This window comes from Nesoenas mayeri, assembly GCF_963082525.1.
Source record: "Nesoenas mayeri genome assembly, chromosome: 2".
Taxonomy (NCBI): domain Eukaryota; kingdom Metazoa; phylum Chordata; class Aves; order Columbiformes; family Columbidae; genus Nesoenas; species Nesoenas mayeri.
In genome coordinates this window covers 122,769,934-123,292,652 of record NC_137543.1, presented here as the reverse complement: position 1 = coordinate 123,292,652, position 522,719 = coordinate 122,769,934, and the positions used below count along the sequence as shown (strand labels likewise).

The following is a 522,719-nucleotide window of genomic DNA, read 5'->3' as shown; positions in this document are numbered from 1 at the left end:
GGATTAATTTCAGCTGTATATTCTGCAATTGCCAGTATTTTTATCCTGTATTTATTCCATATTGTTATACGTATTATCATAACTTCATTTTTTTTTCATGTGCTAAATTGAAACCCAAATACATGTCTCAAAGATGTATGTTCATGCCTGACATAGAGCACATGTTAAGATCTGATTATTTCAAATTAAGCATATGCTTAAGTTGCTCTCAGCGGAGATGGCTTCTCTGAGCTGCAACTTACATCCGTATGTACTTTGTTAAACGACAGCCTTGTCACACCGAGTGCTGTGTCCTATTTTGATGCCGTTCCACACATGGATGAAGCGCCACCTCTAATCTTAAATCCCTTTTAATTACTGCCCCTTCACTTGTTTTTTGTTTCCTGTCATGATGGAAGTCCAAGTGAAATGAAGTCCAGGCTTAAGTGTTCATCCCGACCATTCATCTTAGCTTTCCTTATTGTTATGTTTATGCAGAGTTTTATTAGACTCATGGGATCAAAATGTATTCCTCTAGTTTTACAAAAAATGAATAGCCTTTGTACATCCTTCGCATTTAAAGTAAACACAGAGAGTTTTTAAAGTGCTTTTTTTTTTCAACAACTAAAATATGGTCTTATATTCAAAGTATAAATCATAATTTCATTATCAACAGAGAGAGGTCCAAAGCCATATATATGTATAGTTGAATGATATAAGTGGCATTTGTGTGTAAAATGTATTCCCTTGCCCAAGCAAACACTTCATAACAACATGAGTGAAAAGGTGTATTTAAAAAACGAAGGCTTAAAGCATGTTACTTATAAATTATATTGAATGCAGTTTTTGTAAAATATGAAGCTCACTGGATATGATCCAAACCAGCTGAACTATGTTAAAAGGCATAATAAACAGTCATAGCTTTGCATGCAGTTATTTAATTGGCAAATAGATTTTTCTATCACTGTCACTGGCAATAGCAGCCATTTGATACCAGGGCTTGGATTAAATGTTTCATCAGTAGTGCCTATTTAAGGATCTTTATGAACAACAAGTTAGTCCCCTGGGCAAGCCCGTGTCAACTGCAATAAAGAGATCCACACAAGTGAACGAGATGTATTTTTGCAGGATTTACAGGGAGACTAGGATTCGCTTTCCTATCTGGTTGCTTTCGAAGGCTGCTTCTCATTTTGTTTAACAACAGTGTCTGCTGGTGGCAAATATTGAATACTGAGCATTGCATATCCAAAGGATTTTTTATAATTTTCTTGTGAAAATGGATTTATAAGCGGTTGTTGTCTTTCTGGAAATAGGTGAGTTTCTGATCAAAGCAAATGTTGCAGGATTTAGGTAGGTTTAATTTTTCAGTAAATAGTCTGCACCTAGGTGAAACCTACCGATACTCCAAGTAGCTGCCTTGGTTTTTTCTCTTTCATTCAGAAAAAGAAATCTAACAGCCTCTGAACACCTCCCCCCCTGCTTTAATACAGGGAAAATGTAATATCTGTGGATTTCAAGATTGCTTGACTTTGTTTAGCCCACTATCCTGCTCCCAGGGTGCTCATAAGATCTGTGCATGTAGTTAATTCTTGCTGCAATGTTTTATAATTGGTGTGTATAATGCATACATTTGTTATTTTACAGCATGTTGGTTGAATTTAGAAGCATTTTTAAAGTCAATTTTGAATATGTTTCTATGTTTGTCATGGAACCCGAGTCTGTTCTTCTTGGCAGCTAGATTAATTTTTCCCTGGTTGGTTTTAATTTCAAGCTTTTTGTTTAATATTTATCTTCCAGAAATTCTTTCAGAACAAGCAAAAATACATAACATAGCTGAAACCAATTACATCTAGTATTCATTTTCATGTCTGTGTAAGTGTGCTGGGCATAAATTTAAGTCTCAGCTGTTCATTGGCATCTTTTTGATCTGAGCTGATGATACTGTGTCTAACCCTTTTAGCTAGGTTACTGCTTTCTAAGGTTGAAAAGTGGAGAGCGAATGCCTCTGAGGTTGAATTAAATGAGCCGTTTGCGACAGATGCAAACTCTGGTGAATAAGCATCTTTCAGGCTCGCTTGAAGCAGTACAAACTTTTGTTCGCTGCCTGTTCCCCAGCACGAAGCAGAACTTGCATTACCATTACTTAAAGAATTGTTTCCATGATTCTGGTGAGAGTAAGAGTATTCCCAGTATATATCTTCGGCAGTTTCTGTTCTCAAGAAGTAATATATATATATATATATACACACCAGTTAGATATGTGTATATATATTTGTATGTATTTGTCTTTATAAATGTATATAATTTGTATATTTCAATATATAATCTAAAAAAATAGTATTTTCTTTACTTAAACACACTCTCCTAACAAGTCTCTTTATTGTGTTTTTGCCATACATAGGGAAACGAAAATCACAGCTAAGTAACTTCTAAAGCTAAAGATACAAAGTCAGGTTCCTACCTGTGCAAGGGCTCTTTTACACCAGCTGGTAGTTCAGAAATGCTTGTAAGGAGTAGTGCAGTATTTTACATCCACCAGAAGATCTTTAGAGCCATGTCAATGTAAAAAGGCATAAGTATAATGTGCACTTGAGAGTTGTAACTGTACAAATTTCTGCATGTAAAATGGGAAAGAGCAGCAAAGGAGAAGGCTCATCGCTCACCCAGCCCTTCTGACCTCCCCGAGCTCTGCTCCCTCTCACTCTGCTTGGTCCCCATTACTTTCTGCATTGTCCTGAAAATCTGACAGCCAGTGCTAACTCACATCTTGTTTGTTGGTTATATGGTCATGCATTTAGATGATTGATGTAGGGCTGCTCTGGCTTTCATAACTTGCCTCATGTGTGGTTCTTTTCTGGGTTGGTGGAAATAATGGGTGTTTTTATGATGCAAACGGAGTCCAAGAGATATGTCTTTCTGTCCTGTTTGTGGTTGCTTTAAAGAGAGCATTAGGTTTTATCTGAGGACTACAAAAGTGGAATCTTTTCATGCCTACGGTATTATCAGTATTTAAAAACAATTCAAAAAAGAAACCAGTGGTTTCCGATTTGGGCCCAAAGTAAAGTCTCTTCTACATTTTACAGTAGCATCAAAACTGAAAGGTCTCTTAACTCTGCTTTATTTACACTGTTCTTAAGGAATCGTATCCCGTATAACTCTGAAAAAACTATTACTCTGTCCTTGCAATCAAGACCTCAAGACTCTGACCTCCCAACAGACTTAGAGGGAATCATCTAACTAATCAGCTATTGACTGGACAGCAGGTGGAGATCGCTTAGTTTATTGATAGATCATCAAACAAGTGGATGAAAAAAAAAATGCTTGTGGCTAATCTATATGTCTCTGTATACTTAAAACCTTGAATCATCCTCTGCCCTTGTGTACCACTTTCAAGGTGGCAAAGATTTTTGTGGCAACAGCCATGTTTTTATAGTCACGCCATTTCAGGCTTTGACCATCACTGGAGACTTTACATGCTGTCACACAGGAAATAATACCACATCGTCATCATAGTGACTAAATAAATCTGTCATTTCCCATTGTTCCTCACTGAGAGTGCACATCCATAGCTTTCTGTGGTCTCTCCTGGTGGCTGCTTGTGCCTTCCCCCCTGACTCGAGGAGGCAAGAGATGTGCATCAATTTGCATGATAGTTCAGCCTTCTAACCTGGAGTGCGATGGCTGCTAATGTGTTTGTTGGGTAGGTTTTTCTGCTTGCACAGATTAATGACCCGATTCGGAAGCCGTTCTACATGCCGGACTCCTGCTGATTCCTGTTTGTGCAGAGCTGTTAGGGAAGCTAACTTTGAGCATATATCCTGGCGTAATTTATTCAGGGTCCAGTCCTGGCACCCAGCTGGAGTTCAAATAATAATAAACTGGCCTTCACACAAAATCCTCATTTCTCTCATCTTGAGGTGGAAATTTTTCCTGCCCGCTGAAGGAGGTGCACCCTGAGCACTCCAGATATGGGGAAAGGTCTCTGTGGACCTCTGATAATGTTCCAGGTGCTTCTTCAAGCTTCCACAGAGCACATCATTTGCAGACAAGACATAAGTTGTCGAGTCTTGAAATAGAGCATAGCTGCAGTGTTTTGAGGAAAAAAAAAAATAGCATTTCCTCCATATATTTATTGTATCTTTAATTTGCACCTTTAAAGAACTCGGGGTTTTCTTGAAATTCAACAGCCGAAGAGCCTGTTCCTCTGATTGTGGCCTCAGTTTTCCATGCAGCTGGTGGTTGGCAAGGTGCTTTATATGGACCCCTAGCTGTCAGGTTTGTATGATGGGTCGATCTGGCTTGAGGAAACAGTGGTCTTGCCTGTAGGTGAACCAAGAGCAGCTGTGTGTATTGTCTCTCTGTCCGTATCTATAGGGCTTAACTACATGACTCCATCCTCAGCTGTATGTATGTATATGGGTCACCGAGTGGCTTATCACGGAAGTTAACTACGACTGGATTTCCATCTCCTAGGTATAATAACAATCCTGAAAATCTGTAGAAACCTAAGTTTTCTAAGAATTTGAAGATCCTATTTCTAACCAGATTGAACTTCAGTATACTTGAACTTAAATCTTTCCTGGCTTCTCGCCAATATGCTTTTGAGGGGAAATTCTTCTTCACAGAAGGCGGCTGTTTGAAGTGCCTCAGAGGTTTGTAACGCTAGAAGTAGCCAAGGTGGGGATGGATTAGTAGGCAGAGTGCAGGTGCGTGTTAAATGCAATTTATCACATGGATACCACCTCCAGGTATGTGGGTGGGTGGATGAGTTGAGAGGTACCTATCTAAAGCTTTAGCTTGCTCAGTCAACACTTTAATTCAAAGGATTTTCACAGTTTTCACTGCTTCTAACAGCATTACTGCAGTCGTAGTTTCACACAGATTAGCTATTCTTGAGCAGGTTTTCCATTGTGTTAGGTCTAGGCATGTCTCTCTGCAGAATCACTCAAGCATGGATGCCTTTTCTTTCCATCTGTTTGTTGCAACAAACATACCTATTGTGACCACTAAGAGGTTATCACTGCCTGGTAGGTAGTATTGTGACTTCTTGTAGGGGCTTTCATCTTTTGGTTTCATGCACACATTCGTGGAGAAGACTCATGTCATAAAAATCTTTGTGTGTCTCCACCATCTCTTTTTTTCCAGCAGCACCGGGTAATTAGATTCAGATTGTACGTGCATGTTAGTGTGACACCGTAGAGACATCAGTGGATTTAGTTGTGATGAAATCTTTAAGATTGAGTTGTCTCACTTTGTAACTGGCAATTGGCTTTGTACTGTCTCCCAAGATTATCTATTTACATTTTCGTCAGAGACTTCAGAGGCAATATCTTTTCAGATATGAGAAGTAACAGCAATAAACTGCATTAGCAAATCCTCCTACAAGCTGCTTCTGTTTCCTTAAACATCATGCTTTATAGTTGCTGATTAATATTCTCTCTTTCATCAAAATAATTCATAAAGAACAGTAATTTTAAAGACTTCGTGCTAAAACTGCACAGATCCGCTCTGCTAGCTATCTTATAGATGCTAATTGACTGCAATATGAGGATAAACAGGGGAGGTATAAATCTGAAAATACTGCAAAAGTCGAGAGAAAAGTGACTGTGATTTTGAAATGGCGCTGTGTCTTTTTTAGTCGTGGATGGTTGAGACCAGATTCATTTTCCTGCCAATTGCAAAGTGTCATTTTCTTCAACCGGTCTGAGATTTTTCTGTAATGGGTGTGGTTAGAGAGATTTGACATTTTCATTGTTACCTTAAACAACAACAAGAAAAAAAAAAAATGATGTGGTTTCTTTTTCTGTTACTGTGTAGACTCGACCTCTGTTTCTTTCCAAAGTTCATTTCACCCCTCACAGCTGAGCTGAAAAATCAAATACCAAATGTTATATGCTTGCATTCCATGTGGAAAAGAAAGTCTGGATTTGGACTCAGTCCTACCTCTGAATAAATAGAGCCTGCTTTTCAAACAAACCTAGGCTAATTAATAATGCACTCCTGTATTGTGCCAAAGTAAATTTTGCATAAGGGCTATAAAAAAACCACATGAAGCTTGGTAATCTGCAGTGAGTTTTGATTTTGGTTAATGGGAACTTCAAATTTAGGGAATTAGAACGATACTAAAACAGTAAAGCAACTGCATCTGCCTCTGTCTGTGGGAACAGCTGCATTTTGCACAACTTCTGTCTATTTGTTTTTTGCTTTTCCAAGAAAAAAGTGAAGTCCGAATCTTCGATTCCTCTTTTTCCTTTCCTTATTACACTTTTAGTATAAAAAGGAAAAAGTAAAGAAGTGTAACAATTTTTAAGCCATTAACACTTGTTCTTTATGATACATAGTTGAAGTGCCTTTGTCCTCATACCAGCACTATTCTTAAACCAGATACAAAGCTGCTGCAAGCAAATGGGCCCAAGTCAGGGTTTGAGCATAGTGGGGAGAGTAACTTGTAATGGTCTCAGTTGGGAATTTACGCACCTGCTGGAACTGTGAGCTTTGAGGAGGGTGTTATCGTTGGCTTTGCGCAGTGAGGATTTTGTTTCTGTGGTCTGAGGCGTGCATCACGGTGAGGCTGCACTGGAAAGCAACGTGAGTTCAGACAAATAAGATAATGTGGTGATAACATTGTCATGGTAGTAAGAAAAACGTGTACTTTGAAGTGCATGTAAATAGTTAAAAATTAATACATTTGCAGTTCGTGAATTTTCATGGTTGGCCTGAATGTAAGAACACTCACGCATTGTACAAGGGTAACTTCTTTTAACACTGGCAGCACCATCCTCAGTGGAAATGAGGAATCATTTTGCAACTCTTCTTATATCAGTTTGTCAGGCTTGACCATGTTTTGTGTTTATTCAGAAAATATTGCAGCATAGCAAAAGGTGAAATTTTTGCTGTGATGTGTAATTGGTTCATCTGCTGGCTGGTGGATCAAGCTCTGCAGAGCAGTGGTGAAGGCATCACTCTCCTCTTAGCTGTTTGCATTGCTTTTACATCCAGCTGCTTTGCTTCAGCTAGTGCCCGGTTCTATTGTGCTCAACTCAGTAAATCACGGCTAATAAACAGCAATTTGTTAATGTGACGCCATACGAAAATATAACAGTATATATAGGGCTATGGTTTTTACATGCTAATGAGCTTTCAGCTCTGTTCCTTATTGTATAATTCTTCCCCAGTGCCTTTCGGTGATGGAAGTGCTCTGTTCACAGCTTCTGCCATGTGCAATGTCCCCATGGAGACCGTGTGCAGTGTGCACCTCCTTTTTTTTTTAGCTAATAAGATCTTAGATATGCTTATAGAAGCTTCTCTGAGACGAGTTGTAAAAGATACCAGTGAAATGAATACTTTGCTAGATTACCTACTATAAAAAAAAAAAAAAGATAGTGATAGATTATTTCTATTTTGTGGAAGAAGCGGGAGAAGTGAGGGGCCTGTTCATGATATTGTGAGCTTTAACAGCATATATTCAAATATATATACTTTTGCCTGGTAAGGATGCTGTCTGTCCTATTTACATTCTTTTTCTTCCTGCCTAGAATTGCTTTCTTTTGTTAAAGAAGGCTGCTGTACCTGCATTATTGACTGGTGAGGTATCCAAGTGCTAAGTTCGCAGTTTCTATAAAAGCTGATTGGTTCTGATTATATCCAGTTCAATCTGTTCTGTAACTTGGTCTCCTTTCCTATTTACTGTTGTATGCCTTTATTTATAAATATCTTTTTTTTTGTACTCTTTTTGTATGCCTGGCTCATAAAATAACAGCCAGAAGTACAAGCTTTATGACTATAAAACAAGTCATGCCTACCTTGTAGACTATGTCATCCGCTGTGATGTTGTATTCTATGTATTATCAATTTTACTGTAAGAGGAAAATTAGAGCATGCATTTTCCACATGAAGAAATCAAATGTAATCTAAATGCAAACCACAGGTTTTATTGCACAGTAATATTTGATAGCACTGCTATTACTAATCCCAGCATGACAAGAAACACAGCATAGTTATGAAGTTCACACCACTCATTTTTAATGGCCTTTTTTGGTTAGGAAAGTCACAAAGCCAGGACAGATTGTTTGCCAGTCATAGTCTCAGACTTGCGGAAATGTTAGTGGAATACTGTATATTTTACAAATGATTGCGGGTCTGATGGGAATATGTATCCTTCATAACTTCCTTGAAAACATTATTGAGTAGTAAAAATGAGATAATTAGCCATATCTGGTAAGTACTTACTATCTTTGCTTTGGCTGCTGTAGGGTACTTTATGGGGAATTTTACCTTTTTTGTATTTAGGGTTTTAACATCCGTAATCAAAGAAATAAAAGGCAAATGACTGCATTACAGTAGAGCGCATTCACCTCCCAGGTAGGGAGTGCACTCACTGCTGCTGGTCTCGTAGGATATACAGAACCACTAAGATGGCTGTGAATGGGCTTTTTCAGTGCCCAACTAAATGTGTTACATTTGGGTAACAACTCATATTATTAGTCAGCTTCAGTAAAACTGCCAGAACTGACTTTAGAACACGATGATTTAAGAGTATTAGGCAAGTGTAGTATTTGGGGGTATTGGATATTAATTGACTGCACTGTGGGTGCAGTCCATAAAGGCTGAGATGGACTCAGCTGTGATTAAATCAGTTGCAATTAACAGTGTATTTAGTATGTTTTCCTGTGTCTTCTGTTTCGTGCTCAAAGAACACGTGCTAGATGTAGTTGTTCTCATGATGTATATTCTCCTTATCACGTCTGCGTATGCTCTACATGGTTACAGTTATCAAAGTAGACCACGGCCTGAGATGTGAAAACAGATGCAAGTAGGACATGCAGTTGCAACTGCAGCGGGAATTTTGAGGCTGTTATTGCCAGAAAATAAATTTGGCAAAAGCCTTGGGCATGATCCCCATTTTCAGATGGTAAATAGTACTGAGTATTCATTCTCAACAGTTGTTAGGAGCTCATGTTATCCTGAAGTCAGAACCATTGTCCTATCTGATACTTCTCTGGATCTAAGTGATTAGAGTGAACGGTGCTACCTACCACATCGTGGATACCACTGTTTCCCTGAGATAAAAATTCCTTACAGACCTCTCTTTTTGAAGCAGGGATCTAAACCAGGTGTCTTGGGCACAGCAGGCCAGGAGAAAGGCAAACAACTACACAGGCAGGCACTTCTTGGGGCTGGTCTCTGATCCATGGATATGGGGTCTACAGCTGTTCCTTAAGTATGCACCCTGTAACCATGAGCGGGAGAGGAAATGGGAAAGGAGTTAATGGGAGAAGTGAGGAACTTGCCATCATTTGAAGTCTTTTATATATCTAGAGAATTGCATTAGTCCGGGTTCTGGGGAAAAATACATGCCCCGTGTTTATGGTAGGCCAGACTGTGTGATGATAGTGGCTTCTTGCTTTACTATATATAGGAAATTTGTTTAGCTATCCTGAGTTTATAGTGCCTTTCTATCTAGTTAGGGTTTTCTTGCCTTTTCATTTAATCTGTTGCTGTCTGGGCATCCAGTCCTGTTCCTGTTGAGGGCATATTAGCAAGATACCTGGAAGGAACTGGCTTGCTTAAATGATATACACTGTAACTTCAGATAAAATAAATCAAATTCAGAAGTAATATCACTGGTACTTATGTACATGCTACTTTGATCATATCTGTTTGGTTCAGTGTTATTTACTATTGGTGATAATGGTTTGTCTGCTTTATCTCCTCTGTGCTGTCAGTAGTTTTGCCTCTGTCTGTATTCAGTTGTCTAAATTAATAATGCTTTTAGTTCATTGATGTTATTTTCCAGCTGGCTGAACTTGAGCTGGCTAACTCTTCCTTTGTGCAGTTTTCCTAAATCTTCCTTGCAAATACTTGTCCCTTTCTTCATCTGAGAGGAAGCTAAGAATTTCGAATTACCTCTGACAACAGTGTCCAGCTAAAGGACAGACAGATTTTTGAGAGAGTTCAGTTCTATGTATTCCACTAAAACCCTCTGTCCTAAGGAGATCTTTACTTTCAAGTAGGCTGTGATTGTGTCTTGCTCTTCTGGACACAGTTATAGCCAACCTTTTAGTTGTACTAAAAGCTAAAGTGATGGACCACACTGGGGTTTTGTTTTGGTTAGTTTTTGTAGTAGTAGCTTTCTATATTAAAGCAGAGAAAACTAACACCTCGTGTGTGTGTTTGTGCGTGTGTGCGCGCTTGTGGCCTTTGTGCTGGGTGTAGGTTAAACCAAGGATTTTAGGTCTTCCCAACATGGTATCATTCTGCTGCTGGAAACCTGAAAATATCTAAAATAGTGTGTATGAGGCTGCTGAAAATGTCACTGTGGACTTTACCAGGTAGTAAACCCCCCTCCAGTGACCCTCCTAGTCACCTTTCAGGCACAGCATCCTCCTGAATTTGCCAGTTCCCCTAAATGTAGGTTTAGTGTGGGAGTCCAGCTGACCTTGCAGCTTGCACGCTTATGCGCTTCTTTTTGTTGACACCTTTTGAAATATATTCCCCTCACAGAGTCCTTCTGCTGGTAGGTGGCTGTGGGAACAAGCCCCTAGTTCCCAAAAAAGCAATGGACCATGTACCAGTTGTGCGATTTTTAATATGCTTTATTTTATCCATAGTTAGAGTTAATGTTGTGCAAGTACCTCAAAACGTACTTTCAGAGCCTGTTTCTCTTTTACATGTGCTTTGACTTTTTTTTAACTGTGTTCTCCAGCTCTGTCATCCGCAAAGACAGGTTTTGGCTTATTTTTTTCTTTTTCCTTTATTAATTTTCTTTCTTTTTCTTCTTCTTTTTTCCTTTTCCATTTTTCCCATTTCGTGGTTTTTTTTTCTTTTCTCTTTTTCCTTTTTCCATTTTTCCCTTTCTCTTTTTCATTTTTTCCTTTTTTTCCCCCTTTCCCTTTTTCCTTTTTTCCTTTCCCTTTTTATCTTTTTTCTTTTTCCCTTTTTTCTTTTTTCTTTTCTTTTTCCTTTTCTCTTTTTTCCTATTTATTTTTTATCTTTTTTTTTCTTTTTTCTTCTTTTTATTTTTTTCCTTCTTTTCTGTTTTACTTCTTTTTTACAGTTCTCTATATTCTGCATCTCCTCAGTTAAGAAGAGTGAACAAATGGGGCAGTACGTAACGTAATATAAATTTTTATTCCCTTCCATGATTAACATTTTGAAGATAAGTTCAGCAGGCAGTGATTATAATCAACTGAGGATGTCCAGAATACAAGAGTAAGCAATGCTTGATTATAGCAGTTTACAGTTTTACAGTTAAAGATATGAAAAAACACAAATAGTCCCTTTGGGAAATGAAATATAATGGAAGTGTGGTTATTAAAAACTAGATATAATGTAAAGTAGTTATTACCTATTACTGTAAATCACCATGAGATGCAGGAAGCATATCAGATAGATAAAACAGCCTTTTTGGAATATGTTGCCTTATTTTTCAGTGGATTTTTTTTTTCTTCTTAGGCATTGAATTGATTTGGGGTGTGGAATACATTTAGGAGCATGTACATTGCCCTTTTCTGAATGGCTATTGAAATGAAGTTGTTATCTGTACTAAGCTATAGGTCATGTTTTCCCATACCCCCAGGAAAACTGCTCAAAGGGACAATCGCATACACCAAGTACTAATAGATATTAGTTACTTATAGTTAATGATGTTGCCAGCCTTGAGTATTTCACTTATCTTGAAATGGAAGTGCATGTTGATCTTCATTTCACAAATGGAAAAATTGAGTCAGATGGAGTTCAAATGACTTTCCTGAAGTCACTAGCAAATCACTGTCAGATCTGAAGATACAATCCAGCAGCCCTCTCCCCCATGACCTATGTGATTCTGTACAACTCTGAAGTGCCAAAGTCATTTTGGTTTATTAGTGCCTATATGCTAATTTCACAAAGATGCGAGCAACTTTACAGCTTTTGAGGTCACTTCTCTGGCATCTGCCAGTGCCCTGTCCATCACTGAACAACTGGATTGTGTTACTACCACGTGGATCAATCAGGGGTCTTGCAGTTCTGATATCCTTTCTGTTATTATGGGTGGAAGTGGAGGTAGGTATGTATAAGTGTAGGTGGTTATGTCACATCTGTACTATCATTGTTTTCCTTTTTCCTAAGGATTTCCTGAAATAATTCTTATAAATAACAACTTTAAATATATCATATGAATTAGAGAAAGTGAGGTTAGCCTAAGGAGGGTGTCCAGCTTCAGCCAGTGACTTTGCATAGATTCCAAGAATGCAGTGATGTTAACCGACTCAGCTGTTATGTCAAGACTTTTCTTTGATCTGCTAAATTAATATGGATTAATTAGATTAATTAAACAGAAGATAACTGGAGATGAAGAAGGAGGTAAAGAAGAAAATTGTTGGGAGTTGCAGCCCTGTGTTGCGTTAACCTTGGCTAACAGCTGAATGCCCACCCAGCTGCTCACTCACTCCACTCACCCATGAGATAGAGAGAAAACAAAAGGAAGGTGAGAAGATTAGTGGGTTGAGATAATGACATTTTAATTGGGAAAGCAAAAGCTGTACACACAAGCAAAGCAAAAAGAGGAATTCATTCACTGCTCCCCATCAGCAGGCAGATATCCAGCTGCTTCCTGGGAAGCGAGGCCTCAGCACCCACGGAGAATGCTTGGGACAACAAACACCATAACCATGAACATTTCCCTTTTCTCCTCTGTTCCCTGAGCAATAATTGCTTAGCATGACATTGCATGGTCTGGAATATTCCTTTGGTCAGTGTAGGTCACTTGTGTCACCTCCCAGTGTCATGCCCACTCCCAGCCCATTCACCGGGGTGGTCAGGGACACAAGAGCTGGTCTTGCTGCTGTGCAAGCCCTGCTCAGCAGGAGCAAGAACGTTGGTGCATTATCAACTCAGTTTCAGCCATGGATGCAAAGCACAGCACTATGTGGGCTGTTGTGGAGAAAATTCACGCCATCCCAGCCAGACCCAGTACAGGCAACTAAATGTGGGTCTGCACCTCTGGAGGGTTGAAAAAGTGTTTTACTTTCTTATTGAAAAAAAACAACACCAAAACCAACTAACAAAGCAAAATATCAACCCCCCCAAAAACTCCTTTTCTGCAGAGCAAAGAACAGCATGCTAACAATAGACATTCATAACACTAAAATGATGCAAACAACACTGGGTGAATTGGACATTAACAAATTGCCCACAATGAATACAATACAGTCTGGACATCTCTGGGAGCTGGGTGAGAAAATGACATCATCAGAGCCTTTCTGAAATGCCATATGCTGTAATAGCAAAAGAACCACGAGTGGCTGGAGAGAAATTTGGATTACAGAATACAGGGTTTTGTGTCAAATGAGGATGTATTTGTTGCTAAGAATAAAAGCAAAGGTGAAATTGGTAGAGACAGTTTAATTAGCTTATGTGCCATTAGGGTTTTTGTTTGTATTTAATGAATATCTTGATCCGTGACATGTTTATAGAAAGGCCTGCGTTTGGGCAGCTAGCAAGAGAAGGCAGTGGAAAAACTCTATTACTTATTTCCAGGCACTTACTTAATTAAAATATGAAACAGGCAATATGGTCTCTGGATTTATTTTTCCCATGTAGTTTATAAGCAATAAGCTGAAATTGCAGAACAAAAAAGTACACTTGCACCTTTTTATCTTGACCTTTGAGCTGCATCTTCTCTGAGATTAACGTAATCCAGACCCAACTTCAAGATGTTGAGAGCTTTGTGTCTGCCTAACTCCTGCTGGGAATACCTCCCTCAGGTAGCCCTTAAATCATACTGAGAACAGTGAGCCTTGAAGTTCATTAGTTTGCCAGTGTTTCTTTTCAAATCCCATTGAGGTGAGATGCAGCCTTGGGTTCTCCTTGTGTGGTCATCTCCTTCCCCACTAACACCTAAAAAAACTAGAGTTGTTTGCTGGTCTTCCTGAAATGTTCTTCTATGGACAAGTCATGGTTTGCCACCCTCCCACTTCTGGCTCTGTGAGTCAGTTTTTCCAGCTGACTGACCCCATGAGCCGTGGTGGTCTCACCATGCCCAGCTCTCTCATTCTTAGAATCACGGAGTCACAGAATCATAATTCTTGCCTGTGCCGTGGTGCTTAGCAAGCCGTGCTTCCAGCCACCAGCTGCCAGCCCTATGTGTGCCTCTAAGGGTTGGCATGTTCTGGCTACAAGGGTAAGAAAGGAACTGCATCAACAGTGGTGTGGTCTATAGGTGAGATTTCTCTCCCCTGAAACTTGGAAGCGGTTAGATGCAAGCAGAATGTAGCCTTTTGGTGAGAACTGGTCTGTAGGTGTGGAAAACTTAGAGTTGTGTATTGTATATACAATTTTTTAATTTCAGTTTTTATTAGAATTCCTTTCCAGAGCTTTTAGAAGCTGCAGTTGCAGGCATTACTTCGCTTGGTGTTTACAGCCCTGGCTCACACCAGCTTCATATCAGCTGCTGGGTACCAAAATGGGGCTTGAGGCTGATGGACACATTTGCCTCATGGGTCAGCACTCACCATCCCTTCGACAGTGATAGCTGACATGTGACGGGTTTAAATGTTAATTGTGTAATTAATAGGTTCAAATGGAGTTTTATTGGTTAGTAAGTTTAAAATAAATATTAAAATGACAATTAGATTTTAAAATATGTTTGGGTTTTTTTTACCCATAACCATGTTTGTCATAGTTAAATGTAAGGTATTTTCATCCTGTAAGCAAATCAGAATACATTTAAGCTTTCATGAGTTCGTTGTGACCTGTATTTATAATAGGAGAAAGCCGGGCTTCTTTTAAAGTCTGACTAGAAGCTGTTCTGGTCTGAAAGCTGCTGAAATGGATTTGTATGAAATCCAGTTCTCATGTGTGTAATTAATTAAAACACGGTGTAACTACAACCATTCTGTTAAGAAACACATACGACACTTGTGAGGAAATAACTGTGATGGAAGCTGAGGCTAAGATGATACATCGTTTGTGTCTGAGGAAGTAAACTCTCTTGCAAAACAGCATTTGTTTTGAGGACGTGTATCTGTGCATTCAGATACATCTTGGAAGTTTGGGTGCTACAACATGATTAGTGCAGCCAGGTGGAGCAGGTTAGCAGGGCTGCTCACACAGGTGTGCCTGCTGATGCTTTAGAGGACTCACCTGCCAGATGGGTAGGACCTGGCACACCATTAGTAGGCAAGCACTGTGATGAGGCAGGAGATGTTTCATTCTGCCCTTGTAGGTTGCAGAAGGTGTTTTCATGTAACCTGAAGGGGCTTTCTCCAGTTACCTGTGAAATAATTTGGAGTTACATATCTGCTGAGCCTTATGTAGGACAGATTTTTGGGCTTGCCTGCTGTGGGACCTACAGCTTCAGGTGGGTTTTCAGAGGTCAACCCCTCATCTCTGTGGTGGTGGGGCTCTGCCTGTTGCACCACAGCGGACTGTAATTTACTGTAGGCATACGGCAGCAGTAGATGACTGTGTGGTTCCTACTGTGTAGCAGGGAGGTGGCATTGACAGATTTGCTCCTTGGCATAGTTCCTCTAGCTGGCTGGGTTTTTCAGGGAAGGGAAGATGCAATGTATTGTGAACTCTCCTGCTTGTAGGGAGCCTACTGCTTGAAAGCTACAGCTGGATGGGGGGAGGATCACCATTTTTCCCAGAAGTGAGCCCTTCCACCCCATGGGCCATGCTGGTTTGGATGGTCAGGAGGCCAGGCATGGATGTGGGTGCTCTCCACTAATGTTAGCTGCTATTTAAAGTTGGGGTCACACTGTGGTCTGCACCCCTGGGTCAGTCCCAACCCACACTTCCAGTATTACCTGTAGACTCCCCGAACCTCTACGTCAAATGCTGTGAGTTGAAAGTATGTGTGCCACTTTCAGTAGTTGCTCCTGAACTGTTGCCATGATCAGAGGAACACGTCACTGTCTCTCTGCAGCTTTTAAAGCATGTTTTTGTTTCCATAATGTGTTTTGGTTTCCATTAATGGGTTTTTGTATTCTCCCTGCTAATTAAATGTACGTTATTCTCTGTGCTTTTGATTGTAAAATGAAGCTCGTAGTGACGAATATGGTGGTTTTACTGTTTGCTTCTGAAAAGATCAAAATACCGTTCAGAAAACAGTTTGTGGGTTGTTTTTTGGGGGGTTTTTTGGTCTGCGTTGTGTGGATTTTTTTGGTATTGTACTCTCTGTGCTATATTTTCCTTCTTCTTAGGAAATTTATAGAAAACTTTTTTTATTGTTTCTTAGAAGCGTAAAGACCTTACGTTTGTTCATTCGGTAACATTTGACTTTCAGCGTAGTCACTGGAATGATGAAGTGGTTAAAGTTTAATGAAGAGGTCCTTTATTTAAAATGTTAATTAGCTTTTGGAACCAAATAGGCTTTAACCAAAACAAAAGTATTTTCAGGAGTTTCAGGTGAGCTTACTGCTCCTCCAAACCCTTGTCTTCCTCCCTTTGGACTTTCCTGGTCACCTCTCATCATCTCCTGCTGCTCTCGTCCTCAGAACCTTTCCATGTGTGCAATGCCCCAGTGCTCAGCAGAAACCACAGGGTAAGAAGAAAAAAAAAGCCATCCCCTTTATTTGCCAGATAAATACAGAAAGTCTGAGGTGTGCGCTAAAATGGAGACACACTTTTCTGCATACTGGTGTGCTAGGGTTTTGGGTTTTGTTTTTTTCTCCATGAAGAAAGGAGGTCTATAAGAAGACCTAACAATACCCTTACTGTTCTGTCAGAAATGGCCTGGCTACATCTTGTTTTATTTGGCGCTTGCTGAATGGCAGTTTCATTTACGTTTTGGGTGTTTGGCAGATATTTTATCTTTGTCAAACTTCACTTTTAACATTTGTTTAGATTACTTGTCACAACACTTGCCATTTTTTTTTCAAACTCTTAAGATTTCAGTCAGCTTGACCTTGCTTAAAACTGGTTCTTACTTCTTGTCCCTTTTTGAACCATCCCAGTGAAGTTGGTGGGTTTATAGTTTCTTTTTTGCACTTTCCCTTTGCTGATAGGGCAACTCTATTATTTTGAGCCTCTGACTCCATTGATGATGGGGTGCCTCCTAAATCCTGTGAATAATAAAGAAAAAGGTTATAGTGACATTTGTAAAAACTTGAATGCATTCATTTTTCTCCATCTCACCTAGTGTCTAAGACAAGACTGTGCTGCCGGTGTTGAAAAGCTGTGTTGAGATCAGGAACATCCTTCCCCACCATTCTGTCTGATAGATTATGATATTTGCTTTTTCGTACCTGTGAGGAGGTCCTGCAGATGTTCAGCAGTGCTTCTCTGAGCCATCAGTCCCTGAAAGCACCAGGAGCCCTACGCTAAGGTTTCCTTGTGCTGGGTTTTCCAGATGTTGTCAGCCCTGTGGTATCTCTTTGGTATTTGTGAGGGGCAGATCTTATGTGACGATGAGCTGATCCTTGGGTGCAGAACTGGTTCCACTTCTTGTCTGTCCATGCGACATAATCTTTGCATTGGATTTTTTTGGAAGGACCTGCACTAAGAGATAATGGGGGGTACTGCTGAGGCTTCCCAGCTCTCTGTCAGCAGCTGTTTCTGTTCATTTAATTCCTCCTTCAGCCTGAATCTCAAGATTGGTCATTGCTTACCATTTCTGCTATGTCTTTTGACTCTAGATAGATGGAACTAAATAGGAGAATATAATTTTATATGAGATTAGGGAAACTTGAAGTATAATATTCACATGGCATTGTTTAAAAATTAAAATTAAAAAAAAAAAAAATCCCATGTGGCCATTCCTTGGTCAGGTGTTCTGTCACAGCTGATTTCAAGGGCATGATTTGGTTATGCTAGTCTTATTTGTAGCAATAATGTTTGGAGGATCGACTCATCGAAATCTATTTGAACTGATATTCTTTTTTGAATTTTTTTTAAATCTGGAAGTTACATTTCTGAGCTGCAGATGCTTTGGTTTGGCAAAAGGCAATTTACCAAAAGTAATGTGATTGCTGAAATAATTTAGTCTAATACTTGCCCATGCTCTATTCCTTTCCATGCTTGAGCTGATTTGCAAATGAAGACATATGGACATGGGTAGTGTGGATAAATGAACAAAAATTGCAAATGTTCAGCCTTCTCCAAAAATCCTGGAGGCAGCCTGCAGACTTCAGCCAACATGGATAAATGGCAAGTGACCCTAAAGCCAAGCAGAGGTCAAACGATGGGGCAGACGGGCCAAGAGCTGCTGCTGTCCCTGCTTGTCTGGAGCTTCCCCCTTGGCCACTCACTGCAGACCAGTTGAGAGGCTGGTGATGGCTTGGTGTTTACAGAGCCGAAATGTTTACATGTAGATGCAAATACAGTTTTTTGGGGCAGCCTGGGTCTGTGTTATTCCCCTTCTGCCTTCATTTGGAAACCAGCGGTGTGTTTTTCTGGGGAGCGAATGGAGTCCTCTCAGTAGTGCTTATCTGTCAGCTGCTATTATTAATGGATGTAATTGTTTCTTTACTAATATTTACCCAAGGTTTTAACATGGAAGTGGCTATACAGATAATGCTAGTGCAATCTTAGAAGAAAGTCAATGCCTTAATTAGAGAAATGACTTGCTACTCTTTGAGTAGTTATTCAGAATTGATTTTTTTTTCCCTGCCCTGAAAAGTGTTTGCCCTGAAATTTGAGGCAGTTGTTAACTAGACGGGTGACATTCAAATAAGTGTATACTAGCAATTAAGATGGACAAGTAAATTTGACAAAGAAATTAATATTTGGCCTGAAGGAAACATGAAACATTTGGGGCAGAGGAGGGAATTTGGAGGTGTTTCCACCTTCTCCAGGTCTCTTTCTGAAAAGTCACTGCAGTACATAGAGCAGCAGGGACTCTTGAAAAAGGTGAGTTACATCCACTTAACTTTCCTTTTACTATGCTACGCTAGGTCTCATAACTCCATGAGATCATCCAGGGAAAATGATAGAGTTATTTAAAAGTGTAGCAGAATATTGTTTTAAGCAGCACACTGGTGGTGTTGAAACTCGGTGCCTCTCAGTTCTGCTAGGGCAAACAATTTTGAGGATTAAAAACATATGGGATACAGATATAGAAGATATCCATAACACTTGGGGTATTATTTAGCATTATTTGTATTATTCAGACTAGTGAAAACAAATAAAAAGGCTAAGAGAAAAATCTCCTGTTACAGAGCATAAGCCGTCCAGTAGATGATGGGAATTGGAATGAAATTTTATGGGAAAGTTTTTCTGTAATTGCTCTCCTAGAGATTTTTTCATCCTTTTCCTGAAGCATCTAATGCTGGATCCTGTTAAATGAAAGGTTACTGAACTAAATGGACTATTAATATGACCCAGTACAGCAATTCCCATATTCCTATGTTTACAAGCAGGCTTTGTCTACTGAGGGTTGTCTCTCTGGAATAAACCCTCCATTGGTGTCCAGGGAAAGGAAATTGTCCAGAAGCTTTTACACCGTTGCTATGTAATTTTGTATGATGTTTTGAAAAAAATGTGGTTTTTTTTAATTTCTCCCCTCTTATTTATATGTATGCTTTAAATTATAAAATTTAGCTTCCTGTCTGATGGATTTGCTATTCACTATTATTCAGGACCATTTGAGTAACATAATTACTCAGAATTATGTGCTTCTACAAATTGAGGGACAAAATAATCTTGGTTGGCTGGTACATGGCTGAATGATGGGTTCTGTTCGGAAGGTGCAAACTGAGTGCCATCGTCACCACTTGCCAGACCTGCTAATGTTTCTGTTTCCTCATTAAAAGTGGAGAATTTCTTAAAGGAGAATATATGATTTTTGTGGTTGTTATTCGTTGGCAATGTTCTAGTGAACCTGACTTTCTACCCTCACTCATTTTTAATAGAGGGTTTTCTATTTTGCTTGACCTGGAGAGGTTCAGTGAGCAACTTACCTTTGAAATGAGGTATGTGAAGCAGAGGTGTAATGTCGAGGAGTTGGTGTGCCTTGGGTTTGTTGTGTAAATTTTAAATTGAATTTCCCTTTTTTTCAAAGGCTTCAGAGTAGGTGTGACAGTCAAGCTATTAAATTCTGATCTTTTTGGCACATCAGACAATAATGCTTCATTTAGATGACTTTCAGTTCTCTTTACTGCTTTAGAAAATACATTAGAGACATGGGATACAAGTGTGCTTTGTTTCACCCAGAAAAATGTGAACTTCATATAGGGAGAATGTGTTTCATTTCCTTACCATGTGTCAACAACTGGATCCTAAACCTGTGTTTATCAGATACAGCACTGGTTTTGGAGGATTATCACTAAATCAAATGCTAGACTAGAATATAAGCTCTCACTATAGCATTTCTCTAATTTTCCTACTATCCTACTTTTAGGCCATTTGGTCTTTTCTTAGATCTGACACTCAGAGGATACATTTTTGCATTTCTCTTTGTACAACAGAATAAATACTTCTTTCTGTTTCAAAACCTGTATAATCTCATAATTAAATACAATAAACATTATTCTTGTCTTTATTAAATCCCATCATTACTGTTCAAAAGCATACAGGAAAGAATTGTCTTAGCTCGTGTGATAAAACCATATTATAGGTCTATTAGTGTGGTTATAAAATGTGGTAAAAAAGAGGAGATTCAATAGTTTAACATGTGGATTCTCATTACTATTTTTGGAGTGTGTGTATATATATGTGCATCTATATATATATAATATATGTTAAAAAATTAAAGCACACATGTTTGGCAAAACCAGGATCAGAGTGGCTATGTGAATATGAGACATAGTCCATGTCATAAATACAGCTATTCATAGAGAGAAATGATCTAGAGGATGCTTTTTCTCCATCTTCAGTATCACTTCCACCTCTTGCTATTTCAGAGCTCTGCATCATTTTTCTTGGAAAATTCTTTCATGTGTTATTCAGTCCACTATGTTGCATCCTTGAATTTCTTAGTATTCCACACAATTTAGTCACTTTAGTCATTTAAAAAAAAAAAAAAAAAATTCAAGTAGGCTGGGATGTTTTTACAATCCATTGTCATTGTGAACCTGATGGCACACACGGGCTTTGTATTTGTGGACGGGGGATCTTCACATCTGTCATCAAATTAAGCAACAGTGACTGTACCCAACATGTTTGCTTTTCTTCCCAGTTTGACTGCCTTCCCCTCTCCTTCAAGCTTGGATGTGCAATGCAGAGTGACCATGGTTCTCCCCAGCTCACAGTCCTTGCAGTGATGGACTCCACACTGGGAATTGGAAGACTTTGTTTTTGGATCCATATACGCAGAAAATCTTCAAGAACGAGGGCTTGTATGAAGGAAGTGACAGCCTCTACAGAATTCACTTATTTTGAGAGATTATATCCATTAGTTGGCATCTTTATTGCATTCCCTTGCTTATGCATCATTTTGAGGACACTTAAATTGCTTTTTTCTGCTTACTTCTGATTTGCTTTAGCATATGGTACTCTGTGAGACCCTGTATAATGGACAACTGTCTGAGACCCGATTGGCACAGGCAGGGCTGTCTGGGAAGAGGATGCAGTCAGAGCAATACTGAGAGATGTGCTTGAACCAAAGTGTACTTTTCAGCTGTCTCTGGACTATTCTGATTATTGATTTATTTTTTCTTTGCCTTATTATAATCACAGAAGTCATGAGTGGATTTTCAGTGGTTCTGTCTTACTAGCTAAGAGTCTCTTTATTTTTTTTTTTTTCCTTAGAAATTAATTCAGTTGCTCACTCAATGTGTGCATCTGTTGAAGGAACTTCAGGTGCTGTTAGAAAAGCACTCTCTGTTGTGACATGTCTGCTTTGACATTCCCAATTCAAAGATATGCTCTACTTGGCTGCTGGTATTTGCATGGTTAAATCATATTGTCTCATCAGCCTCGGGCACCCAGCTGGGCTTCCCAGCTTTGAGCTTCTCTTCTGTGTCCTTTGCACTGGGCTGCTGGATCCTGACTCGTGAAGTGCTGCTGTCCCAAAAATCATGCAGGAAGAGCATTAATAAGGTCATTCTGCTTCAGTGGGGAAGGGTGATTATCAGGCACATTACAAGGTGGTATGGAAAGTGTACCTGTGCTGCTGTCTGGCTCTGGGTGTGTTATTATCCTATGATAAAAGCAGAGTATCTGGCAGAGTGACTTGGACTGCACTGCACGGTGAGCACAAAGGAAAGACAAGCCGCTGGGGTAGGGATGGTGGTATTGGTACCAGGAGATGGGTCTGCTCTGGCTTTTACTCAGCTGCATACCAGGCTTAACTCCTGGCATGTGGGGGAAAGTTCTGCTGGGAGCTCTGGGACCTTTGCTTTTCTTACTGGTTTACATTTAGTAGTGTGCATGGGTTGGAGGTTGCAGAAATCAGCACCCTGTTCCTGAGGCTGAACATCCTTGCTGTTGTTCTGCTTGTGGTGGTTCAGAATTTGGTTGGGGGCTTGTTGGAGGAAGCACTGCTTGACTTCACCCTGCCTTTCTGCAGGAACAGTGTTCTTGGTGACTGGTAGTCAGCCAGGTATAACAGCTCCTATGGGATTTCAGATGCTGTTGAGAGGATTAACTCATATCTCATGGCATAATTATGAAAATGCTCACTGTAACTTTCTTGAATGCTTTCAAAAATATTTTTAATACATTGCTTAGCCAAGTGAAGCTGAAAGGTGAGTGGTCCTGATGCATTCAGAGGCTGAATGCTGCCTTATTGAGGTTAAACTGGTTATGGCTAAAATCCTTAAACATGACGGAAGTTTTGAGCGGATCTAAATGCCATATGGTGGCATATTACCTGTCTCCATCCCTAAGCACCTGCATGCAACTTCTTCCTGTGTAGTAAATGTGAAGTAATTCAGGCTTGTTTCCCTGCCTGCAGAAGTGGGAAAGTTGTCTTGGGTTTACCCGCAGAAAGATGCTTTCAGAAATGGGCTTGTTGGGAATGATGACTGTGATCAATTCACACACTTGCTTATTCTGCAAGAATACTTTTGTATTGTGTTAGACGTCCTGCTTTGCAGGCTGACACGTATGACACGGGTCTCCTTGAATTTTGTTGGTGCTTAGGCTCCTGTTAGGTTGCTTTTTGGAAGTGAAATGTAAGGTCATAGTTCACTTTGGTCTTCTTGATAATGTAATCCATCTGTCTGGCACCTCTTGCAGAATAATTCCAGGACACAGACCTTCTGAACGTGTTAGGATGTGGAAAAGATGTGCTGGGTTTGTGGCTACTGTGATTGATTATTGCACCTCTGTCCTTATGACCTGACTGATAAGGTTTTGCAACATTTTCAGATGATTCAGAGGACGACTCTGAAGGTGCTTACATGTGCAGTGTTATGTCAGCGTATTATTAGCATTTTGCAATTGCTTTATTGGCTCCCTGTTAAGCAAAATATTGACAATAAAAATGCTGCTTTTATTCTGCAATCCACTCTGTGGGTTTGTCCCCTCCTATTTAATGGTTGTGCCTGTTCCTGATTTTGCTACCCTATTGTTCCTGTGACAGGGAGCTACAGAGAACAGAGGTTTTAAAATAAATGTTCATAATCTCCACCAGCCCTCTGGCATATTCTGCTGACCCTAGGGGAGTCTTACTGGGAATATATTGGAACTTGTGATATGTAATAAGTGAAGGTTCAGGAGCCTGGAGTAGACAGCAGAAATGTCGTCTTCTGGGTAAAGTAGGACTGAAGACTCTAATAACTCAGAGAAATTACAGAACCTTTCAGCAGACATAGTATTAGACTTGCCATATGTAACAGAAGATGATAAATTATGTGTGTGAAGTTATTTTGTGTTAGCAAAATGTCCACACCTCTGTGATACTAAGATGATAGATGCACCTCCAGTCCAACAGACTAGTGTTCTGAAACAGAGTTCACAAGCAGTGCTTGAACCCTCTTTTTCCCTTGTTTCACTTGAATCACCCCCCCTCACTTGACAAAGGGGTGCAGCAGGGATACCAACTCTCTAGCTCTGAGGAAGTAGAATTTTTAGTCTTGGAGTACAAAAAAATTGGACTGCTAACAGATTGAACCTACCTCCTGAGCATAGTGTCTTGCCTCCTGACTCTGGGGGATTCAGAAGCCTAGATCAACGTTTTACAATTCAGGCACATCCCTAACAAAACCTTATTTCTGGTTTCTCAGACAGCCTCCTGAATAAACATTATTCATTTTTTTGAGTGAATCCACATGCTCATCCTAACAATAACTTTAGATTACTGCAAAGAAAAATTTCGCTATCTTGAGTAAAGTGGACTCTTGCAGGATCCTTCTCTGTGTGGCATATAAAGTGAAGTTTACTGAATTGAGGCTGAATTCTCCACTGCAGTGCATGTTTTCCAGATCTGTATTTTATTCTCTTTATCTCGGTGTCTGTGTTGAAGTCTTTGTTTCTTTTTGTAGTGTATGAAGATCACATACAGCACTGACCATTCTTCAGTGCATTACTAGGCAGCATGTCTGTGCCATAGCAGGGCACAAAAAGTACTGTATTTACCAGTTGTCCAGGTATTGAATAAAGCCTAAGTGGAAACTGAAGCTTTAGAGCTTTTTCTTCCTTAAATTGGTGATGAAGGCAAGTCTAATGTCACGATTCATAGTTGTCACTAGACATCGAGGTTGGCTAAATTTGACTAATAGTTTCCATCCTCTGTACCATTAAAAATAATCTGTATGAGTCCGTGCAGAGGAAGACTAGCCAACTGATTGCAGAGAGGGAGGTGGTGTGTTGCTTCACTTTATTGCTATGGTGCTGCTAAGACTTCTGACTTCTCAGGAAGATACCTCTAAGGCTGAACAGACAAATGAGATTTGCTTCTGCATCAGTACAGTCATCTCTAGCAATGTCTTGTTCAGTGAAGGCAAGCGACAAATGTTGGAAATCTAAGTTGCTCTGATCCTTCCCATTAACATACAGTGACTTTACATCATCTACACTGATGTACAGATAAAGCATTGCCATCAACGCTAATGTTTTCAGCACCTGCTGCTCATAGAGCATTGGATGAGCTGCTGTACTGACTCATGGCTTCACTGGTGGAGGCTTTGAGACCAGCAACCACTTACTGTCACCAGTAAGTCACCACTGGTCGTGTGTCTTTTTGCTCCCTTTAATGAAGTATCTTGTCATCCTGTTTCAGTGGTTCACCTGCAGTGCTCATCATGACCACAGAGTGTTGGCCTCCCTTAGAGATGTACTTCTCTGTCAATGAGCTGCCCTCCAAAGCTGCTTCCCTCTTCAGCTTCTGACCAGATCAAGTACTCCATTCTTTTAATGATTCCCAGGCCACCATCATTTAATAGGGATCTACCATCTGTCACCAAAACAATAACATCACTTGACCCCTCTTACTGATCTCAGAGGCCTCTTAAAGGTTATAAACAGTCAGTGTAAGGTCTTTTTAGTAGTTGCAGTGATGTTAAGTGCTGTATGTGCCATTGGTCACCATGACATGTTTCCCCATCAGCTGGAAGGTTAAGGATGAGCACTCTGAAAGCATACTTGGAAGTCTTCAGAGAGGTCCCCCACATCCTCCTAGCGGTAACACCACTTGGGAAGAGGCTGGTGTACTTGTAAACATCTGCACATCCCCTAATATTGCATGACATTACTGAACGTAGACAGCATGATGTGGTTTTCCTTGGTTACTCGGTCTCTCCTCCCCTAGCCTCCCATTTCTTTCCATGAGCCCTCCTCGCAAAAACTTGCTTTGACTGGGAATCAATGCAATGCTATCTTGATGTGCCTTATAGTCCGAGTTAAAGATCAATTAAATTCCAGTTGAGGGGATGACCTTTAGTGGAAGATTTTTTTTGCAGGATGGGAAGTGTGTTTAATTCTGAACTTAATCGGTGATCAGCGATGCTACCTTTGCTTTATAGATAGTTGAGTGTGCTGTCAGTTTAAGATGCTCACATTTGACTGGGTTGTGAGAAGGGAGCCCAAGAGGCAAGTTCCTTGGTCCCATCAATTATAACTTTTCCTCTTTGTTGGATGCCACCTTGCATAGAAGCTAGTAGAATCAGAACAATCCATTTGAACACATGGGACCACAAAGGACAATTTGGGTCTCAAAGTCCAGTCTAGTTTTTCAGAACTATAGGGAGAAAATGTGCAGGAACAAAGGAAACCTGGTGAAAAAAATGTAGTCAGAGAACAAGGCTTGGGTGGGAAAAGCTTCCTGTTGGAGTTTCTGGTCATAAGTGACTTGAGTGACCAGCCTGCTTTGTAAGAGGTGTTTTTGCTGGCTACCCTGTGCTGCTTCAATTGTGGATCATCTGAATTGTGTTTGAGAGAAGTGATGCGTTTTACCCTTTGAGTTTCAGGATGGGCAGAAACAGGAGAGTGGGTTCAGTCTGGGAAAAAATCCACACAGATTTGGTCTGGAAAATCTCTGATTTCATACACTACTGTAGCCTATGAGACAGTCTCTCCTTTATGATATTCTCATAGAATCGTTTCAGTTGGAAGAGACCCTCAGGATCATCAGGTCTAACCATAACCTAACTCTAGTACTAAACCATGTCCCTAAGAACCTCATCTAAACACCTTTTAAACACCTCCAGGGATGGTGACTCCGCTACTTCCCTGGGCAGCCTATTCCAATGCCTGACAACCTTTTCTGTGAAGAATTTTTTCCTGATATACAATCTGAACCTCTGGTGCAACTTGATGTGGAATTACTGGTTTACATCCTTAAAACATTAATAAGGACCAACAGAGATGACAATTCAAGAAAAGACGATTTGATTCCACTGAAGGCAGAATTTTAGGAGTTAAGAAATATCTTTTAAAGTTGGGGAGGGAAATCTGTGTGAAAGTTCACTTAAACCTGGGGAGTAGAAAGCTCAGTTACCCTCCTTTTTGTTTCTATAAATGAAAAAGAACTTATTTTCTTGACAGTCTATTGGGATTTTTGACTACGGCAGAATGAGTAAGGAATGCATTTAGTTGTAAAGCAGAGTATCCTATATACCAGCACAAAATGTATTCAAAGCCCTTTGAATTCTCTGTGGAAAACTGCAAGAGGGTCCCTTATAGAAGTGATTGAAAGTCACTGCACAGGAAATCAACTTCTCATCCTGTACATAAACATGAGCCAATTCTACTATATCTGGCTCTTGGGGCAGTACACACAGTAAATTGTTAACCCCATCACCTGACCTAGCCATTTATCTTTACTTCTCAGTATAGTTTTGGCAACTGCTGAGTAATGAAAGAAACATGGAATGCAGATAGCTGAAAAAAACACAAAATAAACAAAAAACCCACAAAAAACTCCACTACCTCACACCTCAGTTACAGCCCTTTAAAACAGCAAACAACAGGAGAAAATGAGAAATTGCCTGATGCAGTGGGAGGATCTTAAATATGGTTAGTATAGAACAGAATTAACATCTCTGTAGAATAAGAGACGTGAAGCATGGATTTTCAATCCTTCACATCTTTTCATTGTGCTAGCACAAATAAATTAATAACTCCCCTGAACCTTTGTGGAACAAATAACCATAATGCCTTGCAGATTTTGAAATCTAAGCTGTGTGTGTTTTTAATGTTATATGTTATACACGAGGGTTGGCTGAAATAGGTTATTCTGCTTATAGAGTATTGTTCCCATATGAAGATTCAGGCTACACACTCACAGCTGCTACTCTCCAGCATGGACTCTCAGTTCCACTAAAATCAATAGCTGGCACAGCAGGATACTGTTGTAGGGTGTGTAAATAAATGGGTGTCATTGTGTCTCACTTTCACTCTCCCCCTGCCTTTCAGATTTAGATTTGCTTTTTTTTCAGGCATACATCAGTGTGTGTTTGCAATGCAGGCAATGCAAAGCATAGCTGTTTAGGGAAAAAGCAGCTCTCTCCCCCCCCTGCCTTTTAATACTTCCCAATAGGATTTTCAGATAAACAACAATTGCATTAATTATATTAATGATCTCTTAACAATCTCAGTCAGGAAAAAACAAAAACCAAATAAACCAGAAATCCATTTCGTGAGTGTCAGCTTTATGACAAAAAGGAATTTGCAGTCGCCCAGTAGACAGCTATCTTGCATACCAAGATGTAGGAAGAGTGTTGTAGTAATAGTGTCTTAATTCTGTTACAACCATTTATCTTCCCTCCTCCCTTAAGTCTGGCACCTGCAGTTGAAAATATATGACAATTGTGGTTATGGGATGTAAGAGCTATAGATCTGCTTTTCAATAAACTGACTTTGAAGTTATGTTTCATGCATTTTCTTTTTTATTCATGCATCTGGTCATATAGAGTGGTTTACTTTTTTTGGCTGCAGACTTGGCAGATACAAAATGCAGATGTTGTTCTTCTGACTTAAGCTGCTATTTTAAGCTTTTTGGCCAGCGGTTGAAAATTTTAGACTCGGTTGTTTATTTGCTTATCATCAAAGTGGTTTTTGTCATATAATTCATATGCAAGTATTAGCTTTCTATGTTTACTTTCAGCGCTTGAGATTAACAGTATGGTCTTTTTTTTTCCTCTTTTTTTTTTTTTTTTAACCAGCATGCTCTTTTGATTAATAATACAGTAGAATATGTTATGCTTCAGAGAGCTTTTTTTGTCAGAAAGCCCCCACCAACCCAACCCTCACATTGTGCTATAGTCCTTTCCCTTTAAGAAAACCATATCTGTCTCCAGATGCCTGCATCTCTTTGATACAGAAGGGTACACTAAGTTCCATCTATAAACAGAATCCACTAATTAAGAGTAATTGCTTCGGAGATTGGTACAGACTATTCAGCATCAGATGCATGTTCCTCTCAGATATCCATTAGCCTCTAATAAGATAATGCAGATGTGCCAGTCTGTTTCCTGTTTCCTTCTATTGTACCTTTATTGCCGTATATGGACCAATGGGATGGGCTGAACAATAAGTGGATGTCCTTTTGCTCCCGGAGCCCTTCTCAAAGGAATGTTTGTTATTAGATTGCTTTTTCTGTTTAGTTTCACATCACTATGCTAATAAAGGAAACATAACACTCTAAAGGCTGCCTTTTTTTTTCTTTTTTTTTTTTTTTTTAACTTCTTGCCACGGTAACTAGTTTATTGTTTAATTAAATCTCGTTGGATAGGCAAGAAAACAAAAATGCAACGTCTCACAGTCAATGAGGACTGATGGAAAATGGAGTACACCCCTTTTCAAAATAAAGTTTCCATGCATTTTTAAGAGTTTAAAGGCAGCGTGGTTATCATGTTACTGTATCTGACTGATTCACACTTGACTTGTGCTAAATCTGCTGAATTATTCAGTACTACTCAATGCAATGCCATCAGCTAGCATAATAGAAAGCTGTGCATAATTAGGGATTTCAATACAAACTATACATTAAATACAGTAAGGCTTCTCGAAACTATTAGATCTTGACTTGTTTTGAAAACTGCATTAGAATGTGTCTCAAATCTGTCTAATAAGTAAGGGCTCTGTCAACTCTGGCCCTTGGGAAAAAGATGTAATATATTGTTGAAAGGTTTTGCATGCAAAATTTCTCTGGAATTGTTTTTGTTGCTGGGAGAGGATAAAATTCCCTCTCCTGTCTTGCTGCCCAGGCTGCCCTTGCACTCCAGAGGTTCCTGTTTTAGGAGTCAGCCTGAGATTTGAGAGGGGGGGATTTTTGGCATTGGCAAGAAAATGGGAAGTGAACTTAGAAGAGACTTCCTCCATGACCCTGGAAACTTTGGGGACATCTATGCTGTAGACTGCTGGGCTTGGAGCAGCAAATTCCCTAGTGTCCAGCTCCGTGTGGAGCATGTCCTCATGTCAGCGTGCCTCTCTTGTTTTCGTGGTTTTGTGCTCCGGTTGTAAAGGAAGAGCAACAGCAGTTCACTGTGTTAGAAGGGTGAAGGTATGGCAAATATAGCTTAAAAGTTTTGTTGAATGCCATAGTCATGGATATCTTAAAATGACTGCTGAATTTCAAACATCGCTTCAGGTAGGGCGGAACTCCCCACTGACCTTTACAAAAGAGGGGGAAGAGGAAAGAAAGGCAAAAATCCTGCTTTAGTTGCAATGCTGACAACTTAATTCTCTGCTATGGACAGTGAGAGGGGAGGAAGAGGAATGTGGAGTTGGGGTGGTGTTGTCAGAAGGGAGGACAGAGTATAACTTTCCTATTGGCACAGGACTATCAGCCAAACCTCCTGTCTTGGCTTCTTGCCTATCCAGCTGTTGATGTGCATCGAAGTCACCTGTGACAGCAAGGGTACTTTATGAATTAAAATTAAAAATTATGCAAGTGCAAATAAGAGGGGTGAGTTAGGTTACAATAAAAATGCTAAGTATTGTTACCAAACGTAAGCTAAATTGCAACATAATGAATAAGAATCAATTAATTTAATACATTCTAGGAGAATGGACAGTTGTGTGGAAAGCAAAACTGTTTTCTGTGGTAAAACTTATGCAAAATACAGGGGAAATTAAAGGATAATAAAAAAAAAAAAAGTTGGGTCACTGTTCATCCAGCAAAATTTGGAGCTTATATGTGAAAATTTGTTGTTTAAAACTTCTGCTCAAGCTACATGAACACCAAGAAGAAATGTGGAAGAGACAGGTACACCTGCTGCATTAACTGCAGCTGATAAATATGCTGTCTGCTCTGGAGCTACTGTAGCCTCCTTCCCCTGTGGCCATCTGCTTTATCACTGAAGTCAATAAAAGGCCTGTAAAAACCAAAAAGGAGGCATATGTTCTGTCAAAGAAGAGTCATTGGCTGCTGTTCAGTGCGGCATAGTGCACAATGTGATCATCTCTTGGTGAGCCTTCAAAGAAACTTTTCTGTATGATCCTTTTCCATACCCTGTTCATACTAAGAGCCTTGTACTCATGAACAGTCACTAGGGACAAGTCTAATGGAAGAGAATTTTCATCATATACTTTGCGGATCCTCTGAAGTGCCTTGATGACACCCATATTCTGAAAATTTTACCTTGTGCATGCAGGGCAGAAATCCATGCTGTTGCCTCACATGTGTTTGACCATTGCCAAGGTGACTCTGTGGTCAGTTTGGCTTGCTCCTTTTGGGATTGCTCCTCAGCTGTGGTAGCTGGCTCTTCCCTTCCTGTTCAGAGTAAGCTTGTTAGCTTGCTCCTCAAGGGAATGCAGGCGTAGGATGTTCAATGTCCACACAACAGGGAGAGGATGGGGCTTGCTTTCTGTCCTAGGTGCATCAAGCCCAGCATTAACAGCCAGTCAAGGGAGGTGATTGTCCCGCTCTGCTCTGCACTGGTGCGGCCTCACCTGGAGCACTGCGTGCAGTTCTGGGGGCCACAGGATAAAAAGGATATAAAGCTACTGGAGAGTGTCCAGAGGAGGGCACAAAGCTGGTGAAGGGTTTGGAGAGGAAGCCGTATGAGGAGCGGCTGAAGTCACTTGGTTTGTTCACCCTCAAGGAGATTGAGGGGAGATGTCATGGTGGCTACAGCTTCCTCACAAGGGGAGAAGGAGGGGCAGGCACTGATCTCTTCTCTTTAGTGATCTATGACAGAACCCAAGGGAATGGCAAGAAGATGTGCCAGGAGAGGTTTAGGTTGGACATCAGGAAAAGGATCTTCACCCAGAGGGTGGTGGAGCACTGGAACAGGCTCCCCAGGGAGGTGTCACGGCCCCAAGCCTGACAGTGTTCAAGAAGAGACTGGACAACACCCTCAGACACATGGTGTGAACTGTGGGGTTGTCCTGTGCAGAGACAGGAGTTGGACTCAATGATCCTTGTGCGTCTCTTCCAATTCAGGACATTCTATGATTCTGGGCAAGTGGCACAGTCCAGAGATGACATGCTCCTTCAGCTGTGGGACACTTACCATAGCAAGTGACAGCAAAGGAAAGTCTCCTCAAAGCTGGCACCCATACATTGTCTTACAGTATTTTGAGCTGTGGTGCAGGTTTCACTGAGAAGAAGAGGTGTTTTCACCTTGAAACCATCTGCAGCCTAGACATCAGTGGATGGTGTCTGATGCTTGGATCTTCATCAGTTTGTTGAGGGGTGTGAATCTGTCACTCTGACACATGAGTGGAGTCTCATCTTAGGAGTTATTTTTAGTGCCATGGAACTGGCATGAATGGGGACAACTGTTGTTTTGAGGTTTTTTTTGGGTTTTCTATATTGCAGCAGTTTCTACTTTGCAATGTCCTCTGCTGTGCAGTGATGAGGTTATGAGTTTGTAATCTCTGTTAGCAGTGCTGATGACCTGAAGTCTTTTGCACAGTGTGAGTGGCATTTGCATCTTTACAGAGGCAGAGTTGCTGAAATGTAGACATCTGCCTGCGATTTCCTCCTTGGCCATCAGATAGATGTTCAACCACAAGAACATTTATAATATCCAGCTGCTCCTGAGGGACACTATTTAGGAGCCGAATGACAGACTGTTTAGAGTGTTGTACCTCTTACACTGTCTTCCCTATATGCCTTTAATTAGAGAGAAAAGCAGAGAAACAAATTCTGAAGGCACACCAATCTGCAGGAAATGTCCTGCCATGAAGGGTGGAGGATGATTTTTGAGTAAGGCAAGATAAACATACTTTCTGGTGGCAATTTCAGTATATAATTACACCTCATGTCAAAATACAAGTATGCAGAACTATAGGATTATAATCTCATTTGGCACTGTTAGGTATTTCACGTGAATTTGCATACTTGCTGCATTTTGTCATCACCAGGTTCATCACAGAACATCTTCCTCCAGTGGTGAGGAAGTGACCAAAGAGTTTCCTGAGTGCCCCTTTTGCCCCTCTGTCCTGGAAGAGTTGCTTCTTTTCTGAATACTTTTCTCTTAAATATACAAATATATCTGATGATGTAGTTCTGGGAATTTTTATAATTTGTGCTGAGTTCTGTATTTTTCTGGCTAAGAGAAATATAATTGAAGGTATCAGTTTTACAGAATGAATTTTATTTCCAAAACCTTACATCATTTCAAAATAGGTGACCTTGTTCTGTGTTTAATTTAATGCACAGATTTTTGAGGGCTGGTTTTCATCAACGTCCCTTCCCTCTTTGTTTTTCTGCAAGTATTTTGAAGCATGGTATATTTGCTGGGTCTTGTGGAATTGCTTTAGAAAACATTAGTTCTTTGTGTATTCCTTTGATACTTGGCTTTCCCTCTCTCTTAAGTTTCATAAATCTTTAGCTAGGTAGAGCAGTCACCAGTGATGCTTCATCTCATTTTGTGGTGCTAGTGAGTGGATGTGTTTTGGCTGTTGAGGCTTCCTCAAAAGATCTGCTTGATTTCATTGGTCTCCAGGCACGTGGTCCTCGAGCTTGGCACAGCCAACAGCTGTGCATTAGCTCACTATACCCCCGCTAGTGTCTCATTTCTGTGTATGTCTGTCTCTGTTAGCATTAAAGGTATTTTGTGCATAATTTACACAGTTATCAAACACTTAGAAGCTACATTTCTGTTATCCCCAAGTAGGCTGCACTCAGCAGAAATTGCTGTCTGAAAACATGCACAGCTGGTAACCTTTGCTGGTATTCCACGCAGAGCAGAAACACTCTGCTGCTCTCTGACAGGCAAACATATGCATTCATGTCTATCTTTTTTTTTTTGTCTTTTTCCCTTGCTCATTTTGCATTCTTACTGACAACTAGTAGACTGAGGAGCAGGAGTGATAGTCAACGTTGCGTTGTTGCATTTTCCCTCCTCTGGCATCAATTTTGCTTTGTAACCTTGACAAGTCATTTCACCACTACCTTATTTTCCCACCCAAAACTCTTCTTGCCTTTGGTTTCAGACTACAATTTCAAAGAATTATGAATAAAAATGGTACACAGGCAGCGAATATTGTTTCTGGTCACTGACTGTAGCAGATGCGGAGGCGTAGCGCGTTGTCTTGGATAACAAAGCCTTTAGGCAGCCCCGGACTTGCTTTTGGGTCGTTGAGTTTGATCTGTGGCTCCTACTGTCTTCCCCCAACAGTGTAGGTTGGAGGAGATGGGTAACTCCTCGTGCAGGGTCATGCTCAGGAGCAGCCTGCGGTGCTCACTATTTTTTGCTGGAGCACTGTACAAATAACTTGGGGAGGAGCACTTACAATATGAAGTGGTTGCAGCCTTCCCACTAGCTCTCAAGAATCATAGAATGTCCTGAGTTGGAAGGGACCCACAAGGATCATGGAGTCCAACTCCTGTCCCTGTCATATGACAACCCCCACAGTTCACACCATGTGTCTGAGGGCATTTTCCCAGTATCTTCTTGAACACTGTCAGGCTTGGGGCTGTGACACGTCCCTGGGGAGCCTGTTCCAGTGCTCCACCACTCCCTGAGTGAAGAACCTTTTCCTAATGTCCAACCTGAACTTTCCCTGGCACATCTGCCTGCCATTCCCTTGGGTTCTGTCATTGATCACTAAAGAGAAGAGATCAATGCCTGCCTCTCTTCCCCTTGTTGTGGAAGCTGTAGCCGCCATGAGGTCTATTTTTAGTTTCCTTGAGGCTGAACAAACCAAATGACTTTAGTCGCTCCTCATACGGCTTCCTCTCCAAACCCTTCACCAACCAAGAGACCAGTAGCACTTACTAACACTACACCAGCAGGTTGTTTCCAAGAAGACCAGACATCCACTGTACATAGACTTGAACAGCTATGGTGGGAGCAAATTTCACTGCTAAGAATAGCACAAGAAGTGCCCCATTTTTAGCCTGAAGTTTTTGATACAGAGACTGAGAAAATGAGGACCTCTTGGTAGGTGCCAGCTATTTGAGTGAAACACTGAGGAAGGCATGTGTAGCTTTGGATGACTTAGAAGATGGTGTTGATGAGAGCGAGTACCTAGCAAAGCACAGGAGCAGTGTGCTGCCATCATGTCACTCACCCAGCTTATGAAGTAATGGGTGCTTGTTTATTTAGTGATAGAGACGGTTCCCCCTGCCCACCAAAAAAAGAAAAATAAAAAAAGAACAATCAGTGAGGTATCTCTTAAGCAGCAGTAAAGTAATTATCCTTTGTGAGAACAATCATTGGTAAATCAATTAATGTTTTAACAGCCCAATACACCATCACTCTCAGATACAGTTCCCCAGTGCACTGCCTGAGCCTTGGCATTGAAGAGAGCCTCTTCAGTGTAATTCGTTCTGTAACTTCTATGGAGAAACCCAAAGCTTTCAGATACGTGGAGATTTTGCAGAAGTTTATATATATATATATATGTATGTATATGCGTGTGTGTATATATATGTATGTATGGGGGTTTTTTTTTCCCCTGAAATTGCTTTTGGTGTAACACATTGGGCAGGGAGATCAAGTTAACGGGTGTTCTGCTATGAGCTTCAGTAAGGTGAGAGTTTTACCCCCATGTACACATCAAGCTGATCTTGTAAGACACTGAAAAATAAGTAATGACTTAACAAAAGTGGCAAAGGGGTAAGAGTTTTCTATGCTTACATATTAAAAATATGAATATTATACTAAAAATATTTTCTTGTTCCCACAGACTGTGTCAGTATGCATCTGTAGAGAGCAACTGTCCTCCAATAGAAACATTTGCCTAAGTGACTGAACTGTACCTAAATACCCCAAGTAAAAAGACTCTCTGCCCACGGTCTGCAAAGCAAGAATGTGCTGGAAGAGGCAACAGTAGGAAGCGGCAATGAAATACAGAACGGACTTGGTCTAGTGAATTACCTTTTCATCATTGTGCGGTCCAGGTCAAGCCGTACCTGCAGGCTTGACAGCCCCCTTCATTCACAAGTTGAGTTATCTATTTTCTGGCCTGGAGTGATGCAACATAATATTTTTACACTGTGAGGTGTTAACATGACAACCAGCAGCCGCACATGTCCCGTACCAGCAGTGAATGGACATATGACTCACTATCCGCCAGCGCCATATCCATTACTTTTTCCTCCAGTCCTTGGTGGACTGTCACTGCCTTCCCTCCATGGACTCCAGAGTCACCCACCAACTAGTGGTTGCAGCACCCCATCACCTGCAAGTAAGTGCTTGGTATTAATAGCTTTTATTGACCAGTTTTCCTCTAACAAAGACTGATCGTGTTCATTCTGAAATTATTTTGAGAGTAATTGCAATTGTTCGTCTGTGATGTATTTTACTTGTGGAAAGAGCATGCATTTATTTTGAAATCACATTTTCACAAAATATCGTATAAACATGCTACTATATGACACACGAAAGCCATGGAAACGAGGGGTGATAAAACCTGCAGTGGATTTTGGCACATCCTGCATTATGTTAGCTGCCGAATCCAGCATTGTGTTTAAAGAAAAAGTGGTTGTTGTGTATTCAAGAACAGCGATGATTTCACAGTACAGAATTCTCTTAAATTGTGCAGTAATTAGTGCTGCTTTAGTTTTCTCCTGTAAGTATCTGCTTTCTTCCTGGGAAGCTTATGAAGAGCAGCCCAGTGGTCAGTGAGTAGCTGTGAGCTGCCTGTGGCTGCAGAATTAACCCCTGAGTCTATTGTCCGTTTCCATGTGCAGCACTCTTGCATTTTCAGCGCTGCTGAGTGTATTAGCTGGGCAAATTTGTTTTCATTGCCTTATGATGAACACACTTTTTCTGCTTGGTCTTAGTTTTATGTATAAGTAGCTCCAAACAAAGCTGTCCTAGGTATAAACTCTTTGAGCAGCACCACACAGACAAGATATATCTCTGGAGGTCTTAGCAGTGGGTGACTGATGTATCTGTCACCCATGTGAGGAAAAAGGGAATGTATACAGCTTTGAAGGTAAATTTGTTGTGTAGATGATTGTCTAAATACATTACTGTGATTGTTCCGTATGAAAGGGTCTTGACTGAACAGCAAATTTGCAGAACTATTCTACTTTCTACTGAAGGAAAAGGAGACTTGCTATAAGAAGTGCTGCTCATATGTCTTTCAATAGAAAGCATGCAAAGTTGGAACTCCCAACATGAATGGGAGACCACAGTGATGAAAAAACTTCTCAAGAGTAGAGTTGTGGGGTTTGTTGCCTAGTAGTAATTCTGGCTTCTTGTCTCACACATGGTTATTTGAAGGCTGGGCAGTCTTGAAGTAAAGTGCTTTTTTTTTTCTTCCTCCAGTTAATGTGGAAAGTTTTAATTCAGTCACGTGTGGGAAGAAGTACAATTGGGTTGGGCCTGTATTTGACATTTTATTGCAGTGTGTTTATTGGAGGTGCAAAACAAAACTATGTGCAGCCAGAAGGTCTACAAATAACTGTCTTTCCAATCCCTTCAGAAATTACCCTGGTTAATTATCAGAGTACCATACTGAATTTATCCACTGCTATTGCAAGAATACTCGTCTGTTGAAGAAATAGGGTGTTATTAGTTAATGGGAGCTTTTTCTGAAGCATACATTGGTAAATACCCAATGTGTGTCATCAGATATGTGGAGTTTTTCTGTTCTGTGAGTTGTTCCTGGCTAGTTGAGAGTGTGTTGCAGATGCATTATTAATGATTAATAAACCAGTCAGTGTTCAGCCTTTCAAAAAAGTAGTGTTAAGTATGCATTTCTGTGGATGTGCAAATAGGTGGCAACTACTGAATCTTTGGGTTTGTATCTTTATGCCCTGGTCTCAGCATTTTCAGGGTTTTATTTTTGTTGAGGACTGGCTCCCATTGACTGCACATGAAAGCCTGGCAGCTGTTGTGCATAGCTTCAGGCAATAGTGTTTGAAAATGCCAACTAAAATTGGCAAGATAAGGAGGAGGGTGACTTGAACAAGAATTTATTTTCAGGCACAGGATAACTCTACTGGTTTGTACTACTGTTTTCTTACATTTGGTGGTGATAGCCTGTTTTGTTTTGACACTTGTAGACTTTGGATTCTGGACCTTGCGGTTAATATTGCTAGAATTATGGAGACAAATTCTTGGAAGCAAGCAGGTTGAGCTTTGGGTTATATTTCAAGTTTTTGGTTTGTGATTTGTTTATTTATTTGTTTACAATAAAGCTACCTGTAGGCCAAGGTCAGCATGATTGGTGGCCCCTACTAAAATTAAAACTTGTATTGGATGATGGAAGGATTTGGATCTCGCTTGCAAGTTAAGAAGAAATTTGTTTAAGAAAACATTTGGTCGAACTACTGCTCTCTATATGCTTGAAGCTGTTGTACTGTTTGTTTTCTAGATTCTTTCCATTCATGCAAAATAGAAGTGATCTTACTTAATAGGAATGCCATAAAGATCTCTCTAATCTTTTTAAAACAATTCAGTTCAACAACTTTTTTTCAAAGTTACTATCAGGCTTCATATTATTGTCCTATTTTATTTTGTTCTGTCTTGGCTTTAGGCTTTCCATGATGGCAGATAACGTTATATCAGGTTGCATTAAGTTCTCTTAATCTACAGTTGGGCTAGATATCTCCAGTCCTGTTAAACAAATGACCGTGTTTTAGATGCATGAATTTCCTGAGCACAAGGGGCTTCCAATAAGCATTCAGGATGGGGTGATTTAGTTTCATTGATGTTAATAATGGTGTTGCCTCCGCGACCTGTGACTTGGCTTCTGTTTTTATACTGAGATACATAGTGCAAAATACTTAATAATTAGAGGGCTGGTCACAGTGCTAAAGAGGTCAGAAGAAGAAAAAATATCATTTTTATGCATACATGAACTATGCATTAGTATCAACCAAGACCACGGTCAAGAAGATCGTTACTTTCATAAGTCCAATTGATTTACCTGCCACTGTATTACTCCATATAGCACAGAGCAGATGTCTTCACTCCTGACATCCGATGGCATGCAGGCTTCCCTGCTTGCATCAATAATGAGGAATTGCTTCTATATTTAAAAAAAAAAAGGCAAGCAGAGATTGTTTCAGGAGATTACCACTTAGCTCATTTAGAAATGGTAAGGGAAGGCCAAACTGGAGGCATTCCTGTGCTTTTTGGGTCATGTGCCAGCCTGTCCCAGACCAACAGGGTTTGGGGCTCTGCCATACTGGGAGCAGCTGTGGGAAATGGACACTTTACAAAAGTCCTGCAGAGCCTGGCGTGTTTACAATGGGAAAATCACAAAACTTTAGTGAAATATTTGGGGGAGGAATGAATAAATATGGGCAAAGGTTGTTCCACGACATCTTATTAAACTAAAAGCTTCTTAGGTTCAGGCGAGTAGCAGTCATGCAGGCACATGCAGGCAGATGTGATATCTAAGTGGCATTGCTCTTTGTTTGTCCTGGAAGAAGGGGCACATCTTCCTATCAAGAGACCTAATGCCAGAGCCTGGTAAGGCAACCTTCTCAGCATGAGAATACCAGTTTAAGAAGAGTTTAGCTGTTTTTTAAAACATCTGTTGTGGATGTAACTGCAACTTGTGATTTCTAGGAAAAGACTCTACAAGTTAGTTTAATAAAAACAAAACAGACAAACAAAAAATAAGCAAATTAAAAAGACTACAAACAAACAAAAAAAGAACAACAACTCCACTGAGTTGAAAACTGATGAGGAAAACACTGTCTTTATGTTATGGCTGATGGAATCATAAGGCACACCAGGGTGTTGCCATTTCACACACAAATCTCAGCACAGAAAAGGAAGATGAAGCCTTGCTGCTCATTAGTAGAGCAACTTCGTAAGACTGGTTTCTGTAACGTTGCCGGAATAGTCAGATTTTATTAGTTTAATGTGGGTAAGGACTACTATGTAACAAAGCCAGTTAGTGTGAACTGGAGACCATAGCGTGGGGAGGATAAAGCTAAATCTGAGCTAATGCTATAAGGAAAGTAATGCCTGAATGTCCCATAGATTAAATGAGTACCTGGACAGTAGCCACTACGGGAGCCACTAAATCATAAAAACGCCTTGGTTGGCAATCGATCCCTTTCTGCTTGTGTTGGATGTCCTGCTTCAGGCATCCTGCTAGAATGGGGTGATGCACATGGCTCGTGGCATTGGATGGGAGCAATCCCATGTTCTGCCTCTAGCCCCCACCATGTGTTAGTGCTCAGGCTGCTGATGTGAGCCTTTGGATCCTCAATATTCTGCCTTCATTTGTTGCAAGGGTGAAGGAGTTAGAGGTAGCTTGGTAAAGGGGGCAGGGAGAGTGGTGACCCTGATACAAGAAAGTCCTGGAATTTATATTAAGCTAAGTGTGATTGCTTCATCCAGATGGTTTAAAAAAATAGAAAAAAAAAAAGTGTTATTTAGAGGGCTGTTGGGATGTCAAGGAGAGAAATCCATACTAAGGTCATTTGTTGTATTTCAGCCAAGCTTTTCCATACTTTTCTGTCTGGAGTGTTTTAAAAGTGCATTGTAAAGAATAAAGGACTTTATATTCTTTTTTATGCAAATCTTTTTGGTATGGGAAAATGTATGGAAAGCAAGATCATCTGAGGCATTGAAAGAGGTAGACAACGAACTAACTAAATCTTCACTTCTGAATAGTGCTATGTAAATACTAATTATATTTAGTAGCCAGTATTGCATCTCAGGCTTTTCAGACATCCTCAGGCCAGGCAGTTGTTGTTTTAAGCATTGTTTTCTGCTGAAATTGTTTTTCCTTCCATTGCTGCTGGTTATTTACTGCTTTAACTCCAACTTAAAGATGGTTTGTGTTTTGTTTGTGTGGTATGGTGGTTGTTTTTTATTTGCTTGCTTTTTTTACCCTTGGAAATGGATTTTCCACTGGTATCATTAAAAGAGTACAGTTAAATCCAGTGTTACTGGTGTAGTACTGCACGATATTTTTGCCAGCCCCACCCATTGCAGGAATTCATTTACTTTTCCAGTTCTGTTGTTAATCATTATATTGACACAGAAAGTCCTCCCAAAAGCACTCTTTGGCAGATTGCATTAAATATGAATAGCAGATATTCATTACGATGTGTTGCCCCCAAGAGAACTCTAAACTATCTGCACTACACATGAACAGGCAAATACACTAATTTTCCAGTTATTCAAATTATTTTCAAATAGTTTAGTGTCTCTCTAATAAAAACAAGAATGTCTCTGTTTCCCTTAATTACTTAGAAGGTCAAGAACTCCCACATCTCACTTTATTTCACAAAATGGGGAATATTTCTGTTGGAGTTTGGAGTATGGTTAATGCATGATAGATTTTCTTCTCTTGGCATAGTTGCTGAGGCAAGTGCTGTCTGTGATGGACTGAAAAAGACCCACCCTTGGCCCTCTGGATTTGTCTAAATTAATATTATAATGGTTGTATTGAATTAGAAAAAAAAAATATATCTATATGAATCAACCCTGCTTGTTTATGTTGTTGAACTTTTTCATACCTTCTAATTTTAGTGTGACTGTCTCTCCTTTTTTTCCAGTTCTGTCTCCCTAGGAAGGCTTTCTACACAGTCATTTACGCATATCTGCAATTAACAGATGACTTTTAAGACTTTTGTACCTATTCAGTGCCTGTCTTGCACATCTTTATTGAAAAGACAGAACATGTGTTTGCATTCAGAAAGTGGGGGATAAACAGAATATGAATATCAGGTTTCTTAGCTACAGCCAGTGTTGCCTCATGCTGGCAAGCCTGAGGAGCAACGTCCAGATGATGCCCTGCAGACATCATTCCTGACCTTGGAAACCACCACTTCTTTTCAGTTCTTCCTTTTGGTTGTGTTGTGAGCTTTTTCCTGGTTGGGCTATTTGTGCAACTTGAGAGCACCTATGCTTCGATTAATACAACTATGTTACACTGTCACTTTCTGATTCTAGTTAACGTGAAACTATCAAAAACTTAGTATTTGTTTTTCATGTTAGAGCTATTTTTCTTAGTACTGCCACTTTCTAAAAACGCAGGAGCTCCTCTTGCCGCAGCTCTGCCCTGCTGAGGTGAATCCTCGGCACCCCGTGGATGCGGTCCGCTCTGGGTTTGAGTGGGCAGTGGGCTCATCTGCAAGAATTCAGTTCTGGGTGTGGATAAACAGGAATTTACTTCCCGGGAGGAAGCTGAATTTGGAAACTGCTCATGGTGTAATTCTGGCATGTGGTCCGTAATCGCTTTGTGCATCTCTTGTGGACCTGCTCTAGTCGGAAGGAGTCTGGTGTTTGGAAGTCTAATAGGAGCTGTCAGAGAATTGCTTCTTCGCTCCTTATAGACCCTGCAGCAAGGAAATTCCCCAACAAAATGCCTTCTTACCTAAGGTTGGAAATGTGTTTCTGTGGAGTATGGCGAGTGACCTTTTCCTTTGCTCTGGCCCAAGAGAAATAAAACCGGTAGCTTCCAGTGTTGGGGACATCAGGAATGAAGAGTAAAGGACTGGTTCCAGTACCCTGCTGCCAGGTCCTACTGGAGACCCTTCTGTTGCCCCTTTGCCTGGTGACGGTGTGTTTGGTGTCAGCTCAGCCATTGCAAATGAAACACGCAGTATATTGTTCAAAAGGAGTGTAATGCCAGACTTCGGATTTGGCAGGGTAGGGGCACCCAAATTTTTCTCAAGGTCCGATGTGTTTCCAATCCAAATTGATAAGTGTGATTTTCCAAAATTGTTAATCGTGTGATAGTTCATGGTGTTAAATGTGAACATATGCTTTCATTTTGCCAGGTTTCTGTCTGAAGCATATGTTTAGCAGCTACAGTTTCAAGAAAACCTAATCGTATTACTTTAATTATGTGGGAAGTTTCCATTGAGTCATGTTGCCGTCTTCAAAATGTATGTCACTATGGGGTTGTAAATACCTTTTTTTTTTTCTTGAGCTCAAATGTGCTTGCTGCTTTTTTTTTTTTTTTTTTTTTTGGTAACACTTGCCTTCTTTACTCTCTTTGGTTTGTTAGTCTGTGTTTACTATGCTTTTAGCCTTCTAGCAACATGCAGCATTTAATTGGGAAGCCTTATTTCATATTTGGATAGGACACATTTTCATGAGGAGAGATCGATTTATGGCTTTCCTCAACTAAAATTTCTTCCTCTTTTGCCAATTTAGAGAATATGGGGGACAAGTTATGTTAGGTGGACTTTTCAGCTGTATCAATGACAGCATATTTCCCATTTCAAATGATAAATATCCACCCTATCTGATGGGCCCCGAAAGGGCAGAGAATCATTTTTCCCTTTCTTTGTCCTTCAGCACTCAGTTTCCTTTCTTGCTGCCCAGAATAGGCCTACATCAGTAATATTCATAAATGATTTACAAAAGTAATTCCTGTGTAATAGCTTGGGACGTCAAGATTTTATGATGCTGCCAGATGTGCTATCAAACAAAATTATCTGGTTCAAAAAACTTGTGATAAATCTAGTCAGAGAAAATTCCCCAGGGCAAACTCACCCCCTGCAAAAGTAACTATATCTCATGAAATTGTTAGATTCTCCTACCACATGTTTGAAATTAGACTTAAAGCAGCAGTTTTATTCACGTGCAAACTTGTTTGGGGTAAACTAACAAACAGGAAGGACTGGCCTTAAGCAACAAAAATCTCCTTTCCTTTCAAAACACCGTGCGCGCTCAGAGGAAGTGTCAGCATAAATATCAGAAAAATTCGGAAAACCAGAACCTGCATCCCTAAGATACTCAACTGTTTTGTCTAGAGAATGCATTTTTAGAAAGTAGTCGTTCCCTAAATAATAGTGAGTCTCATCTGGGTTAGGCTGCCGAGCTCCCAACTGATGTATCTGAGCACCCTGAAGTTGTGCCCTGAGCGATGTGCCCAACATCTGCCACGTGTGTGTGTGTGTTCATTCCTTCACAATCTCCTTAGGGGGAAGCGTGTGGGCAGCAGGGTGTGTGTTTTGGCTGGGAGTTCAGGTCTTGAAGGAGGGAAAGCACTGAAGATGCACTGGAAGTCTCTGTATGGCCATGCTTCCATGCTGGAAAAAGCTGGACCAAGGTGATGTGCCCTTGGTTGAGACCTGCAGGTTCGTGGTGGTCCTTTTGGCCCCCGGGGAAGTCCATCCACCTGAACAAACGAGCTTCACCAGTATAAGTAGTTTAGTTATGCTAGTGGAGCAAGGATTTTGAGCATGATTTTCATCCCACAGTTCAAGGCTTTTGGGAGAGGGGCTGAAAGTCCTGGCTATGAGTTTTTGAGGGAGAAATGCTGATTTCAGGTGGTGAAAGTCTTTGGTTCAGCATTTTTGGAAGCCCAGAGTGTGGAGTGTGAGAGGTGGGTCTGGAGGACTTGTGGGGTGCCATGTCTATGGGGGATGCACTTCTGCATTCGGGGTAGTCCAAGATGTTCATGGGCTCAGTGTGCTGCCTGCTGTTACACAGCACACTTGCTTAATAGCTTGCATTTAGCTGGAAGTCAGCCGGTGTATGCAAGCAATAGGTGTGGACCTCCATGAGGAGCTTAGTCTTTGCTATTTTTCAGTGCTGAAGGCCAGTCAAATTTGATTTAGCCTCATCATTAGCTTTCCTGAGTTCCATATGTTTAAATTTGAGACTTGCACTAAGGCTCATACTCACTTTTTATTTCTTGCAGTTCAGATTTCTTTAAAAAGTGGACCTTTTTTTTTAATTAAAAAGTGTGTGTCCTGTGCTGTGACATTTTTTTTTTCTTTAATTAAAAAAAAAAGGAGAGAGAAATGCTGTGGAAAACTCATAAAAATACTTTCCTCATCCTTTTACCTTCCTAGGGATGGATTCAGACGCCAGCATGGGTGCAGAGCTCCTGCGAGGGCTGTGAGGACTCTGACTGCAGTTACAACTGGAGATTGTCCTCTTCTATATGCATGCAAAAATTATCTAGTTGCTTCTTATAAATTAAAACCTTGATCTTTCAGCTAGAGCAGTAAGAATGTGTAAGAGCAGATAGTGTTCATTCTTTAAATTTAAGAGTTTGATGCTTTTCAAAGGCTGGCTTTTACTAAAGGTGTATTTTGATATTTCCAGTAAGGTGATAATATAATTTCTGAGATATCATGGGGAGAAAAATGTATGTTTATGCAGTTTTCACCTCTTCTCAAAGTCACAAGTTTTCAAGTATGTTTCAAGGCTAGATAACATACCTAACTAGGATCTCTTAGAACCTGTATCTTTTTTTTCCAGTTAACTTTTAAATATCTAAACATTAAATTTTATGAGGGAAATGCCAGAAGTCCTTTAAATATAGCTGTAATAGCATCACTCTTCCATCCCTGTGTTTGAAAACAAAAATAAAGATGTTCTTTAACAGTATGGAATACTCTAGGGGACAAAGGTGGTGTCCTGCTGCCCGCTCAGCGCAGCCCACAACGCTTACCTCTAACAATCTCTGAAACTGTATTTGACGGAGACAAAAATTGACACCCTTTTTTTTAAGACTGAAAGCATCCAAGCCAAAAGCCAGAGCGCTGCCCTGTCGCAGTCAGGTCACTGTCAGTGGAAAATGCAGTGCAATTTCCTGTGCATGGTGATGTTATTTGGGTTCCATGCAAGTAGTAAAGTTACACTGCTGTGGATCACAGCATCTGACAGGAGGAATACCTAGGGGCTACAGCAGAGCTGATGGAAATACCCATGATTTCTGTCCTTATTCCCTTCTTATCCTCATTCCTTCCAGTCAGTGAGTGATACTCGTTTGAGGGTAACAATCCGGTAGAGAGATGCATAAGATGTTAAGTCTAGAGCTCTGAAACAGGGACATGTTGTAAATATGCAGTCTTTGGAAGAATTCAGCTGCATTCCAGCATTACCTGAAAGCTACCAGCAAAGGCATTTGGTGGGAAATAGAACTGTATCGTGTAAACAAATCTGCATATTATATATTGCTTTCACGTAGCAATTTCAGGATCAAGAGTTCTGTTACTTGAGAAATTAAACCCTGTGAGAATCATTAAAAGTATAGAAATAGTGATGTCATTACAAAATTAACTAGCTATAAACCTATGGGGTGACATATCAATTCATAAAGGGAATAGCAGAACATAATGCGGGGCACATCTGCTGCTCCGATTCCTGCAGAACCATCAGCCTATTGCTATCTGCAGACCGCTTGAAACTGAACATCTGTTAGAAGCGCTCAGAAAAAGCAGCAGGAGAAGCCATACACCTTACAAAACACTTTGCTGTCGGTAACATCATTGTTTCAATGGCGTATTCTTACAAAAATTGTTATAGGTCCCCCTCAAGTCTTAGATCTTCCTGGCATTGTTTCTGAAATAGCGACAGCATGAGTAATTGTAAAAATAACACAGACTTTTCTAAGGACTTTCCTAACATTTTTATTACTTTTTATTTATTGTACTGCTGTAAAGCACAAACTGCTGTAGAGTTTCCAAACAAAGAGGGAGATACAATCTCTGCTCTGAGTAGCTTGGAATCAAGAAAAGGAAGAATGTATGAAGAGTAGAAGGATGTGATTTCTGGGCCAACTGATGGAGGTGAAGAAAGGCTCGCATCCTAGAAATGCAAAGCTTAGTTTGGGGCTTCTAAAAAAAAATGTATGAATACTTAGAAACGAGATGACCTCTGGAGACTGACCTGCTTCTTGTGAAGACCAACAGTCAGATGCTGCAACTTATTTCACAAAACCTGCCTGCGCAGTTGGTGATCGATTAAGTATTATAATTGAACTGCATCGTCTTAACTCTTAACTGAACCGGTCAGGTTGACAGTACATTTCCCCTAGCTGCATGCTTCATCAGACTCTTAACTAATTGGCAATTTTCTTCTGTTTAACAAAACCAAAAATGTAGTTAAGCCACAGAGAGAAAGATTTCACTGTTGATTAGTGGTGGTTGGTTTTGCAAAGTGACCCGACAGACATTTGGAATGCATCAGCTGTCTCCTGGTGCTGCAGCCAAACATCTTGGAGCGCAGCTTGCTCTCCTCCACTTTTATTACTTGCAGAAGAAGCAAACTCTGCCAGGGTGTTATTAGAAGAGATATTTGCCATTTTAGTATGTAGGTACTTGCACAAACTTGATGAAAACAAATTGCAATATCTTTGATTTTAAAGAATAGGTAATTGTATTTACTTGTAGTAAAAAAAAATATGAATCATTGATATAAATTACTTAGGAAGGTGAATTAAAACATACAGCACAATTCACAAAAAATGCTTGGCTTTACTCAGTTCCACAAGTACCAAAGTTTTGTACTGGAAATACTCCCTATTTCACTTTTTTTCCAATAACCAAATAATTTTTTCCTTGCTATCCAAGATGAAGTTGGAATGTTCCAAAACCAAGGTAAAACCCAAATGAGACAGTCCACCACTAGTGCATGTATTTGGAAAGTCACTAAAGTGGGCAGTTGAAATGAAGTTTCTGCCAAACCTTTGTCACCATTGGGAACCACTCATATGTTGTTGGATTTCTAACGGTGCTGAGAGTATTATATGCTGGACAGCCCAGAATTTACAAACCTAAAAAAATACACATAGGAAGAGCATTAATATTGAAAACCAGAGTGAGAGATGTGCATTTCACCCCTGAAGTTGCTTGATAATCCATTTTTTTTAGTTGGTTCTGGGCTCATGAAACTTCTTTGGCTGCTGAGAAGTGTCCACAGTTACAATTCCAGTGAGGAAAACAATGAAGTGATTAAAAGAAATGTGTGTCCCTGTTTGGTAAACTTTGTCTTTTGAGGAATAAAATGTTTCAGAAGGTCTAAACAAAGTTGTTAAAGAAGTTCTGCTGCTGCAAGGGTTCTCTAGAGCCAATGCCTCTCCTTCCTCATTGGATATATGAGTGGATTTTGAGGTCGAGCAGGTTTTTTCTCTTTGGAGGAAAAATGTAGTTTATGGGGTCAGATCTGTTGCTTGAGGAGGGTAAAGAGCTAATCAGTAATGTACAATCACAAAAGGAATCCAGCACACAAAGTCTTTTTCCTTGCCTATAGCTTCAAGTTGCAGTCCACCTGCCCCACTCCACTTCTCCATCACCCAGGAGCATTACTTTTAATCTTTTTCTTTACCTTCTTGTCCCTACAAGTTGTCTGGTTTTATTTAATTGATTTCTGTGGTGTTTGTGTGGTTCTGTGTTTTTATCCCATATGAAAACATATTAATATGTGTATAATTACAGAAAATGTTTCTGCTCCCTCTTTCTGGAGGAATTGTTTTGCACTTATTTGAAGTGGAAGGGTGGCATGTTCAGTGCGATGTTGTCTTTGGAGTGAGAGGGATGCAGAAGTGTTTTTTAGGAAGGACAGGCTGGTTCTTAGCAGCTGATAAAAGAGGAGAGCACAGTGTAGGGGGGGAAGGATGATGTGGGAGGCAGCTGGCTCCTGGAATTTGGTCTCTAACAACTTGTAAAAGTGTGGAAGCTGGTGAACAACTTCAAGTTTCTCAAGGGTGACACCAGCAGAGTGGCTTCTCTTTCCCTGTGTCCACGGAACACTGGTCATCTCTCAAGAGGAATGGAGAAGGTGTTAGAGCCACACTGCTCACTCATGTCACCTTGATGGCTTTTCCAATCACAAGGTTGATGATAAGCGTGTGTGACGATTTGAGAAAAATATTGGTCGTTGTGAATTGTTTATTGGTCCGGAAAGTTGGGAACCGTTGACCTAACGTTTGTCTCTGAGGTCAGGGAGACTAATTTCCAAGGATTTGTGCCCAGGATCAGACATCGGCCTGCTAGGAGAAACATGAAGAAAGGTTGTTGTCACAATGGAGTATCATTATTTATTTTTTTTCTTTTTTTTAGGATGGACTACTTTTACCTTATCTTTTTCCCTAGAATGCTTCTCTTGCCTGACCTCATTTCAGAATATCTTGTACCATGCAAGGTACAATGATACTTTGGATCAAAATTGTGTACTAGGATATGTAGCGTAGGGCAAAAGTAGTTCCAATGAGTTTCAAACCAAACAAGAGGCAAATTTCTTGCTGAGCGTGTTAATCACTTCAAACAACTTTACTCCCCAAATCATTGGGAAACACATGATCATTTTGGTAGACATATATGCCTATAAGGAGAGTGAATAAAAACCTGCAGCCATGCTGGGTGGCTCTCTACACAGGCATCACTGACTGCAAAACAGCCAGAATTTGGTCTGTCCATGTTGGTGTTCACCATATGTCTCTGCAAAATAACCTTGGACTGACCGCCTGTGCCAATATTCAAGAGGTGCATTTGTAATATGTTATTTTCTAAAATGTTAGGCTCAGTCAGCCTGCATGAAGTATGTCTTTTTGTTTCCTAATAATAGGTTATTATTTTCTGTGCTGTGTGTCATAGCAGGAAGTCTGGGATGGCTAGGGGAAAGGGGTGAAGGAGGGCAGCTGGAAGGATTGCTGGTATTTCTGAGGGACGGGGGAAGGGGCTTCACCTGTGGCATATGATTTTTATAGATTCCCCCCAGATCAGGAAATGAGTACAGTCAGTGCTTCATAATTAACTGTGAGTGGAAAATCTCTGGAGATGGCTGAAACAGATTTGTCCACTTAGAGAAGAAACGCTGTGACTTAACAGGTGTATGGTGTCTGTAATGTGCTGCTTAGGAGTTCTTCAGGCTCGGCTGCAAACAAAATATTATCCAACTATAATAACATTGTGAACCCAAAGACCTTAACTGGTTTCATTATCAAGTGAGTGCCTGAGGGGAAATACACAGATGGAAAGACATTCCTTTCCCTTGGTATAATGCTCCTGTGCCAGAGAATTTATGACCAGGACGTGGTTGGCCCTTGCATGGGCGCCTGGTGGAGGAAATGCATGAAGCCATTGTGGTCTGTCTGTTGTTTTTCTTTTCTTGCAACCTGTTTAAGGAGTGAGTTTCCATTGCAATCCCCAGGCTTGGGGACAGAATAGCTGTTTTATTCTGTATATGCTTCAAGCTACAAGGTGGGGGTTGTGCTGGCCCCTTCTTCTCTCTGCTGTGGTCCTTGTTCTCTCCCTGTGAACCAGGAGGGAGCAGCTCTGCTTGGAAAACACCCATGACCCTGATGGGTAGATTTGGACTGCTCTCTAGGTCAGTGTGATGCTCGACTGGCATAGTCTTCTTAGAAATTAATTTATCCTAGAATGTGCTGAGGGGCTGATCAGAAGTGGTCTTCTAAAACTGCATCATTTTTAAAAATTTCTGGTATGGAGGAACTTGTGAACTGGCTGAAAGACTGGAATTGGAAAGATTAGCTCTTTCATCTATATTCCCAACCTGTTTACAATACTGACTGGAGACAGCATCAACAAGGCAGAGCCCTGTTGCTCAGACAGTCTGAAAAAGCCACATGCAAAGAAAAAAAATCAGATATTAACTCATAATTTAGCTATTTCAGGTGGCTATACTCTTTTCTGATTCATTAGATACCCTGTGGTTTCTCAATTACAGTTGTCAGGAGAAAGGTATGAAAGCCAGATTTTTTTTTTTTTAATGTGTGACCAGAGAAGTTGATGTTCCCTGGAGAGAAGTCTGGTCTGAACACCGTGGATAACTGTTATTTAGGAGAGCCTGGAAGATGAACATGCAGAGCACGTTACATAGTTGTCTGAAATACTGTTATGTGTTTCAGAACTGAATAAATCCCCGAAGTTGGAAATTGCATGCAGGATCCTTGTTACATTTGTGTGTGTACACATTTAGTCTTAGTCGAGAACCCCAAAGGTATTGAAGCAAAAACTAAATAAGTCATGAAGCTGTGATTCAATTGTAAATGTTAATGTTTTTCTGAGAGACTGGAGGAGAAGTTCTTTTATTATTCAAACTGGCTTGTTTCTTCCTTGTTTATATATCAGTTTGCCCTCCCTTTGAACATTGTATATGGTTTTATGGTGAAGAGTTCACAAATTTTAAAATGTTGCCTTCTTGTCAGTGACACTGATCATAGTGCAAAGGTCTTTTTAAAATTTCATACAGATCAAATAGCTCTGTTTGTTTTTTTTAAAAAAAAAAAAGGTCAGAAAAAAGGTCACCAGATTCTTTCATTGTTGGCAAAACTACCTGGTTTTTTTTCTTAGTCTAGGTCATAGGAACAGCTGAACAGAACTGATTTCACTGAAGGTATTGATTAAAAACAATCAACCACTTTCTTTCCCCAACCTTCCCCCTCCTTGCAACAGACATCTGGCATGGAAAATATAAGCTAACTATTTTTATCACGGCTATAGGCAGACAGAGTGTGCTCCAACGGCTACTGCAGGCAAGCATAAGAATAAGCAGCTTCGGCAGCTTTGCCTACAGCAACTTCTTAGTTTGAAGACATTTTGCACAGGTGTAAAAAATGCAATGCCAAAGCGCATCTTGGTATTAGCATACTGTACGTTGTATCCTGTAATTAACTGCACCCACCTGTACGCTGGCATTTCTCTGACTCTGCCACCCTTTAAGCTGTGTATATCTGTGGATCTAATCCATCTGAGCCTTGGACACCCTGAACTGCAAATGAAGTTGGAGAGCTGCAGGCGCACAGCTCCTGGCAGGGTTATGCGCCCAGTGAGCTATTGCTCTCATTATGTTGCACTGCCATATATCATCAGTGTGAAACATCATCCTAATGATGCATTAGTGTAATACATCATCAGGGGAGTCCCACCAGTAATGGATTGCTCCAAGTATGGTGCTACTCAGTAAGAAAATCATCTTGCGGTCCTTGTGTTGTTTCAGAACAGCATCAGCGAGGGCAAAATATGTTGCTCAAGATTGATGCAGGTTCCTAGGTCCATAACTATGTTAATGGTGAGGGTACCTTCTGTAGGCTCTGACTTTGCAGTGGTATTTGCAAAGAGTTGTATTTGGTCTTTCTTTGGTTGCGTTTCTGTTTGGAAGGAGCGGGAATTGATTCTTTAGATTGATGGCTGGTGGGACTTGAATAGGAAGCTGTAAATCTCCTGCCTGAGCGCCTGTTGTATAACTCTTGGGGATGGGGAAAGAGTGTATGAAAACTTGGTGCCAAAATTTGTAATTTTAAGGATTTTTCTAGTGTCTCCCTGATACTTCTCCATATTTCAGTCATGTACACGAAGATAAACATGTTTAAAACCATAGTCTCACAAAAAAAACCTCCTCCATTTCCTGTATCAAGCCATTGATTTTCTTTGGTCTGCAGGATCCTATAGCAAAACTATTCTTCCCATGGGAGTTGTCTTGAAGGCAAGATTTACGTCAGGGAGAACGGCAATCGGATGACTTTGCTTACGCTTTCGAGTCACAATGGCAATACTGTGAGGTGCTCACTGTGGGACTGCATCAGTTCCAGAGGCTGCCGTATGGAGAAATGTAGTTGTTAGTGGTCTGCCTAATATAATACGAGGACTGCAGTACTCCCCAGGACACACACATAGTATTTTCAGTCTACATTGCGTATTTTTGATGCTGAAATGCTGCACACAAGTTGATTAAAAAAAAAAAAAAAAATCTTCCCAGTCACAGAAAAACCTCAGCAAAGCCAAGGGACAGTTTTTGAGTAGATCATGCAAAATTGGGTCCCCCTTTGTTTTGCTTCTTGTTCCTTTGTATTACCATATAACTGGATTGAGCAGCGTGACTCTGGCCCTCTTGAGACTTGTCAGTTGCCTGTAAGGTCTTTACTAACTGCTTCTGCCTGCGTACCTATGTCAGTAAAATAAAGAAGTCTGACAACATGACTGTATTTGCAGGAGCACCTACTGAGCCTTCTGTTACTGCAGCAAAATGGAGATATTTTTACTGCTATAGCTTGTTTCATTCATTTGTGATGTTTTTACTGTCCCAATCCAAAGCACACGCATATTAGTACAACACGAGGAGCACTGTGTGGGTATCATTATTCTTTTATAGATTAAATACTCTATGGTCTTATTTAGGCAGCAAAAGCAGTACCCCAAGCCAAAAGAAGTTCAGTTGTAACTTTCTTGAAGCCTTATTTGGGCAAAGTATGAATGGCCTTAAAAGACAGTAACTAATTTATTTCTTGAAGTGGCGCTAGGTTAAGATCATCATCACAAATCAAACCGTCTTCAACAGCAGGGTCTCCCTTACTGCTGTAAGGAATACAGATCTGCTCTTTTAAAGTTCCTCCTCAAGACCAGTTTAGGCTCCCAGAGGTCCCAGCTCACTCTCCAGGAGGATGGCGAGGCTGCTGGTGCAGCACAGTTCCTTTGTGCCAGTGCAGAAGAAGCTGAAGGAGTAAGCCTTTGCCTGGACGATGGGCAGAAGAGTGAAGCCTGGTGACTCTTTTCCAAGTGATGGCACTGTGTCTGCCTGGTAATTGCCTTTGGTTTCAAATTACAGTGAAGATTGGCCTCGTTGTCTGCTTTAAATAAACAAAATCCAACAAAACAAAACTACTGATAGAAAAAGCAGGAGTTTAAAGGCAGAGATCATTTAATGAGTTATCTTTACGGTTTTTCAAGTTTTAAGATTAAAATTGCTACTTCACTTCCCTGCTGTTGATTGATGCTACTTTGAAATCAGGTTCCCTTTCTCAGCCTGCCTGAACTCAGCCCCAATAGTAAATAGTTTTCATCAACAAAAATGAAAAGATGATAACCTTAGTTTTCTGATTTGGCTGCTGCTTGGAGGTTTTTTAGCTTAGGACAGCTCAGCTCATGCCTTGGAGCCTTATCGTTAGAGAAACACTGCTGTTCTCTGTGTATACAGAGCGTGCAATGAATCAAGCTTTGCTGTAAATATTGTTTGCAAAGTGAAGTGTTTCTGGCAGATTCCCTCAGCTCATTGCATAGTCATATATGACAGGTTATTGTGTTAATAGATTATTAAACTTTGCATATGCACTTTAACCTTCTCTGAACTTTGTTCTTGTCTTTTAGAAGGAATTAACTCGTTCCAAATTAGTGGTGGGATGTCAATCAACAGTCGTATGAGGTTTTTGGCCTTACCAGTATATCTTGTTGCATTGCATCGTGCTTTGTTCTTCCATCAGGTTACACCATGACTCAGGCACAAACATGACACATCAGAACTATAATGTGATGTGACATGGCCAACAAAAATATCGGTTAAGAGTGGTGTGGATAGCTTCACTTCATTCAATTCATGGATTATTCACTGTCCATTCGTGTGTTGATAAAGGGGCTGATAGTTCTCAACTTGCTGGCTGTTAAATGAAAGAGAAAAAAAAAAAAAAAACCACAACAAAAAAAGCACCAAAGGAAAGAAACAAAGAGCGAAGACACTCGTCCTTTAGCTGGGTTCCCCTGCGTTCAGTGCCTGGGCTGTGCACTGCGGTTCCAGCTGGTCGTATTTGGAACCTGTAAGTTAATTAGAAGGAGAAATTTCTGCAGCTAGCAATGTAGATTTTCTGGAGAAAAAAACATTGCCCCAGGGGAGAGATGATATTTGAGCAGATTTATAGTGCTCTGAGTGTGCATATGAATGAGATGATGGCCATCAACATGGCTTGCTGCTGTGGGGAACTGTCAGCTTTGCTCGGGTGGAAGGAGATCCATGGAGGGGAGCAGTGGAAATGAACGGAAAATAATGACTAAAAATTGCATCGGTTTTAAAATGGAATTTAAAAATGCTTAAAGTACGAAACAGCAGACTCTCTTTCCTCTGGAAGGGAAGGAAAGAAACACCTCACACAGGCAAGCACTGCAGATTAAAGTCTACTAAATATTTAGGAGACATCACCATGCACAGAGGCCTCTCTGAATGCCTGAGCCCCATCTCCCTCTTGCATTTTGGTAAAAATCACCCTAAACAGAATTTGAAACATCCTGGTTTATCCTGCTTAGGCAAAATGTGTTTGTTTGTTTTGTTGCACATGAAAAGCTCGATGTGGGGCAAGGTAGTGAGAGGGAGGGATTTGTGAAGGACCATGGCCAGGCCAAGTCAAGGGACATTCTTGTCCCACCTTGGACCACATGTTTAATAAATTGCCTCCCCCAGGCTGTGAGGGTGCTGTATGCCTATGGGCTGGAGCACACTGCTGGCGGCCTTCCTGAGACGGCTATGGATGGGAGGGCAGGTTATTTACAATGCGTTCATTAATTACCTTTCCTTGACAGAAGGATTGCATTTTCTTCGTAAACGCTGAGAGAATGTAAAGTGGGTCAGCCAGCAGTTTTAAGAATCGCTTTTGAATCTGCTCCTTTCACTTTTATCTTTCTTGCTCAGCTTGAATAAATCTCTAGAAGCTGCTAATTGCAGCATGTTTTCTGTAGCGCTTGAGTGGTGGGCAGCACTTTATTAACCTTGCTTTCTACAGAGGTTTGGTGTCACTTGACGTGCACGTTGAGGAACAGTTGTGTGTTGCTAAACTCTGTCGTTTGGAGGCCCTTCTGTTTTTAAATATTTGTCAGTGCAGCCCGCTGTCATTTACAGTGAGCCTTTATTGAGATCGTTAAATGGGAAGTTTAAGATTAATTCCCTTTCAGGGCAAGAGTAGGAGGATAAATAACCACTCCTGCTCGGTGTTTGTTCTTAATGACTCTCGCACAGTGTGAAAGAGTAAACAGTTTTGACAAAAGATGTAATTGATTGTTTGGGTTTGACTGATCACTCAAAAATGTAGTGTGTCCTCATTCAGAAGATGCTCTGTAAGGTAATGAATGTGATGCTGTTAAAAAACAGAGTCTCGTGCTAGGCAAGGGCAAGGTTTCATGCCGTGGCTCTGCTTGTGGCCAGGCTGGCAGCTGCTGGGAGAGTTGGTGCTGCTCCAGCCCCATCCATTCCTTTGGTGTTCCTCTCGTCCTTGGGGAGCCAGCTCAGAGAACCAAACCAATGGAAAGCTAGGCTACCAAAAATATGAAAGATTGAAACAAAAACATTTTCTGCAGGTTAAGATCCCTGAATTGCCACTTCGATTGCCAAGGTTGGGTGAACACTAAGGCTGACATGAAGGGATGGGATTTGCAGCCACGAGCTCAGGGAGGAAGGAAGGTGGGACATATTGTTCATTTGCAAATGGCCAGTAGATCTGCAAGCTGAATTCCAGACTATGATGGTGAGACCTGCTAACAGCAAACTTAACGATGGTGTGGTTATCCATAGGCTTTCTTCATTCTCCAGCTGCCACCTCTATTTTGTTGGGAATGAAGATGAGAGCTTTAAAGACCACCTACTGCTTGCATCTGCAGATGCCCTGTGGGCATATTCATTCTGTTCACATCATGTCTAGATCTAACCTTGTCTTTTTCTGTCCCCTTTTCTTGTGTAAGTTTTTCTAAATGCTTCTCTTTCATCCCCTAATATGCTACTTTTCATGCTGATTTTCTGTGCCTCCATGATTTCACTGTCAGAGGCAGGGGTGATAAGCAGATCAGCAGTATGTTAAAGATTAAATAACTTGTTTTTCCATATCTGTGGAAAAGTGCTGCATCTCCACAAAGGGGATGTGTAGCAATGAAAATGCAAAAGTACAGGTGGAGTACATGAAAGACAAATGAATGAAAAGGCCTTAGAATGCAAGTATTTGCTGATTAAGTCGGTGCCATAGGAAAGTATTCTGGGTACGTAAAATTAATAGAAGGCACATATAATGCTGATGTCCTTAGGAATGCAGGACTGTGCGAAAGGCTGAAATCAGGGCTGGGCCATTTGTGTTATGGCCTTGTAATGCCAGTTGTGACTCTCTTGGGCTTAACCTTTCTTCCCTTGTCTTACAAAACCAGATGTGGAGCACCTGCAAGTGACTGCAAGGAAAAGTTGAAAAATTGTCTGAGCAAGTCAATAGTAGACATGAGATATTTAAGTGATAGGCTGAAAAGGTTATCTGTCCTTTTTGATGTTATTTGAAGCTGTCTAGTTACTGAAGGATCAATATGATTGATGATTTTTGTGTTGTATTTTGTTTACATAATATTTGTGAAAGGAAGAGAGCAGCACTGCCACCATGGTGGTTGAGGGTAGTAGGTCATCAGTCATGGGTTTGAAGGAACATAGTTAAAGGTGGATCAAGGTCCTTGTTGTTGAATCAGAGCCCACTGGGTGACCAAGACCTGACAGTATGGCTGTGGCTGGCTGATAACTCTTCTGAATCTCTGGACCCTTCTTGCCTGGGGACTGCTGACATCTCTGCCTTGAAAGGCAAAATAATTTGCAGGCTTTTTGTCAAAAGGATTGCTCAATGGTACAAATACGTTTTCCAGAAAAGGAAGTTGAGGGTACAAACTGCTCTGAGCTTTCTCACCCGTTGGTGCACACATATACCTAGTTTATTTTCTTTACAGATAGGCATTGAATTTTATGGCTGAAGAGTATGTTGATGCCTTAGGTAGAGGATTGTGGAATAGCTGGGAAAGAAAGCTTTCCTCCTTTTGGAAGGGCATTATGAATGCCCTGTTGTTTGTAGGATCAGCGCTTATACCTGGTTAGTTGCATCATATCTTGGTACATGTTGCTTTGTACTTCCCAGTGCTGCCATCATCTCCTCTTCACTCCTGTTCTTCAGGTTCTGAGCCATGGAGAGTGGTTGGATAGAAGACCAATATTAGAGGAGAAGGGGCAAGAAGTACAATTTATCTATTTTTGTTTTGTTGAATTGGTGACTTCATCCCTTGAATTTTCATCACTGTGAACATCTGAGATTCTTCCTACAGATGGTGCAAGGTGTTTCCAATTTCTCTTTCTCCTCAAGAAACTGAGACCCAGACTCTGGTCTCAGGTGGTGTTGGTTGGTTGTGTTTGTTTGCATTTGTTTTGTTTTGTTTTCAGAATAGGACAGAGTACCCAGGGCACAAATCAGTGTGTTTGTTCTTTTCTGGGTCATTTCCAGCTGGTCAACTTCCCTTTGAAAAAGTAGGTGTCAGAATTTTTGGTGTGCAATAAATGCTTAGCTAGCATTATTTATAGCCACAAGTATCCACTCTCCACTTCAGTTTCCGTATGCAAAAGATAGTTTTCTCTGTGACTGGATTGCATGGTAATTGTATCTTGAACTAGTGAGCCACAGTAACCATAAATTCCTTTAAGTCACAGCTTTTGAATGTATCCTGCGTCCCTTGTCAGTGACCTATATTTTTATTTTCACATGTGTGAACTTGAAATGAGATTATACTGGGAGGTTGTTTATTTGAAGTTGAGTCTCTTTTATCAATTATTATGGTTTACGCTCTGGAACTGATCTGGTGTTTACTTATCTAATAATGTTCTTTCAGAAGCCTTTTTGGTTATATTGTTAGTTAATGTATTCTCATCGTATAATAATATAATAAGATTGTATTGTATTGTTGGTGTATTACTCATTTTACTGAAACAGTTACTGAAACAATTTGAGCAACATTGGATTGAGACCAAATCCATACAAAATTGCCTCTGAAATGTCTGTAATTGCTGATAGTTTCCCATTTACAATTACTTTTTGGGATAGATCAGCCACCTTGTAATCTATTTTTTTCTCCATTGATTGTGTCCACTGGTAATTTTTCATTTCAATTACATATGAAACTAATTCAAATGCCTAGCAGTGGTGTAAGTGCATTATTTCCCCAATAGTGTTCCCAACCATACTTGTAATGACACCAAGCTTATGCAATAAGCCTTCTTTTCCATAATACTGTGTTGATTTCCATTAGTTATGCTACCATCTCTTAATTCTTTACTGATTGCATTTGTAACAGCTTTTGTTATTCTGCGTGAAATCAATACCAGGTTAGCTGATCTATAAATACCTAGCTCATCCTGCTTGCACCCTTAAAATATTGGCAGAAAATCAGCTTTTTCAGCTCGCTGCAACTTTCCCTCCAAACCTGGGAAATGGAATGGGATTACAGACAAACTCCTGCTGCGTCTTCCTGACAGCACCATCCCTGCGGATGCAGTTTTAGCACATGGCCTGGTTCATGTACACCTTGCAGACTGAGAAGTACATAAATCAGCAGGAGAGCGATGGAAAGGAAAACCATAATATAAAAATAAAAATCATTTTACTTCATCTCTAATAGCAGTATGTCTGTGATAATGATAATGATCCATATGTTCATTAGTGGCACAATGCTCTAAATCTTATAAGCCTTGTGGTGTCTCAAAAAATGTATGCAAAGCACTGAAAGATAGGATTGGAGGAAGTGTAGAGCACAACAGGTAGGAGTCATGTCACCTTGCCCACCGGCTTCTCAATAGCTGGGGAGCTCTTTGCTCTGAGAAGACAGCAAAAATAGTATGTGTAAGGTGATACAGTAATGAGCAGACTTGTACATGGATAAAAGTAGACTAATTTCCATGATGGAAAAGGAAAGACCTGGGAATAGAAATGAGAAAATCTGTAGACTTTGATGCCAGTACATTTCTGTATTTGGCTGGAGGAAAACTAATGCGAAATTTGACACATTCTTTTAAGTTGATTGGAAATTTGTCCTCCTTATTTTGAGAGCAGTTCTGAACTGGCCCATAATTGTCAAAGTGAAAAAAAGGAAATCCTGTCGTCTCTGCTATTATGGCTTAAAGCACTGTTTCAATTAAATTATCATTAGGGTTACATCATGAAAGGTATCAACATAATCCGTTTAAGTATATCTTGTAAGGCTCTTTACTACCAAGAAAAATCTCTTGTCTTTCAGGTACGAAAGTTACAGGAATTAATCAGTCATGGACTCCAGGGGAAAATTCAACCTTGATGTAACTCAGTAGTAGGCATTCATTTATATCATGCCTCGGCATGTATCTTTGTCTGCACTAGGATTTTATATTTATATTATCACAGGACTTTTGTGCAGCTCTTGCATTAGGCTGTTACAACTAGCACAATAACTACTCTGTACAACAGCATGCCCTGCTATTTTGGTTTCTATTTCATGTCATGTTTTCACTTTACCTGGGGAGTATTTTTGCCTGGAGGAAACAATTGAGAAAAGAGGTGTATTTGAAAAGCCAGGAATCAAAGGAGTGATAAAAAAATATTTCTGAGCACAGTGAATAATTAGGAGTTAACTTACTGTGTCATAGATGAAGTGTATTTATTGCATGTTATTGAAAGGTTTCTCTGAGATAATACTAATTTTCCTGAGGCCTTTGTGGGACAATCAATCCTAGTGTATCTTGCCTGGTAGCCTCAAATACATATGTTTTTATTTTCAGAAGACTTCAGCGTGGTGAGGGCTATAATTGTCTCCATGTTACAGCTGGGGAACTGAGGCATAGAAAGGCTTATATTTAAAAAACATTGCCATTCACGCTGTGTTTGGAAGGCATTCCCTCTAGTGCGGGGTTTCTCAGCAGGAGAGAAGTTGGGAGCGTCGTGAGGGTCTGCCAGCAACGCTGAGATTTACAGTCTTGTGATGGAACAGACTTTCTCTTTTTTTCTCTCCCCTTTTTCTTTCTTTTTTTCTTATTCTTCCCCCTCCCTGCAGTCGATGAGGTAGCACTCCCTGCACAGAGGACGGCACTACAAAGCTCTGCCCATTGACACAGTACAGTTCTGCAGCAGATGACCCAGAACTTCACAGTGGGGTTGGGATGGGGTCTGCTGCCGCTTTCATTCTGTGCTGTTCCAAACAGCATAAATGTGTCTGAGTGACAGGGATTTGAATGTGAATAGGAGGCAGTTTCAGAGTATTGCTATTTATGTATTTGTTCCTGCTGTGTAAGGTTATTCATCACAAGTGAAGAGATTTTTGATAGACCTTATCTTCATGTACAGAGTAAGTAGGGTACGTTTTGGTTCTTCTTGTTTCATTTTTCATAGATGCAAACTGCAAATGAAAGCCAAAACAAATCAAGACCTCTATGATTTCCTGATGCAAAATAACATTTCCAGTTTTAGAGAACAAATGTTTAATCAGTGCATCGTGCAATCATGTAAGAGGAAAGCTAGCATTTTATCTTAGAAAATACGTGTTACTGGTTGTGACCTAGGGCTAGGACAATGCTGCTAGTCCTCCAGAAGGGAAAAAAAAAATCAGTTGCTGGAGGACATCACCTCTGCATAGTGTGAGCACAGGTTTGACCTTAAAGCAAGCTATATTTTGAGTAAGTGTTTAAACCCACTAATTTGTAACTTTAAAGGTTTAACTTCTGCCAGACGTTGACATACAGACTGACTTTTACAAGTAGGAGATATTCTTTAATGTTAGCAAGAATCTACATCCCCCATGAGGTCTGAGTTGCTGTTATGGCATGGTCTGTGTTCAGAAGAAACCACAGCTCCCTATTTTAGCATTTGTGTGATCTCTTGGCATCCCTTCCTTTGCTTTCCAAAACTCCATAGCACTTTCTGTCCAGCCATCCGCATCTTTCTCAGCAATGTCTCTTGAATATGTGTTCTCCTCATTCTTTATGTAAATGATGCCACATCCTCTTGGTCTGCATATTTACCTGGAGAATTACTAAGTGAGGGTGTTTGTGTACGCAGGAGTCGGTCGGCGCTGCTGAGCATCCTCATGGCTGCGTGCAGGGAGCTCTGCCGTCCCTCCCACCCAAGCTGCTGATGGAGATGAGCAGGATGCTGTCGGCGTTCAGCCTGCACCTCATCCACAATTCAGTTGTGTATTTATCTCTCAGAAACAGCCCGGTCTTTTGTGAAATCGTGTAAGCTTAATTTCGAGCCTATCACTGATCGTTCCCTCTGTTTGATGTGAGCTGGTCTCTTGAGATGGCCGGCGTCCTGGAGTGACGAGATGGAAGTGAGAGATCTGCTAAATCTGCTGTTGCTTAGAGTCTCTGCCTTTGATACTGTCTCCAGAGACTGCACTGATCTCGTCTTTTCAGTCAGCAGTCTACATCCTCGCTGGGGTTTTGATGGGAGATTCCTTGAAGGCATTTTGTATTGACAAGGTTATTTTTCTGTGCACATGTGGTAGAATTTCACAGAAACCTTCAAAGAAAGGTGTTCTTTGGTTTTTTTGGCTCTTATTCTTCTTTTTTGAACAGAGTTGACAGTTGCTTAACTTCTTTGTAAAATAAATTATATGAGCGGCTTAATTAACAGTAAGTTAAGATGAAAGATGCCTGTTGTTCTTCTCTTACAGTTACACCATTTTTTTTCATGGATATCTATGTATGTTGAAAAGTAACAGCTAGTAGAGCTGCCTGTTTTTTGCTGAACACAACCCCTAGTGAGCACTGGCATTAGGCATTTGATTCGTATATTAAAAGAAGAACCAGTGAGTTGCACAGAATTGCTGGCGTTGCAGGCTTCTGCCTTTGCTTATGGATGAGGTCATGGGTGTTGAAAACTCCAATAAAGCTTTTTCTTCAGCAATTTAAAAATTGTACTTTACTGCAAACCTGGGGAAATGCTGTTGTTGGGTTTGGGTTTTTTTGCTCCTTTTTGCTGGAAAGGTGTTAATTCTCAAAGAAGACGAAACAAATCAAAGATGTGAGAATTTTTTATTGGCTGTTTTACAGCTGGTATCCTAATGAGAAAGACTTGCAGTATCCTGGTCATGTGTAGGTAATTTTGCTTGTCTCATAAAGGAATATCTCAGTGGTTTTGCCACAAATAAAACCTGGTTTGTGGTTTTGTTGGAATCTTTTTTCCAGGATTTGGTTTGAGATCCAGTGGAGAGGAATGCTCTGAAGAACAACTTTGCAAAATATTCTATTAGAGGTGTGTGTTTGTGTGTTTTTAAAGGTGTACTGAAGAGGCTAATCTTTTTTTGTGCTGAATTTCCTTATTTTGAGAGTTGTTCTCCATGCTGTATATATATGTATCAAGGTTCAGCTGTTGACACAAAGGGAAGGCGCATAACCCAGGTTACATTTGCTCTGTGCTAATGAGCTGTGTTTCGGGGTCTGCAGCTATGGGTAACTTCTTGACAAAATCAGATTTCCACAGGGAAGATGCTGAGAAGTTTGGGAACAGAAACTACGATAGGCTGCAGTGATACAGCCACTCCATCCTTGTTACAGGAATTATCTCTGAAGTATGATGAAGGGATTCCCCATCACTGTAGTTATTAAGTGTTCAAAATAGAGGATTAGGTATATCATGGAAGTACAGAGAGATCCCTGTAATGACATTATGGCTGTCACGAGTGTACCAATATGATGTGGGGAGAAATTGCAGTCTAGACTATTTAGATATGTGATATGGTCTTATTCCATTCCATTATAAAGACCTGTGTTAATTGAGCAAATCTCTTTTGAAGCTGTTTTATTTCCCCTGTTACGTGTAAGACGCAATAATGACTATTCTAATGTGCTAATTAAATTTATTTATTGATCTGCTTTTTACTGAGAGAAGACAATCCAAACAAGGAGCTGCAGCAGGTGTTGTGGAGGCATGTGACAAAGTGTGGCTGCAGCTTGGTATGTCAGCGGTAGTGGAGAAGGGACTTTGCCTGGGGTTTAGGTTCAGAATAGCTCAGAGTAGTAATGCAGACGAGTACATTAATCTCCTTAACTATTAAGAAATGAAAGATCAGGTACAATAACTTATTATTTATTGCTCTTCCAACATGTCTGTTCCATAAGATTAGCCATTAAAATTAAAATATAGATGCTGTAACGGCTAGTTTAAGAGAGTCTGTGGCTTTTGCTGTTCAGTGCTGGAACATTTTTCACTGCCAATTCCAGCAGGTTTTCTGCCACACTGGTGTCCCCCACTGATGGAGTGGCAGAGGGTTTACACCAAAACGATGCCCATGAAGGACCTTAGAGTAGGGTTTAGCAGCTGGATTAGTTGCAGTGAGCTGTCAGGGAGCCACTGACAGCCAAAAAAGGCAGCAAGCACAATTCATTCTCCCCTGAAACAAATGGGAGCAGTTCTTTCAGCACACAAATAAATTCCTGTGTTTCCTTTTTTTTTTTTGAAGTCTTGCAGAGGGATTCCTGAGCCCACTGCTCCGTGCAGCAGTGAAACCAGAACTAGGTGCGTCGGCATTTTAATAGCTACCCATGCCTCCGGGAGGCTTTTGTACGTAATAAACTTTTACTAGGAGTGGGACAATAACTACTATTCATTGTGTGGCATAACTTCATTTTCACGTTTGTTACAGATTTAGCCCTAATCTTTTATTATGTACTTTAGCAAAATGATCCTTGAAGTTGTCAGAAACAAATCAAGAAACTAGAGGTAGATCCTGTAGTAGATGTCTCTGCCCACAGCACACTGTAACGTAACTCCTTTGACTATTGATTGATTGATTTCACTGTGCATGAATGTGCCAAATCCTATCAAGCCACACTGCCTGAAATACCGTATGAACACATGGCTCCTGCTTTTAAAGTTTAACATTTAATCGGAGGAGACGGACAAACAGGAAGAGAAGAGGTAACAGAGAGGGGAAGTGTGGGGATTAGGTTTCCCTGCCCAGGGTAATGTGTGGAATTTGTAGTGGAGCTGGAAACTAAACCCAGGTGTCCTGAGCTCTGCTGTGGGGCTGCCAACCCCACTCAGGACATGGCATCACCTCCCATCTTGGATGGTAGGATGAGACGCTTGGAGGGCTCCATTTGGGCACCCTGTTGGCAGCAGGGCCAGCTCTGAGATCAGTCCAGGTTGCTTCCAGCTTTTTCCAGTCTGACCCTGAACAGTGGGGTAGATTTGCACGGCTGCTCTTGGGTGACCTGCCCTCCTGCCTGCCTGGCCTCCTCCTGAAAACCTCTTCCACTGTGCTGAGCCAGAGTCTCTCTTCTCTTCTTGCCACCTCTCCTTTTGCTAATCCTGCAAAGAAAGGGTGATAAAACATATCAGTTATTTCATGGGCTGCTAACAGGGGTGGCCAAAATCAGACCTGCAGTCTGGTAGCCAAATATAGTTTCACTGGGGATTTGGAAAACAAAACACAATGGTGAAATTGAAAGAGCTCTTGTGTTTTCCAGGGAAGGCTCTTCCCAGTTTCCTTTTGGAGTTAACAGTGGGAGGATGGATGCTTTTTACTCCTTCCAGGCTGTTGCCACCTTAATTTTTCTTCTGAAGTACCGTTTCTTTACTGAATTTACAAAAACTTGGTCTGTATTGTGTAATGTGCTCTTAACCTGTTGGTGGTTGTTTTGCTGCCATTAAGCAGGCTAGGTGTATTGCTGGTGTTTATATATAGCTCTAGCTTTATATATAGATCTCTATATCACTCTGCTTCTTGAACTGCCCTTTTATTCCAAATCGCTTTGAAATTCAATTTATCTTTAATTACAACACGTATATAAATCCAGGATTAAGAGTGAAAGAGTTTCATTGTTCTCTTGGTTTTTTTGGTTTTTTTAATGGGATTTTTGGGTAGTCGGCACTGCTCAGGATTTTGTCTCTGATGTTTCCCTTCTTTCAGTATATAATATCTTGTCTATCAGATAAAGAGCTTTAAAATTATTATTATTATTTTCAGCTGTCTGTTGAAAGTATGTGCCCAGAGGGGCTGGGTTATTCGGAGGTTGTGTGTCATCCCTGCTCTCTGTACAGTGAGGTTTTTCTCAGCCAGGAGAAAAGCTGGCATTTAACCCTCGGACTGCGAGTCCCCTTGGCATCCAGGCAAGTGCACGTCCAACACGAGTGCTGTGAGTGGAGCCTCCCAGCCAGCCACACACTGCTTCCTATTTGTTTCACTGGTGAATCTCTTACCTGTTTAAATTTAGCTGTGAATAATCTGGTGAGTATGTTGGGGAAGAAAAAAAAAGGCAAGCAGTTGACAACCTCTGCATTACCTGAAATCAAATATTTCACCTCTCCATCACACTCTTGCTCTGGGAATGGGAAGTGATGATCCCTGAGCCGCTCCAAGAGCTGAGCCGATGGGAGCACTGCGAGGGCTGACTCAGCCTGTGGGATCGATGGGAGGATTTCCAGTCCTTACCAGGGTTTAGGATGGGTCAGTACAGCTGCATCTGGGTTAGGTGAAGCACAACGTCTTGCATGCAGTATGGGCTGGAGCCCCAAGGTCTTGTTTCCAGGTGAATTTGTGTTTCCTGACCTCTGACATGAGAAAAGACAAGACTAATGCTGGCTCAGTGTCTTGGCTGTACAGAAACAGGCTGGATCAGGGCTGCGGGGTCTTGTCTTCTCTTGCCCCTTTGCCCTAACCCGAGCACAGGGACTGTCCTGTTCCCCATCTTTTCTTTCCTCTCATGTTGCTGCTGCATTCCCCTTGAAAAACACCGCTGCCTCCCTCCTGCCCTGTCTTGCCACAGCGGAGATCTCCCTAGGCCATCGCATGGCTAAGGAGGGTAGGGAGGGGTGCTGGGTGCTCCTCAACATGCCAGCATGCTGCTTCTCACCTCCTCCTTCAGCGTTCTTAGCAGGAGCAAAAAGCTGCCCAAGCTTGGGCCTTGTTCTGCTGCAGGTGCTGCTCGGTCACAGCATCTCACCAGCACACCCAGGGAGTTTCCCTGCATCCCAGGCTGGAGTTAAGGAGGGAGGTTTGTGGATGCATCCACACTTTTTTGGTGTTTTGCTTCATTTTCCCTTGCCCCCAGTGAACTCCAGTGCAAAAAAGTGTAATGAGATAGTTGTTGTTGTGCACCTGCTTCCTTTGAAAAATAATAACCAAACAACTCAGTCCAAGAATAGGCACAAATGGAGTTGACCAACAAGAAAATCATTGCAGCAGCCAGATAGGGCTGTGTGAGCCAGGTCTTTCTCAAATGAATGAATACCCCATGTCTGGCTGTCTTGCTTGTGCCAGTGTTTGTTTCCTTTCTGATTAGGAATGTATTGAATAAATCAGAGAGTGCTGTTTTAATGTTTTCACTGCCAGCCTGCCATTTGTTGATGCAGCGTTGGCATGATGAGCAGCTGCAGGTCAGATTTGTTGCCGGGCTTCCCTAAGTCTGTAGCCGGTAAAAATAAACATCTTGTGCAGGTGGGAGCTTTGGCTGGGCTTGCGGTTTGGCTTAACTTGCAAAATTTGAGATCTTTTTCTGAGGTATGTGAATCACATTAGAGATCTTTGGCAAGGCAAGTCAGTGCTTGAACATAAAGGGATTCCACCTGAGGAGTTGGAGCAGCTCAGATGGGTGTTTTTTGGCATGGCATCGGCTGCTTGAACTTGACAGTGCCTTCCGTATCATTGTGTTTTCCAAGATTTCAGTTGTTGTGATGAAATGTTGACTCCTTTGAAGAGATGGTGGCTGGGACCGTACCTGGTCGGTCTGGTTGATCGATTGGAGATCAGTCTGTTTGGATAATTACTCTGTCCTCACTGCCTTGCTGTTGGGGCGCCTGGCCATTGCAGACCATATCAATACCAGAAGAGCCATTCAACACAGCAAATGTTTCAGTGAATTAGAGAAACGTAGCAGCTGGAGGTGGCAGGACCATCCAGGCCATCACTCTGGAGCAGGAGGTTCAAGTTAAAATAGCACTGCAGATCAGAGGAGGATCTGAGACAAGGCAAGAGAACAGTTGAGACCCAGACCACCTAACTTTTACCTATGTTTTAGGTACCAGTGGTGCAATCCTTGTAAAATAAGCACTCAAGTTGCCTGTGCTGGAAAGAAAAAGGTGATTTTGAAAGTTTGCAAATGGCACAGCCATTAGGCAGCTAACGTTTAAGCACAAGTTAAAGGATAATACTTGCGTGTAACGTTCCCATGCAAGAGAGTCCATCTAAATTATGTGGATTGGATCTCACTCGCTGTTATCTGATGGAGAGATGATCCATGAGCTTGTGGAGACCAGAAACAGAAAAATGAAGAATGGTTTGCCTTGTTCCCACAGCTTTGCACCGCTCAGCCAACAACTCCTCATCCAGAGACACCTTTGCATATTGCAGTCCCACGTCCCTCGGGAGCCTGTCTGGGCCTCTGTGCTTTTACTGCACTTTCATATATTTCAGAGAATGTCGGAGCAGGTTCACACCATTTCAATAAAAGTGTGCTGGGTCAATATCTAAGATAAGCCTCTCACAGCGGCGGCGGCCGGTGTTGATAAGAGGTGATTGGAAAAGTTCCTGAAATTTCATATACTTTTAGATAAATAAATAGAGGCATACAGAAACTTTAGCATCTTTCCAGCACTGGGAATCTGACATTTTAAATTAGTTAAAAAAATAAATAAAATAAATCCCATTTTATCTTGTCACTATTAAATGAAATTAAGAAGCCGTTCACCTTTAAAAAGCAACATTAAATAAACTGGTTTATAGGAACATGGATTTGATTCATTTGTATTTGCGAAATGAGACATTCAGTGTGAGATTTAATAGTCAGTTAAGAAGAAGGAAAAAATATTGTTATAAATACTTACTATTTTATTTCCTCCTGTTATGGCTTTGTTCAGGGAGCTTTCTTTCCTTGATACCTGACTGCACACTGAATTTCATTGTTCAGTAATCCAGTCCAGCTGCTCCAGCTGTTAAATATTCAAGCAAATACTGGGTGTTTTTCTTAACAATTCATTTGTATTTAGTTACCTTCTTGCAGTGCAGATTAGCTACTGAATAACCAGGAGTTGGAGTAAGAGCTTGTAATTTTAGATGCTTCCATATGTACTTGGCTTAACACATTATTTTTCCTCAAAGATTGTACGCTTAGGTATTTTCTACGAATATTTTTCTAAAGTCTTCTAGATACTTTTTAGATTGTAATACTCATCTGTACTTTCAGCTAATATCTAATTGATACCACTCGCTTTCTGTTTTTCTATTGTTTGAACAGACTTTCCAAGAATAGTATAGCTTATTCATTTAGGGAACTGATGAAATACTGGTGGATTTAAATTCTATATAGAAAATCACGTGGATAGTGTGTTTAAAGTCTGAGGCTTGAAATTGTTGGTGTTTCTTTTTAAGTTACTTGCAATCTCTCCTGAAGTTATAAAAGATGTAGTGTTAGTTTGTTTTTCTCTCTCATCAGTAGTACAAAATATTTCATTGAGCAATTCTGATTTTTCTTTAACAGTTTCAAAGAGAGGTACTTTTCTACAGTACAATGATAGGATAGCTGTGTTGTTGTGTGGCGTCTTCTTTCCAAGGCTATTTTCATGTCTTTGAGTGATAGTATCTTCTTGGCCGGCATCAGGAGCTGGTTCACTTTAAACCAAACCAGGCAGCCCAGAGAGTTGTATGGGACTGCGCGGCAGGAATGCTTTTCTGTAAATCCTGAGTCTAAAAGCTCAGACCAGGTTTTAACAGCATTGTATTTGCTACTGTGTTGTCCAGCGTATCTCTCTGTATTTGCAAACTAGTCCTTCAAACAGCATAACGGCATTAAGATGACTGCAAACTGCAAAGAGTTGATTTGCCAAAAAAATCCAGTTTTGGTTGAAGCAAAATTACTTGGTAATTTGGGCCACGTTTAGAGAATTCTTCCACTTGGAGAAAGGAAACAAGTTTCTTTTGTTTTGGTTTTTTTCCTTTTTTTTTTTTTTTAATTTGAGCTAGGAAAATTATTTTCCTCTGCAGATTAAAATTCAAGGTTAGAAGGGAAGGCTACACCTCTCCAGAAGGAAGTATTTTTCACAGATTTATTGGAGGGTTAGTAGGAGAGGCACCAAAGCCTGACATTTCTCCTGCATTCCCCATTACTTTGTGATTGCAGTAGTAACCTGGCATGTCACAGACCTAAGTTTAAATCAGGGATTTTTAGCAGATGTTTTCTGGCAGAGCACTCCAGACATAAGATATTTTCATCTGTGTTTAACTCCTACTGAAGTTGTATTGAACTTTTAAATATTCATTGACTAAAAAGCATAAGAGTTGGCATGGAGCCTAAGAAGTCTGTGGTTATTGACACAGAGATGGGATATTTGACTTACCCATAGAAATGTAAAGACTATTTATTGTTTAGTTATTTTTATTATTATTAATTTTTACAAATGTCCTGTTTACACCTGACTGGTAAAAGTAGTCCCTGGAGAGGGCCTTTCCTGCAATGGTCTTTGTGTATGTTTGTCTTTGTAGGTGAACTACACTATACAATATCAGACTTTAATATCTGGATGGAACTGTGCCTTTTGATGTTCTCACAAACACCGTGCATTCAAAAAGATCTGTATCTGTAGTGACTGCAGAAGACATGTCCCTACTGAGAAAAGGCAACAAGGCTGTAGCCTCTAAGAACATCCATTTTATTAATAATAGGGTATGTGGCTACAAAGTCCTGCAGTGATACAGTGGAGATGCCTATCAGCTCCAACGATGTGGTGCACAAAGAGAGAGTTTTGACTCCAGCACAGTAAGAGGTTGATGTCCCTGTTCTCCTTATGGTCCTTGGGCGTAGGAGGTCTGAGTTTGTACCACTGCCCTACATCTCCTGTTTGTCATCCTCTCCTTGTTGCCAGACCAGCTATTTTTACACAGCAAGTAGGCTGCAAGGGGTCATCCTGTGATTTTTGCTCAGCACACCCTGTGGCTGGTGGTGTGGAAGTGGTAGAGCAGCTCTTGAGCAGATCTGCTGGTGCTGCGGGGGACAGAAATTGATAAAAAAATCCAGCTTTGGCTATTTGCTTAACAGTGCTGTCTTGGTTTGCTCAATGGAAGAATTGCTTCTCATTTTCTTCTGTGGCAGGGAAGAAAGGGCTTAGAGAGCTGTCTATTTTCAGAGCTGTTTTAAATCAGAGATCATGCAAAATACCCATCAATGAGATTTACATTACTTGTATAGCAAGGCTATAGAATTATCATCAGTCTTGAGCCTTGTCTTGCATCAAGAGAGGGAGGTGGAAAACATTTACTTGGTACAGTTCCTAGGATAATCACCTAAATAATAGACTTCATACATCCAGAAGAAAGAAAGAGCAAATACTTTCTGCACTGCCTGTGACAGGGCAGTGCGGGAAACGTATTGCAATATCAAAGTGTAAGAGGGACTGTGCTGGCTCAAGCCCAGGGTCCGTCTGGCCCTCAGTCTTTCTTCCACCTTGACTGTAATCAGACACCTAGGAAGGAACAGGAAAAAGAGGAAAAGGTTTGTCTGTGATCCAAATTTAAGTCCTGGATAATTACTGCTGACGTTGAAGATAACGGGAGGTTTTCAGATGCTCGAAGAAGTCCCTCTCGGTACAGAAAGGGACAGGGTGCAGGGCAGGTGTCTTCCCTGCATTCACTTTCTCTATGATATTTCTAAAGTGATTTGCTCAAATTATTTCAATGGGAATATTTTTATTTTTTTTTAAACCAGAAATCCCCACTGATGCTTAGCAAAATGTTTTCACACCACTGTTGACAGTTGTGCTGGCGATGCTAATGTAAACTGCTCACTGCTTTCAGAAGCCATTTTCTTCACCACACTGATTAAATTTGCTTGGAGCAGGTTTAATTAAGGTGGTGTTGAAAACCATCACTTGAGCCAGGGACTCGTGGATGCTGGGGTGCCTCCATGCTAATAGCAGTAGTTCAGTGGAATTAAAATGGGAGGGCTTTGCCTGGTTTCTTATTTGGCTCACTTGTTGAGGGAGGATTACTAGGGCCTCAATATTTATGGGCCAATTTGTATTATTGGTGCCGACCCTGGTAGATTTCAAAGCGTTTTGATTTACTTCATAACAGGCATGGCTTGCTCATTTAAGTTAGGTATATAAATGGAGGAGAAGACCACTGAATGTAAATAAAACAACAATGAAAAAAAGGATTGCTTGGTAGCTTTTATATCGTAATAGAAGAGAAAATATTAGAGAAGTTTCCAGTGCAGATGAGCTGTTTCCAGATGTGAATAAATATTTCTGCATTCCAGAGTAGTAAAGCTGTGGGTTGACCCCTGGTTCTATGAACGAGCTGAATCAGCACTGCAGATCCCCAAAGTTTTTGCTTTCTGAATAACGTCCAACCTCACAATACTACTGGGTAAGCTCCCACCTTCCCTTTTGCCCAGTTTAATCTTTATGAATTACCTGAAAAACAGAATAACTTAAAATACCAAAATATTTTTTTTCACTATAAAGTCTGGAAGGTTGTTTCTGTCTGTGCTGTTAAATCCATTAAGGTTGTTAGAGCTGCAACAGCTGGAAAGCAGAATGTAGCCTTGTGTGCTTTCAAATGGCAAAAGAGTTTGGAAATTTAGACATTTTATTTCCTCTATATTTGAAGGTATCAGGCAGTTATGTATTTTTAAGTCAGGTGTGCATACTCAGCCAGGGTGGATTGCTGTGGACATAAAGTGTTTGCTGGAGGTAAAAATGGGAATGGGCTGCAGGTCATGGTCCATAGGATCATAGAATAGTTTGGCTTGGAAGGGACCTTCAAAGGTCATGTAGTCCAAGCCCCCTGCAATGAGCAGGGACATCTTCAACTACATCAGGTTGCTCAGAGCCCCATCCAGCCTGGCCTTGAATGTCTCCAGGGATGGGGCATCCACCACCTCTCTGGGCAACCTCTTCCAGTATTTTACTACTCTGATGGTGAATAATTTCTTCCTTACATCTAGCCTAAATCTCCCTTCCTTTAGTTTAAAACCATTACCCCTTGTCCTATTGCAACAGGCCCTGCTAAAAAGCCTGTCCCCATCTTTCTTATAGGCCCCCTTTAAGTACCAAAGGGCAGCAATGAGGTCTTTCTGGACCCTTCTCTTCTCCAGGCTGAACAACCCCAACTCTCTCAGCTTTTCCTCAGATCTTACTGATCCGTTTACATGCTGCAAGTAAAAGAGGAGGAGGGAGAAATATACCCAGCAGGTGACAGGGTAGCTGAGGGATCCCTTCCCCCAGCCTGGTTCCCAGTCCCTGCTGGTTGCAGCAGCTGGTGCTGTGAGGTTCCTCTTGCAAGATGGAACAGGTTCCTCAGCCCTGGAGAGTCAGCCCCTGTTTTTCTTGGCTGGATGAGTAGAGTCAGCCCACAGAGATGTCCTGGGTGTGTCAGGACAGGACATAGTAATCAGGACCTGTGTATAGTGAGGTGAAGATCTGGTGGGTGGAAAATGAGAAATGTGTCTCACCCTGTTGCCCAGACTGCACACATAAAGTACATTTTTTTTTTATTTATTTATTTATTTTACAAAATACATGACGTGGTCAGAAGCATTTTCCTTGTGCAGCTGTTTTGATGGGAAGATTGCATGTACCTGTATGTGACCGGGGTGACAAACCTGGGCTCGGTTGTGATTTTCCTGTGGAAACTTACCTGCTACACAGGAAGCTGTTGGACAGACTTTGCTGAAAGCAATAGCATGTATACGTAGTTGTTTATTCAGTAATGCAAGAAGTAGATGCTTCACTTTAAGCACTTAGTGCTGAACCGGTGTCGAAATGCAGAATGGCAAAAGAATGCCAAGTTACTGGCCGGTTACCATGCAAACAAAAACATGTTATGAAATATAAAGCTGACATCTCATTGGAACAGAGGCAGGCTGTGTTAGTAGCGTTACTGGAAATTGGAGATATAAATATAATTTCTCTGTTCATGCCTGTATTGTGTGGAAGTGACCTGGAACAACAAGCATCTCAAAAGTAATGGTGAAAATCTGGCAATCCCAGTGCAAAAGCTTTGGTACAGAAACAGGCGTGGATGCAAAAACCTAAGTCAGAAAGCAAAACTGTAGCTTTTGACCTTAGAAGACAACTTTAGCTAGTGTTAGAAGTAAGTGCTCTCTTGTGGGCTTAGTGTCAGATCTGGAAAGCAGGAGCCCTGTTCTATTTTTAATGGACTTTTTGTAGGATCTGAAGTCATCCAGCCTGGAATACAGATTTTTCATTCTCCATATACTTCGCTTTCATTTAAGTTAAACTCGAGATTTTACTTCTTAGATGTTGTGCTTAAGGCTAATGCAATCATTCTGTTTGAAAACAATGAACCAAAAGCAAAATGGAAGTGCAGAATGATACCATATTCTGTGTTACCAGCCCATCGTCTGATGCAAGTTGAATTCTGCCAGGAACTATAGGTTGGTACTTGGTAATCTCTGCTCTATCACAAATAAAAGCATTTTATTCTGAAAAGGCAAAGAGATCTAATCGCTCCTAAGACGTTCTGCCTCGCCAACAAGACGAGTTTCCTTCTGTGTGAAATCCCGTTGTCCTCTCCTACCTTTTTTCTTCCTAAGGCCCCCCTCTCCCCATCATTGCAAGGAAATGACTCTCCGTCTCATGCAGCTCACATTCTTGAATTCCCTGCCTGACTGATTAGCCAAGGACACGATCAGCCAAAGTGCTGGTCGTGAAGCTCTCTTGCCAGACAGCTTGCTCAAAAACACTTCAGAAGAAAGAGGAGAGGGGGAAGAAACCCACTTGCCAGTTTAAGGACAAAGCTGGTTTACTATTAGAATTTCTACAGTCAGCAAAAGCAATGCTGACTGCAAAGCTGAATTTGCATTTATAGTACAAATATGAAAAATGAACTCTACCACGAGTATGTCCTTAAAGAGATTATAAATCCACTCTCTTGACTGGTATGCAGTGCCGTGTTTTGATTGTTATATCTAGATATGTTGCGCCTGAAAGTACAGCGTACTTGGAAAGACACCGTTTTAAAGATTTTGCAGGCGAAGTAATTTTACAGTGGAAAACTCTGTAATGAGAGCAACTCTGCTAGTACCCAAATGCTGTGTTGTTTTATTGGATATCTGTAAAGTTTGGCATGTGGTGGGTTAATAATTAGATACTCTTTGTGTATAGTTCAAGTGAAGGCCACCAGCTATGACTTCACTTTGGCTGGGGTTTCCCTGTAATCCATTTAGCAAATTAAAGAGATTACTTTGATTGGTGCCATTATCTCCTATTCTCTTGCGGTTGAACCACTTAACCTGTGCTTAATTGAAAGAGATAGAGAGGGTACAGTAACAAATACAATCAAATGAAAGGGGCAATAGGATCTGTAGGCCAAACAAATGATCAGCACTAGGCTAACAATAGCAGATTAGAGGTGAGATCAATTAATTAGAAGCTATTGTAGGCGTTGGGTGGCTGCCAAGCTTTCTAATAGCCTAAGCCATCATGCCGTTCTGTTTAGGAGGATTTTAATGACTGGGAGTTGATGTGGTTATTTCAATAATTACCTATTTTAATAATTACTTCATTAGAATATAAAATGTATTATTCTGCAGGCTGTGTGCAAAAGACAGTTTTATTAACAGTGCACCTGGATCCAAGGGAGCGTATGTACCAGCACGGGTTGTGCCCTGTCACTTCCTCAGGCTGGAGCTGCCAGTGTAAAGGTCACCAACCACCTTGGGGACCTCCAGCCTTGCACTGAGGGGCACAGGCCACCTACCTGGGTGCGTTTTCAGAGGTGCTGCCTGCATGTCTTTGGCTAGTTGGGGCTTTGAGTAACAGGTTGCAAGTTTTTTGTCACCTGTGGTGCCATCAGAGCGCCCAGGTGTGTTCCCATCCCTGCTCAGCATCCGAAGCTCCAGGTCATGGTGCTGGGCAGCCTTGGTGAGCCCAGGCTGTTCCTGCTCCTGCGTCACGTGGAGAAGACATAGTGGCTGGTAGGAGGCAGCATGTGGAAAGGTCATCTGTCTGTTGTGAGGTGTTTCCTTGGCTGGTGCAGGAGCATGAGGTGCATCCAGTTGGAAACCCTGCAGTGCTCTGGTCTAACCTTCATCCCGTCTGCTAGAGTGACCTCACTGCATGCATGGCGTGTCTGCAAGTCATCAAAGTTGTCAAAGAACTAGTGCTGATATCCTTGAGTATTATGATTTATTAGTACTTGGCATGCATACTGAAATAGGGCAGTTGGTATGTAGCATGCATTTCGTTTGTAGTAGCAAATTGTTTTTTGAATGAACTTTCTAGGAGTCATTGAATTTAGTTTCAAAGGCACTTATGCTGTAAGTTTGAAAAGTTTTTGAGGGGCAAGAAAATGAAAGTCTTCAAGAAAGACTTGACTGCTAAATACTTTTAAATACATATAGGTGATAAATACAGTGGTAGGTAGATTTGCACATTGCTGTGTGTGGTACTAAATGTATTTTTTTTGCTACATGCTGCCGAATGCAAATGTTGCCTCTAGAGGTGTGGAATCTCCCAAGGCGGTAGCGTTCAGATGTGCAGAGCAGAATTTGCCTAATGTTTAAAACACATCAACTTTACACCAAACCTATTTTGTTCCTTTTTTGGGGGAGGGAGAATTGGAAAGGAACAACATCTTCCAGGGAATTGAAGTGACTTTAGGAGCAAAATTTCAACAAACTTTTTTGCAGCATTTTTCAGTCTGATATTAATGGTGATTTTATCTGGATGGGAATTTTGCCGTGCCATTTTATTGTAGCTTTAATTCTTGTTGTTGATGTTTCTGCAAAATGGTAAATTGAGTTCTTGTTTTGCATGTGTGCATGAATAGGGTTGGCTGTGAAATGGGATGCCAGATTCCCGGGGGATTAGCATGCAAGGAAAGCCTGTAATAGAATAATAGCAAGCACTGCTCTGAATTAGGACAACGCCAAGTGGCAGATGTATGTAGAGATAAAGAAGAGAGCATAGTCTCCAGGAAATACCAATTCTGGACATATCATTACCCTGTGATAATGAAGAAAATTAGAGAGTGGTGTTTTGGTAGTGCTTGGCGACGCAGCACATTTGGGGTTGTGAGTAAGCACTTAAACATCTGGGTGTTTTCCAAACTATACAACGCTTCTGGAACGCTGCATCATTAATCTCCAGATGTGCAAGAGGATATCATGGAAATAGCCATCTTGTGCCATTTTCCGCCTCAGATCTTGATCAGAAACATGTAAAATGCACATGCTTATGATAAAGCAAAATAGTTATTTAGTGTAACTGAATTTATTATAACCTCAGGACAGAGCAGTTTTTTCCAGGGAGTGGGTGAAGTCACTGTGTTTAATCCAAACTGCTTGCTCCATCCTTTTAAGGGAGGGACCTGGTCAGTAAAGAACTTGGTGTCACTGGAAGGCCTTGGTTGGGCAGAGACATGGGAATGGCTGACTTGATGCACAAAACAGATGTACTGCAGTTAGACTATTGAAAGTAATAAGCAATCAATCCCATTCTTAGCTCCTTGTGGTGCTGAAGTTTTCTTCTACCTTTGGCATTGACCATACTAATATTTGCAGTACAAGACCACTCAGGTTTTAATACAGATATTTTTCATAAGTAATGTATATGTTTCTAAGCTAATATGTTGAAAAAACACGGGCTGTATGAATGATTGATTTTGGAGAATAGGATCTAAATCCCTTAACTTGGATGAAGCAATTTCTTTTAAATAAGTAGTAGCTTTAACTGGCATCAGAGCTAAATATCCTCTTACTCCAAGGGATACTAACCCCTCCGGGCAAGATTCAGGTCATTAGCGGGTCAGTTTAGGAAATAGTATACTATTGCTGCCTCCATCCGTCCTGGCCTGAAGATAAACATAAGACTCCAGTTTCCATTGTTACCAGACCAGGAACCTTCACAGGCCATAACAGCAGCTTAACAATTGTAAAAATACAGTTGTGAGTTTAAAAGCCTTGAGGTTTTATCAGTGATGGAAAACCTAATGCTTTTGGTGGGTGTACAAAGGAACGCGTAAATCAAATCCTTTGTGCACTATCAGAATTTTATATGCAAATACCTACTTACATACTTTAAGAGAAGTGTATGTATGAAGAACAAATAATGCACCGTGGACTGGTATGTTTAAGGTTTATCAGCATGCATTTAAGATGGCTACAGTCTAAGGTTACTCACTAAAAGTATAAGTAATCTGGCCATACCAACTGTATGGCAATAAACTTATTATACAACACTATCCTATATTCATTTATGTGCCATATGGGTTATAGGAAAGGTATTTAAGAATATTTTGGAGGGTTTTAAGTTTTATTGTAACCTTTTTTCATGGTCCTCCTCCTCCAAAGCGAGTAGGTATGCTTATTAAACAGCAAAACACCTTTAGAAATGACCTAATAACTTTTCCTCTTGCAAGGGCTGCTGTTAAAACTTCCAAGTTTTAACTAGTGGGTGCACTGAGCCCTTGGTGCTCACTTGTGGAGCTGAAGTCAGTTGGTTAAACTTTCAGGGCAATGAAGAATCCAGATTCTTGAAGTTGGCCCTTTCTGCATAGGGCAGGGAGAAGATGGCCTCTTTCCCCAACCTCATTGCTTTTAATGGAACACAGTGCATAGCCACTGAAAGGGTCTTAACCGTGTTGAAACTGAAAAGGACCAAAAGTTACTAGGCAGAAGGGAGGGGATGTGTACACTAAACTTATTTACTATATGATGTAGCAGCTTTCCACATGTGTATTTCCACTCTGTTGTGTTTACATACATACATGTCGTGTGTTTGCATATTGAAGACCAATATCTAAGATGCTACATTCCATAGATTGATAGAAGGTAGACGCTGTATCAGTTTATATAGTTAAGGGATCTGCATTAACTGTTATTTGTCTGTGCTGTTAAGGATCTTTCTGTTATTGGACATATCCTTGGGGATTTAGAGACTGCGGGTCTAATACTGGTGTTCTCTTAGCTGGGGTGTCTGACCTCGTGTGATGCCACATGCTCTCAGTAGCCCTTCCAGAAGATGTGGGTGCACATGCATGTGGTCAGGGATGTTGTGTAGAATGTGTTTTTAATAGTAGCATTTCTGCCTGGATTCTTTTCCTCCTCACTGACCTCTCCAGTCAATAGGTGTATATTGGAAAGACAGAAATGGAAGATTTTGTTTATTTATTTATATAAAATCTGTTAGTAATCTGGCTTGAAATCCTACCCTGTGGACGTCAGTGACAAAAATCCTGTTACTTCAGTGGGGACAGGATTTGTCTTTGTGCTTCTTATAAGATTCATGGAAAAGCCAAGTTCAACACTGAAAACACATGCAAGGTATAAAACCAAAATGCTGACATGCAGACTTGCAATAAAACAGGGTTTAATCAGTTACTGTCCGTTCTGGAGGACAGATATTGTGTAATACTGTTTTTAACCGTCAAATCTGCCTTCATCATAATTTAGAGTTAAAGCAGGAGATGGTCAAAATATTGCAAGTGATTTTTTAATGTAAAAGGAAGTAAAAGAAATGTGTCAAGAGGAGGCCTGAGACAGGGTTCAACAGCAGAGCGTAATGTATTTGATCGCTCCTGCTTTCCTTTGGAGGAGTCACTGCTTGTAAAGTATTTGGAGATAATCTGAGCAGAAGGGCCACAGCCAAAGTCCTGTATTTCTTTTTCCAAGTCTCTGATGCAGAACATTCTTAGTTCATTCACTGCCCCTTGAATTCAAATCCTGGCTTTGTTAGTCCAAATAAAATATAAATCCAGGATATATTTCAGTCCCATCTGTATGTGCTGGGTGATGTACAACAGGTGGAATCCATTTGCTGAATAATTACTAGGATGCAAACAACAGAGAACTTTACAAGGAAGTCATCTCTCTTCATCACAGCTCTGGTGTTAAGGCCTTATTTGTTCCTGATAATCAGCAAAATTCCGAAAGACCAATAATGAAATAACTCGGAACCCTCTCCCCAAAAGCCATATGTTCAAACAAAGACAGACTTGCTACCTTTTAAGCAGAAATTAAAACAAATCCTTTGGAGATTACCACAATTATCCTCCTCCTCCCCCTTTAAAACATAAGCAAGGTTTTGCAGCTTTCTCCTCTGACAGAGATGTGGAAAGGGAAGATGATTTCTGGAGAGGCTGAATTCTGGGTTCCTGACCTCAAACCACCTCTTGTCCATGCCTCCCTCGTGCCCTCTCAAACTCAGTGGCAAAGCTCCTCTTCATGAATTTCAGCTGTGCAGGATCAGACCAACCTTGACACCTGAGCCATCTGCCTCCAGAGAGTCATCTGTGCTGGCCTTAGTGAAATATAAACTTTTCTTCTCTTACACCTTTTAATGACATATATGACACTCACCTCTGTGTGCTGGTAAGCATTGGATTAAGCCACCTTTCCCCATGGGAGCTGTTCCACTTATAGCCATCTTGTGCCATGTTCATGCCTTCTCAGTGATGGCTCCAGATGTTTGTCTCCACCTGTTAACCTCTTCATTCTGCAGACACTAAATACATCTTAGGGACTGAAATCAGACCTTTCTGGTAACAAATTTGTGCAGTAGCTCAAAAAAATTACGTGGGTTTTTTTTTCATTGGAGTTGAGTGTACTTGATTGTGTCTGGGTGAGCATGGCAAATGCAGAATCATGGAATTGTCTTGGTTGGAAAAGACCTTTAAGATAATAGAGTCCAACAGTTAACCCATCACTGTCAAGTCCACCTCTCAGTTATGTCCTTAAGAACCTCATCTACATGATGGGTTTCTGTGTGGCCGAGTAGCCAAGTTGGTCGCTTCTCCTAGGGAGAGACAGGAGCTGCTGCTGTGAAGGAGCATGGGCTGTGTGTGGAGGGATCCTGTTGAGTTGAGTGCCCAGGGTGTACCCCTTAGTGGGGATGTGGGACTAACCCTTCCCAAACACCCATCCCCTCTTACTACTTCTGTAAAATGGGGGGCAGGGGGAACCGCGATGCTTTAATTTCTTGTTTTAATTGGCCCCTGCTGTCTATTAACGTAAAACTTTTAATAATATGGTGCTAGTAATGTAGAAGATATTGATAAGTAAGGCAGCTATAAGGCACTACTTTCTGTCAAAATTTGTTACTTTAATCAAGTAACTTCAACAGTTTATGCTGATTCCTTTCTGATAAGGTAGGCAAATGGAAATTTCTTGTTGAAACAAGGGGTTGCATAGGAATAATAATTTATTTTTTCTCATTTTAAATACAGTAAGAGTCCTATTTCTGGTTTTGATCTTATTTTTTTAAATATTTTTCTCTTCTGTATATCTGATATGGGATCTGCTAATGCAAGGAACCGACTAAAGACAGGCTGGCATCCTAGATGCTGCTTTGGTTTAGTTTTGGCTTGAAGCACATACTGCCATGCAGATTTGCTCAAATGGTCTCTGTGCTACTCCCCCTCTGCCCTCTCCCTTCCCTGCCTTCCCAGGTTGATGTTTGGAGCATCACATAGGTTGCTAATTGTGTTACCTTTTCCACTTTCAGGACTCTAGTTTCCATGTAGCCTCCTTTCATCAGAGTTTAGGCAGAAGATCTCGTCTTGTAAAAATTCAGTCCAAGTCTTGAATTGCCTGTGACCTACTGACACATAAAAGTTTCCTTCGGACTCCAGCATGATTTGTGTTGTTTCTCAGTTGCACGCTCTCTGGGGTATTTCATGGCTCATGGCAAAGGGATTTTTACTATTTTTTTAATTAACGCCCCCTTGCACACATTAGCATCAGTGTTGCTGTTGCAAAACACAGGTTCTTCCTCATGAATATGTTGTATGTTTCGCAAAAAAAAAGAAAAAAAAGGATGAAGAACCTGTAGTGCTGTGATGTGCTGGAATCCTGCTCACCAGTAATTACCTGCTGAATAAGAAGTGAATCGGTTACAAAGCCTAACAGACCTGAAGCAGCTCACTGTGATAGGATTTTTCAGGATGTAGAATGTTTGCGGGCAAAGATTGTGTAATAACTCTACCATATTCCCAGTAAATTCTTGGAAGGCCTTAAATCTGATGTTTACGTTTGACAGATGTGGCATGTTTGTGTGGTGGATTTTACCTACTGTAGTTCTGTGTCCTCTGAGTACAGCTAAGAAAAACCTGTGAGATTGTTAAATGGGAGCTTCACCTGCCAGTCTGTACTGCGAGATCTCTATAGCAACCAAACATAAATCAAGAAAATGGCCCCTTTTGTAAGTTGGTTAATAGGCACAACATGCTTCTTTAGAAAATCCAACTATTCTTTCAATAGACTTTGATTGAAAGTCAGCCTTTTCTACAGACACATTCACATTCACATCTAGTAGCAGCTTGTATGGCTGTCCAAGGCCTAATTTATTACCCTTTAAAGATTGGGCAAAGAAAAAATGGTTCTCGGAACAATGTTTACATTCAGAGGCATAAGCACAGTGCCACAAAAGAGCATCCTTTTGTTCTGAACCCAGAATATTAATCTTTAACCTACTACTTATTTCAACTCCCCCTGCTTTTATTTGGTTAGCCACATTCTTCCCTTGTAATTGAAATCTTAACGATTTAATACCTTATTTATTAGCAGTGGTGGGAGAACAGATCTCTCTGCTGTTTTGTGTTTTTTTTCCGAAATCTTGATGTGTATTGATACATTCCTCAGGCTCTTCTGATGGTTCTGCGAGCTGACTCTTCTCCTGAAGAGGCTTCTGATGACACGGGCAGGCGTTTTGGCTGCGAATGTTTCTGACGTAAAGTTTTGGTGTGTTAGACAGGCTGTTCTAGTAATCTTTTTCCTACTTCAATTAGAGCAGTTATGTGCTGTGGATATTTGTAACAGAGAGATCACATTCAGACCCCTATAAATGCCAAAGGAAAACATTCAAGTGTGATACAGTAGAGGAGGAGGCATTAGATGCCAAGGTGCTTTTGTGGGAGGGCTGGAGTTGACTCAATAACCAAAAGGTAGATTTTCCTTCAAAAGAGAAGGAAAACTTTGTGATTCCCCTGTTCTTTTTGGCTGTGGAGAGGAAGAAAAAAGTACATCTGGTTCAGATATATTGCAACAGGAATTAACCTGTTTTCTTTCAGCTAAGACAGCAGGCATGGGAGAAGTCAGTTGAAGTGGTTTTCAAGGAGGGGATGAATGAAACAGATGGATGGCAGGAGAAGCGCTGCAGCAGGACCCTGCAGAGCCCCCCTCCCAGCAGCCTGGTGCAGCCCCCAGCCTGGGGGCATCGCCCCTGGGCCTGGACCGAGGCAGAGGGGGGAGCAGAGCCGAGCGCTTCATGCGCTTCAGCCCTGGCCAGAGCCGGGGAGATCGAGCGGTGCCTCCTTGTTCTGAGAGCAAACGAGAGTTTTGAGAGTGAGAGGAAGGGAGGATGGAAATGTACTCTATGAGAGCACACTGTAAACTTTCTCCAGCAAAATCCTGAAGGTGCCCCTTATGATTCTCCTGAGAAAAAAAGATTTTAAAATAGCTGTTGCCTCAAAGTGTACCAATGATTCATGTGTTGCACGCCAGGGGATCTGTGTATGCACATATATATAGATGCATATGCATACACACAGCACACACATGTATGTGTTCACATGCTCAAAACAAGCTCACTGCTGCCTGCTTTAAATGGAGCCCAAACACAGTTTGACTCTTCATTTTGCTTTTCTTCTGAAAAGTTTGCCACAATATGTAAAGTTGTGTGTGAAGCTTTTAGCTTGTTGGCACTTTGTGCATCGCTGCTTTCCCTTTGGGAGTTAGTGCAGGACATTATTTGGAGGTTCCTGTGGCAAATAGCGCCAGCAGGCACGTCCTCGTCACCGTGCCGAGAAGTACCGGAATAATTTTAATCCCTCTTGTTAATGTGCAAAAAGATGATGAATGTTTACTTAATTGTATTAAAAGAACGGTATGCAAAATATGCCCTGGACATCCTTATGTTATTAAATGGATCAGTAATATCGCAGCAGACACCATCACACACCCCTCAGACTGCAGTCAGTGAAATGCTGTGACCTGCAGTCCCCCCTTCTCCCAAAAGCCTGTAGAAATAGAAGAACTCCACTCAGGTTGTGTCATGGCCAAAATGGGAACACATGTAGCCTGCTTCAGAGTAGTAGGCATCTGGGTGGTGTTTCCTGGCATGTTGAGAGAGCTTTCGGTCCAGCTTTGGTAGCCTGCCTGGTGCACACTGTGGTGGAGGAGGTGAAGAAAGAAAAAAACAAACCACCAAAGAAAAACAACAACAAAAACAAAACCACATTTTTCAGAAATGGCCACAGTTTTGAGAACCTGGTCAAATGCATCTGTCCCTATGCTCAGGATCAGAAATCCCTTTCAAAAATTGTTGGTTTCAGCATTTTACGTATTAAACCTACCACCTTGCTATACCTGCACAGCCTCCTGCGAGGACAGATATCGCGGACCTGTGTGCATTAGGGCATCAAGCTCCTGGCATGAAACTCCATTAAATCAGCAGTTGACACATTCTGCATTTGTTTCTGCATTTTGTTTTGCCCTGTGGAGAGTGTGTTACAGCAGTCTAATTCCGAGTTGACAAAAATGTGGATAAACTGTGACAAGGTTTGCGTGGAAGGGAATAGGTCATGCCCTTTTCACCGGGCTTGAGCAGAGGGAAGTGCTCTTGGGCATGACCGCTCCGCGGGTGCCCAGGAATAGTCTGTAACCTAATACACAGGTTTTTAATCTATTAGGAACTGACATCTTGTTTTATTAGCAGTAACGACGTAATTTTCCCCAGCTTTTCCAACGGCTTTCTTCTGCACTGCAAGCGTTACCGTAGTCTCATCTAGGCACAGGGACAGAGTCCCAGATTAAGAAGATGATGTGAAAAAGGGGGTTTGAAAGCAAAGCACAACCATAAAGCATTTCTGTTTCTTTTGTACATCTGAAGCTTTCCAGTGAAAGTAATATTTTGTACCTAATTTTTTTTTAATGTTCCAGTCTAGTCCCACATGTGGGATTAATTAGACAAGACAAATGGCTACAAGGAAACTCATCTCTTTCTGGGAGGTTGTTTTCTGATGTTGTCATCCCATTATTTCCACTTTTCAGTTGCTTGTTTGAATGACTGATGGACTCAATCGCTTATGTTTGATAGGCAAATACAGCACTTCACTTTGTTAGTGTGTGTATGTGTGCGCCTACGATAAACATTCATTTTTAATTTACTCTGTTTACCTTGAGAGACTGCCAAGAAGTGATTCAGATATTCCAGTGCAAAGGGTTTTTCTATTGTGATACAGGACAAAGGAGTGTTGAGCATATGCTCTTTCTTCAAAGAAAAAAAAAAGAATATTATTTATTTGTGCAACTACAAGAGGGCTGGTTTTCCTATGTAAATACTTACCTGATTTTGTTTACCATGCAGTCTACAGAATCTTTTATTCCCATGTTTAAAATGAAAAGTTTTGCTGTGCAGTGACAAAGGATTTCAGAGCAGGGTTCCAGTGCTGCAGCCCTCTGTGTGCTGCTGCACGTGAATATTACAGGTTTCATCCATCTCATGCTGCCAGAAGCTTGCTTTGGGGTAAACGCTTTCCTAAGGGACAAATTCATGGGGAAAAAAAAGCCTTTTGCAGCCCTGTTTGGTCCTGCGGACAGCTGTGCATTGTGTGCATCGTGGCTGCTTCAAAAGGCAATGCTGAACTTGATGGCTGCCTTTTGCATTTGGGAAGAGTCTGGCTGTCCTGCTGGTGATGTGGCTCCATGTTGCTGGACCTGCAGTGGCACTTGAGAAAGAGGTGCAGATTTAGGAACATTTGCGTAGCAAAATGGATTTGAATCCATCTGAACAGATGTGGGGATTGCGCAGAGAGAGCTGTCACCTGCCCTGCTGTGACAGTAGTCCTGCGCTAATTCAATGTGGAGTCTCCTTGTTGGCTCAAACCCAAGTTCTCCTTTCTGTCTGGGGTTGGTTTTGAACTTTTCCTTTGAAACTTGTTTTGGACTGGGTTTCTCCAGACCGGTTAATTTGGTTTTTTTTTTCTTCTGTGTGGTTTTTGTTTTATTTGATTTGGTTGGGGTTTTTTGAGTGACAGGGATTCAAAGGATGTGAGTTTATATGTCAGAAGAGCTTTTGCAGAGCGGTGCGTTAAGCCTCTGGATTCAGAGAGCCATTGTGTGCCACCCCGTTTTTTCAAGGGAGACTTCCAGGTGTTTTGACCGTGCTGTGACACAGTTTAGTCACCTTTTATTGCTGATGGAGGGAGGTAATCTTCATTTTGGAGAGCACAGTGATAGGTGTTGTTGATATGTGATGCCAATATTTGTTGAAAAGACGGCAGGTTGTCTGGCTGATGTTACATCTGCTGCTTGTATGGCAGAGTGAAAAAGGCATTGCATTGACTGAAAGGCCACTCGGCATCTAACGAAGCAACAATACCTCTTAATAAAATCTTCTTAGTAAAGACTTGCCTGATATAGAGATTTATTATCAAACAGTGGCAGTAAAAATAACACATAAATTGGAAAACCCCTTCAGCACCGCAACCTGTCCCATTAAAGTTCCTGAGACTGCAGCATTCATGGACTTCACTGAGAATTTTGAATATGGGCTGATGATGGTTTATGCTTTTGTGGTATAGAGCTGACTTCACACTCCAGCTTGTTTTTTCTCCTTCTCCTGTGTTTATCATCCCAGGAGGTGATATAACAGATTAGTAATGTTTAGTCCAACTACAGAGAGGATGTCTCAGTGTAGAGGATAATAGTTTTGTTTTGTTTTGTTTTTTTCTTAAAAAAAAAAAAAAAGAAAAGAAAAAAAAGAAAAAAAAAAAAAGAGAGTAATTTCACCTTTATCTGGTTAAGTCCTATAAAACCTTTATTTGAATGGTGCATAGAGTTTTCATGAACTGTCCCCAAGTGTCTATTAAAAAATGTCATTACAATTTGTTCAGCATAATTAAGGAAGAAGCTTTCTCAGAAAATGTAAAAAATGTACTGTTCAGTGATTGTAAGACCACAGCAGTTACAGTTTTAACATGCAACAAACAAAGTGATGGATGGACGGGGATGATGACATGTCTTTTCATTTAGGTTGATTGAAGAAAATTGCTATATAAAGTCTCCATTCTGGTAGGCAGTGGAACAGGGTCTGCTGTAGAGCTGAAGGATGCAGGTAATTTTGAATGGGAGATTTTAAAATGTATGTAAGCTGAAGACATGGTAGTTACATCTCAGCCTGAGAGAATGAGACTGAACTGCAAAAATCTGGCAGTTCACTTTGGTCTTTTTGTCATATGCTGAGATTTTGTAAAGCTGCAGTTTGCAACTGTGATTTTCCTCTGAGACAGACTGCAATTCAAAGCCATGTTTAGTAAATATTCCCTGGAGCATTTGCTTGGTAACAAATAGTGTTAAGCTGGGAGTGTGATACCAGACAAATATTGACAAGGTGCAATTTTGATTTCTGTATGTAATCTAGGACCAACTAAAACAAAAATCCATTACTAAATTAACAATGAAGCACAGACATACTTACTGTACTTTGGTCCTAGGGTTCACCATAGCTTATTAATTTAGCCAAATATCAGCAAATCCATAACACAGATTTCAAGTCTATTGTTTTACTCAACAGAGTACATTGCCCTTATGGTTTCCAGTAGTTCAGTTAATAACTTTTTTTTTAAATCTAATAAATCACTGTAGATACAGGTAAAATAGAAAACCTTTTCTTATAAATGCGCCATCCTGGAATATATTATTGAAATTATTTTTTTTCTAAGTTTTGTATACATCTTTTTCAGCATCCTTTTTTATTGTATTTATAACATCTGAAATTATTTCTATAATCTATGTTACTGCAACTGGCTTTAAAATACATAAGTATTTCTAGTGGTTGCATTGTTAGAGTCATGGTCATCTAAGGAAAAAGTGAGGTCATATTTGTACCATTTTCTGTCTGTTCATACGTGACACCATTTGTTTGGTGCTGGATGCAGAAAAGTTTAGAGTAAAGCTTGCAATCACAAGTGTGTGAGAAAACCCCCAAAGCAGCATGTTTTCTGCTGAAATGGATCAAGCATGCTTCCTTGGGCAAAAGTAAGTCATCTGTTTGGAAGAAAAATGGTCAAGATTTTGTTTCTTTATACTTCAGTAGGGAATAATTTTTTGTGCCAGTTTTAGGAGATACCAAGTAGAAAGCCTTGATTTGCTGTGTTGAAAAGTAAACTGGCACAACCACAGATAGCTCAAAATCTTTGCCATTTAAAACACTCGTGACAATAAATAGGCCATAGTGATGAGCTGAACATAACAGCCATGTATGGACAAGAAGAAAAGAGGACAGAATATTAAAGCTGAAAAGTAGGCAATGGATATTTACAGCAGGAAGTTTCCCAGCACACTGGTGTGTGCGTGTTTGCAGACTTGTGTGTGTGTTTTTCTCTGTATGCTTAAGGTGCGAGATGGTTGCTGGTTTAGCTGCTCCAGAGACCTGGTGTTTGGACACCAGTTCTGAAGTATAGCTTTGTGGGCCAGGCATGCGTGTGTCCAGGAAAACAGAATATTAAGGCCTTAAAGCAGAATATTATATATGAGCTTGGCTTACATGACAGCGGTTTATCAGAGGTCTCTGCCATGAGCTGTCCTGGCCGAGTCTCGCACCTTCAGTAAGGATTTGCTCCTCTGGCCCCATCCCGCAGCTCTTCCTTCCCTCACCCACTGCTCTGGTATCTCCAGGGCTTGCAGAAGCCACTTCTTTCTTCTTGTCATTCTAAAGTCCGCCTTAGGAGGAGGCAAAGGCTTGGCGTCTTGAGCAGTGGCAGGTGGGCAATGCATCACAGAATCATTCCAGTTGGAAGAGAACCTCAAAATCATTGAGTCCAACCATAACCTAACGCTAGCACTAAACTATGACCCTAAGAACCTTGCCTTTTAAACACCTCGAGGGATGGTGACTCCAATGCTTCCCTGCGCAGCATGTTCCGATGCCTGACAACCCTTTCCGTGAAGAATTTTTTTCCTAATATCTAATCTAAACTTCCCCTGGCACAACTTGAGGCTGTTTCCCTCTAGTCCTATCACTTGCTACTTGGAGAAAAAATGAACACCTGCTATGCTACAACCTTGTTTCAGGTAGTTGTACATAGCAATAAGGTCTCCCCTCAGCTTCCTTTTCTTCAGGCTGAACAGCCCCAGTTTCCTCAACTTTCCTTCTCATCAGACTTGTGCATCCTTCCTCTGATCCCACAGGGCTTGGTCAAACTGAGCCTATTTCAGGGTGCAGCCCCATGCAGGAGATGCCCGTGGTCCTACAGCTGGTGGGTGGCTGGGGCTGCTTGGAGCCAGAGCTGGGCCTGAGCTTTGTACACAGCACTACAAGCCTTACTACATGTACAGCAGACACAGGTAAAAGCTGAATTCTGCTCTGACTTGAAAATAACAGAAATAATAAGAAAAGTGTGCAGATTAATTGTGTCATTAGAAGTTAATTAGAGAAATGTGGGTAATATTACACCCACGGCTCTGGATGCTAAGTGATACTAAAGCAGCTGTTTCACTCAGGGGACACATAGAAGAGGACTAAGAACTGATTAGTTAAGGAGAAATAACAGTAAGTTTAGTATAAATTGCTACCAAAAATAAATTTGTTGCAAATGTTTATTTTGCTTGATTGCCTTCAATGTATGCATACTTGTTAGGGAAGGGAGAAGGAGTTGTCTGTAAGGAATTAGGCGAGTGACATGGCAAGGGAATTGGCCTCTGTTAGATTCCAGCCCTAATGGCTCCAGCTCCCTTTTGGTAGAAGCCTTCACCCCACATATGGCCACCAACTCTGTCTCCTGCTTTTTATTAGTGCTCCAGCCCCAGTTGGTAGAAAGAGTGAGTGCATAAAGCATCCTCTGCCCTCCCTCGCGCTGCAGCAGGGTTTAATCCTAACACGAAAAACACTTATGGCTGTCTGAAATGGCTTTTTCTTCTTCTCCTTTTCTTTCTTTGCCCTTTTCCCCTCCCTTTCCTCTCCCCTCTTTTTTTCCCATTCCACCCCCCCCCTTTTCCCTCCCCTCTTTCTTCCTCCTCTTTATCCACACCTCTTTTCCCCCGCTTTCCATCCTCTTTTTTCCCCTCTCCTTCCACCTTCTCCCTTTCTTCCTCCCTCCTCTTTCCCCCTTCTTTTTTCCTTTTCCTCCCTTTTCCTCCCTTTTCCTCCCTTTTCCTCCCTTTTCCTCCCTTTTCCTCCCTTTTCCTCCCTTTTCCTCCCTTTTCCTCCCTTTTCCTCCCTTTTCCTCCCTTTTCCTCCCTTTTCCTCCCTTTTCCTCCCTTTTCCTCCCTTTTCCTCCCTTTTCCTCCCTTTTCCTCCCTTTTCCTCCCTTTTCCTCCCTTTTCCTCCCTTTTCCTCCCTTTTCCTCCCTTTTCCTCCCTTTTCCTCCCTTTTCCTCCCTTTTCCTCCCTTTTCCTCCCTTTTCCTCCCTTTTCCTCCCTTTTCCTCCCTTTTCCTCCCTTTTCCTCCCACCACATTTTTGCTTCTCCTCCCCTTTTTTCCCCGTTTGTCCCCCCTGTCCCTCCCTGTCCCCCCATTGTCCAACCTTCCCCCTGCTTTTCGCCTTTTTTCCTCCTTTTTTTTTCCTCTTTGAGCAATCTGTCTTTCAAGAGGTGTGTCGTGCAAAGGGGAAGCCAAAAGGTGGGCAGCTAACAATCGTGCAGGGAAAGCCGGAGCAAGCAGAGACACGACGTACGAGGCGCTGCGTTCGCTTTCCCCTGTTTTTGCCGTGCCTGGCTGGACCTGCCCTGGGCGAGAGACGGATTTGTTGACTCTGCAGCATGGGAAAGAGCCGACAACAGATTTACTACGGAGATGACTTAGCAGTCCCCCCTCTAAGTGTTATGAAAAGAGTTTAAAATGTTTATATTGGCCCCCTCCGATGTACAATAAATTGTTATGCGAAACAATTGAGAATAAAGGAGGGAAAAGTCATAATTGCCTCTCAGGAAATGCAGGGGCTGTTGCGGCGCGCAGGAGCGGGAGGGCGTTGGGTTTCATTGACTTGGTCTGACTGGAAAGCAGCCTGCCCCACAGGAAGGCCGCGCATTCCTGTCCTCTCGGTGAACCTGCCTGAAAGGAATACAGGAGTTATTGGGTAATCAAGGCTTGTCAGCACCTTGGTTATGCAGCGTGGTTCAATCCGATAATGTGAATGGAACCTGTAATAGCGCTGATGAAAAGCACGCTGGTTTGAAAGGGGCCTTGAATGATTTTTTTGTTCATTTTCTGTTTACATGTAACGCGTTATTGATGTCGTTGCCTTCTAATGTGCCTGCTTGTTTCATAGAAAAACTGGGAATTATTCATTTTTTTTAAAGAACAGGGAGAGAGAAAGAGAGAGGGAGAGGAAGGAGGAGTGAAAGAAAGAACCCTGTTACGTGAAGAAAATTGCATTCGAATGCTGCGACTGAAACATATTGATTTTCTGGCACAGACTTTTTAGATTAAAAATGCCAATACTAAATCCTTTCATGACCTATAGTTCATATGAAGTTCACGTGTCATTTACTATTATTCTGGAAAAAGCAGAATCTTTAATGAAAACATAGTTTGAAGGAATGTCCTGCCATCTCGGCATTTGCATGCGATTGTAATAAGACTTGATTAAGAGCTAAACATGCTACCAAGGCAGAGGTTTAGGGTTGTGGGTTTTTTTGTAAATTCCAGTCCATTTATCTTTTTTAATCGCTCACTTGTCTTTACCCTCATCTCGGGCTTTATATCTCTTTTCTTTTCTTTTGTTTTTCTTTATTTTATTCGTTCTTTTTGTTACAATAGGTGGCCAAAGAAACTCATTTTTCCCACCACTAAGCACAAGGACCTTTCTTCAGATTTTATGGCATTCAGGGGATCAATGAGTCAAAATGCTATTTTGATCTGCAGTACAGTACCGCAAAAATCTCTCGTATAAATTCCCAGAGATGACCCTGACTCCTCCAACTATTTTTACCCTTTCTTAATAGAGACTTTACAGGTACTGATGGCATGCTAGCATCAAATTGTGAAAATTTAAGGCCAGATTCCTGGCTCAGGTGATTTCAAGTCACTGGTTATTTCCTGGTGCTAACAGGGCTAAATTTCACTTCATTTTCTCCCAAGAGGACCTTCATATTTGGTGAGGGGCGGGGGGGGGGATGTGGCAATGGGAAGCTGCTGTGTATCTGGTGGCTTCAGTGAGACATGAGGGACATGTTCATCTCGCTGTGCAGCCCCAGTAGTTTGGCTCACACGGGCTGGTCCGCATTGTATCTCACGTTTGCTTCTGGGTGGGAAGACTCCCTCACAGAGGGGCTCTTTCTTTTGCATTTTATCCTGAAACCACACAAACCTGGGTCGCCCATGGCTGTAGGAACTCGAGTGAGCATGGGAGCGCGTATTTATCATCATGGCTTCAGTGCGGTGTAGGTTTGACTCAGGAAAGCCACTGAGCCCTTCTGTATTTAAAATGGGGCAGAGGAAATCTGTGTGATAAACGTATTTACTTTTCCACAGGTTTGTTTGCCAGCCGGGCTGGCAGGAAGCGGCTGTGGGGAATTCAACTGTCCGGCTGCTTCACTGGGGAGGCGGCAGGGAGGGCCTCAGCCCCACGGGAGCTGAGTACCCAAGGAGCCTCTGTCTTTTTTTTTAAAAAAATAACACAACGTCTTGCACATAAACAAGATCAGTACTTGTCACTAGTGAGCATGCTGTCTCACTGAATGGTTTAGCGTGTTTTTACACAGTTGAAACTGGGAACTTGGAGAGCCAGGTTGTGAGGTCAGCAGGAATTTAGGTTCATCTACAGCTTGGCTCTGAGGCTGTGTCCTGCTTCAGACAAAATTTACAGTGACTTGGTTGGATACACACCTCTCGTTTCCCCTTTCTGTTCCTATATCACACATGTGGGTGGACGTGAGAGAGTGTAGGGAGCAACTCAAGGCCAAAGCAGGCTGGGAGAGCATTGCCTTTCTCAGCTGCCTCTGACAGAGCTCTGCCGGACACCCATGGTGTAAGGTTATCACAGGAGTTTGAATTCTTCTCGTGATATATACAGATTTTCAGTGCTTGTTTTTCAAAAAGAAAGTTATTTGTTCAACAATGGATGTTGTACAAAATATTTACTTTCTCTTCCAAAACACACAGAAGTGGGTGCATTGTTCCCTTCCTGGTGGCACCACAGCAGCTCTCCTCAGCCAGAGTCTCCAGAATAAAAACAAACAGGTCGTGTGAAGCATCTCTCATCCGATAGGAAGAACAATTAAACCAGAGCTGAGGTTTTTTGCATTCAGCACACCCTTCACTGCTATGGCTCTTGTGATATGAAGTAAAATATGGACACATCATTGGAAAAGCAAGCTTCTGCCTCACCTTGGTTCAGGTGCCCTTATTTGCCTGAATATACGTAATGATTTTGAGCCAAAGCACATTTTTTTTAATTTGCCATGAATAATCTCAGCATTTTCTCTTGCTCATGTAAAGTCTCGTGAAAGGTACTAGGCTGACAGCTGGAGACTGAAGTCTGTGTAGGCACAGTGCAAGCAGCAGCACTGCACCGTGGGCACCATCGGTTTGCCTGTCGGTCTCCAGCTGGACCTGCGCGATTACTTTTAGAAACTGCTCAATGAGCTACACTCAAGGTCCAGCCTTAATGTTTGGCCTCCATGGGAAAAAAAAACAAAGGCACTAAGGAAGTAAAGAAAGTAATGTAAGTAGGCCTCTAGATAAAGCTCATAAAACAGAATAATTGGGGAAAAAAAGAACATCCAGCGTACATATCTGCAGAGCCAGCTAATACGGCCCTTAGGAAATTAATTAAATGTAAGCTAATAGTAGTTATTTTGGAAACGTCACAGAGAAATTTGGCATAATAGAGGATTAATAGTAGTAAGTAAGAGAACCTACTCTGGTGACAGTGAGTATTTAGTTCTTAAGTGTAATTTCTGTTTGTGGGAAGAGGGGGTAAAAAAAAAGGCAATAAAACCAGGAAAATATCTCAGGAATAGTGGAATTTTTGCAGGAAGCAACATGGTTTTATAAATACAAAGCAGAACGTGTGATATTTGGGCACAGTGTACATTGGTTCTTCATACGGATGATGCCTGATGGCCCTTGGTGCCCTTTCTGCTCCACACCAGGTTGGGGGGCAGGGGTCTTCAGGAATCTCAGTGGTCTGAAGTACCAGGCCATCCCCGTATAAAAAAATAATCACTTGCTTTAGCATCTGGTTGTCTTTAATACTTGGCAGAGCACTAATGCTGAAAAATGCTAAACTGCGTTCACAAACATTTGAGATTGCTTCTTGGTCTGGGGCCAAAAAGTTGCCAATGGCCTTTAAGACTGTGCGGAGACATTACGTCTGGAGGAGACAAACAGGCTTCCCCCTTCATCCTTGGTGAGCCTGAAGCTGAAATAGTACCAGAAAGGTCGGGACATGTTGTGGAAAATTCACCAAAAATGTTTAAAGTGGTTGGAGGGATTCTGAAGAGCATTCAAGCGGTCTGAACAGGTTAACCAGATAGCTAGTGGGGGGAAAAAGCTACTTAAAAATATGAGTAGGATATAAACACCAGGAAAACACAGGGAATTTTTACGTGATGGGAAGATAATGTAACCAGTGATAATGGAATAATAATATTTTAATAGACACTGGTTTATAAGCCTAACATCCCCTCCCCCATAGCTAGAGCATATTAAACTATCTGAAGTATAGAGAGGAGGTTCTGATTTTCCCCTGTTGCTTGTTTATTCCAGGACAGTTATCATCGTCCCTAAATTTTATTTAAAGTTCACAGCAGTCTATGCAGCTAGTGCAGTTTTAGCTTAAGCATATTTTATCCATAATTGCTATATTTGGTTCTCAAGTTATTATTGCAGTTCCTTGGGGTACATTTAAATCCACCTTATTGTAATAGATTATGGAATATAGTGGCTAATGTGTCTAATGTAAAATAAATGACTATAATGATTTATGATCCAGCACTTCAGTTTTATTGAACATAAGGATCATTGTACTAAAATGGATGGTGTATTGCTGGTTTAGCATAAAATACTGAATAACATATTCAAGGAAATGAATGGATTGGCCAGTTCATAATATTCTGCCCCTTCAGCTGAGAGGTCTTTAATAAGCAAGAGTGTCATTACACTTGAAAATGTATGTGTAGGTAATCCATTATCTAGAACAATGACAGTGATCCGATGAAGCTCTTATTAAAGCAGGGCCCTCCTCACAGGGAAATACAGAGCGCTTCCCTGCCTGCAGGAGGCTGTGTGTGCTTCTGGTGGTTTTTTTACAGTGGTTAAAGCAGTATTTAGTGTTGTTGAATTTAAAAGTATCCATGTATTTGAAGATAAATTTGAGGTGGGGGTTGTAGGTTGTTTTTAAAGGTGGAAAGTAATGTCACTAGGCTGCGGTTTGCATAGGCTCATACTGAAATGCACCTCTGCTGATCCTTATTACTACATATGCCTATAAGATACGTTTTTCAGCTCTTCATTTTTATCGCATTTGAAAGCCAATATAAATTAAACCTTTGCGTGCACCTTGCTTCTGTTTGCATCCAGGTTTAGTAGCGTCATCTCAAGAAGACTGACGAAACATTGTAAGGGGTGATACCGCTGGGAGTGTTGCTGTGAGTGGGTGTTTGGCTTGACTCAGTGTCAGCAGCATCACTTGTTTTCAGACCATCAGAGCCTGCAGTGTCCCGACTTAAACCCTTGACTTCCCTTAACTCTTTGGCCTCAAAAATGAAGAAGGTTTTATTAGTCAAGAGGGGAAATTAATAGGAATCAGAACATGGACAGAATACCTGAACGTTTTATCTGATTAAAACATGCCTCTAAAAATAAGGAAACAAAGCTAAACATATGAAAAAAATATATAAAGAAAGAGATGCTGTTTTAAAATAAGTATTCAAAGTATTCAATGTTAAAGGAACATTGATGACTGTATACCTAAGTATTTAAACGTTTTCCAATAATCAACATAGGATAGCAAGTTATAAAAGACTAGCTTCCAGCAGTTAACTTTGTAGTAAAAATCACATTTTGTTATGTGTTGGAGAGAGGAGAAAAATCATAGATTTTGGAGATGTTATCCTGGAATAACTCTGCATCCATTTTCTTAAAAGTACTTGGATAAAGCTGAAAGACAGAAACTATTAAAAAGGCACATTTGCATTCATTATACTCGTGGTACAAGTGAATGAAGAACTCCTCTTGATATAATTACTACTTAAAGTATTAAAATAAACATGATCAAAGTACAATAGTTCTGTTACAGCACTGCCAGACAAATTATCCCCCATTTGAACAATATTTCACCAACATTTTGAGAGGAGAGGAGTTTTGCCATCTATTATTGGCTTTTTCTGTCAGTGAGCACATCCTTTGGCAGCCATGCAGGGAGACTTTTAAAACAATTCAAAATTATTTTGGCAAAAACTGAAACACTTACAGTTGCTGAAACACGTATTCAAAATTTGTATGTATCCAAAAACGTTCAGGCTGGCTTTGACATGTAATTGGATACTGTTTTATAGCCGAGCCATTTCAAGTTTTTCATTTCTTACATCTTAGTCAGTTTTATAAGTAGATCAGTCATACCAGCGCACTCTGAAAATCCTAAACCAGCTGCAGTTGTGCTACTGATGGAAGCACAAATTGTATCGATAGCTGTGGTAGGCACTCTCCTGCTTCGGTGCCAGGAGGATTTGAATCACAAAATGTTAGGGATTGGAAGGGACCTCGAAAGATCATCTAGTCCAATCCCCCTGCTGGAGCAGGAACACCTAGATGAGGTTACACACGAATGTGTCCAGGCAGGTTTTGAATGTCTCCAGAGCAGGAAACTCCACAACCTCCCTGGGCAGCCTGTTCCAGTGCTCTGTTACCCTTAATGAGAAGTTGTTTCTTCTCAAATTTAAGTGGAACCTCTTGTGTTCCAGTTTGAACCCATTACCCCTTGTCCTATCATTGATTGTCACTGAGAAGAGCCTGGCTCCACCCTCGTGACACTCACCCTTTATATATTCGTAAACGTTAATGAGGTCACCCCTCAGTCTCCTCTTCTCCAAGCTAAAGAGCCCCAGCTCCCTCAGCCTTTCCTCATAAGGGAGATGCTCCACTCCCTTAATAATCTTTGTTGCCCTACTCCGGACTCTCTCCAGCAGTTCCCTGTCCTTCTGGAACTGAGGGGCCCAGAACTGTGTTTGAGCACAGGCCGATCCCATGGTGAGAGTGCAGGCAAGATTTATCAAATACCCCCACACGCAACCCTGCAGCATCCTGCCCATTGCCTGGACTCATCATGGAGAGGGACAGCTTGGGCTCTGAAGCCAAATTATGACTCTTCCCCATTCTTGAAAGCCCTTTGAATCTTTCCTCTGCTTGGGACATCTGGTTTTCACATCACGGTTACTTCAGCCCATAAGCTTCCACAAGAATTTTAAATAAAATATCACTACTAACCAGCTCCACAGGGGAAAGCAGTGGCTTTGCTCACAAATAGGCACATTGTTGAGGCCAGAGAAAAGAGGTTTCTTTCATTCACAGTGGGTTACATCACTAAGCACCAGCCAAATTACAGAGAATAGCAAGAGCTGTTATAGGAACAAGTTTATGCACTGCAAATACAGGAAACCTCATTGCTAATGGTGCACATCTGATGTATATTCAGGACTTGGCCATAGCATTTCAGGAGTAGGAGATGGGCCAAGTGATGCCCTGGGAACTGTGGGCATCACACCACAGGAAGGTGGAGGTGGACCTCAGGCATGGCGTGCTGGTCTTGTTGGTTCGAAAACAGCTTTTCCTGCACCTCTGCAAAGGCATATGTGGGCATCTGGATTTACTTCAAAGAGTTTTAGGTATCTCCAAAAGTTATACGCTGACTTGTTACTGTAAGACCCCTTTACAAGCAGTGAACAAGCACTTCAAGGGTGCTTGACCTGATCCATCTTAGGTCCCTGTCTAGGTAGGATGTTAATGAGGTATCCTTACAAATACCTACTTGATGTAAAAAGACCTTCGATTAGCTACCTCAGAACTATATATCTAGCTTCTAGATGCTCAGGTTAGGTCAGATAACTACTTTCCTTTTAGCTCTATTTGTGCTTATTTGTTTGAATCTTACAAATCTTAGTGACTGCATGCAGAATAAATGAAAAGATCTGTAAATACCTCTGCACATATTTATGATTTTAAAATTGTAATGAGATCCTGCTATAGGAAAATTCTGTTAGATCCATGCTCAGTGAAGATTGGTTACAGTATATATACATATATATGTGCATATCTATGTGTCTGTAAAAAATACTTTGTCTTTACATCTTTGCAACAAATTTTTCCTGTTAGCTTAATTTGTTGAATGCATTCTAGATTTCCTATTTTGGATGAGTATAATAATAATAATTTAAATATATATATTTTTTCTGATGCAAGAGAAAATTTAGTGCCCCAAGATTTGTCAAAGGAGGAGGAATATCCTCCTATATCTAAAGGATACAATACCTAGATTTAGAACTCCTCATAACAGAAAGACTTTTATACCATGCAGAATCAGCATAAAATAAATAAATGTAGTTTCTTTGTTTTTGTATTAAATAAAAGATTTAAAAAAAAAAAAAAATTATGGATCCTTATGAAATAGTGGCATGTGCAGCCAGACTTTCTGAAATTGAGCAAGATTTATCCACAGGTTTCCATGGCGTTTTACAGAAACTTTGTGTCAGAAAATGTGCATTTGACTGCCCATGATGATATAAAATATTCCAGGGAAATGCTTAGCTTTTCTTAACATACTTACCTGGTTTTATGTGTGGATGTGCTATGATGTGTGTGAGTTACACGCAGGTGCTGCATTACAGGTGGTGAGTGGTGTGATTGCCTTGGACACTGCAGCGTTTGTCTTTCCTGGCTGGTGCTGCAGGTACATGGGCTGTCTCCTGAAGATCCCTCTGCTCTCCACCAGCGCTGCCCACATGCTGCAGAGAATTGCCTAATTTCTATGGAAAAGGATAACACCTGTCCCAGTACCTTACCCCCATAGCGTGCCTTCTCCAGCACCCATTGGCTGCGGAGAGACAGACTGGCTGCTTCAAGCTCAGCTTGCCAAAGTCAGAACCCTCCCTGCTTTCTGCTACCAGTAGAGGCACTTACTGATACTTTAATTAAGTGACAACTTCACAACATCAACAGGATTTTGTGAGTTACAGCAATTTCCCAAATCCTCCCACTCAGTGTTTGATACACTTTTCACCTTTGCATTTGTGGAGATTTCCTCTCAGACCAATGGATTTCCCACCATGGTCAGTAAGTAAAACCAGCATAACATAGCATGTGTAGGTAAAAATCCCTCACAGGTTCACAGTGCAAATGAAAGCTTCATCACTCTATTGTTTCCCTTTTCTGCGTGGCCATATTCGAGGATGGTGGGTTGTTCACTTCAGTTTACAAATGCACAACCTGGCCAGCTCTTTTCTAGGCTGTGGAGCCTGGTGCGTAGATGGAGTTAAACAATTTCGCATTCCTGAAGAGAACAGGAATGTTTTCACAGTGGAATCTGCTCTGTGTGAATTACAGGAGTTTATTTTTTCAGGATGAGCTCCTCGGACAGGTTGTTTTTTTTTATGTTTGCTTATTTTTTTTTAAGAGGAGATGATATGCCATGAAAACATCTACTGTCGTAATTAATAGTGTTGTTATTAAAGCTTGATTGGGAAAATTCAGGTTAAGAAGTCTATCAGCTATTGAGGACAGTAACAAACATCTTGTGATATTTTATCCTTCTAGTTTCTTTTTGTAGGGTTAGATGTTGTAAGCCCACATGGTTGTGCTATGCGCTGGTACCTGTCAGGCATGTCCCATAGGTATTTATTTCCAGGCACGTTCAGCCTGGAGAAGAGGAGACTGAGGGGAGACCTCATGGTGGCTACAGCTTCCCCACAAGCGGAGGAGGAGGGGAAGTCACCAAACTCTTCTCTTTAGTGACCGGTGACAGAACCCAAGGGAATGACAGGAAGATGTGCCAGGGGAGGTTTAGGTTGGACATTAGGAAAAGGTTCTTTACCCAGAGGGTGGTGGGGTGCTGGAACAGGCTCCCCAGGGAGGTGTCACAGTCCTAAGCCTGACAATATTCAAGAAGTCATTGGACAACACCCTCAGACACACGGTGTGAATTTTGGGGTTGTCCTATGCAGGGACAGGAGTTGGATTCCATGATCCTTGTGGGTCCCTTCCAGTTCAGGACATTTTATGGTTCTATGATTTTACCTTGTGTGCTGCAGCTGGTAGTTGAGATGGAAAAATTATTAACCACAGTCATAATTATTCTCTGTATTAGTGTTGCTTTTTTGGTTCTCACGAAGGCGTATGCGTACTGGGGACAAAACCAATTGAGGCTGCCTGCCAGAAGAGCCCCGGGCACATCTCTGAACATGTGCTGCTGTTATTGGGGCTCTGCCAGTGAAGAGACTCTGTCACTGAGGTTCCTGAAATGTTTTTTCCAAACAAGGTTTATTTGGGATTTAAAAATAGGACAAAAAGCACTACATGAAGCTAAAGAGAAATTCAGTTGCTTTTCTAGCAACAAGGCCAAGGAAACTGAATGAGTTGTACTGTTCCATCATGCAACATCAGCTGTGTATTACGGGGGTGTATGTGGAGGGGATTTTTATTATCTTTTCATTTGAGCTGTATGGATAGGATCAAGTTTTGCACTCAGATGAGTTCTTCAGGCTCCCTGTGGGTCCTGGTGGGAGGTTCGTGTGCTCATCTGTGGGCCAAAATCACTTGGAGCTCCCGAGCTTCTACACACAGACGTGTTCCTGTGAGGTCCCCCCAGCTGCTGCGCCTCATCCAGGTGGTGGGGATTTTCCTTATCTCACAGCACCTTTGCAGTCAATACATCTGAGGAGTTATCAGCCCCTTCTGTATCAGCAGGTGCACACAGAAATATGCTGAAGAGCTTCTGCTGGGGGGTAACATTTTGTCCCAAGTGAATGGTTCATGTGGTTGTGTTGAAGTACCGTTTGGGTCGACACATGCTCAGAAATGATATTTATCTGACACGTGGCACTGATATCAGGGGGATGTGTGGTCCTTCAGAAAGTCCTCAAGTCCCATGGTGAAAGAAGCCGGAAACATTAGTGGCACCAGTTCAGATGGCTTGGATCACCCACAGGAAGACTTTCTCCTTTTGGGCAGGATTGCCAGACAGCCGAGAGATGAGAAGGGTAGGACAGGACAAAGAAACAGCAGCAATACTTGTGAGCCAGAGACTACTCTGAACTTGTGTAAGAAATGGTATGCTGTCCTCTGCCAGGGATGGCAAAAATGACAACAGCTGTGGGCCACAGAGCCTATTTCCAAGCTTATCTAGGCAACACAGGCACTTTGTAGATGTTTTATCTTGTTATGCTCAGGCAGAAGTATTGGGAGTTGCCTTGACCCTCTTCTGAAAGAAGTAAAAATCTTTGAAGGAAATAAGCTTAAATAAACTTAAAAAGGAATGCAGGAAGTCTTTCTTTAGGGATTTGTGTATCACATGTGGCGTTATCCCGTGTATTTCACTGCTGTGCTGCAGCTAAGGACTTTCTATGCTGCCTCTTTAATCAGAACAATATTCTGCTTACACTGACAGAAAAAGTGAGTTGTATTCTGTATGATCATCTCTTCTATGTTAATATGCATTTCAAGGTAATGTCAGAAAAAGTGGAGTTGTAAGCTACACCCTGTTGTGTTTTTTTTTTTACTTTTGTACATCCAGGCAGTGATATGTGAACTATTCTAGATACACAAAAATAAAATCAATGAGTTGCACAGGATGTGTGAGACAAGCTTTCATGTGCAGAGGCAACACAATCTGAACATTTGCTTCTGCTGTATTATGCAGTAAAACAAAGTCTTAATCAGAACCCTTAATCAAAAAGCTTGTTGTGAATATTAGTTCCTATTGCAGAATAGCAAATGCTTCACATTTCACCATAGAAGCAAATGGTCCATAGAAGCAAATTTTTTTTATATGTATTTTATCTTCACTGGGTTATGTTGTTTTATATGTGTAACTTGGTAGCAGGCGGTTTTGTAAATGCACTAACTAGAGGTTATGAGTGCTCAGCACTTTCCACGCGTTAAAACTGGAACAATTGAAATTTTCTGCAGTACAGGACTGGAAGTGTGTTGTGCAACAGGAGGAGTGTCAGCGAGTCGCAGACATGGAGAGGGGAGACTGAAAGAGCCTGACGTGTTTAGTCTAGCAAAGCCCGGGCTGAGCAGCAATATGGTGTGTGCTAAGTACACCAGAGGGGAAGGCTGCTGGAATTGGTTAAACCTAGAGGACAGTGTTTGCACAAGAGCAACTGGGAACACGCAGGTCATAAAATGAATGCGGTTTGTAAAGGAAAGGGAGGCTTTCGTGACTAGTGGAGGAGGGAGTTTCCCAAGCAGCCTCCCAAAATCAGCTGCAAGGGTATAAGGTGTTGTCCCTTGTGTTTTGCAAATGGACTTTAATAACATGTTTTTATTGCAAAGATGCTCATTGAAGTCTATAATCTGGCATGCCCTCTATTTTCCTGCAAATCCACGCATCCTTTGCAGGTTCATTGGATTATGGCACACACGAAAGTGTAGGATATCTTCTCTTAAGACATAAAGCTCAGGGAAAAGAGCCAAGTCATTGGCATGTGCTGTTTTTGAGGAATATGTTAGTCTTCCTGCCACAGGCAGTTTTAGCCTTGTGGGAGGAGGAGGCACAGATGGTGAGGGGAGATGCTTTCTTCTCATTGCCAGTAACAAAGCAGTGCAGATGAGGGCATCTGTGTGTTTGTGTGCCAGCGGTGCACATTTCCTATTGCTACCACATTCCTGCTGTGGGGTTGTGCCCCTTCATGGCTTTGGACTTTTTTTTTTCTCTGGTGGGTTACACACAGTGCAGAAACACTCATAAAGGAGGTTGGAGCGAACGATGCTCCTGAGCGTTCATGTGGCGCAAGCGCTGTTCACAAAAGTATGACTGGCCCATTGCAGCCTGCCCGTGTTTCCCAGTGATGTGTGGGCACATTCAGGCCTACTTGTTGGTATCCTCCTCCTCACGTCTCCACGTGATTTTTCTGAACTGAATTAAACTGAATGGCCTGAATTATGGTACTCATTACCTAAAGGTTAATGTTAATACTGTGATGATGGAAGTATTTGTTTTTTCCCCCTGCTTACCACAGGCTATTCAGGGAGAAAGCAAAAGACCACTCAGGCCTTATTAAATCACTCACAGACCTGGTGTTAGTGTGTTGCCAAGGGCCTTCCTGTGTATTGCAGCATTCGAGGGGCTGTGGGTGGGAGAAGGTACCATAAAGTACCATCCGAATGGACTGACTCGAACTGCAAATGCAGGGACACCTGGAAAACGAAAGAAGCGTTTTGACAGATGTCATAGCACCAGAAGTTCTCAGTTTTTGGTTATAAAAAGTATGCTCAATAATATTGGTTATGGAACTGGGCCACTCATGCAAATAGAAATATGGTCTTTGTTTTTACTAGAGAAGCCATCAAGGATCCTTCTGTGTTGCACTGTGGTATAATGTTCAGGCTATGCAGTAAATCTCCCTTTTGGTGCCTGTTTCTGTCAGCAGAAAGTGCTGCAGGGCATTTGTCTTCATCGCCATGGACTAAGAAGCATCTCCGTTCCCTTGACCAAATGAATAACGCTGAGTTTTTAGAGGGAACTGGAGCTACTTCTTTCAGACTTAGGGTGGACATCTAGAGATGGGCAATGGAGAGCAGAGGCAGAACTGAAGGAAGTGTGACAGCCTGCAGAAAGAAGGGGATGCAACATGCCAGGTACCCCTACACCCCTACACTTGCTGTGCCGTGTTTTATTGTGGGGGCTGCGTTCACTGCATATGTGATGAGAATATGGGAATTAGGGGACGCTGTGATGTATTGATTTCTCTTACATGTGCCACAAATACTGGATAAAAAATTTAGACTTTGGCATTTCTACCCAAATGTTTCATACATTCCAGGTATTTGTATCATTCTCTAAAAGGCAGGGGTAATAAATAGCTTCTTAAATACAAAATAACACTGAGGCAATCTGAATGACATAAAAATAATAAGCAAAGACGTGTAGGGGTAAAACACTAACCGTATTTGTTCTGAGCCATATCTGTGGAGAGTGTATGGCAATTTTCAAAGCAGGCAGACAGCTACCAACATTTTTCTTCAAAAGGGCAGAATTTGACTTTTACCCTTTACAAGGGCATTGAGTCGCCTGTCTGAGGAATCTTCGTTTTGCCTGCAATCAGAAGGGGCACTGTGTAGACTAATGTTGATGTCATTTCTCAACCGAAGCTTGTTCTGTCTAAAATATCAGGGCCCAGACATCTTTATAGCAGCAGAACAAGTGGAAATACCTAGTTCCATTTATAACCTCTCAACTGTATTCACACTTCAGATGCCAGTTTTTACAAATAATTTTTAGATACTACAGGAAAACATACTCTGTAAAGGTCAAACACTGAACAAAGCTTGTTTGGCATCATGTGTGATTCCATACATTTACATGTACAGTGACCCAAATTTAACCTTGGTTGAAGATAGTAAAGCACTGTCTGAGTCGGTACTTGCACAAGGATTGCCTTTGACATGGTATCTCCTATATCATTGCAACCTATGGGAGCTGCTAATTACCTGTGGATAGCCAGAAATGTAATACCTATAATTTCCTTATCCCCCTGGGCTGTCTAGTCACAGTTGCAGTGGGTTAGTACAGGATGCCAGTATTGTGCAATGTGGGTAGGCTCTACAGTGACAAATGACTTAGAGCCATTTTCAAGGTGACATTTTGATCAGGGAGCTTGTGCCAAGTGTTTTCCATTACGCATTTCATTTCACTGCATGGTTAATCAGCAAAAGATTCTTCCAAAAATCCATTATGTCATATGTCATATGTAATATGTCAGGACCGTTTCTCCTTGCTTAAAATGAATGAGGAGCCATGAATGCTTGAAAAATAACAAAACTTATTTCTGCTTAAAAGTAGAGGTTCTTAAAAGTAAAAAAAAAAAACCCCAAAACAAACATATTGCTTTGCTTTTGATCCTGTTTAAAAGCTATCTAGACGAAAAACCAAAAATGTAAAGGTTTACACAACTTGACGTGTTATTCATTATGCAAATACTTTCAAAAGCAATGGTAGCCTGTATAATATTATGATATTTGATAAAATCAGTATTAACTATGTGTGTCTTTTGAAGCTGTAATAAGTCTGGGTCATTTTATATGACTGCAAAGACCTCTTGGAATATAGATCAAATCCCCAGCATGTTTTGTTTTCTTAGCAACCACTTTTCTACATCTAGAAGACTTGGGTACTAAGACGACCTGCAAGCTTGTGTCTGAATTGGTCTTTCTTTTCCCTTTCCATAAATGAGAAATGAGTTTAATATCTGCTCAGCAAAAATACACTTCTCTTTCAAGTCAGTGTCAGTATAGATTCAGTCTTAAATGTGCTTGAGACTTGTTCTTGACTAGTTGATTCTGACAGGGCTACACATGTATCTTGTTTACTTAAGCCAGGAGGTAGGCTGAAACTTTGGTTTCCTCTTACTGACCATCACCGTAAGATGTCTAAATGGTTTCCTACTTGCTAGCTTTCACCTCAGGCTAAACTCCTATTAAATCTTCAAGAACTGTACAATCCATAGATTCATTTACAGTTCTCTGTTCTTCCTGTTGAACACCATCAACTATTGAAGTAACAAACAGCTGGACAGACTGGCAAAGCACCCTTGTGAAATGGGGTCACAAAATACTTTGTCTTTAAGCCTCCTCACCCATCCTGCTGTGTGGCAATTGCTCAAGAGGGCAAAAGGAGCTAATGTCTCAAGTACCTCAGGAAATTCCACATACCAAGTAGATACTCTTCAGTTTTCTGAGACTCTCAATTTGTGCTACCAAAATGGGAATAATTTAATAATTTTTTCAGTGCTCAGAGGAAAGAAATAGGCACTTGACTTCTGAAACAACCTTACCACAAAAGCTGGCACAGAGGATCAACCCAATATCCCCTTTGGGTTCGATATCAGCGTTGTTAGCAGAACCAAAGCCAACATCAGCTCCAATGTCAAAGGCACTTTGATGCAACAAAGCTGAACACAAAAGAGGTGTATTCTCAGTTTCAAGGCAGAAGATCTAAAGGACTGTCACCTCTTCCCATAAGGGCTCAGGCAGGCATTAAGAAAAGAAACCGATAGCTTCCATGTGTCAGTGACAAAGATCTGCAAATAGACTGTGACACACTCTGCTGGCTTTAACGCTATTATTTCCAAAGACTATTGGCATTGCTGCTGGGCTTGAGAGAAGAGACCTGGACAGAACCAGGTGCTTCCCAATGGTAGTCCAACCTCACTGCTGAAAGCACGTTAGGTGTTAAACCTGTCGCTGGAAGTTGCCTGCTCTTATTTATATTCTTCAAATCTTACCTTTTCCCCATTGTCTCATGGCAGTCATTGCCCCTGGGATCTGTGAACAATGCAACCAAGAAACCCTTGAAGTTCCACAGAGTGCAGTCTTGAGTGCTGCGATTGGTCAGGTAGACTGAGCAACACAGGAGCCACCCACACATAGTGGGTGTCACCGTGGTCCTACTTCCAGACATGGACACCTATATTCACGTGCTACAGGAAACTAGTGCCTACACAACTTCCCTTGTCCACCCAGTTCTTCACTTGGACAACTGAAAGTGGAAAATCAACAAGTACGTGAATCCTTATTACAGAGGATGTGATCCTAAAGATTTCTTTTGATTGTCTTTGAACTAAGTATATTCTGCATGAGAGCCACCAGTGAATGATTTGAAATGGTTTACAGTCTTCTCCTGTGCCGTGCAAACTCCATGAGACTTTGATTCTGTATTGAGGAACTATTGCAGAGTTCCTCCATTATACTGTGGGATGTGACTTACCTTGACATCAAAGAAATGAATGCCATGGATGATCACCATGGTCACTCTATTTGTATTATATCCAGCTCTTTTCCTCAGCCCTTGTGAGAAATTTCTTTTGGTGGAGACTTTGGCGATCAGACATCATTTCTTAGCTGCTTCAGAAATACAAGGAAGAAACTGCTGCTTCTCAGTGTTTCTTCATTCTGAAGGTACACGCCAGAATTTGAAGAGGCTGAGCTAGTGCATGGGATCTCTCTTATGTGAGGTGGAAATGCTTTCCTGCAGCATCATACCTCCCTCTGAAACCACTTTCTGTACTATTCCCTGGAAACGGTCTGTAACACAGTGCTTGAGTCTTTACTTTCTGGGGACATATACCATGTCAAACAATATCCTCAGCTAGAAATTCACAGCCAGATTTTCTCTCTTTGCTTTGCAGGAGGAGAGGACAGCATTGCTATTGCAGGGTCCCCAGTAACAGAGAATAAAGGCCAGGGGCAGAAGTCTCAGGGGCCAGTTTTGGAAAAGTAGAAATGGGTGAAAAACTTTAAAAACCCATTACAAAAGTATGTAACTTACTATTTCTTTATCAGTAGGAAAAAACCAGGCTGACCAGGTGTATTTATGAAGGTTAAATTGTCCTGATTCTGACTCTGAGCTGGGAGGATTATGGGCAAAACTGCAGCATGTCAGAGAGACATATCTAGAGAAAGGACTGCTCTTATTGGGGAAATCCTTGTTGTGGTTGTGCTTATTTGAGACACTTTGTAGACAGTCTGGGTGGAGCTTGTTTGAAGTAATTCAGAGGGAAAGCTGGGAGAACCCAGATTAACATTACAGCTGTTATAATGGACCTTATACAAATGGTAGAGATTCATAGAAGTAGTGTCCAGAGTTCATTTTAGAAAAAATAAAATAGCAAAGCTTATCAGTTAAATGTCAAACAAAAAGGGGGGGGCGAAATCCAGTGGTCTTTTTTTTTTTTTTTTTTCTCTTGTGGCTAAAAATTTTTTACCTACCAACAGAAGTGCCTACAGTACATGTACATGTTGTTTTGCAAATGACCATAAAGGATGTGTTCATACTCTAATCATTTCTTTCCTCCTTATGAACCAGGGCACGTTTATGTTTTCAAGCTTTGATAAAGCCATTACTGTGATTTTTTTGCAAATACCCTTGCTTAGGTACCTTAATCGATGCAGGTGATAATACTGTCCAAGCCTGGCAGGGTGAATCAGAAATCTTACTGCAGGCTGTGAAAGTGAGTAGCAATTCACCTCCCTCCCTACTGGGCAGTAAGTGGGAAAACGTATACTTACATCCACCAAAACATTCTTTCCTTAATAACCTTGTCTCTGCTCTCAAGGATAAGATTGTTTCCAAATATGTTCCTGTGTTACTCGTAAAAACACTTTCAGAGCAGTATTTGTATGATACATTTGATGGGAACAAGTATTGGGCATACTTGATCCATCAAATCCGTGCAGGAGGCTGACTTGGGAAGTGCTCTGCCCCTAAAAGCCCTGGTCGTTTTAGGGGTTGCCAGAAAAACGCTGGCAGCGCAGGCAGGTGTGTTTGAAGTGTAGGATGCCATTTCTGTGAAGAGGAATGAGAGACAGGCTTCTCTAAGAAGGTAAAGTGAGTGGTTGCCAAGAAGGTAAAATAAAAGAAAATGGGGAATTAAGGAGCTGTTCTGTGTGCATGATGATGGATTATTACTGCTTTTTCTGGCTATGTACAAAACTGTTTTCCTGACTGTGGGGGAGAGTGGGGAGTGAGTGGTTTGACTGGGCAGTAAGATCACTCGGTAGTAGAGATTCTCAGCCAGCTTTACCAGACAAGGATGTAATAAGTAGAATGACTAGGTACAAATCTCTTTTGACTAGATCAGATGTCAATGAACTAATATTTTTATATTTGTGAGTTAGTGTAAAAGTGTAAGGACATTTAATTGCATTAACCAATGCTTCTCGCAAAATAGTATTGGGGGGACGCATGTGAGGAGTGAGCCACCAGGACCAGAGTCTAGGTATGAAGAGCACAGATGGATACAGAAGCGCTCATGTCCTTCCTTAGGGAAAAATATGATGTGCTCATTAAGTTATTGCTATCTATATTTCTTAATTACCATGTACTCATTATATAGGCTGGTATTACTGGCCATTTACACAAGAATATCTTTGAAAGTGTCAGTCTTTCAGACGTAAATTTTAATACCAGTAAACTAGTTTTTATTTCTTTTAATAATTATTTTTAAATTATACTCATATTATTGAAAACGTCTTCTTTTATGATTCATGTGATTTTTTTTTTCTTTCTTTTTTAATTCCATCGTGGTTTTTTCTTTCTCTTGGAAAACTAATGCTGGCATTACTGTGGTTGTAAGCAATTTTTGGTTCTTTCCCACACGTCTGGAACTGATTTTGTTCCCTGTGTTTTTAATGGAGCTGAAGTGAATGTGGCTCTTTGTTTAGCTTTCTCTTTGTGCCACAATGTCATTAGGTGTCTGAAAAATATAGAACTTCTGTGGCACTTCACAAACATTAACTCACTGACCATGCCCAGCTTTGCAGTAATTCTAGTGCTGGGTTTTGCCTTCACCTGGCACTTAACTCAGGCTTGGTCCAGCTGTATTTCGGGACCTCTTGTTATCTGCTAGAACCATGTGGCCCTGCTGCACACGCCTGTGTAACCAGCATCCCTCACTAACATCACCCATGGTTTTGGTGTCTGCTCTGCATCTGCTGCTCTCCAAGGACTGTTTTCCCAATAGCTTGGTCTCCATGAGCAACACTCAAAGCGCTTCTCCTCCCACCGTTTGCCTCTCCACCCTTCCACCCCACAACGTACCCCTTTGATGACACAGTTTCTAAAAATCACATTTAAATATAGCACTGTGTTAATAAGTGTGTTTTATTAGGGGGAACACATTCAACCATGTGGAATTTGAAGCCTCATTGCTTGCCAAACAACTGTTTTGCACTCATCTCCTTGGCACCAAAACGTGAAGATGAAGGCTGCCTTCTGCAAGTTGCTGAGAGCACGCTGGGAAGGGACTGGTGTTACTGGTCGGGTAGTGTTTGACAGTCATTGAGTTCTGGACCTTTCTCGGTGACACGTGCTGCTATGCCTCTTTTTGTATCATCCTTCTCTTCCATCTCTTCTTCTATCATGCTTTCTACTGCCTCCCCCTTCCCTGTGCTTCTCCACTCCATGGTCCTTTACCCATTCAAGCCTTTCTGCTGCTTGATCTTTCCTATGGCACTGCTTTCAATAACCTTATTCCCTTTTCCAGGACCTCTGTCTTCCGGTAGCAGCTCCACTGGCACTGGTGGTTGGGTCTGTCTGACTCATGTCACTACAGCCTTTGTGGCAGCTCTTGGCTGTATTCGGCAAATGCCAGAAACAAAACCCTCCTATTTCTGTCATAACTGCTGGAATTGCAGAGGACATGCAGTGTCTTGTAATGCTCTAGTTCTCCCTGGCCCTGTTGGGGCTGCAACTGTGTGAGCACTTCTGATCTGAAGTGGTTGTCTCACTGAAATAAACCTGCTTTTGCAGCTTGCTCATGGTTATCCCAAAGGCTGTGGGCATATGAGTCCTATCGTGGGATGACTGTTAGGGCTCTTTGCTGCCCTTCCAGCCCCAGCTGTTCTGGGCAATTCCTCTGGGGTGTTGAAAAGGGCATGGTGGTGATTGCCTTCTCCACTGGCTGGAGATCGCTGCGCTTCTTCATGTTTCTTCTGCCACCTTCTTTTCCCTGGTCATCCTCATTGCAGAGAAATTAATCGAATTTTCTTAATCAGTTCATTTGCCTATGGCTGATTGAGTCTACATTCTTGCTGGATTTGGTGTTAATACAGTTGCTCATTCCTAATACACTGGGGGTGGTGGTGTGGTTGTGTTTGTTTTTCTGGCTTCTTCATGTTAATTTTAATTTGAATTAGGTATTATGATGGAAAGCTTAGTTTTTACTTCAGATCTGTTGCTTTGACCAGGTGATTCTTCTGACTGTTTTTTTGTTGTTGTTTTTTTTCCTTCTCAAATATTTTACCAACATGAATCTTCAGATTTTAGAGTATCACTTGAAGACTATCATCAGTCATTGTCTCTCCTTGCTATGCTGGCCTTTCTCCATTTTGACCGAGATTAATGGGAACCAAGGGAACCCAACCAAGGTGTCACACAGCTCTGACTCCAACCACCACCCCTGCAGGTATTTTTTGCTTGTGGCAAAGCCATGACAACGCCCCTGGGAATGGTCAGTGGTATCCATAGGGCCATGATGAACCTTTCTCTCCACAACCATAATCTGTCCTGGATTGTCCTGCTGCTCTGAAGCACGAGTCTCTGCCGCAGCCATGGCATCCTTGCTGTGGTTGCCCAGGATTAACGTTTGAGCTCCACTGTGTTTCATTTCTTTACTTTCTTCCATGTGTGTATATTCTAGAGTTTCCTTAATGGACCTTTTCCCCACAAACACTTGAGAAGACTGGCAGCTGAAGGGCTGTTTGGACTTTTTGAGTAATGTTGTTATGAGCTTGGCTATACTATCCTGTAGTAAAAACGGCTGTCCACTATGTTTAAAGGGTCGGGGCTGCTGGGGAACGTCTGATTTATTAATGGCCTCTTTTCAGTTTCCTCCTCATCTTAAGAAGATATAAGCAGGTAATTAGCTAGTTGCCAAGAAGACAGTGGAAATAAACTTTAAAATTCCTCCTTGTAAAATGATTTATTTAACAGTTTTATTCTGACATGCGTGTTTTATGCTTTAATCATCTGTCTCTGGCTGTGAAACAGACCAGGTCTCTTCATCTTATGCTGTTAGAGGACTGATCCTATGTGGTTTTGTTTTCTCTTTTGTTGCTGGATGTGAGTGTTTATGTTGGCTTTCTGGTAGACACTTAATTGGATTGTAACTGATTTTACAGTAAAGACTGATGTCCAGTTTTCTTTCGGTCCTATCTGGATTGCTCTGGTTTCTGGAAGGAAGCAATATTCAGACATGTATCGAATTCTTCTGCTGTGGCTTTCCTTCAGGGACATTAGTTATATTTGATCATCAGTGCCAGTTGCCCAGGGTGATGGAGGTGTTCAGGTGCCTTGAGTAATGGCTCTGTCACTGTTACGGTTACTTTTTGGAACTGGAGTTCTGGTATCTGCAAATATCTCCACATGGATGCTGATAAAGAATAAAAAGACTAGCAGCTGTTTTCAGGGCTCTTCCAAACTCCTTCCATTCCCTTTCATCCTTCATCACTGTTTCCTTTGATGGTAATTCTGTTTTTCCAGTTCTCAAAGCTCGTAATCTCAAAGTCCTCTTTGAGTCTGAGCCTCCTTCAGAAGCTCACGTTAATCAGATTACTTGTGAAACAGCCTTAGTATCACCCCAATAATCTTTATAGGTATTGAATGACCTGTATCCTTTGTCAGGAACTTACGCTAGGTACACAACCCTCTTTGAGCATCATCCATTATCTGGAGGCTCCCTTACTTTTGCTTCATTTAAGCATTTTCTGTTTGTATAGGTCTCGTTTGTCGTTCGGATCATCAGAGTCTCCAAGCATCTTTCTCCTCTGCTGAAACAGACACAATACTGTGAAAAAGATTCATGTCTGTAACTCATCAGTTGCCACTTTTATTCACTGTTAGAGCAAGACCATGAATTCACCAAAAAAAGAAGAACCTCTTCCTTAAAACCGAAGCCTGGGAAGGCTGTAGTTTGAGGTGCCAAAAACTCGTATTCACAATTACACCCCCCCCCCCCCCCCGCCCAGGGAAAGCCAGATGAATTTACAGTAAATATCAGGGTTTGCATCCAGAAGTGCTGACAAACTGGCCTCCTTTTGATAGATGGATTCATTATCGCTTTCTAATTACAAGCAGATTTCCAGGTGTGTTCACCACGTTATAAATGAAACCTGTCCGTTGTTATACAGTGGTGGCCTCCGGGTCAGCTGTAAGGGATCTATAGCTCCTCTTCTGTCGTTGGACCAAATTAATCAGATGTATTTTTAACAGATAACCTTTACAAAAGTGACTGATTAATCACTTGGTAATGTGGGCTGCTATCAAGTTCATCATCTCCAAATAAAGGAAGGAACTCAGCAAGATTACAATATGTCAAATGCATCAGTCTCAGTGTGTTAAAATACTTTCAGGGCCAGATGCTACTCTTCCGAAAGGACAGAAATCTGCTACATCAAACATACATGTTTTTCTGCATCTGTGGGTCAGATTCTGTGCTCAGATGAAGGCTTTCTGGTTATGCAGGCTTGCTGTCAAATGGAGCCCCATGTGTATACATCTAAGGACAGAATTTGATCACTACAAAGTAGTGCAATTTCTACCAGATTCTGTCATTTGATTTTTTTAGAACTGCGATTTTTAAGAGAGTATTGAAAGCTGTACACATCAGTAAAACACGGCCAGTCTTTGTCTAATCCTTTATCCACCGATAGATTTAGGTGTGATTTTCTATGTTCCAGTCACTTCTTTTGACGATAAAACAGCCTGTCTTTTAATTGTGTATTGAAGAATATGCTTGACATCTTTCAAACTGAGATTAGGTTTGCAGTGGCATACCCGCGCTTCTGCTGGAAAATGAAACTAGTTCCTAATTGTCAAAAGATTAATCCTTGGCAGTCATCCAGGGCAGTATTTGCTGTAGCAACTTGGTATCTATCACAGTTATGGACCAAAGGTCTTGTCATAGATGTATTCCTGGCAGTAGGGCCAGGGCAGTGCAGCAATGCTAGCCGGGGCTCTTAGTCTCTGGGAAACCCTCTCTGTTCCTCGGTTAGTGCCCTCGCGGGGGTCACAGGCTTTAATGACTGGGTATTTCTAGAGATTGAAATATAAAGTTCAGTAATAATAATTTAAAAAAAAAAAAAAAAGGTAAAGCCCAAACTGATTTTTTTTTGGTACATCGTAGTGTTTCTTCTAGAGGTTTTAGCATTTACTGGAAGTTGGCTCCATCGATGATAATAACAGTAATATTACTGAATTGTGAGGCTTTTGTTTTCTGTCATAATCACCCTTACCTGTAGGTTGATAGTTCTTAAATTGGCTGCTTGTTTCGCTTTGTTTGTTTTTTAAACTAATGTGCTATTGAAGTTCAAAGTGGCTATAACAGCCTCTTCATCTGCCAGCATTGCTGGTTCCTTCCCTGGTTTTGAGTACTGTCTTTTTCCCTCAGTAATTCATGGGAGGAGCAGAAACAGGGGTGAGCCTTTGTTGTCCTGCAACCGGAACAGAAGAGTAGGTCAGTATTAGAAATACCTCGTATAAACTACCAAAGCTACCAGTCCTAAGCCTTGTTCTCTTAGGGTAGCTAAAAAAATGCAAGATGCTGCTCCCATATCTCTGCTTCTGTGTAAGCCACCTCTGCTGTGTTTGGGGTGATTACTTCAGTATAGCTTAAGAAAAATTCTTCAAAGGAAGTTTTATCTCCATTTTTTTATCACAGAAATGATTCAGAAAACAGTCTTGTTCGGTTCGATATTGATTGTCGCTGACGCCGTGTACCACACTGCTAGCTGGCAGGAAACTGCCACAGTTTTCAGTTTGCATGGCAGGGAAAAAATGGAGAAATATTCAGTCTGCTGCAGACTGATAGTGGGGCGAGGATGGGGGTAAGATTTAAAAACTCATGTGTGGCTTTGTTTCCTTTGACTCCCATTCTGCACCGCTGAGGTTGAAGGGATTATGGGGTGCAGGTAGGATAAGGACCTGATCCCTCACTGAGGAGTCTATGTCCACTTAGTGCTTTATAGGCCCAAGGGAAAGGGACAAATTGACAGTGTGTTCTGGCACGCTGCAGTCTGTATTTGGCACCCTGATTTAAAGCTGACAGATGTGTAAAATCATATGTAGGCAGAAAACTCCCTAGTGAGGACACAGCTGCATGTATCGATGAGTCAGAGTTACTCCAGTTGAGGCTGGCATTAATTTATATGTGGCAAATTCCCTCCAGATCATGGTTCCTGGTAGTGTAATATCCCTGAGTGTAGTTTTGGGCTCGTTCCACCCGCTCTGGATCAAACCACGTGCTTTTTGGATGTGAATGGAGAAGGCTTTAAATACGAAGCGCTGCTCTTCTTGGATGCTGGGTGAATGCCATCATACCCTCATTTAGATGTGGCAGCTGTTGTCAGTTACTTAATCTCATAAATAAAATAAGCCAAATTTCCACAAACTGAATCTGCCTTTATCACATGGCCTCCTGCAATGCCTTAAATGAGCTGCATATTTTTGTTTCTCAGGAATCTCCCTTTATAACCCACTATACTGCTTGATTATTTCCTCTGTGTTGTACAGGAAACGGTGAGTAAGTGATTAATAACCTGCCTCAGTTTTACTTTCCCCTCTTGCTACAGCCTTGTTGTGAAATAATGTGACCCACAGATGTCTGAGCAAAGCAATCCATTGCGTTAATGACAGATGCTGTTTGGGCTTGCTCAGTCAAAGTGAGCTATCGCAGGGAGATAAGCTCAGGTATTCCTGCTACTTTGATCATCTCTTTTTTTCTTCTGCATAAATTTTGAGCATGCTGAAAACTCCAACAAAGCACGACACAACCCACTCTGGAAAACAGCCTGGGGTGAGTACCGGTCCCGGGGGCTCAGGAGAGAGCTAGGAAGCAGGTTTGCTGAAGAATGGTAGAGTTAGCACTAAAAAATAGCATTCACTGCCTGTAGAAATGGCAGGAGGTATGTGAGGTGCACCACATATGTCAGTGCTTGCTTGCTTTCTCTGCTAAAAAGGAGATAATGGAAAATAAGGCCTTCACACTTAAACAAATGAAAACTCTCAGTCATACTTAATTATATCACGCATGTCACCCTTCACAATGTTTAACATTTTCTGGAGTGAGTGATGGAAATTAAAATCTCAGAGCTTGTTTTATTAGGATTTAGTTAGGGGGCTGGTTAGGGGGTTTAGTTAGGGGGATGTCTGGCAAGAGAAATTTCCCAAGAGTAACACTGAAAGAGTAGGGAAGATTCAGACTGACAGTCGTTTTCATAAAGCATGAGGGCATACTGAACCCAATTACAAGTTGATTGAATCTTTTAAGAATCGCTAATCGTTCCTACAGTGAGTCTATAATATGCTCTTCAACCATCAGCTAATGCACTGGCGTCAGCTGGGCTCCTCCTGGAGAGAGCAGCCAGCCCTGCTGTGTGGCACCGAGTGCTGGCATGTGTCACACTGGCTAATTGGGAGTGTCCCCCAAGCACTCCCCCAGATCTTTGTTTTCCTGAGTGGTTTTCACTAAGAGCATGTTTGAGTAGTGGGGAAGAAGTGAAATGATATTCGGTAGCAGCAGAATCATGAAATTGTGGTACATAAAGAAATATGATTAAGTGGTGATCCTGACCACCCATTTTATATGGCAACTTGGTGAAGGAAGCAGAATGGGCATGTGCACAGATTACTCATCGTAGCTGGTTTGACTCAAGATAGGAAAATCTGCATTTAAATTCACTGGGTGGGGAGAGAAGTGGTCATTGAAAATTTTCATACCAACTAGAGAAACCTAGAAAATGGTCTAGTGCAGGGGTGTCAGACTCAGAATCACAGAATGTTAGTGACTGAATGTCCAATCCCCCTACTAGAGCAGGAACACCTAGATGAGGTTACACAGGAAGGTGTCCAGGCGGGTTTTGAATGTCTCCAGAGAAGGAGACTCATTTTCACTGGGGCCACATCAGCCTTGCAGTTGCCTTCAAAGGGCCAAATGTAATTTTAGGACTGTGTAAATGTAACTACTCTCCTGGTCTAAAGGCTCAATAGTCTATCCATTTAGCACAGAGGTAACCAGGGATCCAACAACTATAGGGATTGGGGCTGTTGGAAGGAGTGAAGGAGGTGTGTATGAAACTTCCCACTGCCACTCAGAATATCAGTACATATCAGCATGTAGTTCCTAAGCATTTTGTTTCACATTAACTTTTTAAAATAACAAGAAGAAAAAAAATGTTAGTCATGAAGAGGAAAGGAGAAACTGAGATGTAATTCTACAATGGGCAGAAAGAATTACAGTGCCTTGCAACCCAACAGTTGTCTGCTACAGTTAATAAGTTAATACAATCCAATTCTTAATATATGTAGCCAAGGTCTTGCTCTCTTTTTGTTTCCAAAACACTGAGGGTCTTTTTCAAAGTCCTTAGCTCACGATGTCCCACTTCTGTGTTCCCTTCTCTCACCCTTACCTTAAGGAACACCATTATCTTGCAGTAACAAAACCTGAAAACTGTAGTAAAGAGTTAACATCAAGGACTTCAGCAAAAACACTGACAAAATACCCCACAACCCTGCTCTGAAGAGGTTTCTATAGAACATCTGAGTTAAGCATGGCAATTACAAAGAAGCTCAAGTGGTCTTTGCTTGAAATTGCAAATGTACCACATTGCATTATCACAAGAATTCACATGCAAGAACAGTTTGCAGATGGTTTGCTTTGGCATACTTTATGTAAACGCTCTAGGGAACAGATGGCATCATGGGTTCTTGTGGCAAATGTGAATTTATAGTGCTCACAACATGCTAAAATCTTTTGCCTGTAGCTGAAAAACAACAAAAATGAAGTGGAAACTCAGCCCTGTAAATCAGTTTGCCAGTGACTTTGCCATTGTAGCTATGGATAACATTTAGTTTAGTCTTTATTGAGAAATTTGGGTTCTTTTATTTGCCATCTACTTGCAATTGGTTACGAGTGCATGCAGTATGTGTGCATGTTTATTTGAGTAAGCATATGCAGCTTTTAAATTAATAGGCTGATGTTGGGTAAAGACTGGAAGTTGAGATCTCTTCCGTCACTTAATCCAAAGCCAAGCCAAAATTGAATTCAGATAATTCCAGTTTTCCATGCATGCATAGATTGCTCTGGATAAATCAATTTATTTTAAACAAATATTGACAAATATTGTTAGAAGGGTAAAACAACAACATAACTTAGAAGTGTGAATTACTGACCTCTCACTCATTTTGTACATGAATATGCAGTGGGATGAGCATCAGGGAACATTACTGTGAAAAGGAACAGTGCCTTCTCATTTGGATGCAAGTTGGAATTTGAACATATTCTGTAAAGAGGAGGTGTTATTTAAGAAGCCAGACCTGTGGAAGAGAAAGAAAAATGCATTAACAAACAAGGGATTCGTTGAATTCCTTTGGAATGATGATATTGAACTTAGAATATAATTATTATTGCGGTATATCCTCTAATTATTTAGATGCTTGTAAAAATTGATTTTATGTAAACACAGCTTGTTCTAAACCAGCCAGGCCTTTGCAGCGAACATAAGTTGTTTAAAATTTATTGACCTGTCGTTCACATGTGTTACTTTACTAGCACTTAATGGTCTGTTTAGATAGTCTTGGTGTGTATGAACTCCCAGTGCGCTACTCCAAGCACCACACGTTGACAGGTAGCTGCCATGTAGATAAAATAAGGGGCCCTACTCCAAAGCATACAGGGACACACAATCATTAGTTATTTTCTAATCTAAAGCAGGGATTTCCTCAGCGGCCAGAGGAAAAGAAGCGTTCTGGGTTTGCATTATCTTTGCAGCTGAATTCGGCCCTAAGTCCTGAACCAATATGCAGCAAGGCCAAAAGCAAACAAGCAGGAAATCCAGCCTTGCACCAAATGGGATTGATTTAAGGAGCCTGAGCTTTGAGGGTTGCATTTTGAATGCATCACGTGGATAGTGGCTGAGATTGGAAACTTATTTGGTCCTTCAAACTCTCCCAAAAGATTGAAGACTGATAATGGAAAGGTAAATTACTTTCGTAATAGATAGAGATCACCTTAAAAAACCATTTGTGGTAAAACTTGCTGTGGTGGGGTTTTTTTTTATCCTGTGTATAAATAAAGCTGTCTGAAAAGAAAAACTAAAACAACAAAAAAAGCATTACTTCTTACAGTGCTTATTCTCTGCTGGCTCAAATGTGATTTCTGTACTACTTTTTCATAATTTTTATGGCTCCTGTTTATTTTGTGAGTTGAGATGATTTTTTTTTTTTTTAATTGTTCAGGTCTTGTGAAAAAATGACGCTAATTATATGTTATGGTTCAATATAGCTCAAGTTACTAGTCAAACTTTGCTGTTCTGTTTCAACATTTATGAGCCTGAGTATTTTCAGAGACCACCAGTTTTTCTGGTTGCTTCTTGTGGTTGTGAATCAGCAGCATAGTTGTCTTAGTTTGACACAGGCAGGGGTTGCATCTCTAAAATCTGCTGTTGGAGTGTCATCTGTCCTGCCCAACTTAGTGGTTACCAATGTGTCTATGATCTGTGAATACTTGGCACCTAAAAAGGTGTTTATATTAGCTTTAAATGCCTGGTTTGAAAACATTGGCCTAAATTCATACTAATACTACATCATGCTATCTGAAAAGCTACTCTTAGAATGCCTGTGGCCCTGGGAATCCAGCATCAAATTTTTCATAGGAAAATGATTTTGTCAGTGTTTAAATATTTCATAGGGTTCTTAAGTAAAGAATATATTATGTTACTGTTTTCTTTCATATACGCAGTTGCGTAGTTGTTTTACTGCCTTCATGTCAGGCCAAGTTCTGCTATATTTGACCATCAGTAACTCAGAGTAACTATTATTTCCAGTGGATTTACATCTGTGTAACTTGACATGACATCTACAATATGGATAAGAAAAATCAGTATCAAGTTTCATTTGCTGCGGCAATGAAGATGTTTATCCATCCACTTTTCAAACTACACTGACTTCCCTATAGACTGAGCAATGCCAGTATCCTTAACTCTTAAAAACAACAAGAACAAAGACCTCACAAGTCTTAAATATTTTGCTCCTGTGGAATTCATTTGGTTTTGAAAGCATATGAATTTAAAACATAAATAGCTGTGGAAAATGCTTCTAAAAAAAAAAAAATTGCCTATATAATTGTGTCTGTGCTGTTTTCCACTAACGAAGGGTTGCAAATTTTCTTACTAGCCATCCATTAAAATAAGTGATTAGTACTTTAAACAAGCAGGCCATCCTCTACCTGATATATTTGAAAATCATTTATCAGCAATGGAAATGCCATGTAGACCTGACAGATTATATATTTCAAGATCAGAATCAAGTTCACAAAAATTGTTTAAAAAAATACTTTGAGAAAAGTTCTTCTCAATAACTCCATCTTATTCCTCTGCAAAATATTACATTTTTGTGCTTAAGTTTCATATTTCTTTCATAGTTTTTGCCCTAGGAGTAGCGTGATTACTCAGGAGGGTGTTTAAGCCAGGGCTGTCAATCTCCAGAGCTGTCTTATTTTGAATAGTTTTATTTAGTGATAAAGTATTTGCCGTCAGTTATGCTCACTAACAAATGGTCTTATTTTAATGTGCTGAACATGAGCAAATCCCATTAAAGATAACAAGCTACAATAGTGTGGTGCCTCTAGCAGGTTTAGGTGGACCTGTTAGAGGTCCCTTTTACTGAAAGCTACATGGTTGTGCCTCGTTTTGCCAGCTTTTTCCTCTTTGAATACCAGGTATGTGCTGAAGTTGACATTCCAGTGCTGCCTACTTTTGGGTGAGACCATTGAAAGGATTTCATTCTTTTGTCTGTAGTGCTCAGCTCTCTGCCAGTCCATCATGCTGCACTGTACCCTGCGTTGTCCCTGGGGGATGAAGGGTAAGTGCGAGGACTGGCGGCCTTTGGCTCCTTGACTCTCTGGGCCGGTGGTGGGAGGAGGCTGGACTTCATGACACCTCCTGAGGAGCATAACCCATTCCTTCTGGCATCTTGGCTAGGTGACCAACATCCTCATCCTGGAAAAAGTCCTGTCTCCATCTTGACAGAGGGCATCCAGGCGAGGGTAAGGAGTGCATACTAGACAAATTAAAAAGGTTGCCTTTTTGGCTAAAGTTCTTCTTTTAGCTAGATAGGGCCAAGGTTAATGGTGACTAAGATGGCTATCTAATGATTAGACAAAATTGAGATTGAGCTAATGAGAGAAGATGGGGTGGGCTAGGACCTTCCCAGAAGGGAATTTGTTATTTGTGTGATAAACTTGGGCATCTGCATTGTCTCAACACTGAACTTCAGGGGAAATCTAGCAATTTTTACTAAACAGGGAGGCACTTACATTACTGCACCCTTTTTAATAAGTTTTTATGAAATGTAAGTAACCAGTAAGCTCAGTTCCACTTCAATCATAGAATCGTTTTGGTTGGAAAAGTGCTTTAAGATCACTAAGTCCAACTGTTAACCTAGAACTGCCAAGTCCACCTCTAAACCATGTCCATAAGAACCTCATCTACACATCTATTAAACCCCTCCAGGGATGGTGACTCCAGCACTTCCCTGGGCAGCCTGTTCCAATAACTGACAACCCTTTCAGTGAAGAAGTTTTTCCTAATATCCAATATAAACCTCCCTGGTGCTACTTGAGGGCATTCCCTCTCATCCTAAGACTTGTTACTTGGGAGAAGAGACCAACACCCCCATGCTACAACCTCCTTTCAGGTAGTTGTAGACAGCGATAAGGTCTTCCCTCAGCCTCCTTTTCTCCAGGCTAAACAGCCCCAGTTCCCTCAGCTGCTTCTCATCAGACTTGTGCTTCAGACCCCTCACCAGCTTCATTGCCCTTCTTTGAACTTGTTCCGGTGAGTTTGCCAATGGGAACATTAAGAGACATCCTGTGGTTGCAGCTGAACTCTGAATAGGTGACCAGAACTCCCATGTGATAAACTTTCCTCCTGGTATGCTCAAAAGGATATTTTCCTAACTTTGAACTCTTTAAGAATGTCATCAAAAGAGTCCTTGCAGTACTGGTACTGAAACCAAGCCCATTTGGGATATAGATGCAGGAAAGACAAACAAAAAGATCTCTTTCCCCAGTTTCCTCAGATCTCTCTCTATATCTCAATTCAAGAAGAGGATGATGTCATTGAATGCACAGACTTCCATAAATGCTTAAATATTAGGCAATACAAAATAACACAAAATGTCTGTGTTTTTAGTAGGGGGTGTTCTACAGGAAGGCTAATGGCATCCTGGGGTGTATTACAAGGGGGGTGGTTAGTAGATCGAGAGAGGTCCTCCTTCCCCTCTACTCTGCCCTGGTGAGACCACATCTGGAATATTGTGTCCAGTTCTGGGCCCCTCAGTTCCAGAAGGACAGGGAACTGCTAGAGAGAGTCCAGCGCAGGGCAACAAAGATGATTAAGGGAGTGGAGCACCTCCCTTATGAAGAAAGGCTGAGGGAGCTGGGTCTCTTTAGTTTGGAGAAGAGGAGACTGAAGGGTGACCTTATTAATGTTTAGAAATATATAAAGGGTGAGTGCCATGAGGATGGAGCCAGGCTCTTCTCGTTGGCAAACAATGATAGGACAAAGGGTAATGGGATCAAGCTGGAACACAAGAGGTTCCACTTAAATTTGAGAAAAAACTTCTTCTCAGTAAGGGTGACAGAGCACTGGAACAGGCTGCCCAGGGGGGTTGTGGAGTCTCCTTCTCTGGAGACATTCAAAACCCGCCTGGACACGTTCCTGTGCGACCTCACCTAGGCGTTCCTGCTCCAGCAGGGGGAATGGACTAGATGATCTTTTGAGGTCCCTTCCAATCCCAAACATACTGTGATACTGTGATGTTTGAGTAGCCAAGGATGGGGCAAGCAAGTGAGACAACTGGAAACTTCCAGAAGTTTTGGGCTGGTCCTGAAGGTAGTTGATTAGGTTTCTTGCATGGGTCCAATGAGGAGGTCAAAATGTTGCATAAGCATTGCTAGCCAAATGGAGCCAGTTCTTCCTCCCCCAGACTGGGCGGTTCCATAGACAGCAAAGAGGAATCATGCAAGGACTTGGGCGCTCTCCTGAGAATGCTGCTTGGAAAGAGAATGCTTGTCACAATTCCAGCTTTCAGCACTTCTCATGGGTTTGAAGTCTCACACCTAGTCACACAGGCTGTTTCTCTGCTGCAGGGTGATGAATGGTCCTGAGAGTCAGCAAAAGCCATAGAAAGCTCTTTGGCCTATGTGGTTCCTATCCGTGTTGTTGGTTAGAGCTTGGATGCTGCAAGGGTTCAGAGGCTATCAGAGAAACAAGCTGTGTCATGGTATGACCCATGGTGGTGTCCTGTGAGTTGTCCATACTGACTGCTAGCTCTCAGACCTGCTCTCCCCAGTGATGCCAGGTGAAGTTCAGGGTCCAGCTGAGTGAGGAACTACCCCATAGGTGTCCCCAAGCCAATGTCGTAATGTGGCGGAAGATGCTTTGAATGCAAGCTGTGTCTCAGGGCTGGCAATGAGCTCTGACCCATTGTATTTATCAATGTAGGTACCGCCAAGGGGAATTGCTGTGCCTGTGCACAGACCCTCTGGAATTCATGGGTAACAGTTTGTGCTAAAATGTTGTTTGGATCTAAATTCCCAAAAATGGTTGGAGGGTTAGTTGTGATGCAGTGTGATGGCTACATCTTGGCTAAGGCTGATAGACAAGGCAAGTGTACTTTGCTAAAATACAACAATAAATATCCATATATTTTCTTGTGTCTGTGACAGTGTAGAATACTGAGCAGAACTTTTTTTCCTGTGTAGAATTGGCTATTGCCATATGGTCGCTAACAGTTGAGAGCTAGGTCAGGTATCTTCACATGAGCTTTGAGTATGCTATCATGATCCTGAGTACAGATCTTGAGGTGGGGGCAGGCAGGGTGGACATGCCACCTTTAATAATATTCATGCTTTCCTATGTATTTAGAGATCCTTGTGTCTCTTGTTAGATTTAGATCCCACATCTCTAAGCTTTTTATTAAAACTTTTCTGGAAAAATCTTATTTTCCCACATGGAAGGCCTTTTTTTATGAAGATATGCTTGTGGTCCCATTGGCAAAACCTTATTAGCAGCATTCAGAAAGCTTCCCAACAGGAAAGCCATGAGCCCTGAAGCTGTGGCTTTACATATATAGTCATTCCCTGTTCCTCCTCCACTATTTGAAGGCCTGTAAGATCTTCCTCTGTATTGTTTTTAGGATTATATTTGTTAAGGATAGTAAACTGAGGGATAAATCAGAGGGATTTTGTGATCACCAAGATTTACAATCATCATTATATTACATACTTGAGTAGGGTTAAAATAACAACTCAATTTTAATTTAAAGGGGAGATGGGGGAGTATATAAAGAATACTCTTTTATGTAGTTACCTTGTAAACAACAACGTGCAAGATTGCACAGCTTGGACAGTAATTAGTAAGGAATAGAAAGCTTGTCTCAGAGTGTTTTCAATACCTTTCTGTTGCAGGTCCTGAATTCACTTTAGTATTCTTGAATTACTCAGTATTAGTAGCCCTATAAACGTAAAATAAATCATAATACTGACATACAAATTAAAAGGCTTAGTAATAGTACTTTAGAGTATTTGTTACTTATTTTTTAGTTTCCTAGCCTTTCAACATACCAGTCTGGTCATGTTTGTAGGCCATTCTTCTGAGTCCTTAAAGCTGAAAACTTCTTAAATGCAAACTGAGTTGCTCAATTGACAGATGAAACTTAGATAAAAAGAAGAAAAAGGTTTTTTAAAGCTCATTGTGAAGTTGAGAGATTTGACAAAATTATTTAAGATTCTTCCCATACTTCAATACTTTTCTTTAAGGGTGAAGGATACGATGTGGAGCCTTAATAAAAACCCTTTTATTTAAAATCATCACTGCATCCACTGTGACTTAGCTTTGCATCAGCCATCACAGACCTTCCACTTTGCCATACGGTTGCCCATGGCAGGAGCTGCTGTGAAGCTGAAGACCTTTCCAGGATGAAGTCCTGCCTCAGTGCTCAGTGTAGCGTGTGTTAAAAATCTTCTCTTTGTACGGTCAACAACGCTAATACACAGAAGGCATTCAGCCACCAACAAGACCTGCTGTAATGAGGAAAGAGCACGTGAGCTTGTACTTGGCATTTCTCTGCACCCTCGCTGTCACCGTGCTGTAAGTGGTCCCATCTAGGCCAAGAGTAATTATTAGAAATGTGTTGTTTCCTGAAGCAGAGTGCAGACCGCACAGCTCTGCAAAAGGCTGAGTCTAAACCCAAGCAGCAGGCATGCGTAAGGTCATGTTGGGATGAGCTGGGTGTTTGTACATTCAAGGGAAATTTTTAAAAAGTAATTAAATAAGCCACCTTTGGAGTCTAAAGTGTGATCTTAGTATTAATGTTAAACCAGGGGCCAGTGAGAGGCTTTGTGAGGGTTGTTTTGGCCTTGTATAATGGAACTGATGCATTTTTGGAAAAAGGGAAAAACCAAAGAACACAACAATCTGATTCCAGTAAAGGACTGTGTTCATACTGTAAAGGTGCTACAAATATTCCCAGCATAGGCTTTATCTTTTCCCAATGAGTGATACACCAAAGCCCTGAGTCTTCATAAAGTCTGAGCATGGGACATTCAGATTCAGGATCTGACAGACTAGCAGAAATCTTACATGCCAGTGCAGGTCCCAGTTCTGAACTTATATTTCATTTGATGAGTCCAGATCTATTCTAGAACTTTGGAGAAAGCGAGGCACGCTCTGAATATCTTAAAATAGTTTAAAATCATGGGCTGCCTCTGCATTTCTGTGAAGGACATAATGAAGTATTTTTTGCTCTGGACCCCATATGATCCTTTACTAAAGTCTCTTGCTTCCAGTGTTTCATATCCTAAAGAGGCCTATTAATGACATAAAAAGCTTTGCTTTATCAGTTGACGTCCTGTGGTTTTTGTTGTCATTCTACTGTCTGTTTTCCTGCTTGTCATCTTTTCTTCCTCCTTTAGTTGGGTGTGTGTTTGAAGTTAGTTTTAAAGGAATAAAATTACACCCCTTTATTTACATAGCAGCTGTCAAAGCACAATATTCTGTTCTCCAGAAGTAAGCACACGCAAAAAATTCATCCCCCAGTTTGCTATCTTGAAATTGCAGGGACTTGGGTTTTCTAAACCCTCCTCCTTTTTATCAGTAATGATTAAAAGGAAAAAATTCTGCCAGGAGCATAAAACCTCTACGTTATTGTCACGCTGGTGTCACTTGCTAAAGCCGTGTAATAGGTTTGTGGGAGAGACCTTCAGAAGAAAGAACCATCTCTGTATCTTTCAGTGGGAACTTGGAATAGGAAAGCTGTGGCTTAATTCCTTACGGTGTTTTCTTGGCATCAGCTCTATTTCCCCAGTTCTTATTCAGGCTGAAAAAAGAGGGCTGTTTTGTTGTGCTTTTGCAAGAGAGTAAAATAAAATTAAACTGTGCTTTTCTTTTTAATACTGGGAGCATAATAAGGTCACTTAAGAAAAAGAAAACCGACTAGTAAGCCTGGGACACCTCTCATTTCTCTAACAGCTACATAGTGTGTGCAGCTGAGAGGTGCCAGTTAGATCCTAGCAGGGGAGAAACCACTTTAGTTTGTTTGGTTTGTATATGGAATAACATTTTTCTTGCCTTGGAATACTTGTTTGTCATCACTCGCCCTTTGTGTTTATGTTCTGCTTGGAAATAGTCTCCGTGCTGTATATGCATTTGCCAGGATGTGCACATAAACAATGTTCCATTATGGCTGGCTCTGCATACTCCTTATTTACACCATATACATTTGGCAGTAAACATGTTGGGGAATGACAGAGAGCAAACTCTTCTAGGCCCCTTTTTTCAGTTAGTCCAGACTTTCTGCCATATGCTTGCTGAGGTCCCACTTCTATTCATGTTTTTATTAGGTAGAAAAAAAGTGTCCAGACTTCCAACAAAGCAGCTTTTGTGTTCTCTGTCAAAAAAAATCTTCTCCTATGAAATGTTGATAGAAGGACCCAGAGCCTTTGTGGGGGTGCAGAGTCTGAATAGGCCTGTGGTGAAAGCCTGGGAGGGGAGAGCAGGGGAGCTGGGGTGCAATTTTTGCTTCTGGTGCGCCGGGAACAAATATATTTCTTTTCCTCTAGTTTTCCATTTGGCAACTGGAGTTGTACGCCTCATCCTGATGCTCATTATGAAGGCGATGTTTTTAAAGCGTTAAAAGCTTTCAGAATTTTAGCTGAAAGAGAGGAGAGAAGCGAAGTACTGTTTAGTGTACCACTAAATGGAAGTTTGACTTGGAATATATGCTGTTTAGTAGAACTACAGAGCCATGGTAAAAAAGTTTTACAGAGGCATAAATCATTTTTAGTGACTCTGTGCTTGAAAATTTTCAGATTAGATTTTTTTTCTCATTGATTTTGTATTTGGTTAATGATTTCAGTCCTGAGATCATAAAGCTATGTAAGATGTAAAAGATACGGGAAAATATCTTTAACCTCTACATTTAAACTATGTGTTTCTTTTGACATTGAAATACTGCAATGACCTGGTAATGTTTTCCAATGTTTTAATTTTTGCTGATGTACAAAAATATCACAGAAGAGCTGATTCGTAATTATTACACATAGTATTGCATAAATTTCTTCCTAATTAAAAAGCTTCTAAATTCTGAATAATCAATTTATGAAGGCATATGGTTTTGACAAATTATGCATTTAATTTCTAAAGATGTATTAGAAATTTGACCTGCAGCTAGTTAATTATGGTTATAGTACTGATGCAGTAATACTGGAGATTGATATAGTGATGTGGTTGCAAATTTATTTTGATATCATCTACCTTAGTAGCAGGATGTGAGAATACACCCATATTTTTTTGTATCATCTTGTTTATTATGCAGAAAAGCATTAGTTTAATGAAGAACACAAATATTTGATAGGTGCGTGTTGGCATTTATATGAAAAGATACTTTCAGCAGAGCATAAGTATATTGAACCTAGTCCTTCAGGTTTTGCCCTTTTAGAGGCTACATTTCCAATGGTGTCAGTGATAGTTGTACATGAATAATGATAATAAAATATGAACTTTTTTTAAAAAGTACACAATAAGAAATTAAATTGGTGCTTAGTAATTAATTCTAGGACCATAAAAAGTATTTTTGAAGTACCTCTTTTTGGACTGATCTCTCATCCACTATAATGGTAGTCTTAGTTTTATAAAGCCAGCAGAGAAGTTATTCAAGAAGAGCTTTCAAGATACCACGCAAGAAGCCAAATTAAATAATAAATATAATTTAAAATGATATCTTTCCATCCCATCTGGATTTACAAGTGGTCTATGAGAACCATACGAAGAAAATACAGATGAACTTTTAGAGTGTAAAATGTTTAGAGAAGTGAGGCATATCTGAAATGTGTAGGTAGTCCTTTTAGTAACAAACAAATATTACCTATTTTTTAAAGCAATTAAGAAAAAAAAGAAACTTTAACAAGGTTCTCTGTGTTATTAGAACAGATTAATTTCTGGTTTCTTCTGGTTACTCCTGGCCTAAAGGAGGGCTCAGGAGCTGGTACTGAGCGGTGACTGTCCTTCATGAAGACGTGTTGGTGGGAGGTTTCCATTTGTGGGAACAGTGGGTGAGAAGATGACTTGGTTTAAGGCTTTTCTGCTCTGAACCTTCAATAGAGAGTGTCCCTGGGTCTTACAGAGGAAAGGAAAGGTGAAGTATTACCCTGCTTGTCTGAAATGGGGCAGTGTCAGTAGTGCCCACCCTTCCTGCCCTGGGTTAGTGCTCGCAGTACCATGAGTCCAATTTTGTTTGTAAAAAAAGAACGAAAAGGAGAAATGAGATAAACAGTTCTCCCTGTGACAAGAAGACGATCACAAATAAGAGATCTGACTGATGTGATATATACTTATTTTCTCTGCTGGAAGCCTTGTAGCTCCTTTTTCCTAACAGTAGGCAGCTGGGCTCACAGCAGTGAGGAGTGGCCATGTGAGGTGTCCCCTGAGTGAGGACATGTGCCCGTCCTGGGGGTTTGTCTTGCTCTCTCGTAACTGGGGAAATTAATGAATGGGGCTGAATTATAATGTTTTAGAAATAGAGAGCTTTAGGAGTCTTTGTCCTAGATTTTGACATATTTTAGATTCAAACTGTATTATTCCTGATAACCAAGAGAATAGGAATAGTGCTATGCTAAATGTATATAATATTTGTGCTTATATTTAATGTATATACTACACAAATGTAATGCAGTTCTAAAAACAAAATAGGTCAATTGCTGTAATTAAATAAACTGGGATTATGATGTAATTACTTGATGCCAGTAATTAGAAAGCACTATTAGAAAAAAAAAACAGCTAGTATCATAAGATTTGCAGGATTTATTTTTTTTTTTTAGGAGTTTACAGTAGCCAGCTTGTGCAATTTTGGGTGAAAGCAACACATTCCCTGATGGTGAAAAATTATCTTATAGATTAATTAAGTAGTATCTCTACCAGATGAGAACTTTTTAATGCGTCAGTAATTATCTAGACAGAAGTCAATGGGCAGGCAGAATTTGGGTGAAAGAGCCCATTGGTACTTGACAAATGCAGTCCAGAAAGGATCCACACAGACTAAGGCTGAACCATTTTATGAAGAACATGTTGTATGTTTTGCATATGTCACAACAGCTGATGATAAAAATATAATTTAGACTGACCTGAACTCCCTGCATCCTCTATTCATTGTACTGTCAGCATCCCGTGGTGAGTCAGATAGCTTTGCTTTTACCCTCGTAGCACTCCACTCATTTTTTCCAAACAATTTTTGCAAACCTATTAAATTATTCTGAAGCAGGATGAGGAAAAGGCCTCTTAAATCACGCCAGAGATGTTAACTGGGAAAGGGTTAATCTGCCCTCAGGAGTTGCTGTGTATCTGGGTCCTGCTGGGAGGGTCAGGATTTCCAGCCACTGAGACTCAGCCCGACAATACAATGCATCTATCTTGTGTTTCTTACGTGTTGTCAGTTATTGGAGTTTTTCTGAACTGGAATTACACTCCTGCTCCTTTCATCCTCTCCTACCAAGTCTTTAATAATTGTATTCCATACCAAAGTTAGAAAATAACAGTACAATGGTGTGCATTTGTCCCTGAAAATGTTGCTTTTGACAACTCTGAGTAGCGTGTAGAAAGATCTCTCATGCACCAAAACTAGAAAACTTTTAAAAGATGAGGTTTCCTAAAGAACTTCAGAGTAGCACATGCCTTGGTTTCCTTTCAGCCCTCTAGAAAGTCTTCTCCTGCCTTTCTGTTCCTACCTGAGCAGACAGACTTCATCTCATGTGCTTGGGCAGAAAGAGTGGCTAAATGCCTCAAATTTAAGCTGTTCATTCCTGTCTGAGGTATTTCAAGAAGCCAGTATTGATTTTCCCTGTGTCCTGATTAGACTCTCTCTTTAGCTGTTCCTCTTCTTAAAGCCACTCCAGGCTTGACGGCTGAGCCATGAGTTCCTTTATTTCTCCTTTAGAAGAGCCAGGTGTGTTTTCTCAAAGTCTCACAGCGCAAGCAAAGCCTCTGTGGTTGTGCCAATATATTTGTATGGAAGAGGTGGCACTTCTGAAGGGGTTTTTTTTCTTGTTTTATTTTCTTTTTTTCCTGGAGGAGATCCACCCACAGTCCCTTTGAAAGCTACTGATAAGATGAGGGAGAGACTATAGGCTTGGCCTGTAAAAACACTACTTAGGAATCTCTGCTTCAGCTGTTTGGTTCTGATAGGAAGCAAAAGAGTGGAGTGGTATTTGTCAACATGTCGTTCAATTCCCAGTAAGTTTTACACTTCACTTAGATCTTTGTGCCTCATTTTTTCCAGTGAGGTTCTGTCTGATAATTTGTACAGGCAAAGCCTTTCTTACAAGCTTGCGCAGTCCTGCCTCTGAGTGACATAATAATCCTGCATTGTTCGGCTAGCAGAATAGGCTTGAGTATCAGTGGTGTGCACTTGTACTGTTAGCAAGTCTGTTTTTGAAAAAATAAAATAAATCATCAAGTTGTAGACAAATTTAGGAACCCTGCAGGTGAACTTCAACATTTTAAGGTCTTTAAATAAAATTTATTCACTCTCTTGTCATTTGTTTGAGTCATTTAGGATCTGTTTGAAGATAACATGAGGCTGTACTTTTTAAGGAGAATTCCAACACATTTCTCAGAATTGGGAGTATCCGTGTCTCATTCTTGTTACAAAACCTCCTGTGGGTTGAGGCTTACTTTCCCTGTCCATCAGTCTTGATAATTTCTTGAAGAAGTCGGGCCACAACCCTGTCTTCTGACATATGTTTTGGAATACTTCATGCCAAAGGCAGAATGGATGGATGCAGCAAGGGTGAGATCTCGGAGCCATTTTTGCAAAGGAAAGAGTTTCCTTGCACATGTTCTTCTTTGCATGTCTCCATATAAAGATGGGTGAAGTCTGTTCTTCAGATAGCCTGATAAGAACACACAGAAAATAGGCATCGCATGAATGAAAAGCCTGCTCTTGAAGACATTTGCCCAAAAGCATGAACGGATTAAAAGGAATGTGTTTTTTCAGTGTGACGGTAAAGTCTATGCAGAATTGTTCAGTCAGAAGAAGGCTCAAGATATCAAAATGAAGAATTCTTGTCTGGTTTAGACAAACCAAATTTGATAGTTTTATACACCTGTCAAACCTGATGTGCTGCATTACATGCTTAGAGATTCCTTTGTGTGTCCTTGACTACATATATCACAAAAGGTCCCAGAAGGGCAAAAAATTTGTGATACTGCAGAATTACTGGGGTAATATGCTGTTGACCACCATAACCTTTAACTGCACCCCAACTCTGTAAGTCATTCTTGATTAAAGCATGTGTGTCAGTCATGATTCCATGAGTGTGGCTCTTATATGCCTGGATATTCAGTCTCCTCCCTGGCTCAATATGTGAGCCTTGCAGACTGAGGGTACGGGAATTTTCAGATCTATTTAATCATATGTGACTATCTAAATCAAGTAGTTTGAGACTATGTAGATTTTTCTTTGTGGACTTAAATTGCAGAAGTCAAGTAGAATTTGAGGAATGCACCAAAGAACAATTTAATAGGTGAATTTTAGTAGAGTTGAAAAGAGAAAACACCTTACAAGAGTTCTCGACTGGACATCGTTCATGCAGCCACTGCTTGTTCTGAATGCAAGTGGAGTCTAATCCAGCCTGAGTTTTGCTGGCATCTTGTCTATGTTTGAATGTTACATTGGTATAACAATGCAGGGTGAGAAAGTGATCTTTCCTTTTTGAGTTGTACCTGCAACAGCACAACTGTGGGCAGAGTTACTGTAGTACAAAAGGGAAATACAGATTCCCTTACCTGCTCAGTAATAGCTACACTGTGATAACCTGTGTGCTTCTAAAACTGACCTTGTTAGCAAAGTTTACTTTTCAGGCTACTTCAATAAATTTACAATGATAACAGTGTTCCTGAGAGGACGTTTTCCCTCAGCTTATTCACACAGTATTGATGCCCCATCACCTACAAAAGAAAAGGGATGCCAATTTGCCAAATACTATCTCAGCTCCTGGGTAATCCTACCTCAGCTACAGCAAAAAGTCATGCATACTGTGCCCAAACAGAGTGTGCAGCTGCGCGATAAAACGAAGGTGTGATTGCTTTAGGGCAACAGGCATAGTAGAGGTTTTGGCATAATTACCAGGGGATTTCAGGTGGTGTCACCATAGTAGTCCCTGTTATTACCTCCTCCAGCCAGGTAGCTGTGCTGGCGCATTTTCCAGTCAGTTCTTCATTTTGCCTTTAAAGATGCCCACATGTAGGATATTGGACTGTTCTTTCAGTGTTCAGTGTAGATTTAGGAACTAGTGAAGCAGGAATTGGATTATCATGAATATGTGTGTCAAGCTGCCAAGCTGTGGATGTATTGCAGTTTACACTAATGGCATAAACCAATCCAATCTGCATCGGGATTTATGTGACCAGAGCCGCATACAAGGGTGGTTTGGCTCTTGCTGGCCTCTGGGATCTCTCTGTATGAGTTGCCCCTGCAGCAGTGCATGAGCACAAAGTTTAAATGCACCTTAACTCTGTCTTAAGTTAAACACGGTTTAAGTAAGGTTTGGTCTTTGTTAGGATATATGTCTGCACTGAGCTGCAGTTCCAGTTATTCCTCAGTAACTTTGGTCTTTTGCTACAAGAAAGTCACTAGCGCTGACTTTTTGCTACGAGTTTTAAGCTGCTGTTAGTGAACCTCTAGAAATACTGTTGTCTTGATTTTTATTCTGATTTTGGTTACAACTAGGGTTGCAAGTTTTCTGTGTTTGGAACTCCACTTATTCTGCGTTTTCTAGTGTTATTTATCTACACATTGTGAGACACCTTTCAGGATATCAGAACATCAGGAAATACTATCCTGTTGTTAAGTAACTTTCTATTTTTTTCCCTCACAAAAAAAAGGCAGAAACAAAACAGTTACTTGAATAGCCTTTTGGAATCTCTATTTTATTTTTAATGGAGCTCTGTGCTCTTTTGCCTTCAGCCAACCATGAGCATATTGGGTATACAGGAAACTTTATTGTTAGAAGTAGTACTCTCTGCAGTTTAATATTCAATATTTCTTCTTGCTCTTCTGCTCTTTCCTACATCTTGCTTCTACTTACGTTTTATAGATCTCCCAGCCCTCATTCTCCCTGGATTATATAAGGCAACGTGTCAGTGCCATGCATGGCACTCCAGTTACCTCAGCATTTCCATTATAACTCTATGGTTTGAGGGATTTATAGGCTAGCAGTAAAAATCTCTTTCTTGGCTAAACCTTGAAACAGCAGTTTCTGGTCATTTAAAAAGAAAACAAAATGAAACAAACTTTTTTTTTTCTTGTATTTTTTTTTTCTTTTGTATTTTTTTTTCTGGCAACCCTTTAGCAGGGGTATTTGCACGGCAGGATCCTCCTAAACAGCAAGTGTAGATTGAGTCTGTAGCCAATTTTTAATGTAATAATGCTTTTTATATCCTTCAAAAATGCATGTCATCCCCTCTTTAAGCACATGATGTCATTGCCTCTTTGCCAACCTTTCTGGAGCCTACAGCAGTCAGCCTTTGGGGCCTCAGAGAGGTGCGGTTTGGTCTGTCTTTTCCTTTATTTGCAACATGGATCAGTTTTACAATGCTTTTTAAAAACATTTATCCTTCTTACTCTCAAAGCCCAATAACTTACTATTTCCTTCTGTGTCATGGATCTACAAATTTATCACAATCCAAAAAGACATTGGCTATACATGAATATCTAGAATATCAGGGCTATTACCAAAAACAAATTCGGAAAGGATATTAAATCTCATGCTTTAACACTTAAGTGACTTGCTGTTAAGGAACAGGCTATTAGAGGACCTATGGGTGAGTTATACTTTGCCAGTCACTAGGGTTTCTGGTATTTTCCTTAGGAAGATCTAGTACCAGTCACTCTTAGAAATGGATTACTGAACTGCATACACTTCCAGTTTTATCATATAGGGCAGTTCTCTTCCTCTGACTCTGGCCCAAAGGAGTGTAAAATGCAGTATAGATTCTAAGAAATGTGGTCGTGTGCTCAACTTTGTGGAGATGAATTATTTTTATAGCCTTTAGGTTAAGCCATCAGCTTTAAAGGCATCTCTATGAATACATGTCCACTGACTAAAACAGACAAAAAGCTCTTATTGGTAAGTGACTCAGGCTGGTTACGTACCCAAGTTCTGGATCTGGAGCTGACTAACTCTGCTTTTCCCATCTAAAATAAAATACTGCTCTGCACTGAACAGTCTTTTGCCAGTTGCTGTTGTATTTCAGACCTGAAGTGATTCTTCCTGTTATGTGCAAATCCCTGTTTCAGTCATTGCAAGCTGTGCATGGTAGCATACAGCAGTCAGAATAAAACCCTTTCTGACTTAATGTCACTGTACTTCATGTTTTTCCATGTCATTTGTGCCAGTAATTTTACTGTTTTATTTTCTTCAGGGCAATTCTTACTCAGGATTGATACCCATTTCCTCAGGTCTACCTCAGAGTTTTATATATTCAGCCACTCTCTTGTGACCCAGTGTTTTTCTTCCCCATAATCTTTTGACATCATTCATGTGCTTGAGACACGAGGAAAACATCCTGCAACAGTAAGAAAAATACATGTAGTGAAAGGGGATTCAGGTTTTCAGATTCGAAACCCTCTATGACCAGCTGGGAGATGGGGAGGGGAGAAGGCACCAAGGCAGACAAGTACTGTTTCATATTAACATCTATTCTCAATGAAGAGGTAAAAATCAAAGCCCCTGTGTGTGAGGCAGGGTTAGTGAACTGCCAGTGATTCTCCCAGCAACTGACACAAAGGAATCTGTGAGTATCAAAGCTGAGGCAGCAAGCTTAGTGTCAGCTCTTGCCTAGGGAGTAGAAGAAAACATCACTTTGTCTCTGCTTTCACTGCTTAAACACACACATCATTCACTAGTAACCATTTACTCTGCTGTCAAAACTGTTTCAAGAGAGTGCTACATTTGATTAATAGTAAAATACATGCATTAAAAAAAAAAGTCCTCTTCCCCTGAGGTACTTCGTTTCAGATAATTTTTGCATGTATTTCTTAATTTTTCCATCCTATAAAAATGCCTGTAATATTCCAGGAGTACTCTGTTGCTTCTAGTAAAGTCGTTTTTATTAGAGCGCCCAGTCCACTCAGCTTAATTCTAGTTAATGCTCTCTCAGTGAAGCATATTATGGAATCCTCAGCCTCTTGTACTAACGAAAAAGTGACCAGCACAGACGTGTGCAGTACATGATTCATAGTGCTGCTTTCTGAATTGTCCAGTGGGTAATTGCAGTACAAAAACCAGAGAAACAGATGTAGACCCTAAACCTTGGCTGTAAATTTTTGTTTTATGATTATGGGTTTCGAATGTGCTATGTCACACTGACAAATGTACAGTAACACCAAAGGAAATAGATTTCTGACTTGAACTTTTGCTTTTTATTTCACTTGTGGCTAAGAATATGTTTATTGTAAAGTTTCTGCCATCACAGTATGAGAGAAAACAGATCAAAGAGGTGATGTGAAATCACAATTTCTTCGCACGGATAAAATGGAAGACATTGGAGAGCTGTTGCCTGCTCACACCTATATGGGAGCTGGGTAGGCATTTAAAATATGTGGCAATACTTAAAGTTTCATTACATTTGAATTAGAGAGCTATTAGTTATTACAATAATTATGGTTAGTCCTGATCTGAACTAGAAAATACCTAATTTTATGTATGTAGGTTTTCCTGATACTCTAAGAAAAACAATACCATACTATTTCGGAGTAAAGTATGAGATACATAAATTACTGTATTGTAGAAATGGTATGCAAGCAAACCATTAGGCTATTTGAAGAATTTGTTAATTACATGTGGTTTTAGTAATAAGTATAAGCATTAGCACAACTATTATTCGTAATAAAACATGATGAGCTACCTGGGTCATTCAGATACAGTGAGAAAAAGCAATCTTTTTCAATTCATATGCAGTTAAGCATGACTTCCTGGCATTTATTTTCAGAAGCTGCCAGTCTACATTTTGAGGTACAATGAGCTGCTTTTATTTTTAAATACAGTTTTATAAGACTGCTAATGGGATAAACACAACTGTATTTCTGTTTGTTTGATTTTGTTTATTTTAACTCACATGGGCAATATGTTTTTCTTGGCATAAGCTTAAACTGTTCAGAGAGCCTTGGTCCACACAAAATGCTGTTTTCTTCCTAAATTGGAGACTGAAAAAACATACTGTGTTTTGTATCATCCTTTCCAGTTATTTTTGTGGCAACACATTACATATTCCTAACTTCTCATGCATCCTTTGTTGCCTGGTTAGAAAATATTGCCTTTTAATTTAGCTTTGCTACTCAAAACAAAGTTGTAGCAATGTAGCCAGCCGGGATTTTAACAAAAATTTGGCCACTTTTCCATTTGTGTTTTTAATACAGCAAACGCTTCTTACTGTGCTGAAATGGTTTAAACAAGCCTTCCCTGAAGAGTGGCTTTTTGGATAAATGTGCGCGGTGTATAATTCTTGGATTACAGAGTGTCAGGGGCTTCTTCAGCTGGAGGAGCTGGGGCTGGGAGAGGACACCCCAATGGACCAGGAAAGTCCTTAAAAAGATGCTGTTAAGCTCTAGTGGTTGTAACTCTTCTGCCTGGAGGGAAGACGGGAAGAGAAGCTGCCTGCTAGAGGGACAGCCGGCAGGGAAGGAGGCTAGAAAAGCTTTCGTTTTCATCTCTTCAAACGGATTCACTTCCAGTTTGCAGCAGATCTTTTTGCTGCCTGCTGGTTTTCAACGTGGGTATATCAGTTTCAGGGAACAAGTGTGTGTGCTGTGTGTGGTTGGTGGCTTTTTTTTTTTTCCCAAGTTCTTGAACCTGTGTGAAAAGTTTTGTTAATACAATCTGCAGGCATTGTCAGAAAGCTTTCGGTTCATCAAAGGACTTTTTGTGGAGAGGGGACACCGCATCCATTAAAGTGGCTGCGCTGAGCCAGTCTCTCAGAGCCAGTCTCTGCCCAGCATTTCTTTATGGTCACCATTTGTTTGCCATGTTTGCGCACAGCGTCCCCTGCTACGCCCGACTCCCCTCTTGGGCTTTTCAGGCAGTAATCTAGGGTTCTGTTTTCCAGTTTCCGAACCCAAGTTAGTTTTGGGGTGGGAAACAGGCTTCTCCGTGCCACGGGAGACCTCGGTCCAGGCTAGTGCGCAGTCTGATGGGCCTGAGGTGACTTGGCTTGTTCCCTTAAAATCATCATGTGCACAGGGTTGTTGAGCTCATGACTTTACAGTGGGGCAGACAGAGCGTTTCTAAGCTGTTGTTTTTCATTTTTAAAGTGTCCATAGGAATAAGGACTAGCAGAGGGTCCTGATGGAGTCTCCTTCTGTGAGCAAGACTGTGCAGAAGGTGGTAATTTACCTAAAAAGCAGAGGGCTCCCTACTGGCTTGATGCAAATGGTGAGCCAGCATGGTGCTGGTTGTGGCACGCTGGCCACAGAGCTGGGAAGGCCTTGACACCTTCTCCTGCCTCAGGGGAGGGCTGCCGGGAGTGTGACTTCTCCGAGACCTCTGCGGGTGTTTTGGTGGGAGCACCCCCATGCCTTCAAAATGGCTGTGAGGGGGCAGCCAGGGCTGCCTGCCCTGGGGAGGGGGCAGCCGCAGTCTCCCCTCCTGGCACCCTGAGGTGGGTCCCTTTCCTCACGGGCCTGCTCATGGCCTTTCTCCCCTATGAGAAGCTGGGGCTCATTAGCCCTCTGAAAGCTGATACAGCCCCTCCAGGGCCAGGCGAGCAGCCCTGGCCCCTCTCTGCTAATCAGAGACAGGCAGGACCTGCTGGCCCCTGGGCCATGGAGAAGAGGGGTTGTGTGGCTGCCTCCTGCTGCAGGGACAGGTCCTCCCAGGCGATGGTGCCTGCCAAATCTGACCCGGCAGGGACGCCTGGGAGCTTTGGGCTGCGTGGCCAGGCTCTGCTGCAGGCATAACACACCTCTGTGTGATTTAGGAGCAAGAGTATAGGGTAGTGGGGGGAGACAGAATTTGACCCCCTGCCTCAGCAGGGTCGGGCCCATGAGGTCCATCGCCCCTGCTGGTGGCATTGAGCAGGGGTCCCTGCTGGCAGGCCATGGGGCTGGGTTAGCGTGAGGCTGCCCCAGAAGTTGGGGTGAAGCCTGTGTCCGTAGCTCTGTACTGGCAGATGACGCCTGTGATCTCAGGAGAGGAAGGGAATGTGGGGGGTGGGGGGAAGATGGCACAGAAGTTTTAGCAAATTGAGCTGGAATTTTTAAAAAATCCTCCAGTTCCCCCTTTCTCCCCTTCATTGTTGTTTTACTGCCTTTTTTTTTTTTTTTTCCCTCCCCCCTACTTTATTATTTTGGGTCTTTTTGCACAGTGGCCTCCCCATCCACGCCCGCCGTTGCCGCCCGCTCTCGGCGGCAGTGGGGCGACTCCGGCAGGGCTGGGGCCAGCACTTGCCTGCCCTGCCTGCCTCCCTGCCCTGCCTGCCTGCCTGCCTGCTTGCTTTTTTTGCAGGGCTGCTGGGAGTTGTGAAGGCGTGTGAGAATCCTGGGAGCTGGTGATGTCAGACCGCTTGGGTCATTTGAAGGTTAGCAGCCTGGGAAGGGTTCACGGAAAGTTCACTCGCATATATTAGGCAATTCAATCTTTCATTCCCTGTGACACAAGTAGTAGGAAGTGAGCTGTTCAGAGGCAGAAGGATCTATTCACGGCCGAGGGGGATCCCGAGTCCCTACCGGAGCCGTTTTATCCCGGGGAAGCGGGCGATCGGCGCGGAGCGGGACGCGGCACGAACCCGGCGAGCGCCTGAAGAGCGGGACTGACTCTAAAGAAATTTTGGGGGTAAATTGATGGGAGCTAAAACTTGGAATGCGGCTCGCTTCCCCCTATCTTGCTGGATTGGCTGGGCAGCCTGGAAAATGGTAAATGATCATTTGGATCAATTACAGGCTTTTAGCTGTGTTGTCTGTCATAATTCATGATTCTGGTCTGGGAAAAAGACCAACAGCCTACGTGCCAAAAAAGGGGCAGAGTTTGATGGAGTTGGGTGTACTTTTATGTGCCATTTTCCTCCACACCTAGAGGAAAGCACTTTTGCAGGCATTCTGTGCAGGGGGAATCATGTTTGACTGTATGGATGTTCTAGCAGTGAGCCCTGCTCAGATGCTGGATTTCTACACTGCGAGTCCGTCTTCCTGCATGCTCCAGGAGAAGGCTCTCAAAGCATGCTTCAGTGGATTGGCACAAACAGAGTGGCAACACCGGCACAGTGCTCAATGTAGGTCCCAACTCTTCTTTTTTTTCCACTTTAAATCTATTATTTATTATTATTATTATTTGCATGTATTTAAAAAAGAAATACTTGTAATTAAGTGCAGGGGGTAATGAGGGGTGGGGGAAGTTTTTGTGCAAAATGTGGTTTGCAAGCCTTTTTTTCTGCTTTTGGCAAGAAAGGAAAAAGGAAAAAAACACTGGGCTGCTTTCTGTTTATCCCTTCTCATGTAGCATATTGATCCTAAGAGCAGTTGGGTAGCCAAGCAGGGACACATAAAATTATAATATAATATAGCAAGTACTTGCAAAACACCAGCTAGTGAAGGGTGAATTTACATAACACCTCTGTAGAAGTTTTGTTCTTTGCTCCCTTAATCTGTTTTGTACCATGTTTGGTAATCTGGATGTATGTTGTCTCAAAGTGCGTTTTAGCAGAGCAGCCAAGCAATTAAAATGCTATTCCATACAGTTCTTGCAAAGGCGCAGAATTTGCATTCCAAAACTCAGACAGTAGTTTTAAGTTTCCTGAGAAAAGGCAATATTTCTTTGTACTGACCTTGCTGCCACCTTTCTTCTTCACTTTGTTGCTCTAAGAAGTTGCTGTTTTGCTAGAAAACTACTTACTGTGAACACCCTTTGAGTTTAACCATCAATTATTTCTATACCTTGAGATTCAGGCAGCATCGCATGGGTAACGGAAGAGGGAGAGTTAGTGGTAGGACGCTTCTGAAAATGTATTATTATGTGATAGGGTCCTGATTTGTTACTGAAACACATAGATGGTAAACAATGGCAGCATTTTAACACCACAGTTTCAAGTTTGAGAAATGACAAGAAGTGCCAGAAAGCATCACCTTATACTCTGCATGAAAGCTTGCAGGATGCTTCACTGCTTTGACAGTGATTTAGATAAATGACTTGGCTATCTATCAAAATGTTTTTAGCAGGCTCTTGGGCACTTCAGTGCACCATTAACCGTTTAATTCTGTTTGAAATTTTTGGTTTGCGGTATGTTAAAAAGTTACCTAGGAATTAGAACAGTTCTCCTTCCGATACAGTATATCTCGAAAGGGTGGAGGGGGGAATTGAAAAATAAATTTTAAAAAGTTTGGTGAAATAGTGTGTTTTTCACTCTGCTCAGAAGTTTTCAGTCACCACATAACCTTTGTGTGGGTTGAGTAATGAAAACAGAATTGTAAAAATCACTGACTACCAGCCTACATCGCTGCAAATATTTTGATGCCCCTGCAATTAAAATTAGACTGTGAAGTTCAGCGTGGGATGTTTATTTTATCTGTGCTGTTTCCAAAATCCTTCAAACAAGATATGAAAAAAGCTTTTACTTTAAGATAATGTTACAAGCTACAGGAGAGCTTCAGTTAGGGGAAGGGGGAGAAAAAAAAGCCAGATGTTTTACCAAAAATGTGTTTTCCTCTTTCCATGGTTTAAACTTCAGTATAACTTCAGCAGTGATATTGCAGAAACTAGGAATTACATAAACTTTCGTGGAGTAGGAGGCATATGCTGTGGTTAAAAGCTTACATTCACAACATATTCTTTAAATAACTTCTGGTTTTAAAATGTTCTGCTCATTCTCTTGTATGTTGTTAATACCTAGAAGCAGGATTCTTAAAAACAAAATATATGGTGTTTGTTCTTCGGCAAGTTAAACACAGGATTACCCTTATCAGAATGGAATGAGTGGTAAATATGTCATTTGCCTAGGGCCTGTGATAAGAGACAAGTCTTGATAACAGCAAAGTTTAGCTAATCAAAGAAACACATATTAACAAGAGTAAATAAAAAAAAAAAAAGGAAAATGCATTCAGGAATCCAGTCTCGTAACTCTGTAAGAGGTAGGATTAGTCTTCGCTGCATGGGAATTTAAAATCTGGCCAGAACCTGAATCATAATACAGTGGCTGTAATTTGAACTGCGAAAGTTAATAGTATAGAAATGTGGAAAAGCTGTTTAGTTAGGGTCCAAATGAAGAATTCTGTTTGATTTCTAGAGCAAGTTTTGTTTTTCATTTTAAAGAAAGAGTAAGGAGTTTGTGTGTTGATTAATATGTGTAAATAGATTATAAAGTACTAAAATTCTTTCAACATGTAAGATTTTTTTCTTGCATCTCATGGAAATAATGACAAAACCAGAATTTTTGTGGTCCAGAAAACCTTAAATGGTTTAAAGTTTGCTCTGGTGCTTATAAATACAAAGATAACAATGTTTAACTCTATCCTCAAGTGTTTCCTCGTTCTCCATTTTTATGAAGACCTCTGTGATTTAATGGAATGCAATCATAGCTAAATTTTGAAATTATTAGACGTGTAATAGACAGGTTTTTTGGTCTAGTTTGCTGATTTATTTTTGGCTCAACCATAAAAGCAGTACACCTGCAGCCATTGCTTCAGGCCTTAGAAATATTGCTTTGATAGAGACGTGATTGTAGAGTAAAAGGTAAATGGTTGTTGAGGGAATAACACATGGATAGTGCAGACTCTGAACGGGGTAGTAACGATCCCAGGCAGCATCAGGGTTTTGACTGAAACACTGGCAAAACTGGCCATTGCAGGGGTTAGGGCAGAGTGCTGTAGGTCTCCAACTTCAGCACATCTTCAGCACGTTAATCCTATTATGATTCACTAAGCAAGCGCGCTCCTGCAGCATCATGAATTTTCCAGTCCACAAGGGCCTGCAAAGTAAAAATAGAGGGTAAGGCACAGCCCAAACATGACCTTAACTTGTGTGGTATTTTTTTCTCCCCCCACCTTGCGGGAGGAAAAAACCTGCCACAGGTTGCAACCCAAACGTTAGCCACTGTGTATGTGTTGCGAGCACACAAAAAATACCAGATTTTGCGCTCATATGTGTTTGCTTTGTGTGGTATTAGTTATATTGTTATAAGTTTTCAAAAAGTATTTATTTGCAAAGGAAATGATGGACTCAGAAATAAGAGCGGAATCGACTGTACTTTTAATCGTGAGTTATTCTTTTTCTCATGAGATAAAAATCAGGTCAGCGTAATCAAATTAGACAAGAATAGTTCTTAAGAGGCAGAAAGTTAAGATAGCAAGAATGAGTAATTTGTACTTTTCTAAGCAAGGTAAAATTTCTGCTCCCTCGTAGTGCAGTGACAACAATTACTGAGAGAAAATGAGTAACTTTTGGTGAAATGTGAGCTAACTAAATACTGCAGAAGTGAGAACTGGAACTGCACAGACCCTGAGAGAGAAAGAGCGACGAGAAATGGCCGTTTTCCTTTGGCCTTAAAAAAAGCCTATTAAACAAAACAAAAAAAAAAAGTCTTAGTTAATTAAACAGGCAAAAACCCAAATGAGCAGGCCCAAAACAAGAGTAAGTTTGTTTGGCAGAATGTAGCGTTTCAGCTAATTATATCAAGTAGAAGACTACTGCCTACTGCATTGCGTTGGGTTTAGAAGAACAAGAAATTCGACGAAGGCAGAAATTATAGATATGGCAGGAGAACGTAACAGGATGTTGAGGCTCTTGTAGTGTACATTTCTTGTTTCGATTTGGTGGGAAGTGTTTGTCCAGAGAAGGACCTAAGAGGTGTTAACTTCCAGAAGGTTTGTGAAGATGGGACCCCAGAAGGCATGCATTTTCCTTCTGAATTCTGGATTATTGCGATTTTTGGGTCAGGTTCTTGTTCCCTGCAAACACTGGAAATACTGGAAACATCTGTGCCCAACAGAAAAAAGCTCAGTACTTTATTTTCTTTCATCTTTCTGAACTTAAAAACAAACATTTTGAAGTGAAGGACTTGTAATCTGCATTCCCAAGTATCAGATTGCTGCAGGTGTGTTTGCTAGTGCCCAGAAGGCAAGATCTGTTTGAACCAGGTTATTTTCTTTAAAGTTCATCTATAAACTTTACAGCTAAATCACTAGGACTGATTTGCTTAAGGATACAGCCTTTATTTAAAGTTTTATACGTGGAGATTAATGCCCTGAAGTATGTGACGAAAAATGTTTGTTTCTAATCCCCCTCATTCAAAAAAAAAGAAAAAAAAATGCACGGGGCTATTTTTTCTCTCAAGTTAATTGAAACAAGAATAATTATTCTCTACGTAGACTCTGATACTGTGAGACTGATTCAGCTGCTAGCACAGGAAAACTAATGGACGCGCACCACTGTCAAAAACTCCTGGAGACAGAAATGATGAGAGGCGTTCGCTGGTGAAGTTGGGGTGGGAAAAGCCTGGAGGAAAAGCAATGTATCTTTGGGTGACTCCCCACTTGCCTAATGAGTCTCTGCAGGAAAGGTGCAACTTGTCAGAACAAAGCCAGGCTGGCCGGCACTGCCTCGGAGAGGGTTATGGCGAAGTTAAGGAGTTGAAAGAGAGAGATAATGTTTCAGACAGCGAAGTTCGTTATCCTCACATCCAGTTAAATCTCCACTTACTGCTGAGCCCGTCTCCGTTAACCATGTGTGCGTCCCGCCTGCGCCGCAACAAGGCTGAGCTTGGGGAGCGAGGTGCCCCGGTCGGTGGATTACGCTTCCACCTCCCCTAAGCACCGCAAGCGACTGCTTTTTCTCAGGTCTAATTTACACACCGCCCTTTATGCGGCCGATGAAGTGCGGCTGTGTTACCCGGCCAGCATTTAGATTTGGGAGAGGGGCTGTGAAAGGGACATTGTGCTGGGAAGGCCCGCTGTCTGCCGCCGTCGACCGTGCCGTGCCCCGTGCTGTGGAGACCTCAAAAGCAGAGCACAGTGCAATGAGTTCCAGATCTGTTTGGCCATGGGGACCGGCGCTGGTGTGCGTGCGAGTGGCGGGAGCATCCCTCTCATCCCTCTCCCCCTCGCAGGTTCTGCCTGGGGGGCTGGCAGCAGCCTCCCAGCAGCCGATTTACAGGGGCGGGCGGCTGTGGCCAAATTAGCTGTGGTTTCGGAGGGCTCTCCAGAGCTTTGCTAGGCTGTAGCACACAGCCCCATGAGGAAGGATATCAGTTGATGTATGAAATGGCCAAGGAGCTTCAGTAAATAGACTTTACCCTTCAAATCCAGAGGTCCTGGCAGCGGCTGTGTGGGAGGGTGGGGTTGTACTTTTCCCCTTCCTGTACTTGGACACTTTTGATTATCCAGACTTTCTGGGACTGAGCAGGGCTGCCTAATAACAAAGCCTGCATAATATAATTGCCTAAATAGGCCTATTGTCCTTTTCAAGTCACTGTGCTGTGAAATCTTTCAACTTTTTTTTTGCTGAAAATATTGCATCTAATGTTTAGATGGCTTAGTGGCCGCGACAAGGAGCAGATCCTTTTCCCTCCTTTCTCATTGCTGCGTGGCTGAGAAGCTGATTATATTCCTGCCCCCTATTGATGTTTACCCCTTTTGGGAAGCAAATATTTTAGCCCCTTCTGGCAGGGTAAACTGCCAAAAGTAATAGGCCTGGAAATACAAAGCTATGATTGATTTTGACCTTTGCTCACATGCATGAAGTCTGTCCCCATGCAGTGTGACCCATGCCACTTCTTGCTGAAACCTAAGCCCTTTCAAACCAAATGGAGCCATGAAAATACAAGCCACAGAATGCTCAAAACTGTTCTGAAGTAACAGAATAATAATTTTCTCTGTACTGCAAGAAAAAGTATAGGCGGGAGGGTAGCAAACCTGCATTTTCTAGCAGGCACACCAAGAGGAATGTCTTTCGTTTGCTGCTGCCTTTTTATGAGAACCATATTCTAGGTACAAAATAAATTGGCATTGTTTGGGAATGATTCTTCTGTGTAGTTTTTTGGTCACAGTAATCTTAGCTGTTCTTCCTAATTGTAATTAGGAGACAACTAATGTGGATTTTAAACTGTCTTTTAAAAATAATCTGAGGTCTGGGATTTTATTAATCTGTTTTTGCATGAGCAGATGTGATTCAAAAGTTAAGAATGTTAGAAACAGTAGCCTAAACTTAGCATCCTAAATCCACATTTCATGGCTTCATTTCCAAATATGCTGAGCATCTAGGAGCTCCCTCAGCACTTTTAAAAACAGTTCACATTTTTAAGTGACCAAATACTATTTAGACCCTTATATAATATTAAAATTTTATAAAGGACTTTCCCATTTCCACTAAACTGTATGAAAAAGTAATTAAATGACAGACTTCACAACATTAGTGGTGGAAATAGAGACACTTCTAAAACAAAGTAGAATTTGTTTATAGAAACATATTACTCTCTTTCTATAAATTTACAAGTCAACCGAGGCTTTTTCCCCTGTATTTTTTCTGACTCTCAGATTTATCCGATTCTCTGTGTGCTTCCTCACATTAAAGTCTGCTCATCAGATATTAATCTGAGACAGTTTCAACCTTGTCATATATATATTAATAGCTAGATTATCTTCTTCATATACTCACTCATCATTAGCAGCTGCTCAGGATTGTTTTCCCAGTGACAGCAGATTAATATGACTGTGGTCACTGTGCATTTTGCTGAAGGTTGGGGGGGAATGAGGAGGGGGAAATTCAGCTTCCTTCAGCTCATTTTAGTAATCTGAATAGGAGCGAAGAACTTGCATCATGTGACGGGGCAGCTCAGCAGCATGGGGTCCCTGTGTGAGAACCTCTCTTGTACATGACAATCTGATAAGGATATCATGTGGTTTAGAAACACGTTCCCACAATGTTCATTTCTTTGTCCCTTTTATTTGGGAGTGGGTAGGGAAAAAAACTTTTAACAAACTAATGCCAGCCCTTATATAACTGACCCCACTTTCTTTGAGCGTTTTGTTTGAGCCTTACAGCTTCTTCAAATACTTTTGTTAAGAGAGATGGAAATATAATCCAGCAAGTCTGTGTAAAGAATCCTAGACACAGAGTATATAATATCCCTTCTGTTCTCCTTGGACAAGGTGATTTTTCTTTCCCCTGCTTATACCATATATAAACTGAATATTATAAAACTATGTAAGTTAAATTATACACATGCGAGCAACGCTTGTATAGGTTTAATAGGTTAAAGCTTGAATGAGTATTTATAAATTCTCAGAGTGCTCTGGATCTTTACTTCTAAGGACAAGATGTTAAAGTCCATCCATAGTTTGGAGGGATTTCCGTTTTATGCACTTTCATTGACTTACATATTACCCTCTAAGTGCATCCCCTAAGAAAAAGAACAGAGAAATGTCTCATAACAAAGAATTTTTTTAGCATTGCTTAGTTTCTTTTAATGATTTGGAGGATCTTTTTCCATTGAACCATAATATTTTTCTCTAGGCTCATGTATTTTTAGCAAGGATCTTTGAACAATAAAATGACAAATTAAGTGTATTATTTTTTGTGTGTGTGTCTTTTAGAGCCTTATCTGGCGAAGCACTTAAATGCCCTCAGTCCTCCACCCTTAATTTCAGTAAGAGTTTTAGACACAGAGTGGTCATATGAGTGAGTCTTCAGTGTATTTACGTACCAGTACTTTATGAAATACCAGTAAAAGCTGAATATTCAGCACAGCGAATATCCAACATTTATTTTCCTCTTAGAAGGAAGGATCATTCTCCTTTTAGAGAGATTACGGCAGAGGTGTGGAGCAATTAAACAAGTTGCCTGGTGTTGCACATACCAGAGAAAGCTGCCACAATTTGATTTAACTCAGATTTCCTTCAGTCCTAGGAAACCATTTGTGCCTCTAAGACACAAACAGTGGAAGGAATGGTTCAATTAAAAAAAAAAAATAAAAAAAAATAAATAAGTTTTTTTAACCTGAACAGAGCTTGTAGTGAGTTCCTGAACTGGCCATTACAGTGTTCTTCTGTGCCAAGCTGCCTGGTGGTGCAGCAGCACATCGTATAGTGTTTTCTATGAGACTTCCATGTCATCTTCCAGTCTTCTACCAGAATCACTCCTCTGCCAGCTGGTGACAGGTACCAAGAAGATTCCCAGGTTCCTTCATGAGAAGTGGATGTAGCAGCAGTTGGATTTGATTTAAATGTGTCCCTTGTTCACTAATACCCCTCTGGAACAGAGGTGTTGAGGGCACAGCGCAGCGGTAGCCCAGCTTTTAGGGGTCTGGGAGCCTCCTGCCCCCAGCACTGTGGCTCAGGGACTGGCCTCTGCTGTCGTCTCTCTCCATCTCCCAACCACCTCTTTAATCCCTCATCTTGTACCTCAAAACCTACTGTAAGGACCAGTGTCACCTTTCTTTCCAAGACTGAACATTCACTCGCACAGGAAGAAAAAGGAGTTGGAAAACTGTGTCACAGTGCCATCTGGTGATACCTGCCCAGACCATATAGTTGGCAAGGGCTGGATGCTTTCCCCAGGACCCTGGCTCAGGCACAGAGAAACGCCTGTGCCCTCCAAAGTTGACTCTGTATTTTTTTTTTCCACCACAACTCCCTGGGTCACTTTAATCAAAGATCCCATCTACTCTACAAACCTTCTCTTCCTAGCAGAGAGCACTGAGCCAGCAATCTGCGTTTTTGGCTTGAGGCACAAGTCAAAGGCCTGGCTAAAAAAGTCACGCATGTGTGACCTTTTTTATTATTAAGATCAGGTCCTGAGGGGGAGTTTTGTTTGTTTGTTTTTAAGCAGTTGTTCATACTTCTGCCTCTCAACTTCCAGTCTGAGGAGGTTTTTCTTTTTTCCCCCTATCTTTTAGAGTATTCGTTTGCATTGTTTCATTGTTTGGGTTTACTCTTTTCATTCATTTGAGGAAGATGTTTTACTAGTTACTGGATCAGGGTATATGTCAGCTCCTCCTTAGTGGCTGCCCGGAAAGTCTCAGAGACCTGTCTTTCTTAAAGATCCTTCTGTTTTGACCCCACAATTTGAACACCAAGATGTAAAATACAGAACAAACAGCAAATCACCTATGTCTTTCAGATATTTGTGCAAAGTATCTTTGATGAGGGGAGCTAACAGAAGGACATATTTTTCTCAAGTCCTTATCCCCTGGTGTACCTCAGCCTTCCTCTCTCTGTTTGGAGAGCACATACTACCTGTGTTTTTTCTAGTTGCACATATCATCCCATGCTATGTAGGTTAGGAATGTGAACTGCTCATCTTTCTGTGCTTTGCATGTATTGCCACATTCACTGCTCTGAGACCACGCCAAGAAGGATCCATTATCTCTCCGAAGTTTTGAAACTAAGCCTTCGGCTGCCTGCAAGAAGTCAGAGTGGACTCACATCCTTAGGTGTTTTTTGGTTTTGTGTTTATTGTTTTGTTGTTTTAGGTTCCTTTTTATTTATTTCATTTTTTTTTTCTCCTCCTTATCTGAATCCTTTTATTTCCTCTGTGTTTTGGAGAGGTCCTGCAAGGCTTCATGGTTGAAGCCCGAGCTGTGTGTTAGGAAGCACTTGCATGTCTGGAGGTGGTTTGGGAAAACAGCTATTCCCCTCTCCCTGAAATGGAGTCCCATATAAAGGCTGCAATTGTTCACAGGGGCTGTTTCCACCTTTACCAAAATGTGAAAGCAGAGCTTAGTTACAGCATGATATACTGACGCTGCCCAGTAATACTGAGTTTGTTATGCTTTTCCTAACCTTGATTTCTGTGCAGAACAAGAAAATACTCTGACGAAAAGAGGTGAGGAAGGAATGACGCAATTAAATGAGATTAAATCAGAGTATCAGTTTCCCTGGAGCACGTATTTGGCTTTTTACCAACAATCTTTTCCCCGTTTTTCAAATAAACACATATTTTCACATGATAACTCTATTTGAAATATTAATGCTTCCAGGGCTGCGTTACCTTTGTTTCTTCATCAAAGTCCATTACTATGAAAAGGCTGCTGTTCCTTAGGCTGTTTCAGCTTCAAAAGAATTTTAAGGCCTGGTCTATTGAAAAGCTTGAGGGTATAATTAGTGAAAATGGAAATAGATGCAAGAGAAATTTTGTTCCTGATGTTTTAATTTAGTGTAGTACTGCCATGTGTTGTTGAAGAGGATTCTTAAAGGCAAACATAATTATTTCATTATGGTCTTCAGAATGCTTTCATTGGTCTTAATGACAAGAAGCTGCATAAGGAGTCATACATTTTAATTAGACCTTCTTATATTTACATCAGATAAATAACAAATAATTGATGAAAAACAAGTCTTCTGAATGGCTGATTTCACACAGAGCTCTGGTTACAGTTTAATGATAAAACATTTCTCTTATTGCTTTGCATTTTAATTATCTAGAATTATTACTCTAGCAGAGATCTCAAAATACTGTTATTTCTATGCATTTCATTAGATTCACAACTAATTTATAAGAATCTGAAGCTAAGAGAAAAGGTATTTTTCAGCATATATCTCTTACAATTAGTTTCTAGCTTTATTAATTTCATTTTGCTTTCATTTCTTACATTTAGATACCCTTTTTTTGGTGGTAGACTCTCCATTAAAAGTTTGTGGGAAGAGAGGTCAGACCTTTTCCTATGTCTTCAATTCCTTATAGAGGAACAAGTCCTGCCATTGTTAACAACCCAAAACTCCTGTAGAGTTTAAGGAGTGAGTATGGAATTGTAGGGCTGGTAGTGGAGTTTTCTAAGGAAAAATTAGGTGACTCTCACCAGCTAAGTTGAAAGTTGTATTCCTAAACTCTTTAATTTACTTTGAAAATCTTACCAATACCCTTTTATAATTGTGTGTATGCTTGCAAGTGTGTTTAAAATAGCTCTATTTTTAAATTTTCTTTACCCTTTTATTGGAGGCTTTATAATGCCAGGAGAAATTATTTTTGGGTTTTGCTACTTGCGAGAGTCTTTTATGTTTGCAAGCTCTCCAGCATTTCATTTTTGTAACAAAACATATTTCACATGATTCATTCCTGAGAGTATACAGAACGCTAATTGTTGTTATTGATTTTAAATTTTGTAACCATTACAAGTACCCAGATGAGTGGCAGATAAAGAGTAATAATCCATGGAGTTCTGGAAGTGTTTCATGTTTGTCTGTAGTACTTTATGTGATCAATAGTAACTGCCCCATTGAAACTAACTGCTGTATCAAATAACAGTAAATCAAATGAATGTACTTACAGATTATTTATTGAAAGCTTTAATTGTTCACTGGGGCCCTGCTTATCTCAGGAAACAATAGAAGGCAGTGAGCAGGCAAGCTGGTTTGCAAATGCCAGGGGTGCCGTGAAACATCGGGGTGTCCCCTGTGCTTGGATGGTGTGAGAGCTTTCCAAAGTGTACCCCTGTCCCAATGGGATGGCCCATGCTCTGGGATGGCCTGTGAGGGTTGATCTTAGGGTAATTGCTCAGAGTTGAGTCTTCTCAGAGAGCATCTCTTGAGTTCACAGGTTATGATGTTTTAAGTTATTATTTTTATAGATTTTCATCTTTGGATGTCAAACATGTTGTATCTGGTGAGTTAAAGCATAAAAAGAGAGGTAATAAGATTTCCCCAAAATTCCAAGGGGTCTGTGTAACGAGAGACAAAGCAGGATCAGACCTTAGGAAGTGAGGGAAAGTACCCTAAGCTTATTCTGTGGAAAGCTTACCTAGGTGTATTACAGTTTGGGGCAATTATGTTCTGCTCTACAGTTGTCGGACTTGTACAAATACTAGAAAAGTAAAAGCAGTGATTTCTAACTAACAGCCCCATGCCATTATATTTTACCAATGCCTTAAAATGCCTGCTTTGCCTTGTCACAGTCACTCCATGAAGTACTAATGCCACGGGTTGGAGCTTTTCTGGACCTTAAAGCGAAATGGATAGCCTTATAGACAGTTTCACTACTGTCCACAATTTTTTAATAGCCTCGGCGTGTTGTTGATAATACTTTGCTGTGGCTTCAGAATCCCTTTGATATCAGCGGAGGCACTAAAGCTGTCCTTCAGCAAATTCTGGAAGATGGCACTGAAAGAATTTCGGTTTAATAACGGATCTTTCCAACCGTGACAACTGGAAAAGCATTTGTAAAAATGAGCTTAATTTCTACGGAAAATGATGGGGCAAATCTCTCAGACATGACTGGAAAAGTATGTAGGGTTTTTTTTCCACAAAAAAAAAAAAAAAGATGATTTGTGAAACGTACTTATATGCCTGTATGTAATGTTGGATAATCATAACAGAAGCCTTTTCAAATTATTAAAGCACAGTAGCCAGAGCTCTTCTAGAATTGAATCTCACTTGAAAAAAAGCCACTTCCTTTCTCAAAGCATAAGCTTTGCCTTAAGTTTCTTGGGATATCAGGTGTCAGGACTGAATGTTGCTTATACAGCTCTTTGGAAATAAAGTACTTCCTTTTTGCTGTATTGTATATAGAGTACGGTTGACGTTTCTCCTATTTAAGGATGGGATGTTGCAGTGGAAAAAAAAAACAGAAAACAACCCAACAGTTGAAGGTAGATATTGGATAAGAATACCAGGTGACTAGGAAATACTGTTAACACGTGTTCGCCTACAGAACAGCGTGTGCGTATTTTTTCTCTTCTGAGAATGGTACTGGCAGACGAGACATCCAGGTAAAATTATGAGCATTCTCACTTTGAGGGTTTAATAGGAAAATCCACTGCAGGCCGAGAATAGCAGAACAGAATATTGGAAAACGTGCTCTCCAGTCACGGTACTCATCTTGTCTCCAGTCTCTTGTGGATGTCTCATTTTATTGATCCTCGGTCTCCAGGCAGAGAGCAGAGGTGCGCTCAGAGCCACTGTCGCAGCGTTGCTACCGCTTGGCTCTCGGACGTCGAGCTCCTTCCAAGCTCTCAGCTTCTGCTGCACCTACTGGAAGGGGCAGAGGGATGATTGCTAGGTTAACCACACCAGCAGAAATTAAAATGCGCCTATAAAAAGTTTGAAATATGTATATATAAAATATGTAAACTTAGTGACAAGGACTCTGAATTACAAGGAGAGGAAACCTGGTAGTGTCTTAGTTTTTCATGGTACCTTGCCCACTGTGTTATCATCTTTTGTCTGGCAGGTATCCAATTCAAATATTGAAATTCTGCTCAGGCAAGCATTGTGGCTTGATAAGCTGTGTATTTTTTTTGCTCCCTCAAAAGATATTGGCGATGCTCAGTTCTTAAATACTCTTAAACAAACTTGAATTTCTTACGTTAGCATCAGAAATGTTGAGGTGAGTTTCTCTTAGTAATGCGCTGTCCTGGTCTGGCATGCTGAGGGCAAGAAGGAAAAGAGAGTTCGCCCCTGTTTTAATCTCAGATGTTGCAAATGTACGTGTGCTGCAGGACGTCAGAAATGTTATGTTTTGGTCTGACTGCCCTTCTGGTTGCAGATAAGCTGAAGTGATAAAAGCCATTTTTTCCTGTTATTATGTCATATCTAAATGGAAATACAGTATTGTTTTAATTATACCCCCACAGTTGCGGCAGTGCAGCAATGTGTGTGCAATTAGACTAGTGTAAAGAATAGTCTTAACGCTTACTCGGGAAGTAAGCCATGCAGATGTAAAACATCTATATACAAGTAGGGGTAACCCCAGAGGTTTGCTGCGATAACATTAGGGACATGAGAGATGTGTTCTGGGATATCTGCTCCATTTAAGAAGCTACCTTTGCTTCTCCCAGTCCATGTGCTGCCCTGTCCCCAGCTCCACTGTGGGGTGAAACCTTACTCAATAAAGAGATAACTAAAGAGATAAAGCTTCATGGTTGTCTTTTGTCTTGTAAAAAAGGCGAGTGGCTCGTGACAGGGGCTGTCAAAGAAAATAAGGAGTTAGAAGACCTCCTTTTCTAAGGACATCAAAACTTAGAATTAGCAGAGCAATAAAAGCCTTCAAAAGCGAAAGCTGGAAACAATACATTTTTAATAAAATGGGCAGTTACTCTAATTGCTGAACCCCTACTGTTCAATTTCTTTTAGTGCCCTTATTCATTAAATTCAGCATACTTATTATTTACAGATGTATGCATCTTAACTTGTTTATAGAAACCATGCTTTGCAGAAAGCTGGGGATGGTATAATACTAATTTGTACGTGTTTATTGCTGCCTGTAATATGCAGTTTTAAAAACAATTAAAAATAGCGGTGGAGCTCATCATTGGAGTCAACTCCAAACTGCCCATGAAAAGTGAAATATTAGTACTGCATACCTCCTTAAAGGTTATAGGCCATTTGTAGTGGATTGATAGCATACCCATTAATGAAGAATTTACCTGTTCTTAAAGATTTTAAGCTCAGCAGTCTAGTTTCTAGATATTATTCTAATGTAACCCATTTAAACTTATGTGATGGAGTTCATAATTGCCCTTGTAAATGGGTATAGAAAGGAGGTTATATAAATCAATTAGTGATATCCAGCAGTGTGGCTGTAATACAAATTAATTGGCATGGTAAGTATTTTAACTGCTACTATACTTACTTAAAGTAGTTTTGATCACTGAATTGGCTCTTCTGGAGTCACGCTATTAATTTTAAGATTTAAAAACATCTAAAGATCAAAATGTTAATGGCTCCAAAGTTTGAGAAATAAAATGATATGTTAAATATTACGCAGCAAGTCAGTTTTACTGCCTTTCCAAATAGAGCACAACAGTTTTATTTTGTCCATGTGTTACTGAACAATTGTGTAATAGTGTTACGTGATTAAAGATATTAAAACACTCATTTTCTTGCTGGATTCAAGCCACAGCAAAAAGTCATGATCAATGGTGTCATAAGAAAATGTTGAATATATAGAAAAAGTAAAAGAAAATATTTGGCAGAAATGGTAATACAAATAATTAATACCAACTTGGATAGGAGGTGAGTTTTCAAGAACAAAATCATTCCTTTAGTGTAATACTCTGCATTATTTTGTTTAGATGATTTAAAAGGTTTGAAGATAAAAGTCCTCAAAACAGTATAAAACATTTAATAACTATAAATAGAGACTTTATGACTTAGTAAAGTGTCGTGATGTGTGTAGAGGTTATAGTTACTATTTCATTTCCCTTGCAATTTTTATTTATTATTGAAGATACTGGATGTGAGTTTTTTTCCCATTTATGTTTACAAGTCAAGAGGCTTTCTTGGAATTGATGGGGCGACAATGCTCTAAAACAGATTTAAAAAATAATCAGACGCCTTTTATTTTTAAGCGTTTTGTCCATAATATTGTGCCTTTAGTCTTATTTTTAATCCTGCAGAGAAAACATGCTGAATTTGTGGCACCGCATTTGTATCAATAGGCCACAAAAATAGGCTTCGTTTTCATAAAGGAAGAATAAAGAGTCCAGAGTTCTCATCCTCCCTAAATTTGTGTGGCTTCTTTGCCTATGCCACTTTACCCCAGATGAGGATCTGGCCTTCGGAATCCACTGGAAAAGCAGACAGGGCCCAAATTGTAAGAAAAGTTCATTTTCAAAGGAAAATCTAACTTCATGCAGGTGGTAGCACAGCTGTATATATTTTTTAAAGAAGATCCTGCTTTTCAGTTTTGCAGTAGTGCAGAATTCTCACTTGAGTCTGATGCAATTTTGCATGGTAGTGGCCAGGCAGAAAATCAGCGACCTGAAAAAACTACAGAGCTAGCATCTTTCGGATGTTTTTCTTCAGTTTTCCGTATGATTTATTTTTTTCATTTAACATGTTTTCTTTTTCATTTTGAAGGTAGGCTCCTAATACAAAGTGATGAGCTGCTGCCCTGTAAACTCTGCTGCGCCTTGCAAACCCTCCGGCCATCCTGTCTGTACACTTACTTTCACCCTGACTCCCTCATGGTGTCTGCCTGGCCATTTATTTAGCGAAAGACGCTCCTGTTCTCAGTTACTAGCGCGTCATTAAGTCTCGCTGCCCTGAGAGTAACATAGGTATAACCAGACGCAGTTCTTGTCCCTGATATAAATAATCCTGACAAGCTTTCTGCCTTCCACGTTTGCTCAGGTGTAAACACATCTCTGTGGCTACATGGACATATAAACTGAAATGTAAAACTGCTTTGCTGATATAACTGTATTAAAAAAAAAGCCTGAAAACCAGAATAATTTTATTTGAAAAGGTAAGGTGAAACTCCTGTGTTAGTTATACATACTACTCCTGGGTTTAGTGGAGCTGGTGCTGGAGAGCCAGGCATTGCAAACTGGGGCAAACCTTACTCCTGTTTGAAAATATCCTCCTGAGCAAACCTACAGAGCATGAATGAAGTCTTACAGCCTGCTCATCCTTTTCTGCTAGCTGTAGTAAATATGTGTGTAGAGTTGCCAGAAGTCCTGGCTTTAATGGGAGAAGAACCAGAGGTGGTTGCAGTGGCAGTACCTCTCCCCTCCAAGAATACCTGTGGGGCAGGACAAAATGATGAGACAGCTTCAGAAAAAGGTTTTAGGGTGTTTTCATTCAGAAATACACAGTCATGGCATATTGGTGATTTCCAGATCATGTGTGCTCAATATATAAGACTAACCTGGTAGATTCAGGCTTGCATCTTGGCAGTATATGAGGCTGCTGTTGGCTTGGACAGTATAGTCAAGGATAGGGTTTTTTGTGGTGGTTTTGGGTGTTGCTCATGCCTGTGTGGGACACAGGGCTCACGTGCACAGGTGCTGCTGAGTTGCCTTCAGGAAAGGATTCAGAACTTCTATTGGGGCAGGTCTGTTGTTCTGCTGGGACAATCCTGTGTAACTGAATATATAGTGGGGTAGTATTATAGAAGGTCGATTCCCAGCTGGCCATAGAGGACGTGCCTTTCATAATCTCTCTCGAGTTCCCTGCTAGAAGTAGCAGTAGCTCTCAAGGGCAGAAGACACACTGGCCTGCCTTGCAGTTGGCCTGTGAGCGGGATGCGCACACAGACTTGGGGCAGCTTCGGAGCCCCCACATTAGAGGGGCTGAGCACAGTCTAAATTCAGTTCCCTGCTCTGACATGTATCCCATGTGTAGCTTGGGGCAAGACACGTAAGGCAGTGTTGCTAGGTTGTTGATTGCTGTTGAAAATCACATTTGAGTACTGCTTGCGTTTTTCTAGAAATTTAAGACTGAAGCAAATCAATCTCTTGGTCTGTCAGTCCTTCTGTTTCCCATCCATAAAGTAAGAAGAGTAGCTCTTCCCGTATCTCACATAGGTGTTGCAAAGGTAAAAATATGAATGCTTTTGGAATATCCGCATACTGGAGTGACAGGGACCGTGTTTGTAGATCAGACAGGTAGAAGAGAGCAGGATGTTTTATGCTGCTAAATATGGCAGGACCAGAAGTGTTGCGGGCTGTGCTGTGCGGTTGGGACAGCAGGGAAAGTCACCCAGGCTGCCTGTGATCTGGGCAGGAATGTCACCTGGGAAGATGCGCTGGCAGAGGTGGCCTCTGGAGTGCCTTAGGAAATGGCACTGTAAAGTCAGGTAACTGAATTTTCATGCTTAACAAATGAAATAATTAAGAGGCCAGATCGTGGCGTAATGGAAAAGTATGTTATGAAAGAATCCCCACCTTTCACTGGGCAACCAATAGAGGATATTTGTGGGAATAGTAAATTCTGTGCCACAAATGAAGAATTCAGCTGCTAAGGAACAGAAATTGTATCATGAGACTAGAACAGAAAGCTAACCAGAAGATAGATGCTGTTGTCTTCTGAATTACTGCAAACAAATCTGGGTAGCTCTGCTATGCTGGTAGTAGGATGCTGATCTTTATTTCTTGGCCCTAATCACCTGATATGAATAAAGGTTTCAAAGGGCTATACTGTCACATGGCCAAGATCAGTATCCACTGACACTGCTGACTTATGTTACATGACTCTGCTGGTTGAGATTACAGATTTGCAATTGAAACTTGGCAATTTTGTTGATGAAAGGCACGAAGGAATATAATGCAGCTTACTCTGTCCCAGTTCTAAACTGGGGAAGATGCAGCAGATGAATGTAAGCACTTCCTTTCTGCCTTTCCAGTTGGCAAATACAACTTGGTATACACACAGCAAAGACTTCTTTTTTTTTAGATTAATCCTTTGAAGTTATTCTGTGTTTTAACATGAAATGCTAAAATAGTTACAGTGAAAGTGCTCTGAGGACCTGCTTTGCCAGTAATGGCTCCCCTCAAGGTTATGGAGGCTTTTCAAGGTTCATTCATTCAAATACCCTTAGACTTGGCAGGATCACCATCATTACCATTATTTGCATTGGAGTAGCACTTGAAGGTCCTGCAGCGCCAGTTACTGTACAGCATATTTTGAGACTCTGCCCAAAATAGCATACTGTCTAAATACATGAGATGCAGAAGGGTGGGGGAAGAAAATACTGTCCCGATGGTATGTCTGCCTGCGGTGGAGCAATAGCCAAATTTGTACTTGGAACTTCATTAGGGTAAAGCTATCGGAGCAGTGAGTGTGTTTAACTGCTTCTTGTACTCACTAGATGGAGGGCAGAGTTCAGCAGGACCCTCTTCTCCCAGATGCGAGGGGACAGAAGACAGCTGTCCGCATCGCTCTTTCACTGACAAGAGTCATAACAGCAAAAGCACTTCGGCTTTAGAGGCTTCTGCCAACTCAGCTGCGCCTATCGGGGCTGGCACCTTGTCTGAGATAGCTCTTGGCAGCGGCAGCCTGTGCCCTGGCAGTGGCTCTTAAAATGACCCGGTCTGAGGCACCTTTTAGGTGACCTTCTGCGCAGTTTGTCCCTTAGTAAGATCTTGCAAATTCGGCTTCCGAGCTCCATAACCTCTACTTCTTGCTAGTTTTGTTGTTATTTTAATCATACTGTAGGATTCCTGAGCAACACAGTGAAAATTTGTCCGTAGGATACTTTTAGCTTTTCAAATAACAGAAAGGGATCACTTTAGATTGGGCACCCTCAAGCAGAAATCATGTCATAAAGTGTCACCTTGTGATATCCCTGTTGAAAGTGGAAAGGCCCTTTTCAGATTAAAAGCAACCTTGAAGACTTAGAGACTTTTTTGACTTTCAGCCCAAGTAATACCTTTTTTTTTTAAGACCTAGATAGTCTTGAAGACGTGAACTATGACTTGATGAAAATTAAAGCTGGAAAAATTGTAATCAAGATTTAAAATAGAATAACATACATTTAACGTCAAGACTTTAAGGCAGATGTGTGCACCTAGCAAGATGTAAATAACAAAAAAGCCTCAAATGTGAAAAACTTGTTTTCTTAAGTACCTCTGAAAATCCTGATGATAATATGTCAATCTGGAGTTATTGCAGCAGCCTATGTTTTAGTCCAGGTATGTTGTGTTCACTTGGAATGAACGCATTCCCTCCTGAACCTCGAGGCGTACCTGGCCCTATGAAGAGTTTTTTTGTATGTAGTTCTGATGTTACAGTTTGGTAATTTGTTCTGCGTTTATTAACGTTTGCACATGGTTTCCCCTGAGCCTTTTCCTCTGTCCTCCTGCCCTCAGCCCACTCAGCCTCCACGCCAACAACCCCCAGGGCAAAACACCGATCCAGCACAGCGAGTGCCCATCCATGAAATAGTAGCACAACTTCTTTGCTTTGTGTCGTTTTCTTTGCAAGCGAGAAAATAAGAGTCTTCACACAAGAAACAACTTCGTTTTCGTCTTTCTGTTGTCTGTGATCCCCACCTGTTGTATATATGGTAAAAATATCTGGGACTTATAACCCAGCAACAGTCCACAGCCAGAGTCATGTGTGACCGGGTCAAACACACACTTGCTGGAGGGTCATGGCCAGGTTACTAAGTCAAGGCTGGCAAGTCTCCACCATAATGTTTTCTTTCTCTCTCACTCTTTTTTTTTCCCTTCTCCCCTTGTCTGTCTTCCAAACAACAGTTTAAAAAAAAAAAAACCCTCTTAACAATGCAAACTATTTAAACATGATGAATTCAAAGAAGTTTTTTATTAAAAAAAAAAAAAAGGATGGAGGGGTTGAGTCAATGATATTTTGGATTTAATTTTATAGTATAGTTTTATGTGGCACATGAAAGAGAGAAATTTGTATTGAAACAATTGAGACCCACTTTCCCAGTTCCTGGCTCTTTCCTGGAAGATGATTAAAAGCAGACTTTTTTTTCCAGACGAGACATAAAAATTAAATGATCTACAGTATATAGTTATTTTTTCAAATGTTTGGAGGCTTATAAATAACTTCTACAATCAAATGCACACATACAAGCAGCAGAGAATCTGGTTCTAATTACTTGTACTTTAGTTGAACTTTGGCGTTTCCTTTGACTTTCTGCCTAATGTATGTGAGCTGTGTGCCTTGCACTCCTGCAGTGAATTCACAAAAAAAAGAAAAAAAGAGGCAAAAAATCCAGACTCTTGCTGGTGCCAACAAAAATGAGGGTTAACAGAATGTTTTGACCAAATGCAACACTTTGCTATTCACCCTAATTAGCTGAAATTGCTGCTTCCCACCAGGGACCCTGAGCTCAGAATTCAAAACTCCCTTGAGGCTATCCAGGAAATGCCATTTGCTTTACAACTTCTTATTCTTTTAAGACTCAACTGTCCAAAGTGTGCATTAACATACAAGCTTAATAATCTAAGTTTCTAGCGAAACGCAAGGCATTTCATAATGCCTGCCTGCTTCTAGTTGGTCACAAAGTAAAATACCTCCTCCATCTGTCAACATGGTTTAGCTGGCAGTAAATTAGCTCTCACAAAGCACACTGTGCTTTTAAAGATCTTATCTGCTGCTTTATCTAACCTTTAGAAATATTTCAGACATCTCAGGAATTGTGAAGTGACCGATTGTTCGAGAGTCCCTGTGTGCTTAAGTGACATTCAGGTGTTGGGTGACAGTGCTGAGGCTCTGTTTTCTCAGGTGAATTGGGACCCTGAAGTGTCACATCCCTCAGGACAAGACAGCAGGACAAGGAAAGAAGTAGCTTTTTGTTGTTGTTTTGTTTTGTTTTTAATTGTTTTATATATTTGAATTCTTCCTAAAATCATAAGACTGCTTTAAAAATGGCTGTTCTGGAAATGTCAGCTTGTCCACCCCTCATTCTTTCTTTTTTCCACCTCGCGTGTGCAGACATGCATAGAAGAAAGTGGGTTCTGCTGTTTTGCGTCTGCTGGCCATGGACACAATACAGAAATAACGCTTTATACCTGCTGAGCATGAATTGCTACAGATGCCTGCACTGGATTTCTGCACTTCCATGCTGGCAGTACATACGTTTTCAAATAAAGAGTAAAAAAGGTTAAATCCAAAGAAGAATAGTAAGTCAGAAGCCCAAGTAAGAGTCAAGCATGTGTAACTGGAGTTCAAGTTTTCTCCAGAAAGTTCTACATCTTTCCTGTGATAAAAAGTGAATGTTCCCAAACTGGGTTTCCTTAAAAAAATAAAATAAAAAAGAAAATCAGACTCTCTAGATGGTTGTTCAGTTAATGCAAGTATTATATTGACTAGAAATTAGCCCTTTTATTGCCATATAAATATATATATACATATATATATATATATATATATATATATAGGGTGTTTTAGGGGAGGGTATTCTGGTTTACCTGGGTTCTTTCCTTCTCGCATACCTTTTCAAATCATCCAGAAAAATATTCTCTAGCAGCACCTTCAGCTCTTCAGTTGCTGACTGTGTTGTGTATTTATGAACTGAGCTGGTTGCTTCATCTCTTCTGGGTATCGCAAGTTCCTGATGCTTGGCCGGTGCCTGACAGAGCTCTGTTGTACATATGGTTTGTGGTTTGAACACTGCTATTGGATGCTGGGGCTTGTTTAGGATGAAATCATCAAAAAAGCAGAAGTATATCGGTATTATTCCTCAAAGCCTCCTTTCCCCAAACTGAAATCACAGGAGGATTGCAGGAGTGCAGTTGGTTTATTGAATGACACAACCTTGTTTTCCCATGAGAAGCCTAAAAACTGCCTTTCAGATGGACTGTGAGAGAGTTGAATGAGCTAATACGAAACACATTGTCTGCTGGCATTAGCGTTTTAAAGCTAAATTTTATCATTCCACAGGCTGATTGGAAGCCACCATAATTCATGTACCAGCATAAAATAAGGCACAGAATTTTTGAGGCCTCTCAAGGGCATTTGATGAATCTAACTTTAATTTAAAAGTACTAATAGATTATTGATTCAAGCAGGATGGCTGTGCGGAGATCAATAACAGAGCATTGCCTGTCTCTCTTAAATACCAAAAATTACTGTTTAAAAGAAATGATCGTTCTCATCTCTGTTTTCATTAAGAAAAAACTTCTTTAAAGTTTGCTTGGTAGAGTAGGAACCCTTAGATATTTGGTTTACCAAGGTTCAGTGTATTTAATGCTGAAAGAGAGAAGTAGATTTCTGGACGCTGTCTTAATATTGCAGCTTATGGAGTCACATGTTATTTTAATTTTCTCTTTTTCAACAGCCTCGTTATTTTTAGATATATAAATAAGTTGTTCCCATTTGAAAGATATTTCTTTGCTTAGAATCAGAGCCTTTAACACTTCACTCTAGCATTTATTTTCTTTCTCAATAATGCCCGTCCTTGAAGTTGATAGTACCTTTACCCAAGTAAAAATGGTAGAGAGGAGGCCTTCTCTCAAGTAATCAGGAGTTGTATCGTGCTCCTCAGTGCCCTCTGTGAATTGTGCAGAACACGAATTGACAATGAATCATGAGTTTAATACAAATATATCATCTTTGTAATCTGAAAAATATCATGTACAGTAAATCTTGTCTCCGATTTTCCATTGAGTAATATTCTTTAGGGCCTGCTGTTAGTACTCTTGAGATTTAGCTCTGCTGATAGTGCCTAATATTTCTGGATAGATCTGAGTTCACAGATCCTGTCATTTCTGTGTATCTCTTGAAAAGTTAGAGGGATTTATCTGAGAAGCAGCAGAACAGCTAGGTGAAACATGAAAATGTATTGCACATCTACAATAAATGTGAGGAATGATGACAGCATATCACAGAAAACTAATGCAGATGTTTTGGAAAGATGTAGTTCATATGTCTTATCTTGCGTCGTACAGCTTTCATGTCCTTTCCCTGAAAGGGATAACTGGCTTTTCAGCAGGTTCTAAACAAATGACCATCTAGAAATATTAAGGCAATAAAGGGATGTTGGGGTCGTAATGTGTAAGTAGCTTTTTCTCAGAGAGGTTTTCTGGTGTTACAAATCTGAAGGTAGGTGAGGAAGTGCTGCTGGGTTGTGCTAGTTTTACAGATTGAAAAAAAAAAAAAAGACTTGTTCTGGTAATTTTCTCTTCAGGTCTTATACTTAGTTGTTTGTCTCTTTACATATGTCCTGATGCATGGTTCTATCCTGCTGTGGCAGAATTGCACATTGCAAGTGTTACTTTCTGTAGATAAAGGCAAGAGATGTAAGAGCTCTCTCAGAATTAGGTACTGATTGGAAGGGTACATGCCACAAACAATTTCCCTTTGAAGGTTGATATCCAGTGTCCATACGTGGATCCCATGCAATTCCATAGGCTAAAACCAGAACATTAGGCCCAAGGTTGTCCATCTTGGGAGACTGGTAAGAGATTCAAGCAATATATATCTGACGTGAACTGAAGCTTTTGTGGTGTTGAGAAGCTGGATCACGAAAAATTATCAGTTTTTGAGGCTATAGCATGTAGTCCTGTCACTACTTGTCTTACTTTAGTTCCCCTTAAATGTTGCTAGCAAAGACAAATGTATGTTTATTATACAAGAAAGATATGGGGCAGTTTCATAGTTAAAATACAGTAAATAATTAGCAATTTAAAATTAATTAATGAATCATTCAACTAATTAATTATTTTCTTTTCTAGCAGTTGAAACTCAGAGCACCAGTTCTGAGGAGCTTGTTCCGAGCCCTCCTTCACCACTTCCACCCCCTCGTGTTTACAAGCCCTGTTTTGTCTGTCAAGACAAGTCATCTGGATATCACTATGGCGTCAGTGCTTGTGAAGGATGTAAGGTGAGTGCCATCATCTCCCTTTCCTTTTATAGGACCACATTTCATTTTATAGAGGGGCAAAGCAATAAAATGTTGTGTGATTTGATTGTCTCCAGAGATTCCTTTACCTTTCTTCTGTGAATTAATTCTGATTCATGAGTAAATCTAAGTAAATGACCGCCATGCCTGGAATTATTTCCCTTCATAACTTCTGCCAAAGTATGTCTTTAAGGGACTTCCGTAAGTATTGACTAACATGAGAAAGTGATTGTAGATGCGGAGGTAATAAAAGAATAAAGTGAAAACATAGTAAGGCTCTTCAATGTCCATCTATAGGTCAGGTATACCTTGAGAACTCACATGGCCATTGTCTGCTCTCAGCCTGGCTTTTCCTGTGTGCTGCAACCTCTGTGTATCCAGGGAAAAGGATCTGATCATCTGGAAATTTTTGGCATAGTCTCTATCTATCTAACAAATCTCAAATCAAATTGGGAATTTAAGGATCAGCAGATTGGTATTCACAGAATTTAATCTGGCAGACCACAGTACTGGCATGTCTGCTACTTTCCAGTGCTGTGGTTTTCAGAGCATGAATCGGATGCAGTAGGAAGATACACCGTGCTAAAGCAAAGAATGTCTAAAGACAAGATACACATCAGAGAAATAATGTCTGCTAAACCATGAGTATATGGCAATAGTTAGAGATGTACATACAGTGGATGTTATGTGTGCAAGGAAGAAGGTAGTGTGAAAAATGCTAAAGAAAAAGATATCATAGGACAGATGCTGTCATTGTTAAATTTCTTAGTTATGGTACCCTAGTGCAATATTCTTCATTAACAATTAAAGGAAAGACCTATGATTTTTATCCTTCAAATTAAAATATTGTGTAGTGCTTAGTACAATGAAGATACTAATGTATGCCGAAAATGTGACGGTACTATATCCGTATAAATAAATTTATTAGCATAAATTAATAAAAGGCATTTTGTGAAATTTTATAATACTTTTTCAGATATAGTTAGCTATTTTTACTTTATCCTGTGAACCTACAACTTCTTCCATGCTACTGGCCTTTTGTAGTGACATATCATAATCCTGGGTTTGTGTCATTACGCAGAAAACTAGATGATTTGAGTCTGATTTCCCCCCTATTTTGTAAATGTAGATACTGAAGAAGTGAAAGTAACTATTTAGGCTCGCCTCAATTTTAGAATCACTTTCTGGTATTGAGGTTTTTCTTGGAGATCATGTCTGTATTTTTTTCTTTTCGATGCCACAAAACTATCAAAAGTTAAGTGTCTGTTAGGAAGAACTATGGTAAGAATATGCTGTAGCTGATTTCATTAAACAGGAAACCTCATCATACTCAGATGCTAGCACACAAATGTTGGTGTCATTTACTCACCCACAGAGCCCACTGAGCCCAGATGTAATTGCAGACTGTGGCAGAAAGGTCACATGTGCCTAAGACTTCATTATTTTTGAAAAATATGCAAAAATACTCTGTAAGGCTTTTATTGATATACTGCAAAGCATTTTCATAAATAATAAAAGCAACACCACGCTTGTCAAAATACATGAAGATATCCCTCTTGTAATGTGTTAGTTGTTATTCAGTGACAACAGAAAAATCATGTTCACTTATTTGCTAATTTGCAAGATGGGTAATTCAGTATTTGGTAATAGCTGCTGTTAAAAGAAAAAAAATAGATTAGTTACATACAAGAACTGTCAGTCTAGGAGAAATAACAAGATTTCAAATCAGTCACTTGGCTGCATGAGACTGCTAATATTTGGGTTAGTTGATGCTAGCTCTTCAACAGGTTAGACTAGGATTTTGCAAATCTCTTCCACTCATTGAATCAACTTCCTTAGTAAGTGCCAGGAACTGGCAAAGAACAGAGACCACTTAGTCAACCAGTGGTCCATTTGGCAGACAGTCATTTACTGCATTTGCTGTTGAAAGTTTTCTGAGCTTTCAGGTCAACAGAAATGATGTGCTGTGTGACAGCCGGCAGCAGTACGTGATGGCAACACCAGAGACAGCCTCAGAAACCACTGCATTGCCAGCTTCTACTATTTTCTCAGAAGAATATTACCCTTTTCTCTTGAGCCCCTTTGGACTGTTTGGTTTCTTTTTCTTTTCCTTGATCTTTGCTCTACACTTGCTTTCACACATTAATTCCTTGGTCCTGTATCATAAGAAGGCTGCCACCTTGTACTTCCTATTTACAGCCATCCAGGCTTCTGTCCGTACTCAAGTCTACCATCACTCTTGGTTCCCAGTATCAGTTCTTCATGCTCCTCTTTCTCTCCTGCCTTCTTCATACAAAAATTTAGCCAGTTGCTTTGCGAATTTAAATAAGCACTGAGCATTGAGCACTGCTGCTAGGGAAGCTTTGTCTCCTGTGGATCTCTGCCTTCCAATTGTTTAACCCACGTTTATTAGCAAGCCTGTGTTTCATTGAAGGCTTCTACTCAGTATGGAGCTGGAGTTTCATGCTGATTCTCGGGTGAATCTGGAAGCAATAATAAGGGAGAATTCATGTTACAGCCTTTCGTCTAGTTAGGAAACACAGATTTATTTCTCCTATACCTCAACATACATCTCCACGCAATTTCAAATAACTTTATGCTCTTCAACATTTGCAGTTTCAGTAAAGCTGACCAGCATATTCAAAAGCCTTTGGAATGGTGGGCAACCTCGCTTACAGACAGCTGGGTTATACAAAGCTCATTCCATAGAAGCAAGACTAAAATATCAGCCAAATAAAGTATTAATAATCTTTTCCCCCCCCCTCACCTTGTTGCCATTTTCTCTTTCTTCACTCCTAGTTCCACCATTTCTTTCTTCACCTGATTTGCCATCTCTGTTCTGGGATGCTAAACCTTAAAGTTACTCTTTTTTTCTGACTGCGTTGCACCTCCCTCTGCTCTGAGGTCCTTTTCTCAAGTCTTTTCCTTTTTCCTTTCTGACTGGTTTACCTTTCCTTTCAAACTCCTGGCAGTCTTATTTCTCAAGGGAAACTCAAATGGAAAACTCTGCTCATCTATTTATCTAATTAGGGTCCAATCCCTTTTGTTTTTCTATGCTGGCTCTCCCATGGTTTTCTTCTAGTTTTCTCTTTGTTTCCTTCTCCTTTGTCTTTCTGCTTTGAGCTCCAGTGAAGCTGCCGTCACAGTGATCATTAGCAGTCTCCACCTAGTGCAAAGGGACAGCTTTCTGTCCTTAAGGTTTCGGGCTGATGACTGCCTTTGATTCAGCAGGCTTTCTTTTTCTTGCCTTTCAGGCCTCTTTAGATTCTCCTCCTACTTTGTTTACTGTTTATTAAATTTCTCCAAAAATGGCTCTTTATCCACTTCTTAATGCTGTACCTTGAGGTTCAGTTCTTTGGTTTTCTGTCTAAAAAGCATCACCTACTGCACTCTTTAATTGAGAGACCAATGGGGAAGGCCATGGCCATATTCTGCTCATAAAGGGTATATTTTTAAAGGGGACTCTGCCAGCCAGGAGCCCTTGGAGAGCTGTGGATGGTTATTATGACTTTCTGATGCTCAGTTTGGGGAACACCTCACTGGAAATTTTATCTTCCCTAATCAATCCATGGATCATTTCCAAGTTACCCCATCTCTGACTTCTCTGCTGTCTTTCCCTGGTGTGTCCTCTTGCTCACCTCACTGCTACCTTGGACATAGAGTGCATGGAGACAGAACTTACCATCCTCTCTCTGTGTGGCATCACCAGCTCTTATCTCATAGCATGCTGTTTTTTCGGACATCATTCCATCATTTTTGATCTGTAGCATTGTAATTCACACACATTTTTTTCTTTTTTTCCTCTGCCTTCATTGTCAAATCACTGCTGTGGTCGTCTTTTGTGGTGATTCAATTTGCCCCTTCTTCTGTCCTTCCTTTGCTTTTTCCCCACTCTCTCTCATACTTGGACCTTATTCTTTCAGGTACCTGGGGACAACCTCCTAACCTCCTTGGCCAAACATTTTCTTGGTATTCTAATCACCCTTTTCTAAAGTGATCCTTCTGTCTTATTCATCACCAGAATCTTCAGTACTGTGCCTCACTAGAAAGAATGTTCTGTGGCTTGTTTTGATACTAGTGTATTTTTTAAGGTTTTTAGAGGCTGGAGTATTTCATAATATGCACATTTGAAGCATAAAAGAAGGTTAGGAGCTATTTAAATTTTTTTTAAGCTGTCTTGTTTTCTAATTTTATAATGTTCATGCTGAAAATTTGATTTGTGATTGTAGTTTTAGAATACCTGGATTCTGACCCTCCAAATCTGAAATCTGGAAGTGTTCAGAAGACTGATATCACAACCTTTTTCTCAGTTAGCAGTCAGGATTTTTTTGTGTTTTAAGCTGGTGTAAAAAAAAAAAAAAATCATGGCTTTATTTCTGGGTGTTAATGCTGCAAAAGGCTGATGTGCCTCATAGCCTATCAGTGGCTTTATGTTTGTATTAGAAACTCAAAACCAAACTGATCTTCACAGCGCATTTGGATTTTTAAGAAAAATTCCAGAGAGAGTCCATCTTTTTATGTGTAAAACACAATATACTATTTTGTAAACTGTGTGGCATTTCAGAGGCCGATTTTGAATCTACTTGTGCGTTTCATGACCTCAGTTAAAGACTTCTGTGTTGGTTGGTTGGTTGGTTGGTTCGTTGTGTTTGTTTGTTTGTTTGTTTTTTGTTTTTTTTTTTTCTTTCCCTGGTCTCTGGGTGTTGCTAGATAGCACGCAAACCAATTCCATACAAAATGGGCAACTTGCATTTATCCAGCTGGTACAAGTGGTTATAGGGCTGGCCGACACCAAAAGCTCAGTTCTTTGGTCCTGACCTGACTCCTCGTCATTGTAGTTGGGTTTGCAAAAAGGGAGACTGAGAGTAGCGGGCTGGATCCCCCGCACAATGCCGTCATTGTGTGGGCGAGGAGGAGAAGCTGGTGTTCTGGCAGCTTCAGCTGTCTCTGAAAGCCTTGTCCCTTGTTCTGGGCACGTAAAAGATGGCATTCCTCTGCTGGCAGCCCTGCCTGCATTCCTGGCTTGAATTCGGTGGGCAGCAAAGATGCCTCAGGCAGTTTTAGGAGAGAAGACAGCACAGTCTGTAAGAGGGTAGGTTTATGGTCCAGCAGTTTTGTCTGAATGATCAAGGTGCCACTCTGCCTGCTGCTGATGCTAACAGACAAAAATGTACATAAGTCTACTTCAATACCAAGTAGTTCCAGGTCAGCTTTTATCATAAAAGAAGAATAGCTTTCTTTCCATCAGAGTTTTCATATAGAACCACATCTAATGTGGGATCATCACATTAAAAGGGTAGTCACATTTAATGTATTTTCAAAGGTCTTCAGCTATGAAAATATGTCTATTTGACACCTTCCTGACTCAAATATATATGGGGTTTTTTATTGCAAAGACTTTAAGTAGTATGGAACATAGGCATTGATATAAACCTTGAAATTTAGTTCTATAATTCTGTAGGACTGACTCCTACCAAAATAAAAAAAAATAAAATAAAAAAATAGGAAAGAAAAAGTAAAAAAAAAAAAAAAGAGAGAAAATGAAAGAGTTTTTGCTTTGTCCAGATTTGCTGATCCGCATGTATGTTTATCTTGCGAGAAAAGCTGACATTTTGCTACAGCTTTGTGTTACTTGCTTACAGATGCAGTGGGAGGACGTTCTACTACTCAACTTGTGGCCCAAAATTAGCTGCTTAACTTTAAAGACTGGGCTGTCTCTGCAGTTAGTGGAGAGAGGAACTCCTTCGATGGCTGATTCCAAGCAGTTAAACTAGATCCACTCTGGGTCACCCTCCAGAGCAGCCTGTCCCCACGAGCCATTGGATTAGGTGCCCAGAGCATGGATATGTTAATAATATTCTGCATGATGTCCCCCAGGGTGATGTCCTTCTGGACACTGGGAGGGTTGGGGTTCCCCTGCTGCAGGTTATGAATCCATGATTGGCATTAGTCATTTAGAAAATGCTACTAACAGAGAGTGGAACTGTTTGATGACAAGGACATTATGCTTTGGTCTGCAAGAAATTTTGATGAGTGGCCTAAAATATTTTGGAGGTTGTCATAGCAAAGCTTCCTTTGTGGAACAGTTTCCTTTGGGACAGATGCCTTTTTCTTTTAATAGTGCCTCTTATATCACATAAGGGCAGATTTGCATTTTCTTAGGCTGTTCTGGGATTGTGGAGGGATCTTAAGCAGCAGTTCTTTTTGATAATACCACTCTTGCACATGCTAGCTTCTAGCTATAATCTAATTATATTTAAGCCTATATTTATGCCTCTTTACTGGGAATTAAGGATCTAGACATAAAATTTTCTCCGTTACCTAACACTAAAAATTAAAAGTGAACTTCATAAAACCAGCTAAATTACATTCTGTATATTGGGTTGGCTTTGTTTTCCTGGCATGTTTTAATCACCTACAACTGCAACAAAAAGAAATGTAAAGTGGAAAGTCTGTGCACACTGTGATTTGTATCATGGAAAGAGGTGATATTGTTTGCAGCAATGCAATTGTAAAAGCTTCTATTGGTTCAAAGAAAAATATAGATCAGCTTGAATGATCAAGCTGTATTCATCTCCATTTAAGCTGTATTAGTAAGTGAGTGTGCCAGCAGCGGAGATGCATGCTGTCGTTCATATACAGCTATGAAAAATTCCTCAAATCATAGAAAATTGCTCCTAGTTTCAGCTAAATCAACAATCATTTTTTAGAAGATGAAAAATGTATTTCGAGATACATTTCTGTGTACTGTTAATGTCATCCGATCTTAAACTGTAAGCACTTTGCAGTGTAGCAACATTCAAAGCCATTTCTTTGCAGAAAGCAGTGCCATATGCAGAAAGACACTGAATGAGTTGCAACTGATTTAAATGTAGTACTGAAAATCTGGAATTTTTATATGTTTTGTACTATCAGAGGAGAACTGATTGTTTTAATGCTGTCTTTGAAAGTTTAGTTTTTAGAATAACCAAACCAGGAAATCCAAGCATCCCATTAAAAGCTGATAGCTGTTTCAGTAAGTTCTTAATTAATTTTTCTCTTTGGAAGATGAAACTTTTGGCATATACGGAATTTATTTCAAATTTTTGAAGGATGGGGAAGCATATATTTCTTGAAAGCCCACTGAGAGCAAGTAAATATAAAATAGATGGGATCAGAAAAAAAAATTGTCTTACCACGTATTTTAAAATCTCTTTCTGGGTCATGTGAATGATATGAATGAAGAAAAAAAAAATTGCCATCCATGACAGATAACAAAAGTGAAAATTGTGTTGCGTGTTTGAATGCTGTATTAGATTTTCAGTGCATTGGGTCCAAGTTGTGGATTATACCTTTGCTGCTGCCCTGCGCTGAGCTTCTGGAGCAGAGACAGACAAAAAGCAGCAGCATCTGTAGGGAGGTATAGCACATACATCCACAGCTAATCTGCCTCTTATCCTGCCTGTTGCCCTCATAGACCAGGGGTTCATATTAAGCTGTGAGAATAATTGGTTTTACTAATGACTTTAATTTTTTTTCTGGCAGTGATGCTGGTGCTATAGAAGTGCAGAGATTATCCCAAATTACTTGCTAACCATGCTAAGCATGCTGCTCCAGTTATTTGTAAGCACAGGGGCTAATGTCCTGTGGAAACGGGAACTGGAAACTACTCTCTTATTTTGCGTAAACTGTCACATAACAACATGTAATTGTTTGGCTTAAATCTCACACTCCCTTCTCATACAAAATTTCTGATACCATCAGTGAAGGATTTCTCAAAAAAGAACAGCAGCATCAAAAACTGTGGCACATTGGTGACCAGTCACGTTTTGGCACATCGCTTTGCCGTGCTGTGTGCCCGGAAGGTTTCTGGCTGTACCAGCTACTGCTCCTCCTGCATGTTGCCATCTCTTGTGAATGGTTTGCTTGCAGCCGTCCTGTTTCAGAGGCCAAAGGAGTTAACTGAGGTAGATATGGGCTTTCTCATCATACGCCAGCTGGTCACCAGGCCCATTACTGTTCATGAGGGCATTTCTTCATACAGAGGTAGCCTTTGTGCCTGCTGACCTCGCATAACTTTTCAGGGTATCTTGCCAATAACCAGTCCATAACAGCCACAGTTTTTCTTTATTATTATTATTATTATTATTAATGAACTAAAATTGTGGAGTCTTACTCTTCTGGTTATGTTTATACCTTTCTATACCTGAGAATACACACTGTAAACAAAGAAACTTCAAATTTACATATGTACATATGTGTTACTATTGGAGTTGAATGATGGTTTCTCACACCAAAGTAGGTACCGAAGGGTCCTTATAAATGTGTTTCTCACATTTCTGTCCAACTCTCACCTGCTCATATGGTGTTGTAGCTTATTAGCAGATGGCTGAGAGAGCTAAGGTCCACACCAGATCAGTAACATGCACGTGCTTTGCTACAGCTTCAACAGAAATAAGTAAATTATATGTATGTGTTAAAGTGCTGTCTGTACAAATCACCTCATGACGTACCCACCAGAGATGCCAGAAGCAGATGGGCTGTGATTCAGGCTGGTACGCTGTCCTCCTGAGAAGTCTCCTGGTTTGCATGCAGTGGATGTGGAGCGTGTTTTTATTTTCTTCTAAGTAGGTTCTGATGGCTTTCATCTTCTTCAATTTTCTTCACTAGAGAGGAGGAAAAATCTTTTATTTTCTCATCTTGTCAATCTATTTCATAGCTCTCCATTAGTTTAAGGACCGTATGTGGCCTTTAATTATACATGTGGAGTACAGGCTGTCCTGTGTGCACCCAGAAAGTTGTTATAGTATAGGGAAAGTTGCAGCTTTCTTCTGTGTTTAATGCAACATTTTATAATGAGCTCTTTAAAAATATTGTTTGCAGAGGTAGTTCAGCAGATAAGGAAATATGGAGATCTAAGCAAACATCTCAGAAATAAAATACTCTGAGGTTTTCTATTAACAGTAGTAGCCTACTTTTTTAATACTATGACATATTTATTTATGCTTACTGAACAGCAATTATAGACATGTAAAATTACAATGAGCTGACTTTCATTTTCCAACTCTGGAACTTTTTAAAAAGAAACTACTTAATGAGACCTTGATACAGAAGGATATACAAGCAAACGATCTGTTGAATTTAGATTTAGGATAGCTTGCTGGAACCCACAAGAAAGTGCACTGGAAGAAAGGGGGAAGAGTAGAATAGTTTCCTGGGTGTGGTTCTGGCTACGAGTTGACTTTGGTGCTGGTCAGCTGGTTGGGGTCGCTGTTCTACTTCAGGCAACTTTTTAAATTGTAGTTTGTGATTTTCTTTATAAACACTTAAAGATTCTCTGATTGGCACATCTTAGAGAAGTGAATCCAAAATTAAAAGGGTTTCATAAGTGTACAAAATGGTATTATCCATTATCTAATTGTGTTCACTTGCATGTTAATTGAATATTCAGATGCTCTTTGTTTGCTGCTTATTTTGAATTTATTTTGAAAGATACACTTATTTCTGTTTTCTGGTTATTGTAAACCACCACCCAGTTAGTAAGTGATCAGCTTCCCAATTTGCAGAAATACTTTTATTGGCCTTGGAAAGTGACCTTCCATTGCTCTCTGTGCTTACTGACTGACCTGCTAACGGTAACAGAGGTTCTTTCTAATCCTGAGTCAAGTATTCCTTTGAGGAAATTTCCTAAAGAAGTGTTTTCTTTAGCTTCTTCTGGAAGTGGAGTGCAATGGAATTTACAGCATGGATTCCAGAGCTGCTCTTCATGAAATTTCAGTCTTGAAAGTCAGGAAAGACAACTGGATGTAATTTTCAAAGATTCAGTATTTCCAGTATAGTCAGCTTTACAGATTCTTTGTTGTGTTTGTTTATTGTCTACATTATTCTTTTTCTTCTCCCTGTAAAACTCTTGCATTTTTGAGTAGCCATTCCAAAACTCAGAAACTGCCAAAGTTAAGATTATCCCTGTGTGCCTATCTTTCCCTCTTTGTATGTAGATTTTGCTGTAGTCTTTAAGTGTAGATACATTGTTTCTTGAGTTCCATGTAAAGGAGATACTTGTTTTGTGTCCTCCTTCCTATTTGGTATTATTCTGATTATTTCAGAGGAACTTCTCATGTACAGGAGACACTTCTAGGTGTGACATCTGTGCAGCTCAGTGCTCTGCTTATAAAAACTCCTTGTAGTGTTGAAGAAGCATGCATCCAATTCTGTATTTGGTAGTTTTGGTATGTTGATATAGGAACTGTTTAACTGGTATACTGCTGCAGATGGTTTGTCAAATATTCAGAGTCCCTGCTCATAAATTGTTCTTCCCTTTGATAATATGCAGGACTCCCCATAATTTCCACAGCTCAATTCAGGAGGCAGCTGAGAAGTAGAAAGTCATTTTTATGTATGATTTGGATTTCACATAGCCGTGCTTAAAATTTCTCATTTATTATATTTTGGTGGGGAAAGTTACTGTGCAATAAAAACTGTATCATTATACCTACATTTAAAGGGGAAAAGGTAACTTGTTTCTGGATCCCCTGTCTAAAATAACGGATACATAAATTACAAGGTGAGACAGCAGTCCCAAGTAGTGCCAAAGGTTGTAGATTTGGTTGGCTATGAACGCGGTCAGCAATTCCACTCCAGGTATAGCAAATTTCAGCGACTGCTGGGGACCCTTCCAGCGCCAGAGGGGAGAACAGGCAGCCCCCAGCCACAGCACACAAGCAGGCTCTGATCAAATGCTTACAGAGCAAGTTTGTTCCCCTTTCAGAGTCTCTTTAAAAGTGACAATTTAATGGGATCCATTACTGTCAGCTGTGGCCGGTTCTCTCTGCCTCCTCCCAGGCGAAGGCAGAGATTTATAGCCGTGGTGCAGCCACTCCAATGGGCTACTGTGCGTTCCTCCTGCTGCTGTCCTGGCTGGCTGCTCTCCAGATGGATCTTCCCAACAGGGGAGATGTTGTCCCCATCTCCAGGGTGCTTGGCTTCCTTTGGAGCCCTGTGCACCTATAACAAATAAATATGTAGATTATTAGGTCCTTGCTTCAGAGTGCACTGTGGTCCTCATGTGGTTTCTGCTGGTCCAAAAGAGTAGCAGCACTCCAGATTTAGGCAGAGCGTTTCAGAGAAAGCTCTGCGGTCCATCATTTTTTAAATGGATGCATACTACCACATTTTTACCTTTTATAACCTTTTGATTGGGGATCAAGGAATTGCTCAGATGCCACTGCAAACCATCTTAACCAGTCTACATTTATCCATAGTGTTGCACAGCGATAGCTACATCTACAGAAACAAAAGTGAAAATTATTTATTTTTTTGAAAGTAAAGAAGAAATTAGGTGAACAGAGAGATGCAATCACAGCATCGAGGAGCCAAGTGGATGAGCTAGCTAAAAAGACCTTTTATCTTATCCCAAGTCCATGTGATTTTCGTAAACTGAATGATCATCTTGTGATTATACGAGCTCTGTTCTTGAATCTGGCCATTGATAAAAGTCTGGCAGGGGAGGGAGACAACAGGAAAACATCTTGCTAAGATTTTCCTGTGTCTGAGTAATCAGCCCCAGTTCATTCACTCATGTCTTAAAGGTCATGTTTTCTCATCATCAAAGTTGCCCAGTCTCAGACTCTCCCTTGCCCCCCTGCGGCTTGGCCGAGTGAACAGTGATGCCCAACACCGAGCAAGGTGGAGGCAGCACTGCATTTGTCCTGTAAGCTACACTGCTTTTTCAGCATCTCACCATGATTTCTGTCCGTCCTTGTACTGAGTGAGGTACATATCTCTGATTAGTGTTACCTTAAGAGTCCTTATTGCTTGGAGGAACTGGTCAGTTGAGTCCTCAGGATCTGTGCAGTTGCTCATCCCTTGCACTGGCACAGACTGCATTTCATCCACCTTCCTCAGTCAGTTTTTCCATGTGGTTGAGACCATTTTGACTGTGTGTACTTGGACTGTGTATGGGAACTGGGCAGAGCGGTATGGCCACCATCTCACTCTTGAAAATGGTGGTTTGACAGCCTGGTCCACCTCCAAGTCGTCCCTCTGCTGTCACCTTTGGTAATGAGTTTCAGCTGCAGTGCGGAAAGGTGATTTTCCTCAACTACTGCCAGTACTGGAGAGCCAGACTTGCACATTTCTGGGTGTTTACTTGAACTCTGTTTTCTAGTCTCCAGGCATCTGAGTTTCACTAAACTCTTTGTTTTACAAGGTTTTAGTGAGTAGTTCTGTATTAGCAGAGTTTCTTTGTTGCTGAGTGCAGGGGAATGAAAATGCAGCAGAAAGTAGTAAGTACAAGGTATTACTTGCTAGATTAGAGAGCTTCAATACAATGTATTTGTTTAGAAATCAATTTTCAAAACTAGGAGAAAAAAAAAAGTGGAAAGATAATGTACCTGTGTTGATGAGCCATTCAGATGGATGCCTGAAAAATGTACCAGGAAGCATAATACTCAAGAACATCTGGTTTATTTTGGCATGTTTGCATTCGTGTTATTTCTTCTGAATACTTTTGGTTTGCTTTTTGCATTGTTTTCCTACGTCACTTCATCCCTCCTTGGAAACTTCTTCTCTGCAGCACATCAGGCACATTTAGAATCATAGAATCATTTTGGATGGAAAAGACCCTCAGGATCATCGAGTCCAACCATAACCTAACTCTAGCACTAAACCATGTCCCTGTGAACCTCATCCATAGGCCTTTTAAACACCACCAGGGATGGTGACTCCACCACTTCCCTGGGCAGCCTGTTCCAATGCCTGACAACACTTTCCGTGAAGAAATTTTTTCCTAATATCCAAACTAAACCTCCCCTGATGCGACTTGAGGCCATTTCCTCTTGTCCTATCACTTGCTACCTGGGAGAAGAGACCAACACCCTCCATGCTACAACCTCCTTCCTCTCAGGTAGTTGTAGAGAGCAATAAGGTCTCCCCTCAGCCTCCTCCAGGCTGAACAGCCCCAGCTCCCTCAGCCGCTCCTCATCAGACTTGTGCTCCAGGCCCCTCACCAGCTTCATTGCTCTTCTCTGAACTCTCTCCAGCACCTCAATGTCTTTCTTATGATGAGAGGCCCAAAACTGAACACAGGATTCAAGGTGGCACCTTACCAGTGCTGAGTACAGGGGGACGATCACTTCTCTAGTCTTGCCAGCCGCACTATTGCTGACACAAGCCAAGATGCTTTTGGCCTTTTTGGCCACCTGGGCACACTGCTGGCTCATATTCAGCTGACTGTCAATCAACACTCCTAGATACTTTTCTACTGGAAAAAAAATCCTCTCAAGTTGGACAAAGGGAATAGAAATGTGCTGGGTGTTAGAAACAAGCGGGAGCTGTACTGTGGCACAGCCAGAGGCGGCTCTTTGCCGGCCATTCTGGCAAGCGGGTGCGGGGCCAGCAACCACGGGCACCGGCCAGGCCCAGGCTGGGCAGCTGCACTGGCTGCAGGGGGTTGCGGGGGGAGTGGGGACAGCTGGTTGTGCACACAAACTGTGTGAGTCCCTCTGCTAGAGCAAGGGGAATTGTGCTTCAGCCAGCTTGAAGGCATCTATAAATATTTGTGGTGTAGTTTGCATTATTATTTCAGCTGAGCTGTAAACATTTGGTTGCTGATAGAGGGTTAGAAACTAGCACCTCCATAAATTTCAGACGGTGCAGAAATGCAGGGATTTTTATATTGACTGACAATGAAAGTCCCCATGTCTCTTCTGATAAATAACTGTGGTGCCAAATATGTGGGGGAACTCTGTGAGCCTTTGTGGTGAAGGCTGGGAGGGGAGAAGGATGCAAAGCCTGCCCGTGCGGGGAATTTCCTTAGAGCGTGCACATACCTTCTTTCTCCCGTGCAGGTTTGTGTTTGAGCTTGCCCTTTCCTCTTCACATGTTTCCGTCTCTGCCAGCAGCTAAATGAAGAGGCTAATTTGAGAGACTCCTACAAGTAATTGCAGTGTGGTAATTACATAGCTAACATGAGTCTTTTCCTTGTCCTGCCTGCTGCAGGAATCTGCATATCAAGACATGGATATAGCTTGGCAGGGATTTTTTTGTTTGTTGTACTACTTTGTTAGCGTAGCTGCTGCTTAGTATCTTTCCTTTCTAGTTCTGTGCAAAAAAATCCCATGTATGTCTAGTAAAATTACGATAAAATTGTCCTTGGAAGATGGTCCCCCCTGTTCCCACCAGCCAAAAACCCAGTGCGTAAAATCAGAGACCCAAATTAAGCGTGTAAACCAAAATCAGTCTTACATTTGGGGGACAACATTTTGGAAAGTCTTTCCTGATGCTGTGCTTCCATGCAAGAGAGCAGCTACCTAAATGGTTTGGAAAAGTGTCATTCTTTACGAAGAAATACTGCGCTTAATTAATTCTTGCTCCTGGGAGGTCAACCTGGGGCACTCATTATTGTCTTAATTGGTGGTATAAATCCTGAGGCACTGGAGGGGAAGAGAGGAAAAAAATGATGAGCAGTTAACAACATATAGCCTTTTGGATAAGTGCTAGCCAGTTGTACAACCATCCTAGTGACATATTATGGTTTTATTGGGTTATAGGTCTGGTCCTCCGCAAATTAGGTTAAAGGGAATTGATTTGCATAAACAAAAATATAACAAAATAGCAAAAAGGAATTATTCATTCCTGAGTTCTCCATTAAACTCTGTGAAAGAACTCAGTGTGCTGCAACTCAGAAGAGCGTTTCTTTGATCTCCTGTTATTCGTATTAAATTATATTCATTACTTTTCCCATCTGGAGTTTCCTAGCAGGCCAAAAATCATCCTACAGACATTACTGAAAGGAAGTTAACTGTAACTTTTTAATTGTATACATTTCATCTCCTTTTTTTTTTTTTTTTAATTTGAAGAAAGCAGATGGAATTGCATACCAGCGCCTTCCTTTCTGCTTAAATTACTCAAGTGGAGAAGCAGAAAATCTCAGCCGTTCTTACGCCTCACATATTGTTTCAAGGTGATGACTGTTCTGTCTGGAGACTTTGACATGTTTGCTAAAAAGGTCAGGAGTTCAGTGAAAATGGAAATTGTGGAGAAATCCATGTATAGTCTAGGGATGCTGTGGCACACTTGCTGGAGAAATCTGGTGGCACACTTGCTGGAGAAATCTGGTGGCACACTTGCTGGAGAAATCTGGCTGCAGATTTGCAACCAAATGAACACATCTCCCCTCTTTCATTAGTAGCTGCCTCTCTGCCAGCTGGCCAGTGGAAGAGTTTGAAACTCCACAGGAAAAAAAAACCAAGAAAATCAATGTTTTGATGTTTGGGGCATGTTTTTAAATATCAGGCCAGGGTTTATGGAATCAGAAAATGTATTGGCGTGGGGCACCATGAAAAACAGGTTTCGTTTCCAGCCTCACCGGTGGCTAATAGCTAATTCGCCTTAGTAGCTCCATGAATAATTTCCTTCAAGCTCTTTCATAATGTTTTTTTCTTGCCCTCTGAAGCCCACAGGACTTGTGACCTGCCCATTTTTGCTGGAGAATTTCTTGCAGTTGCTGAGGAGCATCCCCATTTTGGTAGCTCAGGGAGGGGTGACACCTTCCGCATCTGCCTGTCCCTGTCCTCTCAGCCTTTTTCTCAAGAAGTGAGAGAACTCTGAAAACTTCCACGCTTTTCTGTTTGCGTAAAAGATAATGAAAAGAGAATAGGCCTTTTTTCCTCTTAGTGGGCTACTCTTAGGTCCACATGTCTGTATTCTTGTATGCAAGACATGGGATAACACCTGCTTATTTTTGTGAAGTGTTTTGAGTTCTGTTGATTTTCAAACAAACAAAACTGGTTTAAATAACAAATTTGTTTTTCTTCAGCTGTGGAAGGTTATGGCTGCTCTTCATCTGCAGAATAAATGGCTAGACGAGATGAAATGTGGAAATAACAGCAATGACGGACAAACCCGGAGCACTTACCAAGGCAGGCGGGTGCCCAGCCCCTCTGCTGCGGGCAGCTGGCATCTCTGGGTGCTCTCCACAAGCTATTGACATTTAACAGCGTTTATTCATTTGTTTTTGCAAAGATCTGCCTGTTCTGCCCTGACATACATCATCAGTGCAATTTCCCTGCTTCCTGGCAGCGAGCCTTCCTCTACTTATTGTTGTAGCTGCTTCCATTTTGTGCCGGCGGTGGTTTCCAGCCACAATGTCAGACAATTAATTTGTTTATTCTGCAAGCTGTGACTTCTAAAGCGTGATAGACAGTGCAGACATCCCGGAAAAGTGCTGTGCAACTGGGAATGCACTCATTTTAGCTTCCTTTTAGATAGCTGCTTTGGCAGCTTTTGTTACTTGTGGGGTCTCATGTTCTGGCTGCAGCCATTTTACAGTGTCTTTTACACTATACAGAATTACTTAACAGCATATGCTGCGGCTTTTAGGTCTTTTATAAGCCTTTCTATGCAGCTCCTTTTGTGGGATTGCACATTATCAAGGCATTCCAGAGAAAATATTCCTGGTTAACAATTAAAAATTGTGTCCTTCTGCCCTAACCTGACTGCCGATCCTACCAAGACTTGATGAGGAAGGGTTTTTTTTGGTCCTTGACTGCTGCCACCTGTAGTAAAGGTACTGCAGACCACGTTTGCTTCTTGAACATACCTGGGCGATTCCCTGGACACAGAACAAAATGCAGATCTCATCACTGAGAGCGAGATTAAATATCTCTGATGCTCTAGCGAGAGTAGGAACAGGTTCCTTCCCTTGCAAGCCTATGTTTTACAGAGTTAGCAAAGATAGAAAAGAAGTTGTGCATCACAAACAGATTTGTTTTGTAGGAAGGGTATATATTTGTACAGCACCTCTTTCAGAATAAAGCTAATGGTAGAGGTTTCAGATATGTTGTGGGCTAGATTTTCTTTTTAGTTGTTAATGGTTTTTATCTTTCCCTTCAGAGCTCAGTCAGTCATAGTTTATAAATTACAAACCATACTGTAGAAGAGTTTTCTCTGCTCCTTTGTTTCTCTTATGATAAAGTAGCAATACACTTCACTCAGAAGCTTATTTTGCAAATTTACAAAAGAATGGCCTCTAAATCTGCAGGAGTTGTAGCTGGCTGCCTGTGTTTTTGGGTAGTCAAAGCTGAACCAGATGAACCGAGTAGGCTGTTCAAAGAGATGGAGGTCGCAGTAGCCCTTCTCTGCTGATGACCCTATCCCTGGCTTGCAGTGCACCTTCTCAACTTGTAAGCCCACTGCGTCTGCATATAAGATTTGGCATGCCCTTTGCTGGCAAAATATTTGTAAGACGTTTTTGAGATCAAATGATCCATCTCTCCATGTGATGTGCATAACTTGAGCTCTAAATCATCTGATTTGCCAAAATCAGCTGGACAGTGAAGGAAAGGGAGTCGTACAGATTCTCTACCAGATATGTAAGGGTAGCAGTTCATGCTAACAATTCTGTAAGACTTCATAAGCTTAAACACTTAACAATATCTTGAGGACTCATCTTTAATGACCTGCTTTGTATTCAGATAATCAGTGGCATAATGGCTTTCATAGTATTACTGGAATAGTTAATGTTTTCTGTAGGCGCTGCTGCTCTTCACTGAGATCTCTAATGTTGACAAACTACCAGGCGAATACTACAAAAGTAAGTGTGACTGGAATGAGGTGGGTTTTTTGGCATTGTGTTGAAGGTTATTATAGATTGACTAAATAGGTTGTTTAGTTCTAAGCAACAGACCTAGTAAACTAGGTCTATTTGCTGCTTAATGCATATGGTTTCATGTATCGGTCTCTGCTTTCAGTGCAGCAGATAAGATATCAACACAATTAAAAGTGAAAAATAATCTGTCTGCTCTGCCAGTGGTGGATGCTCAGAGAACACACGCTGATACAATAGATTTCTGAATAATTTATACTCAGCATTTTTTCCTTGCACTCGGTAAATGAGGACGCCTAATGTGGCATGGTCAGAGTGATATTCTATCTGTCATCCATTAAGATAACAAGATTGGTGGGCCTGGGAGGAGCGTGGTGTGGTGCGCAGAAAAGATGAGATTAACAATTGAAACGTTTGTCTGAAATGCTTTGTGTAAAGAATGCCAATAAAAGCAGCTCGGAAGGATGGAATTAATTCATAAGTGTGATTTCTGCAAAGCCTTGTTTGTCTTTGCTGAAATAAAAACACAAGATCCGTGTTGCTTTCAAAAGCTGTGGATAAAAGGAATATTAGAGCAAATCACTGTTCCTGATAGGTCTTCAGTAGTTTCCTCTACTTTAAATTCAAGTACTTTGTAGGTGCTATCGAAAACAATTATGTATGACAGTAATGTTTTATGTCTCACAGAATGGGGTTTTTTAATCTATTCATAAGGCATTTTAAATTCAAAAAAAGACTCATTTGTGCTTGTTTTTTTTGGCACAGGAGTGTCTCATCTCCCATCACAGGGTGTTAATTTGGATGAGATGCTAAAATATTTGTATCAGAATTCGCTCATGTAAATATTCAGCCAAAACAGACTACTTTTGAGGTGAATGGATTACAGTAAGTAGTAGCTTTCTTTTCCAAAAGCCAGGAGGCGCCTGAAGTTGATTAATTTATAAGCAGCGGTGGTTTGCTGTCTCTGAAGTTTCTGACAACTTCTTAAAGTTAAGTCACATTTGGAGTTTCTTAGTTTTTGAAGAAGCTGTTGGGGTTGTGAGATCAGATGGAAGTAATTTGACAAAAAGCACTTGGAGGAAAAAATAAGGCTTGCTTCTGTCTTGGCTATTTTTAGTAAACTGGCCGGTCTGTTATACCTGTGCTATCTGGAACCGAGCCTTGCAGTGGTTTAAATGTGCTTTTCTGTTTAACTGGGCAGCAAGTGCCCACTCTGCCCTGCCCACCGCTGTGTCCTGCAGAGTTTCCTCTCGCCTCAGAGCTGCTGGTAATAAAAGCAGGTGAAGTCCGGATACCCACAGAGGGATAACACAGGACACTGCCTGGCTTTTTAGCTCGGTGTCAGATTTTGGAAACATTTCTGGGCATGACCCCGCTTGCAGTGCCTCCTAAAATTTGTGGCTGCCCAGTGTGAGGCTTGTGGAGGCAGGTGGCCAAACCGAGCACCAGCACCTAGAATTTGCTCTTTGCCTGCCAGTGCTCGAACTCCTGTCACCCCCACAATAATGGCTTTTGTTTCGGGTTTGTATGCAAAGAAATTGAATAATATTTATAATCCGGACATTCTTCCTAGCGCCTGTCCAGAGGAAATATTACAGATCAAGTCTTTTCAGTGACGTATTGCTGACGTTTTGAAATGAATTTGCCACAAATCTTGGTAGAAATAGTATCTTAGTGTTGTCTTAGGGAAGAGTACTTGTGGAGTGGGTGCTAACATGCTGTTGAGAAAAAGATTCTTCATTTTGAGCAGGACCACATTATACCTTTGTTCACCTCAATATTTCACGTAAACAAATTCATTTTTATTTCTGTTTCATGAGTAACTCCAGGAAGAAAATCAAATACAGGTGTCAAAAATTAGTTTATAAAACAGTCTAAGATTCTAAAATTAATATCCTCATCTCTAGCTTTCACTGTGTAGGAAGATGTTGCCTGAGGAGGTTAGGCTGTTGAAGAAACTGCCTTCATTTTGACCTGGAGATCTGCTTTTTTAAAGTTTGCTCTTCTTAAGCCTTTTATATTAGCAGTGAGTTAATGAATGCTTTACATTTGCTGTCTGCAGAAGCTAGATCACCTTTTTCTGTTGGCCTGTGTGGTCAGCTTCCTATGGTAAAGACTGAGACAGCCTCCTCTGCTTTCCTTCCTGATGGGCTGTAATTAAACCCTAGGTTAAAAGGACACAGAACCTACAAGTGTCAGAACTTACCAGCCACTGGGTGCCATGAGCCACTGTTTATATTTTGGTGAAGTACAGGTATATTTAAAGGAGGCTGTTCACTCTTTTCCCGGTATTGGGTGACACTTTTGAAGCTCATATTTTGTTTCAAGTGGTGCCCATGTCAGCAAACCAGAAGTCTCTTGAGTGTGGATACACGGCAACCTCTGCCCCAGGCATGTGAAGGCCAAGAGGAGGATTTGGGGGCTGGTTTGGTTTTGTTTTGTGTTTTAAATTGCTACAGTTGTTCGGGGTGGTGAGACAGCTGCTGCCTGAGAAGGTTGTTTTTGTTTGTTTGGGCCATTTTGTTTGCTGCCCTGTCAGCCTGGTGGTAGGAGAGTGATTCTGTCGGTGACTGTGGGTGTTCATTTACATGCAGTGCTGGATGAAGCTGGGGTGGCTGCACGGGAGGCCACCAGTCCTGGCTTCCCCTGCCTCTTTCCAAATGAAAAGTGGTGACTGAATGAGCGGTATAGAGACCCTTGAACCAGCTTACACTTTCTGTCTGTTGAATTCAACCAAAATAGATGCCACAGACTCCTCAGTTCTAGTTAGGATCGTCAGCAATTGCCACAGAGCTGGGCATCGCAATGAAGCAAGTGTCAAAGCAAGAAAGTGACTGTTACCATAAACGTTCTTCTTGGCAAGTAAACAAACATACCCAGACTTGCCATACTTTTCGTTGTGAAGATTGAAGCAATGTTAATGGTCAAAAGTGTGGAATATAACAAAGCAGTTTTATTAATAACTTAAAAGGTTTTAATTGTCTAAGCAGATATATTTAAATTCTTCTTCTATGTCCAGTAGCATTAAGAAAAGAAAGGAGTGAGGAGTTTTTATTTAGCTCTTAGATGGTATTATTAAGTATCTTCTAAATCAGAGGAGCTGACTCCAGGATGAGGCTTGCCTGTGCAAGAGCTGCAGGAGACTATTGCCAAGGGTTACGTGATTAAGGAGGCATTTTTCAATTCTGAGTGAATTTGAGGTATTTTCATAACATTAGCATCTATTGCATGTTGGGTGTGCAAGGAATTTATGACCAGCCCTTACTGGCTGTGCCCGCCCTACCACTCCCTGATCATATGGCCAGAAACTCTCCCGGTTAACTCTGAACGATAGGGTTTTTTTGTCTTTTGAGCTACTTGCATATCTCTGAGTGCTTCTAGGAGAGCAAATTTTATAGCTTAACCATGATTGCATCTTTAGGCAAATGCGTTGTGGGCACAGAGCTATTGTCTGTGGCATCAAGTTTACCGCTGCCCTGTAGGGTGTAAACATGCGGCTGGTTTAAGAGTTTTAACCTCTCAAGCCCTGCAAGAAATATTACATTTCGAACTATTCTGCTATAATTCTGTGATCGTGACTGAAATTTGACCCTGGTGCTTGCTGAAACGATTTTCAAAATCTGAGTGAGAAGGTTAAATAGTGCTGTCAAATTTCCAAATGTCTGTTGCAGAAATACTTTCGCTGAATATCGGTGGGTTGACCTCCGAAATGTTTAAAGCAATCATTTTTTTTTTTTTTTACTTTTTTCCTTCATTATTATATCATATTATCTAAAGCTTGTGTTTTAGTGCAGATAAAGAAATCAACTTGTTTTTTGCCTTTTTTTCTGTGCCAGCTAACCTTGCCATTTATGGCTGGTTTTCTCTCTTTTACTTACTGAAGGACAAATCCAGTCCAATGGTGTTCCTTAAGTATAAACCAGACCTCTAGTGCTCTTTAATTTATGTTCCAGATCATTGTAATTACTTGATTATTTTCACAGCTGTATCTGAATAAGACAAAAAATGCTGTAATTGGCAACTTTTACAAGTTCACAACTCAATAACCTGGTGCTGGAACGTTTCCACCTGCAGAAGACTCATTAATTGCTGTAGGAGTTCCAGCAGCTAAGAGACCTGGGTTTCAAATTATTTCTGTTTTTACGTGCAGCCTTCAAACTAGAGAATCTCTGCAGTAACAAAAATAGACAGGACCTTTAGGCTGAGAGAGGATGTCAGTTGTTGGATGAGTCTTTGAGTTCCAAGTGGATCTGTTAGGAAGGCCTTTTTTTACCCAACTCATTACTATATCCATGAGCCCAAACCATTTTTATTTGGGCTTTTTTTTTTTTTTTTGTAAAATCTAGGACTTCATTTCCTGTTACTACTTCTAGTTTTGTTTATTTTGGCTGTAGGTTGCATTATTTAATTAGTTTTTATTTAAGAGATGCATATTATGTTGCAAGAAACAGTACTAAATTACAGTAAGACTGAGTCTTTAAAGATGCCATGCTCCAGCCATAACTTTGAATTTATTTTGTTATTTTAAAACTATGTTAGTGCCTATCTCTAAGGGTTGTGGGAAGCTCAAAAGTTTATTTGATTTCTTTCTTTCTTTCTTGATTTCAGGGCTTTTTCCGCAGGAGTATCCAGAAGAACATGGTTTACACATGTCACAGAGATAAAAACTGTGTTATCAATAAAGTTACCAGAAATCGCTGCCAGTACTGCAGACTACAGAAGTGCTTTGAAGTGGGAATGTCCAAAGAATGTAAGTTGTCTTCAGAAGCGATTTATTGTTTGTCATATCCTATGTATACATGGCAATCCAAAGGGAGAAAAATATTAGGCAATTATGTGATTGAAGCCAGTATCTGCATTCATATGTAAAGAACAGGGTATGGATTTTATACACAGCTTCAGACCTAAACTTTACAAACTTCTGAGTGCTTAACTTTGCAGCCTAAATGCCATCAGTTAAGAACCTGTAGTGCAGTGCGTTACCTGTGCAGTGCGGCCACCGTGCGTGAATGTGAGAACACCCAAGTGGGTAATTTTGCCAGGTTTCCTAAAAGAACAAACCCACACATACTTACTTTAAGATTGGATTATCTCCCATCTGCTCCAGAAATGGCTTTTTGGGGCAAGGGAGTAAGGGGAACAGAATTGGCTTCCTAAGCTCACTTTCAGTCCTCCCACTACCCTGCAGAGTGGCTTGTGGCTTTGCTGGGCTTACTGTCAGCCCAGGCTGTCATTTCACAAGGGCTTCCCAATGGTGCAGTTAGAATCAAAGAATCATTTTGGTTGGAAAAGACCTTTAAGACTGTCAAGTCCAACCATTAACCTAACACTGTCAAGTCCACCTCTAAACCATGTCCCTAAGAAGCTCATCTACATGTCTTTTAAACACCTCCAGGGATGGTGACTCCACCACTTCCCTGGGCAGCCTGTTCCAATGCCTGACAACCCTTTCCATGAAGAATTTTTCCTAATATCTAATCTAAACCTCCCCTTGCGCAGCTTCAGGCCAGGTCCTCTTGTCCTTCAGACTTCTTCAGCTTTGCACCTTTTCTCTCACGTTGCTGCAGGTGCCAGAGGTCCTTCTTTCAGTGGTAGTGCCAGTTTGTTCCATTTTACAAAGCCAGTGGTACAGCAGCCTTGAGTCTTCTGTTCTTACAACAAGCTGACAAAGCGCATAAAAATCCCAAAGGGTTTTCCTCTCCCTTCTTTTCTAGAAATCTCTGATTTGCCCTTTAAATAAAAAATTAGGTAGAAATCTGTAGTTTTTCTCCTTTTTCAGTTTATTGATTTACCTGTCAAGCATGAAAATTTAGCTAAAAAAGCCATTCTCAAATCCCTGTGGGGTAATGCTTCTGAAACTTTCTCGTTTTTGATTGGAGTGATTGCCCCGGCAAAAAAGTCTTCAGTGTAGTGATTTATTTGATTGTTGAGGGTTTTTACTTCTATCAGTGATGTTCCTGATTTCAGTAGGACGATTCCACTAATAAACATGACAGAAATTTGCAGTGTGTGCATAAGAGAAGTTGGGGAAAATTGCCCCAAACCACTTCTTTACTTTAATTCACCCACAGGAGTTTCTTGGAGAGACTTTAAGACCAGAAGCAAAAAAAAAAGTGACACCGATGAGACGTTTATAACTGAACTAAGACTTAAATTAGTTCTCATCCTCAGCATTTCTCCTTCCTGAATTTTGTGGGACTTCCCAGAAGTTCCCTTCTCTGTGCTTGGGCAGGAGCTGGAGGGATCCCAAAGTCACACTGGTCCCTCTTGTGTGCATCCTTTTTTTTCTCTCCCAGCCTCTCTTTCCTCTCTTCCTAGTGGAAAAGTGTGTAGGAGCAGAGGAAGAACCAAACACATATTTAGAACCACCTTGCAGTGTTTCCAGCTCCTTTTCATGGAAATCTTAAATTGTGGTTGTTGAAAAGGGCCAACGTCAAATTTCAAGCAACTAGGGGAGCTGGGAGGTCTTAGGATTTCCATTATTTCAGTGTCCTTGTTGGGTTTTCTAGTTTTCTTGTGTGCCTGAAGTGCACTTCTCTGTACTTATGTATAGATTTACTGGAGTGGAGACCATGATAGGAGTAAGGGAGAAGGCAGGCTACATACAAAGACACACAGAGATGTAAGATTGAATGAGGAGGATTTTATTGATAGGTATTTGACTGCGTATGTATCTGTGCACATGAAGCTTTTTTCTTGATAAAAAACGTGTTGCAGTTTGGAAGGGAAGAGAAAACACTTCTCACCTGAGAGCTTGTTGGTCTTAAATTCTTAAGGATATTATTGCTGATGTGAAGTAGTAATCTCATTAAATACTGTAACGTCACATCAGACGAGGTTTTGGAAATATCAGCAGTATTTCTAACAAGTTAATCAAAGTTACTTGGGGTAAAGTATAAAGACATAGTGCCTTTTAGGTGATGGATTGTTTTCCCCAAAAGGGTAGCTGGAGCTTTTCCAGCAAGAATTAAGGTTTTGCTCTGCCTGTTTCTTTGGGCAAAGTGAGAGAAATGGCCCTTTGGCAGTTGCCTTTATCTCAAACCACTACAGGCACTGAAAGGGGAATAACAGGTTGGAGGGGGAACAGAGGATAGTGGGAAGAAGCGAGGGATGTCCTCTGGCTGCACTTCTGTACAAGGCATTTGCAAAGCAATAGAGGAATTATTTTAAATGTCATCAGTTTGAATGCAGTTTGTCTTGTCTTCTGGGTTTAAGCATTAAGTCTGAAGCTATTCCATGTTACCTTTTCATAAACAGGAGTTTTTCATCTCTTTACAAGATTTGAAAAACTCTTATCTGACCTTCTTTCATACATATCTCCAGGTTTCAAGTCCATTTCTTTAGAAGTTTGTGTAAACAAAGGCACATTTGTCAGTGAGCTTTTTCTTACCAGACAGAGGTTTTTCTTTTACCCCAGTACCTTATTCACATTTCAGTTTTCTGTCTTCTTACAATTCTGTTATCTTGTAACGTGAAAGCCACGAACAAAGGACAGAAAAAAGTATCAGAGAAATCTCAGAGGGAAACAAGCCTACAATGCTCAAACCAGTCCCAAAAGGGGAAAGTAGTGGTGGTGGGCAGCTGCAAATAGGAACCCCAAGGTCTCTTCCCAGGAGGTAAGGAGAAGTAAATGCAGAGTTTCAGTATACAGAACAATCTGTGCTTAAATACTGCAGTCCTGTGTTTATTTGTTCTGCCTTTAAAGGGCATGCAAAAGTACTTGCATATGTGACTCCTTTTGAGCTTAATGAGAGTTACACACAAACAGCAGAGATGAGAACTGACTGCCTAGCCTGTGTGATAAGGATAAGAATGCTGGTACAGTGTTTTGGAAGGGAAGATGTACTGAGCGTTTCTTCCATGCTTTTATCTCGTTTTAGAGAATGAAGTGAGAAGATGAAGGAATGCACCAAATTTGCATTTCTTTATAGGTTGTTTTGTTTGTGTAGGGAAAAAAAAGTTATCTTCAACCCCATGTTTGTCCCGAGATCAGATCAGGACAGGTCAATAACAAAACTGCCTCCAAGGCAGGAGTGGAGCTATTTGCCTTGTGATAATATCTGCAGGACCCGCTGAAACTGGATCCCACTAGTGTTGGGACTGTCTTTCATTGTGCAGTCCCTGTTGCAAAAGAAGTTTGTGCTCCAAATAGACAAGACAAAGGGTGTGAGGTGAAACGGCTTAGTGATGACCGTCCTGTCATCCTACAACAGCGCAAAACACAGCTTGAACTTAAGCCTTGCCTGTCTTTCATCAGATCGCCTTCCTTCAGAAACCGCTGAGCTTATGTCCCTGCAACCTGAGCTGCAGCTCTTGGCGTGGCAGCCCCGAGCCAGCCCCGCCACCAGCACCGCATCAGATTTTGGGTTCACTCTCTGGCTGTCCCACCTCACTTCATGCATTGGGTGCTCAGGAGCGTGTGCATGCAGCTGAGGCTCTGATCCCCACTCCAGACCATCTTTCTTACCCTTGCAGCCTGTTAATTTTTTTAATTAACATGTCGAGACAAATGGTGATCCCACAGGGCTATTTTTTTTTTGCTGCTGCTGCTGAAGTGAGAAGGCTACTAAGGCTGACAGAGGCTCATTATGTGATGGAGAGCCTTAGGAAACTAACCTTTGCCCTTCTATTACGTGATCTCTAAGCTGACGTTGAAGCACCGTCCTTGGCCTGACCTCAGGTGTCAGCCAGAAGCGCCCTGTTGCCTGGATGCACGGACCTGGGTCCTCGGGAGCCGGCGAGGGGTCATGCATACGGTGCTGCCCCCCGCAATTAGGGGAAAACATGGGGAGCTGGGCAAAACTCTCCAGCAATAATGGACTCTTTCAAGCAGGATGCTGGAACATACACTGCGTAAGGTGAAGCCCACCCTTAAAGAAAACCTAAGCTGCATTTATAGCAGGGAACAAGGGGGAAGAAAATGGAGCTTCCTTCTGCCATAACTGCTCGGCTTAGCCCAGCAGCTTTTCCACCTCCATCCTCCCTGTGTTACAAAATTTGCTGGCTGCAAGGACTGTCGCTGTGCTTGGTAATCTGCAAGGTGCCCCTCAGACACGCACCCAGCCCGCGTACTGGGGTGTGATGCAGAGGAGCCCTGTGTGCTGGCATAAACCTCATCTGCGGTGCACTCTAATAGAGCAAAATTATGTTTATAAAGGCATGGAATTATTGTTCCAGATTGCTTCAGTGCACTGAAGCAATGTTGAGATTTGTAAATCTGCTTACAATTAACCTCCCTGGAGGGAGGGAAGGAGGAAGGGAGGGAATGCAAGGGAATTACCATGAAGTGGAGAGAATCCAGTTTTTGTGCTCCGTATATGTTGGGGTTTTTTTGGACTTGCACAGAAATGTCTGTTACTTTTTGTCACAAACTTCAAAGTCTTATAATATTTAAATGTTTGTGCTTCTCCGAACATACGATTACATTCTGCTGCTAAACAATAGAATGAATTGGTTTTGTTATTTTGATTCTAGTTTAAATTAGCAAGCAGGAAGCATCAGCTTGAAGAACTGTCATGTTTGCGTTTTTTCATTTTGTTTCAGGCTCCTTAGTGAGGTGCAATTTTGTCTCCAGTGAATGGTTAGGTGGAGGGCTGGTCTGTGTAGTTGTGTTTGAGAAGTTCATGCAGATTCCACTGATGTAGTTCTAAAGTGAATTAATTAGAATGCATGAAATCTTTGTTTAGGCACTTTTAGTCAGAACTAAAGGGGGCCTTTATTCTTTTTAGCCAGTAGAAAGCACTGAATGTAAGAATTGCTTTTGCTTTGCTATGGGCTAGATTTTTAACTAGATACCTAAATACCAAACAGTGGCTGGAGGCTTTTTCACAAATTCCAGCGTGGTTGCCTCGCTTGCTAAGTCCTGACTCGCTTTGCTCTATCGAGGGGCATGAGCTAAATATCAGAGTGGAAATCACGAAACCTTGAGTTCTGTTCTGGGACTAATTCCTCTCTCTAGACACTACAGGCCTATTAGACTAGTTTTCCTGTCTTGAGAGGTGGAAATGATGAGTCTTTTTACAGGGGCTGGGAGACCTTGCATTCTAAGTGCTTTGAAGGCAAAAGATATAATCCATGGAAAATACTAGTGAAATTAAGGATTTGAGTATACGCATAATGGGGAAACTGTGTCCAAGCCACACAGATTGCAATTTTTCCATTTTATTAAGGTTGGGTTGGGTTTTTTTAGTTGCTGATCAGATAGGAATGCTTGTATTTATTTTTTCAAGCTGAGAAATTGGGAACTTTCAAAAGTTAATGCCAAACACTCATTATCACTGATGGGTAGATTTTTTTAATATGAGAGTGAAGCCAACATGAAGGGTCTTCCTGCTACAAAAACCACAGCGCTCTAGTGTCAGTCTCTCCTCTGGCAGAGATAATGCACACTTTGTTATGCTGGATGGCTGAAAATGATGTATATACAATTAAAATTCCCTTGTAGAGAACTGAGTTCTACTTGTTGCCCGTTCTTTCCCATGCTTAAACAAACATCTTTTGCTTTTAGCATTGGTTCGGTGTCTTCAGAGAAGCAGATCTGTTTTTCTTTTCTCCTTTTGGGGTCTGCTTCTTTTGTGTTTTAGCCATACCCCCTGATTTTGCATAGCTTTCACTTGCCAGCTTTAATGTTTAAAGGAGCAACTTAGATTGAATGTTATTATTCATAATTTACTCTATGTTCTGTGAAGATGGTTATGTAATAGCAGTAATTGCATCAACTCACCTAATGAGCTTTCCCTCCAGTGCCATGTACAGCAGATTAATAGCCCATGAATTCATTTGCAGCTCGTTGTGTTTCAGAAAAGTATTTCAGGCAGCAATTAATAAACTGCTAAAGAAAATAACATAAAAAATTATTTTTTTTTTTTTATTATGTTAACTCTCCAGCTGAAAAATTTATTGGCACCTTTCATGATGTGGCTAAGTAAATTCTGTCCTAATTCCTCAAGCAGAGCGTGATCAGTGAACCCTGCTCAACTCAAGGCTGTTTGGTAATTAGTCTGATCTTTATATCCTAAAATGTTAGAGAAAAGTATGAATAACGTCCTAAAGTTCTCTTTTTCTTCTGTTCGTTGCCTTTCAGGCATTACGCAAATAGCTGTAACTTTAAGCCATAACACGCTAGTGCTGCAAATGTTGTTGGTTTTTTTCTCCCCTTTCTTGCGTAGAAATCCCATAATTGTGTAAGCTAAGAGTTGAAGACCCTGGCCAACAAACAACCCCTGGCACCGTTTCTGTGCTGCTTGTTGTTGGCTCCAGCGTCCCGTACCTCCCAAGTGGTGGGACTGAGCCCGGAGCAGGGACCCAGGGAGGGTCAAGGGCTGCTGCTGCTGCCCTGCGGGAAGATAAACCAGGGGCCGAATGCCACCGGAGAGGGAGATGCTGGGAGAAAGGCTCAGAGATGGAAGGTGAGAGCAGGGAGACTCCTACTTTTTGCAGCATGGAGGGAGTGAGGTGGTTGAACCTGATGGGAGAAGAGCAGCAGTGAGATGCCAGGGCTGTGGCCACTTCCATGGGAAAGTGGCTTGGAGAAGCGGGAGACACCACTGAACGTGGCCAATCTTGCCATTACTCTTTCCACCCCTCTTTTTTTTTTTTTTAATGTGTTTATCAAGTTTTTAATATTTTACATCATTTCTTGTTCAAAAAAGGTTCTCTCTCCCTCCCCACCTTCATTCAAAAAGAGCACTAGGCCTTGGCTTATCTTTAAAAGTAGTAAAATATATGTATTTTTTAAAACCTCTTCCCTCATTTTGGACTCTTGAGGACTGAGTAAGCATAAAGGGAATTCCTTCAATAAGCTCATACAGAGATTGATTACATGTCCTCAGCTGGAAGTTACATTAAGACTTATTCACCAAGGTATAGCTACCGTGGTGAACTTTTCATCGCTCTCTGCTGTCTCTATGACAACACAGATCCTGGCAGAAGTTACCAGGGCTCATGTGGTCTCTGCAGCCTTTGTCTGCATCCACCAATCCTAGTCCTCGGCGGCTGTAAATATGTGCCTTTCTTACATTTTTGTTTAACAAGGTGTTATATTAAAGTTGTGGCACTTCTAAAGTTATTACGCTAGTCATTTGTACTGCAGTACATGACTGAGCTCTGAAAGGGGCGTGCTATAAGAAAAGAAAAAGTGTCAGATATTAGTAGACTTTCTGAAGGCCTCTTGATCTTGTCCTGTGGAAGAAATTCAGCTGAACAGCACAAAGTCCTTGTACAAGTAACTTTTGTTTCATTATAGGTGAAACTTGAAGATAACTAGAGGCAGTGAAAAGTGTAACACACATACAGTCTAATTTCAGCTCACACCTGCAGCTCACTCCAGAGAAGTACATTTTACTGTTCAGTAGCTCTGGCAAAGTCCTCAGGTGTGATTGAACTCATTTTTATCTCAAGGGAGCACATTTCATCAGAGCCCACCGAGTGGGTAATGCCTGTCCGTTGGTGCTAGCAGCTCAGGTTTCCGTGGTGGTCCTGCCACATGCCACCTCCTCTGGAGGGTCTAAGTCTTTCACGAGGACAGTTAGTGGCACTGGTGCAGGTGGAACTTCCCGTTTTTTAATCTCACACCTTTTGGGGTTTTTAGGGATCATCCCATTTTCTTCAGTCAGTTTCCCAGTAACCAGCATTTTGGGTGGGTATCTCTTACAAAGCCGCTTCTTAACATGGATTGGGTTGTTTCTGTGGTCTTTTTCTTTTATTTCTTGTCCCTCACTTTGCTTTTGGGGCATCCATGAGGGAGTTACAGCATTACTCCAGATGGTAAATATAAAGACACTGGCTCCATGCATTCGTGTTGCCATTGCAGGTAGCCTTTGCCTTTTCTTGAGTTTAATACTGCTTTTGGGCCAGGCAAAACCCTGGGTTTTCTGCCGTGTGCTGTGCTGGGCAATGCTGCTGCACGAGCAGATAGGAAAGCGAGAGGCAGCCTGTCCCTGCCCGGGCCCTGCGCTCCGAATCTCAGGGCTGAGGCCACGCTTGCTTGGTCATGCAGACATAACTGCTGAGACCCCAATCCCATGACCTCAAAAGCTTTGTTTCAGAGCTTCCATTCTTCCTTTATGCACTCAGTTCACTGCTTTGTATTCCTCATTCGGATCATTTTCTTGTTCGGGGGCACAGGGCATCTTTGATGCATCTCTTTCTCCTAATTGCCATTGTGCCGTGCTGGTTGTGCTTTCTATACTGGCACCTTGTGGTTTCTCTGCTATCCTTTTTTTTCTCCCTTTGAATGTTGTGTTTTGTTGTGGTTTTTTTGGGGGTTGTTGAATCTGAAAGATGGAGAAATATCCACGAGATAAATATCAGTCTGGGAACAAGCAAATTGCCAGTGTCCTGGGCCTTGAAGCTAAACATGGCTTATTTGGTTGTCAGGCCAACCTGAAAATGTTATCTGCAGTAGCCAAGGTTCATGAGAAATGCAGTAAATTGTTCCCAAGAGTTCTGGGAAGTCTGAACTGCAGCAACCCGAAAGTGCCTGAAGGGACTTGGTATCAGAAGAGATGCGTATTTGGTCCTTCCCCTTAGAAGAGACGCATATGAGAAGGCATACATCTTCCTGATGGTTTATATATCTGCAAACTTACTTCTTAGTTTTCCTGGTGATCACTCTACTGGAGAATGTCTGGCGCAGGATAGGTGTCTCTGCAGAAGGCAAAGAAACAAAGCTCCTGCTGGTGTCTGTGGAGAGCAACCCCTGTGCCGATGGTGTAGAAGATAGAAAGCAGGTGCTCAGAAACCAGTAAGCTCTCAAAGACAGCTTAAGAAGATCTCTCCATAAGTAGATGAGGCCATGGATTTCCCTCTGCTGCTGTCAGGCTCTTATGGCTTGCTTTCATCCACAGTAGGAATTGTTATAGCAGAGGGAGTTTTCCATTGCTGTGCCTGCGATAAGCCAGCTGACACATTGCAGCTCCTCCTGCTGGGATGCTGGCCCTAGGATTGTGCTCTAAAAATAGCCTTGGTTTGTTTTTAGTTTGACTTGATATCACATGCTCAGTTTTAAAATACATTGGAACAGTTAATCTGCAGTTCTGCAGTGCTCACGTGGAAAGTGTACAGGATTTTTCAAAGAGAGGTGGCATACAAGCAGTAAAAATAACAACCTTTTTATCCTAACTTAAATAACACTCTGCTCCTAACACACTATGAAAGGAAAAAGAAAGATCATAAAGCATTGGGATTTTTAATTTCCTTTGGCCCTATCTCACCTTACTCCAGCACTTGTTCGCATGCTCACATGTTTCTGAAAACTCTTGAATTTTTAAAGCTAGGTCTTGTGAAAAGTCTGTCAATCAGACAACAGCTCTAAAAACTGACTTTTACAAGTTGTAGCTTAAAGCCCTACAGGCAGTACCTGCGGCTGATAAGCCTTTAATCAGCTATGGGATCATTTCTCAGTGCTGCGCACCTATAACCAGTTGCTTATTGTTGATGTAAACAGATTTAGTAAGTAAATGTGAGGTAATTATCTGACTTTTAGAGACATTTACATGAATTTCAGAGTTAAAGCTAAGTGGAATTCTTCCTTTCCCCTGGCAAAAAGTGCAATAGAAAGCAAACATGCTTTTAGTTGGATTACAGGCATGGTTAGTCATCTGACAGACAGTTTTAATGGAGTCAGAAAGACATGCTAGGGAAACATGCTGACCTACTTTTCTTTCTCTTTCTTTCTTTCTCTTTCTTTTCTTTCTCTCCTTCTCTCTCCTTCTCTCTCCTTCTCTCTCCTTCTCTCTCCTTCTCTCTCCTTCTCTCTCCTTCTCTCTCCTTCTCTTTTCTTTCTACTTTTAAGCAAGTGAAATGTAAATTTTAAAACTCCCTATGAAGTTAGATTTTGCTGACAGCTTATTTTGTAATTAATTTATTTATGCTTCTCCTTGGGGAACGATAGATGGTTTTGGTAACAGAATTTCATCAGGTTGTTTTTGTTTCTGTTAGGAAATTGGGTTACATCTGAGAAATCCATGTTCCTTCCCCCTTTCCACGACAAAGCAATTGGCTTCAAGTTAATGAATGATTTAAGTCCAATCCTGAGGGAGGACTTTACAAACCATTTAGAATGACAGACTAACAAAGCGTATTACATTTGTATCATTTTCAACACATTATATTTTTAAACATTTTTCATCTGTAAACTTATGGGAAGAGGGATTACGGGCAGATAGCATTGTGCATTTTTCATTTGGGATTGGTTTTTTCCCACGTTAAGTAGGTCGATGCTCCAGTGTCGGGGTTCTCTTGGAGGTAGAACTCGGTGATTTAAACCTGGGAAACTCCTAACAAAAAGAACTTGAGAGCCTGAAAAGAAAGCATTAATTTAAATAGGAAAACTTAATGCAATGAGGGTGGATTAAATATGAAAAACAGAAATACTAAATTGAATGATAACTGGAAGATAAGGGAGAGCTTTTTAAAAGCACTGCAGGCATCACCGCGCTCTCTCCTTTAGCAGCGGGCACATCTGCGATTCGTGAGATGTCTGAGGGTGCCAGGTCGCTGCTTTACTCCCTTGGCAGCAACAGATAGTTTTGGTGAAGACATCACTGCCCGGATGAAGGAGGAGGAGAGGTCATCCATCGTTCCTTGACTCACCACCCGATCCGGAGAGACTCTCCTCACCTGCTCTTGTCTCCTCCTGTTTCCATCATGAGCAGGTTTCCTGCTGTCAGTCAGCCGTGCTGCAATGGGCACTGCCGCCAATCCTTTGCTTCTTCCCACCTCTCCTGAAAAAAACAAAGTTCTGGTTTCTTTGCTTTTATTTTAACTCCCAGCTAGCTGATTACAGTTGCGTTATGGAAATAGTAACACAATGTAAGAGAGGTGGAAAAAAATTGAAGTTTCCAGGAATTGCAGTTTATGGGGAGTAGTATTGCATTTCAAAGAACCTACAAGTTACGTGTGCTCTTACAAAGTGTAGTACTTTTAATTGCTTTCATATGTTGTATACTTTTAGGGGATGTCCCAGTGGCAGAGTGAAGACTGAAATTTATTTTTTATCACTTAAATAATTAAGTATAAGATGTTTATTTTGGCTGATACATGAGAGTCTTTCCTATGTCTCAAGACAACTGCAACTGGCATTGCACAGGTTGTAGCTTTTTTGTAACCTGGAGGCAGCAGCCCAGGAAGACAAATCAACAGTAAATGGACGTCCTTACAAGATGAGCGGCTGCACCTCACGTGTTCAGCATCCCTGAGTGCACGGTAACTGTGTGAGCTGCTCCTTATGTACAAAGACTGCCTTCCCCCGGGTTTTCTTCCCATAGCGCTTCTTCTGGGTGACCCATGAACATGGTTTCTTTTGATTCTCATGGAGACACAAGAGAAGAGAGCCACTCAAAAAAATTGTCACTTCTGAAATTTTATCAATGTGGGTTTTTTCTGATACAGATGAATTGTTGATACTGGAAGATGGAGCATTGGATTTAGTGAAGCTTGAGCTGCTCTCTGACAATATTGGTCTGCCTCTGTTGGGCAGGGAGCAAGCCGGGGCTCTTTTCTTTCAAATTAGATGTCTCATGAAGATGAGTGTGGAAGTTCAGAGGTCACGGTGTGTGCTTGGTCTCTTAGTCCACATTGTACAGTGCCATGCCATCTGGTTAGCCCATTGAGGAGCTCAGGAATCAAACCTGCAAGGTCCAGTTGCCCATAACAAATGACATGGAGAACTGTTAGTTCATAAGAGCCTTTTGACAGCATTTTTCTACAAGGAAGGATGCTCAATTTGCTGCTTTCTGTAATTTGGAAGAGAATCTGAATGCATACTCCTTTTTTTTTTTTTTCCTCTTTGGCTGCCTCTTGGGGTGAATGCTGCTACTGAATCAGAACATCCAGAAAATAAAAGCGAGAGGATAGTTATTATTAAGAAAAAGAAACCCAGTGATGTTCAACCCTCTCCTGTAACAAAGTGAAAAGTACACAGGGAGAAAAGAGAATAAGCAGAAATATTTTATTCCTTTAATTCTGCAGAAGGCTTAAATCCTGCTTGTCGTAAAGAGAGAGAGTCAAAGCCTTTTCTTGGCAAGTTTTGTTGTTTTCTAAGTCAGTTACAGCTATTTCACATGTTTATTAGGAACAATTTCCCTACTAGAATTTAAGCATGGCAAGGCATGAACATATATAAAACCATGAAGACACGTCAACTACTTCCCACGAGGTATGCAGTATTAAGTCCCATGAGTTTTGGGGTCTTATTTCTTGGCTGAGGGGACAAGGTAGGCAGATAATCCTATGGTAAATGAGCCTTGCAGTAATGCAGGAGGAACTTTTCAAAATATTCTTGAGAAACCAGGGTGTGGGAAGAATAAAGCAATTAAGAGGAATCATTAGGTATCCTGTCTTAAACAGTTTATTATATATATTTTTAATGAGTATTTAGTCTCTAATGCTGTGTGACGGATTAGAAAAGAGAGATAGTCAGGCCTCTTTCTGTGCATACTTTTATGTTTCCCCTTCACTGAAGATTTTCTCTGGGCAAATTGTTTAACTTGAGCTGGTTGGAGGTGTTACAGCACAACAGAGCTTTGCTGAAAAGCAGCGTTGGGTTGAATCCCAAAACACAGAGTTGTCAGCATCTTGGTGTGTTCAGATTTGCACCATCCCAGGGTGTGTTATGAATGGGGCCGGGAAGGATGCTTGTTGGTTCCTGCCCTCTGTGCTGTGCGTCCCAGGCCATGGTGGACTTGCCTGCGCCATGTCTGCCACATGGCCTGGGGCTCAGGGTGAGTCCTGCAGCTGGTCGGGAGGTGGATGTTCATCAGCTCTTTCAGGAACTGAATAAAGCTCTGCTTTAGGAAATCCAAGTTTTTGGACAGTGCTACATATGAGGGTTGCGGCCCAGGAACAATATCCTGAGGACCTCATTAAAAGCCTTCTGTAGTACATCTTGTATCAGCCACTTGCCACAGTCTTGGAGAAGACCATCCTAGCTGGAAGGAGGTACTGAACCTGTGTACAAAGAGTTCAGGGCCCACTCCCACACTGATGAAGGGCGTGAAGGATTTGTCATTGACATCAGTGACATAAGATGGGGGTACAAACTGCTAATAATGCCCTATGCTGGCTCATCATTTATAGTGTCACCTGGGGACCACCACCATCATTTAGTTGAGGGCCAGGAGTATGTTGAATTCAGACCCCTTGGCTTCCCTTTCAGACGTCATCTCATGTCCAAGTTGCTTCCTTTGTTTTCATGGAGAAGTCGGGGAAAACTAGGTCAGTTTATCCAAGTAGAAATTATTATTTTATTGAGTTAACTCTGTGGTGACCTGCTGCCTGCTTGCCTTCTCAAAATGAACTCCCTTGTGTGCAGTAAGTCTTCTGCTGGAAGTTGCAGAGGCCTCAGTAATCACTTTGATTTCAAATCAACAATAAAAAAGCTGCTTTTTTTAGTATCTTGCTGTTTCCTGGAAACAAGTGTCTGTCTGCTTTGCTCCTTGTATGATCACTACATCAGGCTGATCTGGCGTACTGTGAAAGCACTGGATGTAAAAAAGTTATGTGCTGGCTTTACTGGGGATATTTATAAGATCTTTTGAAGAAATCAGGACTTGATGCTGCTTGACCCTGTCTGGCAGAATTAAGCTCTTTAGGCCAGTCCTGTAGTTACTAGCACTCGTTTTTTAAATAATCCAGTCCACTTACTCCTGCTGTTTCAGAATTTAACTCCCAGACAAGAAAGCATTTTCTTTTTGAATTCTTTTTTTTTTTTAATGAAAGAGTAGTTGGAATGTATTTTAAAGAACTTCTTTGGCATTATACATAAAAGATAAAATATATCAAAATAGACAGGGTGGTAATTAGGTGCAGGCTTGTGGAGTGATTCATGCCATAATGTGAGTGCTGAAACAGCTGAGGTTGCTGCAGGTGTGTTAGGGGAATTCGACCCCGTAATTCTGTGATGCTTCTGCCGCTACATAAAGCAGGAGTACAGATGCCCGGAGAGCCTGCATCAATAGATGTAAAGCAGTATTTCTGCATGTGAATTATGGATGGAGCAGTGTTTATTGAACACACAAGCCTTTGTCTCCCAGGCACTTTTTCCTTTGAAAGAGTCACTTCAGAGCCTGCTGCTGTCCCAGGCACGGAGATGCTGACTGTGAGCTCTGGCTTCCACTGCCGCAGGTTCAGTCGGTGCTGAGTTACGGCGTGCACGGGCGGAAAGGACCGGCCTGCCCGAAGGAAAACCTGAGAGTCAAAGGCATTTTGAGTGCCTCAGCTCTCTGGCGTCACATTTTCGGGGTGGGCAGCAAGATGCTAAAGCTGAAAGCGAATGAAGTTGTTTCCCTGTGTCAGCCACCAGCTTCAGCGGGGCTTTTCCCAGAACTCCGTGATGTTGCCAGCTCAGAGCTCCTGGAGCTTGCGGGCTGGCTTGGCTTGGCCTTCCCAAAATCCTGTGGATGGAAAGAAAAAGAAAGCCCCTGATGTCACTTGTTTCTTTTTCCTTAGGTTACAGTTTGTGAAAAAAAGGATGATGTAGTTATGTGATTATTTTTTTTAAGGAAAAACAAACAAACAATGGATTTGAAATTGTTTATTCCAATTGCTCAGCTTTTGGGAAGGGGAGACTAGGCAAACAACATGCTGAAGTGCCATCGGATGCAGTAGTATTGTTTCAGCACGCTATTTTGTCGTTTGTTAAAACCATTCTCTTCCTATTGCACCAAAACAACTTTAATGACAGGCACTATTAATTAAAAAGTCGGACCCAGCTACAGGCCAAGCCCACTGGCAGGTGCAGATGCATGCCCACCAGCTGTGTTGGACCACACATAGATGTGAGGCTTAAACTGGTAATGTTTTGGCCAATCCTCTGGTGCTTTTAGGTCCACCTGGTCAAGTAACATAGCTCTTCCCTTCTCTTGCTCCTGGGCTGCCTCTGCTGGTGGAGCAGAAGCAGAGCCCGGGCAGGGAGGTTGAGTGTAGCTGGGGAGACACACGTTCCACATCCCCCCTGCCCTCACCATTTCGGGGGCCAGCCCTGGCACATTGAGAGCTGGAATTAACCTCCTGATCTTTATAGAGATATGTACGTATATATATGTATAAATATATATTTTTTTTTTGTAGTAGTAGTATCAACAAGCCTTTGTCCTCAGGAAGGAATTTGTGTAAGTTCATAATGGTGTGCTTTCCACATTAGCTCCAGAGAAACAGGTAAATAGTAGCTGAGCTGTTTCTTTGCTTTTATGATCCCTGGCCTAGCAGGAGGCCAGGGCTGCAAGCTGCCGAGGCTGTAACGCAGGCTAACGCTGCGATTTGAGACTGTGCCTCTCTTTCTTAAAACGCGCCGGGAACAACTGTTCCTCCGCCTTCATGAGCTCAATTTACGGTTGCGGGAGGCGATGTGTTCTTTGTGCTTGATGAAGTACACCGCGCACGCAAGCCTCTTCAGATGTGTTGTCAGTTGGCAGCTCTCTCGCTAGATGCACCTTTACACAATTGCGCAAGGCACCAAGGAGGTACAAATGTGAAATTTAGCCTTGGGGGCAAAACAAAGAAATGAAACTTGGGTATGATTGCGGTGTTATCCATCTGCAGATACAGATATTAGACCTGATCTCCCCCTACGCTGCTGTAGTTTTACGCTAATAGGACTCTGCTGCGATCAGTGGAGTAGCACCACTGCAAGACAAAAACAGCAGTGGTGATGGGTCTGGGCTGTTATTTTTAATTCTGTTGAATAATGTAGGATTGAACCCTGTTTGGGGAAAGTCAAACTGCATTCACTGCATGAATCCAGCCATAAAAAAACAGGGGCGGGGGGGAGAAATACAGGTGGTATGTCGTCTTGGTGTTATTCCTGAACGTCTGCTCTTTCTTCTGGGGACCCATTGCCCTGGGTACTGAGCAGCCATGAGCAAGTGAAGGGAAAGGTCTTCCAGCTCACCTCCCTTTTTTTTCTCCCCTGACAGAATTGTAGCTTTCCCATTTGCTGTCCCATAAAGTCAGTTTTATCACACATACCCAGAATTTGTCCTGTGGCTGACACTCGTTCATTACATTGAATGAATGTGCTTGTTATGGAAAGTTGTTTTGTTGAAGGAGTCTGTTAATAGTGTTGTCAGGGAAGAGACTTCAATTTGTCATGGTAGGTAGCTTTCCAGTTAAGTAAAAAGCAAGTCGTGTTCTTTTCCTGTGTGCGTGTTGGGATGAGAAATAAAATAGGTGCAGCAGGTTGAAGTGCGTGAAGTGCTAAGGTCAGGGCAGGTAGTGGGAAGGAATAGCGCCTGGTCTTAGTTAACAGCCACGCTCTTCCCTGCCCATCAGTGGCCCCGGATAATGCCCAACAAATCGAATTAATGACTGTGGATAACCTCAGCTTCTCCCGGTTGTGAGGCACCATACTACCATGACTGTCTCCTAAGAGAAATTAATGTAATATCTGTAGATGAGCAGACTGATCTACCTTTTGGTGACCCTGGAGAGAAAGGTCAGGTTCAGGATATTTTTACCTGTAATTGGTTATCCATTAAGAGTTAGTGTACCAGGCTTCAAGATTGTAACTCAAAAGGGCAGTTGCTTTGAGAAGGCAGCTCGAAAGGGCACTTGAACAGCTGAAATCAGATGAGATGGATTTAATGGCCTCTTAGTGACTTCTGACTGAAAGTTCAGGGTTTGAAATTTAGGGATTTTTTTCTTTACACAGCCTGTGGTAAAACAAATGCAATATAACTTAACAGAAATCTTATTTCAGGCTGTTTTTCAACTGCTCTGTGTGCACTTGGTCACTTCAGCTGTAAGGAACAGAAAGAATAATCACGTTGTGTTTGTGGTCTTGTATATTTTTAGCTAATGTGTTAAGACACTGCAATTCCAGAAAAGCTGTCCTCCTGTTCCCTGGAGTATTTCAGTTTAACCAGCTGTATACAGAATTTTATCTGGACTGCTGCAGAAGTTCCTGGTAAATCCACTGGGATTTTGGCTGCCGAAACAGTTGACAGTGAGCACAACACTGCATTTCCCCGAGGGTTTTGGTTTCATGGGATTCTGCCGTGGGTTGGCCCCTCGCAGTGGGTTACCCACAGGAGCCCTCTGAGTTTGGGAAACCTCCCAGGGTGGAGTGAGTGATTGATTCCCAAAGCTCCTTCCCATTTCTGCACTGAGCAGGGGAAGGGATGGCTGGCAATACCCACCAGGTGATGCTATTACCCTGCGAACCTGTTGCAGGTGGCATGGTGGATCTTAATAAGAATTGTGGGGTTTATACTTAGGGTAAGGAAGTGACTGATTTCATGTGAAATTATGAAAGAGAGATGGGACAGGGCATGAACGAAGAGGGAATGACAGATGTGTAAATTAATTCAACAGCAGCCCAAGGTGCGCAGGGACTTTGTGGGACCTGCCTCTGGAGATGCTCCATCTTGCAGATGGGAATTTCTGGCTATATTAAGTAACTTGAGGTGATTCCTCTGTGACATACAGATGGAAACATATCAGTGAGTAAATTTTATCTTAGCCAGTGGGTATGGCTAGGCTATTTCCATTGCAGATGACTTTGTGGGCCTTCATGGGAAATATTAGTGATTTATTCTGCCTGCAATTGTTAATGCTGGCAAACTTCAGTAGCTATTTAGGCATCAGCTTCTAAGAGTATATGGATTATCCTATTTCACGCCGGCAATTAGTTGATGATATTAAGGCACTTTGAAAATGGAAATCGCAGGGCAAATGCTATTTAAACAGTTTATCATTAAGTGTGTAATCACGTCTCTCTGCCTGCATTGACTGCAGCGTGTAGGGAAGTGGTGAGAGAGACCAAGGGCTCTGCTCTGGGTTTGTGCCCTGCACATCTGGGCTCCGACTAAGCTGCTCCTCTTGCCGTCTCTTCTCCCTGCCCGCACCCACATGCTGCAAACCTTTTTTCTTCTCATTTTGTTCCGCTTGTTTGCTGTATTTCTGTTTTTTTGACTTCTTAATTTTGTTCTTAGGACGTATTTGGTGGGGGGAGGCTACTTTCATTTGTATTTCTGGCACCTTGTTTTTGATTCATTGGGCAGTCGTTATTGTGTTCGGCATGTTCTGCAGAACTCGAACCAGCCCTGAAATACTTTAGTCAATATAAAGGTAGGCATTAGAGCTATATTCATACACTTGGAAACAGTTTATGGGCTTTTGTTTTTTTTTCCTTGCTGAAGCATGTCATGGAGCCTTCTGCAACATTCAAGCCAAATCCACCTTTAGAACCATTTTTTTTTCCCCTTTGACAGCGATTTCAGGTCTCAGATTGGCAGTTCTAGATATCCGAAGTGTGATAGCAGTTGGTTTTGATTCTGGATGTCTTAAAAAGAGGAAAAAAAAAATTCTCTTAAGTGGTAGTAAAGTGAAATAATAAAAATAATAGTTTTTAAAAAAATGTAACTAAAAAGGATACCAAAGCCGTACCTTTCAGCCGTCATCAAGGGGTATTGTCCTTAGCATGTTGTTCTGCATTGGCTTTCCAGTTTTGGCCCTGTGTCTGAGTTCTGTTAGTATTGCTTTTCTTCAAGAGACTAGAAACTCCTTTTTTGCTCATTCCATCTACTGATATTTCAAGGATGTGACAACAGCAGGTGCCAAATTTCATGTCAAAAATAAAATTTTCAGGCTGATGGAATCCTTGAAACCACAGATCAAGTTCCAGGCCAGTTAAATAAAGCTGTAGAGCATCCATTTGTATCATTCATTCATATAATGAAACCTGTTCTTATAACTCTGTTCTTGATATATTAACCCCGCAGTTATCCTCGTACATAAATGGGAGATGTGTTGCTTTCGTCGGTTATAATAGGATATAACCATATAAATCCCCTGTGCATGAATGGAAAAATAGAAGCCCTTAGGCCATAGGTATCAAAGGTCTCCCCTATACTTACAATAGCCTAATAAGGTTATTTTGGAGGCACAGGGAATTACTGAGGGACTCCCTATAGCTAGTGATTCATTGTTCACTACTGAAACATTTCTAAATGAATTATGTTTTAGACAAGCAAATCCTTGGCCTTCTCTCTTTTTTTTTGGGGGGGGCAGGGAGAAGAGAACTGAAGGAACATAGAATTCCACCATTTTCTGCATTAAAATATACTGTGTGCTCATTAAAAGGTCCCTGGTATTGTAACTATTGTACTATTGTGCTTCTTGCTGTTTTGATTCCAGGAATGTGTATTTCTGAATTTCACATTTGGATGAAAATATTATTGTTGTCAGTAATTTGATATTTAGAAAAGACTGTGGATACAAGAGCTCAGTGCAATGAATAAAACAGTTGGAGTTAACCGTCCCTGGGGATAGAATCAATCACTGTTGTAGAAGAGGGTGACATTTAAAAAAGAAACTCAGAAGAAAATGTCATGCTTAAAAAATTAGATTTAAACCCACTACCTCTTGATTGATTTTTATTGCACTCAGATGGATACACTGATTGATTATCAGCCTTACAAATGTTTAGTACCTTTCTCACTTCTCTAATAATCAGAATAATCTAATTTTCAATGTCATTTAAGTTACCATATTCAAGGTTATAATAGATCATATTTCTAATAAAACATAGCAATTATGTAATGAATAATACAAAGCTGCAAGGCAGAATTCAGATTCACCTTCGTTAAAAAAAATACCACCGGTGGCTGGAAGAACCAGCGTACGTGGAGCAGCTGGCAGGGTGATATGCTCTGGATTTGTGGTGTTTTCCCCTCTTATTGAACTGAGATTCCTGGGGAGCTGGTCGGGGCACATTTGCTGAAGCTGAACGTTATTTCTCAACAGGAAACCAGGGACGGGCTTGAATTCTGTACTATATGTGCTTGCTCTGTGCCTGGGGAAAAACGATAGCGTGCCAGGTGCTTATGAAATTCCTCCCATGATTGTTTCTCTGTTCTCCCTGTTAATTTTGATACGTGTGTTAGAGAGATACTATCTCACTTAATTTGAGGTGTTTTCTTGTGGCAATTGTACCCTACAGCTGACATGATTGATTTCTCTGAATCAGCTACAAAATATTGAGGTTTCAGTGTGTTTGGGTTTTGTACTTGAAGTCCCTTACATGACTGTGTACTTGTTATTGGTTTTGTCCATTGAAAATGAGAGTTTTGTGTTTGAAACATGCTCTGCCTCCAATCGTTCTCCGTATGTCAAAGCTGTTGTGGCTCGGAAATGTGTTTTAAGATAGTTTCCTATCCTTTTTAAAGGCTGAGCAGTTTTGCCTAAAAGGCAACATAATTTCATCTGGAAATCGTGACCTTGGAAAACCAATCTATTTGTAACTACCTGGTGTTCTGCATATTTTAATGCTGTGTTTGGCTTGCAATTGCACTGCTGTTAAAACGTGAACGGGATTCTTACCATTCTGACTTGATGGCCTGTCAGTTTTGTCAAGCGTGATCATGTTGCTTTCAAGGTGGTTATTTTCTTCCTTTTCTTACACTGGGGATGAGAAAACCAACCTCCTTGTGGTTCCTCATCTCCTTGCCTGCTTCCACTGGCTCCTGGATGATGTGCAGCTTGTCCGTGGGGTCAGAGATCCGGGTTCAGCAGCATTGGGGCTGCTATGCCTCCCTTGTTTTGAGCTTTTCCAAGGTGGCTGTTGTGAAAGACGTCCTTGCAGGCTGCCGTTTGTTACCATGAGCGCCGTTTATTGAAGGGTGATGGGGAGAAGGGTGACGTGTGGTATGTGTGATATGTTTATCCTGATGTATCAGACTTGGCAGTGGCAATGGTTCAGCGTTTTGCATATTTGCCTGAAATTGTCCACAGCTGCCCGCTTCTGCCAGAATGAGGAATTTTTAGCAGCTGCCGCTGGAATTGGAGAGGTCAGAGTGTAAAGGAGCTGTGCAAAGACTTGTGGGTTTCCACCCCAGCTTGGTGCTCCTGGAAGCCCTGGGTGCTCTGCTGAGAGTTGGCAGGTCTGGGACGGTCCTGCCTCAGCTCACTTCCAATTGCTCTTCTCATCAGCGACCACAAACAAAAGGAGTCTTTTTGCAAGCCTACCTTGCACCCAGCGCTGTGCAATTACTGACTTGCTCTGTGTGCTTTATGGTGCTCCTGAGATTTGTTAGCTTAACGAGTAACTTCCAAAATATTTGAGGACAAGAGAAGTGTGGGTTTGCAGGAATGCAAACTAACTGGAAACACTAGTAGTTGTCGCTACAGGAGTGAAACCAGTTAACTAGTACACAAAGCTCTTCAAAGGTCTCGGGGATCTCCAAGAGGCAAAACTCCAATTATAGCATTTCAAGTCATGAATTTATAGCTGATTAATCATTATAATATATGAAAGGTGCTGTCAAGCTATCTTCTGGGCATCTGGGGAAGCAAAGGTTATACAAGTAATTGGAAAAATTATGAGCTGCACGTTCTTCTCCCCTGGACACATATGTTTTGTCAAAGGGGAGTATGAACACTGATTATTCCATAATTTTACCTGATTTTCTAGAAACTGCCTAAATCTCTTGGGCTGGAACCCAGACTTTTCTTTGGCAAAGCGGTGAGTAAATTTGGTGGACCTGAGGGGCTTGCGTTGAAGACTGGACAATTCCCAGCATTATGGCATGCTTGAAATGGTCCCGCTCAAGCAGGAGAATTGCTGCGTGGTTGCTAAATGAGAGCACTGGGCTCCTCCGGGAGATGCTGTTTGTGCCCTTCCTGTGCTTAGTTTTGCCTACAGCAAGCGCTGCTTTTCTTAAAAAGCGTATTCCTTCCCTCCTGTGGCTTTGTGCCCTGCCCGTTGCTTCAAACAGAAGAGGGAAAACGTGTCCATGGGTAAAGAAAGTGGTGACAAACCTGGGCTGAGGAGCACAGGCTGTCAGGGGCAGGGAGGGGGTGGTACAAGAGATGGTGTTGAGCCTCTTCTTCCATCCAGCACGGAGGTGAATGTTTGAGGGTAGGCTCTGGTCCGTAAGGTGGATGGATCAGTAGGCTCTTTGCTGGCTTGCAAACCCTGCCATGGCTGCCTGGAGGTTTCTGGGTGTGGAGGTGCAAGTCCCGGCTTGTGTGCCGAGGGGATAGAGAAGCTGTCATGGGGAGATGGATGGGAGCAGACGTGCTCAGGCGTGGGCGTGTGTCACTCAGCTCTCCGAGCAGCGTTGAGCCGCACGCAGACGTGGCTTCCGCACATACCAAGATACACCTCATTTCATCCTCTTTCCTCACCACCAACACCTTGTTCGTTTGGGTTGTTTTGGGTTGGTTTTTTTTTTTTCAATTTTTTATCTTCCAGTATTTCTCACAGGCTTCCATACTGTCCCCTGTCGGGAGCTGTTAAATAATGCAGCCATCGAGTCAGAATTTAGTGCACAAGTAATGAAATTCATAACCTGAGTTTTCTGCGGCAGCATTAACTGTGACACAGATTCATCACCGGCGTATCATCATTAAAAGGCAGTGGAATTGCATCGGGGATTGATGTGATCATATGCATGTAAAGATCAAGATACAAAAAGGTGTGATTTATATAACATAAGCATAAACTGTAATCCAGAACCCTTCCCACATGCGGTGTGTGACAGTTCTTGTTCCCAGAGCAGTGATGGCTTTTAAATTTACTGGTTAAATGTGTGTGTTTATATGTTTTTACTTAACTCTTTCAAACATAGTGTTGTCTTAACCTTTTTCTCTTTTTTTTTTCTGTTGAATTGTAGTTGAATCTGCATAATAGTTCAACATTATTGAAATTGTTAATATTTTTGAAGCCTGGGTGTTATATGTCAGTACTTTATTGTGTTACCTTACAAGGAATATAAAAGCACTGCCGTGTTTGATGCAGCCTTAGCAAAGACAAATGTAGGAAATATAAAAAGTATATATAAACCAAGAAGGTAAATGTTTTTCAGGTTTTATCGTTATTATAGCGGCTATTGGAATCGTAGGGAAAAGAAAAAGGTAATGGAGGACAAAAACTGTTCTTAGTTTTCAGGACATGTTAGTTCTCCCCTTCATAACCTTTAGTGATTTACGCTTGAAAAGAAAGAGGGCAGAGCTGGGCGGATCTGGTGATGTGGATTGACCAGCAGCAGTGTCTGCTGGTGGCCTTTGGAAGGGAAAGGACTTCAGGTAGAGCTGTGAGCGGTGACACAGCTCCTGCCAGACTTGTCTCCTGGTCTTTGGCAGCTCTTGGCAGCTGCTCCCAAAGCCTGGCCTGAGTAACGTGTTTGTCTTGCACGAGGAGTTTAAAGCTGATGAGATAAGTGATTGCTGAGGCTGCCTCTTTGGCAAATTTGTCAATCAGCTCATAGAGCTATAAGTAAATGGGGCTTTATTACAGAGGCTTATTGCTCTTTGCGGTTGTGTAGGAGTTTACATAATTTTCTAAGGAGCTCTTTTATCTCCCAAGTACAGCGGCAATTAGGATTTACTTCTGGAGCGCAGTGGCCGTTTGGGGCACTGGAGACAGACACGTCAGTCCTGGATGTTTTCTCAATGCAAGACACTGTACTTGTGCTCTGCCCCGGAGTCCAGCGAACAGATCAGGGAATTGGCTGTAGGGGAATATTTGCAGAAGGGGTAGGAAAGTCCAGAGTCTCTAAAACCTCATTGCACTGGTAACACTGAACCTTTACAAGAAGGTACCTTTTCTGTCCACCTTTCTTGGCCTCCTTTGAGTGTCTGGTTCTCCAAACACCAGAACTGATGGTGTTCGAGGTTAGGCTTTAATCTGGTGGGGGCGCTCAGCATCCCAGCCCTGACCCAGCAAAATACATAATTGACATCAGTGCACATCTGTTCACACAGTTAAATTCAAGTTCATCCTTAAAATACCTGCTGGATTTGGGTCAGAGTTCTCTCAGCTGCAAAGTCAAACCTTTAGTGAGAAAACCAGAACCCTTCATCACATGGTGTGTGTACCTGATCGCCTCATAAAGGAGCAAGAAAATCCAGTGCATCCACCCCTCATTTTCTGTTATGCATATTACGTCATTTCTGTAGATACCCCTGACTGCTGCTTTCCCACCCCTCCACCTTCCCATGTCACTCTTAATTTTCTCTAAGAAATGACACCCAGAGAGAGGAACATGAACCCAACTGCATGTCATTCGTTCTTGAACAGATGCTGTAGGTGAGACTGTATTGAAACCTCCTCTTTGTTTTGAAACATTCACCATTTTTCTGCTCTTTGTGATCATTCGTGGTTCACAGGGATGTAGGCAGCAACTGCAGAAGATGTGGAGATGAGCCTGCACAGGGGAAAGAGCTGTCATGGAGGTGGCTCTGACCATCAGCCCATTTTGCTGTGCTTCCCTCCCTGTGGCACAGATAGATGCACCTTCTAGGGGGGGTCAGTACAAATGAGAATCAGCAGATCTTGGGCCATCCAAAATCCCCAGCCGTCCTCACGTGTGCCAAACCCACCAGCCGCACCCTGAGAGTTGAGGCCACTGGTTTACATACCATGAGGTTTTGAACACCCGGTGAATGTTAGGATTGGTTTTTATTTGTCTAGCAGCGTTTAGTCTTCAGGGTGTTTAATATTGACACAGAGTCTTTGGGGAGAGGGATTGATTTTGTTTGGCTTTGTTGTAAAGCCTTATACATCTGGTTACGCTTAAGACGTTAGCTTTAGCTAACAACAAGCCTTTTGATAAAATTCACAAGTACTGGAAATACTGCGGACATAGACTTATCTCCTGGGCACGTTTTGGAAAATTAAGCTATTTTCATTAAAAGAACAAAGAGTAGCATGGTGATGGAGCAGCTGTCATATTTTATTACAAAACACAAATATGTGGGAAATCAATTACAGCACGAGTGCTGCACAATGCATATTTCCAGTAATCTCCGATGGCCGGGGGAAGGTAGAAGGCTGATCTGAGCGCAGGAGCAGATGGCAAGCAACTTTAGATAGCTTCACTGACTTTTTCACTCTTTCAAGTGTTTGTGCTTCTCCTTTGATCTTCAGAGTTTGATGTGTTTCATCTTCTTTCATTTACTGTTTTCAAATTTAGGTTTCCCTTTAAATAACTTTTGCTTGGTGGAGTTTGTATTAGTGTGGGTTTTGTTATCTTCCATACTATGAAATTTAAGAAGAGAGACAGTTACTGTTATATCTTGCTTTAGTGTTGTTCGCATCCAATAAAATACCGGCTGCATCACTGCAGAGGACTTGGCCATTCACCTTCTACAGCTGTAATGATATTATACAATGAAAAAATCCCACCCCACAAAGTCACTGAGATTCTTACAATGCATGTGAAGTTGCAGTAAACTTTCTTGAAAGGTAGATACTATGGGAGTGTGATGGCACATCCACAACAAACACTTGTAGAGATTTGGTTTCATCATTATTCCATTGAATTTAACTCTTACAGTTGAGTAATTAAGCTTGAATTAATATTCTTTGTGTACATAACATTTTTATCTCCACTTAATTTATGTTTAAAATGCAAGCATGTTGCAGTGTTTTGAAATAGAGCGTCAAGAGCAACATGGGGTGGTCTGAATAACCACATGTGATCCGTGTCTCTGCTTTTTCTGTAGCTGTCAGAAATGATAGGAACAAAAAGAAGAAGGAACCTTCAAAGCAGGAGTCCACAGAAAACTATGAAATGACAGCAGAGTTGGATGACCTTACTGAGAAGATCCGGAAAGCTCACCAGGAAACCTTCCCCTCACTCTGCCAGCTTGGAAAATACACTACAGTAAGTATGGTTTGTGGTGCACGCGTCTGCAGTTTTGCATTGCGGGCTTCGGATGTTTTAGATAGATGCAGAAGTAGATGCACGCCTTGCATCTCCTTAGCCTTAAAAAAACTTGGGTATGCATGCAAAAGCAAATGCAGAAGAAGAGAAATTGCACTGAACTGCAAGCATTGCTTAGCGGTATTGCAAGAGACAAGCTTGGAGTCTGTGAGTCAATCACATGCCATCATTCGTTAGAAATTTCTTGGCTTCCAAAGAGATGATCTCTGCATGTGCATCAGCAGATTACAACTTTGTGGGTGTAGAAAGTTCTTAAATGCTGCTGGATTACTGGTGACAGTCCCAAAGCTACCAAGGTCAAGGAAAACATGGAATGTTTAGATAAACTGGTTTCCAAAATGCTCGTTTTCAGTTTATTCCTCTCCCGTCTACCAAAATACCACAAAGCAGCAAACACTTTTGCTGCTTTTAGAAATGAAAGATCAGCCTGCTGTCGAGAAGTTCAGGACTGTGGGAGTTTCTTCAAAGGATGAGTCAGGGAAATAAATCATCTCTATACATATATATGTTGCTAAATACAGGGAAGTCCAGTTGATATATATTGATTTCAGAGAGAATATCCAGTGTCAAGTTTGTGTGGTGTGGCTGGGGCAAGGAGATACTTGCCCCCATGGTCCTTGTCCTCCACAGTTCCCCAGCTGTAGAGCTGGGACCAAGCCCTGCAGGTCAGGTGAAACACCTCTGTCACTGGATTGCCCTCTGTTTTGAGTAAATGCCACTAAAACAAATGTTAAATTTCTCAAAAAGCAATCTAGGCATCCATATCCACTATTTGAGCAAGCGGCGTGCTGTTTCATGGCATATTCATGTATTTACAAAGTGCGGGGTTCAAAACTCTCAGGTCTAGGTGTAAGACTTTGCATTTAAGTGCAAGAAAAGCAAGCATACGCATCAAGATGTTAGGAAAAAGCACATTCTTTGTGTTGCTGAAAAGTATTTTCACAAACGTTCTTCACATTTAATTCTGAAACCCGTGTGAAACGGTTGGTCCTGTGGAAGGTGCCTGTCCTCTGCAGGCTTCTGTGGCGCTGTCCCTGCTTGGGTGAGATGTAGTCAAAACAGCCAGCGTGGGCGTGCTGCTAAATATTGCACAGGCAGAGCCCCGGGGACTAGTGCAGCGTGCGAGGCTGGAAGCTTGAAAGCAGCCAGCTGGTGACACCACCGAAGGCAAAGCTGGAGACGGTGGGATCCGTAGTGTGTCTGTCATGGAAATTCGGGGGTTAGTGGTCTCCACCCCTCCCCTCAGCATCTGTGGTTGCATCTTCGTTTTGGAGTGAATAAAACCCTTCCAAACAGGCTCTCACCCTTCTGCAAACGTGCGAGTGCTTCTGAATGAGTGTGAAAAATATCTCCCCAGTTCAAAGACGGTGAGTTTTTGCTTTGTAGAAGAGGTGATCGTATGTCCGCAGCTGGGATGCGTAGCCAGGCTGGTATGCGTGCCAGAGTTTATTGCTCACAGGCTGCTTTGCAAATGGCCTGGCTATCCTAGAATAATCTAGGGGTGTACATCCGTACGGGAGCGTGTTGGTACGTGCTTTTGTGTTACGTCTGAGTTAGAAGAGTGCACTGCAGCTGGCGTGATGGTTCTTCGTGCTGGCAATTGCCAAAGATCCTGGAGGGCTGAAAGATAAACCTGGGCACCTATACGCTTGCATTATGTATTGGATGCTTAAGTATCATTAATATTTTAGCCCTTGAAATGATACAAGTGGATGAAACTGGAGAGGGTCTTGTGGCATATCACACCCACCACTGCTGCCTGCCTTCCTCCTTGGGTTCCTGCTGACCCCCCAGTGAGTTTAAGCCCCTGTTGGAATTTCAGAGCCCTTGTGTAGGTCCAGGTGCTTTCAGTAATGAGTGGATGCATCTGGTCTGTCTATGGGTCCTCAGCAACCATGACCTGACCACAGTCCTTCCAAGGCTGGATATTGGTCATTTCTATCTCAGGCGAGATCGGACAGCTCGGGGAAAGGGATTTCTTGTTTTTCTCATTGGTCTCTTGGAAGTCCACAGCAGTTAGCTGCGTGTGCCTGAAGTCCTGGCCGCTTTGTCATGGTTTGGTACTATACAAGTTGCAATAGCAAAATTATGCTGAGTTATTTTTTGGCTAATCTTGAATCTTTGAGAGTGGTACAGCTTCCTTCAACAACTGTGGCAAAACTAATAGCAGCAGTGCTAAGTACTATCCTTCTGCTGCGTTCCTGTAGTCTCTGTGTAAAATGTAGAGTATTTAAATCTCTCATCTCTCATGAGGTCTGGTGACCACTCCAGCTGTTTAGGTAGGAATTCAGTGTAAGCTCATTGTGACTGCTGTCTCTGCCTGGCTTTGGAAGGGACGGAGTACAGCACTGCCCCCCTTGCTTGCACCCAGTGACAACCTTGGGGATTAAGAATATTGCTCAGTACCACTGGGGACAGAGTACAGGTCATCTTTATCTCCAGCTACCCGTCAGCCCAGGAGCTGAGGAGGAGCCTTTCTGCAGTGGTGGAGGACCCAAAAGGCAGAAGGTGTGTGTGCTGAGCAGAGGAGCACAGCTCCAGTGTTTGGACATCACCACCAGCTGCTGATCCTACGGCAGGACTCAGGCAATAACCTTTCCTTTGGACACACTTGAAACAGAGACCAGAAGTCAAAAATAAAAAAGAGCGCATAGCCCTTTTTGTAAATGCCGAGTCCAAAGGGAGATAGAAGCCTACGCCACTCTTCTTGGTAGCCACAAGCTAGTGTGGGTAAAAGATTGTCACCAGACCTGCTTTAATGCCTGGTTCTGCAGGCTGCCAGTCACAAAGCACGATGTGCACACGCTGCAGAGCACACAGATTGCTTTTGCAATCTTAGAGTTTTTTATTTAACTCTTTAGGCGAGAGGTGAGAAGCAAGTGCATTGAATCAATGTGGATGCACTTGAATTTCATGAGCTTTGCACTTGCGTACTGATAGGAACAGTGGATGGAAGAAACTGTTCTGCAAGCGTGGCCTCTGCACGCCTTCGGTTACATGGTCGTTCAGACTGATTTAAGACGTGATTTTGTTTGTTTCTAAAAAGAGCAGAGACTTTTAAGTATAAGAGAGTGAAGTAAAAAGGATCTTGTAGAGATACAGTCATGAAAAAGTCCATTCAGACATTTGGCTCGTGTATCTGGTTCCTCTCGCTCTTGAGCACTGCAGCCAGCATTTCCCGGAGGGGAAGGTTACATGGGGATTTTTTTCCCTCATTGTGTATTTTCACCTGTTCTAAAACAGTTTCGGAGAAATGTTTTCACTTACGTTTTTTTATATTCATCTGCTCTTTAAAAAGAAGCGGTGTCCCTATCTGTAATAATTACTATACTTTGCATAGTTAATAAAAGTCTACTTAAAATAATGGGAGAATAACACTCATATTAAATTCCCTGGGTCATTTGACTTAACAGTTGCATTTGGTGGGCAGCGGCAAGTACAGTTCTGCCAATGATGAGAATCAGCTAGCTATTTGAACGTAATGGATTTCAAAAGTCCATCATAAATAGATCTGTTTTATTACTGTCATCCAGGTAAGAGAGAGTGCCTTAGTAATTTCTCTGGAGATGTCATACTTTATAGTATAATTGAGTGTAACTATACTGCCTGTCCCTCGAGACTGGTATTATTCGTAAGTCTACAGCTGTGTTACATCCAGCCTTGTGACAAAGGGAGGATGAAACAGAAAATAATTTCGACTCTGCGGACCTTTGCTGCGGGTTTTCCCGGGTTGCTCTGGGCTGGCTGCGTAGAAACATCTCAGAATGATGAGGAGAAGTTTTGCATCTCAGTGGCATTTTGTCCTTCGTAAGTGCTGGGATTAGAAGTTACACGGCTATTTTTTTGTGCCATTGCAGAGGGATATGTGTATACATATATATGTATAGATGTATATATATCTGCTGATGCTGGGACTGAGCAGAAACGTGTCCTTGGTGAGCTCGCCGGAGCCAGAGTGCGTTGCTGCTTTCACTAAAGAGGTGTAGCGAGTGTTCCTGATTAGGGCAGAGTGCCCCTGTGAGCCTTGTTGCCTTTGTAAAGTGGATTTTAAAGACGGCGGGGATTCTGCTAGTGTGTACGTTTCTGTGAGTACCGCATCCCGTATCGCTAATGGGGAGAAAGAGCAGCCTGCAATGAAAAAACAAAAATGATGGAAAAAATGGGATCCATTTATGTGGCAAAAATGGCTGTTTAATTGGATTTCATAGCAAGGTTGGGCTTTTCCACTGATAAAGATGCCACTAGGGTGTATTACAGTATTGTTCCACCATATGTGCGCTGGTGCAAAGGCTTGAAAAACATGCAAGGCTGCTCCTAGGAAAGACACCCGAAAAAACCGCTTCAGTAAAATATTCAGGAAAAGTCATAGCGTCTGCATCTTTTTCACAGCATGGATAGAGAAGATTCCCCAGGCAAATTTAATCAGAGTTTCTGTTTCTAAATGCATTTTATTAACCCCATATTTTACTGTTCAACCTATACATTGATATTGAGCCTGGTTTGGTTTTACATATTCAGAAATGCTGCTAAAACCCTAGCTGTTTTCCATGGCGCTTGCAGCTACATTCATTACCAGATAAAATGTTAAGTCTTTCCATTTGTAGCATCTCGAAGATAATGTGTAAACCACATTAGCTCCAACGCTGAGGAATCTGGCACCCGTCGTAATAAAACACCCGGTTATTTGGTGTTTTATTAACTGCCCCTTCTTTTCAGTTTGCATAATAGTGAGTTAGATTTACATTTCTTAAGACGGCCGTGCATTACTCTTGATAGAAGACATGTCAAACTTCCCATTGCCAGTACTGCAGCATGATGAAGTAACCTCATATGATACTGATGAAGATTTCGTTCACACTTGCTGGTTTCATGCAACGTCTTTTTTTCCAGATGGATACCCTATTGTAAAATGATTTCCTGCTTTAGGCTCTGCTTTGTGTAGCTCTCCGCTATGCCATCTTTCTATGAACTGGATAAACTGCCTATTAAATTTAATTACAGCCTGAATGACTGCACATCTTGATCTTATTTTTTCTCCAATGTACTGTATTTCACCAAGGTCCTTGAGGATGAAATAAAATAAATCTGAAGGATGCATACTCCAGTAGCCGAAAGAAATGTTTCAAAGGGCATTACAATGACTGTTAACCCATTAGTTTTGGACCATTTTGAAGGCAATTCTTTAGGTTTAGGATTATAGAGACAATTTCTCCTGTCTTTTCTTCTGTCAATTTAAAACCAAAACAAAATAGAGGGAGTTCCCAGGAAAAAAAAAAAAAAGGCTGAAATAGAAATGATGAAGTTAATTTCTTATCGCTTAAAAAGAGGGCGAGCAGAGAAGAGCACATATGCACCTTCAAACTGATCAGCATGGTTAGCATTTACTTTTTGTAATAAGGGCCCAATATAAATACTACCATCTCAAATCTGCACCCTGTTGTAAGTGAGGGTGAATGTTGGGCTGCTGTCCCACTTAGGACCTATCAGGACTCTCCTCTTCATGACTGACAGTGGTCAAGGCATCTGTGAATGCAGCTCTGGGAGGGGGTGACGGAGCATCACAGCCAAGCTGAGCTCACACCACAGCTCATCCACCTCAGGGAAGGCCCTGCATCCTTCCCATGAACTGAAGAAACCCGATGGCTTCAAAGGTTTCAAAGTAGGTGGCCATCCTCGCCATCACCAGTTGTCACACAGATATTTCCTCCAAGGAAGTGCTATCCGTGTAACTTGGATGCTTTTCAGTTGCTTTTTCTCTGCCATATCTATTAGACTTTTAGGGTGAGACTCTTCTCATTTAACTTTTAAATTAAAGTTAGTTCAACGCTTCAAGCAGGCAGGTAACCACATGGGCTTCCCTTGCAGCTGGGGAGAAAGCTGCCACCTGAGGGCAATTTCCCTTACCTGCCTTAAATAGCTGTCTGGAGTGTGTGGGCCTTTTTTTGGAGATGCCTCTCTCTTGGTTAGTCAACAAGCTCCGATGAGACGTGGAAGAGGGAAACTCTGCCTTTGGTGTTCTGCGGTTGCAGCTCAGCGCCTTTTGCAAAATCATTACCAGCATATTTTTACAGGTAAAATTCCTCTTGCAATGAAGAGATCATCCAGATACTGAAGGCGACTGCAACGCACACTGAATGTGGTGGCTCATGAAATACCAGGGGAGACCCTCACGCTGGCTGCATGCGAAACAGCATTGGACCAAATGCTGGCAAAATGCACACGAGGGCACTGGGAGAGGAGCTTTGGGTATTTCAGAGCTCTGTTGTTACCTGTTTCTTGTCACCCCATGGGAGTCACGGGTGGATTGGAAATGACTCACCAGGTCTCCCCATGACACCATTTTTCGTTAGGCAAAATGGATCAACAAATAGATCACAGGAAACTTTGAGTCATCCAGTTCTTGGCTGATATGTTCAGCTTTTCCAAGCGTTAAGTGGTTACTCTGAATGTATGAAAACATGAGTTTAATCACAAACAACACAAATTGGCTACACATCCTAGCAAATTACAGACTTTTCGATTAAGATACATGAATATATGGCAACAGTCTCCGAAAGATGCAGCTGGAATGTCCTCATAACACTTCGAACAGTAGGGTCTATGTTGGGTACACCCTCAAAGGAGCATATAGCATTCATCCCTGCACATGGTGTTTTTCTTAACATCGTGTAAATAAATGCTCTTTAATTCATGAGAGACTGTAGCTTGAGAATGCTGTAAAACTCTTGCAGAGGCACAGAGCAGATAAATTAAGTAGAACTAATTTGCTAAGACCTTAAGTATGTGAAACTGTGTTCCAAATATTGTGCTGCTTTTTCCAGATGGGGACCCGATATTCTTGTTCCACTGTTCATTTTTATTTTCTGGGGCACAACTGTAAATTGTCTGTCTCAATGCACTTATTATATAATGGCAAGGAAGAATAATGATAGTGGCATTTGGAAATGTTTAAGTTAATTTGTATTCGTTGTACAGATGGCCTCTGCAATCGTAAGTAGCAGAGAAATATCCAAGGAATTTTCAGACGATTAATCCAAGTTAAAAACCAGCATCATCCCAACAGCAAGCTGCAGAAAATGCCTGGAATGTTAATAGAAAGTACTTCTGGAAGGAATACTTGGTTGTTGTTTCTTTCCCTTATAAACCGTTTACTGAAAGGGACATTGTTGATTTATGGTGCCTTCTGTCTGTCTTGCCAGAACTCCAGCGCAGATCATCGGGTTCGACTGGACCTCGGGCTTTGGGACAAATTCAGTGAACTTGCAACAAAGTGCATTATTAAAATAGTGGAATTTGCAAAGCGATTGCCAGGCTTTACGAGTTTGACCATTGCAGACCAGATCACTCTACTCAAAGCAGCCTGCCTGGATATACTGGTATGTATTTTTAACATCATTGTTATGCTACCAATTTATTTTCTGTTGCTTTTTTTACTGTAATTGACAGTGAGAAGGGGTCAAGTACTGCCCCAGCTTTATGGTTGCAAACCTGAACTTACTGGGTAGTCTGGTATGGTCGCAAGTGGACTCGAGTGCGTCTACAGATGTGTGTTAAATGGGATGAACATACTTTTCAAAATAAGTCCTTATCGATTGTGAATTTCAGTCTAGTTGCAAGAAGGGCACATTATGATATTGAGGCACCAACCAGCTTTGGAAAAATTTCCTTATTGTTCATGCTGAAGAGGGATCTGATTCTCTCCCCTTCAAAACATAACGCTCTGTATAGAGGATACGTAGAAAGACATTCCGCTGTGTAACATTTTAGGAATATGCTGTACCTGTGGTCATGAGGTAATTAGAGGAACAAGACACGGATCTTCAGGGTGGGGATTTTGCAGGTTGCAGAGGGGAACCTGGAGTACCTGGAGCCCGCGTCCCCCTGCTCTCACCCGCGCTGCAGGCACCTGTGGAAATGGATGCTGTAACAGACTCTGTAGAGATTTTAGCTAAATGTCATTTAATTTTAAATAGACAAGCATACAACCGTAGATGAGCTTGGAGTTTTGCTCCAGACCTTGCCACTATGTCAAGGCAAGCTGCCTTCCCTCCCTTTGTCTCCGGTTGTTCCTGTCACGCTGACCTTCAGAGGAGCCCTCTGGGATCTCAGCATTTCTTTATCAAGACCTTAGAGGTCTTCAGGCTTTTAGTTGTGAACATGTTTCTTATTCTTGGTCATAGCAATAACTTTCAGTAAAATGGTATTTTCAGCATGTTTTAAACGTATTTTAAATGTTTTCCTCGGAGCACAAACCTTCAGGTATTCATGGGGCCAAGCACGGCCAAGCAGCGCGTTGTAGGATGGCTACTGTAGATATATTCTTTCGCGTGACACAGGAGTTTAAACTGGGGAAACTGAAGTTGAAGTAATTAATCTTGGAATTTCTGAAAGTGCATTGCTTCAAACAGGATCATACTGAGGAGGATGTTAACTGCTGTGACCTTTTCCTCTTGTTCTGTCAAAACTGTTTTGAAGAATTGCTTCTAGAGGACATGGGTGAAGGAGGAAGAGAGGCGGGAGCGGGGAAGGATTATCGTTCTCCAGCCTAGAAAAAAAGGGAAGGCTGGGGGTGCCTTATTGTGCTCAACATTCGCCTCTCGTTGTCCCCTTCTTCCAGACGCTCATTCAGACTTGACCATCTCGTTACTGTGTGTGGTCCCTCCATGGGGCAGTTGCCAGATGAGAAAAAGAACATTAATAGTGAAGCAGATGGTAAATTGTGATTTTATTTCAACTAATTAACGGATAGAAAGGGTTAATTCTTTAATGCAATTCACCACTTTTACTTTGTGGCCATGTGGCAACCTTCAAGCTCTAGTTATAAACTTTATTGAGACCTGTCATTCCTGGTCATCTGCTCATTCTCTGTGTTTTTCATGAAGCCAGAGAAGGTGAGTCATCTGAGCGAGGAGGGCGCAGTGAGTGCCATGGCTGCCTGCAGCATAGAGGAGCTGAAGCTTTTCTAAAGCCAGCAGCAGATAAGACTTGGTTGCTGCAAAGACTGTGAAGGTTCTGGAGTACAAGTCTTTGAGAAGCAGCTGAGGGAACTGGGGCTGTTCAGCCTGGAGAAAAGGAGGCTGAGGGGAGACCTTAGCGCTGTCTACAACTACCTGAAAGGAGGTTGTAGCATGGAGGGTGTTGGTCTCTTCTCCCAAGTACCAAATGATAGGACAAGAGGAAATGGCCTCAAGTTGCACCAGGGGAGGTTTAGATTGGATATGAGGAAAAATTTCTTCACAGAAGGGCTGTCAGGCATTGGGACAGGCCATCCAGGGAAGTGGTGGAGTCACCATCCCCGGAGGTTTAAAAGACACGTAGATGAGGTTCTTAGAGACATGGTTTAGTGGTGGACTTGGCAGTGTTAGGTTAGCTGTTGGACTCAGTGATCTTGAAGGTCTTTTACAACCAAAATGATTCTGTGGTTCTGTGAGAGTCCTAACTTTCCTGCGCGACATTTACACAAGCTTTATACGACTATTTTATGTGCTGCTTAAAAAGAAAAAGGGATAATTACCATGAGCACTGTAACGCGTAGCGCGTGTACTGTCTGTAAAATGCCCATATCCATTAAACCCACATCACCTGCACATAATCGGAATTGCAGTGCAGCTCTGTATCTTTATTTAAGCTACATTTCAGTACTTGGAGCAGTGTTTTAATAGCGCACGTTACTCCCGCTTCCCAGCAAGCTGGTTCTCCTAATTATGAGGAGCATTTCGAGCGTTTGATTTTATGCATTGAGACATGGAGTGAGCGCCGTTCCCTCCTCACCTGCCCGAGCCCCCAGTGCCTGCCCGTCATGTGCTGTGAGGCCGTGAGCCTCGCCGGTGTCCAGCCAGGATCCCGCCACTGTGCCGTCCCCTGGACCTGTGGCCAGAGCCATAGAACGTGGGAGGATCAGCGTGGGGCTCCCAGACCAGCCAGGTGGGGTGGCCGGGATCCCCCTGGTGCATTGCCCACCCGGCAGCACTGTCTCTGGCCCTTAGGGAGCCGTAAGCATTTGTAGACCCTTCCCAAGGGCTTTGCTCAGTTGGTTCCTGAAACCATGGATGCTTAAACCCTCCTTAAACAGGCTGACAGAGGAAATGGTGCCAGGAGCTCAATAAACTCCACTGGGTATGAGCCAGAGAATTGTTTTATATACAAACAAGCAAAATCTCTGGAAGGGAAATAACATCAAGCCTCGCAAGGCGCCAATTGAGGATGGTGGAATTTATATCTGCTCTGGTGCCAAAAGTTTCAGGGATAAATATTACTAAAATTAAGTCAGTAACCCTCATAAAAGCAAGTGCTGCTTGGTGTGCTGGCCCAGCAGTGCTCGAGCATCCCCGGCCTCACGGAGCTCTGGCAAAATGAATGTGGAAGGAGTCCAGAGTCCAGCCTGTCTTAAATCCAATGGATAAAAACCTGAGAAGTCCTTGAATGCTAACCCTTAATAATGCCATTTTTTGCTTGCTCTTGTAAAACCCTATGTCTTAATGCTAGGAAGGCATTTGCGTGAGTGGAACAACCTGTGTTGATGGGATATGGCAGCGCTGTGGAGGTTCGTTCATTATTTCAGAGTCACCTGCTTGGGTTTCTCCTCTGGGGAAGCCGTCCCAGCCAGCTAAGGCAGCTCACCTCTAACAACAGGGTTTCTTATAAAAAAACCAGCTTGCCTTAACTAATCTGTTTAAAATGAGTAACAATTCTATGGTAGCAACAGTTTTATAAATGCAGCTTAGTGGATGGTTCTGGTTTTGTGCAACCTGCGGGGTTTTTGCTTTGCGATTTGAAACTGGCTTATATGAACCCCAGGTGCTTTAAGATATAAATATTCCTTAAAACAAAGGGTCCTTTAGTTGTGGGCAGGAACCTTATTTATGGCTGCAAGTGGCATTTAAGAGCAGAGTGACAACTGAAATACTTGGCTTGGTTACAGAATCTAAACAACACTGAGGACATTAGGAGGATGTCTTCTAGACAGCAGTTCAGTTTAAAATGGAGAAGGATACTGTGATTTCTTATTTTGAAGTGTTGACATTTCCCATATGTTCTTCAGTGAATATGAGCTTGGAATCAGCTTCACTTTGACACTGGAAGTTTGCCCAAGAAAGGTTTAGCAGCGAAATCAGCAATATCCATGGTGTTCCACAGATCTTGCTGAAGGACACAAATTAAATAAAAAATAAAAAAAATCCAAATGCTCTGTCTCGGAGTTTAATAGCAGCGTGTTGTGGGAGAATGTCAGAGGAATGCAGGAGCAACCTGAGCCCTGACGGCTGCACTCAAGCTGAGCGCTTTGCAGAAAACACGCGGTTGAGCTTCATCTGTGCCCGTGCCCAGCAGAGCCCCCGCGGGCTCCTCCAGCTCAGGGCTGGGGCAGCACTGAGGCACGAAGCCTCACGTTGTCTCCCTTGTGCAAAAAGCCGTCCCAGTTGCTGCCTAAGCCTGGAAGTAGCTAAACTCCATGGGACCTTTATGTTTCAATTCTAAATCTTGCAAGGCTGCTGGAAGTGTCCTTCCGTGCACGCCCACAGGGGCTCTGGGTTGAGTAACCTAACCCCAAATTCATTCAGCCTCCACATGGTTTGAGATAACCGCCCCAGGGCACCCCAGACCCTCTGGGCTGGGAGTCTCTGTGCAACAGGGAAACACCACGGCGTCGCCCAATTTAGCTCCGAGTCCCGCTCTGCTAATTTGTTGGGTTGGGAGTCCTGAGGGTGTGGAGGGAAGAACTCTCATTGCTAAAGCTCAGCTATTAAAATAGCACCAGATTCAAAAGGGATGCAGTTCTCCCCAGCTGAGCTAAGGGAAAATCACTTAAGCACCGCTTAAGAAGTACAGAGCCTCGTTCCTCCGAAAGCTGGATACCTTGTCATCGCAGCTGCTGTCTGTGCAGGCTTGAGACGGGAAGAGTTGCACTCCAGACTGTCTTGCATGCCATTAGAGAAGGAAACCAAGTGGCTCTTGGGTTTCTCAATAAATATGCAAAGTTTTCAAACCTTGGTTTTCTTGAAAACAACAAACTCTGCATGTTTTTCTCTTTCTATACAGTCCTTTAAATGATTTTAAAGGATAACCAACAGCAAACTTTAGGGGACAGAAATGCCTGTGGTTACTGGCAGTGCAGAGTATGGTAAACATGCTGTCTCTTGCTGACAGGGTGCCATGCTTTATAATGTTGATTTCTGCTAATAATGATAAAATACACTTTGGCTGTTACACAAAACCTTTGGAGTTACTAGCAGCCTTTTAAGATCACTTACGTTAGTGGGGAATTGGTGGTCAGTGAAGAATTTGAGTGCTGTGCTTTTGTATTTGTGTCTTTCTTGGTCATTGATTCAATTACTTTCAAGAGCTTACTCTAATTTAGGGGTAGGGGAACGATGTGAAACATGCCTGTCCAACCACATAGAGTCTCAGCGCTTCAACGTATACCCACAATGTGAGATAAGATTATTGCTGAGATAGAAAAGAGTTGAAGAGCCTTCTGCAGAAATACACCCTATTAAGTCTCTTACCAAGGAATATAAGAAGAGAAATTAAAAATTCCTTGTAGGTCTCTTACATGCCATGTCCTCCTCGTTCTCCTCCCTGCGTATTTGGAGCAGTGTTGCCAGGGAAAGATGAAAGTGGGAGAACCAAGCCCAGGCTGGTCAGCTGCCAAGTGTCGGGGCCTCTGACTCAGAGCTTCGGCAGCTATAGGAATAATTAAAATTCTCCCTGTGCTCGCTCACATTCATGTAAATCTTTTTTTTTTGTTGAATCTTTAATACAAAGTAGGATGTCTGTATGGGAAATAAATACAGTCAAGCCGTGAAAAAATATGGCTCAGCTAATCAGCTAGACCTCTGCAAGGTTTGGTTTTATTTTAGTTTAGGGATAGGCCTTCTCCCACCTCTGATTATTTTAAACATTAAACAGAAATATTTCACGATGATGGACATCTCTTTTATTTGATCCTTAAGGCAGTGTTCATTCGTAGCAGCTGTACAAATGAGCCTGTGCTGTGCGGAGTCTGTGGTGGGACAGATGCTGGGTTTGCTCTGCGAGGTGGCAGCGCTCACACACGCGCCCCCCAGCCGTGCTCACTAACCAAGTGCAGAGCATCCTCAGCCTTCTACTCAGTGTTTTGCATTCCTCTGTGTCTAGAGGCGCGAATCCCCGTCCTTCCCTCAAATGCTGTTTCACTTGGTATCTTTCACCAAGGGCACAAGCTAGAGAAGCGCTGTTGTGCAAAACTGATCCCCAGAATCAATGAAATACTTGTGTGTGTGTGCTCGAAGAGGTGAGAAATTTCTGTGATCTTCCTAGATCAGACCAGCAGTGCAATAGCATCTTGTAGTTAGGTGCTCGTAGGAGCAGTTTATGTGAAAGTTCTGGTGATGTTGGTGACCCAAGTGGTGAGATTTGCATCGAAGTTTTGATTATTTCATAACTCAGGGGAAAATTTCTGTTATTTAATTTGTGTTATAAAAAAATACCCACAGTCAATCGAGTATATTTATGTTGTACCAGAGAAATTTTGTGCTACTTGAACCAAACGTAGTTTGATTTCGGATTGTTTTGACGTGACTGTGTACTGCAGTGCTGCGGGTCATTTGCCACATCGAGAAAACGCAACAAACCTCTCATGGATCGAATATTTAATTCCTCTGATTTCTTTTTTTATGTTTGGGGTTTTTTTTCCCCTTGTCTGTCTACAGATCCTTAGAATTTGCACAAGATACACACCAGAACAAGACACCATGACGTTTTCAGATGGCCTTACCCTGAACAGAACTCAGATGCACAACGCCGGCTTTGGCCCGCTGACCGATCTCGTGTTCACGTTTGCCAACCAGCTCCTGCCTTTGGAGATGGATGATACAGAGACGGGTCTCCTTAGTGCCATCTGCCTCATCTGTGGAGGTACCGCACAGCACCAGCTCGGATGCGCTCGGAAAGGACAAGACAAGATAAAATCTTAATTTACATTTTACTTGTTTTGCTTTCCTGTACTAAAACGTATCTGTAAAATATATATGCGCAATATTATTATATATGGTATAACACAACACTAAAGGTTTGTTTCCCGCTGGTGATAGTTATCAGGTTTATTACTGTTAAGTTTTAAAATTAATGGAATCATTCTGTCAAGCAACCAATCCTGTTATTTGCCTGACAAAGGACTATAGGACATACCCTGCTGCACTTTTTGTAAGTGGGATATGGGTACCTGTGTGAATTACCTTTGTTATGGCCATTATGCAGCTTTAACTCATAAATATAATTGCATGCACGTGCCTGTAGTTACATTCACACAGAAGTCACTGGTGATAACTCTCTTTAGAAAAAATATAGATGATACTTCAAAATCAACATCGTAGCACTGATGACGTGATTTGGGGGAGGACTGATTACAACTTCAAAGGGACATTTTTCAAGTAAAATGGTTGTTTTAAAATACAAAAAGCAAAGTCTCAGACCCTTTCCAAAATCCTCTGTAAATTTCTGTTATTTTAATAACCTCCTTTTCAAAATCTGGGCTATCATTAGAAACACACCTTGTTTAGTTGGGCCATTTTGTTGAAATACAAACGGGGTGCTACTCAAGAATGTTTGAGAAACAAGAGTCAGTCTTTGTTGACAATAGCCCTTTAGCGCAAAATCATTCTGATTTTATGTGTCCCTAACCACAACCCATCAAAAGCATTAATGGGTTCTCAGATGTCACGACTATGTGACCGGGATGGGTGACATTTGTTGTCACTCAAGCTAGCACTGCCATCTGCTGATACCCAGTGGTAACTCACTTTATTTAATAGCGATACAAAAAATTAGCTGTAATCTCTTTATATACTGAGGTGTCTTATCAACGACACATACAAAAGTAATTCTGAAATATTGTTCGCAGCAGGGTGTTTTCCCCTTGGAGAGGGAGGCAAACTGGTGATTCTGGACCACTCAAATGACAAACCTTGCCAATCACCAAGGAAAAATGAGTCTAAATTTCAGGAAGTCACGGTTTGTCCTCTTCCTGTGAAATACTCAATACAAAGTGTGGGTCAGAAGTGGAAATAAAGATGAAATTCAGGGAGTTCTAATCAAGAACATGGAGGAGCTTCTGTGATTTGGAGTTTGTGAAAAGTGTGTGTATATATATATTTTTATATATATATTTAAAATCATATGAGTGATATGGTCCTTCTCTACAGATCGCCAGGACCTTGAAGAACCAACGAAAGTGGATAAGCTTCAGGAACCATTGCTGGAAGCACTGAAAATTTATATCCGAAAGAGACGACCCAACAAGCCTCATATGTTCCCAAAGATCTTAATGAAAATCACAGATCTTCGTAGCATCAGTGCAAAAGGTACAGTGTCTCCCCATAACTCAGCAATAGTGTCAGTGTCGCGTTTCAGAGGAAACTGGCCCACATACATGGGTTGTTATTTTTTTAATATATCTAATAAAGGCCATTGTGACCTTTCTCTTCCCTTCTTCTTTATGGAACTCCTATGTTTAAATTGATTCTGCTTTAAGCATATATGGTGCCACATTCTTCATGCATCTTACAGTGCAAATGATGCCTGAGGTATAAGTGGGTTAGCAAATCATTAGCCTGAACTCTTTGTTAGTCATTTTAAGACAAGATAAAACCCAGAATTCAACCCTTGTTAATGCTTACAAGGGGGTACAGGTCAACATGTACTTTGTGTCACTGATGGCTTTCAAAAACAATGTTTATAGACAGCAGAAAACACTTATTAACCCAAAATTCTTCTAACCTGCCTGTAGTCTTGTATGTGGTTGATAAGCAAGCACATAGGTACAGGTACCTATGTAGCTATAGACTGGATTTATGCTTTTGAAAAAATTACTGATTTCATTTGACGTGGTATTTGAGCAGATTTCAGGGAAAAAAAACCTAGCAGTTAAATCGCTGAAGTAAATACATTTGATTTACATTAAAACCTGAACTGTTACACCTTAAACAATATATATGTAAGTTAAGAGGTCAAGCTGTAGCTATGTTTATTTTAAAAAGTGAGCAATCTAATTAGAGGTTAGTAACAAAAGAGTACCTGGAGGAAGCAAAAGTATCCTCAAAAAGGAACCACGTACCCAGTTATCTAGAGCTTGCCATTTACCCAAAGGAAAGCAAGTTCCATCCAACTGAACCTACAAAATAAACTCACAGCACTACCAAGCTCTAAAAATATTGAGGGGAGTCCTTTCGTTCTACTGTTCTTGCTTGTGGGAAATCTATTTCCACATTCCTGCCTCTTTGCCGGAGCTTTCCAGCTCCTCGAGAACACAGCTCTGTGTCTTTATGTGCAGTGCACAAGAAAGGATTCTTAAGTATTTAACTTTAATTATATCATTAACGTTTTATGGTAGAACTAAATCGTACCAAAAGACTGGTGATGTTTTGGAGGGGTGGGTGTGTCTCGAGTTTCATTTGAAAAGATGTACATTAGGAGATAATGACTTTGGTGGTACATGATCCCTGAAAGCAATTACCAAAGCAAGCATGAACCGAAGAGACTGAGAACCTCTCCTTACACTAGAGTTCCTTGTAGAACTACGTTCGTCTGTGGCATTAGAAGTGTTGTCACAAAAGAATTAAGTGTTCATGGGACAGAAGAAAGAGACTGTCTCTGGAGTTCTCTTATCCCAGTATTCAATTGGAAGTTTCGTCTCTTCTCCCCAGTAGCAAGTGATAGGACAAGAGGAAATGGCCTCAAGTTGCGCCAGGGGAGGTTTAGATTGGATATTAGGAAAAAATTCTTCACAGAAAGAGTTGTCAGGCACTGGAACAGGCTGCCCAGGGAAGTGGTGGAGTCACCATCCCTGGAGGGGTTTCAAAAGTGTTTAGGACGAGGTTCTTAGGAACATGGTTTACTGCCAGAGTTAGGTTATAGTTGGACTTGATGATCTGGAGGGTGTCTTCCAATTTAAATGTTTCTATGATTCTTTGATTTTAAAACCTGAAAAATTACTGTGGGTCTACATGGGAATAAGCGCACAAACGCTTGGTACTGCACCTGGCCTACTCCATAGCAGTAGGAAGCAAATATTTAATGTGGCCAAATTTAGTTCATCAGCACTGCTCAGACTACCAATGTTTTTCAGCGTAATTCTGCATTAATTTCTTTCAAATTATAGTGCTTGCCCCTTTGCTCCTAACAGTTATTTAAGAGGCTTTTTAATCAGTATTCACTTGGAGTCAGTAGATGATTTTTGGAGCTTCTCAGCGAAGGCAGGAACATAAGTGCTCCCTCTGCTCTGGGCTTAGCTCTGTGACTGACAGCTCCTGCTCTCCAGTGCACGTGTTGCAGCTGAATATATCCAAAGGTTCTCTCTGCTGGAACGTCTCTTCTGCAACCTGACTATTTTCTTGTTAATTATTTTGGCTCTTCTTGCCTGCCTTCACTTTTAAACAGCACAGACTCCTATTCCATTAGACTCAGATTTTAAGATGATCAGGAATCCTATTGAATGTTGTAGACCAGATATTTGAAAGCTGAGGTTTATGGCTATAAATTGCTGGATGACCAAGTAAGAAAAATCTTTTTCCCATCAGCAGCAAATATATAAAGCACATTCATGCCTTGATGTGGAACAGAATCTTTACCGTATATGCAAAATACTCCTCTTTCTTTATGGTCTCCACCACTCAGTAGTTGAACATTTATTAACTTATTTTCAGTAAGTTAGTTTCCCTTGAATCAGATGTAAACAGTATTAAGGTTACTGTGTACTTTTGTGGTTAAAAAAAGTATCCTTTTGCCTGAATTTGTTCTTTTATAAAACAATGGTTTGTTAAATTCTGATTCTTATTTCAGTTTTCTATATGGGAAAGAAATGTTCTGACTTACATTGCTGTAGTTCTCTTACAGGATTCGCATAATCTATTTAACACAAATCAGCCAGAATTTTTGTCATTCTATAGTCTTTGCAGATCCAGTAGAGATTAAAAACTGGGAAGTATGTTCCAATTTAGAAATCTGTCTCTGTGACCACAGTTTAATTGAGTTTTTCAGTATAATTTAACGACGTTTTGGTTTCTTCTATGAAAAGAAGCAGTTGATCCAATTTACCTGTATTGTAATATCAGTTGCTATGTCGTAATTTTAAATTAATTTGTTAAGGAGTCTTCACCTAACTCCTTTTTCTTGTAATGAAGTCATTCACTTATGTAATTTTGTATGCAAGCAGTATAGGGGACACCAAATCCATTAAAATAACATACCCTGAAATTGCTACTGATGATGCAAGGAAAAAGGAAATCGTATGAATCGTCCTAACGGGAAGGGCTTTTTGTTCTCTTTTTAAAGGTGCAGAACGTGTCATTACATTGAAAATGGAAATTCCTGGATCCATGCCACCTCTTATTCAGGAAATGCTGGAGAACTCTGAAGGACATGAACCACTGACCCCATCCTCAAATGGAAATACTGCAGAACACAGTCCCAGTATCTCCCCCAGTTCAGTGGATAACAGCACTCTCAGTCAGTCCCCTCTGGTGCAATAAGACATTTTCCAGCTACTTCAGACATTCCTAATACCTTATGTACAGGGATGAAAAGCAAGAGAAACATTTTTACTGCTGCTTAGTTTCTGGACTTAATATATATCTATATATGTGTATATATATAGATAAAAACTCAACAAGGACCAAGGAATTTTCATATGTATCAATATATACTCCTTGCTGTTTAAACTCTTAAAACTAGAAAAATGCAAACTTTTGAAACTCTAAATCAGCCATTTCATGCAAAAAAAAAAAAAAAGATAGTTAAGCTTCTGTTTTCTCCTCTGAACATTCAAGATTGCATGGTGACACGACAGATCTCAAACTTCAAATTCTGGTTGCATTCCTGATGACTTTGTACATACAAATGTATGGCTGTACTTTCTATACTGGATGTTTGGTGCTTTCCTTTTGTCTCTCATACCTAAAACGATCAAGACACCAACCATGTGAAATGGACTCCTGTGCACATCCAGAAAAGGAAGTTTAAAGGACCGTCTGATTTAGTTTAATATGAAAACGTGTCTTTGATGCCCTCAGTTTGCATCTCCTTCCTTGTAAAAAGTATACAAAAAATCACTGAACTAGCAGAAGAGACAACAGTATCAGCATTAGCTGCCAGGTCAGTTATTCAGATGTCATTTGTTCCACTGTTAATGTCACTTTAAAATTGAAAGACGTGGTTTCTTACCTGGCTGGTGACCAAGCTACACAATTAGCTACTACAGTTCTTCAGTAATGATGATAGCCTCCAAGGCAGAAACACTTTTCAGTGTTACCATGGTTTGTTTACTTGTTCACAAGCTGTTAGGGAAACTTCATGGGATGAGAACCAGATGACTCATTTACAGCTTTTGAACTGGCGGCGAGTTGAGGGTATTTCCTAGAGAATCGACTGCCAGGAATTCACTGGGTTATCCAGCCTTCTAGGTGCCAGGGAAGTACAGCTCGGACTTCCAGAAACACGAGGAGAGAATCTGCCTTCTTGGCCTTGTTAAATCACCATGAACAAGAGTGAAAACTGTGGTAGAATGGTTAACAGATTTAAAGTGTCAGTTTCTTAGGTTTCATTTAAAGCACTAGTGGTTTTTTTTTTTATATATTCTAGCAAGTCTGTGATGTACTTTCACTGGCTCTGTTTGTACATTGAGATTGTTTAACAATGCTTTCTATGTTCATATACTGTTTACCTTTTTCCATGGAGTCTCCTGGCAAAGAATAAAATATATTTATTTTAAAAAAAACCCTGTGTAGAAGTAGTCCAAATTTTACACATACACACAGTAGTTTTCCATTTTTTAATGTTTAAACTTCATTTCAAAAAGCAGGTTTCCTGTTTGCAACCATGACAATTAAAATGTGCTTTAGCACAGCTGTCTAGAACATCTCTACAAGCCAGTCAGACAAATACATGACATTTCAATGAGTAAAAAAGAGCATAAAACTGTAGGTGTAAGAACAAAATGTTAAAATGCCTACACACAATAATAAAAACCATCAATTACATTATCACATAAAATAAGTCAAATGTACAAAAGTTTGCGACAGAAGGGACAAAAGGACAACACAAGATAGTTGTTGGAAAACATTTGTGTGCTCTTTGGGCACTTAATTAAACATATCAAAATCATCATCTTCATCAGACTCTGCAAAATATTTAACTTCTTTTCTAGCCCGGCCTGTCCGTGGCTTTGGGGCAGTTTCGGAGGCAAAGCCTGGCTGAAAGATTTCCACGTCAGAGTCCTGGTCAAAAGCGGCCTTCTTGGATTTCTTTAGGAAAAAAAAAGACATCAGTTGTTAAGCTCTGCACATTTTTCCCTTTTAATATCCAGAACTGAAGGAAACCTCTAACAGCTCATTTCTAACCACACCTAAACCCCCATTATCATATTAACACCCTATAATACAAACATGTACCTTTATGTAAAGTAATCCATTAGGAGAAAAGAGAATAGATTGAACTGACCTTGCTTGGTGTTGATTTAGGTGTTTTCTTCCCAGGGTTGTATTCACCTTCATTTTCTGAGCTGGATGTTTTCCTTTTCTTTGCCCCTCTACCTTTTCCTACACAAGAGAACATGATTTGTTTTCTTCTTTTCTTTTCTTTTCTTTTTTTTTTTAAAAAAAAAACACTCCAGATTTCAGAAAACTGAAAAAAAATCCCTACTGCCATTACTTTAGTATGTCTACATGTTACAGTTCAAATTTAGTTTACAATTCAAGTTTCTTCACACCAGCAGTAAAATGAAATATAGTTTATTTTCTCAGTTTTAAATCTTTTATGCTTCTTTGAAAGTTACTGCTCACCCTAACTATTCAATCTGTCAGTTCAAGGCAGGGACAAACTTCATTAGATCAATGACTTCTAGACTTCTGAAGTACTACAAGTCCTCGGTCACCTTCTGTACTGATTACACAGCATTAATTCACCTTTACCAGTTAGTAAATTTACTATCAGCCTCAACTATCAACAACAGTGAAGGTCAGATAAAAAGTTTGCATATTAGTTGTCAACAAAATTCAGTATGCTATATTTGTCACAGAAAAGGCTCATAGCTGAGTAAGCTCCTAGTGATTAATTTACTAATAAATCAACAAAGATCTAATTGTAGAGACACTAGTTCTGCTTCCTTGTAAAAATTATTGTAAGCCTGTGTTACAGAGCGCACAGACATGAGTGTTGAGCAGCACAGCGCCAAAACACTTACCTTTGGGTGCTGCGGTCTTCTTTGGAATGCCAAATTCTGAATCCGAGTCAGAGTTTACAGTTTCCACCTTCTTGGCCTTGGGAGCTCGTTTAGGTTTAGGGGGCACATCTAGTTTTGCTATTAGAAGTTAGAGATATATACTAAATTTGTTAAATTCACATATTGGTTAGATTTTATTAGATATTCCAGTTATAGCATAAATGGCAGATATTAAAACAAGATGAGAGGTTTCTGCACTTGGGGGAAACATACTTCAGCATTTACGCTAAAACTGCATAGTATAAATGGGAGGATTCCTTTGTCATACTTTGAGATGCATCGGTGCATTCAGTAAGTTCAGTGTTTGTGATTAAACAACTTTTTCATCTCTGAGCACAAAGCAGGTTACCAGTAACTAAAGCAGCCACAGAAATTCTCCAAGTTGGATACTTTAAACACATTTGCAGACATGACAGCATTCACCAAGACAGCTTGCTGCTTGGGACATTTTTGCCTTCACAGTGGTTCAACTGCAGGGGTTTGAGAGACAGTGTATTGACTGCAACATTGTTCTCTGTCAATCACCTCTGTGAAAAAGGAACTTCAGAAAAAGCAGAAAGGGCAGGAAGGGGACAGATCTGTGGGTTTCTTACAGAACCAGTCACTTCTGTGCAACTGCTCTTGCCATCTTTAAAAGACAGTCACTCCTACATTCACAGAATGGGTGACAAGGGATAGAATCACAGACTCATTTAGGTTGAAAAAGACCCTTAAGATCATCGGATAATGTCTTCTGTATGCTTACAGATGAGTCTTTTGCAGAACCCTCAGATACTGACCTACACACTATCAATCAGCCACTAAAACCTTAAAGATAATAACAGGCCTGTAAAAACACTCCAGATACCAGGAATGTGGACATGTGTGGAACTCAAGCTTTCGTTTATAGTATCACTAGGGGAATTTGTTTAGACAAGAGAGGGTCTCCACAAACTTTTTTGTCTATGATGATGCCTTCAGCTGCTACCCACTGGAGAGTCACTGCACAAAAACAGTCATGTCTTCCCAGCTTTTTGTGATAATACCTACTGGGTAGTCCAAGTAGCAGCTCCTGACAATACAAAAATTAAAGCGTTCTTTGGCATCATGGATAGGAAAAAATGGTGTTAGCTATGGCAGCATTTCAGATAAGACTGGGGAGCAAAGCAACAACGCTTCCGATGGAAGTCAGGAGCCATATTTGAAAGCAACTTGAAGTTGGTCTCTCTAGGTATCTCAACTAAGGAACACCAGCTGTATTAGCATAAAGTAAAACCAAATAAGCCATGAAGACCTACCAGTAATCTTGGAAAAAGTAATACAGCAACTGAAAGCAAAAAGAATGCTTTCTAGAAGCATCACCAAAAGTAAGTAGCTAGTTACCAGTTAAGGAGGAGGCAGTGTTAGTTGAAGGTACATGATCTTTAGGTCCCACATGGCAATGAAGTCCTTCATAGAGGAAGCAGTTTTACCAGTGTAAGAAACATAGACAAGGGGGCAGAGAGCAGAAACATTCACAAGTTTTATCAATTTGAAGATGACAAGCAGAAATTGTGACCAAGAGAATCTTAGTACAAAGGATCCATTTTAGATCTAGGTGACATTCAAAATCAGGAGCTGAGGTTCAGATGTCCTCCTACAGCACTGTGTATGTTTTGGCCAGGTATTTGTGCCTTGCACGGTTCCTCATGCTGTCAGTGTGCAATTTGTGTGTCAGACACAAGCCGAGTACACTGCCTTGACAAGTACTACCCAGCATATGTACCATGAGATGTAACTATCTTCAGCTGGCCCCGAGTTTGCTAACTGATGTTAGAAAAGGGGTGGCTTCTCACTGAGAAACAAGAAATTAGGGAGAAGGAAACTGGGGAATGAAAAAGAGGTATGACATGCTGCCACAAACACTATACTTGTTCTTCCCTTGAAACAGAACCTGTCATCACTAGTCAAGTCCTGTCAAGCCTGCCTGCAGAATACCAAGTCCAAAGGACAGCAGACAACTGTTATCTAGTGGCTAAAGTAATAGTGTTTGTGGCTTCAAGACCATGCATCTCCCTTTGTACTAACTCTAGTGGGATTCTAAACCGCCACCTTAGATTTACCTAATGCCTGTGCAAGCAGGAAGGATCTCTGACAGCAACTAGACCACAACCAGCCAAGCTCTCCACCAGGTATCATGAAATGAACTGGAAGTCTGCAGGGGGGTCAATGTACACAGGCTCTCAAGAAGCCAAAGTTTTTGGTAGAAAGTCCAGGAGTGGTATCAGTCCTACAGCTGATGAGAAGGGTATATCTCACTGCTAGAATCTCAACAGCCAGCTGGGCTATTCAAGGTGAGCAGCTGCTTATAATCAAAGACTAAGACTGCTTTTTAGATTCCCCCTAGCCTTACTATAAAGCACCAGAAACACAGACCTCTCAAACAGTGAGAGCAGAAAGCAGGCTCAGCCATCTCTTGATCCTCTGTAGTGAACACCAGAGGTCAAGAGATTTCATCTCAAATTGATCAAACTCTGAAAAGAAGCTGAACACACACCTATTCCTTTATTTCTTCTCATTGAGAAGGGGATGCAGCTGTACAGATAGCAAGGCATAACAAATAGTTCTTCGGTTTCGGCTTTCTAGCCTTAAAAATCCAAGCTCTGAAGTCACAGAAAATCAAACAACTCCAGAACAATTGTTTCAGCCACACAATAGACATTCCCAGTGTGAGGGGAAGTGGATGGAATATTACAATACCTGAAAATGGGTTTTGAAGTGGCTGCTGATACAGGGCATGAATATTAGAATCAAGGAGACAACTAAAATGGCACCAGATGATCCACATGCTAACAAGTTATGTTATCACTGTCCTGTCAAACTGTGATCATGAAACTGTGATTATGTCTAATCTGGGCAAAGAAGAGGAGACAGAAACTGGTGAAAGCAACCTGTCCTATTGTCATGCACTGAGAGGGAGACTGTAAGGTAACTCCTGAAGGCAAAAATTAAACTTCTGCTTGAAAGTGACCTTGTTCATACCTATTCGGTGAGTGCAAAGGTTAATTAGAAACTCAGAAACAGATCACAGCTATATTTTAAGGTTTCACATTAGGTTAATAACAGGTCACATCCAGGCCTTCAAAAAACAGAGAAGGAGAAAGAGATTGAATGTTTAATTGCATGCATGCCTAGCTACTGCATACACAGTTCCCTCCTGTATTTACTGCCGCATAGAAGTTTAGCATAAAAGACTATTCTATTAGAGATCAGCTATTTCTGAATACAATCTTCATTTACTGTATTAGAGAACCTCACTAGCTGAAAGTGTTTGAGAAGCATTCAGACAATCGTTGATTCAAACAGCTTACAAATTAGATTAGACACAATGCAGTAAGAAAGAGATTAGAAATAGGGAAGCAATGGGGGAGAGGATAAAAAGATGCTGCAATTCACTGGTACCTAATATATAACAAAAGATTTTTTTTCTCATCTTTAAGAGAGTAAGTTAAGTATTGTAACTGGCTGCTTTCTTGCAGATTTCCTTGACGTATCTTTTGGGGGAAGAATTAACACAGTAAGTTCAGCTGCAAGTTGATCAAAAGAAGTTTTAAAAAACAAAGGCCACAGTATCACAGGAAAAAAAATGCTTTTGGAGGACAGAGATTGAGTAGCAAGAAAAAAGAATACAGGAAGAAAGGCAAAGATCTGAAAATAACAAAATCTGCAGTCTATCATGTCTTAAGATCTGTATTTTATAACCTATCTAAACTACTCTTAGGTAAGAAAAAACATTTTTCACCATTAACTATGGCAAGTGTCTTGCATTATCTTTAAAACTTATCTAGAAACAAGTGCAAGTCTTTCTCTTAAAAGCAGCACTAACAACTGATAAGTTAATATTCCCCAAGGTAAAGCAAAAACTCCTTATTCCTACAAAGACCCAAGCACAACCACAGAAACAAATCCAAATAATAAACACACTCTTCTTGGAATTATCCTTAACTCCACAGTGTAAAATCCTGTAAGATGAGAATTCTCAAGACCTGACTAATAATTGAACAAATGTATCTAAGTTTGAGGAGAGCCTTTCTCCTCTGTTTCAGAAGAAAAACAACTGTGCCAAGTGGAACTTACTGTGGTAGCCTACCTAGGATGTAAGTATCTCTTGGGGATTCCTCCTTTGCACTTGCTCTCATTCCTTTTAAAGTAAATAAGTTAGACCCATTATAGAAGACTGTCTTCAACCCCAAGGTCACGATGTTTCACTTATTCCCTGAGGGTAAACCCCCCACATTATCTAAATTAATCAAAGGCTGAATAGCAACTCCATACGTGGAAAGTATTAAGTTTTGACACTACAGTAGCCAGTGCAAAGGAAGAAATATCATTAAGGAGGTGGAAGAAGTTCACATCCCACGCTGAATTTCACCAAGTTTAAAATAAATGAATGCAGTGTTCCCACTCTGAAGATGTGAACAGACAGTGCAAAGGTGGAAGAGATGAGATTTAAACAAATGGATTTGCTTACAGGACAATACGTACCCTTTTTAGCAGCTACTGTTTTACTTGGAATTTTCTCTGTTTGTTTTGGGGCAAAAGATGATGAGAAAACAGGAGCAGAATCCTCTTCATCACTGTCCAATTTTGTTGTATCTATGAACACAGAGTAAGATTTGTTCACTGCATATTTTAAATCCCCAATATTAATTACAGTCAAAATTAAACTCAAAAAAGTGCTTCTGATACTACAGGTAGACTATGGATGTACTGTGACTTTCTTATCTATGACACAAGCTTTCTTCCTCCAAGGATCAGAACCTCCTTCCTCTCCCCCCTTTATTAATCTGGATATCTTTCTTCTATAACTACTGTGTGAAGTTTGTATATGCAATATAAACTCCCTAATATATTCCTTAACAGTTGCTATAAGACTAAATAGATCAGTGAAAACGTGCTCACCATCATCTGTCTTCTGAGAGTAAGATGGAAAAGAGAAGATGTTCCCAAAATCTTGATTTTTCTTGTCTTGAGACGTTTTCCTGCTTCCAAACAGGAAAAATAAATTCTATGAGTTGCATTAACTACACACTGAAGTATATAGACATGATAATATCCATATGAGATTAAATTCCCACTTCAGCACTACAAAGCATTTCTAGTATTTTTGCATTTACTTGCAGCAGTCAACCCCCTAAAAATCACCACCCAGTCATGAACTTCAGGCATGTAGAATTGACAGAATTATATTTTTATCAATAGTTCTGTATACCAGACTGGCACAAGATGGAGAAGGGAGAATCTTACAAAATGCAGTTTAACAGATGATATCACTGATAGTGTATGATAATTCAGTAAGTCACATTTGCCTCTGCCTCAGTCGATTGCAAGGCTGAGGTAATCTACGCTTTAATTCCCCTCCCAAAATGTATCATTTTTATTTTACATGTATATGTAGAGTAACAACAGGCTGATGCTTCTCAGTTTTGTTCAGAGACTCCTGCATTCAAAAAAATTACTAGTAAAGAAATGCTGCTGAGTTACAGGACTTACTCTGGAGACGGCTTTGATTTGGCCGGGGAGAAGTCATATTCATCTTTTTCTAAACTGTCTGAGGGAACAAACTCATCCTCTCTGTCATTTGTAACTGGAGAGGCTTTTACTTTGAGCTCATCCAAATCATTATTATTGTTGGCATCATCATCATCATCGGCATCATCTTCTTCTTCTGAGAAGTCGAAAGTATACTTAGGCCTCTCAGCTAAAAAAAAACCAAAACCACATATATACACACTTCAAGATAGATGTTTACGTTAATACATAAATAAAGTTCAAGTCACTAAACAATCCCTGACTGAGAGTATACAAGGCAACAGACTGGAAGAAAATAAACTTGTTTGACCCTGGAAGAATAAAGAGACATAATTTAGAGTGTTACCAAACATCTAACACCACTTGCGGCTTGCTCAGATATCTTCAGCTAATGGCATTATGAAGACATCACTGCGTAAGTACTTTTAAGGAATGAAAATCCTTCACTTAAAGTCAAAGTTTTCTTGAATCAATCATTTGAACATTCTTCCTAGTGCTTGAAAAACTGATCAATAGTTTTCCAGAAGAATCTGTGTGTTTTTCTTAAACTATCAAATATTTCCTTATTCTCCAAACTTTCAGTTTCTGATATTTTTGCCTTTCATAGACTGTTCAGAATATATTTTTGACAATTTTTTACTAGGCATTCAGGATTTTGGGCCTTACTGGGAAGCATAATTGCTTTTTTTTTTTTTTTTTTTTTTTTGTAAAGTTATTATCTTGTCTATTTCTTGTATAATTCACTAGTTTTGTGAATAATTTCTATTCTAGTGCTTAGAATAAGGAGAGAGATTCCTGGACCAACTTACAAAATCTTTCATATCAACTTTTAAGTTCCTGGTCTTGACATTAAGACTTTTTTCACTGACCACACAGCAAAGAAAATGTAATGCAAGGTATCTCCAGGAGGGAAAGTCCTAAAGGAAGGATATGGTCAAAGGAAAATGTAGGTTTATAGTTTAAATGTTCAGTCACTATGCACAATTCACAAAAGCTTGGGTACCTGCAGCTCTCCTAAGTAGAGAGTCTCTTGGAATAATCACAGGCTCATTCTCTTCTAAATCACTTTCAGACTTGGATTCATCATCTGACCATGGGTTTCGTTTCTTCACTTTTTTTGCACCAGGTTTTGTAGATGATGGTGTTCTTCTTACCCTAGTACCTGCCACAAGTTAAAGTGTTTACTACAGTCAGGGTAAAAAATACTTTCATCTCTTCTAATTGTTTATAATGTATATATTTAGCGTAAATTTTCTTTCCTGAGTAAAAATTTAACACAGTGAAATGATTTCGCACAAAACCTGCCCTGTTGCTCCCAAATAAATTTCTTTTACAACTGAAAAATGTAGAAGTCCCCAATTTGAAGTTTTAGCTCCTCTGCAGTCAAACTTCCATTTCTTTAAAAGTTGCTGGGGTTTTCCAGGAAAAGAACAAGCTGTTTCCCATTATTCAGGGAACATAATCAGGAACAGCTATTGGAAAAATCCAGTTATCATGGGAAGCAGAGGATACCCTCTTGGGGGGTAACAATGCGGTCAGTGAATTGCAGGGCAAACTCAGGTCAAGCTGGGCTAATTGGCTCTGGCTCATCATGAGCTGAGCTGCATGTAGACAGCTCAGTCAGAACTGTGCTCAGTTAATCTATTCAGGATGGTTGATTCCTTCAATAAATAGAACCAGATCTCGCCTCAGAAGTATTTGCATAACCACTTTTTCTTTTTTAAAATTTTTTTTGAAACCTCATAATTAAACCTTCTCTTCAGCCTTTAGGTTTTCTTTTAGTTGCTGCCATCCTCCCCTTTATTATATATTTCTCAAAAAATAGTAAGGAAGTTACCAGGCTCCTTCTTCTCTCTTTTAGGTTTAGGGGTTTTAGTTGCTGTGGCTGATGTATTCAGTGAGTCATCTCCACCACCCTCAGCTGGCACACCACCAAATTCTTCATCAAATTCCATTTTTATTGCTATAGAATCAGTTTCACCCTAAAAACACAAAAAGAGTTGGGCAAAATAAATTAAAACTTTATGTTTCAAGATTGAACTGGAACAGTTTTGTAGAAGACAATAAGTGAAAGTTAACTAGTATATTGACATTTATTGAACAGTCTTTCAAGAATTCCAAGGAAGAAATCTCAGTAAAAACACCTGAACTGTAAGTAGACACAAGAGGCTTGCAAATGTAAAAGAAACCCAGTATTAAGTTCTTAGTGCATTAGGTCAGCAGAACAGTATGAATACATAACTAATGATGTCTAGTTGTTCAGATTTATGCCACCAGAGTAAAAAAATACAGTAGTTAAATCACAAATAATCTAACTATAGTAATAGTTTTGATTTACCTTTTTCTTTTTCAGCAATTTCCTGCTGGCATCAGCTTTCATGGCAGACGTAATCTGTGGAACTATTCTTCTGCCAAATGGTGAGGGCATGGTCTCTTCCAGCTGAAGTTTCTTCATCTTGGGTTTACCAACTTTCCCTTTTATTGGTTTGCCAACCATGCCAGCCAAAACATCTTCTCTTTCTTGTGCTTCTACTTTCTAATAAACAAGGGTGGGGGAGGTGAAACAACACATTCATTCTTTTTTAGTGAGGGAAGAGTAGAACATTCATTAAGTGTAGTTAAAAACTACACTTTTATTCAATATTATATATATTCAAATTTTGGACACTGCTAAACTGAAAAATCTTTTGTCAAGTTTCTATTTCTCATGTATGTGCCTGGGTACTGATGTAACTTTTCAGTTTTTCATTGTTTAATATAAGCAACTATTTTCTAGAGTCATTTTTAAGGCACATTTTCCAGCCTTTTAATCAGCCTCTTTTCACAGTAGGGACATATAGTTGAAATACAGATATCTGAACAGAACGCTTCCCTTTGCAGCCATTCCATGAACACACAGAGAAATCAAACAAACATCTTACTTGTGTTATCCTGTGTCACTTCAAAAGATTACATCAACCCCTTTCAGGCAGCACTAAAAGCTGAAGGCTCAGCAAGTTATCCACCAATATGCCTTTACCTTTTCCAAAGGTACTGATGAGGCAAATAAAGAGCCCCTCGTCCAGTATTTATGGTCTACACACTTTGTTCCTACATGTACAGCTTTGCATTTGACAATACTTGGTTGCCTCACAACCAGTTAGATCACATAGTACTGCTATAACTATTACCAGTTATTATCCCCCGTTTTTCATGCCATCTGAAAACAATTTTGCTTTTGGTCATCTTTTTTTTAACATCATTGACTTGGAAAAAACATTCAGTTGTATAGATGCAAGAAACAATCCCTGAGGAACACAACTAGGGACACAAATAACCAATATTGATTTCCCACTTTCCGCTATATTTGGAGGTCTATCTGCTTTTAATTAAAAAAAAAAAAAAAAGTGGTATTTCTATTTTTATTATTTTTTGCTTAAATTTTATTACATATTTTAGGAAGGTATGTAAAATAAAACATACTTCAAGTTCTTCAACGAAGGCTGCTAAATCTTCTTTCCAGAGATCTGAAGATGATTTCCTTTTAAGGTCATTTAGATCTCTCTCCTAAAACATTAAAGTAATACATAGAACGTAAGTTACTAAGTTACAACTAAAGCAAATACTATCAAAACTGAAGATTTGCAATTAGACTCATCAGTAATTATTATATCATTTCAGAGCAAGCCTTCCACGATGTACCAACCTTTGAATCCCTCTGCTTAATTAACTCTTCTACTTTCTCTTTTGTAAGTGACCACAGAGACATGTTTAAGATATAGTTAAAATCGGGGCCAGAAGTTGAACCAGAAGCAGAGGAAGCATCATCATTTGGGTTCTGTGGGTCCTCCTCTTCTGCTGCCTGAAATGAAATATTGACAATTAAAAGTATTAATAATCATAGCTTTGTACGTGAACTGTAACATCGCTCCAGAGGACCATGGTAGAGTAGTAAGATGTGCCCTCATGGATCCAATGACGTGAACCTTTTTCTGCACCTTTCCAAAAGGCCATTTTCATGTGACCTTCTATAGTTGGGTTATTTGATCATTTGATTTAAGAAAACATGTCAGAAGTTGATGCTTAGCCACATGCCTTGTACTATTGGCTACAGATACTGGCACCATCCTAGTTGATTCACAGGGTTGAGACCTCTGCCTTTGGGATATTCATGTATATTGTTTCTGTAGAAATGAGAACAGTCTTTTGAATAAAAACTGCTATCAAAGCCCTGGAGGTACAAACTGTGGTTTGGAAGTGGATCAAAATTTCTCATAATAATAGTTTTGTTATAAAATACAACACACTGCATGGAGTTAAAATACAGTAGTTTAAAAAAAAAACCAGGCAAATAATCAAAACAAATGAGAAATTAAAGCAAATAGTCAAAGTAGTGGCAACGGCAAAGGGATGTCTGACAAAAATTTGAAGCTGCTTTTGAAAGCAGTTTCATCTTCCCATAATAAAGCACGAAATTAAACTTGCACATATCTCTTTAGGAACAATACAAAAATCCTGGGTTTAAAATAAACAGAAATACAGATCGATGACAAATTTCACATAAGGTCAAAAGCCATAGATTTATAATATTCATATTTAATTACAGAAAACTGATGAATAAGTTATATATAAATAACTACATTTTGCAATCATATGACACAAATAATAAGCGGAAAGTCAGTTATATGTGTGAGGTAACTGATGCAGCATTCTGTGTATCAGCCAGTCAGAAATCAATTTTAATTCGGGTACATTTAGAAATTCAGTCCTCTGCATTCTCATTTTCAAATCTGTATTATCTACATTTCTTTTAAGAATTATCCATATACGATACCAATATTATGTTACAATATTTTTATATAAGTTTAATGTATTTTTTAAAATGGAAGCCAATAAGGAATATTGAATAATCTATTTTAAGTCTTATGTGTGTTATAAATTAAGTTAGACCACTAGAAAACAAACATCTGAATAAATTAATATCATTTATAACATTAACAGCATCAAATATGTACAGAGATTTCAGATTCTTACCTTTTCCTGTGCTTCCTTCCAGGCTTTTACTGGATCAGATTCATAACCTCTCTGGACCAACATCTGAATCAAATCTCTTTTTGATCTGTTCTCTACAAGACACACACACATAACCAGGGAGAGAGAAAGAATAATAAAAAAAAAAAGTATGTAATGAAAATAAATGTCTTAAATGAATGTCTATATTGAAATCAGTTCCAGACTTTGCCCCATTGTTTACCAATTCTGACTAATGTTTTAGAGAGCATTTACTCACCGATGGTAATTTTTCCTTGTATCTTCTCTAGAACAAAACGAGCTTGATTGTTAAGTTTGGTAGATTCTGCACCCAACATCCCCACAAGCCATTCCTTGCGTAAACTATAATAATGTAATCGCAAATCAAAGAACTCCTTCAAAATGTCTTGCACAGTTTCATACTTCTTCAAACATCCCATATGATCAAATAGCACCTATAAAATACATAATATACTGCTTGAGAGACTGCATAACTCAGACTTTGTTAACCTTTGTGTACATTTCTATTGCACATATACATGCACCATACAAAAAGTGGTATTTTGAAGACTGTGAACTCAAAGCTCACTATGGAACTACATAGCACCTACTGGGATAGATTTTATTTTTATTCACTAATACATTTCAGATGAGATTTATGATAATACTTTCAAACCAGAAGACACGTATATTGAGAAATATGCCTGAATTCAGTGGAATGACTAATTTAATCAGAATATTAAAGCACTAGTTCAGCAGCATCTAATGATTCACAACTACTTTATGTAACAGTTGAAAAGCTTGTTTAATAATCTTGCAGCTCAGCTGTGAAATCTGCCACTTTTCAGCTGTGAAAACTGCCATCCTTCAGGTTTAAGCACAAACGAAGAAATCATTTTTACATCATAGGTGGAATCAATCCTGCCTGGCTTCTGACATCTCCAGTTTAGACATTTATCAGTGCACCAGTCACCCTAAGCCCCTCTAGAAGGCTAAAATACCTGTTTGGGAGTTGAGTAAACCAGCTCACATAACTTTTGAAGATACTTACACTAGGGCAGACTAATTCCTACACACGCTCAGAAATCAGCCTTTCCTATTTATTTCAGCAGGCAGAAAACACAGGATTAAGCTGTAAAACATCTTGCAATCTGTTACACATTAATTTGAAGATAGATTCTCACAGCAGTTCATATGGTTGTTTAAACCTGTGAGAAACACTGTTACCTTGATTTGGTATATTTGCTTTTCAAGCACAATCTACAAAATGGGTTGAGCAAGGCCTTTTTCCTCTTCCAATTCTATAGTCTTTAGTTTATTTTTAACCTATTTTCATATAACTTTTGATTTATACAATAATAGCAGCAATAGTAATGGTATTTTTGCTTTGTGGTAACAGTGGAAAGTAATTATCTGCCATAAATAAAAACAGAACTCCATTTTTTTCAGTCTTTATGAAGACACGTTGTTTGGAAATATTCTGTCAGAAATTATCTTACAATTCAAATCCCTCTCGTAATAGCCAGACATGTATTTACTCACATTCTTATTCCCATCTTGCTACAAGTAGAATAAACCATATGTGTAATTTACATCACTCTTATGTCTTCAGCAGCTTAAAGGTAGTGTTTTCTATACCTCCTAACCTAAAATGGGATTTATGTTGGTAGAAACATTGGATCATTTAACTCTTGTTAAAAGATTGGAATTTCAAAAATGTAACATCTCAAGTCTAAAAATCAAATCTAGTTATAATATAGCAGAAAGTTACTTGCATTATCTACTTTAGATTAACCTTTTTGGTTACCTCCACAGGAAATTTTCAGTTACAAGAAACTAACCCCTCTGAACCTCTCTCATTCGGTTTGAAAGATTCATTCAGGACTAAAATGGATTTGCTGATCCATATTAACTTAATATTTGTCTTTACCACAATTTTCTACCATTCAAAAAATTTCAAATACACAATCCACTATTCAATACTAAGTACCAAAGTACACTACAAAAACATTTGAGTTTACAACGAGCAACTGTAAGGATTCTGATAGCCAAACATTAAAAAGTTACCATAGAATTACAAGTAAGACTTGTTTGAAGCTTAAAGACTTTGTGCAATCCAGCAGCTTCTGCCTGTGCAAGTTTTTCTTCTGTCATCTTCACAACAAATTTCACAGTCGTATCAGTGTGGTATTCCTTATAGTCAGAAATTAATGCTGGGGTTTTTTCAGTGCCATTCAACATAGGTTCTAGAACCTGTTCTTTGTACACCTATTAGAAATAGGGTAGTGAAAAAAAAAAAGAAGAAACACTTCTTAAAATACCTAATTCCTTAAGTCAACTGAACAATATTAGATTTCAAAGCTTTTTGTGTCACATCTGATACCAGTTATAATTTACAGAACCAGTATAACCTGCAAAATGCAGGCCAAGACTAGCACAAATAAAAGAGGCATCTTATAAGGACAGAAAAGTCAACTCAAAAGAAAAAGGAGATTACTTATTAACTCAACAGGAGAAGCAGGTATTCTTTGTAGTAAAGGACAGTAGATGGCACAAGTAGAAAACCACCTTCTGCAAAGGCACACCACACAATGAAACCATGTTCCCCTTCCATGTACATATAATCATCAGAAATTGTGTTAAAAGTTCATCCAGATGTAGGATTAAAAAATTTAATATGGAAATTTTCATTGTTTTTGGTTTTTATGTAAATATATTTCGCTGTTACTTACCTGGGTCCATGTCCTTACAGGAAGCTCTGTAATTTCTACTGTGTTCCTGTCCACCACAAATATTTCACCACTGACTACATACTGGTTTTGACCAAGTTCCTGAATAGTTCCTTTGAAGTTTTTGTAGTTTGGGAGCTGAAATTGCAAAACCCAGCAAAAGTGGTAATAATCGTCATAATAAAACATCAGAAAAATATTTGTTTCCCATACACCATACAGGTATCCCTTGACATTTCACTAATCCATCAACCATCCTCTCATGCCCGTGAAAATTTTAAGCCATGGGAAAAATACTACAGAAAAAACAGAACACACACATGCAAGTGACAGGAGCAAGTATCTTAACATCTACAGAGTAGATACATGATTAAGAAGAAGCAGCTGAAACCAGTGAGGTGGGGGGGGGGTTGTGTTTTGTTTCTGTGGTTTTGTTTTTGGTTTTTTTTGTGGGTTGGTTGGTTGGTTGGTTGTTTTTTTGTGTTTTTTGTTGTTTTGGTTTGGGGGTTTTGTTTGGTTGGTTTTGGTTTTTTCTTTGTTTTTGTTTTGATTGTTTTGTTTTTAAAGAAAACCGCAAGCACAGATAAGGCATGACAGAAAGCAGATTAACACTCCAGTCTCACAATACCTTTACAGAAGTGGTGCTGCCTCCCCTCACCACTTTTTCATTCTTGTGCTGTTCAGCAAAGATAGTGAACCCATCCAGTTTTAAAAGTAACTAACAGGGTGGGGATTTCTTTTTTAACTGTATTGATTCCCTTTCCAGCTTACCATGCAGCCACAAACACATACCAGCACACAGAAAGGAGCTAGATGGAGGCAGAACTGCCTCTTTCAATCACAAATGAAGCTTCAATTGACTGTGAGAATACACACAAGGCCTAGGAACCCTAAAGGAAGGGCAATGGATTGCATTAATTAAAAAAAAAAAAAAAATCTATTCATTGTTCCCAAGAATTTGCAAAAGGAAATTCACTATTTCATAAAAATCGATACTGCACACTCAGTGAACTGTGATCTAAGTAGAGAAAAAAAGATGTTTCTACTTTTATTACTTGGTAAACACAGCAAAGTATCAATATCCATGAGCTGTACAGTAAAGGTTACATTATCTGTATTTCATCTGTTGGTTACAGATATTCTGGGTTCACCCAGGTATACTTCCTGTCCAAATTTTTTTCAAGTATACACCACTTCTGAGAATTCTTAGAAAATTTGAAATAAAAGAATGGAAGCTAGATGCAGTTCAGACGCTGCTGATTTTCTTGAACAGAGAAAATTATGAGCTATGCTTACAGATATGTAAAAGAGAATACAATTCAGACAAGACAGAGGAGATGTTAAGTCTGGCTGAAGTTAAGCAGTAGTACCTCAAAAAGGAAAAAGTGGTATAACTTTTTACTCTACTGCCATGTCATCAGCACCCTGTAAGACTTGCAACTGTGAAAGCTTACAGTCAGCAGACTGAAGAAAAAGTTCTCTGAAATAATTGGAAAAATACAAATTGCAATGATTTTGCTTCCAGGTGAAATGTCCAGCCTCATCCCAACAGTCAAGTAAAGCTCCTACACAAAATTACTGGGACAATTCAACTCAGACATTCCAACAATCAAGCATTTCTAGAGTGATATGAATTCATTTAGTAAATACAAAATAATGTGTTTTTAGCAAATATGTAAAATACCAGTGTATACTATTATTTTTACCATTGGGTGGGGATCTAAGCCATCCAGCATTCGTCTGACATTGTTTACAATCTCTCTGGTATCGTAGTTTGGAAGTTTGCAAGCCCATCCAGTACCAATTCCTTCAGCTCCATTTACCAATACCATAGGAATGATAGGAATATACCATTCAGGCTCTACACGTTGGTTGTCGTCATAAAGGAATTTAAGCAAGTTGTCATCCACTGATGGAAAAAGCAGCCTTGCTAAAGGGCTTTAAAAAAGAAAAAGAAAACTGTTTAACTCGTGTCCAGTAAGTAAAGTACATAATGCTTTAACAGTCCATGCGTCCAGATATGATCTATTTGTATATTTTTCTCATGTCTTCCTTCCTCTTTCCAATTCTGAAGCTGAGAATACAATGTACATGTCTCCTGAGAAGAGGAAGTTCTTCCCAATGGAAGAGTGTGTTCATAACAGATGATACTTGTTTCCTTCACAGTAACACATGTACATGGTACACTAGCAATTGGTGGCATTTAACATCTATAAAAATGTAATTCTTTGAAGCATTCACACAGTTCAATGTGACAGTAGGTCATCCAGTAATAAAGCAACACAGCATGCAGATAGTTGCAAAACTTGGCTGCTTAATTGTGGGCCTAGCAGTGTCTGAAAATACTACAGAGGCTTTACTGGTGACTACTGTTTGCTCATGTAGACCATTGTCCTTGGTTAATACAATTTCCACCCCTCACGCAAAAAGGATAATGTACAAAACTAGGTTGCTACAGAAATAACATATATGAGGGAGGCATTAAAACCTGATACATTATGTATAAAGCTTACAATTAGAGGAAAATAAGAAATTACAAGGAATTTTAGGAAAAAAGTCAAACTGAAATCAGGAAATAAAAGAACCAACATAACTTATAAAATACTATCATTTATGTTAAGGAACACATTCTAACGCTCTGCATGCCAAATTGAATTTCAAGGTGTTAGCCATGAAAAAACAGAATAATTAAATTAGGTCCTCATTATTAGTAACGTGTGTGTAATTTAGCTTGATATGCAGAAACTCATCCAAAAGCAAAAGAACCCATCACAACTTTCAAGTCTATGGTGAGCTGCAGGACTTATCACCAGGTAGCAATACACTTCTGTTGTGAAACTGAACAGATTTCACACTAAACAGGGAAACTGAAAGCTACTTCTGCAAGAAGTCACAATTTATGATCAGTAACTATAATAATCTGAGTGTTCTACACTTTCAGTCTTCAGCCTTATGATTCCAAGTTTAATTCCTCAAAAGCTACAATTCCCACAGTACTTCTGTGCATAGAAAATCATGCAAAAAAATCCATGAGCAAGAACACACTTATTAAGTGTAAAGCGGAAGTTGAGCTTCTGCCAAAATATTCTAATCCTCCCTCATTCCTCTCACACAGAAAGAAAAAAAAAAGTGTTGTGAAAGGATTCATTTGATAACAAGGCTTTTTAAAAGCATGCATTTCGCTTTACATTTGTGTTTACCTTAACATGGTGAAAATGTAGCGAGGGCTGGCAGCATCCTTTCCACCATGAAGCCTGGTACCAAACTGACCAATAGGTTGTAGCAGATTCACATTGTTACTGCCAACAAAGTTCTGAGCCAAGTTGACAATAGTCATCATTAATGCTTGCTGCAAGAAAATACATATTCATAGTAATAAGTATAAGAGATAGTCTTTCCTAATCAGCCAATAAAATAAATTTTTAATTCCTCAAAATTGTGTGACTAACCTGAATTGAATTTCAAAGAAATTATAAACCTATTACAAGAGCTGCTGGCAAAACATAATGCTTCCTCTTCCACAGCCACACTGCCTTCTTGTTTTAAGTGTATTTACATTCTGTGCTCATGAAAACTCTAAGCTTCCCAATTTTTTCTAAAGCCCTTCTCTGGAGGAACGAAAGGAGCACAAACTGACTGTGCAAACTATTACTCATTGCTTTTAAAAGGAGATAAGAAGGGACGGAGAGAAACTGTTAATATGGCAACTCCTGCTAAAATTTCAGGTAAATAGAAACAAAACATGAGATAGAAACAATCTTAGTTCCAACAAAGATTCTTCTTGTTTTTGAAGAACGGTATATAATCTTCTTACCTTAAAAGATTATATTTCTTGTTTAAGACAAAAAGTGTCCTATTTACATAGTTCCTATCTTCCTGTGATTTGAGAATCTAGAAGTTACCCACATAATTAGCTATCTACCATTTTGCCACAACCCACAAACTATTTGGGATACACACTGAGCATAAAGACTTGGAAAAAACAGAAATATGCTGTCTTGTTAAGTTATATACTGTTTGGTTCATCTTCTTCAAAAGTAAATCTGTGATTAGTAGACTTATAGTCAATAGGTTTGCAATTTCAATACAATAAACATTCACCTAATATTTTATATAGGCTAAAAATCCTCACGACTTTACCATCTTTCATACTCACCTCCCCGTGGTGATAAGCTGACATTTCAGCGACAGAACCAGCCAGCTGAGCAACCTTCACTTCACGTTTATCATTTCTCTTGAAGCAAGTAAATAAAACTTTGCGTTGCCCTGGTTTTAAACCTATTAAGAAGAATATCCCACTTTCAACACATACACAAACTTATGTTTTTACGTAATAAACTTGTTTTGTCTTAATTTCTAATGTATCAAAAGAAGCCTAAACATTAAATTAAAAAAAAATCACATTGCAATATTAACAAAATAACAAATCAGTATTTCATTTCTTTTAAAATAATAGAATATATTTTACCCAGCTGTAAAAGTTACCAGAAAAGTGGAAACAGAACCCTTTCAGCCAACCATAACTATGTAGCATAGAATCCATCATTCTCATAAATACCAACTTTATCCTCAGATAAAGGTTGTTTCTTTCCAGCCTCCTCAGTAAAATCTTTTTCCCAAGAATATCAAAACAAATTCAGCAGTGACAACTGTAACTGTAGCTTACATATATATTAAAGCACTCTGAAATTTTATTTTTTGTGTGAAATTCTCAAATACTCCTTAAAATTCAACAAAAATAGATGTTATTTTTCTCTCTTTTAGATCTATTAAAGAAAGAAGCCAGTCTCTTTGATCTGCTGATTTATTTTTATTGTTTAGATACACTTTAAATACAACATCTGTTGTAACATCATTTTTTCTGCATGCCCTCTAGACCTGATAACCAGTGCTTATGGTCTACTCAGCGCTTTAATTCACAAAAATTTCTGAAATGCACTAAAATATTGCTACCTGTTACTATTGCTAATCTGGTTCAAATAGAAGAGAAGGAAACTGATAAAAAGACACTGACTCCGATCTCCTAATTCACTGAAATACATAACATCCAATTTTATTTACAATGGGTCTGCATCATGTTTTCCTACCAAAAATCTATTGAATGTAGCAGACTTAGAGGATTTCCTTTACACAGGAGAATCAACAAGGGGTAGAAGTGGTAAATAGTAACTATGAAGAGATAGCAAATATGTTCCTTCCTCTTCATTTTTTCTGAGATTTGCTACCAGACTAGCCTGTTATATATCACCCTATGATACTGAAGAAAAAAACCCAACATTGCTAGAGTACCATACCTGCTAAACAGTTCACATATTCATACCCAGAATGCAGAACTGCAGTCAAAGTTGGCAGAAACACTAATAGCAATTATACATATATCATTTGTAAACTATTACATGTATAAAACTGTACATACTAGACGTGTATAATGTATATTACATATTAGAGTGTTATATATAATATCTGTATCACTGATAGCAACTACATATACGTATAATATTATACATACATACATTCCATTTTATACACACATAAAATATATATAAATAAATATGTTCCCTACTCATTTTCTTACACTTCTGTAAATACAGTCTTAGAGGACTTCAAATGAACAGTTATCTACTGTGAGTTCACTCTTTATTTTAAGTTTCAGTAAAACCATTCTGCTGTTTCTGAGAAAGCAGTCAGGGTAGAGTACGTTATAAGGAACAATGACCCTTTGAAACATGCAGCTCTATGGAAAATCTTGCTCCAGAGCAGTAAGCTTTGAAATGCTTGCATAGAGACTGCCAGTCAATTCAAGTACCCAACTATGCAAGGAACTAAGTCTGGAGAAGGTGAAACAGAGGCTGACATTATTTGATTCCCTAGAGATGTATCTGCATGCCTAACCCAGCCTCATTCTGCAGCAGAGCTGAAGATCCATCCAACCAGGAAGCTACTACCTCTATCCACCTGTGAACTATCACACTTTCTCATCTAAAATGCAAAAAGCTCTTGCTGCACGAATATTTTGACAGGAGCCTGTAGTGTCAAGATGGCTGACCACCTCCACCACAAAAAATGTACTGGAAAGTGGAGATAAATGTGGGGTTTTTTTATCTGTGTGAAATATCAAGGCCTTTTTTTCTGTATCTTAGTAAGCATATGCATACTGTCAATAATATAGGCAGAAATTCCTGCTCATGCTGTCTGCAGATAGTTTTACAAATGAACCTGTAGTGTAGCAAGCTGCTTCTCTAATGCTCACGCTATTGCAAAGGAACTTAGCAAACCTGATTGACAGAACCCTAGCAAGATTACAGGAAAAGTCAGTAACCACTAAAACACTGCCTGTGGCATAAGACTGAAGGGAAAAAACATTTGCATATTCATCTGCACTCACCTGCCGACTTGAATTTTAATTATTATAAGCACTTAAAAGACTTGTTTTCTCTGACAGTTTGATTAGAAACAAAGCACTTGCATGGTCTAGGGAACAGGTCTGGTTAAGTAAAAAGGCTGCACAGGAACAGCTCAGACTTCTTCACAGAAGAAATACGGCAATTCCTTAGCATATGAATGATAACAAACAAAAATATAAAAGTTCTTATTTCTCTACTTGAACGCATTGATTTGCAATACAAAGCACAGGCTTAAAACAACAATAAAGAGGAATGTTCCAACAAATCAGCTTACCATCAACAAGGGAAGGAATAGATCTCTCATTGTCTGAATTTGAGAAAAGGATCAACTCCTTGTTAATGAAGTCATTGTAAGTCAAATGTTTTGTGGCTGTACCATATAAAAATTGCTGGAAAAAAAACCATATACATTATTCGTTCAATACAAAACCTACATTACATTGAAAGCTCACCCACCAGATTTATTACCATTATTTAGGACTTACCTCAGGAAGGCCATGTAGCCGACGCTGTCGCCTATCCTCCATGAAGTTTGTTAACCATTCTTTTCGGTCATCAATCTTCTTCTTACTGAAGGCCTGAAAAAATTCCAAGTACGCTAAATTATCAGCCTATACATGTTTCTGTAAATGTATTTTACTTTAGCCAAAATTTTAAGTGTACTGCACTATCTAATGAAGTATTCAGTAATACTTATTTGGACAAGATAATCCATATAACTAATGTTTACATTTAAGCAGCAGTACAAGCATATGACCTTTTGGACATGGTTACACAAGGTTTTTCAAACTGACAGATCTCTCACTGATAGTAATTTAGGTTTATATTATTTTCCTGAAATCTGTACATATTCAGACAAATCTTAACATTCTTATTCCTCGCTTCACATCAGAGTTGTCCTTTGATACACAAATTGAAAGGTGTTGGGATCTTTCCCCAAATAATTTTAATGTTGGGTTCATCATTTAGACTGAATTATAACCAGCTGTCATCAAGAAAATTAACTCAAGGTATTAGAAAAAATGCCCCACTCTTCTTGTCCTCTCCATGCCCTCTTTGCTCTGTCAGCCACAGAATGTCAGTAATTTGTAGCTGTTCTTGAGTGGCTGGCTCTGGTCCTCTTAAATGACAACTTGACAAAATTGACACTTCATGAAAAGACTAAGCCGGAATTTAGGTCTGCTGACTGAGCGCCTTCGTCTTCATGATGATAAGGCATCACTTTAAAGCAACAACTTATCACTGCAAGAGACACAGGAATGTTCTCAAAGACTGTCCTGTTACAGAAACAGAGTTCTCCTCCAGTGAGTTTCTTCTCCAGAAAACTGAGAAGAATACATAAAATCTGAATCTGTGGTTTAAACAGAATTTCAGCTACTTTGGTAAAATTTTGTGAGTTATTGAAGTATTACCTCTTTTTTCCTCAAGGAACAGCATATACAGACTCCATCATGTACCAGTTTCAACCATTCCCCTGCATAAAATATAGCCAGCAGCACTATCTTTTTTAAAGGACTCTACCTGGAGCATTCCAAGAGAGCTCAGTGAGTAGTTCCACTTCCTTGGAGACCATGGTATTACATAATAAACAGTAAACCTTAGTAACTTACTCTCTGAGAAAGGGACTAAATGATATCAACCTCTTTGCATTGGATTGACTTCCTTTGTGAACAAAGCTTGACAATTCACAAAGTCAGACATCTGAATGCTTAAGATTAGGCTTTTGTAAAAACATAACTGAATTCTTACAATGTTCTTCTGGGTCCCTGCAGTATAACTATAGTTTTTCTAGACCACTGAACTGACAAATGACCAAGAGCTGAATCAGCACAAAAATTATTTTAATAGACCCAAATCAGAATTAATAGAACAAAAAAATTAATTAAAATTATTCTTGAATAGAACAAAAAGGTTTTTTTCTTTCTCCACTTAAAACTGCTCTTCTAAGACTGCATTTTCTAGCAAAAGAGTTCTTCAGGTTGCTGAAGGATTCCCTGCATGAAATAATTTTGTTTTCCTTGATTACAGTTATCGTGAGACCCAGTAGGGGCTATAATCTTACACCACCTTTGCCCAGAGGTAAACTCGGAGTTGGGATTATAGCTATAGGCAGAGAAAATGTGGCGAGGAGTAGAAGTGAAACTGTCGTTAACAGCTCCAGTACTAGTCAGTAGCTGTTGCCAGTGTTACAGTTATGAGTAGCTCGATCCCGAACTGACAGAATACCATTTTAGATAACAGTGAGGACCAGCTGTAACAGGCTATATGGCCCCAGATACCAGCCTGTATATGGGGGGGGGTCTACTTGCAGAAACAGAGCTCAGAATTTTAATGAGGGAGTTCAGGGTCTCTCCACTAATTGGTCTCATGTATATGCAAATATACAGACTTCTTTTCCATCTAGATGAACACACTTCTCTGGGATGGGGAACCACGTACATGGATTGTATTTAAGTGCATGTTTGACAGAAGTAAAATGAGTGCTACAAATAACTCCTGACACATCAGGCTGGTTTTCTGGAACAGATAACTACTGTATCTTTCTGCTAGTAAAAACATAGCATTTTACTAGATCCACTATATAAGGAAAAAGTTGTTTTGTCTAAAATGGATATTTGCCCATTTTTATTTTTTCTCTCCTAACCCTTTTTCTCTATGATATCACCTACAATTAAAATAGTGAATTAAAGTAGATAGAACGTGCAACATTTCTTGACAAAGTAGCTTATTTCCAGACAGTATATTCTTTACCCTTCCACAAGCTCTCTTTGAAAAACAAGTAATTTTCAGCACGCAACTATGTAAAAGATTTCAAATTCAAATATGTAGAACACATGCATGAATACACATATGCCGCACTGATGTCTTCAATTAATAAATAGTATTTATCTGATCTTACTTGCTCAGTAATAAAATACAGATCTCTAAGTAGATGTGAAACATCATTTGTTCAGGCTCAATTGCCATATTGAGAATACTTTTTTGCATGTTCTGTCTTTAAAAGCAAGTCTGAATATAAAGTCCCTTGATATCTACACCACACAAAATTGATCAAAGCTACTAAGCAGAAGGTAGATATGATTTTGTAGTGTGGATAAAGCTCTTATTCCAAAATTGAAAATATTTTCTGAAAGCTTCTTTCTCCTCCAAAATATTTTTTTCCAGTTAATAAAAAAAAAAAAAAAAAAGAGGCAAACAACAGGCAAAGGAAAAAAAAAAAAAACAAAACACATCCAAAACAAAACAACCCCACAAAAACAAACAAAAAAACCCAAACTGTTAGGACTACCTCTCATGTGCCACTGGCAGTAAGCAATGGAAACTACAATGTATCATATAGAAGCACTTTACTAGTTCTTACCAGTGTAATGGCAGCATCATCTTCAGGACCAGCATATCGAAATAAGATCCGATGTCTCTCCATGTCAGCAAAATATTCTTTTGCTTCTTTAGCAGTGCTGGTACCCAAACCTGTACAATAAAAAAATAATTACTCCATATTCAAAGTCTAAATTTTATTCTTTTACCCCTTTTATTTTACTGGGAATATTATAAAATCATTAGAGAAAATACTATCATGAAAACAGCTACAAATAAAACTTCATAGCACCCATTGATTATGTATTTTTAGATCGATGAGGTTCACTTATTTGTTTTTAAACAAACCTTTGTAGTATTTTATCTTCCATGCTTTATGATTCTCCATATGTTTCTTCCACTCATCAAATTCAGGAATACTATAGAATGAAAGTTCTTGCTTATTTTTGCTTGCCTTTAAAAAAAAAGACAAAAAACAAACAAACAAACAAACAAAAACACAAAAAAACCCTAATCAACTTTTCTGTTGCATCGTAAGTAATAAATGAAATCTCATTAATAGAACCCATACCTTTACAATGGGAGTGATGAATTCCTCAAGAAACCCATGTTTCAACAGTGATGGCCAATTGTGATGAATAAAATTGATCAACAAACCTTTTATATGAGATCCATCCTGATCCTAAATCAAAACATTAAAATATGAGGCAATCTTACAAAATGTCAAATCTCCCAAAACCACCAAAAAAACCCACTCACTGCCCTCAATGCACCAAAACAATGTCTGTTGACAGAAAACATAGAAGGGAACAGTTAGTTTTAATTTGAATTCCAAACTGGAACTGGGTATAAAAAAGCCACCTGCGAATGGCACTATCCCTGAGCTAATAAATCAGTTTTTCCATGACAAGGGCACAGTTGAAACCCAAAGGATTCTTTGCCTGTGGCATGACTTCTCTGTGAGCTAGACAGCTCTCCCAGACACTATGGGGCTGAATCTTTGTGGAAGAAAGCCACAGCTTCCTGGCTCACAGCTCTCATTGGCATTAAGATGCTCGATAGTTCAACTTGTCTGAGAACAAAATAACAGTTTCACAAATAACCAAAGCGTGGGTTTCCTAGACTTCTAAATCTCAACAATAGACACATGCTTAATGATTATTATCCAAACATAAGTGCCTGCATCCCAGTATCTCCATGACTTCCTCGCATTACTACCTCATCTACTGTTCCCATTTTGTACTTACTTTCAATATATTTTTGAGTTATCAAAAGCATTCTTGTTTACACGTGTTTTTTATTATTACTCTGGCATCTCTGCCACTGTGCAGCAAGGTACATTTTTTCATTTGGAGTAACCAAAACAATATAGAGATAAATTATTCCTATAAAGAAACCTCATACGTTAGAGATTCCCTCCGAATAAATCCATATTGTCATAACACAGAGGAAGGTTATAATGTACAAAAATGTAACCTACCGCATGGCAGCAAAACACATTTTAAGAAGTTGTGAATTTCAGACTAACCTGATCTGTCATGATCATAATTTTTCCATATCTCAAACTTTTCAGAGATTCTGGATCTTCATAACTTTTCTTGTACTGTAGTCCAACTATCTTGATTATGTTGTTTATTTCTGCATTTTCCATAATCTGTATTAAAAAAAGATATCTTCACAGTCAGTGTAAAAAGCAGAAATTCAGAAATATCCCAGTTTAGCTGGGTTTAATAGCTATTTTTTCAATGCACCCCTACCTCAACTTCAGAATCTTTTTATTCCCAGCCCCCTTGCAGCCTTCACATTTGTAAATATTTCTTCTGTATATGTAAGTTCTCAAGACTGCACCACTCCATTTCTGCTCTACAGCCAGAGCCCATTTGGTCCAGAAGGCAGGAACAAAAGTTCATGTAACAAAAAGTCATCTCACAAAACTGTCTTCTCTTTCCACTATTTCTAAGAGCATCTGCGACACAACTCTTATTACAGACTAAGTACAAAGGACAGTAGAAGTAATGCAATGGGGTAATGCTGCTGCTGCTGCTTTAACGTAGCCGGTACTTTATGAAATCCCAGCCACAAGCTTTTGATGGAAAAAAAAAAAAAGAAAAGAAAAAGACCCAATCCTAGAAATCAAAAATAAACGGGAAACATCCATTTGTCAGCTAAAAGGAGATGACAAGACTACTTACCTGTTTGTGAGAAGCTTCTCGAACATTGAGAATTTTACCCCTGAGTGGGAATACTCCGTATCTGTCTCTACCAATAACACCTAAGCCAGAGACAGCTAAAGATTTGGCAGAGTCTCCTTCTGTTAATATTAACGTGCAGTCCAAGGAATGTTTGCCACCTTCAGTCCAGGAAGAAGTAGAAGCAAGCCAAAAAAAAACCAGAGAGTGTAACTTTCAAACTCAAATAACAGAAATACAGTTGAATCAGTCATTAATACTCTACATCAGTTAATTTAAATAGGCTGAATTTCTATTTTTAGGGATGGCCCTTCACATCCTTACCAATACACTATCGATTGCTATGGACAAAGAGCTAAATAGAGAAAATGGGATGCAATGGTGATGCATCTTACATAATAGTCCCCACAAGCTGGCTCAAAAAGAAAAGAGACAGATTGCTTCTGTACCTTTACCATTTCATTTTTCTAGTTGCTAATTTCTTATATACATTATGCATGCTTTGAGTTATATACAAGAGTTATTTCCCATTCTGCATTTCTCCTTTCTTCAGAGTGAATTTTCATAAGTAATTTACTAAATTACATTTTTTAGGGGGTTCTTTTTTTACTGTCAATTGGCTGAAGCCAGGCAACTGTAAGAACTACTTGACAGACAAGCTCTAAAGACCAGAACATTTACACTTATTATACGTTCTCAGAAATTTCTTGAACAGAAAACAAAATCTTTATTAATAATGTAATTTTGATTCTACAAGACACATTTTATTTCAGTGCCTGTGTGTCCAGTGTGCTCAAAACTGGCATGACATGTCTATTCTGTTTATTACGACTGTAATAGTTGAATAGATGTTGTAAAGAATAAGCAGGTTCAAAAAGGAACCTACCCTTTCCAAGAGTGAAAATGCTCATTAAGCAGTTTTGTAATTTTATCAAGGCCAAGTGGTAGGAAAGACAGCAAAAATCTTCAAGGTGGTTGAGTCTCACCTACTCTTAGTAAGAGTTTCACATATATTGGCATGTAAAATAGGTACTTTCATTTGCCTTTACCTGGTAGGTAAAACCAACCCTGCACTTCCTATTACATAGAACTTACATTTAACAGCTTTGCTCTTTTGAATCAGACATATGGTTTAATATAATCTAAATTAGGCAGCTATTCACACTGTGTAAAAGGGTATCAATAGCTACCATGCTGTCAGGAAGGTGGGACCCAAATACCAAGAAGAATACTAGTCTGCTGTTTTAGAATATATGAGAGCCTAAATGAACTGCAGAAAACACATCTGAATGTCATCCAGGTGCACTTTCTTCTGGAATGGATGCAATCATTAGCAATACATTTCATGGAAACACAATGTGCCAGGTATTTTCCTGAACACAGATCTAAAGAACTCGAACAGAAAACTACATGAACTGGCAAGTTCAAAGAATGCTTTTATGCTTCATCAGGTTTAGTAATCTAGCTGCTCCTTTACAATCCTCTATTTGTATTCCTGGTTCTTTATTTTTCATTTCATTTCTACCTCTTCTCCTCCAACAAGCCATAGAACTATATATACCTTACCAAGATCTCAAGAAAGTGTGAATTATCAGGTATTGGACTCAGTACCTCCTTCTTTTCAGTGGGAGAGGAAATGTACTGTATAGATACATCTCTCTCCTATCCCTAAGCATTAACTGGTATTGATTCAAAAACTCAGTGGTACCTGGAACCCAAGAAACCTATGGATGGTGGACCTGAGTTAAAAATTCACTCCTGAAGTAAAAATAAAAGCTAAACATGACAGGGAGAATTAAAGCCAGACGGTTCTGTGGCCAGACACTATTCTCTCCTAGCTGCACTGGACTACTTCAGCCCAACAACTGGCACCCGCTATTAGAAACCAAAGCCAAACCTGCTCCCTCATCTGCAAACATAAGCACCCCCTACGGTGCTTATGAAAAGTGCAGTTCCTAGGATCCTTACAAATATTTATTTGTCCTGAAACATAACTACATCAAATAAGACTACTATATTTTTCTGCTGTGAGATGTATGAAATGTCCTGAAGCAATCTCCCTGAAACTATCTCCTCATGCACCAGTTAAACTTTTTCTCCACCTTATGTGGAGGTCTGAAATTATTTTGAAAAGACTATTCATAACTGTGTAACTCTTCATAATCTGCTTAGTCATGTGCACATTCATGGCAAACATTAATATAGCAAAGAGCTGAATTTTTTGGACCTAGAAGAATTGATTATCACTTCTCAAACACAGAAAGAACACGTGCAGCCCTTACTTCGCCTGAACTAAGAATCCCCAATGGTTTCTTTTAAGATCCCAAAGACAAAAAGAAACATTGATAGTTCCCTAGTGTGTAATTTAAAGAATTTCCATTGCACCAGCACTTCCTTTTCCCTTATGTTAAGACACATAAAATTTTCAGTCAGATGCAGTCACCAGCTAACAAACAACAAACACACATGCTCAGCCATACTGGAATAACTCTTCTATATCATCTTCTGCCCCTTCCCTTTCTCAATTAAAGTAGCTTTTTATCGAGCTCAGAGGTCCTGATTATAATACTAGCTTACTTCTTGTGCAAAAGGAACAAAAATTTCCTATTGATTTTCAAGAGCAAACAAATTATCCATATGGTACCTTCAGTCTCTAGAAAGAAAGGACTAAAGAACTTTTTACTAAATGTATTAGTTGTGATCCTCCAACTTAAAACATCTCTGCCAGAATATATAAACACTTCAGAAAGTCAGGCCAAGTGTGAATTTGACAACAAACATTGTATTCAGAAACTGAATGACTCTCTGCCTTCCTGAGGGCCCACCCCAAATGTGTAATGCCTTCAATGTGAAAAATATAGCATGTTCCAGATCTTCAATAAACCAATACCTGGGTAGCTTCCTTGGGAGATGCAGATTTCCTGCTCCCCATACAAGAATAGGAGGCAGCAGAGAAATACCAGGGTAATAGGGATCCAAGCCATGGGAAACTTTAAGCATTGGTGCTGAGCCCAGATGAATCCCTACATGCCTTCTTAGCTGAGGAAGTTTCAGGGTGAAAGGCAATGTAATATTTTAGCTCCCCTGTTTGAGATTCTTCCATCCCTTCACTCAGTTAAAAAAACTGACTAAGAAGTGATTTTGAAGCCCAGTCTCTAAAGCAGAGCTAAAACAAAACTATGAAGAAAGTGTATCCAAAATCATTAGTGATGTTATTTATGAGCACTAGGCGTGACATCAATAAAAACACAGCATTTCTCCAAGCACATGATCTTATAGGCATGAAAAATACCAGGAGCATGCATCTGACTAAGGAATACAAATTCCACAGGTAAACACTAGTTAAAGGAGACATGATTATCAACTTTTGAGGCAAAATATGACATCTGAATAACTGGAAAAATAATACAATACTGAAGAAAACTTGAAAAAAAAAAAATAAACCGAGTTCAAGAAATCAAAAAGGGAGGAAAATAAAATGAAACTCACTATCTCATCAAGTCATCTTTGACCTGAACGCTTGAAGCTCAGAAAAAAAGCCTCTTTACCATCCTTATATGCTTTTACCTAGTTAACCCATTCCACCTACTTCACTGCAATTTCTCGATCTTTGCTTAATGCAGGGATGTATTAAAAATCAAGTAACATTAATATAGACTGGCAACATTTCAAGCTCTTTAGTCATATGTGCCCCTGAGGTAATTCAAGGACAACTCCCATCCCATGGCTATTGACACAAAGATTGCCAGCTGATCCTGATTCCTATCTGTGCTGGGAAGCACGCCAGCAGAGATTGCCAGTTTGCCCTACATCCCCAGACAGTAACCTAATGGCATTTAAAGTCTCATGAAAAACGTCTCTTGACCCATTCCCTCAGGTCTGCACACTATGTGATCTACTTCCTGTAGCTTGTGACCCTATAAAGATTCTGATCTTTTTATATTAGAAAGGTCAAGACTAGTCACCTCCAAAATAGAATATTGGTAACACTATTTAGCTGGAAACCACAATTAGAAAACACACGCTCTTTCAATATGGAACTAGATTGCCACTTCTGTTCAGTGTTATTAATTCTCTACCCTAGAGAGGACAATGTTCCTAATATCAAACTCACCATCACACTTTAACTACAGCTCTAGAGAGTTTAGAAAACTTGAAAGATGATGTCTGTGAAAAATCTATGAAATGATAAAGACATTAAAAATAAGTGCTCTTACCAGCATCATTAGCGTCATCCAGTTTCGGAATGCCCTTGATTTTACTGTGTTTCACTGATGAACATTTTTTGTTCAGCTGAGTTTGTGCCTTAAATTTGACCCAGTTCAAAATACTCTCTATAATACCACAGTTGGAGGCCTATAAGCAACAGATCAGAATTGTGGATGAGAAAAGTAAAGCTTCACACAGCAGACTCTTATCTTCCAATTTTAATTTGCTGATCTAACACAGTTTCTCAATATCCTCTGAATTTTAAAAACTGCAACGTACATAAGGCCAAAGAATGAACCAAAGTTCCTCCAAACCATTTTCATAGTATGCTAAATGTCACTAGGGTATCATAATGCACTAATTATTCTTCTACTACATAACATACATAGACTTGATCCAGTATGTCAATTCCTGCTTCACAGAAATTAAAAAAATACTCTTTACTTACTGCTTTAAAAAATTTCTCGGATAGCTGGCACTTGGACCCAAAACTTTTAGGCTGCAATGTCATGTTTTCCTTTGTCTGGGAATCAAATGATGGGTTTTCAATCAAGCAATTAACAAAAACCCATATATGATTCTTCACCTGTTGAAAACATAGAAACCAATTTACTCAACAAAATTACCGCATCCATCTCTTTCAGTATTTTTGTATAAAGTTACTTGCCTGAAATGGTTTCACAGAAACTCCAGCTTTATTCTTCTTTTTCACCACTTCTATCAGTTTGCCCACAACCTGATCCACCACATAATCAACATGCCTACCACCCTTAAAAAGGGAAGAAGGAAAAAAGAACAAAACCATTTAATTTCCTAATAACTTTTAGCCTTATTAACAAAGTTCTGTACTGATACTTAAATTTGAAAATCCATGCACATTATGCTGCAGCATAACAAAGGAAAAATTGTTTTTCATGTCACTCAGTTGTCATACAAGTGAGGATGATAGATATTACAGGGAACAGAAGCAGCAGGAGATCTTTCATTCACTGTACAGTGGTAGACTTCAAATGTAGCTGCTTACACCTTAAGTATATAGCAGATCTGAACATTACTCTGTAGCACTGGGACGGTACCTTCAACACTGCATGGCTGTGAATAGGTATCTTTTTAACATGCAGATGAATAACATTGAACTAGAAACACCACACATTCATTCATCAAATTAAATGTTTCCCATTTGGTTCATTAAAAAAATTTCAAGAGTTCACCCTCAGATATGCAGCACCCATGCCTATTCCTTCTCAAAAGTCATCTCGCCTTTTCTTAGTTGTATTTACAGAACTCTAAATAAACACTATTAGCATTCTTTGCTAGCCTTGGATTTGTATTAGGGCAAACAGAGAGCAAACTGCAAATAGCCCACCACAAGACCCAGAAAACTCCAGAAGAACAGAGCAAGATAACCTTAAGGAGATAAAACAGTTCTCCTTAAAAATCATCAGAGGCTAAACCTGCTCCAAATCCATACCTGATGTAGCAACAGGAGCTATATAATAGAGCATACAGCTAAGCATTGGCTGGCAAACCAACCCCTTAAGGAGACCACCGGGCAATAACTTGTAGCTACATAATCATGTTGCCACCTGTCTTGTAGCAAACAAGAGCAGTCAGCTGGAGTCCCATAGAGTTACTGGCCAAATGAAGAGAAAAAATGGCATATAAGCAATTTCTTGTATCATCAGAGAGGGGAAAAAAAGTCTGCTGCACTGTAAGAGCTGAAAGTGAAACTTTCACAGTGCCTGTCAAAATTCTTTACTTTGCCCTAGAAAATACAGGGACTCTTGAGTACTGGTTATCCTTGCTTAATGCCTTTCCAACTAGACATTTCAAGTGAAGCCATTATTGCAAGAAAACTTTTGGTGGAGGCAATGTATTCACGTCCCAACTATGAACCCTAGCACAACAAACCCTGAGGATTAAATACTTACTTCTGTACTTAACCTTTGGAAGTAATAAGTCAGAAAAAGTATCTTTTTGAAGCCATATATAACTCATACTTTGCAATATGGCAGGGAGATGAAAATACCTACTATTTTTGATGTTTAAATAGTGTTTTTACCATTGATGAAATTCAGTCTAAACACAGAAGCACTAAACATTCAGACTGTGCCCCAAAGCTCCTATTACCTACTTTAACTACTCTTTAAACTTAAAAGCAGCTAAAAAGAAAAAAAAAAAAAAAAAAAGGCAACAAAAAAACAACCAAAACAAACAAAAAACCCCACCAAAACAGAACAAAACAAAACAAAAAACCTCCAAAAACAACACAACCGCAAACATACTGCTAGGAGACAAGTAATTTTGAGATTAAATTGCTTGGAAAATAAATGCATTTCACATAAGCTTTCTAGGAAAACATGTCTATTATAGATATATTACATCTTAACAATGACTACTGATTTACATGTGTAAAAGAAACCTAAAAGTTATGGAGTACATTCTATAATGCAGAAGGAAGTAACCTGAATCAGAACAACTAGTAAAGACTAGACAAGAACATTTCAGTAGGAAGGAACCTACGACAATCATCTAGTCCAACTGTCTGACCACTTCAGGGTTGACCAAAAGTTAAAGCGTGTTGTTAAGGGCATTGTCCAAATGCCTGTTCAACACTGACAGGCCTGGGCCATCAACCACGTCCACTGGGAGCCTGTTCCAGGGTTTGAACACACTCTCAGTAAAGAAATGTTTCCTAATGTCCAGTCTAAACGTTCTTTGGGGCAGCTTTGAACCATTCCAATGTGTCCTGTCACTAGATACCAGGGAGAAGAGCTCAGCCCCTCCCTCTCCACTTCCCCTCCTCAGGAAGCTGCAGACAGTAACGAGGTCGCCCCTCAGCCTCCTTCTCTTCAGACTAGACAAACCCAGTGTCCTCAGTCACTCCTCATAGGACATGCCCTGCAGTCCCTTCACCAGCTTTGTTGCCCTCCTCTGAATGCATTCAAGGACCTTCACATCCTTCTTAAATGGTGGGGCCCAGAACTGCACACAGTACTCAAGGTGAGGCTGCACCAATACTGAATAAGGGCGGGACAATCATCCCTTTTGACAACTGTTTCTGCCATGTTTGATGCCCCCCAGGACATGGTTTGCCCCCTTGGCTGCCAGGGCAATACACACTGGTGGCTCCTATTGAGCCTGTTGCCAACCAGCACCCCCAGATCCCTTTCCACAGGGCTGCTCTCCAGCCACTTCTCCTCCCAGTTTATACTTGTGCCCAGCACTACTCCATCCCAGGTACAGAATCCAGCATTTTGACTTGTTAAATTTCATCCCATTCACGATTGCCCAATGCTCCAATCTATCCAGATCCCTCTGCAAGGCCTCCTGCCCCTCAAGAGAGTCAACAGCACCTCCCAGTTTCGTATCATCAGCAAACCTGCTCACAGTACATTCAACTCCTGCATCCAAACTGCTGATAAATACATTGAACAAGACTGGCCCTAGAACTGAGCACTGAGGGAACACACTAAAACAGCACAAACTTGTATCACTGATAAAACATTCCAGATTAGGAAGAGCAACTAGTATTTGAAGGTAGGTACTCTGTTGTCTTATAGGGAAAAATCACTACTGAAATTGTCTAAACTAATAGCAATAAATATGTTTAAAATATTTACAAGTCCAAGGTGACACAACTTCCCTTACAGTCAAAATAGAAAGCTTTCTTCAGAACTATGTCAAAAATAGGAACAGTCCTAAAGTCCTGGGTATCTAAAAACTGTTTATATTTTTGATTATTCAAATGCTTTGCTTTAGATTTATAGACAAAAAGGTACAAATAATAAAATGCTAAATTCTAGTGGCTGATATACAAAGTTCATAATACTCTGACTAAAATCTATTATCTTGTAACAAAGAATGAAGGGATTTTGGGCATATCGTATACGATTAAACCACTCCTAACTCAGTGCTCAATATTTTACACAGAAGATCACCCTTGCTTAATATCAATTAGTGCCTTAGAAAAACACAGACTAAATGATGGTTACTGTTCAGACCAATTTGCATTAGGACAAACAAAATAAAGAAAAATACATCTATGCAGACATTCATCATCAGATAACAAGTGGAAAACTCTCTTTAAAGCTGTTTTAAAAACAGAACTGAGAAGAAAAAAGTTTTTGATGGGTAAAAGGAAGTATAGGATAGATAAGAAATAAGACAGGCAAAAAACCAAAACCAAGAATAAACAGCAGCAAAAAAAAAGAAAGAGGAAAAGTACAAACTAGCAACCAAATCCCAAAAGTTTTAAGGTGGAGTATGCATCTGAAAAGGCTGAAGATGATGTAAAGTGGTTGAATTGATGGGAGATAGTAGCTGTGTTCTCAACTTCACTCAGAAAGTAGAGATGAAAATAAAAAAAGAGAGCAGGTACAAAAAAATAGCTTAAGATGATAAGTATTATTAGTCATAATGAAAACCAGTACTTGTACTTCAAAAAAATCATCTATGCTTTCTGTCAGTCTCTAGAGTCACCTACTAAACATCAACACAAACCACTAGTGTGTTTTAGAAGCACCATACATAAAACTAGGTTTTCATTGCATTTCTTCTTAAACACAAACAAACAAACAAACAAGCAAAAATCCAAACCCAACCCTGAAACACCAAAATTAACACACAACAGGTTTTATTCACATCTGGATGACAGTTTCAGCATAGGAGACTTCAAGTGAAAGTTGATACGTCAACATCCTACCACGTTAAAGAAAAAGAAAACCATTTCCAAACTGTAAAGAAAAGCTATAACAGGAAAACATCAAATTGCATGTTTAAAAACACATACTGCATTGGAATGGCAATTATAAAGTGCATTACTTTTACTCATCACATTACTAGAAACTTATGGTTACAGGAATATGTCAGTAAATTTTTATAACGTTAGTAATATTTTGTTTTCTATTTTAGCACCTCGAATATTTTGCTAAAACTAACAACTGACATATCAAAAATAAGCTACTTACCAGCAATTCTTGTTCTTAAAATACATTAATTACTATAACAGTTCCCCATTCCTGTGTCCATTCTTAGTGTGTACCATTGAGTGAGGGATGTTCAGAGCTCAAAGTTGGGAACCTTTCAAGCATCTCACCAGTAGGTGGCACATTTACCCACTATAGAAGCATAACAGCCTATAACTGCCCCAACTGTCGGTACATTTTAATACAAGACAAAAAAAGAAAAATACCCTCTAAATCTAGAGGGCTGTCAATGATTATTATGACTACTGTGTTATGAGAAGGAGCACTAAAACTGCATAACCTCCTTTTCCCAGAAGGTAAACATTGTGACTGAATCCCTGCCTTACAAACTTCAAGATGCAAAGATATCTAATTAAATGATAACAACTAAAATCTTAAAAATGAAGCTTAGACTGGTTCCTATATACATTCTATTCATATTGTCATCAATAGCCAACAGCCTCAATTAATTCTGAGGTAAGCCATGTATACATTCTACAGACAGATAAATGGCTCATACAGCAAACAAATTCAGCAGCTAATTATAATTTTGAAATTTTCATTCAATTAGCTATACAAATAAAATCCTATTTTGCATTTGTTTTCCACTATGTTTATTTTTTTAGAATAAATCTGAAAACATCAAGCTCTGGAATGGTCCTGAATTTCTTGCTGAACTCCAGCAGATATTAACAGGTTGGGATACTCTCTCCACCCTAGTCTACTATCTGACACTGCAATCGTATTAGCTGAGCATTTCTGCTAAAATGATTAGTAGTACTAGTTAGCAGCGCCACCATATCAAAAATATCATTACATTATTATATTAATAGCTGAAGTTTCTACTACAGTTGCTGCTGGAAATTGAGAACTTGAGAAGACCACGTTTAATCATTTTATATACAAGTTTAACCAAAAGGTTATCTGCACAAGCGGAATAGCTACAAGTTTGCTTTCAAATCCTGCGTCAGAGCCTGAAATCAAATTCTGTGGTGGTCCACTGTGGCAAAATTGTGAATAAATTGGGACCTGACCAAGGTAACAAATTCAAAAGAACAAAACTAGGGAGTTGTGCCTCAACATACTGCCTGACCTTCTGCACACCCCTCAAAAAAGCCCCGTCAATCTAAAAAGAACTTCTTGAGAATTTACCGCAAGTTTAAAAAACTTGGCAGGGAAGTTACGGGAAATTTATCCAGAAACAGAAATGAAAAGCTTTCAGCAAACAGCGATAAATAACCAAAAAACAGCTGAAATGAGCTCCTCACCTGTTAGCAGATAAGGGGACAGGCAGTTGACGCAGTTAGTTACTAGCCATTATGTCTCATCAGTGAGTAGTTGCACATCAATTGCTGGTGAGGTGGTTCACCGGCCCCGAACATTCCACATCCAGTCACACACATAAGGCATGGATCGGGAGAGTGGGAAAAACTAGAAATTACAACACTTACCTTTGAAGAATACACAGTACTTTTTCTATGAATTTTCTTAAAGAATATATGATAATAATGTATGTGTAACTGCATGATGGGTGAAAATTGATCCAAAAGAGTCAAATTCAAAATATTTGGAGTAAACATATGCAAAATATTTAACTTAGGAGTCAATAAGTATTTTTTTTTTTTTCAAACACATTTTCTTCACCTGATTATTAAACATTATTAAGTTCCCCTACATTGGCAGCTTCGTACACCTTTAAGGTCATGCTATTTTTCTTCTTTATGTTGCATAAAGAGGCCTGAATGACAACTAAGTTTTAACCTTTCAAATACCAGAGATGTTCATTATTCTTAGTTTTGACAAGTTTGCAAGTTTACAATAAGCATTTTATTAAAATGCACACTTAAAGTAAACACTCTACAATGAGATAGACTGTCCCTCTTACCACTGAATGCTGATTCAGCTACATTGAAAATGACACTGCAAGAAGGTACGTAGTAAAAATTATATACCACCAAAACACTGGCTACACATCATCTACCACTGAGATTAACAGTGATAGTTCTGGGTGTCCACCTATCCACTGGTGCTTATGAACCACTTGTGCTACCATTGACTTTTCTTGTTTGACTCTTCTAGAAAAGATCTGAGCAAGGAGGGTTTTTTAAGTGTCTGATTGCAAAGTCTTATCTTTCTTATTTTTTGGGGAAGCTCATGGTTAAGATTCCCAAAAATCAGCCTCACCAACCACTAGAATTGTTTGACTGTCATTAGATCACTCACCTGCTGTGATCTGTGAAGAGCAGAAATGACAAAGCTTTTACCCTGGTGGATCCCAGATCCCTAAACCTGGGCCATGCCAAACTGGCATAAATGAAAATTACGCTAGTTGATTTCAGGAGATCACCTTTGTGCCTGGCCACCCCAGCAACATCAGAAGCACAAAGACTGTACTTTAGTATGCTGAGCATATTGCTGTTTCATCATAACTGGAGATTTCCTGTGATATCATTTCACTACTACTATAGTTGCTAATAAGTACAGAGAACACCTAGATCCTCTTATATAGGAACACAAATAAAAGAAAATTGATCTCAACATTTCAGGCCAGTTTTATACATCATAAAGCAATAAATGAAAAGTCATTTTTCAAGAACACCAAAAGCCATTTTCTTTCAGAACACCAAAAGCCATTTTTCCCTCCAAAACCTGCTACTACTAGCTTTAAAGGGTTTGGTACATTTTTTAAACTTATTTTCAGAATTATCTTATTACAATGTGTTAAAAAAGAAATAATAAAATAGTTCCATTCATTTTAATCAATACCATGCATGCTCACATAAGACATCAATATCACTGATAATGATTACTAGTGTTTTAAAAACTACTGCATATTCAGAAATACTGCTATGAACGTATTTTGACTGCATTTAATTGCTCTGCCAGATCCTCTCATGCAAAGGATTCTCTCACCTATTTATTTTTAGTAACCCAGACGTATTTTTTATTCAAATATCTGACTGGGCATAATATTAGCACACAATTTTATCATTTTTATTTTTTACTATTTAATATAATTACTCACCTTTGTGGTAGCTATACTATTTACAAAGCTGATTTGCTGAAACCCTTTTTCACTTAAAGTGAGACACACATCCCACCGTTCATTCACAACTTCATGAATAACTTTAAGTGCAACTCCAGTTTCATCCAGCTTGTCTTTTACGTAGAGATCTACATAACTGCGAAATCCATTTACCTATGAGTAATACAGATATCAATTACTATTCTTTGCATAAAATACTCAGTACACTTAAAATGTTTTAAATGAGGCTCTTACAGGTAGTTTCTTCCCATTCAACATGACTTTGACTCCTTTGCATGACCCAGCCAAATCATACGCTCTTCTTGTCATGAGGGCCACAATATCCTTGTCAAGTTTTTCCATTTTAAATTTAGATAGATCTGGCTGGAATGTAATGCATGTGTAGTCATCACCATCGAAATGCTTAATCTTGGGCTCAGAAGTCTTCATCATGTTGTTCATCCAAGTCTTTAGAAACAAAACATTTTAGATGTTAGTTTACAGTACATGTTATCATCCTCCTTTGTTCTATTTTCCCTTTATGCTCAGATTGCGACAGCTACACAAAAAAAAGCTCAGGAGCTTCTTTCAGAAGGTTCCCTTGGTAAAATGCTATGCATAAAATTAATTGCTTCACCAAGATTTGCAAAGCATCAGTGACAGAAGATTTCTGTAAATATGCAGGTATATTTACATTGATGGACATGATTCTAATGCAAATAGGGCCCACCACAGAACTGCCTAAAATAGATACAGGCGAGCTGGCTACACAGGCCTTATTGCCCATCAGTTTAACACTTTCAGTCTACCACATTGCAGAGACTCAAATAGTCTGAGACAGCATCTTAGTGTCTGTGAAGTATACCAAAGCATGCTTCTTGACAAAGCACATTGCTCAGACTTGACTCAGGAGTCTCGGTATTGTTCCCTAGTTAAGAACACAGGTGCATTTATAAGACCAAGTAGAATGCCAACTCACAGCTTATACCAAAGTTCAGTTGTATGAAATTATCACAATTTTTTAAAATACTAGAAAACATAGGAATTTATGTAGCATGCCATTTTCAAAAAGTTCTGCCTTTTAGCAGTCAGCAGAAAATATGACATTTTTAAAGAGACAGGTAGAACCATTGAAATGTATTGTTTATATAGTGACATGACAGCATGATCAGAAATTAAACAGAAAAAAAGAAAGAAGCCACCAACTGGGAAAGACTCCAAAGCCAAGGAACTTTGGTATTTGATACTCTAACAATGTTCTTCAAACTTCTGAAAAGGCGACCATCTCAAAGCTATATACAGTAGATCCTTGGTCTATGTGCTAACAATGATAATTGTGAGCAATGGGTACAAATGGGGAGGGAAGGGAGTTTGCACCAAAGTCCAGCTAGGCTAATGAAATTTGTGACATAAACACTGAACAATCTTTTTCTTAATACTATTAAAAATTTTCTAGATAATTGCACAGATAAGTATAAAGATTTTTGACAAATTACATAACAGCAATTACAAAATGTTTCCATTAAATATGTTTCTTTTCACATGTACATGAATGTACTTTAGTTTTAACAGAATAAATTTGCTTTTCATTTTCAGTCACTTAACACTCCCAAGATAAATATTACCTAACTAAAAGCCAAATTCTAATACACAGAAATACCAATTTTACTGACTGAACTACCTAGCCTTCAAACTCTGCACATGCATTTGAATGTTAAATGATTAATTTCATGAAATACGGAAAACATGTTAAATTTTAAATTTATAATTACAGCAAAGGAAAAAAGTTGAGGTCATTTCTATACCTGCTTAAAGCTATGTTTGTATTCCTTGCAAGCAGTTTCAACTGTAAACTTTGTACTAAATATGTTACAAAGTTTTGCACCATAGCCATTGCGTCCACCTGAAAAAACAACATAGAGGAAGATTTTAACAGCAGAACCATATTTATGATATTCAGAGAGTGTGTCAATGAAGTGAAATGTTCCTATATAAGAAAAAAGTTGGGCCACATGTCAACATCTATCAAAGGAAGCCAGAGATGGAGTATCACACTACCTCCAAGCTGGTGCCACTGCTTCTGCCTCCAAAATGAGCAATTCACTCCTCACCCCAAGGCCAGAAATGCAAGTGACCTCAACACCCTGATTAGCTGAAAACTAGGTCATGATCAGATCCAAATCACTCTGCAACCACACATCATAATATGGCCAAAATACATGAGGTAGGATAAAACAGAAATAACTTTCATTCATGATCTAAATTAGAGTTGCTTCACATTTAGGATAACAAATCATACCCTAATTTATTGAATTTATTTTACCCTTCCTTTCAAGAGCACAAAAGTTAAAACACTTGTGTATGTTATAATTAGAATATTAAGATACGTTGTTTGTTACTGAACAAGTACTGACATTAAAGATGCAAATGTAAAGTTCTCTGTAAACATTGACATTAAAAAAGAAAAAGTAAGATTTTTTTTCTTTAAGTCATTTTACCCTAAGAGAGCTATAGTAATGGTGACTAAGTGATCATCTCTTACACGACAGAACAGAAACAGTAAGAAGCAAAAGCATACTCAAAAGCAAACAGTGGCTTGACTGAACAAAACAGAGCATGTTAAATAGTCTTGCCTGTAACTTTTTTCTCATCATCATCGTAGTTGCTGGATGTTAGCAGCTGCCCAAAGATTAAAGCAGGTACATATACTTTTTCGACTTTGTGTTCCACAACTGGTATACCCTTTCCATTATTCCATATGCTGATAATGTTTGATTCCCTATAAAACAGTGAAGACATTAAGTCAATTAACGTAAACTTGAAAACAGACTCCTGCATACCTTTTACCTGTTTAAATAACCACATAAAATACAATTTAAAAAACCATATTATTGCCACATTTATTCACAGCTCTATCAGTTTTAATTACAAAAAAACATGCCTTTGTGCTTATTAGATGTCTTAGAAGAAGGAACATAACTGCCCATACATGACAGTACTTCATATTATAAAAATGACCCCCAATAGTCCGTTGAAGAGCTTTCACTGTCAACACAATCTGCAACAGAATCCTGAAGTCTAGTGACAGAATTATACCTAAGATATGTATGTAGCTTTTTAGGTTTAATTGAAGTCAACCCAGACACGATCAAGTTATCATCTGTTTTAAACTATTATTTCACAGTTATGATAAACATCATAATTTATGCTATGTATCAATGCAAAAATCCATCAACACCTGGCATTGTTAATGCTGGCAGTTCATACAGAATTTCATTTCAGACTATTAGAGAATTCAAAATCAGGACAGGTCAGGCAGATTGGCACTACCATTTCCTTCCCACTCCACGATAAAAACAATTTGTTCTAGAGAAACTGATAATACACTGAAAACCTGCAGAAAAATTATTTCTCAGTATATTTAGCCTAACAAGTGTGACAATTAGGTTTCTGAAATATCTATTGTTCAGTTAAACATCATGAAAAGGTACCACTAAAGGATCTCAACATCTATTTAACAATGGTTTCTTATTAGGAAATATCTCTTTATGTATTCAATTTTGAAAAACAGTGGTAATGACATACTGGCAATCTGCAGTTTCAGTGTGATTCAGCTGACTAATTCAAACATAACCTTGTCCTAATGCTAACGGAGTTAACATAGAAGTTCAAGAGGTGGGAAATTATGTTACAAAACCTCAAGGCTGTTACTTATGATTTATAAGTAACCTGGCTGGTCATAGTTACATATAGTGACAAACTTTCATAGAATCATGAATTTTATAATCTTCTGGCTTCAAGTTTCATTTAATCAAACATTAATGAATTACTTAGGAAAGCAAATTATTATCAATTAAGTATGGTTGTACTTACTGTTGACCACTTTTAATTCACCTTTTAATCTTAAAACATGAAGCTGATGGAAATAATCCCAAAAATATTATTTTGCTTTTAAAAAAATCCAGTTTAATTACTAAAATAATTCGTACAAATATGAACTACAATAGCACTGGCAGGGAAAGTAGATGAAAACATAGTTTTACTTACGGATCAATGGATATTTTAATACAAGTCATATTCTTGTCTCTCTGCTTATTATCAGCAGCATTTACTATGAAACAAAGTAACACAAATTAACACTAATTAATTACTTGGTCTGTAAAACTGATTATATACATATTCCACCACAAGTTACAATGGTCCAGGCATTTCTTAATCTGGTATGTTTTTGTATATTCTGTATCTTATTACTGAAGACTATAAATATGACCAAGAATCTGCAAAAAGATATTTTCAACCTTCTTATAATTACTGACTCTGTTTCTAGCAGTTAGACTATCTTAGAAACAAACATAGAAGAGTATTTTCTGAGTCTCTTGTCATCACTGTTCTTAACATACTGAACACCTCATTCTTCTTTTGCTGCATTTGTTTGGATATTTCTTACACTATGTATGTTAAAAACCATAGGCAATTATATACATCACCAGATCACTTTACACATCCTTTCACCACTGAAACCCAATGCTGAAAAAGTCACATCCATTAAGGAGTGCTTTGATTGCAGCAGAAGTTGTCTCTGAAGAGCCTATGAGACTTTTAACTGTTAGTTTACACAATTTAGGATCAGAAGAAGGATAACTGGAAGTTAACATCTGATCAGAATTTAATGAAACTGCACTCTAATGTATATTAACTACAAACAACAGAAATCAGAAATGCAACTATGGCCATTAACCATGAAAACACATTACAATCATTTTCAGCATTTGTCTCATCACCCATTAAATAGACCAAAATAAAACCCCAAACACCTAAAAAGCATGAAGAGAAATAAATTAAAATATCTAAATAGATTATGAAGACCACAATATAAGATCAGATATTTCAAGGTGCTTTTGCTAAAATCATTAAGTGTAGTTTCAATAAAAGTACACACAGCTACAATGTTAAATTTTCGTAATGTTATTAGACTGACACCTAGCTCTCAAAGCACACTGTACAGCACTTATCAGTGCTACATAAAGAGGCAATAAGCCATACAGTACTATGATAATGATAACAATTTTTCTTTTGAATGGGACAAGATGGAAGTGACTACCTCCAATGAAGAGCCTGTAAATTTAATCTGTGAAGCGGCACTCAAAAAAGAAGTGTCTAAAGGTTTTCATTCCTATTTTTCTCAAATTAAGTAAAAAGAAAAACAAAAACACACACACACACACAAAACAACAACAAAAAAAACCCCCACAAAACAAACAACCCACAACCTTCTGTTCCACCTGGCCAAGATATAGTTCATTGCCTCCAAGACAGCAATGTTGTTAAGTGTAGTTTTAGAGGTGTGGATAAGTGCTGAACCCAATGAAGGTTACGACAAAACTTCCACTCACCTCCATAGACCATAATTAAGTTTACAATCTAATCTCATCGATTCTTACGACATAACCCTCATTAAAACTGATTAGCCCAAGAATTCATGTCAATTAACCCAAAGTATCACTTCAGCACACTGTTCAGATGTTGCACATCTCTACTGCTGGCTAATCCTCAATGTGTGCCTGTTACCAAGAGACTATTATAAACTAGTAAGTCCCAGTGACTTAGCCACTTAAGGGCAGAATTTTCTGAAAGTCATTTGTTTGTGTCTCAGTCACCATGCTTTTAAATAGCAGTACAATACTTATGCATTTTAAAACTGCCTGAAGACTAGAATGATCTGTGTAGGAATCACCATCGCCACCACTATCACTATGTACAGAAGAAGGTAGTTCTAATGATTCATGAGATCATGATCTAAGTTAACACTGAGAAAACTTTCAATTCCTTCAGAAGAATAATCTTCCTTATGTTACCTAAAACTGTGTCATTGATCAATTTCGCAGATTAAAAATCTTGTAACAATATTGATCATAAAGAATGATCTAGTTTAGACATTTAGTAACAAATATTTCCACTGTCTTACAAGTTCCCTGTTTAAACTGTTCTGTAGTGATGGAATGCACTAAAAATTTCATGCACTGCAGTTTAGTGGGACTCTAAATCTCTGATTTAAACTTAGATACAAATTACTGTGCTTTGAGAGCTCTCAGGAAACAGTGTACTCCATAATACTAAAGCAACATTAATGTTAAAAAAACTTACCAAGGATTTCATCGAAGATCTTGTACAAGCCTGGAACAAAGGTAACTTCTCTGCAATTCATTCCTACATCTTCATCATAAACCCACATTACCTACATTCAAACAAAACAAAATAAAAATATTTACTGTCTTGGTAAATCAGTCTGTGATTGTGTAAGATCTACTTAGTTCAGTAACTTCACTCTTCCAATGTGATTGCTGCTATCATATGAGACAACAGTAGAGCAGAAATTCGGCAAATAATACAAATGTACCCACAAAGACTTCCATAATGAAAATGTATTATTTTCTGCTTGGTGGGAAACTCCAACAGTAAAGACACTGAAGTTTGAAGCAATTCGCAACTTCACAAAAACTGCTGAAGTACCAGCAGGAGGCTTAAAATCTGTTCTCTACCGAAACAGACCAATGCATTTTAGGACCTGGAACAAATGCTACTTACAAATATGTATGCATATTTGTGTGTATATAGTCATGTTTGTAAACACACACTTATACACACATAACTATTTACACACATAGGTGAGTGTTTATGTTTTGACTGAACTTCAACATTTTCTGAGCATGTTTCTTCAGGTGAACCAAGGACTGCTTTAAGAAGTCTTCTCTTGACCCCTTCCTACACATGCATACATAAATATGACCACAGTTTTTAGCGTGATAATTCAGAATACTCAGAAAAGTAAAGATTTGCCTATTTTTTAACCAGAATAGCAATATCCTCATTCAAACAACAAAAAGTTCTAAGAGTGTAAACTTAGCGACACTTACCTGAGTTAATGGTTCCACTGACCCAATGTAGGTATCTGGACGGAGGAGGATGTGCTCAAGCTGAGTCTTTTTCTGATAAACTCTCTCAACAGACATCTTCTTTGAAGTGTCATTTTTATTAATGCTTTCTGAGTCTTCCTTTTTTGAAGCATTGATCTGATTATCAAATAATGTCTAGAACAAAGACACCAACAATCAACCTCATCTATTCAATCTGTCACTCTCAAGATATAAACAAAACCTGACAGAGGTTTAAATTACAACCAAAACTTATCATGTAATTTAAATGCTATGTTTTCAGATGTATGAAGATCAAGCTATCCTTTCCACATAAAAAATTCTACAGATTATGTGACAGTTTCTTAACAAGCTCCCACACATTCAAACTGCAGTGATTTACTAAGCATGATAAATCAAAATAAGGAAACAGTATATTGCAAAAGACACTCACTTCCTCAGTTTAAGTATTTATAACATCCATTTTGTGCTTAAGCATTTGAATTCAAAACGCTGAATACTGTTTTGAATAATAACAGCAAAACTACTCTTTTACATCTTGGTTCAGACAATTGATTCAGTGGGGCTTAAGAAATACTGTAATGGCTCTCCTATGGCTATTGCTATCATTTACATTCTCTATTTAACCGAAGAAATTAAATCTGATACAATCCCAGTTTAGAAGCTTTCTGATGAAATAAGCCAAGGATTGTAAAACAAGAGAATCATATAGGCTAATATCATAATACAAACAGAATTCAAGCCTAATGTGGCTGGAGATGATGAAAAATATCCCCATTGAAAGAGCAATCATTGTTACAGAAAACTAATCCACTTTGGGGTGAGGATGCAGAGATTTGGTGCATCTTTCAGCAAGATTTTCCTGATAAATACCACCTTCTCATTGAACTAAAAATGTACAAAAGGAAAAATTTAAGTATCTCAGGGCAACCAAATGTAGAAAAGCCCCATTCTGAGACAGTATATACAAAAAGAATACATATGACATTCTACAGAATACATTCCTACTTGCAAATTGGAATTATCTTTAAAATAACAATAAAAATAACTTGAACTAACATTATTTATTTGCCTGGCTAGCAGACACAAGAAAAAAAAAGATGTCACCACCTGCCTAATACCTGAAATAGCCTCCTTCTCTTACAGGGGGTTTGCCAACTTTGAAGCAGCTGTTATGTGACCAGTAAAAACCATCAATATACAAATAATGAGGACAAAACCTACTTGCCACTCAGGTAAATATTTTACTTCTATTTAGGTGTTCCCAGCTAATCTCTGTATAAAGTAAATATAGGCTGAACTTCAATTCTGGATTAACCAGTCACCACATAAATTTCTCAACCAGAAGAAAGTATCACCAGTTCTCTCTCAATCTCGCCTTTGCTGCAGCCTTGTGGTGCACTGAAAGCAAAGGGTTGGAAAGCGTATAAGCACACAGGAACAATGAGCAAAGGATACTGAACTCTCCCAAACAACCTGGACAGACTCAAAAAGGCCAAACACCAACCTATAGTATACAATGAACGAGGACAATGCTCCCCATATTATTCCACTTTGTCTTCTCCAGCTTCTACTTTGTAAGCTTCGATGCTATTTTTGTTTTCCTTTTATCTTAGCAGGCACAGGAATAAAGCATTTTGTTCTTTCGCAACAAGGGAAATTACCTCTCTCTTCCAGATTTAGAGATCACATTTTTCTAGTTTATTTATGGAGATGCTATGAAACATGTATTTCAAGCATCTTTGAGACATGCAGACTGTGTCCACAAGCAATGACAACAGCCAATTGGCCCCGAATAAGCCTGATGAGGCCAAATGAGAATCAAGTATTCTCTACTACCCAGTCCTATAACAGACAGCATCCAAAATAACAGGGGGGGGGGAGAAACCCAGGGGATCCCACAATCCTTTGCTGAGATTACATGCAGCAGAGTTGGAATTGCAACTCCAACTCTCACAACTTTTCATCTGGAGAACAATCACATCTCCCACCAACAGGGAAGCTGCAAAATCCCATGCACGTGAGCTAAAAGCATTTTATTGTCCAAGTTAATGTAGTCTCCACACTGTCATTTGTTTTAAACTGCAACAACCCCACCACCATCACCCTAAAAGGATTAGACATGGATCAGTTAAGCAAGCAGAAAAGAAACAAAACTTTGCAAATATATAAATTACACTGATATATGCAAGAGGAGGAATGAGAATTGTTACTAAAGCATTGCCAATAGTGGCAATGCAAATTTTACATCATTGAGGTAGTTCTATGAATGATGTCCAGGCTTCCAATAAGCTTCACTGCATGTGTGTATAAATATATGTATTTATTTCAATATCTTTCTGACCTTACTGGCTTTACTTTACGATCATCTTTGATATTATGCCTCATAGGAGTGATCCTTCGCTCACTTACTTGTTCCATTATCCATAGCACTGTTAGCACTGTTCTACTATGTTCACTTGTTCTAAAAGGACCAGTGATTAGCAGAAAAAGAAAATAATACTTCTCAAAGTAGAAGCAAGTGTTGAAAGAATGGAATTCATATAGAAAGCAAAAGAATTATAGGTGTAAAAACGACCAAAATGTTGTTCAAATGGAACTCTTCTGTTTGTTCCCAGTTCTTAGGCTTCAAGAGGCTTATACAGTCAAAGAAGTACATGATTGGCACTTATCACATGCAAGTTTTTCAGTTGTCATGTATGTTACTACATGTACATTGTATTCTTATTATTGTTGTGAGACAGCTCTCCAAAGTGCTTCTACTTGTAGAGCATCTGAGGACTAGGGCCTAACCATACATCAGAGGGATCTGGACAGGTTGGATCAACGGGCTGAGATCAGTTGTATGAGGTTCACCAATGCCAAGTGCCAGGTCCTGCACTTGGGTCACAACCACCCCAGGCAGTGCTACAGGCTCAGGGAAGAATGGCTGGAAAGCTGCCTGGCAGAGAGGGACCTGGGGGTATTGATTGACAGCGGCTGAACATGAGCCAGCAGTGTGCCCAGGTGGCCAAAAAGGCCAACAGCATGCTGGCTTGTGTCAGAAATAGCATGGCCAGCAGGACTGAGGAAGGGATCATCCCCCTATACTTGGCACTGGTGAGGTCTCACTTTGAATCTTCTGTTCAGTTTTGGGCCCCTCGCTACAAAAAACACATTGAGGTGCTGGAGAGAGTTCAAAGAAGGGCAAAGCAGCTGGTGAAGGGTCTAGAAAACAAGTCTTTGAGAAGCAGCTGAGGGAATTGGGGCTGCTTAGCCTGGAGAAAAGAAGGCTGAGGGGAGACATTATCACTCTCTACAATTACTTGAAAGGAGGCTGCAGTATGGAGGGTGCTGGTCTCTTCTCCCAAGTAGCAAGTGATGGGACAAGAGGAAATGGCCTCAAGTTGCACCATGTGAGGCTTAGATTGGATATGAGGAAAAAGAATTGTGAAGCACTGGAACAGGCTGCCCAGGGAAGTGGTTGAGTCACCATCCCTGAAGGTGTTGAAAAGATGTGTTGACATGGTGCTTAGGGACATAGTTTAATGGTGGACTTGACAGTGCTGGGTTAACAGCTGGACTCAATCTTAAATGTCTTTTCCAACCAAAATCACAGAATCACAGAACGTTAGGGATGGGAAGGGACCTCAAAAGATCATCTAGTCCAATCCCCCTGCCAGAGCAGGAACACCTAGATGAGGTTACAACACCTAGATGAGGTTACAAATAATTATATGATAATGACCCAGTAAAACAGAGTAAGAAATCAAATAGTAGCCTAATACATTTAGGCTATGATTTTCTTATCTCAAATGGTTCAACTTGTCCCACAACATGTTTGCAAAAGTCAGCAATTTATTGTGACTCAATGAGTACCTCTAGATTGTGAAAACTTACTAAACAATAGAATTATCAGTAAGGGATTCCTACAAGCCATTGCCTTCAACACCAGGAAATGCATTTCTGTTTTCCAGTGAAAGTCTTACTGACACCTTGGAGGAGCTTATAATTTCCAACTTATCAGTAAGAAATGTATGGAGTATCAAAACTATTTGAGATGCCCCTGCCAGATTGCTGTCATGTTGGCAGAAAAGAGAGGTCACACCCAGACAAACTTTGCTGCCTAAAATGAGTTGTGCAGAAACATCACTTCTTGGGGAACAGTGAGCTTGCTTTAACTCAGCAGTAGTAAGTATCTTCCTATTATCTTTTATAGCACACTAATTAGAACATGACTATGTATTAATTAAGATGGGAGGTGGGAAGAAAAAAAACACACACAAAGGATCAGCATAACATTTTTAGTTCCTGGTCTAAAATTATTTTTTAAAAAAGTAGTCTTCAATAACTTAAATTCTACAGTTTTTACTAAGACATTACAAACAGCTTTCCATATATCTTTTGTATGCAAAAAATAATCATGATAAACATTCAGAATTTATTTAACTTACACAATATTGAAACATAAGCATAAAACCAAAAGCCAGGAAGTAAAGGGTACTTCAAAAAGATGGACCCAACCTCAAAGCAATATAGTGATTGCTTTCTGAAGTACCCCATATTCAACTACATCAACTAATGTTATAATGCAGGCATGCAAGCATCAGAAGTCCACAGAACCGCAGTTTCCCAGAACAAGCCTTTTGGGATGTGTCGTAGTCTGAGAGAGAAGACTAACTCTGAATCTCTGTATGTAAGTCTTGAATGGCCATCTGTAGAGCTCAAGTGAGGTTTAGAACTCATCCCACAAAAAAAGAGAAAATCTTCATCATCAGATCCATGACGTAAATCTATGGATATAAACATCTTCCACAGTCCTGCTATTATTGTTATGTTTTCCTTAATAACTTTTTAAAAAGTGCTTTCATCTTCTGTTTCTACTACTTAAAATGCAAATAAATATAGCAGAATAGCCTTTTTTTCTTTCTTTCTTTTTTGAAACTGAGCAAGCACTAAACTGCAGTGCTGCTAAACTGACAATCTATTCTGTATATTTTGGAATTGTCTCAAGAATGCCTTTTGTATTTTGTCCCGTATGAAAGATCTTCATATTGTTAGAGCTCAAATAAAACTTCTCAAAACAGCACCAGCTGTTGTTTCATAAGAAAACCCCTAAAAGAATTAACCAAGTGTCACAAAGGGCTAAAGTCTCCTGCTTCACAGTAAGTCTGGGTTTTGTTTGTTAACCGGTTACCCAGTTTTCAGGGTCTGCTTTGCAATCTTAATGGTGCCAATTTTTAGGTTTTTTTATACACAGTGTTTGACTTTCCTAACAGTCTTGCAGCATTCAAGACTTTACAGATTCTTGATAGTCTTTCAGACTTTCTAGCCATCCAGACTGATGATGAATGTACACTTCCACATATATGTAAGTCAGCAAGATGACCATCTTTAAGTAGTTTGGAGTGCTATAACCTATTGCACTGTGTATTCTTCTTTATAGACATTCAGTTACACTTCATGCTGTGACCTCAGACGTAACAAGCATCTTCAACACCCTTAATAAACACAGCATAGTGGTAACTGTATGGAAGAACATACTGGTTCTCAGTTCATAGAAGCTGTTGCTCAGTTTACTATATCAAGCTATTGTGAATGCTCTCATAACCATGTTTTATGGCAGTAACTGCTTTCTCCAGTGTGACTGCAATGATTGCAGAGTTTCTCTTGTAGTTGTTTTGCTATAATTTTTTCTAGTACTGTGTGAAAGCTATAGTCATCCTTCCTTTTGTGATTTCAAAAGTCAGAACCCAAGTAGCCTTTAACAAATGACAGTTTGGTGACAAGACTTCTACTATCTACCTTCAATCCAAGAACTCACATATTTGGTTTTGGCATCTTCTTTCACCACACTTTTTTTTTTTTTTTTTCTTTTACAGTCTCCTCCATTGAAATTTCTGCATGTAACAGAGCATGCATGACATCCATATTATGCCAGAGACATTTATTGCCTTCTATTGATGAAAACCAAGTCATGCCATCTTCCTTTGGATTTTGGAATCACGTTGAGTCATCATACTGAATTTGGTTACTTATGCTGCAAACAGCTGTACTTCAGCATGTTAAATTTTAATACACATTTGATCTGGACAGTTTGGCAGCCCCAGAGAAAAGCTATGTCTATATAAATAGACAGTAAAATGTAAGGCTACAACAAAGAATGTAGGTTTCAGCATCAGTTTTAATGTTGCCATAACTGGAATACACATTTTCAGTTTGACTCTTTACTTAAATAAGAGTAAAGCTTCCCGTTACAGTATCTGAATTTCACACTGTTGCAAGAACCTGAAAATCCTGAAAAATGTTAATATGTCTCCCCACTTGTACTGACTTAATCCTTTATTAGCCATTATCATCTTCTCCTCCACACTGCAAACTATCTTCAAACAACACCACCAAATCTGTTTTTCTTTAGTCTGCCCATTCTTTCTTTCCCGTATTAGGTGACAAAATGGCTCATTTTCTAGATTGGCAGACAAACAAATGAACAGAGAAGAGACCTTAGCATGTGCACAAGAAGTTACCTTCACTTTGGCTTTGTCTTTTCTGCCTTAAACTCCTGAAACTACTATATGCAATGATTGTCCTCCTGAAAGGCAAATGCAGCCCTGGGACACAAGAATTTAGAAAAGCACATGTCCTACATTCCCTTAAATACAGTGTAGGATAATCACATTTAGTGGGACAAGACAGTAAATCTTGAGTGTAATTAAGCTGTAAAACCTAAGGAGGTTAATTAAGTAATGAAATCCAAGGATGCGGTAGATTTTCTACCACTTGGCAGTTTGAAACAAAACTACCTCTTCTGAGAAAGAAATGCTATACCTCAAAAATTTTATAGGTGCAATATGGTCATTAGTACATAGTTCTACAGATAACGTGCATTTGTCTGTAGTGTGGTGTTATATATTGGATCATAATGACCTTTTCTTGCCTTAGAAAAATAGATGAACACATTGTTACCTAAATGTTTTGCAATTTTCTGGAAGAAAACCCTGGCAGATAATACCTCCCACCATGAAAACAAAACTGGAGGGAGTTTCAAAATAAACCACTCTCCTGCTGTGTTTAACAAATGGTTTGGCTCTCCTGCCAAGATGAAAACACACAAAAGTAACAGTTTCTTGTTACCACAGCAAGCTTCCATAGACCACTGCATACCATTAGTGGCGTGAACTAAATCTCTCTATCATATCCTTCCCAAAGCTGATCATAGCAAGGAGTTCTCAGTAAACTCACTCAGAGCTAGTCTCACTCTAGTGAGACTAATGTGTTTATTTTAAATTCCTAAATTTTTTATCTTCTGGTTTGGACACCTTGCACTGGACTCTCAAAAGATCACATTGCATAGAGTTTTGTTATGATGATTCAGTTATAGAATAGCTTGAGGACAGTCAGATTTCCCCATTACAGGAAAACACAACAGTTAATTGCTGTCAAAATGGAAAAATTATTTATTCTCTTTTCCCCTGCTTCTCTGTTCCATACAGTGGGATCAAACTGACCTGACAATAAGCCAGTTCAAAGAGCAAACAGAGCCTTCTCCCCACTTTTCATCAACTAGAAGCAATCGGTTGTCTGCTGTACATTCAGGTCCCAATCCTATACTATTTTCTTTCAAAGCAAGTGTCTAATGTCTGATGATGTATCACAACAGTTTAACTCAATTTTACTGTTAAATTTTTAAGGGTCTGAATTTTTTTAGTTGTCTACCTACTGACAAGTTCTATTCCAATACTAAATTTTGGTACTGTTTACCCAGTATCAAGAAGTATATCTATGGATGCTTTGGTAACAAATTAAACTTTTAAGAATCTGTTTTTCCAGCTAAAATTCAGAGACAAGGAAGTAAAATAACCTGGCCCACAGAAGAAGAATTTATTCATATTAAAATTTAACACACCTTAACACACTTTTCCTACAGATTCTTAGAACTGTGATCCTTGGAACCACTGAATGAAGCAGCTTGCTCACTGAATGACCCATTTGTTTGATCCACTGTTTCATCAGCCAACTTATACAAGTCATCCACTAGCCAAGAAACCAAAATGTTAGAGGTACCAACATCAGAACTTCAGGTTATCAGCAGCTGGCAGCACTTCTTTATAACTCGGTATTTCCCAAATCCTTGTCTTCTTTAACGCTTTACTGCATCACCAGTTTGAGTCCTGTGAAAGTATTCTAGAGTCTCAGCACAGTTACATTTCTCAGTTGCAAAGATTACTTGGAAAGTAAACAAACAAAATCTTTGAAATCCACTCAGGCTCTATGTCAAATATCACATTCCTAGAACAGCAGTGGGATCTTTCCAGATCCTATGGGTTCAATATCCAGTAGAACCCATATTGTACCACAAGGTATTTTAACTCTGCTGAATTATCTTCAGATTAATAAACTAACTGTAAAAAATAACTGTAAAAAATGCTTCAGGCATAAGCAAAACAACATTCAAGACATTCATGCTGCAAGAGAATCTACAGAGAGAGCAACCCAGAGAGGCTAGTTTTTCAGCTCACGTTAAGCAGCATAACACAGAACAGGATTCAAATTGTGATACACTGGAAGAAGTGACTGAACCCCACACATGAAGATTTTATTCTACACAACACCCAAAGCCCAGTCTTTTCTAGTCAGCTAACACACAGCTCTGTGTTCACGCATGGTGCAAACAGTCTGAATGACTGCATGCACTAGAACTCTGTACCAACTGCTCTAAGACAGTGCCGTTTTTCCCCAGACACCTTGTCATTCTTTTATCTTTATATCATGGTACACAACTACCAAAGGAATAAACACAAGACTGAAATGTTCATACACTACTACACTACCTTCCCTAAAATTCAAAACATCTCAGAGCTACCAAAGTTTGGACAGTTGCTTTCCAGTATCTCCAGTGAAGCTCATAATACCAATTTCTCACAGGTAAAGATGCTCTGCTTAGGGGATGACGCCAGAATTCTAACTACTCTTATAGAAACATTACATATCAAGTTATCTGGTTGCAAGAGCTTTCCGCTCCCACCCTACTTTATCTCAGCTTTTTTGATTTATAAGAACACAGGTTTTCCAAGTTATCTTATAGCTCCTGTGATCTTTTTCATTATGAGAAAATATTGTTTCTTGCTCTCTCCTTGAAGATTTCATCATAGAGCAAGAAAATTGGTATGTTAATTTTTGGCACCTCACCAAGGCAGACATTTGTCCAGTTTTTCATACACCTGTTCTTCTCGCAACTGTCCAGCATCTTAAAAAAGGAACAGGAAGCTTCAGTCTAACCAGGCCTACTCATTCACTACAAAAAGAGTAAAATAAATCAGTACCTCTTCAAAACACACAGCTTCCATGAAAGGAGGACTGCTTAACATCTCAGTTGCAATTCTACCTCACAAATGAAGAAAACGCACATAGCAGATTAAGCAATTTAACCCTCTTTTAAGCTTTTTTTTTTTCCTTTAAGGTAGCTTTTAAAATTATGTCCAACAAAGGAAAATATAGATATGTTTAGATCTGAACCTTTCAAACGTGTTCTAACTCAAGCAGCCTTTACACTAACTTTGCTAATGTCCTTTTTTTCTTACTTTCAGGAAAAAACAGCATTGCTTAGATGTGTACAGTGTAACAAATACATAGACTTATCATTTTAACAAAATAAAAGTACTTTAATTTACTTTCAGTGGCAAACTGTATTTATATGTAAATTTGAATTGCATTAAGATGCAGACAGCATTTTAAAATAGCTTTATTAAATGGAACTAGATAGCTGATATCATAGAAAATGTTTAACAATACGCACTTCAAAACATAAAAGGACTGAGTTCATAAGAGTAAAAGCATTTGCAATCATGCTGAAGTTTTAAAACTAGTAGATCTGATCTTTACTTATCCAGGAGGGGACATATCTTTACCTGCTTTTCACATCCATCTTTTGAGTTCTCATTACTGAACTACTTGAGAAAAATGGCAAGGAAACATTTTTTTAAACAAAAATTACTATTACTAAGAGCTGGTCTATCACTTTTCTCCTATGTTTATAAAAACCCCAAAGTTTTAGTATGTTTAATCTTGACACCTTCATTAATTGCTGGAACTGAAATTATATTTTAAATTTTAGTATTTATTTTCAAAGTTGTGTAATAACATTTTTCATGCCTTGACTTAATTCACTTTAAATTAGAAATATTAGCATTAAAATACACTCTTCCAAAATAGCTGGGTTTCACTACATGTACTTGAGAGGACACCATCAGATCTGCAAGCACGTAATTTTCAAAACAGGATTCTTCAGACAGTTATCCATATTTAGGACTACATATTTTCACTTAATCTGCTTTTGAAAACTTTCAAACCACCTACACAGTGCAGAATATTTTCTTTGTGGGTGACTTGCAAGAATTTCACTATTTTAAATGAGGAAAATTATATTTTTTGTACCAGTTTTCATTTCCAGGTTCTTTCTGTATAATCTACAATATATACATAAAACCCACTCCCAAGGATGGAATAATTCATATCCATCAGCTATGAATCACACGTGCTGCTTTTAATTAATTGAAATATAAACATGCATTGAAGACTGCTTTTGCATTGAAGATGCTCAAGACAGTTGACACGTGAGGTAAAAATCTACTTCTGAAAAATAAAGTCTACGAAAATAAAATATTGGATTCAAACCTTTTTTTTTTTTTTCCCAAAACTTGAACTGCCTAACTTAAACTACTCATATATTTTTTTTTTTAGTTGGAAAGGTTACTTAATCTATCCAAATAAAGTAATTCCTTATTTAACCATTATTACAGCACAGGTAGCTTAGATATTAAACAGACACAAATCTAGACAGACAGAACTTTAACAGAAGACACGTGCTTGAATGTACACCTTCCTCACTAAACACCTAAAATAACCCCCCGTGCATTTTCTCAAATCAATCCCTCCCCCAAAATATATATTCCTTTCTAGAGTACATTACAATTTAGTTCCCCACTTCTACACATTCAGCATTCTTTCCCCTACACTAGAACAAGTTTTCCTTCCAGCTCAGAATACATAGGTTGAAGATGTATGTTATCTAGCTGCAAGACTGGCTCAGTTACAAAGGGGTAGCCCTGATCTTGTTCCATCACCAAGCCTCTACCTGATATAATTGCTATCACTTCTTTGACGCTGCATTATTTAGTGCTTTAACAAGAAGATCAGACCAATAAGAAGATGACAAAAGTATTTCAGTGGATGGTGGTATGGAGGAAAGAGGATAAGAGGTAACAACTTTCTTTTGGCAGGCAAGGCGTAACGTATAACAAATCTCTCTCCAGAACTATTGTGTCTGACTCGCCAGATTGAGCCACAAACATTACCCTCTAGGGCTAGAATATTCAACAGAGTCATCACATCTCTTTGCCACACTGCTTTCTTCAGGGCACCAGAATCAGAAATTCAACAAGAGCAGGAGGGAATGCTGCTTCCCCTTCACTGTTGATATACTAGATAGCTCCAACGACTACAAAATGTTCAATAAAAGTAACACTGCTTTCTTAAGGGCACCAAAATCAGAAATTCAACAAGAGCAAGAGGGAATGCTGCTTCCCCTTGACTCTTGTTATACTAGATACCTCCAACGACTACAAAGTGTTCAATGAGTAAATAGTAACATACTGGGGCACCTACTTCAGGTCTAACCTACCTTCCTTCCACTGTATAACTGTATTAAAACAAACAAACAAAAAAAATCCACAACAACAACAAAACCTACAAACCAGAAACAACCACACAAACAAAAAACACCACAGGAGGGGCAGAAGGGCATATTGGGCACAAAGCCGCCAGTTCTCTTGGTCAACATAACAGCAAAAGACAGATGCTTATAAAAAGCAAGAAAGAAGCACTGAAACAAGACTTGGTAACAACATAAGACCTCCCCACTGCCCCCAAAACCACCACAATATAGCAGAGGAAAGATAAGACCGTAACTAACAGTATATGTAAAACTGTTACCTATATGACAACTGTGTTCTAGGCCTAGCTTCAGTTTGCAAAGAAACAGAAGGCTTGATCCAGATAAAGAAATGGAAAAAACAGAAAGCTAAAACTGAGCTTTGACATGGGTCTAAAAAGGCAGCTAAAGAGGTCTAGAGGATTCAGGACTAGGAACTTCAGCCATCTACTGCTCTTTTTGAAACTAATAAAGTGGCAATAAACAGTAATAAAAAGAATAAAGAAGAGCTATTCACACTTGGTTCACCTCTAGGTCAGCATGCTTATTTTTCAAAAGTGACAATCTGATTAGGTTCCTGCTACTAGTCATATTTGCTTAACTGTTTGTACTTCAGACAGGCAGAATCCTGCCAGCTTACAAGAATAGACTCAGGACAGACAGTAACATCCTACAATTCTTGGGGACCCTGTCATATCGCCACACTCTTCCTCCAAGCGCAGTACTGCCGAAGAAGGTAACTCCTGTCTTGCTCCTGCTCAAAAGCCCCTGCTCCCAAACCAAAATAATGGATGAAGCTCAGTGTATATCCAGCAACAGTGGGCACATCCCTCATGCAGGAGGGACCCTGTTCAGACTACTGAGGCAAAAAACTTGCCTATAAAGTTAAAAAGCACTTAGTGCTTTTTATGGTATATCACTGAAAACTACCAGATATTATCCAAAGGACAGACTTGGTTTAATCCTCTTGAAACAAATTACTAAAAGCCAAGTCAAACTGAAAGTTATCCCCTTATTACACCTAAGAGTATTTATATTCAAATGAAATTATGAAAGAAACACAAGGTCCCTGTAAGAGAAGGGTTAAGGGGGCTTTATTTGTTGAGTTATTTGTTGAGTTTTGTTTCATTTTGTTTTGAGTCTGCTGTCCTATCTGCTCTATTATATACATATTCTTTTTGTTTTAAACAAAAAGAAAACATTAAGTTAAAAGCTATTTTCAAGCTAAAGTTTCAAACTGCTGAGAAGTTGCTAAAAACTGAATTCAGATTTGAAAGGTTGCTATGTTTTCATTTAGCAATATACCAATATATTTATTCAAAGCAAGTATGAATCAGTATAAACCAAATATATACATTATTTCCATCTATGAATAATATACATTATTTCCATTCTACTCCACAGAAGAAACACAGTTTTGTTTTGTTTTTAAAGAAAAGTTACTTTAACACTCAACATCTATTCACTTTAAGCTAGCGTTTCCTAGAACTGAAACCTATCCCTTTCACAAAGGGCAGGAAAATGGAAGTGGTGTTCAGAGGCTTAAATTATTATCAGGTGCCTCAGCTTTCATTTATAAGGCTTGTGTAGCTCTTAGGGTCAAGGAGAAAGCCTTGAAAACATAGACAGAAGTAACTGATGATGTATGGCTTGTTTGAAACACTCTTCAATAGATTTGTGTGCATTACTGTTGTAACAGCACCACCACACTTCATAGTGTTACTTGCAAAGACTTCACTTTCACTATACAAGGAATAATTATATTTTTTTTAAAAAAAATACTATTACTGTGCTATTATGACAGTTCATTTTCCGTAGTCCCTAGTTAGACCCTAACTCCTTTTTTCGTTCAAAGTAAGTTTTTCTAGGATTAGAAAACGCCATTATGTTTCACCAATGAAAACTCCTCTAGATACAAATTCATGCTTTTGTAACTAACTCTTAATACAACTTAACACTTTTGTGGGTAACCTTTGGAAATCATCCACCAAAAGTAATTAATATCAATCTGTTGGTCAAAAATCTACCTTCTACCAGCTACTACAGTGGGGAGCTGCAAGTTGATTTAAAAACAAAAAAAAAAAAAACCAAAAAACAAAAAACAAACAAACAAAAAAAACCCCAGCAACCACATACAAAAAAGTGCTCCTCAAAAAAAATAAATAGTAGAGGTTATCTTGGTTTCTTTTCAGTTAAATAACACTAAATTATTTTCCCAATAAACATTTTCAATTGATATAGTCTCATGTGTTCCCATCACTGGTAATTATGCCTACTTACCAGCTGCTAACCATTGCTAGTTACATCTCTTTAAGTTCTGTTAGAGGTAGCTGAAAATACAGATGACTTGCTGTTTGTGTTAAAAGTAGGTATCACCTGGTGCTCATGTGATGTTCTCACTATGAAATTCACTTCAAGATATATTCTCTACTGCATGAAGTACCCTTTTTCATAATGGCATGTAATTATTCCCTAGTTAGTTGAACTGATGAAGAAGCATGCTTTTTACATCACAACCAAAGCTAAAATTTTACATATGACTCTTTATTAAGAGCAAGCACCAGGTTACATAGATAGGATTTACTAGTTTGAAGCATAATTTAACATGCCAGTAAGTTTTAAATGTTTCCTCATATTTTAAACTTTACTTACTTCTGTTATTCTTCACTTGTTTAAATCATGGTCTTAAAAATGAACCACTAACAATACAAAATGCATTACTCAGAAAGTAAGCATCCTAATAGTTTCAACACACTAATTAAAAAAAAAAAAAAATCAAGATAGTTACAAAACAACTTACAACCAAATAGCAAACAGTTGCATATGTAGCAGATCTATGGCAAGCAGATTAAAACCAGTGACTAAAACTATTACCGTTTCCTAGTTCTGTACCTCTCTCATCTTCAGTGCCAGCATATGATATCTACCCATGAACCATTGCCTGAACCAACATTTTTTTGGGTCTGGCACACTAAACCAGTCACTAGTTACTGCCCCATCCATTCTGGTGCCACAACAATATTGTTCTTTTGTATTATGGTGTTCTACAGCTGACATTGAACAGGTTTTACTTTATGAATTGGCTCAAAAGTTCTACTTTCAACATTTAAAAGGCATGTGAGAGACAGAAAAAATATCCTACTGTTTTCTGGGAAAAAAAAATAAATACAGTTTTAACTAAAATCTAATTATTTTCCTACAGCTACTCTGAGATTACAAAAACACTTTAATTTTTACTGCTTTTATAGAAAAAAAAGTTTGATTACTTGCAGTTGTAGGAAAGTGTTGACTCACCATACTTTTGCCCCCATTACATTTAAGAATATGTTAAATTAAAATGCCTACTCGGCGAGTTTCACACTTCATTCTGCAGTTTTCTATATGAGCTGTAAACCTTTCAATTGCTTGGTCCAACCTAGCCTGTAAAAAATCTTATTTCTGAAGAGCTATCCAAAGACTACAGCTGATAAAGATCATGTAGCATTGCAGGGAGGAAAGGAGAATAATTTTCACTTAGGTTGTTTCCATATCTAAACTGTCTAACTTCCAGTGGCACACCCAGAAACTTGTTCATTTTTATATACCTTTCCATGCTGCCAGCTTCTTAAAATGAAAAAGAAAATTACCAACATAAAATGCAGTAATTAGAGCCACAGAAATAATCCACCATCAGAACACACAGGATTTGTACACCTCAGTAATGCTATTCACATCCTTTTCCCACAGTTCAAAGATGTAGAAAGACACAACACATTTGCTACCATTCTCTTTAATAAGACTTCTGAAAAGTTCCAAACTCTGTAAAGCATACGCATCTGATTAAAGATGCATCTACCTCACCATCTATCTACCAAGATAGCCTTCTGCTTAAACATTAAAGAAGTTACCCTCTTTTGAACACTACACTGAGCAACAGAAAGGCAGAGAAGTTATTGATTGGCTGAACCAGACCCCTTCAGGTCATCTTCGCTCCTCCTTCCCCAGGTGTTGTCAAATCCAGAGAGCATCCACTATTACTACAGCCAAGGACAGCATCCCTCTGCACTGTGAGCCAAGTCCTCTCAAAGGGCTTCAAAGAGGCTCAAAATGATTCACCAGTTCAAGAGTCAGTTATCATCTATACCCTCTCAAATCTTACTACTTCTGACGAATCCATGAAAAACCAGGAAAAAAACCAAAAAACAAAAAAAAAACCTTCTTGGCCCTGTAGCAGAGTTATAACTTTTGGAAGATAACAAAGGTTAATGCCAAGATATAACAGGAAGCACACAGCTCCAGCCCTTCGATATTTCCTAAAGCCTCCCTGTTACCCATCTCTGAAGCTTAAGAACTTCAGGTATTGTCTTCTCAGACAGCTGAGAAAGAAGTTGAGATGAACACATAGTCGCTTTGGCAGCCTGCAAAGACTTAGCAATAGCACCAAAAGGCAGTAACTGGGTCTTCCAGGGAACTACAGACAGTCCACATTTCACTTTGGAGGACCGTGACTTCAATACAGACCCCCCTGACACACCCACTCCCCCCCAACGACTGAAGGCTCCTTCCTACCTGTTTGCTCACAGACTTTTTCCCTGCAGTCCTGAGCATCCTGACGAGCCCCCCACAGCTGCAAGCTGCCCACCTGCTACCACCCACCCCAAGCCCAAAGTGTGTCTCCCTCTCCGGGCACCCCGGCCCCCGACTCTACAACGCTTCCCCCTTCACGCCAGCCGTCAGTTTCTTCCTCGTTTAAAAGCCAACCCGCGCTCTTTCTATACACACAAAAGGGAGGCAAAAAGAAAAAATAACAATAACAAAAATCAAAACAAAGCCTACAAACAACAAAACGCAAGCCCACAACTTACCACCCAAGTCAGTCCCCCGCTGCCGCCGCCACCACCGCCGCCGCCGCCTCCTCCTCCAGACTTTGCCATTTTCTGTCCGTTTCTCCTCAGCCGAAGCGAAGGCGCAAGGAGGCAACCGAGAGGCCCGACACCAAGGCTCGCTGTACAGCACAGCGCCCTTCGCTTCGCCCCGGCCCTTCAGGCGCCGCGCGGGCCCGGGAACCCCCGCAGCCCCTCGCCCGCCCTCACACACACACACAGAGACACCCCGACACCGAGAGCTCCCCGCCCCCTTCGGCCCGGCTGCTAGTTCATGCTGGGGAGCGCAGACTGAAGCGAAGGAAAATGATGGAGGGCTCCCGCAGCCCCGTGAGGGAAGGCAAGCGCTCGGCGGGGAAGGGCCGAGGAAGGGAAGGGAAGGGAAGGGAAGGGTAGCCGAGGGGCCGCGCCGTCCGCACAAAAGCGTCTTTCCGCCGCCCGCGCTCAAACTCGAGGCCGGGAGGCAGCGGGCGGGCGGGCCCAGCCGGGCCTGCGGCTCTCGCTAGTTTAAAGAGACTGCCGGTCCCTTCACCTCGCGGCGGCGGCAACAACAGCCGCCGCTATCGCCGCTGTAGCGTTGCCGCCTTCCCCTTCTGCTGCTGCTTCTCCTCCTCCTCCTCCTCACCCTCGGGCCCTCCCCCCGCCAACAGCCACAAAGGCCCGGAAAATAGATTAATAATAAAATCTCCCCCTCGTCCCTTCCCCCACCTTCCCTCCCCGCGCGCGCACCCGCACGCGCGCACCCGCGCAGCCCCCGCCCCCCCCGCTCCCCTCACACACACACACACACACACTCACGCACGCACACACCGCCCGCTGACACCCGGAGCTGGCCCGGCCCTCCTTCCCCTCCTCCTTCCGCTCCGTCCCGGTGCCCGGTGCTGCTCTCCCGCCTCTTCCCCGCGCCCTGAACCGCTACCGCCGGGACCCCGCTCTCAGACAATAAGTGCGCTGCCCCCGTCCGGCACCCGCGTCGCGGCCGCCTCCGAGCGCAGCCGGCCCGGGCCGCCCTCCCCTCCCCCCGCGTCCTGTCCCCGAGCCGACCCGCCAATCACGCGCCGAGGGCGGGTAAGCTGCGAGGGGACACCGGCCAATCGGAGAAGCGTAAGGAGCACGGCCGCGCCGTACGTCACTGCGGGTGGCAACAGGGAGGCAGCCGTGCCGCCGCGCGGGGGCGCTGCCGCGCGCCGCGGGGGAGGGGCGGCGCGAGGGAAGGCGTAACGGTTGGGGCGGGGCGGCAGTGAGAGGAACGACCGATACGGCCCGGGCCGCCCTGCCCACCCCGCGCCCGCGGGGAAGGACACGACGCGCTTTCCCGCGGGGAACGCGCCTTCGCAGGGACACGCTGTGGGAGGCGAGCGCTGAGGGTAGGCAAGGCACGGCTGCCGCCTTTCTGGGGGCTGTCAGGTGGATGCTGCGGTACGCGGCCGGAGAAGAGGTGATGCTGTAGGTAGGACAGGCCTTTTAGGGGCACGGGGGTCGGCTGCCCCCTTTCCGCCAGCTCCATAACCGCCCCCTGCGCTGCGCCCTGCGGCGGTTTGGACAGGATTAAAGTCCCGGTCCTCCAGGCGGGAGAGTGTTTATAAACCACTGCCCTCTTCTGGGCCGCGGTGCTCGGCCCGGGGAGTTCCTGATCTCACAGAACTTTATTCTGCTGCCTTTAGGAATGCTTTGAAGCATCACCGTGTTGAGTCTTCTTTTGATCAGTCATACGTTGTCTTATAACAAAGCACTTGTCACATAACAAAGCACTCTCTTCTGTACACATTACACAACCCTGTTCTAAAATACTTGCTGTTTTGAAAAAAAAAAATCCTGTGGCGTAGCTTGCCGTCTACATGGTGTGCATATGAAACCTAAAAATTAATGTTATTTTGGGTATGAGCATGAAAAATATTTACAGTTAAAGATACTTCCAACCAAAAATAGAATATACATGACTATAAATATTACAGTCACAGATTTTTGACAAGCTTAACAAAAATGTTTCATGACATGCAGCTTCTCAATTAGTAATTTTCATTTTGCTGTGTGAAACGCAAAAGACCTACCTAGTCCAGCCTGTTCCACTCCTTAAATTATTCCCAGTGTAAAGTCACAAAAGGAGGAATTAGTAGGAGCACTGCATTGGAGGTGGTAGACAAATTGGTATCTGAACAGAATAATTTCTACTGAATAGTAATAATTTAAAGGTTTTTCCTTTTGCAAAATGCTTTCCCTAACAAGTAAAGAGATTGGAAATAGAGCAGCAGCTTTTGAGGAGTCAGTTGTAACGTTCAATTATCCCTCAAGGGAAGGATCAGAAGAATTTCTAATAAATATTGCTTATTTAGCATAATTTTACTCTGCCAGTTTCTAAGGAACCTATTAAACTAATATCTGAGTGCTGCACAGGGATTATGGAAAATAATGGCATCTGCCTAGAAGGGACAGTAAGTTATCTGTTCCAGACCAGTTTTATTGCAGCTACCATGTACCTCTGAGCTGTAGGCTGTTTTTTCTTCTACTTTGGCAAGATAAGAAAGAGCGTTTCTTGCAGAGCAAGAAGAGGGTAACACTTGCAGGGCTCTGCCTAGTGCTTCAGAGTTTTGGGCTTGCTGATTAGAATGTTTTTGGTTGTTTCAGGTTTTTCGGGTTTTGTTGTTGTTGTTTTGTTTGGGCTTTTTTGTCTGTTTGTTTGGTTGAGTTGTTTGTTTTTCAGCTTCCAATTTTGTATGAAGGACCTGGAAAATTAATCGTGTATACTGAACCAGGGCTGCTACAATGAATATTAGGAGAACCTGAGAAAACAGCGTGAGTGCATCTGTTCAAAGCTTTTTGCGTTGGTAAAGGACCATTAATGAGTACAGCAGAAGGAGAACAAGTCACAAACATTCCTTTACTACATTCTTGATAGCTCCAGCTGTTTAGTAAACAGGCTGTTCTTAGTGTGGGAAGTATGCCTTTGCACTCATTTATCCTCAGCCAAGTAGGAGATAGCGATCTAGCTTGAAGACGGCTAATTCTACACGCATTAGAGAAAGACAGAGGGAGTTTCTTCTTGGCAGTTGCTGATCTTGGCATGTGCATGGTCAGACATGTTCAGCCTTTGTGTCATGCTGCAGTAAATATAGGAGGAAAGGCTGACATTCCTCTAAGTGTTTTCTTTAGTCTTCTTTGAAATTACTTAGTCCAAGTTGCTTTTAATTTAATTCTCATCATATACTGTGCTACCTGCATGGCGTGTTATTGGCTTACTGTTTATATTGGTTTTATCCTTAATAAGTGTATGTTGAATGGTTGCATTCTTTGCCATGTAGGATTGTGTGACAAAGTTCTTATGAGACTACAGGCAGCTGCCTCCATGGAGGTTGGAGGTGAAGAAGTGAAACAAGACTGCTAATTATGTTTCAAGTGATTCCTTCTAAAACAAACATGGAATTAAATTTAAGCACGAATCAAATTCCAGCAGCATAACATTTTGACACGAGTGGGATTTCTCTGCTGGACACCACCTGCTCCAATCATGTACTATCAGTTTATGTCAAATACTTTACACTTACTGTGTGACATTTTAAATTAATAATCCCGTTGAGATGATATACACAAAATTCCTATTTCAATTCATTGGAGAACTGCTTGTTCTCATAGTTGGAGACCATAATATAAATACAAGTATCCTATGGATTTTCAAAACAATTGTCTACTTGAACTGGCTTCACTACTGGTTTCAATATTTCATTGGTTTTACTAAGCAAAATATTGTAACATTACTTTGTGTTTAATTATTTTAGCAATAAGACAGCTGTATGTATGATCTTTAAATATTTCTATACTTAGTATGTACAAACTTCTCATCTATTGTAAGTTATTTGCTGGTTCTAGTTTACTTGCTGTTTAATAAAACCTTCTCTTTCTTTGTGGCTTTCCTGGAATCAGACTTAAAAGTGCATAAAACTTGCCTTGTGAAACTATGTACATTTATCTACTCACAACATATTCAGATACACTCACCTAAATGAGTGATCACAGCTCTCAGTTTTCTGTAAACTACACAGAAAAAAGTGCAATTTGCAATTTTGACCTAAAATATTTAAGAAACTGAGGTGATACCCATTACACTATACATTCCACATTGCATATAGTTGTAATAAAGGATAAACAAACTTTATGTATTTTAATAAAGAAATATTTACATTTGTAAGACAGTAATTTTCATATTCTACCACACCTTAATATTTCACTGTAATTCATTAAAGTAATTGTGAAATAACTGATCAAATTTTTGAGTTGAATTATGGTAGTACAACATGACAGTTATTGGCATACCTGTACTTCCATGATTCTGAATTAACTTCAGGCCATGGTTCCAAGGCAATCAAGAAAAGTCTACCCATTTCTGTATCATCTAATGATATCAGTTTAGCTGGGTCATGCATATCTACATCACTGTATTTCAAACAACATTGCTGAACCAGCAAGCATACAGGGTAGCAGTTTTCTGAGGTTGCACACTGTCACTGCACTGCCTGACATTCTCATCTGAACTGCGTCCAGGACTTATGCATCTGCCTGATGTGACCTGTGCATGTTCGTCAGTAGTTGTTCCTGGACTCAGACTGTTCCACAAATGATGTCTTGAAAAACACCAGCTCATTGTCAGGTTGCCATTTCCACCTTTATCCTCCAAGAATAACGTGCCACTTTGTGACAGTTTGGCATAGGGGTTGGACTGGTTAAAGTCTGTTTACCCTCCAATTACTCCCCTGTAAATAACCTGTTAACTGCTGTGCCACTGCCAAGGTGTGGAGGACTTTCCAGCAGGGCAGGCTGTGTGTGCTGCTGATGGGGTGTTGCTGGGGGACAAGTCTAGCAGAAGTCCCACAGTTAGCAGTGGGGACCCCAGGGTGCTGCACCTGGACTGCCCACTGCTCTTGGCTGGAACCACTGTACTGACAAGCTTTACTGCATAGGATCATTTTACCACCAGTTTTGGCTGGAATCGATGACAACTAGGTCAGGATGTGCACTTTCATTTCCTTTCTCAAAATTGAGTTGTGTGGTTCTTGTGGTAATCCAAGAAGAGGAAAATCTCAGAGAAGACCTGAGAGAAGCAGATGGTATAGCCTCCACTTAGAGCCACTGAGGTAGAGCATGTCATTATGATGTGGCCTATGCATCCACATAGTTTATGCTGAGGTCAAAGGGGAAAATAGAAGGAGGCCTGAAGTTCTCTAATACTTGGATAACTGAAGATCTGAGGCAAAGATAAAAAAAAGAGTTGAGTGAATGTCCTGCAAACATCCAACTGAAAGAGGGCTAGTGTTAGACACATGTGAGGACGTCGATGGACTATAATATATCTGAGCACAGAAAGCAGGGAAGACAAAAGGAAGGAATGACCAAAACCAAAAACCTGGGCTAACTATGAAGGTTGCAGTCAGGTACAGAACAGCAGAACCACAGAAAGCCAGACAGTTTGAAGTTACCTACCCAACACATTACTTAACAACTTCTTTGAGCAAATTCGTACTGGCAGCTTGAGTTTATACTGGCTCAGTGCTTTGAATCACTAGACCATGATGTTTTTGATTTGGTACTAGATGCCCTAGAATTTAAATTACTGTTTTATAGCCCAAAGCACAGGGAATGTGCTTACTATGTGCTTCTGACCATTACAAAGCAGTTTAGAAAAGGAAGATTATACAATAATATTGTATTTGTGAATATTATTTTTAGCTGACTTAAGTTGTTTATCTTTCCAGCAACCTGTTTACTAAAAATCCCATTTGCTCAATGCATTGTTTCAGATTACTTGTGTCAGCAGACAATTCTTAGGCTTTTGAGAATAATTTTTGTAGAAGTCTTTGAGAAAGTGATTACAAAAATGAGATGCATACTTGATTTTTTTTTAAGAGAATTGTACTACTGAACAGATAAAATGTACACAAGACTCAGCTACCTACTTAGTCTTAAATGTAAGCACTATCTGAACTTACAGTTCACAATTTCTCAGGTAGCCTGACTTGTAACAGAGCTCAGCAGCAGCAGTTCAATTTATTTCAATACAAGTTGTGCAATTCAACAGCTGGGAAGATTAGACAAGCAGTGTTTAAAAGTGATCACTGCTAGCTGCTTCTTTGTTAGGGAATAGCCTCCCTCAGCTTATTGAATTATTTGATATACTGCCTCTTACAGGACTTGTTTAGAAACTGCTTATAGGAAACTTACTTAGCAGAAGTAACTAAGTTTTCTCAGGCCACAAGCTGTGAACTTTGGAACTTTCTTCCTAGAAAGGCCCCAGCATCTGTTGAAGCAAGAACATATGGGACTTTTTGATTGTCAACAGGAGCTGCATCCCTAGGGATAAGTAAAATAATGGAATGGTGCATCCAAAAGACAACAAGAAACAGAAGAATGTTTTCGTTATTGCTGAGGACTTATTTTTCTCCCCAGCTGCAGGTGCGAAATAGCAACTGATGGACAGGACCTAGAACTGACATCCAGTTTGGTCAGTAAAAGCTGAACCCATGGAGATAAGAAACAGTCTGTCTGACAAAACTGAAGAGATCCAATGAAGAATGGGAAGACCCTACACTCAAATTTTACAATTGGCCCGAACTGATATGCGAGGGGTGGGAAGCTTAGATCGTAAGGGTGTAATTGCCCAGAGTTTTCTTTGCTCAATGTCCCTCTTCCAGAGGCACCCAGCTTGAGCTGCTCTCTGTGCAGTGCTTTACAAATATTTATTTTAGAAGAATTTCTAGAATTCATGCCCAAGTCTCTGCTTCAAGAAACCTATTTCTATTTTCATTAGATATTAATATTAAGCAAAGATGATAAGAAATGCATTAAGAGAATATTTTGTTACCCCTCTAGATCGTTTAACACTTTGCTGTTTCTGGGTCTTGAATGTTTCCAAGATATCATGCAGCTGTCCTCTTACTTGTTGGAATAGAGGTGCTTCTGCTTAGCAGTTTATTCTTGCCATATTTCTTAGGAGAATGGGTAAATAAAGTATCAAATGCAACAAAGGAAACCTGTTTTTATGCTTAGGTCATGGTCTTCTGTTCTATTTTTACCCAACTAACAACGCTTATCTTCTCTTTCCACCACTTAGTTTATATTGCTCCCATTTACCTGTGTTGATTCTTCATGCTCCTTAACGCCATCCTGTTTTTCTTGAAGAAAAGCAAGATTACCTCAATCTTTAGATGAAGAAAAATCATCCAGATCAGTGGTTCTTATGTACATGTTGCTCACTAGGAGTGTAGACACTGATGGTAGAGGTAGCAGAAGTTGCAGTGGCAACAGCTTTCAGTATTGGCCAGGACAATGTGTTTGATTACTCAGGAGTTATTTAGGCAGCGCTTTGCTACAGAACACATGTATTAGAATTTGGGAATCTCAGTCTAGGTCATCTTCAGCCCAATATGGCTTCCAAGAGCGTGTCTCCTTTTCTGGCACCTCAGAAAGTCGAATCCTGATCACAGCATTTCTTTCTAAGATTTGGGATTCCTGGCTGTCACCTGTAAGGGAGGAAAACAACCTTTTGAATTATTCTGAATATATGCACTTTAATACTTAGTGAATTCACTTAAATGTTCCAGAAAAAGTTTTTCTTCTACATGACCTGTTAAAAGTAACTTGGTTTGGTGTATATATATATATATATATATCCCTGTAGTTTTTTAATCCTCAAAATAAGAAAGCAGTAGCCCTCATTATTTTATACATTTCTTTTTGAAATCTACTACGCATTTGACTTATAGTACAGTAAATTTTTCTTCACCTATGCATTTCTTTTAGAATATTCCTACATTCCTTGCAAACTATGAAGCAAAGAATCTAAAGAAAACACACTGTATGTTTTATAGTACTGCTTACTGACAGACCTAAGCATGAAAAAAGTCAGCATATCTATTTTAGTAACAAATCCATTAACTGTTGCACAACAATCACACCCTACATTCTTTTAAAACTAATTTTGCAAAGAACAACTTAGTGAAACATTGTACTCTTACGTAACAGCTAAAAGGAACACATTTTCTTGTCTCACATTAAGCTCATGCCAAAGTTGTTACTGTTCTCCTATAGAATTGTTGTAACAACTCACCTTCTTTTTTCAGTTAGTTGGTTTTTACTGAGGTTTTTTTATTCCACATGTGCTCTTCTGCTGGAAGCTTTTATACCGGAAAGCCTTTGAAGAGTGGGAGTAGCTCTTTCAATTTATCTGGAAGTAGTGCGGTTTCTTTTACCTTGGCTGTTACTACTGCTCGCATTCTCTTATTTCCCAGTAGTGCATGTTATGAATTTGTCAGGTTTTCATGAAAAGGCAATACACGTTATCCAGAAATTTGCAACACAGTTATCAGTCTCAGTCCCATTGAACATTTTACTTCCTCTTAGAAAATGCATCATAGTATCTTTTCTAGTATTTTTGGAAACTTTATTTGACACTAAGTATCAGAATCCCATTTATCTTGTTAATGAGTTCTAAAAGTAGTGAAGTTAGGTCTTTACCCAAAGACACAGGTACTTTTACAGGTTCTTCTATGTTCCTGTACCTTTTGAGACATATCATACATTCCAAGGAACATGACATTATTCTCCTGAGTTCATTTATCTCTTGTGACTCATGATAAGGAAGCATACAAGCTCCTTTTTTACTTTACATCTTACCCTTAATTTATTGAAAAGGCATTTCTTAGTTTCCAAAGCCATGCACGTGCATTCCTCAGGTTTTCTAACCTTATTTTCTAGAATTTATTTTAAAACATTCCAGACGCAGATCTGTGGGGCATGAGCAATGATGATGAAAGAGCATGCTAGCATAAAGACTGAAAACACAAATTATTAAAGTCACAAAATAGCTAACTTTTCAGGGATCAATTACATATGTATTGTTTGTCATGTCATTTAATTCTCAGAACACAATTTAAATTTTTCCACACCTTTCAAATTGGAACAACAGCAAACAACAACCCTTTCTTTTCCAGCAGTTATTGTTGAAGTACAGCAAAGCCTGCCATCCTGCCCTTGATCTATGCTACTCCCATGCTGTTCATGATGGGATATCCCATGAACAGTAAGGCTGGTGTTCCTCCAGGGTTGCTGCCCACGCCAGGAACACAACTTGCTAAACAAGTTCTGCAACAGTAGCAGGAAGATGCAAATAATATAATAGATTAAACTGCTTTTAAAATTCCCTTTAGATGAATTAGGATGTTAATGGGGTGGATGCTGTGCTTTTGCATTTTCACTTCCAGAGGTCTTTGCAGATTATAAAAAGCAATGGTTAATCCTGCAAAAAGACACAAAATTAAAAAAAAAAAAATATTGTTCTCAATTCAGTGTTTGGGTCATCTTTTGGAGTTAAATTGAAAGTTTAGCAACATTCATACCTTTACAACATATAACTGTAGCATAGCATGCAAACATACTATATAAAGCTTTATGCAGTTCTTTGGGTTTCCAGTGCAATTTCTACAGTGGTTCTCCTGTAATGTTTCTACGAGGTGTGAGGAACAATTTTCCCAAGAAGTAGAATCTGCTGATTTAATTCAGTCAGGAGCATCATTGGCCTTTTGAACTATATGCATAAACATACTAAAACATCAGTTTCTAAAGCTGGTCCTAATGGCCTTTTGGAATGGCTGCTGCTTCACTTCCTCCTGCTTTGTGGGCCCTTCCACCACCTCCCTTCACCTTTCAGGCTACTGGGTGACAATGAGTCTCAAAAAGATGTGAGGAACAGCCTGTGTTACCAGCAGTGGGCTCTGGTTGGTGGGCAGTAATGCTGCTGGGAACCACAATGATGCTGTGAACAGAGGAGGCACCAGAATGAGGGATGATTACTGAGGGGCATGATACTGGAATGATAACAAGCTGTGGATTCAGTTGTCCTGTGAACATGCCACGGGTGTGAGGGTGAGAAAAAAGCAGGTAGGAATTGAAAATGGTACAAGGAGGTAGAAAATATCTCCCAACAATGAAGGCTGTGGCAGATCCAGAGGACAACATCCAAGGAACTCACTCAGCAGACTATCCTACTGTCATCTTCATGGCTTGCCTTCTCCCACCGCTCACTGAAGAAGGAACAGCAGCCACCATGGGTGCAGCGTGGCTGTACGGGGCTGGAGTACACAGGAAGCAAGGCAGAACCCAGGGGTGGTGTGGAAACCTCCAGACCTTACTTATGATTTACTTGTTGCCTTGATCTCCACTGCAGAGACTGCTTGGAAGGATGAAAACCACTAGTTTTCAAAGAAGGGGAATTTGGAAGGGCTTTAAACAGTGAAGGTGAGAGGGAGGGTTACCCTAGGAGGCAGCTGATACCACATGCTAATGAAATGAACAACTGCATTTGTAGAAAGGCTGCCAGGGAAGGGTTTGGTTAAATCTAAAACCTTCCAAAAGATGGCCAAAGCATCTCATTATGCTACACTGTAGAATACATCCATCTTAGTACTAATACAACTAAACCCAGGTTGCAGTGCTGTTTTTCTCATTCTAATACATATTAAATACAAAATCCACTGATGAGTACAGCTAGTGGTCACCCCTGCTTGGCTCACAAGCAACACTTACATGACTGGAGTGCCTCTTCCATACAACTTAGTCTACAAAATATACCCCAGTTACAGATTTTGTGTTCAGTTCTTGGACTAGGTTCTAGTTGATTTCCACTGAATTTGTAATCATGTGCCAGTAAATCTCCTATTCCTTAAAAATGAATTATATTATTTCCTTTTGTCTTTTTCCATACTCCCAATCTTTCAACCACTCTTTCACTAACACACATGTTGTCTCCATGCTCTGTTCATGAATGGACTTTGTATTTTCCACTCAATATTTGCAAGGGGCCAAATTTCATCACATTGACTGGTAATCAGTCCTGTATGTGAAATAAATGCAACAAAAATGTAAAAAAGGTAAATGTATTCTGGCAAGTGCTCGTTTCTTTTCAATGTCTGCTTCCTACAATGGATTTTGTTTCTGTGGGCCAGAAATGAACGTAAATCTTCTTGTGTCTTCAGAAGTTTATTTATATCTTGGGACTGGACGAATGCCCATTTCTTCATATCTTTCTGTCATTCATTAATTCTTTTTCAGCAATATGCTAGTGTACAAATATGAATTACTGGCAAGCTTTAAAAATATGAAACAAAACTATAAAATAAAGCTGCAGAACATAGCTAGTCATCACACATAGTCAAGAAAAATTGCAATGTCCCTTGCACTGAATGTGAACCCTGGGTTCTCAACCTTGTTAAAAAAAACCAAATGGATTTATTAAAAAAAAATAATAATTATCAAACACTGATTCTGAAGTAGAGAAATAACTGATACCATGAACAACATTGTCAGGGGCTGAGACAACTTCTTATAAAGGCAGTTCATACCTAGTTCTGACACTTGAGGAAGAACTTACTTAAGGCACTGGTTGCCTTTGTAAGGTTACATGGTCATAATACTTCCTCTAAAAGAAGATTTATTAAAAAATGAAACAATTAGCTTAGTTTATTAAATAAACCCCCAAATGATGCAAATTTTACATTACTTTATCAGCATTAACACTACCTTATTTTTTTCTATCCTCAAGTGTAAAAATCAAACCACAGCCTCTAACACTTTCTGTTTATGTTGTTACCTCCATTGTGGAGATTTTGTTTTTTTAATTCCAATCTGTTATTTTAATCTTTTGGGGTCTATTTTCTTTGAAACCATCATTGCTAACATCATGGAAATCAGTAAGTATATTTGGGCAGAAACACCTACCCAAATAATTGAACAAAAGAAAACACTCAAATCAAAACCAGTTTGGGGCATGCTTCTTACTAAATCAAACCAGAACAGCTCCAGAATTCTTGATGCAGTCCACAAACAGGCATCTCCCTTTTGGCCAATAAAGTTTTACATCTTTTTTCCAGTGGGGAACTTTGTTTTTAATATCCCATATATTTCCCTTATGCTTTGGCTAAAAGCAAAAACTGCTGCAGTTTAACTATGTTATTTTGACTTTTGATATAATGCAAGCAAGAACACAGATATATTAATTACCTTTTATCCTTCTCATCGCAATGGTAATGCAGAAGGAAGAAGCCAGTCTCTTTCCATTCTGTACTTTGCTGCTGTTTCCATCTGCTCTAAGAGGCTGCGATCAACTATTCCACCCACTTTACTAAGAGTTTGCTTAAACATTTCTCTTGGATGTCTTCATTTTCTTACATCAGCTGGTTTCCTTATGACTGTTTCACAAGGGAGTCTGTATATTGTTATCCAAAGTGCTTATCTCAAGTAAGTCCAGCATTTCCTCCTGATTGTGATAGGGGTAAGTTGCTAGTTGATTTTTGGGGCGGGGGGAAGTATGTTCCCCTGGGACTTCAAGGATACGGGAGACAAACACCATATTATTGCAGTTCCAAGGATATGAAATAGCACATAGCACTATGTAATAAAAGATCAAATGGACAGAACATACACTGAAACACTACATTTAAGATGGATAGTGAAAAAATCTTTTCCCCCCATTTATAAGATCTCTAACAGAAGGTCATGGCCAGCCAGTCCTTAGACTCAGCCCTTCAAGTCTCTGTAGGTGCTCAACGACACTGAAGTCTCACAGTCATAACAGATACTGTGCTCTTAAAACTCTTGGTTATAATATATCACTAAACACACTTTTTCCAAAAAATCAAAGACTCAGATTATTCACTAGAACAAAAAAGGAACAAAGCTGTATCAAGCAATAGGAGCCTGTTCTTAATCTTAAAGTTGTTTCTATAGCTGAGACTAGTAAAAATAAATGATGTTTTAAAATGGATATTCCTGAAGTCTTAGACTGCTTTTCAAAAAAGCTGTTCAATGTTCTAAGTATTTTTCTTCTACTGAAAATTTTCAATGACCTAAATATGAGACAAAGAAAATGGTCTCAAAAACAGGGCCAATCATGGAAGTTACTTTTGCCAGCATGACCATATGTAGTCCATTACATTTTCTTTCCCCATTAAATTTTATTAAGTCCTGGTATTTTTTGTTGGTTTCTGGGTGTCATCAGTTTTAATTACTACTGCCTTTTTTTTTTGTTCCCCCCACTAAGTCTGAATAATTTTAATCTATCCCTTTTGTCCGCTCTTGCCTAATAAAAGAAACTAACCTAATTTTTGTCATAGTATATTTACCATACAGTTGCAATCCTCTATATAAATTAAAAGCAAGTTAAAATGTATTTTAAATTAGATGGAAATGTGTATGAAAAGATAATACCGCAAAAACTGAAGCAGGCTAATCATATATGAAGTTAATAGCCTAATTACAAAGCTTACTATAAAAACAACGAAGCCCAAGAATAAACATGAAAATCTAAACAAAGGAAAAAACCTCTTACTCAGACAAGCAGTTCTCACTTAGACCCTTACACATTTCACAATACATGTACCTCTAAAATACACATACTTGAGGCTGTTTGACCTTGGCCTATTACTTAGCCATTTCTAAGTGTCTTATTATAGGATGAGAAGTCTCAAAATTAACAATTTCGGGGAAAAAGACAATAAAAACCTGCTAAAGATCTCCTATCCTTCTGGTTGGGTTAAATATTCAAGATAAGCAAAAAGCACATAATCTTATCCCAGATATTAGTGCTATTAGTCTTACATTCTACCCACATTGACAACACCATGTGATCTGCAATTGGTAAACATAATATCACTGATGGCTGTTTCAAGAGGCCATGAGCTACAAGGCATAAAGCACTGATGGTAAGGATAGTACTCCATAAAAAAACCTTCAGAGCTAGCACAAAGTAAGCTGAACTATTTACAATAATGGTAACTTTAAAAAAATATTCGAAGTATAGATAGGATCTAGGTCTCTTCCACCAACTGTGTTTATGTAAGTCATCTGTCTGTATTTTGCTTGAGCCTCCATATGATTTGAAGCAACAACATCGAAGTTCCTTCAACACTGACACATTTTTAAGTTGCTGAATTGCTTACAGAACAGTGGTAAAATCTTAAATTCTGTCCAAAAACCACGAGTTTGAACCTATCATTGAAATTAGAGGTTTACTTTAAATAATGTCTGTACTAAGTTTTGACAAATACTATGAAGGTATATCAAACTCTTAACTGGTAGCATACTTCCATTTCTAGCTTAAGCAACCAAAGGTAAAGAGGTGGGGAGTGTGGGCGTGGAAATATCAGATATCCTGATATCTGCCTGGAACAATCTCTGCCCCCCTTGGAGTTCCTTTGTTTTGGCTTGTTTTGTTTTGAGCTGCAAGAACTCTGCAAATGGGTGTTCCCAGCTTCTGGCAGCCATATGTGCTGCTACCATCTGTTTTCATTCCACTGTGCTATAGAGACAAACATTCTTCATGTTTCATGTTCTACATTTCCTAATGTAGCACATAATAGGGATTATATCTAACATCTATGCCACTATATGCGAAAAATCTTCTGTGGATAACTGATGAGTAAAGGCAACAGATCATTACACAGGAGCAGATGAAATAGTCTTCATTACCTACTTCTCAGCGCAAGCATATAATTTATACTGAAGTTTGCTTGATCCCTGTATACCCGTGCTTTCTCTCAACACTGCCTACAAGGGATTTCCTTCGCATGTTTTAAAGATATATCTTCCCAGGACCTTCCTGGGGTATAGGAAATTACTACTACAGTTTTGTGGGTTGCCAATAGTGGTTGCTATTCTGCATACATCATTCAAAGTCAAAACAGGATATGAAGAAATAAACAGCTGTGTGATCAACTGTAGAGGGACAACAGCACAGTACAACAAATATTTTGAGGAATTCTGTGCACAGCCTCCCACACCGAGATGCTGGAAACCACACACTCCAAAATTAGCTCAGCCCCAAGCCTGGCAGTGTTAAAGAACAGACTGGACAATGCCCTCAGACACATGGTGTGAGCTGTGGGGTTGTCCTATGTAGGGGTTGTCCTATGTAGGGGTTGTCCTATGTAGGGGTTGTCCTATGTAGGGGTTGTCCTATGTAGGGACAGAAGTTGGATTTGATGATCCATGTGGGTCCCTTACAACTCAGGACATTGTATGATTCTAATTTGCAACCATTAATTGGATAGTATAATATTGATATAAAATTTGATTGAAAAGGATTCCACTGTTACATCCCAGTGCAGCTTTGGAAGGCACCCATGGCACAGGGGACTGCCAATAATAATTTAAAATACACCAAACGAAACTGATTCCTAGAAAACGTAGCTGGTTTTACCTATATTGACATTAAGCCATACATTTCTAGGCAATAATGTTTTTCTTTCCACATTTAATATCCCCTCCTCAAACTTCTAAGCAGCCAAGTAAGTACTGGCTTTAAATTACATATGCCCTCATCAACGCTTATTAATAAGACTCAACCAGTATGTATCGTATCATCAGCAGCCTAACTTAATACTCGTACTTTTAGAGCACATTGCAGCATAGATCATTGCACCATATAATACTCTAAATTATTATTATTAAGCAACTATCTCTGGTTTAAAAAAATAAAAAAAATATTAAGAGTTGTACTAAACCAGAGATCAATAGAGAAAAATCAGTGCCTTTAAAGCAGTTTACACATGAAGGAATTCAAAATGTTCACTGTTTACAGGATACTCCAAAAGACATCTGAAGGAGTTCCATTTAACTTTTTCAGATTAGGTCTGTTCAGTCTGAGGTTTTTATTCATTAATTCTTCCCTAAAATAAGCACTTTGATTCATCGCATGTGATCTTAGAAATATAGAAGTACTTACTGATTAGTTAGATTGGGGAGGCATTTTTCAGTCTTTTTAATTAATTCAAACATTTAAATAATGAACTCCGACTACTCGGCTATTTGAGCGGATGATTTTATTAAGTTATCTGCAGCTATTACTCTTCTCCCAGAGATTATGACCAAAACTGTAAAAAAAAAAAAAAAAAAACCCAAAACAAAACAAACCCCGACTTCTCTACTACTACTTTTAAAATTTTTCTGTCTCCTGCTTTCAAATTAGCAAATGCAGTTAAGCTGTTTTGCAATTCCTTATACTCTTCTATTTTATGTACTACAACACAAGAAATAATTTGTCTCAAAGCAGTATCTTTTTCAACTAGCAAAATCATCAAACGGAAACATTTTTGTTGATTGGTGTCACACTAAGGGTGTTTTTTTTTTTTGCCTATTTTCTTCCAACATAGTCTACAGATTAGTCTAAATACTTTTCCGTTGGGTTCCCACTCAAAATTTCAGCAGTGGCATTTAGCTGAAATGAAATACAGGAGGAATTTTGAACGGAGACTGGCAAATTCACTTTGTGTTAGTCAAATGTGGGTAAACACCCTTCCATACATTTCCCTGTCACTACGTTGTTCTGTATTAAGGAAGTAAGACTCTTTCTAATCTCCCTCATAAACCACCAGTTTTCATTCTGAATTAAAGTATATAATCTATCATACATCATTCTGTCACTCCTGAGCTGCCATAATCTACTACAATTTAAGATACCTGTGGTATAATTTTGATGTCTACGCTCACAGTGTGTATGCAGTTTCCTAATAAAATCTGAATAGTGTTATATTTGCTTAGATTTGCTGAAAAGTCAGCAAACATTTACATTGAAATAACAAATTATTTTTGACAATAATTTCATATCAATACAGTGGTTGGAAGGGTTAGAAAAAGACAGAAAAAGCTTTAAAAACACTGATCTTGATAACATCATCCCTAATTCTCACTCATTTTTAAATAAAACTGTAGTTTGAACTTTGCATTATACCTCTAAAATAGAAAATTTCTTGTACAATCCAGCCACAGCCCTCCTCAAATTCTTTGATAAAGAATATCTAATCTGAACATTCACTTTATTCACAGTACTGCTACATCTGACATCTCCTGGGTGGCAGTTTTTATTATAGTCAATGCAAAGAAATTTGAACACTGCATTAAGAAACAGAAAAACTGCATCTACTTTTACATTAAATTTGAGAAAAGCATTTAAAGTAACTCAAGACAATAGCTTAAAAACTGTTTTCAACCTACACATTTAATAAGTCTTCTTTAAAAATGGGCAAGTTTTAATGTATGTAATTAAAAAGTATTAACAATGAATAAGCTATTTGTTCATAGAAAAAATTCTGATGTTCTTGCTCAATTTTAAGTCTTGGTTTCATATCACAGACCATGACGATTTTAAGTACATAATTAACACTCCTTTCAAAATAAGTTTATTTTCCTAGCACACCATCATATTTCCAAACATTTCTAGGTATTAAACAGAAGTTTAATACTTAGATATATAACAAGATCATTTTAAGATTGTTTCAATATTTATCATAATTTCAGTTCTTCTGGTTATTACATAAAATCATATTTTTCTCTTAAAATGTTTAAGTCTTCTATTATTCTTTAAAATATTTTAAAATCATCACAAGCATCTGTTGTAATTGGAAAATGGAATTAAAACTGTTTTTCCAAGGAACAGATTATAAGAAAAAAAAAAAAAAACAGCAAGCCAAACACAAAACTACAAATTAAAATCAATTACAATTGCTCTGTGCTTTTACGATGATGTTTAGCTTTCTAAAAACAGTTTCCTTTTAATCATAAATTTTTAAAAAGGGTATTTAATGGTTCAATCCCTTAATTTTTGCGTTTGTTTTTAAAGCGAAGAGGTTTTCATTGTGATGTTTACCTATTCAATACATGTGCAGTTTCAAGTTGACTAAGTAGAAGCAGCGAAACAGGAAATAAAATGCCAGCAGGACGAACGGGAACTGCCAAGCAAATCTTCATGTTGTATCCATGGTATAACATCTTCTAGAAATCCAAAGAACATCTCTTCAGTTCAGGTTCTCAGAGGTCACTGAGCTTTATAATTATCTCCAAGCAATTTTCTCCACATCCTGTTAAGCTCTCTCTAAATAGCTGTGTGTGTTGCCATGCATTTTCACCGTCCCCTCCACTTAGTATTGCTTCCAACGTAACTTCTGTTGCACCAGAAAAATCTGAATAGGAGCAAAGATTTTTGTCTGTTGGAAGAAAATATAATTAAGTAAGCCACTGCTGCAGATAGCATATAGTGCTAGAATGTATGTTAAAAAGACTAAGTTGTAATGATTAACTATCTTGGGTTGCAACTACTCAAATTCATCTGTCAGTGACTGGCAGGAGGAAAAAACAAAACAAAACAACTACCAAAAAAACCCACAAACCACCAGCACAAAAAACCAAACCGAAACACAAAATGCATAAACCAACCAACCAACAAAACCAAACCAAACCAAAACCCAGCTGCAAATTCTCAGTTATCATTTGTTTAGTGCTCGGGCTCAGAGGACCTAGTCAAGGTTGAAGCCACCGCACACAGAAGCACCTGTCCTTGCTGGTAAAACACACAAGTACCTTGTGTCCAGTTCTTGCTTACCCTGCTCTGTTGCAGGTAGGTGTGTGTATGCTAATAAAACTGCATTTGCATTTCATTTTTAGTATTTGCACAGGATTCACACTCTCCATATAAACTATTTATTTCCAGTTACACCTTTGCTGCGCGATATAATTCATTATTTAAACGCCATACTTACCTCCTATCAGAGCAATTTCTGCTGTTGGAGAGCAAAGCCTCCACTTTATTCTTCCACTCTGAAATGTCTGACTGCTTGTCCTAACAGAAATGTTATCTATTTTTAGACCAACTGACTTGCACTCAAACTTCCAGCTGATGGAAGCAGAGGATGAGCCCTCTTTCCGGGCTAAATAAACCTAAATGGAAGGAAGACAGCATGTGTTTGATCATCTCAAGTTTTTGACATTTAATTAATCATTGTAACAAGGACATAAAATCTTAAGATAACACATTTTCATTTTTTATGAAGCCGCTGAACCTTTAGAACTCTACATTGTAAAATTTTGTATATAATCTCTTTTTGAATCCATAAGTCTGTTCCTCAGGTAATTGTACATGTACATAGTCCTTCACTAGGGAACACTAATCTATTTCAACATGATTGGTAAAGTTTAAGCCACAAAAATATCTAAGTTTATTATTTAAATAAAGAAGCAGACTTCTGATTTTTATGTAAATGCACAGGCCCACACACTTTGGTTTTTCATTTAATTCTTCAGTATTGCTGATGAAGAGAACTGTGTATCAGTATTTTAGATTCTTCAGATGTGGCTGCTGGCTGCACACTGCTTCTCCAGGATTTGATATGTCTTGGTTAAAGCAAATCATACATGCTAGCTGTATACAAACCCTGTATAAACATTGTTTGAACTGTTAGAGATTTGTGTAATTTAATGTAGTCCTAACCCCGCTCTAAATTTCATCTGGCTGGACAGTAAAACTCATACGTTAACATTCATTAATGTTACTATGAACCCCCATAAGAATTTTGTAATGAGCATCTGATGATCCTTTCAAGTCTACCATCTTCTATCAGCAAACCAAGATAACAGACATTATAGATTAAAGAGTCAAAACTGCCACGACCCTTTCAGAATCTTTAGTTAAGAAAACTTATCAAAATTCTCTTATGTCCAGGCTTCTGATTAATGTCATACTGAATGGATTTAGATAGCTCTTTAGTTGTTAATCTGGAAGGAACAACACTGAATTATAATAAAGCACAGTAGTTTGTTTTACTAAAGGTGTCACCCTAATATAGAAATGTCATTGACAGGTTATAAAACAGAAATTTAGTGTTACTATGCACCAGGCATAAAAATGTTAATTCTCATGTTTAAGAAAGCTGAAAAACCCCAAAGGTGTGAGGTGTTACACTGAAAATTACCTATGTAAACATAACAATTTAACCTGCTTTCATGTGAATATAATCTTAAATGTTCATGAAAGTGCCGATCTCCACATATTTTTTTAAGTACCTCAGCTAGTTCTAGCAAGAGATTTCCCTTGATCAGATCCTAGCGAATTGCCATATTTGACTAAGGAAGCCAAAACACTCCATTAATTACTACTTGATCAAGGTGCACTAAACATAGGCTTTTAGAAATAAAAACTAAAACATTAGCCTGTCTCATCTTCCATCATAATATACAAGCATTTAATCAGAAAAACAGAAGTTATAGCTCCCTTTTGTGTCTTTTTGACTGTCTTCTAACTTTCGTACCTGGCTACTCTATTTTCAGTACTATTTTTAAAAAGTCTGAATTCTGGAAAAAAACTCATTTGAATTCTCTTCCAATGATGTAATTCTTCTGGAAAAGAAGCTTTTAGAAACCCACAAATTTCAGATCTACAAGTTCTTACATTTTTTATTACTACCTACTGTGGTCTGCTTGTTCAAGCCCTGGTTGCCAAGTTATCTCTGGGTAATCTGATTAAATTTCTGTTTTGTACCTGTTTTGCACCATTAAGTGACACTGAATAGTGAAAATACACAAATACAATGGAGATGTCTACTGTCAGATTGGCCAAGATGCTTATCTATTTGAATCATTTTGATCAACGACAATGCAAAGACAATACATAACTGATTGTTCTTTTGTGTTGCTCCTCAGCTAACATTAACACCTATAGTTAACTTTACTGTGGCTTTTGCATTTAAATTCCTTTCCATTCATGACATACTAAACGAAAAAAAACAAACTATTTCTGTGAAGGCTTCTTTGGCTGGTAAGTTTCTTAGCTGCTGGATCAAATTCCAAATCCGTACCTTGCAGATCTACTAGAGGTGTTACAAAAAGAACATGCAAACCCCAAATCCTTCCCTCTGCTGTCTCCCATAATACAAACAACCCTGACAAAAAGTAATTTTAGATTCATGCAGACGTTCTGCAGGATGCTATTCCTGTAGAACTAGAAGGCCTTACGCACAGGTCTGACATATACCTGGATCTGTAGCTCCTAATTTCTCTAGGCCATCCTATCGTGCTTTATCTAGAAAAACTGAGCTGCTATTGAATAAAACAGTAAAGCCTTTCTTCCTGGTCTTACAGATTGGTCCCTCCCTGCTTTATCTGATTAGTAGAGTTGAGCAGAACAGCAGACTCATAATTGGTTTCAGTGCAAAGACGGTAGGTTTCTTGCAAAAGTGAGGGTGACTGATCACAAGAGACTTGAAGATACAATGTGCTGTCAGATTTTTAGCAGATTCTACGGAAGCAGAGAACAGTTGTCCGCGATTCTGAGTTTTTGTTAGCTCTCTTTTCCTATTAGACTACCACGTTGTAATATCTTTTATATTATTCTCCAGTTTCTTCCCTTTTTCTTTCTCTTTTACGTAGAATAAGCCCTTCAAGATATTCCCCCACTGCATTTTGCAAGTCAGTTACATCTAGACCCAGCATAAAAAAAGCTCACAAGACAGTTATATACTTAGCTCCATTTTTCATCAATGGGAAGCAAAGCATTGCCTAAGCTAGAAGAATATTTGGCCAGAGACCTTCCAGACTAGTGAAATGACAAGGGAACAAAGCAACAACGTGCCATAGTCCATGACAGGAATGCTCAGTTCCTCAGTAGGTAGCTGTTGCAGAAAAAGCTGTTTGCTGGTAAATGACCCCTTCCCATCTTACAGGCATCCGTTCTCTTCTTGGATTTAGAGCATACGACTCTTCTGCTGCTCAGTGTCCTGACAGATGGAAAGCGTATACAATAATCTGGATAACTGACACCTTTTTGCCTTCTTGCAGATGGAACTGTAATATTTAGGATGACAATTTCTTTTTTTGGCCGTGTGTCAAGCAGATATCATACACTATAAAGTTATTCTCCAAAACAAAACAAAAACATCTGGCGAGAAGCACTGCTTTTCCATAAACCGGTATTGTGTGCTTGCCCAAAAGCGTAAGAAGGAAGCAATTTTATCCTCCTTTAGTGAGGATTTTACCTACCTGCAGATAATTTAGTCATCCTTTCTGAAAGACAAGCTAAATTTATCTCCAACTTCTTAAATTATTTGACAATCTTACCTGAAGCTTAGCTGTAACATTTACTAACATCAGCTAAATTCTAGAGGCATCAAGAGAGGTTTTGATGCCAAACATTGCCAAGGGTTTTCTGTCTTATTGGAGTTATCATACTTTCAGGGTAGATTTTATGTTTTCAGTAATTGTCATCCTTACCATTTTCCAGTCTGTTTCAATCTTTCTCCAGATAGACTCTGCCTTCCAAACACCTGTTTCCCAGCCACTGATCTTTTCATTATTACTGGAAATCCGTGTATAACTATCTTCTACTATATTGTAGATGAGGTGGAAGAGTTTAGATGTTTTCTCTTTTTCAGAGGGGACAAAAATTACTTCTTTTCTTTTCTGAAAAAGGCAAAACACAAAAGCAGCTTAATTCCCCAAAATATTTCACTAAGAATATGTAACTTTTAAATGGTATGCCATGGTTTCCCAATATAGTTTTGCTGCCAACTGATAAAAAAAGTAATTTTTAAGAGAGGTCACAAACAAAAGCATTTCTGCAAAACAGAAGTTTTACACCAGTTTCCTACAATAAACGTGCAACTTTTCTGGAGGGGGGGCACTAATTTTATTTTTTAAATTTTCACATGATTACTTTTGGAAGCAAATTATTAACAAAATAAAATAAAATTAGCAAATTCAAGTAAGATACTAACATGTTAAGAATAAAATGCCTACAATGTTGAGTATTTTTCCTGTACAATCAATAAATAAATGGTTAATTTAAATAGGAAATTAATTCTATGATTATTATATTCAGGTATCTGTATATGACAGTTTCCAAATCAACTTCAAAAAAAACATAAGGTACAAACTTCATAACTTCATATTATTATCTTTTTTAAAAAAAAAATCGTTATTGTCCTGATGAACAGAAAGCAAAACTTTTAAACTGTGGAAAACTGAAATAAACTCTTAGTGTCTCAAACTTAAAAAAATCTTACTAAACTCCTTAGTGTCACCTCATATTGTTTATTTAGGATTGTCAGTCATTCCATATGACAGGATCTCTACAAAACTGACATAATAAGTGATAGGTTAAGTCACATATTTGCATGCTGGCTCAAGCTAAGTATGGTTATGGTTCTGGGAAGCTGTATCTTAGCATAAAGTCATTAAAAAGAAAAATATTATTTTCAAAATAGTAAAAAAACATTGATATGAAAATTAACTGAGCTTATTATTTAAGAGATTGTTCCATTTACACAATCCCCCACATTGCCCCCACATTGTTTTATTAACAAAAATTGCTGGTGAAAACCTGATTCTAGGCTTTAATCAATAGTAACTAATAATATATATAAATTTAAGTTTTCTTGACTGCTTTCAACTGCCTTAAACTTTCTAGTCCTGTCACACTGTAACTACTCAAAAGGAAAAGTCTTTACTAACTTCTAGGAGCAAAACACACTTTAGATCAAGGATTCCCAAACAGTTCTAGAATCAATGGACCACCACCAATCCTCAAATATTTCTTATGGACCTCTACTAAATTCACAAACTTGCACCTAATTTTTTTTTGCATTTCAGTATTTGAACTACATCTGTAGGCCACCTACCATAAGTACTATTCCTCTGCAGACCATAATCATAGAACCTCTAGTTAGCTACTTCTAAGATGGCCACCAGTGCAAAAGTTAAATACCTCTGGACCAATTTCACCTCTGGCTGTTCGCCAAGCCATTGAACCTGATGTCCTTCCACCATATTCTCCAGGTTTAGGTGTTTTAGGAGAAATAAACTCAACAAGCTCCACAATTGTTCTTTCCAAGAGCTCTCTTCTTCTATTTTCTGACAAAGATTGTTGTCTCTGAAAATACATTTAAGAAACAAAGTAAAAAATTCAGAAAAGACTGTATTTGTAGTTCTGCTCTAGAGTGACACCAGTGGGGGAAAAAAGAACTGAAAAAAAACAGACTAACATTTAAAGTCTAGACTCACTGGTAGAAACATTGATCTTGTACCACACGTGCAAAGAAAAATCTGTCTAACAGCATAGTTGAGAGCAGTACTTTTTCTGTGAATGGGCATACACCAACTATGTGGATTTATTTTAAAATGAGGTTTGTGCTATGTTTATAATACAATTTCTTAGATGATATAACACTTCCGTAGCATATTTTAAAGCTATTCATATGGATTCTGTACCATAGCTGTTCTTGATATTATTTGGGGGAAGAAAGCAAGTATAGTTACTTGGTCTAATTCTTCTCTAAGGTGAAGTGATTTGGCTGACAACTGTCTTGCTTTTGTGATTAAGACCAAACAAAAGATACAGTTGGTCTCTGAAAGAATTATTTCACACTGACTGACTCTATCAAGAACAAACTATGACATTTATATTTTTGCAGATATCAAAAAAACTGAGAAAAAAAACTTATCACCTACACTTCCAGGTATACTAGTGGAAAAGAGAAAGAAATATATAGCACGCTTTCTTTACCCACACAAAAAAAATGGTATTTTTTTGTAGACAACTTAAAAAAAAAATCACTGAGAGGCTGGGGCTTTGTCTCCATGATTTTCATGTCAGAGAGAACCGATACATGGAGCCTTTTCCCATAACTGTGCATACAGCTACACAGGCTTGGAAAATGAAGTTCAACACTGAGTATGCAAATCATTATACACCATCTTTGTTTTCTACTATGTTGATTGCCCAAGGCATGCACACTCAGCCCACTAGGAACTAAAACTTCAGGCCAGTAAATATTCCAGTTATCTCAAAAATAGTCCTGAACTCTGAAAGTTTTGCTATTAAGGATGAGAAAAGATGCATTTGAAGGGTTTTTGCTCCAGACAGCAATGTGGAACTGGATAAGGGAAAGTAGACACAGAGAAATGATGAGAAACAGCTCCAGCTGAACAAATTCCAGCTGCCAAATACTAGCCCTACCACAGCAAAGGGGAAATACACCTCTGCTTGTGTTGATGGATGACGAGCAGTGATTCCACAGTCCCTCACGAAACACCAGGCCTTCCTGAATCTAACACTTCCCCAAGCACTTTGGGTATCCATATGCAATATTACGGATCTCACTCCAGCTCAGAGGAACTTTGATATGGCTTACCCTAAGTTAGCAAAACTGATCTGTAATTTTCTTTGAGCTACTTTGACACAGGGAAAGCCCAGCGTCAAGGGTCACCACCACTGAAATTAGTGGTGCCACATTTGTTGCCTTTACTCTGCAGTTGTTGTAACAGTATCTATGTTAAAGAACAGTGCTTCAGCACAAGTGGGGTGTTTCAGAAGACAGGCCTCTTACTATGTGTGATACAAGAAATTGGTAAGCTCCTCAACTGTAAAGAGAACAAGTATGCTAATTCTTGTCATGTCCCCCCACCCAGTAGACTCTTGCATATAAATGCTAACAGCCTGTAAGACACACCTAACACCCAGACTTTGCAGAGATCAACATTGCCTGTGCTGGGAAAACTTGCAACTACGTTTCCTACAAATGAGATCGTCATCAATAGCATTGACGTACCAAAATGGATTCCAAGAACTCCATTATCAACTGTCATGGGCTCAAACTTCCTGCTTTTGTTTTTCCTTAGGGCTTTACACTCTCCATATATGCTCAAGCCCCACCTTTCTTTGGCAGACAAAGGGAATAGGAAGGAAGCGGGGTTGTGAACTGCAGCTTTAAGATCAGTACTGCATCATGTGCAAGTTATGCTGTTGATGCTTCCTGAAGGACTGTGTTTTAGGAGACGAATAACCTGTGATTGAAGTGGACCCACTGTTAGGTAAGCAACAGATAATTCGATGGTAGAAATTGAATTTCAAACCTTTAAACAAGGAATATGGGTTCATCTCACACCAATCACCATGAGGTGGTTACAACTTATCCTAAATTACTAGCTTTCCTTTTAAGAGCTGACCTGGTTGTATTTATAATAATTCACAATCACCACCAAGAAGTGAAGCCTGGAGCAAACAAAAAATAATTTGTTTCCCTGCCCTAGCATCCAGTCTCCAACACAGGCAGTAAAAGTTCAGGATTCTCTTCCCACTTTCTATAGGTGTAACATACAATGGACGGGAATAGGGCAGTGCCCATACAAAGCAGGTGAAGAAAAACTTTGTAATCGGGTGTGATATGGTACTATAGAATAACATTACATGGTTGCTAATCCACAGGCTACATACCCATTTATGAATGTCTAACCTAAATAAAATATACAATATTTCTGAAAAGTAAAATAGCATACTGGATAGACTAAACTATCCTTGCTTCTTTTCCATTTAACAGTGACGGTCACTCAACATCCTTTGAACTGTTGTGTTGTCTCTGCTTGGCTGACAGAAATGCAGAGAAATAAAGACCAGACCCATTACTCTTAATGCAGGAAAAGGACAATAATTATCTCTTCGATTCAATTTTTACTAATACTGGAGTCTAGGTGACAATGTATACTGCACACTGTGCTTCTCTTCAGTTGTAACTTAAAGGAACTGAGTTTGAAAGATGCAGAGCTCTGCATCAAAAGATATCAAGGCTACGATCTCTCCTAGTGGGTAACCAGTCTCAAGGAGATGACGGGAAAAGTTAGTGGAGGCCTCTGCCTACATTGGTCACCTGCTGAATGGGCTGCAGTGAAAAAAATGGCACACTAGCTGAAATGGAGACTTGTGACTGAGCAGTGTAATGGAAACCTGCTATAAAATGCCTCAATAGTTCTAGGAGTGAGCTGCCTTACCCCTCTACTGACTGCAGAAGCTTCCAAATATGATCCTCACAGGAAGTTTTTAATGGTCCCTTGATTCCCACTGCATTGTCACCTCAGAATGAACTTAAGGAAAGGCCCCCTGACTAGGCCAAATGTAAGAAAGAAAAACTGTTCTTTTAGCAACCTGAGGGCAAACTGACCCTAAGTTCCCGAAATCCCATTCCAATTACAATAGACAAAAGAAAAAAATGAATAACAGCAGTTATTTACAGGGATTAAATCTACTATCAATTTAATAAATTAATTGAAAATATTCTGAACATCTACTGGACAAAAGGAAGTGTGAGTGGGAGGAGAGAATAAAACATCATCAAAAAGACTGACAAAGGTGTTCTAACAGAATCATAAGATAGCTCTAATAATGTGTGAAAGCACTAGGCAAAGCGTGCAGCGTACAGGAGGGCTAGGATTTTCCATGTGAAGAGAAAGAAAGAAGAAATACAAGAGTGTCTTGAAAGTGCATGGATAGCCTTCTTTCGTGTACTCAATTTTTAATTACATTTTCATTTAAAACATGACCAAAATGCCTGTTCTTTCTGTTTGAAAAGTGCTCATGCCAGCTTACAAGCTGCACAGTCCTATAAAGTGGGTAGAAAAAAATAAGAAACAAGCCAACAGACTAGCATGCAGCACCATCTCTTGGAGACGGAAATGTGCTTTTTTACTGGAGTGCTCCAGACTTCTGTAAGTGAAACAGAGCATGATCCTACGGTAACATCGCTGAGGTGAGAACAAGGTCAGGCAAGCCAGCCCATGAGTAAGTTGCTTGTACTTTCCTGATTCTATCAATCTTGTCAGAGTAATTTTTCAACTTGCTAGTGCCCCATTTCCAATCTAATCTCTCCCTATGGACAACTGGTGGAGAAGAGTCTGGTGGCTGGTTTCTATTGCCAGTAGATCAGAAAAAAGGCCCCTTGGATCAGTTTTGTAGCCAGCAAGGCTTCAGTGCTCAGAAAGGACACCATCAAATTCCTGCAACCCTGCACAAAGCACAGGCATTCCTCAACTTGGATTTCTAATCCTTTGCCTCCTTATATGTTGCTACTCTGTGGTCAGCTGTCTCAGTGCTCCACTCTGCTATGTGACACTAATTTTTCATTACTGATAAAACATTTGAGGCCAGGGCTTGAAATAATACATCCAGCTCAATTCTGCACACTCTCACTGTGTGGATATAACCAGAGCAGGCCAGGAGACCTCTAAAAGGGCATGATCTGTTTATGAAGCCATCATGAGAACTAAAATTTCTATGCACAGGAATTAGCCCTAGAAGGAAAGGGGGAACAAAAATGGAACCTTATAGATGGTTCAAGGTTTCTAGTATTCTAGTATATTGAGTCAAGAAAAGTTCATCCTGTCCCAAGCAGGGAGCAGAAAAAGCTCAGCAGAGAGGTGCCAAGTGGACTTGGGTTCTGTGACTACAACACACAGCTGCAATGGCTTCCTGTGTTTTGGGCATGCTAGGCAGGAACAGTATATGTGGCTCTGAGTCAAAGCTCTACTCATGCTACCAACACTCTTGAAGGTCTTAGAAACAGCCTGTCAATTATTCCTCCTCCTTCTTAGAGCTTATAAAAAGTCAGGGGAATCAAATAAGGCCTACATTTCCTATAACTATAAATACTGTTGTTTTTAAAGTATAGCATTATTGATGCGGAAAATATTCAGCCACCCTCAAGGCATCTGCATAGCTGCATAGTAGTTGTGGTTTACCCCTGACATCTGTAGATGCACAAGTCTGCTGCAAAGCCATCAAGAAAACATATATATACAGTATGTATTATATCTATATATACACATTGTAAATACACATACATTTGACTATGTAAGAGATTATATGATAATCCTTCTATTTACCATTCTTTATCTTATTTTACCTAAGTTCAGCACTGATTCTTATGTATTCAGTGTAAAACAAGGTCTGTATAAGTTTAGCAGCATTTTACATTCCATAGCACATGCACGTTCCTATCGTGTTACGAAATGCAATCCTCTTCTCAAGGACTTCACATTCTGGAAAAACACTTATGTTTCACTTAAGAAATCCATTTAAGAAAAGCTACGTACCGTTTTATTTAGTGCATTAATTGTTTCACGCAGTGTAGCTTCACTGAGTGCCGTCCTTCTAGTGAGTACTTCTTTATGCTTACAGCTGTATCTCCAGGTGACATCAACAACCTCAAGCACAAATTGAAGAAGAAAATAAAGCAACCAAAAATTCCCATGTATCTTGCTTCATTTAAAGAGGCTAGCTCATCAAAGTATGCTCTTCTATAATAATTCTGGAAAACATGCTAAGATGGAATACACCACACACTTGCCTCAGGGTAATTTTGGTTTTTATTAACATCATTAATCCTACCTCATCTTTGGAGAATGCAAATATGTAGGAGAGCTTCTTTCCCCATCCAGTTTCATAGAGAAGAGGTTTATCACAGACATTTTCACAGGGATCACAGTGAAGCCATCTTTTCTGAGATGAAGAATATACTTCAGTCCATACATGATCTATAAAACAAAGGCCAAGAATAAACAATGAATTATAGGGATAAATTCCCTCTTCTAATATTGCAGAATATTGTAATTTTTCCTGACTTATTGAATGAAGGAACAGGTGAAATAACATGTTTTAGGTTCACCTACATTCAAAAAATTTACCAGAGCTTTCTCTTTCTATATTAGGATCATTAAGATTGTATCATTCTGAAGTCAATCATCTACCCTTACTTGCAGAATTATATTTCTTCTCATCAGGCAATACAGGAAATCAAACTTATACTGTCTGTCTTTGCTGAAATCTGTAACTTTATATGTGGTCTGATAGCTAATATAATCTGAGAACCATAAAATATATAACCTCATTATGCGTATGTTTTCATTAAAATTACAATACTCTAGAATACTGATACCTGTACAGTCCCAGACATATCTAGCTTCAAAGCCTGCAGCTCTGCAACACAGTGTAAAACAGTTGGCCCACTCGCCACAGCGTCCACATCTGGTTTCCAGAAGTTTTTCAGGGTTATTATACCTACAGAATAAAAACAAAATGAAGCCAGAATAATTGAAAATACATTTCACCTTTTAAAATCTTTTCAGTGTAATTCAGTCCATGGAAGACAATAGAAATGATTGCTCTACTGCACAACACAAGTGAGAGAAGAATGTTTTTATAATACTTTGACTCACATAACTCCATCTTATGTTTATCACAGCACTGAAATGAATCTGTTTTGGTTTTTTTTTTTCAGTTTTCTAAAGTGACTTAAACTTTATCTTAAAATACAGGGGTTTATGCTGGTCCTTTTAATAGTTAGCAAAAATATCAACAAATCTGATATTTGCTTTTTTGCTATAGACTTGGCAAAAGATGTGCATTATCCTTTGTGATCTACCACAGAAGTGAAAGTTTTTCTTGAAATAAGAAAAACCTATCCACATACTTTGCCAATATTAACATACTTTATTTAGAAATTTCACTGTATCAACAGTAAAAAAAAAAAAAAAAAAAAAAGAGAGAGAGAAAATCAGTCAAGTATTCAGAACAAGGCCACATAAGATTAGCAATTTTTAAAAAGAAAAATATTGCTTTATTTTATAGAGCTATTGCAGATTCATCAACCATCATGTTGCTTAAAACCGCTCTTCTAATCCTTTTGATCAACAACTTATCACTTGTTCAGAAAATGTACAAATACAAACCTGTCTCTGGAAAGACAAGAAAAAAAGCCAAAGCAAATCTTTGTATGCTCACCTTGGGAATCTGTTACACAACTGACACTGGTTACAGTAATGGTTTTCCACTCGGCTGGCATCCCACCTTAGATCATCAGCAGTAGGCAACAGGTAGTCACTTTTGGGCTGTGTCTGCCCACCACACCTGCTGCAAGGAAGATTATTTACCCAATGAAAAAAGTCATTCTTAAACCAGTCCAAGAGCTCCAACAACAAGAAGTCCTCTTCATTCACATGTGCACCTGTAAAATTTACACAACACACAGGTCAAATGGAAATATAATTTAATTGAACTTCCCAGTATCTACACAGATCACCATCTCTGGGCCTTCATTACATTTTAGAAGTTTAATTATAAAAAAAGCTTCATATGTTACTTAAGCACACACAAAAAAGAAAAATCTAAATTCTCAAGATTGAATAATGTCAAACTGTATCTCTAAAGAACAAAAAACTGCACTCCTAAACACCACAGTGAGAATAAGGAATTGCTCAGAAAAACAAGTTAAATAGACAGTGAAGCCTGGTGAAGTTCCTCATGCTCCTCATATTATTCCAGGGCTTTGAGAGAGAGTGTTAATTCTTTATCTGCTCCTAAGTATTACTTCCTATTCTTAGCTAATTAACTAGGAAGAACAATTGCTTTGATTTCATAATCCCAAAGAACCAGACACCAGCAGCAGTCTAGACAACCAGGTGTAATATGAACAGGCTTTCTACAAACACAGCTTAATTATTGTAGAACATTTACATATATCATGTCAACAAAGTTGAGTTTGTTTATAAATTCAGCAAATAAACACCTTTGTCAGCTTATGAAAGCTAGACATAGAATGTCTTTACTTTTCTACTCTAGCCAATTCCACCACACCAGACCACCAGACTCTTCTGGCCCACTTTCCTGTGTTCACAACAGGTGTTAGAATCTACTCACACACACTGTTGTTCTTCTGCCACCTGGAAATAACGCCACTTTACCTAATTAACAAATTAAAAAACGCATTCTTTCAAAAGGGATACATCCCTTCAAACTCCTTAGAGTCTTTAAATCTGTATTCTGCTCCCATGCCCAGAGAGGTACTCTTCCTTTTCAGATTCATAATCCTTCAAATAGGTCCTCCTATTAACTCCATCATCTAGGCCACACTGCAATCACATATATTAATACGTGGTTATTTTATGTACTACAGCTTGCTTGTAATATAGCACAGACAGATCTGACTAATGAATATGAAGACAGAACAATAATTTATAAAGATGCCATTTAAAGGAAGCCATGCCAAATTTGTCCATTAGTACATCCTTCAGAATGGCAAAGAAAGACTAGGTAAGACGTGTGTTTTGCTTATTTAAGCTCAATTCACATCTTCCTGTGAAGCTGAAACAATCTTTGGTACAAAAGACTCTGTGGGGACCTTAACTCTATTAAACACACATTACCAAGACCATGAAGCTCATGAGAAAAGATCATCTGTTAATCAAAGCAAGAAAACCTAACTTTTAGTTGTAGTAAAATTTCCGTTTTTACTTATTAGATATGAGAAATATTTGTGCTGAAACACTCAGACAAGGTGTTCTTGCTTACAAAATGGAGATCCTCATATAATCAAGTTTTCTGCTAAAAAACTGACCGAGAAGATTTTGAGCATATTGTCATTTCCTGGATAACAACATACTAATCAGAACCCACCTATGAAAATATGACTGCTATCATATGAATATTCTTCTCTTGGTTTGTAAATGAAATCCTTCATGAAAAACATTGCATGGAGAGCATAACGAATGTGATTTATTTGAACAGAAACACTCGTCTGTGACACGCAGCTATTTTTGATTGCACAATCCATCTTTCTAATGGAAGGTGGTAAAGGGAAACAGTAAAAAAATGTCTGTACTTCTGATCAAACTTCCTGAACTTCTTAAGCCAAAAATACCTATTATGCATTGCGAGGGAAGTCCTAACAACAAGTGTCCCCAAGCACTAAGCAGTTACACCCACAGGTCACAGTCTTGATACAGCAACAGGGATAAACCAAAGATCATACACAGTCCATTCTCAAATGAATGCTTCCACAAAACTCTTTTAAAATGCTTTCAGACTGTCACAATCCAAAACAGCGGAGTTCTACCCTTTCCCCTTTATTTGTATCTAAATTAAGGTCTAGAAGCCATTTTGAACAGACCAGCTTGATGGCTTGGGAAGATGCACCTGGGAACACCACCCTCCTCCTTACTTCCCCTTTTAATAATGTGCACAGCAAAACGAGGGATGTCTTTATTTTTCGTTTTAAAGGAAGTTAAACAGTTTTCATTTATTACTGCTAAGTCTTTTCCCCAATGCATTGTCCTACGCTGCAAAATGAGAATGATTTGTACTTGTGTGGTTTCTTATTTCCCAGTATAGCTTTACAAAAGAGAAAAATTACTAAGAAAATCCATTGTCTAAAAGTTCCCTAATGCCAAAGGCAGAATTACATATCAGTGTGTGGTTGCATGAGACATCTCAAAGTCATTTATAAAAATGATAAGAAGCACTTATTTTTGGTTTGCAAATCAACAGCACTCCTATCAAGTTAGCAGAATTGCTTCAGAGTCTTCTACCAAAGATTCGCAGTGAAAAGGACTTTTTGGTTTAAATATGACCTTGGAAGCATCTTTTTTTTTTAATATTTATCTTGTACAAGTAAAATAGTCACTATATAGCTGTAACAAATCTAAAATTGTCACTTGAAAATAGAAACATGTCATATTTAATTGACAAAGACTTTGTACACTCAAAACAGATTTGCATTTACAAACATAAATTTTAGCCACTGATGCCACAAATATTTATGCCTATATTTCACTTCTAGCTCCAAAAGGATGGCATGTGAACAACACTATTCATTTATGCTTTAGACAGAAAGGTGATTCTTTGTATCAGGTTGTGTCTTGGAAAGGTCTCATGCAAAATCTCACCAATAGTATCACTTTAAAAAGAGAAGTAGCATTCTGAAATTTTATTCTGAATTTGGAATTGTAACACATATGGGAAAATTGCACTCTGAAAATTTCAAAGCAAAGACTACTCAACCAAGAGGCTCCTCTCATCGTAGCTATTTCACTCTAGATGCAAAGGATACAACAGTACACACTCAGCCCATTCGTTTCCCCAGCATTGTTTACTACTAATTCACATATTAAGCACTAAAGGATGGATGACAAAAATGAAGTAAAACAAACAAACAAAAACCCCACAACAAACATAAAAAACAACACAACAGAAGTGAGGAGAGAGAAGAGTAGAAAATTAGGAAGAAAGTAATTCTTTTTTAGAGACTGCATTTGGAAGCTGCAGACACATGACCAGATCCACACACCTAAAGCACAGTAGATACAGGCATCATCCAGATGTTTGAAAGAATATTTCTACTTTCATATACATTATAAATTGGTAGCATTACCTTTGTCCAGTCTTGTAGCTTGTGCTAGTTTTTTCTGAGCCTTCCCTTTCAATTGCTGGAGGGGAATTGAATCTAGTGCTTTCTGCTGAATAGAAGGATTCTCGTACATCAATACAAGATGCTCAAATTTTGTTTGAAGTCCTTTCAAGATATTTGCAGCCTGCAAAAGGATTTTCAGTCACAAGATGATTTATGAACTTCCACCGTAAACCAGAGGAAATAAGCTCTCCTATGTCAGTTTAAGTCAGTCACAATTCTATACTCATAGTTACATTATATATTTCTTTACAGGTGAAATGTTTATTTCTAAAGACATGAATAAAAATTGCAGATAGCACCACCCAAACTGTAAAGCCAGTTTTCTCATCTTCAAGCATTCTGAATGGCGTTGTGAATGAAAAGTAGGATGATTCAGAAAAGGCATTTCTGATGGCAATTTTTTTTACTTACTTTCTATCCCCCACTCCCCATATTTCTTTTGGACACCTTTTACCTGAAATTCATTCCGTTTCCTTGACATTGCTGCATCAGTTCTCAGAACTCCATTATTGATGAACACTGCTTGTCTGTTTCTTATTCATGAACACTGCTTGTCTGTTTCTAGTTCTAATTCTACTCTGACACAGATTTGAATATATAGCCCTGTGACCACATACTGAGCTGTGTATTTCACTACAAATCAAATATAAGGACTAGGCTTCTTCAGTCAGTTATCCTAAGTATCACTTGGTGGCAACTACATGTTACACCCAATAAGGTACACCTGTATCTACTAAGAGAAACAGTTCAAGTTAATAATAGTGGAATTCGCAGCTGAGCATACAATTTACTCCCATTTAAAGAGGGACAACACATGAATTGAAATGGGATTTTAAAATTAAGAGTCTGGCATATTTTGGGGGGAAGCCTGGGACAATCCTAAATTACGTTTTCTCCACTACTAGCTCATGCTTCTTTAGCCTCATTAACTACCACCTTTGTTACATCAAAAAATCCCACAGATTCCCGAGGTGCTAACAGCAAATGCAACATAATTCACAGACGTGAGAACACTGCAGAAGACTTCTTTCAAAGGAACATTTAAATTAGGAGTGATTATTTTGATGCTGGACAGCACTATGGGACCGGTCCCTACTTTTCATAACTGCTGGAACAGAACAGAACTGGTTTTGCTCTTCCTGGAGCTCATCAGCTGTAGGTAACTGGTTTAGCATCACAAACCCAATTGTGTTCAGATTTGTTTTAATGCAAGTTGAAAGAACAGAAATAAGGGAAGTTAAGGACTGTGAATGTCTTATAAATCTTCATGTTCTGTTAGCTTCCTGAAAGACTGTTCAGAGATATTGCTCAGCACAGCAGAAAGTCTCTCAGATTCTTTGGCAAGAACCTCACTGCAAATTTAAGTTTGGCTATGTTCCTCCTGTAATCACTATGCCATCCAGGAAGGTATCAGAATCCATCCACCAAAACAGTGACATTTACAACCTTTCTCCAAGTCTCAAGAATGCCTTATGATAAGAAACAGAAGAGCCAGAGATGACTCAAAATAACAATGGGTTAGGTCCCTAGAACAGTACCAGTTAGAAGTATTCCCGTGCTGCCTCATGTAATCTACTTTTCCCTGTGCTTACCAGGACTCCCACAAATCACAGGTGTAACACGCAGGCAAGAAATAAAAATGCTTGCATGACAAAACCCACTCTAAATCTCTCAAACATCTGACAGCAGCACATACAACAATACAACTATACCTCTGCAGTATACTCGCTGAAAAACCAACACCTACTGCTGTGCAAGCCATAGCTAGGAGGAATTTTATGGACTTCCTTCCAATCAACCCAGACTATACAGACCAAATTCAATGGCTCAGAGAGTGAGCAGCATAATTCCCTGAAGTGATCAGCTGAAATACAGCATTCTAAGAGAGTGCCAACACTGCATTAGCAATGTCTCTAAATTGCAATAAGTTTGGTGCCACCACTCATGTTGAATCTCAAGTATGGAAAAATAATAATTGCAGAGAAATGGATCCACAACTCTGATGGCTAGCATAAATCAGGGCAGAACAAATACAAATGAGGATTAGCCTCAGACTACATCAAACACCAACTTGAGATCTGCAGCATTTTTCTCATTCCAAGATCAACACAACATTTAAAGCTTCCAGTACCAACCAGTACTTCAGCAAGTCACTCTAGAGGTTTCATAATCCCTTCTAGCCACCATTACAGAAGCAGCTGAAACAGTAAAACCCAAGAAGCAGATCAAAATTTAAATAAACCTAGACAGTATATTTCAAAGGCAACTACTGGCATGCTAAAATAATTAGATTAAATGGCTCAATATTCAAGTGCCTATAACAGTTTGGTTTTTTTTTTCCCCAAAGGACATTATGGGTGATGATGGGTCAGAGTGCTCTCTTTCCCAAAAAGCCATCACTTCAATCTGTGCTTTGCCATTTCTCTTCCAATGATCTTGGATAGCTACTGGGAAGAAACAGTATGTCATAGTTAAGCACTCAACAATATACTAATAGTATCACATAAAAGAGACAAACTCTGTTTAAGGACATATGAGAAGCAAGTTGTTGGAAGGATTCATCTTACATCAATTTTTAAGACTGAAGTGATACTGATCCTTCAGGGCAAAGCTTTTTAGAAAGTTAAACTAAAGCATCTTTCAAACCTTCTATCAAAGGCATAACATAATTTTTAAAAGTTGCATGATGTGTTAAAAGTCTCCTCCCATCAGGTCTGGTAACATCAGATGAAGGATTCTGTCTTGATAGGGAACTCCATCTCAACCTCTTAGACACAGAAACAGCCCAAACAACTATAGATTTGTCCTTGGCCTGGCTAAATTCCTCTCTCTCACAACAGTCTCATGTGAAAAAAGAAAGTCCTCACAGGCTACACATACAGGTCATAATGCATGAACTGAGATGCCAACAATTATAAACATAACGGTTATGGTCCTGTTCTTTTACTGCCGCTCAAATACCAAACACAGTAGACAGCCCTAGTCTCAACTTACCCCTCTCACTCTTTGTTCCTTGTTGTTCCCTTACAATACAAATCAGCTTTTTTTTCCATGACAACTTGATCAATAAAACATTTAAAGAAACCTTCAACAAAATATCTTGCTAATACTCTATTTATGGCATATTTCATGTTGAAGTTAAACAGAGACAAAAACCAAAAAAACCAAAAAACAACACTCAAAAACTTCAGAAACCATCGGAAAAATTAGAAATTCCTCTAGTTCAACATCCTCCTCAAAGCAGCGTTAGCTACTAGGTCAGACCAAGTTGCTCTGGGCTTTATTCAGTCAGGTCTTGAAAACATCCGCCTCCTGAGAAGCCTGTCCCAACACTTAACCTTCTTCAATCTTTATACCCAAGATTAGTGCACCTACAAAGTTTCGAGGTTATAATTACCGTTTCAAGAGATTGCACAAGTGATGTTTCTGGTTGTTGACGGGCAGGGGCAAGAAGAGAGTCAGCAGGTCTTGAAGGCTGATGTGCAACTGTCTGAGTGCTGGCCATAGTTTCAGAGGATCCTGATCTGACGATTTGATTTGACTCATTCAGTCTGCTACTCCTCTCTCCTGCAATTAAGTCTCTGATTTTACGTAGCTGCTCAATCGAAGCTTCCTTAGGGAAAACCAGGTGAGTTTCTCCCTGAAATTTGGACAAATTAATTCAGCAGTTAATGCAGGTCTAAGCTAGTCAGCAGTTTGTATGCACTGCTAACAGCTGTACCATTTAGTGGAAGTTAGCACACAAAAGCTTAGCAGGATCCAGCTTTTGGATTAGGTCCCCCACAGCAGAAACTATTAGATCAAGAAGCTACAGTCAGTCTAGAGAAAAAAGCGCTCATAACAACATGCTTTTGTTAGCAACTTATTCTGCAGAGCCACACATGGACAATGCAATTATGATTTGGCAGAGAAAGCAGCAACAACAGAAATGAACAACAAATGCTCAGTTGTCGCAGTATAGCAGCGAAACATTAGGCAATGTAGGCAATGCAGAAGTACAGACAATGCTGGGGGAACAAGTCCCTAGAACAGCATCTGCTGGAAATTCTCTTCTGTATGATACGTTTTAGGTTTTGTAAGTTTTCAGATAGGAAATATTATTCTTATTGAGACCTGCACCCAGCTTGGTTTCTGGGCTCCTATTTTTGATTGTAAAATGATTACTGGTAGCATAACAAAAGCTCAGTAATTATGACAGAAGCAAGTATCAGTGCACTTAACATGAAGAGTTAGGTTACCAAAACCATGAACATCCTGAAACCTTCACAGTTCAAGAGTTTCAGTTTCCACCACTGCTACTTTTGTATTTATTAAACTGAGAAATTTGTTTATCCACAGTTACCTTAGGTCATCTCTCATTGCAAACACATGGCTTCACTTTAACACTTGAAATTGTCACAAAACTAAATGGAATGTATAAATCCAGTGGAAGTGTCATAATTTTTAACTGAAAAAGTTGGCTTACCACACAGAGACAAAAGAAGGAAAAATTTTAGTTATCGCAGTTGAAGAGAAGTTTGTGAGCTCCAGCCTCAGTTGACACAATAACCGTAAGACTGAGTCAAAATGCTTTTAAAAATCTGACAGAAGCGAGAGCAGCACTTTATAATGTGTTTAAAATGCCTATGTTATAACTGCTTGAGTGCTTCACTAGTTAGATTGACTACCTCTTGGCCAAAACACATCATTAAAAGTCATGTCCTGAGCACCAGAATGAGAATAAGACCATTTATCCCTCTGTAGTTATAATTTCTTTCAGCATACTTTTTTTTTTTTTTTTTTTTTAACATTAGGACTACTACACTAATAAATTTCACCAGAAAAGAAGGCAAAGGTCTCATGACAACTGGACTTAAATAACATAATGTATATACCCATACAAAAGTGCAGCATTAAATAGACAAATTAAAGCAAAGCAAGAGTTGTTTTTTTAACCACAGCTCTTCTGTAGTTTCAAAGGCTGCTTCAAGCTTTGGTAGTATAAGTTCCAGTAAGACAGGGACCATTTGAGGACACAAAACAATCTTTGCAATATATCTTTTTGACTGCAACAGAATCAATATTCACCCAAAACTATTCTAGGATACAGTTTCGTAACTATTTAAAATTGGTAAAAATCCCACCCTCCCACTACTTCAACAGTCTGTTGCCCTCCACTGCCGTCATGACAACACTAGTACTTGCGCAGCTGCACTGTGAACTGTTTGAAAAACATTTCATTTTTGTTTTGGTTTGGTTTTCTGTTTTGGGGGATTATTTTTTAACCAGATCAGCTTCCCTTATCTAACTCACCGTGGGGGCACACAAGCCCCACTGCTGGTAAGAATAAGCAGCAGAAGAGCAGGATATTTTTTTTGCACCCATTCCAAATTACAGTTTCAACACACAGATCTACAATACAGAAACTGTTGTCTGATATCCACCTAATAGTGGGCTGCTACTAAGAGATTTCCACCCCATTTCCCACCTTTTCCTTTGTGCCAGCATGGATACATATCTGACCATTAAGCAAACTAGTTGTATGCCTGAACAGCAGAAAACCAATTTTATCACAGATCAAGTTAGCTCTAGCTCCACCAGATTACCAAAGTAGCCTCATCTACATTTTCTGTTGGTTACCTACAGATATTTGCAAACAAGGTTTGAAAGAAAATGAAGAAAACAGCAACTGGGTTAAAATCTAATTCCTTGCAAATGTGAAAGAAGAAACAAAAATAAATCTAATTTTAAATTTTAGTGTGTAAGCTGATGAAGGCACCAGAAATGACTAAATTATACTCACCTCTTGAAACCCCATCTCAAATAAACATTCAACTGCTCCTCTGACAGGCAACAGCCTCGTGGAAAATGCTGGATTTCCAATCCGAATTAATCTATATTTTTCTTCATAAGGATTCCTGAAGAAATTAAAAGTTTTAATAATGGTTGCAAATTAAGTAAACACTTAAAAGCTGGGTAACTGTACTAAGCAGTATTAGTCATTCATAAGATATTTTTTAGAAGTTTAGTTTCATTCACACCATGTAGACAGAATATGAAACCTATCTAAAACTTTTACTTCATCTATGTATTTCTGCATTTAACTTTGAGACTTAAAAACCTGTTCTAAATTTTAGTTTGCAACTTAAGTCCATAAATATGTGTTTGGTAGCCCTGGCCAGCAGATCTTAGTCTGCAGTTACACTTAATGACAACTGCAAATCCCCCTCTACCTGGTAGCATTCTAACTGAGCTCCTCGGCATGACACTAGATGGTTTTAGGGCCACTACAGAAATTATGCTAAACTCCCTGGTACACAGGTGAAACCACCATGGTCTCCTTGCTTCTTGAAGGGCTATCTCTCAGTTCTCCTTTCCTCTTTCAACTCTTCTAAACCTTCTTCTCTCATCTCTTTCTTTAAAAGGAGTCAGCCCAGGGCCCACTGTTGTGTCACACAGAACAGTTTTTGCAAATGATTGACAAACCAGATATAGACAGGGAGAGGCAGCTCATACATCTTGAGCTGCTGGATGACATTAAGGTCAACTGCACATATTGGTGTGTATATATACTCTACAGAGCCACCTCCCGAGAATTCAAGTATAATTAACTCTTGATACCAATCTTACTGAGTCAGATGAGAAAGGCAACAGAAAAATCAAGTCACTATTTTAGCATTGCTTGTTATGCATCTACTGATTTCAGATGTTTAAACACTTGCAGAATCACGGCCAATGCAGGCTTTTATGTGTAACGCAAAAAACAAGCCTTCAAAACAAACCAATCAGCAACAAATAAATAAAAATCCAAGCCACTACACACATAACGTGAGAGACAATCTTATTTTTAAATAATGACAAAAAGAAACGAGACATTTTCGAACTTCAGCATTACATAACAAAATCGAACCGCAGGGCTCATCTTTGAGCCGGTCTGTCTGTAAGCCCGGAAATAAACTGCTGCGAATACGCTACGATAAATTGCTTCTAAAGCTTTATTAGCCACAGAAAACAGGAATTACTAAACTGACAATCGGACCGCGTTTTCCGAAAGACGGCCCGCGGTGCCCTCAGACCCCTTGGGCGCCCACGCACGGCCGCGACCAGCGAGTCACGGCCAGGAAGCGGGCCGAGCCCCTCAGACCGCCGAGTCGCTGCCCCCCGCCAAGAGGGGCAGGCGAAGCGCGGGCCCCCGGGGCTGAAGCCGCACGTTCCCGACAGCCGCCGCCACGCCAACCGACAGCGGGCCGGCCGTGACAGGGCAGCGACCCAGAGGCCGGGCTCCCCCGCCGCGCCCCCGCTCACCGGAGGATGTTGTCCGCGTAGGTGAGGAGCAGCCGCGACGCCTCCAGGAAGATCTCTCGCCCGTTCTGGCAGAGCTCGCTCACGGCCGGGGAGCCCGGCGAGGAAGAGAGGCCCACGGCGGCCGCCATCGCGCCACCCTGGCACGCGCACCACAACCCCCCCCCCCCCACCCCCCAGCCGGGCAGCGCCGCGCCGCAGTGCACATGCGCAGCCGGAGCTGTAAGGTCACTGCCCTCACACCTTGTGCCCGGTAGGGGGCGGGGCGGGCCTTAAAGGGCCAGAGTGGGGTGCGGGTCCTGCCCCGTCTGGAATCGGTGAAGTTAGAGGAGCTGCTGAACTGCTTTATCCTGGAGATTTTAACCGCGTTGCAATCCTGACCCGCTTCTGAGGTTGGACCTCCTGATCACACGGGGCTCTCAGGAGCTCCCTTGGCAGGCGACAGTGTTATAAAAGTAAATAAACCTCCTTCTACATAAAAGTACTTAAATACTTTTGTGGGGGACTACGGGTCCGTGGATTCCCTGACGGAGGGCACGGGAACAGAGATTAGCCTTGAAGATATTAAGGTCTACCCATGAGAAAGACGGGAGTAAAGGAGTATCCGGAGATACTAAGGTGTACCTGGGACAGAGAAGGGAGTGAAAGAGTAACATAGATGATAGCAAAATTAGCCAATGATATGTTAGTACTGCAACTTGTAACCAATAGCAAAAAGACACATGAGCTGGTAAAGACTACATAAAGAGGCATTTGTGGCAATAAATGGAGACGAAGAAAAAAACCATAGCTGCTGCTTCTTTTTCTAGACTTCTGGTTTGTGCTGTTAGTGAAAGAACTGTGATGTAGAATCTCAGACAAAAAGGTTTGCAGGGCTTTGCTTTCTTAAGAACACAACATTTTAAAAGTTCCAAGTAGGTCATTAAATTTCAAGCTGGCTTGTCATTATTAGTTGACATTATGCTGTAGCTCAGCTGTCTGTTTCTCACAGACCACTCACCTTATTGTCTATATTTTTTTTAAGATGGTACCTATCCCTTACAGAAGCTGAGATTTAACCCAAGGGTTAAAAAGGTTTTAACTTTTGCTGTGATTACAGTTAGTCTGCCTCCTAACATAGTTTAAAAGTCAGTAATTCAGCCCTCAAAACCATGGAATTGGTACCAAAGTAATACAATTTTAATTTGATGCCACGTTCCTTGGCTGCTTCTTCAGCTTTTAACTTCCTTTCCATGCTTTTCATTTAGGCCTGTGGCTGCCCTCTCAAATTTAAAGACTAACTGTATTGCTATACCTGTAACGTAAGTACATAATGCATTTAAGTAGGGCATTTGTAAATAATGCTTTGGGAGTGCTCATAGCCAAGTGGTGTGAGAAAAAATAGAAAACCAAGTGCCAATTTCCAACAAATTAATAACACCTTTAATGTCCAAGAAATGTTATTTCTAAAAGGAAAATAAATACACACTAGTCATTAAAAAAACAAAATCTGCACAAGTGTTTATTTTTTCTTTATTAAATATTGCATTTCCCTCCTTTTGGGCATCTGTGTGGTTTTGTTGTTGTTTTCTGTTTGTTTGTTTTGGGTTTTTTGTTTGTTTGGTTTGTTTTTTCCTGCAGTAAGTGCTTCATGTCCTTGCTGATGAGACTTTGGCACACGTGTTATGCTCTGTCATGATGGCTCCTAGACTTCATGTATTTGAAGTGTTGTGCAACAGTCTTTCTCAAGTAAAAACTTAACTGTTCCTACGTATCATCTCTGGCACAGCTTGCAGCATGGTCTCAGTTCAGATAACGCACTATGGTTCCTCCATTTGGAAGCAGCAATAATAGGTAGTTATTTGTGTATTAATGCTGTTGGTGTATTTCTGCATGTACTTTCAATACAGTCCTGTGAAGTCACTGATCAACTTGTCTTTGTCTACTTCTAACTCTCTTTTCTACCAGTATTTCAGCCCGTGTGTGGAGGAGCACACATTACCCAGGAATGTGACAGTGAAGTTGGGAGCTGGTGAAAGATGGGAATCTGAGGGGCGCAGATTGAGAACAGGGATCAGATCAGAACTGGGACTAGAGCAAGGGAATGAAGCGCAGGTTGGAAAACTGAACCAAGGAATTAGTTATGGTGGAATATAAAATGGGCCTGGAAGAGACTGTAAGGCCATGAAGAGCTCCTCCTGCACCTGGGTGCGATGGCCTTGAGTTACGTGGTGACGTACTGGTTACCACTGAGGTTCGGACAGGTCCCACCCGCTCTGTGCGGAAATGTGCTGCAGTGCTCAACATGGCATGAAGGAAACTGATGGGAAACCACAAGGTCTCCCTCACGACCGCAGCATGACCCTCTTGCCTGTTATACCACTGGGAAGGGCCATGAGGCTGGTGAGGGGCCTGGAGCACAAGTCTGATGAGGAGCGGCTGAGGGAACTGGGGCTGTTCAGCCTGGAGGAGGCTGAGGGGAGACCTTATCGCTGTCTGCAACTACCTGAAAGGAGATTGTAGCATGGAGGGTGTTGGTCTCTTCTCCCACGTAGCAAGTGATAAGTGGAAATGGCCTCAAGTAGCACCAGGGGAGGTTTAGATTGGATATTAGAAAAAAATTCCTCAGGGAAAGGGTTGTCAGGCATTGGAACAGGCTGCCCAGGGAAGTGGTGGAGTTCCTAGAGTTATTCCTAGAGTTATTTAAAAGAGTTAAATGCAATATATTTAAAAGAGTTTAAATGCAATATATTCCTAGAGTTATTCCTAGAGTTATTGAAAAGACGTGTAGATGTGGTCCTTAGGGACGCGTTTGGAGGCCGACATGACAGTGCCAGGTTAACGGTTGGACTCCACGATCGTCAAGGTCTCCGACGGGGAGCGGGAGGCGCCGCCGGGCTGCGCAATCCACCGCCGAGTTACCGATTCGCTCGCAGAGTTCCTCATCAATCGGGACATCGGAGATCGGCTACAAAGCCGTCGCGTGGTTGTCCCCCCGGTCTGTCTCGGGTGGTGCGGCCCGACGCCTTCGGAAAGGGCGAGGGAGGCAGAGCCAACCATCGCGGAGTAAGGGGGAGCGCGGCCGGCGGAGGTATCTCTGCAGGCTGGGACGGGGGGAGGCGGGGGGTTGCCGGCCGGCCCCTGCCGGGAGCGGGAGAGCATCCCCCGCCGGCAGAGCCGCGGGAGAGGCTGCCCCCAGCGGAACAGGGCGGGACGGCAATGGCGACAGCGGGCGGAGCGGCCCCGGCCGAAACGCGGGGTGGTGCGCGGGAGTCCGGTGGCGCCGGGGACATTCGCTGCTGTTTTAACTCTTGCTTTAAGCATTAAAAGTAGTTAATGCCCTTGAAACACCCGGTGGCGTCCCGTAGCTCTTGTTCCCGGGGAGAAATTGTGCCCCGCTTGTTCTTTTTAGTGCGCAGTAGGTAATGGAGCATTGCTTGGGTCAGTCTAGTTCTCCGGATTATTATACACCGGTTGACAGCATTTTATTAGTTTTATTAGGTTATCGTGTTTACTAATATTAACATCTGCATGTGGCATTAGGCATGGAGTGCCTGAGAGACCTCTGCATTTAACTCCCCACTCTTCTTACAAAATGCAGCCCAACTGCCCCAAAACAAATGACAAATTTGAGTGGGGATTTAAAGCAGCCTCCTTAAAAAACCCGCCTGCATTAGTAAGCACTGGTTGTAAGTTTTGTTTTTTAATAATGCTGCTGTGTACTTGTGCTGGCACAGAAAGAGCAGGTCTGTGTATTTTAACAGGAGTGCATTGCCTGGTTGCGCTGTATGGTCCCTGTACAGCTCTCTATATTTTACCAAACACCTGGCAATGTCACAGTGCCTTTTTTTCCATGGTAAAAAGCGGGTCGAAGCCTGCATGGCAGATGTTGACAGAGCCATTCTCCAGCAGGATGGATGCCCACCACCAGACCTGCCCCCGACCTGGCGGTGGCCGAGGCGGGAGATGAGGGCTGTGTATGATGCAGTGCTGTGGCGTTACAGCTTGGCATGGTCCTCTTGTCCTGCCTGAAGAGCTTGTGCTCAGCGGTGGCCTTCGCTGTCAGCTGATGTGCCTCACAATGCGTGGGGTCTGGTGGTGTTACCTTCAAGGAGGTCGTGGTGGTGTGGTACATCTTGACCAAACACACTTGAGGTGCATGTTCCCTGACAGTCTAAATGCCTCAAGGCTTATACAGGATAGGTGAAGGTAGAAAGATGAGCAGTCTCTTGTCTAAGATAGGTATTTCCTTGGTGGCAGAGACCAGGAAGAGTTTCTTGACTCCTTCTGTTCTGAGTTTTCTAGACCATTGTGCCTGACATAAAGGTTAAGGTGACAACATCCTTAACATGATAATGGTAGGACATACGCTTTCAGGTGAACGCACGCTTTCTCCCTGAGAAGATTTAAGCTATTAATGCTCCTTGTTGATACCTCCAGCTGGTGGTTAAAGCCCCAGGGAGAGTTTTGCAGCAACACTAGAGGGTGCCTCACAGTCCACAGTAGTGCAAACTCGTATTCATTAGCAGCTTAAGCTAGAAGAGCCCACTGGAGGCATTCACAAAGTGAAAGTGTTTCTGTGCCCTCTCTGCCATAACACATACTATTCCTGATTACAGACATGGAAACTACATCCCTTTCTACAGGGTTGAAAATTGGCTTTCATGTAAAAAGCAGGTTGATAACTGTTTTTCACATTGGCTGCTTTATTGTTCCGTTTGTGTCTTTTTTTTCTTCCCAGTTACAGGAATGTGCTTGAAGTGATTGCTTTCCACCATGTTGTCACAGCGCTCGTGGGATCTATTAAAGATCTCAAATCTCCATTTCTGGAATCTGAATTTAAATCTGTATTTACAAAACCACAGAAGAGCTTTCAGCAAGTCACTGCCTGCATGTCGAAGGAAAGTAGTTGTTACAGGTATTGGCTTAGTGTCCCCTCTTGGCGTGGGGGCTCAATTTGTGTGGAAGCGCCTGCTCCAAGGAGACAGTGGAATTGCATCGCTAGATGGGGAAGAATATGCAGGCGTCCCCTGTAAAGTGGCTGCTTGCGTGCCAAGGGGAAAGGAGGAGGGTCAGTTCAGTGAAGAAAGCTTTGTGTCGAAGTCAGAGATCAAATCCATGAGTTCTGCTACTGTCATGGCCATCGGTGCAGCAGAGCTGGCAATGAAGGACTCCGGCTGGTCTCCTCAGTCTGAACAGGATCGCTTAAGTGCCGGTGTAGCAATTGGGATGGGAATGGTTCCACTGGAAGAGATTTCTGATACAGCCGCTTTATTTAAAACAAAGGGCTATAACAAGGTCAGCCCGTTCTTTGTCCCAAAGATTTTAGTCAACATGGCAGCAGGCCAGATTAGCATTAAATACCAACTGAAAGGGCCGAATCATGCGGTGTCGACTGCATGTACCACAGGTGCTCACGCTGTTGGAGACTCCTTTAGATTTATTGCTGCCGGTGATGCTGATGTCATGTTGGCCGGAGGGACTGAGGCTTGCATTAGTCCTTTGTCCTTGGCTGGATTTGCAAGAGCTCGGGCCCTCAGCACGAGTTTTAACTCAAGCCCTAAAATGGCGTGTCGACCGTTTGATTCACAGAGGGAAGGATTTGTAATGGGAGAGGGTGCTGCTGTGCTGGTCTTGGAAGAGTATGAGCATGCTGTACAAAGAGGTGCTAGGGTCTATGCAGAAGTCCTAGGTTATGGACTGTCTGGTGACGCTTGCCACATAACAGCACCTAATCCAGAGGGAGATGGTGCATTCAGGTAAGAACCATGTGTTGATTATGATGGCTACTTCATATGTTATTATAATATCTATTATAATTAAATTACAATAATATTATATATTATAATGATATATAAATATATAGTTATTAATATAATAATATATTATATTTATAGTGGGTACATTTGTTTCTGTTATTGTGTGCTTTTCCTAGAGAAATGCTGTTCAATCTTGAGCTTCTGGTAAGGTTGTGCCCCAATTTTGTTTTTATAGCAACAGGGTGAAGGCCGGTTCTTGCTAGAATCAGCCTTTTTGCATAGAATTATGAAAGCTTTCTTTATGTGAAAATATTTTACGTTTGCTGCCTACAGCTGTTCACACAAATAAGACTCAATGGAAACTTTTTGTTTAAGATTCTTATGGTACAATAGAATCTTTTCAAGTTCTCCTTCACCCTTTGTCCATAGAGAAGAGAGATCCCACTGTAAAAGCAGTGATTTGTTGTGGTCTGAAAAGGAAATAGGATTGCTAAAGAAATCCCAAGTGATGAAAGCTGTAGAGCACTTGGAGGATAATTACTGTACATGCAATTAGCATTAATTATGGCTATTCTTATTGAGAAAAGACTTCAGCTTTTCATAAACAAAGTATTTCAATCATATGTCTGTGCTACAATAATATTTAAATACTTCATTCTAATACATCTAAGAGTGTTGGTGGAGTGCCATAGCAGAAATACACTTTAGTACTATTTAGTAAGATGGTAAAGCTTCATCATTGTTAATCTTATCAAAACCAGTTCACAAGTAGATGATATTCCTCTGTCCTTATCATTGATCTAATCAAATTGTCAGGTAAATTACACATGTAAGTATATGTACTCTTTGTGAGCTTTGTGTGAGCTAAACAGTACTACTGACAGTGGAACCTTTAGTAAAGATGTAGTTTGCATTATTCTGAATGTATGTGAATATTTAATAAAAAAATTCAATATATTACTGCACAAATAAATCAAACTTTTGCATGGTGTTGTAAAGCTGTGTTTGTATCTTCATTGGGTTAGCAGATTTTTCAAGAAGTGTAATATACCAGGTTTCCCTCTATGCTATTTGATTCATACATAATTCTTCTACAGACTTAGGTGCGAGTTGCGTAATCAGGAGTGTCTTATCTCAGATTTTCAGACTTGTTTACCCTTGAGATGATATGGCAATATATTGTAACAAAATTTTTGTATATTTTATGATTGCAGTAGCATATAAATTAAATTCGCAGTGGGATGTAGTTGAAAATTAATCTTGGTATCTCAAAAATGTTGAGCCTTTCCACCCTTGAGATGAAGTGATACATTTTAATACAGTCTTCAAGCCAATATTTTCTTATTGCACTGGTATATGTATTAGATCTGAAATGTATATGCTTCACTTTTCTGAAGGAATTTTATTTACCACATCAAAAAAAATTCAAGGGAATATATTTTTTGTCATCTTCTCATAACTTCTACAGTTGGAGACTAATACATATTGGAATAAACCTGCAGAACAGGAGAGGCAAAGCTAGACTCAGAAGCATGGCTATAAAGTGTGTTCTACACAATTAATCTGTTATCTCCTTAAGTAAATATGCTTCTTGCAGCTGATGTATTTAACTAAATTAATGTATCTGTTTCTGTCATGTTTAATCAGTAATCTTTTTTTGCTTGAATGTTGGGTCACTGTCTAGTGACAGTGAGCATCAGTGAACTCCAAGCTAAGCTGGATGCATCTGAGGGTGGAAGGCTCTAATGGAGACATTTAAATTTATCCAGCAGCCTGTGCTATCCTTTTTTGAGCTTCTTTTTATTTACTAATTTTTCATAAAATTCAAAAGAGTCAATGGTCCTAAGCTTATTGGTATTTTTGTTTGATAGAGCAAGTTTTATTGCTAATTCCTTAACACCATAAATATTGAGGGGAAATAAAATGTAAAAACAGGAGAATCTTCTTCTGATTTACAATGGCAAGGGAATTTCTTGGATCATTGTACTGACTGTTACGTTAATGCATCAGCTACCCCTAAAGAATCTTCAGATCAGGAAACCTAATTTTTGTAACAATTTCAGGTAGTTCTTTCTCTCTCAAATGTTTTCAAATTTTGCGTTGGAAAGGGTCCTTGATATATTAATGTAGTCTGTAGAGACTGTTTATCTTCTTTCTTTTCTTTTTTATTTTTCTCAACTATGGAATTTAATCTGTAAATTTTTAGCAGCAAGTCTGATTTTATAGTGGGCCTCACCACTACTGTCTTTTTAGGGTGGCAAAATGTAGATGGTAGTATGTTTAGTTAGATGAATCCATCTCTTGTCATTTACATGCCTGATAAACTATGTCATGCAGATTTTTGCGTTTCATAAACATTTAAAAACACCCTGTATGGTTGTTTTTGGTTTGTACATATGTGTTAGTAACAAAAATACAGTAGGAGATTCAGCTTTCTGCCTTTTTTTTTTTCCTTTGTTTTCTCTTAGGTGTATGTCTGCAGCAATAAAAGATTCTGGGATCAAACCTGAAGAGGTAACATATGTGAATGCACATGCAACTTCTACTCCTCTAGGAGATGCTGCTGAGAATCAAGCAATCAAGAGACTTTTTAAAGATCACTCACGTAATATTGCAGTTTCCTCAACGAAAGGAGCAACGGGACATCTCTTGGGGGCTGCAGGAGCTATTGAGGCAGCATTTACCGCACTGTCCTGTTACCATGGAATTTTGCCACCTACTCTAAACCTGCAGAAAACAGAGGCAGAGTTTGATCTCAATTATGTTCCTTTAATAGCTCAGGAATGGAAAACTGAAAAACGGCGTATAGCACTCACAAATTCATTTGGCTTTGGTGGTACTAATGCAACTTTGTGCTTTGCAAGTGTTTAGCTTATGTTGTGCGTGTTGCGAAAAAAGGCACTGATGATTTTCTGTACTGCCACCCTCGCAGCTTTGAGAATTGCTCGTTTGATACACAAGAACTTTACTCGCCCTAACATTGACATCAGTAATTCTTTTAGAAGGAAGGAATTTCTTTTACTCATTTAATAAAAATAAATGAAAGCTCTATTCTTTATGTGGTAAAGAAGTTTTTGTTCTTGACTAGAAGAAGAGACATTGATCATTCTGTGTTTTTGCTTCAGTAGAATAGATTTTTCATACGCATATGGCAAAGAAATTGCTTGGAAACATTTATGCAAAAGAGAGGCTGGCCAAGAAGTTAGGACTTCACAGTCATGACTTGATGACTGTGTGTGATGATACAAGGTTTATGATTAAGCTCCCCTTTATTACCCATTCCATTTATAATTCTGCCTTTTCACTCTTGGTAAGTTGTTTCAAATATGACTTATGAACATTCTTCCATACAGATGACATTCAGGAGAAAATAATACAGGAGTTAATGAGATATCTGACGGGGGTTAATTTTCGTTTTAGCTTTATTAATTTCCATATATTGCGTTATTTGATTAGCCATGGCATGGAGTGGTAACAGTGAAGAATGCACACAGCATGGCATGTACATTTTCCATGTGGCACAGGGATTGACTTGGTAGTTGATAACCTGTTTTGTTCTGAAGCTCTGGACAAGAATAGCAAGGCAGATATTCAAGTATGGTATTGAGGATTTAAAAAATAGTTGCACAGAAAGGAAAAAGACTCTTTAAACCTCTGCTTGTTCTGCCAAAATGGAAATATAGAACTAGCCAAACTTCGAAAAAAACAAGGAATCTTTCAGCAAAATAAAAAAGCATATGCAAGAAACAGATCTGGGTCTTGTGTTGAGGATGAGAAAGACGAAGAACAAGGACAGGAAAATGAAATTATACCTGAAGCTGGCATATTGATGGTGGTTTAGGTTTTCTCTTGCAAAGAATAGGTAAAGGACTTTGACTTTTCTGGCACCAGTCAGCACCTTAGCCAAGTAGTGCCTCCATCCATAGTGCAGATGTGATTGAAGTCAGATGGGTTACTTTATTTAAAGATATTTTACCAGTTTTCTTTTTGAAAATGTCATTTCTTAGCCTTTGACCCACGTAAGTGGAGGCAGAGTAGCTCACTAGCTGTAACGTAAAGGATACATAAAGTAGCTATACTATAAGTAAATTTCATTCTGGAAAGAAATTACTAATGGGCTATCACAAGGCTTAGTAGCACCATAAACCTCATTATTTATACAAATGGCCTGAGTGATGATGTGGAACAGCATAATTTTTGCATTTGCTGTCTTTACTGAACAGAAAGTTAAAGAGAATGCCAAGAAAAATGCAGTTGGAGAATGATTAAGACTCACTTAGAAGCTGAGCTCATAGAGAACAAGGCAGTCCAAAATGGATTAATGAATAAAGCCTGAAAGTAAAATAACATATTACCAAAGGGAAAATGTAAGAGCATACAAACCAAAGAGAGTATGGGAATTTGCTGTTGGGAAAAATACCCACAAACCTCTTAGATTGTGATAATAGTAGAAATACAATTAATGAGGACCTAGATTGCATGAAATATAAAAAGCAGAATATAAAATTCAACATTACTTTCTGAAAAGTATATGCAAAAAGGAATTCATTTAAAGAATTCAGCCTCGGAGAGAGAGCTAGCAGCAGGGTTGTGCATTCATCCAGTGAGTTTCTCCTGCAGATAGGATTTTGCAGGTAGTTGTAATCTAGGAAGGAATATGGGAAGACTAGATAGTGCTGCATTATTGTGGACCTGAAGTACAGTCTAATTAAACCCACCCAGTCTCGATACATAGCCGCAGATCTGTAATTAATATTTTGTCAGGTAGATATGCTTCCCTTTCCCTCTGATAGCAGAGGTCATGGCCTCAGGAGTGCTGGATGCAGACTCTTGGGTACCAACCATGAAAAGACAGATTATAGCGTCACACAGAAAAATACAATAAAACGAAACAATTAAAAGATCTTTCTTCTCACTTCAGCTCTTTGCAATTTAATCATCTGCTGCAGGTAACCTTTAAACCATGAAAGCTTTGTGACAGGAGTTATTTTAGGTGGTTTTATTATGGATAATTGTAACAGGCCTAGATGCAGTACTCAATAGTGTGCCCTGTAGGGAGTTAAGATTTTTTAAAAAATGAATAGAGCCAAAGTTTGACCTGTGTTGATTTGAATTTTTTTTGTATTGATTTCATTTTTTTGTACTTGTTTGGAATCATCTCTTTTTATCACGTACCCCACTGAGCTGATCAGGGACTACTTAATGCTAATTGCTGCTTTATTACGATAGTTGCAAACATAAAAGGAAAATAGATGTCTCTCTGTTGCTAAACTATTAAGCGGCCAAATTGACCAACATATTTAAACAAAATGCTGTCCCTTAAAATGCTCACTTCATCTTAATAATTGAGAGGTATAACGGTCCAGAGCTTGTGTGATCACAGGCACGTCACAAGAAGAGCCAGAGGCCACAAATGCATTTCCAAAGAGCAAGTTATATTTTAGTTACCTCTCTACTGGGCTATCTCAGAAGACGCACCTGAGCTCCCATGCAGAGGTAGCACAAGTGGGGATGCAGGCGCTGGTAAGTTCAGCCCTGGTAGAAGATCACTGGGCTTGCTGAGCTCACCTGTATTTCAAGGCTTCAGAAAGGTGCAGCCTCTTGCTCTTTTCTCACAACAAAGCAAGAATCTCAGACATTGTGATAAGATGTCTAGAGTTTCTCACAGGCCTATGTTACCTAACACAGAGGTTCTACTCATCAAGCATATGAGGTCAGTAAAACAATTAGCGTGATGTATATGCTTTTTCTACAGAAAGCTACAAGTCACTTGAGCATATTTACATTTAACCAACCTCCTCGCCATTCTTCCATTATATTCCCATACTGTTTGTATTAAAAAAGTTTAATATTTAATATTTAGACTCATAAGCTTGGAGTTACAATCTGATAAGCAACACCTGGAAATAATACATTTATTTTGAAGTGTTTGAGTGTATATTTTGAAGCCTACTTCTACAGTGGTGCAACGCAGTTGTGAGAGGCAAATGCTCTGGGGAGGATCACAGAGTGGCTGAGACTGGAAAGGCGGCTCTGGAGATCGCTTAGTCCACCGCCCCTGCTCAAAGCAGGGCCAGCTAGAGCAGGTTGCTCAGGGCCACATCCAGCTGGATTTTAGGTATCTCCAAGGATGGAGATGCCACAAAATCTCTGGGCAACCTGTGCCAGTGCTTGGTCACACTCACTGAGAAGTTTCTTGCATTTAAATGGAATTTCCTGCATTTAAATTTGTACCCATTGACTCGACCTTTCACTGGACAATACTGAGAAGAGTCTGTCTCCCTTCATTCCCCCCATCAGGTATTTATACACATTGATCAGACTCCCCAGAGCCTTCTCCAGGCTGAACCATCCCAACTCTAATCCTGTCTGCATATGTCAGATATTTCAGTTCCTTTATCATCTTTGTGCCCTTCACTGGACTTGCTCCAGTATGTCAATGTTTGTCATGCACTGGGGAGCCCAGGAGTGAATTCAGCACTGCAGATGTGTCTCACCTGTGCTAAATAGAGGGAAAGGATCATCTCCCATGACCTCTTGCTGATGTTCTTCCTAATGCAGCCTGCAATGCTTTTGGGCTTTGCTGCAAGGGCAGCAGGTCCATCAGCTGAGCTGCTTTCCAGCTGGTTGGCCTGGGGGAAAATGGTATGTGGGGTTATCCTTCTCCAGATGCATGACTTGGCATTTCCCCTTGTTGAACCCCATGTGGTACCTGTCAGCCCATTTCTCCAGCCTGTCCAAGTCCCTCTGGATGGCAGCACCCACACCTGCTGTGTGGGTGCTGCCAACTCACAGTTTTGTTTCATCAGCCATCTTGCTGAAGACTTTATCCCATTGTCTAGGTCATTAATGAAAGTGTTAAACAGTTCTGGTCTCAGTCTCTGGGGAACTCCACTGGTGTTTGGCCTTCAGCTGGACTTCGTGCCAGTGATCACCATCCGTCAAACCCAGCACCTCAGCCAGTTTTTAGTCCACTTCACTACTTAGCTGGTCCATCCTTCCTCAGTTTGTCAAGAAAGATGTTATGGGAAACTGTATAAAAAGCATTGAAAGTGTGATGGTTTTTAGCAATCCTGCTGATGTTAAAATAAATACTTATATGGATATATATATCCCTTCAACAAAAAACTGCAGACTGTGATCCTTGGCTGCTACTGATAATCACATCAGGTTTCCTTATTGAAATGTGCATTGAGACTAAGAATGTGAATGTAATTTGAGAAATGTCTCTGTCCCAGTTATTTACTCATGGGTGAAGTGGAAGCAAAGTAAAAATAGATTATTTAAAATATTGTTTTGATTTGAATGAAAGATTTTTACTTAAACTAATGTTTTTAGAAATAAATACATTTGAAGCAAAAATTGGAATTATGGCGATGTACATGAACTCATTAATTTAAAGAAACCTAATAAAAAGTTGTGTTATAAAAAAATACAAGCAGCATGTGTTTGCTGAAATCTTACAAAAGTCAAGGCACTGTTCTGGGTTAACTACTGGCTTTCTCTAGAAATAGTTTGTTAAAATGATAAACCTAGTTTCATTTTGGACTTTCATAGCTTGTTCTGCAAGTGTAAAGAGAATATATTCCTCATTCAGTTTACTCAGGTTTGTTTACTTCTGTGTGCATACATTTTTTTTCTTAGGCATTCAGCACATTTTTTACTAATGAAAAAATTTATAAAATAATGTCTTGTCTTTTCCTATCACCCTTCCCACCCAACCAAACACCTGGAACAGCTGTGCTGAGGGGTCTGCGCCGAGTCCCTTAGGTCTGTCAGAGTGTTTGGGGTGACCTCTTTGTGGGACCAGCCTTTTGAGTTTTGGGACCAGACGGGAAAACAGGTGGTAAAAAAGGCTCCAGGAGGTTCACTCCCGATTTTTTGGGACCTAATTTGTCTTCCCTTGTGGGTTTTCAAGTTTGCTTCCTTTTTAATGAAGTCAAAAACAGACTTGAAGGAGAGTTGGATGGTAGAGAATGTTTGCTGAAATAAAGAGAAAAGTCTTCATGATAAGAGACATGAGAAGCTTTACTGATTTTAAAAGGTGATTGGAAGTGGATTTTTGGAAAGCAAAGCAGGGCAGTGTTTCAAAGGTCAATAACTTTTTGGGTGGTTTGAAAAACAACTGGTATAAGTTTGCAATTATTTTTTTCTTTCTGTTGTTTAACACTGACATTTTTACTTAGTAAAGCTTTGTATTGATTATTGATGTCAGAAAAAAAAAAATATATTTTAATCCATGTGCTGGTTTCTGTTAGAAACAAGCCAGGGCCAAATATGAATATAATTAGCAGAGGATGCATTTTAATAGCTCCATAGCATTGTATGGAGCACTTCTACCTTGGACAATTTCTGGGGAAAGGTTCCAAATACCTTATTCTTCTGCACTGTAGGATTTGGTCCTTCAGCAGTGTATGCTTGTTGTATTCTGAAGTGAAAAATAGATGCTGCTGTATCAGAGAATGAAAAACATGTATGCTGAATTGTTACGTTCCTCCCTGCGCCCCCTTGTATTTCCCATCACTACGTTCTCATCTTTTTTCCCGATTTGTGTAAATAACATATTACCACTAGATTTTACTACCTGAAAAAGAAAACAAAAACAAGTTTGCATGTATTTTTTGTTTGAATCACGGAGTTGTGCATCATCTTAAAGCAATAAACATCCCAAACTTTGAAATATATATAATCTTACTTTATAAAAGTGCAGATTTTTAAGATAAGCCAAACCCTATGTGTTTCAAATGCAGCTGGAATAGTGGAGTGTACTGCAGAATGGAAATAATTAGTGCTGTTAAAGTAATGTAAGAGTCCTAATCACATTGTTTTTTCCTGGAGCGTCTTTGTTCAATGACTTGTGAAAATATATCAATTCAACTTCTTCAGCAGACCTAAAAATGGACTAATGTGCTTATATGGTGCTTGAAAGACCTAGACTACATCCTTTTTCTGTCACAGGCTCTTTGTGCGACTTCAGTCAAGTTACTGAAGTTCAGGTTCAAGTTCTTAAATATACACTTACAAATATTCTGATTTTCATTTGGTTTTGATATATAAATCACATTTCACCTGAAAAACAAACAAACAAACAAAAGCCAAAACCCCAAAAACCACCACCACAACAAAAAACACCAAAAAAACCCAAAACGAAAAAAACACCCCAAACGTCTGATCCTCAAGTACCTTGGTGAGTTTGGGCAAGTCCTCCAGGGCTTCTGGTCACCATCTGGACACAATCAAATCTCCCTACCTCCTAGGATGTGGTGAAAGTAACTACCCTCAAGATTTAGATTCTGTGGTAATGTTGGCCCAAACTCACTAGCTAGTTTTCACAAAATACAAAATTGAAGCTCAAATTAGCATTTTCCACAATGGAGACAATAGTGAAATATCATTCCTTCTCTATATTTCTGTCAAGATCATATAGCCTATTCAATTTAATCAGCATAGACTGGCTCATCTGAGATTATAAATAATTCTGTATATGTCACATTTTATGAATATAACTTTAGTTCCATTTTTTGAGAAGAAGACAGGCCCCCCATTTGATTTCTAAAGCTATGATCAGTGACAGAAAAAAGTAGGATGAAGGCAGTTTTATAAAGTAAACAAAATGTATAATAGTTTCTCCTTGGACAGGAGACATCATTCTAACTTTTGTAACAATGATGATTAATTTTAACTTTGTAGAAAACCAATTTTCTACCCAGAGTTATTGAACTGTAAAGAAATATGCCAGTATCAATTGCTTATAGTCAGTACCTCTGTGTAGGAGGCACAATAATTTTAGTATGACAGCTAACATACAGGAATACCAAACTGGTAGTATATAAGGCAATTGCAGCCCAAGGTCTCTGTTAAAATATGTTAATAGGAGTGAATTGAAATAAAATAGTAATAAGAAGGATTGAAAAAAAGTTCTGTGTTTGTTTTTTTTGGTTTTTTTTTTTTTTTTTTAAAGAGTGTAAGAAATGAAAAAGAGGAACTATAATTGAAAAAGAGATTTGTATTTTTAATGGGGGTCTTGTAGTTTTACTAGAGTGCTATAAAGCAGATCAGATGTTAAATAGCTGGACATTCCCATGTAAGTTGATATCGTTTTGTCGTTTCCCTTTTTTGTCTTCATCAGGATCTTGGTGTTACATGTTATTGCTGTAAGCAGTGATCAGGACTGTTTCGTGGAGTTCAGAATGCCATCAAGCATGCTTGGGGCTGAAACAAGACATAAGAGTTACCCTAGGAGTTAATTCTCATAATGTTTCGAGTTTGCTGGAAGATAAAAAGAAAAAAAGCAGATGGTTTGCTAACATTTGGCTTGATATGGAATATTTATAGACAACAAGTTCTGAAAGAGTTTCAGAAAATAATAATTCTGTCTGCTATTTATTATTATTTTTTTAAAAAGAAGCAATCATACTTTCTGTTTTTTCTTGAGGACTTGTATCCAGGAATGGTGTTTATGGCCTAGGGAGGCTCACATGCAAGTTGGTATCACCTTCCTGTATTTAATGTGAAAATTTTTGAATGCCATCCTGAATCACCTTGGAATGCTCAGGGAATTTCTTAAATCAATGACGGGGTTTTTTTTTGCTCTTAGGAAAATTGGATATCATTTTGATAGCAGAACCACCAGGTTCAGCCACCTCCATAGTTGTTTCTATCAGGGGGCAGTCAACTTCTCTAAGCTTGGTGCCAACCCTACAGCCCTCGCATGTGTGTAGGAGGCCAAATCAGTACAGCTGAGGCTGCACTTTGCTGGCCTTGATCTAATAAACCCTGATCTGCACCCAGCCCAGAGTGCAGAAACAGCAATAGTACCTATCTGGCTCATCTGACAGCAGGCAACACTACACAGAAAACAGCCTCTGGAGCCGACCTTGTCCACATGCTGCTGTTCAGCCCTTGTTTACACATTAAAAAAATGCCTGGACACCTGCATTGATTAACTCATTTCAAATATAGATCTCATGTCAGCTGTGTCTATTGAAAAGTCAGGGGACAGAATGACTCTTTTCTTGGATGGAAAGGAAAGGCCATAGCGTTGTGCCAAAACAGGGTCTGCCTGGTGTACAATAAGCCCAATTTTAGCACACAGAGACGAGATATTGTTTATTACAGAGTTGTGCAAGTCTGGATGCGGGAATAAAGCCAGCACACCAGACAGAAAAGTAAAAGCCATTATATACAAAATCTCACCACAACATTCACACCCTCAGGGAAGTCCTAAAGAGCCAATTGGTTACATATTTACATATTGGTTACTTGATCACTTTAGCATATAATGAACAACACAACGTTCAGCTAAAGGACACTTTATCCAATAGTGATCACTTTAGCATATAATGAACAACGTTCAGCTAAAGAACACTTTATCCAATAGTCTGGAGATACACCAACCAGGAGTGTTAAAACAAGACTCAACTAATTGTGCAGGCTCCAGAATATCTAAAGCTGTGAGATAAGTAGTCTCTGTAGTTTCCGATTAGGTGTTTTGCAGATCAGTCTTATCTTTGTTAGAGGAACAGACTGACCTAAACCTGAGAGGATTTACATATCTTCAGGTCAGCAATTGCCAACAGGTTTCATTTTTTTTAAGTGGCAATGACTACAATAGCTGTGCTGGGACTGGGAGGTGGGGAAGACACTGGGTAACTATGAAGCCAGCTGAGTGCATGGCAGTCCCACGCAGGAGCCTGTGTTGGGGTGTGGAAGAGAGAATCAGAAGAAATGGGTCCCACACATCATCTGGCATGCAGAGGGAAGTCAGAGTGAATCGGGCAGATGGAAGCATTGCCTCCCATGAGAGAGAAGAGGAATGAAGGGACACATCAAAACCTCTCACAGACAGAGAGATAGGGAGAGGGCTAGGAGGGGACACACAGTACCTGATAAAGGTATAGGTGATGGAACCCAGAGGAACGACAGGGAAGGACCTCCAGAAACAGAAGGAGATGGACAAGTGTAATCAGAAAGTTTGTTCTGGAGTTATTACCTAAATACAAAGTACATTGAAAGACATGAAGCACATGTTTTTCTGAACAAGATGATGCCTGGGAGCAACAGATTTGACAGCTACAGGAGGATTTCCTTCCTTTTTGGGGGGTATTGTAGTGCATAATGAAGAATTAAAATCACATTGCTTTCTCCTCACAATCACAGCTTAACATTATTCTCTGCATTGTATGAAGGTAAGGTCTGGGAATCAGTAAGAGATTGGAAGATCTGTCAGAGATGGAAATACAATTCTTGAAGTATTGCTTTGTAGCTCATGTGCAGTCCATTAGATCTTACTGTCTCTCCCACTGGCTTTTCTGAGTGGAAGCTAATTACGTGCAAGTTAAAACTGGTTGTCATGGAGGCACCCTGAAGCTAATTTAGATGGACAACAGGGTCCAAACAAACTTTTATTTGGTAAAGAAAGTGCAGCAGATTAAACGGTGGAAGACGGGCTTTTAGCTCTCCAATAGTGACATAAATACAGGTTCGGGTATCAGTCAAGGTAATTATTAAAGATGCAGCAAATAATAACAATGGGGATCCATGATGTGCATACATGTCGCTCACCAAAAACAATGTCAGAGCTGTCCCTGGCTCCAGAAAAAGTATACACTTGCCTGAATCTGGCAAGGAATTATTAAAGAAAATACACGTGCTTATATTGAAGCACGGAGTAAGCACTCGCAATCCTGTGAGGAATTAATTTTATCACTCACCTACATGGCCCAGTGGGGGGTAATCCTGGTCCCAGGAGATCACCCTAGGTGGCCATCCTGCCTAAGGGGGACAGCTCTCGGCCGCAGCATCTGGCTCGTGCTCCAAGAGGTCCACGCAAGGGGGGTGGGGCATCGATGAGAATCCCATTTTATATAGCCTGATCAGATCTGACTGTAGGCATTCCAGAAGCTTCTCTGCACCCCCACTCTGGCTGTGGGCACCCAGCGGCTCCTTGGCACTTCTACGCCACCACACCTTCTCTCTCTTAACAGAATCACAGAATTGACTGGGTTGGAAAAGACCTCAGAGATCATCTAGTCCAACCCTTGGTCCGACTCCAGTCCATTTACTAGATCATGGCACTGAGTGCCATGTCCAATCTCACTTTAAAAACCTCCAGGGACGGCGAGTCCACCACCTCCCTGGGCAGGCCATTCCAATGCCTGACCGCTCTCTCTGTAAAGAATTTCGTTCTAATATCCAGCCCAAATTTCCCCTGGCAGAGTTTAAGCCCATGCCCCCTTGTCCTATTGCTGACTGCCTGGGAGAAGAGACCAATCCCCACCTGGCTATAACTTCCCTTCAGGTAGTTATAGAGAGTGATGAGGTCACCTCTAAGCCTCCTCTTCTCCAGACTAAACAACCCTGATCAAACAACAGACTAATGACCCTGATCAACAGGTTCTGGGGTTAAAACAAAAGAAGCTGTTAACCCCATTGCAGGAGAGACGGGGGAAGATGTGTCTGCACCTTCCATGTCGAAGGAAGGGAGGGGGAGAGTGGCATTCTGCCACACTAGTTTAAAAGGATATGCAATAAATTTCTTAATTTGGATAAAACTGAGTCTGCTCTATATCCCATAAGTCAATGTTAGATTTTTTTTTTTTTTTAAATTTTAATTTTAAGCATGACTCTCATGTAACTGCTAGGTAAGGGGTGTTACTAATTTTCACTTTTTGTGTCAGAATATGAGGGAATCACTTCTGTCTCCCTGTTTGGAAAAGAAGGAGGTTGAGAACCTTTGTCATGGTTGCAAGTCAGTTTTTGTCAGTGCTTTTTTCATGTTAGTTTAGGCAAATTACTCATAACACACGCCCTTCTTAGCAGAGTACGTGGGGATGGAGTTTATAGAAATAACTCTCATTGAATCTCTTTCAATAACAGAGAGAGGAAATGAGCTTTGCTTGAAGAATTCAGATGAATTTAGGAGTTAAAAAACCAACCAAACAAAACAATTAAAAAGACAAAAGTGCCAAGAGAAGCAGATTCCTCAAACTGCTAGCAAATTGTACAGGGAATCTACTGTTGGTTGAGACATTATCTTTATAATTCAGCAATATAAGGTGGAATGAGAGTAGAGGACATCTTTGTTCTGCATTAGGCAGCTTGATTGTGTGTGAAAGAGAGAAAGAGAGTGTTCAGAATGATAATTGCTGAAGCCCTTGAAAATAAACAGAACATGCTCCCCCAGAGGCAACTGTAATATCCAACAAGGTAGATGTAGTTACTGCTGGATGCATTTGGGATTCTCTCCAATGTCATGCTTATAATGGAAGTGAATAATTTGGCCTTTATTCAACTGATTAGTCTTTGTTCCTCCTCTGACTGGCAATGAGGGTTCTTGTTGTGGCGGTTCTGTTTTGAATGTGAGTGTCTGTCTGTTGGGAAATGGACTGACAAGAAAGATCTCACTCGCATGGATCGCCTTGCCTGAAATAGTTATGCATATCGAAGACCTTAGCTGTATTTACTGTTTAGATCCACAAATTTCACAGAATCCATAGGGAGAACTTATACCTGGTCACCATGTCACTGGGATGTTCTCATTTCTGTGCTGAATGATTTGTTCCTTGTCTACTGGCACTGTGAAATCACGCTGTTCTCTTCTGAACCAGTTAAAAAAAAGAAAGCATTGTGATTCGCACCAGATTTGCGAGCCCACAGTTTACTGGCTGACGGCTTCATTTGCCAGCACACTGATCTGTACTGGGATGTTATGGATTCCAGTCCTGCACTGGGCCGAATCAGTCTGTGCCTCATGGGGGATACTATAGGAAGAAGAGCACTTCAGGCTTTCTGGAAAGGACATTTAATGCCTCTCTCACTTAACTCCAGAGGAAACCTTAAAAATCCCATACTTACAGAGTGTGTGATTGGTTTTCTGGCCATGCTCGGTATAACTCCAGAGGCATTTCCATTGCTAGTATGTGCTCTTGAAGGGATGGGCTTACCAGGGTGTTTGTGTCTGTGACACCTGGTGACCAAAGGACTGTGTCAAACCAGTTTCAGTCCACTTAAAGCCTGTTCCCTGTGCCATGTGGTGCCTGGAGAGCTGATCCTACTGACATGATTTTAAAACATTTCCAGTGATTTCAGTTATGCAGGGTTTTAAACATGTAAAACCATCATTGTCAGTCCTATGGGAGGAAATGGAAGACGCCTGCTTGAAGCTGCTTCTTTGTGAGGTAACTATTTCTTCACTGAGTGCTACTGTTTGTCCATGTCTAATGGTTGACACTGAGGTCGAGCGCAGAACCATCAGAAACCACAGAAGAGCATCTTCTGAACCTGGGCAAAAAACTGGTAGACCTCTACATACTGAATGCAGCCGCTGCTGCTCTCCAAATGTATATCAAACTCAGTTGGACTTGACCAGTCAGCTTTACGATTAAGATTAGCGTCTGACCGCGGGCACATCTATATGAGTAATTTTGCATGAAGACTTCTTTTCTCCATCTCGGAGGAAGGACCCTTTTCCCTGGTGTGGATCCACGCTGTTTTTTTCCCGAGCCGAGAAAATAGTGGGCGAAATCGGGCTGACCACACGGTGGCAGCAAGATCTCAGTTATCTGAGGAGCTCGGGCGAGATATATGTTTATCATCGCTTTCCTTTTCAAACCACCACCCAGCCATTGCTTACAGAGGGACAAAGCAGGGAGAGGAAGAAAGGCTCTAAACACATTTAATCCAGCCTTTGTTTTTCCCTTCATAAAGCCCATCTGAGTTTCTCTGTGTGAATAAAAATCAAGTTTGGACTAACTTGCTAAAATGCATGGACTTTTGGAGGTGTCAGCAGCTCTTTGAAGCTATGATGTTACAGCGTAAGGCAGGAGAAGCATGGCCAGAGCAGCAAAGACGGGAAATTCTTTCTGTTTCCTGAGCAGCATGTCCATACTTACTTACTGGAAGGAAGGAATCACAAGATTAAAGAAGAAGGAATTGTTTTAAGATGTTTTAGTACCTGGATGTCTTTGCTGAGACAGAAAGGGCAGACAAGATCCTTGTTGACTCTAGCCCTTGAAGAGGCCATAAAGTTTGAAAACAAAAATACTCTGGGGACAGCTCAATATTTGTTGTGACCCAGCTTTCTTGTTTTAGACCTTCTTCGTAAGTGTTTTAGGACTACCAATTTCCTGCAGCAAATTGCTAATGAATTGAAGCAGCTTAAGAATCCCTCTACTGAACTAGATAGTGAATGTGACTTAGCTGTCATTTCTGCTCCTGTTCCTTTCCTTCTCTGGCTCTGTCTCCCCACACCTCCATTCCATGTGGAGTGGCATACAAGGCTGAAAGAACGAAAGACTGTCCTGGGAACTGTTACAAAAGAATTTCCTGAATAGCATTCATAGGCAAATGATAACATTTATCGCATAATATTTGTTTAGAGGAAATAGGAAAGAGAGGGAAGGATTTTAAAAAGAAAAGAAAAAAGAAAAGAAAAAAAAGGAAAACCCCCCACAGCCATTTCTCCTGCCTCATGCTTGTTTTTAATGGACCAGGTAAAATATACCTCAAAAATTCAAGAATTTGTGCCCAAAGATACCTTAGGGGTTTGAGACTGAATCCCAGAGCTGCTCTGATGGCAAAGGGAGATTTATTTTTCCCTGTTTTCTTTAATTCCAGGCCCATAGAGCATCCTCCTCCTGGCTGCGGGGCTCAGTGCTGACTCAGAGCCGGGGTAGAGGGGTCTGGTCATCCTGCTGCAGGAGATGCTCCAGGACTGACCCCTGCCCAATGGCTGAGGCCACAGTACTTGGCCCCACCAGAGCACCAGCTCTGCTGCCTTGCAGCCTGAGACTGGCCATGGCCCCCATGGTCTCGACGCAGGTCTCAAACAAGAGCGTGGATTGTCTGACCCAGAGACAGCACCCCTAGAAGCACTGCAGCAGCCCGAGGGAGGTCCTCCTTCCAGAGAGGCCACAGATGATGGTGGCCCCCATTCATGAAGAGTGCATCATACAGGAACATCCTCAAAGTCAGTGAGTATCCCCAGATTGCCTCACAGTAGACTAAGTCGGTGCTGTTTGAATGGCCACTCAACACCTGCATGCTAGGCATGTTAGTGAGATCAACCTAAGAAGGTTTTCAGGTCTTATTTCTGACTTCCTTCCTCCAACTGTGCCTTCACTAAATAGCAAAGCTACGATTGCTTTCAGTGGGAACAGAGCTGCTGGGCTGCGGAGGAGCTCCAGTATTCTCTGAAACCTGCCTGTTGGTGCAGGTATGTTTGCACAGTGACTTGCATTTCTTAGAGAGAAAAAAAAAAAGTCAGCTGAGAGAGCAAAGTAGATTTTTCCTCCCAGATTTCTGGAGCACATAATCCAAACCACTCCCTGCTGTGCTGATACAAGAAGCAATACATCCAGGGCACAAGGATGGCTTTTTATTGACTCTAAGCTCTAACAAATCGTTTGAACGTGTATGCATATGCTTATGTATCTGTCAGGGCCCTGTGGGCACCTGTAGACTGTGATTGCCCTGAGTGCCCCCAGCTGGGACCCACACCCTCTTCTGCCCACTGCCCAGGATCTCAGTTAAGCTCAGACCCAGTACCTGGGCCTGGCTTGAGGTGTGTGATGTGAGTTTATGTGTGTCTTCACTCTAGTGGAGCATCTCTCTCTGAAGTGCTTTCTGTACATCCTGCGTCTGTACATCCTTCACAGGTAGATAAGGTCAATTTTAATAATGCAATAGTTTCATGTTTGCAATTTCAAAAAATCCTGTTAAATATGAGAAAAGCTGATCTTAGCCCTGATCTGTATTGGTATTGTCTTCAGGTCTTTGATGGGTAGACCATGTATGAAGAAGGGGTTAACAGTTGTAGCTCTGCATTTCATTAAGAATGTAATTTATTTTGGGGTAGCGCTGAAGGACCCAGGACTGTTGTGTTAGGTGCTGAGTATGCATTCATTTTGCAAAATCTAAACGACTGGTACTGATAAAGGAGCTATTCAGAACCTGGGATAGTAATGAACTGAACTGCGCTATTGACTCTTGTCAAAGTGATTAACTCTTCAGCCCTAGAAGGAAAATGGCAGCAGGACCTTCAAATTTTCTCTATTCTACACTAAGGGGTTAGAATGAAATTTAAAATGCTAGATGCTACTCAGCAAAGGCACTTTAGGATATATGATGCTTTGTTTTTTGTTGATGCTCAGGTTCTAAAGTTATAGACAACTTGGAAATAATATTCTATTGAGTCTCTGGGATTACAGCTACTTGTCTATAGGTTTCTTCATAATTATGAAATGCACAAAGTTTGGGTTAGCTAATAAACAGCAAAATAAATGGTTCATGCTCGGTTGAAACAGAAACATTCTATTTATAACAGATGGAGGGTTCCAAGATTATTTTAGTGATAGATTTTCTTCTCTTTGCTTATTAGTGGGCAGTTACATAAATTATTTGCCAGATACATAAGTCAGGAATACTTGTTGAAAGAAACAGCATTAGCTTGTCTACTCTGATTCAGTAGGCCAAACAAATAAAAAGGGTGAAGGAGATTGAGGTGTGTGGATCAGAACAAAGTATCGATTGAATAGGTGTTTTAATAGTAGTAGCTGATAAATTTTTAATTCCTTAAGACTGATTTTTTGTTTATCAGGGTTTTTGTCTTCAATATATCTTCCTATGAAGTAATTCTGTGCTTTGTGGTAGCTTGACTGTTACTGAGAGAAAGCACAACGGCAGGTACTGAACTAAAATGGAAAGCTGCGAGGACAATCATAGAAAGATGAAAGCAGAATGAGGCTTAAAAAGCTGGTACTGAAGGGTCTACCAGTCTGTACCATTCAGTCTCCCAGGGAATGTAAGAGACTACTGCAACATAACGCTAGTTCTCTTTCACGTAAGTGGTTTTTGAAGCTTGCTTAAATTTAATATCTTAGCTTAATGCTCCTAGTTGGAAAAAACCTGGTATCAACTAAAGAATGAAATGGTCTAAGAGTTCTACTCCATTTAAAAAACATATTTGCCCAAGTTTTTTTAATGCATAGCTGTAAGACTGCTCCATCAAGTGCAAAGAGAAACATTTCTACTAAATTCAACAGTTAATATAAACCTGTACTGCTATTTTTCTGTATTTGTTTTCTCTCAGATCAATCACATTTCTTCAAAATACCAACACTTGGAAAGTAATGCTTCAATAGATGCATCTCCACATAATCCATACAAAATTGAGGCATGCGTTCATCAAGATTGAGACTTTTTACACCTACCCTTAAAGTGTTTTCCTTTTAACATTACTTATTGAATAGTTAAAAAATTGAAATTAATCTCTGATTCTCTGGCTTCACTCAGACTCAGTTTGTCTGAATTTGGTATGGATAACTTGATTTCTGAGCAGCATGTTCTCCTGGGGTAAAACTTTGGAGGTCTCATTTGGCTGAGCACTTCCAAGACCTCTAAGGGGATATGTTAGGGAGAGAAAGGACAGCACCAGTTACAGTGGGGCATTAATGCTATTTGTTTTCTTGTGCACCAAAATTTACAAGTTTAAGAGGAATGTATGCAACGTAGTTGTTAATTCCCAGTGATATCCCTGCCCTGATTGGTTTACTGCCCAAATTCACTGTTTCAGAGCATGGTACATTGTCATGAAGGCACTGCATGCCCTGTCTGTGGTACAACAACTCTTATTCTGTTGCACTAATGCTTTTTTGCTCTCCTCTTGTTTTCCAAGGATTTTTCCTTGCAGCCCTGAGCAGTTCTTCCTATAGCAGTGATAGCTACAAATATTTCATATGAAAGAGATCTAAAGCTATTAGAACTATCTAGTGATAGCCCTATAAAAAGCATTAACTTAATTAGAGGCACATAAAATATCTGCTAGATACTAGCAGACTGTAGTTACTTAGCAGAATAATCCAGCTTCAGTGACTGTGATTAGTGCATTAGATCAACAGTGTTTACTATCCTCGTTTCTGGTCACAGCTTTTGTACTTTATCATTATTGTTATCCTATCACAATCTAATATTAATATAGCTCAACAATAGGCATGAGGTGCTAGTTATTTCATTCTACAGATTGCATAGTGTAGATAGGACTCAGAGGCAGGAGCAGCAGATGACAAAGTATGAGAATTCCCTGACTTGTGTCTGTCACATTTCCCCTATTTTATTGTGTGTTTGTTTTCATAAGTACTTGTTTCATGAGGTTCAAAGAGTATTCATTGTCTTCTGTAAGGTGTATTTTAACACAAGACTTGTTGAAAGAGAATTTTTTTAACTGACCCATTTAAAAGGTGGATCAGACAGATGGAAGAACACTAAAAGACAAGTCAAGAAACGCAAGGGGAGGTAGTGAAGAACAATATTAGCAGAGAGTAACTTGAATGCTGAGTCAGGTTAGGCCATGAAAACAAGAACTGGAATGCATTGTAAAATGCAAAGAGTGGATTTTTCTTTTGTCCTGGAAGCTTATGGACTCCTTACTCTTATTAGAAATGCAAGTAGTATATTAGTTACCCCTAGAGGTGGCATGTTAGGCTTAAGCCCCCTCAGTGGGTGCCTTAGTGGATTTCTGCACCTGGACATAAAATCATAGAATAGTTTGGGTTAGTCCAACCTCCTATCAATGATCTTCAACTAGATCAGGTTGCTCAGAGCCCTGTCTAGCCTGGCCTTGAATGTTTCCAGGGATGGGGCATCTACCACCTCTCTGGACAGCCTGGGTCAATATTTTACCACCTTCATTGTAAAAAAGATTTCTTCCTCATGTCTAGCTTGAATCTCCCATGTTTCAGTTTAAAACCATTACCTCTTGTCCTGTCGTAACAGACCCTTCTAAAAAGTCTGTCCCTATCCTTCATATAGGCTGCTTTTAAGTACTGGAAGGCTGCAATAAGGTCTCCTTGGAGCCTTCAGCTGTGTGCTCCTTTTCAGGTCTTCTCTACATGAGATAGTGCCACCACTTCACCATGTTTCCACAGCTATTTCTGAGGTTGGCCAAAGCTGTATTTGGTAGCAAGGGGCTGGAACACCTTGGTTTGCCTGCTTCCCTGCCAAGCTGCACTCCAAACAGCTGGCAGGCAATGTTGCTTCCATGGGATCTTATTTAAACCCTGGGTAGACCATGTTGCTATGTGCTTGCAGAAATTGCCCTCTATCAGAACTTCTTGTTCAGTAGTATGGGTACAGTAATCATGGCAGGGTGATAACTGTGCCCGACGTAAAGCCTAGAAACATTTATAAAATAGATGTACTCAAAAATACCTTAATCTTTATTTCAAACTTCAACATGATTTGAAACTCTTGATAGATACAACTGGTTCTTTTGTGTTTTCTTTCGAATTTATCCCAGTTCTTGATGATTAAAACAAATGTGGCATCCACTTGTGAGGAATTAGCAATGCTGTTATTATGCCCATAGGATCTGGCTTTTAGTTCTTTGAAAGTGCAAAGTGAATAAAATAAAATGAGAGGACATCTGTAGGCAAGGGCTCTAAAAGGGCTTTTTCATTGCAAGTTCAAGTGCAATGTTCTAAAAGTAGCATTCTGTCTTTGGAAAAAGTATCAGAAGAGGAGGCTTTTCAACAACCCTACTAAAGTAAATAATTTTATCTTGTATTATATGCTTTTCTAAATCCTTTTTTTTGAGGGGGGGGAGTTTATTCATTATTTTCAATGTTGAACAAACACCATCATTTCAAGTAAATGCTCCCTCACCCCACCCCATATTTGCTTGAAACTATCCATAATATTTCAGAATGCTTCTTGTTCATCTCCTCTCTTGTTATTTTTATCTTCTTGATCCTATTACCACCTGTGTTACTATAGACTTAATTCTTTGAGGTTTTCTTGTCAACCTTATCTCTGGTTTGTAGTAACTAACAATAACAACAAATGAGAACAATCACCAGAATTTGAGTGCTTTTTCATGTTTTTCAAAATACTCATTCATCTTATTTATCTCTGTCGTCTCTGTGGGGTCTTTTTTTTTTCCTTGCTGTTGAAATACTGAACTTACCTTGATTCATTTTTTGGAAAGTTTTCTGGTTCTGTTTTTCCTTAAAAAAAATTAAATTTGAGCATTTTATGTGGTGACTCTGTGTTATGTTTAAGCCTGGCAAACTTAAGTAGTGCCAAAAAACCTGAGTAATAAAGCACTAATCTCAAACTGATGTGATCTAAAGTTCAGAGGGCTTAATAGCCTTGCATCAGCATCACATTTCATTGAAACATGGTGAAGAGCATGGAAAGAATTTTCTCATATCTTCTTAAACCATGCCACAGTGGTGATGATAATAAATGCTTTAACATAGTTACTGGGTGCTCTTTTGTTTTAACAGAGACTAGAGATGCTTTCCAGTGGGTTGTTTCCATAGGGCTGGGATACCTGATAAAAAGTGAGAATAAACATCCTGTGCAGAGGACTTGTGGATATGCTGGCTGGACAGAGAAAAAGGAAATGTGTATTTGTCCAAAAGTTAAAATTGGGAAGCTAAATTTTAAAGTATTGTTTCTGTGGAAAATAGTTTGTGAAGCATAATATTTGGAGGGTTACCTGGAATATTTTTATGTGCATTAAAGTGATGTCTTGGCTGCTAATACTAAATGCATTTTGATTGCTCAAGTTCCAGATGAAAAAGGAACAAGATAGATGACCTGCGAATCATGCTATAGGTTAGGAACTATCTCATCTCCAGGAAATTACTTCAGAAGAGGTTTGTTGATAATAGCTAGATGACAAAAACCCCTCAAACCAACAACTCCCCCAAATATTGGCAATAGTTCTTTGACCATTCTCCTTTCTTGTCTGTAAGGTTTATAGAAGTTTTCACTTTAAAATATGTACTAGAAATGAGAACAAAAGAGATAGAACTTCACCAAACCATCTTATGGTATTTGTCTTCTTCTTAATGGTTGATAATAAAAATTGGCTCAAACATTAATCTATGTTTCTGAAAAGATCTAGACAAGATACAGGATGTCTACATGTGCTGTATTTTCTTGCATTCAGGTTCAAACCAGAAGTAAAAGTTTTGAATTACAAAGTTTTTCTACAGTCTTCAAGACCAAGCATGTAAGATCTTTTCTTATCGGTGTAATGAAAAAAACCAAGATGGAATATGGAAGAGCATTGTGGAGTTTTCCAGTTTTTAGTTTTGGAGAAAAAAACAAGCACTGAAGTTCCTCAGAACCACTTCAGAGCGGTGTTCCCCCAGAACTAGGACTAAAATGATAGAATCCAAAGCAAGTATTTCTTTTCCCGATTTCCAATTTTTAATGTCAGTGGTGCTTTGTACCACTGTGATATGTGAGTGAAATGTATGTTCACTGATGGGATTGCAAGAATGTATTGTTTTACTAAAGGAAGCCATCCGTGCTCTTTATTCTGTGTGGTAAAGCCCAGAATGTATTTTTTTAGCCTGCATGCATATTAAGTTCACTTGAACTTTAGATATTCTTAGTCCTGTTACATGCATGACAATGAATCTGCATATTATGCAACAAGCTTAAATTTAGCATGGCATGTTGGGAGGCATAAATTTCCCACAGATCCATGCAGCTTTGTATCTGCCAAACCGACACTAATAGCTGCCAATTATTGCACAAAGAGATGTTGCTTGCTCAAAAAGAAAAAAAATATTCATTGTAGAAGTTTTGAGTGAGATCCTAGAACCACTGATATCAGTGGGAGTTTTGCTGCTAGGATTTTAAAAAGCTGATGCTACCCTTCTATCAATTTTGAACAGATAATTAAATAGAGACGATATTTATCTACCAAGATTTAATGTCAAATGCTGAATGTTACGCTTTTTCTGTGTGCAGTAGATGAAGTATTTTCTACTTTTAACAGGCTTACCTGAAAAAATAAAGCAAAATCTGTTTTATATTAAGTGTGTTCACTTTCCATAACTTAAAAAGCGAAAGGAGAGAAAGAAGAGAGAAAATCAATATAAGACCACAGAAGCTCAAAAGCTGGGATTATGAAAATGACACAGAATCAAATGAAGTGTTACTCCTATTTCCAATAATGCCTTTCCCCTTTTTATTTTTGTTAATGTTTTTTTATTTGATTCTTTTAAACTGTGGACAAAATCCTGGTTAAACTGGTAAAATGCACATTGCATTCAAATGCACCCTCATTACTGTACTTTTGTTTATAATATTGCACTTGCTGTATTATGTACTAGCTGGAACTACTGGGTTAAATAAAACAATATGTATATGCTTATATTGATGAAAGACTGTAAATTTGAGTGCATTTAGTTTCCACAAGACTAAAATATTCAATAGGAAAATGTCGGTAGGCTGGAACATATTGATTTTTGCACTGAGAAAATATTTTGAATTCATTTGTCAGTCTGTCTGCCTGAAGTGCTGTAGTACATCATGTAAAGGCACGTCCCTTTTCTTCTCCACAGTCTGTCCTCCCCCTAAGGTAAAACCACCTTTTTGTTCTATGTTCAGGTACTATGTGCATTAGGGAGTGTAATGATTGCAGCAGTCACATGAAATACAGCTGGGTTGAAAGGTCCAGGCTGTGAGGGATGCCAGCTCCAGCTCCCCAGGAGGCTTTATGTGCAATAGGAGCCTTTTAGACTTGAGCTTCAGCAACATGTTTTGACAGCTCCAGATTGGGGGGAGGGAGGGAAGAGCTGGGTAAAATTGGAAATACTTCAACATCTTTTTCTGACTTGAGATGGAAACACTCATGGATCAGAGTGTCCTAATGGAACACAGATTTTGATTTCGGATCAAGTCAGTATTTTATAGTGTTCTCAAGCAAAATAATTTTATTTTGGAAAAAAACCCAAGGCATAATGTCTGACCCTATAATGTACCCCATATTAATGAATCAGTATTTGTTTATTTCTGGTTAGATTTTATGTAAACTAAATGAATGTAACATGGGCTTACTATTTCCGTGCCTTTTCGGAGTTAAGTATTGGTCAAAGAATTGAAGAAAATCTGTCCGCTTATCCTTTCTGATTACCATTCCTTACAAACATATTATATCTGCTGCTGACTTCAGATCTCTCTTGCTCGAGGGATGCTGCTTTGACCTTGTCACATAACGCCATCCCACCGTGCCTTCTCTTGCCTAGCAACGTCTTATCACACTTTGCTCAGGACTACCCAGGTCTCTGTGGTGTTATGAGATATTCCTTCTGGTTCACAAATAAACATGACAAGACAAGTCAAAGATTTCTCATGGTTCTGTGCTGGCTGGATGCTTGTAGGTCCTGTTATGTGTCTAGCCTTGGCGACATTTTCAGAATTTTAAACTACAAGTTGTACAGTCACTTTGCTAGTTGTTGGACCCCGTTCTTCTGGTTTCTGTTACGTTAGGATGAATCAAGCAGCATTCCTGCATATCTCTAAAGAAAATACTGAGTATTTCAGTTCAGCCTCTCCACTGGCACACTCATAATTTTCTTAGTCAACTAGATTAATTTAGTTGATCTGGGCTAGTATATTTTACAGGCTTTTTATTGAGCTGTTTGGAGTTTTTAAGTATCTGGGTTAAGAATATGTTTTTATAGAACCTGGAAATGTTCATGGAGTTGTAACAACTGTGGCAATTTATTTTTGGGTGGAGGTGAAAGGTGGAGGAACAAATGTTGTTTATTTTCCATTTTTCTAGGAGATATGGTGCTTGTGACACTGCCTTTAGATTTGGACATGCAGTTCAGCTGCCAGCTTAAAACTGGAGTTAGTCTCTTACTTCCCCCAAAGTCTGCTTTGAATTGGGCAATGCAGAAACCTGACTGAATATCCCACACCTCAGACTGTGACCTTCACCTGCAATGTGCTCAAAGTTCCTCATTCTAATCCAGACAAGTTTGGTATGAATGTTGAGCTTCAGTCTGAAAACGTACATATGCAGATCTTTAAAAAATTATTTCAGAGTGTTAGTTTTGACTTGAGCAGAACAGAAATAAATCTCTAAATCTTGAAAGGTGTTGTAAGGGAAACTGGCTGCTCCTCATGCTCCTGTTTTCATGCAGAATGTAAAGATGAACTACTAGCCCTGAACAGCATTATTTCTAATGTGTGTAAGTTCAGCAGATAGGTCTGAAGTATTTTTGGCAGTAGTCTCAGTAACATGGTATTAAATCCATTGGCTGGTATCTGATGGGTAAAATTTGCTGTGCGTGTGCATCAGTTTTGTTTTCAGTGAAAGGTTCGTTAATCACTGAGGTATATCCTAGAAATATAGTGCATGTCTGTGTGAATCTTAAATAACCAGTGATTGAAAATTTTTGGCTCGTGAGCAGTGATTGGAAAATGTACTGTCTCTGCCAATTTTTTCTATTTTTGGAAAGCTGGGAAACATCAGACTTGCACCTCACATCAGCTTTATCAACTTCACACTGTGCTGTTCAGTTTTATTTCCAATAGGAATGTAGCAATGTCTTGTGAACCACTGGAGTGGGAGATTAAAGATCTGGTTTTCAGACAGTGGGGGTCTGACTGCATTTTAATGCTCATTTCTCTTGAGGTAGACGCAATTGTTTTCACAAGTTGGGCAGTTTCCAGTTAAAGGATCTCCAAACAAACAAATTTGCAGATTATGTAGGAACTGAAACATATCGGAGTTCCATAATCCTGGGCTTTTAAGCATCTGCTTGTTCTCTGAGTAACTGGTGGCTAAATGTCACAATCCATTGCTTCTCAATATCACAGAAACCCTGAAGTGATGTATTCAGTGCAAATAATTGAGAATGGATAACTGAAATTTTAAGTTTTTTGCATTCTTTGATGTTATTACATTACTTATTTTTTGTCTGCAGCATTTGTAACTCCTCCTGTCTCAAGATCAGCTTTCCATGGGTGTTATACCTGGATCAGAGCCTGAGTCTGAGCTGTTTTCTGGCTGGTAAACTCTGTACCCAGGCCTGATTATGCTTTGCTTGACCTCCTAGATCTTCTCTGAAGGCTTGGACAAGTGGGATGACACTAAATCAGAGCAGTATGAAGGGAAATGTGGATTTGCCTGGGAGCCCTACCTCTGATAAAGTGTGAGCATCTCCTTGTGAAATAAGCACTAGTAAGGTTTTCCTAAAAGCAGCCTCACTCAGCATATACTGATACTTCCTTCCAGGAATGGGAAACTTCAATTTCTTTTGGTGTTTCTTTTAATTTCCATCCCTTGGAAAGGGGAGACAGCAAGAGTTTGGGAAGATCCTGCCCACTTTTCCCCAGAGGGAAGCATAGGGGTCTGCTGAGAGGGAGAATCTGAGAAACTTCCTTCCCCACTGTTCTCATGAAGCTTTGGCATCTGCTTAGTGGTGGCAGCTGACAACTCTGCTGTTTGGCTTTTTAAAGAAGTTTATTTTGAAGAAATAAAAGGTGGTAGGATGACTTTGCAGCCATGCTCCAGGTCAATGGTGATGGCGGTGTGGTTAACCACCTCTCCTCTCTTCCAGCTGCCCCTTGGTACTGGTGGGTAAACCCAAGAGCAGCACCTCAGATTGAAGGCTGAGACTTAATATACAGACAAACACCAATAATGATAGGTACAGAAATGGGGTATTTCAGGCAAGGTCCTTTTCTCCTGGAGTATTCCTGTTTGTGTCTGAGACATGGGTAGGCTGCCAAGTAGAGGAGCAGTTGTGTATGAGACTGCTCCCTGGAGCTGGACCACTTAGTCAGTGTGCTTCAGGTGCTGCCAAAACTGATTTATTTCACTATATTACAGCCATGCTTTCTCAGAAGTGATTTGCCTCAATTATTTCTTTGTAGTTAAGAGCAGACATTGTAGAGCACAACCCTACCTGGAGTATCATTTTCCCAGCCAAACTGCTAACTCAAAATATATTTGTTTGCATGCTACGTGGAATGACTTTTTTTTTTTAGTTTTTCTTGGCAAACTGAAATATCCAAGGGTGGATGAATCATCCTATTTGCATGAGAAGAGCCATGTTTTAGTGTAGGACACTAACATCTCTTTTCTTAAGGAAAACACAGACACTTGGGAAGATAAAGAGAAGGGAGTAATTCTGCTTTTCTCTTCATCCCAGAAGTTAGAGATGGCTATTTGGAGTGAAGCCTTTAATGAACTTGAATCTTCCCTCTCCTGTTTCATAACTTGATTCTAAAGTATTGTGAAGAAATGTTCTCACCCCTTTCTACAGAGGCTGATCTAGTTTGCATTAATCAAATAATGTCCCTTTGGGCAAAAGCAAGAATGACTTCTGTTTCCTTATAGCAGAGCCTATGGTGAGGATCTATCAGGTACTGGGTTTTGCTTCTGTGAATGTGCAATATTTACCAATATAGAATTTGGTTAGTAGAATATGAAAATCACTTAGTGTAGCATGGAAGAAGGTGAAAGGAAAATGAAATATGAATGAAATAAGATTCTCTTCTGTCATATAGAAAGTGTGAGGGAATCCTAGTTTCTGAAACACCAAGGGTTTCTTTGCAAATAAACTCGGTGGTGAGCATGATTTTTGAAAAGATATTGTTCACATCTTCTATCATTAATTTAGACTGCTTAGCTGAAATCCATATGGGCTTTTAGAAGGTAATTTGCAGGGTCTTACCTTGACTGCAGGATTTATATAGTTCTAAACATGGTGTTGTTTTTTTATTTCAAATTAATTAGCATGCAAATGCACTGGCACATTGTATCAGAGGACCCACAGTAGAGTCTGCAAAGTTAGTGTTGAAAATTTGGAAAGTCTACAGAATTAAACTACGCCTTAGAAGTGCCCTTTGCACATACATAATAAAATAATCTTAAATTACAAGGATATATACTGTCTTTTCGTGTCCTTCAGGAGATAGGATAGATGGTGCTCATTTAGGACAGATTCATTTAACCTCAGCTTAGCTGCCTACCAATTAGGCATGTAGCTTAAGCCAGATGTCTAATTATCCTCTGCAGTCAAAGGCGAAATAACAGGAGCTACGGTTAGTTATTCTTCCTGCTCATCTCAGAGGACTATCTTGGGACGGGACGAATCGCTACTAGAGGTGTCTGCATCTCTTCAGTGATTGCAGAGTCTACATGACTGCATTAGAGTGGGCTTTTTCTACAGCTAAATTTAGGTGAGATACATCCTGCCTTTAATGGGCAGCTATTCAATGTTACTTTGCTGCATCAGTGTTCAGTATGCAGTGTTAGTCTTTATTGCCATGTTGGGTAACATCCTATTCAAACCTGGCTCTGAAGACAGAATTATTCATTTCCTCTGACCTTTTCTCTGGCAATTGTCAGTATTTTATCAGTGTGCTTCACAAACGTGAGTTATTCTTATAGCCACCTTGGGAGATAAGATACTATTGTCCCCATTTTATAGACAACCTTTATTTTTCTTGCATTTCCTTGGATTTTGAATATCTGACTGTGCAATTTCTATAATGTACCTTATGTAACCTTCTGTTTGGTGGTGTGTGGGTTGGTTTCTTTTTGTGTTTTTTTTTTTTTAACTAAATGAGAAAAAAGCCAATTGTGACAATCTGGTGATAACATGGGGTCATATCTTAGTGTTCCACTCCCTTTTGGAGGGTGTCCTTAAAAAGCTGAGTGATAGTACCCCTTATTTCTCAGTTTTATCCAGGTTTTCTGTCATTGATCAGCAAACTTCAGGGTAAAAGGTGTTATTCTAGTAAGCAAAAGAGTTAAGTACTGATGACAAAGTTAGGAGCAATATGATGCTGAACTTCCATATTTCTCTCTCTCATGGAGAAGTTCTGAAGCACAGAAGTGAAGGGAATGACTCAGCTGCCACCCGGCAATCACCTTGCTAATTTAGGAGGCTTTACTGTGCTACAACTTTGGTCAACCCATCAGGGTCAAATTAAGTTAAATGTGAATGTTTTCCACATGTATGTGGTTCTTGCTCAGACGGAATAAAATTGCAGCCACAACTGGACCTTCTCCCAGTCTGTGAGATTTGGGTAACTTCTGAGAATACAGAATTTTCAATTTTGAAGAGGATTAATATTCTGGCTTTTTCCAGAGGTCTCACAGACGCTTTCCTGAAGCAGATGCTGAAAGGGGAGTATGGCACTTAAAAAGAAGTTCCTTCAGAAAGAAGATGCTGACAGCTTTTGGGATCATTCTGGCTAACTTAGAGCTAAACCCACTTATACCTATGTTAATGTATACAGGCAATAAGGGGATTCAACTGTATTCCTTTCCACCATTGACAGTCTTTTTCAACATCCAATGAACTTCTCATTGAGACTGGACTCACTTTGAGCCCCTGCTTTGAACAGTGGACAAGAGTAGAGTAGTTTGTTGGGTTTTTTTTTAAGCTGAAAACCAGTAGCAGCTTCTTTCAAGATTTAAGTCTGGTCCAAAATTTCTTGAAAACATTCATGTTAAGGAAGATACTAGCTGTGGAGAACTCTATCCTGAGTGGTGGAAGCCATAAGCAACTGAAAAGATGGTTTTGTAGCAGGAAATACTGGGCAAATGTTATATCAGACAGTGCCTGCAGTGGCAATGATTGTTCACTAACAATTCTTTGTAATGTAAAAAGTGAGTTTCCCAGTGCATGCAATGCAAGCTAAAATGCTCATAGTACCATTTGTTCAAAATTCTACTCGATGCAAAATCAAAAACAACAGCAACAAAAAACAACAAACCAACACCCTAAACAACACAGACACAAAATATCCAACAAAAAGCCCCTACAACTGAACAAACCCAACCACACTGAAGTTAAACTCATGACCGTAATGAATAGGAGTTTTAACACTGTTTTTCTTCCCAAAATTATTGTTGCACTGGCTTATGGTGAAAATCTGTGAGAACTCTTGATGGGGCAGGATTTTATCTTTGGGACAGATTGTATATACTTGAAAATGGCATTCAATATGCTATTTTGCTTGTCATTCTAAGTGAAAGACAAAGTTATGTGGGAGACCTTCCTCTTACAGCAGGAAATGCTCTGTTTTGTATTCCATGCATACAGCTGTCAGCTTTATTTGTGTTATATATTTTGTATTTGCTTCGAAGATATGAGTTTGGAATGTCTCAGACAGTGTTTGAGGGATGGAAGGGTTACTGAAATAACTGAGAGAACTTTTATTGGATTAATTCATTTCTGGTTTCAGTTTCTCATGTGTGATTTTTTTTTTTTTTTTAAATTTTCCCCCAAATATCTGTAACTATGGCTTACAGATTACACTGGTTTTGATCAAAATGTCTTGTGCGATGCTTGCAGACCCTCTGCTTATAATTTTGTCTTTAAAGTGTTCTTTAACATTATGAACTATCATTATTTGAGATCCTGTGAATTGTGAAGAGATCTGAAGAACTGCATGATAAAAAGGTGCTTGCATTGAAATTCAAATATCATTATTATCTTTAGTCTTACTTGATGAGATTGCAAAGATTCTTTCTAAAAATCAGATTGATTTATTAACCTGAATGACCTTTGACTGTCAGGAAATGGATCAAGTCTTATTAATGACACATAAGAACTCATTTTAAGTCTGTTAAGTCAGATATTTTCTTCAGAAATGTACAATGGAAGTCAATCTGCTGTGAGCATCATGGTTCTTTAAAAGTGCTATTGTATGTGCCTGCACATGTGAAAACATTCACAGCATCCCTAGAAAGCCTATACTGCCTAAGGGTCAGCATTCTTGAAATTCGGTCAAAACTTGATCTCTTTTCCCTGTGTCTTTTTTTCTAATGACAGGAATCCTTAGCAAGGGCTACAAAGCTTTGTGTTGTAGGGTTTTATAAACCTGGCTGCTGATTCTGTCACTGAGGGCATCAAAACAAATCAGTTTTGCACCTACCTTTTCTCTAAACTTCTGATGTGGATTGATGAAGGTATTTGCTTTCTTCTGCATTCCTGTTCACATAATCATCCACATAATTTCTCCTTTGTGGACAGAAGATGCTTTGAGTGAGGTCAGAGTGACAAAATGTCTCTACCTCCTTCAGGATGCAGTCTAATGTGTCCCTGCTGCTGGAAGATGGACTGAGGCTTATAGTTTGCAAAATCGGTAGGTAAATTTAGTCATGGTTAAAACAGACCAGAAAGCAAAGGGCAAGACCAGTAATTTTTGAAAAAGTGCTGTGTATTTAAAGATGAGAGACCAAGACATTCATTTTACACTCTCAACAGGTCTAGACACTGTATGGAATTGCATAAAATTTTTGGAGAAAAATAGATCATTTTCATCACCAAGAATCATTCCAAATATTCATACTTCTGACTGGCATAATCACAGCTGATTGTTTATATGCCTGGAAGACTTAAGTAATTATCACAAGAAATCAGCTGAAACAATAAGTGGTGTTAACTTCTCATATAATGAGACAGAGCTCTTTTTCATATGCAATTATTTTTCTTTTCCATGATCTACTACATAACCATTTTATGTGAACTGATAATCCTGCATTAAATATGTATTTCCTCTTCTGGTTTAGTTTCATATAGTTTTATATATATTTGAATGCCTAGTATTAGGAAATACCTTCTGCCAATTATAATACAGATATTTTTAGAATAAGAAACATAAGCATTATGTTGGATTGTAGCTGTTAAATAAAATACAGAGGAATTGCTGTTCAAGAGAAGATTGATAGTCTCTCAAGTGGCCAATAGTAGTTGCTTTGGAGTAGTTCAGTCACCAAGGCTGGAGAATTGGGCAGTATCAGATATCTTGAGGGACATTACTGTTTTTTTTCCCCCCCTTTAAAAAGGGGGAAAACCTCTCCTGTTTGTGTGGTAAAGACACAAACTTCTTCATTACCAGTCTCATTCTTTTACAAAAGAAGCCTGAATGGGTATGTAGTAAATTTGGTGGTGCGGATGATAGCAAAGGAATGTATCATATTTAGTCTTTGAGGACAATTGGATTTTGGCTTGTTCCAAACTTTTCAAGGACATGTTTAGATGGAGAACTGTGGAGAAAGTAGTGCCTCTTCCTTTACCCTTCTAAATTCTGTTTCTCTTTGTTTAGACAGTGTTTAGACAAGGTTCTTAGGGACATGGTTGAGTGCTAGAGTTAGATTAGGTTGTGGTTGGACTCGATAATCCTGAGGGTCTCTGCCAACTGAAATGATTCTATGATTCTATTCTGTGAAAGTGTTTAAACCTATAGGATGGGTGGAACAAAATAATCTAATTTACTTCATTGTTTTATATGTAATAAATTAGTGTTGGGATTATCAAAATTTATCCCAATTGCCCAATTTTGGACAAACAGAATTGTATCAATGGCTTTTTTGTCTAAGGTAGTGCTTACAACCTGAACAAAGTCTAGAGCCTGAATATCATGATTGCATATTTTCTGTACCTATAACATTACTGAATACAGAGAATAATCCAATGGAAGACCTGTTGAACTGAATTCCTATGAATCCAGCTGTGTAGAAGAATCTATGTAGCAGAATAGGCTGCTCTGATGAAGTAGAAGTGGATCCATCATGGCACAAATATTTTTGTTAGTTGGAGGTGCTCATCTGTATAAATACAGAAATACATATTTGGGATACAGTCACTGAGGGATACATTAAGAACTAGTTTAATAGGAATTTATGCCTCTGGAGAAGATCAGTCAAAAGTATGTCTTAATATATATTTTTTTAATAGATTTTCTTTTTCCTTTGCACTAGTTTATTTATAGCATCATACAATTAGTGTCCCGGAAGGTTTGATAGCATGGAAGTTCTTGGGACCAGCACACTAACACCATGGCACGATGGCTGTGCTTGCCAATTTCATGCAAAGAATACTATGGTCAGTTAAAGCATGTGAGAAATTTAAACATCCTTCAGATTGTCAAGGAGATCTGCATAAAGAATAGGATGTATGTGAAGATACTAGTTAAATGTCAGCCTCAAAACCAGGAGTTTATCTGGGCTTGTGTAAACCTTACCTAAGAAGCTTCTTCCAAAAACATGGGAAAAGACAAGGAGTGGGTGACCAAGTCATAGTCATGTTAGAAAAAACTGACAAAACAGTGACAATTTGATTTGTATTCAGGCTGCACTTCTTTATTTTTTTAAGACAAGTTGTGGTTGTGAATGATGGGAGCCAATACTACTGATAAGGACAGAAACCAAAACTTTTGAGAGGTGCATTTTGTGAAGATTCTTGTAGATCTCCCGGTCAAAAAAAGCTGTCAGAAATAAATACGTGCATAATTACTTACATTGGTGATCACCAGGTGCGAAGATACAAATTTCTAAAGAGACTAGTTATTGAAGAAATGGTAGTGGGTCATCATATTAGAAGATAAATGATTATGCTGGAGGCATTATGGAAGGACAAAAAACTCTTCCAAAACTCCTGGGAATTATACATTTCTTAGAAATATCAGGATTTGGTGTTATTTTGGAAGTTAACTTGAAAATAATCATAGAAGAAAGGGCAGTAGGTAATTTTAATAAAGACAGCCAGTAGTTTCCTATAGCAGGTCCATGAGAGGTTTGAAGCTGATGATATAGAAAGAAGACTGGAGCACCTTCATACGTTGTCAAGAATATTTAGACATGAATAAGTAAAGTTTTTGTTTGCTTGTTTGTTTTTAACATACTTAGATTTCCTCTGGGTTTTAAAATAGTTATGTTATTCTGTAGAAGGAAATAAACAGAAACTATAATTATTTCAGACAGATAAAGCTTTAATTTTAAGTCAAGGTTGCTATACTACATATCCCACCAAGACGTGACTTAGGAAATAAAAATAAGTAATGTAGTCCTTTGGCTTCCACTTTATTCACATGTTAGCATTTGCCTTCCATAATCCAGTGTCTCCATCACTCAGAACAAGCATTATTATTCACCTATTGACTATCATTGAGATACTTGCCTTTTTAACAAATATGTAGTATTTAGCTACCAGTCTGAAATATGCACAGGTGTAATGTGGTATGTTGTGTTGATACTTATGATCTATAGGAAAATGTTGGCTGTTCTCAGAGTGGGTAGAGATGTGTGTCCTGAAGAAAGGAGGTTATTTTTGTAGAGGTGGATATACTGGTGAGCAGAATATTGAAAATATTTCTGCGCTACTCTGCTCTCATGAGCTCTGTCTAGAAAATGCAAGCAAGTAATTTTGTATATGGATTATCTGTCTTTGTGTGAAACCCAAGTTATTCATGTAGCCCAACTATCATTAGGCAGTAGGAGTAGAATGTTTTCTTGAAGAAAATACTTGTATTCCTATAGCTCTCCCATGGGGTGGTATCCTTCCTTCTTGAAACTCCCTATAGTTGTGCTCTGTCCCAACACCCCTGTAGGCAAACTTAGATGCTTCTCTGATTCTTTTTTTTCCACACTTCTTTTCTGTAACGTGTCCTTCCCTTTCTCCATCTTGCTGCTTTGAGTTAATTTTGTTAGTTTTATATTAGTCTCTTTTTTTTTTTTAATGATTTTGAAACAGTGGTCACCAATCAATGTAGTACCTTAGATGTTTAAATGTTTTAGACTTCAGAGCATAATGCAGTGTGCTCTTGTGACTGACCTTGCATGGTTTATGAAGTTACAGCCTCTTGATTTCTGTCTGATACTGCCCTCTCCACCAAGCTCTGGCACTGTGAAGACAGTTCAAGTTTTTCAGCCATACTCCAGGCCAAACTGACCAGTCTGTTAAATGTTCTCTGTACAATTATTATAATACACAGCCTAGTAGTGATGCACCTATTTTTCACATTAAATATTCTCAAATGACTTTCTGGCTGAAGAAAAATCCTGACAATGTTTTGAAAAAACACACTGCACCACTCACTTGTTTTTGCTTTTCAGCTTTCCTTGTAATGATATTCAGAACTGTTGGCTGGATTTCTGTCTTTATGCAAATGACCACCATAATTACAGTTGAGTAAAGGGCATCGCTTTGACTCCTGTTTTTCAAAATTCCTTCAAAGCCATGGGGTATTGGACACTAACATTGTTTTGCATTTAAATGATTTCAAGACTTCATTTGCTATATAACTTCTGTAAAAAAAAAAAAAGAAACCTATCAGCATTAACCTACTCAAATGCAGTCACCTTTCCTTCATATAGATTAATTCAGACAACATATTGCATTTCAGTACACAGATTGCTTTGACATTACTGCCTGTCCATTTAGGGGATTAGCATTTATGCAAGGTTGCAGAACTATGGCATTCTGTCTACTAAAGTTACAGAGAAGTATTATTTACACTGGTGTGCCATCTTTGAGTAACAAACTGCTTGATTGTGGCTATCACTGCTCTTTTTAGATATCAAATAATGGTGATAGCTCCAAAATTAACTAGTTAAACAAGTGCTCTTTAGTATGGGACGCCATTTTAACAAGTGATAGGATCCATATCCTGGTTCAGGACTAGGGCCAAAATCTTTGATGTCTAATAATTTTGGATGTTTCTGCTTTTTGATGCCCATCTTTGGTGATTATTCATCCTAATTTGTTTGTTCATGCTTAGATCATACAAGAGGCTTCCTGACTGGACCTGCTGGTGGTCAGTTTGAGTGTTGACAGAGAAGATGAGTTTCTGTTGCCTACAGATGTACCCTTAGAAGTGAGTGGTGCAAGACCTGCTGCCTCCATCAGAAATATTCAGTGGATTTTTAGCTACTCAGAAGTAGCTCTGTCAGGTACAGCTTGCCCTACCCTCCCCAACAACCAAACGAGACAGTGCTGGATTTTCAAAGCTAAATGGATTGCTGATATTATGTGAGAGCATTGCATAGCAGCTTTCTTAAATCAGGTCGGGTATCGATTGCTTTCCTGAAGGGGCTAATTGAATCTGATAAGAGAGCAAGCAATTTTTTGAAACACTGCCTTAAGAACTGTATCATCTTAAAGATGTATTAGATGGGTGCAGCAATCAACAATTTTGTCAATAGTTTAAATAACTGAAAATGTCTTTAAATGCTGTTGGTTAAAAAATAATAATTTTGCATTTCTGTGCAAAAAAAGGTATGTTAAGTAAATGTAAAAATCTTCTTCTTTTCCTTAACTGTAATTTTCTTAAAAATCTACTTTTCAAAAATAGCTTATGCTTACTAATATTTGCAGAAGGCTCGCGTGGAAATTCATGTAATGTCAGGACTCCTGATTTAGCAATTGCACTTTACACCTGTGCTGAAGTCTAAGAATATTTCTGAATGCTCTACTGGATATGTACAGGGAAAACTGATGTGGGGTAGATGTAGTATCTGATTTGAAAATATGACAGCTGTCCAAAGTCCCAAAGAAATTTTGGGCACCAAGTGTATTCATAAAGTAAGAAGCCCTATTTCATAAATATGAAGCTGAGCACTGAATCCTCCCTGGGTAGATTGCTGGGCCCTTCAGGGTCCTGCAGGCAGTGTTTGGAGCTGGATCACAAAATCTGTGACTGTTTCATTCCTTTGTGCTCTTTGTTCTGGCCACACTCACAAAGCTCCTTTTGGCAAAAAGCCCTTGGAGACACATTGTTGAGCCTGTCCCTGCCACAGGAGCAGTGTGATCCCCTCATCTTGGGATGCTCCTGGGGCATGATTCAGTTTCTAACTCTCATCCAGGGTTACTCAATAATCAGGGACAGAACTTTTCTGAAGAGTAGAAGGACAATTTGGCATGCCCCTTATTGCTGGCTTTGACAGCTTGTTACATTAAGCAATGCGGTTTCTGCTCTGGGTCCAGTTATTTTGAAAACTTGGTGACCAATTCTTGTAAGCTACTGTAAAAATGTCATAGGTATATTTGCAATATGATCCATGGTGCTTTAACTACACAGTGCATATTAATTTCAGCAGAACACTCAAGACCTTATCCTCTTACCATGTTATGTGTCATTTAAGGTGTGTTTAGAAACCTTAACTTTTTTAGGCTTCTGTGTTATGTATTTACTTTCTATAACATCTTACTACCTTGTCTGTGAATGCATCACAGGGATAAAATTGGAACTTGAGTTTGCTTAATAAGGTACTTCATTATAATCTTGAGTAAACATTCATAAACAGTCTGGAAGCACTTACAAATTGTGCCAATTTGAAATGAAAGTAATCTTGATTCAAAGGGAATTTCTCCATGTCTGAGCTTTGTCCTTTCTCATGGCTGTGGAGCCTAAAGCAAGACTTATTTGAGCTCCCTCATCAATAGTGCACAGGGAAGATTTCAAGTGCTTGACTTCTGTCTTATTTGCATCTTTAAGCTACTTCTTCAGAGCAAGAAAAATAATAAAGGAATTACCCAGCAGTACAGAACATGGCCTCTGTCTGATTTAGTGGTTCTATTACCATTGTGATTCATGGCTAATTCATACAAAAGAAATGAGGTTATATATTACTATTAGGAGATTAACATTTCATGAATTTAATAAATGCTCTCATGGCTACTTCAAAATCTAATTCTCTGGCCTAAAATGTCACCAATGTCTACTTGTTTTAGGTAAACCAATTTATTTCAATTCAGTCGTGCTGGGGGAATATGTTAGCTGAGATTCATTTTGAGTGGAGTCACTGCCCTTTTCTTTCACCCTGTGTCCCCTTCTTTCCATAAATCTAAAATGCTATAACGTTAGAATGATGCAGGAAAATGCTCTGTTAGCTGACCTCATGCAGGAGAGAATGATATACTAGTTTACATCATCAGGAATGGAATTGTCAGGTTCTTAAGAATAAGCCTATTGGGTATACATGAAAAGTTAATTTATGGTATTATGTATAGCCAGTGGTCATATTCTAATAACATGAGTATGACTGTTGTACTGATCTCCATGGCATAATGTGATTTTCTTAAAGGCCCTCAGCAGTGTTCACTGCAGACTTAGAACAGGTAATATTTGGCTTTATTCAATTGTGGTAAATATAAATATATAATATTATTTTCTCTTTAACTCAGATTCAAATTTGTTCATTTTATGGATAAAATGATGATGTCTTGCTGCATTTGAGCATTAAACTGTGCTAGTTGTGTGTGTGTGTGTTGTTTTTTTTCCTGCACCAGCATCAGAAGGATTCTGGAATCTATATCTAAACTAGGATGCACTCTGAACCCTCACCCTACAGCCTCCCCCTAAGATACTTGGACAGTGACATTTTATGGACTATTTCATGCGAAATTTCTATTCCGACCCCTGCCCAGCATCATTTTTGTCTTGGCACCTCAGAGCAGCTGAACTTAGAGCCAGACTGGGATCAGAAATGGATGGTTTCTCCTCTCAAGAGCCTTGGATGCCTGTTCTCAGGATGGCTGCATCATTCCCACAGAGGCACAAGAGCTGCTTCTTCCTCAGAACGGCAGTGGTGGTAAAAGTAGGCCCGTGGGTCATCTTCTGCCTTTGGCACAATTAGTGGTTTTTTTTTTTAATTTCCCTCTCTTTCCTGCAGAATGGAGTGGTGGGAGCAAGGAGGAGGGAAAGGGCTGCTTCTCTCAAGGTCTGTGCTTTGGTGCCTGGAGTGCTTGTGGAGGGTCTGGGAGAGCAGAATGAATCCTCTTCAGGCCAAGGAGAGGAATGGGTCTGGGTTGGAGCTGAACCTTGATCAGTCATCTTCTAATTGCTGAATCATTACTTAAAAGAAGACTAGAGTTAATAATGGGTTTTTAATTAAAAAAGAGGGAAATCCCTTATTTGTCTCTTGAAATAAATGGCTTGAGTACCAAAAGTCAGGAAACAGCCAACTGAGCTCTGAAGGGAATCCAAAGCCCTGAAGAAAATTGGCCATATTTAAACTGCTCATTGTGGTTCAACTTAAAGACCCAGCCAAGCCCTAATGTGTTGATCTTTTAAAACTGCTTTTAAAAAGCTAGCTCTGGGTGATGGTGCCAAGTCGGAGTCCAGATCTTATGGCTTTGCTGTGTCTGAGGAGACCTGTGTCAGTGCCCCCTGGCTTGTCCCACACTGCTGTGTCCTTGAGCTTCTCATCACTCACCAGCTCCCATGCCAGATGTCCCTATGTTCATCTCTCCTCTCATCCCCCTTCCCTGACAGCACTGGGGGCCTGGAAAGAAATGCAGGATCAGTCCCTAAAACAACCTGACCTTTACTGTGAGATCATAAGTCTTCATACCTTGCTTTCTGGTCTGCATTTACAAAGGTGTTTTTCTTGAGTTATTAAAAAAGAGACTGTTTTCTTCTATTGAAAGGAAGAGCTTTCCGTGGCAATTCCTTTCGCAAAGACTTTTTATCCTTTAAGATGATATATGTTTACCTTATCTGTGTTTTTCTGTGGCAGTTGTATTTCAGAAATCCCTTCCCAAGTGGATTTCCATCTCTAAATGATCTTGGAGCTGCTGCCTCATCCACTCTCAAAATCCGGTCTCTCAACCATCTTTATTGTGGTGCCTAAAAGATGTATACAATGCGTTGTTAATTGGCAGTCAGGGATCACTTATTATTGATTTACTTTTAAATTACTTTGAGATGGGGAACAATAAACCTGAGCATGTAACTCAATTTCATAATAGTATATTATTGTTGTTATTCTTGTGTCTATATACTCCATATCTGCAGTTTGCCTAAAATCAACAGCTTGTTTTTGTTTTGAAGCAGACAATTGTCTGAAGCAAAGGCAGTGCTTTCCTGTGTCATTCAGCAGCAAACGCAATTGTCCTCTGATGCTTCTTAGGGCAATGGAAAGATCCTGTAGAAAAAAGGCTTTGTTTTCTTACTGAGATTTAGTTTACAATATTTCAGACTGACCTGTCAAGATAAAACTTCAGGCGATAAATTTCTTGACCTACAGTCCTGTTGGAAATGAAAACTCGTGTTCTAAAATGGGAATGTTCCTGCTAAGCTGTCACAAGTTTTCATGTTTACTTTTAGTGTTTTTCATGGGTTGGTATTTGTGGATTGATGACTTGTTGCTGAGCATGTTCTTAAAAAAATAAAAGAAGTTACATTTTCCATATATTAGTAGGAGACAGTCACTTGAAAGCATTTATTCCTGTAATTATGCAAATCCTGAATTATATGAAAGGTAATTCAGAAAATTTTTAAAACTGTAAGCTTTTGGTCTTCGTGACTGGCAATATTACATGAATTTATAAAATGCTCAGATTTTTTTTTTTAATAACTGAACTGATGGCATAATCTGAACAGCACTTAGCCATGATGTGTGCCTGTGAGCTGGCCTGTTTGTCTCAAGACCTTAATAGGTAGCTTTGCAAGGCTCAACAATCAAAATTTCATTTGGTATAAAAGCAAAGGCTAGAAGTAAGAGAAGTTTGTGAGAAAACAAAACTCTTCTTTTCCTAAAATCCTCATCTGGGCCATCTTGGAGAGGAAAAGCAGAGATGCCAGCAGGTGATGGCAACTGGTGACCAAACTTGCAGTCTCCCAGCTCTGTGCCACCACAAGTGCTTTGTTCCCTGGCGCTGCCCCAACCCTTATTACATGAAAGGTCAGAAGACTCCAAGAGTACGTGCATTTATGAATGACTGATTATCTTAAACATAATTTTTCATCTTAATTTCATGTTCATCACTTGTATTTTATTAGGGTAATAGATACCCCAGCTTTAATTTCAGACCATCAGTGTCTTTACATGTATATGGGTCTTTGTGAGCTCCTGCAAAATGCATACCAGTAAAAGAATAAGAAAGGTTTCCCAAATGAAAACAATTCTGAAAGGGTAGCCTCGGAAACCTTAACATTTGAGCTCTGTATTCGAACTTGTAGAAAGCTTAGAACTGTATGGTGTAAATTTGAGCTTAGCAAAGACCAGCCTGCCCAGAAGGAAGCTTAAGTGAGAGATTGCAGTTCAGATAATGTAATAGATATCTCGGCTTAACTGCTGAGCGCACTTTAAAGCACTCTCGCTTCAGTGAAATTGATTGCCGCTTTCTAGAATTTAGTCAGATTATTTCTTGACGTAATTTTTTGGTTTAACTCTTTCTATAATTGAGTCTTGATTCTTTGTGATTAGACCCTTGATTTGATTTTAAATTTGGCACCAGTATTAGTTTATACTTAAGTTAAGCTAAAATTATTAATAATTATACTGTAGTAGAATTTTCCTATTTTTTTCTTGCTGCTTTTTTATAGTAATTTGATTTTATCAATTTTAGTAACAGTCATGCAAAGACACAAAATTGGATTTATTTCAGTAAGTGGAGTGGCTTTTAAATCCTCTAAGACTAGCCCTACTTTATTAGTCCTTGATTGAAAGACTAAGGCACAGGATAGTATTATTGCAAGGTTTATATTGATTTGAAGTTTAATATTTTAGCTGTATGTGGATAGACTTAGGCATACTGTTTCAACTGAACTAGAGTGTATGGAAGCGAATACAAGAACTAAACTGGTGATGTGGTCGTACAACAGATTCACACAGGCCACATTTGGCAACTGGTGAAAGCATTCCTTCTGCTTGATTTCCTTATTAATTGATTTTCATCCATTCTGTTTATATACTAGTAAATATGAGCATCAGAGTAGCAGTTACACCCCAGTGGTAGAAACATTTTTGTATTCATGTGTATTCGTATTGGCAATTCTTTTTTGTTTGTTATTTTGGTTTTGGTGAGGCCGATGTGGTTTAATAACTGGCTTCTGTTCCACAAACAGTATTGAGGGGTAGAAGGGTGCCACTGTGCAGGCTGGCAAAGAGGACATCCTTTTTATTGCAATTTGCAGTAGATGAACTAAATAAACATTATTCCTCACTTAATTTTGTTCTGACTTTGATAAGGAGAAAGAAAACTGGAAAAAACCTGTTGGGGAAGGGCCAGACTTTTGCTCTGTTTGGAGCAGAGACTCCGCTCTGCCAGTAGCAGTAGCGATTTTGGACATAGATTAAGACTGGCCCCCACGGAGGATTTATACCTCATCATTAACTTTCTTAGCTCTGCTACCCTCCTTGGCCTCAGGCAGGCTTGCTTTGTGCAAATCGAAGTGCAGCTATGGACAGACTAATGTTTTAGAAGGGGCTTGCTTTGTTTTATGCTTGCATTTTGTGAAGGATTTCCTAATGAGAAGGCAGATATGACCCTAGCTTTCCTTACACATCTCTTGGGTTTTAATAAGGATATTAGATGGATAAAAATGGCATGGAAAAGCTATCTGGACCTTTCTTCTATATTTTTTTCTGTTTCAGGGGAATATCAATATCAGAAAAACCAACACCATGAAGCAGTTCAAGCTGCTGAATAGTGCAGGTTAATAGAAAAGACGTGGACTGTGGCTGTGATCTTGCAGTGTTTATTCTTTGTTTCTGTCTAAGTACATTTTCAGTTTCAGCTACAACTTTGAATAAATTGTTCCCCAGTATTAAATACCTTTTTGCATTTCAATATGTTGATATTGGTTTAATTCTCCCTCCATCACTAGTAGTGATTTGTTTTCATGATGCTCTTAGTCTGTCATTCCACTCCATTTGTAGGATGTTAAGATCCTTACTCAAAAGTGAGAAACAACTGGCACATCCTGCTGATTTTAATCAAAACATATTTAGTCTGTTCCAGGAGAGATGATGCCTGGCTTCTTCCAGAAAATACTTTCTCTTTATAATCCTTTTGGAGTTCTTGTTTGAATGAAGCTAGAGATTCTTGTGTGCTTTTTGGAAAGAATATCTGCTTTTCCAAAGTAGGCTTAATATTATTGAGTATTTGAAGATATATGTAATCTTCCAGTTGGCAGGGGCTTTGTCCTTTTGACCACAAATCTTGAAATCTACAGGAAGTCTGGTGCAAAAGCTGGGAATAAGGAAACAAGATCATCTTTAAGAAACCTGTTAATTATTTTTCTGGAGTGTATTTAAGCCTAGAGTTTATTCTGTCTCAGACTTCACAGTTTGGAAAGCCTTTTCATTAAGCAACCCCAAGAGACTGTGAATTCATTCTAAACTGCAGAAGCATGGAAGAAAGGTTTGTCTGCATTCTTGATTGATTTGCCGTGCTGTTCTGTTATTATATGCCTCTGCTAAATGTGTGCAGTTTGAGGCAGGGTTACTCCCTGATAAGAAAGAAATTTAGGCACTATGGATGTGTGAATATTTATGTCTGCAGTTTCTTTGTACATGCTGCTTGAGATTGACTGTGGTTCAAAAAAGCCATGACATTTGCAATATCTGGTGTTTGAAATAGGGCATGTTTATAGATGTGCTAATTTCCAACTTCTCAAAACATTCTAGCCTTTGCCACTGTCCTTTGGTGGCTTCTTGCTCTTTTTTTCTTAAACTAGCTACATTAATATTTTATTGTCTGCTTCTTTATTATTTTCTGTATTGAAAGTAATACTTGCAGTATTATCTATTCTGTATTCTTACAGCTGGCATTTAGGCTGCTGCTTTCAAGTGACTGCAAGTCATTGACCTCTTTTAATTTATTTCCTTGCAGCCAAATCAGCACCTCAGTTTACATCTGGTTTAAACTGGATCAGATTATGGTTGTTAACAGCTGAGAAACCATGGACTCCTGGAGGAGAGGTTTTTCACCTGTTCTGCCACCTCATATCTAGCTTTTATAATTTTTTCTCATACAATATTTTGACAGCTGATTGCATCTTTCTGCAACAGATGGAAAGTTCACAAGACATACTGGAGATAGTGTTGGAGGATGTTTTGCATGGTTGTACATACACAAGCTGTTTACTACTCCTGGCAGTGTCTGTGCACTGTCTGGGCACCCTGTTTATTGGGATGCTTTTGGCTGCCCCAGGTCTGAAGACCTCACCTCTCTCTGGGGCATCTCCTTCATGCAATGATTACCACTTCTGCCTATTTCCAGTCCCCCTAGTTCTAGAATCAGGCCCATTGTGCCTTGCTCAGGGGCTCAGCAGAGCATGTCTGACATGGACCTGTTGGAGAGGGTCCAGAGGAGGCCACAAAAATGATCAGAGGGCAGGAATGCTTCTCCTATGTGGACAGGCTGAGAGAGTTGGGGTTGGTCAGCCTGGAGAAGAGGAGGCTCTGGAGAGACCTTACTGTGGCCTTTCAGTGCTTAAAGGGGGCCTATAAGAAAGATGGAGACAGACTCTTTAGCAGGGCCTGTTGCAACAGGACAAGGGGCAGTGGTTTTAAACTAAAGGAGAGGAGATTCAGGCTAGACATGAGGAAGAAATATTTTACAATGGGGGTGGTAAAATACTGGCACAGGTTGCCCAGAGAGGTGGTAGATGCCTCATCCCTGGAGACATTCAAGGCCAGGCTGGATGGGGCTCTGAGCAACCTGATGTAGTTGAAGATGTCCCTGCTCATTGCAGGAGGGGGGTGGACTAGGTGACCTTTGAAGGTGTCTTCCAACACAAAATATTCTATGATTTCTAACCTGGGTGATGTGCTCAGTTGCAGATGCAAGGCTGTGTGCCTGGGACCAAGCAGCCCAGCCTGGGCCTTCCTGGGCAGGAAACCAGACATGCAGAATCCAGCTTGCATTTCTTCTTTACAAACAGGCCCTTAGACAGTCTCCTCATCTCCTCTCAGTGATTATTTTCCCTAATGTGTCCATCATGATGGTTTAAATTCGTTAATTAACTTATCCACTGAGCATGAACTCAAACTCCTGCAGCTGGCGGCATCAGGTGTTCTTTAGATGCGACGCAACTTTAAATGCTGTCTCTGATTATTTTCCTCTTACAGTAGCAGAGTTACATTGTGTACCCTGGCCAGACCTTTGAGTGTCTATTAGCCTACTATCTAGCTGTTTATCAGTCATATTCTCAAGTTTCTTGTTGCTTTTGTGGCATAGCTAGTATAGTGTGGTTTTTTTTAGGTCTATAGCACATTAACTCTACATGGCTAAGCAAAAATGATTTAAAAAATCTTCAAGTAAGAGCTATTTTCTTCAGAATTCCTCTCATAAGGGATCTTGTCTAGTCATTGACTCATTCACTTAATTAACTAAATTCAATAGTTAATTCATTTTCAACAAAGATAAATATTACTAGCTTTTTTTTTTTTTTTAGGGAACTGAGAACATTCTGCAGCTGTAGAACAACTCTGAAGATATTTGCACACTTTCCTTTTTGCTGTTGTGAGATGAATAGCCTGGAAGATAAGAAGTTTGGTTGCTCTGATACCTAAAATTGTATCTCCCCTGCTCCCCCAACAGCCCTTTCAAAACAAAAAGCCAAACAGAAACATGAGATTGAGTTCTTCTTCAGTTAATATACATATATCTATACATACATGCTGGGTTCTGTGCATTATATATATATTTATGTCCTTTTATATATTTATGATCTCGAAAAATGTTTTATCAGTGTGGAGCATTTTATTCTATGTGGTGAATACAGGCAACAATGTGTATCTGAGGTCTTTTTCTGGAGAGAGATATGTGCTCCTGCGGCATAAACTGCTCTGCCCTCAGAGCAGGTGAGTCCCTCTTGCTGAGTAGGATTCCCTTTGCTGCACTCTGCCTATGGAAAGCAACCACTAAGGAGGGCAGAAAGCTTCTGCCCTGGGTGCTTGGGGTCTCAGCACCTTTCTTTGCTGCTGACCGGAGAAGGATGTGTGTTTTAAGCATTCTCTCATAGTATACAGATGAGTTGTTCCCCTTTTCCTCACCTTAAGTTGTGCTTGGGTCATTCACACTGCTTTGATATAATTTGCTGGATTTTCTATGCATTATGCTTTCTGTATTCTGAATTTTTCTTTATAGTCCTAAACTTTTAAAAGCTGAATAGTGTGGACGGGTGCATCAAACTCCTTATTTCTGTGGTTTTCTGGTTTAGAGGATTCTAGCTTGATTTCTTTTTGTTTGGCTTTCAAAATACAGTTAGTAATGGACTTTTTTTTCTGAAGCAACAGCTGAGCTGTAAGTTAAAAAACCACTCATGCTCCTTGACACTCAGGAACTACAATAATACAGCAAACTGTAGAAGCTTTAAAAATCTACGGGTTTCTGAGTATTTGGAGATTTCATAGTTTTATTACAGTCAAAAGAAAATGTGCAAGTTAAAAACAAAACAAAACAAACCCATGAAGACTATGTTAATGTAAACTAGAAAAGCAGTGAACTGTAGTTAATTAAGAATAGTCTGGATACTGTGACTCTGAAAGCAGTGTGAATATATCATAACTCCAATTTATTAGTGAGTGCATCAAACCTAAGGCTATTTTGAAAACATTTCATATCTCGTAATAATGAAACTGTTAGACCTAACACCTCTTGTGCAAATGAACCCATTCACTGCATTATATTTGCTGTGTGAAATTCTGTTGACAAGGCGCAATGCTACCAAAACTTCAACATATTTCTTTCATAATTATTTTTATATCAAAGACCATAATCCTGTCACAAGAAATGTCCAGCTGGTTCCTGTATATGTGTAGAGTGCTATGGTCCATACTGAATCTCAAAATTAATGCTTGTTTGCATGTACCAGAGAGCAGAGGGGGCCTCTGTTTCCTTCTCCCTGCTGTGGTTCCAGTTGCAGTTTTTCTTGTAGCTGTGTGAAAGGATGTTAATGAAGGATAGAGTTAGCTGGAAAACTTATTTTTAATGAGAAACTGTGAACAAAATATTAGTAAACATTTGCCCAAAATATGTTTGGCTTTTCCTAAGTGATGGTACTGGTGGGTGTGCTCAGGAGGTGAGATCACAAGAAAGGAAGGAAAAGAAGTTAGGACACAGGTGTTTGGATTTTTTTTTCTATGGATGAGTATTTAATCCTAGAACATGTCAAAAATAATTTATTTAGGGGAAAACAAAATAGTAAAAAAAAAAAATCTTGAGAGAATAAATTTTCTCTTGGATGAAAAGCCCTTTTTTTAGGGCTGCATCCAAATATTCTGCTGGAAGCCAGATAAAGCCTTTTACTTGGCCTGATACTGTTGCTTAGTATATTTACCACTAAAAGCTTTCTATGTGTTTAGATCCCAGGATGATAGGTTTTTGTGTGCAATCTCTTCAATCATGATGAAAAGTAATGTTCATCTTTTTCTTTTGCATATCTGAGTGGCAATTCTGTTTGAGAGTTGTTGTGGGAGGCATGAACATACAGCTACAAACACTTCTGAGCAAACTTTACTTTAGGAGCAGCCAACTGATCCCTTGAGCTCTCTGATGTTCAAAAAACTGAAAGGCAGAGAAGTGTTGGAAGTTCGGAGTATGATGTGTATTTCAGGCTGCTGGAGAGAGGTGTCAGTGTTTTGTATTACATGTTATTTTAGTGTAGTCAAAGATGTTTGGTTGGAGCATTGGTAGCTTGGAAACCACTCTGACAGGACAAATCTGAAAGGAAACTTCATTCCTGTTGGGTTGGAGAATGACTTCAGCTGCCTTGCAGAGGTGATCCCACTGTCTGAGCTGCCTTTGAGGGGCATCCTGAATGCCATCTCTGCACATCACCACTGCTGCAGCTCAGTGTAGTCAGCTGAGCAGGCTCATGTTCACTTATAACGTGCACTTAGATGGAAGTGGCTTAAGCAGAGTCCACTGCAAGGGCTGACTTTCTCAGCCTGGGTTCCATTCTTCACTGGAATGATACAGCCTGTGGGTGAGACAAATAATATTCATTGATGTGCTGCCATTGGGCTGGACTTGTGGCCTTCAGCTACTTGGCAAAATGGGTACAGCTTTCGTCTGTAGCTAATATTGCTTAGTTTTGTTTATTTATTTTTAATGTAATAGGGATTTCTTCTTGACCTGATGGAGGTTCCATTTATCCAGGACACTTCATGCTGCAGTGTCTGCCTTTTGTCTGTAAATTTTAAAATATTTTTAATTTATTTTAATTTATTTTTCTTTGCAAAAATGTGTCATAAAGCAACTTTGTAAAACTCTGTATTATAACACTTATGAGGGAGGAACAAAACAATTTCATGCCATTCTAATAAATGATGTAACGTGTATTAGACTCCTCATTATGTGTACCAGACATTTTCTTGAGAACCCATGGAAAGAATTTGGCTCTGTGTATATTTTAGGAATTTTTAAAAAATTTAAATCCAGGGGAATAAGATACCATTCTGAGTTTTCCATACATGAAGTGAAGTTATACACAAAGTGAAACTGTCTGCCTCCTGGGCAGAGGAACCAAGCACTAATCGTGCATCTGCAAGTCATAGAAATAAAATGAGCTTGAAGGGCCCTTAATGCACATTTTGCCTCTCATCTTCATTTTGTTTCAGCTCCCAGGTTTCCGGGTTTGCAATAACAGAGGCTGAAAGTGTTGTTTATTGAGCACAAGATGAATGCTAATAATCTTCATACTAGGGTACTTTTTCACTAAAACATGAATTTCAATAAGTACTATCAGTAGTTTAAAATAATTTTATTGACTTTACGGACTGTTGCACAAGTAAAATCTGATGAGACCATGCCATACTGACCATGTCATTTGACACTTAGAACATGCTCACCTCCCCTTTTAAAATGTTTTTGAAAACATATTAACCATGTGTTGTCCACAAATTAATTTCTCTCTTTGCTATCTTGAGTCAAATATTTTGTGCTAACCATTAATTTGAAAATGTATGTTAAACTCTGGGGATTCCTTTGGGAATGTTTTTTGGAGCAGATTCAGTAGCACCTTAAGATGGGCTAATTAAACTGTGAAACCACAAGCTAATCTGAAAGCCAGAAGACTTCAAGTTTATTTTGTTCCCTTCTACGGGGCTTGTTTATTTGATTTTATCTTTATAATGTGAATCTGAAGCTCTGTGCTAATGAACAAAAAATTAAAAAGTATTAGGACTGCAGCTTGGATATCATAGTGATAAGGGTGATATGACTGTGTGCAGGGACGGATACACCGACTCACACTAAGATGTGCCTGTTTTCCATTAGACTTCAGTCAGTTTTGTTGAGAAGGCTTGAGAAAAAACTTTGCAGGAAAAGCCAGTGTACAAGGTTTCCCTTGGGACCATGGGACATAAAGGTTGCAGACAGGAGGAGGATTTGCTGGAAGTCCTACCTAACTCATGTACTCTGCTGGGTCATCAGCTCTGCATTATCATTCATGGCAAGAAGCAGCCTACCCAGTGCTGGGAGCTGGACTGGAGCAACCCAGTCTGCTGGGTGCCACTGGTAGTTTTGGTCTCTCCTGGGGCCACATACAGCTCAGCTCTCAACAGAAGGTGTGCTGATGTAGCATCATGTAGCTGGATTTAACTGAAGAAACCTATGCAGGTTGTGGGCTTTGAGGATAACATCTCCTACCCCTTTCCTCCTTTTCTTCCCTAGCTGAAAATTGCGTACAGGAACAATGTCACTCAGGCTTCGGATCACATATGTTAGGTTTATGGCATTGGGAAGGTGTTGGCAGGAGAAGGCTGAGAGGAATTGTACTATGAGCCACTAGCTGGATGGAGAGAGATCTGGGGGTTCTGGTCGGCAGCAAGTTGAACATAAGCCAACAGTGCACCCTGGCAGCTGAGAGGGCAACCGCATCCTGGGTGCATCAAGCATTGCCAGCCATGTGAGAGGGATAATCGTCCCACTCTGCTCTGCACTGGTATGGCCTCACCTGGAGCACTGTTGGCACTACAGTATAAGATATAAAGCTACTGGGGAGTGTCCAGAGGAGGTTTACAAAGTTGGTGAAGGGTTTGGTGGGGAAGCCATATGAGGAGCGGCGAAAGTCACTGGGTTTGTTCAGCTTGGAGAACAGGAGACTGAGGGGAGACCTCATGGTGGCTACAGCTTCCTCACAAGGGGAGGAGGAGGGGCAGGAGTTGATCTCTTAGCTTTGGCAACCAGTGACAGAACCCAAGGGAATGGCAGGAAGATGCGCCAGGGGAGGTTTAGGTTGGACATTAGGAAAAGATTTTTCACCCAGAGGGTGGTGGAGCACTGGAACAGGCTCCCCAGGGGGATGGTCAAAGCCCCAAGCCTGATAGTGTTCAAGAAACATTTGGATAATGCCCTCAGACACATGGTATAAATTTTGGGGTTGTCCTATACAGGAACAGGATCTGGACTCGATTATCCTTGTGGGTCCCTTTTTTCGACTCAGGACATTCTATGATTCTATGATCCTTGAAGGTCTGATTTTGCAGTAGAGGGAATGGAAGCTTTTTGGACTTTCAAAGTTAAGACTCTGCCTCTTATCCTCTTAATCATGTCATCGAAGACTCTCTTATTGAAAAAAAATTGTGAGGCCAGCACCAAAACCTGCTAGGCCGAAGAGAAAACTCTTGTTGAGGTATAGTCCAGGCTGTAACATAAACCCAGGACTTTACCCGATCAAGTAACATAGTTTGTCATGTGTATGTTCCATATTAACTCCTCATAGCTGAAAGCCCTGCCATTTGCTTGAAAGCTCACACACTGTGCAGCATTTGGGCTCTGGGCTCTGTGAGGAGGAGAGAAGGATGGAAGAGAATGATGAAGAGTGTGTAGATGAGTGGACTGGTTAGTTATCCACTCACTCTGATATCGCCAAACTAATATAAAATGGTGATTTGAGTGAGTAGTTTTTTCAGCTTTCCCTCCGCTTTTTTCTGTTTGGTGGTACGTTGTGTTGTTTTTTGTGTTGTTTTTTTGTTTTTTTGTTTTTTTTTTTTAAACCCAGAGACTTTTTTCCCTACCTGTATATGCTCAGCCATTTTGTTTGGACTCTCATTTAAAAAACAGCAAGGCTGAACATGTTTCCTATTAGTGGTTAAGGGTTAGTTGAATGGTTAGCCATGTGATCTGGCTGAGAGGTTCAAACAGAGGAAGGTGCCTTAACTTTTTGGAGACCTGGGCAAAAATAGAAATTGAATCTGGAAGCCTCCTTTCAAAATCTCCAACTTTATGCTGACCTTTGCAGACCTATCCAAGTAGTGGATCAGCTTGTGCAACTATAAAAAACCTGAAGGATTTGTATTTGTATTTGTATAGCAGTAACATAAAATTAGATCTCATTTCTTTCTAGTTTATACTGTCCTTAAAAAGAAATAAAACACATAAAGAGACGTGTAATAAAGCTAGAAGTCAGATATCTGTTTAGAGTCCCAGCCTCCTGAGGGAGCACATTCAGGCTGGGAGTTACAGGAAGGAAGGCTGTCAAGAGCTTTCTCATTGATTTCCACAGGGTGCCTTGCTGCATTTCAGTGGTTCCAGCAGGAGATTTCCCCAAAGGTGCAGGAGCATTTTGTCAAATGCTTTTGAATCTCCAAGGCCTGCTTTGGGCTGTCAAGGAATGTGCTTACTGAAACCATACTGGTGCATTTCCACCTTGAAAAATGCCTCCCACTGCCGCTGAATATCAACAGGAGCACAGAAGTGATCATCTTTCAGGTGAAGGTTATAGCAGCACTACTAGGCTTTTACCCCAAACAGCAAGACTAACACAGCTGGACGGAGAAAAAATTCAGATACCTGCAGAGCTTTCCCAGGTGTGCTAGGTTCCTGGGAAGACATGCTGTCATCCATTCAGGCAGAATATAAACAGGCTTAATTAGTACAGAATTGGCAAGAGCCCATATTTCATTTCAGCATGAGCTCTGTTTATGAGCAGCCACCTGAGGACTTTTTGAAAGCTGTTTATCCTTAAGAAAATTTGGAGAGAATATAAGTGAACTTTCTGGAAGGTGGTGGTTTGCTATTAGGTTATTCCTGGGTTGCCATTTCTCTTCCATGATGAGTAGGTGCTTTGAGCTACCCTGCTCACTGCAACTGCAGGAAATACTGGGTCAAAATTGCTCTGTTTCCTGAGCTTTGGCTTTCTTGCCTCTCACTGTAAAGGTGGCAGAGCTCAGCTCTTGCCTTCCCTCTCACCTCAGCCTTTGCTGCTGCTTCTGTGAGGTGAAGGAATAAACACTACGTGGTAAAACTCCAGCTTATCAGAGAGTTTAATGGGTTGTAAATCAACTCTGTCACCCCAGAAAGGACCTAGACATCTCTACAGAGAGCTCAGGATGTCAGTAGAATGAATAAAGTATTAGGAAGCCCATTGTGTAAGACAGCGAGCGATGAAGATGCATTTCCCCACTCTTAAAGGAATCAGTAGAGTAGTCAGATCTTGGTTATTCTGGATAGTACTGGCTACTCTGCCTCCACAGGATGTTTAAGTGAAGTGTGTCAGGAAAAGATCCAGAACTTGGAACAAAAATATGGAATTTTAAAGGTTCTTTTGATTTCAGTTAAGACCAATGGTTCTTTATAGTCCCAGTGTCTCTGTGATCTGGTTATGAGCTTAAAAAATATGCTTACTTTTAAAGAAAAGAATGAGTGGCTCTTATAGCACACAATAAAGAGGAAGACAGCTCATCTGCTCCCTCTCCCCACTAGCAAGGAGACCAAGGTATTAACCCTTAAAATTTAGAGACAGGAGGTTACAAAATAATTTTATCTATTTTAAAAATATATTTAATTCCATTCAAATAACAATGAAGACTCAAGGAGGAAGGGGTATTTTACAAGCAGTAAAATACCATACCAAACAAAAGCAATAGGGTTGATTATCCCATTAACAGTTAAGAAGTAATACATACATATCAATACAACATAACAGATAGGTCAGTTCCCATGAATTCATCCTGCACAGCCAGTTGCTCTCATTGTGGTCATAGATAATCTGAAGACAGCTCTGCCTAGGCTAACAATATTGGGCAACTGCAACAGGTTGTTTACAAGTCTGTATATTTTGAAGTTATGTCCTAAAACTGGTTCTACCCTGCTCTTAAAAGTGCACTTGCTTGGTGACTGGTAGCTGACCATTTGTGATCTGTGTTTGTCTTTGTATCTTTGGCACCTGTCGTCTTGTTCTCAGGACTCTGCTGCCCTTCTCTGCTCTTATTCAGCAGCCCTTAATATGCTACTTCTGGATAACATAACTAATGTTTTGTTAGTGCAGCCTAGTCCCTCTGCAAAAACAATGGTCTGTTAGGAGACATAGATATATGGCAAAATCATTGCTGTGCTAAAAAAAGAGTTTTACAACAGCCACATTAGCTTGTCACAGAATACTGTTACTAGCAAGAATAAGCAAAGTTGAGAAGACATCAGGCATCTGTATATATATATATATATGTATCAAGACTATCTAGAGATTTCATTAATAACAATTATAGCTTTGGAAGGGCTGTCGAGCAATACAGAAGGATAATTAATTTCATCTGTTAAGCCAAAAAAATCTACTAGAGGCTGGGAAATGACCTAGTGTTAGGATGGTCAGATTAACCATGCTCTTTTATGCACATAACAGCAGCCTCTTAGAGGGGCCCAGTACCACTTTCTGGATGTAACTCAGGTCTGGCTCCTTGGGGCGGCTGCTGCTGTGATCTAATGCTGTCTGCTGGAGCAGCTCAGCTGGGACCTCCTACTGGAGTTTCCTGTTGTTTTGAGGTAGGGAAAAAACATCTTTCAGCTGAGAAGTGATTCGAGATGCAGTGAGAACAAAAACTGCAAAATACTCTAAAAGTGGCAGCAACCAGTCACTGGAGCAGTTTGTGAAACAATGGATTCTCCATCCTTGTATAGAGATTGGAAACTTTTCCTTGAGATGATACTTTGATCCACTCAGCTATTAACTGAGGATCTTGATTTATTTAGTATAAACCAAGAAATTTCTGTTGTCCCTTTCAGGTCTGGGACCTCTGCCTACTGCTTTAACTCTCGGACTTCTTAGTAAAACTAAGGTAGGCAGAAAATCTGACCTTACTGAATTTCATTTCTCCTCTCCAGGAAGCAGGTTTCACTGACCTGTGGTATGGCCAAACACAGAAGACTTTAAAATTGGGAAGAGGAGGTCTTGACTGAGGTTTCTTTGCCCTCGCAGGCTCAGGCTTTCTACACTTGCTCTTTCACTTGCTTATCTGTAAAGAGCAAACAGATACCTAAAGCTTTAAGCCTATAGCTTATTTCATCCTCCTCTACCATTGGGAAACAAAGATGTAGCTCAATATGCTTGTTGTAGAAACTGCTCCATGCAGAAACTCCAGTGGCAATGCTGCTCGTGTGGCAGGGAAGGAGGTTTGGCTTGGGTAAAGGGTTTGCCCTGCTCCTGCTGCCCATCCACACCTGAGGGAATTTGCACAGGCTGTGGGATGTTACAGTGAAAGTTTTATTTGGGATGTGCATTTGCTGCTCGCTGCGTCTGTCTTCGTGCCGCTCTGCAGGAGGGAGGGGGCAGACTTCAGCACCTGAAAATGAAAAAAGATACAAAGAGGGAAGTGAGGTCAATAGGGAGCCATTTATTTTGCTGGCAGGGGTCTGTGAAAGACAGCTAAAAGTAGAATAGAAACAGTGTGTGGGGACTGGAATATATAGTGCGAGCCTGGAAGAAGCGTTTTGTTTCCCTTTTGCAGGGCTGGCAGATAGTGCTGTCAGACCACGGGGTGGCAATATTTAGACTCAGTGTGCAGAAGTTAAGCCATTTGAGGGAGGCATGGTGTGCTCAGTATGCGGAGGAAAAAGAAACAAAACAACTTCGGTTCCTGTCCCAGTTACTAGTTCATGTTCTTCATCGCACTTCACACAAGGCTATCACCCCCCTCTGATGAAAACAGCAGTATGTACAAGGATGCAAGTTGTATCCTTTCTGGCCTGCTTTCTCCTTCGTGAAGTCTATACCTGCATTTATGTATATATACTGTATCTTTCCCACAAAGAAAATCAGCAAGCTTTGGGTCAAAATATCTTTATATTCTGTTTCCTATGAAACAATAATGTTTGATAGCAGAGTCAAAACTTATTGACAGAGTTAAAATCTCCATGGTTTCAAATGTAGTTATTTTCTTATGTAATGTCAGAGCTATAAGGAGGAACTAGTAGACCAGTGCTTAAAAAACATGTATGTTTTTGCTAATGATGCCAAATAAATAACCTTTTGATCATAAACAGGAGCAGAACAAGAAACTGAGTACTGCCTTTCCCTAAATTACCTTTAAGAGTGCAGATCAAAATCTCAACTCTGCTTTTGAGCTAACCTTTGATTTTGGCCAACTAATGTCCATTGTTTAATTTTGTTGATGTGGGGGAAAAAAGGGTGCAAGTAGGTTTAAGTCCTGTTTAGTTTTGCTATCTGGCCTACATACACATTACTATAACCTGGATGGAGAGAGGGTGCTGATAGCTATAAGTACCTTGACAGCTTTATTTCCATCCTGAATCATGTGAACATTTGCCTGTGGTTACATACCTGAGGGAAGAACTTCTTGCTGGTTCATAAAGGCCAAAAGTTTATGAGCTATTCAGGCTTCAAACAGTCTCTCATGCAGTGGAGAATAAAATAAATATTCTACTGAGCTAAACAGTAGAGAAGTTATTGTGGATGGTGATAGAGCTGAACTATGCTGTAAAAAAAGCAGTGTATAAACAGAGGCTCATATATTTTTCTTTATGTGCACTTGGTCTTTCCTCCCTTAGTGAGAGCCCAGTCACACATCAAGGGTTTTACCTGAGGATGAAAGGTCAGCTCTCAGCTGGTTGGCCTCTTCAGGCATCCCTGAATCTTCAGCATCCTGTGATAATTTAGCACAGTTAGTGAATTGGAAAGATGAGCTGTTTCTTAAAGCTGCAGGTTTCTGTCTGAGAGCTGGTGAGCTAGCTGAGTTTCACTGGAAATCTTATATTTAATCATACCTGGCATTGTGGGGTAGGTAATTTTTATTTATTTATTTATTGTCTCTTGTGAGTTTCTATTAAATGCTCAACGCTTTAGAGAAACATTGTATGTAATGAAGTAATAAAGTAATAAGGTTTTGATATTTACATAGAATAGGACACTTCATTGAAGAATGCTGTTTTAAAAATGGAAGAGTTGGAACAGTGGGACATAAATTCAGAATTCGGCTCAACATAATAGTAAAGTATTGGCTGGTAAGGAATTACTTAAGATCTCTCATCTTGTATTTAAAAAGACCAGCACAGCATCTCTTCAGCAGCCATTACCCTGACAAGGACTAATATGCTGGGTTTCCACTAGAATTTATTATGTGGATTCACAGAAGAACAGTTCTTGCCCTCTCTATGCAATTTGACTTAAAACTTTACACTACCACAGTTTTGCTGTCTCGCTATTGAACTAGCTGAGCAAGAATTTAATAAAAGAGGCTTTCAGGCTGAACTCTAAAGGTACAATGAAAACTGAATTAAGCCTTGCAATGAGGACACTCATTTAGCTAGAGTATGAGGGCATTCAGCAGGTAATATTAATTTAATTTGATATAATGTGAAACTCAAGGTCCCTGTTATCATGGAAGACCTTGGGCCAGTATGTCCAGGGTAGAGTGAGTGGTGTTCTGGGGACGTGCTCTGGCTGTCCAAGAAGAGGCACCAGTGCTTGAAGGGTGACTCCTGCTCAAGGGGGATTCCTCTGGTGGCAGAGGGGAAATATAGATGCTACTGTGTTGGAGCTCTTGCTCTTGGCACAGGTAACATCTTCATTCATCGCCATTACAGGATGAGCTGTGGTTCAAACACAAAACGGATGCCTTCAACCTATGTAAACTGTGGTAAGAGAGCTGCTGCTCAAATCATCTAGCTGTGGGGAGATCAAATTCCTCCAACCACAGAGAGATGCAAAACTGATCACACCAACAGTACAAGCCCAGCCGTGGTCGCCAACTGCAAACTCTTTGGTCTGGGAGTGGCTGATTAAAGACACTCAAAAATGACTTCTTCATTAGCAAGCCATCATTATTCACTCAGAGGTACCTAGTGTGCCGAGATGAGAGGATGCAGATGTTAAAGAAGAGCCAAAGTATCTGCACACCTTTTGTGGGTTGGGCCTCAAGGAGCATCTTCACAGATCCCTTCACTTTAGTGCCAGTCTTTTACTGTATGCCTTGATTATATTCTCTCAGCTGAGTTATTGCAGTCTCTGGCTAGGAGAGATAGCTGTTCACTGCTCTCTCACCCCTGCTGCATCTTGGCCAGCCTCTTCAGCTGAAGACTACTTCTTTCCCTACCTTCTGTGCTATTTTTATCCTTCTGTGCTGTTTCTGATTTCCGTGGCTTTCACAATCTGATCCCTTGCAGTGCACCGTTATGTGGCTCCTAGAACACAAAGTTCCTCATCACACAGCACAGCCTTTTTAACATGTGTCTCCAGAAGTCGTTTACCTCAGGTATCTTATTTCTACTATTGTTTTGGTTCCTGTTTACAAGCAGATAAAACTTTAGTGCCCAGTCTTCATAAAAGCAAAAGGCACAGCCAGTTTCATTTGCTCCCTGTGCTGCTACAATCTTTCTCCACAATGCTTTCCAGCTGCTGTTTTGGTCCTGTGAGGCAATGCCTGAACAGGGCAGCCTGCTCTAATTTATGTAGACAGGCTTGCCCAGGCTGTCTCCAGTATGGGAATAATGCAAAAGTGAGCTTCTAAACAATATTGAACTGTCTTTGTTACTGGTCTCAAGTCCTGCTGGGTCTGGCTGTCAGTGGATTGAAAGGCACCTTTTGCAGTGTTGTAATAAAAAGTAACTCTGTGTTTCTGTGTTGCAGAATCCCCCCTTAGTTCCTACTTAGCAGGGATATTCAGTTTTTATTTCCAACTTTCTCGTTGGTTTGGCACATTTGCTTTAGGGAATCAAAAGTAATTTGTGTTTAAAGAGCACCCTGGTTTTATTTACATATAAAACTGCTAAAGTGAAAAATGCATTAGACAGATGAACAAACTTGAACCCCTAGGGAATTTCTCTTCATCTGCAATTTTAGTCTTCTTTTCCATCATCTGCAAAGAAAGTTTGTAATCACAGCAGAAAACCCAGCAGCAGCACTCAGATTCAGACAAGTAGTCCACAAGGACATATGGCAGAACTGCCAGTTCCTTGGTTTCCCCAGATGTGCTGAGCTTCCCTAAAGGCTTTCTTTGCTGCTGAAGGAGGTGGGCTCTGGACAAGTCAGTACTCCTGCATTTTAAATTTAGGAAGAGAGAAATGAGCAAATTACAGATCCAAGAGATGGCTCCCAGAGAACTATTATTATTATTATTATTTATTATTATTATTTATTATTATTTATTATTATTATTTTATTATTTTCACCTTGTAGCTTGCCTATAGTCTCAGCCACGGTGATATTAACATGTTACAGGATAGTTCCATGGAGTTTCCACATATCAAAGTAAAGATGCCAAAGTCTGCTGGGAATGTGAGCTCTTTGAGAAAGGGACTGTACCATGTTCAGCTCCCAGCTCAGCTGGGTTCTCTTCATGACCAGGATCCTGGGTAAGAGACCCAAGAACCACAAATAACAAAAATCTCCTCTCAAGGAGCCACCCTGTTGCATATGTAGCTGCCAACAACAAAGTACTGACTGGCAGTTAAAGCAATCCTGTATTTAGCTGAATCTCTGGTGCCAAGGAAAAGGACTTTAAAGTGAGTTTCCATGCTCTGCTGAGCACTACTGAGTAATCATAGTGCTGAGCAGAGCCCTCTGCCCCCAGTGCTTTTCAAAAGTCTCTGCACTTTATGTAGCCTGAGTATTCCTTGGTGCAGAGATTGGCCTTCTGGAAAGGAAATGCTCCATTTCGTCTGATATCCCATTAGTTAGGCAGCTCATATCTCTCAGTACCAAATCCTTCCTCCATCAGTGATGATTTAAATTTCCATTTATCCCTTTCAGCAGAGGGCAGCAACCAAGACTGGTTTGTGCGGTATTCCTTTTCCCACTGACACGGATGTTGCACTTTGCCACAATTATGTGTGTTTACTTCACAGGTTTTCGATTTTCTTCTGCAATTTTGAAGGCTGTGTAAAAGATGAGGTGCAAACTGACATGCTATTGTTTCAACAATATATTAATAGGGCAAGATGGAAAACAGTTCAAACTCTTCCCTCAGATTATCTCTTTACTTTGATTAGGTGAAGAAAGCGAAAATAGTGCCAAGCAGATGTGAAATGAAGGAACTTCAGCTTTATGCAAAAAGAGAGAGTTACTGAGCTGAACAGAATATGTGAACAATGGTCAAAGAGGTAGGGGATGCATTTAATTTCTGAATGGTGTATGCACTGATGCCCCATTTGTGTTTTTTGGTTACTGGTAGGTAAGAAGTAGTGTTTGAAATGTGTAACATATCTTTTCATCAATATTCTCTATATCTGTCTTTGCCAAAGCTTTTGAACAAACCTTAATGTCCATTGCTAGGAAGTTTCCTCTCTGATTAGAGGGAATATTACTCTTATGGTGGAGTTCTGCCATCTCTTTTTGTAACTCCCCATTACTCCCAGCTGGAGGAGAAGTAACAGTGATAAAACTTCTGATTCAAATTTTGATGAGGTGATTAAGGCTTTTGTCCTCACCATGAGTATTTAAAATCTGCTTATGGTCTCTGTGAAAGCAAGAAAGATTGTTGCTGGAATTTGACTTGAGGTTTTTAGACAATGGAAAGTGGGAAGGGAGAGTTTCATTGGCAGTGAAAAATGTGTTGAATTTAATGTGCATTCTGGAATAATATAGTGTTTGCAGAGCTTACAACAAATAGAGAAGTATCTATTTGATTCTGAACTGTGATATGTAATAATTTTCTCTCCTGTTACACAGAAATTTCCATTTGGATTCTATCATGACTCATCAAGATATCTTGAAATAACAACTTTTGGAGACCAGGCTAACCCAACCCAACTTTGCATATAAAAGAGGAGAAGTTCTCCCAGTTCTGAAGCAGTTGGACTTGTATCAGCCAGGGACTTCAAAGAGCTTGGATCTTCTTTTATGGAGTCCCTCAGGGAATCCTTAGAGATTGTTTAAAGTGAAATGAGTTTGCAGAAATGTATACTGAAAAAGCATCACATAAGATGAGATCAGAAAACCACCCTTGAAATGCTATATAAATTAGATGTGAAATACACTGCTCGGGTACTAAGTCTTTTTGTTCTACAGAAGTAAAATAAGAGATGTAACTTTTATTCATTGTTGCTTATTTCTTTTTGTCTTCTGTAGCTTTGAGCATTGTTAGATGTGACATGTAATATGCTGTATTTTGGTATTATGTTAAGAGTTGCAAGTCTACTGAGAAAGATCACATAAACCTAGTAACAGTATTCCCAACTTTTAAAGTAAATAGTAGAAGAGAATAAGGCATATTCATAAATCAATTTAGAATATAGTTTCTGTACCACCAGAAAGATGATACTCTCTTCCCTAATGGAAAGATATGATACTCTGACTCATACGTTACTTGCATTTGGTAAAGTATTGCTTTCATAACTTGTAATTTCATTTTAGCTTAAAGGAAAAACTGACCCGCATTGTTTTATTTTTTTATTTTCCTTCTGAATTAGCAGAAGACTCTTTCTTACAGGGAAGAAGTGCAATAATGGCCAAGTCAACTGTTGTAGTAAACCTTCAGTAATATACTTCAATTGCTTTGTGTGTTGGCTCAAGTCAGGAGTGTTGCTGTCTATAAAATAACATAAATTACTTTTCTGCATAATAGCCGAACAAGACAGGAATTCTCAGTCTTCATTTCAGTGCAATACTGATGCCAGTAGTAAATACTGTGTTACAAAACAACTTTTAAACAATATTGTAATTATGCAATACCTCTGATATATACTCTTTTAATAACTTACCATACAGATTTTCTTAAAATTACCACAGTAATGAATTCTAGAAATGTTAACAAGACAGCTGCCCCTATTAGCTACTTACTAAATTAATTTCTTAAGACTACGGGAAAAATTATCTTGCTAGCAAGAAGTATCATGATGGTAATTGAGGGATCTGTTTGTAGTTCTCCATCTTGTCACAGCAAAAGTTACTTTTGGGGCCCTCGTGTTTTGTTTGCACCACGTTCACTTCGTAACATACCCTACAAATTAGGCTCCACAATCATTAATACCAGTTCTGGCATCTGGGATGCAGCAGGACACATTTGATTCAACTGTGGGCACATGACTGCATTTCTTTTGAATAAGTCAGGCTACGTGATAGTCAGTGCTGGCTTCAAGGTTTTTGTGTCTGCTTCGTAGTGGCTGCTGGAGCCATTCTCAGACATAAAACATCCTATAAAAAAATCTTAGCCTATGAAAGTCTTTGAAAGCATTTGAACTCTGAGGATGTGTAACTTAGTGGATTTGTGCTTTGTCTCATGTGTCTGGTGTACCTCTCCTCTTACACAGGCAGCTCTAGAACCAAATTTACTGTTTGCTGAATCATGATGTGTCCCTGCCAGTAGACTTGTTAGCCAGTTTGGTAATGTCCATTCTCAGGTAGACTTTAACCTCTTTCAGACACAGCCATACCCAATGAAATACACTGCCCCACAAATTCTTCGTATCAGAGTTAACCTGTGATAATATTTATAACATTTCATCTAATTAGGGAAATACTAGAAACTACTGAGATTTAAAGTGCTATCTTCTCTCCCTTGCATCAAGAGACCCTTCCTGCCACCTAATACAAAAATTCTGTATTTTTAAAATTAAGGATGAGCTCTAAAGGACTGAGGTAAATCCCAGCAGTTCTGTGATCCACTGTCTACCTTTGAGCGAGCTGGCTGCTGTTTTCCTGCCTGGAAACATCTTTGTAGTTTAAAGCAACTGTATTGGCTTTGTGATATTAACATACACAGAGGTAACTGGGTATTTTTTGGGCTCTATAAGAACCAAAAGTTATTCTTAACTTTTCAGTTGCTAACAATTCTGCAAGTCTGGTTCACATTTGGTTTATCTGTCAAAATACAATAATAGTATTTTAAGTTTTCTGCCTCAATGTTATTATTTTGCACAAACATAATCCAGAAGAGGCAGTCATAGACTGGAATCTCATTGTCTTCTACAGAAAAGAGCAAAAGATGGTTTTTCACCCTTCCCCTTCTACTTCTCCCCTCCCATGATGAGAGATGAGAGATTCTGGAACAATCTAGAATCTATTTTTTGGTGAAATCTTGGAAAATATCTAGCACTAATAATCTCCCACACATGCCTGGGATGGAAAGAGTCCAAAGGTCAAAAGGCAGATCAAAATACTTTTCTAAATATAATCATACACTAGTAAATACAGAATTAATCTACTCTTGTGGGGGTGGAGGGTTAGCCGTGACTTAGAGTCTGGCTCAAAGTATATAAAATCCAAATACAGGATAAGAGACAACAAGTATCCACAAAGAAATATAGGTAGAGCTCAAAGAGATATCTTCTGACTGTGTAATACACAGTGATGATAGCCATGTGAAGTCATTCTCTAAAGTCCAGGCATGAGGATGATTTTTAATATGCATGTAAGTGCAGAAGGACTATGCAAAATTTTATTCTCACTTTAAATGCACATTTAGAAAAATAAGTTATTGATGTTTGAATGGTTTTTTTTTTGAGGTTCTGTATTTGAGTACTAATAACCATTCTCTGTAGGTATTTAATATTCAATATTTGAAATTAAAGCTGTGTAAAGTATAGGGTGCAAACTTTTGTATTATCATATCTGAACACTGACTGAACATTTATATAAATAATGTTTTTATCTCCCATTTAGGTGAGAATACACTATTTTTATTTTAAGAATGCAAAGACAGAAACTTCATTGTTTTTTCTCTGTGTTACCAGGGTAGCAGATTACTAATTGAGCTAAGGACAAAAAACATTTAATACGTGCAAGTAAGTCTTAACTGATCTTTATATAGACTTACCATCTATTTAGCTTAATATGTGAGAATTAGTAAAATGGATAGGATAGCAGGATAAAAAGAAGTCAACGATATATTCCCATGAGCAGTTGAAATAATTTAGTTTAATTATTAGGCTACTTGTTATTCAATAAGTTAGGTAGCATCGATGTATTAACCTGCTCTAAATTTTGTTCATGTACATTGATTGTCATCGGTAATTCAATAAACAGCATTGTGGATGTGATGGTCAACATCTTCAGTTTTAACTACTCATTTGCGGTAGAAAACTCGTTTATAACTGTGCTTCAATATGTCTGCCAGATACTTTTTCTCAAGATGATTCCATGACGGTGCTGTGATTTCGTCTGGTTTGGTGTCTCCCAGGGTTGTTCTGCTGGCTTTGCTCTGTGTAGTTATTCAGCTTGGCTGCTGTTGCTCTCTGAATGCAGGGAGTGTAAAATCAGGGATCATTCAGTATTATAGTCCACAAAATAAGACAATTTTTTCATGGAGTGTCCTAAAATAACAGAATAGGTCTACAGCAGAAACCACTCTGCACAGCCCCTCTTACTGCTTTCTTGTGCCAAAATGTCCACAGCTTATTAATATAATAACCTGTGAGCTGTGCTCTAATTTCCTTTTACATTTATTTGTAAGATATTTGAAACATTTCTGCTGCAGGCTTTCTTGTTCTTTATAAGGTAACATTAGATTTTATAGTTTATAGCAAATTTTATTATATTGGAGTTATTAGTAGAATGTAAAAGATTAGCACCAACTGTAAAAATAACCATGATATCAGCTCACAAGATTCTTTAAGCTACTTTTACTGTGTTGTGGATTCTCTGATAAGGTTCCTACAGTAAAAATACTGTGTTTCTATCCGTGGATATTGTATAGCAAATTGCTTTCTCATCAACTGGCATGCATTCAGGTTTACTTTTGTCTCCTTTTTTTAATTCCACAGTAAATTTCCAGTCAGATGTACTCTTCAGTGTTCACACAGAAAATGTAGGCCTCTCTAACACCATGTCTTTCATTATGAATCTGACTCTATTAAGCATAGCTTAAAACATTTTATTCAAAGAAAAGCACCAGAAAACTAAATGAAAAACATTGTATTTGGATATGTACAGACCAGTCTAAAGAGGTAACTGGTAAAACTTGACTGCTTAACTTAACAAGTGACTGCTAAAACTCTTTATGATCATCAGTTAATAAGTATAAATCTATAGGTCCTTAAAGCAATCTGCATTTTCTTATCAATGATGAAATGGAGAATCCCTCTGGCATGTTAATTTATGCTGCAGGTTTAAACATGCACAAAAGAATCCATAAGTTTTATAATATGACTAAAATATTTGATTTGTTTCACCACCTGCTGTACTCTCAGGGTGGCACCCAGTCTTCTCCAGCCCTGGGAACAGACCCCCTTCATGTTTTGGGAAATGGGAAAGGCTTTTCTGGCTTTCATCAAGTTTTTTTTGCCTGCCATTTCAGGAATCTTTCTCAATTGTATTTCTCATGTTCAGTTTGTTTCAAGTGGTGTCTACCTCCTCTCCCATCCACAGGAAGATAATTTTATCCCCAAATACAGCCTGCTGCCAGATACTTTTTGCTGCTATACCAACTCTTCCTGTAGCTCTACTGGATCCTAGCTCTGCAGACCCACAGCAAGTCGCCCTCCATATAGCTCCTCCACGAAGATCATGTGTACATTTTTTACATTGGAGTGGTCCAAAATGACTTTACACAGGCGACAGCTTTACATATTTTGACCTAAGCCACTTCTCTTCAGTTCAGCTGCTGCCAGGAGAGGGGATGTGGTGGAGGCTGGTGGGGAGGTGACATCTCCCTCCAGCCTGCGGCTCTTGTGGGGGGCTCTAGGCAGTGAGACACCCCACTGAGAAGCACAGAGTGGGGCAAAGGGAATGAGTTCAGAGAAGGGCAACAAAGCTGGTGAGGGGTCTAGAGCACAAGTCTGATGAGGAGCAGCTGAAGGAGCTGGGGTCGTTTAGCCTGGAGAAAAGGAGGCTGAGGGGAGACCTTATCACTGTCTACAACTACCTGAAAGGAGGTTGTAGCTTGGAGGGTATTGGTCTCTTCTCCCAAGTAACAAGCAGCAGGATAAGAGGAAATGGCCTCAAGTTGCACCAGGGGGGGTTCAGATTGGATAGTAGGAAAAATTTCTTCCCACAAGGCATTGTCAGGTACTGGAACAGGCTGCCCAAGATAGCGGTGGTGTCACCATCCCTGGAGGGGTTTAAAAGATGCATAGACGAGGGTCTTAGGAACATGGTTTAGTGACAGTGTTGGGTTAATGCTTAGTCTTGATGATGTTAAAGGTCTCTTCCAACTGAAATGATTCTACAATTCAGTGGAAAACAGCTTTTTACCCTAAGAAGAGTTGCACACCACTAAAGCAGTGACCTGCCTTCTGCTAGTGACCTGTATGGCATCAGGCAAGAGGAGTTGCTTCTAGGTCTTTCCCATTCAGTGTGTCTTTTGTCTCCATCTCACCTAATTATTGTAAAGGCTTTGAGGTGAGAAGTTATCTCTGGTTTGTGGAAGTGCTCAGCACAATGGGCCTCGTATTTTTATCTGGTTTTCTGAGGCAGTGATTTTGAGCCCGTGGTCCACTGACCCTTGATGGTTCAAGAATTGCTTCTAAAGAAGTGATGGAAAATACAGAAGAAAACCAAATCTATTTTAGAAAGGCTTTACCCAATTTGCTGGAGGTCCACGTAAGTAAAGGTTGAAGCTCTTTTTTATAGGGTCTGGTGAATACAAATCAGTGATAGAAATAAAGAATTTGGACCATTTTACAACATGCTGTTATCTAGTGTTTACAAACTATGCATCTATGCATGCTGTGGTTTATATATAAACACAAACAGAAGCACATGTATATTTCTGTTTTATATTTGTCTATTATCTATCTTTCTGACATGAAAGAGCATCTGCCAATATCATAAGCCCAGTTTGTACCACACGTTTTCTATGGAGATTGCCTTTTTTTTTTTTTCCCCCTCTTGACTCCCTCTTCTGGCTGACAATGGAAGATCTAGATTTGCTGAGTCAGTTTTTCTGCACTCTCAGAGATTAGGTGGCTGATGTGGGAGATGATTCACAGCTGGCTGACAATAACTCTTGCACAGCAGAGTGGTGATGCTTGCAGGGGAAGCGCAGCTGGCTTCAAACAAGGTTCCCAGCCTTTTTTTCCAGCCAATGCACCAGTGAAAACAGAAATTATTCCTTACATCATTGGACTGAACTACCCTCCCTCCCACCTAACAGCTGCCTCCCTCGCTCCAGAGGTGAGGTCAAACATAGAGCAGTAATTTCCAAACTGACTGTGTCAACACAGATCTGACAGAGGTTTTCTGCTGGGCCTCTGGACCTTACACGTAAAATATTTGAGCCTGTCTCCTGGATGCTAATGCTGCCATAAATTACTCATTTTTATTTGCAAGTTTGAAAATGATATGAAAAATGACATTCAGAAGACACAACAGTACTAATGCAACCTAGCTGATGGGTATGGACAGACAGTTGCAAGCTGTTCAACTGCTTGTCAGCTGAGCCTCAGCTACGGCAATGTGAAGTGATACCTCTTCTGGCCCTGAGGATGGTTGAAGTCTCAAGGTTTTGTGGCTCTGCACAAAGCTGGGAACAAGCAGCTGGGTGGTTAGTATAGCTCAGCTGACAAATGGCAACCCATGGAGCAGTATAGCTCAGCTGTCTGTAGCTGAAATCTGTGGGACAGGGAGCTGTGAGATATGAGGAGAGATGAGCTGAGATGTGGGAAAGAAAGCTTTGACCTTGGAGAGTTTAGTGGTCTCCAGGCCAGGAGCATGTTGCAAAAGCTCTAGGGCTAGGGAGACTTAACAGACATCATGGGTGTGTTTTGATTTAAGCATTTCTCAGATACCCTTAACTAGGGATGAAGGTTACCAGCAAACGTTTTCAGTGGAACTACTTCAGCCTGCAAAACAGTTGCAAGCCACCAAAAGGCATAAAAAAGTTTGGTTCCTCTCTACATCTATACCTCTGTGCTCTGAAGGTTTCTCTGCTGACTCAGGCACATCCCCCAGCTGCTGAAAGGCATGCAAGTTTTCCATCTAGCCCAAAACCTGTCCTGGTACATGTTCTGCAAGCTCCGAGAATCGCTGCTGCCTTCTCCAGTACCCTGCTGTGCTCTCCTGTCCTGTGGAGCTCCTGAGTTCACTTCTCTCCTCCAGCAGGACACTGAGGAAAGGTTCCTCACCTAGCAAGTCTGAATAAACTATCTAGTTTCCCATGTTCGAATAAAAATTTCCATCACAAACATTGAATAATCACCTTGAGTAAATGAGGGAGGAGCCTGAAGAGTGATTTTGTCAAAAGAGCTGTATTTGGTTGGCTCTGATAAAAGGAGGTGTAAGCCACCTGTAAGGTTCTCCTCACCAACCTTGGCCAGACAGAATGGTCCTGTGTGTCTCCTAATCCTGCATAGGACTCCTGCCAGGACAGAATCAATGGGTGAGTTATGGCTAAATCTTGGGAAACTTATCCAGCAGAAAAAGCACTGTACACAGGCCAGCCTAATGGTTTTATGCCTCTCTCAGTGTACATAATAACACTTGAACCCCTCTTAACAGCAGATAATAGATACTCAATGGCAACATGGAGCAACTTGTATTTTTGAGTTCTCCCCTTAGCAGTCACTGGCATGCTGTAACAAAAGGCAGCTGATGGCCACCTTGCCTTTCTAACCAGGTAATAGATTACTGCATCACATGGTGGAAATCAACTGCACTCCAGCCTGCTTTCTCTAGCTGTCATCGCAATCGGATACTCCATTTTCTTCAGAAGCCTTTTTCTTCTGCATAAACTAACTTTTCTATATAACTTATGTGATCACAGTCTAAAATGTGCTTGAGTATTAACATATCCATTCCCAGAAATACCTTCAAGGGATACTTTATCTAAATCTCCTGCACAGCAGTTGCTGGCATTTGTGGCTCTCTATACACTATTAAGTGAATTTATTCTCCTGTTCCATGGAGTTGACAACTCAATGCCTCTCAGGAGATGGGAGCTCAGGGAGGTTGATCAGGATTCTGATGTGGTAAATGAATTAAGAGGTTTGAACTGGTATTTGGTCATATGTAGACATCTAAATCCAGGTTGCAAAAAAATCCAGCTTGCTTGTCACTGAGACTCCAGGGGATATTCTTCCTGTTGCATTTATCAGGTTTGCTGTACCTAAAAGCATTCCTTTCCCTGTTTTGAAGGCCACAGAGCTTGATGCTCAGCCCAGTGCAACACCCAGACAGTTTTCAGGAAGGGATTTGCCTGCAGGTGTCTCTTGGGGGACCTGACCAACTGGGGCACTGCTTGAGGAGAACGTTTTCTCCCATGAGGCCATTGGCTGGTCATGTGTTTCATGTCATGGGATAGAAATTAGGAAAAAAAAAGAAAATTCACTGCTATGATCAAACTCAGCTCATTTATACAGTATTTCAGAAGGCTTTCTATACTGAGTTAAAACCTAGGCTGTGTTCTTCATGGGTAACATTTGTAACTTCTCCCAAGCCACTCTATTTCAGAAAATGCCTGCTTTAATGTACGTTGCTGCTGGGCAAGGACCACTAATTGCTACCAGTCACAATGTTTATGAAAAATCAATACAAAAAGGAACAGCAACTGAAATGGAAATGGAGGAGTCTTGACGACGAAGTCCCTTCTTAGCTAAAGTCAACTGAAAATATAATTGTGAAAGAGTAACTGCTTCTTGTATAGGAATGTCTTTTACTTAGTCTTTCCTTTTATTTATTGTTTACTTACAGTAGTCAGAAAGGAGTAGGGTTACTGAGGCAGAATGAGCAATTTGCACTTCTGTCCTGCCCAGCTCTGGAGTCATATAAGTGTCAGTGGGATGGAGATAACACAGGTGCATGACCAGCTGCAAATCAGTATCTACACCCTGAGAGAAGCAGGGAGTTGGTCTCACTGTTCATGAGTGGGGAACAGCACGTGTTTGACTTAGAAAAATGGAAACAAGTAGAGGGGAAAAAAGATGTTAGCTTTTAGTAACATATAACTTCTTTTTCCTCATCACTCTTCCTTCACAGAGGGACTGTTAATGAATGATTACATTTGTCTCCTGCTCAATCTACACTTACGTTTGCAGGACTGTTCCTTATGTGAGACATGGTGAGGAAATATACTGGACCTAAGTTTTCCTTCAAGCACTCTATGTAATTTACAATAGCTTTTAAAGACTTGCAAGTTCTTTGATTTACAAAAGCATGACTTGAACTTAATCTGGAAATACATCAAACAAGCTCTGAGAAAAAAAAATAGAAAAATGGCTTTTGCATTTTTTTTTTCATGTGGACAAGAACTGCCATTTACATAAAATCTAATTTGTAAAACACAACTGAAACAGAATATATACAGTCAATTATGTGCAAGTCAGATAGAGAATGGGAGAAAATTAGACTTGTGTACCACAAAGAAGTGTAACCCCACCTCCCATAAATACTCAATATTTACATGTTGATCAGCAGCAATAACAAAAGTCCAGGAAAAAATATTTCCATGCAATGTGACTTGTGGTCCATCATCTAAATATTTGCATCTGAAACATTTGGCCAATGCTGTTCCTGGCAGGGACACAACAGAGGTAACCAAACATGAGACATGGACCAGGTCTTAGGACAACCCTGCAGTGCCACAGCAGAAGAGAACGGCCCTTCCCAGCTATCTTAACTCACACCTTCCCAGTGAAGGAGAAGAAGACAACAACACACTTTGTCCTTTTGTTTCTCCTCCCTGAGCACAATCCCACTCATGGTAATGAGAGGTGAGCAAAGCTGTCAGAGCTGTGATCACTTTGGTAAGTCCCAGTAGCTCCTTTTAGCACCCCAGGAGAAGCCTGATGAAGGACCAGGGGAAAGCAGGTTGGCAAACATGAAGTGCTTGAGGCTGAGGTGCCCCCACCTGAGGCATGATGAGGCTCCTCTACGCTGACAGCACTGATATTTGTCTACAAGAAACCTTTGCCTACCTGTTTGCCTCTGGGTTCTTCACTTCAATAGAGATGGAAACCTCTCAAAAAGCAAGTGCCAGAAACTTCACTGCTGTGTTTGTGCCTTTATCCTGTTGTTAAGGAAACTGCTGAAGGTCTCTAATTCTTTCATGGTTTATTGCGTGGTTAAATCAACCTCGTGAAATCTGTTTATATCCACTAAGAACCCCATAGAGAAGAAAATCCAATAATTTATTAAAGACAAAACTGAGCTGAGCAAATAAATATCTGGTGAACCCAACCTCTTTCTGTTTACAAGTTGTCTGCACACAGATTATAAACCTGACACCTTCTCTGTCCGAAATTAATTTCCAAGTAATTTACATGAATGATACTAGGTTTATTCAGTGTGTATCTGTATGTATCTATACATGCTCATCTTGTTACGAGTATATCATACTCAAGAGCTCAGATGTTCTGTCTGGGTCTGTACATCAGACAGCATACTTCACTTTCCTGGTTGGATGAGAATCAGGCTTTTAGGGAGAATTTATGTCAATGACAAATTATGGACATTTCAGAAGAAGCTAGTGAACTTTCCTGACAGTATCTTAGCTTGATAGAGTTATTTATGGAAGATTAGGTTGCATAAGTACTGTGGGCTTACTTTAAGTGAAAGTTAAGTAAAACAAGTCACCACTCAACTTGAATATTTTCCCCATTTCTCTAGTAGAGGCCTTGTGTACTTTCTATTGGCATAGGGAACAAAATGTAAATAGCTTTGAAGTTTTGCATTACTGCAAGTCTTAAGCAGCAGGAGCTGTCCCCTCCTTAGTCAAAGAATTGGCTGAAATTAATACTTCAGAAAACGAGGAATTTTGGAATACATTATTGATCTGCCTTGGCACCTGGATAATGTTTTTGTGCTTCTCTCTAAGATCATAAGGACCAGAATTCTGTGATGAATGCTGAGATTTTCAAGTAACAGGACGATTGCAGAAGCACCGATTAAAACCACCACATAGTCTCAGAATGGAAACAAAACCACAAGAATTGGCAACACCGGCCTGGTGCAGGTGTTCGGCTCCTTGGGCGATCAGCATGGCATGAATATGCAGATAGGGCCTGATGTTCAGAGATATTGAACACCTGCTGCTCCTGCTGCTTTGTATATGGGCTGTGAGTGTTCGCTAAAAATCAGTCCCTAATGCTTCTCCTGAGCTAAGGGAGGTAGGTGGAATGGAGGTATAGGGAAAGTGAAAACATTAGCAATTGCCTGTATCTGAGCATAAAATGTTGTTTGGCTGTGGAGGAGGAAGAAAAAGAAGCAGCAGCATGGCCTGAAATGGTAACAATCAAAAGGAAATAGGCATTAGAAGTAACACAAATCATGCTGCTAAAGCCTTGGAAAAAATGTGGGTTTTGCAAGCACAAAACAGAAGAGAGGCTGAAATATGACACAACATCCTGGATGCATTCAGAGGATCACAGCCTCTCTGCGACTGTCTTTTGATTCTGTGTGGAGCTGAGGAAAACCCAGATTTTATCTTGTAATTGCTGCAGTGACTAAAAGAGGGAAATGGCCACATGAAACAAAACTAAAACCAGCAGCCCCCACCCCCTTCATAGACCACTTAATAAAAAAGAAAATCAAGCATACAGCAAGAATGAAGGAACATGAATTTTAAAGTTCCCAAAATAGCAAGATGAGACAAAATCCCTTTCTAGGTTGGTGCAAAGCAGTTAAAAGGTCGGTGCCTAAAAATATGGTCAAATATTCCTTTGACAAATCAACTATGGGTGATTTGTTCATCCCAGCTGTAAAACTTTGTAAATAATGAAGATTTCAATATGCTTTTAAAAGTCTCCAAGGAAGCCACAAACCTACCAGCTACTAGAATAGCATTCTCCAGCTAGTGCACAGCATAAAGAAGTGTTCTTGCACCTGCCAAATTCTATTGCACAAGAGGAACCACCAGCTGACCAGTGTGAAAAGAAAAGAGGAAATAGATCTGCAAAAAGGGGTAAGCATGTCTGTTGGATACAGAGCAGCACCATGGGGAGATGGGAAATGTAGCTTAAAATAGTCAAATCCAAAAAAACCCGACTCTGACCTTTTGGCGTAGACATAATCCTCTTGACTTCAGTGCATTTGTGTTATTTCATGTTGTCTTCTAGCATTGCAGGAATTGTAGGTTTAAATGCTGAATTTTTCTTAACTTTCTGGAGGGATGCAATAAATGTGGGTTATCAATACTGTTGATGAATTGGCACAGTTGAGTTCAACCCCAGATCCCAAACCAACCCAATATCAAGAGTTGCTCAAAGCTGTGATTTTCATTTGGGTTCTTGTGGGTGCTATTAATTTAGACAACACAGTAGGATTGTTCAGTGCCAGGAGCAAATGTACCTTTACACTCAGAGAGAAGGTGGGTGAACAGGTAGATGCGAATGCACAGAACAGACAAATTCAGCCATTATCTGCTTCTTAAATAATGGGAATGCAAAATATAGTCCAAATTGCAGCAGGGAAAAGAACTTCATTAGTGATTTTTGCTGTTAGCTTTACAAACACATTTTGTGAATGGTGAATGAAATGCATGGCACCTTGAGCAATCACAGTGGTGAGATTCCCCTTTGTCAAGGCCTGGACTAGTGAAATTTTACATGGGCTCCTTTTGTTTGCATTGTATGATTGCACATTGATATTACACAGGTGACATTCAAACAGACAAGGTATCTGCTTTTCAGAAGTATTTTTGGATGTCTCATCTTTTCTAAGGCTCCAGCCAGATAAATCTTTTGACAATGATCTTAAGAACTATGGAGTACCTGGGATCTATTTGAAACTGAGGAGTGATCTGGGTATCTGGTGTCTCAAAACAAGCCATACGTTGACAGACACACACTAAAGCAATGTTATTATCCAAACCTGCCTTCATCTGCAGTTGGGGTTTTTCCCTTTATCTGCAATCCACATGTTTCCAGGGAGACAAGGCTAACGGGTAACAGGTTGGTGGTTCTAAGGACGATCCTTGCTAAGGATCAGCGGGAGAATGAGTAATGCTGAGAATAAACTTCCTAAAGGTGTCACAGCTTTCAGTGTAAATACACAGCTGTTCTGCATTTGAGTTGGGCAACTGCAGTTCAAATCTACCAGATTTTCATGTAATTATTTTTTCTGTCTAGTAAGTCTTCCCTTTTGCAAGAACTAACTTGGATGATTGATTTCAAAATAAGGATGCTATGATCCACCTGATGATACATTTGTACCCATCAAACCAGCTACAAATCCTCTGTCAGGGGAGGTGTGAGGCAGGAACTCAGCTCGCAAGAAACTGTGTAAACTGTTACACCATGGAAGATAAAACTTGGTGGTGTTGGTAAGGGCATGTTAAAAGTGAGTGAAAAAGAGATTAAGAACAAAATGTCATATACTGCACTTACACCTTAATAGAGTACAATGGTTCATACTTGACATAGCAGTGACCTAAAAAGCTCTATTTTATTCTTAAAAGCTTAATCCCAAATTGGTTTGTCTCTGGAAACACAAACTTTCACTCAGGCACTAATAATTCAGGGAAAATAACAGAGATTGCTATTACTGCAGAGCCTAGGTGTTAGACCTCTGTTGTGCAAGGTGAGAGGAGGGCACACAAAATGAGACAGATTCTGTCCAAATGATCCAACGTTCTGAGCAGATGCATGGAAACAAGGAAAATGGGGACACAAAGAGGTAAATTAACATACTGATGGTCAGTGGCAAAGTCAGTGGTAAAGCCTGTGATCTGCTGAGATCCAGGCTGGAGTACTTTCACTTGGACCACACTGAGTATCTAAAAGATGACTCAAAGCATTACTCCAATATTATTCATCTGAATAAATCCACTGTAGAGGGACTGATTAGTGGACATGTGGCAGGATCATCAGATTATGGCTAAACAAGGAAAAAGAGATCTTGCTGAGGAAATGTACCAGTGAATCTGAATTTGTAATTGACTTTTTTTTTTTTTTTACAGATTCTGTTGCTAATGCTGATTGGTGGCAGAACAGAATATTTAAATTGATGTGATTAAGATTTATTTAATTTTACAGAAGCAGATCCTTTTCAGGCTAATCCTGTTGGCTACTGAGCTATAGGTTTAGATATTTCTCTTAAGCCACATATTCATTAGGCATAGATATTCACCAGATGATTTATCGTGTTTGTTTCAGCAGTACTTAATTCACATGGCAGGTGATCCTTCCAAAGTCCAGAACTGCTAAAATGTAGCTTAATTTATGTATCTGTCAGCCTACAGAGAGTCCAAATCAACTTCTTTGCCTCCTGGCTTTACTGAAATTAAGCAGTAGCAACCTTGAGTTGAAACCTTTAGGTACTCAAGCTACAAGTGTCGATGGTGAAAAAGCACAGAATTAATAAAGGGAGGGGAAAGTTTTGTGTTACCTTCAGATTAACATTATTTGAATATAGGGAAGTTATTCTGGAATGTGTTTGCTGGTGTTGTGGTTTAACCCCAACTAGGAATCAAAACCATGATAGCTGCTTGATCACTCCCCACCTTCTCTCAAGTAGGGGAGAGAATTGAAAGGAAAGGGAGAAACTTGTGGGCTGAGATAAAACCAATTTAATAAAATAAAAAATAATACTAATATACTGCTATTAGTAATATATAAAATGAAGATAAAATATAAAATAAGTGACACTCACTGCAATTCCTCATGAACTCTGTGTAGAGCAGCCAGTACTGGGAAGAGAGCACCCTGGTTCTGAACACCTGATCCTGGAGAGAGACAGTGAAAAGGCACAAAAGGCAGAAAGGCCCAGGGGCCAACTCCAAACCAGCAGAATGGCAAAAGGCTGAACTAACAAAAACTGACCAAACTAATGGAATTCCCGAATGGAAACTCAGCTAGAACAGAGCTGAACTAGAACGGGATCTAACCAGCTGGAGAAGTCCACTCCAATTAAATAGCAAGGATGATGCTAATGGTATGGAATATTTTCATTGATCAGCCTGGATGTCAGTCAAGGTCTGTCCCATCTATGACACCCAGCTGCCTTGTACCTGCAGACAGAGAGCTCAGAAAGAGCTTGGTCTCCCAGACAACGGCTCAGATATCAGTAAGTTCTTATGTTCCCTTCATTCCAACTCAACACACTGGAAAGTTACACCATTGTCCCAGGGTGCTGTCTTATTATTCTCAGACAAAATCCAAACAACGACTGTTCTAGCTACAAAGAAAAGAAGAGTTTCTAACTGCATGAATAAAATTAACTTCATTTCAGTAAAACCAGCACAGCTGGGTTTGAAGAACTTGTTTTTTATCCCACCTCTAAATATGAATGAATATAAATATGAATGAGGAGTTGCAGGGACTTAGTAGGTTATTAGTTTTGGAGATGTTGAAATAATCAAGCTTCTTAAATAGCAGAAAAAACCCATGAAGCTTATAATATTTGATAAATTTGAGCGAGCTGCCTTATGCAACAGGAGAACATTTTGATTCATTATATTTGGGGGTGACAATGTTGATTATGGTGTTAATACAATGTAGGATGAAATACACGGCCTTGAAGAATAACCTTCATTTTTCATATGTAAAAAAATGCTGTAATTCTATCATTCTTAAAAACCAATTACAAGGTCTTTTGTTCTATACTGCTGTCAGAAGTTTTTGGAGCATAAAATTATGGAGGATGTTATTGCCTGATAACAGGATACATGAAGGGCAAATATATTTCTGAACCTTCTCAAAGAGTGGAAGAGATCTTTGAAAAAATACTTGCAGACTCTAATCACTTTCTAAAGTCTGCCTGAAGTACGGAATTTCATTGGTAGTTTGCCATGTGGAAAGTATACTGATAAACACTAGAAGGTGGCTGAATACAGTTAGAAAATTGTATACAATGAAAGACTTTTAAGGTGGTAGGAGAGGTGGTATAAACTATCTGAAAGCACTCGCTGAACAGCACAAGCTTAAACATCTCCTGAAGGATGAGCATCTAATAGAAACTCTGTCCCGCCTTTCTCATCTGCTGAGCTTGATTTTGGGACATCCTTAAGTGGCTTTGTCAGTGTGTTAGCACTGGCATCCCTATAATGATATGTGTAGGATAAAAATAGCCATTCCTAAGGTGCTTCTGAAATGAAATTTCAGAAAGGAAAAAGGAAAGCTAAATACGCTCTGAGAGGCTCCAGAGAACAAGGTTTGAATAAGCTGCATGAATGTGAAGATTTCCTTCTGCCCATTTATCATGTCAAAATTCTTAAATGTATTTATTTTTAGAGGCCAAGTCTGTGAAATTTATAGCATGCTTTCAGTCTTTGTCTGAGTCAGATAATTTAATAGTACATTTATTTATTTTTATTATACAAGTTGCTGATCAAATGGTTAACACACCAGCATGATTTTTCAAGCCTGAAACTCCATCAACAAAAAAGTGAGCTACTAATCATTTGGATAAAGTGGATTCATAAACATGGGTTATACATTGTATATCTTCATTCAGAAACTGAAGCTGCTACTAATCATAATTGTTTCTCCTGCAGTTTTATATCAAGTGACTGTTATAAAATTAATTTTCCTTTAGAGCTTACATGGTAAAGATACTGATAGAAAAATCACATCAAACATCAATAAATATAGGAGTTTTGTGATAAATCCTGAGATGCTTAGTCTCTGACACCATCTTGCTGTTGTGCAATGAAACGGAGAAGTGCCACAGTGGGGGCTTTCAAAAAGAACCCATGTTATAATGCTAAAACCTTTCCAGTGGTTTCCAGCTCCTTTTAAACTATGCTTAATGAGTGATTAAATAAGGCAAAACATAATACAATCCATATTGTGAATTCTTCAGATGGGACTGTTCCTCATTTGCGTTTCTAAACGCCCAAAAGCTGAAAATCATGATCTCCAGTAGCTGCAGTAACCTGCAATACTGAGGGCTACCAACAGAAGAGCTGATGTTAAAAGACTAAACAACTCTTGATACCATGGCACACTCATGGTGTGGCAAGTCAAGACGGGAGAAATTCGGATTCCATTGAAGTTGATGCTAATTCCTCCATTAACTCTACCGAGATGAGATTTTAGCTTGGGAAAGGAAAATATGACTGCTGCTGCACTGGTAGCTTTTTTTTTTTTTTCATTATTATTCAAGGTTTTCTGTTCTTATCTTTCTCCATACCTTAGTGAAGGTCTCCTCATTATTTTTTTAACATCCATTTGTCCAAGCTCCTATATTCTACAAATTATGGCTACGTATTGCTGGTGATTTCGACTCAAAATGTTACAGGTAAAAAGTAAACAAACAAACCCAGCTTCTGCTGATACGTGAAAATTGCTTTTCATTTCGTGGAGTGTCTTGCATGTTTAAACTCTGGATTAGCTAAACAGTGTAGAGAATGAAAATGTCTAAGAATAGGGGGATTACATCAAAGTAGAAATAGAAAATACTTTCATTCAATCGCTGCTACTCAAAAGGCTTTTCTCTAAAGTGCACACTCTTGCAGAACATGGAAAGAAGCATTTTGCCAAGCTAGAACACCATACTGGAGAGAGTAAAGGAACAGTAAGAAAGAGAAGTGCAGACAGCTGGCAGCATCTGATAGCAAAATAAGTAACTCACCATCATCTGTCTGACAAATACTTGCACTGAGGAAGCCTGCCAGAGGTGTGGGTACCACAAGAGGGGCTGCATAACCTCAAACTACTGTGGGGGGAAGGACATATATTCATATCGGGCTCTTCAAGGCATATTGTCTCAGTTCTACTTCTGTGATGCGATACAGATAAAGACCTTCTGGAAGTCCAACATAGGTTGCTGCTGGCCTTTGACAGGTGATGTTACCATTGCCTCCTTGTGATCAGCCCGTGATAGTGAATCAAAGATCAAGCAAACAATAAAGAAGCAACAGAAAATGGGATGCAAACACGAAGCATGTCCAGATGAAGGGTGACCACGGTTACTGTGGTGGGACATAAACCTGTCTGGGAGCAGGCTAATGTGCTACTCAAATGTCCCTGAGATGTTGTCCTCTGTAGGGAGAAGGAAGGCTTGCTGAAAGCCACAGCCATCGCAGTTTGTCATGCCACCCAATGTGTGCCAGAGTTCTTAAGAGTCCCTTTGAAAAACACCACTCCAGACTTTGTATTCCTTTCTTCTTTACCTGCTTTTCATGTGCAATCACTTGCAGCTGTATGTGGCAACAGAGTCCCGTAATTTCATGTGGATCTTAGATTTCCTCTTCTGAAGCATGGTACTGGCTGTGGGTATGTCCAGTTGGCTTCCAAAACTGGCATTGTGATGAATCTTTCTGGGAATGACAATATGCATTTAAAATATGTTAATTATATCTAGATTTTATTGTGAGAATCAGTTATTTGTAATTTAGATTATATTTTCGTATGTTAATTGTAGGACATTTCTAGATTTTAGATATTAGTATTTATGACAATGGGTTAATATGATTTTTATTAAGTAATTTATTATTATAAAGATATTTCTGGATGCATTATGCATCTCATAATCTCATAAAAGGCACACTAGTGTGTTTATAAAACACATAAAATATTTTGCAGTCAGATGGTAGTTTTTGCTTGCTGTCATGAGCAAGGGGAGTGAGACAATTACTATTCTGTGAAACCTACTCTGTGAGGAATTTTAAAAAGCTTTTGTTTAACTATTAAAAATTGATAATTTATGTTTAAGTCTGAATTTATTGGATAACTACTCTGTCCTACTTACAGACTATTCTAAAACATTATCAGGGATGACAGAGAAAAGCCTGCCTAATTGACAGGATAACTTAGCTGTTGTGCTACCTCTAGGCAGTCATAGTTCTTAAATAATATTCAAGTCTTTTGGAGAGTAACTGACTTACAATATTACTGACTAAAAGCAAAAACTCATCAGAAAATGTCCAGTATAAAAATCGATTGTTTGCAATTCAGGTAATTGTCTTATTAATTATTGCCTATCTAATGAAGGTATACTAGTTTTTAAATCTCTCCTTATTGTGACAAAGTTTCCTTTTGAGTCCATGGCTAAATATATATAAAAGAAATATAAATGAAAAAGAATGCGAGGTTTAGTGTTGAGGAAATATATGTTAAGCTGTCTTGGTTTAAGCAAAATGGTATGTTGTATTTACTGTTGGTAATATACTGCAGTATGGAAGGTAGTGGAAATAGTTTTATTCCCACTTGCAGCTTTCATAAAATGTTTCTGTGTTTTGGATTCTCTGCCTCTCAGCTTACCCTTATAAATAGATTTCAGCACACATTTGATATTAATTTATTTTCTGTAAAAGTCTATGAGAAGTGTCAGAATCAGTTCAAGTTTTTGTGAATGCTTATAAATTATTACTCACTTCCTGATAGCAAACTGCTTTTATTTAATTACGTATTTTCTTTTAAAAATATTTGAGTCAGTAAAAGCAATCATGATAAAAGGTGCAGACATCTTACACTACTGGAGAGATAAATTAGATTCTCCCCATACAAACAAACTTTCTTAGGGTTGTGGTCTCTGAATCAACAGCGATCTCCAGGGACTTTCTCAGCTGAATGTTTGCCGACATTTCTCTGTCATATGGTAGGTGGAAACAATCCATCCTGAAAGGTAATGCCACTTCAGCCCTACATGAGAAGAGAATGGTGTTAACAGGACAGTAGTAGATGTGACAGCTGATGATTTGATGCTATGGCATGGGGGAGGCTGTTGACAAGCGTGGCTGGAACTGGGCACAAAATGTCCTGGGAGAGGTTGGCTGGGATCTGTTGCTCTACTGAAACAAGTCTTTCAGATAAATCATTTGATTTGGGTAAAATTCAAAGGGAAAAATGTTGGATGGTAGCAAAACCTACCTAACTTCACGTCAACTTGACTGTGTCTGGTTTTGCTTTTGGCCACGTCAGGCTCCCCAGATTCAGGATTCTGGAAGAGACTCTGTGGTAATGGCTTCAGAGACAGGAGGGTGTGAAAACCCCATGGTTTGGGGCCCTGGTGCACCCAATGAGCTGGCCTGCCCTGGTGCCAGGGCCTCCTTCTAATGTGGAAATGCTTCCTTGATGTGCAACTGCAAATGCAATTTGGAACAAAATCAAACTCCAAAATATATTGTGAAACTGTATTTCCTTCTCCTACACAAGCCTATTTTGAAAGCTGTCATTACAAAGAGGCATTCTCTTCCAGTTGTTGCTAACACAAGATATCTAGAAGTTGTGGATGCTCCATCATCACTGGAAATGTTCAAAGCCAGGTTGGATGGGGCTTTGAGCAAACTGATCTGGGGAAAGAGGTCCCTTCCAAACTAGCCTATGCTTCTATGTCCAGGGATGGGAATAAAATTCAACATTTGTAGGTAAGGCTGTGAGCTTAGAGCCTTATTTTGTGGTTTTGGAGGAAAACTCCTCAGCACTATTACCTTGTTTCCTACTGTGTGCCTAAACACTGATGGAAGAATGCAACAAGACAGAGGTATGGGGGAAAGCAACCCCACCTTGCAGATTTTTGCTGAAAAGGGACCATTTAGCACATCAAAGGGGAAAAGTAGTAGTCAGTTTTATTTCCTTCTAATGCAAACTGGCCTTCACATATGTTCCTGCAGTTTAAGGGGGGAGTGGACTATTTGCTCATCTGCTCCAAGCTCCGTGAAACTGTCTTTCTGGTGCAGGGATGAAGTGCAGGCTGTGATGATGGAACCTGACTGACTGCCAGTAAGGACACAGTGTGGATGGAGATTAGTATAGAGACAAAAGCCAATTATCTCAGTGTCACTCACGAACAAGTCCTTTTAGTAACTGGAAAAACACCTATAAAATGTGTAAATTCCCAGAGGTTTATATCTTCCTAGTTCAGATAGTGCTTCAGAAAAGAAAAGATGTTCTAGCTGCATAGGATACATTGTTTGCCTTGCTCTAGTGAGGATTGAATACAACTCATGTGTTAGCTATTTTATAAACATTGTCTTGTGAAGGGAGTAATTTGAAAAATCTATGTTTTCATATTTTATATATAAGTAGGTTATATTACTCCCTGGTGCATTTCTGCCAGCTTCAGCTGGGTTACACTAGGCTTGAGGGTTATAGTGCTCTTCCCCTGGAGGGTCTCCTTTGCTTGCATGGTGGCTTTTGTCTCTGAGCCTCATATAATTTAGCAACATTATTCCCAAAATCAGTCCTTCTTTACAAATCCACTCTATCGATGTATTTCTTGGACTGCAGCCCTCTTCCAGGAGGTGCTATCTTATGCACAGTGAAAAAAAAAAATCCCTTGTAATCCAAAGCAATGGGGATTCCTTCCCACAACCGTGACAGAGCAGAGGTTTCCAGGGAAGATGCTGTGTCTCCTGTCTGGTGGCTGGAAGGTTAGCAGTTTGCCCTCTTCTTAAAGAAGGGCAGGAACTAGGTCTCACAAGGCTCTGTGTGTTTGCTCTGTAGGATTTTAGGAGTATTACTGACAGTGAGAAAACCCTTTGCTTTCCTCACCCAGCACATGGTTGTGAGGAGATGACTTGTGCTTTGGAAACTATGAACTAGATCTTGTGTCTTGGAGATTGAAGTGCTTTTAGCACACATGTCAACTGTGCTCACATCCTGTCATAATCAAAATTAACCAGAATGAATCAGTAATTTAGCTTTCCTATGAATAAAGACATATAGATGAGGCTCTTAGGGACATGGTTTAGTGCTAGATTTGGGTTATGGTTGGATTCAATGATCTTAAGGGTCTCTTCCAACCAAAATGTTTCTATGATTGTATGGTTCTATGTCCACAAATGGTCTTGAGGCTTTTTTCTGCTGGCCTGGTTACTGATAAATGAAAGTAGTGTTGTGTATGCCTGCTGAACAACTTCAGCTGCTGCTCTATCAGGATCAGTTCTGAATTTTTCATTGTAGCTTTCATTGTAACACACAGCTGATAATTTGGGAATGTACTCAGCAACGTTCATTTCAGGCCAACCAGAGGTTACTCAATTACTATGAAACGAAAACTGGAGCCCCAGGCTCCTAAATGTGATGGGGTTTTTATGATGGACTATTGCATCTGAGTGCTTGATTTTTAGAGGCATGAGTCTGAGATGATTTTATTACTTTTTTTTTTTTTTTTTTTTTACCCTTGCCTGGAGTGTTGGTTTGGTCCTATTTTATTTTATTTTTACTTTATTTTTATAGTGTCATGTCTAAAAATCAGTTCTTGGTGTTTTGAAACTCAACAAGAATCAGGAGTTGGACTTGATGATCCTTGTGAGTCCCTTCCAACTCAGGACATTCTATGATTCCTTGAACATGCCAGTAAAATGATAAACAACTTCTTTGTGACTTTCTTAAAATTTCTGCCACTAGATTTAGCTGTTGTAGGTAATGAGGATTGACATCCCAGTGTTGTGGAGCTCAGATTGGTTTTGTACCCTCCAGCAGGCATAAAGGGGTCAGGGCAAAAGCTCTGATCATGTTGCATTGGACGTATCTGCCTCTGTGATGTGCGAAGGATTTTTTTCTGAGCAATGTCACACCTGGTTTTCAGAAACATTGAACTCATGCTTGCACAGCTCGGTGGATAAATATGATTATGCGTAAACCACTGTGACCACTAATCTCTGCAGCCTACAACTAGCCTTATTTCTGAAGGGAGGATTTAATGATGACACTACATGGCAATCCCGACTGTCCCAGTCAGGGCCTTGCATGCTTTCCTCCATGTCGAAATTGTGAGAAAATGCCTTCTTTTTCAATCCTTTGTCACAGCCACATGAAACCAAACTCCTTTGTCTCTTTATCCTGCCAATGTCCCCTCAGGAAAGGATTACAGAAATCTGCAGTGGTTTCAGGGAAGCGATTCTTTAGTTTGGCCTAACAACTTCACCAGTATGAGCTTCTTGGGTGGGAAGAAACCAAACGCAAAATCCTTCCAAACGGATGTTGTTATGTGCTGGAGGGGAGCTGTGGGGACAGCCACTGAAAGGCAAGCAGGACAGATGAATTAACAAAGTGGTTTCGGAACTTAAAATTAGAAGCTGTAAAGGGCAGATGGCTGCAGCAAATTTGTCCCTGCTCGAGGAGTGGATGGTGCCGAAGCTGCTCCCATTTGGAAGAAGAAGAGCCACAAGCCTCTGCTAGAGGAATGGGTGCGAAAAATCAGGGAGAAAAAAAATTCCAAGTGAAAAGTCAACAAGATGAGTGGGCTCTGAGCCAGGCTCTCTAAGGCAGATGGCACTGTTGGTTACAACAGCTGCAACTGAAAATCCAGGAGACAACAGAGGTAGCTGACAAATATTTAAAGATTGTTACCAGCTGTTGAGCACAAACCATATCTCCTCCTCTGCTGACAAGACAAGACTTTGTAGCAGGACTTCTTTATTGTCTCTTCATCATTGGACAGCAAAGATGATATTTAGATATCTCTAGAAGGATCAAGCTACTGAATGCCAGCAATGTCTTATCCTGCAGCAAGATCCTTAAGCCTGATGGATTTGGAGCTTCCTGCTGTTGCACTTTCCTCCTTCATCTGACTCTGCATCCTGGTCGTCTCCTCTTGGCCCCTTTGGCAGAGTGGTTGCAGCTCCTCGGGTAGGGTAGGGAGGTAGAAGGCAGTGCTCTTCCACATTGAGCTCTTCCACTTTCAGCTTGCTAAGGAAGCAGGGCTCTTCTCAAGAGGAAAGTACAGCACTGTACCCACTCTTACCAGGCACTTTTCTGTGCCGATAGATGTGGCTTGTGCCTCTGGTGCTTATCTTCCCCAAGGAACACTTTATTTTTATTCACAACTGGTATAACCTCCATCATTTGAGGTGCCCAAATTGAGATGCTTCACCCATACATTTCTTAAACATCAGGAAAATGGATCAATATTGGGAGTCTGTCTTCCCTTCCTAATCTTGTGATGTTGCTGTTTCTTGTGAAACTTAGAAAAAATACTTAGCCTGAGTTAGAGAAGCAAACAAATGAATTTTTATGAATCTACAGGTGACTGATAGGAAGCAATGAAGAGCATTGAAAACTTTTTTCTTTTTCTTTTTCTTTTCTTTTTTTTTTTTTTTTAAGGAGGTCACCATCAGAACTATTTATAGCTAAAGGTGATGACTAAATACATCAGGATCATTGAATTCATCCATCTGAATCCTAATAAGAACATAAAAGCACAAAGGGATGTCGGAGGACACAGCTGGTCACCAGCAGGACAGAAGAGGATACTGCAGTCTGCTGAGGTGAACGATATTAGAACAAGATTATCTTTCCTGTCATGTACTTGCAAAGCTGCAGCTCTTGCTTAGGCTGGCGCTCTGGGTTTGGTGTAATTTTCTCCCCCCACACAAACAATGAAGTGAAACTTTTGGGTGGAGAAAACTGTCAAGGAGAGTATGTAAATAAACCAACCGACTGGTTATGCCTCTGAAATATTCTGGAGCCTGGGCTTGCCCAATTTTTCCTTGAGCAGGAAAAAACCAATGTTTCTACCCAAACACCCTACTCCACTGATGTGGTAGGACTGGGAAGTTGAACTGTTCACTCTGCTTCTGCTCCGAGCAGTGGATGAGAAGGGAGCTGTTCTGGGGCTGTTTCTCTGGGTTTTGGAGCAGCATTACTGACACAGTGCCCTGGCAGGCTGTGGGGACCTGTGTACAGAAAGGAGCAACTACATCCACAGGTGAGACCATGGTGGAGGGGTCCAGCCCCAAATTAACATCAGCGTAAATACAGCTTGCAATTGCAATGCATACGTCAGCTCAACAGGAGACTCCATTGTACATGCAAATCAAATTAGATATTTTGCTTGGCAATTGTATTGAGCTGTGAACTCTGTTCCTTTCAGTATGGATAATTATGCCCAAGTCTCTTTAGTCTCCTTCTCTGTTAAAAAAGTATTTCGAACAGGATTTCCCTTAAGCGGGAGCATACCAAGATTTGCTGCAATTATCTGATTAAGGCTGTCATAGCTTTTGTGCTTAATTATACTGCAGAGAAGCATGAATACAGCAGGGTGTCTAAACCGATCTTTTCCCAGCATATAGTGCTCTGTGCCAGATACCAGCTCATGCATTCTGTTATTTTTCTCAGCCTCCGTACAGATTCCATTCTATGAGAGCTCTGATTTCTTGTTGAATTTTTCTTTACTATGTTCTTTCAGATTCTCCTAGAAAACAACTGGTTGGAAAATTTCAGCTGGAACATTTTATATTGGGTTTTGTAAAAGCAAAATTATTCAAAAATTATGGATTGGTTGACAAGTAGAAAGGCAGTGGACATTTTTATTGAAGATGTTGACATAGGTGGCATGAAACATCTCAGAGGTTTAGGATAAACTGTATTTTATTTTGAATTGACAATGCTCAGAAAAAAAAAATGTATTGCCAAAACAAGTATTTTAGTGCGCCTAAGTGATATTTTTTTCCTCTGAGTTTTGTGTGGCTCAGTGCAATTTTTGGAGTGCATTTTCTTGGAAAGTAGTATAGCCAGTTTTCAGTTAGCTTTATCATTATGGCATTAACTTGTGAGATGTTTACAATAATTTTCATAAGCAGTAGTGGGACAAAGGCATAAGTCCAAGGGCATGCATACGTGACTACTGAAGACCATTAATGGGACAAAGGTGTGACTCCAGGGGTATACTGAAGACACAGCTATATAATGACTTTTAAATATTGGCTTCCATCACAGCTAATGGAACTCACAAAATCTTGGGGGCCTTTGCACTCCCAGCACATTAATGTGCTGCTGGGAACTCCTGGAGATGCTGCCCTCAGCCAGGCTGTGGGCTGCTCATGGAGCAGTTATGTTCAGGAGAAAGAAAAGGAGAAGGAGAGTTGCTGAGCTCAGTGCTGCTGTGAGTTCACATCAGTAGGTTAAAATCAGATGTAGCACATATTTTTGTGATAGCTACTTATGAGCAGATCTGTCAGAAATCAAGAGATTTTCCTTCAGATGACTTTGCCAATTTAAAACACTGGACTAAATTTTTTTCTTCCCTTTCTTTCTTACTAGAGACTGATTCCACTATTTTTTTATGTACATTCTGTATTCAAGATTGCATTTTGGAAACGGACAGGCTGAGCAATCTGAGATTTGAAAAGCGATCCTGTGGCTAGGAAAGCAGCTTTGAAGAGTGTTAATGTTTTTGAAGACTGTGTCCTCCCTAGAGTATTCCTCAAACCTTATGATTCATTTCTTCTGTTTCCATGTGGCAAAATGAAGGTGTTTGTTTGTTTCCTTAACTCATGCATTTTTGTGTAGTGTCATGCTGATCTGTCTGTCATGGACTGGAGTATGCAATACCATTCCTTCTAGGCTCTTGTGTTTTCTGCATCCTGCTCCCTTGTTTGGAGCTGCTTAATAAAGTCAGCCACTACAGTGCCATGATCAGCACACAGCTCTTGGATAGACAACTTTGTGCCATCTTCATTGTTTTCTGTCAGATCCACTTGTTTGGCAGATGATAGCTCGCAGACTAATAGGAAAGATAATCACAAAATGAGGAGAAAATCCTCCTGTTATAATAGGGTTTTACCATAGCTCCTTGCAGGGTTCAGAAGTACTAGAAGAAATGATACCTCTTTAAACACTGATCCCACAAATTATCACTGATCAGAAGATAGGTTATGTATTTTGCAAAATAAATTTTACGTGACGTGATGCAACATTTTACATGATTGGGATTTTTAAATATACGTCTGGTTCTCAGGTGTTCTGTGAAAGCATGTACTCTGTTTAGAATACACGCATCCCTCTCTGCCCTCATGAGAGAATTTTTTAGTATTGAGGGAAAAAAAACCCTTGTAGAGCACTGTTGGCCATGTGTCAAATAAAGGGGTTTTTTTTGGTTTGGGAATCTGATTACTATAAAAAAGAAGATAGTTCAGAGAAAAATAGCAAAATGATGTGTGAGGCTTGGCAGGACTGATTGTTGAGAAAACCTTAGAACTGAGAGATTTTATTGGTTAAGTGATGACTGCTAGAGGTACAAGGAGAGCATGCAGCCAACCTACAAACTCCAAGGGAGTACAAGGATGTAGAGATACCTCTTTACATGATAAAATAAGAATGATTTTAAGTGGCGGGAAATTTAAGCAATGGGAAGCGTTAGGAAATCCAAAAGCAGAAAGTTTCAGGTGAATACATCCTTCCCCTGAAAAAAATTCATTGGCAGTGAGCACCCAGTTTGTGGTTTGTCCCCTAGAGTTCTGAAGAAAATGCTGCTCATTCTCTTGCTTACTGCAGTTGCAGTGAGGGTAGGTAAAACACTCAGACACATGCCAGGGTGCAACCTACATCTCTGGGCAGCTGTAAAGTGCACAGTGCCCACCCACGGCACCACAAACTGCTGCAGACTTGGCAAAGCATTGCCAGGGATGTTCTTATTCCTTTCTTTTCTATGAGTTTCAGTGCTGGTTGTGTCTTTAACCATGTTCCCAGGTATCGTGTGTTGCCTGTGACCTGCTGAGTGGGGTAATCCTGGCAAGCATTGCACTTCCATCTCACTGGTGGCTCAGCTAACGTGATTTACTGTGTGTTAGCAGTTCCCCATTGCACAGTGGCAATACAGGCAGAGACCAGAAATAAATTCCTTACTTAACTATGTTGGGTGTTGACTGTGAGGAGAAAAGCCAAGGCTCCTTCCAGTCCTGTCTCTTTTACCTTGGATTTCTTTCGAGCAGATCTAGTAGTTTGTATGGGGACCTAGGAAGAAATTTCATTTTAAAAAGTACATTCTTTGAGTACCCAAACGTATTTAGCATTCTTTCCCTGTACAATGATAAATAAAAACAAAGCATCAGGATGCCTTTTGACTTGCTCTGACATTGTTTGTCTTTTCCTTGCTATTGTCATCTTTCTGTTTCACTGACTTGGATTTATTTAGAGATGATCATGTCAACGATACATATATTTACTGCTTGTTTTTGCTTTTCATCTTATCCTTTCTGTTCTCTGAGTGAACTTGCAACAGCATTGCTTGGAAAGCATGGTGACAGGGGCCAATTCTGTTTTAAATTAAGGGCAAAAAAAGGCTGGGCAGCGGGGCTACACCAGGGAGGAGCTTGGCCTGCTGTCCTGATTTTGCTGAACACCAGCTGCTGCTGTAATCACTCTGTAACTGCTGGTGCTGACATCTGAGAGGAGGATGCTCTAAGTGCAGAAACCTCCCTGAACCTTATGGGAGAAGTGTCATAACAGCATGTCCTTCTGCTGGGGAAACAGGGGTATGTATTTATCGTCTGTGCAGGAGACTAGGCCTACCTGTTGTGGTATGGCTCCAGCTGTGAGTTTTCACAGCATTTTTAATGTCTTCCTTGTAAAACAGGTCACATTATTTTTGTGGTGTGAAAATTCAGGCACCCAAACATGACAGCTATACAAGAAATTTCACAGCTTTACTATACTGTATCACTTCCGTGATTACAGGCTAAATATCATCTGGAAATTCCAGTTAAGATACAAGGGTATCACTAAAAAAAATACTTTTTCCTTTAGAACGAAAGTTTTAATTACAACCTCACATTAAATTTACTTGCTTCTTCAATATGGCAATGAAATGGGAATTGGTTTTTTTTTGCTGAACCATTTACCTGACATAAAACTTAAAACAGGATGTACATAAAGACTGGAAATATAACATGTGCACTTATTAACTTTAAATCTCTAATCCAAGATACTCCATCATATATTCTTTGTTCAGCACTCGCTTCATATATTTGGAATCTTAAAGAAATATATTCCAGACTGTTCAATGGAAATTCTGCATAGGCAAGATTAAGAGGAAGAATTCAGTTGAAATAAAACTGTATGTACAGATTTCATAATTTCAAGACTGATTTCATTTTAAATTCATTTTCTATATCTAAAATTTTAGAATTTATTTCTAAAGAATTGCTTTAAAATTTGTATTCCAAATTGAATTTTAGTTGAAAAATATTCCTAAACATTTACCATTACAATGGCAATTATAATATTTGAAGTGTTTAGTTTTTTTATATAAGCCTAATGGTAGGTGTAGCTATGGAGTGTATACCAAATGTGAAATATGAATGCTTTTAAAAACAAATTTTAGAAAAAAATTACTTTAGAAAAGAATAATCTTTATGAAAAGTTTATTTGGTTAAAATAAATGGAACTGGATATTTATGACAAATATTTTTTATTACATTTAAATATTTAACTTAGTTTTAAATGTTTATTTTTCAAAAAATGATGCTTGTTTTGATAAAGGATTGTTTTTTGACATATGTCCCAGTTTTGTTTTGTTTTGGTTTTTTTTTCAAATTATCGAAATACATAATGTTGTGTTTTAAATGCAAGTTACTTTTTCACTTTTTTCATCTTGAAATGACTTTTTTCTTACGTTTACCTACATCTTTGTTGCGTATGACCCCTAAGTAGAGCAGTAATGTTTCTAAGTATCTCGGTGTACCATGATGTAATTATTCTTAAGAACCACGTTTTTCAACTTTTGGAAGATTGTTTTTTTGTCACCTGTTTCCAAACCTACCAGCAGCAGAAGTTTCTACTTGCAGGATAATGAATTAGCAGTTATAAGCCACTTTCTTATGTGGGTTTCATTTTCCACAGACCTGCCACTGCCCATGCCTGTAGAGAACAGGTTTACCATTATTTTAACCTGTTATCAGCACAGCTCTTCACTTGTATAGGTTCAACTGCAGCATCCAGCCTTGGATCTGTAGTGTAATGTCACAGCTTCAACTAAAATCCTGCAACTTTCATCTGATAATATTCAAATTCTTTACACAGCATGTGTATCTACAAATATAAACTATATTCGAATTTCTAGCATTTTGTAACCTTGTCTCTTGCTGGATGAAGTGAATGATTTCCACTGGTTTAGTAGACATCATTGAGCCCAGCTTGCATTTTGCTGCACTGAAGTCACAGATCTTCCTCTGCTAATCAGGCAGAGTCATTACAGCAACATTTACCTGTGATAAAATAATAGAATCATCAGTGGTTTGTTTTGTTTTGTTTTTAATAACCAGTAGTTTTGAGCTGTGTTTCAAGTCCTTTGTTAAACTGCAACCTCCAGCCTCAGGAACTGTCATCACTGGCAATGTTTGCATTCATACCAATCACCTCATTGTGGAAGGAAAACTTTCATTTCTTCTGTTTACACATTTCCTTTCTATTAATTTCCTACTCTGGCCAGCAGAAAGTCTCCAGGGACCTGGGAAAGTGGTTTCCTAAGTGTGTCCTTGAAAATGCAGTCCTTGGCAGTAGGGCAGGTGATAAGTAAAGCTTTAGGTTTGATGTTTGTGATTTTATTTATTTATTTATTTATTTTCCCTCATGGCATGCCGTATCTTTAAAATAGCTTTATTTGATCAGTGTCAGAAGATATTTTGACTCTGGCCCCCGAATGTACCTGTGGTATAGGCAGAATGAAAACATAAAACTCAGCTAGTGTGTTTTCATTAGGTATGGTGTCAAGGAATAAGCCAGTTATTAATGGTATTTTCTCTGGTCACGGAATTAAATCCTATTTTAATCTAAGGGTGAAGAAGGAAAACTAATACTGTTTGTTCTGAAATATGATACTGTTCTCTACATATCTGGGAACAGTCTTGAAGTTTTCTCTTTCTGAAAAACAGTTTGCTTACTACATATTATCAATATGAATTCAATTTGCAGAGTAGCTATAGTCCCAGAGCAGTACAATCTCAAAAATAATAGCTTTCTGCTTTCCCCTTGCCAATCTCTGATTGGGCTCACGCTGGCGCATCACACATCACAATGCGTGGTGCAAAGCTGCCTCATCGCTGTACCAGTGCAGAGCCTTTCACCTATAAATCATGAAGGAACGGGCTGTACTACCTAATCTCCTCTTTGACCTGGGCATCACTCTGACCATGAGAGACCATGATTTACTGTCTTTCATGCAAGTGTGAAAGATGTCTGTGTGATACCTCCAGATTTAACAAACCCAAGTGTGCTTGGGTGAGTTCATCTCACAGACTGAGACCTTCTGCATCACTTGCCGGTTCCTACAGATGAGGGTGGTTATGTGAGAGGGTCAGACACCAAGTCAGCTCCTGCAACATCAGATCCCATGCCTTAAGTCAGAGGATGACAGGGTTTTTGCCTCTTTGCTTTGACAGCTGGCACAAGCATGGGCTGAGGTATGTGACCAGCATCCTGGAAACCTCACTTGCATATGAGGTGTGGTGCAGCACTTCCTCAGATGAGTTAGAGAAGGGGCATCTCCTGATACGTGGTTCTTTACCCACAGAGGAATTTGAATGCCACACAGCTGGGGCAGGGTGTCATATCCTTCTGTTCATGGACTGTTCACCCTTTCCTCTTCTACTCCTACAGTTCCCATCGAAGTCCTGTTCTTCTGAGCTCATGGTGGCAAATTCTCTCCTAAGCTGGCTGCTTTTTCTTCTCAGTCATAGATGATTTCTCCATGATTTCTGGACCTTATTTACCTTGCAGTCTGTCTTCCTTTGCATTGCACCCTGCACCTATCTGTCATTTGTACTTTTTTTGTTGTTGTTTTGTTTTATATTTTATTTTGTGTTTTGCTTGGTTGCGTTTTTTTTTTTTTTAATTTGTTCCTCTGAAAACTGCAGCTTTTATACCTTCTTCCTGAATTATTGTTTTCCACTCTTTTTCCATCTAAGTGTTTTTTCTTCCAGATACATTTTGTTCAGAAAGTCTTCTTCTGTGGAGTGCCTCAGATACATCCTCACCTTCATACGTTTCTTATTTCTCACACGCTGAATGTGCTTACTTTAGTGTCCATAGTCTGCAGTCAGTTACACCGATATAAACCTAGAAGGACTCCATTAATGGTTTCTTATCCACAGGTATGCAGCTGAAAGGTGAGTAGCTTAAAGCAGAAAAGCTTAAAGCAGAAAAGCTCCTTGCTATTCTGTAGTAAAATTAAAAATGTTTGTGTTGCTCTGCATCCATAATGACTTTTGTTAGGAGATCCGAGGGGTGGTTAGGAAGTGCACAGTATTATTCTACAATGTCCTGTTGCTATCAGATGACACATGATAACTAAGCATCTGTTTGCCTGTCTCAGTGGTCTGGTCAGGCTTGACCTGAACCTATAGGTTTAAAACATAATTCAGTCATGTTGTTGTTGCCATGTTCAGTGATATAGGCTAAACCAACTACCACTAAATAACATAGCTGCCCAAATCCAACCCTAGTGGTACACATGGTTTATGCAAAGACTGAGTTGAGTTCAGTATCAATAACAATGCACGTTTACATATGTCTTTTTAATGAAATACTGTACCAAATTTATTCCTTGTTTTATTTCCTCAATAGTATAAGAAAAGTAATTATGTTTTGAAGTTAAATCACTTAGCTGGCACACACACTGTCAGGCTGAATGCTAATTATGAAGCTTAAGTGAGTCCAAAATAGAAAAGGGTTGTAAACTATAAATAGAACCCTGATATAGAAACCAGACACCTTAATAAAGCATTCACCTTGACTCCTTTGTGCTCCTGCTCCTGGCTTTATTAACTACTGAGTTGACTTCAGTCCTTGACCATCAATGATTAGGTCAGCAGGCTTTGGCACAGCAAAGAAGACAGCTGTCCCCTGTCACAAGCAGTTAGACCCTTGCATAGAGCAGTCTGTAGTGAACACTTCCACATGCCCCATGTGTCACAGATGGTGAAGCATTTCTCAGTCCCAGCATTGTGGGTTGCTTGCACTTTTAAAAGCCTTTCCAGAACTACATTGCTGAGAGAGCTGGAAACCTCCTAATTTGCAGCCTGAGTTAGTCAGGCTTGTTTTATATCCTTTTGTTCTTGGGCCAATATAGCCTTGTAGGTTCATTAGATGCATAATTGCTGATGTTTATTCATCTCTTGTATCCCTGTCCTGTCTGCCTTTTGCTGGTATGTATGCCAAGTTCTTCTAATATCTTCTTCTAATGGTTCTACTAGCTTTTCGCTGCACCTCATCCAGTTCAAGTTTGTCTTTGCTGTGGAGTCTTTAATTGCTATGAGAGAGACAAAGTGAAAAGTAATACAGCCAACAGCTACTCATGTGTGTAGCTTTACACAAGTGAGTAGTGTCCAGTTCTATAGTCATTGTCCTCATCTACCTGACAAAGTTAAGACTGGCTTGAGAACAGGCTTTCACAAGCTGAGCTCTATTTCTGCTGGTTATTTCTAGCTATTAGCTCTACAGTTGCTTAGATTCAGAAAAACTGTGCTGTGCAGAAACTCAGGATATATGCATTTGCGCTGAGCACTCATTCTTGCTCAGCTCATCCATAAGTACATTCATGCTAAATTTCTAGGTCTTGCTGGGACTTTGCCTCAAATGTGGTCTAGAGCTTAGCCTGTAGGTATGCTTAAAGGGTAAATTATGTGCTAGGTAGGTCTGGATTCGAGCCCCCCAAGTACCAGAGTCAGAGGCCCATTGGGCAACTGCTCTCCAAGCTCCCTGCTGTTATCTCAGTCCCTGGATGCAAGGCAGCCCTTGTCTGCCCTGGGGGGGTCTTCCCCGTCCCTCTGCAGGCCCAAACAAGGGTGATACTGTGGCCTTGTGCCTGGGGAACATCAGTCCTCCCACTGCTGGTGTTGAGATTTAAGGATGGGCTGGCAATGACAGGGTGGATTTTTAGAAGAGTGCATTTGGAGAGTTGCAACAAGAACTAAGCTCATGGATGGAAATTATGAGACTTTCAGACTCCTGAGTCACAGAAGTCTCTTAGTCCATCTTTAATGGCTTTTAAGTGTTAGGGTTGAAAAACAACCTGAGTAGGACATAATGATGGGTTCTTGCAGATGCATCATATCCCTGAGGACTGCAGTCAGAGCAAGGTAGAAGGAAAAAAGCAAAAATATAACAGTGAGTATTAAGAAGACTTTGTTGGACTATTTTTTAAGAAGTGCTATAAAATCTAATTCAGATAGCATAAGCATGAATTCAAAACAGTTGTTCATGCTTTACTATTACTACCTAATCTTCCTGCCTTTGCTGATATATGTACTGCAGCTACAGATTTATTTCTACAGGTACATATTTTTGTATTTTGATAATAAATTATTTTTAATAGAATGACTGCCCAGGACCAAGATCTTATGATCTGATTGATTTAAATGCCTTCATGAGACTGTGCTTTTACTGTCTGGCAAAACAGATGACATAAATTTGAGTCTGGAGCCAAATAAATTGGGGAATTGTACTAAATTGTACTAAAGAGGGAAGATGGATCATGAAACAAGCTACTGCAACAAATAATGCATACTCAGGGTGTAAAATGTAAAATAAATGTAATGTTTATGAACACAGGAAGCTTGTTACCAACAGTAGAGCCTAAGTCAGGTCTGAAAATTACTACACATACTGTCTTGTGGAAATACACACCTCTGTTCCCTTGGCAGAAATATTAGATGTACTTAACTCTATGTGTTGATATTAATTAGAAAAATGCGTATATGAATAGAACAAGAATATTTCTTACTTTTGTTGCAATCAGTGGCAAAGTTTTCTGAACTTCCGTGAGACAAAGACTGTCCCAAATACCAGCAGAATTAATCCACAGAAGAATAAAAATCCCAGGCAATGGTTTGACTCAGTTTTGTTTCACTCTAGGCTTATTCCAGTAAAATAACTTGATTTTTCCTTCTTTAAAATGAAGCAGTGCATTGTTGGAGAAAAGCCAATCCAGAATGGGTCTTCACAACTCATCATTACAGAGGAAATCCAACCAACAACATGAGCAGATGTTTTTCAACACTTTTTTTTCCATGCAAAAATAGCAGGAGACTACAGGAAAAATGCTTTTCTTTTTCTAATTTCTGATATTTTTCTTCAGCATTCTTGGGCTACTTTCCAATAGATGGTGGCTGCATCAAAAGTAGAAACATTTTCATCAAGAAATGAGAAATAATCCAGTCCTACAATGCCTGTGTGTGGCAGGGGTTTGAAAAGAGAGCTGAGGTGCTTTCTTTAGCAAGAGCCACACAGCACTCAGGCCCTTTCTTGGCACTCATTGCCATTCGAGTGAAGAGCCTTGTGGCACATCCTATGAGAGAAGCCAAAAACTTGAGTGCATTGCACTGAGCAGGTGACTGGTTCATCCAGAGGGATGGCTACACTGCAGGTTGGATGTGCAGAAGGTTAGATCCCTCGCTTGGGCTTGTCTTCAGATACATTTCACTGACACTGAATGCAACCTAACTAATTTTCTTTGAATTAAGTGGCTTAGTCAGATGTGGGATGAAAGGAAACAAAAAGAAGCTGTGAGCTTGCTCAAATGGAACTTTTTCTTCCTTGAAAATGTTGATGGAAAAGAAAGTTAATATACTGTATCTAGTAAATCTGGTTTAAAAATCCAGAAATCCAATGAGATACATTTATAACACTTGTCTTCTAGTCTGCTTTTTACTTCCTTTGTTTTCTCAGTGCTAATACAGCACCAGAAATATTTTACAGCTTTTCTCTTTGGCTCATTCTTATTGTACATGTTGAGTAATGCCCTGCCTCTTCTGTGTGGAAATAAATGACCATAATCTTTACTGTCCAGGCTAAAAGTCACTAAGGAAAACATGAAAGCAGTTTTTTTATGTCACAAGTATGAGAAACAGAGAGTAGGATCTCCATTGTCTCAGAAAGTGTGTTCTCATCACAGGAGGGGAACTAGTCCCTTTAATCTGTGGATGTGCTGGGACACGCTGCATCTTAAAACCACAAATGACTGTGGTTTCTCTGCAAGTGCAGCAATCCTCCCTGGTAGCTACTTGCAGTACTTTGCTGGGCAGGAGCAGAACTCGAGAAGGGACCCAACAGGAATGGTGGCTTCCTTGGAAAAGAGTGAGGAAGCTTAGGAAAGCGCTCTCTCCTTTTACCTCAATACTGTTGCAGAGTAGAATTGCAGTAACCTCATACTATAGCCTTGTTAACAGTTTGGTGTCTCCTGCCAAATGTGGTTGTTATTGGAGACATCTGAACTCTTCAACAATGGAATCTGTGCCCTGGTTGGCCAGCCTGGTTAGCACTGAAAAACTAGGCAGGGGAAGGTGGGGGTGGTGTGGGAGGGTGGAGGTTTTAAGAAAAAGCAATGCTTAGTGAAGATCAGGAGTGTGACGCCATGGAGCTGGATATATATAGTGAGAAGGCAGCTCGCCATGGAGTTCAAGGCTTTACTTTGTTGCTTTGTCATTCTGCCCTGTCCCTGTGCCCTGGGATCCAGTCTTTAGGGAGAAGCCAAAGGATGACGAAACCTCAGATACCAGCTCTGTTTTGAGGATGGTATTTGGATTTTTACATTTAGCAGTGAGAGAGACTGGCTGGGAAAGGAAAGAAGCTGCTGAGCTTGTTAGAAACCCACAGGGGAGAAAGTGCTCTGTGAGGTAGTTTGAGAGTTTTTACTTGTTTTGGCAACCATTATTAGACATGACCCATAATTACTTCTGTAGCTATAGAGGAGTGTAATTTGCTTTTAATTATTGTATTAGCAAATATATCAGTAGGGAAACCAACAGAAAAAAGTTGCTGAATTTCTTTCAGTCCTGTTCTTTGCCACTCCAGGAAGGCAAAAATATTTGGACAAAAAGAAATTATTTTCTAATAAGCCCCAAACAGACACATTCTGAGGCTGAGGGGAAAATAGCTATTTTAGATAGCAGAAAGCTGGCTCCTAGCATAGTCCTACAAAGTGGAAATAATAGCCTCTTTCCATTGTAATTTAAAAATTGTAACTCAGTGCTGTTCTTCTGATTCTTTGTGATGGATGCCAGGAGCGGAGAATGCTCTGCTCCAAGTGAGAGTCAGATAATAAAGCAATTTCTGAGCTGTAGCAGCATTGCACCTTTCCTTTTGTTTCCTCTGAGAGATACTGTAAGGCTGCATTATCAAGATTCACCCTCACAGTCCTATATTTTATTTTTAAATTGTCCTTTAACAGAATTTGTGAGTCCTGAAGGGGATGTCTTATCTCCCATCATGGGCAAACCTCCTCAAGAATCTGAACAGGAAAATGTTGCACACATTTTTTTGGCTTTGAAACTCAAACAAAGAAGAGAAATTCAGTGGATTTCCTGACCTCTTAATCTCACTGGGAAACTGCTCTAAACACTAATGAACATTGAATCGCTATTGCTCTGTGGGTCTGTAGCGCTTCAGTCAGCAGTCCTTCCAGAATCAATAATAGCAGGCAATCTACTGCACTTTCTCTAGTGTTTATTTTTAAAAATAATAACTTACAATGCTCAAAAAGTGAAACATTTCATTTCTAACGTGACAGGACTGGAAAAGCTCTTCAGGGTCCTTTTACAGCATGTGAAAGGGACAAACCATTTGGATTGCATTTTCACTTTCCCACTGCCCAGTTGGCTGCCAGGTCGTGGAGGGAGCAGGACTCCTGCAGGCCAGGGCTGGCTTTCTTAGAATTATAGAATCATTTTGGTTTCATAAAATCATTTTGGTTTCAATTAGGTTTCCCTGCTGGCCTCCCCCATTTACAAAGCATGGGAGACTGTGCAAGTGCAGCATCCCACAGGAATACCCGAAGGGGCAACTAAAGTGAGGGCAGGCAGTAAACGATGACAAAATCCCAACAGTTTGTTTTAAAGTAAAAACCTTCAGGTGGCCTGCTGTACTGCAGTAGACAAAATGGCTTGGTTGTTCATGCATCTCTAGCTGTACCGTCTGGGTAGAGGAGAGCATTATGGCAGTGAAAAAGACTTTTCCAAGCAGATCTGCTGTGGGGCTGACTTAAGGTTGTACACTGCTACTGCACTCTGGCATTTCCTAACTTCTGAAAATTTGGCTTTACAGCCACAGCAGTGGTTACTCAGCATCATTTTATATCATGTATTTATAGACTGTCTTGTCTATCAGTAGTAACTTTGCCAGACTAACTGTTCCAGTTGAAGTCTCTTCTGTGTCTCTCAGAGAATCAGTATTTTTCCCCTGTCTGACAAGTTTCAGCCAAAATGATTTGTCTGATTCCAAGACGGCATTTGGGGGAAGATGTGTCAGTCTGTAATGTTAAAACAAAAATTGTGGTGAGAAACTCTAATGCTTCACTGAGTTTGAAATTGGAAACTACTATGAGCAGAGCGGGAAGAGGGAGCTGAGAGGCAGTGGAAGGGATGCAATGCCATAGCTAGGCTGGGGGACCTGGAAAGCTTGGTGGAGGGGAAAATCAAACAGGGCGAGCACTAGCATATGTCAGCAGCTGTGCCTTTGCCTTTTTTTCACAATGATATTTCCATCTTACTATGTTTCTACATCTTCCTTCTTACTCAAATTATGCAGGTAAAGAGAAGATGTATCTATGGAAAAATAAAATTACAGAGGCCCAGAACCTGTGTGGCAGTGCGGAGGCTTAGAAAGCAGTGGCCTCAATCTCAATGCTTTAATTATCCTCCTGTAAAGGGGATGCTGTCAGTATTCCTCAGACGGTTGCCATGAAGTTACATGAATTCAAATTTTTTGGAGCACTAGGAACAAGTGTCATAATTTTGTATTCAGTACAGGGTTTGGGTGTGTGGTTTAAATAAGGCCTGCAGGCCGCATGCTGGATGTTTGGGATAAAAAGAAGTCTTTATTGAACAAGGCAGACACCCTGTGGAAGAAACAGTACATAAGCTTATAATTAAAAACTGCATTCTGATGTATAGACAAAAAGGCCTGAATTAAGACTTCTTGTGCATCAGTAATCCTGGCATGTCCTAACTGCAGTGCTTGATTTTGCACCTAAGTTTTCTTTTAAGGTTACTTTTCTGTTTTTTAAGGTTACTTTTCTGTATATGAACTATAAGGAAGACACATGTAAGCACGTGAAGAGAGCAGAAAAAGACAAAACCATTCACTCACAAGCATCATATATGAGAGTAGCATAAGTCTTCAGTTATACTTAACCCTTGAGCAACATATGAAGCAGGCAGAAAACCTTTGGGCAGAACCATCAGTTCTTTACTGCTTTTAAAAAAATGTTTGGAGACTTTATCTCAATTTCTTTTCCATCACTTTGATATTTCATTTACTTTTGCTTCTTCTCTCGGAGACCTTGATTTAATTCTTTCAAGAGACAGACACTGCTGAGTACCTTTTCTCTCACCTTGCAGAGATAAGGATGTTGCAATCTCTGTGCTCCTGCTAAGAGAGAGCTGGAAGGCAGCATCAAGGGCTGAATCCATTAAAAAAACCCCAAAGACCAAAACTGGGAAAGTAAGTGGAAAAATTTGGGCAGAAAACCCTTTAATTAGAGTTTGTATTTCAGTTCTGCTCTATGTCCAAACTGACAAAGAGAAGATGTCTTTTTCTTGATATCTGTTCATTGCATGTTTTTAGACTCTGCAGCAGAGGCAAGTCAACAGCTTACAGACTGTGAACATACGGCTGGCCTAAAAAAGAAAAACATTTTGGCTTCCAGACTGAAATGGGAAACAGGTCTCCCCTGCTAGTGCCTCCGCAGGTAAGGTTGCAAGCTGTGCTTGTGTGTATTCAGGTGGCTCAGACTGTTTGTGTAGGCTTGTAACTCCGATTCTTCCAAGGAAAACCTGAAGGAGGCTGCAAGAATGACGATGAGCCTTTTGGAGGCTGTGCTAAGGGCTTTTTAGCAATGTAGGCAAAACTGGGCCAGGGCGGTGAAACCAAATTTTGTAGCAAAGGCAGTTTAATTTGAAGAGAAAGGGAGCAGTGTAGTATGTATGTATGCGTGTTTTTATTTGGTACACTGAAATTTTGTCAAAAGCTATTAGCAAATAATCTATCCACCTTAAAGTTTGGCTTTTATATCCATATTTAGGTACCTCTTTAAATATTCTGATATTAAAAAAAAAAAAAAGAAGAAAAAAAGATGCTCCCATTAAAGCCCAATACTTATGAAAATTCTGTTTCTCCTAACTACATCCATACAGCACTTATAACTTATCATGGCCTGGATTCTTGACCAAAAATATGTTCTTGCTGTACACACAGATTGTAATGAACTATTAAATAGCTGTAGACAAGGACTGGAGGTAAAACTCTTGTTTCATTTATTGCTGGCAAACCAGAAATCATATTGTGCCTCAGTAACATAAAATTTCAAAGATCTTTCGGGGCTTCATCTTTGCAGCTGGGTACACTGGTGGAAGACAATGTGCTGATTCAAAAGGACTGAGGATCGTATTTACAAAAACTCCATCATCAGCGACACTGATGTCCATAGATATGTATCTAGCTGAGAAATGAAAAATCATTTCCCCAAGGCAGTGGTGTGAGGAGGGGACACTGTAAGGAATGTCAGGTCCTGGGAACGTAGGGGCCATTTCAATGGCCAGGGCATTACCCATTACCAATAAGTTGCTATTTCGTGATGGTATTTCTTATAAATAGTAAGATCTTTTCCTCTGCAGCTATCTGTGGTCCCAAGGTCAAGCCAAAAAATTCCTATCTTGGCCAGAGTTACACTATTTAGCAAGATGTTACAGAAAGAAGTAGAGGAAAAACGACAAACCAGTGAATGCTGAGAAACATACCTCAGTGTTCAAGTGACTGGAAACAGATTTGGTATTTGACAGCTGCAAGATAAAATGTTTGATCGGTCTGCCTCTGCAGCCAGTTTAAAGGAGAGGGAGGGTCATTAACCAAGAACAACATCAGTTAAAACCTTCCACCTCTCTCAAAACCCTACTGGTACATGTGACCCTGTACTAATGGCCATTTCCAGTCTTCTTAGGAACAGAACAGTTTAAGGACTTGAGGGTATCTCATGTAAAAGATTTTTCTGCTTTGCTTCACTTCTTCACTTGTAAATTTGTATCCAAATGATGCTGGTTTCCTGTTATGCTTTCCTTGTAGCACTTTATCAAACAGCAGGAATTTATGCTGTTCTTGAGGGCAATCTATTGAACTTAATCATTCCTCATGGGATTTCACTCTGAGAAAGACACCATTTTCCAAGCTTATTGTCAATTGTGGATGAATATAAATCCAGCTTTGTGAATGCCTACTCACCTATGCATAATAAAGGGACTTATAACCTTTAAAAAATGAGATTATTCTTTAGTTTAAAAACGTCACAAGTAACCAATATATCCAGATGGACCTACTTGTCCTGTTGGACAAATTAATAACCAATTTTATAAATCCATTTTTTTTGTCCATTTTATTGGCATGGTGAACAGAACTCCTTCTTAACGAGGTAGTCATTCCTCTGTGGTTTTGACTGAATTATTTAAAATTAAGTTGCTCAGTCCAGTAGTGTTCCAATGCTGCTTTATATTCAGGTCTTCTGTTCTTATTTTGGATTGTACTAACAATGCCTGTTGTGTTCTCGGTCATCATGGTGACTCTCTCATTTTAAGAATATTAAAACATCCAGGTTTGTTAGCATATATCTCTAAGTGGCTTGAATATATCAAGCCCTGACCTAAGGCATTGCTCAGAAGGCATAAAGCTATTTCTTCATCATTAGTTGCAATATTAGCATAAAAACCCCATAGTCTTTCTGTCTGATTTACATGATTTAATTTGATCAAGAAAACTCTATGCTGTCCAGACCTATTATCATGTAATTATGAGCAACAGAAAAAAAAGACAACTTCAAAAAATTGCTTGTTTCTGTACTTTCTTCACTAATCACTTGGAAAAGTGATAACACATGTTTAAGTATTGTCCTCATTGCCAATTTATAGCATCATTAGGTTTTACTGGGAAAATCTTATGCTAATTTTGGTTCCTTTGCTCTGTGAGCTTAGATATGGCTGATTTTTTGAAACTCATTTCTACTTTTGCATATCTTAATCTTTATTGTTCAACTTCAGCTGATTGCCTTTTGAGTATGAAAGGATCAAAGCATCTAAAATGCAGGAGATAGTGGTCAGCGTTTCTGTAAATTAGTCTCTTAAAACAGGGCATGGCAAATTTTCTTTGCATATGTAATTTTGCCACCCAAAATGCAATTGTAATTGACTTAAAACTCTCAATGTCCTTGGCTCTAATTAACCAGCAATGATGGCAGAGGGAGGAGCAGAAGGGGTTAGAGCAGAGGTGCTCAGGGTGCCCTGTTGAGCACCAAAGTTCTCCAGAGCAGGGATGTCCTGTTTGTGTGCTTCTCAGTATGGGTGACCTTATTAATGTTTACAAATATATAAAGGGTGAGTGTCACGAGGATGGAACCAGGATCTTCTCGGTGACGACCAATGGTAGGACAAGGGGCAATGGGTTCAAACTGGAACACCAGAGGTTCCACTTAAATTTGAGAAGAAACTTCTCAGTGATGGTGACAGAGCACTGGAACAGGCTGCCCAGGGGGGTTGTGGAGTCTCCTTCACTGGAGAAATTCAAAACCTGCCTGGACGCCTTCCTGTGTAACCTCATCTAGGTGTTCCTGCTCCGGCAGGGGGATTGGACTAGATGATCTTTTGAGGTCCCTTCCAATCCCTGACATTTTGTGATTCTGTGATAACACTGAAAACACACACAACACTTCCCAAAGCACGAGGCAGAAAAATGCCATGATTTGTCTTGGTTTACTTTACCTTCTAATGCTGCTTTCATTATATTTCTGATGGATTGTGGCAATTGCTTATAGCAAACCCATTAAGTGGTTGCTGTGTATTTTTAGAATGATTTAAAATGTTTCCTTCATAAAGGGCAAAATCTTGCTTCTTTTTTTAGGTTTTTATTTTGCACTCTAAATGTGAAATGGAAGATAAATATGAAATGTGAATCCTTTTGTAAACACATACATAAATTGCAGACAGTTCCATTTCCCTTTTTCTGCATAGTATTCACATCCAATTTGCATTATGTACTGTATCAATTCACTAATAGTTTATACTGATAGACCAGCATTTTAGCAATAAGTAAGAGCAGAAGAAAAAAGGCGGTGCTTTTAAAATAACTTACATTTTCTGATTTTCTGATTTATTTCTCAGCCTTAATCTCACATAAATGATTATTGTTGTGGGCTTTTTTTTCTTCTATGAAATGCCTTTTAAAAATCATAAGCTCATTAAAAAAAATAATAGGTATTGATAGCTGCCTTTCATTTTGTCTTTTATAAAAAGTGAATGTAGTATTTGAATTGCAAACTCAGCTCTTGCTTATATCCACGGAACAATCACAGTGGTAGACAGAGAATGATAATAATTTTTCATCAAAGTGCTTTAGCCCCAGCCCTGTCGGCTCATCTCCCAGATAACAAGGTGGGTCATTCTCTATGATTAATTATGAAATGTTTATTAGACGGAATGAAGATGAAAGGCTTTGGAGATCTGTATAGTGTTAAATGTTAATAAAACCAAAGAAAATGGTGTCTTCCAAACTTTTCTCTGTGCATTTAGTAGTGTTAGAAAACTTTCTTTCCTCCACAACATAGACAGAAACATCTGGACCAAAACTACAAGCTCCCATTGCTCATACAAAGAATCAAAATAATAGATATTGGAGAGTGCCTGCAAACAGATTTTGACTCTGTCTTGATCCCAACTACGTGAATGAGAAGAGGGGCTCATGAGTGTGACAAGAATGGTGGAAAAAAAACCAGGGATCCTTCCTGGTCATTGCTTAGCATCTGCAGGAATTACAACAGAGTATTGCACATTTGAGGTGGTAAATGTCTTGCTCCTTTTTTCCTAAGAATGAAGACTGATAAATAATAGATTTTTTTTTTTTTTAATTATACATCTAAAATGACAACAAGTTGGCAATAACCTCAAAATATTTCTCTTAGAATCTTACAATCTGGAGATGTTATTTAATATCAACCTGTTGCCTTCACACAGGCTCTGTGGTGGGAAAAATGCCAGTGCAGTCCTTATGCTCTCAACTAGGAAGTGGGGAGAAGTGGGCAGGGAAACTAAGAAGGGAGGGGATCATCAGGAACAAATTATCATTTTCTGCATTGCATATATAGTCGGTACTGTTTCACATTCTTCTTTTACTCATGATGAGTAATTTTTTTTAATTAAAAAAATGAATATTTTTTATTTGAAAACTGCTAAACAAATATGTTTGGCTGAAAAATGCTAATGCTTCTGCTTTGACAAATGTTCTCAGAATGATCATTTTATAATTGATTTTTTTTTTTTTAATCTCAAAACAGAGCATTACCTTGTGGAAATTTCTACCCGACAAAAATACTTTTTCACATTTACTGTGAAAATGCGTAACTCAAGACAGAACTTAGGTCTTAGGCTTTCCAAAGAGCTGACTGCTGTCACAAAGCATTCCTGTCTGTCCCATGGGGAGATGAATAACATATTTCAGGTAGGCAATGCTGTCATGCCAGTTCTGTGATGTCCAAGCCAGTCACCTGCAGGCTTTGGAAAAGGGTTTCACAAACCAATAGTGTGGCCACCACGCTACTGCAGTGGTATAACTAGTGGTGCTTTCCCTGCTCCTACTGGTGTAATACACATTTGCCTCTGGGAGCCATATGTCTTCATGCCTGCACAAACTCTGCATTGAAGGTAGATGCCTTCGGTGAGCAGCATCACACAACATGTGTGACAGCAGGAAAATCTCTGTAACTCGCTGATGCCAAAAGGAAGATGTTTTTCAGCCTATATGGTGCAAATGGGGAAATTCAAGGGTAGCAGATTAATGTGTCTCATCCTTAATTGCTCTAAAGCATACTTCAAAATGCAAATTAAAGGACAGGTTCTGAAGGTTACTGAGCATGCACAGTGCCCATTGAAGTCAGCGGGACCTGCAGCTGCTGCAGACCATCTAAGAACTGACCCAAATAAAGTACAAATGTCAAACAAATAAATCGAAAATCTCAGGGCTCTAACTGCATTACACACAAGTCTAATTGTGTTTATCAGCAGCGTGGTGCTACATCTCTTTTGCTGTTGATTTAGGAAATCCAACTTTTCATTGACTCAACAGTAGCTTTGAATGCCCCAAGCACCTAAATAAATCTAATCACAGGAAATCCTTCCCCTCCATCATTTCACTTGCATTAATCCTCCTTAAAGTACCATTTCATCAGCAGAGACTGAGGCAAGTGTGTGTCTTGCTTCTCGCCGGTAGCAGGGAGAAAATCACACACCAGGGAATGAGGAGTCCTTTCCATAGTGCATCCTTTGTGTGCACTTTATCTTCTTCACTGCAAGATGCTAACGCTGATGAGCCCTGTGGGTCCTAAAGATTCAAGCACAATGGCACAATATGAAGATTAAGTCTTGAATAAAAATGGATTTCACTTCCTCCAAGACTGAAAAGAGCCGATTTTTTCTATTAAAGAAAGTTTTCCATTGGAGTGTTTTCCATTAAAAATTGCTTCCTCTGGAAAACTTGGTTTCTGATTAAAAGAGCATTTTCACAGAGGGAATTTCTTATTTTAGGAGAGGAATGTGCTTTTCATTAAAATTCCCAAGTCTCAGGTTTAAAATACTGGGTAAAAACCTCAAGGTTTCAATTCCTTTATCTTTTAGTGTAAAATGAACAGTTTTGGCAGGAATTCTCTCTTCCATTACTTTTATGCAAACTGCATGCCAGGGCCTGGAAAGCACCTGTAGGCTGTCATTAATCTGAGCAATCTCAGCTGGGCCCCCCACCCATGAAATCCCTTCACACACCCCAGGGCTTCATTTAAGCTCACACCCAGCATCCAGACCTGGCCTGAGCTCCATTGGAAATGTATTTGTGCTTGCCCATGGCTGCTGCTGTCCTGCTTTAAGGACTGTTTTTTACTAGATTACTTTCAGAGCTATGCTGTTTCTAAGCTTTGTCTCCTGTTCTGCTTTCCAGCTGTGCCTCCAGGATGGCCCTTGAATCTGTGGTGGAATCTTGTCTCCTGCTCCTGACTGGACCCTGAATGTTGTTCATCACTGTGCCTTGTCTGAGGGCATCAGTGGGACTTGTTGCCTCCCTGACACTGAGAGAGCATCCTGTTGGTGACGTTCCTGCTGTGTTGGGCTTCCCCTTGGCTCCCAGCTCATCCCTGCTCTTGGAGGAGTCTTGATCCTGCTTGTCTGTGCTGGTGCAGTGGTGGAGAGATGCATCTTGTCATTTCTTCTGTTGTTTTAAATTTCATGCTTTTAGTATAACAGATCTCCCAGAGGACATAGTGAGTTTCATGAACAAGACTCAGATTCTACTACAGAGAGAGAGTGAGCTAGCCTTGAGTTGGGGAACAACACCTGCAAAGGTGAAATGCAACCCACCCACCCCAATTTCTAGTGATCCTCCCTTGCTAGGGCTGCAATGTATACAAGCCTGTACACATCTATGTTTGAGCACAAAAAATTCCCTATGTAAGTTGTCACTGTTCTTGACAATGCCAGTTTTTAACAGAGCCTGTGCATAGCGCAGAATGAAGGAGGCAAGTTTAAAAGTTTTTCAAGGATAAAAGGGGCCCTGGTCAGCATTCTTAGATGTTATGTTTGCTTTGTTATTATGCTTCCTGTGGTCTTTCCAGGGCTTTGAAAGTCTCTTCGATCAATATATCCTTGGATCTTCTGTTTTCTCCATGTGGGTTAATGCATTGAAGTTCTTGATGGTGATTAAATTCAACATCTGTTTTGGTGTTCTTAACATGAATCAGCTGCAGAAACAGTCAAAGCTATTGGAATTCTACTTATACCATTCCCTGCAAGATTCACCATAATGGATAAAAGTGTTGTGCAATGAGAGTAAAAATGGCAAGACCATTAAGCTTTTGCAGTAGACAGTGAGAAGTCAAGATAAAAAGGAGATGAACAAATTAATTAAACCTAATGGACACGCTGCAGAATCCTGGTTGCTGAGTAATTAATTTATAATTAATAATTAAAACAGGCTAAAGTATTGATACTATGGGATCATCCTAGTAAATAGTCAGTAATTTATTTTCTATTACTTATTGCCATTTGACCTGCAGGTTCATGACCTTTTCTGACAGCATCTGGGTGAACAGCAGCACTACACAGTATGTTCTTTAAATTAAAAGAAATGCCTGGTTTAGCAATTTCCTCTGACAGGAAAGCAAGAATATCTCATTGCTACATTCTGTTTATTGAAAAGGCACTATCAAGGTTTGAATCCCCATTTAAAATTTTAGCCTGGTTTCTTAAGGAAATGAAGTTTATCCAATAACACTGACTTTCTCTCTGTCTGTCAGGTCCTTCTCAATAGCTTTTAAACTTTTCAGATAGGTGCAACTAAATTTGAAAGCGGATGGAAAAGCATCAGTTATACCTCTGTTCTTAAAAACTTTATCAAAAGCAGAATCTGGGTTGAAGAGAGAGACAGAATTAGTGATCTCACTGAGAGAATGCTGTAAATTTGGCTGTTGTGCAATTGTTTTCCATCTGTGGGCTGACCAACCAGCCCATGAGTGCCCGTGGGACCAGTGACATACGTGTAAGCTTCCTCTTGCCTTGTGGGGTGCAGCCTTCCAGCACTGTGGTCAAAACTGGAGTAATTCAGAGAAGGAGCTGGAGAGAATGACTAAGGTGAGAAATCTGCAGGAAAACTCTCTTGATTCGTTCTGCTGCTCATGAAAATATTTCCTACTTTAGTGTATAAAATCAAGATAAGGTGGGCACAAACACACTCACATGCAGTTTCTCTGTCTGATCTGACAGATAGGTTCCATTCACTGATCATTTGAAAATCAAAGCATAAAGAAATAATAGTGGGAAATATTCTAGCGCATAAATTTCAGGCCTGATTTTTTTTGTACCAGATATGTCCAAAAACTACAGGTATATCAGAAGCATTTAAGGATATGTTGCAATTGCTATGAATCAGTACACTTGGGGACTGGATTTTCCAATCCAATTAAGATTATTGCTCTGTTAGTTTCAATTATGACTGTTGATAAATTCATACTTTGACTATAGGACCAGGATGAATCATTTTGATCTTTTATCCTGACCTTCCACATAACCCAAAAAACTTTCTTGAAGCGATTCCTGAGTACAACCTTTTTTAAGAGCGGAAAAACATCCACTGTTTATTTAAACATCACAATGATATACCACCATGTTTTCGAAGACGTTCTTAAAAGAGTGGATGGCAAATAATATATATATATATATATATATATATACTTATTAAATAAACAAAGCAAAAGAAAAAAAGGCTGTTGTGTTGTTGTGTGTTCTAGTTCATAAAGCTTGCTGCGCTAGTCATTGGATCTTGTACTTTGATTTATTACAATTAACAGCCTCTTGAATTCTTTCTGTAAGAAACTCTGGTCTGATGGTACCATGTTTTACCCATATCTTTAATATTTGCATTAAGAAAAGCTCAGGTAGCCATTTGCTTGCTTTTACCCTTTACAACCCCCTTCTCAGTTTCTTACTATGATTTCTGAGGTGGGAATACAGAATAGGGCAAGCTATTCTGATAGTGATCATAGAAGAGTCAAACGGTAGGAACCTCTCTTCTACATGCACTAAGAGTTCATTATTCCTATGTCAAGCGAACTCTTGTCCACCCAATTGCACTTGAAAATTATGTGCTGTTGATTGTCTGTTATGATTTCACCCCTCTGCAATGTTCAGTGTTGCTACTTTCCATGGAACACTCAGAAATCCTGGTCTTTGCTCTCTCCTAGATATCTGACTATACATCGGTTATTTGCTTGCCCTTACAGTACTTGTTAGTCAAGACTGTTAAGTATCAGTGGCCTTTTCCCTGGCCGCCTTCTTTTAGCTCTGATGCCATTTTCACTATCTTTTTATTTGCTTTTTGTTTGTTTTTGTTTTCCCCTGGGCTATTTATAAACAGATTAAAATGGTCCAGAGTAAGGAAAGAATCTCTTTGGACCCTCATGAAAGAATGCTTGGTGATCTCTCATTTACAGTTACACTTACAAGACTGTTTTTCCAATGTTTAATTCATTTTATGTTGACATGATAACTTTGTAGTATTCTAGCTCACAACTGTATGGTCCTGATGTACCAAATCAACTGCTTTGCTGAAGTGTTACTACATTGCATTGATGCTATTGCCTTCATCAGCCAACTCTGTGATCTTGTCAGAGATGTAAAGTTAGACTGATGGCATCTATTATCTAGAATGATATTCCTTTGCTATATTTTCCCTGGCTATTGCCTTAATAATCAAGTCCCGCAACACCTTCTGTGGTACTTCCCATGCAGTGCTTAAAACACTGAAAAGTTGGACCATGAGGTAAGAGTTTAAACTTTTACTTGGATTTTTGTAATAAAAATGTATATTAATACTACATGGGTTTTTTTGACAGCTCAAACTGTGGAAGAGTTAAAACTTCTACTGCAAAACTGTCAAAGGCAAAAATTAGGTGGTGCTGTTTTTTTTCATTGCAACATGATCCCCAATGTCTCCTCGCTTACCCAAAAGTCTGTCTTCAGGTCCCAGTGTTCTGGATTAGTAGCTTAAACACTATTCTTCTGGCCTGTGGCTTAAGCCTTTTATGTAGGACACTCTGTTTATACCAACTCTCTTTCTCTTATTCCTTTGTGGACCTATGACCTAACTTTATTTGCCTACCAAAACCCATGGTTTCATGCCTGCTGAGGTGGAGCTGTTCCCAGCCCTCCAAACTCTTTGGTCTTTATTTCCTAATTCAGTTTTTCTAGCATATGTGTTGAAGCTTCAGGGCTTTGTATGGTCTTTCAGACCAACACTACTCAGCTGGTGCACACAGGCACAGCTGTAAGTCCACTATGATGTCTCTAACAGGTATCCCGGACATGCCCTTGAAATCAAATAACACGCTGATTAGACAAGAGAGCAAAACCCAAAGAGTTTAGTGTGTAACATTCTCCACACTTCCCTTTCTTTTCAGTTTCTGTTGAGCTAAAGCTGGTCATATGTATCATTGCACAATGAGCTGCTAGTATTATTCCCTTTAGACCTTCTCTGGTGTATATATTCTACCTGCAGTAAGCAAGAAATAGAGTGAGATGTTTTGATGCATCCCCAATCCCACTCAACCCAGTGGAGTCTCAAACCTTTAGCAGTGAAGAGCTAGAGGACAGCAGTGCGTGACAAGTGCATAACGTGTTCTCATTAATCCAGCTGGGTTAAGTCTCTACTACTGAAACTGTTCATGGGTTTTGCTCTGTTCCTACATTCATAGTTATGCTCTCTTGGAAAAGAAATTTAATCAATGCTGCTACACAGCCACTATTTCTTACTAAATAAAGTCCTTTAAAGGAGGGGTTTAAATATGGCTCGAACACCATAGAGTTGGAAGAAGCTTATTTTGTATTTGGCTGGCTAAGGAATGAACAAATAAAAGTCATGGTGAATTTCCTGGTGTAAATCACTGGATTTATTCCAACAATATAATTGGGCTGGGAAAAGAAAAATAATGAATTCCAATATGACAGTCATTTTGGCCATTTAGGAACTACGGCAGAAATTCTGCTATTGCTCTGGGGCAGAGTTTCACAAATGAAGTGATACTTAACTGCTTTTCTTGCCCTTCATAACTTCACAGTACTCCTTGCCCCATGCATGATTTAAATTGTTCTAATTAAATCCAAACATCATAAATTTTAAGCCAATTTTAGCCAAAAAAGAAAGGTTGCCTGAAATATCTGATACTCACTGCAGCAGAGGATGTAGACACACACAATGATATTCAGTTAAAGGGCATCAAAGGACGCAGTCTTTTTTTTTTTTTTATTCCAATATTCCCCTAAGAGATGAGATACCAAGTCTTTCTCAAAGACTGAATAAGCAAAGCCAAGATTAAAAATCAAATGCAACAGCATTCTTCTAAAAGGCAGCAAAAGATCTCAGATGTTAATAGGTAGCATTTAAAGGAATGTGACTTATCAATGCTATTATTATGCATATTTTCATACTGTGACAGTTTCATTGTTGTCTTTTCAGTGTATTTATCTATTATTTCAAATATCATTAAGATTTTCATGGTAAATTAACTTCTGATTATATTTATGCTGTTCAGGGCAACACAGGATAGCAGGCACAGGATGCATCCTAAAAGGCTATTAGTTGTATACTCCACTTTTGTGTTTGTAATATGAATAGCCAAAATCATGTTAGCTATAGAAGATCTTTAGAGTGTTTTAGTTCTCAATAATGATGAGTAAGAGTTATTCTCCTCTTAATTTTAGTGATCTGATAGTGTTTTGTTAAGTGTGGTTAAAGCAATTTTTTCATAATCATGCTGAGCACACTGAAGTTCCTCTCATATAAATAGTGATTCATCTCTCAGAAAAGCAGAATTTTTTGAATCCTCTGTAATTCTACCACAGGAATAGCTGGAATTGTTTGATACACAGTGGGAAAAGCAGGGTACTTTTGATACTCTCTTGTCCTGTTTTTCCTTGAAAAAATCTAACTCACTCCAAGACATTTTTGTGCCCAGTTTAAGAAGCATCTTCTCTCCTAGCTGCATGAGATCTGTAAATGCTTTCCCTGGGAGCAAGCTTGGGAATTAGCCACACCTTTAAAACAGCACAGCAAGGCTGCAATTTGCTCTATTGTATGCTGGTGGAGATTGCCCTATCCAAGGCAGCTGCTGCATTTTTTTTCTATGTTGTCATCAAACATCCATATCTCTTGAGCAGTAAATAGTGTGGCAATAGGAAGAAAAAGATTTTTCCACAGTTTGTTCCACACAAGATCTTTTTTGTTGCCTGAAATATCAAAAGATTTAAGTTGCCTTTCATTTCTTAAGGGAACCAAAGTGCTCTTTATTCCAAAAGGTTTCAGCAGGGTTGGTTTAAAAACCAAGAGCAATTGGTTGTGACAGCTGAGCCGTTCCCAGGGTTGCATCCCTGCTGAGATATGCGCATCCTGTCCTGTCTCTTATTCCATGGCAGCTAAGTATCTTCCCAAAGGCATTTCCTATATTGAACAAAGTATAGATGTAGAAAAGGGACCAAGCCAATATTTAGGTTATTGATTGAATCACGTGGGCTACATTTTCAAAGGCAATTCAGTTTTCTTGTAAATGTAATCCCATTCTGCTTGTTCAGTGTTTGTAATGCAAATCTCCTTCCCCTGCCTGCACTGCATGCACATGTGTACAGAAACAGGCATACGTGCTTTTAATGCACAGGTGCCCAACAAGCAAACTCATATGGGTACATAGCTAAATGTGTATTAACCTGATGTACAGCTGGAGATTGTATTTATGAGACTGTAGAGTGGTTCTGATGGAGTGTCCTTAAACACTTGCAAAAGTGAATCCTTCATGTGAATTTTGGCATGCTTAGTTCAAAAGAGAGATGAAACAGATTCTTATTGAAAAAAAAAATCTTGGAATTTTGTCTTGGAAGACTTTCATAGGTTAGAGTGAATTGAATGCATCTCAGTTACTCTTGTATTTATTTTACACTGACTGTGATATAGTCACAACTGGTGGCCCTTTACTTTGCAGATCGGACTCATTGACTCCATTGGGAATTGTCAGTTTTCCCTAAGTAGCGGTTTTAAATGAAAGTCAGTGCTTTCAATATGAGGAAAATTAGGGTGGTCTATTTAAAATCCAGTATGGTATCCAGAATGAAGGAATGAGTTACTTTCAGCAAGGTCAGGAGACTCGTACATCTTGCTCTTTCATCTCTACAAACAAGATTTATTGCTGTTAAAAGTGGTGGCATCTACACTTTCTGCCAGTTAGTTAGCTCATTAAGATAACGGATGTGATCAGAATTTTCTTGTTATTGCACGTTTTGTGGGTTCATGATTCATTATTATTCATTTTCTTATGAGGACTGGACTGGCTGTCACAACATTTCAGGAGCGATGAACATCTGCATGTGAGCTCAGCTGCTTATTGTCAGGGTACTCTCGCATAAGCAAAGCCAGCATCAGAAGGCAGCAAAGAGAAGACTCTGTATTTTCACTGTTTTGGGTCCTTTGTTTTCCCATTTGTGTAAAGTTAAGGTTTTTTTGAAATCTGTCCTTTGTATTTTAGCATATGTTGACCTGAGCTCTCCCAGAGCAATTGGATAAATATCTTGTAAAGGATGGTAGTAGCTTGGCCTAAAGAAATCTTTAGATAAAAAAGTCAGAGATAGAAAGTTACTATAGGCAGCAATTTTTCTGTTGCGCATTACTTGAAGACAACACTGTCCATGGATGAAATAAGGTGAAACAAAGAATTCTCTCTAGATTAGTAGTCAGAAGTAGATTTCAGTGTTTCTCCAGTACTTCTACATTTGGGACACTGGCTTGCTGCATTTTTTATTTATTTATTTATTTTTTTAAATGTAAGAATATTTTAGAGCTTGGTGGCATTCAAGAGCCTTTTGAAAGCAAATGATGTTGATGGTTTCATTTATTTCATAATGTGGGGAATTTTTTACCATGGAACAGGGGATCATTTGATCAAAATGAAGATGTAACATTTGTGGTTTTGTCCACTTCCAGCCTTCAGATTCAACCTGAGGAATGACTGTGTGCAATAATTCTCGGAATTATCTTAAAAATATCAAAGGGTGATCGTGTTGCAGATTCAGTGTTGTTAAATCACTAGTGACATCAATATGTGTGTTAAAGATGGTCAAGATGGTGAATCCACAAAACTTTTATCACCCTGTCAGATGGCATCTTCTTAGCTTCTTTTGAAAATCTGCTGATGTTTGAAAGGTTATACATTAGCTGAACACTCTCTTTGCATGCAGATGTTATTGATGGAGTTATTCTATGATGATGAGCTAGTTTTCCTGGTATTTGAATTTATTGGGAAGTAGACCAGCTTTGTCAGATGCAGTAATTGCATTTTACGAGTGCATGTTTAAGGCTAGTCCTAATTCCTGCTGTGAAACATGAATTTCATTGGGAATGAACAGAGAACATTTGGTTAGTTAATATTTACCTGTCTTTTCAGGAACAAGAAAATTGCTGCTCCCACCCCAGTGCTGTATGAAGAGGGACCTCAGGCTATAACTTATAAAGACACCTCAGTTGCTCTCTTGGTCTTGGACCAGCTAGCCCAGAATAGCTTGTATCTTTCCTATTAAATGCTCTTAGTCTCCCAAACAGGATGGCTGCAGCCTCCCCAATAGGGATGTTTTTTTGGTCTATGTTGACTCCTGTTCCATATCCAGTAATTGCTTAGAAGAGTGCTCTGGCTGGGGCCAATTCCATGCCCCAGATCTTTCTCCAAGTATGGATCATGGAATTCTGGAGCATGGAATAATTCCTTGGTACTGTTCAGTTTACCAAGAAGGATGTAATTTTCAGCATACCAAGATGCCACTTCAAATTCCAGGCCAGCTCTAGACTGGGAAATACATAAGTAGCAATAAGTGTAAGAACTGTCCAACAAGTGCTTTATGGATTTTCACCGTGATTCTCTCCTGTCATCTTAGGTTGCCTAAGTGGCTGTACAAAGGGGAGCCTGGCTGGCTCATCATTCAAATATGACTCATAACTCAAGTCACGCTGATTCAATCAAAGTGGACATAAATCACAAAGACTTAAAACATCTGTCAGCTGATGGGAAAGTGGAGAGGGAAGAACATGCTAATTTAACAACAAATTCAGAAACTCCAAATCTGTAACAGTCAGTAATGCTTTTGTATCATTATAAACAGCTTCTCTAGGACGCAGTGTTGTCCTTGATCAAAACTCCACAGCAAATTAGGGTGTTGATGGAATGTTTTGATCAGAAACACTCATAACAATGGAAACAGACATTAACCATATTGTTCTTTCCTTTTACTCACTGCTAGAGATGAAAATTTTCTAGATTTTGGTGATCAACAATACCTATTATTAAAACAATTTCAAACAATGGAATCTCGTGGAGGTATAAATTGTCGTAATTTTTAAATTGATCTGTGTGTCCTTCTACAGTGATCCACCCTGTGGTTTGTGGCCTGCTACTTGCCTGCTTGACATTAGTAGGTGTGGAATATCCTGTCATGCTGTAAAGATAGTGAGCTCTCTTTTTCTTTTTAGTTGAAGGTTAGTTCTGGAAATGGAAGAATTAGAAAACAAGGCCAACCTCTCATGGAAAAAAGAAGGGATAGCATGTTAACAAGTCTACAAGGTCATATACATGTGCTTTGTAGTAGTTACTCATGGTTTAGTGCCATTATTGTATACAGCTAACTCCAGGACAACTTGATGTTTTTGATCAGACCTTTGTGAAAAGTTACTTACATATGTAGTATTTTGACAAAAAGAGACATAAAGAAAAAATGACAGACATATTGTTTTTATCTCTTCCTGTACTGTACTACAAACACAAATCAATTTCCCATATAAGTAATGATCAGGAAAAAAAAATAGAAGGAAGTGGTTCTGCTAACAATTGTTGCTGTACTCACTTTTCCTCACTGTGAAAATAACTTGAAAAGGCTTGAATCCCCAAGATTCATGCACAGTTATGAACTCCTGGCTTGAGAGGCATGGGGCTCCAAGCTTGAGCTGGCCAAGCTAAGTAGAGTCAGCAATAAACTCAGGTGAGTCCATCTGGTTAGCTACTGGCATTACTACTCCAGAGGAGAGTGTGAAACTACCACTTTTCTCCTACAGTGGATGCATCTCACCTAATGGCTGTCAGGTGTCTAGCCTGAGCTAATCTTTGAGGTTCTGTGTACAGTCAAATATATCTAAATCTATGGTGAATATGTGCTTTCTGAAGAAAATTATGATAGAATACTTTTGGTTTGAAGTCAAAGGTCATCTAATCCAACTCCCTGCAATGAGCAGGGTCATCTAAAACTTAGTCATGTTGCTCAGAGCCCCATTCAGCTTGGCCTTGAATGCTTCCAGAGATGAGACATTTATCAGCTCTCTGGGCAACCTGCACCAGTGTTTTACCACCCTCGTAAAAAATTTCTTCCTTGTGTCTAGCCTGAATCTACTTTTAGTTTAAAACCATTCCCCCTTATTCTATAACAACAGGCCCTGCTACAAAGTCTGTCCCCATATTTTTTACAGGCCCCTTTTAAGTACTGAAAGGCCACAATAAGGTCTCCCTGGAGCCTTCTCTTCCACAGGCTGGACAACCCCAAGTCTCTCAGCCTTTCCTCGTAAGAGGAGTGTTTCATCCTTCTGAGTATCTTGGTGTCCTCCTCTGGGCCATCTCCAGAAGGTCCATGTCTCTCCTGTACTGAGGGCTCCAGAGCTGGACACAGGACTCCAGGTGGGGTCTCAGCAGAGCAGAGGGGCAGAATCACCTCCCTTGACCTGCTGGCCACACTGCTTTTGATGCAGCCCAAGATACCATCGTCCTTCTGGGCTACAAGGGCACATTGCTTCTATTTGTCTTAGACTCCTACTTGGAGTAAGTTGAATTAATCTTTAGAAGGGTCTAACACATGCTGTTGTGATGCAGGCTAGAAAATTTGTGTAGGTCAGATGTCTCCTACAGATTTAAGTGAGATGACTCCACTCCTAGTGTTTTCCTGCACATTTTTCCTTTCCTGGCCTGCCGGAAAGGATAGATTAAGTCTTCTGAGAAAGTATGAGTATTATGGTTGTCCCACATCAATTATGTTTGTTACAGGTGGTTGGGTGAAATAATATATTAGGGTGAAATCCCTGTTCCTGAGGTTGTATGTCATTGTCAGATTTCATTCGTAAAACCTGACATTTTTGACTTAATCTATTCCTCCATATGGGAATTCTCACAAGTCTGATTAAAGTTCATTTTTTTAATGCCTATTATAATCCTACCTTATATCACTCACATTACTGTGTTTCCAATATTGGAACTGTGATGTTATGCAGTATATACTCCCTGGGGTTCAAGTACAGTAGAAGATCTGCTTAGAAGTAAAGTATGGAGGGATATAAATAAAGGAGATCAGAGAAAAGTGTGAAATCTTGGCTTCAAAGACAGTTCAAAGAATAAAAAAGTGCTCAGGGAATAGTAGGAATGATTAAACCATTAGTGCCACTGAGAAAATGAGCCATCTCCTATGTTGGAGCTATGAATCAACCTTAGACTCTAGTGAGTCTTAAATGCGTAGTGATAATCCAAACTTTCAACATCATTAAAATATCCTGGAATTAAGAGAGTTAACATAGTCATCGTTATTTATGCAATTCCTAAGCAACACTTTACTAAGGCTAAAAATACTAAATGAAAAAAGTTGAGAAATGCAAAATCAAAATTCCCACACTAACAATCCGGACACTATCTCTGTTGACTTTACTTACTGTCTCATTTGGATTTTTTTTTCTTCTTATTCTTAAGGATTTTTAAATAGATTTCTATGAGACAAATTGCCTACCATAAATCATAGAGGCTGATCAAAAGAAGAAACACAATATCACTGTTAGCCATGTTAACTCTTCCTTTTCCAGGCTTCTACCTCTAAGAAGTGGAATCTTACCTCATGGAATTATACATTTTTATGAATTCAAGCAGAGTAGGCTGGCAAATGATGAAGACAGAAAAAAAGATAAATGCAATATTTCAAAGTAATTTTGTGGTTTAGGAAATACAGCCAAGACTTAGAAACTCTGTAAAACCCCTCACCCTTCAGAGTATGGCCTAGTCTCTGCATCAGGAAAGACTCTTTCCCTGATGTTTGTGTCTTTGTGACTGCTATCTATCAGGAGTAATATTTGATTCTGAGATACTTTATTGTTTAGTAGAAGAGGATCAGCTCTTTAGATGCTTGAGTACTATTTTTTTTTCCAACATTTGTGACAAGGTAGTATATATGGTGTAGAGGATAGATCCTGCAAGGTAAAAATGGGAAGCTTTGCCAGAAAATAATTGATATGTGGAGTCATATAACTTCATATGCAACAGGCATGGAGATGCAGGTAAGATTGTAGCAAAATATTTGAGGCATAGATGCATTACAGCTGTTTTTGTAGCGGATAAATCCTGCATGCAGTATTGTGATATCTATTATATTTAGCATGTTTAAGTATGGTTCTTAGGAAAGAAAACTAGTTAATATAAAATACGACAAGAGAAAATTTAAGGCAGGTGCAGAAAGAGCATATTTTTTTTCTTGTATTGTTATTCTTTTCCTGCTTACAAGCAGTTGTTACCACTTGTGAATGTCTGACAGAAGCAAGCTCTTGCAGCTGAGGTTTTTTTTGGGGTTCCACTTAATGAATAAAGGCATCCTTTGAACTCTGCAGAGTACACCAGGTCTGATCTCTTTATTTCTCAGTAGAATGGTGGCAACAGGCAAGTTGACCCTTTGTAGGCCAGTCAATGTTGCAACAGAAAAGGACAGAAAGAAGGCACAGATAATCTCCCTCTGCAGCAATTCTGAGCCCTGAAAATGTGTGAAAGAGCACAAAGAGTGAGTGAGAGACATATAATATTTGCTCCAACGATCCCTAGTGCACTGTACGTTTATTTATAAGTACTACCTGATAGCCTAGAGCTTTGATGTGCAGGACAGCAAAATAGCCATGCTCAGCTTGCAAACCTCCAGATAGACAGGAAAATAATTCCTTTTCAGCACCAAACAGGGCTGACAGGATATCTGTTGCTAAAAACTGAAGTTGAGATGATTTCAAATTGTAATTATTTGTTTACCTGACTGAATTCTTATTGCTCTCTTGTGTCATTCAATGAGCATTGGACCAAAGCAGTCACACATATGGCCCATCAACAAGATGAAAATATTTCCCTTTGCTTATTATTATGTACAGCAAATATTAGTAGAGTTGATAAAATCAAACTCATTTAAAGACTCTGGCTCATGTGTGGTAAGTATTACTGGTCTCCTGACACAATAACATTTTCTATTAAAATTAACAAAGAAGTGGGATAATTATTATCTTACTGGTAGGAATGCTGTCTGGGTGTTCAGAATTTTGCTTTTATCTGCTGAAGTCTAAAGTTTTATAAACACTAACCTGTACACTTTTGTCTTCCTGTTTCTTAGCAGTGAGGACTTGGCTACCAATGCCACTTCTTGCTGCAGTGCTTTTCTCTTGAGGCTCAGCTTTCATTTCCGTGTGGATCCTAGTCCTAAATGTTAGTAATGAAAGGTGAATGACGCTCAAACCAGCACCATCATCTGTGCAAGCCCCTTAATGCTTTCACACCTGCTTAATTAAACAGCTGAGTTACCCACTTAAAACCTGAGTTAAACAAGGGTGTAATTGTTTGAAGAAACAAAGCCTAAATCAAGAGCACTTGGGAAGGGATGAATTGGTCCCTTCATCAGCAGAGGATTGGTTGGTTCTGGAATTTAATAATGTTAATTTCTGTGCCAAATAATTTCAGTACTGGTGGTTTAAGAGCTGACGTAATATGCAGAATTTCACAGAGCTAAACTGCTTCCTATACCCATAAAAGTCACAGTTCTTCTCAATCCCATTCTCAGAATTACTTCTTTCTCCATCTCGGAGCTGATTCCTCAGCCATGATTGATTTACAAAATAGCCTTTTTTCCTAAGAAGGCACTTTTTATTTTCCTTGTTGATTTTTATTTTTTTTTTTTTTTTTTCTGTACTGATGTTTCTGAATGACATGAATATCGAAACATTTGATCTTTTGGCCTAATAGGAATACCACAAGGGTGAGCACCCGGAGCTACCTTATTCTGAACCCTGTGAGAATAGAGGTGTGATGAATATCCTAATTAATGTAAGAAATTTAGCAAAGACTCATGTCCTGTGACTCTACAGTAAGTAGGTGTGGGTGCTTTGTCTTTTTTTTTTTTAATGTTTCCACAGGCTTTGTTTTACAGTTTGCTGATGAATCTCTTTTCTCCAGACTCTCTCCAATTTAGCCCATGTGCTTTCCCCTGAATGGACATAGAGCTGTTGTGATCTTATTGTGCAAATAAGCGGTGTTCCTTAACAAGTATATTAGAATATACTCCAGTTTATGTTGCAGTACAGTGTTTTCTTTTCTATAACAGTATGCTGTCTTTTCTTGTGATCCTGCCTGACTTCCTAGTGCTGCTCCTGGCCCCCTCAGTGATCTCTCTGTGCTCATGCACCATCTTTCATGGAAGTTGTAAAAGAGAACCAAACACTGGTCTGAATCACAGCTTTCCTGTTGGTTTGTGAAGGTGCCCAGCTGCAGAGGACTGGGGTGTGCAGAATTTGCAGTCCCAATGAAAGGCAGCATCTAAATGCAGCCTGGGACTCAGCTGCTTGTTAGTATGTGCTAAGCCATCACAAGACTGGACTGAAGACAGAGAGGTGTTTTCCCTCTCCCTCTACTGCCTGCTTCAACCCATGGGTTTAACTGAGACCCTGTCCCAGCTACTGCCACAAGAGAAGCTCCTTGAAGGGGGGAATCCCAGCTTCCTGAGGCTCCCACTGCCAGGAAAAGGAGATCCCATCCCAGTAGCTTGAAACTGCAGTGAGAGATGCTGAAGTAGCAGCCCATTGGTGGCACAGACATTTCTGCATATATCATTACTCCTCCTTTCTTCCTCAGGATTCCTGTCCCACTCTCACAGGCTGGACCTGTGCTACAGCGTGGTTTGGAAAAGCATTCCTTTGAAGGAAGGAGGTTGGTGTTTCCATCTTCCAGGGAATGGGGAAAGATCATGGTGATGGTAATCCAGAGCTCCTGGTGGATGAAGACTTCATAAAAAAGGAAAATTTATTTGTCTCTACAGGTGAAAAGGGAGAAGTATTGCTAGAGTACACATTTTCCTTTGTATACTGAGGAGTCCTCAATTTACCGCTTGGGAGTCATTATGTCCATGTGTACTCTGAGAGCAGAACTGAGCGGGGGAGGAGGGGGAAAATGGCCTTTTCTTTGTGGTTAAGTTTTGGCCATTTGGTGCAATTTCTTTCCTGCTATGAGTTTTAGTTCTTCAGGAGGATTCTTATAGTAGCTGATAGGGCTTTTCTAAAGCTGCTGAAGATAGGGGGAGAGCTGGACAAACTTACTGGAGGAGTACACTTTGACAGAGTTAGGGAATGACCATGCAACTCTTGACATGTCTTTTCAAGTTTGTTTTATTTGTTGCCATAAAACCGTTTCATAAATGAATAAGTGGGAATTGATATGATAGAGAGACATTTGTGTATTATATGTTGGCATCCTCATATTAGCATATGAGGAACTAAATCCTGGAAGTTCTTCCAAAACTATTCTGAAGAGGTGTTCTATACACCTTGTAGAGATGGAGTCCTATAGTCTTTGTTTTTCCTTGTTGTTTCATGTGAATTTTAAGACAGATAATTTAAAGATATCCATCTTAAAATTCCCTTTTCTGGAAAAATAGGACATAGAAATGAGAGGAAGAAAAAAGCTTTAATGATGAAAAGATGTATGGGGATGAGAGACTGATCTGTTGTTGTATTTGTGGGTTTTTTTCTTTGCATTCTTCTGTCTTTATCCTTTTGTGTACTTACGCTAAGTTCAGCCTCAAATAAATAAAAGCAAATCTCATACTTATTACCTTATATGCAAAGAGATAGCAAAAAAAATAATCCAAACCTTTTTCAGTGACGTGGCAGTGGTTGAAGGTCAGGTGTTCTCTTCTTCATATTTAAAGTATTAAAAGATCATCAGGATTGGTTTTAAGTTTTTTTCCCTCTCCTCCATTCAGAAAGAGGTAATAGAAGGCAAGAATGGAATTTCCTGACAGTGCAGCAGGTTTATTTTATAAATGTATTAATAACACAGAGAGACATGACTACATTAATAATCCATCCAATCCAAATAATGGGCCATCTGATAAGCAGGAACATTTCCAGTTGTGGGAATCAGAATCCACTGGAGAAATTTTGACCTACTCTTGCAACTTGGGCAATAATAACCAAGAATTAGGATTAACCAACATGATGGTAGTGGTTATTTGTCTCCTATTAAAATATTTTTGTTATATATTACCAATAATTGCCAATGTTGTGCAGGTACCTTTGGCTGGCCTTGCTGCCAGGAACATGTGGTATCCTGTGCCGCAGCACCTGGGGGGACCCTGGGGGCCTCCGCCTCATCCACAGCACCCACCAGCTGCATCGCTGATCAGAAATGCTGGCTAGGCAGCGAGCAAAGAGCATGCTTATGCTCCTTATTGCCCCTGGCTCAGGACTATTTCCCTCCTTTATTCTTACACTGAACTGATTAAAGAGCTTGAGGTTTACAAGGTGTAGCAAAATAAGTACCAATCACTTCTGCATAGCATCTGCTTCCTGACTGACAACAAAATTCTTCAGAGTTTGGGAAGAAGGTAATGCTTATTCGACTGATTTTTTGACCTAATTTTTCAATCTAATGATCATCACATCCATTACTCAAATGTAGTGTATTTACTGCAAGAATAATATTATTCAGAATGTTTTCCATTGAATCACATATATCCAAGCACAAAAGGAGAGAATGAGTCAGGAGTCTGGTTTTAAAAATAATCTGGCAGTTTTCTAAAGCTACTCGGATATTGCTTTTCATAGAGAAAGCAGAAAAATAGTTGAGGTATTTGGGTTTGGCATGCTGGTTTCAAACATCAGTTGCTCAGAACATTTTATTTGCAGAAAAGCAGTGTAGAGGAAAGAGTGCTCCCCAGGCATGTGTCAACAGACAGGAAATAAGTCAATCTGTATGTGTACTATCATGGTTTTCTCTTAAAAATAAAACTTCTTTCTTGTGCTGGAGACAATAGTTTAGTATGTTAAATTATGTGCTGCAATCTGCAAGGTAAATCCTTCCATAAAACTGTCAGCGTAACTTGTAAGCCAGCTCACCATAACAGCACTCTTTTCAACTTCTACAATATTCTTCTGGTACAATGTGCATTGCATGTACATTTGATATGAATGATGCTTTAGTAGTACATTCCCATGTTACACTGTCTTTGAAAGACTTCTAGTTATAGCACCTCTGGCTCTGTGGAGGTTGGGGCCACTAAAAGCAGCATAATGAATTGTAGGTAGATGAGTCTTGATGTGAAGATCTTGTCTTCCCTTTCCTATTTGAGAGCACATTGGTAGCAGTATCACAGACAAGGTGCTGATTTTCAAGACTTCACTAGAGAGAGATTTCTGAGGATAAACAGAGGATTAATATTTCATGGGAAAAGTGCAGGACCAAATAAAAACAGGTAAAGGATTAAATATACCCACTATTTTTCTAGTGAAATCAGCTATTCTGCAAACCACATGGATACACTTGAAATAGAAGTGGGACTGTATTTTTTTTTTTTTTTTCTGTAAGGCTTCACCCCTAAAATAATTATTATAAATGTGAAAGGCAGTGAGTTCTTTTTCCCTTGAACCTTTAAATTTGGAAGGAGAGTTGAACTCAGATTTTCACCTTGCAATTCTCACTTAAGTAACTAATGATTCAAGAAAAGTCAACTGTTACTTCTAAGATGAAATAAGCTCCGAACAGCCATTTGGCTTTGAAGTTTTCCTAGACCCGTAGTAATAAAATATACAGCTTCAGACTTTTAAGTCTATTGACTCTGGTTGACAGAGATGTCTTTCTATCAGTTTCAAAATTACAGGGTGTAATTACAGACCTCTTCAACCTATTGAATCAGAAAGTGATGGAGGAGTTGAGATGTAGACTTCATAGATGTTCTTATATCCAAAAATAGTCCAATTAATAAAAAACTATTCAGAAGCTGGGAGAAAAAAAATCACTGAATTATATTGGCTATTTCTAGAGAAAGATATATCATTTACAGTAAAACTGGTGCCTGGAATCAGTATTCCAAAAGAAGAAGGTTATTATTTCATATAAATGTGAAACCTAAAATAATGTTTAGGAAGCTACATTTTTTTCTGCCTGCTCATAAATCAGAGTTTAGACCAGTTCCACTGAAGGACTAGTTGTGCTTTCAGACAGAGTCAAATTGGAGCTCAAGACAATAATGAAGAAAGAGCTGAAATATCATGCTTGAAAGGTCAGTAACTACCTAGAAGTCTTTTCAGAGGTGCAAAGTACTTCATGTATGATCTGGTTCTTTTTCAAAACATTTAATCTAAACACAGTATGATTCAGTTAAATAAAATACAATTTAGTCAGTCAAGTAAATGCTACTACTTACCTCCCGTGGAAGGAACTTTTTGACATTATATGATCATTAAATGACACTGGAAGAGACCTGAAAATGTGAGAAATAAAATACTAGAAATTATTGGCGATGCCAAATTTAGAATTTAAGTATTCTTCCTCCTGCAACTGTAGCTAGAAGACATCAATTAAAAATGTTTGAAGGTTAAATGATCTCCTGATCCTTAGAACAGATCCTGTCACATCAGTCTGGGTGACTGTTAGAAATGTATACTGGTAAAACTTGTTCTATGGCTGCCTGTACTGTTAAGTCTTCTGTGAACAAGCCTGGAGATTTCAGTCCTTGTGTTTAGACCTTTCCTGAACTTCCTGAATTTAAATATAAACTTTAAGAAGCTGGCATTTTTGAGATACCCTTTTCAGGATGCCTTGGAGGAACCTATTCTATAGAGGTTTGAGTATTTACATTTCTGAAATAATGTGATTTTTGTGCCATCAGAAGCTGAGGACTAGAAAATGGCTAGCCATTTTTGAAAATATAGGCCTAATATTTTAAGTCAGAGATTTATTTGTCATAGGGAATATATTTAGAGTATATCCATATAGGAGAATTATGTTACTGTTACACCGTGGATGATACAAACAACGCTCTGTTCAGTTTTCCAAAGTGTTTTAGAGAACTGCAGTGAAGTTTTATTTGCTAAGAACAACTTTGAGTTCATGTCTGTTGACTAAAACTTAGATCTAGTTCTACTGTAAGTATTTTTCTGGTTTATATCACTCATGATTTATTATTTGAAATAACAAGAAATTTCTTGTTTTTCCCAGGGAAAGGTCTTGTTTCTTGGCTTAGTTCTATGTAGGGCCCCAACTTCATGTCTGCCACATGTTCCTTCTACACTACGGTTCCTACCAACTGTTATATCAACTGTTAAACAGTGAGTACATTTAATATGTAATATCTTCAAAAGATAATAAGTTTTACAGTTGTGTGTCTTTGAAGTCTCATTTATCCAATTGCTTTTGTGCCTGGTTTATTTTAACATATAATTTTAGAAATACCAGGAAAATGATAACTGAAAAGCTAAACTGACATTACTTCAGAGCGGTGACTCCTTGTGAAAGAAGCTGCACCTTGGCTTGTGCACTAAAGGTGCAGTGGTGCCTGGCTTCTTTCAGAGATCCTCTACAGAAGTATTTACATTGTGACAGTGACTTTATGTGGTCTGCCAATGCATAACTATGAGGCAGAGAACTGTAACTGAGCCATTAAATGTTCCTTCAACCTTCTTTAAGTATCACAATGTCTTAGCCTAATTCTTCTAGGGAAGGACAGACAAGGGCAATGCACTTGGGGCCTGCCAATTTCCCTTTATATTTGCGCTCCCTTGTCCCAGGGATGTTAGACAGCTGTAAGTGCCATTTTTAACAATTGAGTATATCAATTTGGAGATATTCCCTTAAAAATATCTATTCATGAATTTTACAACAGCAAATTGAAATTTGCATTTTTATAGTTCTTTTATCCCAGGATATTTTGCTAAACCTGGTCAAAACTTTATGCAGAAGAAGGCTTGCACACTGATTGTGTGATGACTTTGCAGACAGGATCACATCTTTTCTATCCCAGGTAAAAAATCAGTTTGTGCTTATTAATTTAGAAATGCACAGATTACAATGAAAGTAAATATGTGATGTTTTAACCATGGTGCCTTGAAGATTGTGGAGGTATTTAGTATCTATATGTGGAAAACCCTCCCTGCCTTTTAGTTTTCCTGAATGCATCTATGCTTTTTAACAGGTTATGTCACTGGTGGAAGAGGAGGTTTTGATCTAAATGATGTTAGTGAGAGGTTATCCAGTAACACAAGTGGCTCATGATTCTCAAGCTATGTGAAAGACATCAATTACATTCGTAGCTGGAATTCTGCGTAGCTGGAAAATGTATTTCATTTAAATCAAACTAGCAGCCAAGTACTGGATTCAGGAATAATTGTAAATGTGGATTCATTGTTTCTGCACTGCATTAATAAGTTTATACCAATTGGTAGCCATCTGGCATCATCAGAAAAATAGGTATTCAGCTTCCATGCCCCCATGTACAGCGTGAAAGCAAGAACAGCAGAGTGGAGAACTTTTGAAGTTGTGGTATGCAAGGAAATCATGGCAGGCTGGCTGCCGAGGGTCCCGGACAAGGTCTGCCTGACTCATTTGGGTTTTGTTTTCAGGTTTCCTCAGGGATCCCACTGTCTTTTCCAAGATCCTTGGCCCAACCCAAGTAATTAACTCCTTTTCACTTGTGTAGCAGTAGAAAAAGCCTATAACCCCTTACTTGGATCTGGAGGTAAGGGTAAATGTTTGTGAAAACTGCTGTCCTCCTAAGAGGAATAATTTGTGATAATTTCTGGCCTCTGGCATAACATAGGCCTCTTTGTCTCTTACTGCTTTGGTGCAATGGCACGTCTTGTAGGAAATACATCTTGACTAAGACATCTGTTGTTACAGAGAAGCCACCACAATCCTTGATAATAACCCACAGCATCTTTAAACAATGACTTATTACTAGTGTGACCTTGCATGCTTCCGTCTATTCAATCACTGTGTAATTTTCTTGGTTAACTTTGAGTACCTTGTATTCATCTGGTCCACATACCTGAGGCATAAAAACTTGTAGTCATCTGAAAGTAACTGGTTAAGAAATCACTGCATTTCTTTAGGCAAAAGTGGACACTGGATCTAACTTTGGCTTGTTTGCATAAGATCACAAACTGAGGCAGGATATCTGAGCCTCTTCACACAGAGTGGCCTCTGATGGCAGTGGAACTATAATTTCATTTCCAAGTCCAAAATCATTATAAAAATGAATATGCCAAAAAGATGCCTAAAAAATTAAATTTATTCTCACAAGGCTGACATTCTTAAATTGAACAAGTAATTACGTGGCTTCTGAAAAGTAGGTATGGTTAAGACTTTATTATATGTAGCTTTCATTCAGGTTGAACTCCAATGCTCAGATGGGTGTGCATGTGTGGTCTGCATGTACAGTGATATAGAATCACTATATGTGGAGAGAGGGAAAGGAGAAAGCTACTGAGCTAAGGACAAGTTGCAGGCAGAACTGATGTCTGGTAGCAAGACAGATACCTACTGTCTTCGTAGATCCCACGTTATAGCTCTGCTGTGCACGTTACAATGTATAGGCAGCAGCAATGGGGAAATTGCTCATGTAAGCTCAGACCAGTGCTGAGATTTTCTGTGGAAACATTATCCATCTTTGTAAATAAGCATGGGAGGACAATGTAACAGGCAGTTTTCCTGTTTCTCCTGTGAAACGGGTCATCAGAACATGAAAATATGCTTGTGATTTGATTCTCCAGAATTTAGTAAGATGTAAGGTAGGACCTGAGCTGCACCTTCACAACAGATTTTTAATTTTTGCACGTCAAGGCGGGATGTAAATGAACAACATAATAGAGTAAACACTATCACTCCAGACATTCCACTTCTACTTGCCAAGAGATGCAATTCATACAGGTGCACTGCTGTGTTTTCAGGCAGCCAGAAGCCAGAGAAGGCAGCTTGAAGTCTACAGGAATAAAGCCATGGAAAAGAAAATTAACATGGAGTGGGGAGAAATAAGTGTTCTGTAAACCTCTGAAAGTTTCTCAGTGTGAAATCACAGGGAAGGACAAGCAGGTAAACCAAAATGGAAAAAAGAGAAGGGAAAGGGATTTCAAGTTAAAAAGGAGAAGCTTTCCAGCTCACTTGCTCCAGTGGCTATTAAAACTAGCTGAGATGCTGGATCCCATAAGGAAATTTCACTTTCTTAAAAATCTTTATAATGCATTTGTTATTCTATCTTTTGAATACGTATTTCATCATAGCAAATTTAGATATTAGTTTATCCTCACATTTTTTTGTAGCTGTAAAGCTGAGTCTTGGCAACCTGATGCAAGAAAGCCTTCCCTATGGGTGCAGCAATCCTTAAATCAGGAGGTTTAAATTACTTTGGCAGTGACCAGTACTATAACCCATTTTCTCCCAGAGTCTGAAGAGTGAGAAGAGGGTTTTCTGCTTAGTTGTGCAAAATGGCCTGAGAGCTGCTTATACAAAGGTTGAGAAGGGAAATGTACCTTTTGAAGGCCAAAGTTATCAGGTGAGCAGGTAGTATTAGGGAACATACACGATCTCCATGGAAGTTCATAGCAGCATTGCCAGGAATATCTGATGTTTCCAAGAGCTGGTACTCATGGGGCACTCTGCTCAAAAATTCTTTTGATCTATTAACAAGTCTATCAGTCTCACTTAGTTTTCCTACAAACACATTGTTTCATTGCTAGGTTACAAAGGGGATTTCTCCACCCTCAGCTCTTGTAATACAGTATGGTTATTAGACTGAAAATAAGCTGAGCCCTTGGGAAGGTAATCAGGAGGTTTGAAATTAGTCGACACACAAAAACAATTATTTTTTTTTTCTTGCCAGTGAGTAAATGAAGTCTACAATATTTTCCCACAGCTTTTGTATGTTGTGAGCCTATTAGAGTCTGTGGTTAGACTGAGATCCCCATTAGTATCCCAAAAGGTCTGTTAATTGCAGTGTTCATTTACAGGAAGGAATCAATACATTCTTTGTGATGTGTGTGTCTCTGTGCGTGCATGGGATAATGTTGCTTACATGTCCTTGTTGGTAGGATTTTAAATGATATTAATATTTCACCTCTGGGCTTCTGTTCTAGAAAATAACTAGGGAAATTAACAAGTAAAATATCAGACTTTTTTATGTAGGGACAAACCTTTGCCAGCTGCTGGTAAGTAAATTTCAAAACAGCAAAATAAATGTGAATCTCCCTGTTCCACTTCCCCAAAAATATTGACTTAAGAATGGCTTATTTTACATTATTATTTCTGCTATAGAGCACAGTTTTCTCATTGGACGACTCTGTCCTTAGCTAAGGAAATGAATAACCATGTATGTTGCCAAAAAGCAGCAATTTTTTCTTCATGTGAAATATTTGTGTTTTGTTTTTTTTTTATTAACCTTAGTGAAATGAAAAAGTTCTGAACACAGCAACCGCAATAAAAAGGTTAGTGAAAGTACTTCTGGCTCCAGTGAATTTGCCTTAAGCAGTAAAGAGGCTTGAGTTTCACACCTGAAGGGGGATGCTCAGATTGTGCTCATAGCAAGTGGCTTCCAGGTACTGATCTACAATTTCTGTTGGAAGGCACAGATAAGAGTAAAAGCAGTCGAACAAAATCTGACTTCTTGAAATGATGCAGTTTTGGAGAAGTCATCAAGGAAGGCTTCTTGGCTGCAGCTGTCCCCTGCACAAATTCGATGAGACGAAAACAAATCGAAGCACTGGATGCTGAATTGTGGTGTGGGGACAACCTCGCTGGCAGGGCTGCCCCAGCTCTGTGGAGGCATTTCTGCTGAGAGAAGCTTTCAGAAGGCTGTAGCTCAGCTGCTGAGTAAGCAGGTCAGTAATTAAGTTCCAGGTCTTTCTTGTTGTTTGTGTTTTTTACACTTATCAAAAATTAACAGGTTAATCCTTTTGAACTTTGGTAAAATAGGCTGAACCTGTCAGGCCAGAAGGGGAGCAGTGATGGCTGCTCCTGCTCTAGGAAGATGCATTTTGACTGTTTGGCAGAACTTAATTGTGGCAATTAACTTCAGGGTGATGAAATGATGATTTACCTGATTCAGAATCAGCCTAATGCCCAAGATCAGAGGCAGCCTTGCACTGTAATTATACAGAAATTTGTGCATTAGAAACTGTAATGTGGACCTTTTTAGTGGTAAACCTTTATGCAATTCAGGCAAGACAATTTTTCAGGAACTTGTAAGTGCAGATGTCACCACATGTGATATATGACACAAGGTAATAGTTTTATACCATTAATATTTGTTCCCTTTGCAACACATTAACGTTACTTGTTAAGTATATCTCCTGGATGTGTTCCAGCTTCTGAAGCTCTGGTAACTTTTAAAATAGCATCTTTTTGCATTTGTTTGTACTCCCTTGTGTTTTCCTGTTGATGAATATTCAGAGAATGAGTCTACTGGCAGGAGTGTTCATAAAACAACAAACTAAAACCTAAATTTGGGGATATTGCAATGCTCCAAGAACGTGACTATGGGAGTTGCCTCCATCTGGGCATGGAGGAGGAATGGATTCCTTGCAAGAATATTAAGAAACAGGCAAAAATTCTGTTTTGGATTTTTTCACAAATCCCCTTTAGAAAAAGAAAAAAAAAACCCCACAGAATTGTAAAAAAACAAAAAACAAAAAACAAAAACAACAAACCAAAACCCCATTCCCATCCTGTAGGAAATCCTTATTTTCAACAAATCCCTGCTGTTACAAATCTGACAACATCTGAGACTAATGATCAGTGTGACAAATTTTGTGCAGGTATAGGAATAATGTGAAAGCAAATGCAACACAGCAATAATATTATATCTCCAAGACTGGTTTCCAAGGCTGCTCTGGTGGTATGTGGTTGAGAAAAGCTAATACAAGTATAAGTGTGTTTTAGGCAGGAAACAGCGAAGAAGTAAATTCCTCTGCTCTGCTATGACCTGGGTGCATCTTCAGGAGCAGATTTGCTCCCACTGGGGCATATTCTGTAATTTCCTGGTGATGTATGATGCATATATGTATTTTTTTTTAAAGTTTATTTTTTGGTTAGAGTCTTCTCCATGCTGTCTTTTCCTTTACAGAGCCTATTTCTGTCAGGTGTTTGTACCAGACAGGACTTGTTTTCCTTGATTGTTTTGTCTTTACTGTTTTGACTCTTTTGTCCCTTTTCACTTTTTATTCTTCATGAAGCTGAGTGTTATTGCTTTGCATCCCCTTCTTTTTATCATCCTCTTTTCATATCTGTCCACCAGTATTAAATTCTGTCAGGTTTAAGCCTTTGAATGATCAAAGCCATTCAACATGTCTCTGCTGCATCTGTTTCCCTTTGTTATTCATTCTTTTAGTGTTTCTGTCATTCATGCAAGATGCAGCTACTATTTCAGTCTTTCCTTGTCCTTCATGTAACTCTGTTTTAAATTTTTTAGGCCATCTTTCCATTCACTTCATGATTTCCACACCTCAGATTTTGTTATTAACCTTGAGTATGTGACTTTGTAAAAAATGCTTTCTGAAGTGAAAATAACTTCATCACGTCAAAAGGAAATCTTCTGATACCTGCTAAGGCATGTCATTTTTTTTAATCTTGAAGGTGATTGTGTTCATTATCTGTAACTATTGGCTTTCTGGAGACAACCACAGCAATCGGAGGAAAGGATGTTTGGAAATATAAGTCTCAAAACTGTGAGTGTCAAATCCCTCTTCCATCCCAAGGAGTCGGGCATGTTTCTTCTTGCCATTCTGGAAATGAGAGCCATCATATTAATGGCCTCACCTCTTAAAGCTCTCTTGTCACTTGCCATTGGGAGCTAGCCTACCTCTTTTTACCCTGACCATCCTGTCTGTGGGTATCAGCAGAGGGTTTACCTGGAGCTGGACAACCTCAATTGTGGAGAGAATCAGGAGGTCTGGTTCATTGGAGGTGATGTGAGTGGAGACTCAAAACAGACCTTGAGCCACAGGTACATCAAGGTTCAAGCTGCCTGTTGCTGTGCTCTTCATGAAAGCCTTAGGGCAATTCTGAGAAAAAAGCTGGAACCTTCAGTACAGACACTTGCTCTGCAGTATTACAGCCTCCTTGCTAATGCTGCTGATCGGGCTGAAGAGAGGCCAGCATGTTCTGCCCTTGAGTACTTGCCTTAGAGACGGGCTATTTTACATGATTTAGCCTTTAAAGGTGCAAGATGTGATTTAGTTTTGCTATTTGTTTTTAATACATAGGTCTGCTTTATTTCATGGTGCTGTCTACCCAGGCATGTATGAACAGGATTTAACTTCTAAAACTGCCCTGCTCTAAGCTTTGATATGCTGCTTGGCTGAAAGTGGTGCAGTAAAACCCAGAGTTCATAACAACCTTTATATGTTGAAACATTAAAATTTTACATTTGTCTAATATACTTTCACTTGGACCTTAGAACTCTCATAAAGTATTTGCTCATGTTGCCAATTTTACCTGTTCTCTTAACATGAAGAATCCTAGTTATTACTTGGTCTGACACTTTGGGCAATGAATTTCATAGTAATTATTGCTCTCACCCTTTGCTTTCTTCCCTTGTATAACATCGTCTGACACTTTCTATAATTAACTAGAGAAACTTAAACATTATCCAAGATTTGCTGGTTTCTGCCAGAGCTAAACCTTACTCTTCTTTCCTTGTGTGACCAATTAAAATGCTTGATGTGCTCCACACCTGCATGGCCAGTATGAGCTGAAAGGGACCACATTCTTGACTGGTCAGTAATTTTTGTAACACAGTATTAAAGGCACATTGAATTAAGTGTCTTGGACTTAGGTGGGTATTGTGAACTACACTCCTATTTTTCAGATAGATTAGACAAATAGCTGCATTCTTAATGGAAGATGATGAGGGACAAGAACCGCTGCTATGTTACGTATTTATTGAGTACTATAAAATCCTGTTTGAAAGTCAGTCCTTGGACCATCACAGCATGATGTTAACCCAAACCATTGCAGGCTCTCTTGCCAGTACTGCGTTAATACAGAGGCTTTGCCGTCTTGAATAGAGTCCATGGGGAAGGTTGAGGTGACTATTTTGCCCTTAAGAGCTTTGTAGTGTTCCAGTCTAGGCATATTGTCTTCTCTGTCTGTCCACACAGAAGAGGTAAAGTTTGTGTGTTCTTGTGGGAAAGCAGCAGGAAGTCCCAGAAAATCAATCTTTAAAGGGTTTTCTAACTTCTCATTACGTTTTGTGTTGACAGCAGTTCATATGAGGCATATGTTCTGCTTTGTGGGCCTGAGAGGACTTTCTGGATAACTACGTTTGCATACCTGTGGAGAAACGGAGTTGATAAATAATTGGAAAATGTGTAAATTAAGGTATTATGAACTTATCCAGCAAAAATTAGGTGAGATCAAGAAACAATTCCTGTGGTAATTTTTTGATGCTGGGACACTCCAAAGTCCTTGAGAGAAAAGTCCATAATTACATAAATGGTAATAAATGTTTCCTCTTGTCTTATCTCTCCAAACCTACATACACCAGAAATTAAACTGGTCTGAAATACAGGACAAACTATATTTTTATTTGATTTGTGGCAAGTTTAAAGTGTACTGTCTTCTGAAAGCTGGAAATAGGACTTTTGTTCATATAGAAAAAAATTCTTCATCTTTTTTGAGGTAGACACTTCAGAAAGGATAAGAGGGAAGTCCATAATGGTCACTAATGAACTCATACAAAGACCCTGGTGCAATCTTGCTTCATATTTTTCAGCAGTAGCAAAAGCAAACAAATTAATAAATAGACATAAAGATGTTATAGTTTGGTGATTAAGAGTGATGTGATGAGAAATAATACTGAAAATATGAGAAAGCCACCATGTAAGTTGGACATGTCACCAATAGCCTCAGCTAGAACAACAGATACTGTTCTACTGCTGTGTCTCAGAAAGGATTTCTCTAAAATAAAAGACATTCAGAAAAGCCCACACACTTAGCAGCATGGAAAACCTTCTCAGACAAAAAGAAAGAATAGAAGACAAGATTAAAGGCAACAAGAAACTATATATCTGGGATAAAATCAATAAAAAGTAGAGGACATGTTTCCATTTCTGTTCACCCTCCAGAGGATGCAGGAACAAGTAACTGTTATCGAATGAAATAAAAAAGCTGAAAAACCAAAGAGGTATTCCTTTTTGACCAATAATTTGGAGACCCACTGCTACAAACATCTGAAGAGATTTTTATTACATTTACCTGAATGTGAAGCAAAAAAAAAAAAAGAAAAAAGAAATCCATATCTTAGAAAAGAAAAACAACTTTAGGGTTTGTTTTGAATGACATTCCTTTTCAGAACAGAATTTTGGCACACTCTTCACTCAAAATTATGATAATATGCAGCTTCCGAGAGATACAGACTTACACATATATTCAAATGTTTTCCTGAATCTTAGATAGATGAGCCAGATATTACCAGATACCATTTGCCTCAATCTGGTTTTATGTGCCACACCACAAGGATCTACTTCTGGCCATAGACAGTAGTTAAAATGGGTGGGTAGCCAGGGCTGGTGCAACTATTTGTAGTTCTGTGTGTGGTTTTTGTGTGTGTATTCATGTATTTTTTTTCCAGTTACCAGTGCTGTATAAGGCTTGATAAAGCCCCCAGCTTAGCAGACTCCTGAACTACTGGTTGCCAAAATCTAGATGGTTCATCTGGGACCATGCATTCTCATCAGTGCCATGGAGAGGACGCCTTTGATTCTACCCATCATGGCTGTTCTTATGTTCATCAAGAAATAAGAATTTTGCTTTCTATTTATTACATGCCAAGGAAGTAACGCGTGTGTAATTTTTATAGTTAGCGCATAATGCTTAGATTCTAAAATAATTGAGAAGGAAGCTTTGTTATTAAAAAATAGATCTTTTAATACAGATTTTATTGAATTAATTGTGTCCTCATTTGTGGATATATTCACTGTAAATAGCTTAATCATTTTTTCTGATGCCAGAGTGCCTCTTATCTGATGACTTCTTATGAGCACATTAAAAAAAGAAGGTGGCATATTTGATAAGTCTCTATGGCTTCCCTAAGGAGGGCTGAGAAGGGAACACTGAGGGATTAGAAGTCTGATTAGTGCATAATGAGGAACTTTACTTTCAAAAATAAAATTAGAGTAATTATAAAATGACATATTCACATATCAATGACTTTACTAAGGTTGCCATAGAGCTGGAGATCATAAATATGTGGAACTGCCACAGTTTCTGACACTACAGTGAGTTTCAGGGGCTGAAATGATCTTGCAGAGAATTCACATCTTGAGCTCTGAGCAGTGACTGAACCTGCTGAATGGATGTGGGCTGGGATATGTTCAGCAACAGTGTTAGCATCACTGTTTTGAATGGAACTGTGTCACAGCACGCTCATGTTAGGACTAACACATTTGCAAGGGGAGTGTTTCTTTATTTTGCAGTTGTTTTGCTCAGCACTTTCTAAGTCTTCCTTTTCCTTCCTCTAGCCTCTCTCTGACTCCACATTCTGACATATTTTTAGGGATGTACACACCAATGACATTGCTCCCTTTGCATTGCCAACTACCTGTCGATAGAGCCACCCATAATAGACACCTGACTCAGAGACTTTGTCCTGAAAGTAGCCTGCTCAAGGCTATGGGTTGCACCACACCAACAATATTAAGGCAATGTGTTCTACCCCAATGCTGACCCTGACCCCTGACCTGAATGGCCACCTAATTTATTTCTCTTTTCCTGGGAGGCACTGACTGTTAGGGAGACTCAATGCACAAATAAACATACTGACAGACCCTCACTGACTTCAGTGGGAGCTGAAGATCCTCATGGGCAAAGATAGCATGAATGGTCAGCAATGCTGTCTACAGGAGTTCTGTCCTGAGAAAGCGAATTGTTAATCCTTCTGTCCAAATACATATCCTGTCTCTCTTAACAAAACAGAAAGGATAATATGTCTGCAAGGTCTTTATTATTTTTTTTCTTTAGCAATATTGCATTGCTTATTCTAAAGCATTAAAGCTTGTTCAGCATAAAAACAATAAAACCTAATTCTGCTTTTATTGTTTGGGTATTTATTCAAATCTCTTTAAATGAGGTTATACGTGATACAGTATTCTGTTTCGCATACAATAATTTTGTTTTGCATTGCTGTATTATTACAACTTTATTATGGCTCTATAACCTCAAAATAAGGCTTGGATCCACCAGTATCTTTATCAAACAAAAAACAAGAGGGAACGTCAGATCCATTTATGCTGAGGTTTCAGTTCATACAACCTGACTGCCAGAATTGCCTAGAAGAATATTTTTGGAGAAGATCAAGAATCTTCATTCATGCACATGAAAGGCAAAACAGTAAGAAAATGTCTGTGTGTTTTGGGGAATTCTGTCTTTGACATGACTGATAGCCCAAACTGTTTTTAAATAATGCGTGTGAACAACAAGCTGCAGAAGATCACCACAAAGATGATCCTCCAACTCTTGAGAGGGAAATGCTAATATAAATACAATTCCCTATTGTTATTAGGATCTTAAATAGTCAGATTGTTTTAATCTTCATGGCTATTATTGCCTCTCTCCAGCTCATCCTCTGAAACAAAAAACTAGAGCAGGAGGTAGTGAATTATCTGGCAAGTTTCAGAAGTACATTTTTGAAGTGAAAGAAATTGTGAAGTCTTGAGATGTTCAATGAAGGCTGCTCCTTCTTTCTGAGTGGTGGTGGTGCTGTTCAAGGTGCAGCTCAGATGATGTGCTAGGGTATGCAGAGTCCTCTTGGACATGGGAGCAATGTGGGGCTGGGAAACCACCAGTCTTGGGCTGGTCTGCCCAGTCCCTGTGGCATCACTATGAAACCAGGCTGGAGAAGTCTCAGCCTTGCTTCCTTTTTCTTCTGACATACCCAGTATCAGATAGATGCTTGGCTTGGGCTGTGTTTCCTTTGTACATCCTAGATATTCACATACAGTGTCCTCGAGTGCAGAACTCCCTGTATACCTTCAGTGATACTGCAGCTTGTAGCCTGTCCCCTGGACAGCTTTTGGGAAAACCTGCCTGTCCTCTCCATGGGCCTTATGGCACAGTGACACCCTCCTCTTGGGACAGGACTTTACAGGTTTTAATGGATAATTGACTAGTCCTGAAAAATGTCCAACCTAAGATACGAAGGGAATCAGGAGAACTGTTTCTGCTTTGTCATATAATCTCATAATCCCTTAGTTGTTTTATAATTTGCAACACCAACTTTAAACCAGATGTACAATGCGAGAGTTCACTCTGAGAAATACATAGCAGATTTGCCACATCTGCAACACGGAATAAGACACATAAAAATCTATGCTGAAATTTAGGTCTTATAAAATAGTTCTAAGCAAATGAGTACTTCACTTTAAAAGTCTACAGCTGAATGCTATTTTGTATGGTAAAGTACACATTAATTAAGGGCAGAAATACATGATCTATGTCAATAGTTCCATATTATTGTAGGGAAGATCTCTCCATGCTTTTCTTCCTGTTTATACTTAATTTTCCTGCATGATTCCAGCTGGAAAAGGAGTGCATTGGCACTGAGAAATAGGGTGGTCCATGTCCCACAAGTATCTTGTAACCTTGATGAAGCCTTGCTTGTCATTTTGCCTTGAGTGACACATAGAGGTGGCATAACACAGCAGAGGTAACTACAGACTTTGAACAAGCACATAGTGTAACACACTTCCATGAAAAAAACAATCAATCAAACAAAAAACTCCACAAACATATATATAAAACTAGCTCTTAAATGTATTACAACGTTCCCGTGCATTTTTTGTGCCTGTGCACAATAGGAAGTTAGAAGGAAGATTTAATCAGTAGTCCTTGCATGGAGCCTCTTTTGCAGCTCTCTACAGTGTCAGAAACCTGGTATTTTTGCTGGAAGCCCCCAGACCTTTGGGTTTCTCCCAGCTATTCTCCTCTTTAGTGTGGCACCACTTTTTCTTCCTGGGTGCACCCTCTCTGTAAGGAATCTCTGGTCTTCCAGCTTCATCTGTGCCAGAAACTGACTTCTCCACAGTTCATTTTACAGACTCCTCACACAAGGACATGTAAGCCAGTGTGGTAGAAACTAATTTCTTCTTCCATTATGCAGCTCCATGTGGGTCTTGTCTTGAGACTACACAGATTTCCCAGGGCAAGAGGGCTTTGCGCAGTTAGCAGAGAAAAGATGTACACAAGTAACTGAGCTTCAGTACCTAGAGAACATTCCCTTTCCAGTTATTCCTCTCTAACTCAGTTTTTGTCCCTGTTCTACTCGTTTGTACATAACAGACATCCATTTTCTGTGAGGGCTGCTTTTAACCCATACAAAAGTTTATATGCTAATATGCTTGCTAGCCCATGCTAACTAAAGCAGCAGTCAGCCCAGTCTCCTTAATTAGGGCTTTCATGCCTTCATTTAGCTCAGCTGCTTGGAGGAAATCAATCTTACAACGAACCAGCTCCTGTATGGGGTGCTGCTCTGCTCTCTGGATGCTGTTGCTGTGCCAGGTAGGGAAGTTGCTTTCTTTTTTGTTGCATTTTGCAGTTGAGGACAGCTGGCATCCAGACAGAAACTAATAGGGGCTCATCAAAAGCTGGTTTAATTTCTTTCCTTGCCAGTTTCCTCAGTTAAAAGGGAGAGGAGGAAGGTTTGGTTTGGTTTTATTTTCCTTATGACTATTTGGCACTGTCTACTCAAGGCTGATCTGAATAGCTCTGTCTTTGTTCCGGATGGAGGCTAAGTTTTATGAGCAAACTTCTTATTTCCTGCTATATTTGGGAATAAAACCTTGGAATGCTTGTAGTTATTGTGTATTGCAGAAATATGGCTTGAAAGTGCTTCTATTAACTTGTGCAGATCTTGTAAAATTGGAATGTGTGTAGTCAAGCTCCAAATGCAGCAGTGGTTGACTACAGATACAGGGTGCATTAAAATGAGTAGTGTGGTTCATACTTGCTGAGCATCTGTAAAGCTGCAAGCCTTGCTGAGCTAGCTTAGGTACCTGGTTGAAGGCAGGTTTTGGAGGCAGCTCAGTTAAACTACTTACTACTGTCAGAGTATCTTTTCCCTTGTAACCCTCACATGTGTTAGCTCAGGGCCATGTTTTGCCTATGCTTGGCTTGCTGCAGAGCTCATACTTCTCTTGTCTTCTGTCTTAGATATAGATGTGAAAATGGGGACTCCTTCCTTCACCCCAGCTTGGAAAGGGAAGGGGGATCAACTCCCCTGACTCCGTTTCTGGACAGGGACACAGAAAGCAGGGACATAACTGCAAGAGCAGAAGGTTCTGGTGTGGACGTGGTGTAGGCAGCCCCTTCCAGGCTCTTGATGGAAACACGCTGGTGGATGAGTGAGAAGTAAAAATTGCCTCTTAAATAAGATAGTGATGGATTTGTTCCCACAAGTATGTCTAGATTTGTTTATTGACATGCTATACATACCTATATGCTCAATGAGTTAAAAAATACAACACCAAAGGAAGTCATTATTCTAAAGGAATTGGAACAATAATGCTGCACAGAGCTGTCTAATTAACAAGGTTGTGAAGTAACTGGAGTAAATTAGCAGAGACAATTAATTTACTCTGCATCAAAATACACATTGGAATGCTGTAGAGTGAATGCATAATTTTCATCTCTGATTGCTTGAAAGAACTTATGGGACCTGATATTCAGATTACTTTCCTCTAATTTCTGAAAAGCATATGGAGGCTTCTGCTGATTTCAAGCGTTAGTGCATGATGACTGGAATTTAAAGTATTTTTCTGGGGCTTTGGGAGTGTGGAGTATAATCCCTGAGTAGCAATGCAACCACAACATCAGTTCCTCCTGTCTGAGGCTAAGACTTTACAATATAAAATTGTATGGGAAGGGGTGGCAGTGGTTATTGTCGATGATCTTCTCTAGGAATATGATTCTTTTGTTGCAGAATGTGGATAAGGCTTGACAGTCAAACAAAGGGGTGTTTAAACAGGGTCAGATTTGTTGCTGCAGGAGGAAATGCAGAGATTCAATGGTTAGACTGAACCCTGGCTCAAATACACCTCACAACAGCAGCTGAGGCAGTTTAGTGAAAAACTTGCACTACACCGGTGTACCACAGACTGGACCCATGATTACTACATTCTAAGTGTGCTGCATATTTTGTGTGTTGCACAGACTTAAGCTACCATCTTTCTAGCCTCATAAACTAGTTCTCTGCTACTAGAGGAGGAGAAGTTACGATACTTCTGTAGAGTTTCTTGGTGGTGTTTACTCCATTCCAAGTAGAGGCTTTAGGAACACAAAAGCTTCTTCTGAAAGATTAACAAAGTGCACCTGAGGAAGGCACTTGATTGATTGCAGACCAATCTGTTTCCCTCTTCTGCATCACCTTATTATTCATTCACAATTTAATAATGGCAAAATCTGCAGCAGCTTCTCTTTACGTAACTCCTTGTATTACAAAGACGTCTTGAAGGCCATGTCCAACCATCATAATGAGCCAACTTAAATCTACAGTGGGTGTATAAGCCACATAAATATCCACCAGAAGCAAGTATTGGTTGGCTCTGAGGAAATGTTTGAGATTAATGGCTTTGGCATTTTTATGTAGTTGCATATGAGTAAGTAATTTAAGGTGCCTGCTGTTGTAATGATGGTTGGTAAGAGTAAAGCAAAACCCCACCCTGCAGTGGATTAAATGTTTGGTGCTGCAGTGAGTGATAAAGTAAGTGCATTTAGCCGGAAGACCTATGATACTCTCCCCACTAATGCAAGCATGCCTTTGAAACTGCTACTATAAATTACATGAGGCAGAATTTGTATATTGATAGACTTGGATCACTTTCTGAGTGGGAATTTTTGATATAAGTAAAATGCTTTGTAATTGGGGACACCCTCTTTGGGCATGCCCTCCTTACTATTTAAATGAGGTGCTCTTGAGAAAGAAAATAAAGAAATGTCTGCTTTCCCTCATTTGAATAGCTCTGCAGAGGATCTGAATGCTGGAGTTACCACTTGCACATTAATGAGCAGCTCGTAGTTAAACTGTACCCGTCTAATGTGAAGTCTCGCATGCAATCGCATATAGGTACCAGAGGCAAAAGAAAATGTCTGTTCTGAATAAGCACTCATTCATTTTCATTTCTTCACTGGTTTGAAAAACAAACAGGAAACAAACACCGAAAAACCTTAGGCAGAAAACTACATCAACTTTAGGTATTGTTTGAAAATATAAAAATACGTTAATGTTAGTTGCTTTTGAATAATTCTGTAGTTCTGTCTTCTGAGATGAGTGCTTTATTTACTTTAAGTCAAAAAAGGAGGCAAGAAACACGAAGTTATTTTCCTTGTTCTTCTATGAATTTGACATTGTAATGTTTAATAGTGGCTTAAAAACCCTTTTGTGTAGAACCTTGAAATTCTTTGCCAATGCTTCTTTAACAACTGTAAGTCTGGAATTCTGTGATCTGTTACTAAGGCTTTGGCTTCACCAATGAAAATTACACTTTTGACTTTTTTCCCTTTTATTTATTTCGCAGTAGGGACCAAACCAGTAAAAGTCACAGGAACATAACTGGGTGAAGGTTTTTGGCTTTCAGTAAAATTTAACTGGCTGAATATACTTTTAAAGCTGATGTCATTAAGCAGACTATTGTTCTTTTTCTAGTAAGAAGAATAAGGCAAAAAAAAAAAAATCAGTATATTGCAATAGTTGTTTAATTGAATTGATGTTCTAATTCTTTAAGTATAAAATATTTAATCAAGTTTGTTTTAAGCATAATTGTTTTGTAAGTTTTATTGCTGGAGGAACAAATTTAAGTGAGAATAAGAAATAAATCCACTCAACTGTTTGCTGAACTCTTGAGCTTGATGGAAGGTTTGACCTTCTTTCTTTTTACTAATCTCATTTTGCACTCTGTCCTTCAAGCAGTTTGGCCAAGAATAGAAGCAAAGCAACCATGATGTTGCATGGGAGAATATGTTTCCTGTGGAACATAGTGCTGGGAAATCCAACTGGGTAGATATTTGATGGTTTTGGGGGATGAAAATCAGGAAGTCCACATGTCATTCTGGGCAGTTTTTCCTAAATCAAAAACCTCATTTTGATCAAATTAACTGAAATGTTCTAGAGCGTGTCAGCTGTTTATGATCAACCCCTGCAGGTTTTGACTAATGTCCATGGTGTGAAGAGTGTTGTGAAGTGTTGCCCACCCCGTGGGTGTTTGTTACTGTCCTTTCACTGGAGATTCCTGTGCTCATCATTGAACTGGTCAAAGGGAATGTGCTAGTTTAGTTTAGTTTTAGTTTTAGTTTTAGTTTAGTTTTAGTTTAGTTTAGTTTAGGTGAATGTGAAAGAAGGAACTTCAGGGCCTGAGGAGATATGAATCCCCCTGTCCTTGTGGACAGGAGATGGGGCAGGAACCTGCAGTAGAGTTGAGGCAAGGAGTCAACAGAGTGGCCACAGGTTGTGGCAGCTTGGTGGTGAGAGATTCTTGGCTTGATGGCATGCAGCCCAGCTCCTCAAAGCATGGCACGCCAATTTCTGTGGCTCAGCAAAGGCCGGCATCCCAACAGCTCACCTGGGGGGCCAAAGTGATAGAAGCAAATGAAGCATAAGATGCCTGAATAATTTTTTTGCACTACACATTCAGGGAACAGGAACTCAGCTAAACAAACCCTTTAAATTCAATTTTGACACCAGTAATTAATGAATTTATGCCTTTTTTTTTTTTTGAGTTTTTTATTGAAACTTGTTTAAAAACTAAAACATATTAAAAAAAAAAAAAATCTGTATTTTGGCCCATGACCACAACCACTTTGTTTGCCCTGGTTCAAGATGACCACTAGTAGCATACTAGGGTACTAGGAATTAAACTCCTCTTCTGTGACATTTTCTTTTAATTTTTATTGTCTTTGGCAAATAACCCATCCCAGATGGGATTTTGAGATCCACAAGGCCACACTTAACAATATTTGTCTGGGAAAACAGGTAGACCTGGGATGGAAAGAGAAGCCGTGCCTAGGAAGCAGAGGGTGTGCAGTAACCTTGTAAGGGAAAGCCTACTTGTGCATGTGGAATGATTCCTGGGAAACTCATTTGGCTTTAGCGAAGTCATTGTTGTAGGTGAAGAAAGAGTTCAAGAGAAATAAAAATAGCAGTATATTACTGAATATTTCAGATGGAGCAGCTCGCACAGAAAGCTTCCTGAAAGTCTCTTTTCACATAAGCAGCTGAAGCCAAAAATAGATTTCAGCTTCAATAATCTAAAAGAGATAAAATTGGACAGTTACTTTTGGGTTTTAATCTTGTTGATGGCATCCCCAGGAGGAAGAAGCTTAGTACCACATGAGAGTTTGTCAAGTATTTTTCAAGATGTTTAATGTTTGAGAAGAAGGGAAAGGTAAGGCAAAAATCCCTCAGTGAGAGCTTCCATCATTTCCTTTGTTAGCATTCTGATGACATCTGATTATTTAACTTATAAAGATGTTCAAGTGGCTATAAGTACTTCACCAAGCCCTTGTGTGCCATAACTGCATAAACAGTTCAGCAATAAATACTGAATGCAGCTTTTAGGAGCTGTGAGATTCTGTTCCAGCATCTGTTGGTGGATCTGTCTTGGCCAAGCTGAGATTTGTGTTGCTGAAGTGAAGAGCAGATTTTCCTTGCTTGTGCTAATGAACCTGGAAACTGAATGACAGGTGGTTTGGGGGAAGACTGGGGTATTTTACTTCGAGGCAAAACCGAGCAGGTCGGAGAATTTCAGAAAGCAATCTGGGCAGTTAATGCTAATGGCAGCTTAGCTCTCTCTTCCAGAAGTTCATTCTAAGTCTTCTCATTCAAGCATTCATTCAGAGGCTCTGTCTAAATTGAGACACCTGACTAGTTATTGGTTTCCTTCCAAATGTACCTTGTTTTCTGATGCTGGCGCCTTTAGATGATGAGATGTCTGCTACTTCTGTTAGTCCTGACTCCATTTCTAATGTTCCTAGGGATCCAAATTGGGCAACAAAATGAGCTTTCTTTTTCTAGAAGCTGCTGAAGATTTAATGTTCAATATTATTGGTAACATTTCCTCTGTGGCCTCATAGTCTAGATTTAGTCCTTACTTTTCACTAGCTCCGCTGCTGTAGTGAGTGACCCTGGGTCACAAATTACTCTCAATGCATTTTTAAATTGTGATGTGTCAGTGTATAAACAGGTACTTCCATTACAGGTCTTGAGTGTATCATCATCTGCTTTTTCTTGATTGTGCCTGAGCAAATGTTCTTGCCCTAAAGGGGTCAGCATTGAAAATAAATATTTCACATACTGAATTACAGCAATTCACCTGGTAATTTCTAGGAAGGAAATGAAAAAGAACAAAAGAAATTATACTGCTATCCTTGGCCATTATAGTGGAGAATGAAAATCACAGGCTTAGGAGAGGAACATTGAGGGAAGGCAATACTGAAACATTGCATTACAAACCAAAGATAGCTTGAAACAAAACACAAATATACTTCTGAAACACTCCTAAAGGTGTCTGTCAGTAGCCCTCTACTGGAACGCAGGAGTTCTGGGGTAAAATTTAATGAAATATGTCTATCAGGAGGGTGATGAAAACCTCTATTGACCTTAAATCTGGTTGTTGGTGGTGTGGTGTGTTCTTTTGTTTTGTTTTTGTTTGTTTGTTTGTTTTGGGGGGTGTTGATTCTGTTTCTCTTTGTGATTGTGGTAGTTTGTGGGTTTTTTTGTGTGTATGTGTGTTTGGTGTGGGTTGGTTTATTTGTTTTCTACTAAAAAAAACCCAAACAACTAAACAAAGAAATCCTACATAATGGAAATGAATGCCAATATAAGACAATGTGGAATTCTGAGTCTAAAACAGCTACAGTGGTGTGTTCCCAACCCCTCTACTGTGAAGTCAGCAGATCTATACTGCATCACTTACAGATTCTGTGTTTCTTAGACCATCTAAGAGCATGTCATGCATGGTAAAACTTTTAGATGTACTTCACAGAATATTCTATTTTGTTGTGCTCTTCAGTGACTTGAATAGACACAACAAACAATAGCTACTTAACTGTTACAGTTCAATAGCTCTTAGGGTTCATCTCTTTCCCAAGGGGTTCAATCACACAGCTAGGAAGACAAAAAAAATCCTTTGAGTTAATTGGATACCACCCATACTGTATGTAAAACTACAGTTAGAGCAAGGCGATTTTGAACAACCAGTGGACTGAGTGGTTGTTTGCACAATTATTTCTGGTAGTTGCAGTTAAAGAATAGATCAATAGAATTTTTAATTTTTTTTTTTTCTTCTAGGCAGTGCTAAAAAAATAATGGGCATCTTTTAGAAGAGAACAAAAGCAGAAGCCACATACAAATTACTCATATAAAGCAAAAGCTTAAGTCTGTCAGAGAAATAGCTCTAATCAAAGGTGATAAATCCCAATGAAATGGAGGGGGAAAGAAAAAGATTATTTACCGAATGTTCTTGTAAGGCAGCAGTTTCTGAGAAGAATTCACTACAGCTGAAGTTCAGCAAAGGACTTGTTTGTATGTCGTCTTCAGCTTCAATGATAAACCTGCCCCTTATGTATATACCTTTGGGCTCCTGCATGCTTAACAGCTCTGCTAAATCAAAGTCTATGTTATGAGGTCTTTCAAAATGCTGTTTAGAGACTGACATGCTGTGTTTATCTGGATGGGAGAATGTGAAGCAATATTTATCAGCCTTTCGTAAAGCAGCGCTCTGCCTGATCATCTATCTTTTTGCAGCAAACTTTAAGATACTTTTGAATACACTAATCTGAAGGTTTATTGTCTTTAAAATGAGGAAATTTTGTCTTAAACTTCTGGTGTGGCAGGGGGTTTTGTTGTTTTGGTTTGTGTGTGTGTTTTGTGGTGTGTGTTCTTGTTTGTTTGTTGTTTTTTGTTAGTTTTCCCCATCATTCATAGTATTTAGAGTAAATGGCTATCCCATCACTTGACACAGCTGTAGACAGCTACAGGAACAATTGCAGCACAGGATTTTTACTACTTCATAAAAACCAGGAAGGAGCAACACTTTCTTTCCTTGTTCATCAGTAGCTAAGTAAATGAATGCAGTTCCAAGGGAACAATATTTGCATGCTATAGATTGTGGGTGGGGAGTTTTTTGTGTGTCTTTTTATTTTTTTATTTTTTTCCTCCCTCCCCTCTGGTTCAGGAGCTCAGAGATTAACAAAGCTGATTTTAAATTCTCAGACATGACCTGGAGTCCTTGCCACTTTATTCAAAACAACCTGTGCAAACAGGCTATTGAGTGAGGCTGAATCTGAAGTGCATGAGGGAGATGCCCTCTGCTAACTACTTACATCAGCCTGCCTGTGTACAGATATGTGGATCCGTTCTGGTAAAATGCTACTATGCAGTGATACCGAACAGGGTTTTTTTTTTTTTCCAAAGACCTGCAGTAGCTTTTCTCCCATGTATATTTACAGATAAAATATTCAAGTTTACATTAGCTTAAAAACTAAGTTTAGAAATTCTTTAGGAGTATTTTCTGCCTAAACATTATGTGCAGATTGCTGAATACTGTAATATTAGGATTCTTTTAGATCTAACAGCTGCCTTGGATAACACTGGCCATGTGATGTTATTTATGTTTGTGCTCCCTACCAGGAGCAGATGGAGTCTCCTTCTAGCAGCTTTGCTGCTTCTTTATGTGGGAGGCCCGGAGAATAACTATCAGTAACTACTCATCTGCCCCATGTCCTGTTCAGTCCTCCCACCTTTCATCCTTGAGCATTGGGTGAAATGCTGAAGTCTTGTCATCACCATCAGTTTAGTGAGGACTTTCTGTGATACACAGTCCCTTCAGCCCACTGTTGCTGGAGACACAGGCTTGGAGCTTGAAGGGAGCTGAGTGGTGGGTGGATGAGGGACAGGTGGCCAAGGCTTGGTCCAGATATGGCTTGGAGTAAGGTGATGTACAGCATCTTCTCTGAAACAAGCTTGGGTATCACCACACTGGATACCTCTGCACAAAGCTTGAGAAAGCTGTTGTGATAGCTAGTGCTGTGCTCTGTGTTACCTGTGTAAGCACTTCCCCATCCTTGACAAGCTTCAGGACCACAGGGAGCATGGGGCTACCATGGCAACACTGCCAGGAGAAGCAGACCTATCTATTTTAGGTGATTTGGGTTGAATGAAACAAGCAGGGCAACTTTCTGAGAGGATGCTGTAGGTTTTGCACTGGCACGGTGTTTTTTCATTTGAAGGATGTTGTATCCAAGGCTGCGCCTGGGTGCACAGGCTGTTCCTCATTTTCCCAGGATGCTTTATTTCTGTGTAGCAGGGGCGAGGCAAGGTTAACTGTGCTTGAAGACACAAATGGGTATAGCAAAATATACATGCAGTGGTCAAATACTTTTTTTTTTTTTTTTTGTAAAATAATGGTAATTCCTTAAGTTGATAACCAGTCTGGAAGTAGCTTTTGTATGGAACACTACTTAAAATGACAGGGTAGTAAGAGAAAACAAATATGACTTTATTTTTCTTTTTCAACGGCTTACAATAAACCTGTTTAAAACAGGGAGTTAAAATTTATCAGGAAACATTATATATTCTCTCTCCCTCTCTTTTTTTTTTTTTTTCTTTCTGCAAATCAAAGTCTCATCTCAAAACAGTGGTATAAAGCATTCCCAATGTGAAGCTTTTGATGTTTTATTTTTCATTATATTCGGCATTCAGAAGGGAAGATCCTCCCTGGAACCCAGCAGTGGCTAGTTACATGAGAAATCATGTCCTCTCTGTTCACGACTATTTATTGATTAAAATATGATGTACTGAATTGCAAATTACCTCTTGGATGGCTTGAATGCCGTATCATTCTTTTATAGCCTTAAAATATAGCAATAAACTGAAACACAATTTTCTGAGTGTGTCTGCCTATTCTCACCTTCCATTTATAAATCTTAAAGCAGTTGTTTTTGGTAATGGTAAACTATATTTATCTTTATAGTGGAAAAACTTTGTAGCTAAAAGAAAACAGGACATTTAGATGGAATTTTAATTAAATTTGTCTTTTTATCCTAATTGAGAAATACTTTCAGCAACAATGTGAAAACATACAAGTGAAGCTTTTGTAATGTTCTCATTATCTCTTCATGTCTCAAATAAAGGGGTTTTTCCATATTGTTATGCAGGGTTTATGTGAACCACAGTGACTTTCAGTATAGTACTACACTTGTGATGTTTTAATTTGGATGTCTCTAATTAATTAAATATTTTTTTAAGTTTCACTTTGGGCCTATTAGAAATAAAATATGTTACCACCGTAACGGATTAGAGTATTTTAAAGCTTAAATGACCTGTATCCATTACGCACACTTTGTGACTAACAAGTATTTTTTAGTAGGGTTAAGGAAATATGAGCTAAATGATTTAGAGGACCAGGAACAGTAGAATAGGGTGTGTGTAAACTGGTTTATGACCACTTGTGGCTTAGGTATTTATTACGTCTGTTTTCAACAACCTGATTTAAAATACATGTAAAAGAGTGTTGATGAAACATTAACTAATGGTTTAAACAGAACACAACTGCATCATTTTATAGCCATGACCTGTATTAATCATAGAATCACAGAATGTCCTGAGTTGAATGGGACCCAAAAGGATCATTGAGTCCAACTCCTGTCCCTGCATATGACAACCCCACAGTTCGCATCATACGTCTGAGGGCGTTGTCCAGTCTCTTCTTGAACTGTCAGGCTTGGGGCCGTGACACCTCTCTGGGGAGCCTGTTCCAGTGCTCCACCACCCTCTGGGTGAAGAACCTTTTCCTAATGTCCAACCTAAACCTTCCCTGGCACATCTTCTCTTGGGTTCTGTCACTGGTCGCTGCAGAGAAGAGATCAGCACCTGTTCCCTTTGTGAGGAAGCTGTAGCCACCATGTCTCCCCTCAGTCTCCTCTTCTCCAGGCTGAACAAACCAAGTGACTTGAGCTGCTTCTTACATGGCTTCCCCTCCAAACCCTTCGCCAGCTTTGTGGCCTCCTCTGGACACTCTCCAGTAGCTTTATATCCTTTTTATCCTGTGTTGCCCAGAACTGCACGCAGTGCTCCAGGTGAGGCTGCACCAGTGCAGAGCAGAGCGGGACAATCACCTCCCTCTCCCGGCTGGCAATGCTGGGCTTGATGCACCAATAACACGGTTGCCCTCTTGGCTGCCAGGGCACGCTGTTGGCTCATGTTTAACTTGCTGTCGATCAGAACCCACAGATCCCTCCCCATGGAGCTGCTCTCCAGCATCTCTTTTCCCAGTCTGTATGTATAGCTAGGGTTGCCGTGTCCCAGGTGCAAAATCTATGGCACTTGTCCTCGATAAACTTCATGCAGTTGGTGATTGCTCAGTCCTCTAATTTGTCTAGATCCCTCTGCAGGGCCTCTCTGCCCCTGAGAGTGTCATCAGTGAGCTTCCTTAGTATTACATCAAGTCCTGTGTCAAAGTCATTTATGAAGACGTTGAATAGTGCTGGCCCCAAGACGGATCCATGCAGAACCCCACTAATGACTGGTCGCCAACCTGACATAACTCCATTTACTGTAACTCTTTGAGCCCAACCCATCAGCCAATTGTTCACACACTGCATTGTGTGTTTATCCAGCTGTGTACTGGATATCTTATCCAGGAGGATACTGTGAGAGACAGTGTCTAAGGCTTTACTGAAATCCAAAAAGATCACATCAATTGGCTTCCCTTGGTCAACTAGGTGGGTAACCTTGTTGTAGAAAGAAATTAAGTTGGTTAAGCATAAATAATAACAATAAATAATAAAAATGGATTACAAACATTTATATGAAGCATTAGTAGTATAGATAATGACAAATCTAGACAATGAATATGCACTTTTCATAGTTCAAGTGAGCCTGTTTACAAAAAATCTATTCTAAGTGAGTTTTTTTTTTTCTTTTTAAATAATCAAAATGAAAATTTGGTTGAGTATTAAAATCCCTGGATTTTCACGCTGTTCTAGCAACCTTAAAAAAGAGTGTGAAGTGCCTTGTGCAGGTCCATCCCTCACCACGTTCAGGAGTGCTGCACCCACAGATTGGGGATGGTTTTGGAAATGCTGATGTCATTTCTCAACCAGACCCAGGTTCCTTGGTGAGGAACTGTCCCCAGAGTGGCCTGTAGTGGACTAGCAGGTGAAGACCTTCTTCAGCTTTGGGCAAAATGAATCTTCCTGAGCATTTTGGTTCAGGACAGATTGACAACTACATATATTGACTAAAATAAACCACCCCACAGTAGCAAAGTTAAAGCCATGGCTGTATTAATTTATAATAGTTGTTTCTAATTATACACTCACATAACAGTTCGGGTTAGAAGGGACCTTCAAAGGTCATCTAGTCCAAGCCCCCTGCAATAAGCAAGAATGTCTTCAACTAGATCATGTTGCTCAGACTAAATCTACTTGCTAATGTGGAAGTTTTGTTGTTGCTACCTGTATTCCTTATATATTTCAATTTTCTTACCTTGGAAATAGAAATGTCTGTATCTTTCTTCTTTACACAAGTTCTGTGAAGGAAGGTGGCTAACATATATATATTTTTAAACTATACAAATAATAGCATAATACATTGTAAGAGATTGATCCTGAAAAACTAAATATCAAGTAATCGCATATAAATATTTAAAGATTTATTCAGAATTTTTTTTCATCAAGAAAGAAAAAAATACTTGTTTTAAACTTTGCCAGAAGTAACAGAACAATTGTGATAGTCACTTCAGAACAAAAGCAGATATAGGGATCCCATAAGAAAATAACTTCACCAAAAGGCATTGTGTTGAAACAGAGACGCAGTACAAGAGAAATATAGTCTTGATATTTCAGGAGAGCCAGGTGCAGGAATAAAAATAGCTTTATTTATATCTTTGGCTCTGATTATCTCATTTATTGTGTAGAAGCTCACAAAAGCTAAATCATGTGTAAATTGCACAGTTCTAGACTTTCCTGGTTTGTTGGTTTTTTTTCCCACAGTGTATATTCTAGACCCCCCCAAAAAAAGTTATTTATGAAAGTTCTTCTGCACTTTCCATCTGCGCTGCTTAGTCTTCAGTTTAAATAATAAATTTACCACTTCTCTTTTCTTTCTTCAAACTGTGCAAAATAATTCAGGATTAATTACTCCCCACTTTTAATTGTCTAATTCAGATTGAATCTATAAACAAGTAAGAAAACAGCTTTCTCTTTCTAAGCCCTTCATCTTGAGGTTGATGTAGGCTGTAAAAAACAAACAAACAAACAACACTCAAACAAACAAACAAAACAAAAACCAAAACCAAACCAAACCAAAACCAACCAACTCCTCATGAAATTCTTAATAAAGCTGTCAGTAGGCAAATTTCCATGGTAGAAGAATTGCAAGCAAAACCTATGTTACAGCATTTTTATTAGTACTTCATCAGAAGTGTCCAACAATTTAAAACTAAACCATTCCTCCATTTAGTACTCATCTTTCCAGGCTTCAGGCATCTGTTGCAGTTATAACCCACTCTGAGATGGTTGAAGCTATTGTGAGATGCTAGAAATTGACCATTGATGGTATTTTCTAACAAGGGTAATCAATGTCTGTTGTTAAATGTGTTATGATTGAGTTGCTTAGGGTTGCTGTTGATGTAGCATATGATCTAACAGGCCATGTTGCCGTCATACACAACTATAGTGCTACTCTTGAATTTGTTCTGTAAGACCATGTAATCTACGTGACATTGCAAACGACCTTTAACAATCAAGCAAACATATCCAGTTTAAGAAGTTCTTAAATTTTTTAAATCCAGTTGAAGTGGTAAAAAGGTTGTGTTTTAGCCCATGTCTAGCATGAAGGCATTGAGGTAGATTTAAATATGCTGTGTTTTGGAGGAAAGGGCAATCAATAAGAAGGTAAATCAATGGGAGGGGTTTGGGGATGTCTATGTCTATTTCTTTTTTTCTTTAAGAAAAGGAAACCCGAAAAGCCAGAAATACAGGGCATTTTCTTGAAAGAAAGCAGGTATTACGGCAGGCTATTGCAAAAGATAATTTATTGCACGTGTGCAAACTAAAGATATAAGATTATTTCATTCAAAAATGAGGAACTTAAAAAGGAAGAGCTGATACCTAGTATCCCACATTCTTTTCCTTTCGGCTTGAGTAAGTATTTTCCACACCTCTCTTAATACCTACACAATACGAAAAAGCAATATAGACTTCTAGGTGGTTAAACTCTTTATTAACATCTAGCTTTCTCATATGTGAATGTGAGCATCCTCATAGATCTCCATTCTCTGCTGATCTTTATTGCTGTTGTGCTAAGCACACCCAGCATAAGCTTCAACTACCTAATGAATGATCATGAGCGTCAACAGGACCTGAACCCACAGTGACAGGGACCCATTTTCTTGACCATCTTGATGGTCAACATGAAAGCAGAACCAGAAACAGAGGTGACCTGGTCAAGATGACCCAGCTACTGGTGGCCGAGCTGGGAACTAAGCTCGTCTCTGTTGATTCCCATTTCAGTATGTTTATACTCCAGAAATTCAGTCCTTTATAGGTGTTGTAGGTATCCCTGTGTATCTGTCTAAAAGCTATCAACAACAGAGGTGTACAAAGGCTAAGAAAAACATCCCTTGGGAAATCATCCTTAAGTCCTGTGGGACATATGTCCTGTAAGAGCAAGTTGTCTTCACAGACTGTGTTAGTGGATCCCTTTGAAACGTTTATCTGAGCATACATCTGTATTTTATTGTTATTTTATACAATTACTCTTCAATTAATTTGACCCAGGCTAGTACAGTATATAAAATGTACTCTTTTCCTTACAGCATCTCTCTTAATGGAGAAAATAAACATGTAATTTATTATGCCTAAACTTTTCCTCTATACAAATTTCACCATGTGGAAATGATATCAAGAAAATGAGCCATACTCTTGCCTGTGTTCGTCTTGCAGGAATCTCAAGAAGCTCCACTTAGGTTCATTGCAGGTTTAAACCACTGTAGCTGATATCAAGATGTGTCCCACAGCTTCTTTTTGTAATGATATTCTAAACTTATCATGTAAATTTGCAGCTTTATGTGCTATAAGTAGGCATTTGTATGCAATGATGCTGCACTGCTTTGACTTTTCTGGACTGAAAAAATAAAGACTTATTTAGCCAGAAATACCTGGCAGAGGATAGTAAAAAATTTTATTGTGTAAATTTAAAGTATTCATTGTTATTTTGGTTGGTTAGTGCTACTGGGGAAACAATCTTCCTAGTTTTTTAAAAGACCTGGGTGCTCTCATGTTAGAGACCATATAGATAAGCAAATAGTATTTTAGCTCATTAATGTCAAAGAAGTTTATGATAATTATTTATTTACTTATTGCCTGTAACTATTGTGGCAGTTGTGTTGGAAATCAGTGGAAAATAATTTTCAGTAAATATTCTGTGGTCTGATTGTGACAGTTTGAATCACAGTATGTTACTGATATATTCTGAGGAAGATTCATGCATTGGTTATCATAAAATATCCCATTAGAAATTGAGGCAATGAGATGAAACCATCTGCTGTGCATATATGTGTGTATATGCATGTGTATATATATTTATAAATATAAAATCTCCCTTGACCTTTCAGCAGTTTAACTTGGTCTAGTAGAAATATTTCTAGTGAAATGGGATATTTGGTCTGGGATTGTAGACAGATTCAGTGTGCTGAATTCAGATATTTCTGTAGTGAGCTTTCATTGGGATAGCTCCATCTTAGGTTCTTGAATTCCACCTCTGACAAGAATAAACGTGCAAGAGAAGTAGCCTCAAGGGGAAACAGTAATGCTTTATTACTTTTATTAAAATATTTATTATTTTATATGTATTATTTATAAAGAAAAGAGAGTAACTTTTTTTTTTTCTTTTTAAACTTTCCCCACATTGTACTCCTGTGTTTCCCTCATCTAGTTTGGCATGTGTAAACATGTGCACTGTCCACTAGCACCCAATTTCTAAAATGAATTAGCAGGTGCTTTCTCATGATGCTGGTTTTGCCTGGATTAAGAGCTATCTTGCCTTTGTTAGCTGTCTGGGGGAGCTGCTCCTTAGCTTTTCTTTCCCCACATCCCCTCCTAGGACGAGTTCAGAAACCTGTTCTTTGTCCTGCAGATTTGTGCTGTAACCAAAGCAGCAGATCAGCTGGCTTTCTGCTTTCTGTTTTTCCTAAAACCGAGTTAAACAGCACACAGAGGATAAAAAAAAAGACATCTAATTTGCTTTGGAAGGAATCACTCTGTTCTTGAACTTGTTTATTCAGATCTGGCTTCATGTGACTGTAAAGTCTGGTGTTGTTTTTTGGGTTTTTTTTTTTTTTAAAAAAAAAAAAAAAAGGTAACTTTTGTTTCACGATTACAGAAATGACATGGTGCATTTGCCAGAAGGCCCTTCAAAGGCTTTGATTTAAATGAGCTGTAATACTGTATCTGAAACACTTACTGAAGTCTAAAGCGATTTTCCTCACTCTCTCCTGTGTTCCAGTCTCCAATTGCTTGCTTTGCCCTTCCCTAGTCACTGCTGCTTTTGATTATTTTTTTCTCCTTATTTTGAAAATGCTGAGCAGAGGTAAATGAAAACCCAGACACTTCTCATTCATGATCCTTAAGACTGTTCCCAGCGCAGGTGGGCTGATGTCATGGGGGAAACTTACCTCCCCCTGTTGCCCTCTTCCCTCACAAAGATCCAAAACTAAAAACAAGATTTTTTTTAGCAGTATGATACCATACCTAGGAGAAAATACCCTAGCTCAAATGAATTTTCAAAAGCTGAATACATGTGAAAGTGCATTCCAATTATCTGATTCCCTCTTGGCGCTAATGAACGCAGAGAAGCTTTATCCTGACAGACAGTGCTTGACTGCCTGCTGCTATTTCAAAATCGTTGCTCTGTCCTACCTTCTACAGCTGCCTTCAGGCTGTCTGTGAAAGTTCACAGACTGTAATTGTTTGGGTCATATATTAGCCTCCAGTTTACAAAGAGGCTAAACAATCTGAAAATTTCCATGGCATGCCTGCTGACTTTAATAATCTCTTAAGGATTTCAGGTAGTCTGTGCTTTACCTTAATTTTTCTTCACTAATAAGAAGAAAAAGTCAATGCCATCATGAATTTGCAATGGAAATTGGATTGAATAATGTGTTGGTGAGGCAGAAGTCAGGACTGCCAGCAGAGGGAAAAATAACACCTAATTTTTTGAGACAATGTGACTAACTAGAATGATGCTCTGGGGTTAAGAAAGCTGGCTGTGCTTCCCTGAATACGCCTGGCAGTACCAGCTGTCCAAGCATCTGAAAGCTGAGCTGTAAGCCTCTTTCATTAGGTACCAAAAGCCCTGGAGCCATTGGACATTTAAGTCTTGACGTCTCTTAATTATGGTTTGTTCTCTGTTTATAGAGGATAGCTTCACACTTCTGTTAAAACATGGTATAAGCAATGAATCAAAAACATCCTAACATACAGTTACTAGCTTATTTCATTTTAAGGTAAGTAAAGTGTGATCCTAGACTAAAGAAGAGCTTCAAGTCAAATTGATTTAACTTCCCTGCATCTGGCCTTGCAGAAACACAGGATATAAATAGCTGTAGCAGTGAAGTGCCACTGGGGAGCTATGGCTTGATGGCAGATATTTCTCAAGAGTCTTTGCTCATTCTGCAGCTCCTCTATGCAGCACCCTGTTGGAAAGTTGCTTTATTCCAGGTCTGTGTTTGATTTCTACAGCAAATGTCTCATTCATGATGACCTCACTGGTTAGGAGGAGGACCTGGGGCCAACAGAGCTCAACATGAGAAAGTCATCTTGTGCTGATGTTATAATCACTTTGATATTTTTAAGTAGTGTTGGCTGCACATTTGCAACTGGAAATTTTCCATCTTGAGGAAAACAACCAACATGCCAGAAGCTTCCAAACAGACCCCTCCTGCTAGTATTTTGGTTAATGAGATTTTTTTACTAAGAACATATCACAGATAAACACCTGTGATGACCACGTGTTAAGAGATAAAAAAACCAACATATTGTTTGGGCTTTTCAGTGCTTGAACTTTCACCAGGACCAGCTATAGTGAGGAACACAGAAATTGTTATGTGGTTGTATTGGGAGTTTTCAGGCCAAATGAGATCAATAGTGCATCATCTGAATTCCTGCCTAACAGGTTAATTTACAATTAAAAGAATGTCCAAGGGAATCCACTTATGCTGTATAAATATTAATTATTACTGATGATTTTGCAGTGGTTAGATTCTACTCTCCCAATTCAGACACTTTCTTTCACTGTCTCATTATCTCCCTCTACCTCTTCAATCTCTACCTTTTGAGTCTTGTTCAAGAATCTTAAAATGAATTTCTACAATTGCAAACTGTTTTAATGTTACCTTACTGATTTAGTTTTTTAAAGGTATGTGGTGTGATTGTTTTTCAAGGAGCATAATATTACTGTATAAAAGTAAGCTGGATTTCAATATGTACAACAGTACTAGCACATACTGTGTGTTCTTGTAATAAAAGTGTTATCAATTAAAAAACTTTCTCCTCTTTAGCTGGAAAGGTGAACACTGAATCTTTCCTCCCTCTTTCCTTCTGGTTGTTTTAAGATATTCCTCACAGAAATGAGCTCCACGAGAATGTAGATGATCCAAGCAGCAGATCCTGTTTGCCCACAAATGTGGGGTCATATTTTCAAAATAATTCAATGAGTGCCTTTGGGAAACTAGTTTTTGAGGCTGCAGCTGCCTGAAAATTAGCTGTGACTGGTCAGGTAAACATATAGCTCCAGAGTCAGCATAAAATATTACAAAATGCTTTTTAAATGCAAAATTTGTTACAAAATCAACAGAAGAATCATCAGTCATCATGACAAATTCTAGATAACATGCTTTGAAAAGTTAATATCACTTATTAAAATGATAAATCTAGAGGAACATGGAACTTGTCATATTGAAGTAGACTCATTTTTCCATTTGGTTTAGTATCTTACATCAAAGCATATAATCAGATACTATAAAGCCGTTGTGCCTGGCTTCATCTTGCCAAACAAGTTTATTGAATACCCTCTAGTGTGAAGGTGTCCCAAACATCTTTGGAGCCCTGTCTTTCTTTGAGAGGACTAAAGAGTTGTTTCGCCTCTGCTGCTTTACAACCATCATGATATTGACTGCCTCTGGATGTTCATCCCACTGAAATCCACCAGAAACACTTGCCTCAATGTGATTTCCACTGCTTGATTGAGTCCTGCCCACTAAACACGTCCATGTCAGACAGGGCAGAATATATGTGTCTTGGCTGTATGTGGAGTTGCCTGTGCTTTGGAAGGGACACTGCACAGTCAGGCACGCAATCCCTGTGGCATACAAGGCTGGTCTGGGGCACAGCCCCAACCTTCCTTACAGGGTCCAGCGTGACAACAGTTCCTACTGTGGACTTTTTGTATGTTTGTGGCAAATTAAAAGCTCCTAAAGGTAAATATTATTGTCAGTTACAGTCTTGTATGCTCCTAGAGTTAATTCAAAGTGCTATCAGCATATGACTGTCACACCCACCTGTGAAGACTATCTAAAACACGTGGCACTTCCACAGGTTTATATTAAAATCCTCTTTTCTCCCCTTGTGCAACCATAGACTGTTGCTTCCAAGCTTTTCCTTTTTCCTTTTCTCTTTTTGCTACTCAACTCTCCTACATCATTGTAGCCCTAGTGGTTTGCTGTGTGGAGATGTGCTTGTGGCTGCTGGTGGCTCATGTCACAGCCTCTCTGGACTTTGCCCTCTTTGTTGCTAGCATCCCATACTGCTGCTTGCTACTCCAAGGTTGTGGCACAAAGTTCTGGGTCTTAAATGGTGCCCTGGAGGCACATACTGTGAAGGCCACCAATGGCCAAGCAGAATCTGGACAGAGAGAAACAGAAAACATAAGGTTGACAAGGAGAAAGGAGTTATCTGAATGGCTGTGAGCAACGGGTTGAGGTTGGACTTGGTTCTTCTTCATGGTGGCCAGACTTTTTTTTCTTCTGTAGTATTTATGAAACATTAGATGTTATTGAGAGGTGATGCGCCTAGTTCTGAGAAGCGCTGCATGCAATCCATGAACTCCTGCCAGTCTCTGACCATCCAGAACTTCACCTGAGAGGAAGAGTTTCTTGCCATTAATATGCTTGCCATTTGCACTAGAAACATGGCTCTGTTACAAACAAAAAACAATATGATTGTGGGAAAGGATGTGGATGTTAGGGGTTTGGTGGCGTTTTTTTGGCACAAGCTTTTGATATGCATATGTTCTGGAGAGGGTGGGAAAATAAAGGGAGCTATGGATTTTTCTGTTTGGATATGTCTGCCTTCCAACAGTTTTATTTCCAGTAGTTAATTCTCCAGTATTGTTTAGGATAACGTGAATCAGATAAGCTCATACATAGTGTAAGAAAATTAAAGTAATCTCTAAATATCTGCCAGAGACATTTTAATCCTAATTAAAACTGAAGGAGGAAAGAGAAGGAATTAAATACACATTATAGTCCTGACTTATTCCCTATCAAGAGAGATTTTTCCATTCCAGAATGCCCCTGTTTAATCTCTAATCAGCCTTTTAGCCTTCACCATGAGTGACAGGGCAAGAAGGAGAACGTCTGCCAGTGCTTTGGGAGAATTTATTTAAGGTTCTTCTGAGCTGTGAAAGGGATTTGTCATTGTCAATATTTGTGATGTGGCTAATCAGCACCTTGGTCAGCCTTGTCATTGGGAAGGCAACAGTGAATGCATAGGTGACAGAGTGAAAGAGAGAGACACAGAAATTACTTCACAGACAAATTATAGTCATTCTAGCTGTGTCTGTGGGTATTCTAGGTGGTGTTTCACTCATTCTCAGGGAAATAAAAATAAGAACAACCATTCAATTTAATCTTTAATTTACTTCTCTGAACACTTGGGAAATGAGCCTACAAGGGAGAACGCATTGACCTGGGGGAAAGGAATGCAGCACTCATTCCCATTCTCTTTTACACACTGTGAAATTTTGTCAGGTAATTTCAGGAGATGCAAAAGAAACTGTGATAAGTCAGCCTCTCATGTGAAGAGTTTAGGGATCTGCAAAGCATCTGGAGTTCCAGGGGCTTATCTGAGCTTATCAGCAGTAGCTGACATTCTTTGATCTGCCAATAGAGCAAGGAATCTCTTTAAAAGAGGTGTCTGTGTAAGGTTTTCATTGCATTACGATTCTAGTCAGCTTCAGGCTTTCACTGTACTTCCAATTTGGTCTAAAAATACTTTTAGCCGATGTGTGCTATAAAACACTCAGTTGTAGGTGAGGTGGTACTGTCTTCCCTAATTGCAAGATTCAATTATTTGCAATTTCAAAGGTCAAGAGCTACATCTCTGATAAAACAATTCACCAACATATTTGAGCTCTTCTGACACAAGCAGGAGGTTTTCCTTCTAGATCATAGATGACTGTAGAAGCTATTTTCTGTACAAAGGAGGTTTCTTTCTCTGAAGCCCGAGGAGCCTCAGCCCCTCTATTATCCCTTCCTTTTGCTTGTTGGAGCAAAAATGCTGCTGCATGATAGAGAATCACAGTCAGCCTGTACAGCAAATCCTTCCCAGGCTGCTCCTACAGCCAAAAGTGTACAGCTATAGCAAATGTGCAGATAAGAGTCCACCTTGGCTTCAGTGGAAGCTGAATCAACTGCTAGCTAGCTTCAAAATTGTTGAAGTTTATGTTTATTGAAGAGATGGCATAAGAGGATAGAAAGAATATAAGTAGATCATCTTAACTTGATGACTTGGAGCTCATGTCCTCCTCTCATGTCCTTGGAGTCCCAAAATTGGGGAAAGAAGGCAACAGTTGCCTATTACCCTCTGTGTATCTTTCTGTGTTTAGGTGCTGCCTCTTTGGTTCTGTGCTTGGTATACAGGAGAGCTTAACCCATTTGAACACCTACTGCCTTGTCAGCATGGAGGGTATTCAAGGACTAGGATTGGAGTTGGATATGTAGATTAGAAAATGTTAATAAAAATCAGAATATCATAAAATCAAATATTTTTGTATTTATTTTATTGTTGATATCAATCACGAACTACTGTACATTTTACTACATCACAGAGTCTCCAAATGTTATTGAGTCTTTTAGAAAAACAGCAACAAGAGTTGCTCTGAGGTTCTTTACTTTCATTGGCATATCCATCATAAGAGGCTATTAAGGAAATCAAGCAGTGATAGAATGACAACCAAACTTATATGGGGCACTAGAAAAATTCTGATGTGCAAAACTGTTTGAACAAATGGCTAGTTTTTAACATGACTGAAGCTTTGTAGCTGATATCGAAAGACCCAACATAACTGCTAGGCTTGCTGGGGAGTTGGGGAGAGGGAGGGATATTATTATTATTACTAGTGATAAATTATTATTCTTTATTATTATTTTAGAGAATGAATTTCCAGTTTGTCAGACTTAAAATATTAATTGGAACCAATTTGATCTGATGATGTTCTAAATAAATCTAGTTTTCCATTGTGTTTGCCTGCATCAATCCAGGGTTCTAGGTGTTATTACTCCAAAGCAACTTGGAAGACGGGTTTCCCACAGGTACAGTTTCTGTTCACTTTCAAAAGGGAAACGATGACACTTGGGGGAGGAAACTTCAAACAACTTAATCTTACACTTAAGAAAGATAATGCCAGTCACTCTATGATTAAGACTTTCGTAGAGCACTTTCAACTATGAATATTTTTAGATCAATTTAAAAGTGCAAAGTGGGGGAGGAAATTTGGATGAAACTCACTTCTAAACTGTTATTAATGATTTGGAAAACAGGCCCAGAATGTAGATCAGGCACAGGGAAAAGCTAAGTCTGAACCATGAAGAATTATAGGGAAATAATGAAGCTGAATGTGGAAATGGCAAATTCTTCCCTGAATTTTAAATTTGGGCCAAATTCTATTGATAGCTACACAACTGGCAAGCTTCGATCTCAAAGATATTAACTTTTCTTTTTTTGTAGGGCTTTTTTTTAGATTTTTGTGTATGATTATGATTATGATTATTATTATTTTGGTTTTGTCCTGTCTTGCCAACCAGATCTCTACAGCAGTGCGAAAATACAGGTTATAACAACTGAATGTATGCCTTGAAAAATAGTTTTCCTGGAAAAATAACGAGAACTGCTTACATGTATTGTTGGATTCTATATTGCTTGTAACTTGGGGAAGGAAACACAGAGAAACTCTTGGTCAGCAAGCTCAAACCATTGTTGTTAACCATGAGAATTTATTCCTGAAGAGAATTCATGTTAATTGACTCCCAGTGCAGTGCCCCCACTGCTATATCTGGCTCCTACTCAAAGGGAAAAAAATATCTAGGCAACAAAATGTTTTGCACTGTTTGGCTCAAGCTTAAAAACAAGCACCCAACAACAAGTAGCCTGAAGGCTGAAACTAATTGTGAGAAACCTTATCCCATAAACACTTGTCTTATGAAACACAAGAATGAAAAATAGAGTCAAATACACCATGTCTTCTGCTATCCATAGCTGTGAAGTCCCAGGGGTCATTCAATAGAATTTCTCTCTATAAAGAAGCATGGTGGCTATATGTATGAGCAGAAATGTTTTCTCCATTCTCCACTGAAGAACAAATTACCTTTTTATATATTTTTTTTTTCCATTTCTTTCGCATAAGCTCCTGGATGCATCAGATCTCCCCCTTAAAGCATCATTTACACAGTGTTTTGATTGTCTGCCAAACAGCAATAGCAGTTCAAACTGCTGATGTGGTCAAGGGCCCTGTCATACTTGTGGATTTTTCTCTGTCAGCATGGTAATTGTGCTCCACATCTAAGCAGGTGGTAAAGAGGGTCTGGTGCTAATGTCTGCTTGCCACCGTAGTTGTAAAGATATTACTTTGGTGCATTTTTGCTGACCAGTGTTGTTTTGTTGTTTCTTCTTGAACAATTCAGCTTTTGAGTGCCCAACCGGATGAACCCTAAACAGCATAAATCTGCAGTGGGGTTTAATCCTGGAAAGCCTAGCTAATGTTTCCCCCTTCATATCAAGCATCTGAAATCAAAAGTCACTTTAAATAACCTAGATGCAAGAATACTTGTTTGCTGGGTTGTTTTTTTTTTATATATATTTCACTTCATTTTTAGCTCATGGTCACATTTGGCTTCATTGTCACTTCACTTTATCTCACAGTCATATAAAATTGGGTATTGTTGACTGTTGATGTCAACAATAGCTTAAGACATATAACTGGCTCTATGGTATTTCTGCATGCTTTGGGTAGGATTCATCTTTCCTGAGATCAGGCAATTGGTTTTAACTAGTCATCCTGCATCCTCCCAAACTGAGAATACTAAAGTTAGGAGAGATGAATTCTACCCTTCTTGGACAAAGGCAGTTTTCATGAATGGAAAACACAGGTGATTCCACAGATTGTAATCTATGTATCAGGAAAAACAAGTAATACTGAATGGTAAGGTCTTGCTCTGATCTTAATTGAAAGTATAGATTAAGTACATCTAATGCCCGAGGGAAATATGTATTTATTGCATGCCTGTATTGAGTTCTGGCAGACTTCTGAGTCAAAGAAGGTGCAGAAGGTGATAAACTGTCTTGTGGAGATGATTCTCTTACCCATGTGTGGCTGAATTCACTAAGGAATGCAGCTCTTTCTGTACTTCTCAAAGGAACAGAGCATTTCACAGGAAGGGGGAAGCTTCAAGTTGCATCTGTAAATAACAAGTGTGGAGTCCACTAATACATAAATAAGTCCTGTCTCACAAAACCAATAAGGCTGTTCTATTGTGAGTACAAAAATCAGAGCTGCTCTTATTAAGCCATGAATGCAAAACCTTTCCAGAAAGCCCACTTAATATGAAGGCAGATGGTAACATATTTGTGTGTTTCCTCAGAGCTGAAATGAATAACAACTTACAAATATATATGCTTCTAATTAAGAAATAATCTATTTGTGTCAGGAATTGGTGGTGTTTATATTTTTAATCTGCTTGCTTTTGCTTTTCATATTTAATTGGTTAGGTTTGGGATGTTGGGATTTTTTTATTCTATATGTAGAATAGATAAGCACAGTATGTAAAATTCCAGTGCAAATATTCTCTCCCAGCCCTTTTTGAGTCATAGTACACAATACAATCATGATCCCATGGTGCAGTGCAGTACTGTGTTAGAAATTCCCAAGCTGCCCTCAAGCAGTCAGCTGTGTCAGTATGGCACAGAACAACCTCATGAAACCAGGCTAGCGCAGGTCCCCAAAGCCGTGTATTTGCATTACCTATTCCAAGATCATCGTCTTCGAGCTTGAAGGAGCCCTGCTGGCACCAGCGTGGGGATGTCAGCACCACGCTCCACTGCTTGCTGAAGTTATCATTTTGTAGTTTGTGCAAGGCTGGTGAGTTACTTGGATCACTCAGTGTTGCACACATTCTTGGCCTGGGTGACTAATGCAGCTGAAGGCATAGACTGACTTATGAGTATAAACATAGAATAGTTTGGGTTGGAAGGGACCTTCAAAGTTAATCTAGTCCAACCCCCCATTCAGTGATCAGGGACATCTTAAACTCGATCAGGTTGCCCAGAATCTTGCATTTACTATAAAATTTTAATCCATGGTGTGCTGGATTAACAGAGTTAACTCTGTGAATAGTGATAAAGCTGGTTGCCACATGAACTTATTACAGCACTGACTAAATATAGAAATGCAGTTAAAGTTCTATCTATGGTTTCTGTTAGGATTTGCTTAGAGATTAATTTTGTGCTGAAAACATTCACACCCATCCCCCAACATTTGTTTAAAAAAAAAAAATCCAAGTGCAATTTGTTTACATGCTTTGCATTCCTTAAAGGAAATAAAATTCACTGAATGACACTTCTGTTGCTAATAACTCTGCCAGCACTGTCATATCTGTGTAGAGACACATGAACAGAAACCGACTGTCAAAATGAAGATGACGAAGTTTCAGTCATACATTCAAAATTTTTATCTATTGGCTCTATTTGATTCAAACAAGATAGAAACAGACTATTTTTTTTGTTATCCAAGTTTCTCTAGAAAACCAAAACCTTAACTTTTGAAACTGCAGTCTAAGAAAGGAAACCAAGTAAAATCAGCTCCTTCATTTTGTAGCACAAAATTTCCATGCCTCTTTTAGTGCATTAGCACTGCATCTCTAAAGGAAAGCAACCATACAGTACACTGGACACTGCTCACAAGAAATAGTTTCTAGCAAATAAGATCATTCTGCAGTAGGGCCTTAATTAATTTTTTGAAGCCAGAAGAGGAATTACCAAACCTCCTCTCCCCCCTGCCCTTATCTGATGTAACAGCAGGAGCACAGTAGAGAAGAGCCACTTGATATTCTGTGTTACCTTCAGGCTCTGTGCTGAGGACTTTTGCACACACATGTAGCTTTTATCAATAACTTCAACGTTAGAAAGACCTGAAAGCCTCCTGTAATCTGTGCCTTTTGGTGAAAGTCAATGCTGTATTCTTACTTGTGTCCTGTGAAACTGTAACGAATAGGCCAGGCTCTTTCTATGACTTTACAGAAGTGGCATAAAGGGTGAGTAAATACAACAAATACTTCATTTTGATTTTACATTTATTCATCTTCAGTTCCATGGAGAGTGTTTATCTGAGAGTCAGATTTAATTACCTTTGACAGCGAACCTAGAATATAGACTTTAAGGTATTTACTATCCCTGGAGAAGGGCTGAGGGTATCACTGAAAGCACTGTTTTGGAAAATGATATTTTCTACAGTCCCAGGAGCTCTGAGATAATCCCTAGAATTTTGAATAGATAATTTTGTTTCTTTCTTCTTTGGAGGCCAACAGACTGAATTCATGTCAGGCAGTGGGGAAGGGAAATATCCAACTGGGAAGTGAAATGAAGGGCACTGTGAGCAGAAGAAAGTACAGGAGGATAAAGAAATTGGAGATAAAGGAGAGACAGAAAGGGCAGATGTTGTTTTGTGTTTCTCCTCTCCTCCTTTTGATCCCAGGAGCCCTTCAGAGCTGCCCCACAGGGAACCACTGTAACACCTGACCGAGGAGGTATAAGATGACTCTGAGGTATGTTTAATCTAAGAGCAAAGGTGGTGGGCACAAAAATTGAAAGGGAATGATGCCACTTGCAATGAGAATATTGCTAGGGCCAGGGGGCTTCACTGCTTCACTAAACTGTGCCCCAGGGAGAGACACAGCATTTACTTCTCATCCTTTCTTCTACCCCTTCTCAGGTGAGCCCTGCCCATTCTTCTCACAGCCATTTTCTATGCCTCTGTGTCACTGGGTCACTTGGTACAGCACTCGCAATACCTACAGGGGAACCGTGCCACTGCACGTCAGCTTTAACCTGTATGAGGTTAACTAAGGGTATCCTCTTCACTTGATAGGAAGCAAGGTGAAGTGGCTGACCGAGTCATAGGCTTCCTAAAGGCAAATTTAGCTGCAGCAGTACACTACCTGGTGACACAGATGCACTGCTTTCCCAGGCGTTGACCTCAGTCAGGTTCAGCATCATACCTCTTTACAAAAGGTCAGACTGACCTGACAAACACCAACAAATGCAACCCTCTCAGTTAATTTCTGCATCAAGCCTATTTCTTACTTCTGCTGGAGCCAGAACACATAATGTAACAAGCTTGATTTAGAGGTGGTGTAATAAAAAAAGATAGTGGCAGAACATCTGTTTCTCTTGCAAAGTTGTGGCTCCAAAGTATCTTAGTCTTATTTTCTGCTATGGTGAGTTATGCCAGCAAGATCAGGGAGATGGCTGACTTGGATAAGGGTGGGCCAGTGACCTTGGTGTGTGGGAGTAGAGCATGATGTTTGAGACCTGTGGCTGGAGGTCCCCTCCAATCCCAAACATACTGTGATACTGTGAAAGGATTCTGGAAAAGTAGGAATGGGAGTTCAGAGATCTACAAGAATTCTTGTCGTCCTGATTAGTTATATAGTAGGAGATTAGAAAGGCTTCACCTACTTGGTTTAATGAAGTTAGGGTAAAAATAGTTGAAAACAAGCTACAGACAGCTCTTTCATTCATCACAAAAGGAAAAGCTTTAGTAAGCGTTTAATTTTTTAAGCTGAATCTGGATATTTAATGAGAAATGATGTGGTGTTTTACTTTGGGGATGGGAAAATAACTGCAGAGGCACAACTTCTCATGGAGTTCTTAAAAGATGACTATAGCATCTTTGTCTCCATCCTACCAGTCAAGATGATATAGGTGCTGATGATCTTGCCTTGGGGCAAGAGAAAGCACAAAATCACCTTGCTCCACACCTTTTCTTTTTTTCTTTTGTGTTAATAATTTGTTTGGAGAAGGATAATTTTATATTTTGTAAAGCAAAGCCCGTTCAAGGTAGGAGTGTCTAACCATCCATGTTTTTCAGTGTATGTTCTGGCTGTCATCTGTCCACACTTATGCATTTGCACACCTTCTGAAATATACTCAGGCACCTGTGAAAACGTTTCATTGTAATATCATGGTCACAAGGCAGCAAAACTACTTTTCCGGGTGGGTTGGTCAGAGCCTTGTAGTGCCATCCCTATGAACTGAACTCAGACTTACTGCTTTAGCTTGCTCTACTGACCCTCTCACTTTGATCTTCTATTTTATACTTAGCACAGCTACTAAAGTGAATACAGAACTTCAGCCCGAGAAATAGTTTCAGTTTGGAAATTGAGTTCTTCATTCAGAATATAAAAATGCAGGCTCTTGCATCTGCCTCCTGAGAGGTGGAGTCAAAAGAAAAAAGGGAAAAGAAATAAAGTTAAATAAAATGAAAGTATATTTTTCAAATGCATTATGGTTGAGTAAGGCCATAGGGGTATCAGTGTGGTTAGCTGGAACGCACTGGATTTGAAAGTAGTTGGAAAAAAAGTAGTGTGTGTTTGTATGAGGCCACTGCAGGATATGAGCAGACAACAATATATCGTTTTGAGGAATGAAAAATATTTAGGAATTGGAAGTTACTGTCATCTCACGTTTGTCTGCAATCATCTTTCCAATATGTGGTACGCATTGTTTGGTGTTATCAGTGGGCATCTTGTTTCTGCTGTCTCCCTTCATACTTTCATATATCGCAAAAGTCACTTTATTTTTCATCATCAGAAATGCAAGGAGACTTTAACAGTACTTTCAAATTATTTTTAAGATCAGCAGAGAGCTAGCAATATGCAGCAGTTTTATGTTTTCATTTTTTGCAAACTTCATGCTAAGACAGAGCCATACTTGGATAGCTTTGACTTTCCTTATTCACAAGCAGCTCTATGCAAACTACCAAGAGTCTGTATGTAGTCAGCTTGGCTGATCTGTCTGCATTCTGGGTTGGATGCTTACTAATATTTTGTACAGCTACCTTTAACATACTTAACAACAGCATCAAGAAATAAATATGAAAGTTCTCTTGTGCTCCTATAGAAAATCAATGTAATTTCTTCTTATTCTCCACTAAATTTCCTGTTCACAACCCTGTTGTGAACCTCCTCTCCTTTTTTGTCACCTACTTTCTGCTATAGTGATGGGCTGACTTTCTTTTGAAGTGTCTTATTTCTGACAGATTGCCTGCGAATCCTTACTTTTTTTCACGACCAGTTCCATCTGTCACATTACTTTGGATCCTATAGGGGTTGAAAGCAAGCATACAACCTGGAAAATGAACTCAGACATTCCAAATATTGAATCCAGACAGCTGATAAAGCTTAACTTTCTTTGTTAAAGAATGATTTTAAATACTTGAAATATCCACAGTTTGTTTCAGTCTGGCTTGTCTTCAAATTCTCGTAAGATCAAGTGAGGCAGTCAGGTTGGGTCTCAATTTGCTGTATCATTAATAACCATCACCAGTATCTCCATTTCGAGTAATAGATACGTAAGTATATAATATGCTGCTCATAGAGGACTTTTTTTGTTCTTTCTTGCTGGCTTGGAATCAAATGGGAATATACATAGTCTCATGAGTTTACAGTGCATCTCATTTAAGCTGCAGAGCATAACAGAAATCCTAGGTGGTAAGAATTAATGCAAAAATACATAAAAGTCAGTGGAAACTTTACCATAACCAGGTCAGTTCAACAAATGTGTCTAGATCTAGAAACAGATCTGCCGGCAACTGAACTGCCCCATGAAAGGCAGTGGTCATAATCCCTAATCAACAATGAATTTATATTAAAAAAATATTACTATTAGCTTAAGGGAAGCAAATAAGGGTAAAATGCCTGTCTTATCTTTGCTTGAAATTACGTTACTTCAGACAGAGGAAAGAACACTTTGTAATCTTCTTCAGAATTTAGTAAAGTTGTGTAAAATATCCTTGTGATCTGTCAGCTCCCCATGAGAATAGAATTGGGTACCATACAAATGTAAGCAATGGGAGTATTTTCCCTAGAATGATACTTCATTTAGCTGTTTTGTTTTCTTTTGTTTTGTTCAAACAAAAAGAGTTGTATATAGAAACAGAAGAGCCTAATTTGAGGCATACACGCATTTTGAACATAAAAGCAAAGGTAGATACATTCTTGCTTTTTGTCAACCTACTGGCAAAGATGTATATTCAAACCCTTACAGCAGGGTTGTCAAACTCATCTTCACCTGGGCCACATCAGCCTCATGGTTGCCTTCAATGGGCGGAATGTAATTTTAGGACTGTCTAAATGTAAGAGTAGTTACATTTAGACATTCCTAAAATAATATTTGGTCCTTTGAAGGCAACTGCGAGGCTGATGTGGCCCCCAGTGAAAATGAGTTTGACACTCCTGCCTTAAAGTATTTGTTTTTTAAAAAAACATATGCAGGGTTGCTGCAGATTTTTATAGAAATAGACACAGATTCTTCCTTGGACCTTACAGATTGTATGCATTTTGTATTGTCAAAGAAGATTAATTACTCAGGGTCAGCAGCAATACTAGAATAGCAGCTGATGACATGTAGTCTTGCAAGCTTAACTTTCGCACTTAGGGTTCCTCCATTAGAAATCTGTACCCAAGTACAGACTGAACACAGCCTGTTCACAAGCTCAGCCTTATATGATAGATGTTTAATGGAAGCTATGAAAAGACTAAATTATTAGGCTAGTTGTTGCTTATATATTTATAATCAGAACATAGCATTTGACCTTGGTTTCAAACTCACTCTGTCCAAGACAGAATATGAGATGATCATCTTGGGAATGTAATGACCATGCTTTCACTCTGCGCTAGAGGAGCAGTTTCACTTGCTACCACTTACTGTCACCAATTTGTCTTTAGAATTTGGAGACTTTGATGAAAGAATGTAACTTTTGTGTACTAAGCAACACGCATAGAAGCCAGGTTTTTCCCCCAGAACATTGCCATGATCACAAAGATGGTGATCCAGGAGACTCTACCTGTAGACCTAAGGAAAGATGGCAATTCCTTAAGGATCACCCCTGTCCCCAACAAGGGGTGTTAGAGAGGGTGGCCATGTCATCTGAGCAGGCACAGACTCGAATCCAAAATAAGGCCCAGGCAGACCCAAAAGGCCCTACGCAACCAGGCTTGCTCTGAGACTACAACCAAAGAGCTCTGGGGGCTCAAAGGGGTATCTGTAGTGGATAACTAAGTCCAGTCCAGCCTCTCTGTGAATAGGTAGGTATGTTAGGGATACTGACCTCAGTCAGCATTTGCAGAATTGCTCCCAAACATTTTTGAATCTGCAAGGCAACTGGTGTTTTGGCTGGTGTTCAAGGCATGTGTATGTGTGGCATGTTTTAATTCTATATCAAGTGTTTTATTGTTGTATGAAGCTTCTGTCAAAACATTACTGTGTGTTAAATTTCAAGTCAAGTGATTTAAACTTCCACTGTATTTGTTACTCCACAAATATAAATTTTTTAATCCCTCCCCCCACTCCTGACTTGGGTTTCAATAAAATGTGAAGGCAAAATAGAAAATGCGAAATCCCCAAATATACAGAATCACAGAATGTTAGGGATTGGAAGGAACCTCAAAAGATCATCTAGTCCAATCCCCCTGCCAGAACGGGAACACCTAGATGAGGTTACACAGGAATGTGTCCAGATGGGTTTTGAATGTCTCCAGAGTAGGAGACTCCACAATCCCCCTGGGCAGCCTGTTCCAGTGCTCTGTCACCCTCACTGAGAAGAAGTTTCTTCTCAAATTTAAGTGGAACCTCTTGTGTCCCAGTTTGAACCCCTTACCCCTTGTCTTACCATTGGTTGTCACCAAGAAGTTCTCCATCCTCATGACACTCACCCTTTATATATCTGTAAACATTAATGAGGTCACCTCTCAGTCTCCTCTTCTCCAAGCTAAAAAGACCCAGCTCCCTCAGCCTTTCCTCATATGGGAGATGGTCCACTCCCTTAATCATCTTTGTTGCCCTGCACTGGACTCTCTCCAGCAGTTCCCTGTCCTTCTTGAACTGAGGGGCAGGAAGGAAAGGAAAGGAAAGGGAAGGAAAACATTCACAACTTATCCAGTTAGTCTGCAGATCTATTCATACCCTTCACATCAGCTGAAGATTGAGAGCAGCTGACAGGGCTGCAAGTGTAGCTTCAGACAGTCAATATTTTAGACTGATACAGGTGGTTCTGCAACTTGACAGTCAAGGAGCTAAGGAGATTTGGTGGGGAAGGACAGGCTTGCCCCCAGATCACCCCTACCAGCAATATAGTTTACTGTAGTTTTGTGTCTTTTGGAGCTCAGAAGGTGAAGTAAATGTGTGTGTGGTGGTGTGTTTTTTTTTTTTCTTTTTGTTTTGGTGTGTGTTTTGTTGTTGTTGTTGTGTTGGGGTTTGTTTGTTTGTTTCCTGGAATAAGGCCAGCTTTTCCCTCCACTAAACAGCGAGGCTTATTGTATCCATCTTCTTTTTCTGGCTTGGGTTTCTGATCACTTTACCGATCTTTTGAAAGATGTAATAAAACTAAAATAAGTATCGAGCTGCAAACAGTGAAATTATTTGGGCAAGGAGAGTAGAGATGTGGATTTTCAAAATGTAGAGGACTAATTGAATAAAGGCTGGGAGGATAATTTTGGAAGAATTTTTAACTCTTGTATGTGGAAGGAATCCTCCCCACTAAAGCCAGAACCTCCATTACCCACAACCTAGTGTCATGTTCTGCTTGAATATATCTGCGGTGTCTCTGTAATGGCAAACTATAGCAATGGGACTGAGCTATGTCCAGAATGATGTCCTAACTTCTATTTAGATCTCTAGCACTCTACATTCTTGAAAGTCACAGTGACTCCCATAACTTAGTGCAATATGGGCACACAGATGTGAAGTCTGTTTTGCTACAAAGTTATGGCAACAACAGCATGGTTGAAAAAAATAAATTTTAAAGGGGTAGGAGTTATTCCTGGGTTTGGATGTAATACAGAGGTTATCTACAATGATCCAGTGAGTCAGGAAGATGCTGCTATTGATATATATTTCTGAAAACTTGTACCTGTGGGCAAGGGTTCTACTTCTGCGTATGGTTTTTCTTTTTCAGCCTTGAAAAGCCGCCTTTTTCTCCCCTCTCCTCTGCTTTCAGTGGTGCTTTAAGTTGCTGACATCTCAGAGGTGCTCACATCAAGCCTCACATGTCCTGGAAATGGTATTTCACAAGATAACTCTAGAGTCAGTGGAAGTGGAAGCAGAAGCCAGTAATTTACCTCTATGGTCTATGGATATTGGAGCTGCCCAAGTTAACAGCTGAGGTCTAATTAAAAGAGCTCTAGTGGTAGGGCCTGTGCTTGGGAGTTAGAAGTCTCAGGGACATATTAGGAAGACAAGAGTTAGATTAACCAGGAAGAGAGAATAAAGTATGTGGAAACAAGCTAGATAGAGAATGTAAGGTGGAGTATTAGTATACTAGGTCTCAAAGACGTGTTTGTACTGTTTTCTGGAAAGTGCAAAAGATTATGGGGAAAGAAATAAGAAAAAGACATTATTTTAGTAACTCAGTTGTTTTGCAGGGGCTGTTCACATGCTGAGCCGGAAAAACTCTTTCATCCTCAATACAGGAAAGTGAGGTTGAAAATGAGTCTGCAGCGTGATTTTTGTGAAAACAAACGTAGAAAACACAAATTAGCCCGTAATACTAGCTCCATAGACTTGAGGATGGGTAGTCTGGTGCTAGTGCTCACATTTCTCCTAGGAATCCCTTCATACTCTTCTGGCCCAAGATGCTCAAGGGAAAGTATTGCCTGTGAGAAAACTGTTCTGCTAATTGATAGCAAACAATTGCTGTATTATTTTCTTGTGATTCTGTGTGTTACGTGAGCAATCCCCTATTTTGCCATTAAGATAAAATTACTTTCTATTCTGGGAAGCACAAGACTGGTGTAGGAACTGCATTAAAGTGCTGATCTACTCTGAGACCTGACTGGCCCAGATGTATTTCCCCTCTGCCGCAGGAGTAAGGGCAGAACACTTTAGCAAACACCGTCACTGCTGTCACACTCTTTAGCTCTACCTCCACAGCTCCCTACCTTTAGCAAAGTGTTTAAGAAATGCTACACTTTTGAGGGAATAGTTCTGTTTTCTCCTTTGGGACTCCTTACATGCTGAAAACTAAGCACAGGTTTTAGTCTAGTGTTTTGTCTCCCAGCAGAAATTAAGGAGAAGGAAAAGTGGCTCAGTGTTTCATCTGCACTCTTAGTTCATTCTCTCTACTTTGTAGGCAAGTCAAGCTGATTGCCCTAAGCCAAGAGGGAAGCACCAGTTATATGTTATTGTGTTATTATGCATATTTCTACAAAGGTTCTCATATTGAGTTTGTCCCACTGTGACCTCCTTCAAAAAAATAAATGCAACTCAGTGCAAGCAAGGGTTGCAGAATAGTCTTCAAAGACCCTTTCTTGTTATATTTTTATCTCTGTCCTAGCATTAGTTAGCCATTTCTACAGAGTTGAGATTTCTGTCTTTGATAAACAAGGTTCCTTAAAATCCTCAGACAGCTTAATAACATTTATGGCAGAAACTCCTATTTATGGTGCTAATCAAAACCCTTCAGGATCCCTGCAGACCAAATACCTAAGCTACTATCTCTACATCCTTTCTAGCAAGTCTGTTTATTCACAGCCAGGGTCTCTGAGGCATCTTATAGACATTCTTTATGAAGTTATTTTCACTTTGTTGTATTTTGTTATAGCTCGTAAAAAGACCTACCAAAAAATGTTTCTGTAGCTCATCTTTCACATAAACATACTGATGCCTACCAATACCAGTACCCTACCAATCTTTTAAATATTCTGTTATTTATTTAATACTGATTAGATGACAGATATTTTTTTAATTCAGTGATCTCTTCTTACAGCTTTCATTATCCCAGTTTTCCTGTTGATGATGACAGTACAAGTGTGCGTAAGAAGGGGTGAAGTAATGAGCCTGCTGAATAACAATAAGGTCAGATTTCTCCTACATAATAATATCATAGCAAAGATAAGAGATAACATGTCCTTCTTTGCTATTGTTTGAAATCAATGCAGGTATTGACCTCAACCAGCAATGCTGGATTTTTTGAAGACATACAGATAGTTTTCATTGATTGTTTCAAATGTAACTTTTCAATAGCAACAGCATATATAACTAGTACCAACAGAGTCCATAAGTCCAAATTTTTCAAGCTGTGGTGAAACTTTCAAAGCCTTTTGAATGCTGAATTATCTGCTTAAGATGCAGCTAGCAAGTTACTTCTTTTTCTCTTGACAGTCAGATGGTATAATCAGAATCTACATGACATATTTGTCTGTCTTTAATGTTTTATCACATTGCTCTGTTCTTTCATCTAGAAACTAGTACTTGTCCTTCTATGCAAATGTATCTATCTATTCATTAGTCTGTCAGAATGTCTATAAATATTAGATTGTTTTGAGGCGACAGTGCCCAATTTGTCAAATGAAAATATTTTTTCCTGCTTTCTAGCACATGAACTGTGATGGATGCAGTTGTGTTCTGAGATGCATTAAAACCAAGAAGTTACAGCTATTTAGCTGGTGGGTGCCTTGAAAGTGTGTCACACAGATTACCCAGCTGAAGAGAGTTGAAACCACAGTGAAAATCCTGTTATTGTCTTCAAAAACATATGCACAGAAAAAAAAAAAAAAAGGACTTTGTAAGGCAGTCGAGGCCTTTTTAATGACTTTTCTCAGTCACCCGTGGATATGAGCTCAGTCAGCATACAAAAGTACCCTGAATGATGTTTCAATCCTTACATTTCATTGAGGTTCTATTTTCTTTCTTCCCCTAACTGAAACCTCTCAGGCTATCTGGTTCCAAAATATCTCAAAATATCCTCTGGCAGGCAAATGAAAGTAGTAAAATGATTTTGTTTCTTTTCCCTGTTTTCCAAAGTGGAACCACACTGAAATCCATCAAGTAGTGTAACAGCAACACGTTCTACATACTCTGAAATAGAAGAGGTGTAAAATTATGTTGGCAACAAGAGTTATTATGATGAGTGACTATCCTTTGTCAGATAGCTTTGGAAGAGGAGAGCGGCTTTGCAAGGAACGATATTCACACCCACAACCACATGTCCATTTGTGCTCACACATGCACTTTTCAAAACACCACAGTGTGCACTGACAGCCTGCAAAGGATCAGCTTCAAAAATTTCCTTTGAGTCATTTCTTAGCCTCCAGCAGTGGCTGGAAAAGGTGGTTGTGATCAAACTGAAATGAAAAACTGCTATACTATAAATAGTAAGCAAGCTCTACTTGCTGGATAATATCCTTCTCCAATGCTACGTTGAAGTCTTCTTGAAGAGAGTAAAATAAGTGTAATGAAAACATTTATTTTGTATTTTTTTGGTGTTAAATAATGTTGATAATTGCTTACTGCAATCATTTCTGCCTCAGCTAAGCACTGGTATTGTCCCGAAGGAAAAGCTTATTTTCAGATTACATTAGGGATTATTAAAAAAAAATAAATAAAAGTAATTCTACTCTGGTTTGTAGTGAGCCATGCACTTGGATACAACCTTTGTTGATTTCACTGGAAATAGCACCTTGGGTAGCAAGTATCCAAGGTACTCCATCCTTCAGAATGTAAATACCTGACATGTCTTGCCACTCTACCTACCTTTCCTTGTTTGTAGGTTTCCAGTACTGTACCTCAGTCTGGGCATCAGTTTTTCTGCTTATCCTTGCCCCAGTCTCTTCAAGCTTTGCTGCTGCAACCTGAAAATAGGAATAAGGAACCTACTGATGATATCTGTGCGTAATTTAAGGAAGTCTGATGCCTGGATTACACTGAAGGTCCTGAGGGTGCACTTTCTAAGTCATCTGGACTATAGCCACCACCAACTTATTCTTTTGCAGAAGAGTTATGGAGCAATCAGAGCATCCTATATTCCACTTGCATATGAAGTTTCCATTCTTCAGCAGAGAATTCAGCTGCCTAATCATAGATATCTGGCACTACATATCTCCGGGCACCTGCTTGGGATTGGAGAGTCAGCTTGAGGGTTGGTGCCATTTGTCCGTGTCTCTAAGATGGTACTAAACATCCAATAACATCTAGAGCTTTTTATTTCTCAGGTATGACTTTTAATCCCAGACCTGAGATTTTCAGGACCTAAATGAGAAATATGCGCATTAGTGCTTTTTCAATCCATAGTTCAGTTTTTCTTTCTTTAAATATGTTGGACAAGTAATTATCTTCCAGAGTACCAAGTCTTTGCAGTAGCATATATATTTTTATTTCACACTGCTTTTTCATTGTAAGGCTCCAAAATGGAGGAATTAAGAATTCTGAAATACACTATATTATATTCTTCCAAGAAAATACAGTACATTATGATGGCTTTATTGTTGGAGAATTGGGGTTTTATAAAGCTACTTTAGGGTAGACAATTGGCTCGTCCACTAAAGGGACTACTAAGTACCTGCGTACTTCTATTGTGAAACCTATCCTTGGGAGGATGGAGTTATATGCTTTCTTCCCTGTCAGAGACTCTACCAATGATTCTAAGCAACATGAGGTTGCACCTCTGGAGGAAACAATTTGAATTGCTAGTGATCACTCTTCAGAGTTCTTTCTAATTTTGTGTTGTCAAAATTGCTCTTGCTCCTATTTACATGTGTAAGGCCAGATATGCACAGACTAAACGAGACAATTTCACATATGACCACCAAATAAATTACCATTTGCAAGAGTTATGTGCACTAATAGAGTGGATGGTTGGGGACCTGCTTGGTATTTGTCCTGTAACAGGCAGCTGGTGACAAGCTATTAACAAAGGAGTGTAACAGATTGGTTTTGTTGGGACAAGATAGACAGTTTTAATGCTGCCATGTTTACTCTCAAAAGGGAAACGACTGATATCAGATGCCAGAAATGTGTTACTGTGAGTTTTATTCACATCATTTTTCTCTTTAAAGAACAGAGAATAAAACTATGGCTGGAGCAATAGAAATTGAAAATATAGGGAACAGAAAGGCAGCTGCCTGCTATTCCTATCACACTGTTCTTGTTGCAGTTCTTCCTAGATATGTAATTTCGAGTCTATTTTTTTTCCCCCAAATAATAAGGACTCAATATGGTCATTTCCATGACCAAGAAGGAAACACACTTTCTAACAGAAAGATAATAGTTACATCTGAGAGTGAGGGCTAAATCATCCAGTTGAGTAAAGGATGGGAAATACTTAGCAGGCTGGGTAGATGAGACATATTTGGACAAAGTGAAGGATTAAAAAAGTTATAGTCCTAAATAAATCACACAGAGAGAAGAATTATTAATTTAACAAAAATAGCAGTGTGATAGAGTAGGAGTTTGATGTGTTTGTCATTCCAATAAATGGTTTAGATAAGTAATGCTGCAGTAAATGAAGACAGGAGGAAATGGCAAAGTAAACTTAAGTTGAGGAGACTATCAGTTCAGAGAGGCTGACTCGGTGTTATACAAACTAAGTGTTTGTGATAATGCTGCTTCTTCATTTTCCTTGGAGTAGAAAAGCTGAGTTTAAGAATCAAGAACAGGCTCTGCTAAGGCTACAGCTTGACTTGGCAAACACCAGCTTCAGCTGTCAGCCCTAGTAGAAGCCTTCTGCTGAGCAAACGTGACCTCCTCTTTGAGGCGAGGTTTCTTTCATGGACATCATATTGAACACAGCATCTCCTTTTATGAAGAACTGCGGAAGAGCTGTATAGACGGTTGAAAGTTATATAAAATACAGTAAGGATTTTCTGGATCATTTCTTTCCAGTATGATGTCCTTCTGTCTTCTTTTTTGGTAATGCTAAGCATTCAGAAATTATAGGTGATGTGTTAGACTTATTGATGCTAATGGACTGCAAGTATGGAGATATCACCCTGTCATTATGAACCAAAGATTTTTGCAAGGTAACTGAATATGAAGTCTAAAGAAGGTCTTTGGTTTGATTCCTCATAACACCCAAACAAGGTGACATGAGTGTGAATCCAGCAGGAGTTAGGCTGAATTTAACCAGCAGGAGTTAGGCTGAAGTTAACCATCTGACTTTAGTGTTCCTAGTGGCACTTGTTCAAGGGTCATAGCTTAAATAACAGTAAACAAGGGACATATATTTAGGAGTCAGAAGACTTCCTTGTCCTTTCTGTGGCTGCATAAAAGCCTGCACTGAGCTACGAGTTTGCTGAAACAGAGGCAGCAAGAAGACAGAAACAGGTCTGTGCTTGGGCAGGGGAAGACAGCTGTAGGGTGTCACTGGCACTGCCTGCCCTTGTGCAAGGACGCAAACTATGTTCTCCCAAACTGTCCCTCTAGTAACGTTCCTCTGGTGCAACATCCCAAGATACAAGCAAGTGACATACTCATGACAGGACAGAGCATTCCCAAATATGCCTCCTAATAAATCCTGCTGCTTCAGCAGAGATAAAATGTTGGGTTAATAAGAGACTGGGTTGCTCTATGGTACAGGGAGGCATCCAGACTCTGAGATGTGGCTATGGTTTCTATAAATGTATCCAAGCCAGCTTTCTGTCAACAACTTTGGATGCCAATGACAGGACACTTTCAGCAGCATGGGTCTCATTGTGCATTATGGGCTTCTCATTGGACTGTTAAGACAGACATGGTTTAGCTTAAAGTAAGACTGAGCCTGTCTCCAGGAGGTGCAGTCTCAACTTTGTCGAATACACAACTGAAAACAAGTGCTCTGACATTGTGGAAGCCAGTGAATGAATGGCCCATAGATGATGGTGGTGACACCAGCTTAGGTGGCTGGGGATCCTTCCAGGTGGAATGTTATCTTATCCTGAAACCAGGGAGGGTAAATGCTATCTGAGGAAAAGGTATGAATTATAGCAGCTGCCCTGGTTGTACAGTCAGATGTCCCCTTTAGGGACATTGTGAGACAATTAGAAACAATATTTATTGTTTTACTGAACAATAACATTCTTCAAAATACAGGATGTTATTTTATTCCAGAAGATTTCCACACAAGATCTGTCTTGCTTCATTGTAAAAGCTTCTGCTTACAGACTTTTCAAAAACAATTCTCTCATGAAGAATCAGAGTTATTGTTAGATAACCAAGAAGTTACTTCAGCTAAAACCACATCCTCTAACATGTCTTTGGAAAGAGAGAATTTTATTCAAGATTTCTATATTTTCTACAGCTTTGAAGTCTGTCTCATTAGTGATGTCATTGAAATGGGTGGGTTCACTTTGATGTTGTTTACAGCTGACAGTGACAAAAACATGAAGGCTTATTTCCTGAGACAGGGTTTCATCCTCAAGGATATGGTGAGACTAGGCTGCTCCTTGTTTTTCAGTCGCAAGTTCAGGGACTCAGTTTTAACCCATAATGTTTCAAATAATCTACTGGAAAAATTTTGTCTGTACCACACACCTGAGCTATTTTCCCCAAAGACCTCTGTTTAAAATGAGAAGTAGTGTAGAGTAAGATTTTCCCTGAAAGAATTTTTTGGGGTTGAATACTTGATATTCCTGGGATGGGAGAACGATACAGTGTTGAATGTTCATTTTTCTCAATGATAAATGCATTCAAATAAAATATGTAGGCTTTTGTTATTTTGTTGTTACTATTCTAATACCACAGATTGCTCATAATATACAAATGCCTATAGCTATTTGGAAGTGTGGCTACTGGCATGTTGACTATAAATCTAAATTAATAGAGATACATGATTTATGTGCATATGATGTTTTAGTAAGCACTCAAGAGGAAGGTTGTTTGTAAGAGAAACATAATTCTTCTATTAACTTTCATAAATACTCTGCTCACTCCTTTGGGAATTCACACAGAGCATGTGCATATGTAGCAGCATATCAGCAGTGCATGTGGCTGTGTGATTATAGGAAAGACAATTCTGTTTATCACCTCTAACATCTTTGATTCTTGATTATTCTTGTCTCTGTGTCAAGAAGAGTCAGAAAATTGTCAGGAGTTCGTTCAAGACAGCAGATCTTAATGCAATCCCTCTACAGAGAAGAACATTTTTTGTCTTTTTCCTTGTGATTTTCCTTTCTGTCTACAGCACTGAAAAGAAATGTTAACTTGCTCCATATGGGAGCTGTCTACTGGCAGCAGAGTTCTTACCAATGTAAAGACACAAAGAATGAGCTTGAATTAGAGGTCTTGGATTCAGTATATTTGGGCTCAATCATGGATATTTCCATTTGACTTCTGTCATGTCTCTTAATTTCTGTGATGAAATTCCTCATCTGCCTAAATTCCTCATCTGTGAAATCGATAATAATATTAATGTCTTTAGCTAATCTATTTAGAGAATGGACTGTTCAGGACATGGGGTAGCTCTCTATGTGAACATAAAGAAGCCAGAACAGTGGGGGTTAGACCTTGGTGTGGAGGAACCGCTTCATTAGAAATAGCATGCAATAAGAAGGACCTACTCCAAAATCCTACTGTGCCTTAGATTTGTATCAGTAAACAAGAGGAATGAGCTCTCCTGATCTTGAACACATGCTAGAAAGCCTGCTGAGTTAGTCAACAGTGCTCCATTATCTAAAGAGTTTATAGGATTCATTAAGCACCAAAAGCTGTGGATGAAAAACAGGGATATTTTTTAATCTCCTAATTCCTGCTGCCACTTCTCTCTTTTTATTCAAGTTGACATTTCTGATTTAATTAGATGTTGAGTTCCTCTAGTGATTTCTGTGTACACAGTTCCAACAGCATGAAGAGATGTTTCTTTGGGGCAAAAGATATGTCTAGACTGTTAGTATATCCTCCAGTGTCTTACAGATTGCTTCCTGGGACTGTCTTCCTAAATATTCTGCTTTAAACATAACTGTCTAACTTTCTCTGAGTAAGCACATGTCGCCTGGGACTGGCTAGACAAGCCCACTGTGCAGAATTGATTTTCACGTTTCATAGGGTACTGATGACTCCCATGCTTTACTTTGGTGAAATTTCTGCCTTTTGATGGGCTTTTGGACTGAAAGCCTGAGCAACCACAGTAAGCTGATCTACATGAGAACATTAGCTGTCAGCTCAAAAAGAAAAAGAATGTGGAGCACTCAAGACAGCACAGAAAAAAAGTTACACTCACGAAGCAAGTATAAAAACTGAAATACTCATTAAAAAGTGCAACTAAATGTTTAAAATATTTGTTTTAGATATTTTAAGCAGTGTTGTATATTTAGGGGCTGACAGTAACACCTGTCTTTTATGTAGCATGTCTAATTAGTTGATTTTTAAAAACTAACATACAGTAGGATTGATATCCAGCAGTGGGAATATTATTTGAATACAAAGCTTCTGAAAACAGATGGGCCAAACTACTTCAACTCAAATTGTCCATTTATTCCTGCAGAGTATTTTGAAGAGAGCTGCACTTTGTAGTCTGACTAAATGGGAAAGACAGGATACTCTGGGAGCTGAAGAGAAGTTTCAGCTGAACTGTCCTTCATTCTCCCTTTCTTTGATCAATGTTTAACATTGTTTCTTATTGCTTACTGATTTTTGGCATCTTTCTATTCTACTGCATGTAACAACTTGGAGGCTGAAAAAAATTGTATGTGGCTTCCTGAGCATCTTGCACTGTGGAAAAAAAGCTTGGAAATAAAGTGCGCACAGGCTGTCAGATAGAAGGTTTCACAGAAATTATTTTCCTAGGTTTCCCATCATGTACTATTAAACTGAAGTTACTGGGAAGTATACGTTCTTATGGAAAAAGAAAATGAAAGTATCTGATGCTATTATTTTTTCTGTAATAGTGACAAAAAGGTGGGGTGACCTTCTCACAGTGGCCTGTGAAGTGATGCCAGCAGTATTTTCCTTCAGGTGCAGTGAAAATGAATATTTTCTCTCTTCAAACATACTTCATAAGACTTTTCATAGCTTTGTACTTGTCATGGCTCATTGAATAAAAGTCTGAGGCAGTAAAGTATTATAACTATTTCTTTTTGTCTTCTATTCTTTATTTTTTCTTTGTGTGTTTAACTTTTATCTCTAGATTCTTTCCTGTATTAGTTTTCTAAGAAGGTCTTATTTTCAGACTTTTTGAAGCAAGCCCTCTCCCCTTCCACATTTTCAAAAGCATTTCATTAAACCCAAGGTAATATTATTTTTAATCCTACATTTTTCAAGAGGAAAAATATCACAACACATCTTCTTGTGGATAAAGTCTATGTTTTACTTTGCTGACATCATGGACGTATGAGTCCTGTTCTCTAGTTCTGGGACAAAAACTCTTATATCCTGGCAGCAACGAATTGATCCTCAATAAATGAAGAGTGATTTTGTAAATAATGTTTTAAATTTCCTAAGAGAATTTTCTGCTTGCGAGCATTGCATTGAGCATGAGAAATGTTGAAGCTATTTCTCCTTTTTAAAACTTGGATTTACTATTTTCTTTGTTTGTTTGTTTGTTTGCTCAGAATTAATTAATACGGCTTTTTTGAGCTCTTCAGTCTTTCCACATGCCCTAGGATCTCTTACATCCTCCAAAAAAAGCACTTAGGGCTAGGTTTTGCTTCGTGTTCATGGCAGGAGTGAAGCCCTGTGCAAGGAGATTTCTACCTGGATTTCTACCCTGGGTACACAGCTGCTCCTCATGATGTACTGTAGTGGTTTGTGGAGAAAGAGGATGTGTTTACTTGTTTAGGTGCTTAGAAGTATAAAGCTTGCATTTGAAAATATGAATATTACCCTGCAAGCTTGAGGATGCATAGTGTTTCAGACTGACTGGTGATAGATTATCAACTTCTATCAAATGTCAGATCTCATTGCCTGGTCAGAAGCACAGTATTGGAGGCGGATGTCCATGTCCTCTCATGCCTATGCAATGTTTGCCTTTAATTTACTAAAGAGAAGAGGCCAAGTGGAGTCATAGAAAAGGAACACATAGCTGAAGAAGTGCTTCCTTCACTGTTGAAATCCTATCCAAACCCATGCCCTCAAGATCATCCCTCAAACCTAATTAGGGGCTCATTAGCTCCTTGTATGAGGCACACAAGAACTTGTCACATTATTCCTTACTAAATGGCAATTTTCAGAGTGGCTGTGAATGGGCCATTTCAATAGGTATCAAGAGCTTTAGAAGGAACTGAAGTGGATAAAGATCAGAGGAAAGGAACACCAAAGTAAAAAATGAGATCTTAGAGAAAATTGTAGGGGAAAAGAAGGATGCAAAGGAGAAGCTGCCTTGTCCTTGTGAGATTTTTTTTCAATCAGATTTTCATCAAACTTCAGCCTGGAAGCAGTACACAGTCAAATCTTGAGTCAGTTCCGTTAAATAAATGACACATTACAGAGTCAGACTTTCACACTGTCTGTGAAGTGCAATCTTGCAGCTACACTGCAGTCATGCACTAAAAGTACCAAAAAAACCTCTCCACAACCCAGAAAAAATGTTTCATGTGTTTTTTCTCATTCTTGTCCCTCCTGAGCTAATATCACCTTTTGATAGGCAGTGACACAGCTTGGTGCCTTGCAGATGTAGCATCATCTTCTTTATTGGGAAAATCTGTGTCATAGCAAATTTTTGCCACTGGGATAGCCTAGGGACCTTATTTAAAATCATATCATACCAAAAAGAACCGAGTGTCTGAGTGGATAAGAAAGGTGATTCAGTTCATGTATTAGTTACAGAAGACTAGTTCAGCACTGGAAAATGTTCAAGTGTAGATAGTAAGTGTAGGAAGATTCAGGCTTAAAGACAAACAAAGCCAGGTCTGGCAACCACACTTCTGTCTACAGAGACACAGGAAGAGGTGGTAATATTTAAAAAATCAGATAAAGGAATTGCTTGGGTGCTTAGCAGATACTCAGTTAGCAAATTTCAAGAGGTTATCCTCAGGAAGAAAAATAAAGTATCCCTAAGCAGATGCTTTTAGGAAGGATTTAACTCTTTCCATTTAAAAAACTGAAGGCTGATCTGCAAGAAAAGTAACACTATCTGACACAGAAAAGGCAGCAACTAGTTAGATCCAGTCACTAAAGCAATAACCTTGCCTGTTGACTGGGAAACAAACATCGACAGAGATGATTACGTACTTTTTGCTTCACAACAGCTGCTTCTGAGAAAGAAGACAGACAGCTGCTTCCATGCAAAATACTTGCCATAGAGCTGAAGGATGAAATGACCACTTCTGACCCAGAGCATCCTGTCTGTACAGAAAACCTTCTGCCTAGAAAACAAGAATATCCTGTACAGGTTCATCATCAGTGTGTTATAGATGCTACACTGCCCTTATCACACACTG

General features: G+C 39.7%; 4 protein-coding genes and 1 long non-coding RNA gene across 10 annotated transcripts; 3 read left to right on the top strand and 2 right to left on the bottom strand.

The window, feature by feature from the left end:
- Positions 1–35,690: 35,690 nt before the first annotated feature.
- RARB (retinoic acid receptor beta) lies at positions 35,691–228,859 on the top strand (the record flags this gene model as incomplete). Its single annotated transcript, XM_080338653.1, is given in 10 exon segments — positions 35,691–35,868; positions 135,981–136,055; positions 136,058–136,078; positions 161,941–162,086; positions 184,297–184,438; positions 210,136–210,296; positions 217,556–217,732; positions 224,045–224,249; positions 225,536–225,694; positions 228,663–228,859. Coding segments are annotated over 10 exon segments (1,461 nt in total).
- A 1,290-nt stretch (positions 228,860–230,149) lies between these two features.
- Positions 230,150–293,132, bottom strand: TOP2B (DNA topoisomerase II beta). Of its 2 annotated transcripts, none has more exons than XM_080339429.1 (36): positions 292,473–293,132; positions 275,922–276,095; positions 275,152–275,242; positions 273,055–273,118; positions 271,641–271,786; positions 270,813–270,910; positions 269,263–269,475; positions 269,008–269,181; positions 261,683–261,784; positions 261,464–261,601; positions 261,024–261,162; positions 256,810–256,967; positions 256,146–256,271; positions 255,189–255,299; positions 254,966–255,071; positions 254,661–254,770; positions 251,785–251,877; positions 251,574–251,688; positions 249,052–249,173; positions 248,096–248,244; positions 246,602–246,833; positions 244,899–245,033; positions 244,234–244,434; positions 242,426–242,621; positions 242,170–242,261; positions 240,842–240,997; positions 240,619–240,702; positions 239,495–239,692; positions 238,994–239,138; positions 238,160–238,318; positions 237,118–237,325; positions 236,527–236,609; positions 236,110–236,220; positions 231,568–231,684; positions 230,826–230,923; positions 230,150–230,629 (listed from the first exon to the last, which is right to left on the bottom strand). In XM_080339429.1, exons 1-36 carry the CDS (start codon positions 292,539–292,541, stop codon positions 230,468–230,470), a joined length of 4,875 nt encoding a protein of 1,624 aa, XP_080195555.1. In that variant the 5' UTR covers positions 292,542–293,132; the 3' UTR covers positions 230,150–230,467. The 2 variants fall into 2 exon arrangements, with proteins under 2 accessions (XP_080195555.1, XP_080195556.1); XM_080339430.1 differs by having other exon boundaries at positions 236,527–236,606.
- A 611-nt stretch (positions 293,133–293,743) lies between these two features.
- Positions 293,744–296,219, top strand: LOC308037987. The gene is made up of 3 exons (XR_013921867.1): positions 293,744–293,857; positions 295,192–295,283; positions 295,790–296,219. It is a non-coding gene; the product is annotated as an uncharacterized lncRNA (long non-coding RNA).
- Positions 296,220–304,098: 7,879 nt separating this feature from the next.
- On the bottom strand, positions 304,099–333,808 carry NGLY1 (N-glycanase 1). Of its 5 annotated transcripts, XR_013921730.1 has the most exons (13): positions 333,647–333,808; positions 332,145–332,259; positions 329,760–330,002; positions 326,324–326,483; positions 322,900–323,122; positions 322,055–322,176; positions 321,508–321,653; positions 321,213–321,323; positions 316,057–316,221; positions 314,565–314,753; positions 311,063–311,240; positions 308,254–310,510; positions 304,099–304,853 (listed from the first exon to the last, which is right to left on the bottom strand). XR_013921730.1 is itself a non-coding variant. In XM_080338669.1 (12 exons), exons 1-12 carry the CDS (start codon positions 333,772–333,774, stop codon positions 310,335–310,337), a joined length of 1,956 nt encoding a protein of 651 aa, XP_080194795.1. In that variant the 5' UTR covers positions 333,775–333,808; the 3' UTR covers positions 306,675–310,334. The 5 variants fall into 5 exon arrangements, 4 of the variants coding, with proteins under 4 accessions (XP_080194797.1, XP_080194795.1, XP_080194796.1 ...); XM_080338669.1 differs by lacking the exon at positions 304,099–304,853 and having other exon boundaries at positions 306,675–310,510; XM_080338670.1 differs by lacking the exon at positions 304,099–304,853 and having other exon boundaries at positions 310,368–310,944.
- A 2,830-nt stretch (positions 333,809–336,638) lies between these two features.
- OXSM (3-oxoacyl-ACP synthase, mitochondrial) lies at positions 336,639–342,426 on the top strand. Its single transcript, XM_080339751.1, has 3 exons — positions 336,639–336,713; positions 338,364–339,381; positions 341,850–342,426. The coding sequence occupies exons 2-3, from the start codon at positions 338,399–338,401 to the stop codon at positions 342,250–342,252; spliced, it is 1,386 nt and encodes a 461-aa protein (XP_080195877.1). The 5' UTR covers positions 336,639–336,713; positions 338,364–338,398; the 3' UTR covers positions 342,253–342,426.
- Positions 342,427–522,719: the final 180,293 nt, after the last annotated feature.

Excerpts from the sequence above, each read along its gene's own strand:
- NGLY1 (XM_080338669.1), bottom strand. The coding sequence starts at position 333,774 with ATGGCGGCCGCCGTGGGCCTCTCTTCCTCGCCGGGCTCCCCGGCCGTG. Across the intron at positions 326,484-329,759 it reads TTGTGCAATCTCTTGAAACG|GCTGCAAATATCTTGAAAGG; the intron begins GTAATTATAACC and ends ATCCTTTTGCAG. Across the intron at positions 321,324-321,507 it reads TTGCATTCTCCAAAGATGAG|GTTGTTGATGTCACCTGGAG; the intron begins GTAGGATTAATG and ends TTTGTGCTTGAG.
- OXSM (XM_080339751.1), top strand. The coding sequence starts at position 338,399 with ATGTTGTCACAGCGCTCGTGGGATCTATTAAAGATCTCAAATCTCCAT. Across the intron at positions 339,382-341,849 it reads GAGGGAGATGGTGCATTCAG|GTGTATGTCTGCAGCAATAA; the intron begins GTAAGAACCATG and ends GTTTTCTCTTAG.
- TOP2B (XM_080339429.1), bottom strand. The coding sequence starts at position 292,541 with ATGGCAAAGTCTGGAGGAGGAGGCGGCGGCGGCGGTGGTGGCGGCGGC. Across the intron at positions 244,435-244,898 it reads CTGTAAGGACATGGACCCAG|GTGTACAAAGAACAGGTTCT; the intron begins GTAAGTAACAGC and ends TATTTCTAATAG. Across the intron at positions 237,326-238,159 it reads TCTACTTAGGAGAGCTGCAG|CTGAGAGGCCTAAGTATACT; the intron begins GTACCCAAGCTT and ends GTTTTTTTTTAG.